The sequence below is a fragment of the Lepus europaeus genome, chromosome 9 (genome assembly GCF_033115175.1).
Source record: "Lepus europaeus isolate LE1 chromosome 9, mLepTim1.pri, whole genome shotgun sequence".
NCBI lineage: Eukaryota > Metazoa > Chordata > Mammalia > Lagomorpha > Leporidae > Lepus > Lepus europaeus.
The window spans coordinates 97,734,090-98,301,440 of record NC_084835.1 but is presented as its reverse complement, the minus strand read 5'-3'; the positions used below and the strand labels follow the sequence as shown (position 1 = coordinate 98,301,440).

At 51.1% G+C, this 567,351-nt stretch overlaps 6 protein-coding genes, 1 long non-coding RNA gene and 3 other non-coding genes across 28 annotated transcripts; 6 read left to right on the top strand and 4 right to left on the bottom strand.

Moving 5' to 3' along the window:
- Positions 1-79,461: 79,461 nt before the first annotated feature.
- On the bottom strand, positions 79,462-97,540 carry SKA1 (spindle and kinetochore associated complex subunit 1). Its single transcript, XM_062201678.1, has 7 exons — positions 97,430-97,540; positions 96,827-96,922; positions 91,987-92,111; positions 90,198-90,295; positions 86,195-86,332; positions 82,510-82,679; positions 79,462-81,723 (listed from the first exon to the last, which is right to left on the bottom strand). Exons 2-7 carry the CDS (start codon positions 96,909-96,911, stop codon positions 81,575-81,577), a joined length of 765 nt encoding a protein of 254 aa, XP_062057662.1. The 5' UTR covers positions 96,912-96,922; positions 97,430-97,540; the 3' UTR covers positions 79,462-81,574.
- A 48,123-nt stretch (positions 97,541-145,663) lies between these two features.
- Positions 145,664-153,932, top strand: CXXC1 (CXXC finger protein 1). Its single transcript, XM_062201677.1, has 15 exons — positions 145,664-145,937; positions 149,688-149,806; positions 149,909-150,009; positions 150,280-150,515; positions 150,607-150,783; positions 151,178-151,204; positions 151,282-151,527; positions 151,681-151,788; positions 151,953-152,137; positions 152,347-152,554; positions 152,642-152,752; positions 152,888-152,937; positions 153,045-153,141; positions 153,313-153,465; positions 153,543-153,932. The coding sequence occupies exons 1-15, from the start codon at positions 145,935-145,937 to the stop codon at positions 153,687-153,689; spliced, it is 1,968 nt and encodes a 655-aa protein (XP_062057661.1). The 5' UTR covers positions 145,664-145,934; the 3' UTR covers positions 153,690-153,932.
- A 656-nt stretch (positions 153,933-154,588) lies between these two features.
- On the top strand, positions 154,589-167,752 carry MBD1 (methyl-CpG binding domain protein 1). 19 transcript variants are annotated; one of them, XM_062201668.1, is made up of 17 exons: positions 154,589-154,768; positions 155,954-156,088; positions 159,870-159,984; positions 160,081-160,247; positions 160,335-160,417; positions 160,636-160,676; positions 161,039-161,185; positions 161,279-161,407; positions 161,588-161,662; positions 161,781-161,897; positions 161,980-162,048; positions 162,587-162,751; positions 163,046-163,345; positions 163,484-163,576; positions 163,950-164,084; positions 164,171-164,232; positions 166,975-167,752. In XM_062201668.1, exons 2-17 carry the CDS (start codon positions 155,979-155,981, stop codon positions 167,108-167,110), a joined length of 1,944 nt encoding a protein of 647 aa, XP_062057652.1. In that variant the 5' UTR covers positions 154,589-154,768; positions 155,954-155,978; the 3' UTR covers positions 167,111-167,752. The 19 variants fall into 19 exon arrangements, with proteins under 19 accessions (XP_062057652.1, XP_062057650.1, XP_062057656.1 ...); XM_062201666.1 differs by having other exon boundaries at positions 166,968-167,752; XM_062201672.1 differs by having other exon boundaries at positions 165,350-167,061.
- Positions 164,239-191,751, top strand: CFAP53 (cilia and flagella associated protein 53). The gene is made up of 9 exons (XM_062201676.1): positions 164,239-165,421; positions 168,580-169,605; positions 174,298-174,527; positions 175,261-175,434; positions 180,855-181,158; positions 181,980-182,198; positions 187,432-187,648; positions 188,910-189,012; positions 191,523-191,751. Exons 2-9 carry the CDS (start codon positions 169,537-169,539, stop codon positions 191,749-191,751), a joined length of 1,545 nt encoding a protein of 514 aa, XP_062057660.1. The 5' UTR covers positions 164,239-165,421; positions 168,580-169,536.
- Positions 191,752-211,139: 19,388 nt separating this feature from the next.
- MYO5B (myosin VB) lies at positions 211,140-517,917 on the top strand. The gene is made up of 39 exons (XM_062201653.1): positions 211,140-211,249; positions 336,425-336,535; positions 344,555-344,726; positions 347,777-347,921; positions 377,378-377,534; positions 384,381-384,524; positions 385,969-386,050; positions 391,562-391,669; positions 396,775-396,884; positions 400,656-400,921; positions 413,685-413,766; positions 414,295-414,435; positions 419,677-419,799; positions 420,477-420,560; positions 430,705-430,860; positions 431,656-431,753; positions 435,271-435,357; positions 448,375-448,486; positions 451,390-451,601; positions 453,422-453,578; positions 455,256-455,495; positions 462,569-462,802; positions 472,820-472,904; positions 473,537-473,682; positions 474,803-474,922; positions 476,988-477,128; positions 481,690-481,755; positions 485,489-485,728; positions 486,393-486,493; positions 494,743-494,941; positions 498,540-498,633; positions 499,839-499,982; positions 503,427-503,578; positions 505,121-505,210; positions 507,038-507,188; positions 508,545-508,830; positions 509,311-509,485; positions 511,123-511,203; positions 517,198-517,917. The coding sequence occupies exons 1-39, from the start codon at positions 211,223-211,225 to the stop codon at positions 517,348-517,350; spliced, it is 5,472 nt and encodes a 1,823-aa protein (XP_062057637.1). The 5' UTR covers positions 211,140-211,222; the 3' UTR covers positions 517,351-517,917.
- LOC133767354 (U6 spliceosomal RNA) lies at positions 425,509-425,611 on the top strand. Its single transcript, XR_009866842.1, has one exon. It is a non-coding gene; the product is annotated as a U6 spliceosomal RNA (small nuclear RNA).
- On the bottom strand, positions 509,889-529,616 carry LOC133767267 (uncharacterized). Its single transcript, XR_009866825.1, has 3 exons — positions 529,522-529,616; positions 523,724-523,868; positions 509,889-510,459 (listed from the first exon to the last, which is right to left on the bottom strand). It is a non-coding gene; the product is annotated as an uncharacterized LOC133767267 (long non-coding RNA).
- Positions 528,948-529,030, bottom strand: LOC133767372 (small Cajal body-specific RNA 18). The gene has a single exon (XR_009866856.1). It is a non-coding gene; the product is annotated as a small Cajal body-specific RNA 18 (non-coding RNA).
- Positions 529,098-529,212, bottom strand: LOC133767381 (small Cajal body-specific RNA 17). Its single transcript, XR_009866864.1, has one exon. It is a non-coding gene; the product is annotated as a small Cajal body-specific RNA 17 (non-coding RNA).
- Positions 529,617-529,683: 67 nt separating the features above from the next.
- ACAA2 (acetyl-CoA acyltransferase 2) lies at positions 529,684-562,839 on the top strand. Its single transcript, XM_062201654.1, has 10 exons — positions 529,684-529,777; positions 535,789-535,955; positions 547,669-547,797; positions 549,386-549,502; positions 551,693-551,840; positions 554,360-554,535; positions 555,085-555,214; positions 558,737-558,807; positions 561,067-561,221; positions 562,417-562,839. The coding sequence occupies exons 1-10, from the start codon at positions 529,762-529,764 to the stop codon at positions 562,499-562,501; spliced, it is 1,194 nt and encodes a 397-aa protein (XP_062057638.1). The 5' UTR covers positions 529,684-529,761; the 3' UTR covers positions 562,502-562,839.
- The last annotated feature ends 4,512 nt before the right edge of the window (positions 562,840-567,351 follow it).

The window sequence follows — 567,351 nt, the reverse complement described above, 5'->3', positions numbered from 1 at the left end:
TAGTGGTTTCTCCAAAGTCTGTTCTCATCAACACCTTCTGGGAGATGCTGGCTGCCTGCTCTGGTAACACACAAAGCCGTGCCTCTCTGGTTGTCCAGCGCGGATGATTTGTGCTTCTGTGTTCTTTGCTGGCTGCGTCCCCTCTGCAGGGCCAGCATTTTTCTGCATATTGTGGCAAAGAGATGAGTGTTTTAAATCTCTCTGGGGAAGAATAATTTTCTGGGTTGGATAGAGATCCAAAATTTGATCCGCCATTACTCAATTCCTTGACACTTCTGTGAAACACAATTAAACATGCCCAGGAGTAGAAGTGCAATCATTCTGCTTAATTACTGCTTGCCCAATATTATCACAATTGTATTGGATTCCTCACTAAGAGGCATTATGGACTCTATTATTTAGTTGAGAAATCCAAGAATAAAAATATATTATTGGTGTAAATCACATGTGAGGCAGAGCAGGGTCCAAATGCACGCCCCTTCCTCTACTAGGACTTGTTTGCTCTAAGGCTAGGTTAAAGGCAAATCCCTTTCTACTCCTCCACTGCTAAACTTTCCTTTTGTTGTTTTTCAAAAAGAATTATTTGATTAGCTGATTAACCAATTTGAAAGACAAAGAAACGGGGACTGAGGAAGAGAGAGAGAGAGACCTTCCATATGCTGGATCACACCCAAAATGAATGCAGAATCCAGGTCTGGGCTAGGCTGAAGCCAGGAAGCAGGAGCTCCAGCTGGGTCTCCCACGTGGGTGGCAGGAACTCAGGTACTTAGGCCATCCTTTGCTGCCCTCCCAGGTGCGTTAGCAGGAAGCTGGGATTCGAACCCGGGATGCTGACATCCCAGCAGCAGCCGACCCTGCTGCCCCTCAACAGTGGCCCCATTTACGGTTTTCCAGGGCAGTCTCACCTCCACAATTTCCACCTGGGCCTTATAAACCTCAGTGGGCCTTTTCCCACTTCTGAGGTCTTCCTAGAGCTGGCTTATCCATCAGAAGATCCAGGGTAGCCTAGCAGTGCACAGGAGTGGAACTGAGCTGTACAGGTCCAAGTCCGGGCTCTGCTACTTAGCAGCAGTACTGAGCAGTGTGACACTGGGCAAGCTAACCGCCCTCTCTGTGCTTTAGCTGCTACATTGGTAAAGCTGACAGTAAAACTACCTACCTATCCGGAAAACAGTAACTTCCTACCTTGCAGGATTAGGAAGTACAAACAGGTAAAGTGGTAGCTTTGGGATGGTAGCTTTGGGATCCGCATGGAAAGTGACCACCGCTGCTGAGAGGAGATGGCCAAATAGGGTCAGCAACATTGCAGGCAGAACTGTAAATTTCCTGTTAGAGATGCCACCTGCCTTTACCTGGCCGGCTCTCCTCCCAGGCCAGCTGGGTAATGGAAGTCAACAAGGTGTCTTCGTAAGGAGGTTCACACCTCCCTTAGGATGTACCCTATGTTCTATTTGTCTCTCAATCGGAGATCTTATTCGTGGCTTAGACAGCACCTTTCTTAGCTCCTCTAATAATGACTCTGTCCTTTGTTCTAGACCCTGTCTAGCCCACTTGGGTCTCATTCCTTTGTAATCACAGCCTCCACTCTAACATCAATGTCTCTGCTCCCAACCTGGGTGTACTGATGGTCCTTTCCCTCACTTAATGTTGTATGATTATTCAGAATTTCTCTTCAGACACACCCCTCTTCCTGCAAAAGTTGAGTGGCCTTTCTCCCGGTCTTGGCTGAGATCAGATTTAAACCATGTCCATCAAACAATCCTCACAAGGGTCCAGAGACCCCCCTCATTTCCTCTCCTCTATGAAATCCTTTCATTACCTGGTTAATGCCACTCTTAGGATCATTGGTTGCTATTCTCACCCTGACTTGTATACTGCAGTGTCTGTTTAAGTGTTTATAGCAGGTGATAATGGAATGAACCAAGGCCTTCAGCAACCAGATGCTTCTGCATCCAGACATGCCTGTCCCTGCAGAGCACCAAGATACCCCCAGCGGGCCCCTGTAGATGACGTCCCCAGTCAGCAGGAAGTAGCCAGAGAGACTCATCATCGCCCCTTTTCCTATCATCAAAAGGTCAGGATAGTAGCTTTGGGATCCGCAAGGAGGGAAGGCCTATACTTCCGGGAATGGAGAGGCCTACTTCCGGGGAAGAAAGTCCTTGTCAAGGTCCCTGCAGGTGCCTAAAGGTCAAACAATGAGGATCAGACCCGCCTCAACCTTTAACCCCCATGACCTGAATCTATAAAAGGAGCCCTCCCAATCTCTGACGCGTGACTTCCCCGGCCCCGGCTCTGTTGCTCTGTTGTGACCAGTGAACCTCGCCCGGGAGTGGAATCCCAATAAAAGCCTGTGAATTAATTGATTCGTCTGCCTGGGAAGATTTGTTACGCGCCGGACACCTTGCATAAAGCACTTGGAAGAGTGTGCCTATGGCACAATGCACATACTCACACTTGGGTATCTTCAAAAAGCTCGTGGAAAACAAAATTAAAAAATAAGTTGATTTCTGTGGGAAAAAATTGCAAAATCCATGCACAAAGGGTCTTCAAAACATTCCTGAAAAATATGTATTATGGAAAGACTATGCATAGATTTCAAGTTTTTCTCACACCAAAGAAAACTTAGCTTTTAATTCCATTGTCTGTGGATGATGGCAAGTATCCATTTTATGCATGCCTTCACAGATGTTTGCTATTATTTTTATTCCCACCTTGCCTTCAGGTCCCCTGTGGCCTCTCTTCCATTCTAAGCTATTCCATTTCCTTCTTGCCTCTTTCATTCACCTGCTGTCTGTCCACAGTGCCTTCTCCTAGTTCCTCATGCAAGGACCTGATTCTGATCCTCTTCATTAATTGCAAACCCAGGGACTGACTCTCTTACCTTGCCTAGTATATCTTTTTTTTTTCTTTTTTTTTTTTGACAGCCAGAATTAGACAGTGAGAGAGGGAGAGAGAAAGGTCTTCCTTCCTTTGGTTCACCCCCCAAATGGTTGCTACAGCCAGCGCGCTGCGCCGATCCGAAGCCAGGAGCCAGGTGCTTCCTCCTGGTCTCCCATGCGGGTGCAGGGCCCAAGCACTTGGGCCATCCTCCACTGCCCTCCCGGGCCACAGCAGAGAACCGGACTGGAAGAGGAGCAACAGGGACTGGAACTGGCACCCATATGGGATGCTGGCGCTGCAGGCGGAGGATTAACCAAGTGAGCCATGGCGCCGGCCCAGCCTATTATATCTTCTGTATCAAAATACTCATTTCCACATGCCTGTGGGCTGGTATGGACCACACCAGGGCTGGGAGACAGGAGACCTTGATTCAGGTCTAAGTCCTGTCTCTTAGAGCAGCTGGATCCTGGGAAAATATTTAACTTCCTGAGCCTCTTTCCTCATTTAAAAAAAAAAAAAAAAGATGTAATTATTCGAACTTACAGGGTAGCTGTGAGGCTCAAACAAGAAAATGTATGCAAAGATGTTGTATAAAGTCCAAAGTGTAAATGATTACTTTCCCATTAAGAGCTGAGACAACTCCATGAAAAGTTCACAGTCAAGCCTCACCTCTCAAGTTTGTGGCCTTGTGCCACCCCTCTCAACAAGACTGTCGTGAATGTATCACTCCCTGTCTCTCTAATAACAGAAGCAAGTGCCTAACAAGTGCATTCATTCTTGGGAGTTAGGGAGTCCATCAAGCATCTTTGCTGCAAGCAACAGAAACCAATTTTGGTGAATGTGAGCAGAAGGCATTCGCTGGCGCTCACAGAAGTCCCAAGAGGGTAGAGGAATGAGGGGCAGCAGGACTCAGACCATGGTCTGAAAACAAGCAATCCTTTTTCTGCTGGTGGTGAGAAGCCAGCCCGTGCATCCAGGAAACCACCAGGGCAGGGCCCTCAGTCCCAGGAGAAGGCAGCTCCTGGCTAGGCCTAGGTCCTGAGCCCAGCCCTTTCTGTACCAGGATAGGGACAACAAGGATCTGGCCCCTGAGTCGGTGGTTACAGACCCCAGACAGAAGATGCAGGGGTTAGATCTCAGAGCTATTGAGGGAGCTACTCAGAAGGTCTAAACCTGAGTGCCCTCCAGAGAGAGTGAGCCATGATTCTCCAGGTCATTTGTATTCTAAAGATTGAAGCTGAGTTTATTTATTTAATTTTATTTGAAAGGCAGGGTTACAGAGAGGCAGAGGCAGAGAGAGAGAGAGAGAGAGAGCAAGAGAGAGAGAGAAGTCTTCCATCCACTGGTTCACTCCCCAAATGGCTACAATGGCCAGAGCTGCGCTGATCTGAAGCCAGGAGCCAGGAGCTTTCTCCAGTTCTTCCACATGGGTGCAGGGGCCCAAGGACTTGGGCCATCTTCCACTGCTTCCCCAGGCCACAGCAGATAGCTGGATCGGAAGTGGAGTTGCCAGGACTCAAACCAGCGCCCATATGGAATGCTGGTACTGCAGGTGACGGCTTTACCCACTACACCAGAGCACCGGCCCCACAGCTGAGTTCAAACAATAAATGAAGGAGAGCTGGGTAATGGAAATCTTCATAGACCCCTCAGATCATGGCTTGTCCCCGACTGGCCTCTGGCCCCGCTGGTCAAGCCATCTTGACTTCACTTGGGTCTTTCCAATTCTTTGTTAGCTGGATCTCTGGGGTCTGGATCCGAAGCACAGGCAGCTTTGTGTTTTAAATGCTTCCCATCCAACCTCTCAGCTCCAAGGCAGTTCATTCTTGCAGATCGAGCTGGCCAGTAGCTAGTAGTTGCCTCTAGAACAGAACACAAACCCTCCCCAAGAATGTACCCGTGTCTGCTCTGAGATGTGGCAGCAAGGGAATCTAGGGGCCAAGCCCGCCTCCCACTTGCCTGCTCTGAGCCTGCAGGGCAGTGCCGTTTCTCAGCATGTATTACAATTCCTTATGCTTGGCCTCCACCAGGCTCCCACCTTCCCTGCAGGGAACCTGAGACAGACAGAGAGAGAGAGAGAGAGAGAGAGAGAGAGGCAATCAGAGCCCCGTATTGAATTGCCAGCCACCTTGGTATCCTTGAAGGAGTTGATGCTAATTTCCACGCCTGGGAGTGCCCAGCTGAAATCTGCAGTCTGACTGCTCTCTGCATGGAGGTGAGGTGCCATTCTCATTTCCTGGGATTCAGAGAACTACGTTCCCTTGTGTTCAGCTCCTGACGTCATGGGGCTGGGCCTCTGCCTTCAGGGCCTTGCAAATGGGCCCCCAAGGGCCCCTGAGTGGTGAGCTGCCTCAGCCCTGTCAGTTTGGAGATGAAGTTTGAGCCTTCGTAGCCCTTTCCTGTTGAGCTACGCCGTTAGGTGGGAGAGCAAAAGGTCATTGCAAGCTTGGCGAGGGGACATCATGGGACACAAGTTCTTGGCCGTGGACCTGAGACCTGCAGAGAGCCCCGATGAAGGCAGATGAGGACAAGAAGGCTGGATCTGAAACTTCAGTTTGGTGGTTTCCTTTGGGAGCCAAGGGAGGTGTAACAAGCCGGTCATTGTTCAGGGAGAAATGGAGGCGGAGGCAGTGGCTGGGAGCAGGGGGAACGGGGAGTGGGAAATGGAACTGGGGCCTCCAGAAATAGGCGCTGAGTTCCCACAACACGACCGAACAAAGACCTCCAAACTGTGCACGTTGGCCTTAATAATCTCAACAAAATGTCTCATTCAGCTGCAATTAGCTACATCATTGAACAGCTAAGCTGGGGGAGAAACATGAAAGGTATGAAGTGGCCACAGAACATACCGGCTGCAGTGCCTTGTCAGATTGCTCACGTGGTTCCTCTTCCCTGACACTGATTGTTGTTCCTCCCCCTCTCTCCCCACCTAGCTAAGTGTGCCTCAGTCATTGAATTCAATGCTGTCACCCAATCTCATGGGTCCAGCTCGGCACAATTATCTGAGACCTTTTTGGAACACAGAGAACATGAATATTTTTATAACTGAGACATAACATTACTGAACACAGGATTTTTCTCTTATTGTTATCATTATTTAATTTGAAAGGCAGAGTGACAGATTGGGGCGGGAGGAGGGAGAGAGAGAGATAGCTTCCATCCGCTGGTTCACTCCCCAAATGGCTACAACAGCCAAGACTATGCCAGGACGGGGGTGGGAGGTGCCCACATACTTGAGCCATCGTCTGCTGTTTTTCCAGGAGCATTTGCAGGGAGCTGGATTCGAAGAGGAGTCGCTGGAGTAGCTCCAGTATGGAATGCTAGCATTGCAGGTGGCAGCTTAACCCACTGCCTACAAGGCCAACCCAGGGGTTTGTTCCCTCTTGTTTAATCAGGGACCTCCTGCAGAACAGGAGTGATTGCATCCCCTAAGCCAGTGGTTCTCCAATGCGGTGTCTGGACCGGCAGCATCAGCCTGCCTCAGGAGCTTGTTAGAAACGCAAGCTGTAGGTCCCTACCCCAGACCTCCTGCATCGGAAACTCTGAGGGGTATGAAAGGATCTGCATCTTAATAAGACCTCCCGCTGATTCCAAGCAGGCTGGAACCAGAGATTAGCTATTCTCCCAAGAAGCCTCCACTGATGTATGTTGTTTTGGCAACAAAGAGAGCCCTTCCAGTAATACTGTACCCTGAGAGAGGTGTCGCAGGAAAATTGACTGCATGTGAGAAGAGCCTAGAAGTTCATGGTTAAAAGATTTACAAGGAGATATGTGAATGCCAGGAGGGAAGGCACCTGCAATACTGTGTGATAGAAGGGCCCCGGGAGTCTGAGCTGTCGTCCCAACTTTGTCACCAGAAAACTCTTAGGCAAATCACAGCTTCTCTCTGCCTAGGCAGTTGGCTCACCTGTAGAAGTGAGGAAATCAGCGTGGATGATCCTTTTTTGACTATAGGGTTGACCAATTTAACAAAAATATACACAGTTTTACACTGTGTAAGCCATTTGATACAATGACTATACAAGAGGATATAGTCAGATTATATGCAAACACTATACCATTTTTAAAAAGATTTATCTATGTATTTGTTAAGGGAAATTACAGAGAGAGGAGAGACAGAGACAGAGAGATCTTCCATCTGCTGGTTCACTCCCCAGATGATCACAATGGCCAGGGCTAGGCCAGGCTGAAGCCAGGAGCCTGGAACTCCAAGCTGGTCTCCCGTGTGGGCAGCAGGGGCCCAAGTACTTGGGCATCTTTTGCTGCTCTGCAGGCACATTAGCAGGGAACTGGATCAGAAATAGAACACTGGGGACCCAAACCAGTTTTTATATGGGATGCCAGTGTTGCAACTGATGGCTTAACTTGCTGTGCCACAATATGGGCCCCTATGCCACCTTGTGCAGGGTCCTGAGTGACTACAGATATTGGCATCCACAGGGGGTACTGGAACCAGTCCCCTGTGGATACTGAGAGGTGACACATGAAAGATGCTAATACTAAAAAATTATTTACTGCTAATCTGACATTCACATTCTACTTGGGCGGGGTAGGCTGGGTAGCATGTAGCACAGCAGTTACGATGTGGCTTGCTCATCCCATGTGAGCACTGGCTTCGGTTCCCAGTGCTTCTCTTCAGATCTTGCTTCCTGCTAGTGCGCCTGGGAAAACAATGAAAGATGTCCCATGTGCTTGGGCCCCTGTCACCTACATGGGAGACCTGGATGGAGTTCCAGGCTCCTGGCTTTAGCCTGGCCCAGACCTGGCCAGAGTGGGCATCTGAGGAGTAAACCAGCAGATAGAAGCTCTCGCTCGCTCTCTCTCTCTCTCTCTCTCTCTAATATGTCTTTCAAATAAATAAAAAAAAAATTTTCTCAAAAATTTTTACTGGATTTCTTGTATTTGTCTTTGTTAAACAAAGCATCCCTATTAGGATGCCAATTCCAATCAGAGATTTCGTCAATAGGAAGGACCTCACCCAGTCCTTCCTAGAGTGCGCAGGGCTGAAGTCTAAGGCAGGGCCAGCAGAAGGAGCCCCAGGTTGGCTTGCAAAGGTTAATAAACAGAATTCCTACTCTAACCAGTCTTGGGTAAGTCATTTCCCCTTGCTGGGATTCAGGGTGATTATTTGCACAGTGAGGGGTTGTGAACTAAACTATCCCCAAAGTTCTGCCCCACTCCCAGTGGATTATTTTTGGCTTCTTCGCTACTCTTTGGATCTATGAAAGGTATTGCACTGTCCTTTCCCCCATTGCTTTACTTGTAGGAAAAACTGGGTTAACCATGTGAAGTTCAGGAAGATAAAAACTGCAGAATATGAGGTGAACTCATTGAAAATAGCCTTGGCATCAGAAAACGGCTGTGTCAGAGTGATGGACCCTAACGCGGATGTAGTGCCTGCTCTTAAAAGCCTGATAATCTAATTATCATCATTTATTCAGCACTCAGCATCCAAATTATTTTAGATGTCATGAATAACACTGTCTTGATGATTTTGATTGCCAGAGCTTTTCACACATATCTGATTATTTCCTTAGAATTCCTGAAAGGGGGGTGGTAGAGACCAAGGGAGGGTCTCTGGGAGAATCCTTGACCTTGTCTTCCCACACCTTCCCACTCACACTCCCCTTACTGCCAGGAACTCAACGGAGCGCTGCACCTGTCAGGATCAGGGTCCCTGAGGACCGGGGACAGTGCCAACTCTTGCCTCCTTTCTTCCCCGGAGCAGCGACCCCACTGCAGCCAGGGCGAGGGCTCCTTGCTCATCACTTTCTTTTTTTTTTTTTTGACAGGCAGAGTGGACAGTGAGAGAGAGAGATAGAGAGAAAGGTCTTCCTTTTTGCTGTTGGTTCACCCTCCAATGGCCACCGCGGTAGGCGCGCTGCGGCCGGCGCACTGCGCTGATCCGATGGCAGGAGCCAGGTGCTTCTCCTGGTCTCCCATGGGGTGCAGGGCCCAAGCACTTGGGCCATCCTCCACTGCACTCCCTGGCCACAGCAGAGAGCTGGCCTGGAAGAGGGGCAACCGGGACAGGATCGGTGCCCCGACCGGGACTAGAACCTGGTGTGCCGGCGCCGCAAGGCAGAGGATTAGCCTAGTGAGCCGTGGCGCCGATGCTCATCACTTTCTATGGCTCCGGCTGTCACTTCCCTGGGGTTTGGGACTGGCAGTCTCAGATGCAGTAGCTCACGGCCTGCATTGGTCCAAGGCCATGTAGGCCCAATTATTTTCAGAAAAAGCATCCCATGTGAGCCAGTGCAGGTACTGGAGTTCTAATTTTGGGCTTGGAGCCAAAGCCCTCCTCACAGGGACAAGGTACTTCCCGTGCCTTGCCGCCTCTCTGCATTTTCCCCCAGTGGGTCCCCCGTGGACAGCAAGAGGCTCTGGGCTAAGGTACCCTTTGTCTACATCTAGGCAGCATAGCTAAATGCACAATCACACGCCTCCAGCAAAAGGATTTTTAAGGCTATTCATATTTGTTGCCAGTTCTATAATGAATAGTTATTATTTTATAAAAAAAAGTTATTCTTTACAAGAGTCTTATAATTACTCTCAACAGCTCATTTCTCCAACTATACATTTTAGAGTAACCTACATGCAACCTGTTGCTCTCTGACTGACTGGCTTTGTGTAACAGATCTGGTGTCTGATTTGTAATTGGACTGGTGGTATTTAGATGATCAAGATCAGGAAATGTATACAGTACAGTCTTGTTAGGACTGGAAAGAAGAAGAGAAAGGATTAAACCTAGGATAGAATGAGTCTAGGAAAAAAATAATAAAGGAGGCAGGAAAAGCGAGGCTCTCGCTTCCTGGGGATGAGCATGGCCAACATCATCAGGAACTGTCAGGTGCTTAGGAATGAGAGCCTGGGAAACAGTGGTCAAGCCAACAGCCGTGACAATGGCCGCCGCCAACAGCCGTGACAATGGCCGCCCACTTGGAACCACTGTGTGTCTCTGGAGCTGAGCGCGCCTGAGCTCACTGTGAAATTACTTTACATTCTACTGTGGCACAGTGGCGACTTTCTCCACCCTATCATAAAAGGCTCTGCCCCAGTTACTTAAGCTTGATAAACATTTGCAGAGTTGAGCCCTGGAGGTTCTTCAGCTTCGTCTGATGGAGCAAGGAAGAGAATTCAACAAGCGTGTTGACAGCACAGAAAGGCAAGCAGGGGCTGTGCACAGTAGGCTAGCTGGAAGATGTTATTGAGTAAGGTGTTGCCCTCCTCAACTGAAGCGCCACCATCCTGAGGCTATTGACTAAGACTGGCCCTCTCTAAAGGTTAAATTCTTGATTGAAAAAGGAAATACTTTTTTTTTTTTTTTTTGCAACATTAACAGCCCCAGGGTAGTAACTGATGAAGTAGGTTTGGCTGAAGTTCTGTGTGCAGAGTTTATTTGTAGGAGAGAAATTGGAAGTTAGTTGGGTTGTTGGACAACTTGAATGCTTGAAGGGAAATGAACTACTAGGAAGGTTTAAAGAGGTTCCCAGCTTTGTTGAGACCGTTGCCAGCTCTCCCATTGAGAAATAAAGAGCATTCAGGGTTCAGTCATTCTTTCCTTGGGTAGACTGCAAAATCAAACAGCCCTTAACAAAGGAAATACAGGCCATTATCATCACTGTCTAAAAACACCAGCCTAATTATTAACCCGTATTTGCCTATTGCTGTATTCTGAATAAGATTGTTGATAGATGTTTAATCTTTCAATCTTCTCCATAGTCTTAGGAGGTGAGCAGAGCAGGTTTGTTGACCTATTTGGCAGATAAGAAAACTGAGGGCTCAAGGTCACTCCGAGAGTCAAGTGGCAGAACCGAGACAGGAATTTGGGTCTTCAGTCCCCTGGGCTGGGATGAGCGAAGGCCAGGGCGCACTGAACTCCCTTGATATCAGTGGTCATGGTTTGGCAGCACTGAATAAGGACACTTGAGGGTTTTTTGTTTTTAATTATTTATTTGAGAGGCAGAGATTCAGAGAGAGAGAGAGAGAGAGAGAGAGCACACTCCCATCTGCTCCCAATATCCAAGACAGCAAGAGCTGGGCTGGCTGACGCTGGGATATAGAAACTCAATCCAGGCCTCCCATGTGGCTGGCAGAAACCCAGTGACTTGAGCCATTCCTGCTGCCTTCCAGGGTCCACATTTAGTAGGAAGCTGGAATCAGGAGCCTGGGGTGGGTCTTGAATGTAGGAATTCTGACGTGGGACTTGGGCATCTTAATCGCTAGGCCGAATGCCTGCCTCCAAACATTTGTTTTAAACCCAATATTTGCACAAGAAATAAATCACAGAAGTCCAGCTAAAATGCCGATGAAGCCTGAACCAGCTTCGTGTGAGGGGAGACCGACCTGATTCTAACTGTTCAGGCTCAAAGGAAACAGACTGAGAGGGACATTGGAGGGAACGGGGCTGTAACTTCAGCACTGGGCATCGGACATTACTCCTCCGAAGGTTGGGTGATGGTTTCAGAACAAACCTAAGAGCAGAATCTGTGATTCATGATCGGCTGAGGCAGCCCTGCCTCTTAGGAGCTGGGGCAGGTTTACGCAGTCGCCCACTCCACAGCCTGTACAGTAAGCTCTTCCCCAAATGCCCGCAAATCCCCAGACGCTTCTGCTCTCTGGTTACCTGGGGCTCTTATTTCTTTCCTTTAATGAGTTATTTGAGTCGATGAACTTTACACTCTTCCATACTGGGTCCACCCACCCTGATAAAGAACTTAACCTGTGTCTTGGATTTCCTTGGCCCCTCTTTTACCAGGAGAGCAACAAGTAATAGACACAGTTGGACTAGAAAGCCCTTTGTTTGTTTAGCAATGTGTGGGGGAAAACAAAAGTATTTATACTGCCTGAACTCAATTCTAAATTGCATGTTGGACCTCCCTCTTTGTCAAGGTCATTTTGGCCACTGCTACTGGATGTTGCCCTGGCCAGCCTCCCTCTATGTATGGTGCCCTAGTCTTGGTTTCACTAGCTGGTTCCCTCTTTCACCTTCGGTCTCTTTACCTTACTCCTCCCTCTGCCCCCCACACCAGACTACCCCCAGGATGTCCAAGTCCTTCTTATTTATTAAGACTTTTATTTCACCTGTCTTTAATTCTTCTTCCTTAACCCAGTCCCAACCCCACATCCAAAGCCATCTTGGCTCAGCTGACAAATAGGCCGTGTTACCGCACCAGCCCCAGACTGGCAAACCCTGATTCCTTTGGCTGTCACAGCATCCACACTCCCTGAAGGCAGCTGTGAGTCGGAGAACCATTTCCTTACCATGGGGCAGGGAGTTGGTTCCAGGATCTCTCCTAGATACCAAAATCCACAGGATGCTCAGATTACACCAGTGTGCCGTATGCTTTAAACCTTCTCTAGATTACTTATGACACCTAGCACGATGCAAATGCTATGTAAATAGTTGCTACTCTGTATTGCTTAGGGACGAATGATGAGAAAAAATTCTGGACATGTTTAGTACAGATGCAATTTTCCCCAAAGTATTTCTACTCCAAAGTTGGTTGAATCTGTGGATACGTGACCCTCAGTTATGGAGAGCTACTGTAGTATATTCTCAACATATCAAGGACTTTCAGAAAGGCTTAGACTCAGAAATCTGGGAGTTATCGATTACCTTAAGTGCCCCTATGGTGGTCAGTCTCATCCATGATTCAAGACACGGCCTGTGGAGGGTGTCTCCTGATGCCACATCTGGAGCGTGTGGACCGTGGGCTTGTCTCGCGTGGTTTCCTCATTCTCACCTTGTGTAGAGGCTGCACAGGAGCAGGAAGGGGTAGAGATGGTAGGGGTGGAGAGTACAGGGAGTTCTCTATTCTCTTAAGGCAAATTGTTCTCCAGATGTGCTGAATGCTCCTAACTTATTAGGGACTGATTAGAAGCTAGTTGGGTTAACTGTACAGTGAGAAAGTATGTGTGAAATGAGTGCAAAACAGTGAAAAAAATACATGCCATATCTATTTATCACACAAGATACTGAGCTTTTTATCTCATAATGGTAATTGGAAAATTCCAGTTATGTTTCTTTCTTTGTAGCTGAGTTGTGCAAGTGTAAGAATATTAATAAGAAAAATGAAAGAATTATTTAAGCAGAAAATGCCAGGAATGAACTGTCAACTAGAAATATAAAACCCGGGGCTGGTGTTGTGGTGTAGCTGACTAAACCTCTACCTGCAGTGCCAGCATCCCTTATGGGCACCAATTTGAGTTCTGGCTGCTCCACTTCTGATCCAGCTCCCCGCGAATGCACCTGGGAAAGCAACAGAGGATGGTCCAAGTAGTTGGGCCCCTATACCTACGTGGGAGACCTGAATGAAGTCCCTGGCTCCTCACCTGGCCCAGTCCCGGCCATTGCTGCCATCTAGGGAGTGAACCAGTGGATGGAAGATCTCCGTTTCTTCCTCTCTCGGTAACTATGCCTCTCGAATAAATAGATAAATATTTAAAAAAAGAAAAAGTAAAAAAGGAAAGAAAAATGTAATCTGCAAGCTGGAGAGTTTTTTTAGTTTTTTAATTCCCAGCCCAAGGACTTATTTATATGCAGTATTTGAGACACTAAATAAATATATTAAATTGAGAATCAGAGCCCTGACTTAACGCCGTCTGTTTCTCCCAGTTCAGGCTACACTAACAGAATTTTATCGGTATTGGCAACTTCAATGTCTTCTATTAACTCTGCCAGGAGAAACTGGTAGAATCTTTTTTTATGCCCATGATTATTCTGAGGAAGACCAAGCACGTCTGAGTACTTCCTGGGAACAGCAGTAGGCAGGTCACGTACGCTATTTTTAGCTTCCCGTTGTTACCCTCTCATGCATTCTCCACATCCATTTTTAATGGATTATTTGAAAGTAAATATCAGACATCATAATTCATTGATAAGAGATGAAAATCTCTAAGAGATGAAGACATTGTAAAAACTTAAGTCACAAAATTATTCATAACCAACAAAATTTGTAAAACTTCTTCAACATCATCTAAGAGTTCGTGTTCAAGTAGTTCTGATTGTCACTAAAGTGTCTTTCACAGTTGGGGTGTTCAGCTCAGCCTCCAAATGAGGTCCACACATTGCAGTTTGCTGTTATATCTTATGTCTCTTTTAATCCTTAGCAGTTTCCTGTCTGTGTATGAACTAATTTTTTAAATAAAAGGAGTACTTTTTTTTTTTTGCACAACTTAGAATTTTCCACTTTCAGGCCTGGACTGATTTTGTGCTTTGGCTGAACACATCCCACTATCTCCTGTATTTCTTTCGACGAGCTGGCACTTAACTTGGATTTAGGCTCAGTGTGGAGGAGAGGCATGACTGCTTCCCAAAGTGCTGTATTTCCTATCACCGTATCAGGGCGCACTTAATGACTGCACATCTCACTTAGTGAGGCTAAGGTGGAACAGCAGGCTCAAGTGAACCCTGCCCTCAGCCGTTCTGCGCCTTCCTACCTGCCTTTCAACCGAACGGCTCTCGTAACCACTGATGAGCAATGCCTATATCCTCTATTTTGTTCAGCTCTTAAAGTGTGATGTTTCTAATGCGCCCTTGTTCCTGCAACGATGACCTATGATTCTTCTGTAAAGGAGACTTTTCCTCTTAAACTCTTTTATTTTTTTTAAAGATTTATTTAAAATTCGAAAGTCAGAGTTACACAGAGAGAGGAGAGGCAGAGAGAGAGAGAGAGGTCTTCCATCCACTGGTTCACTCCCAGTTGGCCATAATGGCTGCAGCTGTGCTGATCCGAAGCCAAGATCCAGGAGCTTCTTCTGGGTCTCCCATGCGGGTGCAGGGGCCCAAGGACTTGGGCCATATTCTACTGCTATTCCAGGCCATAGCAGAGAGCTGGATCGGAAGTGGAGCAGCCAGGATTCGAACAGGCACCCATATGGGATGTTGGCACTGTGCGTGACGGCTTTACCCGCTATGCTACAGTGCCGGCCCTCTCCTAAACTCTGAAGTCTCTCTGATAATCATGATAAATCCTAAAAGGCAGATGACCTGCTTGATTCTTTCTCTTGCATTTACCAATTTTCAGTGTAATGAGTTGGTATCCTGGTGTATTCATTAGCTTCTTATTACTTTAAAATACCCGATAGGAGCATTTTAGAAAGATTTATTTCAGCTTATAGCTGGAAGGTTCACAGTGCAAGATAGGGGGCTCCATTGGTTCAGGCACCTGATAAAGCCAGAGGATGGCAGAGAATCATAATATGTGAGCCAGAAAGCAGAGAGAAAATAACTGGGCCAAACTTGAGTTGGTAATCAAGCCTCTCACAGGAGCTCCCTACCGAGAGAAAGCCCCACTCACCTAAAGCCTGCCCACAATACCCACCTACCAGACACCATAATGACATGAAGTCTCTACTCTTAATCCAACACCTTTAACATAGACTTGGGAGTTAAACTCTGCATGAGTTTAGGAGCCAAATCCTGCTCAAACCATAACACTTAGCAACCTGCAATGAGGTTTTGATTTTTCCTATCATTATAAATTCATGGAATTTTATAGTTTTATATCTTTGAATCCATTGCATTTATTTTTCTTTTTGATCTCCGAATGCCCAAAGCCCTTTGAAATTGGCTCCTGTGTCATTTTGAAATGACTCCAGAAGTCTTATGGAATAGATATGGTGCCCAAATTCTGAATGTTAACCAGATTTTTAAAAACCTGGAGAAACCAGGTTTTTAACAGGCGTATAAAATTTTACATATTTAAATTTTGTAAATTTTAGAATCAGAGTGGAAACATGTTTTAAGGATTGTCTAGGCTCCCATCCTGAAAGTTCTTTCTCTGTAACTCTTTTTTTTTTTTTTTTTTTTTTGACAGGCAGAGTTAGACAGTGAGAGAGAGAGAGAGAGAGAGAGAGAAAGGTCTTCCTTCCATTGGTTCACCCCCAAATGGCTGCTACGGCCAAAGCCAGGAGCCAGGTGCTTCCAAGGACCTGGGCCATCCTCCACTGCACTCCCGGGCCACAGCAGAGAGCTGGACTGGAAGAGGGACAACCGGGACAGAACTGGCACCCCAACCAGGACTAGAACCTGGGGTGCCGGTGCCGCAGGCAGAGGATTAGCCGAGTGAGCTGCGGTGCCAGCCTCTCTGTCACTCCTGACGTAAGGTCTTGGAGCTGTGGGAAGAGTGGGAGCTGCCCTGCTCCTGAGGCTGGTCCTGCCATCGAGGGGGCAGCCAGCTGTCAGGAAGTCCTTTACCCGCTATTCAGTCTGCCCCGAGTGTCACCTGGGGGGGGGGATGGTTTCCCCTCTTGTGGATGCTGTAGTCCAATAATAGAAATGAACAGAACACAAACTTTTGGGGAAATGACACAGTAGAACTAAACTAAGCTTCTGATGAACTGAAATTTCCTTTTAAAAATGCGTATACATGGTGAAACAGCTCAAACAGTAAAGTAGAAGTGTAAGGTTCCCACCCCCATTGCCAACCCCACTCTCTTAGCTGTTCCCCTTGTCAGAAGTTCAATTTTATCTCTAGAAATTTTCTGCGGACACAAGCATATATGAAATTGAACAAATGAGATCATGCTGTATCTTTTTTGGGTGTTTTTCTCTTTTTCCTTAATAAAATCTCTGGAACATCCTTTCATTTTGGGACATATAGGTCATCTGCATTATTCTCAATGGCCAGAGACATTCTACCTATGAATATGCTAATTTCTTACTGAGTAACTTGCACATCTTTGTGCAGCTGTGTAAATATATCCTTAGGTTAAATTCCTGGTATTTTAATTACTCAGTTAAAAATTCATAATCTTTAGCTTTTTATAGATACTGCCAAATTATCCATCCAGAAGATGTTTAAAAATTGTCTTTATGCAATGCTTACTTCACGCCCACACTCATTGTGCATCTGTAGATGAAAATTGACATCTTGTTTTATTTGCATTTTTAAGTAAAGCTGACATTTTGTACCCCTTTGTTTGTAGATTTGATATTGGTATTCTTCCACTACTTCTCCATAGATGTGTTTTGATTATTGGTTTTAAACCTATGAGAATGTTAAGGAAATAAGCTGATTGCCTTACATAGGCACTGAAATTATTTCTTCATCTTATTTTAGCATCATGGTATTTTTCTTCACAAGGTGAATTTTTTTTTGACTTTTTTTTTTTAACTTTTATTTAATGAATATAAATTTCCAGTGTACAGCTTATGGATTACAATGGCTTCCCTCTCCCATAACTTCCCTCCCACCCGCAACCCTCCCCTCTCCCGCTCCCTCTCCCCTTCCATTTGCATCAAGATTCATTTTCAATTCTCTTTATATACAGAAGATCAATTTAGTATAAAGATTTCAACAGTTTGCACCCACATAGAAACACAAAGGGAAACATACTGTTTCAGTACTAGTTATAGCATTAAATCACAATGTACAGCACATTAAGGACAGAGATCCCACATGAGGAGCAAGTGCACAGTGGCTCCTGTTGTTGACCCAACAAATTGACACTCTAGTTTATGGCGCCAGTAACCACCCTAGGCTGTCGTCATGAGTTGCCAAGGCTATGGAAGCCTTCCAAGTTTGCCGACTCTGATCATATTTAGACAAGGTCATAAAAGACAGAGTGAGGATAGTAACCAATGATCCTAAGAGTGGCATTTACCAGGTTTGAACAATTATACAGCATTAAGTGGGGAAGAGGACCATCAGTACACACAGGTTGGGAGTAGAGCCATTGGTGGTAGAGTAGAGGTTATGATTACAAAGGAATGAGGCCCAAGTGCATTAGACAGGGCCTAGAACAAAGGACAGAGTCATTATTAGAGGAGCTAAGAAAGGTGCTGTCTAAGCTACAATTAAGTTTTCTGATTGAGAGGCAAATAGAACCTGATAGAAGGGGCTTGATAATAATCTGGTGGGCTTTAGGCCTTGTAAATTCAGAGGCCCAGACCTATCTATCTCTTCACATGGGGTATATCCTAAGGGAGGTGTGAACCTCCTAGGGGAAGGCACTCTGTTGACTTTCATTACTTGGCTGGGCTGGGAGGAGAGCTGGCCAGGTAAAGGCAGGTGGCATCTCTAACAAGAAATTTACAGTTCTGCCTGCAATGTTGCTGACCCTACTTGACCATCCCCTCAGCTGCAGTGGTCACTTTGGAAGTTGGGCTGAGTGAAGGGCTTTTCAGCTTAGAGCCAATAAGATCTGTGGCTCTGACCTGGGCATCCTTCGACTCCAGGGCAGGTCCATTTCCAGTGATCCAACTCTTGGCAGAGCTGCCAGGGCTCTTCACAAGCTGACTTCTGCTGAAGCCCAGGCTTACCACATTGAAAGCCACTGCAGTGGACTGGCCTGTTGGGTCTCCTTGAGGGCAGATCACTGTACAGATCAGCCATTAATAGGCCTGCCACCCATTGCTTCTGATGCCGAGCTTTCTTTTCCTCCTGGTTTGTGTTAAAGCAGACCAGAGGATGCAAGTCAAGGGAGTGCCCGTGTCCCATCTCTAATCTTCGGTGGCCTGAACTACAAGTCTATAGTCACAGGCATGTTCTGTAGTAGTTTTTCTAAGGTAGACAATGCCCATGAGGAAAATTATATTCTCACTTAAAAACTTTCTTTCCCTTTGGTCTGAAAGGGAGGTTTTTTCTACTTACTGTATACTTCGCTGATGGCGAAGTGAATCTAGCTATGAGATTATTATTTGAGTTCTTATTTTGGCTATGTTATTGCAGAAAAATGTTAGCCATCTCTTTTATAAGGTCTAAAGATTAAATTGTGCATCCTACAGATTCCTTCATAATAGAATTAGTTTCCTACCACAAGGTGAATTTTGAGGTTTTATGTCATATAAAAGGAGCAATTACTTTTCTCATGATTATGCAGAAACAATCATCCATATTTTCTTCTGTCCATTTGACAGTTTCATTATTTACACCTAAATCCTAGATCCATCTGAAAATGATTTTACTGTTCAGGATGAAGTACAGATCTAATTTTAAATAATGATTTGTTAAATAATTCATCTATAGTGATATGAAATGACACCTTTTGTACTGTTTTGAAGAAATAAAGGTATTCCCAGACTCAGAAAGGTTGGCAGCTCAGACCCTCCCTGAACGAACATCCGAGGAAGGTTATCCATCAAGCAGGAAAATGAATTCAGAAGAAAAAAGAAACTGAAGACGTAATGGTGTACAAGCAAGAGAATAAACCTACAATAAGCGTTGCCTATAAAAGTATTGTTGAAAAAGCAATTAGTCTAAAATTCTGGATGACAAAAACATGCATGCATGTGTGTATGTGTGTGTGTGTGCATGTCTAAAGTTTCAAAGTTATAGGGGAGCAGAGGAAAGTGAAAGAATACTGGTATCTTTTCATGTCCTTGGGACATATATAAATATAGTGATTTGTTTTAGAGGTTTTTTTGTTTTTTGTTTTTTTGTTTTGTTTTGTTTTTTTGACAGGCAGAGTGGATAGTGAGAGAGAGAGAGACAGAGAGCAAGGTCTTCCTTTGCTGTTGGTTCACCCTCCAATGGCTGCCGCGGCCGGTGGGCTGTGGCCAGCGCACTGCGCTGATCCGATGGCAGGAGCCAGGTGCTTCTCCTGGTCTCCCATAGGGTGCAGGGCCCAAGCACTTGGGCTATCCTCCCTGGAAGAGGGGCAAACGGGACAGAATCCGGCGCCCCGACCGGGACTAGAACCCATTGTGCCGGCGCCGCTAGGCGGAGGATTAGCCTGTTGAGCCACGGCGCCGGCCCGTTTTAGAGTTTTTGAGGTTGCAAACTTAAGTTTGCCTGTGACAACTTTAAAGATACTTATAACTACTACATTAGCTAGAATTCAAGTCTGACAATACCAACAGTCGGCAATGCTATAAAAGAACTAGGAAGTTCACTTTTGCTGGGGGACATATACACATACATGCATCTATCTACCTGTACCAAACATGTAGATAGACATACACAGGACACTGTCAAAAACATTTTGGGATTACCTACTCAGGTTGAAGGTTCTCAGATACTGTGTCTGAACGTTTTTACTCCTGGGTATATGTACTTTTGTATACTCAACAGAAACTGGAGTATGTGTGTACCAAGACACATCTACAAGGAGGTTCACGTAGCAGTCTTCTCAATACTCAAGACCTAGGGGCAGCCAAAATCATCAATAAACATTGAAATGCTCAATAGCAATACAGATGAGCTCTTCTACCATGCCTACAGCCTAAAGGAATCGTAAAAACAAAGTTGAAAAGGAGAGGCCAAACATAAAAGAAGATTTTTTAAAATATTCTGTTTATATTTAGTTAAAAAATAGGCAAAGTTAAACTGAGAGAGGCTGTGCTTGGGAAGGAATAAAACAAATGGGAAATCGGGTGCCTTGTTATTTGGCAAATGCCTGGCACCGTCATCTAGATCCACCGGTAGAACACTGCTGGGACCCTGGAAGCCCCCACAAGCTCCTTCCTAAACCAAGAGCCTACAGAAAAAATGCTAAGCATAGCAGTGATTTCCTAAAATATGAATGAGTTGAATTTATTTACCAATAAAGGAGACTTGACATCTTTAGAACACTGAGTTTTCCTGTGTGAGAACAAATTCTATTTTCCCTTTAATCATGTCCTCCTTTATGATTTTGGGTGACTTTTAAAGTTTTCTTCCTTCTCCCGTGACAGTCTTATGGGTTCTTGGACTTAATTTCTAATATATTGTATTTTTTTAAAATGTAGAAGGAGAGTAATTGGCCTTTATTCCTGTTAAATTTTAAGCTTTCAACACCTTTTATTTATTTTATTTTATTTGCTATAAAGAGAGAGAGAGAGAGAGAGAGAGAGAGAGAGAGAGAGAGAGAGATACAGGGCTCGCATCTGCTGATTCATTCTCCCAAATTCCCACAACAGCCCTGGACTGGACCTCAAAGTCAGGGGCCAGGAATTCAATCCACGTCTCCCATGTCATTGGAAGGAACCCAATTGCTGGCGCCATCACCTGTTGCATCCCTAGATACACATCACCAGGGAACTGGAATCAGGAATGGAACTGGGGCTCTGTTAAGGGATGCTGGCACCCCAACTGGCCATTTAACCTCTAGGCCAAACACCTGCTCCTAACCTTTTGGTTTTTATCTGAAATTCCAATCTGTTCTTGCATCATTCACATCTCAGTTTTCACACACGTCACTGATTAAAAAAATAATAATGGCTAGGACACAGCTAAAAGCAGACTCTAGTATGCTAAAAAGAATTCCTTCTATACAGACAGGTGGTCTATTAGTCAAAAGTACTTAAGGGGGCAGGTGTTTGGTCCAGCAGCTTAAGTCACTCTTGGGATACCTGCATCCCCTATCAGAGTGCCTGATTTGAGTTTTGGCTCCTCTGCTTCTGATCCAGCTTCCTGCTGATGTGCATCCTGGGAGGCAGCAGGTGATGGCTCAAGTACTTGAGTCCCTGCAACCCACGTGGGACTCCTGGATGGAGTTCAGGCTCCTGGCTTTGACCTGGCCCAGCCTTGGCTATTGTGGGCATTTGTGGAATGAAGTAGAGCAATAGAAAACCTCTCTCAGACTCTATGCCCTTCAAATAAAATGAAAATAAAGAAGTAAAAATGTTAAAGTATTTAAGAATACTCATAGTGGTATGAATATCTGTAATTTTATCTAACTACTGTTATGTATGATCATCTTTCTCCATCCTCTCTTCAAGAATATCATATAAACAATTTAAGGTGTTCTTCCAAAATCCAAATAAAGTATAACTACCATATTCCTTTCATTTTGTAATCAAATAAATCTGAGGGAAGAAAAATCTAGAATTACATTTATTTATTCTTAATGAAATAATGTTGACTTCTTATAGCCATTGGTTTTTTTAAAAAAAGATTTATTTATTTGAAAGTCAGAGTTATAGAGAGAGAGGAGAGAGAGAGAGAGAGAGAGAGAGAGAGAGAGAGAGAGAGAGATCGTCTATCTGCTGATTCAGTCTCCAGATGGCTGCAATGTCTTGGGCTGGGTCAGACCGAAGCCAGGAGCCAGAAGCTTCCTCTCAGTCTCCCATGTGGATAGAAGGGCCCAAGCACTTGGGCTGTTTTCTGCTGCCTTTCCCAGGCCATTAGCAGGGAGCTAAATGAGAAATTGGAGCAGCTGAGACAGGAACCAGTGCCCTCATGGAATGCTGGAATTTTCTTTTTTTTTCTTTTTTTTTTTAACTCTATTTATTAAACTTTTATTTAATGAATATAAATTTCCAAAGTATAGCTTATGGGTTACAATGGCTTCTCCCCTCCCACAACCTCCCTCCCGCCCGCAACCCTCCCCCCTCCCGCTCCCTTTCCCCTTCCATTCATGTAAAGATTCATTTTCAATTCTCTTTGTATACAGAAGATCAATTTAGTATATATTAGGTAAAGATTTCAACATTTTGCCCATATAGCAATATCAAGTGAAAAAACTACCATTGGATTAATAATTATAGCATTAAATAGCAATGTACAGCACATTAAAGACAGAGATCCTACATAATTTTTTTTTTCAAAATAATTAATTTTCTATGCCATTTCCATTTTAACACCAGGTTGTTTTTTTTTTTTTCATTTCCAATTCTCTTTATATACAGAAGATCACTTCAGTATATAATTAGCAAAGACCTCATCAGTCTGCGCCCACACAGAAACGCAAAGTATAAAAATACTGTTTCAGTACCAGTCATAGCATCACTTGGCTTTAGACGACACATTAGGGACAGATCCCGCATGGGGTGTAAGTACACAGTGACTCCTGTTGCTGATTTAACAATTTGACACTCCTGTTCATGGCGTCAGTAATCTCCCTAGGCTCTAGTCATGAGTTGCCAGGGCTATGGAAGCCTTTAGAGTTCGCTGACTTTGGTCTTATTCCGATAGGGTCATAGTCAAAGTGGAAGTTCTCTCCTCCCTTCGGAGAAGGGTACCTCCTTCTTTGATGGCCCCGTTCTTTCCACTGGGATCTCACTCACAGAGATCCTTCATTTAGGTCTTTTTTTTTTTTTTTCCATGATATCTTGGCTTTCCATGCCTGTTATACTCTCATGGGCTCTTCAGCCAGATCTGAATGCCTTGAGGGCTGATTCTGAGGCCGGAGTGTTGTTTAGGACATCTGCCATCCTATGAGTCTGCTGTGTATCCCACTTCCCATGTTGGATCTTTCTCTCCCTTTTTGATTCTATCAGTTAGTATTAGCAGATACTTGTCTTGTTTGTGTGATCTCTTTGACTCTTAGACCTATCAGAGCTATCAATTGTGAGCTGAAATTGATCACTTGGACTAGTGCGATGGCATTGGTACATGCCATCTTGATGGAATTGTGTTGGAATCCCCTGCACATTTCTAACTCCACCATTTGCGGCCAGTCCGATTGAGCATGTTCCAAATTGTTCATCTCCTCCCTCTCTTTTTCCACTCTTAGATTTAACAGGGATCACTTTTCAGTTAAAATTTAAACACCTGAGAATAATTGTGTGTTAATTACTGAGTTCAACCAATAGTACTAGAACAACAACAACAACAACAAATACTAAAAAGGATAAAGTATTACATTGTACATCTAAAGTCAGGACAGGAGCTGATCAGTTCATTGTTGCTTATAGTGTCCATTTCACCTAACAGGTTTCCTCTTTGGCGCTCAGTTGTCATCGATCAGGGAAAACAAATGATATTTTTCTCTTTGGGACTGGCTTAATTCACTCAGCATGATGTTTTCCAGATTGCTCCATCTTGTTGCAAATGACTGGGTTTCATTGTTTCTTACTGCTGTATAGTATTCTATGGAGTACATGTTCCATAATTTCTTTATCCAGTCTACTGTTGATGGGCATTTGGGTTGGTTCCAGGTCTTAGCTATTGTGAATTGAGCTGCAATAAACATTAATGTGCAGATGGCTTTTTTATTTGTCAAATTAAATTCCTTTGGGTAAATTCCAAGGAGTGGGATGGCTGGGTTGTATGGTAGGGTTATGTTCAGGTTTCTGAGGAATCTCCAGACAGACTTCCATAGTGGCTTAACCAGTTTGCATTCCCACCAACAGTGGGTTAGTGTCCCTTTTTCCCCACATCCTCTCCAGCATCTGTTGTTGGTAGATTTCTGAATGTGAGCTATTCTCACCGGGGTGAGATGGAACCTCATTGTGGTTTTGATTTGCATTTCTCTGATTGCTAGTGATCTTGAACATTTTTTCATGTGTCTGTTGGCCATTTGGATTTCCTCTTTCGAAAAATGTCTATTGAGGTCCTTGGCCCATCTCTTAAGTGGGTTGTTTGTTTTCTTGTTGTGGATTTTCTTGATTTCTTTGTAGATTCTGGTTATCAATCCTTTATCTGTAGTATAGTTTGCGAATATTTTTTCCCATTCTGTCAGTTGCCTCTTCACTTTCCTGACTGTTTCTTTTGAAGTACAGAAACTTCTCAATTTGATGCAATCCCAAATGTTAATTTTGGTTTTGACTGCCTGTGCTGTTGGAGTATTTTCCAGGAAGTCTTTGCCTGTGCCTATATCTTGCAGGGTTTCTCCAATGCTCTCTAATAATTTGATGGTTTTGGGTCGTAGATTTAAGTCTTTAATCCATGTTGAGTGAATTTTTGTGTAAGGTGATAGGTATGGGTCTTGCTTCAAGCTTCTGCACATGGAAATCCAATTTTCCCAGCACCATTTATTGAATAGACTGTCCTTATTCCAGGGATTAGATTTGGATCTTTGGTCAAATATAAGTTGGCTGTAGATGTTTGGATTGATTTCTGGTGTTTCTATTCTGTTCCATTGGTCTATCCATCTGTTTCTGTACCAGTACCATGCTGTTTTGATAACAACTGCCCTGTAGTATGTCCTAAAATCAGGTATTGTGATGCCTCCGGCTTTGTTTTTGTTGTACAGGATTGCTTTGGCTATTCGAGGTCTTCTGTGTCTCCATATGAATTTCAGCATCATTTTTTCTAGATCTGAGAAGAAGGTCTTCGGGATCTTGATGGGTATTGCATTGAATGTATAAATTGGAATGCTGGAATTTTCAAGTGACTGCTTTACCTGGCCCCAGCCATTGTTTTCTAAGTACCCATCAACTACCCATTACATAATCCCTTCTGAAATTTACTGGGGATGAACATGAAGCGTGTTTGCCTTTATAATCTGGAATTTACTCTGCGTGCACTGGGTTCCGATCATTAATTTCCCTCCTCCTCCTCCTCCCTGTCTGAGGACAGCATATCATGACTTTGGCTGGTCTCTTATGATCTCACAGTCTCAACTGCCTGGGATGTGATTCAACCCAGCAGCCAGGAGCACCAACGACTGTGGATTCCACTCTTTTTCCATCTCTTCCATAAAAATGGTCACAAGGGGAAGCTCCTCATTCGTTCACCGGATGTCATCTAACTCAAGCCCCAGAATCCTATTCTCCTACGGACCTAAAGTAGAAACTTCAAACGCCTTCCTGTTTTTGTGGCATTTCTTATTCCTCCCAATTTTGTCAGCCCACCTCCGCCACTGGTGTCCATAAGCATTTAGAAAGTCCCAGTTGCAACTCCAGTCTATTTTGACAAGACCGATCAAAGCCCTGTGTGTGTGTCTGTGTGTGTGTGTAAATACTGACAGTCTCTGAGAACAGTTAATGTGCATGTTAGATGGACTTGGCCTCAGAATAAGTTTTAAATTTTAAACTTGGGTTTGCTGACCTAGACACAGAAAAGTAAGTCCTCGCTTGGGTAGACAGTTCCGACTTTGCACTCTCCTCTGAGGATGCGTTTTGTGTTGGTCACTGGGGGGGAAGGAGGTGGACCCAGCATTGTATAATTAACCTCCCACAAGAACAGCTTGTTCTTTAAATTCTGAAGCCAAGAATCTTTGAATAGACTCAGTCTAGAGAGACTGGGTTGTGCTTTTTTTTTTTTTTTTTTTTTTTTTTTTTTTTTTTTTTGTAAATTCAAGTGGAGCAGTTCTTATTCAGTCAGAACCAAAATCCTGTCTAACTTTATTTGCATCACAGTTGCTGGCACAAATCGCCTGGTGATGAAAAGAAAGGAGCCTGTGTCAAGGTCTGGGAATAAAAACAACAGACTTAAGAGACAAGGGGAAAGAGGAGAGGAGGGAAAAAGAAAGGGAAAAGGGGGGGATGGAAAAGGGGGAGGGGAGGGGGGGTCTGTTTTGGAGAACATGCGCATTGGGAGGTGCCTTCAACTACATGTAACTCAACTGAACCCTTATTTTAATGGTGTAGACATTGTGTCACAGTGAACCTCCCTCCAAATAGTTAAAGGCGACACTTGTAGTCCTGGTCCCCCAGCCCCTATTCAGTTTTCTTTCCTTCTACCGTCTCCTCCGTGCAGGCTCATTTATTGATTTTTTTAAAATACATGTTAATTTTGTAATTGGATTGATGCATTGTAAGAAAAGAAACCAGTGCCTCCTGGAAAAGTTCAAGAGGAAGAGCTGGATACATTGGAAAGTCTAGGGGGAAACTCAGGGCATTGTCAGCCCTGCAGATGGCACAGTTATTTGTCCAGACGTAGCTATTTGCCTACCTGAACGCTGAACGTTGGGTTTCTTCTGGTGCCTGGCACAGCAACCCCTCCAGGGCAGGTTCCTAAGCTCCCTTTTGTTGTTCTAGAAACTGTCAGTGCCAAGATCCACCTCGGCCTTCCTCCAGGGGTGCTGGGATTTCTAGAAGGGACAGGCCCTCCCTCCTTCTGCTCTGATCTCATGGAGCCTGAAGACACGTGTGGGTCAGCATCACCCATGCACAGTCACTTCACACGCACGCTGCTCAGGGATGGCGGCCTCTTCACCCACATCCACCTCCTGTACTGATCGAGATGTGTGGCGGGGGAGGGGCGGTGGGGGCGGCGCCTGGTTTGAGTGTCTCCCAAGGGTTCACGTGTTGAACACATTAAGAGGGAGGAGATTTAATCCGACTGTGGCATCTATGGGGTGGGGCCTGTGGGAGGTGAGTAAGATTAGGTAAGGCGATCAAGGATGGAACTCCCAAGATTGGATCCTGGTGACTTTCTAGAAAGAAGAAAGAACAGAGTAAACACACCTTCCCTGCCCTGTGCTTCCTTGGGATCAGCAAGAAGTTGATCACCAGATACAGGGCCCAGTGTTGCCCTTAACCTGGGACCTCCAGAACACTGAGCCAAACTCTTTTCTTATAAAGTTACTTAGCTTCAGGTATTTCAGTACAGTATCGGAAAAATTTGGAGATTTCAAATTTTTAAAAATCAATTCACAACAAATTAGGAGATGTCCTCGTGCCTGGAAGAAAAAGGTATCTTTCCCAGATTTGGTGTGATGGGATGTCCCAAGTGGCTGTGACACTTGGACGCTGGGGCAGTGACAGCCGGACAACCTGTCCCTGTTTCTGTTCTTGGAGGGAGTAGCCAGTCTGTGGGCAGAGGTTGTAAGTCTAAGTTCAAGGGAGAGGGACCAGAGAAAAGGACCTGAGGGTGCTGTTTTGATGAGGGAAGGCAAGAGCCTGGAGGCACCAGAATTGTGGCTGAAAGGCCTGGGAGCCAGACTCAGCCTGGGTAGGTCATGGCCAAAGACGAAATGGAGCACCTGACAGCAGTGCCAGCCTCTGAGGGGCTCGGTGGCCTCAGGAGTCCCAGGAGACAGCAGCCCAAGCAGCTGCAGCGGCCAGACACTGCCCTCAAGTGGCTTGTGGGCTGGGGACCCCAATGGTCTGGACACACCAGAGGTATGGGGGACCCTGAGTCAGCCCATGTGATGGGGAGACCTGGGAAGAGGCTCTCCTCACATTCCTCCTGCTAACACTAGCGATCCGTTTCTCCCCAGAATCCCTGGGGTCCAGCCAAGCAGTTCTCCGCAGCACGCCTGCTCCCCCACAGTTGCACACATGTAGACTGTGCAGCTGAGGGAGCCGTTCACTTGTGGCGTCTTAGACGTGCATCACTATTGCAATTGTTCAGTGACAAATGGCTTTTTTCCAATCTCCGTACATGCTAGTGGAGGGACCTTGCAACTTGTGTGTCTGGTAAGGGACTTGCGTCCAGGGTGTACAGAACACTTACAACTCAGCAATAAAAAGGCAACTCAATTTGGAAAATGGGTAAAAATTTGAATGGACATATCTCCAAAGAAGATATACAAACAACCAATAAGCATATACGGTGATGCTCAGTATCACTAATCATTAGGAACTGCACAGAAAAACCACAAGACAGCACTTCACACCCACTAACGTGCCTATAATAATAAAAAAAAACAGAAATAGCTGGTGTTTGTGAAGACAGAGATCAAAACCCTCATACACGGCCAGAAGGAATGTAAAATCCTGCAACCACTTTGGAAAACAGTCTGGAATTTTCTCACAAGATTAAGCTTTTTTTTTTTTTAAGATTTATTTATTTATTTGAAAGGCAGAGTTACAGAGATGCAGAGGCAGAGAGAGAGGGAGAGAGAGGTCGTCCATGCACTGGCCCATTGCCCAGATGGTTGCAACAGCCGGAGCTACCGTCGATCCGAAGCTAGGAGCCAGGAGCTTCCTCTGGGTCTCCCAGGCAGGTGCGTAGCCCCAAGGACTTGGACCAGCTGCCACTGCTTTCCCAAGGCCACAGCAGAGAGCTGGATTGGAAGTGGAGCAGCTGGGATTCAAACGGGTGCCCACATGGCATGCCAGCACTGCAGGCGGTGGCTTTGCCCACTATGCCATAGCGCTGGCTCTAGATTAAACTTAAAGTTACCATACAACTCAAAAATTCAACTCCTAGGAATAGAAACAAGAGAAATGAAAACATATGTTGACACAAAATCTTATACATGAATATTTGTAGCAGCATTATTCTTAAAAATCAAAAGGCAGAAATAACCTAGATGTCCACAAAGTGATGAGTAGATAAGCTAAATGTATTACCATGCAATGGAATGTTATTCAGCCATAAAAAAGGAGCCAAGGACTGGTCCATGCTGCAGAGTGGATGAACCTTGACACCATTATGCCAAGTGAAGGAAGCCTGTCACGAAAGACCATGTATTTTATGATTTTGTTTACAAGTAATATCTAGAATAGGCAAACACAGAGAGACAGAGAGAGATGGGTGGTGGCTTCATGGCTTGAATAGGAAGTTGACAGCAAAAATGTATAGAAGTGATGAAAATGATGCATTTAGAAATATTTACTTTTACTTATTTGAGAGACAGAGAGTTCCCACACACTCCTCAGGTATCTGCTTTGCAGGGGCTAATGCCAGAATCTCATCCTAGCCTCCTACATTGGCAGAAGGAACCCAGTTACTGAGCCATCGGCCTCCAGGACCTTCTCTGGCAGGAAGCTAGAATCAGGAGCTGGGACTGACTCCCAGACACTCTGATGCGGGATGTGGGAATCTTCCCTCCCCTGGGAGTGATGGCCATGTCCTATTGTTGACCTTCATATATCATTGAATATAATATTGAATAAAACCATTAAACTGTACTCCTTAAATAGATGGCTTATATGTCAATAAAAGTGTTTGGGGAAACAAAACAAACAAAAAAAAAGGGCGGGGGGGGTAGAATGGAAGTCAGCAGGTCCGCTCCACACTCAAGGGGATGAGCTTGTAGAAGTCAGGAGGGCCAGTGCTGCGGCTCACTAGGCTAATCCTCCACCTGCGGCGCCAGTACTCTGGGTTCTAGTCCCAGATGGGGTGTCAGTTCTGTCCCAGTTGCTCCTTTTCCAGTCCAGCTCTCTGCTGTAGCCCAGAAGGGCAGTGGAGGATGACCCAAGTGCTTGGGCCCTGCGCCCGCATGGGAGACCAGGCGGAAGCACCTGGCTCCTGGCTTCGGATCTGCGCAGTGCGCAAGGCATTCGCATGTTGGTTTGTAGTGTCTCTATTCCCTAATGAAATGTGGCCCACCCATACCCCTGACCCTGGCCAGACAAAGGCCTTCATCAGAATTAGAAACTTTTCTTCCAATGGAGGGGTTATCTACAAAAGGGTGAAGAGTTGGGTGGGAAACCGTGAGGGCCCAGGTGTGAGGAGAGTTGGAGCATCCGTAATCATTTCTTTTTAATCTCTCCGTATAATAAGAGAGGCCTCACCACCTCTATATAACATATAGGGATAAAATAATTTACCAATGGTTACAAAACTACTAACTGGAAGTACCAGCATGCAAATACAGGCCTTCCTGATTTCATGGAATATTTTAGTTCTTCTGCGTCAGTACTAAGCAACCTTATTTTTTTTGTCTTGGCATGAGAGTTAATTTAGGAATGATTAGCATGTTTACTACTTTTTTTTTTTTTTTTTTTTTTTTACCAAGCAAACTAAAAATGGCTTTATTGAATCTCCAAGAGAGGAAAATGAATGTGGGTTCATGCCATGTGTGTTACCTCCTTTACTGAAGAGAAGAGTGCCAATAAGAAAACTGGCTCCACTTTCAGTTATTAAAACATTAATATCTAACTTTTAGACCTGCATTTGCAGTGTACTTTTGAGCTCACAAAATGTGTCCATGTGTATGATCTTGTTTATTCTCAGTTCGTACTGTATGAGATGTTATCATTACCAGTCCACTTTGAGGGGGAATAACTGGAATCTGAGAGGTGAAGTGATTTGCCCCAGGTCACCCAAGTTTAATTACAGAACAGAGCTACAGTTGGTTCACTGGGTGCAATGCTACTTTTATGGAAGGCGTTAGCATGCCTTTGGCTGCTAGGAAAAAATCTAGGGTAACATTGATTTAAGCAACAGATGCATATGATTATCTTGCATTCTAAAAAAACTTGGAGGTAGGTATCTGCTATTGTGGTCACTGGGATGGCCGTCAGGTAGATGGCTGGCCAAGTCCGCCCAGCTGTGCTGTCCCTGGGGAGATGAGTGGCATGCGGTCCCCCCACAACCCCAGGCGGACCTTTCTCCCCGTGGGTGTCACCCTTCCTCAACAACACTTGGGCAGGACAAGACACGACAAACAGCACAACCCCACCAACCACTGCTGATTTCCCAAAGAGCTGGCACGGGGGTTCTCTGACCACTCTGAACTGACTTGGGTCTCAGCGGTCATCCCTCTGCTAATATGTGGCTGCCCCCCACCGGGGGGAGGGGCTCTACATTCTGCTCTGAGCTACCAAGTGAATCTTCTCAGAACATTAACATAGGAGGGTAAAAGTCACTCCGTATCCTGTTTGAAACCCTTCAATGGCCACTCTTTGTTTTAGGATAAAGATCAAAGCCTTGACGTGGGCAGGGCCCTGCGTGGCTGAGCACGGATGCCTCGCCAGCTCCATTTTGTACCTGCTCAGGAAGGACTTCCCACAAGGGTAAGCCAAATTCTTCAGTTACATGCTGAAGACCCTGAGCAATTGTTCCTCACCTCACTTCCTGTGCTGTGCAATGTTACTGCTGTTTTTCTCATTGTTTGAAGGTCTGCTTCCTCCACCACAGAGTAAGCACCATAAGGGCAGCAACTCACTGTTTTGGCTTCTACGTGTGGTCAAGATGGCTAATGATCACTCAACATCTATTCTCCACTCTTTCATTCGAAAAAGAATCCTAGGTGTGTGTGTGTGTATATATATATATATATATATATATATGATTTAATTATTTATTTGAAAGTCAGAGTTACAGAGAGAGGTGTTTTTACAGGCAGAGTGGATAGTGAGAGAGAGAGAGAGACAGAGAGAAAGGTCTTCCTTTTTGCCGTTGGTTCACCCTCCAATGGCCCCTGCGGCCGGCGCATCTCGCTGATCCGAAGCCAGGAGCCAGGTGCTTCTCCTGGTCTCCCATGGGGTGCAGGGCCCAAGCACTTGGACCATCCTCCACTGCCTTCCCGGGCCATAGCAGAGAGCTGGCCTGGAAGAGGGGCAACCGGGATAGAATCCGGCGCCCCAACCGGGACTAGAACCCGGTGTGCCGGCGCCACAAGGCGGAGGATTAGCCTGTTAAGCCACGGCGCCGGCCAAGAGAGAGGTCTTCCATCCATTGGTTCATTTCCCCAAATGGCCACAACAACCAAGGCTGAGCCAGGCTGAAGCCAAGAGCCAGAAGTTTCCTCCAGGTCTCCCATGTGGGTGCAGGGGCCTAAGCACTTGGGCCATCTTCTGCTGCTTTCCCCAGCCCATTAGCAGGGAGCTGGATTGAAAGTGGAGCTGCCAGGACACGAACCGGCACCCATATGGGACGCCAGTGTCACAGGCAGTGGCTTTACCCGCTATGCCACAGCGCCGGCCCCAAGATGGGCTTCTTTTAGAGACTGACTCAGCATCCCTGGCCATAGTGTTCTCGTGTCCCCGAGCCTGCCCGAGGCCTTGCCCACACACCACAGATGGCAATGCTGTAGCACAGGCCCCGGGGGTGTTAGGTGAGTTAAACCCCTCTGCTGGAGCTCCTGCAGCTGCCCAAGACCCAGAAGGAAAAATAAAATACAATCAAATAAAAAGGGCCAGGCTCCTAAATTAAACTGAAGAGCTGGCTCCTTGCAGCCCTTAAAACCTCCCTTGGGATCTCATTAACCAGCAGCTCCGGAGCGGGAGCCTCCTCTGGCCCCTGGCGGGCCGGGCTGGGGAAAACAACGGGGCTTTTTAAAAAAACCCTGAAAAAGACGCTGCAAAGAGATTCATGGTGGGTCCCAGACCCCTGTGGTGTAGGCACGTCCACAGAGAACAAGTGTGTGTGGAAGCCAAACTGGGGAGCCGCAGCAGGAGGGAGAACAGAGCTGCTCCTGGCCCCCTTGGCTGAGACGCTTGGATCCCTGGTAGGTTTTTGCCGACTTTGGTTTGTCCTTATTGCTTAAAACCTGATTTTAATAAACCCACAGGACATCCGCTTTGCCTCATGAAATTCAAATAGGTTTGCGGGGAAATCCATGACTGGCTGGACACAGGGAGGGTTTGTAACCTCCTCGGCCCGGCTCTTCTGCCGCCCTGACGTTAGGCAGGAAGTGGGGCAGGCAGAAGCTCCAACTTCCGTGCCCAGCTCTGGTCGCTGCCCTGAGAGAGGCAGCCCTGGGGCTTGTTAGCATTTGCATTGCATTGCAGGGAAAAAAATATGCTTCTATGCAAACCTGTGTATTACTTAGACTCTAAAGGGCACCCCTGGGGATGTCTGAGTTTGATTCTATGGGAATTATTCCACTTCTTGATAAATCGTAGGTAACTGATAACAACCGAAGACAATTCTTAAACGAGCAAAGTCTGCCCTGTCTCACGGAGGACTTCCTTCCCCACGGTGGGCAAAGCTAGCTCGCTTCCGTTAATACACTCATTTCAATATTCCTCCCCTCCTAGCCATTGGTGCTTTTTAAATTGCTCTTTTGGACTGATTATGACATCTGCTTTCCTTATTGATTCGTGAACCAATCAAATCCTGACTACACATTCACTTAATATCTGCGTGCAGGTCATGATGTTACCTGCTTAGAAACGTTCTCCGAAGACGTGAGCATGCTAACCGGATGGGCACAGGTGCACATTACGTGGGGCAATGGGCACGCAGTGCTTCTTGAACCGGGGGTAAGCGTGTCTCTGGGGCCTGGATTCTGTTCCACAGTCATTTCTCCATATTTTATGGCTCAAAGAGGGTGTTCGGGTCACTTCTTTCTGTGCCCTGAGGAGGCAACCACAGAAAGTTACAGGTGAGAATACTGAGTCTTGGGAAGTTTCCATGGTTGACGGAAGAGGCTGGATAGAAACCACCCTGGTGGCCCACATGAGGGAAAACTCAGGCCTGGCCAGGGTGTGGACTGGGTGGGAGGGCAGAGTGGCTGGGGAGGCAGAGCTGTGAGGAGGGCGGAAGGACGGGATGTGGAAGAGAGGGAAAAGGAGGCACCAGACTCCGCTTTCAGACATTGGGTTAAAGAGTGCAACCCACACCTGCAACCCAGCTTTGTGGACGCCCAATGGGCCATTGATAATGGCGATAATAAAAGCTCAGGCAGCTCGTGACCACCTTCCCTGGGGGAAATCACTACCTCCTTTTGCAAATGAGGAAAGTGAGATCGTGTACATTAGCTAACTTGACCGTAAGTGCTCAGTTACGGAATCAGGGGGCTGAAGTGTCAAGTTCAAGATCTTCTGATTTCACTTCTCACATTCTTTCTCTTAGGGCTTCATCCTCTCTCGGTTGCCCACTTGTCATTTCTGTAATCCCATCACACAGGTGCTCCGTTCTATCTTGGCCACAGGGCATCTACACACAGGGTAGTTCAAAAACTTCATAGGAAAATGGAGTTACAAAATAAGTTGATTTTGGTGCAGCAATTTTTGGAATCCATGTGCAAAGGCGGATCTTCAGAAAGTTCACGGAAATGTGTATTATTATGAAAACCATGCATGGATTTCAAAATGTTTTGGTATTAATGTATATGTATGTTTTAATTCCATTTTTTGTGAACTTCTTGAAGTACTGCCATGTAAGAATCTAGAATTTTCCAAGAAAAGGACAGAATTTGCATTCTCAATTTCAAGAGTGAATTCTTAGTATATTCATCTCCTATTGCTGCAGAAATGGGTTACCATAAAGTTAGCACCGTCAAATGGCATACTTTTATTATCCCACAGTTTCTGTAGGTCAGAAGTCCAGTGGGTTCAACCGAAACACCCAGCACAAGGACCATCTCATAGTAAATGTACAATATGAGAATGGGCAAACATTATAATGAAGGTGTAGGTTGCCTTCTATTACCATCTTAGTAGCATAATTGCTACTGTCCCCAAGATAGCCCTTGGGGACATCCGGTGAACTCTTTGAGCTTTTCGGAAAGCAATATAGACCCAAGAAATATTGGGTCTATATTAGGCTGGGCATCCCCAGACATAGGTCTAATTCTTCCTCTGTCGTGGGTCAGCCACATGGCCTTGGCCAAGGCAATTCTTCCCTGCAAATCTCACTTTACTGCTCCTTCAGTAAAATAATGGGCTAAGAAGAGGAGGCTGTTAATTCTCTGGCTCAGGCTGAGATGCAAAGAGCCTGCACTCTGTACCAATCAGAGACATCTCTTTCCTTAATGTGATACTTACTAGTTGCATGGCTTCTAGCTTTCAAAGGCACTTCCACACTTATTCCCTCAAGGGAAACCCCAATAAAGTTCAGAAAGGTGTGAGCAGTCCCCTGTGGTAGATGAAGAAATGAAGAGAGTAAGCGGGTTGTCAAAAGAGAACTAGGAGGGGTCAGTGTTGCGGCACATCAGGTTCAAGTCCCAGCTACCCCACTTCCAATCCAGCCATCTGATAATGCACCTGGGGAAGCAGCAGATGATGGTCCAAGCACTTGGGTCCTTGCCACCCACATGGGAGGACCTGGATGGAGTTCCTGGCTCCTGGCTTTAGCCTGGCCCAAACCTGGCTGTTGTGACCATTTGGAGAATGAACCAGCTGATGGGAGATATCTCTCTGATTCTGTTTCTCTCTCCCCACCCCTGTCTCTGTCTCTTCCCCTCTCGGTTGCTCTTTAAAATAAATAAATCTTTAAGAAAAAAAAAAAAAACTGGGAAACTTCTACCAAAATGGCTAAAAGAAAAAGAACTGATAAATATTGACAAAAATACAGAGCAACTGGAACTCTTATACATTGCTTTGGGAATGGAAACTGAGACATCAGCTAGGAAAAATTTTTGTATGCTAAATGAACATTATAAACTCTATGACCCAATAACTCAATTTATCATGTGTTATTCAGCATAAGTGAGTACATACACCTATATGTTAAAAAACTGTCCATAGTATTTACAATAACCCCAAACTAGAACCAACCCAATTACTGATCAAAAGAAATGTGGGTCAATAAGTTTTGATGTATTTATTCAAGGAAATGCTACAAAGCAACAGTACTGAATGAGCCAGTGTGTCCAGCAGTGTGGGAAAACCTCACAGACCTGACACTGAGCGAGAACTGCCGGAGTCCACACTGCACATTTCCCCTTGTGTGAAGCTAAAAGCAGGCAAAGCCAGTCCGGAGGGGTGGAGCTTGGGTTAGCGGCTCCTTCTGAGGGCTGAAGATTGATAGGAAGAGGGCGTAAAGGAAAAGTCTGAGCTACTGGCAATTCTACAGAAAATAGCCTATGTCTTGATCTGAGGGGTTGATTTTATATAGAAATATATCTTCACAAGGTTGTGTTTAAGAGTTGTACTGCATATTACATATAAATGGAAGCTTTGTGGGGCAGGTATTGTGGTGTAGTGGGTTTAGCCACTGGTTTAGCCCATATTGGCGTGCCTGGCTTGAGTCCCAGCTACTCTGTTTCTGATCCAGCTTCTTGCTAAGGCATCTTGGGTCTAAGGTTTGATTTTATCTTGATTACAAGCTAATAATGGTCATTTTGCTGTTTCATGGATGTTGGAAGAAGATACAAGACTGCTGGATCAGAGACAATGATTGTTTTACTGCTATGGCACCACAGCAGCATGAGTATCAGCATGTTTGCTTCAGTTCCAAGGGGGACAATGCTGTAGGCTGAGTTGGATGTCACGCACAAGTGGGTTGGCAACACTTTCCGCTGGAACCAAAGCAAACATGCTGATACTCATGCCGCCTGTTGTGCCGTGAGGACGGGAACCCATCGTTTTATAGTAAGCAGTAAACAAGCCTGCCCTTTGTCCAAGAGAGAGACATTGCCTCATCCCTCGCTATAAACATAACCTGACAAATGGCTTTGCATTCTCAGCACACCCAGCAGGACAAAGAGGAGACCCAGGAAGGACACTCCCACAATGGCAGACGGATGGCTGAAGGCAGCAGGGCATGGCACCGCTGGTATGGTACAATTCTAGTTTTGTAAATTTGCATATGCATACTTATCTGTGAACATACATCTAGGCAAATGGCTGAAAGCATGTTTATAAAGAAGGTAACGGTGAATTTCTCTGGGTAGTAGAAGATCAGAAGCTAATTCTCTAGGCAGCTTTTCATATTACTTGAATTCATGGCAATGACAATGTGTTATTTTTATAACCATAAAGCTCTTATTCTAAAAACAGAAAGGACTCATACCTCAAAGTGAATTCCAACATTAATTTACACTCAGAACAGGGGTTGACAGGCTCCTGAAGCAAACCCGAGAAAAGAGATTGGACATCCATCAACGAGTGGGAATGGAAAGTAACCAGGGTGTTGGGGGCTGACATATAGTTGGTGGTTGTTATACCAAGACAGGGAAACAGCCAAGGCTGGGGTCAAGTTCATTTAGACATATGGGAGCCTGAATTCATGGTGCAAAACCAGCAAGAACTAGGTCCAGGCAGACCATGTCCTGGTGTCACCTTTATCAGGTCCCATCCCTTTGAAATGACAAGTGAAAATAAAGCAGAAAAGGAAAAAAAAACCAGTTTGTCTCATTAGATGAGAATCTTCTTATATCACTGCACTAAAGAAGTCACTTTTCAAATACAATGCCACCCTGTGACAATATCTTATTAGGAAATGCAGCAAAACATGACCCCTGAGATGTAATGGCAAAAGCATGACTCCAGCCAAATTTAGGGGTTTCACTGTGATATCTGATGCTTTTAAAGTTTTACCACATCGGGGCAGGCTGCTGTGGCATTGTAGGTTAAGCCTCCACCTGCAGCACCCACATCCCGTATGAGCACCAGTTCGTATCCTGGCTACTCCTATTCCAAGTCAGCTCTCTGCTCTGGCCTGGGAAAGCAGTAGAAGATGGCTCAAGTGCTTGGGCCCCTGCACCTGCGTGGGAGACCTAGAAGAAGCTCGTGGCTCCTGGCTTCAGATCAGCCCAGCTCTGGGTATTGAGGCCATTCAGAGAGTGAACCAGCAGATAGAAGACCTCTCTCTTGGCGGGCGCCGTGGCTTAACAGGCTAATCCTCCGCCTGCGGCACCGGCACACCGGGCTCTAGTCCTGGTTGGGGCGCTGGATTCTATCCCGGTTGCCCCTCCTCCAGGCCAGCTCTCTGCTATGGCCCGGGAGTGCAGTGGAGGATGGCCCAAGTGCTTGGGCCCTGCACCCGCATGGTAGACCAGGAGAGGCACCTGGCTCCTGGCTTCGGATCAGCACAGTGCGCCGGCCGCGGCGGCCATTGGAGGGTGAACCAACGGCAAAAAGGAAGACCTTTCTCTCTGTCTCTCTCTCTCACTATCCACTCTGCCTGTCAAAAAAAAAAAAAAAAAAAAACTCTCTCTCTCTCTCCGTGTCTTTAAAAAATAAAGAAATAATTTGCCATGTTTACTAATAAAACAAAAATCTGAATTACAATTTTTCTTCAGAAAATGACCATCTCTTTTCTTTTAATGTTTTCTTCTTGCTTATGTAATTTATTTGAAAAGCAGAGAAACAAACAGAGACAGGAAAACAGAGACTTTCCATCCCTTGGTTAACTCTCCAAATGCAGACAACAGCTGGGGCTGGGGCTGGGGCTGGCTGAAACCAGGACTCAATCCAGTCCTCCCACATGGATGGCAGCGACCCACGCCCTTGACCATCTCTGCTGCCTCCCAGGGTGCATTAGCAAGAAGGTGGAATCAGAAGTGAAGCTAGGACTTGAACGCCCATATGAAATGCAGGCATCTCAAACAGCATTGTAACCACTATGCCAAGCACCCACCCTTGAATTATAATTATTTGGATTGCTAATGAGTAATTTCACCAGCTTTCAAAATGAAAGGTTAAATTAGTGGCATGTTTTGGGGGTCACGACTTTTAGGGAATCCAAGCTGGTTTTCCTGGTTGCTTCTGAGTGTGGCAATTGAGGGTTGCCAGATGGCTCAGTCGCAGCTGTGTCCCAGAAAAGTGACTGCTAATAAGGCCGAGCTAGGGTGCAGGTGGAACAGGCTGTGCGATCAAGGGAGCTGGAGTTTGCCCTCCCTGCCATGTTCCCTAGTTACCAGATTTGGAAAGAAGTAAATGCAGCTGAAGTGGCCAGCAGGGTTGTTTGTGGAGAGCTGGGAGGTGATTCGCAGACAGGGGGCCGGAGGCTGGGAGACAAGGATGCAGGCTCTGGAGCCAGCAGGTGCAGGGGGGCGAGGCAGGTCCTGAGTAGAGAAGCAGAAGCAGTGCTCACTGACACTTATGGGCCAGCCCTGGCCTTGGCCAGTCCCTGGGTCCCCACAATGCTCACAGCCTGGCGGGGCCGGCTCCAGATCTGAACTGGTGCAGGAGCTCAGAGGGCATGGAACTAGGTCATGTCTTGAAGCCCCTTAGCGCTTCCCTCTGTCTGGGGGTTGCTTTGTCACCAAGGCTCCCTCTGTGGACAACAGTCCCCAGGAATATTCACGGAGCTGGCTGGCACTGCTCTCTGAACCAGAACACACCTGCCATACCCAATTCCCCAGGCACTGACCTGGAGCAATGGGCTGCACGGCCTTTTCTGTTCTGTCGCTCCCTTAGGGGGAGGCCGGACAGTTCCTTTGCGTGGATAAACTGGAAAACGAGAAATGTCAGGCGAAACCCAGGAAGTCCCATCAGCCCTTGTGCAGACTTAGCCCTGTGTTTTCATCTCAAGAGCAGCGTGGTACATTCTCACGTTTCCCCATCCTGGGCAGTCTTTGTCATCTCAGACACACACAGGCCCAGGAACACCCAGCGCCTGCCTCCGTGTGAACACGCGACACCTGCTTTGTTGAATGACTGAACGAAACACCCATGATTTCCTGGTTAGAATTTGCCCTTTCCCTTTAACATGGCCAAAGGCTCATAAATCCTTACACTGCCTTTCTTCTACCACTGAAAAGCGGCAATTTCTTTTCTTTTCTTTTTTTTTTTTTTTAAAGGAAAAAGTTCATGTCCGATCCCTTTCTGTGTGTCAGGTAACTAAAGGCACGCACCAGGGAGAGACGGTTCTGTCTGGCGATGCACCGGGTGGCCTCTGTTCCTTAGGCACCAGCGTTTGTCAGCAGGAAAGGAGAGAGGGAAGCTACTCTGGCTCAGGACAGGAAGGGACCAGGGGATATTATGCTGCATTCAAGGGAAGTCCGTGCCTCTTTTCTCGGGTGGCTCAGCATCGCTGTGTGCTCCCTGGCAGGCGAGCAGAGGGAAGCGGGCAAGGGCATTTTTCTGGGTCTTATGTTATTTAACTTCTTCCATGTTTACGGCTTGTCACTCCAGCTCGATGGTACGGACCCCAGGAGCAGGATTCCCATCAGACCCGTGCACACAGGGGGTCCCACAGATAACACAGGGCAAAGCAAAGCCGGTGCCCCCAAGCACATGCCGGGTCTTGCCTGCTCTGCTCAGGTTAGAGCGATGGTTTGACTGATGGGGCAAGAGACGCGCAGGCCAGGACAGCTGGAGATGTCCCCCATGGACCTCTGAGTTGTTGGCATGCAGAGGGTCCTCCAGGAAAAAGTGAGCCTCTGCCTTGCTTGGGCGTCCCTCCAGGCTTGACCTTTGGAAGCAGTGCAACTTAATACATAAATGCTTCTTTCCTGATTTTTCCAGTGAAAGTGGCTTATTTCATGGGTAGAGGACCCATTTCATGGGTAGAGGTTCTTTCCTGCCTCCTAAAAAGTACACATTTTCCCACTTACTGGGGAGAAATGATGTGAACTGGGATTGTCAATGAACGAAGCACAGGCACTCTGAGAACAGCAGGAGGCAGCCGTGTCCCCTGGCACCAGGCCAGGGTTGCGCAGTGTGGCTCAGGGTGAGCCGGGGTGGGGGTGGGGGCGCATTTGCCATCAGGTGAGGTAAGGAGTGGCCCCAAAGTCAAGGTATAATCCCAGAGGACTCTGAATGCGGAGCCCCAGGCTGGGGGTTGACAAATAACAGCCCTCTGGTCAAATCCAGCTCCCCCACTTGTCTTTATCCACAAAGATTGACTGGCATCCAGCCACATCATTTGGGTTACATGTTATTCATGCTACAATGGCAGAATTCGGTAGTTGCTGTAGACATTGTACTACAGAAGTATTTATTAACTGGCCTTGTTTAGAAAAGCCGGCATACCCTGTTTGAGACTCGTTCGCTGTCTCTAATTGACCTTGGAAGCCCAGTCCCCACAGGTAGCTTTTTTTTTTTTTTTTTTTTAACATTGATTGATTTGAGGGCCAGTGCTGTGGCATAGCGGGTAAAGCCACCACCTTCAGCGCCTGCATCCCGTAGGGGCGCAGGTTCAAGTCCCAGCTGCTCCACCTCTGAACTGGCTCTCTGCTATGGCCTGGGAAAGCAGTGGAAGATGGCCCAAGTCCTTGGGCCCCTGCACCTGCGTGGGAGACCCAGAAGAAGCTCCTGGCTCCTGGCTTCGGATCGGTGCAGCTCCGGCCATTGCAGCCAGTTAGGGAGTGAACCAGAGGATGGAAGACCTCTCTTTCTCTCTCCCTCTCCTCTCTCTGTGTAACTCTGACTTTCAAACAAATCTTTAAAAAGAGAGAGATTGATTTGTTTGAAAGGCAGAGCAACAGAGAAAGAAGCAATGACAGAGGGAAAGAGAGGGAGAGGGAGAGAGCAAGAGCGGAGCAAGAGTGAGAGCGAGAGCGAGAGTGAACAAGTGAGAGAGGGGGAGATCTTCCATCCACTGGTTCACTTCCCAAAACCCCAGGCTGGGCCAGGCCAAAGCTAGGAGCCAGGAACTCCACCCAGGCCTTTTGCCTGGGTATCAGGGATCCAAGCACTTGGGCCATCCTCTGTTGTCTCCCCAGGCGCACTAGTAGGAAGCAGAATCAGAAGCAGAGCAGCCAGGACTGGAACTGTCATTCCGATACGGGATGCTGACATAGTAAGCGGCAGCTTAGCCCGCTCTGCCACAACGCTGCCTGCCCACATCCCCACCCACCAAGTAGTTTTCTTATCAGGAAGGCCTGGGTGCTTTACAGAATAATTGATCACCAAACGGGTTTGAAGCAGTGTGTATGCAGGAGTTCCATTTCACAGCAGTGAGTCCGGAGGCTTCTTTCTACAGAACCCCTGTCTTCTTTCAGCCTCACAGAGCAGAGTGGGCACCTGCCTGCCGTGTCCAAGGCTCCTCGTTCATTACTGAGGCTGTTGCAGAGCGGAGGCGGGGACAGCCCAGGGCAGCTCCAGCCAGGACCAAGGTGGCCTTCTCTGCCGCCCCGCAATCCTCCTCTTCGATTTCTTGGGATTTGAAGAAATTGACCAACGTGATGACGTGGCTGAAAGACAGCACGTGTGCGAATCTTCTGGCTTTTGTGGGAAGAAGACCCTTCTCCATAGGGCCTAGACAAGTGGAACCAGTTTCTCCACTTAGTTCCTGTATGTTAGAGCTGGAAAGGGCCTTGGGACATGGCCAGGTTCAATCGTCTCATTGTGTGAATCAGGAAAGGAGCTCAGGGAAGTGGATTGATTGGTTCAGGGCCACCCAGTTGGTGGAGTCCAGATCTCCCACTTTCTGGGCCCCTGCTGTTTCCACTCATTAACATAACCAATGGCCACTGGTGAGGCGTCTGCTGTGGACCAGGTACTGCTGTGGCCATTGCCTGTACATGCACAAGATAGGCATGGACCCTTGGTTGATAGCCAGACCTTAGAAGTACGGTACACATATAACTCTATACATTATATATAAAATGATAAATAATATATATAATACATAAACTTTGAGAGGCAGAGAGAGAACAAAAGAGAGAGTTCCCATCGGCCATTCACTCCTCAGATGCCTGCAACAGCCAGGACTGGGCCAGGCAGGCTGAAGCCAGCAGCTGGAATGGAACCCAGGTCTCGCACATGGATGGCGGGGACCCAGCTACTTGATTCATTTCCAGTGCCTCCCGGGTGGGTGTTGGCGGGAAACTGGAGTCAGGTGAGAAGCTGGGACTCAGACCCAGGCAGTCTGATGGGGGATGCAGGCATACCAAACGCTTGCTCCCATTATGTTATTAACAGCTGTGACGGCAAACGAACAAGGTACAATAACAGAAGAGGGAAATCTGACATTTCAGCCGCATTTTATTGATTCCAGGCACGTATTTTTAAGCATTTTTTAGTATTTCTGCTATCATAATGCCACTTGGCTGGGGCTTGAGCAAGAAGGAGTGGCATTTTTGTTTTCTGAGTGGGATATAAAATTACAGTACATCTTCTCCCTGATAGTATCTTTGTTTTAATGAGATAGAGTGGGCATGGCAGTCGGGAACTGGCAATGAAGGAAGACCTTTGTTCATTTCAGTGCCTACACGTGCGAGCCAGGGCCAGGTCCTGCAGAGGGTTGAAAGCTGCGGTCAGGAGTTTGAGTTTGAACAGAAGAGTTTCACAGACAGTTGCATTGCTCCCACATCACCTTTTCCGAAAAGGGGAAAGTAAAAGTGATGTACTTATGGAGCAAGGCGAGAATCGGGGACTCAATTAGGGAGCAATTTCAGCAGAGCAGGGAACGACCATGGCTCTGGTTGGGAGCGGGGCGGGGAATCGATGGATTTGAAGAAGGGGCTGGTTTGAAGACGCTTAGATGTGACCATAAGCTCGGTGTGTGCAGACGACTGCAACGCAGGGTGAGGCAAGAAGGCGAGAACCTAAGCCTTGGGGTGTGTTGGCCGCAGTGGGTGTGGCTTGAGGACATTCCGTGCTTGCACTATGGAGCCTCGGTGCTGGGGGAAGGAGAGGGTCCCCCAGGATGAAAAGGGGGTCCTGCTGCTTTGTGCCCCTGAGCTTGTGTCCCAGTTACCTGTGACTCTTCCTCCACTCACCTTTCCCGCTACTCAGAGCAGCCCAATTAACCATGGCATACAAACATTATGGAGCCATGGGATTGTCTATAGCATGATGCACCTCGGGCCTTTGCATCTGTCTCTTTCATCCCCAGATGGCCTTGCCTAGGCTGGTCAGCGGCAAACCCTTAGGGTTCGTGTGGTCCACTGACAGTCAGGCTCCCTCCCCTGACGCGGTCCCACTGAAGCACTCAGCCGTCGCCAGGAGGTGGTGAGGGGATGATGGAAGTCTGTCCATGTGGGCAGCTGGGCTGTCTCCTCATTGCCTCATCCTCTCATTTGTCTCCACTTTTGTAGCCCACGTGCACCCGCTGCTATGAAGTCACCACCAAGAAAAAAAACCTCGCGGGGCACGCACCAGCCTCCTCCTCCCAGGGAAAGGGCTCCTCTGCCTGCTGCCTCCCAGGGATGCCGGCGCTCTGTGGGTGTAGATGAGCTGAAGTTCAGATGATGACGAGGGAACCACGTGAATGTTCCTGGGGACGGGTGCACCTGTTGCCTGCCCACTGCTGCCTGCCTCCCACGGCCTCAGCGTCACGGAAGCTCTGTGTGCCCAGCCAGGCCAGCAGGGCACCGCCTCCTCCTGCCTGCTCATCCCACAGCACCTGGCTTTGCCTCCCCATCATCTGGTGTTTGTGGGCCCACTGCCAGTGGCTGGGTGATAAACCGGGGGTGGAGCCCTGTTTGCTGTCTCCAGAAATATTTTCTCCTGTGTGTTTTGGATGCCTTTGTTATTTGTCAGTTACCATTTAGCTTACGATGCCTAGAGTGTTAGGCTCATTTCACGGCCCCAAGTCGCATCTTTCCACCAAGATAGCAGGCTCCTCCAGCACCAAGCTGATGTCATCTAGGCCAATTCTCTGTGGCCAGGGCTGAGCCCAAGAGGCCACAAGGCAAGCAGACCTGCACTCCATGTTGGCTGGCCAGACATGATTGGGTCTCCAAAGATTTCAAAATTCCCAGAAGTACGAACTGCCTCCATAATTCATTTCTCAGAAATGTTCTGGCTCAGATGGGCTTGACTTCAAGACACTCAAGTTGAAGAGAGAAAGGAGGGGTAGCCAGGAGTAGGTGGGTCCAAGGCCAGATGAGGCCTGCGGCGTGCCAACAATCCAGACTACTGGAAGGCGGTAAAGTGGATGCCAGCCTGAGTAGTACTGACATCTTAGTACTACTTAGTACTAAGTACGAGTAGTACTGACATCTTAGGGGCAGGGGTCCCCAGCCATGAATGGCAAATGGCTCTCACCTCGACGGCCAACCCACATTCCTACGACTGACTGGGGTCCGGTGCAGAAGAAGGTACTGAGGCCGCACCCAGGACCAGTGGGGAAAATTGCTGGGCTCACTGACCCTGTTTTCAGGGGCCTCGGAGGAGACGGAGTATACACTGGCCATTCTCCTCTGGGAGTCTGGAGCTGAGTGGGTGGCAGAATCGATGGTGCCAGAGTTACTTTTGTGAGGAACGGAACCACGCCCAGAAGCAAAGGTGAAGAAGAGAGTGTTGGCCTTCGCGCTACAGTGGGCTGGCCTAACCCAGGCAGCTGCTCACTCAGTGGACGGCCTAAGACGGGCCAACTTCGGGGTGCCTGGAGCAGGCACAGACAGTCCTGGAGATGAGGGAAAGGCAACGTGACTGGAGGAAAGCCTGAACTGAGTTCACTTCACTCGCTCATGCAAAGCTCTTGGCAACCGGACTAACTCCAGACCCCACTCATTAGTGGAGCCGAGCATCCTGATACAATGCCATCCCTGTTCCAGAGTTGTACGTGACACTTGGCCTCCACGACTCCCGGGCGGCAGGAATTAACCAGCACTGAGGTCCTGTTGGCATCATCTTTAACCTATATAAATACAACAGCATTCCAGCTCCGGATTTATTGCACTCCAATTCATCATTGCCAATGCAGAATGTGCGGTCTAGAGCACACGTCTCATCCTGACAGCCCCTTGTTAAGATTCTTCAATGAAGCTAGCTCCACCTGCAGAATATTAACTCTAAGCTCCCCAGCACGGCACAGTGGGTCCTACGTGACATTGACTCTGTTGTGTCTCTAACTATTCTTCATAATTCCACCTGACCCTGTGGGGGTCAGGATTTTAATGTGCAAATTTAGAGGGGCCACAAACATTCAATCCTTAACACCCCGCACCACCTTTCTTAGCCCTAGACAACCACTAACCTCAATATTTTGTATTTTATGGCTTAGTCTCACTTCAAGGGAAAAGTAACTAAACAGCTGTATACAGCTATCTATTTCTGCCTATACCAGGCCACCTAGTTGGAGTACTTTGGTGTCAGGGGTTATGGGGCCACAGATTAGTAAGAGCTATGATCTGAATGTCTGCAGCCTTCCCAAATTCATGTTGAAATCTTAAGCTCCAGTTGAGTGTATTCGCAGCTTGGATCTTTGGGGAGAAGGTTAGGTGAGGAAGGTCGAACTCTCCAGGATGGGATTAGTGCTGGCCTAAGAGAGACACCCTGCCCCTTCCGGCATGTGAGGACACAGCAAGAGGGCTTCATTTATGAGCCAGAAATCGGGTCCTCACCACACAGTGAATCTGCCAGCACCCAGCACCTTCATCTTGGACTTCTGTCTGTAAAACTGCAAGAAATAAGTTTCTGTTGTTTATAAGCTACTCACTATGATATCTCATTGTAGCAGCCTCAAAGCCCCAGACAGAGACTTTTGTAACCACCCATTAGATTTAGATTCCAGAATCTCTGTCTCTTTTGTACCCCGAATGGAAGCTGGCGTCGCAACCGACAGTGGACTTGGTTGTCCTGCACTTTGTACTCCGCTAAATACGGAGGCAGGAAGCTTCCTAGTCATGCATGTTTGGACAGTAGAATGTTTCTTTAGGGTAAATTCCTAGATGTCAGTTGCTGAGTCAATGTCTATGAACATTTTCAATTATAATAGATAACACCACAGTCCCCATGCCCCCAAACAGTCTATCCAATTGATACTTCCTACAGTTTGAGAAAGTCTTCCCCCATATTTCCAGTCCATTTATTTATTTAAGATTTATTTGAGAAGCGGAGTTATAGAGAGAGGGAGAAACAGAGAGAGATCTTCTATCTGATGGTTCACTCCCCAGATGGCTGCAACGGCCAGAGCTGGGCCAATCCAAAGCCAGAAGCCAGGAGCTTCTTCTGGTCTCCCACGCAGGTTCAGGGGCCCAAGCATTTGGGCCATCTTCCACTGTTTTCCCAGGCCATTAGCAGGGAGCTGGATCAGAAGTGGAGCAGCCAGGACTTGAACCAGCTCCTGTATGGGATGCCGGCCCCTGCAGGTGGAGACTTAGCCCACTAAACATCTGTAACTAGCCACAGCGCCATTCCCTGCCCCCTTTTTAAATAACATAATGGTTTTTTTTTACAGCAAGATAAACAAAATAGCCACGTCTTATTTTGATTTGAATTTTTAAATTTATTAGTAGCATCAAGTATCTTTTCGTTTTGTGTTTTGTTCATTTATATTTCTTCAGTACTTTTTTATTTTTGTCCTTTTCCCGATTTTCTACTGCACATTCATTTTTATCTTGCTTACGAGTGAAAGCTCTGTCTATATAAGGCAAATCGACCTTTGTCTTTGACTTGAGATGCTTAAAAGTAGAAATCATGCTTTGCTTTAGGAACCTTTCCTTTCAAATGGCAGCAGGATGTTTCCACATGGATGAGAAGCTACTAACACATACCCCAAAGGGAAAACTGTATTTCTGTTCATCTTAAAGCTCAAACTTACATTGCCTACTAAGATTCACACATGCTGATGAGCAAAGTCAAGTGTTCTGCTAGAGTTTAGGAATCACTTCATGTTAAACGGGAGTGCAGTGGAGGATGGCCCAAGTGCTTGGGCCCTGCACCCCATGGGAGACCAGGATAAGCACCTGGCTCCTGGCTTTGGATCAGCGCGGTGCGCCGGCCGCAGGGCACCTACCACGGCGGCCATTGGAGGGTGAACCAACGGCAAAAGGAAGACCTTTCTCTCTGTCTCTCTCTCACTGTCCACTCTGCCTGTCAAAAAAAAAAAGTGAATTATTGAAACAAAAAAGAGGCCCAACCATCTCACAGAATTCAGCTCGAAGCCTTGCTGTGACTTCACCTGTATTCATCACCCCAAACTCACCGTGAGCTTTTCTGATGAGGATGATACTGCTGGAGTCTTGTTTCCCAGTCTTAGATTTGTACTTCTGGTAGACCTGGCAAGAGGCCCACAGCCCTGGGCCTGCGTTTTCGATAGGGCCACAGATCACAACCCCACAACCACTGTGTGCCTCAGTCACTCAGCTTACAGTCATTTGGAAAGCATAGCTTTAGGGGAAGACGTTGGGGCACAGCAGGTTAATTCACCACTTGGGACAGCCACATCCCATATCACAGCGCCAATTCAAGTCTTGGGTGGCAGGGACCCAAGAATTTGCCATCACCTGCTGCCTTCCGGCATGCACATGAACAGGAAGTTGGAACACGGACTCAAATCCGGGCACTCCAGCATGGCACGTGGTGTCCCACGCAGTGGCTTAGCAAGTAGGCCAAACACCTGCCCTCCACTCTCTCTTTGTTGAGGGGGAAACCGAGGCCCAGTGGGGCCACATGAACTACCCCGCTTCACAGAAGGGCAGGCCAGCCTGATGTCTTGGCTCCAGCTTGGTGTGTCCCTTCAGGGTGAAGAAAAGCACCCAGGAGCCTGGTTGGGAAGCTCCTGTGGGGCTTGACACGACATGGAACGCTGAGGTCTCCTTGAATGATGAAGACACTTAAGTCAACTACAGGTCAATGTCAAGAACGTTATGTCGGTGTTTATGATAGATTTCTTTAGGATAAATTTCTGAGAATTCAGTTGCTGAGTCCATGTTACTGAATGCTCTCAGTTATAACAGATAACACCACACTATCCCCATGCCTAGAGAAGATTGCGGTACAAAAATACCATGTTATTTCCTATGATGGAGGATTTTCACAACCCACAAATGTTGAAAGCCTAACAAAGCTCAGGAAGTCTGATGAGCATATCAAAACTTCCCTGAATCTCAAAAAAAAAAAAAAAATCCTCTTTTAAGACTGGAAATAGAAAAACGTCAAGAGATGGGAGGAGCTGACACCAATTTATCCGAGGTTTCTTAAAATGGCCAAAGTGAGGGGAGTGCTGGGTGGAGGCGGGCCGAGCTGGATGGCGTCAGTCACTTACTGTGTGGGATGTGGGCAAGTCACAGCACTCCCTAGACTTCAGTCTCTTTTCTTGTAAGGTGATAGTTCCAAACTAAACAATTTCTAAAGCCTCCTACAACTATACAAGTTCCATGTGAGGCTACTGCAGTCACCTGCGAATTCTCACCAGCTTCTCCCAACCCATGTGTGCCTCGTAGACTCGGACCCCTCCAGAGGGTGCAGTGTGTCTTTTCTCCATTTTAATTTTTTTTTGGATAGGCAGAGTGGATAGTGAGAGAGAGAGAGAGACAGAGAGGAAGGTCTTCCTTTTTGCTGTTGGTTCACCCTCCAATGGCCGCTGCGGCCGGCGCATCGTGCTGATCCGAAGCCAGGAGCCCGGTGCTTCTCCTGGTCTCCCATGCGGGTGCAGGGCCCAAGCACTTGGGCCATCCTCCACTGCCTTCCGGGGCCATAGCAGAGAGCTGGCCTGGAAGAGGGGCAACCGGGATAGAATCTGGTGCCCCGACCGGGACTAGAACCCGGTGTGCTGGCGCCGCAAGGCGGAGGATTAGCCTGTTAAGCCACGGCACCGGCCTCTCCATTTTAATTACAATCCTGGCCTGCCTGGAAAGTGTTTCTGACAAGTCGGGGGTCCAGAAGCCCAGGCTGTCCTCCACATTCTCTGTCAAATCCTATTCTATTTGCCATCATGGAGACAAGGGTTTTTCAACTTCTTGTTGTTTTTGAGTTATCTTTTTATGGTCACACACCTCTGGGTGCACATAAAGTGTGGCCCACTCTCTTTTCTAGATTATTTAGGTAAAACAATCAAGCCACAGAGTAATTCTTCAAGCTCTCCACCAGATGCCACCAGCCAGGCCACCAGCCAGCTGCCCTCAGTCCGGCCTTCCAGGCCAACACCTTCAGTTTGGAATCGGTCGAGTTTCAGTGTTCTAATCCATGTGGTTTTCTGGCTGCTCTCCTGTTTTCATTGGATGCTATAGTTCCTATCTTGAATCTGCATCCTAGCAAATCTCAGTAGTGGTGGGGATGTCGAAGATGACATTTACTGAGTTTATGGCACTACAGGTACTGTGCCAAGTACCACTGTGGGCTGTAAGAAATACCTTTGACCTTTGTCCCCAGTAGCTGGCAAAGAGCTCTTAAACCCCTGGGATTTCCTGCACCATAGGAGTGCCTTTTATTGTTCATAATAAGCCCCTTTCAGTCACACCTGAGATCATGCCTAGGTGGTGACTCTGGGTGGAGTTCCCGGACAGCCTCCGATGAGAGGGGTCCCAGAAACGCCAAGTGAGGGAAGGGCAGGAACTCTGAGCTGAACTTAGGAAGGGGTAATAGGTGGGGCTGCAGATTGAGCTCCAACAGAACTCTTGAATGAGGACATTTTTAGGGCTTCCAGGTTGGTGAGTGCTTCTGGGAGCCAGGAGGACAGCATGGCAAACCCTGTGCCCCAGCCCCGCATCTTGCTCTGTGACTCTCTCTCCCACTCGGCTGTATCCTTTATAATAAACCAGTAAACATAAATATTTTCCTGAGCCCTGGGAACCTTCCCAGCAAATGTTCGAACCTGAAGGGGGCTTCACGGGAATCCCAGATACGCAGCTGGTTGGTTGGAAGTTAGGTGATCCTGGATTTGCAGGTGCTGTCTGCAGTGGAGACAATGTTGAGAGGCTGACCTCTTAAATTTGTGAGGTCTGACACTAACTTCAGGTAGTGTCCAGATGGAATGGAATGGAATGAATCGAATGCTCGATGTCTAATTGGTGTCTAGAGAACTGGAAGACCAGTCGTTGGTGTTTGAAAATAGCACAACGACACATCTGTCATTCCATATTGAACGTTCACAACAACCTTACGAGGGAAGAGGCTCCTTGTCCAGACGCCGACGCCCTAAGCAATTCAGTAACTTCCTGGAGGTCCCACAGGGAGGGGTCTGGGCAGGACTTCAGCTCCACCTGTGTGACCCCACACCTATTCGAAACCTTACAAAACGGAGGGATGGGCACTTGGTTCAGCAGTTAAGTTGCTGCTTGGGATGCCCGTAACCCATATTGGCGTGTTTAGTTCAAGTCCTCTGACCCAGCTGCCTGTTTATGTGCACCCTGGGAGGCAGAAGCGATGGCTCCAGCACTTGAGTCCCTGCTGCCTGTGTGGGAGACGCAGATGGAGCTCCTGACTCTTGGCTTCAAGCCTGGCCCAACCCTGGCCACGGTGGGCATCTGGGGAGTAAACCAGCAGATGGAAGATATCTGTCTGTCTCTGTCCCTCTTTTAAGTAAAGTGAAAATAAATAAATCTTTCTATAAATAGAGAGTGGAGGGTTCCCCATGCCTCTGAGTGTCTCAGCATGTTGGCAGCAGGAGGAAAGAGACTTGGTTGTTCAGTGAATAGATCCATGCTATAAAAAGCTGCCATGTGCTTAACTCAGTGTTTAACACCGCAAGTTCCATCATGAAGGGGCTCGCGATCTCCTAGCACCAGAAGCAACTGAGTGAGCATAAATTATTACAGAGGAACAGAATACAGGAAGCACAAAGCCCAGGCAATGCAGAGCCCACCAGGCATTTCAAGCTGCTGCAATCATCAGACATAACCTTTCTTCTCTGATTCATCTGAAAAACCGACACCACCTCACATCCCTGGGTCATTTCGTTAATTGTTTCTGCCTGTCTTTTCACAAAAATGCATGTGAAAAATCAAATGCCCATAGTCTGCTGGCTGTGAATGAACCTCATGATTTGTGTGTGTTATCCATTTGGGAAGAGTCCAGAAAGTTCTACCTCTACAGAGGGCCAAGAGGCTCTGCCGTTAGGGGACAGGGTCTATTGTGAGTCCAGCACCTTGTCCGGAGTGTGGCCCAGAAGTTACAGCATCTCCTCCTGGGGAAAAAGCAAAAGCCCTCCACTGTAGCCCTGCCCCCAAGATCACCCTGCAGGCAGAACTCCACAGAGAGGCACTGTGGTTAAGGCAAAGCTTAGAGGCTCTTCCCACAGCAGTCCTGATCCAGAATGCTGTCCTGTTGTCCTGGGAGTGCTCAGACTTGGCGGATCCAGGCCTAACTTTAATTTCATGAAATATGGTCACTGGAGCCTTCATGGACACCCTGAAGTGGGAGTTAGGAATTTAGGGTCCTGGACACAGGCCTGGCACTAACCTGGGTGGACAAAAGACTCGAGATCCTGGAGTCTGGTTTTCTCGTATGGAAAATGTCACAATGGTCTAAGTCAGTGCCTTCCAGAGGTGGTGTCCCTGACCTTTTTAACTGGGACCCTCTTCCTATGAGAACTGCTCATGCTTTAGAACATCTGCAAACCCGGTTGAAGGAGTTGTAATAGAATCCCTAAAACTGGGTCCACCTGCCCAACACACAGCAAGGTGGCAGAACAAAGTAGCTTGTGCTGCAGGGCACAGAGCAAGACGTCGGCCAGCGCTCAGTTCCCAAACTCCTTGAGGAGTAAAGGGTGGTCAGACTCCTAGATTAAAGCTGGGGTTGACCAGGGCTGATCAGCCCATGCGAACACAGTGCTCCTGTTCTTCCTTGGATTGGCCAGTGAGAGAAGCCAGCATGTCTTTCTGAAGATACTGGGAGGGCAAAGTGGACTCTGGTCCACCTGGGGTCTACTGGTAGACTGGTGGCTTTCACTCTGCATGATCAGCACTTCAAGTTCCTGCGAAAGATCTAAAAACAGAAGTCCAGTGGTGGGACATTAGCCACAGAGGTAATCCCTGAATTTTGTCTCGCAGTCTAGAGTCCCGCTAGGCCAGCCTCATCCTTGCAGCACTTCTGTGATTTACTGAGTTAATCTTTAGTAAGGAGTTGATTTGTAATCACCACAGGGAAGACAGAGGAACTGCAAGTGAAGGGAGGGAGGCTACAGCCTTATAAAGTCTGCATCACAGGCATTAAGGATGGGGGCTCCGTCACTCACATAGCAGGATGTCGATGCCCCTGGACACCTGGGCTCTGGTTGCTGGCTACAAAGCCTCCCACCCCAGTCATTATGAAAACCAAAACCATCCCCAAATATTTCCAAATGTCTGGAGACTGGGGAGGGGGAAGGAGGCCATCAGTCCCAGTAAGAGTCACTGAACAGGGGCCAGCATTGTGGCATAGTGGGTAAAGCTCCTGCCTGTGACACCAGTATCCAATATGGGCACCGCTTCCTATCCAGCTCCCTGCTGGTGCACCTAGGAAATCAGTGGAAGACGGCCCAGGTGTTTGGGCCCCTGCACACATATAGGAGGCCCAGAGGAAGCTCCTGGCTCCTGGCATCAGCCTGGCCCAGCCAAAGCCATTGCAACCATTTGGGGAGTGAACTAGTGGATGGAAGCTCTCTCTCTCTCTGTGTGTGTGTGTGTGTACCTCTCTGTAACTTTGTCAAATAAATAAATAAATCTTTAAAAGAAAAAAAAGGCATTGAACAAAGTGACCTCTACCTAACAAACATTGGGATAACAAATCAACCCCAAATAATACATGAGATGTGTTGTACCAATAATAGCGTGCAAGGGCTTTTCACCAAAGACCTGGTTGCCTCTCCCGCGTGCTCTGGGCATTCTGCGCTTCGCTGTGGGTGTTTTGTTCCATCTGAGTGCCTACCGTTGTGTGGGGCTGTCATTTGAAGTCACTTAGGTCCCAGTAAAAGGTTCCAGCTTTTGTTCCTACAGACAGAACGTTCATTCATGTGCTAATGGTTTTGCTGGGACTTCACCTTCCCTAACAGGTCTGCTGGTTCCAGCTGGCACCTCTCCTTCCCCGTCAGGTGCAGCTCAGATACGCGGACTTCCTGGTTTAGCACTACGGAGCAAGCAAAACGCAGACAGGGCCTCACTGTCTCCTGTGGCTGAGGGCGTCTGCTGCGCTGACATGGTGGCTACGGGCCTGGACTTGCCAACCAGCTGCCTCCTTGCAGGAGCTCTCCCTGCGACCAGCAGCCGACAGAACTAGGACCGCAAATGGCACCACTTCACTGTTAACTGGAGTGATTAGCCTGCTGCGTTTAAGGGACTTGAATGCCTGTGTGTGTTTATGATGCATGAATAAGTTATGACTTTCTGCCCAAGAATCTCCTTGGAGGGCAGCTGCTCTGTGTTGCTGGCCAGGCCCTCCACTTTGGGCTGCAGCTCACGGAGCTGTGGCTGCTTCTGGGCTGAGGCTCTGCTTCGTCAACACCTGGGATGGGGACCTAATTGTTTTGTCTTTTGAAATTTCTTCATCTAGGCCAGGGTTCAGAAAGCACTTTGTAAAATGAAAGGCTTGCCACAGGCAGCGCCCCCCGTGCAGGGCCCAGCACGGGGCACCTGACCCAGTACGTGGGATGGTGGACGGGCTTCGCTGAATCTGCAGTAGGTCTGTGTGTGCAGGCCTGCGGCCCCAGGAGCCTTCTGCGTGGCAGTGATGGATAAGATGAGCCCGCTCAGCGGTGAGCACAAGGAGCGGGCCTCACATGCTCCCAGGCTGAGAAGCCCAGGCCCAGGCCAAGTACAGATGAGCTGAGGCCAGAGCCTGCCTTCCTCCAGGAGGGAAGAGAGTGGCGCTTGCTACTGACTGCTCCTGACCATTCCTGCTGAGCTGAAATGTTGACACAGTACTGCGTCCTGCAGAGAATCCATCTCAGGATGCACCTTCCCTGATGTTGTCCACTCTGCGGAAAAGGAGAGGGCTTGTCATGTCTCGCTACCCTCAGCTACTGCCGTGTCGTCAAATCCTGGTCTTTACTCCTTCAGGTTTCTGGTCGACCCTTTCTTTTCCCAACTCTGGCAAACACCAGTCCAGACCCTCATTGGTTCACAACTCCGTTACTGCTGTATACATTGGAATATAAAGAAGATACAGACAAGTAGCCAGTGTGCCTTGTCTCATAGATCAAACATCTCACAAGTTCCCCAGCGGAGAGCATTTAGTTCCCTGATGACTGCTCTAGAACAAGTCAACAGTTCTGGTTGTCCAGCGTTATCTGACCATTCACTGGGATAAAACAGAAGGGGGGCCCTAATCCACACGCCCTTCCCCACCCCCACTCCTGACCACACTCTGAGAGTCATCTGTGATAGGCACACTCCAGGCTGGAGAGTAGAGCTGGGAAGAGACAGCAGGTGAAGTTGGAGAGGGAAGAGACTCATCTCCCAGAGTCCTCTGTTGCCACCGCATTCATTCAGCCTCCGTTGAGGACAATGCAAATAAATACCCTAGGGTACTTGGCCAGTACCCTTTATTTGTGAACCATTCTTGTTTACTTAGTGTTTAGAAACCAACTCACATTATGCCCATCCAAAGCATGCGATTGTGAAACATGGACAAAGAGCTATAAAAATGCAACTGTGACTTGACTGGGTGTTGAAATGTCATTTGTTGCAGCAAGTACAGATCCTCTCCCACACTGGGGTTAAGTCCTGAAAATCTGCTGCAGTTTGAAAATACCTTGAGTTAACAATGTAGGGGCAGGTGTTTGGCTTAGCAGTTAAGATGCTGTTTGGGTTGCCCATGTCCCATACAGAGTGCCTGGGTTCGAGTCCTAGCTCTGGCTCTCAATTTCTGCTTCCTGCTAATGTACACCCTGGGAGGCAGCAGGTACGGCTCAAATAATCGGGTCTCTGCCACAGATGGGCTCCCAGCTTTGGGCCTGACCCAGCGGCAGGCATTCCACTGGGAGCATTTGGGAAGTGGACTAGCAGATGGGAACCCTTTGGCTGACTGTTTCTTTCTTCCTCTCCCTGTTGCTCTAAAATAAATATATAAATAAAAATTTCTTTTGAAAGTATTTTTAACAGAAAATGTATTTAATATGCCTAACCTACTGAACATTATACTTTTATCTGAAAGAATACTTAGATAAGCCTATGGTTGAGCAAAACCATCTAACACAAAGCCCATTTTATACTAAAGTGTTGAATATCTCATGTAATTTAGTGAATACTGTACTGAAAGTGAAGAAGAAAAATGGTTGCACGAATATTCTTTCTCACCATCGTAAAGTTAGGCAATCCTAAATTGAGCCATGGTGCATTGATAGCCATCTATGTTCTAATCAGAATTAGAATTCTCAGTTACTATTTCATTGGTGACTTTTGTAACTATTGAAGGACCCTTATGGGGAGAGGGACAAGAAACTAGGCCTGGGCAAATATCAGGGGCTTCTTAAGAGGTTAGATGTTCCCCAGAGTCCAGCGGGCAGGACGTTCTCTGGGAAGGAAAAGTCAATCCCCTTCAGAGAACCTCTAGGCACGCCCAGAGCAGAGCTGCCCCTCCCCTTCGGAGAGTCTCTAGGCGCGCACTTATGATGTCACTGCGACCAGCCAATCCTGTAACACCTCAGCACTCTCCCTCAGCACTCTCCCTCAGCATTCTCCGGTATGCTAATTGTCCCTCCGAACCAGCCAATCCCGTGCCACCTCTGCATTTTATACCAGCACTCTCCACCAGCATTCTTCGCCAGCATTCTCCCATATGCTAATGGTCCCTCTGAACTGACCAATCCTACGCATGCGCATTAGGAATATGCTAATTCGTTGCCTATATAACCTGTGTGAAACTGCCGCTCAGGGCTCTTCACTGCCTGAGGTGGGGGTCCGTTTGCGCAAACGTTCAATAAAAACCTCATGCTTTTTGCATCAACTGGTCTGGAGTCTGGATCTTTGGGCGTCCTCCCGAGCAAGTGGGCATCTCTGTAACTGAGAGGTCCAACACTATGACTTGGGGGTTTCATTCAGCATTTCTTTTCTTGATCTTTTTCTCCAGAGCAGGGGCTGACAAACTATGTGTGTTTTTATGAATGAAGTTGTATTGGAGCATGGCCACACCCACTGATGTACATGTTGTCTGCGACCCTCACTACAGCAGCAGGGTTGAGTAACTGAGACACAGAACACACAGCCAAAAAGGGTTGAAATATTTACTATCTAGACCTTGCCATCCTCTGCCCTAGAACTATAAAGAGACCATTCACAAAAACTCAAATGCCCCTTCTAAATACAGGACGATTGTTCTAGAACATGGGCTTTGTCTTCAGACCAATTTGAGTTCCAATCCCAGCTATCTTACCTACTGGCTGTGGGATCTGATATGAATGTGCAGAGCTGTCTTCTTCTACCATAATTAACAGTTACCTCAACTCACATCAACCAACGAGGTTATAAAAGGCGTCACCTCACCTAACAGGGAGCACCACACTGAAACAGGATTGCAGGTAGCTGGTTCAGACTCCAGGGCCCCAGGTTCCAAGCGTATCTCTCTTTCTCCCTCTGTCTCTCTCAGGAATATCTACAGGCTCAAGCTGACAGTGAGAGAGCTCCAACAGCTTCAGGCAACACATCTAGATCGGAGGAATGTCCAGAAGAATAGAGAAACCATCTTTCCCTTTGTTCTCTCTTGGGCTCGCACACAAACTTCCCAAAGCCCGCTCACTGGTCTTTTTTTTTTTTTTTTTTGATTGATTTATTATTTATTTGAGTTACGCAGAGAGAGAGAGAGAGAGAGAGGTCTTTCATCCGCTGGTTCACTCCCTAGTTGGCCACAAAGGCCGGAGCTGAGCTGAGCTGAAGCCAGGAGCCAGGAGCTTCTTCTGGGTCTCCCATGCAGGTACAGGAGCCCAAAGACTTGGGCCATCCTCTATTGATTTCCCAGGCCATAGCAGAGAGCTGGATCGGAAGTGGAGCAGCCAGGACTTGAACTGGTGCCCATATGGGATGCTGGCACTGCAGGCGGCAGCTTTACCTGCTATGCCACAGTGCCAGCCCCCCACTCATTGGTCTTCTGGCATTGATGGATATTGGGGTGCATGGCCAGTCTTGAGCCACAGGAATGGGGATGGAAATAACCTTATGCTAAGAAGACCTCATGTTGAACTGAAGGTAAGATCAAGTTCCTTGGAGTCATAGATTTGTATAAGAAAAAGTTAAATAACTGAACAAAATTGGGGTTCTGTAGGAAAAGGAGGAAAGATGCCGAGAAAGTAACCAATAGGGCTTATAACTTCATTCCAACCCCTGAGACTCATTTGTACAACTACTTTGTCCTGCCCTTGACACTCCCACCAAATGACTTCATTCACATCAACACTTTCAAATGCCACTGTAAGAACCACTGGGGCTTGAATTTTTATTTTCAGCCCAGACCTTTCCTCTGAGATCCGGATCTGTCCATTAAACTGCTACCTTGAAATCACCTTTGGAATGTCCCAAAGGCACGTGAAGTCTGCCGTGTTTAAAAGCAGACAGAGGGGCCAGCATTGTGGTGTAGTGGGTAAAGTTGCTGCCTGCAAAGCCGGCACCCCACATGGACAGGACACCAGTTCATGTCGCTACTGTTCCACTTCTGATCCAGCTCCCAGATAATGGCTTGAGAAAAGAAGCAGAAGATGGCCCAAGTCTTTGGGCCTTTGCACCCACATGGGAGACCAGGATGAAGCTCCTGGCTCCTGGCTTCCAATTGGCCCAGCCCTGACTATAGCAGCAATTTGGGGAATGAACCAGCGCATAGATCTCTCTCTCCCTCTCCCTGTTTCTCCCTCTTTCTCTGTAACTCTTTCAAATAAAGAAATAATCTTAAAAAGCAAAGGCAGGTAGAAGATCCCCAAGGCCTCCCGGCACACACAGCCCACATCTTTGCCCCAGCCTAAAACATGTAGAGGGTCCCTTCCCTCAGTGTGTGGCACCTGCGTTTATCCAGGACGTGAGACAGAAAGCTAAAGGCATTTTGGGCACTTTCTTTCCCCCCATATCCAACCATCATCAAGCCTCCTGAAGTCACCTCCTCTCTGTCACCACACTGCTCATCTGACCACGGTCCCTCTTGGGAATAAATAAAACAGCCTGAAGGGTGTACTCAGGGCCTCTCTCCTCTTTACCCATCAGTTCTCAGGAGGACTCTCTTGTTATAATGCAAAAACTGGTCATCTGGTCATGGGCCAACCTTTCTCCATTTACGATGACTGACAGCCTTCCCACTGATGTTTCACCTCCAATACTCTGGCCCCTGCTTACCTTTTCAGCCTCATTTTACCCACACTCACCCTGGATGTGCGTACCCAGCCCCAGGAACGGTGACGCAGCTGGTGTCTGAACACCCTGCCTTTGTTTGCAGAATTTCCCAGCTTACGAATTGCTGTGGGCAGCAGAGACTTCCTCCCCGTATGTACTTGCTACCATGGCATCCCTTGCAGCTAGGGCACAGGCACGTGAGCCCTGCTCCAGCCGACAGCCTCCCCCATGCCAGGGTGTGGAGCTGCTAACACAAAGCAATCCAGCACAGGGCAGTCTGTTAGGATGAGGACAAACGTCGTGTTTGTTGTCACAGTCAGCACCAGAGGTAACAGCCACGGCTAAGTCGTGGTAACGTCAGCAGAGCCAGTGGAAGAGGCTCGAGGCCCCCTAAAGGACACGGCTGAGGCAGGGGTCTTGCCAAGGAGCTGCTTCCTGCGCCACGGCCTTGCTGTTCCTCACAGTCTCCAGGCTTAGGGCTTGGATGTGATTAGAAGACAACCCAGGAGGATATGCAAGACATGGCTCATTTTTATTTTCAAAAACTTGCAGAATATGGGTCTAGACCAAGGAAGCAGAAACAGTTTTACATCAGGCTGAGTTTGCTGGCACCTGTGAGTCCAAGAAACGCTGACTTCGATCTGCTGGTTGAGCAGCTGGAAGTTATTTTAGTTGTGTTTTCAATTAGCTGACTGATACCTGGGCTCAGGGGTGGCCTAAGCATAAGGATGTTGAGAGGCCAGAAATTTGCTGGCATTAGAGCTGCTTAAAACTTTAATGTGCATAGGAGTAGCATGGAAATCTTGTTAAAATTCTGATTCAGTAAGGTCTGGGGTACAGTACAGGTTCTGAATTTCCAACAAGCTCCCGAGTGGTACCAAAAGTCCCGGTCCTCGCACTCTCAGCAGCGAAGGTACAGGAAAGAATCCAATGCCATGGGGACATTGGATGCCGAAGTGGATTTATCTCGGGCATCCCACTCACCCATCCTCTGTGTATTCCAGAAGAACCCTGAAGGTGCTCCCTTAGCTACCCCGAGGGTGACACTGGCGAGAGCATCGCCATCAGCTCCAACAGTAACGGTAAGGGCTGTTCTCTATCAAGTGAGGATGCTGGTGGTAGAGTGAAATAGTAGTGGGGTTCCTGGCTTCAGTGACACTGCTACGGTCCCAGGGGAATAAAGCATAGGATCAGCATTCAACTTCTGGAAGTACTGTGGGGCAGGTTACTGAACAGGTTGGGGGCCACAGTAAGAGAGTGATTGACGCACAGGAAATCTTTGGCAATGGCCCTTGATCATGAACTCTTGGAAATGAAATAAACAACCAGCCTACTTAGTTCCTTTTTGGTCAATAAAACAAACCAACAAAATCTAAATCTGATGAACAGAAGCCGGACTCACTGTGATAGCTGTAGGGCCTGTCTCAGGTCAGGTTCTTTGGAAGTGAGAATTTCTATGCAAAGGATTCACTAAGGAATCGCTCCCAGGATTAACTGGTAAGGAAAGAGGAAACATGACAGGAAAGGCAAGAAAGCCACCAAAGGTACAATTCCAGGTCCAGTCCCATCTCAGCCCAATCCTACAGGGCATGTCAGAGTTTAAATTATGCCTCAGAGTCCATGCCAGCTAGAGGCAAGAAAACAGGGTTTTTCACACTCTTGCCCCAGTTATCACTAGGAGCCTCAGCACATAGCCAAAGTGGCTCCAAGAGTTGAAGGGCAAGGCTTTGAAAGAACTGCCAAGCATGGGACATTAGAAGCAACAGAATCCAGAAACCAGGAGAGGGTGCACAGACATGGCAAAAGAGACCCGAGGGGACGTGGCGGACACAGTACTCTGTCCACTCAAGACATAATGAATGCAGCCAGAGTGCCTTGAGTGGGGAGGCAGAGCAAGGGGAGGAGCCTGGCTCACCCCAGCGTGTGCTGTAAACATTCCTTTTCGTCTAACCCAAGGGAACCATGGCCACCTGCAGGGCACATGGACGCTGGGGGATGGTAATTATCTAGACTTCTTGGAGACTATAAGACACAGGTTCCATGTTAACTCTAATTTCCAGGGTCCCAGGGTGCCTCACGGGGTTATCAATCAGACGAGGGACTTGTGACAGTCAGATGATGGATGAAGTTCAGCCTACATCTCTCTCGAGGTGGCTCTAGCGAGACGCCCACACGATTCCAGATTAGCTCCCTGTTCCTGAATCCGGAGCTGTCTGAGATGTAGTCTACAACTGGCAGAAATCCTGCCCAGGGTTCCTGAGCTGCGGAAGAAGAGCTGTCACGACAGGAAGAAACAAGAAACCCTGGGGAACCCAAGCATGAAACCAGAGTCAGTACTGCGTTCCTGGAAGAAGCGAAGAGACCTACTGGAAGGTGGACCGGTGGAAACTCCCGCTGCATCGCTCTTGAATCACACTTGGTTATTAAAAAGGCAGCAGAGTCTCAGAGAAACGACACTAGCTTCATCAAGTGACACAGCAACTGGGCTGCTGTTCCAACTGCTGTCTCCATCAGACAGAGTAGGACAGCCTCTGGAGCTAGCATGCAGCTATTGATCTGGTGAGTGCTTTGTAAAACTCTATTCTTTAAAAAAAAAAAAAAAAGGAAGAAAGTTGTTTCTCCAATCAAGGGCTGCACATGGGGTATCTTTGCAGCTCTTAAGAGAGTGTCCACATTCTGGAATTTTGAACTGTTTTTTTACAGCTGTGTTGCTTGGACCCATTTATATTCTCCAGCTTTAAAAGGGGTCCATGAGGTTGGCATTGTGGCAAAGTGGGTTAAGCCACCACTGGTAGTGCCAGCATCTCATATGGGCACCAGTTCAAATCCCGGCTACTCCACTTCCAGTCCAGTTCCCAAAGCAGCGGAAGAAGACCCAAGTGCTTGGGTCCCTGCACCCACTTGGGAGACCTGGAAGAAGCTCCTGACTCCTGGCTTCAGCCTGGCCTACCCTTGGCTGTTATGGCCATTTGGGGAGTGAGCCAGAGGATGGAAGATCTCTCCCTCCCTCTGTTCTACAACTCTGACTTTCAAAATAAATAAGTAAATCTTAAAAACAACAACAACTAATGCAGTATGACAGCTACTTACAGCATCATCATCATTATTTTTTTTTTTTTTGACAGGCAGAGTGGACAGAGAGAGAGAGAGACAGAGAGAAAGGTCTTCCTTTTGCCATTGGTTCACCCTCCAATGGCCGCCGCGGTAGCGCGCTGCGGCCGGCGCACCGCGCTGTTCCGATGGCAGGAGCCAGGTGCTTCTCCTGGTCTCCCATGGGGTGCAGGGCCCAAGGACTTGGGCCATCCTCCACTGCACTCCCTGGCCACAGCAGAGAGCTGGCCTGGAAGAGGGGCAACCGGGACAGGATCCGGCGCCCCGACCGGGACTAGAACCCAGTGTGCCGGCGCCGCAAGGTGGAGGATTAGCCTGTTGAGCCACGGCGCCGGCCTCACAGCATCATCATCATTATTAGTATAAATGATCTAGAGATGATTTAAAGTGTACAGGAGGGTATGCATGGATTATATACAAACACAACACCATCTGATATAAGGGACTTGAGCATCTGTGGATTTGGAGATCTGAGGCAAGAGTTGTCCCAGAACCAGACCCCTATGGATACGGAGGGATAACCATACATTATGAGTTATCTGTTCCTACAAAACAAAGTATCTGAGAACATAGCATCTTGAAACAACAGACATGACATCGGCTGCATCCCGTAGTTTTTGAAGGTCAGAAATCTGGGAGTGGCTTAGCTGGGTAGTCGCGGCTCAGGGTCTCTCACAAAACTGTTAGCAGTGTGTCCATTGGGGCTGTGATCATCCGGGGGCTTGACTGGGGCTGGAGGATCCACTTCCAAGATGATTCACTCACGCAGCTCCTGGCAGAAGGCCTCTCAGTTCCCCCTTGGCTCTAGGTAGGAGACTAGTTCTTTGCCACATGTGCCTGTCCACAGCCTGCTTGAGTGTCTTCTTAGGTCCATGCAGCAGGGAGCTGGATTGGAAGTGCAGCAGCCAGGAAACGAACCAACGCCCAAAGGGATGCCGGCATCACAGGTGGCAGCGGTACCTGCTAAGTCATAGGGCTGGCCCCTCTGCATTGTTTAGGAAACAATGACAAGAACAGGGAATCTGTATACATTCAGTACAGACACTTTTTCCTGAATATTTTCCCTCTGCAGTTGAATGAATGGGAGGATATGAAAGGCCAACTGTGTGGTCTGTGAGAACAGTTCTTGAGTCAACATCAATGTCACAAGGAGGCTCCCATCCCTGCTGGCCTCCATCTTCCCAGGGACGACCCCCTCCAGCTGATGGGCAGTTTCCTAGAGGACCTGTGTTTTCAGAGCGCTCTGCACGCTTCGTAGGCACCAGGGGTGTAACACAATGAGCCTTACGGTCAATACGGAAGAAAATTCTTCCTGATAGGCAGCATTCGAAGCCGTGCTTTCCACTATCCATTTGCTTTCCAAGCCTGCTTTGTGGCAAGCGTACAAGACATATGTCCAGGTTCTGTCCATCAGTCGCACCTGGGTGGATAGTGACTGAACAACCAATGACAAGAAGCAGGAATCCATTGTTGCAAAGGTCATGGCAACAGGAGTAGCTGTGTCCCATGTCCAGCAGATGCAGCAATGCCCAGTGTCCAGCATCAATGGTATGCTTGATACCAGTGTCAGTGGAACCTTCATGGCACAAGCTCCATGGAATTATTTTGGAAAGTACTCCAGGGTATCCTGTAAGCCACCCGATCTTTTTCCCTTTCTGCAAAAATTGGCAGAAGTTTTATCTGGTAGTTTCAACTAAGAACGGAGTCACACACTGAGCATCCTTTACTCCCTCCTATCAGCCCAGCTTCTTTCTGCCACAGGCGTCTGCACATGTCCTGTCTTTCATCCGCCTGGATCACACTTTCTTCTCACTTCATTTAGTTGTTTCCTACTCATTGCTAGGAGCTCAGCTCAGTTATACTCTTTAAGGAAGACTTTCCCGATCTACCACTAAATACTCCCGAGGTAACATTTGCCTCCCCTTCCCATGACTCAGGACCTTCTGTGACCACTTGGTTAGTATGAATATCCCCTCTGGCATGTAAGCTCCCAGAAGGCAAGAGCCATATATTATATGTCCAGGGACAAGCCTCGTGCCTGGAGCATAATAAGTGCGCAGTAAGCATTTGTTGAATGAATATGCAAAACAAAGGAACTGAAGTCATTTCTCCCACTATTCAAGAAATTAATGTGTGGAATAAAGTAGGCATGCATGTAAAACAGACATCAGAATTGCCCGCATAGCAAAGCAAACCAGTAAATGTGAACTCCATTCCTCCCCTCTCTCCTTCCCCTTTTCTCCAAACTCGTTTCCAACCCCTTCTTGGCCTTCAGTGAAAGCCACTCAAGGCCATTTCATCCGAACTGCTAAAGGCTATTGGAGGAATCCTCAGAACACAGCTGATGCTACCTACTGAAGTCATTCCATTGTGAACATTTTAGTTACTTTGAATCTTCTGGAATCAAAGCTAAATGAATTGGGAAAGGACTAGAAAATGTTCTCCCTGCAGAGAGAATTCAAAGCTCTCTCAAAAGTTCTGGCTGCTTAAAGCCAGGGTTGTTTAGATCCTCCTTGTAAGTTGCACACCTGTAGAGCCCTCAGTAAAGACCGCTGTTTGCGCTCGCCGCATTTTTACAGTGTCGGCTTCTGGCAGACTAGTTCTCTCCCCTTCACGGATAAATTTATTTGGTGTCACTCCTTGTATTTAGCTTGAAGCACCAATTGGAAGCCGCTTTCAGGTAGCTGATGTAAGGCTATCTAAGTATATACGGTTACGTGAGGATTCATAGCAGCAGGCGATCCCTGCAGAGCTCAAGAGCGCGCAGGGTGTGAACTTGGATGTTGGCACGGTCTCATCTGCCCACTCACGACTTCTCAGAGATGTTGCCATGGCATTTCTTCAACAATGAGCAAGACTCCCTGCCTGAGCGCTATTGTTCTTCTAGAGATACTCCTGCACCTGCAAGGTCTGTTGAAATGTCAGGCGCCCAAGGCAGCCCTTTAACTACTTCATAGCACAAAGCCACCAGTTAAGAGCAGGCGTACATCAGACGCCAGAGGGAGGCACTCTCCATTCAGAGGATTTCAAGTGATATTCATTCACTGAATCTTTTGCTAATTCAAACATGGTGAAAGCCTTTTTTTTTTTTTTCATCTGCTAATTCCTAGTTGGTCACCTTGAAGACTAAGAGGTAGGAAGTCTAAGTTAGCATTGCAAGAAGGCAGCTCTATTTAAGTTGCATTTATGGAACTCACTCTAATTAGACTGCAAGATTGCTTCGCCAGGAAGCCTGCTGGCTTGCCCCGGTGATCGGCTCCAAAGCCTTTTCTCTCTCCCCAACTCAATTTACAGCAGCGGCTCATTTTTCTGTTACCAAACCCAGACACATAACATTCTGTAAATTATTCTTCCTACCAGTGTAGGAGGAAAATATAATAAAAGGAAGTCATGTACGCAATAAAGAACATTCTAGCAGCTCTGAGATAAGACTCCCCTGGACTAATCCTATTGCAGCGACTTTATCCCAGGACATCAGTGAGCCACACCACGACCCTGCTGGATACCCTCTCGCGCCCAGTGGAGTCATTGGCAATAGACCGAGGGCCTGCCTTGATGACAGTGCCATAAAGCTGTGGCACCCGCCTGCCCCGAGAGGTTGTACTGCTGTTATGAGGTCTGTGGGCCTTTTCTTTTATATCCACTTCACCTGCAATATTTATTTCCTGCCCTAGGCCAAACCAGGACCTTCTGAACTGAGACCCAAAAGAACAATTTCATCAACCTTGCTTCCGGGAGCACAGATACACTCTTCTCTTTTATGGGAGGTGTGGGTGGGAGATGGGAGGGAGAATTTACTTTTCTGCATGGATCTCAGTAGTGTGTGTGTGTGTGTGTATGTATATGTATGAAAATAAGCTTATCTGTGAATTTCATTTTCCATGAACTTTTTGAGCACCCCGATAGTTTCCTTCCAACAGGGGCCTGCCCCAGCTTTGAACTGATCAACTTGAGTTCTAATCAGTTACACACTAACCATTTGACTACTCTCGCCAAATTCCTTTCTTTCTCTTTTGTACAAAGAGAGCAGAACACGAAAATCTCTAAATAATTGAAATCAGAATGGAATCCTGTCACACCAAACCTAGACTGTCAAGTGAAACAGGCATTTGTCACGATGATTTCAGAATAAAAGTTGATTTTCAGAGATGCCCGAATGGCCACTGCCAGTCAGAGTCAACGAGTATTTAGTGGTGCCCTGCTTTGTGCCAGGCATTTCATAGGTAGTTTTGATTCAGCTTGTTTTTCATTTCCTGGTAGCCCCAGGAAAAGGACTCAGGGGATCCAAATGTTGCCCATGGCTCCTATTACTATTAACCTACGCAGGCCTGGCTGGCCTCTCTAGGCAGTCATCCCAGGGCGTGACTCAGCTCAGTACGCACTTTGTGGACAGGAGTGTCTGAGTTCAAGTGCCTTTCCTCTGGCCTTTGCTTTTGGGAGGGCTCCAGTACACAACAGCCTAAGTGCCCTGGGGCCAGCTGGCCATAGGCGGCATCCAGTGGGACCCTAAAACTATCTAACAATTGGTAAGGGACAGGCACTTCTCAGGCCGCATGATTGCAGACATCCTGCATTCCAACCTCTCATAGCAAAATGCCCCAGGGCCTTTGCACTCACCCTGCCTGGAATGGTTCTTCTCCCCTCTTCATTAAACTTCACTTAACTAGTGCCTTCTGACTCAGAAGAGGTGAATTCAAGCAACCTATGGCATGGGCTACCCTACAAACACCAGTTCTCTAAGATCCTGTTGTCCTTGGTCCTATACTCTGGTACTCACTAGCATTTACCCTTGTGTATACAGACACATCACGTACACCTTCCACTGTCTGTTATGTCCCATCATCTCCTTAAGGCTGACTGTCTTTGTCAACAGCATTTTGAGTTAGAACACTGAGATCCCACTATGTGTAACATTAACCACTTTCCACTCCAGAAAAATATGGAATCTCTGAGTTGCGGCCATAAGGTAAACAGATTTTTGGCCAAAACCTAGCAGAAATTATAAACAAAAATAGAGCAAGAGATCCATCACCTTGTCAGGGGTCTGGGCTGCAAACACCAGTGAGCATCGGCCTCTGACTGCAGAAGGGTTGGAGAATAGGCAAGGACTGGGAGACTGGAAAATTCACCAACGGCCACCATCACGCCACGGGGAGAGGGGTCAGGATACTGCCGGAGACCTGGGTCCCACATAGGCATCTGCCACCACAGCATGGTCACTCGGCCACCCCCAGAATGAGTCCTCAGCCCTCACCCGCTTCTTTGTGCCACCCATTCCAGATTTAGAGACCTGGAGGGAGCATCCAGTTGGCCCAACCTGGGCATGGACTTGGCTCCCAGTGAACATGGGCTCCATTTCCAGCTCCTGCCATGCAAGGTGGGGAGAAAGCAGGAAATGCGTCCCTCAGAATAAGAAAGGCAGTTAAAAATGATGAAGAAAGCATTTGCCAAAAAAAGCCCAACCTGAATCTGATTCAGTCTCTAGATCTAACAGGAAATGAAGAAAACTGAAGGATGTGTCAAACATCACTGTAGGAATGCAGTCAACAAAATCCAGACTGCAGGAAACTTTATTAAACTGCCTTCGGGGCGGCGCTGTGACGCAGTGGGTTAAAGCCTCAGCCTGCAGCACTACATGCCATACGGGTGCCGGTTCGAGTCCCAGCTACTCGACTTTCGATCCAGCTCCCTGCTGGTGCACCTAGGAAGGCAGCAGAGGATGGCCCAAGTCCTTGGGTCCCTGCATCCATGTGGGAGACCCAGAAGAAGCTCCTGGCTCCTGGCTTTGGATCAGCTCAGCTCTGGCTGTTGCAGTCATTTGGGGTATGAACCAGCAGATGGAAGACCTCTCTCTGTCTCTACCTTTCTCTGTAACTATCTTTCAAACAAATAAAAATTTTTTAAAAATTAAAAAAAAAACATGTCTTCAATAAGCAACATGCAAAATAGGAAAAGTTAGATGGAGGGGTAACCTACAGATTAAAACTGTCTTAAAAACATGTCAACCAATTATAATGTAGGGACCTTATTTAAATACTGAGTAGAACAAATGTTTAAAAAAAAAAAACCTGAGTCAGGGAAATTTGAATACTGGTTGGCTATTTCATAATACCATGAAATTATTGTTTTTGGGTGTGATAACTGTATTGTGTTTAAGTGGCAAAAAGGAGGTCTTTAAAACTAACACGTGTGTGTTTAGGGATTCCCAAAGCCACCTTCAGTTTCAGTGACTTGCTAGAGGAATTCAACAACACAGCTGAGCTGATATACCCACGATCATGGTTTACTGTAATGACTAAACTCAGCAAAGGGAAAAGGTGCACACAGCAGAGTCTATGAGAGACTGGACATAAGCTACCAGGGTCCTCATCCAGCGGAGAGCGGGGGACAGAACTTACTTCTCCGAGCAACCATCCATGCCTGATAGCACACCTGGGAAACTGCCCCACGTCCCAGTGTCCCTGTCTTTAACTGGGAGGTGATCACACAGGTGTGGCTGACCTCCCTGCACACTGGCCTGCAGGTGCCTGCTCCTCCAGAGGTCAGGCTGATACTGTGGGGTCCAAGCCCCCACCATAAATTACATTGTTAGCATCCAGCACCACCCAAGGCCAAAGGTGTGAAAAAACACTCCTGCTGGGCAGGATATTCCAAGGACATCCAGGTCATCTCCTAGGAGACAGACAAGGCCCCAATCTCTCTTTGGCAGGTGCAGGGGTTGGACCACCCAGGCCTGCTGAGTTAACCCTTTATTGCACAATGCGCTAGTATAAATCAGAACAGCAGTTACCCCCCAGGGTAGAGGGTGACTAAATGGGACATCAAGAAGCCACTGGAGTGCAGATGCCGAAATGTATCCTGATCTCTACGTGTGCACTTCCTGGACACTAACTGAGTTGTTCACTTCTGATCCGCACATTTCCTGTATGTACATAGTACTACAATGGAAAGTTGTTGAATAGAAGCCTTGTCATTCAGAGAAGTATTTCTCAACCTCAGCACTATTGGTATTTGGGGTTTGATAACTCTGCTGGCTGTAGGGGGAGGGGCTGCCCTGTATTGCAGGATGTTTAGCAGAACACCTGGCCTCTACCCACTAGGGCTCGGCAGCAACCTCCCCCACCCCCCCCCAAAGATGTCTCTAGACATTGCCCTATGTCCCCTGGGATGGGGTGGGGCAAGTTGTCCCTACCTGAAAGCCATTGCTTCAGACACACATATTGGAAAACCTACACTGGAAATGATGCAATAGAGATTGGCCTCAAAATAATTCTGCACCAGGGAACGGCAGAGATGTCAAGAAGACAAGGCTGGCTGTGAGTTCAAGGTTGAACTTCGATGATGGGTACATAGGAATTCATTTTGCAATTCTCTATACTTTTCATGTGACTGAAATTTTCCATAATAAAAAGTCTTCAACAACAGGAACATGCTTATGGCATAATGTTAAGTGGGGGAAAAATCAGTAGAACAATGTATACTATGTACAGAGAGTAAAAGGATTAGAAGTCAATAGCATCGTGTGGTTTCCTCTGGATGGTGGTATTATGACAGAATTATGGACAAGCTGTTTTCTCTCTTTTTTCATCTATTGCTATGCTTCTCAACTTTCAGTACTCTAAAATTTTTAATTTTTTTTTTTGCAATTTGAGAAAAAAAACAAGTAATTCAATTTTAGCATGACAATTATTGTATAGAACTCAGAGAAAAAAATTGCTAACTCTGGCCAGGAAACTCAGAAAAGCTCAAATTAACTTTTTTTAAAAAATTTACTTATTCGACAGGTAGAGTTACAGACAGTGAGAAAGAAAGAGAGAAAGGTCTTCCTTCCGTTGGTTCACTCCCCAAGTGGCTGCAACAGCCGGAGCTATGCTGATCTGAAGCCAGGAGCCAGGTGCTTCCTCTGGGTCTCCCATGCAGGTGCAGGGCCCAAACACTCGGGCCATCCTCCACTGCCCTCCCGGGCCACAGCAGAGAGCTGGACTGGAAGAGGAGCAACTGGGACTAGAACCCAGCGCCCATATGGGATGTGGGTGCTGCAGGCGGAGGATTAACCAAGTGAGCCACAGCGCCGGCCCCCAAATTGACTTCTGACATTTGGGTTGGGCTGAGTAGGATGAATAAAAGTGTGGGCAGATGAGGCTGGCTTGGGCACACCCAGGTAAGGGAACCATATCCACAAGCAGAAGTAGAAGGACAAGAGATCGTATCACCTTCAGCAGACTCAGGTGTGTCAGAGCTGGAAGAGGGGTGGCTTCTGGGAGCATGAATGGTCCGAGAACATGTTGTAAGGTATGGCTGGAGGGCTCAGCGAGTGTCAGATGGGGCGGGTATTTTATTCTTGACTCTTCTCATTCTGTCAACTGCTTTGCCACATACTCTCAAAAGCTCTGCATCCTAGTGAGAATGAAATAGAGTGCCCTCCAAGGCCTGGCAGTCTCTGGCCCTGGCTACCTCTCCCATCATTCACAGGTTCTCTCCCGTCACACTGGCAGGTACTCATCTGCTGGAGGCCCAAGAGGTTGCTGCTCCCAGTGGTCGCCATGTTCTCCCCCCACGCCATCCCGGGGACTCACATGACCGTCCCTGTCTTCCCTCCAGTCACATGACAGCCCATCAGCAAGGTCTCCTCCATGACTCCTCACTGCCTGGCAATTTCTCTAGCAGCAATCACCATGTAGCACTGGCACATGCGCATCTGTTATCCTTTCTTCCCCTGCCCCTGACACACACACACACACACACTCACACTCCACACTAGAATGGGGGCAGGCTTTGCTTCATTCACTGACTTATCTTTTCACCTACAATTACCTTTGGCATGTGTTAATAACTCTTTCTATATATGTGTATTTTTTAATTATTTAGTTTATGAAAGGCAGAGAGAGAGAAACAGAGATTTCCCATTCACTGCTTTCCTTCCCAAATGCCCACAGCCAGGGGTGGGCCAAGACAAAGCCAGGAGCCGGAACTCAATCCAGGTTCCCAGGTAGGTGGCCAGGATCCAGCCCACTTGACTCATCACCACTGCTTCCCAGGGTGCATGTTAGCAGGAAGTTAGCATCAGGGGCGAAGCCAGGCTTTGCACCCAGGCACTCTGATACGGGACGTGGGTGTCACCAGTGGTATTTTAATTGCTATGCCAAATGTTCACCCCTCAATATACATTTCTTAGTGGATGAATCATACGAAGCACGTGGTGGGCAGTAAATGCAGGAGTTAAGAGCATGGCTTTTGGAGTTGTTAAGAGCTGTGTCCACATCCCAGCAATGGCTTTTACAGGCCTCAGGGAAGGTAGGCAGCGTCTCTCTGCCTCATGTGCCAGAGGGGACAGTATGTCACAGGACGGTTTTGTGGGCCAGAGTGGGACACTAGATGGGAAGCCCAGAACAGTTCTCATTGGACAGTCAGCAGCAATAAACTGAAGGGCACAAGTAAGTGGCTGGATTTGAGCTCACAAATGTACATGAGCCACGTGGAGTGAGAAAAAAAATCTAGTGAATTGCCCGTGTTTAAACACTGGGCACTTTTATATAAATATCTGGATCTGGGCCATCTCTCCAACAAGGGGCCTGCCTGCCTGTGGCCAGGGCAGCCACGAGCTCGCACTCAATGGAGGCCTCCCCCTGACCAGGCAGGTGCTGGGCCATTCCCATGTTGTTCCAGCCCAGGCCCCTGTGACACTGCCAATCTTATCACTGCGGCCGTGTGTGCTTGTGCCCCAGTCATACATGGTAGAACTTAGTTCATGTTTTTATGGTTGGCACTTAAAGTGTTGCTGTTCCCTTTTAGGGCTGCTCATTTTTAATTTTCATGGCCACTAGAGGGCAATACCAATCCAATTTTTTAAATCTATTTTCTTAAAAAAGATAGCAACCTTAATATTTTTAAAAACATGTAACACGTGTTTTTAAATATGTGACTCATGAATATAAATGAATGCTATAGATTTATGTGCACACCACTGAGCAGTTATATTTGAATTAAAAGCACAAAGAAATGCCACCCTTCCCTACCCATTGAACCTGCCAGAGCCACGGACTCTGGCACTCACTCACAGGCCACAAGCACAAAGGTTAAGAGCAGAGACCACGGGGGTGCACGGGTTCAAAGTCTGGCCACGCCACTCACTAGACACGGTAGGTGTGGCTGGCTACCTTCAGGGTGTTTACCACACCTGCACCTGCACAAGGGGACTGGCTAGAGGACTGAATGGATTCACGTACGCAGGGCCAGCCCCATGCGTGTGTGACCCTGCAGTCTCATAAATTCTCCTCCTTTTCCCCAGAGTGCCTCCTGCGGGCGGTTTAATGCCCTCTGGCTGCCATCTTGAACTCCTCCATAACTGAAATTTTAAGTCTATGGGGCTGGTGCTATGGCATAGTAGGTTAAGCCTCTGCCTGTGGCACCAGCATCCCATATGGGCACAGGTTTGAGTCCCAGCCACTCCATTTCCAACCCAGCTCCCTGCTAACGACCTGGGAAAGCAGCAGAAGATGGCCTAAGTGCTTGGGACCTGCAGGCACATGGAGACCTGGAAGAAGGTCCTGGCTCCTGACTTCAGATCAGCTCCAGCTGTTGCAGCCATTTGGGGAGTGAACCAGCAGATGGAAGACCTCCCTCTCTGTGTCTGTAACTCTGTCTTTTAAATAAATAAATAAAATAAATCTTAAAAAAAAGAAAGAAACTTTAATAAGTCTGGGTTTGCTAAGTGAGGGCTGAAGGGACAAGGGAACATGGGCCTGGGACTCGGAGCCTCAGCTCACGTACAGTCCCGCCTCCCACTGCATCCCCAGGAGGGATCCCCTGCCACTGGCTCGGGGACCCTGGCTCCCTCAGACAGTGGATACAGAGAGGTAAGTGCCGGGGAAACATCCTTGGGAACACAGACCACTGATGGTCAGCCTAGCTTTCAGGGACTTGGGGGTGCGGGAAGCTCCCAAGCCGAATTCCGATCATGTCAGTGAAGTTCCACATGAGACAGAGAGAGAGAGAGAGAGAGGGAGGGAGAGAGAGAGAGAAAGCCCCAGGAACGGATGCCAGAGGACAAGCAAGGGCTGCTACTACGCCCAAACAGTGCTATTCACTCCAGAAGGAAAACAATGGGCCCCCAGGGAAGGAAGGGTTGGCGCTCCCCTTGAGGTTAACTATGTTTGCAGGACATGGCTTTGGAAAGGATGCTTCCAGACGATCCAGAGCCTGTGCTACAGGCAACACTCTCTGAGCTGACTGCTAATGACCGCAAGGTAGCAGAAGCCACGAGTTCTAGCACTAGAGATTACGAAATTCAAACGCACATAGACATCAATGAGATAACAATATTTTTTCTCATTAAAATTTTATAGGATCCATAAACTTTTGTGAACCAGCTGAGAATTCTCTGGTGCCCATAAACACATGTTATCAGTGATAGTACAAGGAAAACAACAAGCAGTTTATCACTAAATAAAGTATGGGAAATATAAACAGTGAGATGAAAAGCTACATGATGGCTTACAGGATCCCAGAAGGTAACAGAAAAAGATCTCAAATACTCCCCAGCATTACACTGCCCCAAAGGATCTTGGGGCAATCACTGTGGTGTAGCAGGTTGGACACCTGCATCCCATATCAGAGTGCTGGTTCCAGGCCCAGCTGCTCTGCTTCCAATCCAGCTTCCTGCTAACGTGCCTGAGAAGCAGGAGATGGTGGCTCAGGTACCTGAGTCGTTGCCACCCATGTGGGAGACTCAGACGGAAGTCCCAGCTCCTGCCTTCAGCTTGGCCCTGCCCCAGCTGTTTATTTGGGGAGTGAACCAGCAGATAGAAAAAATCTTTCTCTTCCTCTCACTCTATCTTTCAAATAACCAAATAAAATATTTTAAAAGAGACTCTTGACAAGTTACTTGAATTTTAAGATATGCATCAAAAATATTAAAATCCCCAAGGGCAGTATAGGTTTCCAAGCAGCTTAAGCATTCTAACCCAATATGCCACGTCTACTCAGACACAGTGAATTTAGACTGACTGCTTAGGGTGCTCCCAACTCCCAGGCACAAACAGTATTATCCGTGTGTGTCCCAATTATCGTGGACAGTGAGCCCTTTATGTAGTTAAAATGCTTTACATAGCCTGAACTTGGAAGAAATTCACCTCCCTCTGAATTTATAGTGTCAGTTGCTGGAAATACAGGGGCAAACTTCCTTTTTTTTTTTTTTTTTTTTTAAGATTTCTATTTATTTATTTATTTGAAAGACAGTTACAGAGAGAGGTAGAAACAGAGTGCCTCCTTTGGAGGCAGCAGCTGATGTCTGTGCTCAGCCTTTCTCCCTCCCAGCTGTTGCTCTCCAGTGAGCTCCTTGGAGAGCCTGCGCCCAACTTGTGTAGCAAAGATCTGGGTGGAGTGTGTCCGTAGATGCTGGGGCTGCCCCCTCTGGAGCTCCTGCTTTTCTAGAAGTTTTCCCCGGGGCCTGCGCTGTGGCGCAGCGGGTTAACGCCCTGGCCTGAAGTGCCAGCATCCCATATGAGCGCCGGTTCTAGTCCCGGCTGTTCCTCTTCAGATCCAGCTCTCTGCTGTGGCCTGGGAAAGCAGTAGAAGATGCCTCAAGTCCTTGGCCCCCTGCACCCGCGAGGGAGAACTGGAAGAAACTCCTGGCTCCTGATCGGCACAGCTCCGGCCGTTGCAGCCATCTGGGGAGTGAACCAGCGGATCAAAGACACACACACATACACTCTCTCTCTCTCTGCCTCTCCGTAATGCTGCCTTTCAAATAAATAAATATTTAAAAAGAAAATGTTAAATTCCTCAGGAGAAAGGGAAATGATGTCAGAAATTCGGATCTACATAAATAAAGGAAGAGTGTTTAGAGAAGGAATATGTTAGGTAAAATAAAAATTTTTAAATCAATCTAATAGAAAACTGTTAGCTTAAAACAATAATAACCATAATGTATTGGGTAATTATAGCTTACAAATAAACTAAATGAATGGCAGAAACCATATAAGGAATAATAAAGAAGAATCGGAAATATTCTTATTTAAGGTACCAGTAATACTTCAGAACTGGTATAGTGTTATTTATCTTTTTTTTTTTTTTTTTTTTTTGACAGGCAGAGTGGATAGTGAGAGAGAGAGACAGAGAGAAAGGCCTTCCTTTTGCCGTTGGTTCACCCTCCAATGGCCGCCGCGGTAGGCGCGCTGCGACCTGCGCATCGCGCTGATCCGATGGCAGGAGCCAGGTGCTTCTCCTGGTCTCCCATGGGGTGCAGGGCCCAAGCACTTGGGCCATCCTCCACTGCACTCCCTGGCTACGCAGAGAGCTGGCCTGGAAGAGGGGCAACCGGGACAGGATCGGTGCCCCGACCGGGACTAGAACCCGGTGTGCCGGCGCCGCAAGGCGGAGGATTAGCCTAGTGAGCCGCGGCGCCGGCCGTATAGTGTTATTTAAAAGTAGATATAGGGTCGGCGCTGTGGCGCAGTGGGTTAAAGCCCCAGCCAGCAGTGCCAGCATCCCATGTGGGTGCTGGTTGGAGTCCCGGCTGCTCCTCTTGCAACCCAACTCTCTGCTACAGCCTGGGAAAGCAGTAGAAGATGGCCCAAGTCATTGGGCCCCGGCACCCAAATGGAAGACACAGAAGAAGCTCCTAGATCCTGGCTTCGGATCAGTACAGCTCTGGCCGTTGTGATCATTTGGGGAGTGAACCAGAGGATGGCTCTACCTCTCTCTGAAACTCTTTCAAATAAATAAAAAATAAAAATAAATAAAAATGGATATAAATTATCTGTAAATATAGGTTGCTGACTATAGGACAACCACCAGAAAATTTTTTTTTCCTTTTTTTTTTTTTTTTTGACAGGCAGAGTGGACAGTGAGAGAGAGACAGAGAGAAAGGTCTTCCTTTTGCCGTTGGTTCACCCTCCAATGGCCGCCGCGGTAGCGCGCTGCGGCCAGCACACCGCGCTGATCCGATGGCAGGAGCCAGGTGCTTCTCCTGGTCTCCCATGGGGTGCAGAGCCCAAGCACTTGGGCCATCCTCCACTGCACTCCCTGGCCACAGCAGAGAGCTGGCCTGGAAGAGGGGCAACCGGGACAGGATAAATTTTATAATAAGTTTATTTTATATGGTAGGAGTGGAGACAAAATGGTATCATACAAAAGGCTCTGTTAAAATCAGACTAGTAAAAAAAAAAGAAGGAATATTTTTAAAAATTGAAAATGAAGAACACAACAAATAGAAAATATTAACAAATATGGTAGCTATGAATCAAAATATATCAGTAATCACTTTAAATGTGAATTTTCTAAATTTATCGATTAAAAAACATACTGTCAGAATGGATTAAACAAATAAGAGTCAACTATATATTGTCTACAAGAAATCCATTTTAAATACAAAGACACATGTAGATTAAAAGCAAAATAACAGAGAAAGATAAATAGGTACAGATTTAGATATAGGTCTTTGCTAACATCAATCAGAAGAAACCTGGAGTAGCTATATACATGTTAAAAGAAGTCAATCTCAGAACAAGGAAAATTATCAGGGATAAAGAGAGGCATTGATGAAGTGGTAGCAGTCTTAATGTGTATGTGCCTAACAACAGAGCATCAAAATAACATGAGGCAAAAACCCACAGAACCTCAGGAGAAAGACAAATCCACTGTTATCCTTGGAGCCTCCAACATCCTTCTATCAGTATCTGACAGTTGCAGCAGGCAAAAACCAGTAAGGGTATAGCTGAATTGAAGAACAACATCAACAACTGAGTGTAATGGACAGTTGTAGAAGGCTTCATTCACCAGCTCAGAACACACAATCTTCTCAAGTGTGTCTGGGATACTCATCAGCGACAGCTGACATCTCCGATCACAAATCATACCCTAGAAAGGATAGCACAGAAATCATACGAAGCATGCTCTCAAACTAACATGGAAATAAACTAAAAATTAGCTAGCCAGTATCTCAACATATTTGGAGACTAAACAACACACTTCTGAATAACACATAGGTAAAAATAGTCTTGAGAAATTTTTGAAAAAAGGAAAAAGACAACATCAAAATGTGTGGGATGCAGTGAAAGCAGGGCTCACAGAGAAATTTTAAATGGCACAGTCACCCTGTGACACTATTTGGCAATTAAATTAAATTAAATTTGGCAATTAAAACAAAACCACGGTGCTATAAGACACAGCAATAGTGCCCCTGAGAACCGCACTTCTGCATAAGTGAAAATTTATGTTCACACAAAAACCTGTTCTTGAATATTTATTGATAGCACCTAATTCATGAGAGCCACAAACTAGAAACAACACACATAAACCTGAATAGGCAGATTCAACAAACTGGGACCCATCCCATTCCACAGGATACTACTCAACAATAAAAAGGAACAAACTGTTGACATATGCAAAAACCTAGGTGAATCCCCAGAAAACTATGATGAGCGAAGAGTCCTATCACATCATTCCACATTTACAACACGCTTGAAATAACGAAGTTATTGAAATGGAGCGCAAATGAGGGATTGCCAGGAATTTGGGAAGGGATGGCGCTGGCAGGGGAGTGGGTGTGGCTATACAAGGGCGACAGGCAGGACCCTTGTTCTGTATCTTGGCCGAGTCAGCGTCAATATCCTGCTTGTGGTAGGTATTGTACTATAGCTTTGCACGATGTCACCACTGAGGCAGAGAGTAAAGAGTACAAGGGATCTCACTCTGTTGTTTTTCACAATTGCATATGAATCTTTAAAATAGTCATAAAGTCAAAAGTTCATGAAAAAAATAATAGGATTGTGGGCTACATGAGTAAATGCATTGGACTATATTTATTGATCTGCATCTACCAGATCTGTACATTTCATGATATATAAATTTTATCTCAACCCAAAAACATTTCACTTCCTAGCTTCCTAATTCTTTTCAATTGTAAAGGAATGCTCAGGGGGCCAGCACTATGGTATGGGAAAAGCTACCGCCTGCAGTGCTGGCATCCCATATGGGCACCAGTTCTAGTCCTGGCTGTTCCACTTCTGATCCAGCTCTCTGCTATGGCCTGGGAAAGCAGTAGAAGATGGCCCAAGTCCTTGGGCCCCTGCCCCATGTGAGAGACACGGAAGAAGCTCCTGGCTTTGGATTGGCACAGCTCTGGCCATTGCGGCCATCTGGGGAGTGAACCACCAGATGGAAGACTCTCTCTCTCTCTCTCTCTGCCTTTCCTCTCTCTCTGTGTAACTCTTTCAAATAAATAAATAAATCTTAAAAAAAAAAAAAAAAAAAGAACTATCTTCTGAGGCATGCCCCCAGGACCTAAAGACTTCTCAGAGGCCCAACTACTAGACAGCATAGCTAAATCAACTCTCCATCCTGAACCCATCCAATCTTAACTAAGATGTCAGAGTTTAAACATCTATACGAGTAGTTTGAGGAGCCAGGTCCTGTTCAACCCATAACATCTATGTATCCATGTTACTTGGATAAATAACCAACTTTAAAAAAAAAAAAATCTATGAAGGAACAAACTGAAGATTTTATCACATAAAAATTACTGTCTCAGGGGCCGGCACTGTGGTATAGAGGTAAAGCCAGGCCTGCAATGCCGGCATTCCTTATGGGAGCAGGTTTGTATCCTGGCTGCTCCACTTCCAATCCAGCTCCCTGCTAATGGCCTGGGAAAGCGCAGAAGATGGCCCCTGGCTCCCATGTGAGAGAAATGAATGAGGTCTCTGGATCCTGGCTCTGGCCTGCCCAGTGCTACTCATGGTGGCCATTTGGAGAGGGAATCAGCAGATGGAAGATCTCCCTCTCCCCGTAATTCTAACTTTCAAAATAATATTAAAAGTACTATCTCAAGAACCAACCTAAGCAGTAGCTAGAGGGAGGTTCTGGGTGCCCACTGTCAGCCCTGCTGCTGCCCTGGCCTCGTGGAACTGGAAGGGTACAAGCCAGACTCAAGCTCCGCAGGGCCCAGCTGAGGTCAGCTCACCAGGATGTTCCCAAGAGCCCGATGCCTAAAGTCCCAGAGTGGGCCAAAGGCACAGGGACACATGGACGGGACAGGAGGGTGCAATAGGGCCCCTGATGCTACCACAGGAAAGGTAGGGAAGGGCAAGCAATGGATCTGAGGGCAGAGGGACCCAGGATACAAAATCTGCTCAAAGTTAATTTTAAAAATATTATTTAAAAAAAAACAGAAAAAGTATGTCATTTTGTTTGAAAATGAACTTGAACTTAAATTTTTTTAATATTTTATTTTATTTATTTTATGGGTAGAATTACAGACGGTGAGAGGGAGAGACAGAGAGGAAGATCTTCCATCCACTGGTTCACTCCCCAATTGGCAGCAATGGCCGGAGTTGGGCCGATCTGAAGCCAGGAGCCAGGAGCTTTTTCCGGGTCTCCCACATGGGTGCAGGGACCCAAGGACTTGGGCCATCTTCCACTGCTTTCCCAGGCCATAGCAGAGAGCTGGATCGGAATTGGACCAGCCAGGACTTGAACTGGCACCCATATGGGATGCCGGCATTGCAGGCAGAGGATTAACCTCCTGCCCCACAGTGCTGGCCCTGAACTTAAATTCTTGATCAAAAATTAATGCCATTAGTCTTTGAGGAATATGATTTTAACAATTACAAACCTAAATGAAAGTAATAAATGGATTTCATGCTCATAGTTAGAGACCCTTCACCTCACTATTAATTTTTTTAGAAAGTTTTTATTTAATAAACATAAATTTCATAGGTACAGCTTTTGGGTTATTAGCAGTTCTTCCCCCCACACCTGCCCTCTCACCCCCACACCTGTCCCACCTCTTACTCCCTCCCCCATCCCATTCTTCATTAAGATTCATTTTTAATTATCTTTATATACAGTAGATCATACTCTATACTAAGTAGAGATTTCAACAGTTTACACCCACACAGACTTGCAAAATATAAAGTACTGTTTGAAGACTAGTTTTAATGTTAATTCTCATAGTACAACACATTAAGGACAGAGGTCTTACATGGGGAGCAAGTGCACAGTGACTCCTGTTGTTGATTTAACAACTGACACTCTTATTTATGGTGTCAGTAACCACCTGAGGCTCTTGTCATGAGCTTCCAGGGCTATGGAAGCCTTCACCTCACTATTAATTTAACAAAAACAAAACCAACTTACTGACACCGTGTTTAATAAAGAAATATTTTAAACAGAAAAACCAAGCAAATCAGAGAAAAATCAAGCAAAACTCAAAACACAGAATAATGCCATTATTTTTACTTAGATCAAGGCATGAAATATTAAACATATATATATGTTTATTAAGGGAAGGAAGGCTAAGAGCAGATCCGAGTGTCTACCAGGCAGCGTGTGACCAGGTGGTAACCAGGCCACAGGGCCTGCTGAGACGCGCTCTGCTGTGGCCCCAGCAGATGGCACCGCCACAGACACACCACAGTCTCCCCGGGTGTGGCAGAGAAACACACCAAGATCTTGCAATCCAATAACCCATTTCCCGTGACCACTATCAACCCGCTCACACGTGCTATTTCATCATGTTTCCTCTCACTGGGGAAAACTCTGTTTTCTCCTATGCAGCCTTCACATGCAGACATCAACTGCATGATGTTTTTCCCCTTATCAGACTTTCATCCAATATCTGGACACCAACTGGATGTCATACGACTCAATCCCATTCCAACTGCCTGCACCTGAGGGCTGTCTCACCAGACTGACCCCCACTTCAGACACCAGTCACAACTAGTGGGTCCCCAGGTTACCCTCCCTTCTCTCCAACTGGGCTACAAATCAGGGGTTCCCATTGGCACCTCAGGTTTGACAACAGGATGACTCACAGAACCCAGGGAACCACTTTGCTTACATTTACCACTGTATTACAAAGGATGTGCTAAAGCACTCAGACGTACGAACAGTCAGATGAAGAGGTTCTCAGGGCAAGGTCTTAGAAGGGTCTGGGGGCAGGAACTCTGTCCTTGTGGATTTGGGGTGCACCCTGCGGGCATCCAGATGTTCACCAGCCCAGAAGCTCCAAACCCCACAGTGAATGGGTTTTGATGCCTTCATCACACAGGCATGATGGATTATTAACTCAGTCTCCAGCCCCCCACCCTCACTAGGCGGTGGGACAGGCCAGGGAAGCTAAAGTTGGAAGCTTCCATCACAGCTGGGTCTTTATGCCCATCCTCAAGCTCTCTAGGAGCCAGCGAGCACAGCCTCATGAGAACAAACGCGTCTCTACACCAGGAAATCCAAAGGGATTCAGGAGGTCTGTGTCAGGAACTGGGGTCAAAGGCCAACACTCGGACCATTCCAAGGGTTTCAGGGGCTCTGCACAGGAGACTGAGGAGCAAAGATCAAACTCGTGTTCCTTATTCTATCACAATTTTACATCCGCTCAATGCTCTTTCATTACTATCTGATTACAGTTGGTTTACAGACTGGTTTATATGAAATGCATTTCAGGTAAGCTGCTCCCTCAGGACATTCTAGAAGCACAAATCATCAGGCGGATAAGCTGCCTCTGAATCCGACTTCTAGGAAGTTGCCCACAGATGGCGATGCTGTTGATGGAATTTAGACACCGATGACCTTTTATTCCAAAGGGCCTGGGTATCCTTGACTTTATCTTCTTAACCTTTTTCCTCCAATGTCACCACTGCACCCATCTCATTAGGGTCTCATTACTGTTCACTAAACAACAACTGGACATGAGCACCACTTAGTTCAATTATGTACCTAGTACAGAGGCTTAGACAGGTGGTTAAATATTTTCTGAAAGAAATGGAACTCTGAAATACATATGCTTTATCCAAAAATAAGTTGTATTTTCATAGAAAAAAGAGAATGGAAATAAAGTAGCTAACAAAATTATATATATGGCAATTACAGAATAGCCTCCATACTCTACCGCTGTTCAGTTCAAAAGCTCACGAGGGCCTCAGGTTATAACGTAGCGGGTGAGTCCGCCCCCTCGGACCTCCGACAGCCTCCGGCAGTGTCGTAAAATGTTCATTATCACATGAAACCTCTTGTCAACTTTCAAAGCTGTGAACTCCTTTATATCAGCTTCCACTATAAAATAATGACCTGAGAATAAAAGTAGGAATGCAAACTTTCATAAAGTCAACTTTCAAAAGAATTTTCATGCATGTAAATACGAGTATGTAAGGCATCAATCATTCTGACATCATCCAATAAAATCTAGAACTAAGATGACTGCTAAAACAATAATTATTCTATCAACCAAAGTTGCATGCGATTTACTACAGCGCTATAGCCCCGTTTATTAGATCACCAGCCACCTGCTGAACAATTCACTCCAAGAGGCAATACAAGCAGTGTTCACGGAATAACAGCCATAGCAGCTCTATCTCTTAACAAGATAACCTCGGACAAAGAGGCCAAGCTCTTTGCCAAGTCTGCCAAAGGAGGGTAATCGCAAGACCTTCCCTAATAAGGACACCGTGAGGACTAAAGCGCTCAGCGTTCTATCTGGAACACAATGAGAGCCACACAAGCACGATCAACGTTATCATTATTGTTCTGACTCTCAAAACACTGAGTTTAGTTCCACAACACATTCTAAAGCAGTGTACATAACCCTCAGCACCAGATATGTTTGGTGCCGTCCTGTGCATTTCAAGGGTGTTCTAGCAGCATCTGTGGCCTCAACCCATCTGATGCCAAGAGCATCCTCTACCTCAACTGTAACCACCAAGAATGTCTCCAGATATGGCAAACTGTTCCCAGGTAGGGCAACTGCACTTGGTTGAGAATTCACTCCCTAGATTTAGAAGTTTCTAGAATTAACTTTGTTTCTCATAACACACTCAACACAATTCATATGTACACAGATATATGCTATCATTTTACCTTTGGTATCTTTTGTCTCTTCATTAATAAATCTGTGATACAGATTTCTGGTCACAGAATTCATAGATGCTTTTGGTTGATGGAGGATCTTGTATTTACTAATTACTGCCTTGTTGATTTCTTTAATAACATCATTAATTTGACAATAGGTTAAGCGGGATTTCATGTACCTGTAAAAAAGTATATGCCATTTTTTAAAAAAATCATCACATAAATTACCTTCTTTGAAAAATGAAGAATGGTTTACCATAGTCCTTTTATAATAGATAAAGTCCCCCCCTTAAAAAAAAAAAAAAGATGTATTTATTCATTTGAAAGTCAAAGTTACAGAGAGAGTATAAAGGAGAGATAGAGAGAGAAAGAGAGATCTTCCATCAACTAGTTCACTCCCCAAATGGTCACAACTGACAGGGCTAGGCTGGTCTGAAGCCAAGAGCCAGGAGCTTCTTCCCAGTCTCCCATATGAGTGCAGGGACCCGAGCATTTGGATCATCCTCCACGGCTTTCTCAGATACATTAGGAGGGAGCTGGATCATAAGTGGAGCAGCTGGGACTCAAACCAGCATCCCATATGAGATTGCTGGCAGTGGCTTAACCGGCTATGCCACAGCGCTGGCCCAAAGTCCCCTTTATAAGAACAATTTTATATCAGCTTCCCAATAAGCCAGATATAACTCAATAGCTGAAAAATTAAATATCACTGCCTATCTTTCCCAGTTATATCTAGATGTATAATCTCTATTCTCCTCCTACAGTAAATACTACAATTTAAAACAAGCTCTCAAATTCTGAGTCAAATGGACTAACTACAAAGTATAAACTTATTTTAAAATGTTTGCAAGCCAAGAAAATTTTTAAATATCAAGAAAATGTATAACACATAGAACTCTGGTTTTCTGCAAAAACTATAATCTGTTCAGAGAGGGAAAAAAGCAGGAGGAAAAGAAGCCGAAAGTTGACAAAGACGACAACAGGGAAGATGATGACAAGGACAAAGAACTGATGGGGCGGGAGGTGCAAAGAAAGTGAAGAAAAGGCGGGCAGGGAGAATCCAGAGCCACGCCCATTCCTGCCGGTCCCACCCATTCCTTTCCAGCTTGGTCTCTTCTGCTCTTAGAGGCCCCTGTACAGCCTGAGTCTTCCCTGCCCACAGAACCCTCCCAGAGCCTCTGAATTCTGATCAGGCCAGACACACCAAAACCAAATCATTATGTTAAACCCTGTCCTTCATTTCTATTCAAAGTGGCAGTTTTCTTTTCCTTTTTTAAAAGACTTTATTTATTTATTTGACAGGTAGAGTTATAGACAGTGAGAGGGAGAGACAGAGAGAAAGGTCTTCCATCTGCTGGTTCACTCCCCAAATGGCTGCAATGACCGGAGCTGCACCAATCCAAAGCCAGGAGCCAGGTGCTTCTTCCCGGTCTCCCACGCAAGTGCAGGGGCCCAAGTATGTGGGCCATCTTCTACTGCTTTCCCAGGCCGTAGCAGAGAGCTGGATGGGAAGTGGAGCAGCCGGGACTAGAACCGGCGGCCATATGGGATGCCAGCGCCGCAAGCGGAGGATTAACCTAGTGCGCCACAGCACCGGCCCCCAAAGTGGCAGTTTTCTACACACAACTTCTGCCACATAAAACAGGAATTTATTTGAACGAGAATTTCCTATTTGCAGACACTCATTTTCATGTTTCATCTCTTCTCTAAGGTCACTTTTGGTGCCCTGTTTTGTTTTTTTGAACCACAGTTTCCAAGCCCGTGGCACTGCAGCTCTCTGCAATACACCCAGGAATTCCTTCAAATCCCTCAGCCAGCACCTTCATTTCCTTACTACCATCCCCCACCTCTGCTGCTGCTTTCCAGTGAAATTTCACCAAAGTATTAATTCTTAAAAGACAAGGTTTGGGGCACTCAGCCCTGTGCCTCTCTGCTGAGCTGCCCGCCTGGTCTGGTCAGGTGTAATCTCTCCACTCAACTGTAACCTCTCTCCTTCCTCCTCCCCGGTCTCTCAGGCTCTGTCTGGAGAGGTGCCCATCCGTCCTTACAGATGTCCCTTCCCTAATAAACCTTGCTATTTTACCTCCCACTAAAAAAAAAAAAAAAAAAAAGACAAGGTTTGGAGCACATTCTTCTCTACCCTAATCACTTAGCTTTGTTTCTCATACATTAAACAACCCCTTTGTTGAACAATGAATGAGCCACCAGGACTAGTCTGGTTTCCTTCTTCATCTCTTCACCGATGACCTTTCTATAAACTTCCACTCCACCATTCTTCCCAGCCTTTCACTCTTCCCTGTAGTTCGCTGATAAACAACAAACCAAACTGAGTGCAATGAAAACATCAAAAAACATTCATGAAAATAAAGCTGGCAATAGCGGAAAAGATTGAGTTGGCAAAACAAAAAGGCGGCCATTGGAGGGTGAACCAACGGCAAAAGGAAGACCTTTCTCTCTGTCTCTCTCTCTCTCTCTCTCACTGTCCACTCTGCCTGTCAAAAATTTAAAAAAAAAAAAAAAAAAGTAGCCTAAAGAGAAATGTCAACCTCATTACTAGGCTCAGGATTGTGAAATAGCCAGAGTGGCTAATTAGCAACAATTTTCAAAACAGTAGGTAGTGCAAGCAAGGGTGTTATGAGGTGGCCAGACCCATACACTACTGACAGGAATAAAAACTGGTATAAGGGTGGGCATTTGGCCCAGCAGGTAAGATGCCTGCATCTCACCTTGGAGTACCTAGGTTTGCTGCCCAGCTCCAGCTACTGACTCCGGTTTCTAGCTAGTGTAGAACCTGGGAGGCAGTAGGCATGGCTCAAGAAGTTGGGCTCCTGCCACTCATGTTCCCAGCTCCCAGCTTCGCCACTGGCCGGAGCCCCCGTGGGCTTCTGGGAAGTGAACCAGTGTACACGAGCACAAGTCTGTGCTCTCTCTCTCTTGCCTCTCAAATAAATAAAGAAAAAAATTTAAAAATAAATAAAATAAAATCTGGACAGATACCCTATCTTATCTGAGCAGAATTCTCAATTAGCTTTATTTTCTGACATTAAACACTTCCTAACATGCATTATTTCTATAATAAAAATGAATAATAAGTATAACATAAAACCCAGTAGTTAAGCAAAGCTCTGAAACTACAAAAAGTTAAAACCATGGATTTCTGTAATTGTTCCCCATTACTGTCATCTGTAATAAGCACAGGAGAGCTCCCTTTGGGGGAGGTACCTTGTCTCACTCATTTCTGTATTCTCCTCAGGGACACAGGGCCCCAACACAGCACAGACTCAAACAAGTATGTGGTAGAAGGGACAAATGGAAACCCAACACATACAACACCTTCCCTCTTGATTTCCAAATCAGTGGAACCTACTCAATTTCCTTAAAACTGCAGCAAAACTGTGGCTGCCTCCAAGATGGAACTGGATGAATTTGTATCACAGGACAGTCCTAGAGAGGATCTGCATAAGACACATATCCATCTCTGGATCTCTGTGAAAAGAGGTTTTACCACAAGACAACAAGCACAACTTCAAGTATCTCCCAGAACAACTGCCTGCCTGTTCATAGTACAACATAAAACTATTTAGAAAAGATCAATATTTGAACATAGCATAATATGAATATAATCAAGCTCTGATTCAAACAATCATGCTGATTATTAAAGAGTTGAACATTAAAAGGTATCTGAAATACTTACGCAGGAACACCATTAAACTCATCGGTAGTGACAAATGGCATTTCCTTAATACTTCTTTGTTCTTTGGGGGGCTTCTTTGTGGGTGCAGGTTCCTCAACTTTGACTGGCTCTTCAGGTTCCACATCGGACCCATTAACCCTAGAACAGAGATGTGCAGTGTCCAAGCCGCTCTCAGAACAAAGCAACACACTGGGACATTTTCCCAACTAGAAATAATCAATATTAAATACACAATTCACCCTATTATAATTTTATAGCCAACATTTTTTCTATCCTTGTGCCTCCACTGTTAAGACTTAAATAGTGAAGAGAGGGTTGAAAAATTAAGTCCTCAAATCTTCAATAAGAAAAAGGTACTTAAAAAAGTGTTTGGGGAGCTGGCTAAGCCTCCGCCTATGGCGCCGGCATCCCACATGGGTGCCGGTTCGTTTCCTGAGTGCTCCTCTTCCAGCTCTCTGCTGTGGCCTGGGAGAGCAGAGGAAGATGGCCCAAGTCCTTGGGCCCCTGCACCCATGTGTGAGACCCGGAAGCTCCTGGCTCTGGACTGGCCCAGCTCCAGCCTTTGCGGCCATTTGGGGAACTGAACCAGCAGATGGAAAACCTTTCTCTCATCTCTCCCTCTCTCTGTAGCTCTGCCTCTCAAATAAATAAAGAAAATCTTAAAAAAAAAAAAAAGGTTTTGGAAGGGGCCAGTATTGTGGCACAGTGGGTTAAGATGCTGCTTGGGACACCAGTACGCCATATCAGAGGGCTGGTTTGAGTCCCAGCTACTCTGCCTCTGATTCAACTTTCTGCTACTGCATATCCTGGGAGGCAGCAGCAGATGGTTCAAGTATGTGGGTTCCTGCCAACCGTGTGGGAGACCTGGATGGAGTTCCTGGCTCTTAGCTTTGGCCTAGCTCAGCCTGGCTATCCCAGACATTTTGGGGAGTCAACCAGAGGATGGATGACTTCTTTCTGTTTCTCTTTCTCTCTACCATTCTGCCTTTCAAATGAATAAATAAATAAATCTTTTTTTTTTTTTTGACAGGCAGAGTGGACAGTGAGAGAGAGACAGAGAGAAAGGTCTTCCTTTCGCCGTTGGTTCACCCTCCAATGGCCGCCGCGGTAGCGCGCTGCGGCCGGCGCACCGCGCTGTTCCGATGGCAGGAGCCAGGTGCTTATCCTGGTCTCCCATGGGGTGCAGAGCCCAAGCACTTGGGCCATCCTCCACTGCACTCCCTGGCCACAGCAGAGAGCTGGCCTGGAAGAGGGGCAACCGGGACAGGATCGGTGCCCCGACCGGGACTAGAACCCGGTGTGCCGGCGCCGCAAGGCGGAGGATTAGCCTAGTGAGCCGCGGCGCCGGCCAATAAATCTTTTTTAAAAAGTCTATGTAGGGGCTGGTGCCATGGCTCTCACTTGACTAATCCTCCACCTGCGGCACTGGCATCCCATATGGGCGCTGGGTTCTAGTCCTGGTTGCTCCTCTTCCAGTCCAGCTCTCTGCTGTGGCCCAGGAGTGCAGTGGAGGATGGCCCAAGTGCTTGGGCGCCTGCACCCCATGGGAGACCAGGAGGAAGCACCTGGCTCCTGGCTTCAGATTGGTGTAGCTCTAGCCATAGCGGCCATTTGGGGGGTGAAACAATGGAAGGAAGACGTTTCTGTCTCTCTCACTAACTCTACTTGTCAAATTAAAAAATAAAAAAATAAAAAGTCTGTGTAAAATGGAATTCAAAACTAAGTTTATTTTGGTGCAAAAAATTTTGAAATTCAAATATTGGTTTTTCATAATATACATTTCCATGAAATTTGAAGACACTTTGTATACCTACATTTACATACGCAAAACATAATATAGTATATAACATATCCTAGACATCTTCATCAGCTGCCCCAAAGTCAATGTGAGTAAACTTGAACTTAACCTCTTAAACAGCTTCTCTTCCTGACTTCCCTGGTCCTGAACCTAGAAACCTCAGTCAACTGTGACTTCCGTTTACCCTAATTTGTCTTGTTGGTTGCTTGTGTCCATCGCTACCTTTTATAGACTCAGTTCAGTTGCTCGCAATGAGCACGGGTTACTCTTGGACCCAGTCCACCCAACTGTTAGCAGAAGCCTACTAACATAGCTCCAGCTCACGAGCAGGTGAGTCCAGAAACAGGCTGTGATTTCTAGGTTGTTTAGCTGTCAGAGAGGGAACAGACCTTTGTTGCAATAGTGGCTTGATTGCTCCAAGAAAGAAGACGTCGGATACAGAAAACAGTAGGTCTAACATGGAAGCCAGCAAAAGGGATCCCAGAAACACAGGAAGTGAGATCCCAAGATGACAGCTGAGCCCCAGACCCTTACAGCAACCAGGCCTGAGAGACAGAGGGTGACTCAGGAGATGGCCATCAAGATAAAAATGTCCCATGCTTTGGGATCATCATCCTTATGAATCCTCACATCAGACTCCAATGTGCAACTGGCTGATTGTTACCTGTACTTCCTTGTCTTGACCATGTGCTAAGTAAATGCCTCACAGTCATTTCAGCCTGCAAAACAGTTCTGCTTCGACCAAGCCATGAGAGCTGAAGCCAGGCCACAGTGAGCTCTCTGGCCATATTCCTGCTGGATATACAATGTCCATCCCACATTATAATCCTGGCACAAATTCTGTGATGTCCTGTGTTTCCAAGTATTCACTTGTGACCATTACCTAACTTTCTCTTCTTATAAGGAAATTCCAAGGAACCCTGATCATGCCAAGGCACTCTACGACTTTGCTGGCAAAGGACTAGAGAGATGGGAGTGGGGAAATACTAGGAAGACAAAACAAAGGGCCTCCGAAATTATAAAGACAAACAGTGATGGAGGACCCTATTCAGAGCCAGGCAATGAAAACAGAAAGGAGAATGGAGACTGATTTTTAAAAACTCCAGGGAAGCAGAATGGACAAGTGATGGCTAAGAGAGTGAAATGTGAAGTCCCTGCCTAGATGACAGAAGAACAGGGCCTGGTAACAAGACGGCCAGAGCGCTCAGTCTTGGGCGTGCAAAGAGTGGAGAGAAAACAGCTCAGCTCAGTCTTGGGCATGCAAAGTTTGGAGAGAAAACAACTCACTCAACAGAGTCTTCGCATGCCGTGAAAGCACCAGTGCAAGACGTCACATCAAAGCTAGAGTGGGACATCTGGGGGCTTTAGCAGTTGCTGAGAAAGCGTGAGGAAACCAGTCAGGAGATGCCTATGATATAAGGGAGGGCAGAGGGAAAGGGGGCGGCTAAGTCAAAGCCATGGGACAACAGCTCAGAAAGCAGAGGCAGTGCAGGAAGCAGAGCTGCAAAAACAAAAAGGTGGTAAGCAACACGAAATCTGAGAAGCAGGATCAGGGCAGAAGAGGGATTTCCTCAGCCATTTTGACCTTCCAGCCATCAGTGTCCCAGTGTGATGGCAACAACAGCCAAAAGGCAGGTGTCGGGTGACCGAGAGGAGGCAGAGCACAAACACTCACCATCGGTGAGCAGCGCGCCAGGGACAGGTGGAGGTGGCAGGGGGGAAAAAGTGGGTCTTGTTCCTTCAGCTGCTTTTAAGAGAAGTTCATTAGGCTTAACCTTCACTAACGCAGTGGTTCTCAAGGATCAAGGGAGCTGCCCCCAGAAGAGGCTAGGCAAGGTGTGCAAACGCTGTCACCATCACGCTGGGGAGACGGGGATGCTACAGGTACCTACCCGATGGGCAGAGACCAGGGACGCTACCACATGTCCTCTTTTCCAGCAAAGAACGACCCAGCCTCAAATGCCAACGCAGCCAAGGTTGACGATGGAAAGACAGAGCCCGGAGGGACTTGTCCTTGGGACACAGGGGCAACAGTGTCCTCAGGACAAGCAAAGTGGTGAAAATAGGAAAATCGTGTTTCTAATGTTCAGGGACGAAAAACTGGGTAGTCACTGACAAAACTGCCAAGCACCTGAAAGAACGAAAAGCTATTTGCTTCTATGGCTTCATAATCCAGACAGCAAGAATAATTGTAAGTACACTTACAAGCTCTGGGTTACGGTTACTTGAGGCAAATGGGAAGGGATGTTTTCTTTGAGATGTTCCACGTCTTTATAATCTTCTTCAAGAGATGCACAGAGTTCCTTAAATGAAAATGAAAAGAAAATAAAAATAAAAACAAAACTCACTAATGAGCATCTGTTCCCACCGCCTCCCTTGCGTGTGAAGACATTACAAAGGGCAGGAGAGACAGCACCATCATCATAGCAATTGTTTGAGCTGACAACACAGAATGAAGTAAGCGTTGAATGCAGCGACATGGGGGGGAAAAAAAGTCTGTGGTTCCTGGAGCTGCTTTTGGATGGTGATATTTTTCTTCCTTTTTTTTTTTCTTTTTCTTTTTAAGATTTATTTATCTTGAAAGTCAGAGTTACAGACAGAGAGAGCTCTTCCATTTGCTGGTCTACTCCCTAAATGGCCAAAATGGCCGGGGCTGGGCCAGGCCGAGGTGTCAGAAGCCTGGAACTCCATGTGGGTCTCCCAGGTGGATACAGGGGCCCAAGGACTTGGGCCATCTCCCACTGCTTTCCCGGGGTGCATTAGCAGGGAGCTGGCTGGGAAGTGGAGCAGCCAGGACTCAAACCAGGGCCCATACGGGGTGCTGGGGCTGCAGATGACAGCTTAATCCACTGCGCCACAACACTGGCCCCCAAATGGTGATGTTTTTCTCTCTTGGATTTTTCAGGGAACAAACTCTGAATCACATTACAGTTACAAGGCAGGGAGGGTTGAGATTTAAGACTTTCTCAAATACTTTAACCTTAGGAGGCAACTAAAAAATATATGAGAGATTCATGCTTTTCATTCTGGTATATTGCTTTTGTTGACTTGGCAAATGTTCCCAGCGGTACCTGCGAGACAGCGCCACAGTGACAATGCATGCCCAGGGGCAAGCACGAGGTACTGCTTACAGTGACTTCCACTGTAATTCTCTTTTAGTGTAATTGTTTTTTTGTGTGTGTGTCTCTGTGTATGTTGCATTTAACTTCCACTAGAACTTGAGACTACAGACTCATGCACATTTTAATAAGGAAAATATTCCCTGCCTGTGGATTCCTGTCATCTGGCTCCCAATAATGATGTGACCATTACTTCCAAACAGCCATCAGCTGTGAGCTGACTAACCCCTGGGCACACATCAAGCACTGGGCACCCTGGGATAGGTCAGGATTGAAGCTCAATGTTGGTTTCCATTTTGGAGTAAATGACATCTCTCTTGCAGAGCTGAATGATGTTCATAGACATGAATTTCATTTTCACCAATAGTAGGAAAGGCACAAGAATGCCCATTCCCATAGCTGCAAAATCTTTACAGACCTTAAGGATCATAAGGCAAAATGGGACCATGGAGACAGACTTGTTCAATCCCAGTAAACATTTGACGGCTGTAACAACAGTGTGAGGTAATCACGGTACAGATTGGGAAATTTTCCCATCAGGAAGGCCACAGCACTTTTATTAGCTGAAGGCTTCTTTCCAACAAAAATGTTGAGCTTTTCCTTAGCTGAAAGAGCCTTACATTAATGTTATAAAAACTTACCAAGCATCATTTAGAAAACCCTTGTTCTTAGCAAAGTTCAGTTCATTTGCCATCAGCAGGAAGAAATAGCTGTGGAGCTCTGGACTCCTTCATGCCAGGAAAATAACAGAAATGACTCTCTATGCCATCAATAATTTACAGAGCTAAGAACATGATAAGCTTAAAGAATCCTGGTGATTAGGGAATTTCTACTTATTGCCTTTTTACTTTGTATCTTCATTAGAAAAACATTACCTTAAGGGAACTGTTGGTTTGTTCTTGATACTGAATTTCCAATTCCAATTTATTGAGTAGTTCATTTACTGCAAAGATCTCGTCTCCTATTTTATTTAATACATTCTTCAAGGCAGGTTCTTGGCCTGTTACAAACAAACATAAAATGGAAAACAAAGCGCACAGAAAAGCAACAGCTGTCAAGCACCCATGTGAACTCTTGGAACCGAGGGTTGGAATAACACCTTGGGCAGCAAAAGGACTGCTTCAGCCCCTAGGACTGTCGCCTTGGATGATCCTAACACCTCATTTCTAAGCAGTACGGAAGAGAAGGGAGAGGCAAGGACAAAGTGTCCCCTGAGTCTTTTGTTTCTGGCAAACTCCTCCACTATAATAAAACCCTTAGAGAACAAACACCCTTTGATGTGCATAGCTGAGCTTTCAGGAAAACAGGGTAAACCTCCTGGAGTTCTGGTTTGAAAAGGGGACCACAGGCCACGTGGTGTGTGAGCAATAGCCCTTACCTAACGGTGTGGTCCCTCTCAGCACGTAAATATAATTGATTTTAGGATAAGATCCAAGGCAGTGGGGCTTCAAAACACAGGTATTGGGAGTGAGACCTCCATATGAGGCCAGGACAACTCGTCATAGGATGTACCTTCAATGACATACAGACTGGAAAATCGTAGTCCCTGGCCAGGGAGATGGGCTTCTATTTTAGACTGGTTCTCAGGGTGTGTGTGAAGGATGTGGTGGTGAAATTGAGGAAGTTCTCTTTGGGACTCACTCTGGCTTAGCATTTGTAATTATACATCTACAAGCAAAGAAAGTAATATCAAAAGCCATAGGCTGGTGATAACGTTGGCATCCCGGCAGAAACACACACGCTCAGAAAGTAGCTCGATTTCATAGTCACAACCCCACCTCCACCTCCCAGCATTTTTCTCTAGTTTCAGAGACTTAAGAAGGATGTGCAGGGACTGGCGTTGTGGTGAAGCGGGTTAAGCTGCTTCCTGTGATGCTGGCATCCCATCTGGGCACTGGTTCAAGTCCTGGCTACTCCACTTCTAACCTGGCTCCCTCTAACGTGGCTGGGAAAGCAGGGGAGAATGACCCAAGTCCTTCGGCCCCTGCACCCACATGGGATGAAGCTCCTGGCTTCAGCCTGGCCCACCCCTGGCTGTTGTGTTCATGTGGGGAGAGAACCAGAAGATGGAAGATCTCTTTCTCTGTCCCTCCCTCTCTCTGTAACACTGCCTTTCAAATAAACAAATAAGTCTTTAAAAAAAAAAAAAAAAAAGGATGTGAAATCCAGAGTCCCTTTTCTAGAAATAAAAAAAATGTCAGGGGCAGATTAAAAGTACAAAATAAAAACATCCTGATAATTAAATGTTTCCATCTGTACTTCCAGCAATTGAACAATGAGATACACACCAGGAAAACCACACTCTGGCCGTATCTGTCAATTATGGAGGCAGTAAAGTAAACTGACCTGAAGCTCCTGGCCTGAAGTCAGGCAGCAGTACCTACTGCATGTGGTTCCTGCAATGAAAAGTGGGAATGGGCCGGCGCCGTGGCTTAACAGGCTAATCCTCCGCCTTGCGGCGCCGGCACACGGGGTTCTAGTCCCGGTTTGGGGGCTGGATTCTATCCTGGTTGCCCCTCTTCCAGGCCAGCTCTCTGCTATGGCCCGGGAAGGCAGTGGAGGATGGCCCAAGTGCTTGGGCCCTGCACCCGCATGGGAGACCAGGAGAAGCACCTGGCTCCTGGCTTCGGATCAGCGTGATGTGCCGGCCGCAGCGGCCATTGGAGGGTGAACCAACGGCAAAAAGGAAGACCTTTCTCTCTGTCTCTCTCTCTCACTATCCACCCTGCCTGTCAAAAAAAAAAAAAAGAAAAGTGGGAATGCAGGAGACGAGCTCAGCACCGTACCTGGAACCAGCAAGGCCCCCACGAACGCTAACCTCACTCACTATCATCATACATATACTGTACAGTCTAACAGAGCCAGCTCAGCTCCTAACAGTTGAGACAATAGGTAGTGTACTGATATCTCTAGTAAGGATAATTTCAGAGGGTTAGATAATTGTTGGATAAGGTATCTCTCCCCTATACACTGATATCTCAAAGAACTTTTAGTTAGGGTGGGCAATGTGGCATAGATGGTTAAGCCTCTGCCTGCAGTGCCAGCATATCATATGGGTGCTGGTTTGAGTCCCGGCTGCTCCACTTCCAATCCAGCTCCCTGTATTAATGCGTCTGGGTAAGCAGTGGAAGATGGCCCAATTACTTGGGTTCCTGCACTCTTACATGGGAGACCTGGAAGAAGCTCCTGGCTCCTGGCTTCGGCCTGGCCCAGCCCTGGCCCTGGCGGCCATCTGGGGGGTGAACCAGAGGATGGGATCGATCTCTCTGTTGCTCCCCTTCTTTCTCTGTATTTCTGCCTTTCAAATAAATAAATAAATAAGAACTTTTAGTCACCTAAATATTAGGGCCTCCTTTACTGCTCTGTAGTAATATGATAATCAATGCACTAAATTCACTAAATTGATAGTAGTGATCTAGTAAGTTACAGCTGGCAAATCAGCTACTGGGCTTTATTAAATAAGCCATGGATCCAGCAAACTGTTCTCCCCACATACAAACTGATGGCTGTCCCACGTGTAGTAATTTGTTTTTTAATATTTATTTAGTTATTTGAAAGGCAGAGTTAGAGACAGGCAGAGGCAGATAGAGAGGTCCTCCATCTGCCGGTTCTCTCCCCAGATGGCCGCAATGGCTGGAGCCAGGCCAATCCAAAGCCAGGAGCCAGGAGCTTCTTCCAGGTCTCCCATGTGGGTGCAGGGACCCAAGGACATAGGCCATCTTCTACTGCTTTCCCAGGCCATAGCCGAGACCCGGATCGGAAATAGAGCTGCTGGGATTCAAACCAGTGCCCTTATAGGATGCCGGCACTGCAAGTGGCGGCTTTACCCGCTGCGCCACAGTGCCAGCCCCATGTGTAGTAATCTAATAGGTCCAGTTGTTCCACCAGGCCTCATGCCTTAATGGACACATTGGAAGTCAAGGTTTGTTGGTTCTACATCTCCAAATTATATCTGTTTATGCAACAGTAGTCATGACCTCAGAAATAGAATCAAAACAAGACCAATTATTAAAAATCTAAAAGTCCTGTACATACTGTTTTCAAGAAAAGTAGCACAAAATTAGGAAGAGTACTACTAATCAGGGAATCAAGACACAGAAATTGTCATCCCAAAGGAGTACTCACGAGAAGATTTGCTTCCTCGTGTGTGAAATGACAGTTCTACAGGGTGCGTGAACCATAAACGTAAATTGTATGGGCACTCTTTATTACAAGTTCTCAGTAAAGGACTGAAAATATCAAAGTCCTAAAAGGGCATATCCAACATTATAATTTCATATATGAACACAATTTTTAAACTGTCAATCTGATAGAGTCTGGATGTGGTTGGTCCCCCGGAGCTTCCTGTGCTGGAAGTGTGGGCCCAGTGTAGCAGTGGTGGGAGGTGCTGGAACCTGTCAGAGAAGGGCCTGGTACAGACGGGTCACTGGGGACACTGCCCTCAGAAGGGATGATTGCAGTTCTCCGGGGTCCCTGTGAGTTCCCTTGAGAGCAAGCCTGGTGCCTGGAGCTCTCTGGCCACTCTGTCTCACACACATCGCCATCTGATAGCATCCCCCATATTGTGATACAGCCAGAAGACCCTTCCAAGAGCTGAGCATGCGTCGGCACCTTGCTCTTGAATGTCTAGGAATGAGAGCTAGAAAACCCTCTTTTCATTAGAAAGTGCCCAGCCTCAGGTATTCTGTTATGACAACAGACAGCAGACAAATGCACAATTCATGATACCAACTACAGTGAAAGTTCAACACAATCTTCCCATCCGATGGAACTCTGCCTGCCAATAAATCTCTAACTCTCCTAGCTAGGGCTGGAGAGCACGTCCTGTTTTTAACCAATATTTAAAGTTGACAAAGATTATTTGTTTCTTTGAACGTTCCCTGTATCATCCTTTTTCTGCATGTCAAAAATAATTTCAAAGAGGCCGGCGCCGCGTCTCAATAGGCTAATGCTCCGCCTGCGGCGCAAGCACACTGGTTTCTAGTCCCGGTAGGCGCTGGATTCTGTCCCGGTTGCCACTCTTCCAGGCCAGCTCTCTGCTATGGCCCGGGAAGGCAGTGGAGGATGGCCCAAGTCCTTGGGCCCTGCACCCCATGGGAGACCAGGAGAAGCACCTGGCTCCTGGCTTCGGATCAGCGCGGTGCGCTGGCCGCGGCAGCCATTGGAGGGTGAACCAACGGTAAAGGAAGACCTTTCTCTCTGTCTCTCTCTCTCACTGTCCACTCTGCCTGTTTAAAAAAAAAAAAAAAAAAAAAAATTCGAAGATGGTTAAACCTCCAGGCTTATGGATGTCTTAAACATTTTTATTTCATTTTCAAGTACTTGTTTCCCAGCAAAATACAGCGATAAATTTCCTTCAAAGCAGGCTGTCCTTGTAAGATGGGAAATGGACTACATCTACCCCTGTGAATCCTGGCTACTGCTGGGACTCACCCTGACCTCTTACTGTCGTCCTTTAGAGATGGAACCATGGATACCACATACCCTTCAAGCCTCCCTTGGCTTACCTGTCTCGGAATAAGTCCTCAAGTCATCGTCCAACATACCTTACGTTTTTAGTATCCTCTGCAATATTCAAAATAGCGATGTTGATGTGTTTTAAGAATCACTACTCAAAATCGAAGATCACCTTCCACTCACAGGCATAAGATATTCAAGGTGGACCAATAACCAAAGCACGGTTCATACAAAAACAGGGCAATCTGTGCTACTTACCAAGGTTTCTCAGCGACAGGGTTTTTCTAATATTGCCAATCTTTTCATTAACATGAGAGCATAGCTGTTCCAGCTCTGAGGCCATCCTGTAGGCCTCTGAAGAAAAAAATAGAAACACACTTGCTTAAAAAAAAAAAAAAAAAGCAGCCCCATTTGTGTTGACTTTCAAAAGCCAAGAATGGTAAACAGCACGTGAATCAGATCTCCTGGTCAAAACTCGGTTTCTAACCAGAGACCTTGTCCTAAAGTCTGCGGTCAGTACCGATCACAAACCCAGGGCCGGGGGATCATTCTGGGGCATTTCCTTACGGATTTAGGGCAGCGGCACTATTGACACAATTTACATTAAAAACAACATACACATGCATTTTAAAGAAACACTGTAATTTCAAAACAGGTGTGTGGGGGGTGTCCCGCGCAGGACTTTTCCTATGCCGCGGGAGGGTTTGAGGTCAGGAAAGGAAGAAGTCCGCTCCCATCCGCCGCCAGGGAGCCTGAGAAGCGGCCGCCCGACGCTCCCGCTCCAGGTAAACCGAGCCCTGCAGGTGCGGCCCCGCGCCGCCCAGCCCACCAAGCGCAGGACCCCTAAGGCCCGACTCCCACCTCGCGCCGATCCGGAAGCACAGGGCCCGGTGCGTCGCCAGCTGTAGACAACCCGGTCTCCTTCGGAAGCCCGGAAGCCAGGAAGCCAGGGCGCGACTCCGGGAGTGAAATTCAAAACGCCCGCCGGGCCGCGCGCTGCGCAGGCGCAAATCTGGTCCCTGACGCCCGGGCTCAGCGGCTGCCCGCTCCTCCCGGCACTGGGCGGGGCCGGGAGGCGGGCCCGGGGCGGGGCCGGGGCGGGGGAGGCGGGGCCGGGGCGGAGCCTGGACGAGGGGAGGCGGGCGGCTTCCGGGAAGACAAGGCCAGGGCGGGTGTCGCTAGTGCGGCAGGCTGCCCGGGGTGGGGCGGCCGTGGCTTGGTCCAGACTGCCACACAGCGCTCCTGAGGTGAAACAGTAAGCCATCACAGTGGTTTTTCAGACGTGTCTAGGCCGTGCCCGGAGACACCCTGGAGGTGGCACCCGAGTTTAAGTATTTTTTTTATAAAACACTCCGGTTAATGCCAAAAAAGCAGCCAATTTTGTGAGCGATGCTAACATCAGACAAAATAGACTTTAAATCAAGAAATGTTACACAAGACAAAGTAATTATATATTAAATATAGCAAGATACAATTAAAAGTATTTATGAACCTAATAACAGACCATCATAATCTAAACACAGGCACACAGAATTTAAGAGTGGGGCAGGCATTTGGCACGGTGGTTACCACTGGCATCCCATATCAGAGTGCCTGGCTCAAGATCTGGCTCTGCTCCCAATTCTAGCTTCTTGCTAATGCACACCCTGGGAGGCAGGCAGCAGGTGATGACGCAAGTACTTTGGTCCCTGCCACCCACTTGGGACACCTGGATGGAGTTTCTTGCTCCCTGCCCTGGCCATTGTGGGTGCTCAGAGAGTGAACCAGTAGACTGGAGCTCTGTCTGTCTCCCCCTTGTTTTCACTCTGTGGCTCATTATCTCTGTTTCTATCTACATTTGAAATGTTAAAAAATTGAAGGAAGATGGAGAAGTTAATCGTGGACAGGACAGCCAGACAGAAGTGTGGGTCACAGTAACAAAATACCCCAAGCCAGGTAGTTGTAAAGGAGACGGGTTTATGTAGCTCACAGTTCTGGGGGTTCATCATCCCCGCTCTGGTGAGGGCCCCATGGCAGATGACCTCACAGTGGGGGAATGCGTAGGAGAACACATGGAAGGAGAGATGAGACCCTAAAGCAGGAAGCCAGGAGCAGGGCAGGGCTATAACAGCTCTCTGTCCCTCTCATGAGAACTAAGTTTCCACAGTAACTACCCTCATCTCTTCCAAGAGCAGTGCCTCTAGTGATCTAACCCCCTTCCACTACTCTCCACCTCTTAAAGGTTCCACTTACCAGCGCCATGTGGAGTTCCAACCAGCCTTCCAATTCATGAGCCTTGAAGAAAAAAACCAAAGCCAAACCATAGCAATAAGTGAGGAAGTACAGGACTTGTGTAACATAATAAGCTCACTATGTTATAGGAAAGGAGACAGAGACCAGAGAAAGGGCCAGAGGAGGTATGTCACCGTATGTCACCATCCGCTTTCCCAGGGCTGCTTCTAAAACTCCCATGGCCAGCAAGCCCAGGTCGCTATTGTAGCAAAGCCTTCCAGAACCAGCACTGGCAGAAAAATACAAGGCTTGAAACATCAACATTCTAGAAAAATTAGCACAGTAACAGAAACAACCTGCAGCACCAAGGACAAACATTGTCAGACTATTTACCACGAGAAAGACAGAATAGAAAAGCATAAAGGCACTGGATGGAGCCGGCGTTGTGGCATAGCAAGTTAAGCCTCCGCCTGTGACGCAGGCCTCCCAGATGGGCATCAGTTCAAGACCTGGCTGCTCCACTTCTGAACCAGCTCCCTGCTACTGTTCCTGGAAAAGCAGCAGAAAATGGCCCAAGTCCTTGGGCCCCTGCACCCATATGGGAGACCCAAAAGAAGCTCCTGGCTTCGGCCTGACCCAGCCCCGGCTTTGTGGCCATTTTCGGGGGAACCAGAGAATGAAAGATTCTCTCTCTCTCTCTCTCCTCTCTCTGTAACTCTGCCTTTCAAATAAATAAAGAATAAATCTTAAAAAGAAAGTGAATTCTGTTTGTCTAAAACAAAGACAGTTGTTGCAGGAAGAGAGTAAGAGATGGGAAAAGACACAAGAATGAACAATTGGATCACACTGCTTAGCTCATATTTCTTTCTAGGACTGGTTTGTCAGGGTTCCCTTAATTACAATAACAGAAAGTCAGTCCAAGCTGACTTATGCAAGACAAAAAGACTTGCTTACAGAACCGTGACATGTGTGGATCTTCAGTTACAGTCAACAACAGACACTGAAACCTAGTATTAGCAAGCCGATCTCCACCTGTCAGTTCTGCATTCCTTTGCATTGGCTCCATTCCTGGACAGGTTTTCCCATGGTAGTCTCTGCTCCCTCAGACTTACACCTTTATAGGTTAGCAGTTCTCGCTTAAAAAAAAAAAAAAAAAAGATATTTATTTGTTTGAAAGGCAGAGTTACAGAGGGAGAGAGAACTTACATCTGCTGGTTCACTCCCCAAATGGCTACAACAGCCAGGGGTGGGTCAGGCCAAAGCCAGGGCCCAGGAGTTTCATCTAGGTCTCCTACATGGGTGGCAGGGGCACCCGGGCTCCTTAGCAGGGAGCTGGATCAGAAGTAGAGCAGTTGGGGCCGGCGCCGCGGCTCAGTAGACTAATCCTCCGCCTTGCGGCGCCGGCACACCGGGTGCTAGTCCCGGTCGGGGCACTGATCCTGTCCCGGTTGCACCTCTTCCAGGCCAGCTCTCTGCTGTGGCCAGGGAGTGCAGTGGAGGATGGCCCAAGTTCTTGGGCCCTGCACCCCATGGGAGACCAGGATAAGCACCTGGCTCCTGCCATCGGAACAGCGCGGTGCGCCGGCCGCAGCGCGCCTACCGCGGCGGCCATTGGAGGGTGAACCAACGGCAAAAAGGAAGACCTTTCTCTCTATCTCCCTCTACTGTCCACTCTGCCTGTCCAAAAAAAAAAAAAAGAAGTAGAGCAGTTGGGACTCAAACCTGTGCCCATATGGGATGCGAGCATTTCAGGTGGTGGCTTAACCAGCTATGCCACAATGCTGGTACTAGCAGTTCTCAATTTCTTAACAGACCCAGCAAAAGCCCCATGATTGCCTTCATTCGCCTGAGTTGAGTCATCTGTCCACAATAAAACCAATCCATTTATGTAGATAGGTAAAATGGTCTGATCAGCCTGACACCTTGGAGCTGGGAGCCAAGTCAGCCTTACCCCAAAAACAAGTGAGAACAGAACAGAAGTGGTTTCCTCAAAGGAAAATCTAGGTGCTTAGGGGTAGTAGGGCTGGGGAGCAGGTGAGGGTAGACCCGTGTTGGAGTCAGGTAAAAACAAAGCAAGAACAAAACCTGTGTACTTCATGGTTATGATCCTAGATACCTGAAAGAAAACAACAGAGAGCAAGACTGTAAGTCATGGCTGAGCTGCTCCTTGCAGAACTATGGACAAGATTGAAAGCAGTGTGAACTCCAGGGAAAAGTAGTAACGACAGTAATGTTGATTAACAGCAAGTGCTCGCTCTGATCCAAGCATTTTACGTCTGTTATCCTGTTTGATCTTCGTAATACATTTATGAATACCTACAATTATCACATGTACTTTACAGATCAGGAAAGCGGCTTAGAATGAGTAACCTGCCCAGGTCAATCAACGGCAAAGTGGGTTCGTGCCTTCAGGGCCGTGATGATCTGTTGCTTCTCAGGGGCAGGGGGTCATTCTCTTCCATGTTTTGTGATTCTGAACCTAAAGATTTCCATCACTGTTTAATCCCATCATATTGTTTATATGATTGCATGATATATCATGAATATATCATCCCATTCTCTGCTGGCCTTTAAATTGTTTATTGCCAGTCTGATGGGGATTAACTTACCTGTGACTTGATGCTTTCCTTATTGCTTTGAGAATTCTCTTTGCCTTGTATTTTTTTTTTTTTTTAAGATTTACTTATTTATTTGAAAGAGTTACAGAGAGAGAGGGAGAGAATATTCCATCCACTGGTTCACTCCCCAGATGACCGCAACGTTCAGTGCTAGGCCAAGCTGAAGCCAGGAGCTTCTTCCAGGTCTCCCATGTGGGTGGCAGAGGCCCAAACACTTGGGCCATCTTCCACTGCTTTTCCCAGGTCACTAGCAAGGAGTTGGATTGGAAGTGGAACAGCTGGGACACGAACCAGCATCCATACGGGATTCCTGCAGTGGCTTTACCTGCTATACCACAATGCCAGCCCCTGCCTTATACTTTTAACAGTTTGACCTTAATATATTGCAGAGAGAATCTTTTTTGGTCAAATCTATTAAGAGGTCCTTGGCTTTCTTAACCTTCCTGTCCATTCTTTCCCAAGATTTTGTAAACATTTAGCAATTTTCAAATAGGTTTTTCTATGTCTTTTTTTCTTATTTTCTTATCTTCTCTTTCTGAAATGCCATAATGCAAATTTTGCTTACTTGATTGTGACCCATAAGTCTCATTGGGCTTTATCATTAAAATTTTTTTTTCTATTCTGATTGAATTATTTCAACAGCCCTGTCTTTGAGCTCACAAATGTTTTCTTCTGCTTGATCTTCTCTGCTGTTGAGCCTCTCAACTGTATTTTTTATTTTGCTGATGATTCTTGAGCTCCAAGATTTCTGTTTGGTTCTTGTTTATGATCTCTTATTGAACTTCTCGTTCAGGTCATGAATTATTTTCCTAATTTCATGGAACTATCTGTATTCTCTTCATCTCATTGAATTTCTTTAAAAATCATTAATTTGAATTCTTTTCTGGGCAATTCATCAGTTTCCTTTTCCTTGGGATTTGTTGCTAGAGAGTTACTATGTTCCTTTGGAGGCAGCATATTAACACAGTTTTTTCATCATACTTCTTGTGACCCTACATCGGTATTTGCGAATTTAGCAGATCAGTTGTCTGTTCCAATTTTATAGGGTAGCTTTTGTAGTAAAAGACATTTTCCTAGCAAGGTATCCTAGGGTGTCAGTTGGGTAGGCTACATTGACTTAGCTTCCAGGTGACTTAAATGTTAGTGTTCATGTATCTTCTTCAGCTGTAGTTATCATCAGTGATGCCAAGAGGCTTCAGAGGTTGTCAGATTGCCCTATCAACCTGGATGTAGCTCTGTTAGGTTGGACAGGTTCTCCAGTGGCTCTGAGCATGGTGTGTCCAACTGTGAGTTTCTGCAGGTTATGTAGGGACAGGGCCACCCTGAGGCTGGTGCAGCAGAGGTGGTGTGCGTGTCAATTTCCAAGGGTCAGGCAGAGGTGGGATAATGCCATTTGGTCAAGGTGAGTGTGGCACATCAGGCATGATGGCAGAATAGGGTGGGTCTCAGTGTCCAGGGGTCACTTGGGGACTGGGCCACAAAGGGGTCTAGACAGGGCACACCGTCAGTGTCTGTGGGCCACATGAGTGGCTCTGAGGGCCTCTGGAGGCTGACTTGTTTAAGATGGGCTGCTCGCCTGCCTCCTGGTGTAATGGGTGGATGGGGAGGATTGCTCATATACTTCCTGGCATCTCACTGGGCTGAACTTCTCAGAACAGGCTGCCTGTCAACTTCTTGAGGGCTACAGGAGAATGGGAAGGGCCACAGCTGCTTCCTGGGAGCCTGGACAGGCCAAGTCATTCAGGGCAGACTACTTGGCAGCTTGCTGGGATTGTGGGTGAGTAGATGAGGCTGCCCATTGGATTCCCAGAGCCTTTGAGGGGTCAGCCACTCGGAGAAAGCTGCCTGGTTGCTTTTGGGGGCACTAGGAAGGTGAGCAGGATCACACTCAGCTGGTTCACAGAGTTGGGCTGGCCATGGTGCTATGGGCAGTTGCCCAGTACTTCCCAGAATCCTGGTGGGTACAGGTCTCAAGATGGTTCTATGCAGCAGGAGCCTGGGTAAGGGAGGAAGAACTATGAGCTGGCCCCTTTTTCCAGGGCAACACAAGCTGTGTGTACAGCCAGCAACTCGTCCAACTGAGCTTAGAGCTATGAGGGGTTCAGATTTCTCCAGCATCAAAGGGGGAGGGGGCTTCAAAATTTTCATGCTAAAACAAAATTAAAAGATAATGTGAATTTTCCATGAAGCTCTTGAAGCTCACTCTACTTTAGGTGTCTTCAGTATGCATGAGGACTTCCAGGGACCTTCTGTAATACTTTCCCTGTGCGAAGTCTCTCTTGGTTCAGGGTCATTGTCAAGAGACAAGACAATAGGTGCTTCGTGCTTAGTTCTGTTACTTAGAAGACTGCCGTGTAACTGTGCTCTGCAGAGACTCTGCCACAGCCACACCACACTACGGAGCTCTGCCTCAGTCACACCCGTGGAATCATTGCTTTTTCTTTTTGGACCTTTTTTATGGAGCCAGGTGTGCCAGGCGTCTCTAGTCAGCCATCTTGCTGACATCACTCAGTACTCCACTAACTTGACAGAAAAGATTCCATTTGTACAATTTGTACTTCCTCTTTGTCTTTTTCTTGCAGCCAAGGGTCAGGTAAGAATTAACTCAGAGCCTGATTGTACAATAAAGATTAAGGACTCTTTAAGCAATAAGACTCAGCATTCCTGAGCATCTTGGGAAATATCTATTGTAATAGTTTTCAGCGATGACTAGTGACACACTGATCCAGTAAGTTTTGGAACAGCCTCATACTTCTCTGGTGTTGGTGGCTCTTATTTCAGGACAGGGAAGTCCTAGGTGGTTGATCAGGCACATTCTGAGATGCCTCATTGATCCGACCTGTCCTAAGGCAGATTATGTTCTTACATTTCCTACTAAGCTACACTCCTTTGGCCTGTTATAAAAAAATCTTTTTCCAGCTGACTAAGTCCAATGCATGTACTTGTACCACAGTTCTCACTGGGGTAATTTCTCAGTTCTCATTAACTTTCATAGCAGCTGCTCTGGTCCCTTTGAACATTTGTCCCCTGAACTGAGGGGTTTGGCCCCTAAAGTCTTATGCTAATGGTACTAAGAGGGTGGGAACCTGATCCCACTATGGTGTTTGGAGGTGGGGACCTTTGGGAATGATTGGATTGGGTTGGGTTGGATTGGATTGGATTGGATTGGGTGGTTAGGGCAGAGTCCCCATGATTAAATCCTTATGGCTCTATAAGAAATCACATAGGGGCCGGCTGTGGCACAGTAGGTTAATCCTCCACCTGCAGTGCCAGCATCCCATATGGGAGCCTGTTCTGAGTCCCAGCTGCTCCTCTTCCTATCCAACTCTCTGCTATGGCCTGAGAAAACAGTGGAAGATGGCCCAAGCACTTGCACCCCTGCACCCACGTGGGAGACCCTGAAGAAGCTCCTGGCTCCTGGCTTCAGATTGGCACAGCTCCAGCCATTGTGGCCAACTGGGGAGTGAACCAGCAGATGGAAGACCTTTCTCTTTGTCTCTCCCTCTCACTGTCTGTAACTCTACTTCTCAAATAAATAAATAAAATCTTTAAAAAAATAGGCCAGTGGTCAGCGTTGCGGCTCAATAGGCTAATCCTCCGCCTTGCGGCGCCAGCACACTGGGTTCTAGTCCCGGTTGGGGCGCCGGATTCTGTCCCGGTTGCCCCTCTTCCAGGCCAGCTCTCTGCCTTGGCCCGGGAAGGCAGTGGAGGATGGCCCAAGTCCTTGGGCCCTGCACCCCATGGGAGACCAGGAGAAGCACCTGGCTCCTGGCTTCGGATCAGCGCGGTGCGCCGGCCACAGCAGCCATTGGAGGGTGAACCAACGGCAAAGGAAGACCTTTCTCTCTGTCTCTCTCTCTCTCTCCCTGTACACTCTGCCTATCAAAAAAAAAAAAAAAAAAAAAAAAAGGCCAGCGTCGCGGCTCACTAGGCTAATCCTCCACCTGTGGCACTGGCACCCCAGGTTCTTGTCCCAGTTGGGGTGCTGGATTCTGTCTCGGTTGCTCCTCTTCTGGTCCTGCTCTCTGCTGTGGCCCGGGAGTGCAGTGGAGGATGGCCCAAGTGCTTGCGCCCTGCACCCACATGGGAGACCAGGAGGAAGTACCTGGCTCCTGGCTTCGGATCGCTGCAGCGCGCCGGCCATAGTGGCCATTTGGGGGGTGAACCAAAGGAAGGAAGACCTTTCTCTCTGTCTCTCTCTCTCATTGTCTAACTCTGCCTGGCACAAAAAAAAATCTTAAAAAAAATAGAAAGAAACCACATAGACAGACAGATACACCTGTTCCCCATCTCTTGCCATGTAATTTCCTGTGCGCCTCAGGACTCTGCCAGCAAGGATACCATCACCAGAGGCTGAACCAATAGGGGCCACCTGACTCAAAATCCCATGGAACTCGGAAACCAGAGCCAAGATAAGCCTTTTTCCTTTAGAAGTCAGGCCACTTCGGCATTTTGTTACAGTAATGAAAAGTAGACTAACACAGCAGCTGAAGTGAAATTATTCCAAAAAATCAAACTCCTCACATTTACAGACTCATGCGCTAAAATGATTTACAGTTCTGGTGGTGTTGGTTTGTTTTTCTAATTAGAGAGGAAAGGAAAAGGCTTGCATTTCCCCCTAGTACTTGTACTTTATTGAGTTTTTATCCCGTTATGAGAAGACTCTTTTACTCTCTCTGTCTCTCTCTGATGGTTATATTCCACCCACTAGTGAGGCAGGGAGATGGGAGGAAACATCAGGAGGCTTCCCTCAGTCATTAACTGGCTCTGTGAGCTTGCAAAGTGGATGCCTTCAGAGATCACCTCCAGCTCAAGGCACAAGGTTCTTCTCCTTATGAAAAGCATTTCCTTTTTTGTGTAGCCCACTTTAAAATACAGAGATGATAAAGTAGAGGGTAACAGACTTCCAAGTGAAAAAGGCGACTTAAGACTGCCTCAAAGATTTTCCTTCCCCTGCTTGTTGCCAAAATGCACCAAAAATAAGACATTTTTAAAAATATTCTCCAAATAATAATGATAATAAAATTGCCAGCAATGGAGAAATGATAAAGCAACAAACTTCAAAAACTGATATCCAGGAAGGGAATGAGATTCTGAAGCACAGAGGCTAACTAGAGCATAACCTGGCTCTTAACCGTACAGAGCTCTGAAGTCAGTGGAGGGCCACGTGTCTGAGAACCAAAGGAAATCCAAAGATTAACAACCGAGGGGAAGCCTCTCCTTGTCTCTTTTTCTCAGACCCAGGCTCTCTCTAAATGAGCCTGATTCCCCACAGAGAAAAGGACCCGGATGTTGAGAGTATTGCCCCCGAGGGATGGGCTATTCCTCCAAACTGAACAGAACATCCATTCAGGCCATTTACCAAGGAAAGAGAATGAGAGGGGAAAAAGGGATAAAGAGAGGCAGGAAAGGAACAAACCCTGCAAAGGTTGATATAGAAACCGGCCAGGAAGAATACAGAATTAAAGGAATAGCAAGAACACTGCATGTGTACATATATATTAAAAATAAGACCTCATAGAAAAGAGTATAAAGAGGAGCAACAGAGAGATAAAAGGATATCATCAGACCAAAAAACATAAAGTGAGGTTTCAAACAACCACAGAAATAGTACATTAAAGTACAAATACCAAGCAATATAAAAGATGACATTGAAAACTAAGTTAAAGAAAATCGTAGGATAATCACAGTGGAGGCAGTAGAAAGAGATTTTAAACCAAATACAGAAGTCCACAGAATTAGGATAGAGAAACGATCCCACATGAGGGTAAGTGTTTCCTAATGCAAAGAAAATGTGCATCAGAAGAATCTGGATAATGTAATAAAAGTGATGACATAACAAAAGTTGAACCTCCAGACAGAGGCACACACTGCAGTCCAAGAAAATTTATCAAGAGAAACTCCACAACTAGAAACATCCAAGTTAAGTTATTCAACTGCAGGGATTAATAAAAAGAAATCCTTCAAGTTCCCTGCAAAATGAGCTACAAACAGGGAGAAAAATCAGGCTGGCCTCAGACAACTACATAATAACATTTCCCCAGTCTTCAAGCATACATAAAAATGCAAAGAATAGGACAACAAATACTTATATACTCTTCACTTAAAATTTTCAAGTGTTAACATGTTGCAAATAACTGTACTTATAGTAGTGGTTGTAAAACATATCCACAAATTCTTAGCTACCCTTCAATAAACAAGTCAAATGCAATACCTCCTCCCCTTTAAAAAAATATGCTAGCCTTAGTGACTAATTCCAATGCATAGAATATGTCAGAAACAACCCAGTGCCAATTCCAAGGCTAATTCGTAAAAACAGATAAAGCTTTGACCTGGCTCTCTTTCTGTTAGCATACTCAACACAGAGTCTAAGGCTAATGCTATAGGCTGAACGTTTATGTCCCCTCACTGCATGTTGGAAAACCACACAGTGTTTTTCCTCTAGTCTCACACCACACTAACCAGTACAGGAGACTGCTATAATCTCAGAATGTGAGGCACTTTCTTCCTACAGAAAACACAGTCAGGTCTGCAGTAGATACAAGCTAAAGGTGGGGGAGGAGTAGAGCTTCCGTGACCCACCTTGAGGACAAGAAAGTCATGTCTACAGCCTGCCTCAAAAGGCAGTTATAAGCCAGGAACCATGGGCAAAAGTAAACCAAAACCAACAACAATTATATTTATATTATAATATCATCCACCTTATAGCTACAATGTGGCTCCAAATCCTATGTTGAAATGAGCCACAGAATGATAGAATTAGGACATCAGGCCTTTGGGAGGTAATTGGGTCATGAGGGCAGAGCCCCCACCAACAGGATTAGTGCCCAGAGCTCCCTTACCCTTTCTGACGTGCCAGGCTATGCTGCGACAGCCATCTAGGAACCAAGAAACAGGCCCTCCACTAGACACCAAAGCTACCAGTGCCCAGATCTTAGATTTCCCAGCCTCCAGAGCTGTAAGAAGTAAGCATCTGCTGTTTGCAAGCCGCCCAGTCTGTGGTATTCTGTTGGACAAGCCTGAACAGACTCAAACAGCCTGAAGGACCCTTACAGGGGGAGGGACAAGAAACTAGGCCTGGGCAAATATCAGGGGCTTCTTAAGAGGTTAGATGTTCCCCAGAGTCCAGCGGGCAGGACGTTCTCTGGGAAGGAAAAGTCCCCTTCAGAGAATCTCTAGGCATGCCCAGAGCAGAGCTGCCCCTCCCCTCCGGGAAACCTCTGGGCGCGCCCAGAGCAGAGCTGCCCCTCCCCTTTGGAGAGTCTCTAGGCGCGCACTTATGATGTCACTGCGACCGGCCAATCCTGTAACACCTCAGCACTCTCCCTCAGCACTCTCCCTCAGCATTCTCCGGTATGCTAATTGTCCCTCCGAACCAGCCAATCCCGTGCCACCTCTGCATTCTCCACCAGCACTCTCCACCAGCATTCTTCGCCAGCATTCTCCCATATGCTAATGGTCCCTCTGAGCTGACCAATCCTACGCATGCGCATTAGGAATATGCTAATTCGTTGCCTATATAACCTGTGTGAAACTGCCGCTCAGGGCTCCTCACCGCCTGAGGTGGGGGTCCGTTTGCGCAAACGCTCAATGAAAACCTCATGCTTTTTGCATCAACCGGTCTGGAGTCTGGATCTTTGGGCGTCCTCCCGAGCAAGTGGGCATCTCTGCAACTGAGAGGTCCAACAAGCCAAGTTTCTGGGGAGTGCATCCAATAGTCAGAGGACTCCCTTTTATCCAGTGCCTGCCCATAAGGTGGAGGTCCTACTCGAGGTCTGGCAGGACAAGGCTACTGGGGCCCCCAAACCCAGAAGACAAGAGCTACCTGCTCTGTCCAGCACCCAGAGCAGCTGTTCAGAGATTTTGCCCTGGTGGAGAGGCAGAGAACAGAGAACAGAACTGATTTGAAACAGTGTAGAGAAGTTCAAGCCTAAGAGTGACCTAGAAAACATTGGAGATTTTGGTGAAGAGCAAATAAGGGAATGTTGGTGGCTCCTTTTAATGAAGCAGAACAGCTTAAACTGTGGGGCCAGCTGGTACACCAGAGAGACCGAGGGAAAGAGACAGCTAAGTAAGGGCCTCTTGGGGTCTAAACAAAATTCAAAGACTGCCCTCTAAACTACCCTTGCATGGGGCCAGCGCTGTGGCATAGCAGGTAAAGCTGCAGCCTGCAGTGCCGGCATCCCATATGCGCGCCAGTTCAAGTCCTGGCTGCTCCACTTCCAATCCAGCTCTCTGCTATGGGCTGGGAAAGCCGTGGAAGATGGCCCAAGTCCTTGGGCCCTTGAACCCATGTGGGAGACCCGGAAGAAGCCTCTGGCTCCTGGCTTCAGATCAGCACAGCTCCAGCCATTGTGGCCATCTGGGGAGTGAATCTGCAAATGAAAGACCTCTCTCTCTCTCTCTCTCTCTCTCTCTCTCTCTGCCTCTGCCTCTCTGTGTCGGAAATCAGTGGGTCCCCAACAAGACCGAGATCTGTATAGCAAGCAAGAATCCACGACGTTTATGCGCTTTTCAGCTTTTCTTTATTGCTTCTCTCCTTCCTCTCTCTCTCGTTCTCCCCAGGCGTCCCTCTTATATAGTCCACAGCCCGATTACCAAAAATGGGCATGAAAAACAGGATGTGGTTCCTCAAACTATTGTTTCAGTTTGAGTCCTGCATGAAAAACAGGATGTACTTCAATCCGTTGTTTCGGTTTAAGTGAGCCAGGCTACGTGACCTCCAGCCGCAGGGAATGGTTGTCACGAGCGGCCGGCCTGTGGTTCCCCACATCTCTGTAACTCTGCCTTTCCAATTAAATAAATAAATACTTTTTTTGATTTATTTATTTAATTGGAAAGGCAGAGTTATACAGAGAGAAAAGGAGAGGCAGAGAGAGAGAGAGAAAGAGAGAGAGGTCTTCCATCTGCTGGTTCACTCCCCATTTGGCTGCAATGGACGGACCTGTGCTGATCTGTTGCCAGGGGCCAGGAGCTTCTTCTGGGTCTCCCACGCGAGTGCAGGGGCCCAAGGACCTGGGCCATTTTCCACTGCTTTCCCAGGCCATAGCAGAGAGCTGGATGGGAAGTGGAGCAGCCAGGACTTGAACTGGTGCCCATATGGGATGCCGGCACTGTAGGCAGTGGCTTTACCTGCTATGCCACAGTGCCAGCCCAATAAATAAATCTTAAAAAAAAAAAAAAAAGAAGTACCCTTGCCGGAAAGTTCGGTGTGACCTTGTAAGAAGCTCTTCTGACCCCACTCCCAATGAAACTGGTGAAAACTAAAAAAAAACCTTTAAAGCCCCTGAAATGAAAAAATAAATAAGAAATTCTTATGAAAAAGAAGTAATAAAACTCCTGAAATGACCCTGAGGGCAAATAGCTAGTGAAGCAACATTACTTATGCTTCCGTTCCATTTTTACAAAGATGTTTCTTCTTCTAGCCATTTCTTTTCTTTCTTTAAAGATTTATTTATTTATTTGAAAGGCAGAAGTACAGGTGGGGAGAGAGAGAGAGAGAGAGACCGAGCGAGCGAGCGAGCGAGTGAGCTTTCATCTGCTGGTTCACTCCCCAAACAGCTACAACAGCCAGAACCAAACCAAAGCCAGGAGCCAGGAGCCAGTAGCTTCAAGCAGATCTCCCATATGGGTGCAGAGGCTCAAACAATTGGGTCATCCTCCATTTCTTTCTCAGGTGCATTAGCAGGGAGTTGGGTCAGAAATGGAGCAGCCAGGAGTTAAACTAGCACCCCTATGGGATGCCAGCATTGCAGGTAGCATCTTAACCTGCTACACCACAATGTCAGTCCCCCTAGCTATTTCTTTAATCATATGCCCACTCTCTCTCTAAGTTACATGAAATGATGTTCAGTTAATAATAACTGAAATTGTTTCTGGGCATTGTATGGTATTTTTATGTTCATTTTTGCATTTTTGATGTAATCCTTAATTTTTTTCTGTGTAAGTACTTATCATTTTGATGATAAAACAAACCAACATGTGTTTGACTAAAAAAGGAGAGTTAATTAAAAACACATATGCCAACTATGTTAATTGTGGTCACATACATTGCTACTGCTAATAATAGCAGAATTTTTTGCCTGTATTTTCAATATATATAAATAACACACACACTACCTTAGTCAGCTCAGGCTGCGTTAACAAAATAGCACAGACTGGAGGGTTTGAGCAACATATATTTGTTTCTTTTTTTTTTAAGGATTTATTATTTATTTATTTGAAAGAGTTATACAGAGAGAGGAAAGGCAGAGAGAGAGAGAGAGAGAGAGAGAGAGAGAGAGAGAGGTCTTCCATCCACTGGTTCACTCCTCAATTGGCTGCAATGGCCGGAGCTGCACCATTCCAAAGCCAGGAGCCAGGAGCTTCCTTTGGGTCTCCCACACAGGTATAGGGGCCCAAAGACTTAGGCCATCTTCTACTGCTTTCCCAGCCCATAGCAGAGAGCTACATCGGAAGTGGAGCAGGCAGAACTCAAACTGGCACCCACATGGGATGTCGGCACTGCAGATGGCGGCTTTACCCACTACGCCATAGTGCCAGCCCCACATTTGTTTCTTAACAGTTGTGGCAGCTGGGGAGTCCAAGATCAAGGTGGAAGTCGATTTGGTTCTGGTAAGGGCCAACTTCCTGACTTGAAGATAGCTGCTCTCTCAGTGTGTCCTTACATGATGGGGAGAGAGGATGAGAAGTTGGGAGAGGGAGTGGGAAGGAATTCCTTTTCTTAGAAGGCCATCAGTTCTATAAGGGTCCTACTCTTAGGACCTTAATGAACTTTAATTACCTTCTAAATGCTGCATCTTCCAATTCAGTCACTTTGGAGGTTAGGGCTTCAACATACGAATTTTGGGGCCACATAGTTCAGGCCACAGCATATATATGTACATATATATGTTTCATAGTAAAAAATCATATTTATATATACATATATATGTTTTCTTACTACGTCTCTAAGAATCTGCACTTTAATGTGATAGAATGTGTGCAGAGAACAAAAGGTGAAAGGCCCAGCTATCTGCTGGGGAAGAGGGGAAGAGGCAGTGGCACACACAACTAAAGGTGCTTAACAGTGCATCACCACTAATAACAAAGTCTGTCCTCTTTTTTCTTTTCTTTTCTTTTCTTTTTTTTTTTTTTTTTTTTTTGACAGGCAGAGTTAGACAGTGAGAGAGAGAGACAGAAAGGTCTTCCTTCCGTTGGTTCACCCCCCAGATGGCTGCTACAGCTGGCGCACTGCGCCGATGCGAAGCCAGGAGCCAGGTGCTTCTCCTGGTCTCCCATGGGGTGCAGGGCCCAAGCACTTGGACCATCCTCCACTGCAGTCCCGGGCCACAGCAGAGAGCTGGACTGGAAGAGGGGCAACCGGGACAGAATCCGGCGCCCCAACCGGGACTAGAACTCAGGGTGCCGGCACCGCAGGCAGAGGATTAGCCTAGTGAGGCGCGGCGCCGGCCAAGTCTGTCCTCTTTCTAGTTCACACATGCTAGAGACTCACTGCTGCATATAAAATGTCCAACTCGATAGTATCAATGTGTGAACAACGCTTTGGGCTTGACACTCAGGAGACTCAAGAGTGGGCTGGAAATTGGAGCACTAGATTCTATTTAAAGAAAAGGAGGAAGAGATGTACTAACATAGCACAATGTAGTACAAAATTTCCCTGGTTTTTAAATTTTTTTTTTTTTTAACAATTAGAGATGTGTTATTAGCATCTTTTGCCACACACTTAATTTACAGAAAGGAAAAGAGCAAACACACTTTATTCTTCAAGGTCCTGGCAAGAAACAGATGGAAAACTCAAATTGGATCATTGGAGTAGAATTTATAAAAAGTGCTACTTAAAATGTGTGGGCAGAGTTTACAGAAAGTAACACATGGTCATTCAGTTTCCTGGGTCTTGCAACCTCGGGGAGCAGGTATTACCTCTAAGCACAAAGACTAAATGTTAGATAAAGAGGAAAGGGACAGCCCTATAGAACAGATCATCTGACAGGAAGTGTGATCTTTGCAATAGGTTGAGAGCACACACATTGGGAGAGAAACACCTGCCTCATTCTCCTCCCACTTGTATTGACGTTTTGCTGTTCACCCCGACCCCCATTGGCTGAACCCAACCTACAGCAGTCCATAAAGGTCAGATCAGCTCCCCTCGTGTTCCTGCCCACAAAGGCTGTCCTATGGCTGGACGAAAACCATGGAGAGTGGATCACAAACACCTAGATTATGCCATTCACACATGGACATATTCTGCGAACATGATAAAATGCTTCCCAGACTGGCACCAATACCTTATATATAAATATTTGAAATCAAGTACTCTCTCTCTCTCTCTCTCTATATATATATATATACATATATACACACATATATGTATTTGAAAGCAAATTCTATGAAAAGTTACATAACTATATCTTATTTGATAGAAATGTTTCCCAAAGCATTTTGAATACTTTTAAGGATGTTACTATATTGGTGTGCACAGAGTGAAGAGTTCTCCAATTTTTGATATAAGAAAAAAAAAAAAAAGAGTAAGTCTTGCCAAATTTCCCAGCATCAGTTCCGAGCTCCACTAATGAGCCACAGGGAACCCAGAAAGGACCATGTCTGCGCCACTGACATCAATATTTCATTTTGCTGGATATGTTCTAATCTCCTGGAACAAAGGGACTTTTCTCATTTACCTTCTAAACGTCATTCTCCTTAAGGAAAATTTAGCAACAAAATGGAAAAAACTGTTAGAATTTGACTGTATTGTATTATACGATGTACAAGTCCATACAATGAGGTTATGTCCATGTTTGGAAAACTTCTGTCTGTGTGAATGTAATTAAGAATACCGAAGCAGGGCCGGCACTGTGGTGTAGTGGATTAACACCCTGGCCTGAAGCGCCAGCATCCCATATGGCCGCTGGTTCGAGTCACGACTGCTTCACTTCCGATCCAGCTCTCTGCTATGGTCTGGGAAAGCAGTAGAAGATGGCCCAAGTCCTTGGGCCCCTGCACCCCCATGGGAGACCCAGAAGAAGCTCCTGGCTCCTGGCTTCGGATTGGTACAGCTCTGGCCTTTGCGGCCAATTGGGGAGTGAACCAGTGGATGGAAGACCTCTCTCTCTCTTCCTCTCTTTCTCTCTGTGTAACTCTGCCTTTCAAATAAATAAATATATCTTTTTAAAAAATACTTAAGCACACATTCTGTGTAACATATATTTATAAATCATGTTTAAGTAGAGTGTGTATATTTAGATGACTATATTTAATTAATGATTCATAAGTATGCTTATAAAATAATTTGCAAATTATAAATCTTAGCATCAAAGATTTATCATATATCATTAGAGCCCCCAAATAACTGTCCTAGATAACCTGGAGACAGTCGCACTGCAGTAAGAATCCCCAACACGACATAGCCATACTGTCATAGCAGGGGGGACACACCCAGATTGTGGGGTTACACAACCGGATGCTACTGGTGTTTCAGAGAAGCTGGGGCTGCCGGGAGGAGTCTGGGCTGCAGATGAGCCCCTCCAGAGCCTGACTGTTGATACAGGGGACAGCACCGTGCTGCTGGTCACCTGTGCCCCTGCCACGGGGATGGGAGAAGCAGGAAAGTGCAGCCATTCCCGACCACCATTTAGGGTCAGGTGCACATTCTGCAGTGGGGTGGAGTGGCTCTCCCTCACTAGACCTGGGGCCAGGTCCAGACCTCCCCACCATTCACTGCACTCCCCTGGGCTGCCCCCCTCAACCCTGACCCACTGCCAGACATAGCAGCTTTGGAATTGGCGACCATTTTGTCATTGTTTATAAAACTGGGGTAGCACTGTGATTCAGCTGAAAAGCACAATGGTCAGGAGTGAGCTCAGTGGTTAACGCAGGTCTCCAGACTCCCTTTCTGAAATGCTAAAATGAAACCTGTGTCTACATTTGATCTGGCCCCGGCCTCCTTCATCGGCTTTATCTCCCAGAACCCCTTCCTGGAAGTTTATCTCTGTACAGCAGCTGCTTGTAGGGTTGCTCGTTACCTTGTGGGACCCCTCCTCCCATTAAGATACGTGCCCAAGTCCTGCTCCCCCAGAGCGTGTAGTTTGACGTTGTGTTGTTTGACATCTCTAAGTCTTGCACATGATGATCTTCTGTATCTGCTCCTTTTTATTTTCTGTCTCAACAATTTCATTAAATTTTCCCAAATTCAGCAAACCAGGGACCTGTGCTGTGGCATAGCGGGTAAAGCTGCTGTCTGCAATGCCAGCATCCCATATGGGCGTCAGTTTGAATCCTGGCTGCTCTACTTCCGATTGAGCTCTCTGCTGTGGCCTGGGAAAGCAGTGGAAAATTGCCCAAGTGCTTGGGCCTCTGCACCTGCGTGGGAGACCTGGAAGAAGCTCCTGGCTCCTGGCTTCTGATTGGCCCAGCTCTGGCTTTTGCAGCCATTTAGGGAGTGAACCAGCAGATGGAAGATCTCTCTCTCTCTGTGTGTCTCCTGCTCTCTCTCACTTGCATGCTTGCTCTCTTTCTATAACTGTACCTTTCAAATAAATAAATAAATCTTTTAAAAAAATTTCAGCTAACTAATACCCTCCTATCAAAAGCATTAATAATCCTTCCCTCTTGGGTTAGGTCTCCTTGAAATTTTTCTTGTTATTTAATTCTTCTAGGGATGGGGTACAGGATCAGAAATTTTTAAAATTTCTTAGATGACTCTAACGTTCATCAGGGTTGAAAGCCATGGAGCGGGGCCAGCACTGTGGTGCAGCAGGTTAAAGCCCCAGCCTGTGGTGCCAGCATCCCACGTTCAAGTCCTGGCTGCTCTGCTTCCCATCCGGCTTCCTGCTGATGTGCCTGGGAGGGCATTGGAAGATGGCCCAAGTGTTTGGGTCCCTGCACCCGTGTGGGGGACTTGGAGGGGGCTCCTGGCTCCTGGCTCCTGGCTTCAGATTGGAGCTCAGCTCTGGCCATTGTGGCCATCTGGGGAGTCGACCAGCGGATGGAAGACACCTCTCTCTCTCTCTCTCTCTCTCTCTCTCTCTCTCTCTCTCTGTAATTCTGACTTTCAGATAAATAAAATGAAAATCTTAAAATAAAAAAAAGATCTGTATCCCCAGTGGCTAAGACCGGTGCCAGACACATAGTAGAAAAAAAAATTGAGGGAGAAGAAAAGAGAGAGGGGAGGAGACAAAGGGGTGGGGATTTCCAGGTACTTGAGGCTGACCGGTCTCGTAATGAAATTTAACATCAGGGGGTCCTACCCTTAGCCCTCTGAATGTGACTGTATTTGGAGATAAGATCTTTATAGGGATGTTAAGGTAAAAACGAGGTCATTTTGTGGGTCCCCATGCACTAGGTGATTGTCTTTATAAACAGAGCAAATTTGGACAAAGAGTCATTCTTGGAGGAAAGACAACGTGAAGAGACACAGAGAGAGGCTGGTTGTTCCAAGCCAAGGTCAGAGGCCTGGAACATTACCTCCCTCAGCCCTCCCAAGATTTGGTTTCGGACTTCTCACCTCCAGAACTGCAGGGCAACACGTGTCTGTCATCCGAGCCCCTCGGTTTGTGGTACTTAGCTATGGCAGCCAGGGGAAACCAACCCAGGGCCAGCCGTCAGAAGACGCTGCCCAATCCCCTGGAGGCACTTGTGTTAGCGATGAGCTACAGCTGAGCTTGGGCTCCTCCTGAGGACGGATGGCACTTATCTGCACATGGAGTGAAAAGACCAGGGTTGTGTTCGATACATTGCATTTAAGAGATGGGTGACTACATTAACTTAATCTGGAGTTTGAGAGTTAGGCTTAGAGTGCAGAAGCCAAGTTCCTGGATGACGTCACAAGAGTGATACCACAAAACAGAATACCTTAGCTGTGTCTGGGATCAGTAAAGCTTTGACCAAATCAAACTTACCTAGAACGCTGTTTATCATCTTCCTCAAACTTGGCACAACAGATTTTTCCTGACGTGTTGTTGACTGGAGGAGGGCTCCCTTTGCCACATGGCCACAAGATGGCAGCGCAGCGCCATTCCTCCACCCAGCACCAGGGAAACAAACCACAGAGCCAGGAAGTGGTGGCCAAAGACAGGCAATCCATGTGCTCTAAAAGTTGAACTTAAACTTCACTCTTCTCCTTTTTGATCTGATTGTACAGGGACCACACACTTTTTAAGCAAAAATGTGAACAACGTCGAAAAGGATAAGAATAAAACAAAAACTGTTACTATTCTAGCTGTCTGAAACAGAGGATCCTGGCCTTGCAATGTGTGAGCCACTCCCAGCATTCTCTGTCAAAGCCACCTGCAGAAGAGCACCTCCTCTCTCACCTCCTCGTGACCCACTTGCTGTGCTCTCTCCATCTGTTACCCCTTCCCTGCCACTGCCTGCGCTTCTCGACACTCATCACTATTTCAGGTCAGTTGTCCCTGTGTCTGTTGCTAACGTGTGAGCTCCACATTGGCAAAGAACTTGTCCAACTGACCCCAGGGAGCCCAGCAGGTGTCTGCAGCAGAACCAGCCCTCCATGTTGCTGCACACGTAGGTGTGTTTTCTTTTCCCTGTGCCGTGCACGTGGAAGACGTTGGACTGGGTGTTGTGGCACCGTGGGTCAATGCTGGCATCCCAGAGCTGAGAGCCGGTTAGAGCCCTGGCAACTCCACTTCAGATCCAGTTCCCTGCTAATGCGCTCGGGAGGGCGGTGTGGGCGGAGTTCTGGTGTCAGTGTTGCAGGAGGAGTGTGCGGCTCCAGTACTCGGGGCCGAGTGTGGCAGATTCTTCCTTTCAGGGGGTTCTCCAGGAGCAGCAGGGCTCCCGTGTTAAGCTCATTGTGTTGCTGGTCTTCCTGCTGCAGCTCTGCGTGTCTCTCCTCCCTGCTGCGTCACAGCTTCCCCGATGCCAGCTTCCTGGAGGAGAGCTGCTGTCTTCCGGGTCACGGCTTCTCTTCTCTGCTGGGTTCTTTGTCTCATGACCATGAAGAACGAGGCATGCGGATAAGGAAGAAGTGAGTCAAACACAGGACGTTTATTGGAAGAAGCAGAGAAAGTTCTCTGGCCGTCAAGAGGGCCTGCCCTGTGGAGGGCTGCCTGCCACACGGGCCAAACCACTCAAGACTGCCTGGCTGGGCTTGTACGTGTTTCTAAAGCAGGAAGGTCTCCTGGATGGGTTGAAGTGTATGCTAATGAGGAATTCTACGTGAACCAATCAGGAAGTGACCATTGGAGCAGGCTGCTCTACACAGAAGTTCACGGAGTGCTCAATCAGGCGTGTGCAGACTCAGCATTCAAGACGCCATTTCCTATGCTTCTCCCTTCCCTCTCTCCCTCAGTGCTCCTGCAGGGCTAATCATGTTTGTCTCTCCCTTTCCTCGCCAGGGACTCCTGAAGTCCCTATAGGCAGCAGCAGATGGTTCAAGGACTGAAGCAAGTGGAAGAACTCTGTCCCTCTCTCTCTCTCTGTGACACTCTGCCTTTCAAATAAACAACTAAATAAATCTTTTTAAAAAGATTTATTTATTTATTTGAAAGTCAGAATTACACAGAAAGAGGAGAGGCAAAGAGAGGGAGAGCTTCTTCTGGGTCTCCCATGCGGGCCCAGGGGCCCAAGCACCTTGGCCATCTTCTACTGCTTTCCCAGGCCATAGCAGAGAGCTGGATCTGAAGAGGAGCAGCCAGGTCTTGAACCGGCGCACATATGGGATGCTGGCGCTTCAGGCCAGGGCATTAACCCGCTGCGCCACAGCGCCGGCCCCACAAGTAAATAAATTTTTTGTTGTTGTTGTTGTTGTTTTTTTTTTTTTGACAGGCAGAGTGGACAGCGAGAGAGAGAGACAGAGAGAAAGGTCTTCCTTTGCCGTTGGTTCACCCTCCAATGGCCGCCTCAGTAGGCGCGCTGCGGCCGGCGCACCGCGCTGATCCGATGGCAGGAGCCAGGTGCTTCTCCTGGTCTCCCATGGGGTGCAGGGCCCAAGGACTTGGGCCATCCTCCACTGCAGTCCCTGGCCACAGCAGAGAGCTGGCCTGGAAGAGGGGCAACCGGGATAGAATCCGGCTCCCCGACCGGGACTAGAACCCGGTGTGCCGGTGCTGCAAGGCGGAGGATTAGCCTAGTGAGCCGCGGCGCTGGCTAAGTAAATAAATTTTTAAAAAATAAAATTCTTTTCCTCTCCCTGTAAGGGTCAATTTGACTTTTAATTAACATATTTCTGGCCGGCGCCGTGGCTTAACAGGCTAATCCTCCTCCTTGCAGCGCTGGCACACCGGGTTCTAGTCCTGGTTGGGACGCCAGATTCTATCCCGGTTGCCCCTCTTCTAGGCCAGCTCTCTGCTATGGCCCGGGATTGCAGTGGAGGATGGCCCAAGTCCTTGGGCCCTGCACCCGCATGGGAGACCAGGAGAAGCACCTGGCTCCTGGCTTCGGATCAGCACGATGCGCTGGCCGCAGCGGCCATTAGAGGGTGAACCAACGGCAAAAAGGAAGACCTTTCTCTCTCTCTCTCTCACTATCCACTCTGCCTGTCCAAAAAAAAAAAAAAAAAAAAAAAAAAAAAAAAAAAATTCTGTTATAAATAGCATTATATGTCTGGTCTAAAAACTTTAGATAAATGCTAATTATTTCACGGCCTCCAGATTCAAATTGTTAACATAGCGCTGGATGTTGGGTCTAGCAGTTAAGACTGGTTAAGATGCCTACATCCCATATGATAGTGCCAGGGTTTGACACCCAGCGCTGACTCCTGACTTGAGATTCCTGCCAGTGCAGACTCTGGGAGGCAGCAAGTGATGGCTCAGGTAGTTGGGTTCCTGTCATTCATGTGGGAAACCTGGATTGAGTTCCTAACTCCCAACTTTGTCCATGGTCCAGTCCAGGCTGTTGCAATCATTTGGGAAATATGTCAACAGATAGGGGTTTCTTTCTCCTCTCTTTCTCTCCCTCTCTCTGTCTCTGTCTCTTAAAATATAAAAATTTTTTTGACAGGCAGAGTTAGACAGTAAGAGAGACAGAGAGAAAGGTCTTTCTTCCGTTGGTTCACCCCCTAAATGGCCGCTACGACCAGTGCATTGTGCCGATCCGAAGCCAGGAGCCAGGTGCTTCTTCCTGGTCTCCCACGCGGGTACAGGGCCCAAGCACTTGGGCCATCCTCCACTGCCCTCTCGGGCCATAGCAGAGAGCTGGCCTGGAAGAGGGGCAACCCGGACAGAATCCGGCACTCCAACCAGGACTAGAACCCGGGGTACTGGCGCCACAGGCAGAGGATTAGCCTAGTGAGCCATGGCGCCAGCCTAAAATATAAATTTTTAAAAATTAAAAAATAAATTAATGGTAGTATTTTTAAAAATTAGCAGGATTATGAGAATAAGTTTGCTTAAGCCTCTTGAGTTACTACAATATCTTCTTTATTTAAAGATATGATTCACTCAGTTCTTGCCAACATAATAAACATCTTCAGTTTTTTTACTCACTAAAAACAGTTAAGGAACACAAATCGGAGTTTTACCCAAACCTAACCATAATCCCACCTCTAAACAAACCCTAATCCAAATCCACAATCCCTCTTTTCAAAATGTATAACAGCTATTTTTGGAAGGTTGATAAAATTATTGGTGCAAGGATAAGTCCACCATTTACACACTTTTGTTATGGTGCAGCACAGATGAAAATCTAAGTAAAGTGGATATTGCCAAGTTCTGTCTTTCTTTCTTTCTTTTTTTTTTTTTTTTTTTTTTTTTTTGACAGGCAGAGCAGACATTGAGAGAGAGACAGAGAGAAAGGTCTTCCTTTTGCCGTTTGTTCACCCTCCAATGGCTGCCGCAGCCGGCGCACCGCGCTGATCCGAAGCCAGGAGCCAGGTGCTTCTCCTGGTCTCCCATGGGGTGCAGGGCCCAAGGACTTGGGCCATCCTCCACTGCACTCCTGGGCCACAGCAGAGAGCTGGCCTGGAAGAGGGGCAACCGGGACAGAATCTGGCACCCCGACTGGGACTAGAACCTGGGGTGCCGGCGCCGCAAGCAGAGGATTAGCCTATTGAGCAGCGGCGCTGGCCAAGTTCTGTCATTTTTTTTTTTTTTAAGATTTTATTTTATTTGAGAGGTAGAGTTGCAGACAATGAGAGGGAGAGACAGAGAGAAAGGTCTTCCTTTCGTTGGTTCACTTCCCAAATGGCTGCAACTAGAGTTGCACCCATCCAAAGCCAGGAGCCAGGCACTTCTTCCAAGTCTCCCACGTGGATGCAGGGGCCCAAGAACTTGGGCCATCTTCCACTGCTCTCCCAGGCCATAGCAGAGAGCTGGATTGGAAGTGGAGCAGCCAGGACTAAAACCAGTGCCTTTATGGGATGCCGGCACTGCAGGCGGAGGATTAACCTACTGTGCCACGGAGCTGGCCCCCTGTCAATTTTAATATAAGAAAACTTTAACATCTGAGGAGACATCACAGAGAAATCAGGCGTTGGTTAATGAAACATTATAAGTATCATGTGGCGATCAGACATAAGACTTTTTTTTTTTTTTACTAAGTTTTAAATTCTTATTTAAAAATTGAAGTTGAATACTATTGACTTTTTGTTCCATTGTTGTTGAAGAAGATGTTTTAATGATTTCAATCTTTTTAAAAATTTATCAGGTTTTTTTTTTGTGTGTGTGTGTGGGGGGGGTCAACACATCTTGGGGAATGTCTCATGTGTACTTGAGAAGAGTGTGTGTTCTGTCGCTGGGTGGAGTTTCTGTTTACACTAGGTCTACTTGGGCTACAGTATTACAGTTCTCTAGTTCCTGTTGATATAACGCTTGGTTGTTCTATTCATTATGGAAAGTGGAGTACTGAAGCTATCTGCTATTTTTTCCTTCAATTCTTTCTTTTTGTTTTGTTTTGTTTGTATATTTTGGGGCATCCAGAAAAACTATTCTTCAATGTGAAAGAAAAATAAAGCCTTTCTCACACAAGAAAAAATTTAGGACATTTGTCACCAGTGAATCTGATATGCAGGGAGTGTACAAAGTCTTCAGAGAGAAGGGGAGTTAGAGACCCGGATGAAGTTCTTGGCTTTTGGCTGTTGTAGGCATTTGGGGAGTGAACTAGCAGAAACTCACTCTCATTCTCTCTCTCCATTTCTAAAAAAACAAACAACAATAACAAAAACAAACCCTAGTCTTTCTCAAAATAAGAAGAGGATTAAATCAGTGCAGAAAATATATTTGAAGAAAAAATGGTTAGAACTTCCCAAATTTAGTGAAAGACATAAGTTTACATATTCAACAAACTGGATGAGCCCTAAATGGGTCCAAAGAAAACTCAATAAAAATCACGTCCAAGTGCACCATAATTAAACTACCAAACCCAAAGGTTTAGAAAAAAAACACTGAAAGCATACAGAGCAAAAATGTACCATGTGGGGAACAGTGAGTTACATGCAGATTTTTTTTATTAGAAACCAGAGAGTGAGGAAAAGACAGTTTCTAGGCTCAAAATCAAGTAGAACTGAAACACTGGTTTCTGATTAAAGAAGAAATGAATACAAGTGAAAACTAGCTGCCTCACTGTAGACTTTGTTGATGAAGTTACCACCAGCAGAAGAAAGCGCAGCCTAGAAGGAAGCGGAGTTGGGCAGGTGAAATGTAGCAGCACTATGTAGACTCCGTGAGGCCGGGAACCAGCCACAGGGAGCTCGGAAGCTGGGACAGCCTGGCTGAATTGTCTGGAACTGGGGCAATCAGGAAAGGCTTCAGCCCCCAAGTCACTGATGAGTCATTGAATGTGAACTGTCCAGGAAGGGGGTGAGGCATCTCTCGTTAGCCCAGGCAATTCAGCAGATGACAGACACTCTGCTCTCTGCTAGCAACACTGCCTGCAGCAGGTGGAACAGCTCCTTCCGCCCTGAGGTAGCATCAGGGTGCACCGCAGCATTCATGTGCCTGGGTATCCCATTGCTGAGTTACTTATGCTCCAGTCATCTGACTGTCTGGCTTGTCCAGCCCGCTATCTGGTTGTGGTAAGACCCCACACTTCCCTGAGAGAAGTGCCTCTGTGGCTCCCTTCAGTGTCACAGAAAAGTGTGACATACAAGGCACTGCTGTCCTGGCCCCTGTCTGCCTCACCAGCCTCAGTGCTCAGTTGGTTTCACACGAAGAGCTGTTTGCCGAGGTCACTTCTGTATGTCCTGCACTTCCCAACCCCACCCTGTTGCACATGCGTGCTTTTCACCATTCCACATCTATTTTTCGTGATGTTGTTCTGCCTGGAATAGCCTTCAATCCACACAGCCCTTTCATCCTCTTTGAGTAATTCCTAATCATCTTTCAAAATTTAGCCCAATAATTCCCTCTGCAGGCAAGCTCCCATGATCCTCTCAGACTGGCCCAGATGTTTCTGAAGTACGCATTCTTCTACCACTGATGGTACATTTCATAATCGCTGAAATTGCTTTATTTCATCTCTCCAACTACATGGTGAGTGTCTCATGGGAAAGGTTGGTAGCATTCACCACAATGCCATTTGTTCAAAAATATCCCTTTTATGACTAAACCCGAGAACGAGCAAGAAACAGAGACTGAGACCACGCAAACTGGGCAACTCAGCACTGGAAGAGGTCGCAAATCCTGGCATCTTCATTTCCCATGGCCACAGAACCCACTTCCAGCCTCTAACGAAGGGCAGAGAAGTTGACAGTTGTCTGACCTCCTAGAGGGAGGTGAAGGACTCCACTCCCAAAGTACTGACCACGGTCAACACGGGAGTTGGGAGATGGTGCGAGATCCCGAGATTTCTGCGTCTTTCGCAGCCACAGACCCCACCCAGCCAATGAATTACAGTCGGTTCCCTCCTGAAGGAGGCCGGCGTGCTCTGGCCTAAGGAGAGCTGACAGATGAGTAACCAGGAAAGCCTGGTCCCCGCGCCCCCTACCTCCAGGAAACGTGCTTTTCTAGGTAAAAGGCAAGAGCCTGGAATAGGGATTTTAGACCTCACTTTGCCTACAACAAAACCACAGCAACGCCATCTTGAGTTCTCTCCATTTCTCTCTCTCTCTCTCTCTCTCTCTCTCTCTCTCTCTCTCTCTCTCACACACACACACGCACACGCACACACACACACCCCCTCTCTCCTCTCCACTGCCCACCTGCCAGCCCAGCTGGAGCCGCTCACTGATTACAAAGGTGGAGCGCGCTCACAAGTCTTTGGGACGATCAGGACAGCTGAGATGTTAGTGTCTAAAACATCCATAAAGGAATGTTAGAAAGCCAGCTCCTCCATCTGCTCCCTCCTGAATCCGTCCGATGTGTCAAATCTTCCCACCACCCTGGGCAGAAAACACCTCGTTTGGAACTTCTATCCAGAACACAACCTCCAGCCCAGCAGGGGTCTCATGTCTAAGCTGCTTGATAAAGTAGCTAAGTAGCTTCCTTTTCTCCAGTCCTCCTCCTTAGGATTCCTTCTCAGGTCGGGGGGGGGTGGGGGGGGGTGGGGAGTTTGGGTTGCATGCTTTGCCAACCGTCAGCTTTCCCTTGGCACTTCTTGTGTTGCTTATTGTGATAAATAGCATATCAACATGTTCCCAAAAGAAGTTCTTACACCCAAAAAGCAAAGGTCTGTCCCAAAGATTCTTCCTAAGGCAGCTGCTTGTGCAGTACTGAGATTAAAACTAGTTACCTTATCAAGGAAGAGTTGCAGTTTTAGAATACTATAGTGATAGTATTCTTCCTTCTCCCATTTTTATTAAAGGAAAAGATTTATTTGAATTAATCAGGGACCTTTATATGTACCATGTTTCTTTGTGGTGTTACAATTTTTTTTTTTTTTAAATCTTGTCTGTTGGGGCCAGTGTTGTGATGCAGTGGGATAAGCTGTTGCCTGCAATGCCAGCATCCCATATGGGCCTTGGTTCATGTCCCAGCTGCTCCTCTTCTGATCTAGCTTCTCCCTAATGCACCTGGGAAAGCAGCAGAAGATGGTTCAAATACTTTAGCTCCTGCCACCCACATGGAGACCCAGATGAAGTTCCTGGCTCCTGGCTTTGGAACTGGCTCAGCACTGACCATTGTAGCCATTTGGAGAGTGAACCAGGGGATGGAGAATCTCTCCCTCTCTTTATCCCTCTCTCTATAACTGTTTTTCAAATAAATCAATAAATATTTTAAAAGATTTTTATATGATAAGCAAAGATACATGCATTGTAAACACACAGAATTAAAACTAACATGTTTAAGAGCAGTTCAAACTTCTATAGCCACTGGTTTTATTTTTTTTAAATCCAAACAAAAAACATTACCCATAACAAAGTAAAACACTAAAAAACTATTCCAAACTACTTCAAACTAATTACACAAAAGTGATTTTTTTTGCTCTTTGTTTTCAAGGCAAGTCCCTGCCTACTTGGGAATACCAGAAGTTGGAACAATTGCCCTTTGTAAACACTGCAAAACAAAGACCTAACATGGAGGCCTGTCATGAATATTTCAAAGTTACAAACATTTTATCTTTTATGTTCCTAAACCATCCAAAGAAAGGGTGGGTCAGGGAACACTGCAGAGGGACAAAGCCTGATGGAGCAAGGACAAAAACCTTAGATCTGTGAAGGCCAAAACCGACTTTCCCTCTGCGTGCTGGCAAGCAGGCCCCACCTCCCTGCGTTCGCCTTAGCTGGCTCAGTGCTGCCCAGTCTTGACCGATGGCCACACCACTATCTTGAGAGTTCAGCCCTTAGCCCAGGCTCTCCCCACTCCACCCTTAATCAAACCCCTGAAACCACACCCGCTAGCTCAAGCTCTCCCAGCTATCTCAGCAACCCAGCTTTAGCCCAGACCCCGCCAGCCCTCCGGGCCACCTGACACTATACAAGCACCTCGCCGGCGGGAAGGTGCGCTCGCTGCTGTGTGGCCAACTGGGGAGTGAACCAACGGATGGAAGTTTCTCTCTCTCTCTCTCTCTCTCTCTCTCTCTCCCCTCTACCTCTCTGTAACTCTGACTTTCAAATAACTAAATACACCTTTTTTTTTTTTTTTTTTGACAGGCAGAGTGGACAGTGAGAGAGAGAGAAAGGTCTTCCTTCTCCGTTGGTTCACCCCTCAATGGCTGCCGCGGCCAGCGCGCTATGGTTGGCGCACCGCGCTGATCCGAAGCCAGGAGCCAGGTACCTCTCCTGGTCTCCCATGGGGTGCAGGGCCCAAGCACTTGGGCCATCCTCCACTGCACTCCCGGGCCACAGCAGAGAGCTGGCCTGGAAGAGGAACAACCGGGACAGAACCCGCGTATGGGGAATGAATCAGACAACAGAAGACCTTCTTCTCTCTCTTCCTGTCTGTTAACTCTACCATTTGAATAAATAAATACGATCTTTAAAACAAATTAAAAAGACCACCTGTAGGAAAGCTCCAGACACACAAGAATCCAATCTATCGTCATTAGAATTTCTGGAAGAACACGCCAGCCATCGCACGCTGACCAAAGGCCACGAGCACTGGGGACCAGACAGAGAACTGGGCCTGAGCTCTCTCAGCGTATAAGGCTCCTTACCCTTAAACCCCATGTCTGCACCTTGTAATAAATGCCTCCTTTCTTTACCACTTGTGTGGATGATGGGCTACTAGGGGTGGGGGAGAGAGGGCAGGTGGTGAGCAGAATCACTGTGGGGGAGGCACCGATCGCCAAGGAAATGGCTCAGGTTGCCTACCCCAGGGACTGGTGACTGAGATGCGCAGCTCTGCTAAGGGTACGTCTGACATCAGGGCAGCTCCCTGGGAAACTTGCTAGGATACAGCAGCTCGACTCCATCATGAGGAGGGACTGGCAGGATGCTGCCTAAAACTAAGTAGCTGTGAAATGTTATTTGCCCAGCATCTGAGAGAGACACAGCCCCGTGTGGATTCCAACGTTTCCTAGATCAGGGTGAAGCTCGCCCAGCATGGAGCCCAGACTCACTGCGTCCTCTGGTCATGTTGGCCGGGAGGCCCCTTGGCCTCCCACCTCCAGCCGGCTTTCTCCAGGCCGATCTCTCTCCGGAACTCACAAGCAAGCGTTATCTACGTGTCTGAGCATTTTAGATGGTCCCGGGCTCACGAATCTGCTTTTGCCCGTCAGAAAGTGAAAGGAAAGGGAAGATGCACTTTGTCCCCGACGACTCCAGTTTCTGGCTTCAGCCTCTGCCCTCTGGCTGGCCCTCAGCCGGGTTGTGTCCCGCTGCCACCCAGGGCCGCTCCTCCTCCTGCCTGGGCCAGGACGGAGCCTGGCGCCACGCGGACACGGGGGCCCGAGTCCTGGAAGGGGAGCGACCCCCTGGCGCTCACGCCCCTTTCCCGGCCCCGGCTCCGCTGAGTGCCACCCGAACTGGGCCGCGTCCGCGGGGACCTCCGGGGACAGGGTGAGCTCCGGGGCTAGGGGTCTCCTGGCGCTGCGCCCTAACAGGATTCGGGGCCGACCCTCCCACGCGGGCCCCTTGGCGAGACGCCCCGCCTTTTATGTCCCCATGGTCTTCTGTCGGGGCCACTCCTGCCAATGCCCTTACGGGCACCGCGCGGGGAACCTCCGTGGCCACCGCCCTCTCCGAGAAGGTTGGCCCTACCGCCCACCCTCACTTAAAGTCGCCACAATGAATAGAAAACAGCAAGAATCTCCCCGACGTGCGAAGAAAGCCCCAAGGGTGCGCTCTCCTGAGCCGAGGTCTAAACAGATCTTTTTATCGATTACAAGGTAGCCCACGGCTCTACAGCTTGAGGTTGCATTAAGATCCGCGACTTTTCAAAGAGGAAAAGGTTCGTTTGCTCTCCCAGGAAAACACCCGGCGAGGCGACAGAAGTTGGGGCGAGGATCGCGCGGACCCAGCGGCGCCAGGAGGAAGTAGCGGGCCTGGGCGTCCTCGGTTGCCACGGCGACCGCGCCGCCTTCCGGCCGCGCGCAGGCGCAGTCTCGGCCGACCGACGGGACACCCGGGTAGCCCATGGCAACCGGAACGCCGCGTCGCCGAGCGGGCCTCGCGGGTCGCAGCTGCTGCTGCCCATGCCACAGCCCGGAAATGGCTTTGTGGAGTAGCAAGAGGAGGCTGAGGGCTTCACACTTCTTTGGCAAACCTGGAAGAAAGGCTGACATCACATGATCCCAGATCCGAAGACTTAAGATAGCAATACTCCCCAGATTGATCAACAGATTGACCACAACCCCTATCAAAATCCCAGCTGACTAACGCAAAAATCAGACAAGCTGAACCTAAAATTCATATGGAAATTTAAGAGGCACGTGCGTTGTGGCGCAGCGGGTAAAGCCACCGCCAGCGACCCTGGCATTCCATGTGGGCAAAGGTTTGTGTACCCAACCAGCAGCTCCACTTCCAATCCAGCTCCCTGCTGATGGCCTGGGAAAGCAGCAGCAGATGGCCCAAGTGTTTGGACCCCTGCACGCACATGGGAGACCTGGAGGAAGCTCCTGGCTGTTGGCTTCAGCCTGGTCCAGCCCTGGCCATTGCAGCCATCTGGGGAACGAACCCGTGGATGGAAGATATTCTCATTCTCTCTCTCTCTCTCTCTCTCTCTCTCTCGCCCCTCTGTAACTCTTTCGAAATAAATCTAAAAAAAAAAAAATAATAAGTTTAAGAGACCCAGAACAGACAAAATGATACTGAAAAAGAACAAAGTTGGAGGATTCACACTTCACAGTTTCAAAACTCTACAAGGCTACAGTAATTAAGACATTTAGCCATGTGATACTCATATTAGGATAGACACATAAATCAATAGAATTGAGAGCCCAAATATGAACCTTCATATATTTGACTTTCCACGAAGGTGCCAAGACTACTCATGGGGAAACATTAGTCAACAAGTGTTGCCGGGCCAACTGGATACCTACGCCTGTTAAGAATGAAGCTTAACCTCCGCCTCACCATGTGAAAAATTCAAAGTGGATCATTTAACTCAGAATGGACCAAAAACCTAAACGTGACATTTTAAGCTATAAAACTCAGAAGAAAACACAGGTGTGGAACTTTGTGACCTTGGGTGTAAAACTTTGTGACCTTGAGTTAGGCAATGGCTTCTTAGATATGACACCAAAAGTGCAAATGACAAAAAACAATGTTGGATGTCATCAAGATTAAAAATTCCTGTGCTTGGAAGAACACCATCAACAAAGTGAAAAGACAGCCCAAAGAATTGGAGAAAATATTTACAAATCATACATCTGATAATGGATGGGTATCTACAATATATGTAGAGGGGCTGGTGCTGTGGTGCAATAGGTTAATCCTCTGCCTGCAGTGCCGGCATCCCATATGGGTGCTAGTTCAAGTCCCGGCTGCTCCACTTCCAATCCAGCTCTCTGCTATGGACTATACCCGCATGGGAGACCTGGAAGAAGCCTCTGGCTCCTGGCTTCAGATTGGCTCAGCTCCAGCCATTGCAGCCATTTGAGGAGTGAACCAGTGGATGGAAGACCTTTCTGTCTGTCTCTCTTTCTCACTGTCTGTAACTCTATCTCTCAAATAAATAAATAAAATAAAAACAAAATGGGCATTCTCACAGGGGAAGGAAAAAATATATGTAGAACTATTACAAGTAAAAAATAAGAGCAAATAATTTAAAAGTAGACAAAGAATTTGGTTAGATACTTTCCACAGAAAACACATGCCAATAAGCTGAAGAAAAGATGCTGAACATCACTAGCCATCAGGGCGAAGCAAAGGAAAACTATGCTGAGCTACTACTCACCAGCATGACTCGAATCCACAAGACAGGTAACAGATAGCAACAGGGATGTGGGATGTGTGGACCAGCCGCACCAGTTGAACAGAACCTGAAGGGGAATATGGGAAGGAAAAGAGGGACAAGGACGCAGAGAATGGAGCCAAGACAATGAACTGATCAAGACTCATTTATTCCAGTGTCTCAGCGATATTTATACATAACCAGCTGCAGCTCAAGGAAGCACAGGAGATAACAACATATGCAAGCCACTTATCAGGCTTTCTGTAACACAGTCAGTTTTTTTTTTTTTTTTTGACAGGCAGAGTGGACAGTGAGAGAGAGAGAGACAGAGAGAAAGGTCTTCCTTTGCCGTTGGTTCACCCTCTAATGGCCGCCGCGGTAGCGCGCTGCGGCCGGCGCACCGCGATGTTCCGATGGCAGGAGCCAGGTGCTTCTCCTGGTCTCCCATGGGGTGCAGAGCCCAAACACTTGGGCCATCCTCCACTGCACTCCCTGGCCACAGCAGAGAGCTGGCCTGGAAGAGGGGCAACCGGGACAGGATCGGTGCCCCGACCGGGACTAGAACCCGGTGTGCCGGCGCCGCAAGGCGGAGGATTAGCCTGTTGAGCCACGGCGCCGGCCAACACAGTCAGTTTTAACAGAGTGTTCTTGATCAACATCCTCCTTCAACATGGGAATACGTGACTTTCTTATCCCAGGAATTCCACAAGCCAAGATCAACCTTGACTTGTCTATAGGCTGCCTACATCTCCCCCTTTTTTATTTTATTAAGAATGGCCTCTGTCTTAGGTTGCCCTCAGTCATCTCCGTCCTTACCCGTCATTGGTAACTCTGGCAACCTGGCCTAGAGCCCTGTCTTAGGTGGGTACGGGATGCTGAGTGTCTTACCCGTCTTTGAGGACCATTCCAGCTTGACATTAGGCAAGAGTCAAGGATGGGTGAAATATATGGCCAAATATCAATTATTTTGATTACAAAGGAGGTTAGGTACGAAGTTTTAAATGATGGATCTCAGTCGATACAGACTGTAGCGAAGTTAACATAAGTTGTAAAACACACGGAAAACATCCCATACAAAGTAGGAAAAGCAGTAGTGGTCCAGCCAACATTAATAACCAATGAATCCACTGAAACCCTCCAAGTGATAGGGGTTTAGTAATAAACATATGCTGCATTTCACTCTTAAGTTTATCAATAACAGATTCTATATATGGCACATTGTTAGTAATGTTAAAACAACATCCTCCAGGCACAGATTCACAGTTTATGTGATCTTTCAACAGTAAATGATCGATAGCTGCACGATTTAAAAGCACCCCTGAGCAGACTTGATGCAATTCTTCGGCTACATTGGACAGTGTCTTGGTTACTAACCATGCAAGCTTTCGCAATCCACGGTTATTTCCATAAGCCAATCCAGGAACTCCTACCACTGAGATAACCATGGTAAAGCCAGTGTCTTCTCTGATTAGGATGACATTGTCATCACAGTTCTCAGGTAATGAACGTCGCCGTTGTGTCTTTGGAAATACAAATGTCAGCTACAGGGCCACACGGCCCAACGAGCAGTTGCGGAAATCATCAGGGGCTAACGATGTAAAGGCATATTGGCTGCATAAAAAAACCCATCCCTTAGGAGCCTGCATCCCATTCAACGAAAGAAATTCCCTGTAGCTAGTTCGGTTGAGTTGCCATGGTACGGTAAAATAATAAACAAATAACATGATCTGTTTCAAGGGAAGTTATATGAGGCCTGTTATATCAGTAAACTCTTCCCTAGAAGAGGGTATTCCTATAAGATTATTGGTAAGAAGATGAGAAGGAGATTCAGCTGTATGAACACAAAAAGAAGAAGTATCAGTTGTTGCGGCCAAGTGCAGCCAAAATTGCTAGATTCAGTAGAAAAAGAAGCATTAACAAACAAAGTTACATTGACGGTTCCATTAAGGACATCAGGGGACTTCTTTTTCCAAAACTGACAAGAATATACCCCTGCACCTGGTAACATGGCCAATTTTTTTGCAGAAATGACAGAGACATCAGCTCCCAGATCTAGTAACCCTGTGAACAATTTTCCATTTAGTTTCAGTTGAAACTCTGGCCTGTCTTTGGTTATAGGTTGAACCCAATAAGCATCAGAAGATCCAAAGCCTCCTTTCCCACGGGATTTTGTAAACGTGGCCCCACACAGAGTAAGAGAGAGAAGGACCAGCTGAGCCATACGCTGTCCTGGAGAAAGTGTGACAATAGTGCCATTAGCTTATGCCATAATTTTAATTTCTCCCATGAAACCTTCATCTATGACCCCAGGAAAAACTTGCAATCCAGCCATGGTGGTACTACTTCTTCCTAGCAAAAGCCCAAAAAATCCCTTGGGTAGCGGTCCACTGATCCCTGTAGGGAGGGCCTGAGGTCCCATTTCGGGTGTTAGGACTGTGTAGGTGGGGGTACTGAGGTCCAGTCCTGCGTTCCCCTAGTGGCTCGCTGCGGCAGCCATGGCTATCCTTGAGTATAAGAAGGTCCAATATCAGCACATAGCTCAATATACCCATCCAAATTTGTCTTTTTTCTATAAGGACGAATAGCCTGCTTACACGGGACATTGGCATTTTCATAAGCCAATTGTTTTACAAAAACCATTCCTGCTTGTGGATCCCCAAAGATCTTCCCCGCTACCTGCAACAAGCGATTAACAAAGTCAGCATATGGCTCGTCAGGCCCCTGTATGGTTGTTGAAAGTGACTCTCCCATTTTCGCTCCTTTTGAAGGGAGAGTGGTCCAAGCCCGACGCACAGCCACAGGAGTCTGCTGAAAGACAGCAACAGGCTGCACTATTTGAGCTAGGATGTCTTCATACGCCCCTTCCCCTGCCAACACATCAAAAGTCCAGCTGGCATTAGCTCCCTGGGCATTAAGTCCAGCAGTTCTGCGGCATTGATCAAAAAATTCTGACTTCCATACCAGGTAATTTCCCCCAGAAAGACATGCTCGAGACATGCTCTCTTCCAATCAGCTGGTGCAAATATCATGGCGTCTAAACTTTGTAACAATGTCATTGTATATGGGCTATAGGTAGGGCCGAAGGAATCAAAAGCAAATTTCAATTCTTTCAACATTTTAAACGATACGGGAGTATGTTTCCTCACGTTCTGCCCATTTTGTTGATACTCCTCCACAGGGAAAGCTCCCAAAAATGCTTCAGCCCCATCTTCTCCTGCCTCTACAGCATTTCAAATAACTTGTTCAACCCCAACAGGAGGGCAATGGGAATAAAAATGGTCTGGGGGGAAGGGTGCCTGTTGATCGCGAAGACTTTGGAGTTGTCTAACTAAATCTTGTTTAGCCTTTTCCAATAAAACCTGTTTCTCCAACCACTCAACCTCCTCTTTCAACTGACTGATATATGGGGGTGGAGCAGAAGCTTCGGGGAGGACTTGGAGGGTCCCTTCCCCGTGGTTCACATTTCTCTCCTGGGTTTGCTAATTTCTGTGGCACGGTGTCACAAGAGAGCCGTTCTCCTGGCTTCGATGTCTGACTGTGTGCCTCTTCCATTGTTTCCTGAAGATTCTGTGCAGCCGATCGAACACTACCCTTTCCTTTTTTTGTGCTAACAGTGCTTCTTTTATCGGAGACCATTAAGAAAATGTAATAACAGGAAATCATCGGGACCGAAAGCTTGCAAATGGGCGTTTAACTCTTTTCCTAATAAATGCCAATATTCCTCATCTACAGCTCCCTCCTCAGCAAACCAAGGACTAATCCCTTCCAGAGCGCTGACAAATCGCTCTATGGTTTGCCTCTTTAACCCTGTTCCCTGCGTCTGAAGTAAACCTTTAACGGCCTTAATTACCTCCCTTTCTCCTTGTGCTCGTCCCATTTTGCGCCGTTGCTAACCGAGGATTGTAGGCAGCCGGTACTTACCTACTGCTCCGAATTACCAGTCTGCAGCTTCCTTCCTTTCTCGGCGTTCCTCACGTAGTTCTCCCGTATTCAGGTCCCTGTTCGGATGCCAACTGTGCGGACCAGCCGCACCCGTCGAACAGAACCTGAAGGGGAATATGGGAAGGAAAAGAGGGACAAGGACGCAGAGAATGGAGCCAAGACAATGAACTGATCAAGACTCGTTTATTCCAGTGTCTCAGCGATATTTATACATAACCAGCTGCAGCTCAAGGAAGCACAGGAGATAACAACAAACGCAAGCCACTTATCAGGCTTTCTGTAACACAGTCAATTTTAACAGTGTTCTTGATCAACATCCTCCTTCAACGTGGGAGTACGTGACTTTCTTACCCCAGGAATTCCACAAGCCAAGATCAACCTTGACTTGTCTATAGGCTGCCTACAGTGGGAGATACTGCAACCAAGCAGAATGTAAAAAGGTGCAGGCACTTTGGAAAATAGTCTGGCCCTTTCTGGAAGGGGCTACACACAGGTTGACCATATGACTCAGCAACTGCATCCCTAGCTGTACACTTTTTTTTTTTTTGACAGGCAGAGTGGACAGTGAGAGAGAGACAGAGAGAAAGGTCTTCCTTTGCCGTTGGTTCACCCTCCAATGGCCGCCGCGGCCGGCGCACTTTGGCCGGCACACCACGCTGATCTGAAGCCAGGAGCCAGGAGCCAGGTGCTTCTCCTGGTCTCCCATGGCGTGCAGGGCCCAAGCACTTGGGCCATCCTCCACTGCACTCCTGGGCCATAGCAGAGAGCTAGCCTGGAAGAGGGGCAACCGGGACAGGATCGGTGCCCCGACCGGGACTAGAACCCGGTGTGCCGGCGCCGCAAGGCGGAGGATTAGCCTGTTGAGCCGCGGCGCCGGCCCCTAGCTGTACACTTAAAGAGAAATGAAAATATGTGTGCACACAATAACACACATGTCCACAGCTACGGAATCCCTGGTGGTCATTGTTTGAAACAACCTCCCTATCCAGCAACTGATGAACGGATAAAGGAAATGCTGTATGTCCGAACAATGGAATAGTGTTCAGCCATTAAAAGGACTGAAGACCTGATACATTGCCACAGCATGGATGATCTTAAAAACATTATGCTAAGTGGAAACAGTTGGCCTTTTAAAACTCATATATGTGAAATATCAGAATAGGCAAATCTATAGAAACAGATTCTTTTTTGACAGGCAGAGTTAAACAGAGAGAGAGAGAGAGAGAGAGAGAGAGAAACAGAGAGAAAGTCTTCCTTTTTCCGTTGGTTCACCCCCTAAATGGCCGCTAAGGCCGGTGTGCCGTGCCGATCCGAAGCCAGGAGCCAGGTGCTTCCTGCCTGTCTCCCATGCGGGTGAAGGGGCCCAAGCACTTGGGCCATCCTCCACTGCCTTCCCGGGCCACAGCAGAGAACTGGACTGGAAGAGGAGCAATCAGGACAGAATCCGGCACCCCAACAGGGACTAGAACCTGGGGTGCCGGCGCCGCAGGCGAAGGATTAGCCAAGTGAGCCGCAGTGCCGGCCCTGAAGATTGGTTTTGCCTAGGGCAGGGGCAGGGGGTTATGCATGGTATCTAAGTGGTACAGAGTTTCTTTTTTGGGGTAGTAGAAAAGTTTTAAAAATGTTGGCCGTGGTGGATGCACAATTCTGTGAATATACTATGGACACTGAAATTCAAACATTTAATGGGTGAATTCTGTAGTATTTGAATTACAAGTTGTTTTTTTTTTTAAAAAATAATCAGTGGCTTCCACTAGGGCTTGGAAAGATTTCAAAGAAATCCACGAGGATAGGCTAATAGAAGAAACGGGGTTTGAAAGGAGGAAAAAAATTTTTAAAAAAGGAAAGGAGCATGATAGGTTTGGAAGACGAGGAAAGCTAAGGAGGGCTTGTTTCCTATCTCCCCTGCCCCATATAACCCACAGTCAGACTTAAAATATATTAATCCCGTACCTGGATAATTATCTCTGGGACCTTGAGTGGTTTTCTTCTCCCACACTCGCAGGTCGGCTCTCCACTTGCTACATGCAGTGTAAGGCCTGCATGGAAAAGGAGCCAGGCCAGCCCCCAGCTGATCCAGGGCCTGCATGGGTGGTTAACCAGCCGGGTGATCTTGCTCTCCTGATGATCTGAGTGATTTTGAGACTTTCCTGAGGCCGCTTGATTTGCTTGTGACTGAATTGTAAGAGGGGCTGTGCAGAGCTGGTCCTGAGGCCTAGAAATGGAAAAGATGCGTGCGTGTGTGTGTGTGGGGGGGGGGGTGGGTGGGGGTACCTCTAAGGACTGGGATGGCGAAGGAAGACTGGGATACTGCGCCCTGCAGAATGTGGACCGGTGCGGCGAGCCTTGACCAGCAAGGCACAGAATTAAAGGCACGAAGATCCTTCTTTGATCACGGTTTATTGAGACGCCACTCGGTTGTCAATACAGATGTAGGCGGAGAGGCACTAAACACATTTTTTCCACTGCTTATATACCCATCCCCTGTCCCAGTACATAGTTAAACATTATCTTAAGTCTAAACATAGCGAAAGAGCAGTACAATAAACCCATAAAAGCAGGGAGCTTCAGAATAAACAAGCCTTACGCAGAAACTGGCCTTGTTAAACATCAGTGCCTTCGCAGAGACACTTATCTAAGACTGCTGGGAGATCGCATAAACAACCTTTACTCCAGCACGTAGGCATGCAAGCCTTACAAGCCTCCCACAGTTCCCCCTTTTTTGTTTATTACAGCAAATGAGGTCTTATCCCCGATTAGGCCTTCACCTCATGATGTGCTGGCCGATCAAGGGGCGCCTGTGCTCAGGGATACTCCCATTCCGGTGCAATGAGCAAAAGCTCTCGGAGTGCTAAGGCAATATCCCAGATGAAAAGAATTCCTATCAGGTGCAATGGCACTATGGCCCCTGAGTGCAAGGACATTCTTTTAAGCTTCTTTAAACATGCTGAGCCAAACCGCGGGGGAACTGCCTGCCTCAATTGCGGCCATTGCTTGCAGGAGAGCAATTTTTTCGCGCTTGCGGCTCCGTACTAATCGGAAAAGAACAAAAAGAGTACACAATAGCCCTAATAGTAATACAGCTCCGAACAATCCAACCCCCACCCATTCTTTGAACCATTGTAACCCCTGTAATATATAATCAGAAAACCCTTTCAGAGTGACAACAGATGCTCTAGTTTCATTCAGCTGCAAAATCATGATAGTAAGATTTTGCTGAAGTTCCCCAAATTTCATAGACCAGTTCCCTGATAGATAAGACCCAAGTTTTCTTGACTCATTTAGAGAGGCTGGATATGGCGTAACACACATATGGTGCAGTCTCTGAACGCAACCTAGGCTGGTGACCTCAAAAAGATCTTCCATAGCTGCTTGCAGCAAGTCCATGCGTTTATTTAATAGTAGCACCCCCGAAGCCAGATGATCATTTATGCGTTCCTGGACAAATAGAGCGTCTGATGTTCTTTTTACGACGTCATTAATAGTCTGCACAGTTTGGACAGTGGAAGCCATGGCCACTCCCGCCGTAACAGCCGCTCGTGTTCTCTTGTCGTTCCTCTTCTTTCTTATCTGTCACTCTCCTTGTCAGTCTTTCTGGAATCCAGATCGGGTCTGGTCGTTCCTGCGGAAAAACACAGATTGCTCCCCTGGATCTCTGTATCACAGGATCCGGGCCATACCATTTGTTATCTAGTACATCTTTCCACATGACCTTTTGGCTAGTTTGTACAGGATTTTTTGTATGCCTCATAGCCGCTGATTCATTCTCTGTATTAAAATGTAAGAAATTGAGAGTGTATAATGCAATAGCGAGGCGTTCTCTGGGGGTTGCATGGAGTGCAATTCCCCCTCTTTGTTTTTGTAATGTTTCTTTTAGGGAGCGATTAGCGCGCTCCACAATGCCTTGGCCTTGAGGATTATACGGTAGGCCAGTTTTATGAGCTACTTGCATTTGTGACATAAAGGTAGCGAAGCCTTTTGAAGTATAAGCGGGCCCATTGTCAGTTTTTATGAGGGCAGGCTTTTCCCAAGCTGCCCAAGCCTCAAGACAATGAAGTTTCACCTGTGCTACACGTTCCCCAGACAAGGAAGTGGCATGAATGACACCAGAATATGTGTCCACTGAGACATGTACGTATTTTTGTCTACCGAATTTTGGGATGTGTGTAACATTCATTTGCCATAAGGATAAAGGTTTTAGTCCCCTAGGATTAACACCAGAATGTGGCGGATGGAGGAATATTGCACAATTTGGACAGGCCTTTACAATTTGCCGAGCTTGTTCTCTGGAGATATGAAAGCGCAAGCGCAGCGTATTAGCTGGAACATGATAAGAGGCATGAAAGTTTTTTGCTAGGTCAACAGAAGTCAGAGATACAAAGACACTATTACGGGTTGCAATATCTACCTTGGCATTAGTTTTACTCATAGGTCCAGGGAGGCCAGAATGAGCTCTTATATGGCCAATGAAAAAGGGCATACGTCTAACCAGGATAGCTTGCTGGATTTGTCGAAATATTGGGGCTACCGTGCTATGTGACTGTATATGAGCTACAACTTTTAGTGAACGGACAGCATTAACCACATATTGGGAATCTGAGATAATATTAATGGGTTTATCTGAAAATGTGTGAAATACTGTTAATACCACTAAGCACTCTACCACTTGAGGGGCGTTAGGGCGAAAATGAAGAATCACAGGCTCCGAATCAGTTGTAGCATACGCTCCATGACCAGTCTTGGAACCATCAGTATAAATAGTTGTCGCAGTGGGAATGGGTTTGCTCTTTGTAAGTTTAGGAAAGTAAACTAAATTTCGCTGCACAAAAGTTAATAATTTGTTCGCTGGCAAGTGATTATCAATTACACCTGAGAAGGCAGTTAGAACAATAGGCCAAACATTAGTGGTACCGGCAAGAGTCTCAATTTGCATCTGAGTATAAGGCACAATCAGCTCATTAGGATGTTTACCAAAATGCATTGTGTAAAACTTGAGACCCAGAAGAGCATAATGAGCTACTAATTCAGGATAATACCGCAATGTTCTTACACCCGCTGAATTACCATGTATCCACCACAAAGGAGCATTTTGCCACACCACTCCAGTAGGTGTAGTGGGCGTAGCAAGAATGCATAGTAGTAATTTTTTAGACGGATCAAACCTACATAGTTGGGCTTTACTAATGGCCTTTTCTACGAGTTGCAAAGCTTTAACGCCCTCAGGAGTAAGTTGACGAGGAGAGGCAATATCTGGATTGCCCTCCAGAATAGAGAACAAAGGTTGCAGGTCGTTTTGGGTCAGCGGTAAATATCCACGTAGCCAATTTATGTCCCCTAGCAGCTTTTGAAAATCATTTAGTGTGCATAGGTTTTGAGTGCTAATGCAGAGCTTCTGTGGCCGAATGGAAGTTGTAGTAATTTTTGCTCCTAAAAATTGCACCACATCAGATTGTTGTATTTTTTTGGGGGCAATAGAAAGACCATATGCGTTAAGGCAGGAGGAGAGCAATGTAAAGGCCTTATCTACTAATTGCTGTGAATGAGCTGTGATAAGAATGTCGTCCATATAATGAATGATACGGACTTGTGAAAACTGTTTTCACTGGTGCGATAGCCTGATTAACATATAACTGGCAAAGAGTAGGGCTATTAGCCATGCCTTGAGGCAACACTTTCCATTGATACCTTGCGTCAGGCATTTCATGATTTTCTGAAGGGAGAGTAAAAGCGAATCGCTCTCGATCTAAAGAATGTAAAGGTATGGAAAAGAAACAATCCTTAATGTCTACCACTAGCATAGGCCAGCCCTTTGGAAGGGAAGACAGAAGAGGCAGTCCTCTCTGTACTGGTCCCATTAATTGCATCTGTCTATTGACTGTTCGCAGATCATGTAAAAGCCTCCATTTGCCTGATTTTTTCTTTATGACAAAAATTGGAGTATTTCAGGGCAATACTGAGGGCTCTATATGTTCTAACATTAGCTGCTCTTGCACAAGTTCTCTAGCGGCGGCGAGTTTTTTACGACTGAGGGGCCACTGGGGCACCCACACTGTCTTATTCGTATTCCAGGGAATACGTAATAGCTTTTTCTCAGTGGCCCCTAGGAAAAACCCACGCCTTTGCGGTCTGTTTTTTGAACTAACTCCACCGGTTCTGATATACCCTGAAGATTTTTTCCTAACCCTTTATTGGGCATATATCCTTGTCTTGTCATGATATTTTTGCTAGTCTGCGAATACTCATTAGTCAATATGAGTTTCATCTGGGTTTGTATATCCCTACCCCATAAATTTATAGGTAAATCTACCACAAAGGGACGAAAGGTGCCTTGTTGTTTATCGACTGTTCAGTGGAGTTCCTTAGAACTTATTTCTGGAGCCTGTCGATATCCCAATCCTACCAAGTCTTGAGAGGCATGCTGCAAAGGCCATCCCTTTGGCCAAAATTGTTTACTCATAACGCTACGATCTGCTCCTGTATCCACTAAGCCTGAAAAATGTTTACCCTCCACCTCTATCTGTAACATTGGTCGGTCATCTAATTTCATGCTTAGACATGTGAGATCGATTCCTGTAGATCCAAAACCAGATGCGCCGCGGTCATGTGACCGGGCGGGGTATTTTTCATGACCTGATTGCAGTATCAGAAGTTGTGCTACGCGATCACCAGGGGAAATGGAAATTACTCCAAAAGGGGAGTAGCACATTACTTTAATAACACCCTCATAGTCAGGATCAATTACTCCTGGTAAAACAATTAACCCTCGTAGCGTTGATGATGACCGTCCAATGATTAATCCTGCGGTATCCTTTTCTAATGGGCCCTGCATGTCTGTATCTATTATCTGTACTCCCATGCTCTGTGTTAATACCAAGCCGGAGGTGGCACGGAGGTCCAGCCCTGCGGAGCCCGCGGTTGCTCTGCGGACTTCGGGGGTGGCTGCATGGAAGGTTCCTGTAGTGCCCCATATGCTTTCGGGCCCTGGGGACGGGGGCCCCGATATCCGTTTTTTGACTCCTTTTCTATCGTCTCGAGGGGTTGTCCGTTAATGTCTTTTACTGACCTACATTTATTAGCCCAATGCTTCCCCTTTTTGCATCTGGGACAAGTGCCAGGTATTTGTCGCACAGGATTGTTATGCTCCTTTTGTTCTTTACAATTTTTCTTAAAATGACCAATTTTCCCACACTTAAAACATGTACCATTATTGTTATTATGTTTTGTTGCAGTTAAAATAGCAGCAGCAAGCCCAGCATTAGTTAATGGTCCCCCAATTTCCCTACATGCCTTCAACCAGGCTTTTAGCCCTTTTCCTTTCCATGGAGTTATGGCTCGTTTGCAATCTTTAGTAGCTTGCTCATATATAAGCTGCTGAATTAAGGGCATTGAACTCTCCACGTCCCCAAAAATTTTTCCCGCTGCTTCCATCATTCTACCCACAAACTTTGAAAAAGGCTCATTGGACCCTTGAATAATTTTTGTTAAATTCCCTGAGACCTCACCTCTTTTGGGTAAAGTCTTCCAAGCCCTGAGATATATGTCATTAATCTGTCTGTATACTTCAAGGGGGTAGCGAGTTTGATTAGCCGCCCATTGTCCTTGTCCTAAAAGCATATCTGCTGTCCAATGCGGCTGACCATCCCACACATTTTGTCTAGCCTGTGTATGTGCAGCATCGGTAACAATGGATCTGTAATCGAGATATTGTCCCGTGCTGAGGCTGCCTCGTGCAATCTCAAACCAATCTGAAGGTGTCATAGCATTAGTGGTTAATCGTCCTAACAAGGTTAAAGTATAGGCGGCATTGGGACCAAATTGGCGAGCGGCCTCCACTAGATCTTTTAACTGTTTATATGGTATAGGCTCATGAAATCGGCGTTGAGTCTGTTGTTCCTCAAATACCGGGAAGGCTGATGCCAATTGGGCCCACGTTTCCCTTTTAATAAAATGGCTGCCTTTACTGTGCATAACATAAGGGGGAGGGCGCACGCTAGCAGCCTGAACTTTATTATCTGCGCCCTGTTCCTCAGTCTCAGTGAAATCATCATCCAAATTTTCTTCATACTGCTCCTCTTCTGCCAATCTAAGATCCTCAAACTCACTTAAGGCGGGGTACAAAGGTGCTGAAGGTTTTTCTTTTTCTGAGCTCAAAAATTTCTTCATTTCCTTGCGAGATCTCTCATCTTTTACCTTGCCTTTTCTTTTGGTATGTTCCCTCTCCTCAGTAATACTTTGTTCCGACCAACTATCCTGCTGGTCAGCTAGTGCTCTTCTCCCTTGTTTGATAATTTCCACATTTTTACCAGTTTGTAAGCAGGAATGTACCAATTTCCAAAACGGAAAGGTTCCTGCCCTAAGCGACCCCTTTTTTTAGCCTGCTCCAAATCCTTTCCTAATTTTTCCCAACATTTTAAATTAATATCTCCAGTGTAAACAAACCAAGGGGCTTTCCTGTCTATATCTTCTAAAATCGTCTTTATTGTTTTTGTGGAAACTTTTAATCCCCTTTTTTTTTAACAATGCTTGTATGGGATCCACGAAATTTTCACTTTCATGACTATTGGTAGTACCCATATCTATGATTCTAAAAGGCACTGTTTCCTTTTACTCTGGGCCGCACACAACTTTAGAACTATAACAGCGAGTATCAAAACAATAATAAGAGAGAAGGCAAAAATGATAATAACCAGGAGAAATTCTTCTAACATACCCTTCCTCGACGTCGACCCGTCTCCCATGTGAAGTTCTGGATCTTACCTCTCCAGTCGTGCAATGTTACGCGTCTGGTTCGAGTTCCCGGGTTTCGGCACCAGCTGCGGCGAGCCTTGACCGGCAAGGCACAGAATTAAAGGCACGAAGATCCTTCTTCGATCACGGTTTATTGAGACGCCACTCGGTTGTCAATACAGATGTAGGCGGAGAGGCACTAAACACATTTCTTCCACTGCTTATATACCCATCCCCTGTCCCAGTACATAGTTAAACATTATCTTAAGTCTAAACATAGCGAAAGAGCAGTACAATAAACCCATAAAAGCAGGGAGCTTCAGAATAAACAAGCCTTACGCAGAAACTGGCCTTGTTAAACATCAGTGCCTTCGCAGAGACACTTATCTAAGACTGCTGGGAGATCGCATAAACAACCTTTACTCCAGCACGTAGGCATGCAAGCCTTACAAGCCTCCCACAGACCGGTGCTTCCACTGCACCCCAGATCAAGGCAATGTAGACTCATGGCCCGAGCACTTCTATTCTGTTGTCCCTTCAAAGCAACCCCAACAGGTCATTCAAAATCTCCTTTTGCACATAGATGGTTAAGAATAAGCCACTCTGTGTTCGCAGCACGGCAGGAAATAGTCGTGTTTCAATTAGCCTTGTGTGGTTTACCTTTCAAGAAATGCTGGAGTCTTAACCTTACGGTTGTTCATAATCTCACTGGGGAAACACTTGCTCATTTCTGAAACCACCGCAGATGAACAGAATTACAGGAGTGTCCTAGTGTCTCTTAAGGCTGCAGCTGGATAAGAACACAGGGATAATCAGGGGGAAAAAAAGTGCTATCATGGACCCAAATCAGTACCAGAGGGTTTTATAATGTTTTACTTTGTGTGTGGCAACCTTAGTCTTTTCTAGGACCAAGAGCCACATGATCTGGAGGTAGAAATCCACAAACCCAAACGCCCACAAGAGCTGGGGCTGAGCCTGGGGCTGGATTTTACCATGTTGATAGACAAAGGTAGCCTGTGGCCAGCTGGCGTGTTCCTGGACTTTCTCAAGGATTATTAACATTTATGAGACATTCCAGGTGTCAGATCAGAGACATTGGGTCATCAGATAAGAGCTGAAAATTTTCTCAACAACTTTGCTTACCATATTAGGCGTTGGGATGACAGCTCTGGTCACTCGGAAGGCATGGTGGTGGTTATAACCAAATTGGCTGCAGCCATGTCAGCTGGAGATGAGAATGATCTATGTGGAAGACTTGCTGATCTAAACCTGCAGAAGTAAAAAGGACTTTATTTGAAGTCTTAGAAAATGCAATCCAGGAGACAGATTCAGATAACTCCAAAGCGTGTTCTGAAGATGGCAGGAAAGATGGGACCTTATACGAGCAGTATTGATACAAAGCAGTAGAAATTATTTTGTGGGAAACTTTTGTTGGAATTGACAACAATGGCTGTGTGTTAGGGGTCATCTGACCAGTGGAAAATACAGAAGAAAATGCATATGGTAAGTAAAAATGTCCATATAACAAGATCCCCCAACTTCTTGGTGTGCATCTTGAGTCTCAAGACAAAATGTAATTGTTTGCTCCAAATGCCTGCAGCCAAACCGTAAGGACAAGCAAAATTCATGTTCCCTGGAAGCAGCTGGAAGGGTGTGTAAGTCCCGCTCTACTGGCTCCCAACTCCACCTGGAAAACGTTCAATGTTGTTTTCATTATGATTTTTCCTTTTATTTTCACAGACTGTTCATCATAACTTTATCTAGAACATTTGGAAATGTTTAACAAAACGAATACTTACACTGCGCTATGCTGTTAGACTAGATTGCTTTGCAGCTTACAGAACTAAAACAGAATTTGTTCTTTTCTGCTGCCGGCCGTGGCCATCTCCGGTCGCAAGCACACTCCCGGGAAGGCTCTGTCCCCGTGGGCTTTGCCCTAGGGCCGCAGCGACGCCGTGGGGCTGAAGCCACAGTCGAGGGCCTGAAGGAGCAGATTTACAACCTGTCCAAGAAGGGCCTGACCCCCTCACAGATCCGAGGGACTCCCGCGGCGTCGCGTAAGTGCGTTTGGTGACAGGCAATACAATCTGGAGGATTCTGAAGTCCAGCGTTCTTCCTGAGGGTCTCTATCGTCTAATTAAGAAATTAATTGCTGTTTGAAAGCACCTTGCGAGGAAGAGAAAGGAAAAGGATGCTAAATTCTGCCCGATTCTGATAGCCGAATTCACCGACATTTGGGTCATCATTTTGGGTTTGATACTACAAAGCCGAGCGTGTCTCGCCCCTCAATTGGAAATATGTCATCTACAGCCTCTGCCCTAGTGGCGTTAAATTTGTCCATGTACTCAAGCAACGAAATCATTGTTCAACTAAAAATAAATAAACAAAACAACGTTAAGTTGTAATCAGCTTAAACTTTCTTGTAAAAATAATGAAATAAATAAAAGTGGAACTGTGCCCAGGTCTAGCTTCTCTGAGAAAAGGCAAGGAGGAGGCGTACATGTTCCCAGTTCCCAAGAGTGGTGGCAGGTGAATTCGGACACAAACCTCCTATCCAAAGTTTTCTTTGCAAGGCACACAGCTTAGCTGCACCGCCGCGGTGGTGCGTGCGGAAGGAGAAAGTGATTGAATGGGGAAATGAATCATAGTTTCCCCCGGCCGCCTTTCAGGAGCCTCAGCTGTGCCTGTGAACCTCTCGGCTGGACAGGCAATGTACGGGGGTGTGCGGTGTACGGAACCAACCGCCAACATGGCGGCGCCCTTGGAGCGGCGGCGATCAGCTCGTCGCCATTTGTTGCCTGGGAACGTACGGACGCGGCCGCCTTACGGAATTAGATTCAGCTCCGAAGCGCGCACTAGCGGCCACCGTACGAACTCGACCGACAAGGTGGCGGCGCCCTTGGCAAAGCCGCAATATGGGCGCTGCCATGTTTCCTACCCGCGAATGGACACTGGCACCTTACGTACTCGATAGTCAAGATGGCGGCACCTGAGGGATTCTCGGGGCTCTAAGGGGCGCACTACTTGCCCACCCGCGAAGCCGATTCACGGGGCATGCGCAGCGGGAGTACGCTGCCCGGGAGGCGCGGCCAGAAGCGGAAGTAGTTGTGGGAGCCTTTCAACGGCCTCGGGCGCCGCGGAGTAGTCTGTGTGGGTTCGGGGTCGCTGGCGGGGGTCGCGAGGGCTTGCGCCGGCAGCGGAGACATGGTGAGTCCGGGGTCTGGGGAGGGGTTCGGCCTGGAGGTCGCTGGGGTCGGTCGCGGCGGGGCCGGTCGGCCGGGCGTAGGGGTCTGTGGTGAGCCGGGGCGAGTCTGTGGGCAGCACGGCGGGGGTCTGCGGAGCGCTTCCACGGGGGTCGCCGGGCGGAACCCTGCGGGGCTCGCGGCAGCGCCCGGGGTTCTGTGAGGAGCTGTTCCGGGGGCCCGGGCTGGAAGTTCAGTGGGACTCAGAGCGGTTCCGAGGAAACTGCGCTTGGGGTGCGCGGAGCAGAGGGGACAGGGGTGAGGGGTTCCTCGGGAGCGCTGACGAAGTGTCAGGGATTCCTGGAGACCCGGCCGGCTCGCGTCTGCGGGCGGGCGCTGACGGCGCCCTGCGGGGAGCCGAGGGGGCCGGAGCCCGCGGGGTGTGAACCGGGCAGTGGGGCGCCCGTGCGGTGAGGGACACGGGGGTGTGAACCGGGCAGTGAGGGGCCCGTGTGGTGACGGGCAGAGGGCGTGAACCGGGCAGTGAGGGGCCCGTGTGGTGACGGACACGGGGGTGTGAACCGGGCAGTGGGGCGCCCGTGCGGTGAGGGACACGGGGGTGTGAACCGGGCAGTGGGGCGCCCGTGCGGTGAGGGACACGGGGGTGTGAACCGGGCAGTGAGGGGCCCGTGTGGTGAGGGACACGGGGGCGTGAACCGGGCAGTGAGGGGCCCGTGTGGTGACGGGCAGAGGGCGTGAACCGGGCAGTGAGGGGCCCGTGTGGTGACGGGCAGAGGGCGTGAACCGGGCAGTGAGGGGCCCGTGCGGTGAGGGACACGGGGGTGTGAACCGGGCAGTGAGGGGCCCGTGTGGTGAGGGACACGGGGGTGTGAACCGGGCAGTGAGGGGCCCGTGTGGTGACGGACACGGGGGTGTGAACCGGGCAGTGAGGGGCCCGTGCGGTGAGTGACGGGCAGAGGGCGTGAACCGGGCAGTGGGGCGCCCGAGTGGTGAGGGACACGGGGGTGTGAATCATGCAGTGAGGGGCCCGTGTGGTGAGGGACACGGGGGTGTGAACTGGGCAGTGGGGCGCCCGAGTGGTGAGGGACACGGGGGTGTGAATCGTGCAGTGAGGGGCCCGTGTGGTGAGGGACACGGGGGTGTGAACCGGGCAGTGAGGGGCCCGTGTGGTGAGGGACACGGGGGTGTGAACCGGGCAGTGAGGGGCCCGTGTGGTGACGGGCCTGGGGGTGTGAACCGGGCAGTGGGGCGCCCGAGTGGTGAGTGACGGGCAGAGGGCGTGAACCGAGCAGTGGGGCGCCCGAGTGGTGAGGGACACGGGGGTGTGAATCGTGCAGTGAGGGGCCTGTGTGGTGACGGGCCTGGGGGTGTGAACCGGGCAGTGGGGCGCCCGAGTGGTGAGGGACACGGGGGTGTGAATCGTGCAGTGAGGGGCCCGTGTGGTGAGGGACACGGGGGTGTGAACCGGGCAGTGAGGGGCCCGTGCGGTGAGGGACACGGGGGTGTGAACCGGGCAGTGAGGGGCCCGTGTGGTGATGGGCCTGGGGGTGTGAACCGGGCAGTGAGGGGCCCGTGTGGTGAGGGACACGGGGGTGTGAATCGGGCAGTGGGGCGCCCGTGCGGTGAGGGACACGGGGGTGTGAACCGGGCAGTGGGGTGCTTGTGCAGTGAGTGACGGACATGGGGTATGAACCGGGCAGTGGGGCCCGTGCGGTGAGTAACGGGCACGAGGGTGTGAACCGGGCAGTGGGGTGCCCGTGCGGTGAATGATGGGCCTGGGGGTGTGAACCGGGCAGTGAGGACCCCATGTGGTGAGTGACGGGCATGAGGGTGTGAACCGGGCAGTGAGGACCCCGTGTGGTGAGTGATGGGCATGAGGGTGTGAACCAGGCAGTGAGGAGCCCGTGTAGTGACGGACACGGGGGTGTGAACCGGGCAGTGAGGGGCCTGTGCTGTGAGTGACAGGCCCGAGGATGTGAACCAGGCAGTGAGGGGTCCATGGTGGTGAGTAGGCAGGGGGTTGCCCATGGCAGTGAGTGAGGGGCACGGGGGTGTGAATGGGGCAGTGAGGTGCCCGTGGCGGTGATTTGGCACAGGGGTGTGAATGGGGCATTGAGGTGCCCATGGCAGTGAGTGGGCAGGGGGGTGTGAACGGGGCAGTGGGGTGCCCGTGCAGTGAGTGAGGGGCATGGGGGTGTGAACCGGGCAGTGAGGGGCCCGTGTGGTGAGGGACACGGGGGTGTGAATCGGGCAGTGGGGCGCCCGTGCGGTGAGGGACACGGGGGTGTGAACCGGGCAGTGGGGTGCTTGTGCAGTGAGTGACGGACATGGGGTATGAACCGGGCAGTGGGGCCCGTGCGGTGAGTAACGGGCACGAGGGTGTGAACCGGGCAGTGGGGTGCCCGTGCGGTGAATGATGGGCCTGGGGGTGTGAACCGGGCAGTGAGGACCCCATGTGGTGAGTGACGGGCATGAGGGTGTGAACCGGGCAGTGAGGACCCCGTGTGGTGAGTGATGGGCATGAGGGTGTGAACCAGGCAGTGAGGAGCCCGTGTAGTGACGGACACGGGGGTGTGAACCGGGCAGTGAGGGGCCTGTGCTGTGAGTGACAGGCCCGAGGATGTGAACCAGGCAGTGAGGGGTCCATGGTGGTGAGTGGGCAGGGGGTTGCCCATGGCAGTGAGTGAGGGGCACGGGGGTGTGAATGGGGCAGTGAGGTGCCCGTGGCGGTGATTTGGCACAGGGGTGTGAATGGGGCATTGAGGTGCCCATGGCAGTGAGTGGGCAGGGGGGTGTGAACGGGGCAGTGGGGTGCCCGTGCAGTGAGTGAGGGGCATGGGGGTGTGAACCGGGCAGTGGGGTGCCCGTGCAGTGAGTGATGGGCACGGGGGTGTGAACCGGGCAGTGAGGTACCCATGATGATGAGTGATGGGCATAGGGGTGTGAACCAGGCAGTGGGGTGCCCATGGCGGTGAGTGACGGACACGAGGGTATGAACCAGGCAGTGAGGAGCCCGTGGTGGTGAGCCAGCATGGGAGTGTCAACAGGGCAGTGGGATGCTCCTGGTGGTGAGCAATGGGGCATCAGACATGAGCAGTTCTGGGATGGTGGTTGGAGCAGTGAGGGGGTCTCCCATGAATAGTTATGGAAGTGGGGAGATGGGGCATCTGCATGAGCCTATGGGACTGTAGGTGGGGCAGTGGGGCCATGAGCCATTATGGAGTGTGGGTGGAGCAGCGGTGTCCCTGGGGTGTCTGCCGTGAGTAGTTTTGGGAGCGTGGATAGGGTAATGGGGTGTTCTTGAGTGAGCAACAGGCATTTACCATGAGCTGTTGGAGGAGTGTGGGTGGGCCAGTAGAGCGTCTGTCCATGGCATGGGGATAGGGTGTCTGCCATGAGCTGGTATGAGAGTGGGTTGTAAGTGAGGTGTCCGTGGGGATGAGTGATAGGGTATTTGCCATGAACTATTATGTGGGTGCAGATGGGGCAGTGGGGTATCCATGATGACCAAGGGAGCTTTTGTCATCAGCTGTTACGGGTATCTGGGTTGAGTGAGGGGGCATTCACCATGACCTGTTACAGAAGTACGGGTGGGATAACCGGAGGTCTGTTAAGTGATGCTGAGAGATCTGGAGCAGAGTGGTTGAGAGTAACATGGTTTGGGGTGAATGTAACGTGGTATGAAGCAGAGTAATGTGGTATTGGGGTGACAGTGGGGGCCTTGGTGGGACGTCATAATGGGGGTATCCCACAGGAGGGAGATGGTTCAGACCCAGAGCCTCCAGATGCCGGGGAGGACAGCAAGTCGGAGAATGGGGAGAACGCACCCATCTACTGCATCTGCCGCAAGCCGGACATCAACTGCTTCATGATGTGAGCGTGGAGAGGGAGGCGGGCCGGCGGCCACCTGGCAGGGCTGGGGCAGGTTGATGAGGCATGCACCTCACCTCTCTACCACCCACCCATCCTCTACAGCGGGTGTGACAACTGCAATGAGTGGTTCCATGGGGACTGCATTCGGATCACTGAGAAGATGGCCAAGGCCATCCGGGAGTGGTACTGTCGGGACTGCCGAGGTGAGTGGAGTGGGACGGAGAGGGAGCGCAGCTGGTGCTTCAAGGGTGAGGGGTGCCATAATGGCAGGACAGGTCTTGTGATTGTTGGTCTGTGGTGAGCTGGAATGGGGGCTCTACTGAACTGGTAAGAGAGGATCCTAGTGGAAGGGGCAGTTTTGCTGTGGAGCAGATGGGTGGGACAGTAAGGGAGAGAAGACTGAAAACAGAGGTTCTGGGACCACGCAGGTCCCCCAGTGCCAACCCACTCTGGCCCCCTGCTTTGGCCCACAGAGAAAGACCCGAAGTTGGAGATTCGCTATCGGCATAAGAAGTCTCGGGAGCGGGACGGCAGTGAGCGGGACGGCAGTGAGCCCCGGGATGAGGGTGGCGGGCGCAAGAGGCCTATCCCGGATCCGGACCTGCAGCGCCGGGCAGGGTCAGGAACAGGGGTTGGGGCCATGCTTGCTCGGGGCTCTGCTTCGCCCCACAAATCCTCTCCACAGCCCTTGATGGTCATACCCAGCCAGGTGAGTAGTTGTAGTGGTTGGGATGGGCAAAGTGTTGCCATCTTGGGCCCTGCCTAGGTTCCTGATTTTTGTTCTGGGTGCCTTACCCTAGCATCACCAGCAGCAGCAGCAGATCAAACGGTCAGCCCGCATGTGTGGTGAGTGTGAGGCCTGCCGGCGCACTGAGGACTGTGGCCACTGTGACTTCTGCCGGGACATGAAGAAGTTTGGGGGCCCCAACAAGATCCGGCAGAAGTGTCGGCTACGCCAGTGCCAGCTGCGGGCCCGGGTGAGCATGGGCAGAGCTGGGCAGGGTCAGGTGGGGGATGGGGCTAATGGGTCCAGAAAGGGGTGCTGAGGCTAGGCACTGTGTGGGAGGGGAGTGGGTGAAGGACCGCTGATTTACCCAGATAGGTGAGAGGCAGGCCTGGCATGTCCAGATGACTGGGGCATGGCTAGGTATACTAGCTGGCAGAACTCCCAGTCCTGGGGGGACGGGACAGGGCCACGTGTTCCAGACTCAGGCTCATCAGGGAAGATCAGGCAGGGATGAGCATGACCTGGTGAGGGGTAAGGGGGCAGGTGTGTCTGGGGAGGCAAGTCAAGACTAGGTGGGTGGGGCTAGGGTAGGGCCACCCTCCATCCACCTGGGGCTGACCTGGGCCTTCCTCCTGCCGGCACAGGAATCGTACAAGTACTTCCCTTCCTCGGTGAGTCCAGCCCCCCAGGGCAGGGCGGGGCATGCGGGCAGGGCGGTCAGGGCCAGTCCTGAGATTCTGCCCCGCAGCTCTCGCCGGTGACGCCCTCAGAGTCCCTGCCAAGGCCCCGCCGGCCACTGCCTACCCAGCAGCAGCCACAGCCATCACAGAAGCTGGGGCGGATCCGGGAAGATGAGGGGGCAGTGGCATCATCAGCAGTCAAGGAGCCACCCGAGGCTACAGCCACGCCAGAGCCACTGTCCGATGAGGACCTGCCACTGGATCCTGACCTCTACCAGGACTTCTGTGCAGGGGCCTTTGATGACCACGGCCTGGTGAGCAGGCAGGGCGTTCCGAGGTGGGAGGGTAGAAGTTACGGAAGCAGAGTGTCCGTGCTGAGAGAAGGCAGAGATGGAAGGCTGACGCGGGCAGTGAGCAGGTGGGTTGTCATGAGCAGGCCGGCTGGTCACCTCGTGCCCTGCTTGCAGCCTTGGATGAGTGACACGGAAGAGTCCCCATTTCTGGACCCTGCGTTGCGGAAGAGAGCCGTGAAAGTGAAGCACGTGAAGCGCCGGGAGAAGAAGTCTGAGAAGAAGGTGACGGAGAGGTTAAAGTGGTGTGGGAACGCGGAGGTGGGGTGGGGAAGAGAGGCAGCGGTCAAGGGCTGACTGGGGCAAGAGCCAGAGAGGGTGGAACGGATGGAGACCAGGGCCTGGGGCTGCCTGTGACTCCGTCCTGACCTCACCTGTCTCGCCCACAGAAGGAAGAGAGATACAAGCGGCACCGGCAGAAGCAGAAGCACAAGGACAAATGGAAACACCCAGAGAGGGCTGACGCCAAGGACCCTGCATCACTGCCACAGTGCCTGGGGCCTGGCTGTGTGCGCGCTGCCCAGCCCGGCTCCAAGTATTGCTCAGATGACTGCGGCATGAAGCTGGCAGCCAAGTAAGTCTTCCCGGGAGGTTCAGCAGAGGCAGGGGTACAGGCTAGGGCGTGACCTGAGTCCTCTGTCTGCCAGGCACCCACCCACCCACCATTCAGCGAGCCCAGCGCCCACCTACCCGCCTGCCCCATTTAGTCGGCCATCCAGTGGTCGTCCTTGTCTCGTGGCCGGCAGCGTCCCTGCCTGCAGCGCACTCACTGCCTCTCTGCAGCCGCATCTACGAGATCCTCCCGCAGCGCATCCAGCAGTGGCAGCAGAGCCCCTGCATCGCCGAGGAGCACGGCAAGAAGCTGCTGGAGCGCATCCGCCGGGAGCAGCAGAGCGCGCGCACCCGCCTCCAGGAGATGGAGCGCCGCTTCCACGAGCTCGAGGCCATCATTCTGCGCGCCAAGCAGCAGGCTGTGCGTGAGGATGAAGAGGTGAGCACACGAGCCCAGGAGCGCGGGGCCCGGCGCCTGGCCCCACCTGGCCCCACCTGACCTCACAGTTCCTCCCACCCCATGCAGAGCAATGAGAATGACAGCGACGACACAGATCTGCAGATCTTCTGCGTTTCCTGCGGGCATCCCATCAACCCACGAGTTGCCTTGCGCCACATGGAGCGCTGCTATGCCAAGGTCGGGGTGTCAGCCTGAGGGGGCGGATGGTGTGGGAGCCCAGTGAGCCTCGAGGCACGGCCGTGTTGTCTGGGTGGCGTCTTGGGCGGGCGTGCAGCGCACATCCAGTTCCCTCCTTTGTGCTCATCCCTCCAGTATGAAAGCCAGACGTCCTTCGGGTCCATGTACCCCACACGCATTGAAGGGTGAGTGGAGGGTGCTGTGTGGAGCTGGGCAGGCCACGGGCGCGGTAAAGGATAAGGGGGCCTCGGTCCTCCTTTCTGGCCGTTACCCTGTCGATTCCAACCCCCAGGGCCACACGCCTCTTCTGTGACGTATACAACCCTCAGAGCAAAACATACTGTAAGCGGCTCCAGGTGCTGTGTCCTGAGCACTCGCGGGACCCCAAAGTGAGCATCTCCTCAGCCCCCACCTGCCTCCCCTCCCCTGTTCTGTCCTTCCTCCCTCAGCTCCTGTCCTTTTCCAGTTTCCTACCTGGCCACTCCATTCCTCCCCCAGGAGTACACCCCGCTCCTGGGCTCCCTCACCACCTCTGCATCCCCTCCCTGGTGTCCCTGCAGGTGCCAGCCGACGAGGTGTGCGGGTGTCCTCTAGTGCGGGATGTCTTTGAGCTCACAGGTGACTTCTGCCGCCTGCCCAAGCGCCAGTGCAATCGTCATTACTGCTGGGAGAAGCTGCGGCGAGCCGAGGTGGACTTGGAGCGCGTGCGCGTGGTAGGTTGCGTGCTAGCTGTGGCCGCGGGCCTGTAGGCTCCTGTGACTTCTCACGGCTCCCTGTGCTCCTTCGGCAGTGGTACAAGTTGGACGAGCTGTTTGAGCAGGAGCGCAACGTGCGCACAGCCATGACAAACCGCGCAGGGCTGCTGGCCTTGATGCTGCACCAGACAATCCAGCACGACCCGCTCACCACCGACCTGCGCTCCAGCGCTGACCGCTGAGCGCACCGGCCCAGGCCCGCCCGGGCGGCCTGCTCCTCCGTTTGTTCGTTCCTCCTTCGTCAGTTTCTTCAGTTGCCCCCGAGTTTCTCCCTGTGCCCAGCCAGCACCTGAGTGCCCATCTGCCCCTACCAGGGGGTCTCAGACTGTCTGTGTCCGTCTGTCTGTCTCCGCTCTTGTGCTGGGTGGGACTGTGAAGTCTGCTCACCCTTGCCTCCCGCGGTTTTGTTAATAAAATTTTGAAGCAAGAAGCTTGATGTGTGCACACTGTGCAGGCTCCGCACGCAGTCCCCGGGGCCGGGGCGCCCAGTGGCGGCACAGTGTGGCTATGTCCGGACCAGCGGTGCGTGCAGCGGCGGACACGCGGCCCCTCTGCACCCGCCGACCCGCTCCTGGAAAGTGATCAGGAGCCCCCCGCCGCCTCTCCGCGGTCAGCGGTCAGCGCAGGGCTCGCCTGGGGCGGGGCCGCCACGCCCCCCACACCCCGGCTACCTGCCCCGCGGCACCGCCCACTCCCCAGGAGTTGGGAGGTCTGTGCGCCCTGGGGGAGCCCCAGCTTCCCCCTCTTGCCGGTGACTCCCAGTGGACAGCGGAGGAAATGGAGATCCCAGGCCAACTTCGCCGTCCACGCCCCCTCAGGCTCGGACTGGCCCCGGCGAGCGCAGGCGCAAACTAGATGGCCACGGGCAGGACGAGCCGCCCGGGGGAGCGAGGCGCGCAGGCGCTCGGGTGCGCGACGGGGAGGCGAGTGGCCGTGGGACGTCAGCACGCAGGCGCCGCCCGCTCCGTGCCAGGGGCGCGCGCTGCTGTGGACGTCAGCACGCAGGCGCGGGAGCCTCGCTCGGAGGGCAGTGGCCATCCGGGCAGTAGCGCGCAGGTGTCCTGTCGGAGGCGTGGCCCGAGAGGCAGGCAGCGGATTTCCGGTTCCGGGAACAACGAACGGCCGCGGAGGCGACAGCTACAGCTCCGGAGGAGGCGGCTGCAGAGGAGGAAGAGTAGGACTAGGCGGGAGCGCAGGCTGGTTCCGCGCCATGGGCCCGCGGGCCTAGAGCGGCGGAAGCTCCCGGCCCGGTGCCAAGCTGGTGAGACAGCCGTGGGGGTGGCGGTGGAGAGCGCTCGGGCGGAGAATGGGGAGGCATTGACGCTCAGAACGCTGACGGGGAGCAAAGGGCCCTGGGCCCGCCGAGGGGCGGAATGGCGGCGTCGAATATGGGAAGGGAGGGACGGGGCATTTCGGCAGAGGTCAGGAAGGACTGGGGCTCGGAGCACTGACAGGGGAAGTGTCAGAATCCCGGGACGGGGACCGAGAGGCGTGGGGGCGGCAGAACGCCAAGGGGAGATGGCGGGGCCGCGGGTTAAGGAGAGAGAAATGGGGGTGCAGAACGCAGGGCGGGAGGGAGGCTGGGACGGGGGCTTGGGAGGGCGAGGAGAAAGAGCGGGTCAGAGCACCGGCAGGTGGGGTGGCAGGGTGGGGCGCTGCGGCGGGGAGGCGTTCGGGATGCTAGGGCAGAAGTCGGGGTCTCGGTCTGCCGAGGGGCTTGCAGGATGGGAGGGTGGAGGGGCAGGCGTGGGCAGCAGGGAGGAACTGTGGTCCAGAACGCCGAGAAAGAGGGCAAGGAAGGTGCCGGGGAGCTCTTGGGCTGATGAATGGGAAGAATGAGGAGGCGGGTGGAGGATCTGGAGGAGCGGGGGGCTCTCCCGGTGGGGGGGGGGGGCAGGGGAAGTCGAGGTCAACATAGTGGGGTCGCCGGGTAGGAGGGCGTCAGAGAAGGCTGGGACGGCTAACCCACTGGAGGAGAGACTTCGGGAACTCCTGGGTGAAGAAGACGGGGTGATGAGATCCGGGCTAGGGGACTGAGAACCGGAGAAGCTGGGTGTCGGAGGATGGGAGGAATGCGTTCTCGGGCTGCGGGTGGACAGTGCGTCCTAGGTGACAAAGGGGGATAGGGCCCTTAGGCGAGAGACAGGGTGTCCTGTGCCGAGGACCGTTGCCACAGGGGGAAGACTGAGGTTCTTGGGTTGGCAGGGAGAGAAATGACGGACGGACTCTGTCTACAGAGGATGGGGAGGGAAAGCACGCTGAGAACGGGGAGCGTCGGCGGCAGGCTGGCGACAGAGGGGGAGGCGAGAGGCGCTCTGAGCCGGGGCAGGGGAGAGGAAGGTGGGAATGGAGGCGTGCTTCCAAAGACGATCTCCCTGTGCATCCCAGTGCTTGGTGCGGCCCAGGCCTCAGTCTCTCTCGTGTCCTCCTTTCTCCAACTTCGCAGGCTGCTGCTGCTCTCCGAGGCCTCCATGGCTGAGGACTGGCGGGATTGCCCAGCCCTGGGCCCTGGCTGGAAGCGCCGTGAAGTCTTTCGCAAGTCAGGGGCCACCTGCGGGCGCTCAGACATCTATTACCAGAGGTACTGGCAGAGTGCTGTGCACAGAGTCAGGCGTGGGGCTGAGCCTGCTTCGGGGTAGGGTGTGGTTAGGCACTGGCAGATTCCACATTTGCAAATTCACCTGCTTAATAAAATTTATTTGTAACTGAAGTCAATACTCAAGGTGCTTTCGTGGCTATCTGTGACCATACAGAGCAGTGAAAAATTGGTCGCTTGATGCATGTGTTCCTAGCTGAGGTTGAACAAGGCCTTTGTGTTTTACCTGTTGGACTGTAGACAAGCGTCCTTGCCCAGTCGACTTCCTGCCACATTTTTTGCATTTCTGGGCTGGTGATTTAAAATGGCCCCCAAGTGTGCCGAAGTCTAAGAAGTGTGTTCTGAGTGTAAGAAGACTGTGATGTGCCTTAGAGAGATAACAGTGGGTTAAATAAGCTGCTTGCCGGCAGGAGTTGCAGCGCCTTTGGCTGTGGAGTTCAATGTTAGGAGTCCAAAATGTGGTACACCCAGAGAAAGAAGAGGAAACTTGCTAATGTGTGAGTGAAGCTGCTTCAGAGAGTACAGCAACAGAAAAATCTGTAGCACTTGATGAGGTTATGGAAAAGACGGGAAGGCAGCTAAATTCGCGGATCCACAAAACGATGACTGATAAAGCCTAGTGGCCAGTATTCTGAGGAGAGCCAAAGTCATGTTACCCTGTTTTAGGAAAATATTAAACCCATCTCTGCTAGCACTGGCTGGCTTGCACATTTCAAAAGCTGATACGACGTGAAAAATGTTAAGCTTGCATGCGATGCAAGTTCTGCAGATCAGAAGTCTGAGAAAGAATTTTTAAAATACTTGCAAAGTGTTATATAGGAAGAGAGTGACACGAAAGAGTGGATTTCAGTGCCAGTGCGGCTGGCTGACTTTATGAGAACGTTTGCAAACCTGTATAACAAATGTTCTTCAAAGCCCTTGTAAATGAATCATTCAGAGACTGTGCAGCTAATCATTTGTAACAGATAGCTGTTCAGTATGGTATATTTAAATACAGCACGTGAAATAAGGTTCTGTTTTGACTAATTGATGAAAATGCGACCATGCAACCTTGTGTTTCCCTAGAAGCAGTGGTTTCATATGTACTTTCTAGAACATAGCTACCGGAGTAATGAGAATTGACCGTCAGTGCGTAAATATAGGTGGTAAACAACAGTTAGGCGTTTTAGGATGTGTCAGTGACACAGTGATTGAATTTCCTGTGCTCATCTGGATTTCTTGTTGTATCTAAGCTGTTATGTTCTTAGAGAAGTATAATAGAAGAAATACAATCGCTCTTCATCTATATTTAGGCACTGCTTATCTACATATTTCTATGCTTGTATAAAGCGTTCAGTACTGTTAAGTGCAGTTGTGAGGAACTGTAAGGATCTGAGATTTTACCTTAATGAGGACAAGAACACGAGTGAACTTGTTACAGTTCTGTGGATGCTCGTAGGAGGCAAGCGACTCCTGGGACAGAGATGAAAGTTTATTACAGTAATAGCAGGATACGGAATATCATCACTTTTGTGTCACTTTCCTGAACCCCAGTTCCCACGGGGACCTATGAGGAGGGCTAAATAGCACCTACACATGGAGTGGGTGGCATGATAGGAAAGAGCCCTGAGCTTAGGGAATGAAAACCTTTCTAATGTTAGGTCACTAAGTTGCTTTTCCTGTGCGCTGGAAAGGACCCCTATCTCTTATCTCCCAAGGTTGTTTGCTTTATAAACATTCTTGAAATGATAGCTGATTACAAAGGCCCATTAAGCAGGGTGCACAGAAATGCGGACACTTGCGGGGCATTGTCTTCCAACGTTCAGTACTGACACATGATTTTGTTTGTAGTTGTACTTATTTACATTTTTTAAAACATTTTTGTCATAAATTTTCTTTGGTAGGTTATGTGTTTGGTACTTGATGCTTACGTATTTACATGTTATTTAACGTAATTATGTTTTTACTTATAAGTATTTTCAGTGTCACTAGCATCGTGTGGTATAAATATGAGGGTACTTCAAAAAACTTGTGGAAAATGGAATTAAAAGGTCAAATTTATTTTGGTGCAAACATTTGAAATCTGCGTAGTTGTCTTGTGATATACATTTTCCATGTACTTTTTGAAGACTCCTGTGTGCATGAATTTCAAAATTTGCTGCATCAAAATAAACCTATCTCCTGATTTTCTTTATCTGTAAGCTTTCTGAAGTCTCTTCAGAGGTTCATGTCCTGTTTATGTTCATACAGTCATGCATTGCTTAACAACTTGGACACTTTGTGTGCAACCATAGAGTATACTTAAACAAATGTATGTGATGTGGCCAACTACAACTACACACTTAGGCTATGTTATAGCCACGTGTTGGTTAACCGGGATATTTTTGAAAAACACATTAACAGGTGATTTAATCATTGTGCAAGCGTTGTGGCATGTAATCACATAAACTCAGACAGCCGTCACATTCCTTGGTGGGCAGTCTTAGGGGACCCCCAGCATATATTCAGTCTGTTGTGGCTCGAAACATCTTTATGTAGTGCTTGACTGTGTATGTGGTATAGCCTAATTGTGTCTAGGGCCATGATGGACAAAACAGCACAAAATTGAAATCAAGAGAAAATGAAGCAGCCAGCAGTAGGGGCTGGCGTTACGGTGTAGCAGGTAAAGTTGCTGCCTGCAATGCCAGCGGCCCACATGTGCACCAGTTCAATTCCTGGATGCTCCACTTCCAGTCCAGTTCCCTGCCAGTGTGCCTGGGAAAGCAGTGGAAGATGACCCCAGTGTTTGGGCCCCTGGACCCGTGTAGGAGACCCAAAAGAAGCTCCTGGCCCCGGCTTTGGTCTGGCCCAGCCCTGTCCATTTAGGGTGTAAACCAGTGCATGGAAGATCTCTCTCTCTTTCTCTCTATAAACTCTGACTTTCAAGTAAATAAATAAATCTTTAAAAAAAATAGAGATGCAGTAAACATGAGATACCTGAGGCTGCCGCTGGCAGAACATGGCATACTGTTTCATAGTAGAAGTTTTATTTGTAATAAGTAGAAGCAGTACATTTAAAACAATTTGACAAAAAATGGTAAATATTTAAAGTAGTAACAGTTGTTTGTTATTGTTATCAAGTATTACATACTGTACATAATTGTTCTTATTTTTTAAGATTTATTTATTTATTTGAAAGGCAGAGTTACAGAGAGAGAGGTCTTCCATCCACGGGTTCACTCCCCAATTGGCCGCAATGGCTGGAGCTGGGCCGATCCGAAGCCAGGAGCCAGGAGCTTCCTCCAGGTCTTCTCACATGGTTACAGGGGCCCAAGGACTTGGGCCATCTTCCACTGCTTTCTCAGGCCATAGCAGAGAGCTGGATCGGAAGTGGAGCAGCCAGAACTTGAATTGGCGCCCATGTGGGATGCCTGCCATGCAGGCGGCTTTATCCGCTATGCCACAGCGCCGGCCCCTGTTCTTGTACTTTTAATGACAGTGCAGTAGATTTGTTTACACCAGAATCTACCACAAACATGACTAGTGCCTTATGCTGTGATGTCATGCAGTACGCTGTGACGTCACTGTGACGTCATTATCTTCATGGGGCCACCACTGTGTGCACAGTCTGTTGCCTGTTGTCCTGTGTCTCATGACTGTATTACTTATTAATGTTTATTACATACATGCTGATATTTATAGTCATAGTGTATGATCTTGCCACTGAGGGTTGGTTGGGGTAGGGCCTGAACGGGTCTCATGAGAGATATGGGTGGAATTACATTGGCTCCTCCTGGCCTCTCTCTAGCCCTACAGGAGATAGGATCCGAAGCAAAGTTGAGCTGACCAGATACCTGGGCCCTGCGTGCGACCTCACCCTCTTTGACTTCAAACAAGGTGTCTTGTGCTATCCAGCCCCCAAGGTACTGTATGAGAGGGGGTGCCTGGGCCGAGGTATCTGTGCCGTCTAACACCTATGCACTTACACACGTTCCTCCTGCCCTTACACTCATCTCCAGGCCACTTCTTTGCCCACACCCAGCAAGAAGCGAAAGAAGGCGTCAAAACCAGCCAAGGCTCGGAAACGTGAAGTTAGGCCACAGAAGGGTGAGGTCAGGAAAGAGGTCCCCAGGGAGGAGCCCAGAGCGGCCACTGATGCACCCCCTGCTGCATTCCCTGCCCCTGGGTGAGTGTTGGCCCGAGGTGAGCCAAACGGATGAGGGTTGTGACTGGGGGTACTCTCAGGGCCCCACACCCATTTTTCCCATCACAGGTGCTGTGAGAATTGTGGAATTCGTTTCTCAGGGGATGGCTCCCGAAGGCAGCGGCTCAAGACGTTATGCAAGGACTGCCGAGGTGAGTGGCTTCTAGGGGATGGGGTGGTGGGCGCTAGAGCCGGCCCGGGGTCAGGCTGGGCTGGAGGTTTGCTGGTCGATGTTAAGACCAAGGCTGCTGGCATGGCTATGGGTTGAGCGTTGGACGTATCAGGCCTGGGTGGAGGTTGAATGGGGGGAGAAGGTGGCAGGTGAGGTGAGGGGTCCATGGCTGCATTTCCACACCTCTCCTTTTCTCAGCACAGAGAATCGCCTTCAACCGGGAGCAGAGGATGTTTAAGGTAAGTGCAGCTGCTTCCTCCTCACAACTCTGCAGTGGGGGCAGGCTGTGCTGGGGCTGCCTGCAGTTCTGACAGACTGGCGATGGGCCCCCAGGGTGCCATAGGGAGCTAGCCGTGGTCAGCAGACGCAGGAACGGCTGTTACCGGGGTGTCTGTAGACGGGGCTGAAGTTGATGGGAGACCGGTGGACGTGGTCATTGGCCTCTGTTGGCGGCTCAGTACTGATCACGTACGGTGACGAGGCTAACGGACTAGCAGACGTGGTGATGGAAGCCGATGTTGGGTCAGCAGACACAGGATGGGCAGTGCTCCTGGAGCCACCCTGCCTGGGCCTGTGACCTTGCCCCACCCGTTCCTGGCAGCGTGTGGGCTGCGGGGAGTGTGCAGCCTGCCAGGTAACTGAAGACTGCGGGGCCTGCTCCACCTGCCTCCTGCAGCTGCCCCAGGACGTGGCCTCGGGGCTGTACTGCAAGTGTGAGCGGAGACGCTGCCTCCGGATTGTGAAGAGGGTGAGTCGGGCAGGTGGGGTGGGCCCAAGGCTCACCCCAGCCCCTGCCCCTCATGGCCCTGACCCCATGCGGCACGCCTCTGGACCCCCACAGAGCCAAGGGTGTGGAGTGTGCCGGGGCTGTCAAACCCAAGAAGACTGTGGCTGCTGCCGGGTCTGCCTTCGTCCTCCCCGTCCTGGTCTCAGGCGCCAGTGGCGGTGTATCCAGCGGCGCTGCCTACGGGTGAGTCGGGCTAGAGGGGCCCGCGCTGGGCGGGGGGCCGGGGCTGGGTCAGAACTCTGCTGTTACAGTTGCCACTGCTGCTCTGCTTTTTCTCAGCCTAGCCTTGCCCACCTCATGTCTTCTTTTCTATTCCACCCCACGCTCACGTCCTGGTCCCACCTACTTGCCTCTGTCTGCCAGCACCTTGCTCACCGCCTCCGTCGTCACCATCAGCGATGTCAGCGACGCCCTCCCCTGACTGTCGCCCCCCCTCCTGTGAGTTCTGCGCTCCGATCTCTGCCTGCCTATCCTGTGCATGCTTTCTGCACCCCCAGGCAGCCTGGTGTCTGCCTGGTGTCATCAAGGCCCAACCAGCTTTTTGACTTTCTCCTAGGGTAAACGTGGCCGCCGCAGGGGAGGCCGTGACTCTAAGGCAGCTCCCCGGAAGCACTCCCGGACCCAGCCACTGCCTCCCCTTCTCCCGTCGCAGCCTCCAGAACCCACAGAGCTGGTGAGGCCCCAGTGGGCGGGGGAAGGCACAACCCTAACCTTATCCGGTACCTGCCCTGACCCAACCCCGTTTGCCTCTGCAGCACCCCAGAGTCCTGGTCCCCTCGCCACCTGCCGAGCTCATCTATTACTGTGTAGAGGAGGACGAGCTAGTGAGTGGCCCCACCCTACCTGGATAAGTCTAGACTCCTCAGGACTCTTTCTTGGTCTGATGGGGGCAGCAAAGCACAGGCACAGTACTAGGGTTGGGTGAGCAGGTCATGGGGCGAGGGTGAGTGTGGACCAGCAGGTGCAGTGACAATGCCTGATGTTCGGAGAGGCAGCACTGTGGTGACTACTGTGGGACCAGCAGACGACAGGTCTGTAGAGGAGTGGCTGGTCCATTGGCTGGGGGTTTTATGTAGGAGGGACAGGCAGGATCAGCGTGGTGATGGGAGATAGTAGAATCACAAACTCCTGCTTGAGGTGGGGATCAAAACTCCAGGTAGCAGGTGAGGGCCTCTGACACTGAAGGAGCAGCTACAGTCCCGGTGGTCTCAAAGGTCAGCTGACACGTTGGGAGTGGAGAGTCAACAGAGTCTGGTGTGCTGCTCGCCCCCCCAGGCACACCAGGAGCAGCAGTGCACTAGGTACTGCTGAGGATGGCCTCTCCTGGGCCTGGAGACAGGACCACCTGTTTCTCCCCATTAGCCCTGCGCCAACCGCCGGCAGAACCGAAAGTGTGGGGCCTGTGAAGCCTGCCTGCGACGGGTGGACTGTGGCCTCTGTGACTTCTGCTGTGACAAGCCCAAATTTGGAGGCAGCAACCAGAAGCGCCAGAAGTGTCGTTGGCGCCAGTGCCTGCAGTTTGCTATGGTGGGTGGGGCAGGAGGGATCAGAGCACAGACTGGGTTGGGCCTGGGCGTGGTGGGCATGCTGGGGGGGTGGGTTGCTCAGTGGCTTTGACTCGAGATCGGCAGACACTGTGCTGGGGTGAGTGAGCCTAGGTGGCGCTGGCATTGCTAAGAGGAGACCAGCAGGCTCATTGGTGCAGGACTCACATACACACATCCTGCGCTGGGACCAACAGGAGATACGCGCACTGAGCAGTGCAATGGGGTGTGGTCACTCGTGCCGCCAATTGCCATAGTGTGCCATCTTTCATTACAGAAGCGGCTGCTGCCCAGCACTGGGTCAGGGTCTGAGGATGGGGCAGGATCACCCCCACTTCACCCCCGACGGAAGAGACCTGGCACTGCTCGACGGCCTCGCCTGGGCCCCATCCAGAAGCACCCTTTGCCGACGCACACAGTTCGTTCAGACCATGTCCAGGCCCCAATGAAGCAGGAAGCAGGTGGTGGCTTCGTGCTGCCCCCACCTGGCACCGACCTTGTGTTTTTACGGGAGGGCGCGAGCAGTCCTGTGCAGGTGCCGGGCCCTGCTACAGCTTCCACAGAAGCTGTGTTGCAGGTGAGGGCCCCACCTTATCCTGCCCTTCCCAGCTCCACCCTCTCTCGTGCCAGGGAGCTGAGACCGAGTCTGCTGCCATCCTCCCTCCTGCAGGAGGCCCAGTGCTCTGGCCTGAGTTGGGCTGTGGCCTTACCCCAGGTGAAGCAAGAGAAGGTGGATGCCCAGGAAGAGTGGACACCGGGCACAGCTGTTGTGACTTCTCCCATAATGCAGCCTGGCTGCCCTAGCAAGGTGGGGCAGTGATGGGGGCCCTGCGTGCCATGGCGGGGTGGTCTGTAAGCAGAGTGATGGAGAGCCATGATGGTTCTTTGAGCTGAGAGACAGGTGTGCGTGCTGTTCGCAGCCTTGCCGCAGGATTACCCTGCCTGCCTCGCAGACACCACCCCTCCACAGGCAACTTAACTGTCTGCTTTGCTGCCCTACTAACAGGAAAGTGGAGAGCAGTGACAGATGGGATGGGAAAGGTTTGTAGGCAGAGAGGTGACATTTCTGTGCTGAGCTGTTGGAAAGTGGGATTTTTCAGCACAGTGACAGGTTGGCTGATGGAGACTTCTCTTGGGCTGACCCTGCCCTTCTAACTGCTGCCCATTCCCACTTCTCCCAGGCAGTAGACGCAGGCCTGCCACCTGTGAAGCAAGAGCCACCTGACCCTGAGGAGGACAAGGAGGAGGAAAACAAGGATGACTGTGCCTCTAAGTCGGCCCCAGAGGAGGAGGCAGGAGGGGCTGGCACGCCCGTGGTCAGTGCTAGGGGATGCCCTGCCCTGACCTGATTCTGCCCTAGGCCCTGTAGCCATGTTGACCCATGATGTTAATTCTTCCCTAGATCACGGAGATTTTCAGCCTGGGTGGAACCCGCTTCCGAGACACAGCTGTCTGGTTACCAAGGTGTGCCCCAAACAGTGAGGGGTGGGGATGGGGCGGGCCCTGAGTTTTGAAAGACCAGCCAGCAGTTTTGGTGTGGTGCAGTGGGAGGTAGAGGCCCCATGTCCACCATGCTGATCACACACAGTGAAGGGGGGGGGTTGTTTGTAGGCCCCTAGAGATTTTCCCTGAGACCCAGCCCAAAGTGTCCAAGTCAGGACTCTCCTTTGGGGGTATGGGGAGAGGATTTGATGTCCCTGTGATGAAATTTGGAAGAACAAGAAAGAGAAGGAGGGTCTAGTTTCCATCTCCCAGGAAAATCTTGCAAGGGTCATATTTGACACATGAATTCTTATTCAGAGTATCATCAGGTGGGGTCTTTAAGGCCTTTAGTCTCTAAGAGATGGCTGGCTGCCTGTCACCAAATGATAGAGTGTGGGTCACAGAAATGGTGCTGGGCTGGCCCTGTGAACTGAATCTGCGCACAACTGTGTAATCGCTAGTTTGTCCTCACCTCTTGGAGCAGCCTCTGTGGAGGGGCTTAGGCTGGGGCCTGCAGCCTCTCCTGAGCATGTTGAGGTTATTAACTGTTGTAGCTGCTATGCAGATCTGTCCCAGTAGGCCTGTTAATAGGGTGAGGGGTAAGTGCCTGTGAGGACCTGGATGGTGGGAAGAGGATAGGGGAATGCTGTGTCCTACAGAAATATCTCCAGACCCCCCGCCCCCCAGACCCAGGCCTAAGCACTTGCATTCCTTTGTTCCTGCAAACCAGTTCCAGTAAGGCAGAAATCCCTTAGCCGTACCTGGGCGATTACAGAGGCACCGATTGAGCTCCTGCTTCTGCACAGCAGTGCAAGAGAGCAGTGAAGAAAATGAGCCCTGTAAGGGTTACCCCTCAGAAGACACAGGACCCTACCTTCAAGGAGCGTAGAATCTAACTGGAAAGTGTCCCTGCGTGAACAGTCATTACATGTTAGCAGTCACGGGGCTGTGCTGTCTGTGATGGTGTTTTTGAGAAGAATAAGAGAAGGGATGATTTCGGGGGAATGGATGGAGGGTGCAGAATAGTAGAAATGGTTTGTGATGCTCCGCCTTCCACAGAGCCAACCTCTTTCAACATACAGACCTCCCTCTTCCCTAGGTCCAAGGGCCTTAAAAAACCTGGAGCTAGAAAGCAGTAGACTGGAGGCTTCTGCAGACTGTAGGATTCAAGGTGATACTTACAGACCGGCTTTTTGAGCAACAACCCTGACCTAGGGGCTGGATGGTAGACTGGCTGCCAGGGCTTGTGTGTCACTCAACCTTAGGAGGAAAAACCTACCACTTACCCAGAGAAGCAGGCCTAGTCTGGCCTCTTCCAGCTGACAGAGGAAGTAAGCGGTGGGTTAAAGGTGGTGCACCTGCTCCTCCCCAAAGCCTGAGAGTGATCAGGAACCGAGGAGCTGAGGTGGGGAAGGGGGTTTAAAATTAAAGCCACCACGGGACAATCTAAACACGCCGCCTTCCTAAATAATTTAACATGGTTCCTGGGTGAGACCTGGCAGTGTCTCTAAACATGTCCTCAGGGAGACAGCAATTGAAAATGGAACGTGAGTGAACGGGGCAAGGCCAGGAGCAGCTGTCTGGTGAATTCCGCCCGTGGACCCAGTTTACTCATTCCTCAAACAGTCTTTAAGAAGACATTGGTTTGTCCGTCTTTGTAGATGGAATACTGAAACTCAACGGAATGAATGTGTCCAGTGTCAAACAGCTGATGCTGGTAGAGCCTAGAATGAAAACCGGGCTGGGAAGGCCTCTGTTAAGCTACTGAACCGTAAACTGCCGTTCTGTGTGCAATAATGTCAATTCGTACAGGAGCAGGAGTCTTAGAGACATAGAAAACACACACTCCAGTACTACAAGTGCGGTCCTAGGTCCTTCCCACTCCTGCCTCCGGCGTGGCTTAGGGAGTTCCGTGACTCCATGCAGCCAGGGTCACCGTGGTGTCAGAGCCTCACAGGATTCCTCAAACCCTCAGGGGTCACCCTTGCTACCCGCTGCTCCCCACTTCGCTGTTACTGTGACTCTTCCTCCCTCCTCGGCCAGAGCAGCTTTTGCAGCTAAAGCTACCAGCCTGGCCCATCTATCCTGACAACATCCATTTTCTGCCCCAGCCTGAGTGTCTACCAAGAGACTGAATTCCTGTTTCACACATTGCCCAAGGGTTCGTCTTGGCTCAGCCCTACCTCCCTCTCCAAGTCTTCATTCATAAAATGCCAAAAAAATTGGTAGAGCTGTCTTTTGTTACTTGGCCAGCTTTACAAGATGAGGACCAAGTGAGCACCTCCCTAAATTTTGTATCCCATCTCTAGCCTTACCCTTGTCCCAGCCGTGTCACTTAATTCGGATGTAAATGAACAGTTTCCCAATTCTAATGCAGAAGATACAGCCCTCTGCCCCACCCTGGTTAGATCAGTCCTAGTCCAGACTGGGTAATCTGATACTGCTGTTTCCTCTTGAGAATCCAACCACCCGACCCTAGTATTCTGACCAGTTTGGTCATGTTCAAGGCAAGATGTATTTGATGTGGCATTCTGGCTCCTGAGTTCAGAGTGCTCGCCATGGATATTAGGGTTCAATGAGAAGAGCGGAAGCACTCAGGTAAAGATGAGGTGTTACTTCGTTTGCAGAGGGTTTATCACAGGGCTTTGGCCTCACCTAAGAACTGGTGTAGCAGTCTCCATGAGGCTGTGTCATGCGTCTAATGCTGGGGCTTGAAGTCTGCAGGGCAGGCAGTCGGGAAGGGAAGATGGATGTAAAGTGTGGGAGACCGAGGACACACTGGCGCCCACGAGCACGAGCTGGGACCCTCGAAGATGGCCCGGACCCCTTAGCAGTCTCTCGCCACCTTCAGCTTCGATGATGTGGGTGCCCTGCAGAAGAAGCCGGTGCCCTTTTTCACAGAGTTAAATATGCACCCGGCCCAGGAACTCTAGAGAAGCTGGAGGAAGAGCCCAGGCAAGGTGGAGCAGCTGCGGGCCTGGCTGCAGGCCTGGCCGCTGCCCCACGTCCACGAGGTGAGCCAGCAGATACATGCCAGCCTGCGTGAACTGCGACAGCGCGGGGTGCCCCTGCACCCACTCCACGTGTAAAGAGTGTGCTGCTGCTCCACTTCTGTCCTCCAGGTCTGAGTCTCTGTGGCCCATCCTAACCGGAAGCATACAGGGAAGGGAGTTCTGGGAAACATAGCCTAGCCAAGGTGACACAGAGCCACTCTGCCGTGAATCACCTCCCAAGGGCCTCCCTACTCACCTGAGGATACCTTGATAGAACTACAGCAATGCAAAGCTGAAGCCCATGGATTCCATGGTGACGCCAGCAAGTACAGAAATTCTGTCAAGCCCACCCAGAACACACTTGCTGGCCTCGGCTGTCTTTGCGTCATTCATTCAAGTATTCACAACCTCGCCCATGGGAGGCACTGTACTTAATACTGGGATACAGAAATGAAAAAAAAAAAAAGGTCCATGCAATTTTATTAAATGCTTCAGTGTGTATTATAAATGGTGACTGGATTTCCAAGTTTATCATGGATTTTAATGCTGGAAGTAGTTCAGGAAATGGGAAGACAGCACTTGTATGAACCTTGTTGGGGCACAACAGGAATTGGACGTAGTTTCTATCGTTAAGCTATCTTATTCTAAAATTATTTTTAAATGATTTTTATTGTCACATTTACTGATTTTTATTCTTAGTGTTTCTTTTGGGAGCGTCTTGGTGGTGGTAATTGTTGACGGCTCTGGGGAGCGGGGATAGTAGGTGGCGGTTATGTCGAGGACCTTGGGCGATCACTACCGCAGGCTCTGGGGGCGGGTGGCTGAAGGCTGGGGCTCTCCCTGACCGGCCCGGCCCGGCCTCTGTCTCCGGATGTGCCCTCCAGGGGGCGCCGGGGCGGGATCGCCCGCGCTTCCTGGCCGCGGCGGTCCCAGCGGGGCCCGGGAGACAGCGGCCCGTTACCCCTGGCCCTGCCGCTGCGGGGCGTGGCCTCCGCCGGCACCGAGACCGGCCCTGGTGCTGGGCCCCGAGGGAGGCCATCTGCAGAGGGACGCAAAACGGGCACGGCCAAGCCAGAGCTGCAGGACGGGGCCGGGACCGACGCTGCGACGTCCGAGACTGCTGGGTGTCGCCAGGCGTCGGCAGGCCTCATCTCCGAGAACGCGTTCCGACGGGACCCTCCGGGCTGCACACCGCGAGCTTCGGCGGGCCCCAGCCCGGGCCCGGGGCTCCCCGCGGGGGCGGGGTGGGGGCGTCCCGCCCGGGTCAGGAGCCCCGGCCGCGGGGCGCGGCCCAGGGAGTGGCGAGCACCTCTAATGTCTGTCTGTCTTGTTTCAGGCTACGCAAACTCTTAGCAGTAAACGAAAATGAGTATTTTACCGAACTGCAAGTCAAAGAAGAAGCGTTATAGGAGAGGACAGAAGGCGCCGGGAGCAGCATTGAGAGATGGCTGGAAGAGAAGAAAGGTTATTTTGTGGCGGAAGAGCTGAGCAACACAAAACGGAATCCACATGTAGAAACGCACGGCCCTCAAACCCCGAAGCGGGTGGGTGGCGAAGACGAAGGGGTGCGAGGGCAGGGCCCTGCGCGCCCCATTGTAGCGTGGGAGCCCCGGAGTCGTTCCGAGTCGGCTCCTAGGCATCGGCTACCTTGCCCTTGACTGGCAGTGGACTGGGGTCTCGGCCTGTGCGAGGGCCCGTGTTAGGTTCCCTCATTTGTAGCGCCTGCGGTCCTGATTCTCAGGAACCCACCACCCCGGACTGGAGACGGTGCCCGCCGCGCCCCTCGGGCTGCAGCGCCGCGGCCCCCGCCCCGGGTGCCGGGCGTTGTCCACACGCGGCGGGCGGCCGGGCGTTCAACGAGGCACTTAGGCTCCCCGAGCCACAGTCGCGCTGGGTGTCAGGTGAAGACGGCTCCTGCTGTGCTGCCAACCCTCCAAGACACTTGCTGAGTCTCGAAGGCTGTATGTGTGAAAGCATCTTGCCATTGGTAAAAACGACGCGATACGAGGCTGGCCTGTGGTGATTCTTGCCGCCCGAGGGACGCTGTCGAGGCCTTCCCGTCAGCGCCCGCGCCTGTGCGGTGCTTCCGGACGGGCTCGGGGCTGAAACGGCGAAGGCCGGGGGCGCGGCCGGCGCGGGCCGGCGCAGACGCCGCCTCCGGGCCGCCCGAGCAGGTCGCGAGCGCGGCGACCGTGGCCCCCATGGCGACGGGGCCGACTTCCGCCCGGCGCCCCGCGACGCGCACCATGGCAACCGGGTCGCCGCGCTGCCCGCACCCTGAGGGGACGCGGCCATGTACAGCCAGCGGTTTGGCACGGTGCAGCGGGAGGTCAGGGGCCCCACTCCCAGAGTGGTGGTCGTGGTAAGCGCGGGCGGGGTGGGGTGGGGTCTGGTGCGCGGCCCGTGTCCGCCCCCACGCCGGCCACGTTTGGTCTGCATTTGGAAAATCAGTATTTGGATCTCCGCGGTTTCCTGTCGCCTTGTAATGGGGAGTGGGTGTGGCAGAAGGGGCCCAGGGCTGGGGCCTGAGCTGGCCCGGGGTCAGCTGGCTGATGATCTTGGGCTGGGTTGTGCCCCTGGGAAACTAGGACGTGGAGGGGTTGTGGGGGGTTTGGAGCCGCTCCCGGGTCAACTCCACCGGCGACTGTGAGACCAGGAGGAGAGCTGCTGGCCGCAGGCTGTGGTGGCTGCTGCCGAGACCCCAGCCACTGCGGGTCCACGCACGCGATTCCCTTATTCCTGCAGGCAGTTACAGAGTTAGTGCTCAACCCTGGGTGTGTGCACAGCACTGTGGGAGACGCAGGGGTGGATGTAGTGACCTGGGAGGGCTGCCCTTCCTTCCCAGCTCTGAGTGCAGAAATAGCTTGCTTATGCAAGAAGCCGTTCGCGGCTCACACACGTGGTTAGCCGGGGTGAGCTGGGCGGACACTCTCTGGAAGAAAGATGGGGCAATCAGTTCCATGCTCCACAGTGCACTGAGAATTTTAGTCAAGGTACGACGTGCTCCCTCTTTAAGCCCAGGGTGAGCAGGATCTGGAGTTGAAAGCAGTGGACAAGTTTTCTTTAGGTTGTAGGATTCAAGGTGATGATTGCAGACTTAATGCGGGACAGAAGTGATCTATCCTGGGTTCTGTATCCAAGCACAGGGCTCAGTGGCTGGGTTTGTTGGGTGCTGCTACTTGTGTTGGGGACCAGTAAGGAATAGGAGGCAAACAGAACAACAAAGCAGAGAAACTAGGCCTATTGACTCCTTGGTGCCCATAGCCAGATTAGAAGGAAGAGGCCAGGGTTGGTGCACCTGCTACTTCTCAGGTGTCTGTGTGATAAGAAATGTAGATGCTTTAGGTGGCAGGGCTGTTAGGGGAAGAATCAAATTCAATTGGGCCCTAAACAATCCCCAGGAAAAAGCAATAAACTAAATGTAACGTTTGAGGTAAGGGAGAAGCCAGAGGAGCTGCTGTTTGATGAGGCCCAGTACAAGGACATTTAGCTTGCTCCTCGGACAGCTTGAAAGCTGCGACTCCGAGATTTGTAACTTGTTCACACATTTAGTGAGGGGAGAGAATGAAACCTAGGGCGTGAGGCGTTGTTCTTTGAGATGTTCAACTGTAAGCTGGAATCCTAGAAAATAGAATTTGGGCTATTATAGCAGTGGTCTTGAAAACACATGTTAGTACATCCTGTGTCCTGCCTTTAACCTAGGTTAGATGTGCGATGTTCAATATGATAGCCAACAGCTATTGAACACTTGAAATGCGCATAGTCACCTGTTAATATATTACTTTGGGTATATTGGTTAAATAAAAGATACTGTTAAAATTCATTTTCCCTGTTTTTTTAATTTTTTTAATGCAACTACGAAGCATTTTAAATTGTGTATGCATTTTGCACTGTATTTCTATTGCACAGTGCAGGTTTTAAGCAATGCCAGACCACCAGGATTGGCATCACCTTGTTGGAGAACTACAGGTTGTACCCTATCCATCCTGAGACCAGGGCCTCCCAAGACCAGAGTCCTGCCTGGAGTGCCCCAAGCCTTCCAGAGCTTCTTGGCCATGCTGTTTGTCACCACCCCTCGTCACTCTTCCTCTCCAGCCGCAATGCTCAGCCTGGTTCCTGTCCTGACGACTGGAGGCAATTGTTTCTCCATGACCCTGATGCTTGCTTCCTGTCCCAGCCCATGGGTCCCCTGGGAGCCTGAGTTCCTGTTGTGTATTCTGCCAAAGGTGCAGCCCTGAGCCTGCTGTGTTGTCACAGACGGTGCTTTCATAAATGCCATAAATGTCAGACAACAGTACTCTTTAACAGTCTCTAGGCTCCAAATAATTCTAATAATGGATTACCCACCGTAACTATCAACACTGTCATCTTATTCCCCTCTACCTTCACACCTGCCTTATCTCATTCAGCTACATCTAGGTACCTACACGTTACCCCAACCCCTGAGTTTTGTTCAGCAAGCCATGTTCAGATGTTGGTTGTCTTTCCCCGGATGCTGTCCAACAAACACCTAAACCTTGAATGCTTGTAATCCTGACAGTGGTGGTTTTGGTGTAGGTTATCAGATTGGGATCTCTGTCTCCTGAGTGAATTTGTTAAGTGTTGCACCGCTACCCAAGGAGGACTTGGCAAAATGGTTGCTGGAACCACAAAGCTCTGCACTTGGATTTCATGGTGGCTCAAGGGGTGCAGAAATTGCACCAAGCCCACCCAGAAACTAACTTCCTGTATGCCTTCCTCCCTCTCCTCTCCTCTCCTCTCCTCTCCTCTCTCTCTCTCTCTCTCTCAATATATATATATATATATACACGTATATACATATATGTGTGTATATATATATATATATATATATATATAAAACTTTTAATTGAAAGTATTTTGAGGCCGGCACCGCGGCTCAATAGGCTAGTTCTCCGCCTGCGGCACTGGCACCCCGGGTTCTAGTCCCGGTTGGGGCGCCGGATTCTGTCCTGGTTGCTCCTCTTCCAGGCCAGCTCTCTGCTGTGGCCCGGGAGTGCAGTGGAGGATGGCCCAAGTGCTTGGGCCCTGCACCCGCAAGGGAGACCAGGAGAAGCACCTGGCTCCTGGCTTCGGATCAGCGTGGTGCGCCGGCCGCAGGGCGCCAGCCGCAGCAGCCATTGAGAGGTGAACCAACAGGAAATGGAAGACCTTTCTCTCTGTCTCTCTCTCTCACTATCCACTCTGCCTGTCAAAAAAAAAAAATTTTTTTTTAAAAAAGAAAGTATTTTGATAACTACGGAGTCTACCCTTGAGAAACAATGTGAGATAGTGGGTGGCAAGGTTAAGGTCGGGGTTGACGCTGCGGCATAGCGAGTAAAGCTGCTGCCTACAGTGCCAGCATCCTGTATGGGCACCAGTTCAAGACCCAGCTGCTAGGCCGGCGCCGTGGCTCAACAGGCTAATCCTCCGCCTTGCGGCGCCGGCACACCAGGTTCTAGTCCCGGTCGGGGAACCGATCCTGTCCCGGTTGCCCCTCTTCCAGGCCAGCTCTCTGCTGTGGCCAGGGAGTGCAGTGGAGGATGGCCCAAGTGCTTGGGCCCTGCACCCCATGGGAGACCAGGAGAAGCACCTGGCTCCTGCCATCGGAACAGCGCGGTGCGCCGGCCGCAGCGCGCTACCGCGGCGGCCACTGGAGGGTGAACCAACGGCAAAAGGAAGACCTTTCTCTCTGTCTCTCTCTCTCACTGTCCACTCTGCCTGTCAAAAAAAAAAAAAAAAAAAAAAAAAAAAGACCCAGCTGCTCCACTTCCAATCCAGCTCTCTGCTAATGTGCCTGGGAAAGCAGTGGAAGATGGCCCAAGTGCTTGGGTCCCTGCACCCATGTGGGAGACCTGGAAGAATCTCCAGGCTCCTGGCTTCAGATCGACCTGGCTCCGACTGTGGCGGCTATTTGGGGAGTGAACCAGCAGATGGATGATACCCCCCCCCCACCTCTCTGTAACTCGGCCTTTCAAATAAGTAAATCTTAAAAAAAAGAAAAAAAGATAAGGCCAGCAATTCAAAGGCCTCTAATTCTTGTTCTATCCAGATCTGCCCTAGGTGCCACACCATTCAGCATCTCTGGGTTTGACTAGGTAATCAATCTCTAGTCATGTTCAGATTTTTACCTTTGTAATTCCATCTACTTTTACTCTAACAGCACTTTGGAAACACAGATGGTCCCCGATTTAACTGGTCTGACTTGGGATTTCTTGACCTGACAGTGGTGTAAAAGTAATGCACATTCCGTAGAAGCCGTGCTTTCAGTTTTGAATTTTGGTCTTCTTCCAGACAGCGATACGTGGTCCAGTCTTCTGGTGCTGTGGGGTTGTGGCAGGGAGCTGCCCTGCAGTGTGCTGGTTTCTAAGCCATGATGTTTGGTTCCTTAGGTGCAGTCATGCATTTTTTTTTTTTTTAAGATTCATTGATTTATTTGAAAGGCAGAGTTACAGAGAGGCAGAGGCAGAGAGAGAGAGAGAGGTCTTCCATCTGCTGGTTCACCCCCCAAGTGGCTGCAATGGCCAGGGCTGTGCCCATCCGAAGCCAGGAGCCAGGAGCTTCCTCCAGGTCTCCCAAGTGGGTGCAGGGGCCCAAGCACTTGGGCCATCTTCTACTGCTTTCCCAGGCCATAGCAGAGAGTTGGATCAGAAGTGGAGCAGCCAGGACTGGAACCGGCACCCATATGGGATGCTGGCACTGCAGGTGGCGGCTTTACCTGCTACACCACAGGGCCGGCCCCCGTCATACATTTTTGATTTATCAAATTTCCAATTTACGATGGATTTATTGGGAATGTAACTGCAACCTGAGTTGAAAAGCATCTCCATCTGAGACTGATTTGATGATATCTTAGGTATACATTCAGAGAATCAAACAAAGTTAGTCCTTAGGTGCCTAAACTGATTTCAATTGCAACAGGAGGTGTTGTTAGTTTTTTATACCCAGTTTTTATGGATTTTTTTTTTTTGTATGGGCATTGGTGGAGGTATAATTGGTTGGAAATATGCTGTTGATGTTTGGCTTATCCTGAGTGACAGTTTGCTTTGGTTGCCAGAGAGCCAAGCCTCCGAAAGGCCGAGTGGCAGAGCAGCGTCTGGAAAGAATACAGCGGAGCCATCAGGAGCATCATGCTGTTCTGGCTTCCATCAGGTCAAAAGATCGGGATCGCTTGAAAGTTGAATGGGAGCAGCACCATGACCGCAGGTTTTGGGATAGCCTGGTGCAGGCGAGAGTCAAGGATGCCATGCAGGGGTTCATCCTCAACACTGAAGAGAGGCGAAATAAGTAAGGCCCCCAACCTAATGCTGCAGGCGGCAAAGCCTTCTTACAACCGCAATCTGGGACTGGCCGGTCCAACGTCAAGTTCAGGGGCAGGGGTTAAGACACCCACACCCATATCAGAGGGCCTGAATTTGAGTCCCCACTCTGCTTTCAATCCAGCTTCCCGCCAAGGCACACCCTGAGTGGCAGCAAGTGATGGCCCAAGTACCTGGGTCCCTGCCATCTGTGTAGGGCACCCAGATGGAGTTCTGGGCTCCCAGTTTCTGTCTGGCCCAACCTTGGCTGTTGCAGGCTTTTGGAAAAACCTTTCTTTCTCTCTCTGTCATTTTGCCTTTCAAGTATTTTTGTTGTTGTTGTTAAATCAAGTATAGTAAGGATTGTGGCTGAAATAATCGTATTCAAATCGATGCCTATTGCTTGTTAATAATTTTACTTGTGATAACCTATGTTTTGAAGGAAAGCTTTGTTATATTTCATTACTTTTAATTAAAATGTTGATTTTGCTTGTTTTGTTAAAGATGTGCCTTACTGCTATGTGATCAAACACAATATAGCACAGATCAGTCTCTGTATTGCTGTAAGTGGCAACTGGCCTCATTTGAAAGGAGACTGCAATGATCTTTTCATTCTCATAAAGTTTTTGATTGGATAAGTAATTCTGCAATTGAACATAATAAATAAAAATCAATAAAATGGTGCATGTGCCATGATGGTTTTAAGTTTTTTTTTGTTCCAGGCTACGCGAACTTTTAGCAGCGGAAGAAAATGAATATTTTGCTGAAATGCAAATGAAAGAAGAAACCATTGAGGAGAAAAAAGATAGAATGAGAGAGAAGACCAGGTTGTTAAAAGAGAAGAAAGAAAAAGAGAGACAGGATTTTGTGGCTGAAAAACTAGACCAGCAATTCAGGTAATGAAGTCAGAAATACACACAGAATCTGAAGTTGGCATATTGGCAAAGATGTAGGAATGCTGGTTTACAGCACACCATGGTCTTTGCAGGGTTCACCTCAAAGTCGCACCTTCAAGTCTTGGTAGTTGTATTCTGGATGAGTGACTAATACAGGCTGAGTCTGGCTGAGAACTGTGCCTCCCGGTTGACATGGAAGTCCCGAGACAGGTGGTCTCCACCTGTGCAGGCTGTGTGCTGGGTTCACTGATCTGTATTGTCAGCTTCCTTTCCTTGTGTCCTGATCCTCGGGGTCTGATCGCCTGCACTTCTGATCCACTTCCCAAGCAGACCCACGGATCCTCGCTGTACTCATGCTCATCTTGTGGGTGCCCCGTACCCCTTTTCATCTGGCTGTTCCATCTAGGATACCCGGAGTCTGTGCTGCTTTTAGCTGGGACGGTGTACTTACGGAGGGAAGTGTGGAAGGAAGTCCGCAAGGGTGATCCCAAGGCTCTATTGTTTTGCACCATCAAGACCTTGGCAGAGGTTTCTTGGTTTTTTTTTGTTGTTGTTGTTGTTGTTTGTTTAAAGACTTATCTACTTATTTGAAAGGTAGAGTTACAGAGAGAGAGAGAGAGGGAGAGAGAGAGAGATCTTTCACTTGCTGGTTCGCTCCCCAATTGGCTGCAACAGTTGGAGCTGCGCCAATCCAAAGCCAGGAGCCAGGAGCTTCTTCTGGGTCTCCCGGGCAAGTGCAGAGTCCCAAAGACTTGGGCCATCTTCTACTAGTTTTGGCCATTGCAGCCATTTGGAGAGTGAACCAGAGGATGGAAGACCTTTCTCTCTGTCTGTAAGTGTACCTCTCAAATAAATAAATAAATAAATAAATAAATAAATTTTTTTCTCTTTTTTCTCAGATTGGTTTCGTCTTGCCCCCTTGTTGCACTCGCATCTGCTCAGTGCAGTGATGATCACACGATACAGCCCACAGAAAGTCCCAAATTATCTGCCTCATCTTTTAATTTTAGAGTAACTGGTTATGATGTTTATCTTCAGAGGGATTTTTATTTTATTTTATTTTTTATTTGAAGGCAGAGTGGCAGAGAGTAAGAGACAGAAACAGAGAGAGAGAGAGAGATCTCCCATCCACTTGTCTGCTCCCCAGATGGGCCAGGTCACAGCCAGGAATTCTATCGTAATCTCCCATGTGGATGGCAGGAATCCAAATATTTCCATCATCCCTTGCTTCCCAAGCACAGCGGGAAGCTGGATCAGAGGCGTGGAGTAGCTGGGACTCGAGCTAGGCTCCCTGCTGTGGGTGCAGACACTGCAGCCCCTGGCTTAACCCGCAGCACCACCACGCCCACCTTTCCAGAGGGAGGCCTACAGTTCATTTCTTGGAAGTGTTTAGAACACAGCTGCTAGCCTCATGCATTTATTCAACAAGTATCTTTAGAGCCCCTAATTTGTGCTGGGCTCTGTGATAGAATAGTGGGTTGAATGCCTTAACAAAAAATGATGTCACTTCAGTCATGAGGTCACCATGTGTGGCAGGCAGAGTGTGTCTGATGGATGCTGGTCCAAGAGTAAAGGTAAACCCTGAGTTAAAATCTGCAGGGACCCAGGGGTACAAGAGTTCTCTTTGCACAGCGCTCACAGTCAGAGTGAGTCAGAAACCAGAGAGCAACCGGCGTGAGAAAGCAGCAAACCCAGGTGCGTGGAAATGTGTCAGGCAGGCCATGTAGGAAATGTGTGAACATGGGCAGGAAGTGTGACAGTGCTGTGCTTTTGTTTGCTCATCTGTAACCTGAGCATAATAATAATTATTATAAATGTGAACTTGTGGGCTGGCATTGTGGCATAGTGGGTAAAGCCACTGCCTGTGACGCCGGCATCCGATATGGGCACTGGTTTCAGTCCTGGCTGCTCCACTTCCTATCCAGCTCCCTGCTGATGTACCTTTTGAAAGCAGCAGAGGATGGGTCCAAGTACTTGGGTCCCTGCCACCCACGTGGGAGACCCATATGAAACTCCTGGCTCCTGGCTTTGGACCGGCCCAGCTCCAGCCATTGTGGCCATTCAGGGAGTGAACCAATAGATGGAAGATCTTTCTCTCCCTCTCTCTCTCTCTCTCTCTCTCTCTCTCTCTCTCTCTAACTCTGCCTTTCAAATAAATACATCTTTTTTTTTTTTTTAAGTGAACTTGTGGTAATGCATTGCCGCTCTGATTTTTGGGCGGATGGCAGGAGCTGATACGTGGTGAAGTGTGTGGAATAATCGCGCCTGCTAGGTGATGAGCACGAGGTGACTGTGGCTAATAACATCCCGACCACTGGCCCTGGGGCTCGGGAAGGCACGTGGGCTCCCTGCTTCACCTCTAAGATGGGGACGATGCTTACTGCCCATCTAAAGTGTAAGACCTTGTGAGGACCCAGTAAGATAAAGCACTCCCAGTTCCCACGTTTCCTGTTCTCGATGAGTGTCATCACTAAAACACCGGAGACATCCGTCTGTAGATAGAAGAAGCATCCTTAAACCGGGGCTTCCGGAGTTGGGTGACCAGGTGGATCATTAGGTGTCGGGAGAAGGTAGTTGATGCTCACGTTTTATCTCATCTCTCTTTATTTTTTTCATATTTAATGATTTACAGAGTGAATTTACATAGGTGAATTAATATAATTTATAAATAATTGCACTTGTTGGTGATTAGAGTTTTTTTATTGGAAGGAATGCATAAAGTTTGAAGAGTTACTGATTCTAAGATGAACTTGGTCTGGGCACCTTCACAGGCTGTTAATTCAGCCTTTTTGTGGCAATAGGTGTCATCAACTGTCTGTCTCTTTGATTTGATTTGATTTTTTAAAGATTTATTAACTTATTTGAAAGTCAGAGTTACACAGAGAAGAGAGGTAGAGAGAGAGAGAGGTCGTCCATCCCCGGATTCACTGCCCAGTTGGCCACAAGGCCAGAGCTGCGCCGATCTGAAGCCAGGAGCCAGGAGCTCCTTCTGGGTCTCCTGTGAATACAGGGGCCCAAGGGCTTGGGCCATCTTCTACTGCTTTCCCAGGCCATAGCAGAGAGCCAGATAAGAAGTGGAGCAGCCAGGACTTGAACCAGCGCCCATATGGGATGCCAGCACTGCAGGCAGTGGCTTTACCTGCTATGCCACAGCGCTGTGCCCCCTTTGATTTTATATTAAGGAAGGGAATTACCTGAAGAAAAGCATCAGAGATAAGCAGAAAGAATGTTCTTTGAAACATTACTGATACTCAATGTCAGAAGTATGTGTTCATAAGCCCTAGCGTTTATTACAGTTTATTAAATGATGATAAAGTTTTGAAGATGGCAATTGCTCTTAACACTTTGTGAGGAAATATTCCAAAGTAGGTGAATCACACAAAGACTGAGACCCCAATTCTAAGACTGCACATGTGTGCACACAAAGGGAGCACGCTAACATGCTAATAGTGGCTATTTCTTGTTAGTGGGACTAGGGTTTGTTTTGTTTTTTGTTTTGTTTAGAGATTTATTTATTTGTTTGAATGGCAGAGTCATAGGGAGAGGTCTTCCATCTACTGGGTCACTCCCCAAATGGTCACAATGGTGAGGACTCGGCCAACCAGAAGCCAGGACCAAGAGCTTCGTTTGGGTGTAATTGGACCAGGTGCAGTAGCAGGGAGCTGGATTGGAAGTGGAGCAGCCAGCAGTCTGACTGGCACCTATATATAGAATACCAGCATCACAGGTGGCATCGTAACCTGCTATGCCACAATACCAGCCCCAGGGTTATGTCTTAGTGTCTCCACACTCTTTTGATCTTCCAGTGTATTCTGTAATGAACATATATTCATTTTGAAATTAGGGGAAATTATTTTTTAAAAGACAAAATACCCCAAGTCATCTTGCTGTGCTTGGGCTTTAGGTTTTCAGTAATGGAGTAACCTTGCTGGAGTATGGCTCACAGGATCGGGAAGGTCTGGAATGGATTATGCTGGCCAGTTCTGCCAGAATCCACTGCTGAATTTGGGACAGATGGATTCAGTATTCAATATTAAAGTGCTCTTTGGTTTGGGTTTTGGTGTTTTTGGTACCCTAACAATTTTGGCTCCTATTATCTTGCTGAGGCCTCCACAGAGTCTGGATAACTGCTGGTTATCACTTGTTGCTAAATGAGCATGGTTCTGTATCCACTGAGCCACCATCACTTCTGGGCACTGCATGGGGGAGTATGGGGCGTCATGAAGAAATACGCTCCTGAGTCCCTTAGGACTTACCTTAGGGTGATCCCAGTGTAGTCAGGGAAGCGAGACTTAGCTTCATCAGATGGCCGTCAGCCCCAACAGTCCATAACCGGTGTCAGTGTGAGTGTCGACCTCATCCGTTCTTTGAGTCTTAGCAATTCAGGTATCCTCACAAGTGCTTTATTGAGCCCATTCCCAGACTTCAGCTTCCCCATGTTAGCATTTGAGTTAAAAACCAGGCGATCTCTCTCTGTGGCTCTCCCTGTAACTCTGCCTTTCAAATAAACAAATATTTGAAAAATAAAAAGTAAAACCAGGAGGACCCGATGTGTATAAACATTGCCTTCAACCAAATGTTCCCAAACTTGCTGTCTAGCCACAGCCTCCTGGGGCGCACTAAACAGAGCACAGCTGGCTGGGTGCCCCCTAAATACCTGACCGACTTCCCTGGCCTTGGGAAGGAAAGAGGGGAAAGAAGGGCTGGAGTTTGGGAAATACCCCTGAGTAATTGTAGGGTGCACAGTGTCGGGACTCAGAATCCTTGAAAAATTGAGTTCGCTGCAGAACTTCCAAAAAATGTGAATTGCTGAGGCCGAAAGGCTGGGGTGTGAACCCCTGGCGAAGGGGCCTGTTGTTGAATGGCAGCATCAGCTGGCCGTGGGAGGGCGGAGGGAGAGGCGGGCAGCAGCTGCAGGGCTGTTTCCGCAGCCGGGCAGGAGTCCCTGAGGCTCACGGGTGCCCCGCTGGGAATGCAGGAGCGGCGGCGAGGCTGCGCCACGGTGCACGAAGCCCACGTGCAGGTCCTTCCTTGGACGCGCACGCAGAGCCTTAATCCACTCAGGAGAACTGCCGCCCCGTGGCTCTTGTCTTTCCCCTGCGGTGATGACGTTGGTCATGATTTCTTTACCGCGCCCCTTGGTCGCTCCCAGCATTCACATCCAGTTAGCTGATCCTCACCCGGACGCTGACAGGAAACCTGCGCAGACGGGCGGCTGCTCCATCCGGGCCTCACAGGAAAGGGCGGGAGGCGGCTCCCCGGCCTGGGTTTTGGCGGTGACATCCGGGCGCCTGCGCCCTGCCTGCTCCTTCGCGCGCTTCCTCTGCCGGGATGGCCGACGCCCGGGGCTTCGGCTTTTCTCCCCGCTCCGTGTGGCCGGGCCGATGCGTGCCTCATGGAAGGCGGCTCTTCCCTTGTAGGCAGTGCTGTGACGAGCTCCGAGCCGAACTGGTCTGCGACCACCAGAAGCAGGTGTGCGAGGAGCGGAGGGCGCAGCTGGCCTTTAACGAGGAGCTGAAGCGGCAGCGGCTGGTGGAGGAGCAGATGTTCTCGAAGCTCTGGGAGCAAGACCGCTTAGCCAAGGAGCAGCGAGAAGCCCAGGAGGCCCGGAGGCAGAGAGCGCTGGCGGACAACTTGCGCCTGGGGCTCCACGCCCAGGTCACGGGCATCCGGGCGCAGAGGCAGGCGGCGCAGCTGCTGAAGGAGGAGGAGGCGCGCCTCGTGGTGGGGCTTCCCCCGGGCCGGGCCGGGCCGGGCCGGGCCGGGTGGTGGGCTCCGAGGGTGCCGGGCGCCTTGCAGGCCTCCGGCCGCGCCCTTCACTCTGGGCTGCTTGCTACTGCGGCCAGACCCAGACGTGCAGATGTGCCCAGAGTGACGTCTACAAGGCTGATAACCAGAGTGTGAGAGTGGTGCTGGGTGGGGGGAGGGGTTAAGTGCGACTTCTCTTCGTTCTTTCCTGTGGTTTTTGTACTCCTCAACTGTTTGTGACTTGATCATCACACACACACACACACACACACAGAGTAACTGTCCTACGGCTTTATTGCTGATCCAGCAACAACAAGAGGCAGGTTGTATTTCTTTTAGCCAAAACCTGGGAGAGTGTGAGTGCGTGTGCATGTTCAAGAAGCATTCTCGGCCGGCACTGTGGCTCACTAGGCTAATCCTCTGCCTGTGGCGCCGGCACCCCAGGTTCTAGTCCCATTTGGGGCGCCGGTTCTGTCCCGGTTGCCCCTCTTCCAGGACAGCTCTGCTGTGGCCTGGGAAGGCAGTGGAGGATGGCCCAAGTCCTTGGGCCTTGCACCCACATGGGAGACCAGGCGGAAGCACCTGGCTCCTGGCTTCGGATCGGCGCAGTGCACCAGCTGTAGTGGCCATTTTGGGGGGTGAACCAACAGAAAGAAGACCTTTCTGTCTCTCTCTCTCTCTCACTAACTCTGCCTGTCCAAAAAAAAAGCATTCTCGTCTCTTAACCAAAACGCATAAATTCATTTATTGTGTCCCAACTCTGCTGAGTCTTTATCTTCATTATTGTTCTGCCTTAGGACCAGGAGAGAGCACAGGTTAAACTCGAGAATGAACAGGACAAGCTGAAGAAACAGAAGAAGAAACAGGAGACAAAGGCCATTTTGCAAAAAGCGCTGGAAGAGAGGATAGAGTACATTCAGCAGGAATACAGAGAGGAGCAGGACTTGGACAGGAAGCTGGTACAGAGAGCCCTTCAAGACTTACAGGAAGAGGAAGACAAGAAGAAGCAGAACAAAGTAAGCCATTGATTTGGTGCCCGCCTGCTGTGCTGGGTGCGGCCCTCTTGTTGCATCCCGGGCCTTGTGGAAGATGGCCACAGTGTGACACGCAGAATCCACAGACAGCACGAACGCAACGTGGGCGGGTGCGTTGTGTTGCAGCACGGAGCTGCGCCTTTTTCAGGCTCAAGTCCATGCCCTAGGCTGCTGCTCTTCCGACCCAGCTCTCCGCACATGGCCTAGGAAAAGCAGCGGAAGATGGCACACATACTTGGGCCCCTCCCACCCACGTAGGAAACCTGGATGAAGCCCCTGGCTTCAGCCTGGCCCAGCCCTGGCCATTGTGGCCATCTGGGGAGTGAACCAGCAGATGGAAGACTTCTCTCTCTCTCTGTCTCTCCCCCTCGCTCTATAAATTTGAATTTCAAATAAATACTAAAAAATAAAAAGGAAAAGAAAAAACAAAAGAAACAAATCCACATGTTTCAGAGTCAGATTTTCCAAGTCAAAATTGTGTGTTTCACCCAGCTCGCCCAGATGGCTCTGATGCCAGTGAGCATGAGAACTGGAATCAGCATGATGCCCCAGAGAAAGTGGCATTGGAGTTGGGCCTTAAAGGCTATGTAAAATTTTGTTGGGCCAGAAGAGTAGATAAAGGTATTCGGTATTTATTTGGTTACTTGTACCTTTGGAATTCACACTGAACTTTTAAGAGGGTTGTGTATTTCCTACAGGTGTTTTGTGTTTTCATTGAACTCTTTATTTTGAGATAGTTTTAGATTCACATGAAGATTTTTTAGTAATGTAAAGAGAACAGACTTCATGTAGTTCATCGCTACGTTCTAATATGACGACACTTCTTCCCCTTCCTCCCCCCTCCCTCTGCCTCCTTCCTTAAGAAGCGCTACAGAGAGACCCCTGGGTCCTTTCTCCGTGTCCCCCAGTGGTGAGAGCTCGCAGAGCTGCAGAACAAGGCCCCAGTCAGGATACTGGCATTGATACTGTCGAGACAAGAGCCATTCCATCACCACAAGGATCTCCTCTCCTGTTCCCCCTTCATAGCCAGGGACTCCCCTCTTGCCCCACCCCCTCCTTAACCTCTGGCAGCCAATACTCTGTTTTCTGTTTTTTATGATTTTGTTATTTCAAGGATGGTATCTAAGTGGAGATACCTTGGGAGATGTTTTTCATTCAGTAAAGCTTTCTGGAGATGTATTCAAATTTTTGTATCTACCAATAGATTAATACTTGTCTATTTCCGAGTAAAATTCATGGTATAGAGCTTCTCCATCCGACTTCCACCTGCCAGCGTGAGCAATCCTGTTTCTCCGTATCCTCACCAGCATCTGGTGTTGCCACTGCTTTGAATCCAGCCGTTCTGACAGACGTGTGATGATACCCACTGTGGTTTAAATGCATATTTTCCTGGTGGTCAGCGATGCTGAACAGCTTTTCATGTGTTTGCTGAAATACCTCTTTGCTGTAAAGTGAAATATCTCTTTACCTCTGTTGCCCATTTTCTAATTAACTTGCCTATTGGATTTATTTATTTATTTATTTATTTATTTGCTGTTTTTTGTTCTCAGTTGAATCATTTTATTTTTGAACACCTTCATTGGTATACAGTTCACATAATACACAGCCTGGCCCCTGAAAGTGCACGATGGGACGGTTTCTGGTATAGTCACAGATAAGTGCAACATCACACTTCTTACCCACCCCGCCCCCGTCCTCAACAGCCACTCATCCACTTTCCGTCCCTGGAGATTTCCCTGCTCCGGACTTTGGTTTGGATGCAATCACAGACCGTGTGGCCTTTTGGCTGACTTCTTCCACCCAGCATCATTTTCAGGGTTAACCCATGTCAGAGTGTGCATCACTACTTCGTTGCTTTCTATGAGTGCCTATTTTGATATTCCGTTGAGTGGATACACGGCAGTTTGTTTATCTCTATGTCAGCTGGTCCACAGTTGGGTTGTTTCTGCTTTTTAGCTACGATGGATAATGCTACTATGAATATTCATGCATGAATTTTTATGTGAATGTCTCTTCATTTCTCTTGAGCCTATATCTAGTAGTAGAATGACTGGGTCATAAGGCAGTTCGTCGTTTGGGCTTTTAAGAAACTGCTAAGCTGTTTTCCACAATGGCTGTAGCATTTTACACCCCTGCCAGTGCGGTGTGACAGTTTCACTCTCTTCACATACTCATCAACACTTGTTGTTTGTCTTCAGTTTCAGCGATCCTAGTGTTCTGAAGAGCCATCTCATTATGGTTTTAATTTGCATTTGCCAAATGACTCATGATTTTGAGCCTCTTATCTGGTGCTTTTGGGCCGTTGGCATAACTTCTTTGCAAAATCTATTAGAAGACTTCTTGGAGAGGTCTAGTTAGTCTTTAGCCCAATTTTTAAAGTCACTTGTCTTTTTATGACTACGTTGTGAGGGTCTTTCATATGTTCTAGATATATGTCCCTTATCTGGTAAATTATTTGCAAGCATTTTCTTTCATTGTGTGAGTTGTCTTTTTACTTTCTTTCTTTCTTTTTTTTTTCTTCTTGACAGGCAGAGTTTAGACAGTGAGAGAGAGAGACAGAGAGAAAGGTCTTCCTTCCATTGGTTCACCCCCCAAATGGCTACCACGGCCGGCGCACTGTGCTGATTCGAAGCCAGGAGCCAGGTGCTTCTCCTGGTCTCCCATGCGGGTGCAGGGCCCAAGCACTTGGGCCATCCTACACTGCCTTCCCGGGCCACAGCAGAGAGCTGGACTGGAAGAGGAGCAGCCGGGACAGAACTGGTGCCCCTCTTTTTACTTTCTTGGATGGTATCCTTTGAATCACAAACGTTTTAACTTTTGATGAAGTCCAATTTGTCTTTGTAAAAACTTATTTATTTATTCATTTATTTATGAAGCAGAGGGACAGAGGAAGAGCAACAGAGAGAGATCCCATTGCTCCCCAAATGCCTGTGCCAGCTGTGGTTGGTCCAAACCCCAAACCAGGAGCCAGGAACTCAATCCACGTGTCCTGTGTGTGTGGCAGAAACCCAGCCACTTGAGTGACTACCACTGCTTTAGTGCCTGCATTAGCAGGAGGCTGCACCAGCAGGCAGAGGCGGGCATCGGATCCAGGAACTGCTGCGCAGGACGTGGGTGTCTTCCTTGGCATCTAAACTACAAACACCCACCCCCTGTCCTTTCTTTCATTGTTTGTGTTTCTGATGATCTGAAGCACTGCCTACTCCAAGGTCATAAAAGTGTACTTTTGTTTTCTTCTTAGAGTTTCATAGTTTTCACTTTTACAGTTTGACCTGTGATCCATTTTAAGTTTTGTATATGGTATAAGAATCCAGCTTCATTATTCTCTGTGTGACACCCAGCTGTCCTAGCAATTTGTTGACAACACTATTCTTCCCCTATTAAAATGTCTTGGCATCTTTGTTGAAAATCAGTTACAGTAAAGTGAACGTTTGCTTCTAGATTCTTAGTTCTGTTCTGTCAATCTATAGCTCTAGATTTATGCCAGTATCTCATACCTATGTGTCTTGGTTATTGTAACTTTGTAGTAAGTTTGAAATCATGAAGCATGAATCCTCCAACTTTGTCCAGTGTCTGATTGTTCTGGTCTTCTGTCTCCCTTGCATTTCCATGTGGATTTAGGATCGGCTTGTCAATTTTTGCTAAGAAACCAATTGAAATTTTCATAGAAATCATGTTGAACCCATAGGTCAATTTGGGTTGTATGGCCATTTTAATGATAGTGTCTTTCCAATTAGTTGTCTTTTATTTCTTTCAATAATGTTTCTTAGTGTTCAGGGTATATGTTTTACATTTCTTCTGTTAAACTTATTCCTAAATATGAAATTGCAAATAGCATACTTAATTAAATTTTCAGATTGCTCATTATTACAGAATAGAAATGGAGTGGATTTTTGTATATTGATCTTGCATCCTGCAACATGGATAAACTCGTTTATGGGTTTCTAAATAGTTTTTAGTGGATTACTTACATCTTTCTGGTGCTGAAGTTGCCGCATTGTAGGTTAGTGGGGGTCCCTCTAAGTTGCCGGTTACTCCCTTTTGATACCACCTAGCTGTTTTTGATCATTTTGGAACAATAAGATATCCCAGGGTCCATCTTGTTCAGTTTCTGCCCCAGTCTTGGAATCTGTCATTTTCTGAAGAATTCTTGTTTCCTGTTACTGTAAAATGGTATTTAACGACAGCCGCAACCTGAGTGTTAGGAGAGCTCTTTGCTGTTGGATCATTACTGCTATTTGGCAATAACCAACTAAAAATGCCTGCTTTGTGAAACAGCAGCTCCCGAGCTTAGCTGCACATTGCAGTCACCTGGGGGACTTAAAAAGCTGTCCATTAAACAGGACTTCTAGGGGAAAGACTCAGCCCTCAATACTTTTTAAAAAATTGCGTAGGTGATTCCAAAGCCTAGCTAAGCTTGAGAACTGCTGTGATAAAGAACCAGGCAACTGGCAGTCAGAAAGACGATGTTGTAACTGTAGTAGCGACTGAGTTTGGTAAGGTTCGTATTTCATTTATCTGAACTTCTCTAAATGAAAGTAAAGATATACCATAGAAAATTATGGGACAGCTACTCTGAGAAGCACTTTGGGAAAGAGTTTGAATTAACTTAGTCAAAGATATGTCTTCCGAGATTTCAAACGGAGGCCAAGAATAGTGCATAAAGCTCCATGTGTGAGATCTGGCTTCAGTGACGGTCAGCTGATGGCGGCTCTTGCTTCGGGTGGACCCCCACCCGCCACCAGCTGGGGTATGTATGTATGTACGTATGTATTTATTTATTTGAAAGTCAGAGCTACACATAGAAGGAGAGGCAGAGAGAGAGGTCTTCCATCCGCTGGTTCACTCCCCAATGTCCGGAGCTGCACCAATCCAAAGCCAGGAGCCAGGAGCTTCTTCCGGGTCTCCCACACGGGTGCGGGGGTCCAAGGACTTGGGCCATCTTCTACTGCTTTCCCAGGCCACAGCAGAGAGCTGGATCAGAAGTGGAGCAGCCGGATCTCTAACCGGTGCCCATATGGGATGCTGACACTGCCGGTGGTAGCTTTACCCGCTGCGCCACAGCACCAGCCCCTAGGGTATTCCTAAGTAAGCCCCAGCCTTAGTATTGGATGAATGCTGCAGTGTGGAGCTCTAATAGGTTGGGGCTGTGGTTTAAGAAGCTCATCCTTAATGTTGTTGCCACACATCGTGAATCAATGTTTATGTTCCGTAGAAAGACACAGCCAGAGAACAGAAGCTGTATCTTCAGTACATCGCCCAGTGCCGTGAAGAAGAAGTAGCTCAGGAGAAAGAGCTGGACAGAATAATAGAGGAAGAGAAGGAAAAAAAGTTGGCCAAGAAGGACAAGGAGCTGAGACTCGAAAAGGAGGCGAGGAAGCAGCTCATGGCGGAGGTCATGTGTACACGGGAACTCCAAGTTCTAGAAAAGTGTAAGCGCGGGATTTGCAGTTCTATTACAGCTTGTCCTAACTCAGCTTAAGTCATGATCAACATGCCTGTTAAGTGTGTGGAATACCACAGGGGATGCCAAAAGGATCCAGGTGAGAGCCTCGCTGTGGCGGATCTTACCTAATTGTTTATATAAAACACAGACATGTGAGGAGTCCTGGTCCTGGCAGAGCCTGAGCAGTCGTGGCAGAGGCATTGTCAGGGTTCATGAAAGGCGCAGCATGCTATTGGATTCTCTGGGACAGTGGGGAGTGGGGCGCACATCGCCCCTCCTTCCTGGTACCTGGCCCTCTTTTCTGCCAGGGGCGTCTCCATCCCTCCTCACCTTTGCCCGGGTGGTTCGCTCTGCCTGGGCCGCTTGTGGTCCTAGAAACTCCTCAAGGGCAGCTCAGAGGCCTCGCTCCTGGTCATGGCCTCTGTGTCCCCTGCCTCAGGTTACATCCTGTTTCCAGGTTTTCCCTGTGGCCAGCTCAGCATCTCACCCGGCTGGAGACTGCTCTCACAGTCTGGGCAGTCTTCCCCGTCTTCACACAGGTGTTCAGTCCAGGCCAGTTCCTAGGTGTTTCTTTCATAGAGGAAGCTTAAGCTATGCTTGCAACAGTTTTAAGATCTCTGAAAGTGAATCTGTGCTGAGGGTGGCCTTGGCTCCTGGAAATCCCTGGCCTGGGTTGCACCGTACTATTAGGCGACACGTAGTGTCAGCACGACGTGGACCTTATCACTGCCATTGGCTCATATCGGGTTGTGCCACATAAGTTTCTGAAATAGATTTGGGAATCAAAGATATGTACAGTTCAGATGTGTGCTGGCCAGTTAGAGTTATTCTTTTGTGAACTGTTTTCTTTGTCTTTTTCCCCTTGAGATTCTTATTTACAGCTTTATGTACTTTTAAAAAGATTTATTTTATAATAAATTCTCTTATTAATATGAATAGCAAAAGAACTGTTAGTCCTCAAGAACAGTGAGAAGTGCTTTCCCGTGGGGAATCTGGTGTGAAAAGGGCTGTGCGTAGACTTCCAGTGGAAAATGAGCGGAGCCTGCGAATCCAGCCCATGTGCGTGTCGGCCTCGCCTTGCTCCACAGAGATCACTGCTTCCTCTTTGTCCATCCACGCCTGGGACCCAGGAATTCTCAGCTCTCCCTCTCCAAAGACAGCAAGGCTGTGTGCCCAGAACGTTGTGAGCAGTTGTTCTGGAAAAGTCACTTGGTAACTAACGTTTGTTGTTCTGTGGGCTTCTTCAGTGCAGCGGAAAGCGAAGGAGCAGGAAGAGCTGGCTGTGGAGCGGGAGCGGATAAACGCAGGGCTTAGAGAGCTGAACTGTGACGAGAAGGAGAGGTTTTCAAGGTGGGATTCCTTTCTTGACTATCATTTGCTACCTGAAAAACATTTTTAACAGAGCGAGAGGACAGTGCCAACACACATGCGTGACCGTGAACGTTAGTTTAAATGCATTTGTCCTTGTAGAAGCTCAAAGCTGTTTACAAAATTTTGTGTATAAATAGGCACCAGCTGTGTGTCCGTTGCTGTCGTATACCTTGTGATTGTACACATGAGCTCTCTGACTTGATGAAATCATTTTTAAAAACCAGGCACCAATCCTAAATCCTAAAAAAACAACAACAACAACAACAACAACAACAACAAAAAAACCCAAGCTTTTCCCTCCACAGAGGTGGCCTAATTAGTTAGATTAGCAGAACTGGCTGATCTAGGCACATGTGCCCTGGAGGATTTTTCCAGCCTCACTGGCCTGGAAGACTGAAATGTTCTGGATGCTTTGGGGAGTTTCCCCGCCCCTGTCTGGTGAGGCTCTTGCTGGGGACAGCCTGTGTCCTGGTCACCACTGTCAGGCAGAGGCCTCCTGCAGGGGGCTTCCCCCTGGGATGGCCATGGTCCCCAGCTCGGGGTGTGAGGAAGAAGACATGGCTGCCCTGACAGCTGGCTACCCTCCCTCACTCCCAGGGCCCTTCCCCTGGCACACTCCCACTCGGTGCAAACAGACAAAGATCTTTTCTCTCTAGAGAGAATGTGATGTGTGAGTCGAGACCATTGCCAGTCTGGAGGCACTACTAACAGTGCTGGCCTGCCCCACTGACTTGCTGCTGCAGCCCGTGCCCCTGGAGGTCGTGGTGGCTTGCTTTTGAAAATGTGAGGGAGACCCAGTAAATACCACCCCTCTCCCCTGGCCAACTTCGGACTTAACTGAGAGACAAGAAAAACTGTTGGGCAGAAGGGTTTAGTTCCATAATGAAACACCCAGAAGCAATGAATGGCTGTCTCTTAGGGCTCTGTGGGTTGACCGGGTTTAACTGGGCACTTCCCGCTCCATGACTGAGGTAATGTTCACCCGAAGACTCGCCTGGGATCGATGTGCTCAACTGGGATCTTCATGAAGCTCATGGGAAATTAATATCATTTAAAAACTCATGGCCTTTTTAAAATTATGTGTTCCACAAACTTTTTGAAGTGCTCTCATCCCTACATGTGTCGCGACACAGGTATTTCATTTGGTGGTGTCAACTGGCACGCTTGTATGTGGCCTCTCCACACTGCCACTGGGCTCTCCCAGGACTGACCCCAGGGGCAGGGAAAGGAAGTTGCCTGGCCTGGTAGAGGTTACACGCAAGGCTGTCCTAGCTTCACTTCTGCCATATTTATAAAAGTGGTCACAGCTTCTGGCAGATTCAAGTGGATGGAGGGAGAAGCGCCACCTTGTGGCAGGGGAATGGAGGGCCATGGTGCAGGGGAGTTAGGGGAGGGAGGTGGCACTGTGGTGAGCCTACAGGGACATCCAGACCATCACCGCTACTTCTCAGAAAAGGGCTGTTTTCTGACACCAAAAAAAAACAATCACCGGATTCCCCAAACAACAATTACGTGTCCAGCTGTTCACTTGTGACTCGCTATCCAGAGTTAACACAGACCCCGCAGATCAAGGGCTTGGTGCCACAAGACTTGCCACACTCAAATGCCAGTCATGAGTCCCACACCATCTTCTGACCAGCTGCCATTGGACAGTGGACCAGTGGCTGTATGGTTTCTCTCTCCCCCCCCCTTTCAAATAATAAGAAATAAGAAATACATCTAAATTTATTTTTTAAATTAAAAATAGAACTCCCACTTCTGGGTATATTTCCGAAAGTATTATAAGCAAAGTCTCAACAAGGTGTTTGCACATACATGCTCACAGCAGCATGATGCACAATGTTCAAGAGGTAGACATAGCCCAGACGCCCTCCGATGAATGAATGGATAAATGAAATGTCATTCAGAAAAAAAGGAAGCAATTCCTGTCGTATGCTCCAATGTATATGAATCTTGAGGATGTTTTTCTGGGCAAATAAGTCGCAGAAAGAGAAATACTCTGTGATTCCACCTTTGTGACGCACCTCAAGTAATCCAGTTCATAGAAACACGAAGTGGAATGGTGGTTACAGGGGCGGGGCAAGGAAGGAAAAGGAAGTTGTTGTTTAGTGGATATAGAATTTCAGATGTGTGGGATGCAAAGGTTCTGGAAATCTCTCACGACAATGTGAAAATACTCAACTACCTGACTATACCCTTACACGTGTTGTCTAAGATGTTCAATTTCATGTTATGTGGTTTTTTTTCTCACAATAAAAAATCTACATTGTAAATCCAAAACAAAAGTGTCTTAGATATTAGAAATGTGGCTCATGTATTCACGGTTGTTGTCTGAGAAACCTGTTCTTGAGTTTTTCACCTGTTTCTTCTACACTCAGCCTACTTTACTGCACATTTTGGCTTCACAAGTGATATTTAAGTATAATGCTCTAGATAAAGCCAAATGCTTCCTCTAAGAATTTTATACTTTGGCCTCCCTGATACTTTAGACGCTACGGGAAAGCCCAGGAGTACAGGAAGCAACTTGAGATGCAAATAGCCTACCAGCAGCAGGCCCGAGAAGCAGAGAAGGAAGAGAGACGCCGAGAGTTCGAAGTGGGGCTCGCAGAAAACAAGGCCTGCATGGACAAGATCCAGGAGGTCCTGTCCACGCATCGAGCGATGCCCCGGAAAACGCACCCCATGAGGAAGGCGTGCGCCAGTAAGCTCCCGCCATAGCTTCATAACCGTCAATGTGTATTTTGTGTCATTTAAAATACTTGTCACTACAGTATGCTTGTATGTTCCTTTTAACTCATGGATAAACTGATCTTTTTTTTTTTTTTCCTTTGAGTTTGTGTAATTTGTGATACATGACTTCTTTCTTCAAACAAACCTGCTGCTTTTCTGGATTTTGTTGATCAAACTGCATGACTATGAAAGAATTTGGGGCCGCCGCTGTGGCATAGAGGGTTAAAGCTGCCAACTGCAGTGCTGGCATCCCATATGGGCACTGGTTCGAGTCCCAGCTGCTCCCCTTCAGGTCCAATTCCCTGCTAATGTGCCTAGGAAAGCAGCAGAGGATGGCCCAAGTGGGAGACCCAAAAAGCAGTGAAGGGAACCGCCCACGTGGGAGACTCGGTTGAAGCTCCTGGCTCCTGACTTTGGCTTGGCCCAGCCCTGGCTATTGCAGCCATCTGGGGAGTAAACCAGTGCTCATCTGGGTGGTGGCTATCCAGTGTGTTTACTTTGAGAAAATTATTTTACTTATTTGAAAGGCAGATACGTAGATAGATGATAGATATATCTAGATGATAGGTGATATCTATAGATAATAGATAATGATAGAAAATAGATGTTAGATAGATACCTAGATAGATTCCCCCATCTGCTGGTTCACTTCCCAAATACCTGTAACAGTCAAGGCTGATACAAGTGGAAGCCAGCAACAAGGAATTCAGTCTGGGTCTCCCAGGTGGGTAGCAGGGATCCAATTACTTGAGCCATCACCTACTGCCTCCAGGGTGTACATCAGCAAGAAACTGGAATGGAAAGTGGAGCTGGCACTTGCACTGAGGCACCCCGATAGGGAATGTGGGGGTCCCAGGCAGTGGTTTAGCCACCCAATGCCTGCCCCCACTCATAGGTATGGGCCCAACAGAAATGCATGCACTTGTGTAGTAAGTTACAAGATTATTCATAGAAGCGCTATTTGTAATTGCCCTACACTGGATACGACCCTAGTAGAACGGAGAAAACCGCACACAGTGAGCAGGACTGAATTTTCTACATTCAGCAGACGTAGTGAGCAAGCAGATTCAGAACAGAAGGGCTTGTGCTGTGAGGTTCCACTTAGGAAATCTTGAAAGCAGACAGAGCTGATTTTGGGAGCTGCCATTCGGGCAAGTGGAGATCCTTACGGAAAAGGTGATGGGGGTGCTCACGGGAGGGCTTCTGGGTACTCATCTGGGTGGTGACTATCCAGTGTGTTTACTTTGAGAAAATTCTTTTGGTTCTGCACTTCAGGTTTGTGCACTGTTAAGGAAAATCAACCTTCCTGAACTAACGAGCCATGGGTCATGGCTGAGCCTGGAGCCTTACAGACTGAACCCAGTGCTCGGAGGCCACTGGGCTGTCCCCTGTCACTTGCCCACCAGGTGAAGGCCAGACCCCCGTTATCAGCTTGCCCTCTAGTGGCCAAACCTCATTTTGCCAGCTCCGTGTTGGATGCTGGGAATGGAATGCAAGCAGCCGGAGGGGCTCAGCCGAGCAGAAGAGCAGAACGTACGTGATGGGGCCGTCGCTTCTGGAGTCAGTGCGCTGTCCTTCGTTTGGACATCGCACAGTTGGATGCCTGCCCTCTGGGGTCAGGAAAATAAAATGGAGGCCCAAGTTTCATGTCCGTGGTGGGCCTCATTTGTTGTGCTTTCATAAACCAGGCTGGGAGAGCCTACGCTTGGTCTACTTCAGAGAGCAAAGTATTTCTATGGACTTGATCTCTGTGCACAGAAATTGTCAGTGTGCATACTGCTGGTGACTCCAGCTGGCTATCAAGGGGAACCTGGCCACACTTTGCTGGTGGTGAATTCCAATTACTTTGTACACTTATTGTCCACCTGACAAATGGGGAGAAAAACTATAAAGAAGCAATGAGTTTATTGAGGGGTGAGTGACAGGGGATTTGCAGGTCCAGAAGACAAGTGCAGTGGGGAACCATTGGCACACCCGGGGAGGCAAAACAAGGCACAGGTTTTTAAAGGAGGAGGCTTACGTAAATTGTTGTGCATAATCATTGGCTACAAGGATTAATAACAAGGTGGTCTAAGGTGAGTGAGCAGTTGCTGGGTGGATGGATGCCCTTGGGTAGATATCCGAGCAGGGTAGCTCTTCTGCAAGGTTGCAATTCGATGGAATCCTGTGTGGTAGTTCCTGTTGTCAGGCGAATTTTGAGTAAGGACCCCCTCCCCTTCCTGACCTCCCAGCTCCACGTGGTTTGGTTTCGTCATAAGTGACTCCTGTTTTGATACTGCCAACGTTCATATAATCACCCTGACTTTTCCCTGTTTCAGATCAAAAATCGATAATGGCAGCTAACTTTTTTTTTTAAGATTTATTTATTTATTTGAAAGTCAGAGTTACACAGAGAGAGAAGGAGAGGCAGAGAGAGAAAGAGAGGTCATCCATCTTCTGGTTCACTCCCCAGCTGGCCACATTGGCTGGAGCTGAGCCAGAAGCCAGGAGTCTCCTCAGGGTCTTCCCACACGGGTGCAGGGCCCCAAGGACTTGGGTCATCTTCCAGTGCTTTCCCAGGCCATAGCAGAGAGCTGGATCAGAAGTAGAGCAACTGGGACTCAAACCGGCACCCATATGGGGTGCCGGCACTGGAGGTGGCGGCTTTACCCGCTATGCCACAGAGCAGGCCCCCAAATTAATTATTTTTAAAATTAAGAGAGAGATGTACACATGGGGGTTGGGGGATGAAAGAGACAGAGAGACAGAGAGAGAGAGAGAGAGAGAGAGAGATTGAGATTGAGAAGGAACTCTCCCATCCGCTGGTTCACTCCCCAAATGCCAAAACAGCTGGGCTTGGGTCAGGTTGAAGCCAGGAGCCAGGAACTCAATCCATGCCTTCCATGTCAGTGGCAGGGACCCAACCACTTGGGCCATCACCTGTTGACTCCCAGAGTGCACATTAACGAAGCTGGAATCAGGAGCAGGGCATGAGATGTAGGTATCTCAATTAGCATCTTACTCATTACACACATGCCCGTCCCACTCCCATCTCCCACGTGGGAGACCTGGAAGAAGCTCCTGGCTCCTGGCTTCAGATAGCCCCAGCTCCAGCCATAGTGGCCATTTGGGGAGTGAACCAGCAGATGGAAGACCTCTCTCTGTGTCTCTTCTTTCTCACTGTCTATAACTCTACCTCTTAAGTATATAAATAAAATCCTAAAAAAAAGGATTGTGAACCTGTGCTGCACGGGAGTTAAAGCCACTCCCGAGCTGTGAATTCGAGGAAGCCCATGAGAAACACTGGCTATCCAGAATGTAAATCAACTGCAACTGCTATTTGAACGTAACAGGGAATAGACATCCCTAGACTGGGGAGGTGTGTGATTGGAAATAAATAAGGCGTGTTTATTGATATGCATGTCACAGATGCCAGAGTCGGTCTTGAAAGGCTTCCTCCATCAGCCTACAAAATATGCTGAGTACAATGTTCTAAGATGTAATGAAAAAGTACAGTGTTACCTTGGAAATAGCAGCAGTTTAAAGCTTAATTGGCTTTTTATAAATTGCATTTAATGGCTGGAGAAATCAATGACAAATGCATAAATGATAAGAACACTAACAATTATTCATTGTATCAGCATTATGACCACAAATAATATGACTGCAATTAATCTGCCCAATTTACAAAGTGTGTTATATTTCAGGGCATCTCAAAAGTGTTCAGAAACTAGTGCTCTCGTGGCTATATTAAGCCCTTTGCAGATTAAGAATGGCAGAATTTTGGCTGGTCAGTTACTTATAGTCTTGTTGCAGATCCAGACCTAGAGACAAGAAATAACTGAGGACAACATACAAAGCAACATATAGGCAAGTGCCGTCTTGAGTGTATGGAGTAGACTTACTGTCATACTAAGAAGGCTCCAGAATTCCCGCGTGTAGCCTGTGTTTAAGGAAAGCCTCTGGTGGGAAGACAGGATTGGAACGAGGTGTGTTGGACCTGCATTTGAATAGCAGCGCATGGTGTTGCTTAGGTTTTATGTTTATTTGGCGACTCGGAGGAGGGTGGTACAGTCCAAGTCACACTCTGGAGACACGTCACTGCTGCTCAGGTGTTTTGGAAAAGGGAGAAGTGTGTTACGGCTCGGGCCATTGGGGAAGGCTTCCAGCTGGACTTTTTTTTTTTTTAATATTTATTTATTTATTTGAAAGTCAGAGTTACATAGAGAAGGAGAGGCAGAGAGAGAGAGGTAGAGAGAGAGAGAGAGGTCTTCCATCTGCTGGTTCACTCCCCAATTGGCCGCAACAGCCAGAGCTGCCCAGATCTGAAGCCAGGAGCCAGGAGCTTCCTCCAGGTCTTCCTACATGAGTGCTGGATTGGAAGTAGAGCAGCCAGGTCTTGACCGGTGCCCATATGGGATGCCAGCACTGCAGGCAGCAGCTTTACCCTCTATGCCACAGTGCCAGCCCCAAACTGGACTTTTAAGTTGTGTGGACCTCACATGGCACTTGGAGTTGAGTCTGTTGGGGGCAGGCCACAGTGAGAAGTGAACTTGACTCAGTTGGAATGTTTTCCTTGGGAGGAGGTCTCAGTATGTTGGGACAGACCAAAAAAGACCCATTTTTACAGTGAGAAAAAGCAAAATCCTCAATCTCTCTCTCTCTTTATAACTCTGCCTTTCAAAAAATATTTTAAAATGTGAAAACAAAAAATTAAAACCCCATTTTGTTGGGAATCCTCATGTGAAAATGTAGGTAAGTGCTCAAAACGAACACCATGCACACAGTAGGCTTTGAGTAAATGCTGATGGCCCTGGTCCGAATGGAAGAAGAGGAGTTAGAGGAGGAGCTGGGGCTGTGGGTTTTATTCTTCAACTCTGTTCATAGCCACAGTCACAGTGAGGTGGGGTGGGAGCAGTAGCACTGTTTCCTGATGGAATGTTCTGTCTGGGGTTGGCTGGCCCTGTGTGTGTATGCGTGTGTGCGTGTGTGCGTGTGTGAGAGAGAGGGAGAGGGAAAGGGAGAGGGAGAGGGAGGGGGAGGGGGAGAAGGAGAGGGAGAGAGACAGGTGCATGCAAGCATGTGCCTCTCCCTGTATTGGAAGCCGAGGCCCCTGCTCTGCCCCTGCAGGAAGCTGTCTTTCAGATCCTCTCTCTCAGGGGCCAGCTGTGGCCGTGCTGGCTGTGTTTCTAAAGGCCCAAGTGCACAATCCTGCTGAAGCCCAGTGAAGCAGCCTGGGGTCTGGCACCCGCCAGGGGGAGAGAGGCCGGTGGCAGCTCCGAGTGATGTGCAGACGATCAGGGCGTGGGGAAGAGAGGCTGCAGAGGACACGGGGCAGTTGCACAGAGTGAAGAATCGTTTCACGGTGAATGCTGCCCATCAGGTCCTTAGTCCGGGGCCACAGGCTGGAGAAACTGATGTGCAGCCAAAGGCAAGAGCGGAAACGGCTCAGATCGGCTGTGGTTTCCCAAAGAGGCCTGCAAATGCGTCCGTCTCTGTGCCGTCAGGGAGCGGGAGCCTCTTGTTGATGCTTGGCCAGGAACTGCCCTTGCTTGCAGCAGGGGTCATCCACACACCAGGTCACAATGGGGAAGCAAGTGTCAGGTTGGCCTCTGTCGGTTCCTGTGTCTGCCTTCAGCCTGCCATACCCACTTCTTATAATATTCGGCTCTTTTCCAGCCAGGAAGAACCCTAAACTCTTGGCTTCCCACTGTGCAGGGTCCCTGCTGTCCCACCCCCAACACAGAGCTCTTGTAGTTTTTCTCCCACAAGAACACGTAGCAGGGGCTGGCACAGTGACGTAGTAGGTTAAGCCTCCACCTGTGCCGATGGCATCCCATATGGGCACCAGTTTGAGTCCCAGCTGTCCCACTTCCAATCCACCTCCCTGCTAATGCACCTGGGAAAGCTAATGTACCAGAAGAAGGCCCAAGTCCTTGGGCCCCTGCACCTGCCTGGGAGACCCAAAGAAGCTCCTGGCTCCTGGCTTCGGATCAGCCCAGCTCCGGCTGTTGCAGCCATTTGGGGAGTGAACCAGCAAATGGAAACCTCTCTGTAACTCTGCCTCTCAAATAAATAAATAAATAAAAAGAAGACACATAGCTGCCCACCCACAGCCAGTTCTCCTTCTCCTCTGTCTGACCCCTCCCAGCCTGTCCCAGTCCCATGTGCACAATTCCTCACCGGAAAAAACGTTCTGGCAAACTCACTCCTGGTGTGGCTGTGACCGAGCTTTGTGTCAAGACCTCTGTGGACAGATCTCGCTGGGGCTTAGTGCAGCAGGAGACTCCCGCAGGTGAACCGTTCAGGAGGTTTGCAACCTTTGGTTGTTTCATATCATGCAGCTGTGAGCAAAGTCACACATGCATGTGTGAGGACGTCAGGAAAGTGAATTCAAATGTGCAGTTTCTAGGTCAAAGGGAATGTGCTTGTTGCTCTCTGGTGGTTTTTGCCAAGCATGCAGCCACGTCCCAGTCCACTGAACCATTAGCCTCGGAAGAGAAAGGGCTGCCCGATGGCTCCAGGCCTCTGTTGCAGCACAAACTTGACCCTGCCATGCTTTTTCCACCTGCTTGTATGCGGTGTCAAGTTACACTTTCTTTTCCTTTTTATATTTCTTTTAAACTTTTTATTATTTGAAAGGCAGAGAGACAGAGAGAGAGATGGACAGATGGACAGGAGATCCTCTAATCACTGATTCACTCCCCAGATGCCCACAATAGCCGAGGTTGGGCTTGGCCAAAGCAGGAGCCTGGAACTCGATCCATGCCCCCTACTTGAGTGACAGGGCCCCAGCTCCTTGAATCATCAGTCATCACCTGCTGCTTCCCCAGGTGGACATTAGCAGGCAGCTGTGACTGGGAGCAGAGCCAGGAGTCAAACCCAGGCACTCCCATATGAGATGCAGGCATCCCAAGTAGCATCTTAATGGCTGTGCCAAATGCTCACTCTCTCACTCTTCAAGTTACTAAAAATATATATATATATTTATTTACTTAAAAGTCAGAGTCACAGAGAGACAGGGAAAGACAGAGAAAGGAATTTTCCATCTGCTGGATCACTCCCCAGATGGCCACAATGGTCAGGGCTGGGCCAGGCCAAAGACAGGAGTCAGGAACTTCAACCAGGTCTCCCATGAGGGTAGCAGAGTTCCAAGAACTTGGGCTATTTTTTCACTGCTTTTTCCAGGCCATTAGCAGGAAGGTGGATCAGAAGTGGAGCATCTGGGACCCAAATTGGAGTCTATATGGGATGCTGGCACCGCAGGCAGTGGCTTTACCTGCTATGTCACAGCATCAGCCCCTCCAATTATATGTTTAATATCAGAATCGCTTTCTTTTTTAAAAAATAAAAGTTTATCTATTTGAAAGGCGTAGTGAAAGAGACAGATAGGGATCTTCCATCTACTGGTTCATTCTCTACATGGCTGCAGCAGCCAGGGCTGGGCCAAGCCAAAGCCAGGAGTCAGGAGCTCCCTCTGGGCCTCTCATGTGGGTGGCAGGAACTCAAGCACTTGAGGCTTCATCTGCTGCTTCCCAGAAACATTGGCAGGGAGCTGGATTGGAAGCAGAGTAGCCAGGACTTGAACCAGCACTCTGATATGGGTTGCAGGCATCCCACATAGCGGCTTAACCTGCTGTGCCAGAACACCTGCCCCATGTATTTCTCAGCACAGCTGGAGAGATTTCTCAACACACATGAAGGGATTAAAAGACATGAAACATTGCTAGACCCAGCCAGCAGTGATGACAACCCAGCCATATAGGGGCAGCGTGTGTCTCCCAGGTCTGACACAGATCTCAGGCTATGGTGGAAAACTTGGCTGTGCCATCCACAGTCCCAATCCTGAATGTTCTGGCAAACAAGTTACCCCACTTCTTTCCTCCTAGCACAAGCAAGTGAGTACTTTGGTGGCAACAAAGGTGAGTTTTATGTTGCCAGAGTAATTTGGCGGTGCTGCAAGACCCTGAATAGAACCCTGATCCCAGTGCCAAGTGGACTGCCCGCCTCCCCTCAGCCCCAGGGGAGAGCAGGAAGGTCCCATCCCCACAGATGAGCAAATCACAGAACCAGCAATCCAGAGGCAACAGAGAGGCAAGTCAGTTATCAGAGGGAATCTACTGCAAAAATGGGACAAAGTCATGAACCCTGGCCTTACCGATGGGATCAGAGACTGACGGAAAACTGCGATGACTCAGGCTGGTCCCAGGGAATTGGCTAAAGATGAGGATGCTCGTGGGCCAGAGAAGAGGATGAGATGAGTGGACGACAGAGGCGTGGCTGTAAGGACTGCAGCAGGTCCCCGTGCCTGGAATCCCAGCGGAGTCCCAGGGAAGCCGGGCATCAGCCCCGGGCTGGACAGCTTACTGCCTTTGGTCTTCAAGCTGGCTGTGGCTCTGGGGCTGGGCTTGCGTGTGGTGGTCCCTGAGGGGTGAGCAGTGGGGAGTCAGGAGCCCAACAACGACTTCTCCAGCGGAATGACCTCTAAGATCAGAGTGAGCAGGAGTGACAAAGCGCTTGGACCCAAAGCCAGCTTCAGCGTGAGTTTTGCAACCTTATTTACAGAGTAACACACGTTGTAGTAGAACTGGGGTATGAGCTTCTAGCTGGCGCATGCACACGAAATCCTAAATCGTGGGCCTCCTCACACTCCGAGGCTGCCCAGGCTAGGGATGCCAGAGCCACTGCAGGCACCAGCAGCCGGCCGCTTCTAGAGGGCCCTAGGTGGAAGGGAATGCCTCTCACTGCCGGGACCAATTTTGCTTCTGCTCACCAGCGGGGGGCTCCCTAGGGAGGGGTCTGCCCATCACTCTTTTGGCTCCTGTGTTTGCCAAATGCCTGCCTCTACCACTATTTGTGGGATAAGTGGGTAAAGAAAGGAAGAAAGGCTTTGGGTCATACAAACCATAGCAGCTCCATGTCTTTCACTAGGAAGGGAAGATGTCCACTTGGCCAGCACATCCTTGGATGGCCCCTGGTGCGGGTTGAATTGTGTCTCCCCAGAAAGATATGTAGGTACCTTAGCCCCCAGTGCCTCATAAGCTGACCTTACTTGGAAATGGGGGTCATCACAGATCTGCACGGTTGGGATGAGGTCATCCTGAGTGAGGCAGGCCCTTAATCCACTTGAGGGGTGAGCACCACAGGACACCAGGCCAGGCAGGGAGACCACCAGAAGCCAGACAAGGCCAGCGAGGGAAGTTTGGGGCTAACAGGTGCTCAGAGGCCAGGGGACAAGAGTAGAGGGTCACAGCAGGGAAGAACAGTGAGTCCGATCCAGGCTTTGTTAATGCACTTTCCCTTTAGGGATGTTCATATTTTAATAATGGAGACCTAGAAATACAAAGCGGTACCAAAAAGAATGAATCATTGCCCATGACAGGCCGGAGCCACGGCCCCAGTGTCTCTGCGCAAGCTCCAAGGCTGCGGCAGACGACTGCTTTCTGCAAGGCTGGAGCGTTTAAAAGCCGCTCATCTGAATTATGCAGAGTTTGGATGCGCGAGGTCTTTTCTGCAGTTGACTGCACTCTGTGAATCGCTCTTGCGAAATCGGTAAAATTGCAAAGACGGAGAGGCTTCTTTCTGCTTTATTGTTCTCTCTGGCTTGTCTCCCGGGTGCTTTCAGCCTTGGGAACCCCCGCCCCCAAGCCCAGCCCCCAAAGGGCAGCTGGGCAGTCAGCTGCACGAGGGAAAGCTCACCTGTGCGGCTGCCCTCAGTGGTTGTGACTGCACAGGCAGAGGCTCTCGGCAGCTGACACTGAGGGGCATCACCCACACCGAGGGGCATCACCCACATTGAGGGGGCATCACCCACGCTGAGGGGCATCACCCACACTGAGGGGCATCACCCACACTGAGGGGCAACACCCACACCGAGGGGCATCACCCACACCGAGGGGCATCACCCACATTGAGGGGGCATCACCCACGCCGAGGGGCATCACCCACGCCGAGGGGCATCACCCACGTGAATGCCACTTTTCTACAGTCCGGGAGCTCAGCAGTGGACAAGACAAAGTCGCTGCTTTCATGGAGCTAATCTTGTAGTTGGGTGGGAGGGAAAGACAGGAAATCAGATTTTTCTTAAAGACTTCTTTTGTTTAAAGACTTTATTTGAAAGGCGAGAGAGAGGTCTTCCAGCTGCTGGTTCGCTACCCAAATGGCAGCAACGGCTGGGGCTGGGCCAGGCTGAAGCCAGGAGCTTCTTCTAGGTCTCCCACATGGGTGCAGAGGCCCAGGGACTTGGGCCGCCTTCCGCTGCTTTCCCAGGTGTGTTAGCAAGAAGTGGCATAGGAACCCATATAGGATGCTGGCACTACAGGTGACAGCTTAGCCCACTACATCACAGCACCAGCCCCAATTTAGGTTTTGGTAGATAAGTAGTGTCCCAAGAAGCTTGATGTTACCGGTCAAGGGGGAGAGAGCAGAGTGAGTTTTGTGGGTTCTTTCTTGCCAGAGTGAGTTTTGTGGATTCTTTTCTTAGTATAGAAATAAAAAGCCAGGAAGACAATTTGCAAAGAGGCAGAAACTTTTATTAGACAGAAAAGAAATTTATTGGACTGGCAAGCGACAGAAAAAGTGTCTGGTCCAAGAGGAGAGCAGGCTGAGTGCCCGAGCGGGATGCGGGCTTTGAGGAAGGGTCCCGGGTTTTTTGTTTTGTTTTTTTTTGACAGGCAGAGTGGACAGTGAGAGAGAGAGAGACAGAGAGAAAGGTCTTCCTTTTTGCCGTTGGTTCACCCTCTAATGGCTGCTGCGGCTGGTGCATCGTGCTGATCCAAAGCCAGGAGCCAGGTGCTTCTCCTGGTCTCCCATGGGGTGCAGGGCCCAAGGACTTGGGCCATCCTCCACTGCCTTCCCGGGCCATAGCAGAGAGCTGGCCTGGAGGAGGGGCAACCGGGATAGAATCCGGCGCCCCAACCGGGACTAGAACCCGGAGTGCCGGTGCCGCAAGGCGGAGGATTAGCCTGTTAAGCCACGGCGCCGGCCAGGGTCCTGGGTTTTTAAGGCATTACTCTCTGTTCATCTGTTCATTCTATCCGGGGTGCCCATTGGACAGGGGTTTTCACATACGTATATTGATTGGCTTGGGGGGTCATGGAGATAGCTGGGGTCTCCTAGAGACTGTCCATCTCTTTAGGGGCTCAGCCCACTCCTCCACCAGCTCTGGGTGAAAGGTTGCGGCCACCCTGGAGGAGTGATCCAAGGCAGTGAGGTCACACACGCAGCACATGAAGCTGTTAGTGGGGGAGATGCCAGCTGGCCTGGAGTCAGGCTTTCCAGCCACAGCTGACAGCTCGCGTGTGAAGGACATTCTACCTCTGTCCGAGGGGCCACAGACCCCAGCCCCACTGGACGGCCTCATATGATTTTATAAAAAAGCAGTTCCAGGTCACATGCGGCCGCATATAGAGACACGTGTTAAACAAGCCTTCAATAGCAAGCAAGAGAGACCCATTCATCTCACCCTTTCAGAGGCAGGACTTCATGCTTCTAATCACCATTATGCAACCAAAACCCCTCTCCAGCCACCGGCTGAACACAGCGCGATCCAGCCCTGGGCGCCCTCCCTGGCGGTGCAGGCTGCAGGGCTGTCTGGATTCTGGTCTGGGAAGGGTAGGGAGTGTCCCTAGCCAATCCCGAAATCCTGAATACTTCTGCTTCCACCAGAGAGCAACTTCTAACACCCTCCTGTTATTCCACAAGTCGCCACTTTCACCAGTGAGAATTCATTTTGGCATTCTTATTAGCCAAGACTTGGTGATTGATGTGGCTTTTCCCGGTGTGCCGGCTGATCTCCCTGGAACGCACATTCTCGAGAACATGTTGTCTGGACAGCCCGGAAAGCTCAAAGTAACTGAGGGCACTGAGGCATCTCAAAGTATGTTACAGACATTCTAAGTCCCAGGTTTGGGACAGGCAGGGAGGTGGGAAGGCTTTGCGGAGAAGGTGGGGGCATGGAATGGGGCCCACAGCAGAGGCTCTTGACCTTGGAGCTGCCTTATGGTCCCCTGGGACGTGTTTACAGCGCACACTGCAGACAATTAAGTGCAGCCGCTGGAAGGAGTCCCGAGGATGAAGCTTTTTGCAGTAAATTCCCAGGTGATTCCGATGTGTAGCCAACGCTGAGATTCCCTGCCCTAAAGGATGGGTAGGACTCGGAATCAGACATCATGTTTCAGACAGGCTCTGTTAATGTACAGGTTATGCAACCAGCACAAGCTGGAGACCCAGCCCCGGGGAGCCTGTGGATCTGAGCCCCCTTCCTCTGTCTCAGGTAGGAGACGGCTCACCTGGAGCCAGGTGGCCAGGATCCTGGGTCATTGCTTCTGTTTTGACAGGTGTGGTGGGTTGAAGGGTTAGCTTGCTGAGCAAGGTGGATGTGGGGGGCATTGCCTACTTCTTCCCAGCAGTGGCCACCACCAACCTGCTGTGTGCCCGCAGGCAGACCCCGCCTCCCTCTCCAAGCCCAAGTTTTCTGATCTGTAAAGTGGAAGCACTGACACAGCCTTCCTGTTATGGCTTTTCAAAGATAAAGTTGAGTTATGGAAAATTAGCGAATGAGAGAAAAAGCAAACATAAAACTTGCGGTGGGGAAAAATGCCCACGAGAGGGCGCAATGGTGCTGGTGTTGAGATTCCGGGATTTCTGCAATTCCCAGGAAGGCAAGTGCTCATGGGAGAGCAGGCACTGGTGAGGGCAGTGTTTCCTGGAGGACCAGAGGCTCTGTCCTTGGGGCAGGGGTGGGGGATGGGAGAGGGTTGACCGTGGGCATAAACAGGCAGTGCTATCTGTGCTTCTTCTAATTCCATGCCTCCTCATCTTTCTCCTCCCTTCTCTCCACGTGATAGATACATCCCTGCCCACAGGGAGTGTCTGTTACAATTATTGACACTGTAGCCCTTCTCTTTTGTGAACAGCCTCTGTGGACAGAGTTGGGAGGTTCTGGGAGGCATCAGATGCACACTTTTCCCAAGAAGTCAATCTCACATCCCAGCAGAGTCGGGACGCCCAGCAGGGACCAAAGCCTCTCTCACCAATCCTCCGTCCCCAAACCAAACAGCCCCATTGTCCTCGGCCATCCTCCCAGGGTATGGCCTCCACCCTCAGCACCTGTCCCCACCAGTGGAATGGTGGTGCTGTCCAGGTCTGTGTCATGGTCGCCCCATCCACACAGAAACAGAAGTCGCTACTTAGGGCATCTCGGGCTGAGTGCTGACTTAGAAAAGGTGACAGCTGTGTCTGCACTGCCCGGGACAGAGACTCAGATATGGCTGCAGAGCACCCTGGCCCCAGGGCTGCGAACACCACTTTCATCCTGCCCTGACGAAGTCCTAATCTGTGAGCCGTGGAAGCGGCTGTCCTCCAGCCCACAGGCATCGCATCAGGCTTCCTGCTTCCCATTCTGTCCAAAGGAGTTTTGAAAGACAATGTAGGGACCAGTGCTGTGGCACAGCGGGTTAAAGCCCTGGCTGGAAGCGCCCACAACCCATATGGGTGCCAGTTCTAGTCCCGGCTGCTCCTCTTCCGATTCAGCTCTCTGCTGTGGCCTGGGAAAGCAGTGGAGGATGGCCCAAGTCCTTGGACCCCTGCACACATGTGGGAGACCTGGAAGGAGCTCCTGGCTCCTGGCTTTGGATTGGCGCAGCTCCGGCTGTTGTGGCCATCTGGGGAGTGAACCAGCTGATAGAAGACCTCTCTCTCTCTCTGCCTTGCCTTCTCTCTCTGTGTAACTCTGACTTTCAAGTGAATAAATAAATCTTTTTTAAAAAGTCAATATATTTTTAAAATTTCCAGTGGTAAAAAAATATTAAAATGATTCTAAACTGAATTATCACAAATAGTATTATCCTTCAACTTCAAAAATCTATTCTGATTTTTTATAGATCTACACACTGAGAAACCTAGCTTACCTAAATAAACAGACAGGGAACTTTGTTAGGACAGAGGCCTTCCATTCTTTGAATTCCTTCTGAGTTGCCCACAATCACAGAGTGATCCATCAAGAGATTATTTTTAATAACCTGGCAGCTGACCACTGGATCAGGACCTCCTTGGATTGTGCCGAAAGCGTAGAATTGCAAACCAGCTGACCGTGGAGGAATGCGTGGCCCCTTCTTCAGAGACACTCACATTCTCAATGGCAAATCACTAACCGCGCAGGCAGAGCACCCGTCTTCCGCCCACAGCACGGCTTCTGCAAAGTGGGGGAAGGGCATGTGGGAATGGAGGCCTGACCATGGGTCTCCCCTAACTGCAGGCTGTGTCTTGGCAAAGCTGTGTTCAGGAAGGAATGCATGTGGATCTTTAGGATCCGGCAATCGACTCCCTTAAGGCAGAGCATGGAAGAACAACTCTGAAAAGACTGGCTGTGCACCCGCAGGAGCACTGGGGAAAGCAACCTGACCAGATAGGGGGTGGGGCGGAGAAAGGTTGCTGGGTGACACCGATCATCCCAGGACGCGTTTGTCTTAGATGGCCTTTGTCCTCTAGTGCTGCACAACAAACAGCCCTCTGAAACAGCCCACACTGATCACCTCACGATCTCTTTAACTTAGACACAGCTTGGCTGGGTCTTCTGCGTTAGGGCATAGCAGGTGCGCCAACCAAAGTGTCAGCTGGGGCTATGGTCTCATCTGAGGGCTCAGCTAGGGACAATTCTGCTTGCAAGCCGGCTCAGGTAAGGAATGCAGTCTCCTAAGGTCTGCACTGAGGCCACCCTCACTTTCCTTGCAAGAGGAGCCTCTCTACACGGACAGAGCAAGCTCATCAGAGAGTCCCTGCAAGGCAAAAGTTAATAAACTTGTTTTGGAAATGACATCCCAGTACATTTGCTGTATTTTACAGCTCTAGGCGAATCACTAGAGCCGGTCGGTGCACAGAGGGGAGAGATGGCACGGAGCAGGGCACTAGGAGATAAGGATCCCTGGGAGCCTGCCACGGCAACTTAATGACCACTTGTTGGGAAAACAATTTCAACACGTTGCCCATTTTCCAGTTACAGGGTACACTTTCAATTACACTTCTATTTCTCTGTTATAATCCATAAGTCTCAACCTAGTACTTCAAATCTGTAAGGAGAGAGATAATAAATTGCAGGTGAGGATGATATCATGGGCCCCTGAAGATGAGAGGCCCTCCACGTTCAAGGACAGCACTGGCTGGCTGCCTCACGGGCTACTGGGGTCTGCGTTCCCTGTGGTCCGAAACTCAGGGGAGATGAACACGCACTCGTCAGGCAATGGGCGAGCTGACCTCCACCCAGTTGATCCTGGGTCAGGGAGTCCATGCCCAGTTTCGGGTCAAGTCCATTTGCTCCCTGCTCTTTGCCCAGTTGTTCCCTTTCCACTTTGGGGAGTCGCTGTGTGAATACGCTGTACTTCTTCTCATTCAGATCCAGAATTCACTTTATTCAGCCCCATGCCCCGGCGAAGGCACGGGGCAGACCTCAGAATTCCTGACATAATCCAAGAGCAGTGATCTGGAAGAGGCAGACTTCGAAGTATGAGAGCCACCCTGCGAGAGAGAGGTGGTGGCTGCAGCGCTGGGGGCTCTGCCACCCACACGCCAGACCTGGATGGAGTTCTGGGCTCCTGGCTTAGGCATGACCTGCCCCCTATGGGTGTGGGCATTTGGGGAGTGAACCTGCTGATAGGAGGTCTTGGTCTCTCTCTGCCTTTCAGATAAATAAAAACAAATACAAAAGAAGCATTTGAAGTGCATCAGAGGTTGGACTTTTAATTGTAGGATGCAGTGAGGTGGGAGGGGGAGGTGGGGGGGGCAGGAATGAGCAGCTATGGTCTTGGGGAGGAGGACAGCCCAGCGCTCGGCCACAGAGGACGTGAACCTGTGTCCTCAGCACTGCCCCTGCTGCCTGCCCTTCAGCCTGGACATTGACAGTAGGTCCCAGTTGTGCTTAGTGTAGCTTTTTATGGATTTGTGCATAGTTTAAACAGGAAAGGGAGAAGACATGAATCTCCTTGGGGGACTGAATATAAGAAAATAATTTTAACTGTCACTGAGTATTAATTTATAAGTCACTTTCACATAAGCACCAGACAGTAAAGACAGCTTCTTATTCATTGAATTCCTTCTCTAGTCTTAAAAAATGTATTTATTTGAAAGGCCCAGCTGGATGCTAGGAGCTCAGGAACTCAATCCAGGTCTCTCTCATAAGTGGCGGGTACCCAAGTACTTGAGCATCACCTGCTGCCTCCCAGGGCGCACATTAGCAGGTGCATGTTAGCAGGTGGTGTGGTATGGGCTGTGTGCAAACCACTATGCCAAATGCCCACCCTGCCCCTTTGCTTATGCTATTTCCACCCGCTGCTTCTCTCTCTCTTCTACCCCACCAATTAATGACCTGGCTCAAAATTTGCCTCAACTCAGCTGCTATTTATTGAGATCTATTCTGTGCAAAGCATAGTTCTAGGACATGCAGAGAATTCAAATGCAGGCTGGGTATGCTCCCTGCCTTCGGGATCCTAGTGGTGAGGGGGAGAGAGGTGGGTTCACACACCTGTGACACAGATGTGGCAAAGGAGTGCTTTCAGAGGCACAGGCCAGTCCTCCGGCAGCTCCAGTTCTTCCTCACTTGTGTATGATAGAAACCCCCACCTGTCTAGACAGAGGCCCCAGCCTTCTCAACACATGTCTCCTCTTCACTCGGAGAGACTACGGAGCACAAAGAAATGTTTCTCAAAGTGTGGGTCCTTTGCCACCTGGGGTACTTACTAAACATGCAGACCATGACCACCTCTCTGGGTCAGAGTGAGCATGCCCTGGTGTTCCCGCAATCCTGATACACATAGAAGTTCAAGAGCCATGGACACGAGAAGCAAGTGCTTACCTTATGGAAGGAGACTTTAACTGAAGACACGTCCTCTGCCCTGGAGCACTCCTCTCCTCCCTGCCCTCTCTTTGCTCATCTGTGAAATGGGCTTCATAGTTCACATTTCCTTTATCAGGTTGCTCAGAAGTTTCAACAAGATCATGGAAGTAAGTCACGTGGCACGTTTCCTGGCATGGAGTAGGTTTTAAAATGTCTTTGCTATTATTCAAAAGAGGGCGAGACGCCATGTGATTGTGGGATTAGACATTCACAAAGTTCTGGCCAAGGGTAGAGTTACTCCCAGGGAGGTGATTCAGTTCGGTCAATGTGAATCCAGCTTTCGATTCGTGCCAGGTGTGATGGAAACCAGGTGGAGGTGGAGACGAAAGATGGAAGCAAAGTCCTTTCAGGTCGGGCAGAGCCCCCTGAGGGATTGCTGGCATCGCCTCTCTGGCAGGTGGAAAGGCGGGTCTGGAGTCAGGCTGGAATTAAATCTGAGAGCTCACAGCACACCGACAGGGGGCGTGGATGCAAAGAAAGCGGAGTTCTGGGAAACAGGGCATAGTTTTATTCAAGTACCAGGAAAAAGAGGCAGGGCTGCGGGAGAACATACAGAGGCTGGGACAGAAGGGAGAAGGTAGTGATGGATGCCAGGGGCGGAGGCGGCGGACCACGGCGGACAGAGCCCGAGGCCACCCCACGCTTCCCAGGAGGAAAGCAATTTCCACAGCGTGGGCTGGGGCGGAGTCCAGGCAGGAGGGAGTGAAGCAGCTGCTCGGCCCTTGGCTGCCAGCAGAAGCCCCTGGGAGCGGAGCGTGCTCCGGCCCCTTTACCCAGGGCAGCGCTTCTGCCAAAGAGATGGATGGCAATGTGCAGAAATGCCGAGGGCCAGTGCACCACGGAGGGGCTGGGGCGGAGAGCAAAGCAGGAAAGGAGAGGAAAAAAAAAAAAAAATCAAGATGCAGTAGAGAGAACGGTGTGCCGGCAGAGTGATGGGGCCATGGAGGCGGCCTGGCAGAGGGAGGAGCCGAGAGGGAGGCAGGGAGGCTTCCGTGTTCAGAAAGGGGCCAACAGCCTGGAAAGATGGCTGGGACATTGCGGGCCGGCCCCACGGCCGCCCCCTCCCCCGGAGGTGCTGATTCAGCAGGTTTGGGCGGAAGCCCCATGATCTGCAATTCCAGCATGTTCCCAGGTGATGCGGATGGCTGGTGTGGGGGGATTACTGGAACCCAGGGAGGCAAACTATGCTAAAAGGGTTTTGAGGGAGAGAAAAATGTCTGAGCCATATGCTTTCTGCTCTTGCCAGATCCATTGAAAGTTGCCCAAACTTTGGTCGCTGCACAGGTCAGCCCTGGAAGAGGCATGCTTTAGACTTAAAGGCAGAGACACCCCTCTCCATCCTTCATCTTTCGCAGAGAAACCAGAGTTCCTGGGGATGGGGCTCCTTTTTTTTTTTTTTTTTTTTTTTTTTTTAAGCCTTGAAGGTGTCCATGTGATTCTTACTATAGGAGCACCCATGGCAGGTACTGCGCAGGTGAATTAAGAAGGGGCTCTCGCGTTCCACGTGGGAAGGTCTCTCTCAGATGAGATGCATTTAAGAACCGCCTGGGGTGGGGGTGGGGGGAGGCGCCGGCACACCTGCCCCAGTTGGCGGAAAGCTCTCCTGGGTGAGGACCACTCTCAGAACCATGCCTGAGTGGAGGGTCGGAGGCTGCTCTCCCTCCACCGACGCCTGCCAAGTATCTTTCTTCTTTATTTTGGGGGGGGGGGGCGCTGAAATGTCTACTTCTTGCTAGAAGTTGGAGAGCAACGGAAGTTGCTATAGGCTACCAAGTGCCACGCGCCTAGGGCACACGCGTAACTGAGGCAGGGGGCGGCAGAAGACCTCCCAGAAAAGAAGCCAGTCCTCGGGGCCCACGGGCCAGGCGCACCGCGGCCGTCGGGGGCTCAGTTCGATCTTGGGTACCTTAGTAGCGAGCTGCGGCGTAACTGGGTTATTAACGAGGACGTCGCATCTTGAGCGTATCCGCGTAAAACCGAGAGAAGAGCGTACAGGCTCCTTCCCCTCCCCCGCTTCTCGGCGCCACCACCTGCTCGCCCTGCCCAGGGGCGGCGGAGCGAGGCGCGGCAGGTGCCTGCCCCGGTGCGCACCTGCGCCCGCGAGCGCCCGCGTCCAGCAGGGGGCGGGCCACGCCGGTTGCCGGAGCACCGCGCCGCGCCCGCCCCGCCTCCGGCCCCGCGGACCCCGTGGCGGCGGGGGCTGCCGGGCCCGGCCGGCTCAAAGGCGGCGACGACCGCGGCGCACGGGCCGCCCGCTCTGACGCGCGCGGCGCTCCGGCCCGCCCGTGCCTCCTCCCCATACCTGAGCGGGGAGCGGCGCCGCGGCCTCCTGCCCCGCCCGCTCGCAACTCCTGCGGCGCCGCCGCCACCTCGGGAGTAAAGGTCGCGCCGGCCGCAAGCGAGCCGGCCGCGGCGCCTCCAGGAAGCCGGCTGGGCAGGTCGGGGGAAGGGGAAAGGGAGAAACTCCCGGCGAGCCCGGGAAGATGGCGCCAGGCGGGCCGGCCGCGGACTGAGCGCCGCCGGGGCAGCCCGGAGCAGCGACCCGCCGCCCCCCGAGCGCGGCGCCCGGGCTCCGGCCCGGCGCGCGGGGTCATGTCGGTCAGCGAGCTGTACAGCCAGGTGAGTGCGGCGGCGGCGGAGGGGGGCGCGGGGCCACCGGCTCCCGGGGGCGGCGGGACCCCCGCACGGTCTCCGCCTCGCTCGGTCCTCGGCGCCCTTAACTTCGGGTGCCCGAGAAAGTTTGGCGGCTCCGCGGGAGCGCGTTGCGGGCGGCCCCGCGGCACCTGCTCTGCGGCGCCGCGGCTCTGCCCCTCGCCCGGGCCGACGCCCCCTCGTCGCCACACGCCCGCCCACCCACCCAGCCAGCCAGCCAGCAGCGTTCTCGTCGCCTGGCTTTGCCTCCCCGCGGAGTTCTCCGAACCCCAGCTAGGGGTCCCCTCCCCCGGCCTGAGGACCCCGGCCCCTGAGGACGCGCCTCTGGGCTTCCCTTCCTCCCGCGTTCCAGCCTGGGCGAGCGCCGCGGTGGGGCACCGGGCTCGTTCCAGGACTTGGGGCCGCAGAAGTAAGGGGACCCAACCTGGAACGCCGAGGGGCGCCGGGGAGCTCCGGGAAGCGCGCTTTGGATTCGCCGGGGGTGGGCGTTCTCGGCCGCCGCTCTGGGTGGGCGCCGAGCGGGCTTCAATTACTGCTGGGCGAGGGTCCCGGCAGCGCCGAGCTGGGGGTGGGTGCGGATTTCCGGGATGCTCTGAAGGTCGGGACGGATGTGTGGGGCCTGGGGCTTAAAACCGGGAGCAGGTGCGGCCGGGGCGGAGACGCCGGGGTTCCGCAGCAGTGGCGCCGCTTAAACTTGGGGACCGACCGCCGCTTCCCCGAGCGCCCGCGCTGCAGCCGCCCGGGCCCGCGAGGGTTTCAGCCCGGCGCTGGGGCCTTGAACCGCCTGCCCTGTGCCCGCTTTAAAAAAAAAAAGTTTTGGGGCTCCCGACGCCCGGCTCGCGGCTGGGACACGTCTGACAGCGCCCTGCGCGCACACCTGGCCCGGCAGGTCGGGGCGGGCGGGAGGAGCCACTTCCGCGTCCTCACCTGGCTTCGGCTCGCCCAGCGAGCCTCCCCTGCTCGCCGGGGGAAGTTTGCGATCCCTCGCTGCTCGCCGAGGGGCACAGGGCCCGGGCAGCTGCTTCCCGGCTTGGGGCGCGGGGCCTGTGTTGGACCTGTAGGGGTCTTGCCGGGGCTATCGGTCCTTCCCCCCGGAGCCGGAGATCAGGAAATGGGGGTGGGGGTGGGGAATGTGGAGCGCTCAGAGCTGGGATGGGGTTGTTAGTCCTAAGGACAGTGAGTGACTCAACGGGAGGCTCAGGCAGTCCGGAGTCCCCTATTGGACGGTATCTAATTGCGATGCACGAAGCAAATGGACAATTGAATAACCCCTAATTTTTTGGAACCCTAACTTTGAAAAACACAAGTTCATACTGAATGGCTGTTAGACAATGCTTTCTTGAAAGCAATTTTTAATTTAGAAACTGGTGTGTTGCATGTTGTTAGGATTGGTGAGCCGGGTCTGAATTCAAGAGGTTTCAGTAACATTTTCCTTGATGTCCAGATACCAACAAAACTGGTGTCGCTAGAATAAAGGTTTTGGAAGCACACACAAGATCTTGAACTTCACTGGTGTGAGGGTTGGTCATATTCAAAACACAAGGGGACTTCAAAGCTTGTGGAAAATAGAATGAAAAAGATGTTTATTTGGGAGACATTTTTGAAATTCAAAAATGTGTGCAGGGGGCTCTTCGGCAAGTTCAGAAGTGCCTATGGCTAACCACATCTGAAGGACCCTCTTTCTGGAGATCCTCGCCAGGGCTGGCGGGCTGCACCGCACTGCAAGGTTTCTGTGCTTTGTAGGTTTTTGAATCTGAAACTGGGTTTTCTGCGGCCAGGCCGCAGGCGCCTGGTTTGTGGTCCGGGTAGTTAAGCTCTCCGGCAGAGTTAAACACTCGGCGACCCTTGACATGAGATGCAGTCCTGTTGTTTCCTAATTGTTCTAATCCCACTCTTGGGGCAGGGCTCCCCATGTGCGCGTGTGAATAAATCATGCGGTGCAATCGCGCCTGCTCTGTTTGGAGGAGGAGATTTGTTTATTTCAATGTATTAGCAAAATAGCCAATGTTCCCTTTTATTTTTAACCAGCTGGTGGGCTTTCCTAATGTGATGAACACTGGATCCAGGCACGCACATGAACGTCTTGTGCGTGACTGCAGTTATTATCCGTCACGCCAACAGTGTCTGTTTCCAAGGAAAGCTTTGCAGTCCTTTGTCCGTACCTGTTGCTTTAGTAACACAGTTGGAAGATACTGTTGGACTAGGAAATATATTCGAGTGTGCTAGCCTGGGAGTATTAAATACTTGCAGGTGAGATCTCAGGGTATTAGGGAATGGCGAGGTAGCCAAGAGAAGGCCTGCTCTGTGCCTCCCTGGCTTTGTTCTTGCTCCTCCTTGTCTGTGCTCTGCCAGGCTCCCCTGCTGTGTGGGGTTTTCTAGGCAAAGGGCTGGGGAGGTGAGTAGTGTGAACAGAGATCCAGCACCTGGCCTTTGAGAGCGAGGTTTTCCTAGATGGAGAAAGATCGGAGTCCTTGCCGGGCCCTTTCAGGGGGATGTCGAGGGGGGCCGGCCTCACACACTCTCCCTGGAAGGTGCAGCTGACCGGGGCCCCGCGTGGCACGTGTTAATGCTCGGCTTCCGACCGCCCAGAGAAGGCAGCGTGGGTTCAGCCTGATGTGTTCCGGTCCCAGCAGAGGTGCAGGCTCGGTGAATGTGATCTGGTCATGATGATTGCAGGAAGTAGTCCAGTTCCGAGTATAAAATACAGAGCCTCTCTCCCTGCAGGCTGAATAATATAGCTCCTCTCTATGGAAGGGTTATTCTGGATGAAAAATTTAAAGACTGCTATTTCAAATAATGAGAATTTCAGTATGTCACTTTGATTCCAGCCGGCAGAATGACTGGGAAATCGAGAGACAGAAACCAGGGCCTTCAAACAGTCCTTTCTCCTGCTTTGCATTGAACTGAGGGGTGGCCTCTGGACAGGGGGTTTTAGAGTGCTACGGGGATGTTACTTTTGCTGATGGACACACCCTGTGTATGGTGGCTTTGAGTCCAGGAGCCTTGATGCTCAGGCTGCTGAGTTGGGACCAGTCCTTTAAAAAACGGAGCCCCTGTGTGAGGCAGGTGCCTCTCACTTGGCCTTTCCCTAAGCATCAGGCGGTGCAGGCTTCTCCCAGGTTGGAGTCTGTAGAGCAGCGAGGGCCCCACTGCCTCTGCACCCACCCCTGCCATTGTAGGGACTGAGGCTTGGCTCGTTGGCTCCTGGGGTGGCCGTCTCTCCCAGAAGCAGTGAGGGCTGCATGGCCAATGACGACAGGTGCGGTTGGTGCAGCTCCCGCCTCTCCTTTCCCCCTGAGTGCTGCCTGCGTGCTTGCTGGCTCCCAGTAGCCAGCACCTGTCCCTGTCAACACTTCTGCATGCTCAGGGAGCCTGGGAATTGACATCCCCCGCACAGGGCGGTCCTGACCCAGTGAGAGTGCAACAGCTTGAGCTTCCTGCCCTCCACCTGGGGAGTGGCATAGCTCCACAGTGTGACCCACACTACTAACAGAGTTGCCTTGCAGGGTTGAGTCAAGTTACTTGGCTTGGGACTTTGCTTACGACCACACCCTGGCTTGGTTGGCTTCCTTCCCTTCCCTGTCCTACGTCGCCACCCCCTTACCAGGCACTTCTGGGAATACTGCCTGAGAAGTCTCTGGAGCAGGAGCCCTCATCTTGGAATCCGATTCTGGGAACCCAGATTAACCCCTGGCTCACTGTGGCTTAGCGGAGTGGGTATCGAGAAACTCGCGGGCTTTGGCCCCTGCAGGAGAGGTGGAGAGCAGTGTAGAGGTTTTGCCTCTGCTTTGCACATAGCCTCTTGCTCCCCTCCACCCCAGCTCCCACTCCCCTCCCCCCTTTCCTCCTTTCCCAGGTGGCCTGCAAACACAACATTCTCATTGCTTCTTTGGTAATAATAGAATTGCAAACCTGTCACCTGTGCTTGTGGAGCAGGCCCTTGCCCGCTCTCACTTGGTCACTTTTGTATGGCCAAGACCAAGATCCTAGACTGCAGCATCCATAGTGAAACTTTTTTTTTTTTTTTTTTTAGCCTTCAGGGTGGTTTGTGACAAAAATCTAAACACCAATACCGGATCGCCTGTGTCATGTGAATATTGTGGAAGTGTTACTGTAGTCGGCTGCTGACATGGTGGGGGCGGCTTCCTTTATGGGCCATGGACGTGGCTGGGTTTGAGGAATGAGTAGGATTTGAAAGTGCGGAGTCCGGAACGGAGAGTTAAGTCAGATAGGGATGAGTTGAGGCATGTTTGAGGGTCGTAAGGATACCATTGTTTCTTTTAAATTATTTGTTTTAATGGAAAGGCAACCAGGCAGCCAGACCTTTCATCCACTGGTTCACTCCCCCACCAAATGCCTGCAATGGCCAGGCCAAAGCCACAGGCCTAGAACTCAATACAGGTCTCCCATGTGGGTGGCAGGGACCCAAGTACTTGAGCCATCACCTGCTGCACCAGGTGCACGTTAGCAGGAAGCTGGAGTTAGAAGTGGAGTAGCTGGGATTTGAACCATGCACTCCAGTATGGATGTGGGTGTCCCAAGCAGTGACCTACCTGTTGTGCCACATACCCAGCCCAGTGCTATTTTCTAATGTTATTTTGGCATGATTTTAGGCTTACAGAAGCATTGTGAAAATAACAGTTCTTGTGAGTGTTCCTAGATTTCTTTCCTAATATATAACCATATAATCATAACTACAGTGCAATTGTTGGGACCAGGAAATTAGCATTCGTGATACTGGTTTTTGTTTTGTTTTGTTTTGTTAGGATTTTATTTGTTTACTTGAAAGGGAGAGTTAGAGAGGCGGAGAGGTCTCCCATCCATTGGTTCACTCCCCAGATGGCCACAATGGCCGGAGCTGCGCCGATCTGAAGCCAGGAGCCAGGAGCTTCTTCCAAGTCGCTCGTGTGCATGAAGGAACCCAAGGACTTGGGCCATCTTCTGCTTTCCTAGACCATAGCAGAGAGCTGGCTTGGAAGTGAGGCAGCTGGGGACTTGAACCGGCGCCCATATGGGATGCTGGCACAGCAGGCGGCGGCTTTACCCGCTACACCACAGCGCTGACCCCTCATGATAGTGTTAATCAGTTTACAGATGTTACTGGGATTTCACCAGTGTTTCCACTAATTTCTTTATCCTGGGCCAGGCCCCATCTAGGAACCCGCGTGGCCTTAAGCTTGGTCTCCTCCACCTGGTGACAGTGCAGTTAATTTTCTTGCCTGTCATGACCTTGACATGTGGTGAGTGCTGGCCGGTTATTTTGCAGAATGACTCTCCGTTAGGGTTCGTTTGGTATTTTCTATCCCTTAGATGGAGATCGTGAGTTTTTGGCGAGAACACCCAGAAATGCTGTTCTGTCCCGGTGTCATCTCAGGGGATTGTTGATGTGTCTCCTCACTGGTGGGACGAGTTTACTCATTGGTTAAGGTGGTGTCCGCGTTTCCTTTTATTGAAGAATAGGATTGAGACGCTAAGATCTGGGTGTGAGGTGCGTTTGCTACCACTGCTTGTAGTTACTTAGTGATTACTGGGAGTAGAACTTGGTGCTCGATTATGCAAGGGGTAAGGGAAGGAGATTCATCAGCTATGGCCTTGAAGTTTCCAGCTTGGGTGTAGACCGAAAAGTCAGTTGGAACAAGGAGAAACCTTGGTGTGCTGAGTTTGGAGAGTGGTTTGTATAAGTGGAAATACTAGCACTTATGCTTGGAGATACACTAGTAAGAATGAGCTTAGAGCAGAAATGTCAGGATCTATGTTTCCTGCAGGGCTCAGATGCCTGGGATTTGCATGTTTTAAACAAGGAAATGCAGTGGTCTCACAGCACGATGTAAGATTATGACCATGGCGTAGGCAGGCCCACGTGGTTTGTGGTTGATTTTTTTTTTTTTTTTTTGACAGTGGACAGTGAGAGACAGAGAAAGGTCTTCCTTTGCCGTTCGTTCACCCTCCAATGGCTGGCGCACCACGCTGATCCGAAGGCAGGAGCCAGGTGCTTATCCTGGTATCCCATGCGGTGCAGGGCCCAAGCACTTGGGCCATCCTCCACTGCACTCCCGGGCCATAGCAGAGAGCTGGCCTGGAAGAGGGGCAACCGGGACAGAATCTGGCGCCCTGACCGGGACTAGAACCTGGTGTGCCGGCGCCACAAGGCGGAGGATTAGCCTACTGAGCCACGGTGCTGGCCGTGGTTGATTTTTTTTTTTTTTATTGTGAACTGCCTGAATAGCATGGGTAAGAGTCTGACCGTTGACACCTTGGAGAAGATGCTAAGTCTGTTTTTTGGAGCTGGGGCTGTCCGTGTCCTGGGGCCTTTGCTTGTCACCTCCCCAGCTGTCCCAGGTAGGGGATTCGAGGAGCTAGGATACAAGGGGTGGCTGGAAAGACGACTGGCAGAGCAGTGGACAACTGAGGCTCGGGAGAGAAGGTTCCTGCTACCCCTACCCCCCTGGAGAGGAGGAGGGAGAGCACTGGGAAAGAGGCTTTGAGTTTAAGCTGTGCTTTCTGGTCTCCTATTGTCGCTTTAAAGGTAAATTAAAAGCCATTTCTCAGTTTTCCCTTTTCTCCCTCTGAATACAAATTATTATTGAAGCAATTCATGCAGTGCAGGAGCACAAAGCCTGGTGATCCACCCTTGGAGACGGCTGCTGTTAACTGCACGTGTGTGTGCACGCGGGTGTGCTTGTGTGCACACTCTGGCCCTGTGTGGCCTAGTGGGGGACCCACGTGTGGCTGTTGTAGTTGAAATTGCACTGGTCCAAGTTGGGGTGAGCAGTAAGTGTAAGATGCACGCCAGATTTCCAAGACTTTAAAAGAAAAAACGAAAACCATCTCATTTATACTGTTGTTGAAATATTTTATATATAGGGTTAAAATAGTCAACTTGAGTACTTCTTGGGGTGATTTATAGGAAATCTAATGTTCACGTATGACTCACATTTGTGGTTTGCATTGATTTCTATTAGACTTACATACAATATTTACTTAAATGGGATCATGTCATAAATGCTCTAAATGTCAATCTATTTTCTCTAGCATATAAAAATTTTACCATTTTAAGTGGCTGCACAATACATATTATGTAGATGTACCATAATTTTTAAAAAAGTTATTTAAAAGGCAGAGTTAGAGGGAGAGACAGATCTTCCACCTGCTAGTTCATTTCCCAAATGGCTATAGCAGTCAGGGCTGTGCCAGGCTCAAGCCAGGAGCCTGGAGCTGCTTCTTGGTCCCCAACGTGGGTTCAGGGGCCCAACTACTTGGGTCACCTTCTGCTTTCCTAGGTGTATTAGCAGGGAGCTGGATCATAAATGGAGCATCCTGGACTCTAAGCAGCACCCAAGTGTGTGGTGCCAGCATAGCAGATGGCGTCTTAATCTGCTATGCCGCAACACCAGCCCTCATAATTTTTTTCTAACCATCCCATTTTGAGGAAGGCTTAGGTTGGTTCCAGGTATTTGGTACTGTGAAAAATGTAGCAGAATGTTGAAAGCAATTTTGAGAGGCAGAGAAAGAAAGGGCTCCCATCTGTTGGCTTTATTTCTCTAACGCCTGCAACGGCAAGGCCACAGCTGAAGCTGGAGCCAGACAATTCAGGTCTCGCGATACTGCAGGATGCTGGAATTGGAGCAGGAGCCAGGTGGAGAGCCTAAGTGTTCCCACGTGGGATGCTGGCTTCCTAACTGCCGGACCAGTGTCTGCAGAATAGAGCCCGTCTGTTTCTTTACCCGTCTGTTTCTTTTCTCAAACCTTACTCATACTCGAAGTTTTGTGTTTGTTTCAAAGTTGGCTTTCCTAGGAGGGTTGAGCATCTTTTCATATGCTGGTGTTCGTGTGTAGTTCTCCTTGTATTCCCTGGTTACGTTATCCAGCATTAGATATAATTCTTATTAAGTGATTATATTGTTAGATATAAGCATGGAAGTTAGACTATTCAGGATAATACATATATATATATATATTTTTTTTTTGACAGGCAGAGTGGATAGTGAGAGAGAGAAAGGTCTTCCTTTTTGCCATTGGTTCACCCTCCACTGGCCGCTGCGGCTGGTGCATCTCGCTGATTCGAAGCCAGGAGCCAGGTGCTTCTCCTGGTCTCCCATGCGGGTACAGGGCCCAAGCACTTGGGCCATCCTCCACTGCCTTCCCGGGCCATAGCAGAGAGCTGGCCTGAAAGAGGGGCAGCTGGGATAGAATCTGGCGCCCCGACCGGGACTAGAACCCAGTGTGCCGGCGCCGCAAGGCGGAGGATTAGCCTGTTAAGCCACGGCGCCGGCCTAGGATAATACATAATTTTTAACAAGTTTGAGAGTTCCCATCTACTGGTTCACTCCCCAGGTGACTGCAGCGGCTGGGGCTGGGCTTCAGCCAGAAGCTGGAAGCTCAATTCGGGTTTCCCACATTGGTGGCAGGGGCCCAACTGCTTGGAGGTCCTGTGCTCCCAGCCGCAGGGAGACCCCGGGCCCCGTGAGGAGAGAAGGGGCAGGGGTCCATTCCTGCAGTGCAGCGATTTGGGAATCCACTTTCAATCCTTTTGCCCTCACCACATTGAGCCCTGTGGTCATCCTGGTGATACTTCAAACTTCCAGATGCAGGCAACACCTGCCAGCCCCCTGCTTCTGGCTGCTCTCAGGCCGGGTGGTCCCCAAAGGGCCCACAGAGGCCAACTGTAATGGCAAAGATGTAGGTGAAACCCATGGGGGTGTAAAATGACAGATTCTGAGACACCATTTCTGCCCATCCCCCTTTAAACCCCACCGCGAAGAGAATCTTACTTCTAGCACGTTTGATGTCTAATGGGTGCCTGTTCTGTTTCTGGGCTGTGACCAGTGAGCTGGGGGTGAGAGCCCTGGCAGCCCTTCCAGCGCCCAGGGTCAAAGGGCTTCCTGCTGATGGACGCGCCCTGCTCACTGCGATGGCCCCGATGGGTTTTTGGTAGAAAGTGATTGTGCCCTCCTCCTTGTGGTTGCCTCGGACCAGGCCCCTCTCCCTCGCATCGGAGGAGAGAGCCTTCTAGAAGGAGACCCAGGGCCCTGGTCATTCCCTGCCCATAACGGTAGTGCTTACTGGGAGATGTGTTGAGCTGCATTGGAGGAACTTGAAGTTTGACCCAAGAAGGAAGTCCTGAAGCTGTGTGGACCCAGCACAGGTGAGCACTGCTAATTCCTTCCTTATTTGCCGAGAAGGCTCAAGCTCGTAAACCTGAGCCCCGAGTAACTCCTAAGGTTCCTCCTCAAACGTGCTTGCCTGCTGGTCACCCTGCGGCTCCTGTGCCCTGCTGGAGCTGGGGACATGTGAGAGGCCTAATCCCCAGATCCTCCCAGAGAGCTTTTGCTGTTGTGGAGTTGAAACACGCTGTGATGTGAAATCCAAGAGGAGCCTGAATGTCAGATGCTTCTGTGTGGAGGCCAGAGACGGACGGCGTGGGTGAGAGGTCACCTTTGTGGTCCGGGGAGGGTTGCGGGCAGGTTCCTGGGCACTAGAGCCATCTCCACTTCTGCGTAGCCATGACGACACTACCGAGGAGGAAGTGATGGGTGAACCATTTGAACTGTGTCTGGACTGTTGCCACTCCCCCTTTGCCCACCCAGACCACACCCCTTGCTGTCCATGCAGTTGGCATCGTTGAGGGTGCTTTGGAGAGATACTTAAACACACTGCTAGGAATGTCTGAAGTGAGTGGAATGCACAGGATTGTTGCAGGATCTGCACACGAGGAAAGTACGAGGAAAAGCCAGGGGCCGAGGGAAAAGGAAACACTCTGGAATAACTTGTAGGGTGCCGGGGTGAGGGGCAGGGGAGGAGTGGGGAGGGCAGGCCTTAGTAACCTGCTAACAGGTTTTCATCATGTTGCCGGGCAGCATCCGTTTCATACCAGAGAGACGGTCCTGCTGAAAGTGGGCGCGTTACACGTGGCCAGGTGGCGGCTTTGAGGTCAGAGGGAGCTTTGGATTCTTGGTGTGACTGCCTTTTCTTTGTGTAGTTGGTAGTTGAATGCATGAGAAGGTATCTGCAAAAATTGTTCTTGTTGAAGACATGGGTTTGACTTGTTAAATTTATTTGAAAGAGATAACAGTAGTAGTCAGAACTCGTACAGACCCCCAAAACTCCACCTGGGTCCATCTCATGGGTTGGCAAGGATCCAATTCCTTAGGCTGTCTTCTGCCTTCCCAGGCACATTAGCAGGGACCTGCATCAGAAGTGGAGCAGCTTGGACTTGAACCAGCGTGGGATGCTGTTTTTGCAGGCGGAGGCTTAACCCACTGAGACACAACGCTGTCTCCACAGGTTGACTGTTAATGCTCACACACTTAAAGTTACCAGGGTAGGGGTTTGTGTGCCATGGGTATTCAACAAGGGTCACTGAGGGTTTTATTTATTTGAAAGGCGGTGTGACAGAGATATCTCCCATCCACTAGTTCACTCCCCAGGTGGCTGCAGTAGCTGAGGGTGGGCCAGGCTGAAGCAACCAGGAGTGAGGAATTCTATGCAGGTCTCCCAAATGGCTGCAGGGACCCAAGTACTTTGACCTTCATCTGCTGCTCCCCAGGCACTTCAGCAGGGAGCTGGGTTGGAAGCTGAGCAACTGGGAACTCAACTGGCCCTCGGGTCTGGGATGTGGGCATCCTAAGCTGTGGCTTAACAAGCTGCCTCCCAGCACCTGCCCTCACACCTGCCCTCGCCCTTGTTACCAGGCAGCAGCTCCTGGGTGGGGGGGTGGGGGGGAGAGTGTTAGCTACAGGAGCTACCCTAACTTCCCTTCCTCCTGTGGCTTCTGGCAGGGCTGTTGGCCAAGAGTCCCACTGCAAAGCGCAGGTGCTTCCTCGGGCACGTGGAGCACGGAGCCCCTGTCTGGAGATAGCGAGTGTTGTTTTTCCTTTAGTCCTGTGCCTGTAGGCTTAGCATGAAGAATGAATGTGGAATACTGGAGTAACACTGGTGGATATGGAAGCTAGCAGGGCAGCCTTGACTCTGCACTTCCTTGTTTCAAACACGATTTTGGTCATCTGTATCTTTTGCCCTCACCTTCCTAGGATGCCGGTTTATGTTAAAAGTACAGCTGTATTTGGTTCCCACCCCGCCCAGCCCCAAATGCCTGAGGTTTTGTTAATCTCATCAGCTCTCATGGCAGCTTGCATGCTGAACAGGGAGCATGGGGAGCTCCGTCCTGAGATCTGCCAGAGCCGCTGGCTGGAAGCCGCGGCTGAGTCCCGGCAGGAAACCCAGGCCCCGTGCCTTCAGCCTTCCCTCCCACAGGACACATAGGAGTCTGCATAATTGTCACTGGAAGAGTCCGGCCCTCTTTGATGTCCATCACTTGGGGGGCGAATGCGCAGACCCCTCTGGTGGGCAGGGTGGGTGTTGCAGCCTGCGTGTGAGTCTGGGAGGGAGAGACCGCTTGCGCAGGAGCCTCTGACCTTGAGTTCTCCCAGTCCAGGGGCTCACTTGTCTTATAGACAAGCAGTAGAGAGGTATTGGAACACTGAAAGAGATAAATTGCTTTTTCATCTCATCAGATTTAATCGCATTCTAAATTGGCCCAAACTCCCTAATGAGGGCTAATGTTTATTTGTAAATTAAGAAAAATGAACGTCTCCTCAGCCAGAACTTTTTTTTTTTTTTTTTTTTTTTTGCTATCCAACTCTTTGCTTTTTTTAGTGGTCATTTTACTGTGTAGATGGGTGTGTGACTGTGAAATGGGCTCCATGCAAATGACAGTGGTGACGAATGTACCGCCAGCATGCATGCCACACCTGACCTGCTGGAGTGAGCCGTTGCCTCCTCCGGCAGTGGTGTGAGGGATGCTGTGGCTCATCTATGTGGCTTCAGATCAGACAGCGCATCCGCTGGGTTCCTCTGGTGGCCGTGTCTTATGCCTGGGCAGAAGGGCCCTCTGTCTTGGAAATGGTCACCACTTTGAGAGCTCAATCGGCCTGGTGAGGCCGGGATTCCCTGACCTAAGCTGCTGTTGGGGGTCAACTCGAGACTGCCAGGGCTGGCGCCAGCGTTCTGTGGCCGCCTCTTAGCTGCTGCCCTTAGGAGTTACATAGACTGTGATATTGTGTGTTGATTGGCTTGGGGCTCGTGGAGATAGCGGGGGTCCCTTGGAGACAGCTCGATTCTCCTTAGGGACTCGGCCCCCTCCTCTGCTAGCTCTGGGTAGCAGCTTGCTTGAAGATGTGCTGCAGGTGTGACCTTGTGGTTTTAAATCACAAGAAGCTACCGTGGGGCAGCTTCCAGCCGCAGCTGGGAGCCTGCTTGTGAAGGACCTTCTGCCTAGGTCTGGGAGCCCCACTGGGTGGCCTCAGATGTTGGTGATCCTTATGCAACAACTGCTTAAAGTTGTTACAGTGCTACTAAATGTGAATGCCACTAAAACTATTTAAAACCGTTACAATGTTATCTGTGTGTTAGGTGTATTTTAACCACAATTTAGGAAAACACAACTGTTGGGTGGGGTGGGGCCATAGGAGCTAGGAGAGTGGGGGCAGATGTAGAGGTTGGGAATACAGCTTCTAAAAGGGGGAGGCCAGGGTTTGGGGTACTGGCTCCCCAGTTTACCCACTGTGTAAGCTCAGGCTTAACCTCTGGGCTTCAGTGACCTATAAAACAGGAGTAAGAACCCAGTGGGACCCTCAGAGGCTTGTTGGTGATGCCTGTTGCTGTTGGAGTCTCTGGGAGGTTGTCTTCTGGGGGAATCCACAGGGCAGCGTGGGCCAAGGGCCTGCCTAGCTGAGAATGGGTCTCCTGAGCCCCGGCTGGGCTGGGTCCTCTGGCTCAGCAGAGCACCAGTGCAGAGGCTGTGCCCTTTTTCCAGGTGTGGAGAGAGGGCAGAAGGAGCCTTCGTGTCCAGCTATGAGGACTGCTTGCTGTCTCGGATCTCTAACCCTAGACCCACTGCTCTGTAGCTCATGGCCACAGGCCTTTCTCAGCCCATCGTATGTGGAGTAGCACCCTGTGGTGACACCACTAATGGGTGCCCATGCCCGTCTCTGGTACTTGGTGTCCTTGGCTTTTATGGGTTCCAGGGCACTCTGAGGATGAAGGTTCCCTTCTCTGGGTGCTTCAGACATTCGGGGAGATAGAGCTCTGTCATGAACCATGCTATGCTGGTCTGAGCAGCCAGGCCCGGGAGGCCAGCCTGGTGACCAGCAGGGGACCAGAATGGTGCTCAAGGCCTCCCTGGCTGGGGACCAGGTTACCTTGCCAGCAGCAGGGGTGCGGACCCTCCATGCCAGTGCCATCACTTACTCTTGGCCTCATCTCCTTTCCCTGTTCCAGCTTAGGTTGACCCCACTGTCGTCCCTGTCACAAGTGACCAAAGCCCTAACGACTTAGTAGAGAATGGCCGCTTGCATGGCTGCTGCTGGACAGGTCCCTGTACCTGGTCCCAGAGGCTTTGGCCTACTCGGTATGAGGAGCTCCTGGATAGCCCAGTCCCTGGGAACCCTGTGTTGGTATCAAAGGAGATGTGGATGTTATAGGCACTGGGGTCTACGGCACTGAAGTTTTCCCAGGGGACCAGTGAAAGCATCGACATTGCGTCTTGGCCCATGGTGGAGGAAGTGGGGGGGAGGTTTGTCCAGGCCTGGTTTCATCTCGTGTGAGATCATCGGCATCTGTCGCTGCCTCCTGCTGAGGTTCTATTCTGGTTTACTTCACCAGCTCTGCCTGCCTTGATTCTGCTGCCGGTTTCCACCTCTAGAAGAGCTCTCACCTGGAATCGCCCCCCAGACTCATGCTGGAACATGGGCCCCAACATTTGCCATGACACCTGGGGTTTTCTTTTCCCCTCCTTGGATTTTGTCCATCTCTCTCTCTTTTTTTAAAAGATTTATTTTATTTATTTGAAAGAGTTAGGTAGAGACAGAGAGGTCTTCCATCCACTGGTTCATTCCCCAGATGGCCACAATGTCCGGAGCTGCGCTGATCCAAAGCCAGGAACCAGGAGGCTCTTCCAGGTCTCCCACATGTGTGCAGGGGCCCAAGGACTTGGGCCATCTTCTTCTGCTTTCCCAGGCCACAGCAGAGAGCTGGATGGGAAGAGGAGCAGCCAGAATTAGAACCTGTGCCCATATGGGTGCCAAGGCTTTAACCCGCTGTGCCACAGCGCCAGCCCCAGTCCATCTCCTCTTCTGAAAGTGTTCCCAGCCCCCTCCCTTTTCTCCAGTTGCTTCCTCCCTGCCTCACATTCCTTAACCTTCTGTAATCCATCCCTAATGAGGGCTCCAGGGATCTCCCTCTGTTAATATCCCTGAAATCTGCCTGGCGGAGCGAAACCAGACCTCACTCGGCCGTGTGGAGCGCCCCTACTTAATGGCGCAGATGCTAAGAGCTCCCGTCCGCGTTGCGCTCAGGTTGCAGCGTGAGCCGTCTCGGAAATCGGAAACGGCCTAAATGCTGGCCAGAGAGTAACCGATGCGCCTGGGAGCGTACACAACCCCAGAAGCTCCGGAACGATTGTCTGTATCTGAGACGATGGAGCTCCGTGCCAGCCAAGTTATTACTGTGGCTGTCATGGATTGCCACTTTGTCTCAGTAAACTCGTGGCCTGACACTAGAACTCGTGCTGTTCGTGCTCCACCAGGGCATCAGGGGTCATAGGTCACCCTTCCCTGCTGAGCTGTTTCTGTGTCTCGTCTACGTGTTTCTGGTAGGTTGCTGTGGGACGTGTCCACCCTAAGTCTTTTCCCGTAGTCGTTCGCCGTGGTAAATGGTGGTTGACAGCTGAGCTGTTTGGTCATGGCATTGAGCCCAGGAAGTTTGATTTTTTTTTTTCCCCCAGTTGCAAGCTTTGCAACTCGACAGAGTGCACACTGGTGGGATGCGGCATCGATTCTGCTTCGTGCCGACTGAGGCTGAGGCCCTGTCTCTGGGTCCTCATGTGTACAGTGACCTCCCTCTCCCTGCTGAGGCTGCAGCATGGCCCACTCGTGGCCATAGCAGCGTGGGCAGTGTTGTGTAACATGCGGGTATTGGAGAGTCTTCTTGATGCCAGGAAGAGCAGTGGGCGTAAGAGCAGATGAAGAACTATGCCTTGTTACCAGTGTTACAGTGTAACAGGTGCTGTCTAGGGTGTGGCACACAGAACAGGCGTTTCAGTAGTGCCCTTGATTGGGAGATGGTGAGGGTGGGATGTGGTACCCCCCTAGTGGGAAGGTGTGAAGCTCTTTGGCTGTCTCTGCAACTCTTACGATGGTGGTCGGCGGGCTCACTTACTACTGTTGTCCTCTGTGGTCTGTGCACCTGCTTTGCCTGTCAGTCCCTCAGCCTGCCTTCTCACCTCTCTGGGTGTTTAGAGGGGGCTGGGCTATTCCTGCAAGAGCTCACCAGAACAGGGCTCTGCCATCTGGCCCTGCAGAGGCAGCCTGGCTGTTGGGGTGCTCTGGGCTGAAGCTTTGTTTGCGGAGCCTTAGTGACTAAGAACTCTAAGTACTGGCATCAAAGAATGATTCCTGTACGTTTTCCTGCCCTTTGAGGAGGAAGGCTGAGAGCCCAGTGTGTAAGAGTCCAACCATCATAAAGGTTTACGAGCTGTTGTGAGTTTCTTTACCTTTCTGTCACCAAGAGTTCCTTCAGAGCATAAGAGCGCAGTGTTCGGCGGGGGGATGAGGCCACCTGTGCCTCGTCTCACTGTGTTGACCTTGGAGCTGATCCTTGAGGACAGAGGTAACTTAGCATCCACTTTCCGTTTGCTTTTTGGTCAGGAGACCTTGTATTTCCATAAAATTAGAATTACTCGGATTTATAGAGGTATGTTGTAGTTGTGGTGTTTTTGGACAGGTGTCACAGGAAGTTCTTCAAAGCTCAGTATTCAGTCCCCTTTGTGATACAGCACTTCTCACCCTTAGCAGGTGTTACCAGTGTACCAGGGCCATACGATCCACAGTTGTGACTTGACATGGCCTCAGATGTGACCAGAAATACAAAGCATCTTCAGAAAAGTTGATGGAAAATACATAAAAACCACGCCCGGACTTCAGGATGTTTTGGTAGCAAAAGTTATTTTTAAATTCTATTTCCACAAGGTTTTTTCTTTAAGTTAACATAGACTTTGAAGGCCTTGTGACAGAGGGAGAGACAGATCTTCCATCTGCTGGTTCACTCCTCAAATGGATGCAATGTGTAGGACTGGGCCAGGCTGGGACCAGGAGCCGGGAACTCCATCCAGGTCTCCTAAGTGGGTGGCGGGGTTCAAAGTACTCGGGCCAACTTCTGCAGCTTCCCAAGTGCGTTAGCAGGTAGCTGGATTGGAAACAGAGCAACCAGCACTTGAATGGGCACTCCAGTATAGGATACTGGCATGGCAGGTGACAGCTTAACCCTCTGTACCACGACTGGCCCCTCCACGAGCTTTTTGAAATGTCCCCGTGTACAGACAAAAATTCCATGCTGATAATTTCACTGGGATGGTAAACGATGCTCATGAGTGCACACTTGTCTTATAGGCAGAAACGGAGCAGTGGCTTCAGTTGTTGCCGACTTTAGAAAAGGAGAGTGCTATTGATTGTTGTGTTGTGCATTAAGATTGCTACCACATTAATGTCTTTATAGCCTCTTATTATCGAGGCAAAGGGTTGCGAAACAGACTTTGGAAGTTTTACAAAGTTCTTTGGGGGGACTCTGCCTAGTGGTGGCCTTTGAGCTATGAACAAGTATTGACCTGGATCAGGGACCAGGCGTAGAAGGCAGGATGAGCTTTGAGGGACCCCCAAGAAAAGAGGTGTCCCCTGCTAAGGACTCAGTAAAGTGCACTGTCCTACAGCTTGGGTAAATTTGGCTCATGGATTTGTTAGTTTCAGAAATGCAGCTTTATGTGTACTAGGTGAAGGTAGTTAAAAATCCCCCCAAAAACTAAGCAGAAGTGAGTGCAGCTGTGGGAGTGATCAGCCTGCGTAGTGAGGATGCTTCCCAGGGCCGAGGGGAGGGGCAGAAGAGAGTTGGTTTCCTTGGGGTGTGCAGAGCCTCCTGCAGGGGGAGCCTTGTGCTGGGGTGATGGGGGACCTAAGGGTCATGGGTAGTCTGGTGCTGCATGGATTCTGCTGTCATTGACTTCAGAGTGGAGCCCGTCCTTTGTCACACGTGACCCCACTGCATTACATTCTGATGGCAGGACGTGAGTGAGTAGGGTTCATGCTGGGGGTAGGTGCCTGGAAACCATAGCAGCTGATGAACCCTTGGGGACCCAGGATTACAGTGTCGGGAAGAGGTACTGTAACCCCAAAATACTGAGGTGCCGTCACGGGGAATTCCACCGTGTCCCCTCTGACTTCTTCCCAAATGGCAGGGTGATCAGCAGTGCATGTATGCTGCAGGGGGCACAGCTCCGGCCTGGTGCAGGAGTGCGTGTGTGGTCAGCTGGACCCTCCAGGGGAGGAACGTGCTGCCTCGCACAAGTGGCCAAGCAGGCTGGGCACTTCCCCAGCAAGGCTGCCTTTCAGGGAGCAGGTGGATCCCTGTGGCCTTCAGAGCTCTTACTTGCCTTGCAAGGTGGCTGGGACGGACTGCTTATTTGGAAAGAATATAAAATTAAAGAATAGGAATACCTTCAAGTAAACACCAAAAGGAGTAAGGGAGGAGCAAATTGATTTTTGAGATTCTACTTATCCATTAAAATAAACCTAAAAGCCTTGCGGCGCCGGCACACCGGGTTCTAGTCCCGGTCGGGGCACCGATCCTGTCCCGGTTGCCCCTCTTCCAGGCCAGCTCTCTGCTGTGGCCAGGGAGTGCAGTGGAGGATGGCCCAAGTCCTTGGGCCCTGCACCCCATGGGAGACCAGGATAAGCACCTGGCTCCTGCCATCGGATCAGCGCGGTGCGCCGGCCACAGCGCGCTACCGTGGCAGCCATTGGAGGGTGAACCAACGGCAAAAAGGAAGACCTTTCTCTCTGTCTCTCTCTCTCTCTCTCACTGTCCACTCTGCCTGTCAAAAAAAAATAAATAAATAAATAAACCTAAAAAGTGAATTTAAAGGCAAAGAGATAGAGCAAGCACCTAGCCACTGGTTTATTCCTTAAATGGCCTCAGCAGCCGAGGCTGGGAGCCAAGATGGCAATACAGGTTTCCCATATGTGTGGCAGGAACCTAGTCACTTGTGCCGTCACTGCCGCCTGCCGTGGTCGGTATTGGCAGGAGACTGAAACTGCAATATGGGATGTGGCTGTCTTAACTGAAGGCTGAACACTCGTTCCTGGTTAATGATTTTTTGTTTCTCTTAGAGAAATGTTTCCAACTCACTTGAAGAATGGAAATTATAAATTTTTTACTGTTTTAGTATAAAATGATGGAAAATGTGGTTTAGTTCTGTTAGGATTTAGCACTGTGGTGTAGAAAGGCAACATAAAAGGACCACCTGTTCTACTCTTGGGATGAAGGTGCATGTGGGTTGTGAGTCTGGGTGCAGACAGGAAAGGGGAGAGAGTGGATGGAGATTAGAGAGGAAGGTGGAGGAGGAGAGGAAGTGGAAGGGGGCAGTGTGGTGTGGGCACTGCACCTGCTGGGGCCGGCACTCCGGGCCCCTTGCCCGGAATGGGGTTCAGGTCAGTCCTGGAAGAAAGGCTGATGCCAGGGAAGGGGGTTGGGTCCCGTGAGAAGCCGGCCAAGCCCTGGTTTCCCTTTGCAGATGTCGGGTCCCCATCCTGCTCAGAAAGCTGAAGGTTTGGCTCTAGATTGGGCATCTCAGTGGCACATCCGAGACGTGCCAATGTGCTGGCGTGGCTGGCTGCCGTCAGACTCTTCTGGCCGTCACTCTGCGTGTCCCTTGACTGGAGCCCCGGTGTGGGGCGCGTCCTTCTAGGAACAGGTGTTCGAGGGCAGATACCCTCTGAAGCAGCAGCATCGGGCGAATCCCTAGCAGGAGAAGACAGTAAGAAAGCATTTTCTCCTTGCTGTGTGTGCATTTGTCTTGGAGGACGTTGCTGCCCCGGTTCCCACTGGGGAAGGAGGGCAGCCCTGCAGGAGGAACTCGCAATGGGTGGCTCCTGCTTTTCCCCTCCCGAAAACGCTGGCGTGGTGTTGTTAGCGGCGGTATCTTTTATTTGAGTTGTCATTTTTCTTGTTCACAAGGCCACCTCCTACCCTCACACTGAGGCAGGGAGGGAAAGGGAGGCGAGACATTCTCGAACTCGCTCTGCAGGGTGGGACCCGGGCGCTGGGCCTCAGATCCGACATCCTGGCGCTGGTGCTGTGCCTTGTGAGGAGCTGTGGGCTGCTGGTGGTGGCGTCCCCCGTCTCCTGTACACCCAGTGGCTTGTTTGGCTACAGCAGTTGGGGTCCCTGTCTCTCGTTAGGTGGCTGTGTGTGTGTTTCCAGTCTGTTCCCTCCATAACCACGTGACCTAACTCCTGTCAGTCCCACCTGGAGAACCCTGGCTACACAGGTGCACAGATGGGCTTGCTGATGTGCCAGTCGGCGTCTGTCTGCAGGCCTGAGTGCTGGGCACTCCCATGTAAGGGCAGGAGGGAGGTGGGTGTCCCAGCTCCACGCAGAGCCTGTTGGGCCCTCAGTGGATTGAGTGGGTGAGAGGGGAGGATCCTCATTCCTCATTCCTCAGTCCATGGATTCGAATGCTAATTTCTTCCGGAACACCTGGGAGACAGGTTTTCCCAGCTGTCTGGGCCTCCCTTAGCCTGGTCCAGTTGATGCCCGATGTTAACCATTGCACTGTGACCCATTATGGAAGGTGAAACGATTGAGTCTGAAGTGTGCCCCTTTGCAAAGATAGCTCACAACAGGATGCGCTCAGAGCGAGCTTGCTTGTTGCAGGGAGCGCCGGGATCCAGGCGGGGAAGCCCCCGGTCCAGACTTCATCCTTGGAAGGCGGCTGTGCTCACCACTATACTACCAACGCCAGACTTCACCCTTAAATCCTCCCTCAGCGCCCACTGTGTCGGCAAGTCCTGTTGACCCTGCACCCAAACATTCCTGCGACCCTCTCTTCTCGCCCCTCGCCTCGCCAGCCCACCCAGCCCATGTGGTCTCTGGCCTGGACAGTGGCAGCTGTCTCCTGCTTGGCTTCCACCTCTGTGTGCTTCTAGTTTGTTCTCGGCGTAGTGGCCCGATGAGTCTTGTCAGTTGGCTTCTGTCACTCCTCTGCTTGACGTGATGTAGCTGTTTTTCTTTTGCTTTGGGAATAGAACTGAAACTCCTTGCTTGGGCTTACAAGGGTCCACATAATCTGCCCTTGGAATCCCTCCTTGCTTCTGTCCACACCAGCTGGCTCCATGCTCAGGGAACACTGGCCAGTCGGGCTTCCCCAAGACACTTCCTCAGGGAGGCCTCTGCCCCCGACTTGTCCGTGCCCTGCTTCGTGCTTCTCCTGGCTCTTGCCCCTTAGCTGGCTCCTGCCTGGATTCCGAGCTCTCACAGCAGCACTCATCATTCATTGCTGAGCCTTCAGTGCCTAGAACAAGTGTAGCTCATCAGAGGTGCTTGATAAACCTTTTTAAAATAAGAGGGGCTGGCACTGTGGCATAGCGGGTAAGGCTGCCTCCTGCAGAGCTGCCATGCCATATGGGCACCAGTTTGAGTCCCGGCTGCTCCACTTTTGATCCAGCTCTCTGCTATGGCCTGGGAAAGCAGTAGAAGATGGCTCAAGTCCTTGGGCCCCTGCACCCACGTGGGAGACCTGGAAGAAGCTCCTGGCTTTGGATTGACCGAGCTCTAGCCATTTTTGCAGCCATCTGGGGAGTGAACCGGTGGATGGAAGACCCTTCTCTCTGCCTCTGCCTCTCTGTAACTCTCACTTTCAAATAAATCTTTAAAAATAAAATAAAATGAGTGACATTGCCAGAGATAGACCTTGGAGAGTCATACTGCAATGTCCACTAAATCATGTTATGGATGTTTTGGTATTAGTGTGATAACCTTATCCTTGAGTATGAGAGTCTTGCTTGGTACCAAACCTGGCCGACCTCTTCGCAGACAGAACTTGCTATGATAGGACCTCAGTGTATCGGGAGTATATGAACGGGAGTCTCTGTTCTCTGCGCCTGGGTGTTGGTCTCCTGGTCATCGCCCTATAACAGGTGGAACATTCTGGCAACTCTGCACTCGCCCACTTGCTCCCTGCTGTGGGGGTTGTCTCAACCCAGCTCTGGTGAGCACCGGCCTCCAGGGATGGTTGGGATGAAGGCCGCCAGGTCCGTGTGGCTTCTTAAGGGACTCGGCTCTGTGTTCTGCTTAATGGGTGCAGGGAGGAAGGGCCGTTGCTGTGGGTTTTCCCAAATACAGATTTGGATTTGGCTGTTGAGTGAGGCTTCCTTCTGGCTCTCTCCTGCCGTCTGCCCTCCAGGGTTTTGAGTGTGAGATACTTGCATGTGGGATGGTGATTGACGCTCGTGAGGTGACAACTGTCCATGGTGGGTGGTTGTTCACCTTCATTTGACTTTAAAATTTTATTTTTAAAGGAAAGGAGTGGGGGGATCGATTGATTTCTATATGCTGGTTCATTCCCCAGATGGCTGCAGTGGCTGTGCTGGGCTAGGCTGAAGCCAGGAGCCTGGAAGCTCCGTCCAGATCTCCCACGTGGGTGCAGGGACCCAAGTACTTGGCCATCTTTTGCTTTTCCAGGTACATTAGCAGGGAGCTGGATGGGAAGTGGAGCAGCCGGGACTTGAACTGGTGCTTATATGGTTTGTTGGTATCACAGGTTGGGGGCCTACCCAGCTGCACCCCCAGAGTAGCCCCCTCTTTTGACTGCTTGACAAAACCTATTCTCTCTGCAGCCTTGGGCTAAAACAGCTGATGCTGGAAGCTTCTAGAACTCTGGACTTCTTGCTGCACGAGGTGCACATGCTCTGAGTGAGTAAGCAGTTGAGGCTCAGCCTGTCCGTGGCCAGGGCGCAGTAACTGATGTGCCCTCGGCTGAGGCCCGCCCTGTGTGACCCGCCTTCCTGCTGGGCAGACCTGGGCTCCCTGTGTCTGTTGTGCCTGCGTGGGTTTTCCAAGTTTATTTTCTCTGCAAGACCAACGTCAACCCCCCAGCTTTTCCATCAACCTTCCGACCTGCTCAGCTCGAAATCGCGCTCTGTACCGAGGCGGTTACTGTAAATGACTTCCTGCCGTTGCTTCTCTCCTCCCCTCCTGCCTCTGCCCCTGCTGCTGGCTGGCTCTGTTGTTTATCTCTCGGATGATTGCTCTCACATACTTGTCTTATCGTCCCAACTTACCCATGGGGGCAGACACCAGGCCGAGTGCCCGGTGCTGTGTGATGTGACAGGTGCTTGGGGCTCTGAAGAGCAGGGTTGCGTGGGCAGGTGGCTGAGCGTTGTGGGTTCCGGGATTTCTGGAGTTCTGAGGGCCTGGCAGCCCCCCACTGAGTGGCAGCTGGCTGCACAGGAGTGTCGGGGAGGAAGCTGCAGGCTCACCCCAGGGAGCAGTGCCCTAGAGCTCCGTGATCCTGCTAGGAGGGTGCAGGAATGCCGTGTCTCCTGCGGTCGGCCGAGGTCGAGTTGGACCTGGGTGTTTCTGCCCTCTACTTGTATCTGGCCTCTTGTCCTGGCCATTTGTAATCTTCTGATCTTCAGGAAGCAAAGAAAGCAATGTAAAAACGGGCAGTGCTGTTGGTGGTGCACTGGGTGCCTTTAGGGAACAGGACACTGTTCTCCACTGCTCTTGCTCCATTCACGCCATCTCCTTGCAGTGGGACTTTGGGCACGTGGCTTCATTGTTCTCCGCTTTCTTCTTCTGTGTTAAATGGAGACAATTGGATTTACCTCAGCAGTGTTCAGGGTGAGAGTGAAACTTAAAGTAATGGTAGGAAGGAAACTTCCAAGGGGCATGCTACTGGCCCAACACGAGGTATCATTAAAGATGTGTTGTGATTAGAAGAATGAAATACAGAGCGATGCCTGCAAGACAGTTGGGCTCTGAGTCGAGAGCTGCTCCCAGAAGTCCTCAGTTTGTTCGTATTTGCAGGTCATGCTCTAAGAGCTACTTGAGGGTCAGCATTAGACTCTCCTGGAGGCCGTGTTCTCGGCGCTACCGTCAAAAGTGCACCTGACTCACCGTGCACCTGAGCAGGTGTGCAGATCCCAGTGGACCTGCTGCCGCTGTTTCTGACCACACCTGTTGATTGCCTGCTTGTCTCTGCAGCAAGTTATAGCTTTCCTGTTGGCTTTTTTTTTTTTTTTTGAATTTTTCTGTTGGCAGTAGTGGAAAGTGGGAATGGAGGAGGAGTCTCCTACCCGTGAAATATTAGTTACGACTGCTTGGCTGTGAGCAGCACAAGACCTTTCTACGGTGATGGGAGCCATCCAGGGGTTTGTTGTCTTCACCACGACTCTAGGCTGTGAGGGGCGGGCTGGCATTGCTGGTCTGCAGTCCCCATCTCCTTGTTCTGTCTGTACCGTCTCCATATCTATTTTCCGGGCACAAAGAAGCTGGAGGGGGAGGAGCAAAAGCTGCCTGCTTCTTGGGAAATGCTTTTATTTTGAAACCATCTAAAACTTCAAGAACTTTTTTTTTTTTTTTTTGACAGGCAGAGTGGACAGTGAGAGAGAGACAGAGAGAAAGGTCTTCCTTTTGCCGTTGGTTCACCCTCCAATGGCTGCCGCGGTAGGCGCGCTGCGGCCGGCGCACCGCACTGTTCCCATGGCAGGAGCCAGGTGCTTATCCTGGTCTCCCATGCGGGTGCAGGGCCCAAGCACTTGGGCCATCCTCCACTGCACTCCCTGGCCACAGCAGAGAGCTGGCCTGGAAGAGGGGCAACCGGGACAGGATCGGTGCCCCGACCGGGACTAGAACCCCGTGTGCCAGCGCCGCAAGGTGGAGGATTAGCCTAGTGAGCCGCGGCGCCGGCCAAGAACGTTTTTTGCAAGAATAATTCAAAGTGCTCCCGTGTGCCTGGAACTGAGTTTCAGGTTTTGCGATGTCCTTTGCAGGGTCTTGTGCATCCTGCCTGTCTATCTCAAGCTGGGGCACTTCCTCCGCCTTTCCTTGGCTGTTGGGGCTGGGCCAGTCTGAAGATTCCGGCCCCCTCACTGTTAGAAAGGCCGGCGTTTGGCCTCTGTACGTCTGGCCAGGGGCTGTGATGGTGGTTGCAGCCCATTGGGTGGTGTTGTCTCATCCTCCTTGGTGGTGGGCACTCTGATCACTCGTTTCAGAAGTACGGTTTCTCCACCTGTCCTGTGACCTGGTCCGGGAGGTGGGTGATCACTGTCGGCCTCCTCGCCTTCCCCCACATTCTCTAGCCTTTCCTCTCATCCGACTTCCTAGGGACGGCCTACTCAGACGTGCTGGGTGCTCGGGATTGGAGTAACACTCGTGTGCATTTCAGATGGAAAACACATTTCTGATTGGAAGGGATGCGGGGTGAGGGGCTTCTGGATGCTGATAATGGGATTATGACCAGGATGCTCCCAGTGCAGGTGTGGGAATTTCTGAAGAGTCATTGAGCTATTCACTTCAGATTTATGTGCTTCCTGCCCCACACACAAATACACACAATATATATATAATACATATCCCCCACATGCATACATAAATGAATGCATACATACAGATCCATATACCCACATATATGCACACACATATACAAATACATAATACAAACCATACATGTGAACACAAATACATATATACACATACATACCCATACTCATGTACGTACCTACACACATGCACAAGGTATATGTGTGCATGTACACATACATACCCATAACATGCACACATATATTTATTCATATATACACAAGAGCATACACATATACACATGTATATAAATCTTAAATGTGCTGCAAATGTTAAGTGAGTGTTCTATACATTTAAGACAAGCAGGTGGCTGACTAAGAACTGGATTGGGGCTGTGGGGCCTTTGAGGTGCCCCTGGGCTGGAGGCGTGGCCGGGTCCAGTTGGACCCCTGCTTCTCCTGCAGCTGCCTCTGGCCTGTCGGAGGGGTGCTCCCTGTTCTCATGGCCTGACTGAGGAGCCCCAGGTGATCGGGCTGCAGTGGGCGGGAGAGTCGGGGCAGCCGCTCCCGCCCCGTGAGAAACAAGGGAGTTCGGGCATCCTCCAGGAGGAAGCAGCCTGCTTTCTAAGGTGCAGGAGCCGGCGCTGCCCTTCCTTTCCCGAGTCCCTGGAGCTGCAGGCCCCTGCAGGCAGCTGCTTTCAGCGAATCGCCTCGTCACCCGCTTTTCCATTTCACTCCCGGAGCTCTTGAGCAGGTTTGACCTGTAAGGGTGAAGGCCCCGGTGGGCTTTGGCAATGAGGGGAGCCGAGCCTGTGCCCAGGTTTTCCTGATGCTGTTGGGGGAGTGGTGAAGCTGGGAGCATGGGTCTTAGCTGGACCCACGCCTTAGTGGTTAGCACTTTAATTAGCAATCTATCAATGTAGCACTGAATAATTTAGAATGAACAAAAAGCTGCCCGGGGCCCCATGTGGTACTTCATATAAGCACGATATAAATACCCCAGAACACTGGCCTGTGTGAAATTTCACGGCTTTCTCTCACTGTCTGTTGTGTTTGGGAGTTGTTGGTTTAACCTATGCTGTAGGCCCCGGGGGCAGTGGTGGCCTTTATGCTGAATACACGTTTCCTCCCCCGACCACTGCCAAGTGCTTCTGCCTCACCCAAGGGGCCAGATGGCAGATGGGCTGGGCTTGATTTATTTTGGGGACGCCAGTGTTTGGCGTTATCTGGAGTGCTCTGAACAATTGAAGAAGGGAGCCCTAGGCGGGGGTCCTCCGTCCCCTCGGCTGGGGGAGCTGCGGGAGCAGGTGGCAAGAGTGCGTCTTGAGGGAACTGAGAATTAAGCCAGAGCTGACAGGTCCAATAGGACGTGGGTTAGAGGACAGCCAGGAGAGAATGTTTCCGTGACTGTTCCTGGAATAAGCCAATTTCAGTTCTTCACAAAAGTGATCTGCCTACTGTGACTTGGTTTTCACCTGCAGTGGGGCGTAGAGGTTGGGACAGTAGGTCCATCACCCCCAGGGCATGCATGGTGTGGGATTGTGGGTGGGAGAACTGCATGGGAGCAGATGCATGGTCCCTTGTTGCATCACTTAACACAAGCTTCAGGAGTTAGTCATGGAAAGTCTCATGCCTGGAAATAAAACCGTTTGCAGAGTCTGCCAGTGCTCGGTGAGGCCCGGGAGCTCGGCGTGTCGTCCAAGTGTTCAAGTGTACATTTGCACGAGGAGGCAGAAGTGGAGGGCGCCTTGTGCTGCATGATGGGGATTTTCCCAAGGAAACACAGGGGACTCTCTATCTCTGTTTAAATATTGTGCTGGAGCCTTTTCCCAGCTGGGGTGCACTTGCCGGCCTGGCAGCTGCTCAGAATGTGCTCAGGGAGGTGGTCCAACTTTGCATCGGTTTTTAATATCCTTTCTGGGGAGCCCTGCCTTTAAATCTCTTCTGGCATCTTATAGTTGGCTTAAAAGATTGAAACCGGTGATTCAGCATGTGCATTCGATATGTGCAGTTCTTTCCAAAGGCATTACAAACTGATGCCCGAGATTGGGATCTCTAAAATGTTGGGTACTTGCTTACTCCAAAGATGGGAACACGGTAGGTCATAGCTGGGAAAAGCAGCTGTAATTCTCCTTTCCCTCAAGAAGTCATGTCCCTGTCGGGCATTTTTCATGCAGAGCCCTTGACGCGACCTAATTTCCTGATGAGGAATCTTATGAGATCAAAACTCCTGATGGTTGCTTTCTTTTGGTGGGGGAGGGGAGTGCAGAGTGGGAATAAGGAAGGAAATCTTATTTATTTGAGGTGGTTTTCTTTTTTTCTTTTTTTTTTTTTTTTGCTTTGAGAGGATTAGAGACAAAGATCTTGCATCTATTGGTTTATACTCCCTAAACGACCACAAAAGCCAGGACTTGGTCAGGCCAAAGCCATGAACTCCATCCAGGTCTCCCACATGGCTGGCAGGAGGCCAGCTTCTTGAGCCGGCACCTGCTGCCCCCCAGGGTCTGCAGTAGCAGGATGCTGGGATTGGGACAGGAGCCGGGACTGAAACCCAGGCACTCCGACATGGGGTGCAGGTATCTCTCCTAAGCAGCATGTTAACCTGGAAAAAAGTATCAAACCAGAAAAGATCCTATAAGGTCACTATAGTAGCCTAGAATTGAGATATACTGGGTTAGGGTGTGTGTATGTGTGTGTGTTTGTGCACACTGGCATTTAAACAGTTAAAAATTTGCCTGTGCCTCTTAGGCTTAGGCAGTGGCTTGTTCGGAAAGCATTTTGGGTGGCTCTTACCAGTGTTCCGGAGCTACAGTGCTGTGGCTTCAGATGGGATTTGAGAACAAGGTCAGGAGAGCAGGAATTACCCATCCATCCCATTACTCCCCCAGCTCCCGCAGCTTTCCGAGGGGCATCCGCAGGAGAAGCGGGAGGCTGGTCGGTCCTGAGGCCGGTGGGCATCCCCGGGAAGCTGCGAGTGGTGCGCTCATCGTGCTGGGGTTGGCCTGGTCCAGGTGACCCCTCTGATGACTGATAGGAGCACAGAGGAGTCAGAGTTGAGCCATCACTTTGGTGGGGGAGAGCGCTTGGTGGCCAGTTCAGCAGCCACGCCTGGGGGTGGAGGAGAGGCCTCTGGCGGCCTCGCAGCTGGAGCCATGTGACCCTCAGGGTGGCCTGAGGGAACGTGGCCGTCGGAGAGGACAGCCTGGTGGGGGCCCGCGTTCTCTAGCTCGGTTATTTGAATCGGTGGTGGATGTCTCTCCCGAGTTAGTCACCAGTTAGCTGACCAGATCTAGGCATGTGCAGGCCAGCCTCCGGCTCCCGGTGGGACCTCCTGCAGGGGGAGGCCATGCTCGGCACAGCAGACGCTCCACAACTCTGCCAGACCCCTGAGAGCTGCACAGCCCTCCTGGAAGAGGCCCCCCCGTGGAGCAGTCTGCGGCTGGTGATCATGTCCCGGCACTGACTTGACTCCCAGTCTTTTTTTTTTTTTTTTTGACAGGCAGAGTGGACAGTGAGAGAGAGAGAGAAAGGTCTTCCTTTTCCATTGGTTTACCCCCTAATGGCCGCTGCAGCTGGCGCACCACGTTGATCGGCAGCCAGGAGCCAGGTGCTTTTTTTTTTTTCTGGTCTCCCGTGCAGGTGCAGGGCCCAAGCACTTGGGCCATCCTCCATTGCACTCCCGGGCCACAGCAGAGAGCTGGACTGGAAGAGGAGCAACCGGGACAGAATCTGGTGCCCTGACCGGGACTAGAACCCAGGGTGCCAGTGCCGCAGGCGGAGGGTTAGCCTAGTGAGCCGCGGTCCCAGTCTTAACGTTCCCTAACCACCAGCTGGAGGGAACAGCTTTTACTTGGACTCGAGTGATAGAAGCTACTATAAAAAAATTGACACAATCTGAAAGCCTTGTCGTTTTTGTTAAATAGATGTAATTCCTGGGGAAGTACTGTCACTGGTGTGTGTGATCCACAGACGTGGATCCACACGTGGCAGAGGCATATTTCCCTGAAACGCGAGACCCGTGATGCGGGTGGGGGCAGCTGCTGGCAGTTTGCTGGGTTTGGGTGGGCAGCCGCCGCCCTGCCGTGGCGGTGGGAGGTGTTAGTGTCACCAGCCAGGCTGCAGTGGACGGGAACGCCCCCCTGACATGAGGTTCACGGTGAAGCCTGGAATAGAGGGCAGCCTGAGACCTGGGGACGCCTACGTGAAGAACAACACAGAAGGCGCCCCAGGTCGGGTGTGGCGAGTCACCTACGCTGGCAGGTGGCCGTGGGCTTGAGTCTCACAGAAGCCACGCCTCACTCAACTGTGCGGCTTCGTGCAGGAAAGAGACCCTTTCCTCGACACTCTTTGCCTGGAATGCAGGACCTCCAGTAATTGAACTATTTGTGATGACATTGGTGTGCATGTTTTTTTAATGTTTATTTTTAAAAATAGGACTCTGTTCCTGACTACATGGCTACAACACGGAGTTCACAGAACCTAGAGGTCATTTCAGCTGTTGCTTGGGGTCTCGGAGGAGATGTGGGTTGGCATCAGATGGTGCTGCCTCTTCTCTGGGGACTGCTGGAGGCAGCGGGGGACCCGGAGCTGGGTGGGCGGCTCTGCGAGCGGCGGCTCCTCCCAAAGCGCCCGTTCTCTGCTGAACGAAGCCTTCTCTGCCCAGCTTGCTGTTAGCCGGCAGTTCTGACCACCGCGATGCTGCTTCTGTTAGGGAAGGTGCTCCTGGTGCCGTCAGAGCTGTGGGGCGGAAAGTTTCCCACGGTGTCTGCCCTGGGAGAGCTGGGCTCTGTTTCCCTTCTTAGCCTCACCGGTGGGAGAGGCCTTGCACGTGGAGTCTGTGGGGCTGGGGGAAACCTGGACCATGAATGGGGCCCCTGTCTGCCCAGCCCCTTGGGGAGTGGAGAGTGCCCAGAGGAAAGACACCAGCCAGTGGGAGCAGGTGCCTGCTGCGAGGCCTCTGGCTGGCTGGGTCAGTTTATGTGCAGGACTGCTCCCCTCATGGAGAGGAACTAGGTGGTGTGTGTGTGGGTGGGGTGGGGGAGGAATGAACATTGGCAGGCTTGGTTGGGCTTCTCATTGACTAGACGTCTACTTATGACATCTAGAGTCGCTTTGCACCTTGGACAGCTGACAGCCTGGTAGACCTTCATCTCCGAAGATCTGCCCATTGCGCTCTGCTCTGTGAAGTCAGATTTTTATTAGCTACAGTTGCATGAGCACCAAAGGAAAAATCATTGAAACGTGAGCCCTCGCTGCCTCCCCAGTCTGTAGGAGGAGGTCTGTGCTCTGCTGCGGGTGTTGCTCTTGGTACCTTGGCAAGTGGGAGGGAGACACTGCCTGGGTGGGGGCTCCAGTGGGTGGGGTGTGGCTCAGCTGTGGGGTGCTGAGCAGAGGAAAGTGGTTTTGGGGGTGGGTGGGTAGAGCTGTGTTGACTTCTGGGTTGTGGGTGATGCTGCAGCCAGAAAGCTTGGCACAGCCTCACTGAGGCATGTGGACACTCTGTGTCCAGCCAAGGACCAGGTCTGGCATCCTCCAGCACCAGCACTGTGAAGACAATGTGCTTTAGGGGTTAGTGGGATGTGGTCGGGGAGTCCCAGGCTGGCTTTTAGACTATGCCGAAGGTTTCCTGGTGACCTCACTTCCTGGGGTTATTCCCCCCTCATCGTCTACATGAGGCTGTGGCTGAACAGCGTTGGTCATTTTGAAGAAATGCCCCTTTGAGGCAGAGCATTGCTGATGGAAGGGCCGACCTCGAAGGTGGCTCGCCGTGCTGCCAGGTTGAACAGCGTGTTAGGTGGTCTTTTCCTTCCCTTGCAGGCTCGGTAACGGGGCACTGGGCGGCCTGTTGGGGTGGCGGCCGTGTGCAGGGGTGCGGGCAGGGGTGGCTGAATGTTAAGGTTCTTTTCCTCACTGTGACCACTGGAGAACATTATGATGCAGAAATACCTTTCAGGACCTCATTGGAAGGAGGAGGTTGGGTTAAGCTCAGCGGTTGTAAAGATGGCCCTTTCCCACGAGATTGAGGCACAGGGCCCTCGGCTCTGCCCCCATGCAGGCGCAGAGGTGGCCATTTCCAGAAAAAACAAACAACTGATGCCAAACCAGTTCTGCAAAAGAGCTGGCGGCCCTGGCCTGGGCTGCGCTCCCAGGCCTCCCCGACTTCCTTGATGGGGCATCTTTGACTTGGGCTGTGCTGCCGCGGGAAGCTCTCCTCTGACCACCGCTGTGCCTGCCTTTGTTTTGGGGCGCGGGGGGGGGGGAGGTGGGGTCTGCCCCGAGAGCTGTCTGCTGCCGTGCTCGGCCTCCAGGCTGCCCCTCGTGGGGATTCTGTCTAGAATGTGATTGCCACTGAGGATGCTTCCCGAGGGTCAGGGCTGCCTGTGCCCTCTGACTTCAGGTGGGTGGAGGCTGGAGGGGGTAAGAGCAGTGTCCCTGGGAAACACCAGTCACAATTAACGTCCTTTTCCTGTGATCCCTTCAGTTCAGGATACATGGTCTGGTTCCACCATCAAGTCCGTGTTTTTCTTTTTGGGGCTGTGTGGTGCCTGCCTTGTTTAATGTGAGTTCGTCTGTTTGTTCTCGGCCAAATGTAACCCCCACAAGGGGGTGACCCTGACCTCGAGCGCTTTGTGCCCGCTCCGCAGTGGGGTGTGCTGCCCCCTAAGAGGGACAAGGACTGAAGATCATCCTGAGCGGCAGAGGCCAGGGCTGTGCTAGAATGGGGAGCTCTAACTTGTGAGATGTGGCTACCGCGTTTCAGAACACGTTCCAGAAGAGAGCAGGTGCGGAATGGGTTGGTACTGGCGGTGGGGAGATGGGTGTTGGGTACAGGTGCCGTCTCCGCAGGATTCCAAGCTCCACAGGGAATTGAGAGTGAAGTGGATGGGATGGGGAAGCTAATGTTTACTGAGGAATTCCTCTGTGCCAGGCCCTGTGATTCTTTAGTCTTGCTGAAGGTGCAGTTATGGTTAGTGGGTAAAAGTTTCTTCTGGGGGAAGAGATTCTAATTCAATCTAGGGACACAAGTTTCAGACGACCTGGAATGGTCCCCTGAGCTGTCCCCATGAGCTCCCACTGCTGCATGTATTCCTACAGTGGCTGGCTGACCTTTCATAGGGAGTGCACCTGCTCTATGGCTTGTTCCCAGGGACATGCTGGGCTAAAGGACTCTTCTAAGGCAGAATGTATCTCTTGTAGAACGTTGGTGGGTAGTCTCTGGAATTATTCACTGGTCCCTAGGATTCACGAGTCGGAGCACCTCTGTTTTCCGTCGTCCTCTCATAGAACGGGATTATACCCAAAGATCTCCCTGGAGGGCGCCTTTCGGTGCTGAGATCCTGTGAGTGGCTCTCTGAACAGGTAACTCTCAGAGAGCCTGATGCACAGCCTTGGCCTCTGCAGATGGCGGCTAAGTAATGAGAAGTCACTCACGTGAAATAGAATTGTCAGGGGAGTAGTTGCCGTGGGTTAATTGTAAGGGTTTTAGGTGCACCCTTGCGGGCTGTTGACCATGCTTCCACACTCGAACACGCGGCATTCTGACCTGGTGCTTCATCCTCAACTAAGTACAGACTGAGCATCCCTAATCCAAAACCTCAAAGTGCTCCGAAATCCAAAGCTGCTCGAGTGTCAGTTTTGTAGTTTGGAGCATTTTGTATTTCAGATTTTAGGATTGGGAATTCCCAACTGGTGAAGCCATGCAAATACTCCAAACTCTGAAAAGTAAAAAAATCCCAAATCTGAAATACTTCTGGTCCCACGCATTACGGATAAACAAGACTCCATCTGTGTTGACCTTGGCCCGGGTGCAAGTTAGCGCTTGGCCTCACTAACGTGACAGGAGCCATTCTTGTTTGTGTCCGTGCCATCTGTGGCTGCAGGAATACTGTTTGTTCTGGGACTCCAGAATCCAGCCTAGCCACATGCACCTGTGCAGGTGTGCCCCGGGTGGGGGAGGCCGGAGCAGTGTGAAACTGAGCCTTGAGTAGGGCGGCGGTGGCACAGACAGCACCAGGGAGAACGTGCGATGTCAGATCAGTCATGTGAGTGGATAGGACGTGCAGGAGGCTGGGCCAGTGTGGCTGGAGTTGTCCGGCGAGGCTTGGGGGACCTTGAGAGATGGACAGTGGGAGAAGGGAGGCCATTTCAGGAGGTGTGGGGGCAACATACCTGGAGGATGACAGAGGGGCTTTCTTGGAGTGGGAGATCCCCATTGGAACAGTTGGGAGATAAGTCTGCATAGGGAAGGAGATGTTGGGATTTGAAGTGATGTGGGCAGAGGACGTGGCCTCTGTGTGGTGGCCACGAGGGCGGCTGGGAGCTGGCAGCTTGGAGTGTCACTTCACCTCTTTGGGGTGGCTTGAGCATCCTGGGTGGTGCATTTGGTCGCGAGGGTCTGAGAGGTTGGTGAACACGGGAAAGCTCTTTGACGATGCCTGGGGTCGGTGTGGATGAGTGAGAGGTTTGCTGCAGGAACTGAAATGGTGAAGTGTGAGTGAGAAAGAGGAAAGCATCTGCTTTGGTGGCCCCCCGGGGTGGGTTGGAGGGGTGGGGAGCTCGTTGCCCCAGACCCTTCACATCTGTGGAGTGAGAGATGTGCCTGGGTTCGGCTAACCTGACAGACGGACCGCACCTTCGCAAGCGGGGCTATTTGTTTTCAGAAGTGATTGCTGGCTGTGCGAAAACCTGCCTGGCTTCTTCAGGAGTCTGCTGGGTAAGGAGTTCCCAGCTTTGTCTCATGCTGTTGGTCTTTCCCGCATGAGAGGAGCTGTAGAATGTACAGGGCCCTGTGCAGCCAGGTCGTGTTTGCAAACGTCTGTTAATAATCATCACAGATGTCGTGGCGCGGGGTCATGCACATATAGGTTTGTTGAATCTGCAGAACTTTACAGCCGTCTGCGCACCTTCTCGCTCTTACCTGGTCATCCCACCTGCGCTAGGAGGTTAAGCGGGTCCTGCCCCTGAGACCCCCGACTCCATGGGGAGACAGTAGCCAGGCAGGCTCTAGATTGGAAGCCGGGGAACTGGCATTCCAAGATTAGTACTCAGTAATGAGCTTTAATTTAGGAAAAATCACGTTCACCACCTTGGGCCTGGGAATTCTTTCACTCAGAAGTGAAGTTTCTGGACTAAGTAATCTTGAGGGGTCTTCCCAGGTACTGTCAATGTCACAGGAATCTTCGGTTATTCTGCACTAAGGGCATTGTGTGATGAAACTAAGTATATGAGGGGGCAGCGCTGTGGCAGGGTGGGTAAAGCTGTCCCTGCAGTGCTGGCATCCCATGTGGGTGCCAGTTCGAGTCCTGGCTGCTCCACTTCCCATCCAGCTCTCTGCTATGGCCTGGGAAAGCAGTAGAGGATGGCTCAGGTGCTTGGGCCCCTGCGCCCACGTGGGAGACCCGGAGGAAGCTCCTGGCTTCAGATCGGCGCAGCTCTAGCTGTTACGGCCAACTGGGGAGTGAACCAGCGGATGGAAGACCTCTCTCTCTCTCTGCCTCTCCTTCTCTGTGTAACTCTGACCTTCAAATAAATAAATAAATCTTAAAACTAAATATATGAATGGTGCAGATAGTAAGGAAAGGTGTAATTGTGGATTCTAATGAATGGGAATGGCTCTGCCAAGAAGGTAGAAAAGTAGATTTTTAAAAAATATTGAAATATAAGGATAAAGGTCGGAAGTGGAAGTTTACATGTCCAGTTGGCAGTTTTGTATATGATAGGGCAGAGTGGATTGGGGGCTCTAGTGTAAATTGGGAGACTGGTCCAGGGTGACTCCGAGCTTTGGTTCTACCAGGATGGAAATGCTGTTCGAGGTCTGCTGAAGCTCTCCTGGAGTGCACAGAGTCCCTTTTGCACCTCTATGCTGAAGGAAGTATAGTGCTAAAGAAACAGCTGTTCTGAATATGGGTGGTGGCATCTTCAAATAGCGGATTCTACTTGTTCTGTCCTTGTCATTGCTCTGTAGATGACAATGACATAGGTGATGTTGAGCACGCAGATGTCCCGATGTCCCTTATAAATGGATTTTGGTTTCTAAAGTTTTTTTATTTTGAAAGTTAGAGGGAGAAACAGATCTTCCATTTGCTGGTTCACTCTCCATATGGCTGTAACCACCAGTGCTGGGCCAGGCCAAAGCCAGGAGTTTCTTATAGATTTACCACATGGGTGGGTGACATGGCTCCAAGCACTTGGGCCAACTTTTTTTTTTTTTTTAAAGATTTATTTATTTGAAAGGCAGACTTATACAGAGGCAGAATTGGAGAAAGGTTTCCCATTTGCTGGTTCACTCTCTAAATGACTACAACAGCTGGAGCTGAGCCAATCCAAAGCCAAGAGCCAGGAGCTTCTTCTGGGTCTCCCATGTGGGTGCAGGGGCCCAAGCACTTGGGCCATTTTCTGCTTTCCCAGGCCATAGCAGAGAGCTGGATTGTAAGTGGAGCAGCCAGCCTTTCTTGAATCAGTGTCCATATAGGATGCTGGCACTGCAGGAGGTGGCTTTACCCACTGTGTCACAGTACTGGCCCTACTTGACCATCTTCTGCTTTTTCCAGGCCATTAGTAGGGAGCTGAGCACCTGGGACATGAACCAGCACCCACATGGGATGCTGGTATTGCAGGCGACAGCTTAATCTGCTATGCCACGACATAGTCCGTGTGTTTTCTTTTAATCTATATTTCCTCTGGAATCCTGGTGGTCTGGTTCTGGTTGGTTAGTTGATTGAGATTTTATTATAATTGGAACAACTTGGGAGATCTGCACAGGCTGTGGTCCCCGAGGAGGCTCCTTGCTGGTATGTCACTAAGCACAGTAGGTGTTTGGTTTTGCTTCAGGATTCCAGAACAGAAGCTGGGAGGTGTTCCAGGTCACCCTTTGAACCTATTAGTGTAAAAGAACTTGAACTTACACTGAAGCTTACTCACATTGTGATCCTTTATGCAGCATATTTGGATCTTAGTTTCCATGGTTGGTTACTGAGATTCCTTTTACTGCTCAAATTCCTGGTTCTCATGAATCAGAATTGCTTTTCTGATTGGGAAAGAGACAATGGCCAAGTCTTATGTGAACGCCCCTAGCTTTTCCTCTTCCTGTATGCATTTGCTCTGGGAGAGGAAATAGAATGAAACCATGCCTTGTGCTCCCTGGGAGTGCTGAGCCAAGCGATTTAATGATTCTGATTAATTTGGGAGCAGTCAGGTCTCGTTCATTAGCAAGTAGGTAAACTGCTGGGAGGTGGTTAGACGCAGTGCTGGTTACACAAACCTCAGGAAGGTTTTCAATGCAAAGGAAACACTGAGGGTGAGATGGAGAACTCTTCACTCAAGCTGTGTACCTGGCTGAATATAATCACTTGCAGTTCTTCTAAACCTTGTCCTAACACCGGTGGTACTTTACATGACAGTAGTAGGAATACCACTTGGGGGTTGGGGCTTGCTATGCAGCAGGTTGAGTCCACCTGTGATGTGGGTGTGGCACATCAAGAGTGCAAGTTTGAGTCCCGGCTTCTCTGCTTCTGACCCAGCTTCCTGCTAATGCACCCTGGGAACGGTGGATGGTGGCCCAAGTACCTGGGCTGTGCCACTCACATGGGAGACCTGGAAAGAGTACCAGGCTCCTGGCTTCAGCATGGCTCAGTCCTGGCTGTTGCAGATGTTTAGGGAGTGAACCTGTGTTTAGAAAATCTTTCTGGGGCCAGTGCTGTGGCGCATCGGGTTAATGCCCTGGCCTGAAGCGTCAGCATCCCATATGGGCCCAGTTCTAGTCCCGGCTGCTCCTCTTCCAATCCAGCTCTCTGCTATGGCCTGGGATAGCAGTAGAAGATGGCCCAAGTCCTTGGGCTCCTGCACCCATTTGGCCGGAGGAATCTCCTGGCTTCAGATCAGTGCAGCTCCAGCCGTTGCAGCCATCTGGGGAGTGAACCAGCAGATGGAAGACCTCTCTCTCTCTCTCGCTCTCTCTCTCTCTCCACCTCTCTCTGTAATGCTTTCAAATAAATAATATCTTTAAATTTTTTTTCTTTCTCTGCCTTTAAACAGAACACTGGTTAAAGTTTTATGAGGGCCCTTCAAAAAGTGCATGAAAAGATAGAAATAAGGGGCTGGTGATTTTGCGTAGCGGCTAAAGCCATTGCCTGCAGTGTCAGCATCCTATATGGGCACTGATTCAAGACCCAGCTGCTCCACTTCCAATCCAGCTCTCTGCTATGGCCTGGGATAGCAGTAGAAGATGGCCCAAGTCCTTGGGCCTCTGCACCCACGTGGGAGACCCAGAAGAGGCTCCTGGCTTCAGATCAGCCCAGCACCAGCAGCCATTGCGGCCATTTGGGGAGTGAATGAGCAGATGGAGGACCTCTTTCTCTCTGCCTCTGCCTCTCTAGCTCTTCCTTTCAAATAAATCTTAAATAAAAAAAAGTTTACTTTGGTACCAAAAATATGGAAATTCCTGCATTGTTTTTTGGTAACATTCATTTCAGTATTTGTGTTAAAAGCCTTGCAGTGGTTTGTATAACCATGAACTTTTTGAAGACCACTTCTAAAAACTGAAAAGCTATATTTAAAAAAAAATCATTTGAAAGGCAGAGTTAGGTCTTCGATTTCCCGGTTCACTTCCCAAGTAGCCACAACAGCCAGGGCTGGGCCAGGCCAAAGCCGGGAGCCCAGAACTCCATCCAGGTCTTCCACATGGGGTGCAGGGGCCCAAGCACTTGGGCCATCTGCTTTTCCAGAAGTGTGTTAGCAGAGAGCTGGTGCGGGAGTGGAGCATGTGGGGCTCAAACTGGCGCTCTGCCATGGGACGCATAACCCACTGCACCACGACGCCGGCCCCCAAGAGCTGTATCTTTGTAGAGGTATGATTCGGGAAACTTCTCTCAGTTCACTGTACCTGCGTTGAATGAGGCGTAGTGGCCTGTGCCACGTGACTGCCTCTTGCCGGGAGAGAGTGCAGCTGCCAGTCTGAAGTCCCCGTGCCAGGAGCATGACGTCACCCCCTACAAAGTCGGAAAACAAGTTCTTCTTCTGAAACTCTTGTTTTTCAGATGAGTCCATGAGTTAAAACCGCTAGAAGGGCTGTGGGGCAGAGCACCTGGAAGGCAAGTAGCCGCCTGGGTCCTGACCTTGTGGACTGCAGAGAACAGCCCGGGTGGGGCGGGGCTTCAGTGGGGCCGCCTTGGGCAGGTGCCCAGGTGCCGAGCTGCCTGGTTCCGCAGGGCTCAGAGCAGGGAGCCTGAACACCCTGACCATGGGTTCCAGGCCTCTTGTTCAGAGCTCTCCCTGCTGGGGAAGTCTTCCTTATGATTAATTCCTGGCCCTGCCAGCTCACTGGTTATCTTCTAAGAATTGTACCTATGAAGCACATGAAATCTGTTCTACTTATTTTTTTTTTTTTTGATAGGCAGAGTGGACCGTGAGAGAGAGAGAAAGGTCTTCCTTTGCCGTTGGTTCACCCTCCAATGGCCGCTGCGGCCGGCGCACCACACTGATCCGAAGGCAGGAGCTAGGTGCTTCTCCTGGTCTCCCATGCGGGTGCAGGGCCCAAGCACTTGGGCCATCCTCCACTGCCTTCCCGGGCCACAGCAGAGAGCTGGCCTGGAAGAGGGGCAACCGGGACAGAATCTAGCGCCCCGACTGGGACTAGAACCCAGGGTGCCGGTGCCGCTAGGCGGAGGATTAGCCTGTTGAGCCACGGCACTGGCCTGTTCTACTTATCTTAATAAGAATTATAGAAGTGTTTTAAAATCCACAAGCCAGTGGATTATTAACTCGCATTTTTTTTCTTGTCATTCATGTTGTGTTAAATGCCCTCCTGGTGACTCCAGGTAGCAGGTAACAGAGGGTGCTCTCCCCCCGGTGTCTGTGAAACAGAGGCAAGGTGTTGAGGGCTCTCTGAGCTCCCCCTTGACTTCACCACTTAAAGGCTGCTCCGCAAGGTGCAGTCTGCCAATCACAAAAGGCATGATGGAGAATGGTTAGAATTCCAAAAATCAGCTGGTGCCGTGGCTCAATAGGCTAATCCTCCGCCTGCGGCGCTGGCACCCCAGGTTCTAGTCCCGGTCAGGGTGCTGGATTCTGTCCTGGTTGCTCCTCTTCCAGACCAGCTCTCTGCTGTGGCCCAGGAGTGCAGTGGAGGATGGCCCAGGTGCTTGGGCCCTGCACCCCATGGGAGACCTGGAAAAAAAAAAAGCACCTGGCTCCTGGCTTTGGATCAACGCGGTGCAGCGGCCATTAGGGAGTGAACCAACGGCAGAGGAAGACCTTTCTCTCTGTCTCTCTCTCTCACTGTCCACTCTGCCTGTCAAAAAAAATTTTTCAAAAATCAGAAGAACCAACTGAGTGTACCAAGAGGAGACACTGGACCTCAGTGCTGTGAGGCCATGCATTTACTTTGTAAGCTGTAAAACAAACAAAAAAAAAAAAAAAACAAAAAAAACCCCAAAAAAACCTGTTATAGTAATCTTGCAAACATTTAAACAGAAATGTCTAGAATAAGAAGAGAAAGGCTGGGGCCAATGTTGGTGGCATAGCAGGTTTAGCTGCTGCCTGTCTTGCTGGCCTACCATGTTCATGTACCGTCTGCTCCATTTTTGATCCAGCTTCCTGTTGGTGACCTGGAAAAGCAGAAAAGGATGGCTCAAGCACTTGGGCCCCTTCTTACCCACATGCGAGACCCAGAGGAAGCTCCTGGTTTCAGCCTGGCTCAGGCCTGGCTTTTGTGGCCATTTGGGGAGTAAATCGGTCAATAGAAGGGGTGTGTGTGTGTGTGTGTGTGTGTGTGTCTAACTCTGCCCTTCAAATAAATCTTAAGGAATAGTCTCCATGCACCTGCTCATTCTCCCTGCCTTCTCCAGTCGCTCTTCCCTTTGCAGGGGTAGCCACTGCTCTCCTGGCACAGCCATGCACATACAGATGTGCACACGTGCTCTGGAGTGGAGGGTGTGAGGTTCTGCACACAGGGAAGGTGCTGTGAGATCCTGCTGGCCTGGTGGGACAGCCCTTGCCTCATTTGATGTCTTTCTCTCCTGCTGACTGTGTGACTCTGGATGAGAAATGATAGATGGTGATGGGAGAGTGATCAGAGGCTCCAGGCTTGGGGAGTCAGGACACTGTGCTCTGAGACTTGACTCGGTCCCCATTCATTGGCTAGCCTGGTTTTATTTTCAGAAGGGAAATAAAGTGTTGTTTCCCTGTTTCATGCTGCTTGAACTTGGAAATCGCGGTCTAGTCTGTGTCTTATAATCAAAGTCCTGTGTCACTGCTGGGACATCTGTCTTTGTGGGATCCTTCCTAGCTTGAAAGTCCCTGTTTTGGAGCCAGCATGGTGGCATAGACACTTATGCTGCTGGCTGCGATGCTGGCTTCCCAAATGAGCACTGGTTTGAGTCCCAACCGTTAGACTTCCTGTTCAATTCCTTCTGATGAGCCTGAGAAGGCAGCTGAAGATGGCCAGAGTGCTTGGGCCCCTCCATGTGCGTGGGAGACCCTGTGATGCCAGCATCCCATGTGGGTGCTGACTCGTGTCCTTGTTAATGGCCTGGGAAAAGCAGCAGAAGATGGCCCAGGTACTTGGGCCCCTGCCACCCCCACGGGAGACCTGGATGAAGCTTCTGGCTTTGGCATTGCCCAGTGCTGGCCATTGTGGACATATGGGAAGTGAACTAGTAGATGGAACATTGGTCTCCCTCTCTCCCAGTAACCCTGACTTTAATTTTTTTTTTTCCAAAGACAACTTTATCTCTAAATTGAACGTGACCACAACTGTTACTGCAATTAGAATATAAATGCCACATTATTTTAGGAAGCTGGACTGCAACTGTGGTGACTAATTGTGCTACAGGACTTATTTTCTTTTTAAGACTTATTTATTTGAAAGAGTTACACAGAGGAGGAGAGGCAGAGAGAGGTCTTCTATCTACTGGCATACTCCCCAGTTGGCCTCAGTGGCCATAGCTGTGCCGATCCAAAGCCAAGAGCTTCTTCCGGGTCTCCTACATGGGTGCAGGGGCCCAAGGACTTGGGCCATCTTCTGCTGCTTTCCCAGGACATAGCAGAGAGCTGGGTTGAAAGAGGAGCAGCTGGGACACGAACTGGCGCCCATATGGGATGCCGGCACTGCAGGCAGCAGCTTTACCTGTTGCGCCACAGCGCCGGTCCCAGGACTTAGGTATTCTTGTGAAAGACCTCACTGGGAACTGAATTTACCGGATTTATACAGCCATGACGGTGAGACGGCCACCTTGCATAAACCTACAGCTATGCCACCAGCAGTGAGCAGTTTGGTTCCTGCATGTTTCATAAGGAAAATTCTAGTTGCAACCTGCCTAAGGATAGCATCTAGAATTCACCAATGTATGAGTAAGGGATATGAGGTACTTCATGGTGTTTAATTGCTTTTTAGTTTTGTGGAGTAAAAACCTTTTCTTCTAATGAACACCAATAGACAATAGTTTTTTGTTCAGTTTTTGTAGGTTTTAAGAAGTTCTTAAGAACTTCGCTATTGGAACTTAGAAAGTGGTTATTTTATTTTTGGCTTTCCTGAGTTAAAATCAAAATATAGAGTAGTCTCAAAGTACCTTAGATTGGGGTGGACGTTTGTCCTACAGGTGAAGATGGTGCTGCTTGGGCCACGACATCCCTTGTTGGGGTCCCTGGGGTTGAGTCCTGGCCCCTCTCGGATTCAGCATTCCATCCTGGGAAATTGTAGATGATGGCTCAAGTAGTTGGGTCCCAGCCACTCGTGGGAGACCTGGATTGAATTCTGGGCTTTAGCTTGGCCTAACCCAGACAGTGCAGGCATTTGGGGAGTAAACCAGCGGATGGGAGCTGTCTGTCTCGCCTGTCTAATGTAAAAACTGAAGTCCCTCAGGGAGTTCTCTTGGGTCACTTGGGCCTGTCAATGGTCTTGTGAACTCACCTCCTGCCCTGGTGCTGTGATTCTTACGTGGGGAAGCTTGGGATGAGGGAGACTGCTGGCTTGTCAGCCTTTGTGATTGGGATAGTAGAGTGAGCTTTCTAAGCTCCCTTCTGTCCCCAGGGCTCAGAGGTTTTCATAATTGTGACACAAAAATTGCCAAGAATTGTGCTCAAAGCAGCGGTGCCTCGTTGACTAGAGAATATTTGCCACCTTTCATCTGTCTTGGCATATACGAGGAGTGCTTTTGTTTCTTAGCCCAAACTCATTGTGGATTCTGAGATGTGTGTGTGTACATGCGTGTGCACTTGCTCTGTGGGTCGAGCCCCTAACTACCTAAGGAAGCCTGTGCAGTTTTATGCAGCAGCTTATGTTGTGTGATGAGGCTGCATCAGTTGCCCACCGTGCAGGGCTCAACTGGGACTGGTAGGCTGTGGGTTTCGTGGAAGCCAGTAAAAAAAGTGCTGTGTCATCTGTGGCCTTCAGCTGAGGACTGCGAGCTGAGGGGAGCCTCCTCTTGATGATGACTCAGCACTCACGTTAGCATCATCCTTCATCCTTTCCTTTCTCACATCACCCCCTCCCCCGCCCCTGCCTAGCTGTTGTAGATCAGGGTTGAGGGGTGCACTGACTGGGTGCATGTTCCCCCTGGTGTGTAAGCGCTCAGGGATCATTTTTGGAAGATTTGGGGTGGGGGGACCCTGTCCCCAGATAAACTGGGTAGATCACCACAGTTCCAAGTGACCAGAGAAATGATCTCTTTCATATCCTTTGAAAATCAGAGTGTACATCCCCAGGGGACCAAAACAGTTCTCTGATGTGGTGCAGTCTGGCTTTGCTCAGTCTTTGAGAACAGCAGTGTTAGAAGCGATGCTAAGGGTGGATGTTTGACATTGTGGTTCAGCCGCTGTGCGGGATGCCCGCATCACATACTGAGCGCGTGCGTTCAATCCCAGCTCCACCCCAACTCCAGATTCCTGCTAGTGCACACCTGGGAGGCAGTGGTGATGGCTCGAGTTGTTCCCTGCCACCTGTGTGGGGAGACCCCAGTGGAGTTCCAGGCTGCTGACGTCAGCCTGGACCAGTCTAAGCTGTTGCTGGCATTTAGGAGAATGAAACGGTGAATGAGAGATCTGGTTGACTGTCTCTCAGATATTTCTTAAAGTGAAACTAACATGTATCACGCTTTTTCTTGAGTGGTCTAATTTGCCTAACGACGTGTTGAAGTTCATCCCAACAGTATAGTGAGAAAGCGCACTTGGAACTGTGCAGTTAGAAAGCGGAGCCCGTGTTGAACTCTAGGTCTGCTTCGTATCAAAGGCTGTCGGTGTCCAGGAGGGTGTGATAGAGGGGACTTCAGATGGCACTTGCATCGTGGTCTTTGGAACTCGGACCCGGATGGCTCAATGGCTGCCTTGCAGCTCCAGTGTTCAAGAGAGCCTTCCAGGCTGCAGGCGGGGACCAGGGACTTGGCAGTGACCAGATAGAAATGGAGATTGTATGGTGACAAGATGGCCGCCACCCCAGGAACCCGTGCATTGATGACCCTGGGTGGCTGGAGAGGGGAGTTGTGCAGGGGGTTGTTGGAGGGTAGCAGAATAAAGATGCCTTTGCTTGGGTGGGGGGCTTGTGGGATCATGAAGTGACAAATGGCCCTCCCCCATCCTCTCTCTGCAGAAGCAGCTGTAGAGAACGTTTTGTCCTGTATCCAGCTGTTGTCTGTGCCCAAAGAACCCTAAATATATAAGCTTCTAATTTAGACCCGGATGGATTTGATTTTTCTCACATCACCTTCAAGACTGTCTTATTCGTAGAGGAAAACATTTAAAGGGACCTCACAAGAACGCGGGTTGATTTTTTTTTTTTTTTTTAAAGGCCTGAGTGAATTCAGGTGTTATAGCCCTTGATGAAGATGCTTCCCCAGACAGCAAGGGGTGACCTACCCAGTAGTGGCCATGCCTCTTCACAGAGGACGCTTAGACACAGGTGCACACAGACAACGCAGGGTCCCAGGCACAGCCCTGGTTCTGCTCCCCAGCCCCTTCTGCCCTGCTGCGTGGGGTGCAGGAGCCTCCATGGAGGCTGCAGTGGCAGCGCTGGCCCACACGCCGGGCTGCAGCGGGCAGTGAGGTCATCTGAGGGCAGGTTTTGGGTTGGCTGGCTTCCAGCCACACGTGTCCCCTGTGGGCGGGAGACGTCCGGGGCAGGGTTGGGGGAGTATCAACCTGCTCCTCGCCGACAGTGTGAACTCAGGCAGGTGACGTCTTGCCTGCTTCTCTGAGAGGCTGGGAACATCCTCTTCAAGGCGGCATCCGGTGCAGATATTTGGTGATCCTGGCCCACACACCTGTTGGGTTGGGCTGACTGCAGGTAGAATGTGAGAGAATGTTGAGAAGCACCACTGCTTCGAGCCTGGTCCTCAGCAGAGCTTCTACACTGAGCTGCTAACTTCAGTTCTATTTTTTAGGGATGTAGGATGGTAAATCGTATATTGGTAAGGGCTTCTCCTTTAATTTACAAACCAATAACTTAAAAAATCCCCAGAAGATGTCTTAACATGTACCAGTTTTTGGTAAATATTTTTATGATTTTATCTATTTGAAAGGCAAAGTTAGAGAGGAAGAGAGATCTTCCATCCACTGGTTCATTCCCCAAATGGCTGCAATGGCAAGGGCTGGGGCAGGCTGAAGCCAGGAGCTCCTTCTAGGTCTCTGACGTGGGTGCAGGGCCCAAGCACTTGGGCCATCCTCCACTGTTTTCCCAGGTGTATTAGCAGGGAGCTGGATCCACAGTGGAGTAGCCAGGACTCCAACCAGTGCCGGCTTAACCCACTACTCCACAGTGTTGGCCCCTTAGTAAACGGTTTTTCCTGTTGACATCGCAGGCATCAGTGAAGATCAGTGTGTAACAAGTTTGTTGATTTAATTGGGATGACTTTTGAGTTTTTAAAGCATGAGTTAGTGGAAACCATCCTCCCCCCACCTGTTTGCTTTGGTGTCCTTACCAGAACATTCTTCCACGTTGTTTGCAGAAGTCTCTTGGCATAACAAGTGATAGGTAAAATTCCAGCCTTTTTTTTTTTTTTTTTTTTTTGACAGGCAGAGTGGACAGTGAGAGAGAGACAGAGAGAAAGGTCTGCCTTTTGCCATTGGTTCACCCTCCAATGGCCGCCGCGGTAGGCGCGCTGCGGCCGGCACACCGCGCTGATCCGATGGCAGGAGCCAGGTGCTTCTCCTGGTCTCCTGTGGGGTGCAGGGCCCAAGCACTTGGGCCATCCTCCACTGCACTCCCTGGCCACAGCAGAGAGCTGGCCTGGAAGAGGGACAACCGGGACAGGATCGGTGCCCCGACCGGGACTAGAACTCAGTGTGCCGTCGCCGCAAGGCGGAGGATTAGCCTGTTGAGCCACGGCGCCGGCCTCTGGTTTTTGTGTCTGCGTGGGGAGTAGTGGCCTCAAGTTCCCCCCATGCTGAGAAAGACACCAGGACTCCAGGCAGACACTGTCTCTTGTGGGGAGAAGCTTTCTGGAAAGTTACCTGTGTTAGATGAAGTAGGTGATCTGTTAGAAGTACATAATAGCAGGGCCGGCGCTGTGGCATAGTAGGTTAAGCATCTGCCTGTGGCCTCGGCATCCCATGTGGGCCCTGGTTCGAGTCCTGGCTGCTCCACTTCTGATCCAGCTCCCTGCCCCTGGCCTGGAAAAGCAGTGGAAGATGGCCCAAGTGCTTGGGCCTCTGCATCCACCAGGGAGACCTGGATGAAGCTCTTGGCTTCAGATCAGCCCAGCTCTGGCTGTCGTGGCCATTTGGGGAGTGAACCAGCAGATGGAAGATCTCTCTCTCCCTCTCTATGCCTTTCCAAGTAAATAAATTGCACACATACACATATCTATAACGTGTGTGTATATAATATGTGTATATATATGTATAAATCTTTGTAGGTTAGAATTCTACAATGAGCTGATTTTAAAATAAATAGGAGTCCCAGTGTGTCTTGGATAGTCTGATTTGAAAACTTGTTGGCACGAGGCCTGCAGCCAGAACTGTGCCCCTGGGACTAGACCTCACCTGCATGTGACGTGAGGAGCTGGGTGCAGCTGGGAGATGCTGCGCTAGGCATGGCAACAGGCCGCTAGAGCGTGCAACCCATCCACCTTGTCCTGGAGGCCCTGGGTGGTGTCTGACTTGACACTCACTCTGTTGGTTCGCCAGCGTTTTCCGTCACCCCCAGTAGTGCTTGGTGTCACTGAAGAGTAAGCTCTCATCTTTTGAGGTCTCCCGAGGGTCATTTCCAGGTTGATTTGCTACTGTCTGCCTGTTTGAAATCTATGAGAGCATCTTCCAGGAGCTTCCGTCGGGTTTTCCACTGAAGTCTTGCTCTAGATGGACAGGGGGAGTGAAAAGCCAGTGTGGAGGGAACTCCATGCCAGAGCTGAAGCCCAGGATCTCCCTGGGCCGAGGGCGAGCTTGGACCACAGGAAGCAGCAGACACTCCAGGTTGGCGGGTCGCGGAGAGTTTGTTCAGGGGGAGCTTCTGGGTGAAGTGGCTGGGGCGGTGGAGGCTGAGTTGATCTTGGCGCTTGCGGTGCACACCCATCTGGCCTTCCATGCCCGGAAAGGGAAAAAGGTCAGTGCTGGCGCGGTGGCTTCTGGTGGCGCCCTTGATCTGCGTGTGGCGATCCAACCCGGTCGACCTTCCTAATGGGCCGTGGGCACATTCCGGGCGGCAGTAGTTACCTTGGTCCTTTGGTCACTGCCGCACCCTCGGCTCACTTTGCGGTCACCTCCCCAGAGCTCACCTTCACAACGTCCGAGTCCTCATCTGGTTCCACGCCTGGAGCCCAAGCCCCTGAAGGCTTTCAGAGCTGCTGACGGTGTTTGGTCTGATTGGAGGATCAAAGGCCTGCAGGAATTGTTTCTTGGGTGCCTGCTCTGTGCTCAGCGCTGAGCAAGGCCCCTGTGGGGGCAGTGGCAACGGCAGACCACACCATGTCCTTTGCCAGAGGCATTAAGGAAGGCACGTGGGAAGCAGGACAGGACTGCACGCAGGTTGTGTGGCGCACTGAGTTCTGATCTGCCATCATGTGCTTTCCGTGGGCCCGCCGGAACAAGCTCTCCTACCTGTGTTAATAGTGGGCCCCGGCACTGTTCCCTTAACGGAGGCCTGGCTTCCCCTCTTCATACCCAGAGAGCTTTCTGGGTGTGAGACGGATGTTCACATTTTTCCATCTTTCCTATTCCAAGCCCCTGTGTGTCCAGATAAATATGGATGTAATTTGTCATCTGGAATCCTTAGGCCCATATGGATTGGCTGCTCTGACCTCGTCCCCGCTTCCCATGGTTGTGGTCCACTGGAGACTGCTTGATGACTCCCAGTGCCAGGCCACGGGTGCTGAGCCCACAAACACTGACACTGGCAGAACATGGCTCTTGGTAACAGGGCTGCCGGCCGAGTCCCTGCCTACTGCCACTTCTGCCTTCCTTAGGGCCTCTCCAGGCTGCACCAACGTCTGGTCCCTTCTGTTTCTCATTTCACAGGCCCTGTACCACTTTCTCCCTCCTAAGAGTACTCACTGGTTTGCCAATGACCTTGTTATATAGTGCTCAGGGCCAGATGCTGTTACCTTGATGGATTGAAACAAGCAAGATAAAACTCAGAGATGTTAAATGCTTCATTTAGATGAAGAAATTCAATAATGCTGGCACCACATTTCCTTGACGGGAAAGAAATCTTGGTGAAGAATTGATGGAGTTTTAGTTGAGCTCAGATTGAACCAAGTTGATGATTTATCAGGAACTTCCATGACTCACTCCTGCCTCCCATTACTGAAGGCAGTTTCCTGTCGTGTATCTATGGGCCCTCCTCTTTGCTGCAACCTCTTACAACTAGAGTGGTGGTGCAGTGTCACGTGGTACACTCCAGCGCTCTTGGATTTGCAGGTTAAGGCAGACCCGAGTGTGCCTTGTTGCTGTTTAGGACACCGAGGCTACCCTCTAAGTTCCTGGTTCAGCTCTGGCCAGGGGAGGGATAGTGTGGGGCTAATCTCTTGTGGTGGTTTCTTTGGATCTCTGCACCCACACACCACCAGACAAGTCAGACATGTTTACCTGGGACATCTAATTTTTGTAATAGTTTTTTTAATAATTTTAAAATTTACCAGGTGAACAAACTTCATATATACAGATTTAGGAGCGTAGTGATATTTCCCACCCTGCCCTCCCTCCTTTCTTTCCTATTTTTAATTTTTACAATGACATTCCTTCAGTTTATTATCACAAGCTTAACCCTCCACTAAGAATCCAACAAATAGTAGGAAGTTGGAAAAAAAAGCAACCACTGTTGCTCAACAGTAGAGGCAAGGGCTATAAACAAATCTCAATGTCAATTTTGCTCATGTACATTACTCTTTTTTACTCTTAGCACAGATCAGGGAAAAGCCTAGTATTTTGGGGACTGGCTTCTTCTTCTTCTTTTTTTTTTTTTTTTGGACAGGCAGAGTGGACAGTGAGAGAGAAAGGTCTTCCTTTACCGTTGGTTCGCCCTCCAATGGCCGCTGCGGCCAGTGCGCTGCGGCCGGTACACCACGCTGATCTGAAGCCAGGAGCCAGGTGCTTCTCCTGGTCTCCCATGCAGGTGCAGGGCCCAAGCACTTGGGCCATCCTCCTCTGCAGTCCCGGGCCACAGCAGAGAGCTGGACTGGAAGAGGAGCAACCTGGACAGAATCTGGTGCCCCGACTGGGACTAGAACCCGGTGTGCCAGTGCCGCTAGGTGGAGAATTAACCTATTAAGCCACGGCGCCGGCCAAGGGACTGGCTTATTTCACTAGGTATAATGGTTCCTCGTTGCATAGATTTTGTTGCAAAAGACAAGATTTCATTCTTTTTTTATGGCTGAGTATTCTTTAGTGTGTGTATACATACACACCACATTTTATCTCATCAGTTGATGGACATCTGGGTTGATTCCATATCTTAGCTATTGTGATTTGAGCTGCAATAAACATAAGGGTATAGATAACTCTTTTTATATGCTGATTTCATTTGGTAAATTTCTAGGAGTGAGATGGTTGGATCAGATGGTAGATCTATTTTCAGATTTCTGTGGGATCTCCCTTCTGTCTTCCATGATGGTTGTATTAGTTGACGTTCCCACCAGCAGTGGATTAGGGTACCTTTTTTCTCACATCCTCTCCAGCATTTATTGTTTGTTGATTTTTGTATGAAAGCCATTCTAACTGGAGTGGGTTGAAACCTCATTGTGGTTTTCATTTGCATTTCCCTGATGGCTAGTGATCCTGAGCATTTTTTCATGTGTCTATTGGCCATTTAGATTTCATCCTTTGAAAAATGCCTGTTCAAGTCCTTTGCCCATTGTTTTGTTGAATTTAAGTCTATAGATGCTGGCTATTAATCCCTTATCAGTTGCATAGTTTGCAGATATGTTCTTCCATTCTGTCAGTCCCTCTTCACTTTGAGTGTTCCCTTTGCAGTGCAGAAGCTTCTTAGATTGATGTAATCCCATTGTCTATTTTCACTGTTTTTGCATTTATTTCTGCGGTCTTTACCAAGAAGTCTTTGCCTATGCCAGTATCTTGCGGAGTTTCCCCAATGTGGAACATTTAATTCTGTGACAATTCCATGTTACTCTTTCACTTCAGGAAGCATTGCTTATACCTTGCCTTTAAAAGAAATAGCACTTCCCCTAAATTCTCAATCAAAGCCCCCTCAGCTCCTGTCAAGAATATGTTTGAGATGATTGCTATGTTGGTTGGGCAATGGATGCAAGAGTTATTTAGCTGCTCACCAATGTGCAGTCTTGTTCCTGACCACATGGTAGGGTTGTACTGCCACACCCAGCTGAACTTGGTCACCACCTTGGGATTTGATTTGGTCAAGGAAAGGTGGGTTAGAAGCAATCTGAGACTTTTCAGACAGCATGTGTTGTGCCCAGCTGTTTCCCCCTGACCATGGTAACCAGCTCCGTTCCAGGTAGAGACTGCCCCCATCAACCTGGATTTCCGAGTGGGGCTGGGGCAGGGCAGAACTTCAGCCAACCCACTAGGAATGTGGAACAGAAGCAAGAAGCACATGTACTGTGAAGTTTTGCAGTGGTTGGTGACCACAGCAGAGCCTAGCCTGCCCCGAAGGCTGCATCTGACTGGCAGGCCTCTGGGTTAGCTTCCAGAAAGGCAGCTGGAGAATTACATGGTTGGATTGAGTCCCATTGGTCCTGGAGGAAGCAGTGGCAGAGTTCTCCAGGAGGAACAATCCTCCCTCTAAAGAAATGGTGTGTGGGCTTGCTCGTCTCTTAAGTGAACCTTGCAAAACAGTGTTGCTGCCTGGATCAACCCACTCCAAAGAGAGGTGTGGTAGGAAATTGAGAGCAGGCAGGGATTTCAACCCCAAGAAGCTGGTGGACATTGTTTCTTACCTCTGTGTTAACAAGTATCTGACTTTGGTACAGTCATTTGCCCCCTGTATTAAAGAATTTCACCTTGCCCACAAGATCTGACCTTTGTCATGGGTTAACACTATAGGTTGGGGACTGGCAACACCAAGAAGATAAATAATAGGATTGAAGGGGGAAGCTGGCCACACCATGGCTATGGGCGTGGCCATACCAAAAAGATGACCTTGTGTGGTTTAGGGTGGGATTTTGGGTTGTGCCCGGAGGGGCTGGAGACAGATCAGCTGCAGGGGCAGCAAACCACACCTGTGTGACAGAGACCAGTAAAAGCTCTGAGCACTGACCCTCCACTGAGCTGCCCTGCCTGGCAATGCTGCTTTCTACGCCTGGAGTCGCACATGTAGACTTCGCCTTGTCTGGCTCTCCCTTTGGTCTTCGTCTGTACCTTTCCCCTGAGATACACTGTACCAGGAGCATAGCAGCTTTCCTTGAATTCTATGTCTTCCTGGTGTCGACCCTGAGACCCCTGAACTTGCTGCTGGTGTCGGGGGTAAGGGCCGGTGTGTGGACAGCGCGCCTTCATGCCAGGAAGTCGGTCCTGACTGCACCTCTGTGTTGTTTCAGGAATCTGGGGCCCCTCTGGCCCTTATCCGGCTTCTCTGCAGGTGGAAAGAATCGGTTTCCATTTCCGGAGAGGCGTCTGCTTCACGACAGTCAGTACCAGAAAGCTTGGCGGATTCTCTTCCTACAGTGGGTTTGCAAAGGACACACCTAGAAGAACTCTGTTCTCGTGGGTGCAGAACCCCGAGCCCCCTGTGGGAAATGGTTTCTCTTCATATCCTACTGCCCAGCCCGCACTGTGGCTCCTGTGCCAGAGATGAACTGCTGTGCACTGAGGTGTCACTTGGTTTTCCTGCCTGCTCTCCCTCAGCCCTGTGTTTGCTAAGCGTTGCTCCCTTTTAGTTTCCGAAGAGATACCATGTGTTGCCTTCCTTGAGCGTTTTGCAGATAGCAAGGAAACTAGTCACTCGTTTTCCCAAAATGGTAGCTAATAAATATAGCCCAGAGCAAGCAGCTTAAGATCATTTTAGGTGTTATATCTAGAAACAAGAAATTAGTCTCTTCCAATTATAGTGATCTTTATAGAATGACCTAATCGTCTCACATAGCAAATAATATAAATGTAAAATTATCTACCCAATAATATAGGTTGGATATCACATTCTAAACAGTTCAGCTGATTCTTTTAAAATTTTTAAAAATTACTTTATTTGAAAGGCAGAGGAAGAAAGATGGCGAGAGATCTTTCCTTTGCTGGTTCACTCCCTAAATGCCTGTAACAGCCAAGGCTAGGCCAGGCCAAAGCTGGGAGCCTAGGACTCCATTCAGGTCCCTCATGTGGATGGCAAGGACCCAAGGATTTGAGCCATCACCTGCTGCCTCCAGGCTGCCCATGAGCAGGAAACTGGAGTGAGGACCATCTGGGTCCTCACTTAGATGCAGGCCCTGGTTGCTGATGGCACCTTGAGAGCCCCTTGCCCAGCAGTGTGATACAGGGGTGGGCTGGCACTTCCCACGGGAGGCAGAGCTCTCAAGCACTGCCCCTCTCAGGAGCTGCCTTTGCACCTGCATATGACTTGCTTGTACCTAAATAATAAAGTCAAGCAACTCAAAAGTGAAAGGAGTTGAAAGTCTTGGTTGTTGGAACAAAGGCACAGTTGGAAAACACCCAGTTTCTTCGTGTGTCATGTTAGGGAACTATCTGCTAGGGCCCAGACCAGGGGATTTTCTTCTGGCTCCAAATGAGTATCCATATTCTAGTGTGAGTGAGTCACCTTCAAAGTTGGGAGGGGTCCCAATACTGCAGGTGCCCCCCCCCCCCCGCCCTCAGCACTGTCTCCCTAAGAAAGATTACATGATGGGAACTTGAGGACTTTGAGAACAGACTCTTCAAGAACCATGTACTTGAATGTTTCCAGGGCTCTGGCTTCCTCCAGCAGGTGGGCTGCTTTGATGTTGTTTATAAACGAGTAATTCAAGATGGGTAGCAGGGATTTATTGGCATGGGTTAACTTGGGCCGTTAATTGGTTAGGGATGATGTCCTGGGAAAATGGACCTCCTCCTGCTAAGAGGTGGATGTTGCTAAGGGTGAGGCCATTGCTTGAGAGTAGTGGCCCCAAGCCTCTTGCCCAGAATGCCCCGGACCTCATTTGCTGTTCTCCCTCCCAAACTTTGCAGTGCTTATCTCTGAGGAAGGACTGGGCTCCAGAACTTACAATGTTAAAACAGACGCACGGGCACTTCTCCTTTGCACCACCCAAGCGTTCTGGGGATAACTAAGGGTTTAACTAATGAGGCACCAACGTGTTGCTTAAGTTGCAGTTTATCTTCTTGACTCAAGCAGGAGTCACTGACGACCACCAGTGCTCTGGTGTAGTTCAGCCTGATTCCCTCAGGGTTTATGAGGTGGGCTGGGCCTCTCTATCCTGCTTCTAAGTGGAACTGGAGTGCTTCAAGGATCTACTCTTAGGCCTGCCTGCCTTCTCCTTACAGCATCTTCTGTTCCTGCTAGAAGCAGCAAGCTGCCTGCTGCTCCCCACCAGCCCGGCTGGTACCCTGCACAACGGTCCTCTTCCTTATCTAACTCTGCTTGGCAATATTTCCTATCCCGTCTGAGAAAATTTGCAGAAAAAGGGAGTGCTGAACGCTGAAACCTCTTAGTTGTGGGCATTAGAGTGACAGTCACTTGGCTTTGATATGGAAAACATTCCTTCTACCACTGCGTGTTGCTACATGGAGGAGTATATGCTTCTATTTAAACTTGTTTCCAGAGGCACTTTGTTAATAGACAACAGACAGCTGCTGTAGACACTGACGGCGATCGACCCAGCTTTCTCAGCTCCCCCTGAGAAAACGGAGGCCCAGCCAGGTGGCCCAGGACCTTGTCTCTGCACCTGCACTGGTGGTGCACGTTTTTGATTGATGCCATTCCTGCTGTGTGCTGAGGGCTGCTCTGAAGGTGGGTTCCATGTCTTAGGATCCTTGGAATCTCCTGGGGCCTGGCGTACAGCAAGCTGTGAAATGGTGTTTGTTGACCACATAGTGGAGTGCAGGGTTTTCCTTCTGGTAGGTGGGTGTATGAGTCAATTTTCTCTTACAAAATACCTGAGGTTTATTGAGATTTATTGAGCCCACAGTGCTGCACGTCCAATCACGGTGCCGGCATCGGCTCAGCTCTGGAGAGGACCAACAGCAAATGACAGGGTGGGAACGCACGAGGCGGGAAGTGGAACCCAAGGGCCAGGCTTGGTCTTCAGGAGAAACTCACCTTCCGGGAACTAACTGGGGTCCCACAAGAACTACTGAATCCCTCCTTGGGGCAACGCCCCCTGCCAGGCCTCGTGACCTCCCACTGGGTGCTACCTCTTGTGGGTTCCACTCCGCTCTTGTACCTCGCCATCCTGGGACCACACTTCCCAAACTCCCTGGGGAGGATAAGCCACATCCAGAACTGTGAGAGCCCCCCAGAAGGCGCTGGAGTGCATCAGTGGTGTGTAGGGACGCAGGATCCTTGGGTCACGTGTTAAATGAGCTGGTCGGGTGGTCACTCCTGGTTGCAAGTGGCTTCAGACTTGTTTTGCCCTGAATTGGCTCATTCCAAAATACTGGTCCTGCAAGAGTCTGGAGGGTACAAAGATAGCCTCCATCCCCCAGAGTTCTGTCTGCTGGGGCAGAGGCACTTCTATCCCTTGCTGTAGCACGTGTGTGTCTGTAGCAGGGCCTGCCCGTGTTTTGGCACTTGTAGGTGGAACAGATATGGTTGTTGAGTTGGGGGAAGCTTCATGGGGCTGATGGGAACTTGCTGACCACTTGTGTGCCAGGTGTTGTATGAAGGGCCCACCACCTCCATCTCCTGCCTACTGTGCTTGCAGTCAGAACTGCCCCCCCACACGTGCACACCCACACCCTGGCCTCTGAGAAATCGTTTTGAGCTGAGCCTTGCAGCTTGGATTAGGATTGAATTGGTTGAGAAGAATGGGCAAGGGCTTCCAACTATGGGTGATGCTATACTGGTGTGTCAGTGTGTCCCCTGATGTTGAATTGCATCATGGCCTGATCATCAAAGGCATGATTATCTTAATTTGTATTGAAGTCCCTCCCTAAAGAAAGCCAGCCAGTTGATGTCCTCTCAGTAGATAGTAACAGGTGGATTAGAATTTCTTTATCCCCTGTCCTCTCCTCCCCGCCCTGACTTTATTTCTTTGATAGAGTTACAGGCAGAGGGAGAGACAAGTCTTTCATCTGTTGGTTCACTCCCCAGATGGCCATAACAGCTGGAGTTGAGATGATCTGAAGCCAGGAACTTCTGCTAGGTCTCCCACGTGGGTGCAGGGGCCCAAGGGCTTGGGCCATCTTCCACTGCTTTCCCAGGCCATAGCAGAGAGCTGGATCAGAAGAGGAGCAGCTGGGACTTGAATGGGAACCCAGATGAGATGCCAGCGATGCAGGCAGGGGCTTGGCCTACTATGCCACAGTGCTGACCCCAGATTAGGCTTTTTTAACCCTTAATGCAGCTGTTCCAGTTGCGGTACTTAATTAAATGGCAAGGACACAGCAGAGCTTCTCCCTGGCTGTGCTGTGTGACCTTGGCAATGTCCTCAGAGTTTCCTTTTCTAAGAAACTCTTGAATTCACCACGTAAAGTCATGGAGCACCAGAGCTCTGAGAGATGTGTTCTGTGATTGCATCCAAGCGGTGGGACCTGGGGCAAATTACTTATCTCTTGATTCCTGTCCTATCAAATGGGATGGCAATGAACATTATCTCAAAGTCTTTCTACAGATGAGAGAAGGTGACAGGAAAAGCACTTGGTAGATTCTGACCTTCTGCAAAGCAGAGGACTCGCACATACACCTGTTGGAGCCTACTGTGCACTCTGGGCAGCTGGCCCTGGGCGGCTTTTCCTCCCAGGGACAGGGACAGGGTATCTCGGCCACCTCATAGCCATTTCTCACTGATAGGCACATGGGAATCTCTCTATTTTTTTTTAACAAGTCTGCTTGTGTTTAAAGAATAAATAGAAAACTATCAAATTAGCAATTCAAATACATACTCTCTACTATCTGGAAATGACTCATCCAGATTGAATTTTTAAGCCTGCTAGCCCAGGGAGGTGGTTTTAAAGCGTCCTTGGCATGCTTGTCCCTTTTCCTGGTGGGTTTCAGTCCTGAGACAGGTGTTCGTGTAAGTGTGGAAGCAGGCGGTGGCATGGCCTTCTTGATCTGGCAAAGGCGAATGCCTCTTGGTCTTGTTGGGCTGTCCCTTCTCCTTGGCCATTGCACAGTTGATGTTTCTTGCTGTGGCCTCAGCTCTGTAGTTTATTTCTGGGATTTCGCATCAACTAGCGAGCCTTGAAATCTCAAAGCAGGTGTCCGTGAAGTGGAGCGGGAGGAGAATGACATTGGGAGGAAATGTGATTTTTCTTTTCCCCAGGAAGTGGAGGGCATGAGAAGTGGGAGGTGGTCTTGGGAATTCAAGGCAGGATAGGAACACAGACGGGCAGAATTTTGCTGGCCACTGGGTCGTGAAGAAGAAAGACCCTTATTTTGCATGCAGACTGAAGAGCAGAGGGTATTGCTTGTGTTACAGTTCAGAGCAGATCAAATTGGCTCTTCTCACAGGTCCTAGGAACAGAAGCCCAGTGCTGGTGGTGGTTGAGTGTCGGGCAGAGGGCGATGTGAGGAAGCAGCTGCAGCGTTGACGATGGGCGGCAGCGAGGGAGGTGGGCGGGTGACTGAGGACTCGTCAGTCCTCTGAGCTGGCAGGTGACTCGGAAGGCAGAATTGAGGCAGAATTGAGAAAGACCTAGGAGGCCCCTCCTGAGCAGCCCCCAGGGCAGGTGCGTGGGCTCCATCTCCACGTTGTCTGCCCGGGCAGCCATGGCTGCACTGAGGAGGAGCCTGGCCTGCCTAAGCAGAGGGCGCCCGTATGCAGGAGGCCACTGAGAACCTGGCCTGCCCGCCATTGAGGCTGCTGTCTTCATCCCAGAATTAGTATTTTTACTAGATTTGACCCTTCGTCTACTGGTTGAAATAATAACAGTGATTTATTAGATGGTGTAATCACATCATTCAAAATTCTGAAGAGTTTGATGGGCTGTGATGCTTCCCTTTTCTCTGTCCTTGGGCAGGCGCTCCTCTCTCTAGAAGCTGCCAGTCACTGGTTCCTTGTGGGTCGTCCCAGAACTGTTCATCTGTTTATATGCGGTTGCTTGGGTCTTTTTTTTTTTTTTTTTTGACAGGCAGAGTGGACAGTGAGAGAGAGAGACAGAGAAAGGTCTTCCTTTTTGCCGTTGGTTCACCCTCCAATGGCCGCTGCAGCCGGCGTGCTGCGACCAGCGCACCTCACTGATTCGAAGGCAGGAGCCAGGTGCTTATCCTGGTCTCCCATGGGGTGCAGGGCCCAAGGACTTGGGCCATCCTCCACTGCCTTCCCGGGCCACAGCAGAGAGCTGGCCTGGAAGAGGGGCAACCGGGACAGAATCTGGCGCCCCGACCAGGACTAGAACCCGGTGTGCCGGCGCCGCAAGGTGGAGGATTAGCCTATTGAGCCACGGCGCCGGCCTGCTTGGGTCCTAAAACAGTTCTCCCTTTATTTTCAGTGTCCTGTCTTGTCTTACACATCTGGCAATGTGCTTCACCACACTGTTCTCTACTTCTTATTCATGTATCTTTTTAAAAACAGATTTGGGGGACCAGCATTGTGGCATAGCAGGTAAAGCTGCCACCTGCAGTGTTAGCGTCCCATGCAGTGCTGGTTCCTGCTCCAGCTGTTGTGTTTTTGGTCCAACTCCTTGCTGATGGCCTGGGAAAAGCTGCAGAAGATGGCCCAACATGGGCCCCTACACCCAGGTGGGAGACCTGGAAGAAGCTCTTGGCTTTGGTCTGGCCCAGCCCAGGCTGTTGCAGCCATCTAGAGAGTGAACCAGCAGATAGAAGATTCTCTCTCTGTCTCTTGTAGTTCTGACTTTCAAGTAAGTATATCTTAAATGAACAGATTGATTTATTTGAAAAGCAGAGTTACAGAGAGGGCAGGGTAGAGAGAGAGAATGTTCCATTCACTGGTTCATTCCCTAGATGGCCACAATGGTCCAAGCTGGGAGCAGGCAACCCTAGGCTCAAGGAGAGACATGATAGAGAAGGGGGAAGCTGGCAGGGGTGAACAACTTACAGGGCATGGTGAAATGAGTGCTGGCCGGACTGCTATGGGCCAGGCTTGCCTGGGCTAGGGAAAATGTCTTTAATCATGAGCTTTAAATGACATTGAGTTACTGGGATGGGAAGTGTAGGTAGTTGTCATGGAGATGAACTCATCTTCAATATTTACATCTACTGGAACAGGGGGTTTCTATTACCTGTATGTGACATTACTGAAAACTTAAATCCAGAGAAGTTTATTAATCTGGGTTAGGTCACACAGCAAAGCAGCAACTGAACCAGGAATTGCACCCCTAACACAGAACTGCTGTGGTCAGCTCCCCCAAGCAAGTTCTGATGTTTTCTGTTTTCAGATTTGTGGAGGGTCCTTTGGGGACTGTTTGAAAGCAGCCAGCCAGCTGGTTGGTTGGGGGATCATGTTTATATTCTTTGGTAAAATGGGGAAGAGGCTTTGGCACCCTTGAGAAGGGTCAAGAGAACAGGAGCTATGGTAAGTTTGGCCAGTGCCCTCTGTGGAAGCAGGAGCCCCTTTCAATAAGGACTTCTGTGAATTTTTATTTGTTGGAAAATAATGCTGATGGCAAAACTGCAGGTACTGAAACCAGGACTGTTCTCTCTAGAGAAAGGTCAGGCTCCAATGTGATTGTGGACCATGGCGGGGTTCGCATTCAGCCTAGTAAGTAATTAGAGTGATTCATAGTTCACGCAGAGCGTGTGTTTGGAAAGTCCAGCATTGCTACAAATAATAGAGGGGAGGTGGTTTTCCCCTGCTGTTTTGAAACTTGTGAAATGTCACATTATCGCCTCTTGTCATGGTGACAAATGGGCTTTTGCACTGATCTCAGGATCGAGCTAAATGCTTCCAGACTGCCTCTTGCCCCATGATTTTGGAGCTGCGAATGCTTTTAAAGCACCATTCAGCCTACCTTGCTATCAAAGAGTACCAATTATGAGGATAATTTAGCTCCAGGGAGTGCAGAGTGCCGGGCCCTCGGTGCCTGGGGCCCGTGTCAGGAGGCTGCTTGGTGTGCGTTGAAAGGAGGTGACAGGTGGGGAGGGGGCTCAGCATCTGTGCCTTTTCCACTGACTCTGGCTTCGGTGAGGCCACTTCTCGGGGGCGTTCGGCTGCCTGTCTCAGTCCTGTTGGCGTGTTCAGAGGTGCACAGTGCAAGGGGAGAAATCTCTTCCTGGTGGCTAAGCCTTGGAGATGTGAAGGCAGCTGACTCGGGGTGGGAGCCTGCAGCCAGAGTTCTAATAAATGGTTTTAGGCTTAGAGCTCCCTTTCAGGACTAAGTTTCTATTCAGTCCATTCCTTGATCCTATGCCATTAATGACTAATATGAGCCGGTGTAGCGCGTTCGTATTTTTAAAGTGCCATGGCGTGTGTCCCGTAATTTGATTTTCATGACAAGCCCTGTGTGGCTCTTGTGCAACAGGTGTAGGAACTGAAGGGTGCGGGAAGAGGTTTGTCTCACCTTCCATAGCTGGGACATCACAGGCCTGTGCTCCGAGTTCACGATGCCACGTGACTGGCTGGCTTGGCGTAAGGGACTCTTGGAGTTCCAGGGCAGCAGAGTGCAGTGGACGCAAGGGGCCTCGAGCAGAGGGGCTCAGCCAGGGCTGTGAGGCCGTAAAGAAGGACCTTTGGTCCTCATCCGGGGGAGCCCATGCAAGATTCCTGAAATGTTTGCTATTGGCAAAGCATGTGACGATCACATTCTAAAACCAGTCTTCTGTGAATTTGAGCAGATGCAAAGTGGCAGGGTTGGTGGCTTCCTGGGGAGGTGACTTCGCTGGTTCATCGGCACCGTTCCTCTCACTGGCTCACAGGGCAGCGCCACTGGTGTTCCAGGAACTCGGGTCTGGGTGGGGTGCGGTGTGGTGGTGGTGGACGCCCCTCCCAGGTGGCTGATGACACGGTGAGTCCTAGGAGGCTGCTTTTCATTGCCTGACTGACTGCCCCATCAGTGCCCACCAGGTTGGGCAGGGGGGCCTTGCTGGTGCTCCATCATCCTGTCTCCTGAGGGAGCCTTTGCCCATACCTGGGGAGCCTTCGAGCAGGACTACAGTGAGCTGCGTGTGGGCAGTACTTAGGTTGGCTTTGGAGTAAAGACGCTGTCCTCACTCTGCGCTGAGAGCCCTAAGGAAGTGTTTGGGCTTCAGCATCTCTGTTGGCTCCCCTCCGGCAAGTTCAGTCGGGAAGCTGGGAGTTTCGCCTCCTCGTTGCAAGACTGGATCCTAAAAGTGCAGGTGCCCCTGCTGGCAAGCCACTAGCTAGCAGGGCTTTTTCTCTGAATAAGTTCTTGAAAGAGGGCACAGGAGGATTTTTCTTTATTTAAAGATGTGGCTGATGCATTTTTAATTGTCTTCACGGTATTAGCCAGCAACTCTGCGTCGGATCACTGGGTAGCTGACAGCTGATTCCGGCCCAGCCGCCTGGCAGTGTGCCTGGTGTTCAGCCTGGCTGTGGTCACCTCCACGTGTCTGCGTGAGGAGCTGACTTGGTGCCCAGTGCACTGGATGTGCTGAGCGCTTGGGAGGCCTGGAGCTCTGCTGTGCTGCTCCTGGCAGCCGCTGGGAGAGGTTTGAGGGAAGAGGAGTTGAGTGAGCATTGGAGTGGGGGAAGAAACGGGTTTGACTTTTTTTTGCTTAACTTCACATTCATTTTAGAAACACCAGAAGAAGAAACAAAGCCTCTCCTTGACCTTTGTTTTGGGCAGAGGCTCCTGTGCTGTTGTCCACACGCCTTGCTTTTAGGTGTAGAAGGTGGAGAGAATCTGACCTTCGGCCCCGTCTCTGGGCTGCTGGCTTGGGAGCCAGATTCTTGCCTGGGTTGAAATGCCAGCTCTGCCGCTGAGGCACTCGGGACCCTGGGCAAGTTCTTTCTCTGCTTCATGCCTCCACTTCCTCATCTGGAAGATGGAGATGACCGGGCTGGGCAGTAGGAGCTCATGTGTCTGTGACAAGCCCTGGGAAACAGGGCCTGGCACCCGTGGAGGTCTCTAAGTGGTGGTTACAGTTTGGGTGTCAGCCTGCTCAGCGCTCACTGGTTTGCATTCCCTAAAGCAAAACATAAGACAAGAGCTCCCATTACTTGGATTTTCTGCTTTATCTGCATTGATTTCCTGCTGGCTTTTGTGTTCGGGCGTGGAGCACTGATGGTGTGTTGGTGGTGCTGGCTGTGTTTGACAGAATTTATAAAGGATAGGCTCTTGTCCACTGGAGCTCCCCAGAGGAGAAAGGGGTACCCCGGGTTTGAGGAGGGTGTGGTTGGGGGCCGCGCTGACAAATGCCAGTTCCAGGAATTGTTGTGCCCATTCAGCAGCCCCACCTCCACCCCCGTGTGGCAGGGCCTGGGCCTTCTTGCTTGGCAAAGTGCTCCCTGCTGCCTCTTTGCACCTGAGCTGCTACAGCAGTTGCATGTTAGTGTGTGACATAAGACATTCCATAGTGACTTCCTGCTGGGATTTCCCGAGCTGCTGTTCTGTGGCTTTCATTAGGTCCCGGGACTGGTCCTCTGCAGGACTGGACAACAAAAATCCACTTTCCCCTGGGCAGCAGGCTGAGGGATGGCACGCCACCAGGGCAGTTTCTGCTGCGGCTTCCGGCTCGCCAGGCCGGAAACGCTTCTCTCAAACGCTTTCATATTTTATCCTCTCAACTCTTGTGTGAGACAACGGACAAGGGGGTCCATTGCTTAGAGGGAGAAACTGAGGCATAGTGGAAGGAGTGACAGACTTGGGGAAGGTTAAGGGTCTCAGGCACCAGCAGGTGGTCTTTGGCTTGGGCCGTTTGGCAGGCACCAGGGCGTGGCACTGCTCCCTGTGCAGTTAAGTCGGAGGGCGTCTGAGGATCTCCTGCACTCAGACATGTAAAGCGGTACCATCACAGTGCTGCTGCTACACAGCTTACGCCGCCGCCTCCCTACACAGGTATGGCGGCCACCCTGCTGGCATCCAGGGCTCCAGCCTTTTCTACTCATTTGCAGTAGAGTGGCTTCTTCTGAAACTGCTTTGTGTGACTCACAGGATTGCACATCTGTCGGGGTGGGCGGGGGAGGGGTCACGTTCAGAATCTGTCAACTATCCTTGGGTCACCTGGTCTACATTACTGTTCTTATCCTTGTTGGTATCCTTGTTGGTCCTTGCTCCCCCACAAAGACACTCCATCATGGCCCCCCACTCCCTCATTTGCTCCCACCTTCTTGTCTCTCTCCATTTGGTTTCTTGGACTTCTAGGAGCCCTCTTCCCCTCCTCTCTTACAAACTGATGGTAGCATAGTGGTTGGGGTTCTGCAGAGAAGGATGTGCTGGTAGGAGATGTCCAGGTGCTCAACTGTGCAGGTTACCTCCCCGTAGACATCAGCTGAAGATGCACTGAAGACACCTAGTCTACCAAGCATGGGCGCTCGGTACAGCTCATCTTAGGTAAGCTCAGCACACTATAGTTTAGCAAAATTGCCAAACATAACACCGATGTTATAAAGTGTTGAATATTGCGTGTAGTTGGCGGAATACTGAGAATGAAAAACAGAATGGTTTTATGGGTACAGTCTGGTACCACTGAAATCATGGACTGTGTGTGTGTGTAGGTGTACACACACATGCCAATAGCGTGGAGTTGGCTCACATGGTCACGGAGGCTGCTGTGTCCCAGGCTTTGAAGTCGGCAAGCTGGACGCTGGGTGCTGCGTGCCAGTCCTGGTCTGAAGGCCTGAAAACCGGGAAGCTGGTGATTGAAGTTTCAGAAGCAAGCAGGGATGAGGCCTGGAAAGAGCTAATGTTTCAGCTTGGGTCTGAAGGCAGGAATGAGCGGGTGGTTCCAACTCAAACTGGCGCAGACAGAGTTCCTCTTACTCAGTCTTTTTTGATCTACTCAGGTCTTCAACTGCCAGGATAGGGCATACTCCCCACCCCTTCAGGGAGGGCAACCTGCTTTACTCACTCAATTACCAACTTAGATGTTAATCTCATCTAGAAACACCCTCTTACACACACGCAGAATCATGAATCATGCTCCCACACACGTCTGGGCACCCATGGCCAAGTCTAGTTGAAGATACCATTGGCCATCACAGGAAGCCCTCTATTTTTTTTTAAATGATTAATTTACTTATTTTTTTAAACTCTTATTTAATGAATATAAATTTCCAAAGTACAGCTTATGGATTACAATGGCTCCCCCCCCCCCCCCATAACTTCCTTCCCAACCGCAACCCTCCCCTCTCCCACTCCCTCTCTCCTTCCATTCACATCAAGATTCATTTTCAATTATCTTTATATATAGAAGATCAATTTAGCATATGATTAACTTACTTATTTGAGAGGCAGAGTTACAGAGAGGGAAAAACAGAATGGTCTTTCACCTGCTGGTTTACTCCCCAAATGGCCACAACTGTCAGAGCTGGGCCAATCCAGAGCCAAGAGCTTTTTCCAGGTCTCACATGTGGATGCAAGGGCCCAAGCACTTGGACCATCTTCCACTGCTTTCCTGGGCCATAGCAGAGAGCTGGATCAGAAGAGGAACTGCTGGGACTCGAACCCATATGGGATGCTGGCACTGCAGGCAGAGGCTTAGCCCACTACACTAGACCACCAGCCCCCAGCTTCATTTATTTTATTTTTTAAAATTTGTATGTATCTCAAATACAACATTAGTGATTCTTCCCACTTTAACCACCTTCCCACTCACTTTTCCCCTTACTCTCCCCCCTCTTCCTCTTCCCTCTATTTAGTCTGAGAAAGAAAAAAGAATGGAATAAAAAAACCCAAAAGTTGTTCCTCAGCAGTCTATACAAGGGCTGTTCTATGTTATTGCTTCTCAAAGGTGACTCCGCTTTTTCCTCTTTCTCTTTCCTTCCTTCCTCCCACTTCTTTCATTTTGGAAACTTAATTATCTTTAAAGAAGAACCCAAGGATGACACATCTGTTGCTCTTAGAGGTAACTATAATTTATGAGACATAATAATATCCTCCATTTAATACACTAAAAGGAAGTGACTCTTGAACAAGTTTTACTATTAAGTCTCATGATACAGCTCTTTGGGGACAGAGGTCCTGCATGGGAAATTAGTGCATAGTGACTCTTGTTAGTTAACATAGCACTCTTATGTATGACATCAGTGATCACTTGAGGCTCTTGACATGAGCTGCCTTGGCTATGAAGCTTTTTGGATCCACTGTCTTGACAAGGTCATTAGCTAAGTGGAAGTTTTCTCCTCCCTTCAGAGAAAAGTGCATCCTTTGGCCACTTCTTTCCACTGGGGTTTCACCCACAGAGGTCCTTTATGTAGGACATTTTTTTTTTTTTTTTGCCAGAGTGTCTTGACTTTCCATGCCTGAAATGCTCTCCTGGGCTTTTTGGCCAGACCAGAATGCCTTAAGGGCTGATTCTGAGGTAAGAGTGCTACTTAAAGTGATTGTCATTCTATGAGTCTGCTGTGTGAACCAAGGAAGCACTCTTTCAAGCCCTACCTAAATTCCAATTACTCCACAAGCTTTTCCTGTATTGCCTTAGCTCACACATGACTCAGCCTGGCTGGGTTCTTTTGTTTGCTCCACTGTTGCTCAGTGTCCCTAAGGACTCCACCTTCTGTTCTCTAGTTACTTGTACTGAGTACCTCTTGCTGCTTTCATCAGACTTAAAGGGCAGGTACCATGTGTTTTCCCACTGTGTCTTCTCTGTGGTATAGGGTGCTAGGTCTATAGTAGGTGGTGAATTAAATCTTGTAGTCTTAGCACAGTTTCCCAACAGAGGAAGTAAAGGCTGTTGAACTTGTTGGCTGGGATTATAATCTATCTGAAAGACAGAAAGAGATATCTTCCCAGCTGGGGCTGGGCCAAGCCCAACCCAAGAGCTAAGAATTCAATCCAGGTCTCCCATGTAGGTGGCAGGGGCCCCAGTACTTGAGCATCTGCTGTTTCCCAGGGTATGAGCTAGCAGGAGGCTAGAATCAGAAGTGGAGCCAAGACTCAATCCCAGCACCTCCTCCCCCCACATATGGGATATGGGTGTCCCAAGTGGTATCATAGCTGCTTTGCCAAATACCCAGCCTAGGATTTTATTATGGTAACCTATCCACAAAAATTACCATATTTAAGCTGTTTAAAATTTTTATTGGTGGTAAGCTATGTAAACCAAAAGCTGTGTTCTTAACCATACTTTAACCATTTGTGAATGTATGGTTCAGTGGCGTTGAGCACATTCGTATTGTGCAGTCACCTCCCCATTCATACCCAGAACTTCCCATCATGCCTCATTGAAACTGCACCTCTCCCTCCCCCCCAGTCTGGGGCAAGCACTGCTCTACTCTGTTCTGGGTGCCTGCTGTGAGTCCTGCACTGGTTGTCCTTTGGCAGCTGGCTTATTTCCTTGAGCACAATACCCTCAAGGTTCAAGCATGTGGAAATGTGCATTAGTTTCCTTCCTTTTTAGATTTTTAAAAAAATATTTATTTTACTTATTTGAAAGAGTTACCGAGAAAAGTAGAGACAGAGGTCTTCTATCCGCTGGTTCACTCCCTAGTTGATCTCTGGCCAGAGCTGCACCCATTCGAAGTCAGGGGCTTCTTCCAGGTCTCCCATACGGGTGCAGGGGCCCAAGCACTTGGGCCATCCTCTACTGCTATCCCAGGCCATAGCAGAGAGCTGGATTGGAAGAGGAGCAGCCGGGACTAGAACTGGCGCCCGTATGGGATTCCAGCACTTCAGGATGGTAACCTGCTGTGCCACGGCGACGGCCCCTCCTTTTTAGATTTGAATGCTATTCCACTGTATGGGGACACAGCCCTGATTTCCCCACACCACCCCCTGGGTCGGGGGCTGTCTCTCTCTTTTGGCTACCATGGGTAATGCTGCTGTGGACATTGGCGTACACTTGTCTGAGTCCCTGCTTTCAGTTCTTGGGGGTGTGTACCTAGAAGTGGAACTGCTGAGTCTCCATGGGGTTCTGAAGGTTACATAGCCTTGTACTGGCAAGGCTTAGGATGGTCCCTGATGCCCAGCAGGTACTGCCTATAAATATTCACTTAAAAGTCAGCAATTTGAGATATGTTGTCCGGACACATCCCTTGGATGCAGGCCCTTTCCTTGCAGTTTCCCCTTTGGGAAGGTGTCCAGCACGGTTGTGTGTCCCCTGCAGTGCCCGCCAAGTGGCTGGGGGTCCTGGTGGCTATGCCACTCCTGCAGTGGGGATTTGGCCATGGTGGGCCCCTCCAGTTGTGGGCTGTGGTGCGGGTGGGCTTGGTTGCTCACAGCCTCTGTAGCCTTGCCTCTGTTGTCTCCCAGGCTGGGAAAATCAAAGTGGGGGTTGACAGAGTTTTTGAACTTGATGCATAATTGTGCATATTTATAAGGTACAGTATATTGTGTTTTTTTTTTTTCTTTAAGGATTTGTTTACTTGAAAGGCAGAGTTACAGAGAAGGAGAGACAGAGAGCTCTTCCATCCCCAAATGACCACCATAGCTAGGGCTGGACCAGACCTAAGCAAGGAGCCTGGACCTCCATCCAGGTCTTCTGCTTGGGTAGCAGGGGCACAAAGCACTTGGACCATCATCTGCTGCCTTCCCGGGTGTGTTAGCAGAGAGCTGGATTGGAAGTGGTGCAGCTGGGACTCGAACTGGTGTTCATATGGGATGATGGTGTCACAGATGGCAGCTTTACCCACTGTGCCACAAGGCCCCGGCCCTGTGATGTTTCAATACAAGTATGTTGTGTAATTCCCAGATTGGGGTATTAGCATATCCACCACCTGGTGTAGTTAATCATTCCTTTGTGGTGAGAAAATCCCGTCTTAGCTATTTGAACTGTAGACACCCTGCTGTACAAGAGCACAGACTCCATGGCTTTGTGTCCATTGACCTAAGTTTCCCCCTTGTGCCCCCTCCCAGCCTCCTTAGCTACTGCTCACTCTGCACTGCTGAGAGAACCACTTTTTAGATTCTACATCTGAGTGAGATCAAGGCGGTGTGTGTGTGTTCTGTGCCTGGCTTATTGCACCTGCCGTGCTGTCCTGCATTTCCATCCATGTTTGCCGCCTTTCTCATTGAAGGTGGGGAGTCTCCCACTGTATATGCAGGCCAGGGTTTCCTCATCCACTGATGGGGGCACCTCGTTGATTCCCTGTCTTGGCTGCTGTGAGTAGGGCTGCAATCAACATTTGAGAGTTTATTAAGAGGGGACAGTTTACCATTCCTGAAAGACTTCTAATGAAAGCTTACCTAGTTTGCTTTTTTTTTTTTTTTCATTTTTGACAGGCAGAGTGGACAGTGAGAGAGAGAAAGGTCTTCCTTTGCGGTTGGTTCACTCTCCAATGGCTGCCGTGGCTGGCGCTCTGCAGCCGGTGCACCGCGCTGATCCGAAGCCAGGAGCCAGGTGCTTCTCCTGGTCTCCCATGGGGTGCAGGGCCCAAGGACCTGGGCCATCCTCCACTGCACTCCCTGGCCACAGCAGAGAGCTGGCCTGGAAGAGTGGCAACTGGGACAGAATCCGGCTCCCCGACCGGGACTAGAACCTGGTGTGCCGGTGCCGCTAAGCGGAGGATTAGCCTGTTGAGCCACGGCGTCGGCCCCTAGTTTGCTTCTGAAATGACCCAGCAGCAGGAGAGATGCACAGGGACCAGCAGTTGCGTGGGCCCAGCACTGAGAAAGATGCCGTGGTCGATCTGAGCTTCGCTCTCTGGCACATGGAGGTTTGCAGAAATCCGCATGGCACGTGCACCTTTCCTTCCACTTGGAAAGCGTTTTCTGTTGATGGGTTACTTAACTCTTTGAAAGGACATTTTCTGTCTTTAACATGAACTTGAGACCGAGCTTGAGCTAGAAATACATTCACACTTTCCCCAAGACTTCGCTTTTCCTGCTGTTTTATTCAGAGTGATGGCCGGCATAAAGGAAATGCCACAGCCCTGAGTCTGGCGGGGGTACAGTGGGGCCTGTGGGGCAGGATGACCCAGCCTGCCCTCTGGGGAGGTGTCTGTCCCACCAGCCAAGCCACAGTCAGAGGACAATGTGTTTTAGCACCGAGTGCTATTAAGTGCTTCAACAAGGACCTCAGTTTGACAAGGCAGTCTCTAAAGCTTGGAGAATAAATCGTTCAGTGGTTAGTGCTTCTATCAGGAACCAGTCCAAGTGAGGCAGCATTGCCGGAGGTGTATTTGCACAAAGACACACGATTTAGTGCTGATGATCGGCTGTGTTGTGGCTTTGCTGCAAGTTCAGACGGACGCAGTAGAATCTACAAAGTAGATCAAAAGCACAAATGACATGCTCTGGTGCAAATGGTCTTAGACATTTATATAGACCGAGTTCATAGGTCTTAGAGACAGCCAGGCAAGGGACAGCATTTTGAGTGGGAGAGCGTGAAATATTCTGTGGATGGCATTTGTTTCTGTGTTGTACACGGGTATATCAAAGTGTGCAGGGCTGCAGACTTTTTTTTTTTTTTTTGGTAGCTTTTTTTAAACTATTTTAAAGATTTGAAAGCAAGAGCAGTGCTGGGGGAAGAGGGAGAGAAGAGACACTGCTCCATCATACACTGGTTCATTCCCTAGATGGCTACAGCGGCTGGGGCTGGGCCAGGCTGAAGCCAGGAGCTTCATCTGGGTCTCCCACGTGGGTGCAGGGGCCCAAGCACTGGGACCATCCTGTGCTGCTTTCCCAGAGATGGATTGGAAGCAGGGCCGCTGGAACTTGAACCAGTGTGGGATGCTGGTGTCATGAGTGGCTTCTCTGCCACAGCAGCTGCCTCCCCTGGTGGCTTCCTGAAGTAGAAGCTTTAATTACGTGGGATGATGAGGCTAAGGTGGCAGCAGGGCGAGCCCTGATTGCTGAAGAACGTCTTCCATTGGGTGGTCATTCTCAGTGTTTGCCGGCCTGAATTGATTGCAAGTTCATGAAAAAGATCGGATTGAGGGGCCGGTGCTGTGGCATAGCCGGTGACACCAGCATCCCATAAGGGTGTTGATTTGAGTTCCAGCTGCTCCACTTCCAATCAGCTCCCTGCTGATGTGCCCGGGAAAGCAGTGGAGGATGGCCCAAGTCCTGCATGCACGTGGGAGACTGGGAAGAAGCTCTTGGCTTTGGGTTGGCCTACCTCCAGTTGTGGCCGTTTGGGGAGTGCATCAGTGGGTAGAAGATCTCTCTCCCTCCCTCCCTCTAACTCTGCCTTTCAAATAAGTAAACAGATCTTTAAAAAAAAATCAGGTTAGATCCCATTTTGAATGGATGGGAACCTGATATTTAAAAAAGATTCTACTGGCGAATCTTGTTATGTTGCGATTTGATGTATCTCTTAGGTGAGTCTGATTTTCACATACTGAGCTTGTTTGGAGGGAGATGTGCCAGCACTGGAATTTTACCTGAAAAGGCTGGGACTTGGTTATCTTACTCTGATGAGACATCAGGTCATGTGTTCTAATAACATTTATTAAGCACCTGTGGTTGAGGTGAGCCTTGAACTTGTAATCTAGGAGCAGGGACTAACATAGGAACTGCAGGGTAGAGATCATTGAGGTACACGATAGGGGTGCACACCGGGGGTCCTGGTCTGGCCTGGGAGCACCAGTGGGGGAATTCAGAGAGGGTCTCATGAAGACACTTTTGGAAGGAAAGGAAGAGAAAGAATTTGCAGGACAGATGGCCTTACCAAGAAGAACCTAATGAACTTGGCCTAGAAAAATTGGGAAAGCAGAAAGAACAGGGAAGCGTTTCAGAAGGGCCCAGAGGAGTGGCCGGCAGTGAGTTGCTGGCCTCACTTGCTTGTGGGCTGGAGGGCAGGAGAGCCGCTTGGTTCTCCAGCTGGAGAATCGGAGAAGCCGCTGGGACACTGAAGCTGGGTTGTCTTTCACCACCTACCAGCCGACCTGTCGGTTTCTCTCTGGCAGGTGGGCCGACCTCCAGGGGTATCGAGCAGAGGTAGCCTCTTACCTGGGACACCAAGTGGAATGGTCTCCTCTTGACCTACAGCTAATAGACACGGAGGTGATGTGACAGCCTCCTTGGGAAAGAGCCGGCCAGACCCAAGTGTGCTGGCAGCCCCTGCTCGGGGCCCGTCTTTCCGTGCCACCCTGGTGCAGGGGTGAAAGCTGGTGGCGTGAGGCTCCCAGAAGCTGACAGCTCCACTTGGTGGTTTGTTTCCTGAGGATGTGACCCATTAGGACTTCACTCGGGGGCTCTCTCCGGGTGCCAGCCACTCAGACCAGTGCTGGCATTAGGCATCGCCCTGCTGAGGCCCTGCATCATTTTTTTCAGGGAAGGGGCCACAAAGTGGCCTCTGAAACTTGTGGCTCTGTGAGGCCAGGCTACAGCAGACCTGGCCTCCAAACCTGGGGCACGCCTCTGCCACTTGCAGGCTGGGTCACAGGCTCCCTCCAGGAGGAGGTGGCTGACCAATGTCGCATCTGCAGAGAAGGGACTGGAATGCAGAGTGCTGCTCAGGGAGCCTGTTCTGCCTGTGTCAGAACAGCCAAGTGGTGGCTTAGCCGTCTCAGAAGTTGTATGAATACCTTCCTGTTGGCATGCACAGTGGTGTTTCTTGTTTCATACCCTGGTTCATGCCCCACGTGCTCATAGACAGATCTCTTCCAGGATTCTGTTCTTGGCAAGCCCAGCGTTCAACTTCAGAGCAGTGAGAGGCTGCCCCTTGCTCTTTTCCCCTGGTTGTGGGCCACTGTAGGGGGCAGGGGCCAGGTAAGTGGCCCATTTAAACTATTTGCACCTGTTAGAAGGCTTCCAAAGCAAGCTAAAACATTTTCCTTTATTGGTGAGATTCCCTCTAGTTAACCCTGTTTTCTTTTTAAAACTTTTGGTGAAATCTGGGAGGAGACTTAAGAAGTAGCAGGAGTGGAACTCAGCAGTAGGCCTGTTGATGGTCCGCGTGGCTTGGTCCATCTTTCCCTCCGATACATCCTCCCTTAGGAGGGCGCAAGGAGACCTGTGAATACTTCTTCCAGATGGAGACCAGGTGAGCAAGTGTGTGCCGCCCTCTGACCCCGGGTTTCAGACAGGCGCTAAGTGCGTGACTTTCCCACCCTTGGCTTGGGGAGGTGCTCTGCTCTCTAGTGGAGTTTCCCCATGGCCCCGGGGTGGGAACTGAACGGGCCATTGAGCAGCAAACTTGCACAGCCCCCGAGATTATCCTGTCTGCAGTGGCAGCAGTCTCTGAAGCCACAGACAAAACGTTGAGGGAGGTGGAATGCAGCTGTTGGTGTAAGGAGCTTGCAGAGAAAACTGAATGTGTTGAGGATTCAAAGAAACACGAAGCTGCAAGATAGGAAGCCTGGAGGGCAATTGTGCTCAGCTCCCAGCCTCAAATGGGCGTGAATACCAGCAGGGGCCACTGCTTGCTGGGTGCAGAGACCTCGGCTGCTGGGGGATGGTGCCGGCGAGCCCCTTGGCCACGGGTCAGCATCTCCAGGAACTGCTGAGATAGCCAGATTCCTGGGCCCCACTTCAGAGCTGCAGAACCTTAGTAAGTTCTGGGAGGAGACCAGCAATCTGTTGCAACAGACCCAGTGACTCTAATGCATGCTGAGAGAGACGCATAATCCTAAGTCTAGACTTCCAAGCTGTTGGGGGTTGTTGGTGTTTCACAGGTGAGGAGATGAGGTTAAGTGGCTCCCCAGGAAGGCTGGGGTTGACTCGGGCCTTTCTGCAGGTTAATAGAGGAGCCGTAGCCTAGCCTGGTGCTGTTTCTGGTGCAGGCCCTGTCCAGCAACAGCGGTGGCGCCGGGGAGCTTGTTGGAAGTGCAGATCCAGGGGTCCCCCTCCAGCCCTGTGGATCAGATTCTCTGCGGGCATGGCCCAGCCCCCCGGGGTTTGGCAGGCCCTCGGGGAGCCTCCAGCCTGGGCTCCTGGTTCTTAGGACCCTGCTCGTCACTTCGAAAGCACTCATTTTAAGTTAATAAAGACCGTGCCAATCTCTTACATTTTTAAAAACATATTTGAAGTTGTTTACAGAGAGAGGGAAAGATCTTCCATTCGCTGGTTTAATCCCCAGATGGCTGCAACAGCCAGGGCTAGGGGCGGCTGGAGCCAGGAGCTTCACTGGGGGTCTCCCACACGGGTCTGAGGGACCCAAGCACTTGGGCCATCTTCTGCCTTTCCTGAGCCTTTAGCAGGAAGTGGAACAACCAGGACAGGAACTGGTGCTCATATGGAGAGGTTGTAAGCAGCGGCTTTACCCGCCATGCCACAATGCCGGCCCCTGCTCAGACTTTCCTTGGAGGGTTCAGGTTGGAAACATGTGGCCCTGTTTGATGTTTGCTTGTCTGCAGCAGCGGCCGTAGGCTCAGGTGGTCCCCTCATGGTCAGGATGTGGCGCCTCGGGGCTGAACCTGCGAAGTCCCGGGCATTCTGGGATGGTTGCTCATGCTAGTGTCTCAGCGCCTGGAGAAGAGAAAGTTGTGTCCTACTGAGTTGCAATCATGTCACAAACGTTTTCTTGATTGTGCTGAGTGGAGGGGACTGCGGCGGTCCTATTAAGGCTGTTTCCATTAGCCTGTAGTAAAGCATGCCTGTCACCCACTTCCATCCATTATCTTTTGAGTTCCAGCTGAAACCTGGAGGGCAGGAGCAGTTTTGGGAGGAGAGGGAGGCGGCGTGGTGCTAATTTTTGCTCCTTTGTAAAATAAGTGCTTACTGTATAATGCTGTGCAGTGCGGCTCGCGAGCCCCTGGGCTGCCAGGCAGGGAGGGGCACGTGGTCACGTTACGTAAGCCAGGGAGACCTGGTCTGCGAGCAGGGAGGGGTCTGAAAGAGAAGGGATGTTTTTAGTAACACAGCCACTGCCACTTAGGAGCCGAAGCAGGGGAGCTGTGCGGCTTTTGCCGAGCGTGGCTTTTCTTTCTCTACTGCTCTGCTGGGCATCGCCAGTGGCTGTCGACGGAAGAATGGCTGCTGCTTTAATGCCCTCACTTCTCAGAGCGGCAGCGCGTGGGTACTGCTAATTCTCCCACTTGATAGATTGCAGGTTTGGGTTCTAGAGAGGAAGAAAGCCATCGTCCCAGGGAGAAAGGGCGCGGCGGCATGGTGTGCAGGCTTATGTAAGCCATGCCCGGAGCGTGTTGTGGCCAATGTCTTGTGGAGCTGTATCTTGAGCTTTGGTGATCCTGGAGTCCTGTTTCCTACCTGTCCATGCTGCTGCTCCAGGTCTCGGGACACCAAGTCTGCATGGGTGTGGGATGTTGTGTCTTCCTGGGGGGACTTTGAGGAAGCAAGCCCAAAGCGCTTGGCAGTCAAGAGCACTGTTTATTTAATTTTTCAGAATTATTCAAAAGGCAGAGGTACAGAGAGGAGAGAGGGATATCTTCCATCCTCTGGTTGGTTCACTTCCCAAATGCCTGCAACAGCCAGGGCTGGGCCAGGCTGAATCCAGGAGCTTCATCCGGGTCTCCCACGTGGGTGCAGGGGCCCAAGTGCCATCTTCTGCTTTCCCAGGTGCATTTAGCAGGGAGCTGGGTGGGAAGTGGAGCAGCCCGGTCTTGAACCAGTGCTCATATGGGATGCTGGCATCCCAGGTGGCAGCTTTACCAGCTGCAACACAGCACCAGCCCTGACACTGTTTATTTTTTTAATGGATGTTGGAGATTTCCTCTCTAAAGGAAATTTGTAGACTCACCACTGTTCTTTTATTTTAAATATTTATTTATTTGAAAAACAGTTACAGAGAGTGGTAGAGAGATAGAGGTCTTCCATCCATTGGTTCACTCCTCAGATGGCTGCAACGGCCGGAGCTGTGCTGATCAGGAGCCAGGAGCTTCTTCCGGGTCTCCCATGTGGGAGCAGGGGCCCAAGGACCCTGGCCATCCTCTATTGCTTTCCTAGGCCATAGCAGAGAGCAGGATTGGAAGAGGAGCAGCCGGGACCAGAACCGGTGCCTATTTGGGATGCTGGTGCTTCAGGCCAGGGCTTTAACCTGCTGCACCACAGCGCCGGCCCCACCACTGTTTTTTTAATAGAACCCTGATCACAGTCAAACTCATGTAAGAAGTTGCCTTTTTTTTTTAAGATTATTTATTTGAAAGAGTAGTTAGAAAGAGACAGATCTTCTGTCCACTGGTTCACTCCCCAAATGGTCATAGTGGCTGGGGCTGGGTCAGGCCAAAGCAAGGAGCTTCATCCAGGTCTCCCATGTGGGTGGCAGGGACCCAAACACTTGGGCCATCTTCTGCTGCCTTCCCAGCCACATCAGCGGGAGCTGGATCACCTGGGATTGGAACCTGTGCCCATACAGGATGCTGGTGTTGCAGGTAGCAGCTTAAAACCCAGTATGCAACAAATCTAGCTCCAACTTGGTTCTTCCACACCCCCCCCCCCCAATTGGGACCAAAAGACCTAATCATCTTGTGACCAAAAAGTACATTTTTGAAATGAGCGATTACATATGCAGATGTTGGGAGATGGCTTATTATCACAGATGACAGCACTAAGTCTATGTCGCCCTTGTGTCGGGGGCTGGTGAGCACTCGGTAGTCCTCAGTGCTGTGCCAGTGTGGTGGTGCTCTCAGAAGGGCGGGTGCGTGTGCTCACGTGGAGATGCGTTCGCGAGGAAGTGGCAGTGCACACGCGGGCTCTGTTCTGTTGACACTGGCCCCGTTGCTGTACCTCTGTGGTTCTCAGCCTTGAGCGTGTATCTGAATTGTTCAGCAGACTCCAGAGTCCCACCGGCCTCTCACTCACGGGGCAGGGTGGGGCGTGAGAATATGCACTGGCAGTAAGCTCGCAGGTTCTAAGTAAGCGGATGCTGCTGATGCCGGGCCCGCGCCTGGACAGCTCCTGTTCTCTCTGGGCATCCTGTCCACCTTTAGCTCCCGCGGCGATGCTGAGAACCTGATGCTTGGGAGGACACTGTGAACGCAACAGGTTGTTTTGGGAGTTAAATCTGAAGCGCTCCCTGCACAGCCAGTGACAGTGACATGGAGCCTTTGTCCTGTGTGGGCGAAACAGGTTCCTGGTGCGTGTCTCTGCTTTGCTCTTCCCCTGGATCCATCTGCTGATGACAAGGCTCTGTCGCCTGGACATCCATGGGGCTGGCTGTTGACTAGGAATACATGATAAAGGCCCCATGGCAGAGAGAGGAGGCTGGTAGTGGGCACACAGGCGCTGTGTCGCCCAGGGAGTGACACTGTTGCTGAGAGCTTCGGTCTCAGCATCCCAGCCGTGCGGCCATGATTCATCTTGGGGTTCTGTCCTAGGCTTTTGATCTTGCTTAATTAGTCTGGCGGTTCACTTGGCACTGTCTTCCAGGAAAACAGCGTCGGCTTTCCACTTTGTTGGGAAAACCATCTCATCTTTGTTTGCAGTCTCCAGTCCTGGAGAGAGACGAGGGAGGTGGACGGGGGGCTGGGTGGGGAGGGAAGGGCCGGGGGCGTTGCGTTATTTATTGTCTCTTGCATCTGTGACTTGCAGATGAAAAATCTGTTTCTTCAGACGTGGAAAGCAAGCAGTTTTTAATGACTACTTTTAAAGGAAAAGGAAACACTTCCAGACTTGACACACTAGTACAGCACCCCACACACATACACAGAATCCTCACCAGGAAAAGCATGGCTACCTGTAAAACCCACCACCGTGTCGTGAGCACCCACGGGCTGCGTGGTGAGCCTGGAGCCCTGCTCGGGAAGCCGTGCGAGCCATGCCAAGGGTGGCAGTGAGCTGCGCAGTAGACAGCCAGCTCTGTGAGGACAGGGCCAGCATGGGCCTCACCAGCTTTCGGGAGCCTGGCTCAGGGGAATGGAGGAAGCCTTCTCGGTAGCGGCAACCTCCCCGTGGAAGGCTGAGTCTGGCCTTCATAGGCGATGCCGCAGACGCTTTCTGAAGCAAGAGTGTGGCAAGGAGACAGCGAGGGCACCTTGCAGGTGCGCGAGGAGCGCATCCTGACACCGCAGAAGGGGCCTTTGCTCCCCTTGAGGGTCTGGGCTCCGGCACTGATGGGACAGGTGTGTGATGGAGCAGTGGGCAAAGGCACAGGTGTAGACGCTGGACACGGGCGTGTGGAGGGGTGCAGCCTGTGGCCTTGGGAGGGGCTGTGACAGCAACTGCAGCTTTGTTGCCTTTGTGCACAGATGAGGAAACGGGCACGGGCTGCAAGCTGACACAGACCGGCTGTGACCGTGGAGTCTGGATTAGAGCCCGGGTCCTCTGCTTTCTGCTTTTCTTTACGTCTGGACTTTGATAAATGCTCTTCAGAGAAACCTGGATGTGAAAAGGGACAGGTGGGAGCTGGAGGACCCTTCTTATTGTGCTGTGGTCTGGAGAAGGGTGCCGTGGTTAAGTTGCCTCCTGTCATGGCCTTCCCCCGGGAGGCAGCTACCCCAGCCACGTGGCCCTGCTTGCTGGTCTCCCTGGCGCCCCGCCCCGCCATTGCTGTTGCTGTTTTACTCCTGCATGTAGCGGTGCTGGCCCCTCAGGTGGACGGATGAGCGCTGGCGCCTGCACTGGTCCTTGAGCTCTTTGCCCGGTTCCCTCCAGGGCTGTGAGGGGTGGGGCTGACGAGGAGTCAGCTGCCACCTGAATGTGCTTGCCCAGCTCAGACGAATGCCCGGACTGAGGACAGCTTATGTAACTTTATTATATAAACCTCGTTCTCCCTGAGGCCCGAAGCCAGCAGCCAGCTGCCTTTAGAGGCCCAGCTGCCCCTGGGCTCATGGCGGATGGCTGGGCACTTGATCCCATGGTGAGCCCTCCTGGGTGATGCCTTAGTAACCTGGAGGAGTTAGGGTGCCCCTGGGAGGTGCCTGGGAGGTAAGGTGGGCAGTTCGACATTCAAGCGCATGATTTTGCTGGTGATTGGTTTTCTACCGTATTTTGCAAAAACATCTGTCTGGTGGGATTGGAAATCCAACAAACGGTTCCTCCCCAAGGACAGTTTGAGAAGGTGCGAGTGGTCTGCAGCACTGGTCTGTATTGAGTGGTGACAGTCCGTGAGCCCGGATGAAGCACACGCTCTGCGTTAGGCTTTATGGTGATGGCGCTGACCATTACTTAGTCCCCCGGTGTGCTGGAGTTCCTGCTACAAATGAGGCATGGGGCCTCAGCAGGAGTTTGATGGACAGGAAACCACGTCCGCTGTGTGTGCGTGAGAGCCCTGCTCTTGGCCGCAGCCCACGTGTAGCAGCCCCACACTGTTGGTGCCTTTCTCTGCCTCCTTGGCTCTGCTAGCTCTGCTCTGCAGTCAGAGGAGCCTCCCTGGGTCTCAGTGATGGCGCTGCTCCTCCCCAGCAGCGGGCATTGTCCCCCGGGGAATGCCTTCTGCTGCTCCTGGGGTTCTGGGGAAATGGTCCCGCGTGGAGATGGGCAAGTTCATGAAAGACAGAGGCTGGCACGTTTTCCTCCCCTCCTCTGTTGCCCTGACTGCTTCCTCGGCCCTGCCGATGTGAAGGCTGCAGGCCGACTGGCGAGGAACAGGTGCCGCGGGCCTGGTGGAACCGTGGTGGCTGAAGCCTACAGTGGGCACGACGGCTCCCTTTCTTCAAGTAGCTATGACTTGGCTTCTTGTGCAGTCTCCAGATCATATAGAACATACGTTATTATAGCACATGATGTTTAAAACAAAATCCAATTCTGTCACCACCATCGTTTGTTTTTTTTTTTAACTTTGGCCTGTGCCTCAGTTTGCTCGTCTGCAGAAATGAGGCCACCTGCCCATTGCTGCTGCTTATTGTGTCCTAGGGCTGGCACCAGGCCACATGCAGCAATAACCAGGGGAGCTGGGTGCTTTAACGAGAGGAGGCTAACGACCGTGCAGCCGAGCCCAGGTGGCAGCCAGACTGCGAATGCTCTAAATGGGGCTGTGAAATGGAAGTTTAATCTTTTGAAATCTGATCCCATTTGTTCCATCTAAGGGCTTGACTTGGGAAATCGATAAAACAAGTTAATTGTATGTTCTCGTTTCCAATTGGTGTAGCAGCTCTGTAGGCTTTGGACAAAAGCTAAATTTCTATGCACTTTAAGCTAAAATAGCATTTGAGATGCCTGGGAGATAAAATCGGCTGCCGTGGTTCTCCCAGGGAGTGGAAGACTCAGAAGCAGAGAGGAGGGGTGGGAGGGGCTTTTTCAGGGCTCTCTGGACGCTGGAATCTGCTGAGACACGGGTCCCCTGCCCTCTCTTTGGTTGTTAGGTCCATGTTACCTCTCCTTGGGTTGTCGATGCTTTGGGGGACTTTCTTTAATATACAGAAATGAATTGCTGTTTCCTACCGGCCTGATGATTACAAGGTCATTTGATGTTCAGACATCAAGAAAAGGAAATGTCAGCTCCCTGACGGAAATAATTAAACCTTACTGGGCAGCGTTGCGTGGGTCAACAGCGAGTTGGCTCTGGTGTTCAGTTTCTCCCCTCCTTTCACATGAATGTGAAATGTCCTGGTGAGCCTGGCCGGTAGGTGGGCAGTGTGAAGGGAAGCAGCAGCGAGTCTGCGGAGGGAGGAAAGGCTCCTGGTTTTAAGTCCGAAAACCTCTTGAAATTGTTTTGAATGGTGAGCCGCCCAAAGACAGGGCTTTGGGTCTGTTTTGTTCACTGTTTCATGCCCAGTGTTTGGAGTAGTGCTAATTATTTTTAAAGATTTCCTAGATCAATCTTCCATCTCCTAGCTCATTTTCTAAATGGCTGCAATGGCTAGGGCTGAGCCAGGCCAAAGTCAGGAGCCTGGAATGCCATCCAGGTCTCCCAGGTGGGTGGAAGTTGGGCCATTATCCACTGCCTTCCCAGGCACATTAGCAGGGAGCTGGACTGGAAGCCGAGCAATGGAGACTTGAACCATAGCCCTCTGATACGGGGTGCTGGCGCTGCACGTGGTGGCCCTTTGAGCTATGCTTTTGAGATCATGGGTGGGAATCACAGAAAATGGCTCCTTACAGGCAGCAATGCAGATGGTGGGAGAAGGGACGGGGTGGTATGAGACAATGTTGAAACAGTTTAGGTAACGATCGCCAATTCCTGCTCTGAGCACGCGTTGTGTTTCGGTGTAACCTTCATTAAATGAAATGATCTTAAAGGTGAATTATGGGTCATAGGCTTGGGTGTCTGTGATGTGATGATTGTGCTATGTTAATGTCTTATTGAAATAGCTCAGTTTTTTTAAGATTTTATTTGAAAGGTAGAGTTACAGAGAGATGGAGAGGGAGTATTCCCATCCACTGGTTCACTCCCCAAATGGCCACAGTGGCTGGGGCTGGGCCAGGCCGAAGCCAGGAGCTACTTCTAGGTCTCCCATGTGGGTGCAGGGGCCCAGGCACTTGGGCCATCTTCTGCTGATTTCCCAGGGGTACTAGCAGAGGGCGGGATTGGAAGTAGAGCAGCCGGGACTTGATCAGGTTTCCATATGGGATGCCAGCACTGCAGGCGGCAGCTTAATTTGTTAAGCCATGGCGCTGTCTCATGCTTAGTTTTCTTTTTTTTAAGATTTATTTATTTGAAAGGCAGAGTTACAGAGAGGCAGAGAGAGAGAGAGAGAGAGGTCTTCCATCTGCTGGTTCATTTCCCAGATGGCTGCAAAGGCTGGAGCTGCACTGATTGGAAACCAGGAGCTTCTTCTGGGTCTTCCACATGGGTGCAGGGGCCCAAAGACTTGGGCCATCTTTAACTGCTTTCCCAGGGCATAGCAGAGAGCTGGATTGGACGTGGAGCAGCCGGAACTTGAACCGGCACCCCTATGGGATGCCGGCACTGCAGGAGGCAGCTTTTACCTGCTACACCACAGTGCCAGCCTTGCTTAGTTTTAATACAACACTGTAGTAAAAGTAGAAAGCTGCTGTACTGAATGTTTTGGAAATGGGTTACTCTTCATATCCGTTTTGACGAGAGGGTTGTTGATTGCTGTGAGTCAATGCTATTGCCAGTGATCAAGCAGTTCATGAGGTCCTACTGTGCGCCAGTTTAGAAACCGTCAGTCTAGAAGGAGTTCATTGTGTGTGTGGGGGGGTGTGGACAAGGGCTGGAGTTGGCTTGGGGCAGACAGGAAAGGGGTCCTCAGAGTGGGTAACTAAGGTCCATACACAGTGCTCAGAGGAAGACCCTGCTGGTGGTGCTCAGCCGGTGGAGACGCTGGGGCCCCCATGTGCATCTGCCCTTGGAGCCTGGTTTGTGGATGGCGGTGACTTGATGGGGGCCTGGCCTTGGTCTTGGAAGGGCGTCCCTGCACTGATGCTGTGCTGTGTCATGGGTTAGTGCTGTCATCATGTGTACAAAGAACTCAATGCTGCTCGTCACGGCTGTGTTTCTTGGGGAGGCTCAGGAGCATCCGTGATACAGTTGCTTCCGTTGTTCTAAGCGTGGACTCCTATACCCGTTCTATCCAGGGTCCCTTGGGAAAGGGCCATCTCTTTCCTATGCATTCTCCTGCTCGCGGGGCTGCCTTTCTCGTTTGCAGTCCCTTCCCTGGAAGGACCTGCTTGGGCTGCTCTGACGTAGGACCCTTGATTCCCTCTTTAGGTCATTTCCAGGCCCCTTGCCTTGTTTTACCTTTTCTTCATAGCCGGTGTCTTTGAGTCTGATTCCACCCATCTCCCTGCAGGAACGCGAGCTCCCCGAGGACGGCCACCTCATCCACTCCTCTGTACCCCAGCGCCTAGAGCCTGCCTGGCACGTAGTAGGTGCTCCATAAATGCATTGCACAGAGGCCTCCAGGTGACCCTCAGTTGTGCTCACAGGAAGCAGGGTACATGCTGAGAAGAGGCAGAGTCCCTCTGTAGGTTTAAGAAGTGACTGAGGGATTGATGCTGTGGTGCAGCAGGTTAAAGCCCTGGCCTGCAGTGCTGGCATCCCACATGGGAGCTGGTTCAAGTCCCGGCTGCTCCACTTCCAATCCAGCTCCCTGCTAATGCACCTGGGAAAGTGACAAAGATGGCCCAAGTCCTTGGGGGCCCCTGTACCCATGTGGAAGACCTAGAAGAAGTACTGGCTGTTGCAGCTCTTTGGGGGAGTGAACCAGTGAATGGACCATCTCACTCTCTTTGTAACTCTGCCTTTCAAATAAATAAATCAAATCTTGGGGGATGGAAAAGTCAGCTTCAAGATCCCAGTTCTAATGTTCATTTAGTAAATGTTTTTACATCAGTGTGGTCCCTTTTCTGGCATCAACTGCAGAGGATTTAAGGGCCTCAGCCGTGAGTGATAATTGTAAACCATGTGTGCAGCAGTAATAGTGATGGCACTGCAGACCGAGTTGTGACTGACCGTCTCAGGAAGACGGGGCTTGGGCAGATGCCTGCTTCCCTTGAGTTCTGCTTCATCCCAGTCACCCCGGAGTGCATGTATGTGAGTGAGAGATGAAGTGCGTCGAGATAAGTTGCTGTACACCCTGCAAAGGGGCCAAGATCTGGAAGGGGTCTTCTGACTTATTTAAATATTTTCAACTTTTTGAGGGGCACATACATACAGGGAGCAGAGACATCTCCCCTTTGCTGGTTTACCCCCTACGTGCCCACAGTGGCTGGAGCTAGGCCAGAGCCAGGCACTGAACCCAGGGCGCTTTCCCCCAGGTGGCAGAGACCCAGTTACTTGAGGCATCACCTGCTGCCTGCTAGGATCTCATTAGGAAGCTGGGGTCAGGAGCCAGGGCATCTGTCGCCCCCAGGAACCCCAGTGTGGGATACAGCATCTTAACTGCTAGGCTAAACACGCCTGCTCGGTGTCTGCTCACTGAAATCATAGTGTTGATGTCCAGTGCGTATCTGTTTAAACCTGTGACCACTCGGACAAGACAGCTTACTGCTTTGCCTCCTTTGCAAAGTACAGGCTGCTGTTGAATGAACAGAATCTTCTGTAGGAGAATCAGGACTTAATATCTGGTTAACTTTGCCAGCAAGAAATGCTGGTTCTAAATGTTGGTGATGGAATCTTTCAGGACTGACCTCACAAACCTTTGAGCTGGTGGTGGCGAAGCTGAGCTGTCGACGTTTTAACACAGAAGGCAAAGCCTGGGTTCCCATCCTGGTAATGTTGGACTAAGCTTGGTAGCAATCCCTTTCTTCTCTTTACCATTTCCTTAATGTGATTTCCAGCAAAGAATGAAAACCTTAACAGAAACTTGCAGAGGGAGTTCTGTGACATAATCCTGAAAATAAATCTCCCAGAAATCAAATTATCACGATTTCCGAGTAGCTTTCCTATCTGTTGCTATCTGTTTATGGCACACTGTGATTGCAGGACCTGCTGATGTGTTTGCGATTAGAGAATGCCTCACTACACCGTCGTGTAGGTGTTTATTTTTAACTTCTGTTTTTTATTTTTGCTTTTTAAAATAAACCCGTATTGTGTATCAACAAGTTCCTCTAGTTGGCAGCCCTGCTAAACTCCTCACTCTCACTGATTCCTGCTGGAGACGTCTTTGGAAATTGTTTGTGGCGTAGAGGTTTGGTTCCTTCCGTTCTCAGTGGGCTCTCTAAAGATGCTGCGTCGGTGGAGTGTGATTAGCTGGTTTGCATGACACACGCTTAGGGATAAATAAAAGATGACATTTGACCAACACACAGAATGGGCTCGGAGTGTTGCTAAGATCTGGGGTCAAAAGGGTGAGGGTGAAATGAGACCACCCTGTGTGAAGTTCACATTTGGGCAAAGACTTGAAGCAGGGAAGGAAGTGAGCAGCCCAGGAACCTGGGAGGAGAACCTTCTCGAAGGGGAGTAGCAGGTGCCTGGGCTTGGGCCGCAGTGGGTCTGGTGACGTTGAGGAACACGGAGGAAGTCTGTGGCTGGAGGGGAGTGGGAAGAGGGGAGGACGTGAGCTTAAAGGGGCAGTGGAGCGAGACTGGCCGCTGCTCCAGGCTTGGCTTCCACTCTGGGAGATGAGTGGAGGATTCTGAGCATGGCACTGACCTGAGCCACGCACGGTGGTTCTGGGAATTCACACAGTGTGCAGGGCCCTGGGATTGGTTGTGATGCTGCTGTTGGAAGGATGGGGAGGCCTGGTCCACCCAAGTGCTGCTGCTTTTGGGAAAACTGAGCAGTCGTGGGTAAGGTTGGCCAGTGGTGATCTGGAGAGCATGAGTGACCAAGCTCGACTTTCTGGCAGGCGCTTCTCAAAACTCGTGGCTGCCCCTCTCCCTACTCGGGCGCCTAGTGCTTGTGGTTTGCCCCTCAGGTCCTGTCGCATTCTGCTGATGTGGAAAGGTGTGTGGTCCGTCTGGTAGACCCCAGGCGTGGCTGTGACACTGGGCCGCTCTCACGTGCCCCTCGCAGGGGTCGGCTGTAGAAGCTTCCCTCTAGTGTGGCCAGAATCGGGTTGTGGAGTTGGTGGGAGAGGGCCTGGGGTTTCTGTGGCCTTTACTCTCAGTGGCGCTGATCAAGTGACCTGGTGCATACAGCTAGTGCTGGGGTTGTCACCCCAGTGACTTCCTTCTTGGACCCGTGGCTGGAGAGGACCGGAGCTTTAGCACGTGCAGTCACTTAGAGCCAGGTGCTGTATGGTGTGTGAGGACAGGAAAGGTGTGCTCACTCTGGTAGCCCAGCCGTAGACCAGAAGCAGCACCTGCAGCCCCGTGTTAGGCATGAGTAATTCACAGCTGATTGGGGGAAGGTAATCAGAATCTTTATCTACACTCCTGGTATCCTCACTGGTAGAGGTACTGTGTATTTCTACTGATTGAGATCTTTCAGCTAATTGCAAGGCTGTGTTTTTAGGACTTGAGATACCTCCGCTGGTGAAGCGCTGTGGCTTGTTGAGGTTTGCGTTTGTAGGAGGGCCATCTGCATAATTCCCTGTTCAGGGCTTTTGTGCAGCGTCCAGGCAGTCCAGACTGCTGGAGAAGCTGTTTCTGCTCGGTGCTCAGAAGCATGCGTTACACTTGCGTTGATCCTGTGGACTCGGTCAACTCCATTTTGGTGTAAAACGTGGGAGAAATACCCATGACTATTTAAAATATGTATCTTGTGCATTCATATAGTGGACTAGCACACAGCAGCTACAATGAATTAACTCAGGCTAAACACGTTGCTGAGTAACGGCTCTCCACGCTTGATCTTAGCCGGAAGGCTGAGAAGCGATTGAGTAACAAATGTCAGTGTGGAATGACAGAAGCCGTGGAGGCACGCGCTGTGGCACAGCAGATGAAGCTACCACTTGGGACCTCTGCATCCCGTATCGGAGTGCTGGTTCGGTTTGAGTCTGGCGCCTGTGCTGCTCTTTCCTTTCCTTTTCCCTTCACTTCTTTCTTAGGTTTTATTTAAAGGAGTTAGAGGCAGAGAGAGAGAACCATCTGCTGGTTTACTCCTCAAATGGCCACAATGGCTGGAGCTGGGCTGATCCAGAGCCAGGAGCTTCCAGGTCTCCCACACAGGTGCAGGGGCCCAAGGACTTGGGCCATCTTCTGCTTTCCCAGGGCACTGCAGAGAGCTGGACCAGAAGTGGAGCAGCCGGGACTCGAACCGGCACCCATATGGGATGGTAGCACTGCAGGCGGCGGCACAGTATTGGTCTCGCACCTGTGCTGCTTATGTAGCTTCCTGCTAGTGTGCCTGGGAAGGCAGTGGATAATGGTTCAAGTACTTGGGTCTCTGTGCCCTACATGGGAGACCTGGTTGGAATTCCATCCTCCTGGCTTTTGTGTGGCGTAATTCTGCTTGTGAACATTTGAGGAGTGAACCAGTGGACGGGAGATTTCTCACTATAGTTCTTGTTCTCACTCTGCCTTTCAAATAGATGGGAAAAAAAAGTTCAGCATTGGGGCAGATTGAGTTCCTGTAATTATCCAGTTGTCTGGGGCAAGGTGTTCTCCCTCAGTGAAAGCTACACAGTGAGGCTTGCTCTGAGAGCATTTCTGCAGGCTGTGCTGTGTAAGGTAGGGGAGACAGGACGATGGAGAGAGCAGACCAGGCCTCCCCTGCATGTAGGGGAGGAGCTTGTTTGGTCTGCTGGCCGACCTGGAGCTCCTGTCAGGACCTGGCTGCTGTCTGGAGTGTAGACTCACTGCCTCACGCCGTGGAGTCAGGGCAGTGTCTGCAACACACAGGCTTGGGCAATCAGAAGCACTTCCTAGGGGAAGTGAGACCTGGAGGTGAGAGTAGTCAGAGGGGAGGCCATGCAGGCAGAGGCAGGGCTAGTGTGGGGCTGAGAGGTGAGAGGGAGAGGGGCACCTTGGGGGGCCTGTCTGGTGTGTCCCCAAGGGAGAAACGGTCAAGCTGAGGCTCTTGGCAGAGCCAGACAGTAAGGTCCTGCCTTGACATCCTAGGCCTTTGTCCCTCGTTAAAGAGCTGTGGGGGAGGAAGGGCAACGGGGCGATTCAAACTTGTGAACTGTGACTTTGGCTACCCCGCGGAGAATATGTCGCCGTGGGGGCCGAGCTAAAGGTCAAGGTGCACCGTGTTACTGCGGTGAGGAAGGAGGCGTGGGTCAGAGGAGGTGGAGGCAGTGCCCGGCTTCTTGCTCGGACAGCTGCAAGGATGGTGCCACTGGGGCCTGCGGGGTGGGTGCGGTGAGTTCAGTCTTCCATGGAGAGGATGACCAGAGTGGGCCATGTGGGGAGGGGGAGGCTACTGTGTGTGAGCCTTTGTCAGTAGGGAGCTCCATTGTTGGCACAGCCACCAAGGGCGCTGACCAGGGACTGGTGTGGCACTGTGGAGGGGACTTGTGTGACTTTGTTTTAAGTTGATGGTCCTCACCAGACCCTGTGCTTTGGTCATTCTAAAGCGGGGGTTTCCTTAGCCTTTTTGGGGTTCCATGGACATGTTCCTTAGAAGAGTGCACACTGAACACAGGGTAACTAAAACATTTCTTGTTTTAACCTGATGACTGTTGATTTGTTCTCCATCTTTTTTTAAAGAATATCATAGGGGTTGGGGCTGTGGCACAGTGAGTTAAGCCTCCACCTGCAGTGTTGGCATCCCATATGGGCACTGGTTCAAACCCCAGCTGTTCCATTTATGATCCAGCTCCCTGCTAATGCACTTTGGAAAGCAGCAGAAGATGGCCCAAGTGCTTTGGCCCCTGTACCTGCATGGGAGACCCAGAAGAAGCTCCTAGCTTTGGGATGACCCAACCCTGGTCATGAAGCCATTTTGGAAGTGAACCTGTAGGTAGAAGATCTCTCACTCCCCTCCTCTCTCTGTAGCTCTGCCTTTCAAAGAAGGAAAACTTTTTTATAAGAGTATCATAAATGAGAGTAAGAATTTGGTGTAGTGGTAAAATGCCACTTGGGATGCCTACATCCTGTATCAGAGGCCTGGTTTGTGTTCGTTCTGCTTCCAATTCCAACTTCCTGCTGATGTGTGTTTAGGGAGGCAGCAGATGACGGCTCAGTACTTGGACCCTGTGGGAGATTGAGTTCCTAGCTCCTAGCTTTGGTCTGGCCTAACTCCAGCTGTTGTAGGCATTTGGGAACTGAATCAACAAATGAGAATTCTGTCTCTGTCTCTCTACCTTTCAAATTAGTAAAGGTAATTTAAAAAGAATTTGGTGTGTATGGAATCATACAGGGTGAATCTCTGGCTCCGTCATAGTTGTTTGTTTTCCCTATGTTTGGATTTTGTGAAGGTCCAGGACTCCCAGGCTCCCGAGACACTGCTCATGGCCACCCTGTTGGGGCTGGTGGAATGTAACCATTTGAGACTCTAGATTGTAGTGACATCGGCTTCACCGTCCCTCTGTGTGCCACTAAACTGGCTGCCCACCCAGCTCTGACTGTAGCAGCTCACTCTTGCTGCATGCGGTGTGCCTCGTCTGGCTTACCCCACCTGCTTGTGACTGGTCCCTGTTTGATTCTTACTTCTATTTTGTGTCCTGGTTATTCTGGAAACAGGTTTTTTTGGGATGTATTTTAAAGTTACTGAGGGGGCAGAAGGATAGAAAGTGTGACTGGGGTTGATCTTCCATCTGCTGGTTCACTCACCAAATTGCCACTATGACCAGGCCAAAACCAGGAGTCAGGAACTCTGTCCGGATCTCCCAAGTGAGTAGCAGGGACTCAAGTACTTGGGTCATCTGCTTTCCCAGGCACAGTAGCAGGGAGCTCGCTCACTTAGAAGTGGAGCGACTGAGACATGAACCAGCACCCATAGGGGATGCTGGCATTGGCAGGTGGCTGCTTAACCCTCTGTGCCACGATGCCCGCCTCAGAAATAGTTTTTCTAAGCCCTAGACGGTCCAATCGTTACTTCTTGCTACCAGATGCCCCTAAGTACCCTTTCTTCTTGAGTAGTCCTGAGGCTTGAGTCCCGGTGGTCCCCAGAGAGCTCCATTCCACGTCTTCCAGCCGGTGCACAGGCACCTTCTGTGTTCTGTGGTTGCCCTGTTTATGATGCATACATTCCAGCAAGGCTGCGTTGCCTCGTGCCCATCTGCTTCCAGTCTGAAGGTTAATTAGGGGAGATGCCACTTGTGGAGCCCCCATCTGTGCATCCGCTGGATAGAAGAGTTGACCCCACTCCCATCCCCCTGGTAACATGGTGGCTTCATTGCCACCTCCCCACCAGCACTGTCAGGAAATCATAGCTCCAGCTGCGTATTAAGTGTAGGATTCATACCGTTTGTCTCAGCTGCCTTTGTGTCCCTGGAAGAATCCTCTGTCCTGAAAGGTGTGATGCCTTCCTCCTCTGTTGAGAACACAAGCCTGGTGAGCAGGAAAACCTACAGTCTCTCCTCGCTGTAGAGTGGTGGCCTGTTACTGTGCACCTGTGCCCCAGTGCCATCCTCTGAGGTATCGGGAGGGTTCTTCAACCTCTATATAGACCTTTCAAACTACTTTTGTTTGGAATCCTTGGATTTTTTTTCCCCCCTGGCTCCAGCCTGGTTCCCTGAGGCTAAATACTGGCAATGTGCAAAAGCAGATCAAGCAGAGTTGAATTGAGAAGATGCCAGGAGGGATTACTTGTGTCTCCACCTTCCCAGAGCCCCAGACTCAGTCAAAGTGGTTCCATCCAGTTAGAGTTTGGCACTTAGCAGCTCAAGGGTGCTGTGAATGTATCTCTCAAATCCGTGCTCACTGGATAGGATTCCTGGAACAGATGCACGTGAGGCTGGGTGAAAATGCCAACGAGGCAGAGCTCTACAATTACGGAAATGTGTTCAGTGTCAAAGAGGGAATTGTCGCTCTCCAACTCGGAGGCTTCCAAAGGTTTGTATTGACTTAGCTGTAGCTTCAGAGACCTTGGTCTGAAATCGATCATTTTTATAGGGAGTGCATTTGTTTGGTATTAATGAGAGAGCTATTGTTGGAAACCTAAGAGTGTTTTTCCTGGTGCCTGTGCCATTTGAGCATTCCTCTTTATCCCAAAGAAAGATAAGAACCTTCATAAAGATGAAAAATTTCATTGTATAATCTTTGCTAAACGTCTGTCTTCTGAGCTAAGTATTAATCTTTGGAAATAAGCTTCTCTTCACTGAATGAATTGACTGTAAATAGATCAGATATTTTTCATGGCAGAGACTTAAACTAAGTCTAAGCATTTTGTTTTAAATTGTACTTTGGACTAAGGTGCTTGTGCTACTGTTGCCCAACATGTAGCCATGTTCCGGGATGGTGCTGTGCGGCTGCTGTACCCACTGGGAACACCTTGCTCTTGGTGGCAAACTATTCTTTGTGAAGATTGATGAGTAGAATGTTAGGAAGAGTTTCTAGGTGGTTGACTGGAATCTATAAAGATTTGCAATTTAATCAACCCACCCTAAGAATCTGAACAAGCATGCGACTGAGACATGGCTACTGACGTTGAGGAGTGTATCTTGCTTTCCTCAGACTCCACAGTTTGGATTGATAGAGTGCACGTGAAAAACCTGGAAACGGGGACTGAAGTTGGAGTTTAAACATGACAAGGCAGCAGCCGGTACCCTCCTTGAGGACTTTGTGGTTGAGGTCATGTCTTTGCCAAAATGCCACCATAGCTGAGCCCACAGAGTGGGTTACCTGGCTGGCTAACTACACGAGGCTGCAAGCCCACAACTCTGAGTACAGGAAGAACGGGAGGTGGGGTGGAGCAGGAGAGGGAGAGCCTGTTCCAAAGCATCAGAATCCACCGCTGATAATCTGTTATCTTTGTGCTTAGCTGCTCCTCTCCTGCAGTACAGGAACGAGTTACAGATGAAGAAAGGAAAAAGACTCCTTCTTCATTGCTCCTGGTAAATGGCAAAATAAAAATCTCTCAATAGCCTGAGGCTGAAACTGGGGAGGGAAGGAGAGGATTTAAGAGAGCTGGGGCTGGGACAAGACCATCTAATGCTTGTGCCTTGTGGTTGTGGGATGAGCTCAGACTTGAATATGCATGGACGATTGTTTGGATACGGGAGATGCTCATCACCTGGGCCTGGGTTGCAGCGTGCATTTTCAGCTAGCTTGCTGTTGATGCTGCTGCTCCTGGACCTTGGACCACTCACGGCAGCCGGGTGGTCTCCCACTGAGGGCCGGGCTGGACCAGGTTGGAGCAGCAGCCTTCATCCTGTGTCACTCCCTTTACTAACTGTAAAACTGCTGTGATGGGCATTAGTATTTGTACCCTGTGCATTTTAGCATCTCACGGGGGTCCATGTGCTGTGGGATTGTCGAGGAGGTTCCTTGCCTGGTTCTTCTGCTGTGTATTCCTACTGTGACTTCTCTCAACCACCTGCCTTTTTTTTTTGTCCCCCTGGCCCTAACACTTGGGGAGGGGGTTTAGTTTTGCTTTGTTTTGTTTTTGTTTTTTGTTTTTTTTAAGATTGATTTATTTGAAAGAGTTACACAGAGAGGACAGGCAGTGAGAGGGAGAGAGAGGTCTTCCATCTGCTGGTTCACTCCCCAATTGGCTGCAATGGCTGGAGCTGAGCCGACCCAAACCCAGGAGTCAGGAGCTCCTTCCAGGTCTCCCACGTGGGTACAGGGGTCCAAGGACCTGGGCCATCTTCCACTTTCCCAGGCCATAGCAGAGAGCTGGGTTGAAAGTGGAGCAGCCGGGTCTGGGCCAGCGCCACGGCTCACTAGGCTAATCCTCCACCTGCGGCGCCAGCACACCAGGTTCTAGTCCCAGTCGGGGCGCCGGATTCTGTTCTGGTTGCCCCTTTTCCAGTCCAGCTCTCTGCTATGGCCCGGGAATGCAGTGGAGGATGGCCCAAGTCCTTGGGCCCTGCACCTGCATGGGAGACCAGGATAAGCACCTGGCTCCTGGCTTCAGATCAGTACGGTGCACCAGCTGCAGTGCGGTGGCCATTGGAGGGTGAACCAATGGCAAAGGAAGACCTGTCTCTCTGTCTCTCACTGTCCACTCTGCCTGTCAAAAAAGAAAAAAAAGTGGAGCAGCCGAGTCTTAAACCGGCTCCCATGTGGGATGCTGGTGCTTCAGACTAGCATTAACCTGCTGTGCTGCAGCGCTGGCCCCTGGGTTTAGTTTGTTTTAATAGGAGGCAGTCAAGATTGCCCAGAACTTAAAGTAAAGATTAGAGTCTGACTTCTGCCTTGCTAAGTACCCCTCTCCCCTGTGCTGCCTTTTCATCTTTTAGCTTTGTTGAAGTACAGTGGACAACTACTGCATTTACTTAGGGGTACAAGTTGATGGTTTGTGGAGCACCACCGCTTTGGCAGTAATTGGCTCCGGCTTCCCCTGAGCCACATCTGTATCCCGAAGTCTCACTGTGCTCTGATCATCCACTGTGAAGCAAAGGGCAGAGAAAGGGCCTAACACTGGGAACCCATCAGCTCTGGCTGGCTTTGCTGACCCCTAGATCTGGAGGGGAGGGAGTGAAGAGGAGGGAGGATCAGTGTGTGGCCTCAGGGACCATGCCCGAGTTACAGCCGACATCCTGGAACCTGCCGAGTCAGCATTGTGTGCTTTGGGGACGGTAGGAGCTAGGTGGCATGCATGGCAGGCAGAGTAAGCCCCCCTCCCTCCATGCCACACGGGCCACCTCCACATGACGTTAAGCATATTCTGTGCACATTAGCTCAGGTCCTCTTGTTGATGGCCTGGCAGGAGCAGACGCTTCATGGGCATGCAAGGAAGCTGGGATTCCCATACCTGGAGAGGTCCTCTCGCTCTTCTTTGAGCAGCACCCGCCAGCATCACGCCTCCCTGTCTTCAGTGTCACAGCTCAGGAGGAAGCAGGATCCCGATACAGGAGAAGCAGATGTCTCGTAAAACACTTGGCTTTAACCTTGAAACTGTAAATTAGTCATTTAAGAATTTAGTGAGCATCCAGACAGATGTGTGCATGTAGAAAAGAAATTACGCTCCACTGGTCTGTCGTTGAACCGCTCATGCACGTCACGGCATGCTGTTCCCCCAGCTTTGACCGCCAGGGCTTTCTGCACGTGGGAGGTACCTGCCGTCCTGTAGAAGTTAAATCCCTCAAGGTTGCTGTAGGACCCTGAGGGTCCGGGTGGACTGCAGAGCCTTGGCTCTGTCCGGTGTCCTGAGCTGGCCCAGTGAGCCCGTGGCAGGCCCTGTCGAGTACTTGTCTGTATTGCATTAGACCCTTTGGTGGAGAATAGGGTTTGTGTGCAGCTAGGATGCCTGCTAGCTTCAGGGGAGCCACGTGGCTGTGTAGGGAAGGCAACTGTGAGATACTACTTACTTCTCAGTGAATCTGCAAATGCACATAAGAATAACTGCTGGAGTGCATGGAACCCCATCACCACCACTTAAAAGCAGCTCCATGGGCCAGCACTGTGGCGTGGTGGGTAAAGCCACCAACTGCAATGCTGGCTTTCCATATAGGTGCCAGTTCGAGTCCCAGCTGCCCAACTTCCATTCCAGCTCTCTGCTAAGGCCTGGGAAAGCAGTGGAAGATGGCCCAAGTCCTTGGACCCCTGTACCCACCTGGGAGACCCAGAGGAAGCTCCTGGCTTCAGATCAGCACGGCTCCAGCCATTGCGGCCAGTTGAGGATTAAACCAGCAGATGGAAGACCTCTCTGCCTCTCCTTCTCTCTCTGCATAACTCCAAGTTTGAAATAAATGAGTAGATCTTAAACAGCCCCAAATTCAACTAAAAATGTACTCAGACCTTGCCACGTGTTTCTAGGAGGTCAAGATCACCCTTGGTTGAGAACCTCTCACTTTAGAGTAAGGTTCTTGCGTTGTGTATGAACGGTTAGAGATGGGAATCCAACCAGTGACTGCATTTTACGTCTGTGGCAAGGCTGGGGGCTCTGCATCTGAGCCAGGCCTTCGGGAGTGGAAGGAGCCACGGGCACCTTGTCAGACTCCTGTTCGTCCCGGCCCCTCAGCCACTACTGTGCGTGTCCCTTTCCCAGAGTAACTGTCCTGAAGCAGTCTGTGTGTGTCACTTCCCTGCTCTGGAACTCTGGTGCTTCCTGTGCCTAGAAGCTTCGTGATCTGCCACATTCTCCACGTCCAAACCCATCTCCAGCTACTGCTTGGCGTGCATTTTGGTTTTTAAAAAATATGTATGTGTGTGCATATGCCTGTGTCCGTATATATATTCATGTAAGTAGTATATATGTGCTTGTAAGTATATGCTTATGTATACATGTAAGTGTGATTAAAACTTTTAATTCTGAACAGTAGCTTGTATGAAAGATAAGAGCATAGGTATACCTCAGGTTAGAGTTGCACGTTTTCAGATTGTGTTGAGGAATTCTGGGTGAGTCTGTGGTTGGAGAAGGTGTAGTAAGTGTACATGAAGCGGGCAACCTGTGCCTGAAGCGGCTGAGGATCGCCCTGCTCTTGTCCTTGCTTCCTGGGAAGGCCCCTGGGACCCGTTCTTCAGGCCCTTTCAGGGGACATACAGGTCTATAATTTTGGCGGCAGGTTTGGGGCGGGCAGGTGCCTACAGGTACAAGTGCCTCAGTGCCTCAGGGAGTTCTCTTCAGGAGCTGGTGTGCGTGGATCAGAGAGAATCATCTTCTGAAATGCTCTCCTCTGGGAGGGGTTTCTTTCTCTGGGCCACTGAGTTGACTTTTGTTAGTACCTGGGTTACTCGACTCCTAGAATATAGGCTTGTGAGTTGTCACACGGTCCTGAGGAGGAGCTTACAACTCTAAGTTATAGTAGCTTTGTCTATTACGTCACTTCATTTTTCCTTAAAGGCTCTTTCCTTCCATTGTAAACCCCACCACCTCTGGAAGCCTGTTCCAGTTAGTCCAGGCCCCGTGTTACTGTGCTCCTCATTTGTAACGTGCAGCTGAACAGTTACCTGTTCTCAAGGCCAGGTTGTACGGTGCGGGCTACTTAGAGTAAGGACAGTATTTTTCTTGTGTTTTCTTAAGTCACAGCAATTAGTCTAGAATTTGGATAATTGAGTTCTGATTTTTTTATGGCATTCAAGACATCCAGTGTGGATATGATAATTGGAATCCATAGGCAACTGGGTTTTGAGCCTACCAGTCCAAAGCAACACTGGCCGGTTGACACCTTGTCCTTAAGTGATGTAAGCAATGTGCCCAGGAATGGCGCATCTCCAGTGGTAGCTGTTGTCAGAGTATGCCCCTAAGTCAACACCTGCGCTGGCCTCCTGGATGGAGAACGTTAGAGATGAGCAAGTTGTGTTGTGGAGGCAGTGTCTAAGTGCGTACTTGATTTTCAGAGAATGATGAACTCTGATTCTGACTGGTGACCTCTCACCTAGACCTTGTATGTGGTCACACACACACACACACACACACACGTCTCTTTGGCCTAGTTTCCCCTGGGGTGTGGGATGAGCATCAGTTTCCTGGATGGTGACTTTGCAAGCCCCAGGTTGTACTGTCTCCTGTTGCATTCTCTGCTCCAACTGTGATCCCCTGTTCTGGCTCCCTTGGTGCCACCAAGTCTTGCTTATAAGCCATAGAGGGTTTGCCTAGAGACTTTGTGAGGCTTGAGACTTGTATAGGTTTACTCTTCTCCACGCACAGCAACTTGGGTCATTTCACAGCTCCTATTCAGAACCTACTGTTTAATCCTTTGCTGTGTACATGTCTGTCGGGCTCATTGCCTGGGAAATCAACCCCACACTCTGCTACTCCACGGTGATGATTCTTAACAGATGGGGAACTCGCTTTATTGTTGAGTGAAGTCACTTTAGGACTGTTCTAACAACTCTTGATTGCCCAAGATGTTTGGGAACCCCTCTTACGATGGAGTTCATAGACGTTTTACAAGTTATACCTGGACCAGGCATGTTTTATTAGTACAATTAGATAAGTCTTTATTGGGAACTTTTGATGGGCTAAATTGTATACAAGGATAGTGAAGCAAAAGAATGGCAGGGCTCAGTGTCGTCTGTCCTCTGCAAGGACACAGAGCCGTGAGGATGAGCCCGAAAGCTCTGGCTGTCGCGAGACCACAAAGGGCTGTAGGCACTCAGAGGTGAGGGCGATGAAGTGTGGGGAACCGGGCGTAGGGACGTCGGGGACGGTGCTAAGCAGTGGAGGAGGAGGATGTATTGATGAGAACGCCCTATCTGTATCTAGGAACTCTGGGGGCTGGCTCAGGGAGTGGAGGCATTCCATTGGACCTATGTGGTGCCCTGTGGAAATAGCTTCTCTTTGCTTAGCTGGAGCCACACCCATCACAGACCCTGGCCTTGGGGGCAGGTCCAGGTGAGGCAGGAGGGTCTGTGCTGGCCCAGCTGGGGCCTCCCAGAGCGTCTGGGAGCAGACATTGTGCAGAGGTGTTGTGGTCTATTGTGGCCAAGCCACGGAACCATCAAGAGTGCTGTGTTGAGCCCTTGGGACTGGTGGGAAATTAGAGACTTGGGGAAGTACTTGGGGACAGACAGAAACAGAAAGGCAAGATTAGGGGGCAGTTGATTGTTTTTATTTTTAAGAATATACATTATAGAGGCTGGTGCTGTGGTGTAGAGGGTAAAGCCACTGCCTGCAGTGCTGGCATCCCCATGTGGGCACCAGTTCAAGTCCTGGCTTCTCCACTTCTGATCCAGCTCTCTACTATGGCCTGGGAAAGCAATAGAAGATGGCCCAAGTGCTTGGGCCTCTGCACCTTTGTAGGGGACCTGGAACAAGCTCCTGGCTTCAGATTGGCACAGCTCCAGCCGTTGTGGCCATCTTGGGAGTGGACCAGCAGATGGAAGACCTCTCTCTCACTCTCACTCACTCTCTCTGCCTCTTCTCTCTCTGTGTAACTCTGACTTTCAAATAATCTTTTTTTTAAAGTATACATTGTGAGCCAAGCCAGTGGCCAAAGACTTGTGCATATTTTGAGTGGCCTGACTTACACCAGGCCATCTGGGCATGTGTTTAAAATCAGCCTAAAGAAAGGATGGAAATGGTGACCAGCAGAAACTTGGAGCCCTGGCGGCCTTGGGTACAGGCTAGGAATTTCAGCCTTAGCCACAGATCCTTCTTGAACTGGGAATGTCATGTCTAGATCCAAGTTTTGGGAAGGTGTAGCTGCTGGCTGTTGAAGATGGATGGAGGGGAGAGAGGCCGAAGGCAGGGAGACTGGCATTCACGGCCTAACGGGAAAAGGCAAAGAATAAACACGTGAACCGAGATGCTTCAAATGGCTGGTGTGAAAGGATTTGAGAGTGGCTTGGATGCTGCCGGGTGACCACGTGTCCTGGTTTGCCCTGGAGATGCCTGGTTCATTCCTGCAGTCCCAGCATAGGTGAGTCATGTGGCACTTCTTCTCTGTAGGTCAAAACCATCAAATATGCTTTCATTTTTTATAAATGTTTATTTGGAAGGTGGGGTGTTAGATCTTACATCACTCCTCAAATGCTTGCAGTAGCCAGAGGCTGGGCCACACTGAAGCCAGGAACTAGGAGCTCTCTGTGGGTCTCCCAAATAGTTGGCAGGAACTTGAGTACTTGGTCCATCACCACTGCTTTCCCAGACACATCAGCAGGAAGCTGGATCAGAAGTGGAGCAGCTGGACCTTGAACTTTGAGCTCTGACACTGGGATATGGGTGTCCCCAGTATGGCTTAACCTGCTGTTTTTCTTAACACGTCCTCCCTTCTTTGAAGTGCACCTGCTCAGTGAGACGCTGAGTTTTGCTGTGAACCTTCCCCGACTGGCCCTCTGCTGTGCGTACCCACAGATGGATGGAGTTGCTCATGCAGGACAGGGATCGCACTGGATGAGACATTTTGTAACTTGTGTTTTCAGTTCCTCTACCGCGTTTGTCATCCCAAGTCAGTACGTGTTAGCTGGCTACGTGCCGGCGACTACTGGATTGGCCTGGAAGTGACTGCGTGACGATCAGGCACCACTGCTGAAAGATGTCGCGGCCTGTTTTCCTTTTCTGCAGTTACAAACCGTCCTGCGTTTAGCATCCGTGCGTGTTTACTGCTTCATTCCCAAGCTGGCGCGTTGGCAGGAGCAGTTGCTGGACTGGGCCTAGGTTCCTCTCCAGGTGCCATCCATTTGCTGTTCTGATAACAACATGATTGTGCCCACACCCTTCTTGGTGTCACCAATATTTCAGGTTTTTTTTCTTTTTTCTGACAGGCAGTTAGCGAGAGAAAGGTCTTCCTTCCGTTGGTTCACCCCCAAAATGGCTGTTATGGCCGACGCGCTGCGCTGATCTGAAGCCAGGAGCCAGGCGCTTCCTCCTGGTCTCCCATGCGGGTGCAGGGCCCAAGCACTTGGGCCATCCTCCACTGCCTTCCTGGGCCACACAGAGAGCTGGCCTGGAAGAGGAGCAACTGGGACAGAACTGGCGCCCCAACCTGGACTAGAACCCAGGGTGCTGGTGCCGCAGGCGAAGGATTAGCCTAGTGAGCCACGGTGCCGGCAATCTTTCAGTTTTTTAAAGACACAACTCATAGGATTAAAAATGATAGCACATCATTTAATGGTCATTTCTTGAGTTATACATGAAGTATCTTTTCATCGTTATTGGCTCCTTGTATTTCTTGGGTGAATTTCCTATTTACAGCTTACATTTTCTCACGGAATCATATCATCCTCAATGCTATTATAAAACTTTTCTCTGTTAGGATTTCTTCTAGTGTTAAAACTTGTTTATGGAAAGCCTTTTTGAATGCTGTCAACTTTGTCCATTTTTTTCTTTTGTGGAGTTTGAATGACAGAATTACAAGGAGGGATGGAGAAAAATCTTCCATCCCCTGGTTTATCCAGGTTGCCCACGTAGGTGCAGGTGTCCAAGGACTTCAGCCATCTCCTGTTTTCCCAGGCGCGCTAGCAGGGAGCTGGACTGAAAGTGGAGCAGCCGAGACGCCTACTGTCATCCATGGGATGGAGGCATCGTAGGCAGCGGCTGAACCCATTACGGCGTCCCAGCGCCTGAGCTCAGCACTTCTGACATCTGTTCACTGCTTCACTAGGGCAGCTAACAGTATCTCCGTAATGTGCTCAGTTTCTGCTTTATACAGTATCAAACCCGCGCCGGTGCCACTGACATTCACTCACATTTGCAGCTTTTTAGGAAATTACCACCTTGTTGGAAAGCCTGAAAGTTGGGGTCCAGTCGAGAGGCCAGCCAGCTTCTTCCAGGAACCCCAATGCCTTTACAGCCTTGTACAGCACTTGGAGAAGATCGGCTGCTTTTTCATTAAAAACCGATTACAGCCAAGGGCTGCAAACACATCCTGTTCTAGTGAAATGTGCAAGACTCCAGTCTTCCTCCAGGGTATGCCCGTGACCTGGGCTCATTCCTCCACCCTGCTGAGCCGCCTCTGTCCACTTCCCTGTGCAAGGTCCAGCTCTACCTTTAACGCTGCTCCCATCACTGCTGCTGGGCTTTGTGAGTCTTCAGGATTTCGGCTTTGGGCAGTGACTGTTGCTATGTTTCTCATGCCTGCTGCCTGTCATTTTCTTCCTGTAATCTTTTCTTTCCATCTCGGAGCCTTTTATTTGCAATCCCTTCAAGGCAGGCGCTTATTCATTTGGATTCTTCTCTTTGTTTCTGCAGGCCCTTAGATGTGTCTGCCTCATTTCCTGGACTCTGTCTCTGCAGCTGAAATTAGAAACCTGCAGAAGCATAACAGATGCTAGAATCTCGGGAAGCAGCAGCCCTGAAATAGCTGAGGTCTGCAGGCAGAGGGCTTGGCTGTAGATCCAGCGGCAGCTCACCGTGGGGCGGCCCTGGCTGGGTGATCACACTGGTCCCCTGTTTCTCCTAGAGTTCTGAGGTTGGCTTCATTGCATTGTCATGCTCTTGGCCAAGAGTGTGCCTTCTCTGGTCCTATTTTTGTCCTTCTTGCCCTTTAGAGTGTTGTTAGTATGAAAAGCTCCAGGAAATTTTCAGTTCAGACCCGTATGCAAGCGGGAGTTTCAGTCTGAAGCTGCAGGCAGTCTCTGAACAGAAGTAGGCGTGCCGAGCTGTGGGTGGCAGGGTCTGATGGTCAGGTGGCTCTGGAGGCCGTGGGTCACTTGAAAACCAAATGGCTGCCTGGATACGCCGAGTTCTTCCTGCAGGGTGACGAAAGTAGCCCCTGGGGATGGAAAGAATGCAGGAGAGTTGCCAGATGGGGGTTTAAGGTTGGCAGGCACCAGGGGCTTTTTGCTTTAGGTGCGTCCGTAAGTTCTCTGGTATACCGACCTGGTGGGATGGCTGTGAGGGTTAAGGGATGAGATCTGTGTGTGTTAGTACTAAGTGATTAATCACAGCTGTGTGGGATGGGCTGCCAGATGCTTAATACTTTGTACCCTCCAGTGTGTTTAAGTGACAGTGGAGGGCTTTGTTCCAGTTCCTTTGAGGTGGCAGGTGGCCGCAGGGTACCTTTTATGCACAGTGGTGCTGATGCCCTGCCAATTTTCGGGCTGGGCTGCTCCGAAGTGGGGGGAGTCCTTTTATGCTGGTGGCACAGGGCTGCCCAGGTAGATCCCTGTAGGTGAGTGATTTGAAATGCACTTCCTCACAAAAGCGTGTTCACCGTGTGGGCTGTCTGGGAGACCTAGCACTTCTAGGGTTGTTTCCATGGAAAAGGTGGCTTCTGGGTTCCAGATGTAGAACTTGGAGCACAACTTGTTTGCCTATTGATCAAGGAAGCCCTGGGCACTCCAGGAGGACGTGGGGCTGTGTTGCAGGGGAAGTGGTCATGGAATGAGGCTATTTTTGGGATGGGTCCCAGTGGGAGTAGCTCCCCCGCGCTGCATCCCCTCCCACGGCAGGTCAGTCGTAGGAGGACTTCAGCATGTAACAAGGTAGACAACTCCAATTTAGTTTGATCTTTAAAAATGGCTTTTTCAGAACGTTGATTTCAAGAAGTCTCCAAGAACATTGAAAAGGTGGGTGGGCAGCAGTGGCGAGAACCTTAGCAGACAAGGCAGCCCTGTGGGTGGAGCCGTTCCCAGTGCTCGCCCACGGTGGCGTGTGTGTGTGTGTGTGTGTGTGTGTCGGTTGTTGGCTCCAGGGTGGATGCGCGAGAGTCGTGATGAGTTAGTGCTTCTCACTATCATGTCCTGGAGTCTCTGACAATGAGCAATGGGCTCCTTCTCTGGGGTAGACATGGGTCTATCTGACGTGGGTGTCCTTTGTTAATGTCCCTCAGAGGGGAGAGTTGAGTTTGCTTTTTTTTCCACCTTGAAGACAGATTCCTATAGATTGAGAAAAAAATTTCTAAAAGCGCTATAAAAGGAAACTGACTTGCCTTCCTGAAGGTTATTTGGCTAAGATGGTATTTCGGGAGCCTCTTCTGCTCAAATGGTACTCCTGAGGCCGGAAGCCGTGGAAGTTGGTTCACCAGGATCCACCAGGCTGTAGCCTGTGCCTTCTGTGGGGCCAGGTGTTTTGGGAGAACCAGAGATGGATGCAGCGCCAGCCTTCCTCAAAAGACGTGTATGATCCAGACGGGCAGATAAGAGACACGCAAAGCAGCGACTGGAAAAGACATTGTGAAACGAACGCTGGGCTATCAATCATCTCTGGGAGCTGGAAAAATCAATTATACATGTATGAATGCATCCATTTTAAATGGCAGTGTGTTCAAATGCATAGTCCAGGCGGTCAGTGGACATGGGTGATTTCTGAAAGAACAGGTTTGAACTGGACCTCCAAGGAGGGTGAAACTACAGATGTGCAAGTGTCTGTCACATGCAGATCTTTAAAAAAAATTCCCATGGCTGTAACAGTTCTATTCTTGAAGAGCTGACCTAGAGTTAACCAGAGGGGCACATGGTTTTTGTCCTAAAGATTTTACAGCTGCCTGGCAGAGTTTGCTTCTGGTTTCGCCGGTGTTGCCCCCTGTAACTGAATCCGTGTCTGGGGGCGGCCATAACTGGAGCCCCCATCACTTGCTCTTCGGGGATGTGGCAGCCGTTCCCACGGTCTTTGCTCCAGGAAGCTTCCTGCTGGGTCTCACCTTTGGGTCAGAAACTTTAAGTTACCCTGCACCCACAGCGTGGAGCCTCCTCTGCCCCGCAGGGCGTGTGGGGTCCTCTGTGGTCACCTGTAACCCCGACTTTCCCTTCTGCCTGCCTTTGCACATCAGTCTCACAGCCAGCCTGGAGCAGGCTTCCCCCTCCCCGCAGCCTCTGGTCTGTCTGCTGGGCCTGCCCCTTCTGCCTCTGTGTGTGCGGATCCTGCGTGTCCCTACAAGAGTTGCCCACAGGTCACTGCTTCCATGAAGCCTTTCTTGATTTCCAGCTCAAAGAATCTGCCACTTCTGAGCTGCTGGGGCCGTGCTGCCCCACTGCTCTTTGGCCTGCCTTCCTTCCTTTCTCCTCCTGTGTTGTGTGTGTGTGTGTGTGTTGCACACAGGTGCCCTTACTTCCTGTAGAGGTGCCTCAGGGTCATACTGGTTCACAGCCAATGATTGCCCTTGGGCTCATAACCCAGGCCTACCCAGGTCTACCCAGTGATCACCTGGGCCTTTTTCGCTACTTTTCCATGTGTAGTTCATGGTCTTTGCTGATGTCTGCCAAGGTGACAGATACATGCAGGTAAGTGGGATGTGTTTCCCATGACATTCTGCTGTGTAACAAGTATCTAAGACGTCAGTTTATCCACAGTGGAGTCCCAGAGCAGATGGAGGAGTAAACAGGCAATCATTAAAGACACTTGGAAGATGGCAGACTCCAGCATGGTTGCATCTTAAGAATGGTGCTGTCGGAATGTTGTGAGATAGCTGCAGTAGTGGGAGGTGGCCCAGGCTGCTGTGGTATGATGGTGTTGAGTACACACGAGGTCGATGGCCTGGTGGTTAGATTGCTCCCCACGGTCAGACCCAAGAGTCCAGGTGTGCTATGGTGGTGGGTTATTTTTGTTATTTGTTATGCTGCCAGTCAGTCTGATTTGGGGACATTGGTAGAGTCCACTTTTTTTTTTTTTTAAATTGCTGCATACAAGCCAACCCAACATTTAATGGCATAAAAATAGTCTGTGTTTGCATCTGGTTTTCCTGTAAGTTGACTGTTCACATGTGCTCCCTTGGCCAGCTGATCTGCTCTCCTGGATTGACTCCACCTATAAGCATAAGATCTCTATAGACTTTTTCCTTTTTTAAAATATTGATTTATTTAAATTTATTGAAGGTTGACAAAGAATCTTCCTTATGCTGGTTCACTCCCCAAATGGCTGGAACTGTGCTAATCCAAAGCCAGGAGCCAGGAGCTTCTTCCATATTTCCCATGTTGGTGCAGGGGCCCTAGCACATGGGCCATCTTCTGCTTTCCCAGGCCATGGCAGGGAGCTGGATTGGAAGTGGAACAGCCGGGACCTGAACAGGCGCCTGTATGGAATGCCTGTGCCACAGGCAGATGCTTAACCTACAATGCCACAGTGCTGGCCTCTTAATTTTTAATTTATTTGAAAGGTAGACAGATCTTGCATCCTCTGCTTCACTCCCCAAATGCCTGCAATATCTGGTGCTGTGCCAGACTTAATCCAGGAGTTGGAACAAGTTGGAGACACCCAGGTCTCCCACACAGGTGGCGGGGACCCAACTACTGGAGTCTTCACTTGCTGCCTCCCAGGGTGCACAGCAGCAGGAAGGTGGAATTGGAGCAGAGCTGGGACTCGAACCCAGACACCCTGGTAAAGGGTATTGGTTGTTCCAAGCAGCGTCTTTTTTTTTTTTTTTTAAGATTTTTTTTTTTTTTTTAATTTGAGAGGTAGAGTTACAGAGGAAGAGACAGTGCTTCCATCTGTTGGTTCACTCCTCAGATGGCCACAGTAGTCAGAGCCGATCCAAAGCCAGGAGCATCTTCTGGGTCTCCCACGTGGGTGCAGAGGCCCAAGCACTTCAGCTATCTTCTACTGCTTTCCCAGGCCATAGCAGAGAGGTGGATCAGAAGAGGAGCAGCCAGGACACAGTACCCATATGGTGATGCTGGCACTGTAGGCAGAAGCTTAGCCCATTATGCCACAGTGCTGGCCCATCCAAGCAGGATCTTAACCACCACACCAAACACCTGTCTCAGCCAGTATTGAGGGCCTAATTCTTATGCAAGTGTCTTGGTGTTTCTTTAAGGATAAATATTTGAGCATCTGTTAATACCTTTGGGCTTGTCACACAATTGATAGGTGTCCACAACATGGCGCTGTGTGTGCTCTGAGGATTGGGGAGAGAGGCCAAGATCTGAGAAGCAGTGGCTCATCCAGGGATCATGTCTTCATTGTGCACGTGACTCTCCTGGCACCTGCCACGTGGGTGCTTATGTATTCATTTGATTTAATGCATCCCAGAGTGTTTTATTAGCGTGGCATTGTTAATTAGAACGGGAATGAGACCTTCTCCGTATATGCCCAGGATAAGGTGTGATGTGTTTGAAAAGTTATATAACAGAACCTGGAAAGAACCCTTCCAGGAGAAACTGCAAAGGGTTTCCTGGGGGAGGCTGTGCAGGCTCCTGTGCTGGGATCCTGAAGCTCAGATGGAGACCCCTGGGCTGCCGGCCTTAGCTTGTGAAGGGCAGGTGGCCATAGCCCCTTTGCCTGCACCATTCCTCACAAGACTGCCTTCTGCCTCCCCTCTCCTACAGTGATGCCGTTGACGTCACTGTCAGCTCAGAGGCTGTGGCATTGTCGGGGCATCTGGTAGGTGACAAGGGCGTGCCACCCATGGGCGCTGAAGTGCTCCTGCAGGTGTTTCTGGGGGAGTGGCTGGAGAGGGGCACTGTGTCCTCTTTCCCGTCCCCTCCTGTGTCTGCTCTGTTAACTATTGCAGTGGTCACAGGGACAGCAGCTGCAGTGAGAGTACAGCCTCCCGGGCGTGCAGTTAAAGCAGGGCTGGTGTCCGCTCTGAGTGGTTGCCCTCCCCTCTGGGCAGGGGCTCTGCCCTAAGACATGCTCACATGTTACATGATCTTGAACGTGTTTATGATGGGTTACGTCACCATGTAACTTAGTGTCAGCCGGCTTAATTATCCCAGTGATGTCATTTTGAGAAGGCAGTGACAGGTGAATGGTATCCCTGGAAGGAGTAACTGGATAAAATTTTTTTTTGTTTAAAAGTGGGGCTGGTTATTAGCTGGCCATTACTGCAGGTGTTGCAGTTTGAGGTTGGACAAAGTTCTAGAGAATATATGCTGTGTGACCACTTGGCCAGTTATGTTTATGGCTTCCTAAGTAATTTTTCCAATGTGTGCACACACAGGATTTATTTAACAGTGAGGAAATAAACATACATTCACGTTCGATTGTGGGCTGCCCCTCCCCTCATGGAGAAGTTCCCATCATAAGTGGGCCAGGGGGTCACCCGTGAAAATGAGAGAGGTACCTCTAGACGTTGCGTATGGTGAAGAGAGCTCTAAGTTATTCTAAGCTTTCAGTATGTTAGGAAAAAAGACCGCTCGTAGTGAATTGTCTGAGCAGAATGAGCAGGGGAGGCCAGGAGAGCTGTTGATGCTGTTCATTGTATTCGAGTGGTGCTGGGGGATTCTGTGGTTCTGAGTTGGCCAGTGGGTGACAATGGACTGAAAGCCTTGGCTTGTGGTTGGGGGACCTGGGTTCCTGACTCTGAATCTCTGGGGAAGGGAGAGGGGCTGGAGGCTAAGCACCAGTGGCTGATGACATGATCAGCCTATGCCTATGTCCAAGCGAAAAGCTTTGCGGAGTGTCTGTTGCTGACCATCCCACCATGCTAGGAGGGTGGTGCACCAAGGGAGGACACCAAGGCTCTGGGTGCCTTCCCTGTACCTTGCCCTATGCATCTTTTCTCGCTGGCTGTTCCCAAGTTGTTTACATTACAATAAACCAGTATTAGTAATGTGTTTCCTATGATCTGTGGCCTGTTCTACTGAACTATGAATATCTGAGGGAGGGGGTTATGGGACCCCTGTTTTTGGCTGGTCAGAGGCACAGGGGGGCATCTGGGACTTGGAGCTGGTGTCTCAAGAGGGTCAGCCTGGTGGGCCTGGGCCCCAGCCTGTGGGATCTGTGCTGACTCCAGGATGCGTCAGAGGGCCAGCGAGTTGGAGGTCCCCCAGTTGGTGTCTGAAGAACTGGCTGTTGGGTGAAGGAGAGTCCCCACGCATGTGGTGGTGTAAGTGCACTGCCTGACCTGGGTTGTTGCCGAGCCACACTGAGATGACAGCTTCTGGCTTTTAGCCAAGGCAAAGTGAACCTCAGTAACTTAACGGTCTCGGCTCTGAAGCAGGTGGAGATTGGGAAAGGGTATCTGTGAATGAGGTGTGAGTTGAGGTTAGGCCAGACATGCCCCTGGGTAGCAAGGCCTGGGGACCCAGAGTGCGGTGACCGCAGTAGCACACTGATGTGTCGGTGCACAGTCCTTACCTTAGGCAGAGGAAGCAGAGGGTCTCCTGGTCTGAGCCGGAGTGTTTAAGATTTACTTATTTGAAAGAGCTAGAGGCCTTCCATTCACTGGTTCAATCCCCAGTTGGCCGCAATGCCTAGAGCTGCACTGATCTGAAGCCAGGAGCTTCTTCTGGGTCTCCCACATGGGTGCAGGGGCCCAAGGACTTGGGCCATCTTCTGCTGCTTTCCTAGGCCATAGCAGAGAGCTGGATTGGAAGTGGAGCAGCTGGGACTCGAACCGGCGCCCATATGGAATGCCATCACAGCAGTCGGCTTTACCCACTACGCCACAGCACTGGCCCCTGGGCCGGAGTTTTAAGCAATGATTTTACATATAGGTATTGCCTACTAATATGGAAAAAGTGTTAGTTTTCTCTGGTCAGGTGTTTGGAGTTTTAAGGTGTTTCTCCATTGGAGACGGTCTTTTTGCAGGTGGCGGTGTGTTCCCGAGTACTGGAACACAGAGCTTGTTACACATCGTGAGATCGAGGCCTGGGTCCTGGGTCCTGGCGTCTGCTGACCACAGAAATAGGGCTCCAGGTGTGGTTTATGGGTGACTCTGATGGCTGCCGTTTCCCCTACTCCTGTCTTATTTGCCCTCTTTTTAAATCCTCCTCCAGCCCTTGGTGTCTTTGTGGTCCTGGTCCCCGTCACACTTGAGGTTTCCTTGTGATAGAAGAACATTTCCTCGGAGCTGCCGGTCTCACGTGTGCTCCTGCAGTGGTGCTGAGCTAACTTGCTCTGTGGATGGTAGTCACCAGTACACCATGTTCTTGTGACAGCTGTGTTTGTGTTTGTACAAAAGAGAACCACATGAATTTCAGGTAGAAGTTCAAGTCCTATGACCAAGAACCTGGGCAGTGTGGAAGAACTGAGGCAGAAAAGGCCCCTTTCCTGGTTGCCCCTCTATACGGTGGAGAATGTCTGGGGTCTGGGTTTTGTGTTTTCACAAAGCTTTAGGGAGCAGAGGGGCAGGACACCGAAGGCTGCCTGTGTGAATCAGGGTGTTAACGTTACTCGCACTGAAAACAGTACCCCAGAAATAAGGCTCTCGGCGCCTAGCTTGTCTTCCTGTCCGAGGACACTTGATTCACCAGCTATGACCCAAAACACACGCCCACTGCCCAGCCAGTCCGAGTGTGGCACCTCCTTCTTTGGCAGAGAGCTTTCGTGTTGTATCACAGTGTGGGGATTGTCCACCTGCACAATGAGGACTTTCTGGGCGTTTCCCCCCTTTCCCACCACCTTCGCAGTAGCTGCTGGGTGAATCACCTGTGTGCAGAGTGTGTGAATCTGCCCAAAAAATCCCGAGCCTTCTGTTGGCTTTTGTTGGTTGCTAGTTAGTTACTTACAGCCAAGTCTTGGTTTTCCTGAGGGCGGGGGAGCCTGCCGCTGGGGCGAGGGGGCTGGGGTGGGGGCGGGGTCTCGAGGGCTCTAGGAGTGGGTCATCTGCACCCAGTGCTGTCTGCCACGTTAGACTGGGAGATGATTCATCCTTTGGCTACCAGGGGTAGGAGCCCTGCAGGGGTTGACCTGAATCTCGCCTTCGTGGACCTGTTGAAGTGTGGAAGAGGAGGGGGCGGGCTGGAACCCTCACATGGCAAAGGAGTGTGGGAGCATTTGTGGAAGGCATACTTCAGTCTCAGGTGACTCACGATTCTCTCCCAAGTTGCGTCTGCTATTGGCTGCACAGAGATGTTTTTCTTAGCTTCTGCTCCCTGGTCACTTTTTAGCTTAATGATCAAATACAATATTGTAAAGAAACACTCAAGATGAAATGTGGATGCTTGGACAAAGTGGGATGGGCAGGCAAGGGGCACAAATGATCAGAGACTACCCCCAGCTCATGCCCATGTACCTCCCTAGAGCAGGGACACCTCTTCCCTTCCCCCACCCCCTGCCCCTAGCACGTTGCACAGAAGCCTCTGTGTGTGTGTGTGTGTCTTTGAAAGATTATTTGAAAGGCAGAATTACAGAGAGGCAGGGAGAGAGAGAGAGGTCTTCATCCACTGGTTCGCTCCCCAGATGGCCACAATGGCTGGAGCTGCACTGATCCAAAGCCAGGAGCTGCTTCTGGGTCTCCCACCTGGATGCAGGGGCCCCAGGACTTTGGTCTTCGACCGCTATCCCAGACCATAGCAGAGCTGGATGGGAAGTGGAGCAGCCAGGACTCAAACCGGTGCCCGCATGGGATGCCAGTGCTGCAGGCAGTGGTTTTACCCATAGTGTTGGCTCTCCTTTTTTTTTTAAGTTCTCTTAGCAAGGGAACTTTCCCAGTCCCTTGTACATGGCAGATGTCCCGTTAATGTTGTCTAGGTCTCGCTATGAGGATTTTGATGAGGTAGCTTCTTCCAGGGAGTTCTCCTTCCTGTTGTCGTTGTTCTACTCTGAGACTTAATGCCAGGGGGACTTGGGTTGACTGTTGGTGAACTGAGCGTCATCTGCAGATCTGGCCTCTTGTCAGACTGGGGGTGGCCGTGGGTCACATCACCATGCGTTTCCCCTATATGTTCTCTGAAAATGTGCGCTTTGGGAATAGTGTGTGTGTGTGTGTGTGTGTGTGTGTGAGAGAGAGAGAGAGATACACTGAAAGAACAGGGGGAGAGAAGCTGTTGGAGTGCGGGGCTCTGCGGGCAGGTTTGCTGCCGAGGAGGCTGGAACATCTGTTGGCTGCTCAGTGGCCGAGGGCACCACCTCCCCACTGCCCACTGGTCTCCTCCCTGAATCCAGATGCAGAGCCTTTAGCAAAGGGTGGTTAACCCGGTGGTCAGCTTGCTTGACCTGATCCGCACAGCCAGACCACTGTAGGGTCCAGCTACTCCCCAGGGCCTGCTGAGGTCCTGCCTCTGCAGTTCCTTCTCATTTGTGCCTTTAATAATCAGATATATTTGTAATGGACATGGTAACTGTACGTGTTTGTGGGGTATAGTATGACATTTCAATACCTGTACACCATGTATAATCAGAATCTGGGCAGTTGCCATACAGTGGGGCTTCAGAAGGTTAATGAGACACGCCATCTTCTGATTTTCTTCATGTCGTTTTGAAGTTCCTGTGCTTTAAAGAGTGGCACCGATGGGTGATGGTTTCTTGTAGTGTTTACAGTTGGAGTGATAGTTTAGGAGATGGACAAAGGTGATGGTGACACAGTAATGTGAATATACTTAATGCCACTAAATTGTGCATTTAAAAATTGGTAAAATTGTAAATTTTGTTACATTTTACCATAATAAAACTGGAAATTGAGAATACAGAAGGGACTAGTGACAGGCACAGCCCCTCCCCACGCCTTTCTGAGGAGGGGATTCTGGGTTGTGCCTGCAGGTGTTATCCTTGTGCCCCGTGGTCAGGAGACCCAGGGCAGACTTGGGGGTAGGATCCAGGCAGGCATCCCCCTGGAGACTCCCAGCTGGGCTGCCACCCAGGGGGTGAACAGCAGATGCTTTGCTCTGAACACAGGCACTGTACACAGTACCTGATCAGGAGCCAAAAGTTGGGGCCCATATTGTGGTGCGGGGGTTAAGCTGCTGCCTGTGATGCCGGCATCCATATGAGCACTGGTTCAAGTCCCAGCTGCTCCACTTCTGATCCAGCTCCTTGCTAATGTGCCTGGGAAAGCAGCAGCAGACGGCCCAGATACCCGGCCCCCTGCCATGCATGTGAGATCTGGATGGAGTTCCAGGCTCCTGGTTTCATCTGGCCCAACTCAGGCCATTATGGCCATTTGGGGACTGAACCAGTGGATGGAAAATACTGCTCTCCCGCTCCTTCTCCCTCTCTCTCTCTCCCTGTAACTCTGGCTTTCAAATAAATAAATTTTGGGAGGGGGTCGGGAAAGCCAGGAGTTACCAGGATCCTGGAAGTTACCCTTGGTGCCCTTCCAGTTGCTGAGATTCAGTGGTATCCCGACTTCTAACACTGTTGACCTTGCTTGCTTTTAAAGTTGATGTAAATGGGATCAGATAACATAATATCCTTTTAAACATTTTTTTTTCATGCTTGAGTTTATTTTCATTTTGTTTGAAGGACAGAGATCTTCAGTCCACTTGTTTACTGTCCAAATACCCACAACAGCTGGGGCTGGGCCAGGCTGAAGCCAGGAGCCAGGAGCCAGGAGCTCAGTCCACATCTTCCATGGGGTGGCAGGGACCCAACTACTTGAGCCATCACTTGCCGCCTCCCAGGGTGGATACTAGCAGGAAGCTGGAATTGAAAGTGGAGCTGGGGCTCAAACCCAGGCTCTCCAGTATGGAATGCAGATGGCCCAAGAGTAGTCCTAACTGCGGCACTGAGTGCTGGCACCTGGTGCGTGCTCTAATGTCTGTGGTTTGCTCGAGATTTGTCCTTGTTGCATGGAGTGGTAGATGCTTTCTCATTGCTCTTGAGTGTCCTGCAGTGTGAATCTGCTGGAATGTGTTCATTCCTTTGTTTATATGCATTAAGTTATTTCCGGTTCTTGGCAACAAAAACTGGAAAATGGGTGCACCAAAGTAAACTTACCTTTTGAGTCCACTTTTTGAAGTATCCTTGCACCTGCAGGTTGAGGGGCAGGTGGTGGGCCTTCAGTTAATCTGCTGATATCCCATATTGGAGTGCCTGGATTAAGTTGTGGCTCGGCTCTGGATCCTAGTGTCCTGTGCCTGTAGACCCCAGGAGGCAGCAGGTAACAGCTCAAGTGGCAGTGTCCCTGCCAGTGATGTGGGAGAACCTGGCTTTAGTTCCTGTTTCCTGGTTTCATCATGGCCTGGTCTGGGCTGTTTATGGACATTTGGAAAATGAACCAGCAGATTGGAGCTCTCTGTAGCTCCAACAATCTTTTAAATTTCCCAACATCCTTTCCAGTGCTTTTGGGTGTGTGGTTGTTTTTAGTTGTTAGTGTGAGTGCAAAAGCAGGTGGTGTGTAAGAGTATCTCACTGTAGTCTTAGTTTGGATTTTCCTGATTGTCATATTTGAGTGCTTTTGCAAAATCATGTTCACTGAAAGGCAAAATATGTCCACTAGAATTCTAGTGGGTGAAGAATATGTATGCATCCCATCATCCCTTGCCCTTAGAGAACTTCAAAAGTTTGCCTTAAAGCCCACCAAAACATTTCACAGCTTGGTGTCAGCGCCCCGTCAGACTGAATGGCATGACAATGTGAGCTCAGCATGCTGGGAGAGAACCTAGAGGGCGGTCAACTCCCAAGATGCTCGGGGGTCTGAGACTCGCTCATGAGGAGCTATCATGTTGATTCTTATAGGATCTCCTCTGAAAGGATTTAGTTGAACAGAAATCAGACATTTGACTGTGGAAACCCTGCTATTAGCCTTTTTTGACTCTGAGAAGGAAAATTGATTTAGGGTAAAAGGAGTATTGCCTCTTTGTCTGGAATTCCATCATTGACCTTCCCTCTATTTTACAATCTTGATTCCTAAACTGCTTTTTCCCTCAAAGATTAAATAGGAAGAGACCAGGCCATGGTGCCTTACACGCTGAGGTATACTCTCTACCTGTCCTCTCCAACTGAGAGGGTGTGGTTGTCATGCGATTTCTGGCTCAGGGAGTGTGTGGCCTGGAGGCCAGCAGGTGTGCTGTTACAGCAGGTAGGGACCAGCCAAGTAGCTGTTAAGAGGAAAGTTAGAGTTAGTAGTGTTGCACCTTAGAGGTGACAGGGTGCCCTGTCCCTGGGTCATAGAGCAAGTGAGGGCAGGGGGATCCTGACTGCTGCTCAGTGCTGCTCCTGGGGTGCGTCTTTCCCAGAGTGCTCTCTGGAACACGAATGTCTCTCCAGAAGTTGCATTTCACTAAAATCAAGCTCCTTAGGCAGGTAAAATTAAGAAATTCTAATTGGATGGATTTTTTTGATAAAATTTTTTAGTCTTTATTTGAAAAGCAGAGAGAAAGGTCTTCTATCTGTGGGTTCACTCCCCAAATGGCCACAATGGCTGGAGTTGGGCTGATCTGAAGTCAGGGGTTTCCTCCAGGTCTCTCACTTGGGTGCAGGGGCCCAAGCACTTGGGCCATCTTCTACTGCCTTCCCAGGGCATAAGCAGAGAGCTGGATTGGAAGAGGAGCAGCTGGGACATGAATCGGCGTCCATGTAGGCTTAGCCTACTATGCCACAGTGCCTCCAGGTGAGCAGTCTGTATGTGTAAGAGATGACCAGGCTGGTGCCGTGGCTCACTAGGCTAATCCTCTGCCTGTGGCGCCGGTGCTCTGGATACTAGTCCTGGTTGGGATGCCAGTTCTGTCCCGGTTGCTCCTCTTCCAGTCTAGCGTTCTGCTGTGGCCCGGGAGGGCAGCGGAGGATGGCCCAAGTGCTTGGGCCCTGCACCTGCATGGGAGACCAGGAGGAAGCACCTGGCTCCTGGTTTCGGATCTGTGCAGCACGCCGGCCATAGTGGCCATTTGGGAGGGGTGAACCAACGGAAGGAAGACCTTTCTCTCTGTCTCTCTCTAACTCTGCCTGTCAAAAAAAAAAAAAAAAAAAACAAAACAAAAAAAAAAAACCAGGCCATGCAGCATTCCTGAAACGGCCTGACTGCCAGATCCTTTGGCTTAATTTTCTCAGGCTCACCATCTGCTAGCAACTCACGGGAGGTCTGAGGTAAGAGACTGGATCCAGGGCCACTCTGAGTTTACAGACTCATTTCTCTTAGGGCTATCCTTGCCTATATTCTTGCTGAACTGTGGTCTTTTTTCTTAAAAAAAAAAAAAAAAATCTTGTAGTCCAGCAGGCATTGAAGTGGCAAGAATCTCTGGTCTCCATAACCCTGTTTATGTGCAAAGTCCCCCCACCCCCCGCCCACCCAAAGAAACCTTTTATTTAAGGAATACAAACTTCATGCTTTTCATGAGTACAACTTTAGGAACACAGTGATTCTTCCCACCGTAACTGTCCTCCCACCCACAGTCCCACCCCTCCTCCTCCTCCCTCTCCCATTCCCAGTCCCATTCTCTACTAAGATCTGTTTTCAATTAACTAAATACACAGAAGACCAACTCTATGCTAAGTGAAGAGTTCAGCAATTTGCATGGAAAAAAACCTGTTGAACAGTTGAACAAGAGCTGTTCAAAGTCATCGTGTACAGTTGTGATGCGTTACACAGCCGAGCACAGACTTTGGATTTCTAAACTAGGAAGGACAAAGCAAAGGGACAACAAGAATCCCAGCCGTTGACGTAGGGTGGTGGTTGTTTTTATTTTGCCAAGAGAAATTAATCCTAAACAAACCAACTGACATTCACTTATCCACATTTTTTTTTAAGATTTTATTTATTTGAGAGGTAGAGTAACACAGAGAGGGAGAGACAGAGAAAGGGCTTCCATCTACTGGTTCACTCCCCAGATGGCTGCAACAGCTAGAGCTGGGCCGATCCGAAGCCAGGAGCTTCTTCTGGGATTCCCACTTTTCAGGTGCAGGGGCCCAAGTCCTTGGGCTCCTGCTTTCCCAGGGCATAGCAGAGAGCTCACTCTCCAACGCTGGTGCGGAGGCTCTGGGCTGCTGGAGTCCTCAGTTGTGCACATCCTCACCCCCCATGTAGGTCCACTGTGTCCCTCCAATTTGTGTACAGTTTCCTCTGCTGTTTTCTCCCTAACTCTTCTCAGAGATTACCTTTGTTTTCTTAAAAGGGACCACTTTTTAACACGGCCGTCCTGCTCATGCAGTCTTGACCTTTGTGTGGGAAGATGGAGGTGACCACTGGCCACTGTGCTTTGGCTTGGCATTGGTACCTTCTTTATTCCTCCTCTTCACTTCCTTCCGTCGTATTTTTGCCTTCATCCTGCCGAGGCGAGACAGACCTCTGCAGTGCCTGCTGCCCCCTTGCCAAAGGTGCTTGGACTAGGAGGGCACAGGGCCTGGTAGACTGTTCCCCTCCCTGAAGTGTGCAAGCTCATGACACAGCTGACTTCCGGTTCATTTCCCACGATCAGGGGACTTGGCTTCCCCAGGACTGCGCCCTCCATCCCCCCCCCCCCCCCCGTGTTTCCTTAGCAGTAAATGAGTTCTGCCGCTGGCTACAGATTGCTCTTTGCCACTTCTTTGGCAATTAAAAAGAGAAAAAGCATTTTTTTCTTTTGACAGGCAGAGTGGACAGTGAGAGAGGGAGAGGTCTTCCTTTTTCCATTGGCTCACCCCCCAATGGCCTCTGCACCGCGCTGATCCGAAGCCAGGAGCTTCTCCTGGTTTCCCATGTGGGTACAGGGCCCAATGACTTGGACCATCCTCCACTGCCTTCCCAGGCCACAGCAGAGAGCTGGACTGGAAGAGGAGCAACCGGACAGAATCTGGTGCCCTGACTGGGACTAGAACCCGGGGTGCTGGTGCCGCAGGCAGAGGATTAGCCTAGTGAGCCGTAGCGCCAGCTGAGAAAAAGCATCTTGCCAAGCCTTCCTTCTTGCTGCCTTCGCAGCTGTGGCTTCATTTGAGACTATTGCTCAAATAATGAGATCGCCCAGGAGAGGTCACCGGCGGGCTCTCGGGGTTCTCCTTGGGGCACTTTTGGATTTCGACTGCAGGTTGCACGGAGGCTTGCTGAGTCGCAGCCCAGCCCCGCTGGTGGGCCCACGGCGTGCCGTGCGCTTGCCTCTGATGTGTGCTCCCTGGTAGAGCTGTGCTCCGCCGCTGATACTTAGCTTGAAACAAGGCAGTGCTGGGAGCCAGAAGTCATCGGCCCAAGGTTCTGCCCCTACGAAGAAGAAAGTTGGTCTCCCCCAGACCTGATTTGAGTGCCTCAGCTAGTTTCTAGGGCACTTGGGTTTCCTGTCCTGTGTTTCTGTGACAAAGCCTGGAGCCCTTGGTCTCTCTTGGGGACCACGGCGTAGTGCGGGTGGAGGAGGGTGGATTTTCGTATTCACAGCCCGCCTTGCTCGCCTTCTATGGGCTGCAGACTCCACTCAGCACTGATGTCTCACTGGAAGAGTCGTGAGGAGCAGAGTCAGACTCCTGTAGGGCAACCTTTGCCACCCCTGTCACCATCCAGTAGCTGTTGAAGACCGATTCCTGAGTGCCTTGGCACACACTGAGATCTCTTCCTGTGTTCCCCATCCTGTCTCTCAGAAGTCTCTCCAGACCTGTGGAATTCCCAGAGGCCTCTCCTCCTGAATCTAGCACTGAACAAGGATGATGGCAATGTCCACACCTCCTCCAGAGGAGAAGCATCTGTAAAACACCTCATCCGTGCTGGCTCATACGAGTTCCCCTACACATATGTGTCTGTCATGCACTTGGCACGGTTCTTGGCACTGGAAATTTACTACATTATTGGCAAGAGACAGGCACACGGTGAACCTGATTGTTTGAGATAAGGACTCTGAAGAAAGTGCAGAGGGAGTCCCCAGATTTAGATTAATTCGTTAGCAAAGGAGCCTTCTGGGGGTGATAGGAGCTGAGGTTTCCATGACAAAGAAGAGCAGGTGCGAATCTCTGGACAGAGCTTGTGGAGGAGAGTTGGAGATGGACAGGCTCCAAGGGAGAAGAGGAGCCAGCACGGTTACAGCAGCGTGGTCTCGATGGACAGAGATGAGGTTGTCGGAGGGGACGTGCAGGGTTGGAAGGCTCCAGAAGTTCAGCCTTCATTGATCGGGGAGGTGACGTGATCTGATGGGCTCTTTCCAAAAGGCACCCTTGCTGATGTTCGGAGCATGCCGGGTGGGAGTTGAGAGTAGACACGGAGAAGCCAGGTAAGAGGGTGAGACGGGCAGGCCGAGTGAATGGAGAAGGGTCAGATCCAGGACGCCCTTTGGAGAAGAGTACAGGGGCTTGCTGGGTATGGATACGAGGAGGACGTAATAGGAGGCAGAACCACTTCTAGGCTTTTGCTTGAGCAACCAAGTGGGCTGAGTTATCCCCTCCACCAAAGTTTATTTGAAAGGAGAGAGCTTCATCTGCTAGCTCACCCCCAGCTGGCCACCGTGGGTAGCGCTGGGCTGAAGTCAGGAGCTTCCTCTGGTTCTCCCACATGGGTACAGGGGTCCGAGCAATCAGCAGGGAGCTGGATCTGAAGAGGAGCAGCTGGGACTTGAACAGATGCCCATATTGGATGCCAGCGTGGTTTTTTTTTTTTATTTTTTAACCTTCCATATACCTGTCCGTGTTAGATACCAAAATAAAGATAGCAAGTTGGGTATGTGGAAAGGCTGGGAGCAAGTGACATGCATGAGTTAGCAGCTGTGCAGTTGGGCAAGCTTGTATCAGGATTCTATTATGTTACAGGCAAGCGCTGGAAGTGTGTGGAGGAGGGGAGCCCTTGGGGAAGGAGGAAGGCCGGGTAGCGTGGTCAGGCAAGCCAAGTTGTCCTGGAAACGTGGCTTGTCCCAGTGCTCCTGTGGGGAGAAGGATTTGTCCTCTTGCCTTCACAGTGGCTTGGTTTCATTTGCTTAGCATCTAGAGGTCCCTGGCTTTTCTTATCTTGCCTGTTCCATCTGGGGGCAGAGTTTTGTTGAGTAATTAAATTGTAATAAATTATTCACTGGTCTGCCTTGCCTTGTGTTTTAACGTTTTCATTCTGCCATCTGGGTACCCTGTACGTGGTGCCGGGCTCCAGTAGGAGGTGCCAAGAATAGCAATGATAACGATTTGCATTTGTTTCTTGCTTGATCATCAGAAACATGCTTTCTTCCGTGCTCAGCTCATCGCCCAGCTACTCAGAAGCCGCCTCTGGCTTCTGCGGGAGGGATCGGGCGAGAGTCCCTGGGTGGGGATTAAGCCCTCGGCTGTGATGTTGCTCTGAACTGCCTTTTTGAACTTTGCTCCCACCATACCTCCCCAGGAGCCCCTGGCTTCAGCCCAGCTGATGGCCTTGCTCTCCTTGCACGCCTGCCTGGAACACACGCCCCGTGTTCTACTCTGTTCCTGCAGGTCTCTGGGGAGGCTTCCTGGGGCTCCTTCCGAACACTGGGGCTCCTGTTGTGCAGCTGTGAGGGCGAGTGCCACTAGCTGGACTTGATTCTGCACGGGGGTGATTCCGCATTCTACCCCTTCCTTTAAATTGATGATTAATGTCTCCTCTTCTTATGCTTTGTGTGCTTAATGATGCAGTTGGCTCCCCTAAGAGCAAAAACACGTCTCCGAGTGTGCCACTGTGCCCAGCAGTACTGCCTGTGCCCAGATGAGACACTTAAGGTCTGATGGGAATTTGTCATTGGATGTCCTTGTGAGGTAGACACGCAGGAAACTTGGGAAGGAAGGGAGGCCCATAGCTAACCTCAGGCTACGAGCAGCGGGCCACAGGGCCGGGGCCGGCTGTAGTACCACCAGCTCCTGTTTTCCAGCCTTTCCCCCAGACCGCACTCCTTGAACACAAAACCATTGATTGACCTGGTCTTCCTCCTCCGTGAGTGATGCTGCTTTTCTACCAGCTGAAGGTGCTCCTCGGACATTAGACGAGAGCCCTGAAGCTTGTTAGTGCCCTCAGCTGGGCTCTGGCTTCTTAGTGGAGTCATTGTCACAGTCTGGGACAGATGTTAACTACTAGGCAACCATTTAAAAAATCTGTCTTCATATTTTTTGTGTAAAGATTTACTTATTTATTTGAAAGAGTTACGGAGAGGGGAGTTCAGATTTCCATCTGCTGGTTCACTGTCCAAATGACTACAATGGCCAGGGCTGGGTCAGGCTGAAGCCAGGAGCGTCATGCAGGTCTACCCCATGGGTTCAGAGGCCCAAGGACTTGGGCCATTCTCCACTGTTAGCAGGGAGCCGGATCAAAAGTGGAGCAGCCAGGACGGAACCGGCACCCACGTGGGGTGCTGCTGCTTTACCCTCTGTGCCCCAGCGGTTCCTAGTTTTGTAAGTTGCAAATGTATCCTAACCCCATTGTGCCTGAGCAGTCACAGGGCCCACTCTGCAGAGCGTCAGCTCCTGCAGGGCTGAGAGCCATGTTTTCTGGAGCCTGTGCAAAGCTTTGAGAAGAGTCCTGTGGAAGGAACAGAACCTGGTGGTGGCAAGGAGACCTCAGTGGCTTCTGGTTCCTGTGTGTTTCTATTCAGTCCAAGCCTGGTGGAAGTTGCTTGTCCCCAAAGATGGACAATGAGTGGCCTGTGTGATAAAGCACATTCTAGAAGTCAGCTGTTGATGTGCTCCTCATTAATAGAAACAGGGCAGGAGTCTTAGGGGAGCATCCAGGACGGTCCATCAGGGTACCAGGCCGATGCTAAGGAGCCTGATCTGGCCTTCTTTCTGTTAGGTTTAGAGAAGCTTTTGTTATCACATTCACGTTCGTTTGGCACATCTGTTGCCTAAATGCTTTTAGTCTGCAGGGCCCAGAAATTCCCACAGAACTGGGAGGTCCAGACAGATATAAGAAGTAAAAGGTGCCGTGGTTGTGCTCACTGCAGAGAGAAGAGCAGCATCGCCAGGCGGCACGCTGTGGTGGGGGACCAAGCTCTGCTTCCTCGTGCCCAGAGCTGGTGACAGTCCTGTGCTGCTGGGTCGTGTAGGTGGTACTCCAGCGTTTCTGGCAAGGGGGAGGCTATGAGCAGCAAGACTCTGCCGTGCTGGAGCACGCTGTGTGTCTATTCCCCTGCCTGACCAGCGTGCACGGCAGCAGGCTTCTGTATGCCAGGGCCGTAAAGATCAATAACCATAACCTTGTGGAGAAGCAGCTACGCAGGTCAGTGTCGTCCAGCGTAAGGCTGACCTGGTGGGGGGCTGGGCAGCAGGAGCGAAAAGGCTTGATGAAGGAAGCAATATTTCAACTGACTTCAAAGCGTGCGTGGCAGCTGTGGGAGGTGGAAAAAAGCCTGAGCGAAGGCAGACAGAACTTGAGAGGTGTTCGATGATGGCCCAGTGCGGCTAGGATGCAGGAACGATGGTGGTGGCAGGAAGGGTCACTTGGGCCACACTGTGGACACTCCTGAGTGAACTTCTCCTGCAAGCACCAGGGGCTTTTGAAAGCAGGGCAGTGACATCGTGAAGGATGAGGTGGGTTTTGTTTTAAAGATGAACGTCATGGGGTGGTTTTCTGACCTTGGCCTGGTGATGCTCGGGGCTGGACAGGTCGTGGCTGTTCATCCCAAGAGGTTTAGCATCGGCCCTGAGCCCTGCCCACCAGGGTGCAGATGCCAGGAGCACCTGCACACCCAGGTTGTGACAACCAAAAATGTCTCAAGACGTTGCCACGTGTCACCAGGGGGCAGTTTTGCAAGTGGTTTAGAAAGCCAGTGGGAGTGGGGATAGGTTGGAGGCAGGAAGACTAGGCAAGCGTGGGCGGGGTGTTCTCAGGCAATGTAGAAGCCTTCGACGAAGGTATCAGAACAGAATGGAGGGAGATGCTAAATTTGAGGGACAGGTCAGCGTAATCTGACGTGCCCTTGGTGCCCGAGAGAGCAGAGTTGAATCTACGGGTCCCAGTGACCAATCGGAATCCCTCAGATAAACTTTAAAGTGTTGGGGAGGAGGGGGCTTGGAGAAGTAGAAGGCGGGGGGGCGGGGGGGAGGCAGGGTCTGTCTCTGGGTGGAGTCTGCCTTAGGCACCTGAGCTCGGGTCCTTTGACTTTCCTGGCACTCTGTCCTCCATCTGTAATATGTGTCCGTGGAACCCTGTGCCTCCCACTGCCAGAATTCGAAGACTTCATGTTGGCGAAAGCCCTTGAAAAACAGCAGCATGTTCCCTGAGGAATAGGGCCCTTCCAGACGTGAGGGCAGAGGGTCGAGCCTGTGCAGGACGTGGGCGTGAGAGGGGCTGAGAGGGGCGCTGTGCGGGGACAGTGGCCAGTGTGTCTTCTCTGAGCTGACAGGTGACAAGGCTGCCCAGTACTGAGCTCTGGTAGATGTCGGGTGGGATGTCGGGGCCTGGTGGTGGTGGTTGGGGAATCTGCTGGTGGTCTGGTGCCGATGTCTTAGCTGTGAGTGGTGGGATGCTCTCACCCCGTGGTGCTGTTCTTCATCCTTGTGTCCGCCCTGAAAACAGACTGCAGAGTGAACTGATAACCAAAAGGTGCTGTGTTCACAGCAGGTGGTGGCCACAGCAGAAGAGCAGTGGCCGATGGGTGGTTTATTTGAGGCAACTGATGGTTCCCTTTTAGGGAGCTTCAGCCACTTCCCGCTGGTTCCTAGAGCACGATTTGGCGCTAGAGAGCAGCAGCCTCGGAGCTGAGCATTGATTCCCTGGGGCCTTGTTCCTCGCACCTGCTGAATAACAAGAGAGCCCTTCTCCCTGACAATAAAACCCTGAACTCTGGACTCCCGCATCTCTGATCAGAGAGAGGCCTTCACGTGGAGCCTCGAACCTTGACCTTGCCATGGATGCACTGGAGGACATTGGAAGATCTTAGGAGCAGCCCTCTTACTGGGAGTCAGGAAGGTGGTTGAATGATAAATGCACAAGGAGTGTCAAGTTCATTTTCGTTCAGCCTCCTGACTGGAAAGCCAAGGCCAGAGGACGTGGAGGATTTGTCCAGGCTGTGGTTTGGATGCTCAGGCAGGTCCATGTGCCTTGGTAACCTGTCTACCAGACCCCACTGTTGTCTGCGTAGGCAGTTGGTTCCCTCTTGCTCAACACTGCCTGCCCTGTGTTCCTGGAAGGAATAAACCTGACAGCTTGTGTCCGAGCCGGTTGCTTTTCTTTCCTCCTGTGGTCTTTTGTGCATTGAAGTTCATTTAAGGAACGGTTGCATGGACCACTTAGCTCTGCTGGTTAGTGCTGGTTTGTTCTTTGCGATGCCTCGCTCCATATGTGATGCTGTTATCTATAGCAAGCCATTTGTTTTCGGCAATCCTTTCACATTCACTGTGGTCGTTATGGTAAATCTCCTTACCCCCACCCCACTCACAGAACCCTTCGGGGTGAAGTGTAGGAAGTGTGCATTTCACAGTAACCTTGCCTTTGCTCTTTTTCTGAGCTCTTGGAATGCAGGTCAGGCCAGCTACTCTCTAAGCTGCAGACCCACTTTTCCGCTGGACACAAAGGAACAGTGAGTGTCTGAATCTGTTTCTGAGATGCCTGCATTTGGTGTGGAGGAGTTGGAGGGATCCATGAGCATTCTAGAGACTCTGGTTACCCTGTGGCTCTGGAGGGAACTCCCGAGAGCTCGGTCACCAGATAGGCAAGTGTGCGTTCTGCGTGACGTCTGCTCGGTAGTCATTGCGCTTGGACTCCGCATGGCAGTCAGAGGCACCGTAAGGTCTTGGAGCCTTGGTGGCTTAAACAGCAGGCACTCGTTGAACTCCATCGCTCAGGACACAGGTGTAAGGCAGGTGCGTGCTGAGGTAGGAGGTCTTTAGAAGATGCAGCAAGAGTAAACCCGTGCACTCGTGGGGCCGGATGCAAGGTGCAGTCACCCCAGGTTCCTCAGAGAAATCCTTCTGTGCACCTCCCACTTGGATTAATGAAGTTCTGTCTGCAGGACAGCGCTGAGCCTGAAAAAACTCCGGTCAGGGCTGGCTTTGGTTGAAGAGGGCAAATCCTGCAACAGGACTAGGAAAATACATGGAAGCCACCCAACTCTGACTTGGTACATACTTCTAGGGTATGAATTTCTAAGAAGTGTTTTGGTGATTACAAGCTGTTAAGACTATTTCTTAAATGAATCTTGATGAAGAATGGGATGGGAGAGGGAGTAGGAGATGGGATGGTTTGCAGCTGAGAGGGTGGTTATGGGGGGGAAGAACCACTATAATCCAAAAGTTGTACTTTCGAAATTTATATTTATTAAATAAAAGTTTTCTATAAAAAAGACTTTCTTTGGGGAAAGCAATACACTAATCTTTGATTGTAGGGTGTAAACCCACAGGACCAAGAGGAAAATGACTCTCCCAAGATGGCTTTATATATGGATTTTAAAAGTTTGAGTATCTCAAAAAGCTTTGGGAATGAAGGTGGTATCCTCTGAGAGGCAGTCTAATGTGACTTGAAGATTTTTAATAGGACAGCAGGTCGCTTAATTGTGGCACTGAACTGCTGCCTGTGGGGAGAGTTCACGAGCCCAGGAGCCGTCCCCGTGTTGCCGTGAGTAGGATTTCTACAAAGTTTAGCTTCTTGCTTGGGTCCAGGCGCACACACAGCTGCGTGACTCGGGCTGGCTTTGGGTAAATCCTGCTGAGCTGCTTCGGCAAGCAGGTTACATGGGCTCAGCATGGCAGCCGCACCAAGCCAATCTGCTGATGACACGTGCTCCCTTGTCCCCGGGGGGGCTTCCGTGGTCTTTCCACTGAGCCCAGTGCAGATTTCAGGTTCTTTGAAAGCAAGACATGAAGGAGGAAACAGACTACTCTGTTATGGTTGACCAAACTGAACCCAGGAAGTCCCCGAGTGAGCACGTTTGTTTAGAGCTGTTTCTAGGCCTCTGGTATCAGCCGCAGCTCCCGCCACCAACACAGACGGAGATGGTGAGAAGAGGCTGGAGGAGAAGATGTGGCGATGCTCCTTGTATACCGCGTGCTTGCGTCGCCCCAGGACACACTGCTTCCTCCTCACCACACCTGCAGGGCAGTAAACGGGTACCTGGAGGCGTGGAACTGCGTTAGCTTCACTGACAGGTAGAATGCGGATTGAGATGTGATTGTGACTGACACAATCAGATGCCACAAATAGACTTTTTTTTTTTTTTCCTTTTTCCAGTGATGGATGGGTTGAGATGTTGAGATGCTGTGAACTCCACTGTGGTTCCCTGTCCTTTGAGAAAGAATGTGAGGCGAGCTTGGGAGGGGTCTGGATTGGGTCTCGGGAGCCTGCTTGTTCGGCTCAGAAATCGCCCATGACTTTTCCATCACTTTGTGGGCTCTGGGCGTCCGCTGTATTTACGTATAATTCCCTCTGCCTTAGCATTACAGGGAGCATTTGAGGAAAAGGGGGAGGTGTTACTGGTGTAGGGAGCCCTTCGTAGGAATGATTAAACAGGGGAACTAAGAAGCTTACTTGCTGCCGGCATGGTGGGGGGTTGGGGAGGTATTAACTCGGGAAATAAATTGGAAGCGACGAGCTGCGGTGTTCCCGTGACACTGCGTGCACACGACTCTCTTGGGATTACTCTGGGTGGGGCCTGTGCTTTCCTGGAGGGAATTCTCTACCTGTTACTCCCAGTGCCCGAGTCCTGCCACCGCAGTAACTACCAAGCGCTTAGTGTGTGCAGGGTACCGTCCTGCGTGTTCTGCCTGCATTCTTTAATCCCAGCCACAGCCCTGATATGGAAGGTGTTTCCCCCACAGTACAGAGGAGGAAGCTAAGCCTTGGAAGTGTAGAAGCTGCCCTGATGATGGAGTCGGGACAAGCACCCTGGACCTGCAACTCTGACTCGCACAGGGGTAGAATGGGACCCACTTCCTACCACAGGCGTGGTGGGGTGAAGTATTTTCCTGCTTCCTACAACATGGCAGTCTGGCCAGGTGCCAGCCCGCTTGGGAAACTGCCGCTGTGCCGGTGCTGAAATGACGCTCTCCATGTCCTTGGGCTGTGGCTTTTCTCTTTCCCCTCCATGCAACTATTTTAATAGAAGCTTCAGATGGACACACTGACACCAAACAGAAGATGGTACTTAGGATAGTCTTAAGGAATGTTTGGAGTGTGTTTGCCCAACCTCACTGAAGGACTGTGAGTGTCCCCCTTTTTCAAGAGCTAGGAGTTTATAAAGAGGTTTTTACGGGGTGTGAGTTCCTTGGGCCTGGAGTTTCAGTGTCTGAGCACTGGGGTCTCAGCCCTCCCTCCTGTCACTTTGCCCGTAGACTTGGAGCCCCAGCCAAGGGTGGGGATTGGCTTTGCCGTCCTTGTACAGGTGGCATCCGAGGGCTCGGTCTCCCTTCCTTCCTTTTAACGGTTTGTTTCCCTCGAAACCCACAGTTGCCTCGTGCCGGTGGCTTTCGTTGCTACTTGCCCTAACCTCAGACTGGTCTTGTGTGGAGAAGTTGGGTGGCATCTGTGCTTTCGGAGGGACAGGAGCTGGCCTTCCCCAGTGAGTTCTAGGTCAGGTTCTGAGCAGGTGCTTGGTGAAAACATTTTCTGCTGTGCTAAAGACTCCCGAGCCACTCCCAGGCAGAGCCACGATTCCAGTGACACAGCAGAGACTTGAATGCTTACTAACTTGCAGACGTTGTGTTGGTGGTAGGGATACCTATGGTGGTGGACAGTGGTATTCCTGCTCTTGGACCCTTAGCCACAGGAGGAACAGGGCAGCCCCCAAGTTGGGGAGGGTTCTCCCTTCTCCATTCCCACAGGACCCCGCCCAGACTGCTTTCCTTCAGACAAGGCTTTGTTGCACCTGCAGCCTGCGTGGCCGCGTGGTGATTTGTGTGAACAAACGTGCTGTGCTCTTCTCGCGCCTGCATTTCCACCTTAGCTGGAACTTTTGGGGAGAGTGCCTCTAGCTGCTGGGGTGGCCACAGGCTGATGGTGGGGAGACGCCTGTGGGCGCCTGAGCAAGGGTCTGTGATAGCCCTCAAATCTCGGTTACCTATCGGACCACCTGGCCTGGTTGTCAGACATGCTCGCCCTTCCTGGTCGTCTGGGGTGCTTCACAAAACCCCATCTTGCCCACGTAGGATGTGAGTGGTCCAGGGTGTCGCGTGGCGGGGCACTTGTAAGCGCTCCCTGTGGGATCTTGACATGCAGCTGCAGGTGGGGCTGGCGCTGGCCCGGTAGAGGCGAAGGAAGTGAACAGGAGGCTGCAGGAGTTCGGTTCTGGGTGCGTCTGTGACGTCGGCAGCCGTCTCCTCCAGGTGGTGCATGGGCGACGGGCTGGCAGAGCCTTCCCAAACCACCAGCTTTCCCTCGATAATGAGGTCAGGCTTACTCTTCGATTTACTTTGATATGATGGAATTAAGCACCGTTAAAGCAGGATCCTGACAAATTGTGTAGCACTTGCATAGTTTTAGGGGTTATAAGAAGTCTAGAGACTTCAGCATACAAGAGGATGTATGTAACTTACGTGCAGGTGCTGTGCCGTTTAATGCTCATGTCAGGGACTTGAGCCTGCGTGGATGCCAGCCTCAGAAGGGAGTCCTGGAACAATGCCTGCTGATCGCTGGATCCGGGCGGGGCCTGAGACCCTGCGCTCTGCTCCTCGGTGGTGCGGTGCTGAGCTCCTGCCTTGGAGGAACAAAGAACCACGGTGTCATTGGTAGCCTTCTGTGTCCCTGATGCTGTGATGGGGCCACAGGTGTGCAAAGATACGGAAGCCAGTTTTCTGCCTTCCACGTGGATTCAATCTGTTTATGGAAGAGATTTACCTACCTAGAGATCAAGGCACTCTCCCAGAGTAAGAATTGGAGACAGAGCTGGAAAGTGAGCTCTGCAGTGCTGGCTATGGTCGGGTCCACCACATGGGGCAGCACGTGGCAGGTGCATGCTGGGCTGGGCTCCTTGGGTCCCAGTCCTGCCACCTCCTCTTGGCTCCTGCCCAGACTTCCCTAGTTGTCTCAATTACTTGTCACTCTGTTACTTGAGCCGTTCTGGCAGCGTTTACGCTGAGCGGAGGTTTTGCGTGGGGCAGACTCTCTTGGGTACGCTGACTTGGGAGATCCCAGAAGCATAACTGAGTGACCAGAGAGAACCGGGGGAGGCTGGATCTTAGGGACAGAGTCTTATGGGTTGCTGCAGCTGGCTGGGGGGTGGCCCTGGGTGAGGGTGAGCGAGAGTCCCTGCGGGGAGGACGAGTTCAGCCGGAGCTCAGGAAGTTTTCCCTAGAGGTGGTTATACTGGAAAGCTCGCAGATCTGAAGTCCTGTAGCACTGAACTGTAGAGATAGGCTAATATTCCTATGAGAGGCAGAGCCAGGGTTAGGATTCTGTGAGCTTTCTTTGTAATACCAGCCATCAGTGACTCTGGCTTCCTACCTTGAGCTGGGATGCTGAAGGTGTTTGCCTGCTCATCGGTCCATGTCTGGTTCTGCCCCATACGTCTTTCATGGCTCAGTCATGAGAGGGAGTGTGGCACAGGGGTCTGGGACCCCCTGCAGGCAAACATTGTTGAAAAGCACAAGAGGCAGGACCTAAATCAAGCCCACTGCGTGGGCGCCTGGTCGGCTGGTGCTTGGGAGTATGCTGACCGAGCCCCTGTCCTGCCTGACCTGTTCCTGGTTTGCCAAGGATGTTGTTTGGCCACAAAACCACACCAGGCCTGTGTCCAGGTCTAAGATTGCTGAACGAAGTCCTCGAATGCGTGCACGCAGCTTCGTGTGGACTGGTGACTTCCCCTTAACAGAAGCAGAGAAGCAGAGGGGTGATTGGAGTTGAACTGAGTTAGCAGAGGTAAATGTGATGGGATCCCCAAATCTGGGCTCAGAACAAGACATTGTTCCATGGACTAATAACCCCTGAAATTATCCAGAGAAGCAGTTTCAGTACCTCATTCTGTCAATGCAAGATGAAAAGTTGTGTGTTTTTTTTTTTTCCTTTACATTTGTACCAGAGTTAGAGGCTTCTGTGTCATCAGGTAATGTGATGCTGTTGCTTGTGAATCCAAGCTGTTGCTGGAGGGAGAAACGAATGTGTGTGGCTTTTAGCTTTGCTGGGAATTTTGTAGCAAAGAAGTTAGGCATACAGGTGTTAGAAACTTTTAGCAGAACTCGAAGTGTTTTTTTTTTTTGTTAATGCTATAGATCTAAAATAGATCTTAAAGCTGATCTGACACTTCTGTGATGATCCCATTTTATAACTCTCGAGTTGTAGTTTGACCAACAGATCCATCAGTAAATCCATGAGCAAATAAACCTTGATGAAAACACAAACCAAACCCAGGGTACTTCAGATTGGACAGATAAGTTTATTTTGGTGCAAAAATGTTTTTGAAGCCTGCGCAAACATGGGGTTCTCAAAATGTTTGTGGACTGGTTTCAATTTTTTTTTTTGCACCAAAATATCTTGTAAGTCCTTTTTCCGTGAACTTTCTGAAGCCCCGTGCATGTACACACATGCACACAGCTATGTGGAAATGACCGAGAACTGAATTCTGCATGACAGCCCGCAGATCCAGATGCTGCCATGCGGAGAGTACCCCATACGTCAGCCTCACCTTGGGTCCTCATGGCACTGGTCTGCAACGGAACATGGGAGTGGGGGTTCCAGAGCTCCTCCTGTGATTCTGACATTGGGTTGGGGCTGGGAATGCCTGAGTTAGGTCGAGCACCTACTGGGCAAGTCGCTGGAGGTGTCTCCCTTGTCACCACTGGCTGGGGACAGGGGTTTTCCCCTGCCAGGACTTGGCCAGCTTAATGACTCTTTGAGTCAGGATAGCAATGGGGGAGGTGGGATGAGATTTTCGGGGTAAGTTTCTGGCTTCAAGAATGCACAAACTGACTGTTCTGGGATACTTAAATATGCTATTGATTTGTTGACCACTTCCTTAAGATATCTGTAAGAAAATGACTTTGTCCCTGAAGGTAGAATATTGGAGCAGACATTGGCAAGCTACAGAGATAGGCTGTGCTGTCTTGCTGGGTTTTGTGTGTGGCGTTGCTTGTAGCCACACCAGATACTCTATTGTGTGCTGTTGTGCACCACCCTGGGAGACCACAGAGCAGCTGGTGGTGGGGATAGCCAGATGCAGCCATGCCAGTCATCCTGAATATTCTGCTAAGACCTGGAAGGTGCTGTCTGCCACCAGCCCCGTGAGTTACTTATCTGTTATCCTGGTACTGGGTCACCTTGGGTCTTGAGAAGATGACAAGATGTGTGCACGTGGCTTTAAACGTTGGGATAGGCCCTGCATAGGTGGCGACGCGTTTCGCCCCTGGCAGCTTTGTTTTGTGTCTGAGTCTCTGGTTTTCATCTTTCAGTACACGAGGGTGTGGATCCCTGACCCTGAGGAAGTGTGGCGCTCAGCTGAGTTAACCAAGGACTACAAAGAGGGAGACAGGTGCCTCCAGCTCAGACTGGAAGATGAAACCGTAAGTGCTGGGCTGGGCTGGGCTGGGCTGGTGGGTGGGTGGGTGGGTGAGTGGTGGGGTGGGACGCTCAGGTGTGTGTCAAACGGGACTCATTGGTACATGGTACGCTTGAGGTTTTCCTGGCCACTGGGGCTTCTGAGCCATGGGTTCTCCCGTTGATGATGATGATGTTATCTGAACACACTAATGCAGGAAGCTGCTCTGTGGGTATTGGTAAAGAGTAAGTACCCATTGGGGTTGGCCACGGAGAGGTCCTGGGTGGCTGAGACCAGGATCTTCTCTGTGGAGCAGAAGGAACAGGGGTCCTTCTCTGGGTTTGAGGCATCAGTGGGTACTGGGGGAGTGGGAACTCCTACGAGAGATCACCCCAAGCATGGAGTCTGGAGGCTGGGACGTGGGTTCTGAGCCAGCCCACCTGGGTTGGGATCCTGCCCAGTCCTTAGGAGCTGGGTGACCTTGGACAAGCTGGTCACTTCTGACATGAATGGGAATGGTTTTTGTTTCAAGTTATTTTGAGAATAAAGTAGGTGAGTCTGTGACGTGTACTCAGTCGTGCCTGGCACGTGAGTGTCGCAGGTGCCTGAACTTCCTTTGTCGTCACCGACCTTCAGGCTGGTGTTGGCAGTAACCGTGCCATCCTTTTCCTCCTCAAGGGTCCAATTTGGTTCCCCTTTCCATGAGCCTGTGATGTGCGTCTCACATGTGTTTGGAGCCTGGGTGTGTGCCCTGGGCTGGGCTTGCGGGTAATGATGGACATGTGTGGCCCTGCTGACTTGGGGAGCTCAGTGTGGAGAGGGCAGTGCACGTGACATAGAAGTGAGACAGAGAGGGTCATGACAGGTTGCAGTGAGCACAGAGCAAGAGCTCAAGGTGCTGGAGGGAGCATCAGGAACTCTCCAGGGAGAGGTGTTCAGTGAGGCCGAGCTTCTTGGGGAGAGAGAGCTGTGGGAAGGAACCAGCCACTGAAGACTGGGGGTGCAGTGGCCCTAGAGTAGGGTGTCTCAGTCAGGAGCTGTGTGTGTGTGCCAAAGCCCTGAGATCGTCCTGTGTCCCGTTTGGGTACGTTCCAGGGATGGGGAGGAGGCCCGTGGTGCACCTGGGAGCTGTTGGAGGAAGGAATGGTCAGGTGGCCCTGGGCAGGGGATGCCCAGAGGGGTTCCTGCAGGGCTCACAGAGAAATGGGCTTTGAACAAAGTGGTGGGAAAACCTCGAGAACTGGCTCAGGGGTGGATCTGGATGGGCTGCAGAGTGGGCATGGCTGGGCGTGCTGACGCGCCTCTTGCTAAACTCCAGTGGCAGTGAAAGTCCATGCCATAGCCTTCAGCCTTCGATCGTCGACTGTTAACACTTCGTCATCAGTTGAAGCATCGTGGCCTAATCTTCCCACCTGGATGGTCGGTGAATAACTTGCTGATTCCGCATCCCCCTGCTGTGGACCTTGAGCATAGCACTTGGTGAACCGGAGCAGGACAGCGAGTTCGCTAGAAAGCATCCACTCGCCTTCCTCTTCCTGGCCGGCCACCGTGCAGCGAGAAGGGCAGCTCCTGACAGATGGCGTCTGTTTACCGTGCTGGGTAACTCCCCACCCCGAGCGGAGACAGTGAAATCAGCCCGCCCACTTGCACGCTGCCTCTTTCACTCCAGATTTCGTCTCAGTTGATTCTTTCAAGTGGGCAGGTGTTGGGGAAAGTTGTAGGGAGGTAGTGAGGGATGCTCTGTTGTGGTGCTGAGACAGATGCTTGCCTGCCTGGCTGGAAGGGAAACTGGCCCTGGGTGACTCACCCTGGCAGCTGCCCAGGGCTCCTCTCCTCTCTCCCCTGCTCCGGCCAGTGTGGACTCTGAAGGGAAGCCCGGGGCCGGACATCCGCCGCAGCTCTCGAGAAATAATGGGCTCTGAGCGGCTGCCTCTGTCCTGGCTGCTCCTGGGCTGTGATTGTCCACGGCTGGCTCTGAGCTGTCGTTAGGAGGGAGTGGAGCTGTGGCCTGGGGCAGGAGCCATGTGGCTGCACCCTGCGTGCCTGAGCAGCCTCCTGTGAGGCTGAAGCCAGCTTTGCTATTCCAGGCCGTTTGGGAAACCCACCCCAGCAGCCTCCTGCCCCCGATAGGTCTCGCTGCAGCAGCGAAGGGTCAGAGTCAGGGTCCTTCCCTAGAATACACGATGCTCCTAACCCAGCTGTAGCAGAGCTGACCTGCCCAAGGTATTTCAGCTTCTCACTGTTCCTCCAAGATATTTTCTTTCTCTGCTTTTGCTCATTTATTATTATGTAGGGAGAATTTGTGTAAATATAAAATCTATCATATTAACAATTAGGAAAAAATTTAAATTTTGTGAGACAGAAACACAGACCTCCCATCTGCTGGTTCACTCCTTAAATGCCAGGAGCTGGGAACTCATCTGGGTCTCCTGTGTGGGCGGCAGGGACCCAACCACTTGAGCCGTTTCCTGCTGCCTCCCTGGGTGCACACCAGCAGGAAGCTGGAATCAGGAGCAGAGCTGGGACTCGAACCCACGTCTTGAATGGAAGCATCCTGATACAGCATGCGGGCATCACAAGTGGTGGCTTCATGGCTGTGCCCACCCCTGCCCAGTGTTCATGGTTGCTGATGTATGGCTCAGTGGCATTCAGTTTTGTGCAACCATGACCACCGTCCAGCTCCAGGACCCTCTTTGTCCTGCAAAACTGACCCTGTCCCCACTGAGTGCCCCATCTCCCCTCCCTGGCCTGCAGCCATCCTTTGACTTCCTCACTCGGGCTGCTCGGGGCCTCATGCTCGTGCCTTCATACAGTATCCATCTCTTTGAGTTATTATAAGCAAAATTCAACGGACACAAGATTTTTTTTTTAAAGATGTATTTGAGGCCGGCGCCATGGCTCACTAGGCTAATCCTCCACCTGCGGTGCCAGCACCCCAGGTTCTAGTCCCGGTTGGGGCACTGGATTCTGTCCTGGTTGCTCCTCTTCCAGTCCACCTCTCTGCTGTGGACTGGGAGGGCAGTGGAGGATGGCCCAAGTCCTTGGGCCCTGCACCCACATTGGAGACCAGGATAAGCACCTGACTCCTGGCTTCAGATCGGCGCAGCATTCCGACCGCAACGGGCCGGCCGTAGCGGCCATTGGGGGATGAACCAATGGAAAAGGAAGACCTTTCTCTCTCTCTCTCTCTCTCTCTCTCTCTCTCTCTCACTGTCTAACTCTGCCTGTCAAAAAAAAAAATGTATTTGAAAGGCCGAATGACAGGGGGTGTCTTTCATCCATTGGTTTACTCCCCAAATTTCCGTGATGGTTGGGGCTGGGCCAGGCTGACGCTGGGAACCTGGAACATCATCTGGGTCTCCAGTGTGGGTGGCAGGGGCCCAAGATGGTGAAGTCCTTGGGGGAAAGGACAGTGTCTGTCTTCCACTGCATTCTCCCCAGTCCCGGGGAGTGTACCAGCTCTTAGCATAACACTCTGTGGGTTTTTTTTTTTTTTTTTAATATTTGAGAGGCAGAATTACAGGCAGAGAGGGAGAAATAGAGAAAAGTCTTCCATCTACTGGTTCACTCCCCAAATGGCCTCAGTGGCTGGAGCTGAGCTGATCTGAAGCCAGGAGCTTTTTCCAGGTCTCCCACATGAGTGCAGGGGTATAAGTACTTGGGCCATCTTCCACTGCTTTCCCAGGCCATAGCAGAGAGCTGGATCAGGTGGAGAAGCTGGGATGCTGGCACTGCAGGTGGAGGCTTAACCTTCTATGCCACAGTGCCCGGCCCCAGCGCTCTGCTTTTAAACTGGATTGGGCATTTGAGTGATGCAAACCATGGTGACAGGTGTAGCTCCTGCATGGTTTGCTGGAATGGAGCACCGTGCAGGTCCGGCCTTCTATCTCCTGGTCCCCCCTCCCTTTCAGTCCGCTGAACTCATGCCCTCTAGTGGCAGGGGAAACTTTTCCGTTTCCCCTGGCTGTGCTTTTGATTAAAGATTTATTTAAAAGGCAGAGTGACAGAGATCGTCCATCTGCTGGTTCACTCCCCTAATGGCTACTACAGCCAAGACTGGGCCAGGCTGAAGCCAGGAGTCAGAACACCATCCTTGTCTCCCACTTGAGTGCAGGGACCCAGGCACTTGGGCCATCCTTCACTACTTTGCCAGGCGCATTAGCAGGGAGCTGGTTTGGAAGTGGAGCTGGGACTCAAAGTGGTTCAATGCCCTGCACCCCCGGCTGTACTTTGAAATGCCGTTTTCCCATCGAGTTTGTGTCCAGTTTGTAGGCACCTCCCAGATGGGGAGTACTCCCTGTGTGCAGAGACCTGACTTGGAGGGAGGAAGACAGAATGTGGGAGCCTTACTAAAGCAACGTGTGCCATCTCCGTCCCCATAGCCAAGGCCACCCTAAGGTTTGTGGGGCCAGGGCAAGGGCACCAGGCTCCATCTTAACAAATCGTTTAAAATCAGTCTTATCTAAGTTATTGACATAAATCTGTCCTTGGAAAGCTTTGGAAATGTAAAAGAATATGTACAAAATACAGACTTCTGCTCGGTCTCCGTCCAGTTGCTGGCGCTGCCCTGCCTTGGGCGTGTCGGGCTACGTTACCCCCTGCGTAAACACAGGAGTCAGGGGCCTTGTCCAGTGTTGCAGCGTGGGCCGCACCGGGTGATGGTTGCAGAGACTCAGTGAGCAGTCGCCGTCTGTGCCGGGCACTGGGCAGCCCTGGAATCGCATTCCTGTGCCAGAAGAGCCATCTGTTCTCAAGGCTCTGGAGCCCTCCTCTCCTCTAGGTGTCCACATAGCAAGGCGACTGCAGCTCCAGGTGCTGAGCGGGCAGCTCTGTGTCTTTGCTGCTGCTCTGGGCGCTCTTGTTCCTTATCAGTTTCACTGTCGCCAGCACCACTAGCTCACTGGCAGACTGCATTCCCACAAGGTGGCACGTGTTGGAGCGGGGAGGGGCTTTGGGAGGAGATGCATCTGAGAAAGGAAGATGGCGGCATTTCTGTCTTGGGCGCCGGAGACACTGGGCTCGGGTCCCAGCTTTCTGGTCTGTACAGAGAGGGGTACGTCGCTTGCTGAGCTAGGGGAGAGCTGCAGGGTTGTGGTAGCGAATGAGGAAGCCTTCAGAGGGGCCCAGCGACACCACCAAACTCAGTGGATGAAGGAGACTGGCAGTGCCACAACCCAGTGGAATGAAAACCAATTCACAGCCCACCTTTTGGGAATTCTGTCTGCAGAGTTTAACATAAATAAGAGCTTTTCACAGAAGGAAAAGGGCCTACATTCACCTGAGAAAAGAAACCAGCACCAGGAGGAAAATCCCACAGAGAGAACTCATGTCTGATGGGGACGTCTCTCCAGGCAGGCTTGAATGCGTGGTTTTAAATGTGGAATTCTTGGGGCCGGCGCTGTGGTGTAGTGGGTAAAGCCACCATCTACAGCGCCAGCATCCCATATGGGCACCGATTCAAGTCCCGGCTGCTCCACTTCCAATCCAGCTCTCTGCTATGGCCTGGGAAAGCAGTGGAAGATGGCCCAAGTCCTTGGGCCCCTGCACCCACGTGGGAGATGCGGAAGAAGCTCCTGGCTTTGGATCAGTGCAGCTCCCGCTGTTGCAGCCAATTGGGGAGTGAACCAGCGGATGGAAGAACACTCTCTCTCTCTCTAACTCTTTCAAATAAATATTTAAAAATAAATTTAAAAGGACACTTGGTTACTTAAGAAAATAAATAAATGTAGGACTCTTCGGCTCCTCCCTCTAACACTTTAATCCTCAGCAGGATGCTGTGGGCAGGTGCTGTGCTGTCCGTAGGGGTCTCCGTTGTGCTTGGCCTCACTATTTAAAGCTTCAGGAGTCCGTATCCTTGCTCACTCGCAGGACTGAGGCCAAGGAAGAAGCAGCTGTTGATGTAAAATTCCTAGCACCTGTTACCTGATGCCCTCCAGAGGGGTGGAGCCGCCTGCACCCACAGTGGTGCACCTGGTTCCCACGCTGCTCCTAGGGAGGTCTTGTCCCTCTCCAGGGCTTTCGCTGGCTCTTGGTTGCTCTTTATGTTTGGTTACTGGTCAAGTGGAATAGTTTGTGTGTTGTCCACTTGTAGTTCTTAGTTGGTGATTTGTGTTCCGTTAGGGTGTTAGTTCTTTGAGTTCTGAAGCCTGTGGATATTGTGGTCATGAGCTCATGGAATGTGGAATCCCTACCCCTCTCCCATTTGACTTTGCCACCCGTGTGTGTTGTGACTTTTCAAGCTCTTCATTGTAGTCACATTGATGAATGTTTGCCTTCGTAGCTCTGGCCTTTATACCAAACGTCAAAAGTTCTTCTTCCAACACTCACACAAATATTGTCCCCATTTTTCTTACTGTTTTTCTTTTTGATATTCTTTGTTATTTGTTCAATCTAAATTTATTTTGGTATGAGGGAGTGAGAATACTGGCTTGTTTTTATTTTTTCCTCCAAATTGTTTGCTACTTTACTTGCCAATATTCTAATAATTTCTACTAACCATTTATTTGCATTTTAACATTATCATGCACAAATTTTCCATATATGCTTGCATTTATTTCTGAATTTGCTATTACAGTTCATTACTCTGTCTGGTTTAGCACCCTTACTGTAGTTCTTTGATTCCTGGCTTTAGAATATGTCGTGGTTTTTTTTTTTTTTTTTAAGATTTATTTATTTATTGACTTGAAAGTCAGTTACACAGAGAGGAGGAGAGGCAGAGAGAGGTCTTCCATCCACTGGTTCACTCCCCAATTGGCCGCAACAGCTGGAGCTGTGCCATTCTGAAGCCAGGAGCTTCTTCCAGGTCTCCCATGCAGGTGCGGGGGCCCAAGGACTTGGGCCATCTTCTGTTTTCCCAAGCCCTAGCAGAGAGCTGGATTGGAAGTGGAGCAGCTGGGACTTGAACCAGCGCCCATATGGGATGCAGGCGGTGGCTTTACCTGCTACACCACAGTGCCGACCCCTAGAATATGTCTTAAGATTTGGTGGCTTTAGTCCCTCTAAATGTGAGGATGGGGCGGGACAGTGGTACTGTTACTCCAGTGAACTGTGTCACTGTTCAGAGAATTTCCTCAAGGGTAAGTATAGGACAGTGATGCTTAGAGTGTGATCCAGACTCCACCTGTACCTTAATTCCTTGAGGGTGTTTGTAAAATTTCACTCTTGGGTCTCACTGAAGAGCTTCGGACGTAAATTGGGTTCATGAAATTTTTCACGCGCTCCTTCGATGATTCTTTAGAACACTAAGAAATTCCACACCCAGACAACACCTAGTGAGCAGCCAAGTGCCTTCTATTGAAATGTTTGAAGAATAACCCCTACCACCTTCCAAATGAGACACACGCCTGCGTGCATACGTACACATGTTGTCAGTTATAAATGTAGCGTCACTCTGTTGGGTACTTATGTGGTCCACACGCTGTGCCAAGGATATGAAGACGACCTCTCCCATCTGAGATGTGACTTTAAAATGTGTGAGCCTGGTGACACTGTCTTCCCAAGTCTCATACTTCAGGTCTAGGCAGAATTACTGCCCGAGCGAAGCTTGCAGTCAGGTTGTAGGGAAACACGCGTGCCAATGGTGCCACGTGAGGCCTCTGACAGAGGCAGCTCATCAGTTGCAAGGTAATCCAGACGAAAGCGTGTGTGTTGGTTGATGGGTGAGACAGAGTGAGGAGGCACTGATGTTAAATGTGGCCCCTCCAGGGAGGTCTGCTGCAGTGGGGAGAGAACAGAGCCCTGTGGCAGCTCATGACCCAGTGCTGTGTCATTGGGAAGTAATAGAACATTCTCGTAGGTCTGGTGCTTCTTCCTGGATTTCTTATTGGTCTTACGTGAATATATTGGGATTATGTTGTCGGTGACCCCTCCACCTGGGCTGGTCTCATGTGAACACGGGTATTTTGTGCAGCTGGCCTCACTTTAAAATGTTACGCTCATCTCTTGGTGTCGGGATCTTGGTCCCGGCCAAGAAGGCTGGACGTTGAATATGGGCCGCGTGCCTCATCGCTGTTCCTTTCTGTGTCTGCTGCTTGGATTTCTTTAGGATCGAGAATACCCAATCGACGTCCAAAGCAACCAGCTGCCCTTCTTACGGAATCCAGACATCTTGGTTGGGGAAAATGACCTCACTGCCCTTAGCTATCTCCACGAACCTGCGGTTTTGCACAATCTGAAGGTCCGCTTCCTGGAGTCCAACCATATCTACACCTACTGTGGTAAGTGGGGCATCTGTTGGCTGCAGATGTTGGACAGTTCTTCCCATCTTTAGGCTTATTAAATGGTTGAGCCCTAATTCCACAGTTGTGCATAAGAGCCTCTCAGCTGAGACTCCTGAAAGGTTTGCAATCAGAGTGGATTAATTAGGCTGCCCTGGTGTCTGGGGGATGATTGGTGTTAATCACGGCTCAGCCAGGAGGAAGTGCACCATGCTCTATGGCTTCACTGTGTCCTCCGAGTGGCAGGAGAGCAGCCAGGGCCTCACGGTGCCCGCTCTCGCCTCCGAATGCACACCTTCACATCTCCACCCGGCTGCTTTGCTCTCCTACTTGCAATGGTTGTCTTCCTCTCCGACCAGCTCACTGGTTTGTGTACCAGGATGCTGTTGGATGACTATTTGCTCAACTAATAAGCTAAATCCATAACAACTGCTTAGGACAAGAAGTCCTGAAGTTATCACACCCAATTTTCTTGAACTTGCTTTTTGCCACATTGCAAGTTTTGATTTCTTTCTAAATTTTTGTTTAAAAATTTTTGAATATTAAGTGACATGGCAGAAATAGAAATAGAAGCTGTTGTGTGAGAGGCAGACTGAGGACTTGGTTGGGGAGTTGGGCCATGGGGAAGGGGGGTGTCCCGGAAGGAGTTGCCCGGGTCTTGCTCACCGTGGTGAGGGGGCCCTGCCTTGGGTACCAGGCATGCTGGCCCTCTCGGGTTGCACCTGGGGCTGGAGGTGGGAGGTCAGTGGCTTGGCAAGGCTGCCTGGTGCAGTGCAGGCCTCTCCCTGGAGAGGGCCGGGTGTTGTGGGAAGATGTGTGAGCTCACAATCTGAGCTGGACTGACACAGCCCCTAATAACCAATTCTGGAGGATTCCCCCATAGCAGCCCCTAATAACCTGCGCCACGCTGGAGGGCTCCCCCAGGGCCTAGCCCTGCTGGGGCCTCTGTCAGTGTCCTGGGCCTCATGTTTGTCCCAGGCTATCCTTCCAGGCAGGCTGTCATGGAAGGAGGACTTAGGTGACCCCTTGGTCCTCTGGCCCTTCACTCCAGACCTGATGTTTGTGTCCGCACCTGCTGTCCCCCATGTCTCTCTCCACACCCCTGAAGGGAGCACAGCCCGGGATGCTTCCCGTCTGGACGGGGATCTTTGCTGTTGTTGCTCCCCATCTGCCAGTGACTGAAAAGGTGCTCTTTGTCCCCTCTAACACCCAGAAGGCAGCCTGGGAGGAATGGAAAGGAGTGTTCCTGTCTGGCCGCAAAGATCAGACTGACATTTTTTCTGTGTGCATTCTCTAATACCACCTGCCTCACCCCCCACAAAAGATGCTCTGAACTGGGGAGGATTGTCTGATTGCTCAGTCACTTTGCACTATCAAGTGCATCATTGTGGAGCATCCTTTTAGAAACATAAGATGGAAGGGGAAGGAAACCCCAGTAAGCTATGATATGAATTGTGGATTCAAAAATAGCAAACACGCAGTGGCTACTGAGCAAGGCATTGAGTCTAGGTTTTTCCCCCTCAATCATTTTCTCCTCAGGACATTGCAGGTAAATGCAGTTTACACACACACACACACACACACGTACATACATGTGCACATACATGCATACTTCCTTGAGGAAGAACAAGCTGCCCACAGTATCGGGGCATGACTGAGGCCAGAGCCAACCAGGAGCTGGGGACTCAAATCTGCTCTCAAGAGGGTGGCAGGAGCCATCACCTGAGCCAGGATGGCTGCCTGCCAAGATCTGCGTTGCTAAGGGCTGGAGTTGAGAGCAGGTAATTGCCCTGGGCGCCCTGATGTGGGACACGGGCGTCTTAAGTGCCAAGCTAGATGCCCGCTCTCTCTGTTCCCATTTTTTAGTTGGGAACTGAAGCACTGGGAGATGAATTGCCAGAGTTACACGGTAATTGGTTGAGCTAAGGTTAGATCTTAAGATATGTAAGACATACTGTCGATCCAAGTTGTATTTAAGATAGCCCATACGCAGGTGAAAAAACTCACTCCCTTTCCCAGACTTTAATTCCAGCATGGGATTTTAAATATCACTAATACCTTTTAGTGGAGTTAAATGTCTAAAGATTTGCCTGTATCTATTTTAAGAATTCAGTTTGGGGGCTGGTGCTGTGGCCTACCAGGTTAAGTCACCGCTTGCAATGCCAACATCCCATGTGGATGTCAGTTCAAGTCCTGGCTGTTTTTTTTTTTTTTAAGATTTATTATTTCAAAGGCAGGGTTACAGAGAGGCAGAGGCAGAGAGAAGTCTTCCATCTGCTGGTTCACTCACCAGATGGCCCCAGTGCCCGGAGCTGTGCTAATCTGAATCCTGGAGCTTCCTCTGGGTCTCCCACGAGGGTGCAGGGTCCCAAGGACTTGGGCCATCTTCTACTGCTTTCCCAGGCCATAGCAGAGAGCTGATAGGAAATGGAGCAGCCGGGACCCAAACTGGCACGCATATGGGATGCTGGCACTGCAGGTGGCAGCTTTACCTGCTCCACCACAGCACTGGCCCTGCTCCACTTCTAATCCAATTCTCTGATAATAAACCTGAAAAGCAGGGGGAAGATGGCCCAACTGCTTGGGCCCCTGCCACCCATGTGGGAGACCTGGATGGAATTCCAGGCTTCTGGTTTTGGCCTGGCTCAGCCCCAGCCATTGCAGCCATTTGGGAGAATGAACCGGAGGATGGAAAGATTTTTTTCCATCTCTTCCTTAAATATGCCTTTCAATTAAAATACATCATTAAAAATTTATATTAAAAAGGAATTTGTTAAGTTTTGGTGACCGTGTACGTGTGTGTGTGTGTGTGTGCACGCGCACTTGTTCCAGGCTGTGGGTATCTGCAGGCCTGGCCTGTGTCTTAATCATTGTTGGCCTCAGCAGGGACTGGCGCGGAAGCACTCGGGTGAGCCCTATGTCGCCGGCTGACTGGTTGAGCCCCGGCTGCGTTCCCCTCTCATCTGTGGTTGGACGATGAGACTGGGCACCTGAAGCAGACGCCAGGTGGCCGTTGGCTGCTGGGCTCTGACTGCCTTGTCTGTTCACAGGTATTGTGCTTGTTGCCATTAATCCTTACGAGCAGTTGCCAATCTATGGACAAGATGTCATCTACGCCTACAGTGGCCAAAACATGGGCGACATGGACCCCCACATCTTCGCCGTGGCGGAGGAAGCCTACAAACAGATGGCCAGGTGAGAAGGGCTTCGGCCCGGCTGTCTCCTCGTGGTCAGCGGCAGGGAGCGGGGTTTCTGTTGTCCGTTGTGGCCGAGGCGCACGGTGGAGTGCCGAGTTGGAATTGAAGAAGCTTCTTGGAAGCAGAACTAGCCCAGGTTCTGTCTTGGCTCCTTCCTCGACATCCTCATCTTACTCTTGTGAACTTAGACATGAACTTGAACTTGAAGAGTGGGCTTAGGCTTTGCTCATTTGTTGAGCGATGGAGTGATCCCTTGCCTTCCTCTCCTCCACTTCCTTTTGGCCCTCTTTCCTCCCTTCCTGGACTGTGGAATCCTCTTTCCTCCCTTCCTGGACTGTGGAATGCCATCTGTTTGCCCATCCCGGTTGACAGGCGCTCCCTGAAGGCTCCTTGTCAGCTGCTCAGGGGCAGGCATTTGGGAGCAGAAGTAGAAAGTCCAGGTTAGCAGCTGTGCGTGCTGATTTGGGGTTTTTCCTCTGGAAGTTGAGTTCTGTTCAGGCACTTCAGAGCTAGAAAAAAGGAGATGCACTTAAGCCTGGGTACAATTCTCTCTCAAGAGAAAATGAGGCCGGCGCCACGGTTCACTAGGCTAATCCTCTGCCTGCGGTGCCAGCACCCCAGGTTCTAGTCCCGGGTGGGGCACCGGTTCTGTCCCTGTTGCTCCTCTTCCAGTCCAGCTCTCTGCTGTGGCCCGGGAAGGCAGTGGAGGATGGCCCAAGTGGTTGGGCCCTGCACCTGCATGGGAGACCAGGAGGAAGCTCCTGGCTTCGGATTGGCGCAGCGCCGGCCATAGCGCCATTTGGGGTGAACCAACGGAAGGAAGACCTTTCTCTCTGTCTCTCTCACTGTCTAACCCTGCCTATTTAAAAAAAAAAAAAAAAAAAAAAAAAAGCTCTGTGACTGGGGATGATCTTAGCCTGTTAACACCTAAAGCTATGGAAATGCCTATCCCATTTAACAGTTAAGGGGTGATACCTTCCAGCCAGATCTTTCTTGCCACCTCTGCAGACAATGTTTATTTGAAAGGCAGAGCAACAGAAAAAAGGACTCTTCTATCTGCTGGTTCACTCTCCAAATGGCCACAGTGGTTGGGGCTGGGCTGGGCCGAAGCCAGGAGTCCAGCACGCCTTTCGGATCTCCCACATGTGTAGCAGGGGCCCGAGTACCTGGACCAGCTCCTGCTGTTTTCCTAGGAGTACTAGCAGGAAGCTGGATCCAAAGTGGAGCAGCCAGGACTGGAAACAGGAGATACAGGGTGCATATGGCACAGTGGTGACCTAACTTGCTGTGCACAGTGCTGGCCCCCTGGAGAGCATCTTACAGAGCTAGCAACGTATCAAAGCCCCCTTTTTTGCAGAGCAGGGCTGTTGGGGCCAGTTGAAGAGAAGAGAGTGGTGTTGTGAGAGGAGAATCCTGTTTAAGTATAATTTTCAGCCCCACACGTTTTCATGAGGGAAGGCTGTTTGGTAGCTTTCCTTACTGACCTACAGTGTTCTAGCACAGAATGTAGAGATCAGTATGTGTGAGCCCTGCTTTATTAAAGAAATACAGTGATCATATTCAAAAAGGCAGTGATGGAAGAACTGAGAAATCTAATAGAATGATTCGTGACTGTTTGATTTCTTCAAAACGTGGAGGTGGAGTGATTGCGACCTTTGGCCTCTCATGCGTAAGGAAGACCAGATCCTGTATTGATCGGTCGGAGCTTGGACATGTTACTGATGCCCACCTCCTAACTGTGGTTCAGGGTCATCGTGTGGAGGTAGGAATGTGAGTGTGAGACGCAGCACACGGCCCTGCTTGGCTGTCACTGCGTGGCACAGTGGGAGGAGAGCTGGGGACTGGTTGGGCTCTGAGCTTATGTAGAGCCACTTAGGCTGAGTCTGTCTGTTTCATGTGAGGATGGTGGCTGCCCCCCCCCCACTTCCAAAGTGTGGGGGAGATTTCTTCATTGTCTAGAACGGAAGGTGAGTAACTGGGTTCTAACGACTTTCTTCCATGTCAACAGTTATCACGGGTATTGTTGTGGATGTAACTGGGTAGCTTTTCATCCATTCTCGGCTCCTTGTCCTTAGAAGCATCACAAGTTCCTGTTCTTTATCAAAGGCACCTTGAGGCCCCGTAGGGTTGAGAGTCTTCCAGCCCCCACCCTTATCCCCCCCATAGAGCCATGTGACTCGGTGTCTCTGTTCCTCCCTCCGCTGCCTGGAGCTGGGCCCATGGTTACTCTATACTTGGGCCCTTTTGCTGGTTTGGATCCTTCTTCACGCCTGCTGGAGGTGAGCTGGAGGTGAGATCATCCTGCCGAGGGTAATAACCTTGACAAAGAAGGGATTTGGACGTTAACGCTGGACCAGAAACACCTTAGGGGTTTTCATTAGGGTTTTAAGGGTTATACTCTACCTCCTGAGTCTGAGTGTAGCTAAATAATTCTTGCTCAAGTTCTCGCTCGATTTTTGCTCATGAAAGCGTGTTCGAAGTCTAAGACCAGCATATGTGGCCACAGGAGAGAGCTATTTTTGAATTAGTTCTGTTGTCAGCAGCTCGGGGTTTCTGTTATCGATCTAAGGGGTGCACTGGAAGCCCCAGCGAAGTCTGAGTGGAGGAGGAGAAGACGCTTTGGTAAGAAGCGGGGAAGGTGTTTGCTGTGTTTCCAGCGTGGGCTGCCCCTGTGCATTGTGGGTACTGGAGCACATTCACTCAGTGCTGAGCACGCTGCTCCTCCTGGCTCGTCATTGCTGAAGGAACGATGCGCTTCAGGTAGGTGTAGCTCGGTGCAGTGTGCTGTGAATCTGAGCCCCCTAGCAGCTGCATGGAACAAAGGGTGGACAAGATTAAAATGAGTGACATCCAGGGTTGGCACTGTGGCATAGTTTGTAAAGCCACTGCCTGCAGTGCCGGCATCCCATATGGGCACTGGTTTGAGTCCCAGCTGCTCCACTTCCTGTCCAGCTCTCTGCTATGGCCTAGGAAAGCAGTAGAAGATGGCCCAAGTCCTTGGGCCCCTGCACCCACATGGGAGACCTGGAAGAAGCTCCTGGCTTTGGATCAGTGCAGCTCCGGCCGTTGTGGCCATCTGGGGAGTGAACCAGTGGATGAAGACCTCTCTCTCTCTGCCTCTCCTTCTCTCTCTCTCTAACTCTGACTTTCAAGTAAAATAAATAAATCTTTAAAAAAAAAAAAAAGTGACATCCAGTACTTGAAGACTGACTCAGTGATTGTTCGTCTCCAGGCTTTTCTTGATAAGCACACAAGGAATCCACCTTGTTTTAAAAAGGTTAATTTGAGAGGCAGAGAGGGAGAAAGCTTCCACCGCACCAGCTCACTCCTCAAGTGCTCGCAGTGGCCCCTGGCCAGGGGCTGTGCCAGGAGAAGGGGTCTCAGATAACTGGGTCCCTGCAATACGAAGAAGTTGGAGTCGAGCATCAAACCCGAGCACCCTGACGTGAGATGTGGGCAGCTGAACCCCTTGGCCGACCACCCATGCCGGGACAGTACTCGTGACGCCGTCACTGGTGGGAACGACACTGTGAACATGATGGCCTCAGCACAGATCTCTGCAGCTCCTGGGAGCTCCAGCCGTGCGGCGCTAGCAAAGGAAGACACACCAGTGATGGAGGGGGGCTCGCGCACTGTCCCTGTCTCTGTCGTATTCGCCAAGTCTGGACTTGAGAGTAAATGCAGATTCCTAGTGAAGGAAGAGAAGGGTGGACGAGTGGGAGACGGCCATGGATCTGCCCCTGCATGAGGAGCTGCCCAGCTCTGCTCTGTGCTTTCCTCTCTCCGAGTCCACGTTGTGGCCTCCCTCAACTCCAGCCTCAGCGACTACTTCAGATCCTATCCATGAATGTCTGTGAAGTAGCAGTTACTTGATAACGAAGGGCCGCTAAGAAGTATAAGACCTCACCCCACTTCCTGAGGAGCTCACTGTTTGGAGAGACACACCCATCTGTGGACCAGAAAGCCCACAACCACAGGAAGTGCGGGTAGGAGCTCTGCCCATGTCATTTGAGTAGAGTTGGGAGACTGTGCGTCACAGGCCTGCGAAGGAAACTGCAGGACTTTGGGTATTGATGACTTTGGGATGCGCAGGGTGAGAAGAGGGCATCATGGTACACTGGTGGGTGTGGCCATCACAGACGTGGGAACCCCACGGCCTGGTCCCTGAACCCAGTGAGCTGCTGGGGCGGCTGTAAGTCAAACAGAAATGATGAACCGGTGTTGGAGAGGATGTGCAGAGGTCTGAGTCCTCGTTCGCTGCCGGTGAAATGTGAATTGGCGCAGCTGCTTTGGAAAATTGTCAGCAGTTCTTCCCAAGGTTGAACTCGGGTCCCTATGACCCAGCAGCTCCATTCTTAGAAGCTCACACGCCCAAGAGACGTAAAAATGTACTTGTACGTCTACACAAAAATACACAGATGGTAACAGCAGCATGGTTCATGGTAGCCAAAAAGTGAAATTGAACGTGGGAGATACCCATCCAAGAGGGGAGGGTGTTTGACCATGAAAAGGAGCTGAAAACTGATACACGCTGTCACATCAGTGCACCTTGAAACAGTGGACTGGAAGAAGCCAGATACAAAAGGCCACATACTGTATGATTCTGTTTATCTGAAATGACCAGAGTAGGCAAATCTGTGAAGGCAAAGTGGATGAGGTTGCTTGTGGCTGGAGGCTTGAGGGAGGTGGAGAGTGAGCTTTGCTGGGGATGAAAGTGCTCCACAGTGGGTTGTGATGGTGATGGATGTACAACTGTACTAAAATTGAATTACAAATGTCACAGGGGTGGCTGGTGTGTTCTGTATCTTAATTGTATCTCAGAGCTGTTGTGAACAACAGGGCGTGGTCAGGAGATGATGTCCGGGCCAGTTGAACCTGCCTGACAAGTGGATCTGTAGGGAAGTGGTGGACTGGCTATGCAGGGACCTAGAGGGATGCTGGACTGTGAAGGCCTTTGGAGGGAAGTGTGTTCTACCAGCACAGGGCACCAAGGTGATCAAAGGAATTTGAAAATCCTGGATTGACCAGGTTAAATCTCTGTCTTAAGGCAGAGCTTCCTTAAAGGCAGCCTTGATGGTGACATGCATTCTGAGTCTCCAAGATCAGGATGCATTGTGCTGGGTTTACAGATCCTATACTTAGAACTGTTGGATCTCAAGGGACTCACATTCTGAGCAACACTGTTCAGGAGATACTGGCCCAGAGCATTGGAGAAAAGAGCTTCTTGGAGAAGGTGATGATGCGATATAAGGGCTGCTCAAAGAAACATTTTTCTCTGATGGATCCTATTTCATAATCCTTTCCTTCACATTTCTGTAAGCTTCCCTAGAATAAGAATAACCTCACGAGAAGCTTAGTTTGTTGGGAAAATAGCTTGTCAGTTATGAACAACCTGTGTAGAATAAATGATGGGATTATCAAGGGTGACACTGTGTGGTCCAGTGTTGTTTCTTGTATCACCCATGCTGCCTGCAGTGCATACGATTGGTGCTTAAGGAAGAATAGAAAGTTGACACACGAATGCATTTTGTTTTTATGATTGCCACATGAGGTTAGTTATCTCCATGATACAGGTAAGGAACAGAGCCTTAAAGATATTAAGCAGTGTCCCGAGGCCATGAGGATTTAAGTGGGTAAAGATGGAATCCAGGCCACTCTGTTGCCTGAAGTCTCCTGCAAGTAGCCGATCTGCTGTACCCCTCCCTGAGTCATGTCTGTTGATGGTCCCAGACGGTCCAGTTAGAGCAGAGCACACTCGGGTCCCCAGGGCAGCATTGAGGACCTGCAGAGATGGGCCTTTCCCTTCGTGGTTCAGAGCCATCTGAAATGGCACACAGATGAGAGTCTGGGGCATTTGCCAGCCTCTTGGGTGGGAGCAGGCTGTCTCATTGAGCTGGCTGGGGTCTGATTGCTTTTTTGAGCTGTTTGTGTTTTATTTGTGCCGTTTTCTGGAAGAGATTGGAGATACTGCAAAGCTAATTCATTGGCTCAGGTAGCCAAGGTAATTGAGCACCCGTTTTCCATCTGTGTCTTCCGTGTTGCCAAGGTGTGACTAAGTGAAAGATGGGGTTGCCATTGCCTGGAGCCCTGGGGGAGGGGGAGCTGCCGAGCCTGGCCGGAGCTGGAACCCTCCTGGAGATGGGGTTTGGAGACCCTGGGAGGGAGAGCTGTGCGCGGTGGGGACGGGGGCTCTTCAGGAGTCCTGATTGTGCTCTTGGGAGAGGGAGTCCTGCTGAATTGGGTCCATGCAGGTGTGGAGAGCATGAGCAGCCTTCCGGGAGGTGGGGGGGACAACAGGAAATGAGCATCCTCATGGAAAACGTTCCCCTAAAACCTGGTTGAACAGGAGGAGGAAGTTTGTAGACCGCTGCTCTGACCAGCTGACAGCCACGGGCACCAAAGATGACCGTCGTCCTGGCTTCCACAGACACTCCTTGTCAGTGTGGACCCTCTCTTGTCCTGGTCACCCCCGGACACCACTGGGACTGGGCAGTTGCTGTCAGTGGTCAAGGGTGCAATCTGACGAGGTTAATTTCTTTGCCGGGGACAGTGCTTCTCGCAGGCTCTCATGCTGTAGACTCGTGGTTGGTTTGCAAGCCGTGGAGTTTCTTGGCCACTTCTCTGTGACACACGTGCTCAGGAGCTGGGTGTGTTACGGCTGTAATGAGACTGGATGGACTGGCAGTGACCCGCAGCTGCATGTTCAGTTGCACACCAGCTTGACCTGCTTTGACCTGTATTTGTCCTTGTGAAACCGTCGCCTCAGTCGAGATAACAAATGTTTCCTTAACTCCCAAATGTTTCCTTGTGTTCCTTTGAGGTCCGCTCCAACACCAGGTGACCCTGATCTGCTTAAATGGTTTTTAAGATTTGTTGCCCCGTTCTGCACACGTACCATTGACTTTCCTATGTAATGAGCAGGGTTCTCCAGTTACCCATGTTGCATTTCACCTCTGTTCTTGCGGTCCATTGTTCCACAGGCATCCCCTGCTGACATCTGATGAATGAGGCCCCTAGACTGATGCATGTGCAAGTTTAGCAAGTCTGTTGTGTCCGTTCTTATCCATCTGTTAAGAAGCGTTCCTGTTGGTGGGGCCCCCCACTGCGCAGTAGTAACCCCCAGTAGTAATCCTGTAATCTTCTAGAAGTAACCGTGTAGTCGGGTGCTTCCATGTCCTTTTAAGTCTTCCTAAAGCCCGTGCACGCTGAGTTGGCCAGACGTGACTTGTTTTGGGCACGCTCTCGGATATGTGTGTGCCGGGGGTGGGGGCAGCTGGTGCAGACCCCAGCAGGCACCCCAGCTTCTCCTGGCCAAGTTCCTTCAGCGAGGCGCCCTGTTTCCTCAACACGAGGCCACTGGCTGTCCTCTGTCTCCCGTAACCAGAGTGTTCCAGTGTGCGGAGAGGCAGGCTCCTGTGGTTACTGCGCACTGCTCCTGTACAGAGCCTCTTTCTGATGTCAAAGTCGAACCTGACAGCCCACGTGGGTTTCTTTTGGAATTAACAGTGGTGGTGACACGTGGGTAAGATTTAGTTTTTCAAGGTGTCTGAAATAATTTTCAGCGGGAAAAAGCTAATAAGATGTGACGCCTAGCAGGACGAAATGGCATTTCTATTTACATCATAGTGATGCCTTTCACGCCACATTAACCATACTTTTTCTTTTTTTCCAACTGCCTGTTTTCAAGTTAATATCCCAGAAGTCAGATGCGGTACAAACCTAGGGTGCCTGTGCACCTGAGTGGAGTAGCAAAGGGAGGTGCAAGGAAGTGAGGCAGCCAGCCAGGCGTTCAGCATCCGGGGACGGGCCCAGGAGTGCCTGGGTTCTCAAAACAGTAGCTGTGGAACCTTGAGTGAGTTTGAGAAGGTCACCTCGCTGTGGCCCTATGCCTGCCTCTGTAAATGGCGATAAGGGTCACATCTGACTCCTCGGATGCTTCGCGTTAAGAAGGTTGATGAGTGGAAAGTGCTTAGTATGGCTTCTGGTATAGAGTAAGTATTCAATGAATGTCAGACACAGCGTGGTACTGATAGTAAGTAGTACGTAGTATCTATCAGTATCACTTCGTACTGCCCAAAAGAAGGGAGCCGAGTGGGATTCCCTTGACAGATGATCCTCAGAACAGCTCTTCCAGGGTCAAGTGAGGAGCATAAAGACAGCCAGTTCTACGTGCTCGGCAGAGTTCTTTGGGACATTTTGGTAGGTTTGTGGTTTCCAGCCACTGCTAACTTCTAATTTCAGCCTGTCTAGAGGAAATGCAGAATCGATGGCACTGTGTCTAGACTCGCCCACTGTTGTATGGAGAAAACCAGCGGCTTCTCAGTTGTGCACTTAGAGTGACATTGCACAGTTCGTGACCCAGCAGCCCCGGTGTGGTGGTAGCAGGTGGATACCATCCCTCAGCTTAAGGAAGGAGCAAATACATGGCACTGCAGAACCCACATGATTGCTTTGTAGCCAGTTGCTTGAAAGTCGGAGAGCCAGACACCACTGAGTGTGTGCTGGAGGCCAGACAGCAGCTTTACGCAGGTGGCCGGGGTGATGGCCCCTTCCGGTGCCTGCAGGTGTCAGTCAGAGCAGTGGTCTCCAGACTGCTGTGGTGTGCCACTTTTTGGAAGAGGACTGATAGTGTGTAGAGGGAATATTAAAAATGTATTTTCCTACATCTTTTTAAAATTTAGAATCTTCGTTTGCTATGTGTGCCGCATGTTGATACAATAGCGTAGAAAATGAGTTGTAATTACATACTGGGGGAAACACGTTCAGAGTTCTCACTGCTGATCAGGGCACGTGTCCAAAGATTAGAGCCGGATGGTTCCATGGCCAGGCAGTGTCTGAAGCCACGTCTGCAGTTGCCTTTGTGCGTGAGTTCGTGCTCCACCTTGGAAAAACTGCCCTCGGATGACCCGCGCTCACTGTGTGCCTGGCACTGTGGGAAGGTGGCTGAGCCGGAGCTGTCCCTCTCTGCCGTGGGAGATGGAGCTGAGGGTGGCCACTGTCCTGTGTGACTGGCAGTGTCCTAGGCTGCGTTAGAGAGCTCTGCCGCAGTTCCTGGGTTATAGTAAGACCTGGACAACAACGCACAGTCAGTGTTTGACTTACGACAGGTGTGGTCCTTTGGTGTGGAGATAGCACAGTGTGGAGCTAGGCCTGGCTTGCCCCTGGTGCTGTACGCAGCTGAATGGCTGGGGGACCCCTGCTCCCATGCCTCGTTCAGAGTCTTGGGGATGGAACCAAATCTTGCAGTCTTAAGCTCCTTGAGTGATTCCAAAAGGAGCAAGTCTTTACATCAGAGTTTGGGACCTCGGGGACAGATGAGTGCCCTGGCCTCAGAACTGGTGTTCATAAAAAGGAGTATTTCACAGGTTTTAGGGAATGACTTATTAGCGAAGGCAGATTCCCCCGCTATCTACTGGTTCAGTCCCCAGATGCTCACAATGGCTTGGTCTGGGCCAGGCCAAATCTGGGAGTCAGACTCAATGCAGGAACCCAGTTCCTTGAGCCATCACTGCCACCTCCCATATTCTGTGTAAGCCGGAAGCTGGATCCAGGTATCAGACCAGGCACTCCATTATCTGGTGTCTTAACCAGTGTCTTCATTGCTCGGCCGAACAACTGCCCCCAATTCACTGGTTTTCTTCTTTTAAAAATGAATTTGAAAGGCCGAGAGAGATCTCCCCATCTGCTGGTCCGTTTCCCAAATGCCACAACAATTGGAGCTGGGTCAGCCCAGAGCTGGGAGCTGGGAACTCGGTCCAGGTGTCTCAGGTGGCAGGGCCTCAACTGCTAGAGCCTTTACCTGCTGCCTCCCAGGGCGCACACTGGCGGGGAGCTGGAACCTGGAACCCAGGCAGTTGGATATGGGATGCAGGTGTCCCAAGTGAAGTCTTAACCACTATGCCGAAAATGCCCCCTCCTAAGATTCACAAATTTTAATGGCCTTTCCAATGGTGGCTTTTAACATCTTGATGTGTATTAAGGATCTGAGCGTGGGCTTTGGTTAAAAAGTTGCAGAATTTGAAAGCTGGTTAGGAGGTAGAGATGTGTTGCCTCTTCTGCAGTGGTTCTCAACCCTGGCTACGTGAGACTCCTGGGAAGGTTTTAAACAGCTTCTGCCCAGGCCTCACCTCACTGATGACTCAGTGGGCTCAGGTGTTCCAGGAATTCCAAGTAAGGCACAGTTGCAAGCTTTGCTGAAGTACCTGTGCAGCCCAGGTAACCTGCCTGGTCTTTGTGAACAGCAGAGACTTGGGAAGAGAGAGGACTCCCCTGGATGGGGACCATTGCAAAAAGGCCTGCAGGCAATGCAGCAGGGCCATGAGAGAGCCCCCCTGTTGACGTCCCCTGGAACCACAGCCAACAAGCCTACAAGCCAGTGCTTTCCAAGCCTGCCTGGCTCCTGCCCCACCGTAGGTCAGTGCTGTTGGGATCTGGAGGAGGGTACCTACGGCCAACAGATGACGGAAATAAATTTGTTTCTCTGTGTTCTCAGAACTGGGAAATACAAGGCTTCATGATCGATGACTTGCTTTTTTTTAAAAAAAAAAAATGTCCTTTTGGTTTAAAAAGAGAATTACCTTCTTTAGAAGAGCAAGTACCAAGCATACTTAGAATTATGGGATGTCTTGAGAAAATGCCTTGTACTTAGTAACAGAGCGAGGAGGGTTGGTGGGGAGTCCCAGCACCCAGCAGGCTTCTCTGGTTAGTAAAGAATGCTGCACCCCGACCTTGTGTTCCCGAGAGGTCATAGGTCATTGAGGGCATGGTGATGTAGGTGTGTGAGCTCTTCCGAGTCTGCCTGGCTGCGTTTCCTTTACATGTGCGGCCTTGACCTCCAGTTGGGAGTTGGGTCAGTGGTGCTTGCTCTGGGTTTGTCTCCCTGTGCGGTGGCCCTGGGCTCCTAGAGCTCCATTTCCTTTGTCCTGGCACAGGCTGACCTGTCAGAATTCCCCGGTGGGTCAGCTGTCGGGTAGATTGCCTGGCACTTGGAAGGTGCTACACGAGAGTGAGTTATTTTCCTAAGCTGTTCCTCAACTGACCACGGCAATCCAATTTAAACGTTTTCACACTGACACTCTGAAGACTTCAGAGCCTTTTAGGATCTACAGTGAGTTCTGTAGTACGCAGTGAATGAGCAGTCTGGGAAGTTAGTCTCCTGGTTTGTTTTTGTTTTAATGGATTAGAGAACTGGAATTGTTCCTGAGTTCTTTCTCATCTTCTGATTTAAGTTAGATTGTAATTGGCTCAGAGTGAGAGATACTCAGTGTCCTTCGAGAAAATTCACAAGCTACTATTCCGTGCATGCTAAATATAAGTAAGACATTTAGCATGAGAAAAATGACAACATCCAGCCACTAAAACCCTCCCCCTTCCCAGATGTCCCCGTAACATCCTTTACCTTTCATGGCAGCGTGACTGATAAACCCCCAGAAGGAGAAAGGACCAGCTGTCTGTCGGCTGCAGATGGATGTGATGTCGCCATCCCATGGTGTCCTGCATTGTTTAGCTGTGGAAAGGACTGAAGCACCAGTCCCTCCTGCGAAACGGATGAACCTTGAAGAGATGATGCTCAGGGAAATGAGCTAGCACGAAGACCACTAACTGTAACGTTCCGTTCAGTGGACAAATCTGTCGGTACAGAAAGTGGATGGAGGGGTAGGTTAGGGTAGAGCGTGCAGGTTGCCATGCAATAGGGTAGAACTGATAATGGGCGTGGAGTTTGTCTTTGGGTGTTGAAAATATTTAATAACTGTGATGGCTGCATAGCTTTGAGCGTACCAAAACCTTTGGAATTGTATGCTTCAAGTAGGTGAATTATATAGTGTGTGAACTGCATCTCAACGCTGTTACCCTGAATAAGGTAGAGACTTGGAGAATGGTGTTTTAGAGGTTGGACAGGAAAGACTTTGCTTAGATGGTTCCCTGTGAGCTTGCACCTGAAAAAGTGATGGTGAGACAGGAGGGTGAAGGCAGGGGCAGGTGTGAGTAACACTGCTTTGTAAGGAATCCTGTCCTAGAAGATTGGTTTCTACAGTTAGGCACCCACTACTTGGAGACGTCTACTTTCCAGATTAGAAGCCAGCCTTTTTAGTGGGGCCTGGGCTACCATTCTAACCTGGTAAAATGGAGAGGTGCTGCAAGGCAGGTGAAAGAAGAAATATGTGAGCCACTGAGTGGCAGGGTGTATCTCCAGTTCAAGGTTGCACAACACTCATCTTGCTTTCATGAGATCTGAAAGCCTGGCCCACAGCTTGGCCCTCTGGTCATCTTTGGCCTCTTCCATGTCCCTCTCCTACCAGTCAGGAATCCATAAGAAGGCTAGACAAGAGGCAATACCTTGGACTTAGGTATGCTAAGATACCTTTTCTTTCTTTTATTTGAAAATCAGTGTTATAATAGGGAGAGTAGAGACAGATCTTCTATCTGCTAGTTCACTCCCCAAAAGGCCATAGTGGCCAGGGCTAGGCCAGGCTGAAACCAGAAGCTTCATGTGGGTCTCCCATATGGGTGCAGGGGCCCAATGACTTGGGCCGTCTTCTGCTTTCTCAGGTGCATTAGCAGGGAGCTGGATCAGCAGTGGAGAGTAGCCAGGACCCAAAGTGTCCATATGGGATGCCAGCATCACCTGCTACGCCACAGTGCCGACTCTAGGGCACCCTTTCTTGAGAGTGAGCCCCTGGGGGAGCACTTTTCCTCAGTCACAAGCTCTGTGTCATACCCAGGGTGTGCGAACAGGAAGGAGCTGTTGAACAAATGGAGCAGCCGAGCCCCTCTCCACCATTGGCTCCGAAAGGTCTGTAGGCACTGAGGTAGGATGAACTCTGTCCCACAGGGCCAGAGGCCACGCTGTGGATAGCAGAGACTGTGTCCTGCCTTGCTGCACGTCCAGCCAGGGTGGCAGCGCTTAGACGCTGCACCTCCTCCCTACACTCTTGACCTCAGGTGCCTGCCACGTTCCTTGTGATGTCATTGAACGTGCCCTTGCTCAGGGGACAGAGACGTGGAGAGGAAGCAAAACCTGTCTCCCACAGCCTTGCGTGCTGTGAGCATGACGAGTGCTGTCCCTCTCCTGGGAGGAGACTGGCTGGGGGAGAGGGGCAGGTACAGGCTGTTGCGCTGGGTGAGCGTGAGAGGGGGTACAGGAGCAGAGCAGATCTCTGGCTTTGCTGAGAGAGAGCGTGGGTGGGTCTCAGACGTCAGGCCAGGCTTAAGTTCCTGCGGGTGATCCCTAGGTTACAGGTTATATCGAGTCGAAGTCTGCAAGTTGAAATTCTGTCCCCACTATGTGACAGTGTGTTTCATGCCTCACCGTAACCTGTGACGAGGGGCGGGGGGGGGGGGGGGGGACATCCTTAGTGCTATGCAAGGACTCTGGAAATTTTATGGGAGATGCATATGGTGTTAAAAAAAAAAAACTGCATGAATTTCAAATTTTTTTCTCAAATAAATTTTTCAGTCTCATATTTTTCCATAAGCTTTTGGATATACCCTCATCCAGATGGGGAAACTGAGGCTTGGGGAAGGGAAACCTCTGGCCCAGGTGGAAATGCTGGGCAGGATCGTGGATACCATTTTGGGAGGCCCACACTCACAGCCCTCTTCCTGTCACCGGCCGCCATGGTATCAGCCTGCTTCTACTACTGTTTTCATAAAACATTGGAAGGAAGAAGCTGGGGGAATCGGTTGTAACTGACATGGAAGTAGAACTCCTTCTCGGCTCCTTGTCCGTGATGACCCAACAGCCGTGCCCAAGGGTCCCCTGGGTCTGCATAGCCCATGGAGAGAGGTCCCTGCCACACCCTGCCGGGCTTGCAGTGGAGGGGGGAGGAGAAACGCTGAGTGCAGCCGGGCAGCCTGTGCTTTGGGGGAATCCCTTGCTCTGTCCTGGTTCCTGCCCCATGAATGTGGTGAGGGGGTGTTACCTGGCCTGCCCCGCCTTGTCAGATGGGGAAGCTGATGTGTAGTAGGGTTGAAGCTCATGCAGTAGGGCAGAACTGATGCTGGTCACTGAATTTTGGGTTTTCCGTGTTACCTAAGGCTACTGTTTCCTTGCTACCTCTTGACCCCTTCTATCTGTGCTATATGAAAAGCCCCTGGGAGAGAGGGCAGGGCAGTGAGTAATGGACAGATCTCTGTGAGAACCGAGTCTTGGTTACTGTCTGGCACAGCACACGCAGTCACAGGATCCTGCGATGCTCTTAAAGCCATCTATTTCTGGCCGGAGGCTGCTATTGCCTAAGCTCTGGGCTTGACTTAAGTGCAGTGTTCTCATGCTGAAAATGGTATCGTTTGCCTTCCTAAGATCTCAGCGGTGGGTGCAGGTGGGATGGATGGCATGGCCGATTTCCGGGGCTGGGGGCACTGTGAGGAGTGGAGGTGACACATTTAGGCCTTGCAGGGCAGGATTTCTGAATGACACACATGGGGCTGGGAGAAGAGGGTGGTATTCTTCCACCTCGGGGGTGGCGGAGGTGTTTCTGGGAGGCAGCAAGTTTCTGTGCCAGCCTCGTGGATGTTTGGTTGGCTTTCCACCGTTAGGTTTTCTCCAGCCCAATTAAGCGAGTCTTTTTGAGGACTCGGATGTGAGTCCTTAGGGACCTTATGGGTCTAACGCGATGTGTGTCCCAGGATCCACAGACATGGGGTGTTGAAGCAGAGAGACCAAGTGCTGGGCTCCGGGCTCGGCAGTTAGGCGAGTTGTCTCCTACCCCACGGTTGGCTGTGTCTTGGCCTGGGCCCTTCAGTCTGAAGCAGATGTCTGAAGCGGCATCCCATGGTTGGATCCATGGAGTGTTCCACGGACCCTTGCACAGCGGAAGGAGCCAGTGCTGGCCATCGGACATCCAGCTGGGGTGCTGCAGCTCACAGCGCTGTTCTCAACAAAGCTTCAGCTTTTCCGCCTCTATGGGAAGAGAAGGTAGCAGCTACCTGAGAGGCATCCAGGTGCCCAGAGGCGGTGTCCTGAAGGGGGAAGCACCTACTTCCAGGATTGGTTTCCCAAGCTGGCCTTTGCAGTTTGGAGGTGGGGAAGAGGTGGAATTTGCATGTGAAACCGGGGCAGGAGCTGGAGAGAGGAATTTCACCAGAAGGGAAGTCCATGAAGACATACGGAAGAGGAAAGCGTGACTGAGGGGGGGGACAGTGTGAGTGGTCCCATGTGATCTGTGCCACTAAGTTTTTGTGCTGCTTGGAGCGACGGTGTCCTTGTGACCTGCTGCCGCTGGTGCCGGTTCTGCCTGGGTGGGGGAGGAGCTTGCAGCTCCTGCTGATTGCTTCCCTCTCAGTGGGTCTTGTCCTGCCCCGCCCAGCCTCAGCTCGGGTTGCTCAAGTCCTGGCAGCTTCATACAGAAGTCCTTTGCTTCCCAGTCCCCCCCTGTCTTACAGAGCTGTTCACCTCGCTGTGGACAGTACGTGTGTGTGACGTTGTATCATGAGGTCCACTGGGTACAGGTCTGTGGTGAGGCTCAGCAGTACAGGGCGCAGACCCATCCCGGTGCAGCTCTCTGTGCCAGCTGTTCACTCCATCCGGATTCTTGATGGAAATGGTCGCTGATGTGTTCCCCTCGGGAGGTCTTGGCCATTTTGCCATACAGAATCATTCTTCATGTTGCATGATGTCAAAGAGAACTGGAGCAGCCGGTGCCGCAGCTCACTTGGCTAATCCTCCACCTGTGGCGCTGGTACCCTGGGTTCTAGTCCCGGTCAGGGCGTCGGATTCTGTCCTGGTTGCTCCTCTTCCAGTGCAGCTCTCTGCTTGGCCCGGGAAGGCAGTGGAGGATAGCCCAAGTGGTTGGGCCCTGCACCTGCATAGGAGACCAGGAGAAGCACCAGATGTGGTGGCCATTTGGGGAGTGAGCCAATGGAAGGAAGACCTTTCTGTCTCTCTCACTGTCTAACTCTGCCTGTCAAAAAAACAAAAAAAAAAAATGGAGCAAGGGCTGGTGCTTGTGCCCCAATTATGAGTTCTCTGACAGTGCTAGAAACACGCCTGGTCTACCTAGAGTCCTCCATGGATGGAGTAAGGAGTATCTGCTACAAGAACGGGATGCTGCATTAGCCACGGTAGCCACTTCCTCCTGCCAGCCTTGCAATTGTATGGCTGGTCTCTCCAGCTTTTTCTTCCTTCAAGAAAGGCATAAACTTCTCTATTCGACATCAAATCTCATATCCAGGATCTCTTTGCACCTTAGTTTTCCTTCTCTTAATCTGGGGAAACATCTGACCCTGTAAACTTATAAGAATTAGAAAATTCATATGGAAGCATAGAGAAACGAAATTGCACAGGACTGGCCTTGGCCTGAGCATTCCTTTTTGCCTTAGCACATTTTGTCTGGAAAGCTCCACAGCTCTACTTAACTGATGCTCAGTCCAACTCACTCTGCAGGGTTCCCCTCCTTTTATTTGCTTCTAGAATGCTGGTTTAGTGGCTAGAGTATTGGGTCATAAATGACATTTCTAAAACATTAGCTTCCTTGCATCAAGTTTGTGGTTCCATGCCTGGAAGGGATATTGTAATTTTTTTAAAAGTCTTATTTGAAAGGCAGAGTTAGAGAGTGGGAGAGACAGAAATCTTCCATATACTGGTTCACTCTGCAAACAGCTATACAACCGGGGCTGGGCCAGGCCAAAACCAGGAAGGAGCTTCTTCCAGGTCTCCCATGTTTGTGTAGGGACCCAAGCACCTGGGTGGTCCCTGGCTTCCTTCCCAGGAGCATCAGCAGGGAGCTAGATCAAAGTGGATCAGCAGGCACTCGAGTTGCCGCCCATATGGGATGCTGGCGCTGCAAGTGGCAGCTTAGCCTGCTATGGTACAACGCCAGCCCCTGGAGTATTGTAATTTTTAAGCCATACAGGCAAAGCATTATGGATATTGAGCATGTGTTTTTGTAATTGAATAAAGCCTACTGCAGATTAGTGTAGCATGTTTAACAAGACTCATAATCATTGTACTACATAATAACAGCTATAAATATTAAATAGTTGACATGAACGGCTATAGTTAGTCATACCTTTCAGTAGCCAATCTGTTTTGAGTTCTCCTTTTTTTTACCTGCAGTGTCAATTCCTTCAGCATGAAATACTCATGGACTCCCTACGAGTCCCAAGACCCTGGTGCTTTGTCCACTGTCTGCCTTCATGGCCTGTGTCCCTTAGCTGTTGTCCTGTCTCCTGAGTGGGTCTTTCAGTTCTTGACACGACCCAGCACTGAGCACTTGTTTCCCTCCCACTGCCCTGGTCCTCCCATGTGTCAAGTATTTGAAGGGTTGAAGGAACAGTTTCCGGACCAGGAGGCCAGAGCTGCATGCTTTTTGAGAGAGGTGGAAGGCTTCGCTTGCTGAGCTTGTCTCTAAATTGGGCTGTGTGGTAGCCTTGCAGCTGCTGGGTGAGGACAGGGGTAGGTCTGTGAACCCTGTTTCTTTTTGTGAGTCAGCCCGTTAACCCCTCTCCTCTGAGAGGCTACATAGAATCCCTGAAGTAGGGGATAACGTGAGACTTTGTTCTTCCCAATGGTGGGTGTCAGGCAATGGGATGCCCTTCTTGGTGTGTGTCCCTGTGCTCTGACCTCCAATGCAGACCAGTCTACACCGTTCGTTCAGCTGTGTGGGTGTCAGTGCAAATCCAGTTAGTAAACTCTGCTTTGACTTATCATAACCCACTAGCTAGGGCTTATAATTAAAAGGTTCCTGTTGTTTGCAGCAGAGGAAAGCAAGTAATACCTGCACAGAGTTAAGACTCTGCTTAATCTCAAGCTAATCTTTAAGTGCCGTGCCACATTGTATACAGGCTAAGGTTGACCACAAATTAGTTACAAAGTGTTTGAATTGTTGCAGAGTGCCAGAGTGTATTTGTATAGTGACCCACTTAAACTCTTGAGTCTCCAACACTGCTTTATTTTTTTTCTGAGATTGATTGATTGATTTGAAAGGCAGAGTTAGGGAGAGATCTTCCATATGCTGATTTCCTACTCAAATGGCCACATCAGCCAGAACTGGGCTAATCCAAAACTAGTAGCTTCTTCCAGGTCTCCCATGTGGGGTGCAGGGGCCCAAGCACTTGAGCCATCCTCTGCTGTTTTCCCAGGTGCACTAGCAGAGAATTGGATCGGAAGTGGAGCAGCTGGGACTTGAACTGGTGGCCCCTCCAACAGTGCTTCTTAACCCTAGAAGAGCCAATGCTCTCGTAGAACCTTAGGATCACCTGTGGAATTTTTTAAAAGTTAGGATCCCACCCCAAGAGCTTGTGATCCAGTTGGTCCAAGGTAGGACCTAGCAGGGGTGTGGCTTCTTTTTTAAAGATTTTATTTATTTGCTAGGCAGAGTGACAGAGAGGTCTTCCATCCACTGGTTCATTCCCCATATGGTTGCAATGGCCAGAGCTGGGCCAGTCCTAAGCTAGGAGCCAGGAGCTTCTTTAGGTCTCCCACTTGAGTGGGAGGGGCCTAAACACATGGGCTGTCCTCTACCGAATTCCCAGGTGCATTAGCAGGGAGCTAGATCAGTAGTGGAGCAGCCAGGATGCAAACCAGCACCCATTTGGGATGCCAGCACTGCAGGAGGTGGCTTAATCTACCACAGTGCCAGCCCGAGGGGTGGGTTCATCATACAGCACAGTTGTTTCTGATGTACAGCACGGCTGAGAACTGCCCAGCAGTGAACAGGGGATGATTCTTTGCAGTCTGAGTGTTGCCAGAGATGTCCTTTGCCTCCTGGAATCCAAGTGCCCGGAACCTCACCCTCTTCCGTGACCTGCTTTCCCACCCTTTGCATGGCCTGACTCCTTGGGAGCAGGGGCATGAAGGGTTGCAGTGCTGAAGATACTGGCCCATCTCCCAGGCCACAGGGAGCTGTGCAAGGGTGTGTGCAGGGCCTGGACTCACTCTAGTGAGTGTGTTACAGATACCTCCCCAGGAGCAGTAAGGGGCCGTGTGTTGGGTAGGGGATAAAATTGGTGCAGGGAGACCAGTCATGCTGTGGTAGCATCCAGGAGAGGTACTAAGGGAATTGTTAGCAAAACCTCAGCAGTCCCATCTACCAGGCCTAATGGAGGGAGAAGGAGAAGGGGAAGTGGAGGGCGGATCCCAGGTTGCCTCCGTTGTGGCTGCTGGCTTGCTGAGGCCTCCCCTCTGGGAGGCAGGATAGGGAGTGGACTGGTGGGAGCTGAAGAGCTCTGTTTGGGACCTGTTGGCTTCAGGGCACCTGTGCAGCCTCCACACGTGATGTGCAGTGGGCAGGTTTGCATATGTGTTTGGCTCTTGAGAAGGCTCTGGGTTTGGGAGATAGCTGGGTGGGATGCTTGTGGGTGGCAGATAGAATCATCTTAAAGGCAACCCGGGGGGTAGGATACAAGAGAGAAGTGAAGATTGACATTCAAGGGAGCCCTGAATTCTTAAAAATGTTTTATTTGAAAGACACACACAGTTCTTCTATGCACTGGTGCACCCCCCAAATGTCTGCAACACCCAGTCTGGAGTAAGGAGCCTGGAGCTCAGTCAGGGTGTCCCACATGGGTGACAGGAATCCAAGTGCTTGAGCACCTGCTGCCTCCCAGGGTGTGCATTAGCAGGAAATTGGAAGTGGAATTGGGACTCAAACCCAGGTGTTCTATTATGGGCTGTGGACATCTTAGGAGGTGTTCTAACCACCATGCCAAACACCTGTCCCCAAGGCCCTGAATTTAACCAAGATGAATGCATTATCTGTATTGGTGCATTATCTGTATTGTCTGCAATTATGTGTCATTTCCCTGTATCTTACTGGTAGCCTACCAGAGACGGTGTGAGGTAGAGGAAGGATGGATTTCAGGCCGAGTTCCTCACCAGCTGGACCTCCAGGCAGGGGAAAGTCATTTTACTGGAGTGGGTTTCTTCCCTGCAAAGTAGTTTTCAGGACCGCGTGAGACAGTAAGTTTGAAAAATAATGCTAATTTGATGCTGCAGGCTACAGATACTGCATGTGTGTATATCATGGTTTACTACCAGCTAGCGACAACGTTAACTGCGACACATCCATAAAGTATAAAACCACCGAAAACCTGCCTCTGAGGCCCACTCTTGTCTGAGCCCAGTTTGAGCTCCAGAGTGTGTTGTGGACGTTAGCAGGTAACCGTAGTTGTGGAATGCATCGCGGAGCTCAGCAGTACCCGGGTCTGGAACCACGGCTAGAGGAGGAGCAGGAGGTCATCTTCCAGCCCTTGTATGCAGAAGAGAAAATGCACATTCCCATTTGCACTGAGCAGCCCCCTGACCAGGGCTGGGTCTCACTCGACCCCTGCTTGGCTTCCAGTGAAGGGGTGGGTGCACGGAGCTCCCTGGGGGCTCTTCCTGTGGGACTGTCGGGTCTGAGATGCAGACAGTCTCTCCGGAGCAGCAGGGACAGATTGACTCTGCTGCTGCCTGTACCATGTTATCGCTGGGACGTTTCTATATAGAACGTAGTGCTCTGAGGGCTGCCATGAAACTGCAGTGGGGAAGTAGAATTTGGATATTCAGTACCCTAGGAGCTTACCTCCTAAACCAGCTGAAGGCTCGTTTTCATCTGACAAGGTAGACACTTAGGACTCGTGCTGCTATTGCCAGTTCAGTAATTCCCAGTGCCTGGTCTGACAGCCTTTTTTATTTAAAAAAAAAAAAAAGTTCTATTTATTTGAAAGCCATAGTTCCAGAGAGAAAAAAGAGACACACAGAAAAGAGATATCTTATGTCTGCTAGTTTGCTCCCCGAATGGCTGCAATGGCTAGAGCTGGGCTGGTCCAAAGCCAGGAACCGAGAGCTTTGTTCAGATCTCCTTGGTGGGTGCAGGGGTCCAAGCACTTGGGCCATTCTCCGCTGCTTTCCAGGGTGCATTAGCAGGGAGCTGGATCAGAAGTGAAGCAGCCAGGACTTAAACTGGCACCCATATGGGATGCCGGTGCTGCAGGCAGCGGCCCTCTGACAGCCTCCCTGAGTGGCTCATCTTGAGTACTGGGCCGTGCCTGAGAGCATGGCCTGCCCAGGGAGAGAGAGTGGTAGTGTAGGATCTTAGCACTTGATGGCCAAGGTCCCCAGGGAGTCCTGCTGCCACCTCCATGCCTGGACCCCTAGGACCTGCATGGACTCTGGGCCAGAAGGAGCCTCACATGAGTGCCCCCCCACCCCAAGTGCCCTGGATGTATTACATGCCCTTCAGCTGGCTTGCACCTGATTCTTCCCTAATCTAACTTCCCTCACTGTGTATAGGTTTTGGTTTCTGTTTCATATTCATAGTTTTGTGTGTTTGTATTTCTAAGTATTGTTTGTTTCCTGGTTTGAATTTATAAAAAAAAAAAAGTCATACCATACATTAGAATAATCATTTTTAAGTCTGCATTGTTGCAAAGATTCATTGCAGCTTTGTTGTCTTAGTCTGTCTCCTAGTCATTAACACTGTCCAAGGTACTGACATAAATATCTTTGCTGAACAGAAATTCTTAATTAAAAATTCTTTGTATCCTATTCTGCAGCGTAGTCATCTTTCTCTTTGCTCATCCGTAGTAGATGCTCTGTGCTTCAGTGATGGTGTTGACAATGTAATTAGGGTGTAGACAGACAGAGCCAGGCAGGAGGCAGAGGATTGATGACCTCCTTAGTGAACAGAATAGTCCCCGGCACGCCCAGGTTTTCCAATGATTTGTCACTGGAGGTGGCACCAATAGAGGGGTTTAATGATGTGTTGGGAGACAGGGCATCCCTCCTGCCCTGCTTGGCTTCTCCTCTCCCTGTGCTGTGTTTTGGGGCCTGAGCAGCCAGGATCCCTCCTCTTCACCCTCTCGGGGGAGTTCCCAGTTCTGGGAAGCAGAACTGAACCTGTCTGAGGCTTGGTGTCCTCCTCCGAGGTCTATCTCCTTCCCATGGGTGAGCTGTGGGGGAGCTGAACCCAGGGCAGGAACCTGTGCAGGCAGGGGATTGTAGAACCCTGGGAGACTCCAGACCTGGGCTCGGCCTGGCCCTGCACTCGATGGTCTTGTGAGGACCCCCTCTTAATACAGCCCAGGCATGTGGTAGGACAGCCTTGCCAGGGCTCTCGCCTGGCCATGGCCCAGTGCTGGCCTGCACGTGCAAATCACGGGACTTATATTCTGGCAGGGAATGCCGGGACAGGGGGATCATGAAGTAGGAGGGTAAGCCACTGGCAAAGTGTGTGGTCTACACTGGGGGAAGGCCTTCAAAGAACCAGTGCAGCCGAGAACCCAGACTCCTGTTTGGTCTCACCCTGAAGCTGGGTTTCTATGTCCAGAAAGGGCTGCAGTGGTACACAGAGGTCACTGTGTCACCCCATGGAAAAGCACGTGAAGGGAAGGGTGCCTGTGTCCGATTCAGGTTCTGTGTCAGGAACTGAGGCGTTCTGGACACATCACGTGGCCTTTCCAAACTTCATGTTCTTTAGAACGAGAAGTCTGCACCCGTGGTCTCGGGAGTGCTGAGCGAGGCGGCGTGGCTGAGAGGTTGTAAGCCAGTTGATGATGCAAATAGGTGGTCATTAATTACCCTGGAAGGCAGTCACACGTGAGCTGGCGTAGGCAGCATGTGATTGAGTACCAGGCGTTAGGAGCTGTGCAATGAAAGATGGGGGAAGTCGTGTGGGGCTGGAATAGCTCCTGGCTGCCTTGTAGAGACAATAAAGGAAGCCCCGAGTGGCTTGTGTGTACTCAGTACAGAGAAGCAGATGTTGAACACAGTGGAGTGTGGGTCTTATTCAGAGGCACATGGGTGCCAGTGGAAGGCCAAGAGCTAGAGAGAGAGCGGTCAAATACTCACACTCAGAAGGTCGCACCAAGAGGATGTGTTAGAGGAGAGTAAGAGTAAAAGCCAGGGTTGGGCGTTTGGCTTGGGATGCTCATGCCATGTGTTAGAGTGCCCAGGTTCAAGTCCCAGCTCGATTTCCTATTCCAGGTTCCTGCTAACGCACACCCTGGGAGATAGCAGGTGATGGCTCAAGCACTTGGGTTTCTGCTGCCCATATACATTGAGTTCTAGGCTTCTGGCTTTGGCTTGGCCTAGCCCTGGCTGTTTGGGCATTTGGGGAGTGAACCAAAAAATGGAAGATCTCTCTGACTTTATAAATAAATATTCTTTTTTAAAAAGTAGAGGTCAGCGTTGCAGTTGTGGTACATGTCAAAGATGGTAGTGGCTTGGACTACAAGCTGTAGAGAAGGAGCCAGGCTCTATTCAGAGGCAAACTCTACAGGAGGTGCTCCTGTGGGAGAAAGGAGAAAGGGAGGAGCCCACAATGGTCAATGAGTTGAGGCTGCTACCGCTTGCATGGAGAAGGCACTGGGGGCATGAGTGATGGATGGGCTTTGGTGCCAGGAGCCCCAGGGATGCCAGGTTACAGTGCACGCCTGGCCTCTGTCTAGAGACCAGTGTGTGCACTGGTTGTGGCTGGTCTCAGTGTGGACGCTGCCCCAGGTGTCACCCAGGCTGCTGGCAGATCCCCCGCCTACCCGTCCCAGCCAGGCTGGTTGCTGGGACCTCAGCCCTCTGGCACTTTCCCCGAGTCTCTCTCTCTCAGCTCTGAGATTTGAGCAGTGCTTCCCTGTGGCTTCTGTTTACACGTTGCTGATTGGGAGACCCTAGGTGACAAATTACACTCTGCAAAAACCAAACGAGACAACAAACACTTGAGCAGGATTTCTCAAGAGAAATCAGCTGGCTGATCAGCAGGGCTCTTCCTTTGGGCAGAAGGACCCCAGGTGCCTTGATAGCCACCTGTACCACTCACCTTAGCAGGTGGCTCACCCAGAAATGGAGTCATGAGCGCAAAGCACTGCAGTGGTGTGGTGGGAAGCTTTTGCAGGGTGATTTAGTATCAATTAGATCTCACCCCTGGGGTGTGAAAAGAGGGGGTCTGGTGTGAATGGGGGAGTGGTTGAGGGTGTGTGTGTGTGTGTGTGTGTGTTGGTTGTCAGGTGTCTTGCCTAGAAGCTGCAGAAGAGCTGAGCTGTTTACCTGGGATTCCTGTGCCCTTGTCTTTGAGGGATAGGCCTTGAAGTGTTTCCTGCTTTGGGTAGTGCACGAGTTCCTGAGCACAGCCTGGACCTGGGCACGAAGTTTCTTAGGCATGGTTTACCTTCTGTAAAGCAAATTTCTGTGGCCTTGAGAGACAAGGATGCATTGCAAGGCAGGCTGCAGTTGCCACCTGAGTCTCCTCCACAGTTGGGCTGAGTGGATGGAGCCACACATGGGTCATGTTTCCAAAGGATGCCGGGTAGGGCTCCGTTCATACAGATCTGCCCCAACTTCTGAAATTTGGAATGAAGACCTATTCTCCGCCCAGACTTCCTGTTAGGATTTTAGTTGAGGAATCATCAGCTGTCGGCAACAGATGAGGTCCCTGGGGAAGGTCAAGTCACAACCCTTGACTTTTGAGAAGAGAGAAGGGCCAGGAAAAGAAGGAACCTGAAGTCGGAGAACAAGTAGTGTCCACCTAACTGACGTTCGCCTAAGGTCAGACGGTGGAAGATGGAGGAGTAATTGCTGCTGGGAGGCTCCGGCTGGGAGACGGGCTGGACGGCCCTGGCCCGGGATGTGGGGAGGACTTGGTAAAGGGTGTGGTGGGGGAGCTGACCTTGCAGAGGGAGTGCCATCAACAGCAGAGAAGTGGGCAAGGGTGATGTGCAGGCCAGTGTGGCTGAGTGTAAAACCATCATAAGAAGAGTACATTTCATCTCGTAGACTTAAACAAATACAAATACACTTCAGAAAGTTCATAGAAAATGGATTTCAGGGGCTGGTGCTGTGACATGTGGGTGCTGGTTCAAGTCTCAGCTGTTCCACTTTGATCCAGCTCCCTGCTAATGGCCTTGGAAAAGCACCTGAAGGTGGCCCAAGTGTTTGGGCCTTTGTCACCCACGTGGGAGACCTGGAAGAAACTCTTGGCTTCAGCCTGGCCCAGCCCTTGTGACCTTCTGGAGAACCAACAGATGGTATATCTCTGTGTGTCTCCTTCAACTCTGACCTTTAAATAAACAGGGGCGTTTATTTCAATAAATAAATTTATTTAAGTTCAGGGGCCGGCGCTGTGGTGTAGTGGGTAAAGTGCCACCTGCAGTGCCGGCATCCCATATGGGTGCCAGTTCAAGTCCTGGCTGCTGCACTTCCTATCCAGCTCTCTACTATGGCCTGGGAAGGCAGTAGAAGATGGCCCAAGTCCTTGGGTCCCTGCACCCACATGGGAGACCTGGAAGAAGCTTCTGGCTTCAGATTAGCACAGCTCTGGCCGTTGTGACCATCTGGGGAGTGAACCAGTGGATGGAAGACCTCTCTCTCTCTCCCTCTACCTCTCCTTCTCTGTTTAATGTAACTCTGACTTTCAAAAGAAATAAATCTTTTAAAAAGAAATGGAGTTCAAAGATAAGTTTATTAGTGCAAGGACATTTTGAAGTCTGTGCATTCAGGGGACTTGTAAAACTTCGTGGAAGGGCCTGCGTTGTGGCTCACTAGGCTAATCCTCCACCTGCAGCGCTGGCACACCGGGTTCTAGTCCTGGTCGGGGTGCCGGATTCTGTCCCGGTCGCTCCTCTTCCTGTCCAGCTCTTTGCTGTGGCCCGGGAGGGCAGTGGAGGATGGCCCAAGTGCTTGGGCCCTGCACCCCATGGGAGACCAGGAGAAGCACCTGGCTCCTAGCTTCGGATCAGTGTGGTGTGCCGGCCGCAGTGGCCATTGGGGGGTGAATCAATGGAAAAAGTAAGACCTTTCTCTCTGTCTCTCACTGTCCACTCTGCCTGTCAAAAAAACAAACAAACAAACAAAAAAAACACCAAACTTCGTGGAAGGCAGGCATTGTGGTGCAGTAGGTTAAGCTGCTCTTTGAGATGCCTGCATTCCCATATTGCAGAGCGGCTAAGATTGAGTCCCACGTCCACTTCCCATCCATCTTCCTGCTAATGCAAATGGGAGGCAGGCAGCAGGTGATGGCTCAGGTTACCCTTGTGAGAGAGCTAAATGGATTTCCAGGCTCCTGGCCTCTGGCCCAGCCCTGAGGAGTGAACCAGCACATGGAAGAATTCTTGCCTTAGATTTTGCTCTTACTCTCTGCCATTCATATAAATAAAATTAAATAAATTCTAAAATTCATGGAAAATGTATATCATGAAAAGGCTGTGCATGGATTTCAAAGTTTTTACACAAACTAAACTCCTCTTTGAGTTCCATTTTCCATGGAAGTTTTGAAATGCCCTCAAGAAATGGAAAGTATTCTGTATTCAGTGTGGTGAAGTTGCTTATAAAGAATGTGTGGATGGCAGAACCAGGGCTGAGGGCAGATCCTTAGACTAACAGTCCATGTCCACTTCACAGCATCATCATTTTTTATACTTATTAATGGTTTTGGTGTGTGGAGGGTGTATTATAAAGGTTCAGATGTTCAACTAAGGAGTTTAGACATGATAAACAGTGGTAGTTATTTAACTGGAAAAAACAGGATGAGAGCTGTGCTTTATAGATTTAATCTGGCAGGAGTGTCAGGGTGAAGTTAGAGGCATAGGCCTAAAGCAAGGTGACCCTTAGGGTGTGGACCTCAGGAATCAAGGTCCTAAGGTGCTGAGGGTCAGGTAAATTGCCTGCCTGTTCAAAGATAGGTAATGAGTGGTACAGATGAGGTTGAAGTACAAGTCAGCTTTTAATGCCCGTGTTCTGGATTGCAGTTCTCTGGTGAGCTGGAAGCAACCAGGTGGTGAATGGAGAACAAGAGGAGAGTGGTGGTGTGCGTTGTGCCTTCTGGGCTCATCCACGGTCGAGTGTGTACACCTGACCTGCCACTTGCCCTGTGCTAGGCCAGGGAGCAGAGGCAAAAGAAGTGCAGTAGAGCTAATAAAAGTGATCAGGGTTTCCAACTATTCCACATGAGCCTAAATTCAGGAGGTCGTTGAAGTGTATTTGTTGGTCTAAGAGGTGAATTTATCTGACAGTCGCCTGTCTCTGTCTCAGATCTCACATCCACCAAACTGGACAGGAGGTAACACTGATGGTCACTTCCCACATTTGCTCCCCCAAAGAGCCTCAAATGAACAGATCTTTTAAACAGAATATTTGACTCCTGATAGTGTCTTGGTCATGCGTGTGTAGTCTCCTTAGAGCACCAGCATTTTCTTGCACAGCCTGCCTGGATTTTTTTTTTTTATTGTTTGTTTTGGTGCCTTGCTTTCTTCTCTCTTTGATTCCATCACACTTGCCACATGAACTGGCCATCTGGTTGACTCCCTGGCCACTCGCCCTCAGAAACAGTCTACTTGCTCTTCAGACCTCCCACACGAGCAGTTTTCTTGCATGAGCAATCATTTTCCTGTGATGTGCAGAGTAGCTCCCATCTCCATGTACTGGATGTGAGAGTGGCAGGTGACGCTGGTTTGCGCTTTGCCTTCACCAAATGTCACAACTGGGGTCTCTGCAATCAGTATCCTGGGTATGCTGCGTTGGCCCCTCCTCCACAGGCCTGATCCTGGTTTCCCAGCACCTGTGCTGATTCCCAGGAATCCCTGTCAAGTGGTTGGGACGGTGGGAACCCCCGCATTCTAGGCAATGCTCAGACACATCCTCACTTGTCTCCTTATTTTAGGTTAAGGGCACAGACCTGGGGCACAGCTCTAGGCCTTCCGTGTGGCTGCTTGCAGTCCGGTGCTGCTGGTGCAGGTGCACGGGGAGCTTCAAAGGGGATATCGGACTGGGTCTGTTTTAGAGAGGAAAGCCCAGCTTATGTTCCTGGCCACCTGGGGTGGTTGTGCTTGAGCCGTTCTCCAAGGATTTGGCAGTGAAGGTATTCAAGGGAGAGGCGGCCCCTGTCTGCTGGCTGCAGTACAGAATGAGAATGGGAGCTGTTGGCACCCACAGGTGTCTCGTAAAGCCAGCTTTCAACGTGAGGATTTCACAGGCGCTGGGAGGGGAGTTGCAGAAGCTGTGGCGGTAGCAATGGTAGCCCAGAGCCAGGAAGCATCTTGGACAACCACATCTCCCTCCACCCCCTCCACCCTCAGTACCAGGTGCGGTTCTACCTACGTTTCCAGTAATTGACTGAGTAGACATTGTGAAAGATGGTTTTTTCAGCAGCATCCTCTCACCAGTGTCTGCTGGCCACCTGTGTCCCCGCAGGTCCCCTCCCCATTGCTGACGATCGATCTGGGTGAGCTGTGCCCACAGCTCGCTGGGACCATGAAGAGTGGCTCCTGGGTAAGGCTGCTTCCCAGCTGCCACGTGACTGCTGGTGCTCTCCCCTGCAGCCCCGCTCTTCTGGCTGCCTCCTTCCTCTCCGGGGAGCTTCTGTCCTGTCATCCCACTGGTTTTCTAGCATCTTGGTGGGCGGCCCAGATCAGAAGAGAGGCCAACGTCCATTCGCCTGCCCTGATAAGCTTAGGGCTGACTGCACTGGTTATTGTCAGAGTGGGGCAGGCTGCGCATGGTGGCTTCCCCGTCCTGTAGTCCACTCTGCGGGGGGAAATCATGGCAGCTGGCGTAAGGAGTGCCAGGCTGCTGCCAGGAGACCAGAGTGCTAAACCCGCGTCCCTCTGGAAGAGGAGGGCTCAGTCACTTGTCCCGCGGCGTGCGTTGAGTGTGAGCTGTGTGCCAGGTGCTTAGAGGCTGTGTGCCAGGTGCTTGAGAACCCAGTGCCTGCCTTTCTGGCCGTGCGTTTGTGAACTGGAAAGAGGCAGTTGAGCACAACCCTTAAAGGCAATTGATTTCCCAAAACTGGTGCAAATGTTCGTCTTCCCTCTGTTACTGCCATGAACCTCTACGTTCCTGAGGGCCGACGGACTGCCTTTCCCTTGTCTGCCTGCTGCTCCGTTGTAAAGGGAGCAAATGGAGATGATTTCAGGAGTGCAGAGAGTCTTCTGTCTGCTTTCCGTTTGGTCTGACCCAGCTCCCTCTTATTGCAAGAGGTAGCTGCTTAATCCAACTTCTGGGAGGGTGGAGGCAGGGTCAGCCTGGTGGCCAGCAGCGTGCCCCGTGTGATGGAGCTGTGTGAGCAGAAGTGTCCAACTCTGTGTGCTGGCATGCTGAGCTCAGGTGCAGGGGGAGGAGAAGAGATCCTGGTTCGTGAAGAACCTGTGATGTGTGCAGTGGCCCACGCTGGGCATGTTAGAGATCTACAGGTGAGACTGGGAACTGAGTGTGTCTTTAAGTGAAAAACTGGAAAGGTGTGTGTCAGGAGGTGGTCTAGGGGCTCTGCCCCCAGACAGAAGTGGGGAGTGACCTGGCTGTGTCCCCTTTGGGTGCTGAAGAGGAGCCCCACTGCTGGGGAGGTGCTCTGGGAAGTGCTTTCCTCCTTGCTGCTTTCACGTCCCGAGCAGGCGTGCTGGAGGGCGGGTTGCTAGGCGGTCGCTCCTCGTGTGCCCCTGAACGTGAGAACAGTGTCCTGACCCAGCTCAGGCCCTTGAAACAGCATCTCTGGAAGGCACCAGGGCCCTGCCACAGCCAGCAGCTGACTGGAGCTTTTTCCCTTTTCCCAGAGATGAGAAGAACCAGTCCATCATCGTCAGCGGAGAGTCTGGAGCCGGGAAGACCGTGTCGGCCAAGTACGCCATGCGCTACTTCGCCACAGTCAGCGGCTCAGCCAGTGACACCAACATTGAAGAGAAGGTCCTGGCGTCCAGTCCCATCATGGAGGTAAAGACTTGTGGGCGTCTCCAGCCTGGCTGGGGGCCTGGCGTAGTGGGTCCCGAGGATGCCTGGCTGCGGCTCCTGGAGGCGGCATTTACACCTCGCCTTGAGTTCCCCTGTCCATTGTCGAGGAGGAGAATCCCAGAGGTGCCCCCGAAACTGCAAAGGGGACACTGTCCTGACCCCATGGTGACCCTCAAGTCCTGGTGCTGGTGCAGCGTCCTCCGGCTCTGGCTCTGTGCTGCGTGTCCCAGTGACTGTCGTCCCTCCCCGCCTCCCCTGCTGACATCCTGGGTCAGGAAGTCAGGGCCCCGCCCACTCTGCTCGGTCAGGGTGACCCTCCTGGGAGGTGGGGAAGCTAAGTAGATTCTCCCCCCACCCAACCCCGGGAAAAAAGTGTGAATATATTTTGTCCTGGGGAAGGAGGGGAGAGGGAGGTAGAAGCGAGATGCGTGTCGTGGAGCTGCAGGAAGCAGCGCCCTCTGATGGACAGGCTGGCCGGAGCGGCTTCTGTCTGGGCCTTCTCCCCTCGCACGCATCAGCCAGGGCTTCTGTGTGAATGTCCTGGACTGGGCGGGAGTGAGGGCAGTGCCAGAGGTGGCTTCTGACAATGAGATGTTGCTGTAACTTAATCACATTCGGAATCGGACCGGCCATTTCCTGTTTTATCTCACCTCTGTGAAGACTGACGTCTGCTGGGGGGGCCGAGGGGCTTCACGGTCTCTGGGCCGGGTTTGCTGCCCCGTCCTTGGCAGCTGGGGCTCTTTGTCACTGGGCAACAGTCGAGTAAGAACAGGCCCTCTCTGCCAGCCCCTTTATTCTGGGAAGAAGGGATTCAGTTGAGGCCGCGAGCTGCCGACGAAGCTCCAGTTTGGCTGCGTTGGCTAAGACGCAAGCTCTCATGTGTTTGGTGTCTTGTGAGTGTTGGAGCTGGAGGGAGTGAGAACCTGCCAGGGTCTTCCCTGCTCCCAGCCGCCCCCCACCCCAACCCTTATCTTTTTCTTTACCAAGCTCAGGAGTGACCTTTGAGTCTGAATTCATGGGTGTCTGTTGATTATCCAGGCAAAACTTCCTGCTGTCAGAATTCTGTTACTTGGAGACGCGTCGTTCTGTGCTGAGTGATGGGACTCCAACCCCTTGCAAAGAACTCAACAAGAGCAAGTTCCAGTGTTGGTTCTTGGACGGGTAGGGACACGGTCAGTACAGTGGAAGGCATTTTTACTAAGCAGATAAAACTCGAAGGCACACTTGTGCTCCTTCACAATGCTTCTCACGCGAGAAGCACTGAGGGTCTTGCAAAGCCCAGACTCCCGGGCCCTGCCTGCAGAGTTTGAGTCTGCGAGCCTGGGAAGGGGCCCGACAAACTTTATTTCTCCCAGGTTCCTGGGTGAGCACGTGCTGCCAGTTGGGGTGCCACACTTTGAGAACTGTTGCCCTACTTGAAGGGTACCAAGGGCTTCCTCGCTGGAAGGTGCAAGAGAATGAAGGGGTGGGAGGCTCTGTGGCCCCCCCAGCAGGTGCATAGCCATTCAGACTCCTGGATTTTCACTGTGTGTGGCAGCATGAGCCTTGTCCCCACATCACTGAGCGTTTTACGCTCCTACGTGCTTTACTGTAGTTTGCTTCCCTGCTGCCCAGCAGTTAGTTGGTAGCCCGTTTTCTCTCTGTGTGTTTTAAAGTCCTGAGGTCAGGGCCTGGCCGTGGCCCCATTCATAGGATGTTCACGGACCCTGGCCTTGGCGTCCCTGAGGCTGCTCATCAAGCCTGTATTTGGGGAGTTCCCCCAGGAGCCCACTCTGAGCACCGTCTTACCTGGAATAGGCACAAAGCAAGGCTACTTCTTCACTCTGAATTTGCAAGTTCCATTAACCTCCTAGGCAGTAAGATTTCAGAGAGATGGGAGACTCCTAGATTTAGAGACAGAGGAAGTGGTTATCCTGGGCAAAGCCGAAGCGGCCTCTTTGGTGGGCGGGAGCAATTGTCAAACACTGGGATTTAGTGAGGGCAGATCACCAGCTGACCTAACATGAGGCATAGGAGCAGTGTTTTAATTTTTATCGTATAATATGCATAACATAAAATTTCCCATCTTACCGTTTCAAGTGCACAATTCAGTAGCATTGCCCGTGTTCAAGCTGCCATCTTCTACTTTCAAAACTTTGTAGCCATTAAATCATTGCTCTTAGTTCACCCTTCCCTGCTTTGCCTACTCAAGGTTCCTCCATCAGGTGGACTTGTCCAGCGTTGGCCCTTTTGGGACCGGCTCCTTTCACTTAGTGTCTGGATGCTCGTTCAGTCTTGCTGGCTGCGTGATACTTTGTTGCATGAATGTGCAGCACATTTAGTTGGGGTGTTTCTGCCTTTGGGCCATGGGACTAAGCCTCCACTGCCAGATTGCTTTCTCCGTGGGGGTGGTTTGAAGTTAGCTGGTGTTTGCCACACCCCACTGGGTATCTGGGGAGCTGATGGTTTGTGGGGAGGGTGGGGAGAAGCAGGATGTGTTGGCATGAGAGAAATACAAGAGTAACGTGCACACTCCAAAATACACCCTGTGGGGTGCAGCTGCTGACTCCCAAAGGAGAGGGGACGCCTGCCTGAGCCAACCTAACCCTGCGTGACCTCACGTGGTGTGAATAAACGCAGCAGTGGCCTGGACGCCGCACTGATTTTCAGCCTCATGTAGATCAGTATGTCGGAATCTACATGGCCAAGTCTGAAGAGCCCATCTGTCCAGTGTACTATTTTGCCACCCCAGAGACTCTCCTTGGAGCTGCTGTGAAATGTGTTCTAGAGAAAGCCTGGACATGAACATGGAAGGGAAGACAGAGCTGGAAGAAGAAAAAAAAGCTCGGCTGGGATTAGAAGCAGAGCGGCCAGGCAGGGAGAAAGGCTTTTGCACTGCCCAAGTCTGAACACAGGGCTTTTCTGAAGTCCTGAGTCTCCGTCGGCAGCGTGGCTCCTCGAGGGCGGAGCCAGTGCAGGCACATTGCCATCAGCGGCCGTCTGATTGCGGATGCCTCTGGCCTGTCTCGGGGGAGGGCGGCCCCTCCTGAGGAAGCAGGTGGCTAGGCCCCTGTCATCTAGTTGCTTCTACTGCCTAGCAGCTGTAGATGCCTGCCCGGGAAGACAGAGTGGAGGACATTCGAGGAGGCGGGGCTCCCAGTGGGCTGTGCTGAGTGGCAGCTGTTCGAATTCACAGCGACTTGAGGCCAGATTGGCATTGGCTGGGGCGGATCAGGACGATTTATTGTAGCGCCAGCATGCTCTGACCCCATTCTATTTAAGAGCTTGTCGGCCTCCCGGGACTGAGTTGTTCACAAGTCTGCGCTGATTAAACAAACGTTAGTGATCAGGAGGCTGTTGGAGCAGGGACAGAGCCTGGCCCAGGCTGGAGGGCCCCCAGGGCTTCTGGGCATGACTGCTGTCCAGGGTTGGTCCTCGGAGCTGCAGCCAGCGACCCCTCCTCCTGGGAGAAAGAGAGGGGATTCGGGGGCTCAGTGAGCACAAAAGGAGAAATCCAGACCAGATACATTCTTCATGGGTCTTTTCTGGAAAAGCTCAATGAGGGAGCCCACGACAATGAACACATTCATACACAAGTCTGCCCCCCAGCGTACCTGCCTCATCCCCTGTGTCGGCACACTCCAGCTGCTCCAGGTGTGTCTCCGACGTAGCCTGTCCCTGTGTACACACACCATTCCGAAATGGAATTCCCACTCCTTCCCCAGCAGACCTCTGCTCATTTAAGGTTCATGTCCAATTTCACTTCACAGAGCCTTTCCTTGCTCCCTGCTCTGTGTTTCCATCCTGCTGGGACCTCCCTCTTGACTACACAGCCCAGCAGACTGAAGACAGTGTGTGTGCGTGTGTGTGTGTGTGTGTGTCTGGAGTCCAAGTCCATCAATCATGTTGCAGCTTGCTTTTCATTCAACAGTTTTTTAAAGTGGCCAAGCCTGTATTGCATTTTCTTTCTTTTGAAGATTTATTTATTTTGAGAGGCAGAGCAATAGAGCAACAGAGAGAGACAGATTAAAATATCTTCGATCTGCTGGGTCACTCCCCAAAATGGCTATGATGCCCAGGGCTGGTTCAGGCCAAAGCCAGGAGCCTGGAACTTCGTTTAAGTCTCCCACATGGGCAGCAAGGGCACAAGTACTTAGATCATCATCTGCTGCTTTCCCAAGGGCATTCGCAGGGAGCTGAGTCGCAAGAGGAGGAGCCAGGACTTAAGCCAGAGCTCTGATACAGAATGCTAGTAGCAGCTTAACCTGCTGGACCACAACACCAGCCCTGTGACATTTTTTGTTTATGAAATATGCTCTCATTTCTTCTCACAGCATTATAGTAAGCCATTATAGAAATCTACTGCATTTTATTTATACCCTCCTTACCACTGGACACTTAGGTTGTATTTTATTTTTGGAAATAGCTGGTATTGAACATTCTCGTGCTTGCCCACTTTTGTACTTGGGTGAGGTTTTTCTAGGTGCTATCTAGAAATAGAATTGCTGAGTGGTCAGATGCATGCGTGTGCAATTTTACTAGATATGCCCAGTTACTCAGAATTGTTCCAGCTCTAGGATCCGTCATATGGCTTTGCGGATCTGCCTCGGGAGGTCTGCTGGCAATGAACTTTAGAACCTGGGCAAGGTGTTCCTAAGCTATGAGAAGCAATGACCTCAGATAAGCTAGCGAGTCTTGATGTCATTTTACAATTAAGGAATTTGGATTTTTGAGAGATGAGATTAAAATTTGGAAATAGAAACTTCATTGTTGAAACCAGGCTGTGTAGAGTTTTCCCGTCTAGCCATTGCTGATGACCCCCTTGCGATGTCGTTTGACGTGCTTCTTTGTCCCCTGCGTTTTCTGCGAAAGCAGTGGCGTTTATGTGTTGGACCTGCAGGGACGTCAGCCTGGGTGCCCTCAGGGAGTGGATAGGTGGATGCGAGCCAGTGCTGGGCTAAGCCGCGTCCCTAGCTGGGCTGGGCTTTGGTTTCTGCAGATGACTCAAGGCCTGACTTGGACTCAGGAGGAAGTGTGGGTTCTCCTGCTGCCGACCCGACGGGACGTGTTTGTGCGCGTTCGTCGTGGGTCAGCTTTTGGCTTTGTGCTCAGCTCTCCTGGCTTTGTAGCAGATGGCGTCTCAGCGTTACGAAGAGTGGGGGGTTAGGAGACACTGAGTTCTGTGATGGGATTGGGCTGAGCCGGAGTGGAGGATAGGTTGGGATTCTTTGCTTCACGTGTCCAAGACTACTCAGAAGTGCAAGTGGGTATTTTTCAGGTATTTTAACCACCCAACAGTGTGAACATATGAGGATTAGAATTTTTTTTTTTTAAGTTTGTTTATTCGAAAGGCATGCCCTTCCATCCACTGATTCCCTCCCCCAGATGACCACCATAGCCAGGGTGGGTCTAGACTAAAGCCAGGAACTCCATCCTGATCTTTCAGGTGGGTAGCAGGGTCTTCCATGTGGGTAGCAGGAACTCAAGGACTTGGGGCATCATCCATTGCTTCCCAGGTACGTTAGCAGAAAGCTGGGTGGGAAGTGGAGCAGCCAGGACTCAAACTGGTTCTCCAGTATGTGGGCCTCCTAAGCTGTGGTCTAACCTATTGCATCACAACACCTGCCCAAGGCTTAACATAATAATTTTTTCATTACTGGGGCCAGCATTGTTGCACAGCAGATTAAGCTACCATCTGCAGTGCCCACATCCCATATGGGTGCCAATTTGAGTCCTGGCTGCTCCACTTATGATCCAGCTCCCTGCTTATGAATCTGGGAAAGCAGTGGAAGGTGGCCGAAGTCCTCAGACCCCTGTATGCACGAGGGAGATCATTACCAATCCATAATCAATGTGATTTTTAATAGAAAGTAAATATTATTACCATGAAATTGTTTAGCCACTCATTTTTTTTTTAAATTCTAGATGATTTTTTTACTTATTTTTAAAGTCAGAGGGAGAGATAGATCTTCCGTCCACTGGTCCATTCCCCAGTGGGAATAACATAGCTCTAACAGTCAGCACAGGTCCAGGATGAAGCCAGGAGCTTCCTCCAGTCTCCCACACAGGTGGCAGGGACTCGGGTACTTGGGCCATATCTGCTGCTTTTCCCAGACCATGAGCAGAGAGCTGGTTTGGAAGTGGAGCAGCCGGGACAGGAACCGGTGCCCATACAGGATGCCAGCATCACAGGTGGCAGCTTTCCTGGCCACGCCACAATGCCTGCCCCTAAGATCCTGGATTCTGAGCTGTGCCCGTGCTGCGGCAGGAGAAACGATACCGAGGAGGAAGATGGCTTCTTGATTCGTCCTAACGATGAGGTGTGGAAGGGGGCAGGCGTTGACTTCCGGCTTTTTCTAGGAAGTACCACTTAGTGTTGGGGAACAACGTCAGACCTCGTGTTCCCGGAGATCTGAACAACACGGATTAAGCACAGGAGGGTTTGTTTTTCTCAGAAAAAGTTCAGAACTAGCAGGCTCTGGCGTTGGTTTGGAAGTTCAAGGATATCCGAGCGAGGTCTCTGTGATCCTGAGACTTTTCCCTTGTGATTCCAGGGTGACTGCTACGCTGTAGCCCTCACATGATGCCTGCGCCTCCCCCCCAACCCCAAGCCAAGAGAGAGCCCACCAACCAACTCGCTCTCCTCGGCCATCCTTAGGAGTATGGGAGCTGTGGGAAATGACTTCATTTTGTTCCTGCTGCTTAGCTTGGCCCATTGTTGTCTCTACAGCAGAGGGCTCTGTAAGGACGGGGAGCAGGGAGACAGGTGCAGCCACGGAGACACAGTCACGCGATGTAGAAAACCCTCCGTTTATGGGCACCTGTTGTGTTGCTGTTTGTTCCATCCAGGCCATTGGCAATGCTAAAACCACTCGCAATGACAACAGCAGCCGCTTTGGGAAGTACATTCAGATTGGCTTCGACAAACGGTACCACATCATTGGGGCCAACATGAGGACCTACCTGTTGGAGAAGTCCAGAGTGGTCTTCCAGGTGAGTGTGGGATGCAAGCCCCTCTGGATGCGTCCCGTGGGTCCCTCCCTTGGTGCCCCCGCCCCCTCGCTAGCCCAAAGCGTGGCTTGTCTTTTGGTGCTGGCGTTGGATGCCCTTGTCCCATTTTCTCTGTTTCTCATCAACAAACGTTCATTGCAGGGGTGTAGACTTTAGGTCTCAAAAGTCTCCTATGCAGTGTTCAGGTCCAGTCTCAGGCTGGCTCCGTGCCAGATACCAGGGATTCCGTAAAGAGCAAGGCTGTCCTTTTTCTCCTGGAGTTTAAAGTCTTAGGGTCTGAGACGGTCACAGAGTCTGGGTTCTTACTTTCATGAGAGCCTTCTTATTTGGTAGCTTAAGAAAATAATTACACCTGCTACCCGCTCAGTTTCCTTTTCAAATAAATGGGTTCCCACTTCCTGCCTGGCTGGATTCTCCCTGGGTCGTGGCTTCCCTCTCATGTCCTGCTGCCCGAGTACCGCCTGCTGCCGTGTGACCCTTCTCATCCACTCTGCCTTTGCTGGTGGTCATGGCACTCACCCCCAGAGCAGTCCTGACGCTGGACTGAGGTGGCGCTGGGAGTCCTGGGTTGGGTCCGTAGCCTGCTCTCTTCTCGGGTTCAGTGGCCTCTCCGTCCCCAGCTTTCAGAGGGAGCAGCACCGTGGCTTCGGCTGTGCAATTCTGGGCGACCTCTCCAAGCCGGTGCTCAACCAACATCCCAAGGGTTTTTCAGCCAGCCCCTGTCCCCTTTGTCCCTTGGGCTTTCTCTGTGCCTCACGCCCGCTTGCCCTTCCTTTTCCTATTGTAATGGGAGCAGCTGCTGTGCTGGGGGCAAGGTGTGTGTGCTGCACACGGCTCCTCTTCCTTTGCTGTCTGCAAAGACCTCTGGAGCCACCCCCCAACATGCACATACACACATGCACACACACACGCACACACATGCACACGCGCACACACACACCCAAAGCCACTCTGCCAGTGCAAGGCCAGCCTGGGCACTGTGCCCACCATGAGCCTGATGGGATGGGCAGGTGTTGCCTTCACTCCAAGTCTTCCAGAAAGAAAGGGGCTGGAATCCGAGTAGAATGACTGCTACCACAGGGAGACTGCCATCTACACGTGAGCCAGGCATCACGGAAGTTGAATCAGTGTTTGTTGATTGGCTGGCCCACCAATGATGTTGCATACGGACCATCACAACAATGGTGTTCCATCCAGAAGGAAAAAGAAAATGTAAGCGTTCACATAGGTTGGGAAGTAAAGGTCGCCAGGTTGGACGAACGCCAGGGACAGTGAATGAAAGATCAGGAGGGAATCGAAGGTGGCAGAGCTGTGGAGGAAAGCATCAGGTGTGGCCTCCAGCGCCCAGAGCACCTGCAGCTAGAAGGGGTGCCGGGTGATCTTGGGGCTCATCGCCCTGAAGCCGCTCTGCTCTCTCCCGCTCCAGGCAGACGACGAGAGGAATTACCACATCTTTTACCAGCTCTGTGCTGCTGCCAGTCTTCCAGAATTCAAAGAACTCGCGCTAAGTAAGTCAGCAGCTGCCTGCGGGTCCCCTGGGCGTGGGCTGCCGCCGCCGTAGTGAGCAACTGGGGGCTCTGCACAAAGCCCTCTGCTGTGGGTCCGTGCTCCGCTCCGACCTGGCGCTGTCCCCAGACCTCTGTGAACGTCACTGCCCCCAGGTAAATCGGAAGTAACTGCACCCAGGCTGCCTGCCACAGGAAGCGTGGGGAGGAGGAGAGGCACGGCGGGGTGGAACGTGTTCTCCCTTTCCACCAGAGGCATCTTGGGGAGTCCGCCGTTTCCATGAAGATCCAGAGATTTGGGGAATGCGTGTGAAACTGTGGCCAGCTTGTTTTAAGTCATAGTTAAGGATTTGAGAGGGAAGGAAGGAGGCAGGTGAGGATACAGCTGGGATGCAGGGAGGATGCTCTGGGGCTGTCTGTGAGGCGTGGGTGTTGCTGCGGAAGGTAAGCGGGGGCTCGGGTGGCTGAAACTGAGCACTGCCAGGCTGACGGATCTCGCCTGAACAGGTGTGGAGGCTTCCAGTGCACCTGCAGAAGTCGACTCTGGAGGCAGTGGGATGAGTCACCTTGTTGTCCCCAGCTGATGGTGGGCACCACCCTTTATTGCTGTGAGGTTGTTGATGTGGAGCTAGGGGAGAGGCAACAGTTTCAGTTTTTTGGTTTTTTTGTTTGTTTGTTTTTGACAGGCAGAGTGGACAGTGAGAGAGAGACAGAGAGAAAGGTCTTCCTTTGCCGTTGGTTCACCCTCCAATGGCCGCTGCAGCCGGCACACCACGCTGATCCGAAGGCAGGAGCCAGGTGCTTCTCCTGGTCTCCCATGCAGGTGCAGGGCCCAAGGATTTGGGCCATCCTCCACTGCCCTCCCAGGCCACAGCAGAGAGCTGGCCTGGAAGAGGGGCAACTGGGACAGAATCCGGCACCCCGACTGGGGCTGGAACCCAGTGTGCCAGTGCCGCAGGCAGAGGATTAGCCTATTGAGCCGCGGTGCGGCCAACAGCTTTAGTCCTTGATTCTGCACCCCAGAGTCTCTCCTGGGACCTGGAGCCCCTGCCCCGCCCCCTTCCCATGTGGGGCTTCCTTAGGAGCACTGGCTGATCTCTGCTGTGGAGTCTCCGTGCGCTTGTGTGTGATAAGAACCAGCCTGGGGCCAAGTCACATCCTCATGTCTGCCAAGCATCCTGTCCCTGGCTTGTTGCCTGTGTTCTGGTGGGTATGTGTGTAGAGGGCCAGTACCAGCAGATGGCATGAAGTGCTGGGTGTCTAGACTGAGGTTGATTGGTCTCCGCACCTGCGGGAGAAACGGGCTTCTGGGGCGTGGCTGTCCCTGATCTGAAATTGTCAAGTGCCAGATCTCCTGTAGCTCAGACGCATCCAGTGGTTTCGACCTAGGTCCACCCCTCAGCTTGGCTTCCCCGCTTTTGAGCATCTATAGAACTTGATGGCAGTACCGTGCGACTGCGCGTTCATCCCTTCATTTGCCACATCCGACTCGGGCTGTGCTAGGCACTGGAGGCGTAGCACTGAACCCCGCGGATGTGGGTCCTGCCCTTGCTTGCCTTATCAGTTGCCATCTCAGCGATGGGAGCCGTGCTGAGGGGAGCACAGCGGAGGAGGGCCAGAGGTCCCCTGGGAGTGGTACTTACATTGGGACCCCGAGGAGGAAGCTCTGGGTGACACCTGTTCTCACAGCTGTGCACTGCTTGCAAGTCCAGTTCTCCCAGGGCTGCCGGGCTGTCCTTGCGGATGAAGACTGTCAGCTGCTGAGCAGTCCTGTGTAGCACCATCCTCCAGGGCACCTTGTGGCTCGGATAGTAGCTCTGTCCTAAGTGGCCAGGTTGGTGGTCACATTACGGGTCACTTCCATCTTCCTCTTTGCTTCCCAGAGTGGGACATGGGCCCAACTGGCGCTTCAGGGCTAACCTGTAGATTAAAAGAAAATTTTTTTTTTCAGTGTTTATTTATTTGAAGGCAGAGTTACACAGAGGGATAGATATAGTCCATCTTCTGATTTACACCCTAAATGGCCACAATGACCTGGGGTAGGCTATGCTGAAGCCGGGAGCCAGAAGCTTCACTGGGTCTCCCAGACGGGTGGCAGGGGCCCAAGTACCTGGGCCATCTGTTGCTACTTTCCCAGGCACATTAGCAGGGCGCTGGATAGGAAGTGGAGGAGCCGGCACTCCAAGCAGCACTCCTATGGGATGCCAGCCTTTCAGGCAATGGCTTCGTCTACTCTAACACAGCACAGGCCCTGAGATTTAAATGTTTTTACAATTTTTTTTGCAAGATCCCTCTGGCTATCCTCACATCACTCTGTCCCAGACGTGACCGTAAAGTAATGGGGAGGAAAACCTCCTAAATTCCTCCTCACTTCCATGAGTTCTGTCGAGGTAGAAAAGGACTTTGCTTTACTCCCTGTCTGCCCGGTGCGTACTCCTGGGGGCCCTGGCTGCAGTGCCTGAGAACCGCCCAACCTGGGCAGTTTCTTGGACTCTCTCTCCTGCTTGTGAAGAGCCCTTGGGCCGTTCTTGTGCTCTGAAGAGGGAGAGGCTGCAGCCTCGCGGGCAGGTTGGCTGGGAGCCCCGAGGCTCGCTCGGCGTGCAGCTTTGCGAATAACCCTGGTCTACAGTGGCTGGCCATGTCCCGTAAGTGAAGGCGAGCCGGTGGCAAGAAGCCAATGTTCAGACCTACCTTGCTTCCTTCTCTTCCCCCTAGACATGCTGTTCTGACGCACAGGAGTCTGGGCAGGACCCCGGCCCGTCTGCGTTCTGTGCCCCCGAGAACAGACTGGTCCCCCGTGTTCTTCATGTCCTCACTGTTGGTGGTGTTTGCCTTTTAAATGACCTCACATGGGAAAAAATGTTCACTGACTGACTGCTAGAGTGACTGGGTGGTGGGAGATACTGCTCGGGACCCATTTCTCCTGAAACACAACTTTCCAGTGATTGTGGGGTACATTCCCTTCTCGCTCCCACAGCTGTGTGGGTGGTCTCCTCTGGCCTTGCAGAGGTAGCGTGTGGCCTGCACGATCCCGTGACCTTGGGCTTCATGGTCCGGTGCGCTCATCCTCTGGTTCATGCCCAGCTGTGGTCTGATGGTGCCTGATCTGGTGTCTGCCCGTTCAGCCAGTTGATAGGAAACTTTGCAGGGTGTTTCTTCACGGGAATTCTTAGTAGAAGGAGAGAGACCCAACCTGGGGGCAGGGGGGATTGCTGTGGGCTGTGATGAGCAGCGGAGGGTTTGAATGGACAGCCAAGACCCAGGCAGGCTGGGGACACTGAGTGCTGTTTGGATGTCTCTGACTAGGAGTCTGGGGAGTGATCTGAACGGAGGTGGGTGTAGACCTTACACAGCTGGGAAGGAGGCAGTCACTTTGGCTGGATGCAGGTCGTTCAGCAGCCAATGCTGCTACTGACCCAGCGACGAGCCCCAGTGGGACCTGGGGGCGGGGAGGCTGCTGGGCGTGTCTCGGTCTGCTGGGCGTGTCTCGGTCTGCTGGGCGTGTCTCGGTCTGCTGGGGGTGTGTCGGTATGCGTGTCCGGCAGCAGGACCCTGGCTGTGCACAATCAGGGGTCTTGGGAAGATGGAGGAGCCCCCCCTGCAGTGTGGAAGTCCAATGTTCCGTGTGTCTGGTGACTTCCTGATGTGGTCTCCGACCTTGATGAGTTCAGTGGTGTGGATGGCAAAGTCGGGGCACAGGGTGTGTATGTGTGTGTGTGTGTGTGTCATAGATTGGCTGTCATCTCCACCACAGTATAGTCTAGTAATGGCTCCCAGGCAGTCATGGGAAATCCTGAACACCCTGCACCTGTTTGTCTGGAAAAACAATGGGGATGCATAGCATCGTCTTCCTCGGGTGGATGCTGTCCACACCGTCAGATGAGGTGCTGTGCAAAGGAGCACAAAGGCAAGAGAGGGCGGGAGCCATCGCTTAGCCTTTGGGCCGTCACCTTGCTCTGTGCCAGAGCTTACAGAGCAGTTCGGTAGGTGGGAGCCGCTCTGCTGTCCTCTGCAAAGGTCTGATGGGGTTTTCTTTGTGAGAATTTGCGAGTAAGCACAGGGCCGGCGTCTCTGTTCCCCCAGTTCACGGGCCTGGGCCGCCAGTCCTCAGAGCATTCGGGAAGCCCCTTCAGAACATGTAGTGCTGCTGCTATCGCTCGTTCCCCTGGGCAGCATTGGGTGGTCAGACTTGGCTTTAGGGCTGAGTTCACTCTGCCACTTCCTGGCAGGCCTGGTCCTGTGTGCCTCACGGGCTGCAGGAGCTGGCCAAGTCCACTGTGGTCAGAGCCTGGCCGGAAGAGCTGGGGAGACACAAGGGAGGAGGAGCAGGCAGGGGCCATGGAGGCACAGGGCAGGTGGAGGGATGAAGGATGGTAAGGAGACCATGCAGCTGGACACAGAGATGGGGGAGGAGGGAGCAAGCAGCATCCGGAGCAGTGAAGAGGCTGTGCTGAGGTCTTGGCCTCTGTCTGAAGGGCGTGCGGTGGAGAGAGGTGTGATCTGTGTGGCCAGCATTTTGGAGGTAGATCTTGAAGGGCAGGAGCTGAAGGTGAGACCCAGGACAGTGGCAGTCGGTGTGGAGAGGGACCAGGTGTTGGAGCGAGTGCTGGGAGCCGCAGTGAGGCCGCATGCTGGCACAGCAGCCTGATGTGCGTGTGAGTGCACGCGACCAGCCTGGGGAGGAGCTCCACTGGGGCTCCAGGGGGAGGGACGCCACCGTGTCCAGTTTTGGCAAATGCCAGCATTGCACACTTAAATGCAAGTGACAGTGGGGTGGCAGCATGTTTTCCCAAAGACTCAAGCGATGTTTAAGCATCACTTTGATGATGTGCACCTGTTGCCTTAAATGCTGACTTCTGAGCCTGTGCCCCCAGTGGTATGGGTGCTGTCTGGGGCTTGTCCCGTCTTTCCCCTGCTGTGTGAGGTTGGCTGTGAACCCTAGGACACAGCTGGGCCCCTCTTTGCCAAGTGCTTTTGTGGAGGCCTGAGCAAAGAGGACCTGAGTGAGGGTGGGGGCCTCGGACTGCACTTGTTTGTGTGCCTGCAGAGTTCAAGTGTGCGCTTTAGAAAACAGGTGAACATAGACCCCCCCCCCCCCTTGGGCCTGTCACTGCCCCTCGCATGCTGCGTGAGCTGGGTAGCATGCCTGAGGTCATGAGAGCACAATGCTGGGGGGTGTGGCCTTGGCCGTGGGCCTCGCGGCCACTCAAGGGCAAGCCCATGGGGAATCCTTTGAAGTTGCTCTGTCCGTGACTTCTCTGGGTGCACAGGTGTTTTTCCCGCACCAGTGTTGTGTGAATATGGTGGTGTGTCGTCCCGAGGTAGCATACTTCTCTCTCCCGGTATTCCACTTTTCTCTCCCATTTGTGATTCTGGGTACAGAACATGTTCAGGGATTTCACTGGAGTTGGGCCTGGGCCCGTGTGCTGGAGCAGAACCCCCTGTGGCTCGTGGCCTGCAGGTGATGCAGGGCTGAGGCCAGTGCCTCACGCCTCGCTGCCTTGCCTCCCACAGCGTGTGCAGAGGACTTTTTCTACACCTCCCAGGGCGGAGACACGCGCATCGAGGGCGTGGACGATGCTGAGGACTTCGAGAAGACGCGGCAAGCTTTCACGCTCCTGGGTAAGCAGCTTCTGGGTGGGAGGTGGGCGGAGGGCAGGAAACAAGGTGATGTGCCATGTGGCTAACAGGGAGCCCCTCATCCTGCCACACGGCTAACGGGGAGCCCTCTCGTCCTTGGTGAACATGGTTTTACTCGGAACCGTCTCGGCCCTCAGGCTTCAGAGCTCAGCATCTGGAGCTTTGTTGGTCTTTCTCAAAAATAAGCATTTGAGAGGTGGGTGTTGGGGCGCCACAGGTGAAGCCAGCTCTTGGGACTCCCACCTCCCATGGGGGAGCGCTCACACCACCACCTCCCATCCTGCTTCCCGCTAGTGCATTCCAGGGGGCCAGCAGTGATGGCCCCAGTACTTAGGCCCCTGCCACTCTCACGGAGACCTGGATCGAGCTGATTCCTGGCTTTAGCCTGGCCCAGCCCCCACTGGTGCAGGCATTTGGGGGAGTGAACCAGTGGATGGAACATCTCCTTCTCTCCCTTCCCTGCCCCCATCACTATCTCTCAAGTAGAAGAGAATAAATTAAAAGAAAACCTCAGGACTCAAGAGTCTCTGTCCCAGGTACCCACAGGTATTATTTTTCCCTTGCTCAGGTCTTCAAAAACCACTGGAGGAGAAGCAAGTACGGCCCTGTCCTTTCGTGCTGGGGGCTGGGCGTGGAGGCCGTGTGCCCCAGCAGAGAACTCTGTGGCCCTAACCCCAGGGGCCGCAGTCACAGAGCAGAGTGGGGAGCAGACCAGCCCTCGCGGCTCTGCCCTGTGAACTCTGCTCATTCTGTTGGCTCCAGCTCCTTCGAGAGCTTGGTGGAGGAGTCCTTGGGTCGGGAACTCTGCCCTCAGGGGGCAGCACGGCTGCAGGAGACTGCTGGTTTTGGGATAGAAGAGCCTCCTCTCACAGTGGCCAGGTGGAGGGCAGTCAGCCTTTCAGAATTGGAGAATGGAACTGGGTTCCTGGGGCCTGCAGCCAGGAAAGGAAAGCATGGGAAGTCGGCCTGGGACCCGAGACCTGGCTGGGGATGGCTCCTGTGTTTTCCCAGCCCCTGAGCCCTGGGGTTCACCCAGAGTGGCACGGTACGGTCTCTGGTGTGGGAGCCAGAGAAGTTTTAGCCAGTGTCCAGGTAAAGCAAGACCAGACAGGACACACCCTCCCCTCTGTATAGGGAGGAAACGAGTCATCCATGCATGGTCACTTCTCCTGTAACAGGTGTGTGGCCAGGGTTTGTCATCTGTACCCACGAACTGAGACAGAGGCCGCTGATTATTCCAACAGGGGAGCACGGATATAAACAGTGAACAAACAGAGCCACAATAGGTGACCGACGATTAAAAGGGATGAAAGGGGACTTACAGGGTGCAGGGGACAGCTGCTATGTCTAGGGTGAGGAGTAACAGCCAGCCAAGGAACTGTTGAGAGCTGCCTGCAGCCAGCTGCCCCTCAGGGTGTGGACCCGCCCTGGTTGACAGGAGCCGCCCAGGCGAGCTCAGAAGCTGCCACTGCTGGGGAGTCCTGGCTGAGGCCAAGGAGGGCCACCAAGGAGGTCGCTGGTGATAACGGGGCAGATGCCTTCTTGCTGCCCTTGTCTGGGCAATCACTGTGGTGCCCTCCGAGGAGCAGGCTTGACATTGCACCAGCAGACCAAGGGGAAATGATGACAGGCCCAGCTCTGACCTCTCAAGGCAGGGCGAGGAGGGGGAGGGAAGTCAAAGGTGAGAGAGGGGAGGGGGCAGAGAGGAGACTTTGCAGGGTTTCTTCGGGAATTCTTAGGCGTCAAAGGTGGCTCCTGGCACCACTGCCCGTCTGATTTGCCAGAGCTGGGGGCAGGGTACATTCTGCCTAGCTTGTCAGAGAGGAGAGGGCCTCTGGCAGCGGCCCCTGTCAAGCAGGCGTGCACAGAGGGCGGGAGCTAGTTTAAGACAGGGTCAGGCCCTCTCAGGAAGGTCGTAGACTGTCTTCCCTTCTCTTCCATAAGTATGTATGGTTTTGGTTTTGGTTTTTTGCACTCCAGGGGTTGGCACGCGTTTTCTTAAGGGACAGATAGTTTTTTGCACTCCAGGGGTTGGCACGCGTTTTCTTAAGGGACAGATAGTGAATGTTTGAGGCCCTGTGGCTCATGGGGTTTCCATTGCACCTGCACTTAAGCTCCTCTGTGCATCACCAGGGCAGCCTTGGAGAAGGTGTGAGCAGGTGGCTGTGACTTCCAATAACACCCGTTACAGAAACAGGCTGTGGGCTCTGGGCCATAGGTTGACACCCTCTTTTATTTTCTGTTTTATTAGTTGATTTTTTTTCTTCTAAAGACTTATTTATTTGAAAGGCAGAGTGATAGAATAAATGAGCACACACATGCATTCATCCACTGGTTCATTCCCCAAGTGGCCACAGTGGCTGGGGCTGGGCCAGGCACCCAGAGCTCCATCTGGGTCTCCCACATGGGTGATGGCAAAGGGTCCAAATACTAGGGCCATCTTCCACTGCCATCCCAGGCCCATTAGGGAGCTAGATCATAAGAAATGCAGCCAAGACTCAAACTGGAGCTCCAGTACGGGATGCCAGTGTCGCTTAACCCTGCTGTGCTACAGTGCTAGCCCCAACTGTTTGAATTTTTGTTCTGTTTCTGTCTTCCTATGGTGATGTGCAGCTTATCAGAACCCTGTAGTAAGAAAAGACTTTGGGCCGGCGCCATGGCTCACTTGGCTAATCCTCTGCCTGCGGCACCGGTACCCCGGGTTCTAGTCCCGGTTGGGGCGCCAGGTTCTAGTCCTGGTTGCTCCTCTTCCAGTCCAGATCTCTGCTGTGGCCCAGGAAAGGCAGTGGAGGATGGCCCAAGTGCTTGGGCCCCTGCACCTGCATGGGAGACCTGGAGGAAGCACCTGCTCCTGGCTTTGGATCGGCGTAGCTCTGGCCATGGTGGCCATTTTTGGGGTGAACCAACAGAGGGAAGACCTTTCTCTTTGTCTCTCTCTCACTGTCTAAATCTGTCAAAAAAAGGGGGGGGGACTTTGTCGTCAGTGTGGCACAGGGGTTCAAACATGTCACTCACACTGTTGCTATGACAGGGGGCTTAGGACTTGGAAAATGGACAGAGCCTTGTCTCCCGAGAACAAGTGGGGACGGAGAAAAGCTGACTGCAGGGTTTCCCACTTGCCTGTGAAATGGTCCCAGCACCCACTGCTGACTCCTAAGGGGACTCGCCCGAGAGCAGTGCACTCGAGCTCAGACTCAAAGCCCAGTGCCTGCCTCCATCCGCAGTTGCAGAAGCATCTGGCTTCCCACCTTGCCCTGGACGGCAGCCCCTGGCTCGAGCGTGTCTTCCTGGTGCCATACTTACCCGGTTAACTGAACCAGGAGCCTCTGGCTTTTAGATTATGCAACTGAAATAAGGCAGATCGGGGACGCCTCTGTTTCTGCGGATGTCTGCAGGTCCTTGCTCTTTGTGTCGCAGTCTTCTATCCAGCTGTTCCTTTGTTCGTACTTCAGAGCCTCCTGCTCTGGCCCAGGCTCTGTCCTGGGCTCTGGGCTATGTGATCACAAAGCTCCCATAGTCAACAGGAACTACGTCCCTGTCCCTGAAAGGCTTACGTGGGAGCGGCCATCCCCCCTTAAAGCCTGCGGTTAATCTTGTTTAATTCATGCTTGGGTTGTCTACTCTGGATTATCTGGAGAATGGTTCTGTTTCTTTAGAGAGGCAAGGACAAAAAACTCTGATCCTCTGGTTGACTTCCCAAATGCCCACAGTAGCTGGGACTTGAGCTGGGAGCTGCATCCGGGTCTCCCACGTGAGTGGCAGGAACCCAGTCACACGAGTCCTCACTGCTGCTCCCGCCCTAGCAGGAAGCTGGAATCGGAAGCAGAGCAGGTGTCAAACCCAGACACTCTGATGGGGGAATGGGTGTCCTAAGTAGTGTCTTAAGCACCAGGGCAGATGCCTGCCCCTGGGCAATGTTTAGTCCTAGCCTGACCCTTCTCTGCCGCCCATGTACACTGGTGGTTGACTTTCCTTTTAGCCTAAGTCAAGTGGTGCCTTGAAGATCAGGCCCTGCAGGCTAGGGTGGGGTGGAGGAACAACCGTGTTTCTTAAACCAGGTGTGGATTTACTAATGTGCATTATTTTAGCCTTCTTGTTGGAAGTCTGGAATATTTTGTAATTTTTTTAAAAAGATTTATTTATTTATTTGAAAGAGTTACACAGAGAGAAGGAGAGGCAGAGAGAGAGACAGAGAGAGGTCTTCCATCCGATGGTTCACTCCCCAGTTGGCCACAACAGCCGGAGCTGTGCCGATCTGAAGCCAGGAGCTTCTTCCGGGTCTCCCACGTAGTCTCCCAGGCCGTAGCAGAAAGCTGGATCTGAAGAGGAGCAGCTGGGACTAGAACCGGTGCCCATATGGGATGCCAGCGCTTCAGGCCAGGGCTTTAACCTGCTGCGCCCCAACACCGGCCCCTATTTTGTAATTTAAAAAGACATGCTTTCAAGCTGAACTTCAATTATTAAAGCCTCTTCGTTCCTGAGTAAGGGACAGACCTGACGGCAGGGTGTCTGGTGCGGCAGCGGCTCTGGGACGGGTGTGTATGAAGGTGCAGGCAGAGTGGGGAACAGCAGCCCCCATCCGGGGCCCTGAGCCAGCTGGCCTTGCAGCCCCTGGAACCGGGTTCCAAGAGAGCCTTGTCCTCTTGCACACTGGCGCTGGGGATATGCATCACAGATGTTTGCAGGATACTGTTTTGGGTGGAAAAGAACTGCAGATAATTAGCCGTGCTCCTTAAACTCATCAAATCATCCATAAAGCATTTGGTTGGCATGAAGTCCAGAACGAGTCTGATCCCAGCTGCTCCTCGAAGTCAGGATGGTGGCACGACCCATGTGGTTCTGTCAGGACCATCAGAGCTGGGGTGTTTCCTCTGTGGCCCACGGAGCCCCTTTGCCCTCTGAGCCGTCACTGTGGGTGGCAATGACTTGGTGAGGAGCCTGGATTATTGTGGGAGTCACTGGCCCAGAAAGGAAAACCAGACCTTGTTTGGAAGAAGTCCTTAAAAAGGTTAAAACGTACTTTTTTTTTTTTTTTAATCCTATCATGATACTGAGAGTCATTCACGTATTTTCTTTTTCTCTTCCAGGAGTGAGAGAGTCCCATCAGATAAGCATTTTTAAGATAATTGCTTCTATCCTGCACCTCGGAAGTGTGGAGATTCAGGCTGAGCGGGATGGCGATTCCTGTAGTATATCAGTGAGTTGCACACCGGCCCTGGGGATAAAATGCGTGCACTGCGCTCTCTCGCTACAGCTTAACGTGACTGAAATGCGTGTCTGCACTTAGAGGACGCTTGTAGGTTATGTATTCTTAATGGTAGTGGTAGTGGTTTCTGTTCCCTTACTGATAATTTTGTGAAAGAACCGGTGCCTTTCAAATCAGCTGCCATCCAGTGTCTGTCCCCACAGCCAGGGAACGTGGTCGCTGTTCAATAGATTGTTCTTGCAAGGGTGATTTCTAGGCACCCGGAAGTACAGGAAATCCTGTTGCATGTGATCCACGCATCGAGTCCCCTCTGAGGTCCACACCAATGGTCCCCATGGTGAGGAGATGATGGCGTTCCGGGCACCAGACTTGGTGGCTGCCTCAAGGGTGCTTACCGTCCCCCTGGGCAGTGACTCTCGTCAAGGTTCTGACGGTGGGAGGTAGGCTCTCCAGGGAGCCATGCGTGCTCAAGGCGAAAGCTGCTGTCTGTGGCCCCAGGTGGTGGAGGAAGGATGTTGAGGGGCAGATGGGGTAAGGCCCCGTGAGTGACACCCACACAGCGGCGACTGTGTCCTGTCTGGAATTCAGTGGTGTTGGGTTGGCCTTGAGTAGATGCGTCTGCAGCTGTTTGCTACACACTGTTTTGTTTGTGTTTACAGGTGGGTACTGGGAGGTACAAAGCATGTGATTCTTGCTCCTGGGGGTGTAAAATTTAAAGAACCAGATGCTGGGAAAAGACGAGAGAACCTTCTAGAATATGAGTGTGGGCGTGTGTCCGTGCCGTCCGCAAGCTGATGCTCTCTTCAATGAAGTGGACATTTGTTAATCTCCTTCTGTTTGTCTTGGGCTAGGATTTCTCTAATCCCAGCTGTTGCTGCCTTCAGGGAGAGGAAGACCAGAACTGTAGCTGGGATCAGCCAGAGCTCATCACTGCCCTGCTTCCTCACCCAGTATTTTTTCCCTCAAAGGGGGTGGTTCTGGGTTTAGGAAGGCCCCTGGGTGTGTTAGCCCTGCTGCTGTCATCGGTGAGCATGGTGGCTCACCCACATGGGCCCAGCAGGCAAGGGTCGCAGTGTGGGAGCTCTCAGTGTTGCGTGTCCTAGAACAGTTCCTAACATCTGATGACCACCAGGCTGTGTGTGCACCTGTAGGGTGTGCAGTGCAGTGGGACTGGCAGCCGTGGTGCTGAGACTTAGGTACACAGAGCGGCACCTGTGGCCTGGAGCCTCCAGTGCAGGCCAGCCAAGCCCCTAATCTGAGTCCTTAGGACTGGTGGCCGGGCAGGAGGCAGTGGCTCTTTGGAAAGCCAAGGCTTGGGGTTCAGTGAAGCGTCTTGGATCGGAGCGCTCAGGCCTGAAGGAAAGGTTTGCACTGATTTGTTCGAAGCCTGTGTCCCCCAACTAAAGCCCGGGACCAGGCCTATTAGGGCCACTGTTCTACCCTGACGTGTGCGGGTGCCTGCTGAGCATGCCTGGGGAAGGGTGGACGGAGCATTGCGTGGTGAGAAGGGGTGGGGGAGGGGGCCAGAGAGGCAGAGTCTGGGACCCAGGTGGCCCGGCAGCCCTTGCTCTGACAGCTGACGGGCAGTCATGGACAGCTTGTAAATGCAGGTTTCTGCTTGGGCCGGCCTTAGATTGTTCTGCAGTCAGAAGTTGGGGAGCCAGTGAACAGTGAGGTCTGAGCCCAGGCTGCCGGGGTTCACAGCCTTCCTGAGGTTACTTCCCACTGTGTGCAGTGCGGGGGTGAGAGTCACTGGAACCCGTGTGGGGGAGACCTCAGCTCGGAGCTCCCGGTGGTCGAGCTCCTGACCCTTGCGGCCTTGTTGTCAGGGCCGGAGTGGACCTTGAGAGCCTCCTTGCCTGGACGGGGGTGAAGACGCAGAGGCCTTTCTTGCCATCAGAATGTGAGTTGATGGGAAGGGCAGGACAGGGCCCAGCAAGTGTTCCTTCCCCATGCTGCTGTCGGCCTTGCTTCTCCGAGGCAATGGGTGCACTCGCAGCCTGGCTGTCATCAGACGTTAGGAACTGCTGGCGCACCCAACACCACCAGCTCCCACATTCCCGACCCTTACCTGCTGGACCCAGGTGGGTGAGCCATCTGGGGAGTGAGCCAGTGACTAAAGACCCCTCTCTTGTGCGCTCGCTTGTTCTCTCTTTAAAAGAAGAAAAAGTGTCATTGCGTGTCGTGACTGCTCTGTCCAGTGGGTCTTGGTTGATCCCTCCTATTTGAAAGGCTGCCTATCCACAAGCACCGCGCCTTCTGCCTGGCAGTTTTTATTTTTAATTAAAGCCTAAGAACGCAGTCTGTGGCTGCCAGACTTACCTTGGAGATGCAGCAGTACCCGATGAGTTGGACCCTAGAAGCAATTTATTTCTTGAATTCGGCAACATGGGCCCATAGAGCTAATCTGCTACCTGTGGTGCTGGCTATCTTTAATGGATTTAGCGTCATTAAATCATGCTTCAGTGTCATTGTACCATGTTTCAGCAGTTTCGGTTAGCACCGGCAGTCAGCTGTGTGCATGAGGTGAGGGAGGAGCAAGCCAGGCACCCCTGCAGCCGGTGGACTCCCCCCCCATCTCTCTGCTCACGGTGGGGGACAGCAGGGAGAGCAGGGCGCCCTGGGCGCAGGCCCTTGAAGGGTGAGTGAGTGCATGTGCAGTGTGATGCATAGCAATTAAGGATTTCTTGGAAAGAGGTCAGATGGACAAGTTGGACGCTTGCCACCTCTGAACTTGCTGCCTGACAAACTGCGCCCAGGCGCTTAACCCTGCCATCCGTGGCTTGGGGTGGGGGGTTGGGGAGGAAGGTGGGTACGGAGAGAAAGGCCACTGGCTGGGGGAGGTGGCTGTGGCAACCCCCATACCCAGCAGGTCCAAAGCAGGCTGGCTCTCCTGTCCTGTGGAGAAGGAGCTCGTGGCTCATCTGAATAACGAGGGGGCATGCACTAGGATGGTAATTCTAAAGGTGTTTTCCTGGGAGCCTCATCGGGGCAGTTGCTCAGGAACTTCGGAGTTCTTAGGTCGGACTTGGAGTGTCTGCTCCATGCAGACAGGGCGTGCTCGGCTGTGCTCAGCCTGCTGCCACCCGCTCCCCTTGGGCTTGGTGACTGCCGTCCCACCACCGTGCTTTGGAAAAACACCAGTGTGCAGGATTTTGAGGCGTCCTCTCTGCTCTGACGGTCTGTTGTTTTGTAATCGTGTGTTTGAGTAGATGGATTTTGGGTATCTGTAGGAGAACGGCCAGAGGACTCGGCGTTAGGGAAATGTCAGAGTTCTCTGTCCCACCCAGAAGAGGGTCACGGGCTGGCCAGTCCCCGTTACCTCAGAGAAGGGGCCACGTGCTCTGTGCGGGCCCCCTCCAGCTTTAGGCTTCTGGGGTTCATGTCTGAGCATCCAGCCAGTTAGACAGGGAGACTTGTGAGTGGAGAATCCAGGCATGAGCAAGAGAACCACTCTGTGGGCAGCTGCCATGTGGGGACTTCTGCAGGTGCACCTGCTGTTCCCTGTGAGGCTTGCTGCCCGCCGGCTCCCACCCCAGAGTACATTATCCCTTCCTAAGCTACTCGAGGACGCGCTCATTAGCAGGTGGAATGATCAGTTCAAGCAACACTGTTTAGGCTTTCATTGTTCTCTCTGCTTAGTGGCGTGTGTATGAGAGAGAGGCTCCCTGGGAGCTTCGGGTTTGACTTGGAGGGAAGAGAGCGTGGCTGGGCTTCTCCTCCACACCCCTCCTGAACCAGCCTCTTGCCCGCCCTCCCCAGCCCCAGGATGAGCACCTGGGTAACTTCTGCCGCCTGCTCGGAGTGGAGCACAGTCAGATGGAGCACTGGCTGTGCCACCGCAAGCTGGTCACCACCTCGGAGACCTACGTGAAGACCATGTCCCTGCAGCAGGTGGTGAACGCCCGCAATGCCCTGGCCAAGCACATCTACGCGCAGCTGTTCGGTTGGATCGTGGAGCACATCAACAAGGCCCTGCACACCTCCCTCAAGCAGCACTCCTTCATCGGCGTCCTGGACATCTACGGGTAGGCTGCTCCGTCACTGCTGTCCTCCTGCTGGCGTCCCTGAGCCAGCGAGGGCCTTAGAGAGCTTCTGGTCGTTCTTACGCACGGGAGTTAAAGTTGGGAGGGGCGGTGTGGGTTGTCACAACGACTGGGGTCACTGTTGGCGTGAGGCCAGGGGTGCTAGGTGTCCTACGATTTAGTGGACAGTCCCAGGGAAGCATGAACCTTGTCAGAACACCAGTAGCTCTCTTGGTGAGAGTCCTTTACGACTGGAAAATGGATGCCCAAGAAGGAAATGGCTTGCCCAGCGAGGTCCTCGGAGTTATGGTGAGAACAAGTTCTGGTTCTGTATTTCAAGTTAGCGTTTGACCTCATTGGTGTATGACTGCCGACGGAGTCAAGGTGATTAGTACCCTGGTGCTATGTGGTGCTGTACAGATGCTTGTGTGTGCTTTGAAATGACTGTTGCTTATAATGGTGTGTTTCCAGCAGGGAGAGGTAGCCTGGCATGGTGGTGGTGGTGGGGGGTGCACCTCACTAGGCACCGGGAGACTGGGCTTTTGTCGGTGCTGTCATCACCTGGCTGGTTGACTAAGATCACAGCCCTTCTGTGGTCTTTGGTGTCTATAGCTCTGAGTGAGGTTTTGTGGTACAGTCGGAGGCTCTTCCCAGATCCTTCTAGAATTGTTTGAAGTCACATGAACTGGGTTACAGACGCCCATGCGCTTTCTGACCAGTATTCTGCCCTTGGCAGCAGATGAGATCCTCCTGGATCTTTAGCCGTAGAAGCCTTGGCCTCTGTCTTGGACTAGAACCTCAGGCCCACAGAAGCACAGAATCATAGGAACACTGGGGTTCCAGCGAGACAGACTGCTCAGTGGGCCGAGACTGGGCCGCAGGGAAGGAGAGCCACCTGCCACCTCTCTGCACGATGTCTCTGCTACTTTGCCTCTCCCTGGGTCTCAGAGTTGAGTCACCTCTCCTGTGAGAGAGCAGGCAGGAGGCGGCTTGATTTCTGGCGTCCCGGAAGCCCCAGGAGCTAGCTGCAGGGTTAAGCGTGTGAGTTAGTAATGCAAGAGGAACCAGAAGGAAATGTAGGGCTGGCTTTTCCAGGGCTTTGGATGCTTCACTCTGGGCAAGTTTCAAGTCTGAAAAGGGCACCTTTGTTTACAGTCATGGAAAGGAGGTGGGGTTTGGACTGGATCATGTACAGAGTGGTGGTGGGGGGTGCATTGGGCGAAGTCGTTAGGGACACCTCTTGGGAAGGTCCCATCCTGTATTGCAGTGGCTGGTTCGAGTCCCAGTTCGTCTGCTTCCAGTGCAGCTCCCTGTTAATGCTCACCCTGGGAAGCTGCGGGTGATGACTCAAACACTTGGGAGACCTGGGTGGAGTCTGGGCTCTGGCTGGGGGCATTTAGGGAGTGAGCCAGTGGATGGAAGGTAGAGCCATCTCTTTCTCTCTCTTTCTTTCAAATAAAGTGATAGCAAAATTTTTTTTAAAAAAATTAAAAATAAAGGTAGAGAGTAGAGTATGGGACGTGGGGAGGCCCCTTTAGAATAGGAGCCACAGTCAAGATGGGAGGAAAAAGCAGAGTGTGAGAGTCACCCTGTACAGGGAGGCGGGAGGATGCGTCCCCTCGGGAGCTCTCCAGGGTTTCCACAGAGTGACCCCAGGCAGGCCAGTTCTCCTGGATGGCCAAGCACCTGCTGTCCTTGGCCCTTCTGGTCACTCTTGGGAATGCGCAGAACAGCCTGGGTTCTCTGGAAACTCACTGCTTCCGTGTGAAAAGTCCTGTGCCATCCTCTCTGCCTCGAGTATTTTCATGGACTTTCCCAAAATACCGACCCCAAGAGCTGCCTTGTGAAGGGGAGCCCAGAGAAACCTGGGTGGCCATGGCTGACCCCATGCCCTGAGGCGGCCTGCACAGGAATCGGGCTGTGCTGAAGTTTCGGTTTAGGAGGATCAACAGGCACTCGTTTTTTTATTTTTTATTTTTTCTTATTTTTTTTATTTTTTATTTTTGACAGGCAGAGTGGACAGTGAGAGACAGAGAGGTCTTCCTTTTGCCGTTGGTTCACCCTCCAATGGCCGCCGCGGTAGGCGCGCTGCGGCCAGCACACCGCGCTGCTCCGATGGCAGGAGCCAGGTGCTTCTCCTGGTCTCCCATGGGGTGCAGGGCCCAAGCACTTGGGCCATCCTCCACTGCACTCCCTGGCCACAGCAGAGAGCTGGCCTGGAAGAGGGGCAACCAGGACAGGATCGGTGCCCCGACCGGGACTAGAACCCGGTGTGCCGGCGCCGCAAGGTGGAGGATTAGCCTAGTGAGCCGCGGCGCCGGCCAGGCACTCGTTTTTGTGAACAACACGTAAGCTCTCGGCCGTTCGGTGCTAACCGATGTGTCAGACACCCTGCCTTGGGTCCAAAGTACGCGTGCGTGTTTTCTGCATGGTGCCTTGCAGATATGCAGACTGCGCCCTCCCCGGATCGCAGTGGAAGTCTGCTCATCGGTGGGAGGTCTCGGGGGTCGGCTGGGATTTGGGGCTGATACTTACCATTTAATTTCCGAGGTTGGATGTATTCTCCCTAAGGTCCTGTGACTGCCTGAAGGAGAGACGTAGCTTGTAAGAGGGTTCGTCTGTTGTTCTCGGGAGCATTCCTGGGAAGCTTCCCCCTCGTGCAGGCTTGCTTGCTTTCATTCCTCTTGCTCTTCCCCAGGAGCTAATGTACGGTTTTCAGGCCACGTGAAGAAGTGGGCGTATTTAGAGAGACTCCTCCTCCTCCTCGCCCTCCCCGCAGAGAGGCGATGCCAGGACTCCGTGCAGGGCAGAGTTAGAGATAACAAATTAGGCAGTGGGGTCAGAGCTGAGGAGCGAGCTGTCTACCTGGGCTGTGGGCTGCCCAGGAAAGCACTTGCAAACATTCTCTGAATGCACACCTGTACACACAGCCGAGAAGGCACTGAGAGTCTCCCCGAGTGGGCGGTGAGCTGGGCCGCTGAGCGATGGCTGCGGATAAGGCCCTCCCCGGCCAGAGGGCGCATCGCAAACTCCCGGGAGAGGACAGCAGGTGGCTTGAGTCTGGAGGTACCTTTTCTGGTCTGTCGGATCAGTGACATCGTTTCTTAATCTTGGGAAAACGATGAGAAGTAGCTGGTGGAAACTTGGGATGGCGTGAGTGAGCCGTGTGCTGTCAAGGGAACCCCCCACCCCGAGTCTGCTGGTCGGTGGCTCGCTGTGGCCATCCCTCAGTTACCTGGAGGTGGGCGTCACACTGGACGCCCCACTGCTCGCCCTCTCGGATGGCTCCCTGGCTGTTGGCAGTTACTCCAGGCCTCAGGCCACACTCGCAGCTCTGCCAGGTGGGTATTTCATCCTCCCAGGCAGTAGAACACAGAAGCATCATTGTGTACTTTTTTTTTTGAAAAACCCCCTCTCCCCCCAGTTCCAATCTCCAGGGGAAGGAGACTTTCTACCCAACGTGTCACTCGTTCTATCTCAGCCTGCACACGGGGGTGCCGTGGTACCTGGGGAGGCTGCCCTTGGGGTGAGCAGGTGACTTTCTTGGCCCTCCTGGCTTGCCTCTGTGAGCAGCAGAGTGGCCAGTCTGGAGAGAACAGGGAAGGTACAGACATACGCTTGTATACAGGCAGCCCCGTTCAGCCGGAGGGACTAGGTAGTCAGGTAGGGACTGCACGCACACAGCTGGCCAGTGGGAGAGGACTTGCTCCCCCCACCTCCCCCTGCCACGATGGGCGCCAGTTCCTGTAGCCGGGCTTCCTGCACCCAGAGGCACCACAGCACCCACCCAGGGCACTGCTGGCTGAGAGGTGGCACCGACAAGAGTTCCACACTGTAGATGAGGCACTCCAAGTTTGTGAATGTCTCCAGTGTTGCTGTAGAAGTGGCACCCAGAGTAAACAAACACCCACCACTGTGTTTACAGGAGGACTTCCAAACGTTTATGGAAAAACCCAATTAAAAGAGATTTGGGGGAATGCAAGACCAGTCTGCCGTCCCCGCGTCGTGTTTTCCACCACCTTTTGGAAGGCCCTCGTGCGAGCCAGCATCCGGTGCTGCTCTGCCTGTCGGCTGTTCAGGCTGCTGGGTAGCTTGTGGAATACAAGAGGCTGGGAACTCCTGAAGGCACTGGCGTGGCCACAGCTGCCTCCACCAGCACGAGGCGCAGCCCAGTGTTCTGCAAGAACAGCTTCCCTACATCGTGCTCCCCAGTCCTAGCTCCCCAAAAATGCAAAGCTTGCAATACCCAGAGCAGTTTAGCTGAGCCAAGCTCTTCCATTAACCAAGGATCTGTGAAGCTGCCTGCCGGCTGTTTCTTAGCAGTCAGGACATGGAAATGAGTTAGTGGGGGGCCTGGCAGCTTTGGGTTGGGGTTTCCTTGTCATGTTGCATTAACCAGGCTTGAATGCTTGCAATTTTAATTCTTTATTCTTCTCCCTTCCTTGAGGCAACAGGAAATAAGTGGCTTCCATTTGAGAGAAATAAACACATATTTGTCTTTGATTTCAGCCTTTGCGGTGCCAAGGTAGCAGGGCACTTTGGTTATGGCCAGCCTGCTCTTGCTGAGAGCAGTGGCCTTGGGAGACATGTGCAGCTAAGCAGGGTGTGGGAGATCGATGCTTGGATAATGGGGAGGAGGGCTGGGGAGGAGGGCGGGAAGTTTTGGCCCTGGGAAGCAGGAAATGGATGTGCTGGGATTTTGTCTTTCTCAATCTTCTGTGTTAATTTGCGTCCCTACACTTAATTAGCCAGCTCTGCTTAGTGCTCTTCAATGATGGGTGCTTTGAAAACATGTCAGTATTTTGTTAAAGGAAATTTCTACCCTTTACCACTGTTGAGTGCACCATTGGGTATGCTGTTGTGTGGTGTTAGATGTACCATTGGGTATGCTGTTGTGTGCTGTTAGATGTACCATTGGGTGTATTGTTTGGTGTGCTGTTGAGTGTATGGTTGGGTGTGCCATTGGGTGTTGTTGGGTGTGCCTTGGGTGTTGTTGAGTGCTGTTGGGTACTATTGCTTGTGCTGTTGGATTCCCTTGGGTGTGCCGTTGGGTGTACTGTTGGGTGTGCCATTGGGTGTACTGTTGGGTGCTGTTGGGTATAGTCACATTGTGGACGTACTCTTCACAGCTACTTCATCCCACTGAACATCCACACCCCTCAGACAGCCCCCTGGTACCGTGCCCAGCCACCTGGCAGCCATCCTTCCACTTCCTCTTGCTGTGGGTTTGACTGCATTAGATGTTTCTTCTACATGGAGCCATGTGGTATTTGTGTTCTCGGGAATGACTGCTTTCACTTAGCATAAGATCCTCCAGGTTTATGTAGCATGTGGTGGGAGTTACTTTTTGAGGGTTGACTGATAATCCATTGTCTGCACGCCTCACCTTTTGTTTATCCATTCATCCACTGATGGACTTCGGAGTTGCTCCCACCTGGAGGCTGTTGTGAATGGTGCTGCCATGAACATGGGTGTGCAAATGTCTCTTGGAGGCCCCACTCTTCACTCTTTCAGAAATATGCCTGCAAGTGACATTACTGAGTTGCCCAGTAGTTCTACTTGTAATTTTTTTTTTAAGATTTTTATTTATTTATTTGACAGGTAGAGTTACAGAAGGTGAGAGAGAGAGTCAGAGAAAAGTCTTTCCTCTGTTGGTTCACTCCCAAATGGCCACAATGGCTACAGCTGCACTGATCCGGAGCCAGGAGCTTCTTCCAGGTCTTCCATGCGGGTGCAGGGGCCCAAGGACTTGGGCCACCATCTACTGCTTTTCTAGGCCCGTTAACAGAGAGCTAGATTGGAAGTGGAGCAGCTGGGACTTGAACTGGCAGTCATATGGGATGCCGGAACTGCAGGCAGCTGCTTTACCTGCTATGCCACAATGCAGGCCCCTCTACTTGTAGTTTCTTGGAGTTTTGGTATTGTTTGCTGTAGTGGAAAACCTAGAGGCTATGCTGTTTCCATAGAGGCTGTGCTGTTTCCCATTCCCACCAGTGTGCACAGGGATTCGGGTTCCTCCGCATCCTCACCACACTGTCTTCTGTTGTGCTCGAGCCGTCCTAATGCTGGTGACTCTCGGTCGTATTCCCTAGGGACTAGTGATGGCGTCATCTTTGCACGTGTCTCATGGGAGTTGATATTTCTTCTCTGGAGAAATGTCTAAGTTCTGTGCCTGTTTTTAAATCAGGTTATTTGTTTTTGCCATTGAGTCGGAAGGTTTTTTTTCTCATATGATGGATATTAACCCTTTAACAGAATTAAGATTTGCAAATGTTTTCTCCCTTTCTGCCAATTGACTTTAATGGTTTATTATAAGTGAACTTAAATCCACTGTTCTCCTTCATCATTTTCATGGAAGAAATTATTTTTTTAAGTTGGGTGTTTTTATTTACTTAGAGTGACAGAGCGTGTGAGAGAAAAAAGATCTCTTCCATCAGCTGGTTTACTTCCCAAATAGCCTCAACAGCGAGGTCAGCTCCAGGACCAAGCCAGAGCCAGGCACTCCATTCTGGTTTCCTACATAGGTGATGGGGGCCCACATACTTGAGCCATCCTGTGCTGCCTTTCCAGGCACGTTAGCAGGAAAATGGCTCAGAAGTGGAGTAGCCAGGACTCCAACCAGCACCCTGCATGGAATGCTGGTATTGCAAACAGTAGCTTCATCCACTGTGCCACAGTGCCAGGACCTGTTCATTCATTTTGTTTGAAATGATATGTGCATTTCACATAGCAATTAAGACATCCATCATCCCACATCCCACCCTCTAGTACCTGGGTTCGGTTCCTGGCTCTGGCTCCTGCCTCCAGCTTCCTGTTAACGCAGACCCTAGGGGGCAGAGGTGATGGCTAAAGTAATTGGGTTCCTGCCATTCACAGAGGAGACCTGGATTGAGCTCCTGGTTTGGTCCAGTCCCAGGCATTTGGGGGAGTACACAGTGGATTGGAGCTCTCTTTGTCATCTATCTCTGTCTCTAAAGCAAACAAACAAAAATACTTTCAAGAGCAGGTACCTGGCACAGTTGTGGCTTGAGATGTCCATGTCCCATAGTATCGGAGTGCCTGGTTTGAGTTCCAGCTACTCAGCTTCTGATCTAGCTTCCTGCTAATGTGTCCTGGGAGGCAGCAGGTGACGGCTCGAGGGACCTGGGTCCCTGCCACACCCCTGTGTGAGTTCTGGACCCCTGATTTCAGCCAGGCCCAGTCCCTGCTGTTGCAGGCATTTGGGGAGTGAACCAGTAGGTAGTTGGAAGATCGATCTCTTTGTTCTCTCTGTGTCTTTCAAATAAAAAGAAAATAAATGTTAAAAATTTAAAACTGGGCAATTTTATTGCCCCAGTATAGTTATTCAGAGAATCACCCGGCTCCTCTGACCCGTGTGGAAAGATTGCAGCGAATGGAGGGCGACTGTGCTTCTCCTGTAGCCCAGGCCTGGGCAGCCCAGAAGGTCCTCGGTCATGTGGTCTCTGGGCTGGGCATGTGTGACTGGCCTCTGTGTTCTCAGACTTGTAGCATCACCTGAAGCTGCTGGGCTTGCCTTGGGATCCCAGCCTCCCTCCCGGTTCAACTCAGGCCTCCAAGGTGGTTCTGATTCCTCTGTGTGCTGCTTTTTTTTTTTTTTTTTTCCTTTTTAAGATTCATTTGAGATGCAGAGTAACAGAGGTGGGGAGGGGGAGAGGTCTTGCATCTGCTGGTTCACTGCCTAAATGGCTGCAATGGCCAGGGCTGAGCCAGGCCGAAGCCAGGGGCCTGGAGCTTCGTGGGGGTAAGGGTGGGGGGTTGGGGGGATAGGATGGGACTTCTAGGCACCGGGCAAAGCGCTTGAGCAGAATTTAAGTTCTGCCACTGGCAGGTGCGGCCAGCGTCCGGTCCCATGGCTGTTGAGAAAGGAGATCAGAGGGTCGTCCTCTCCCACAGGCCCCGAGATGCCTCTCTGAGAGTTCACGGGCTTTTCAGGGTGCAAGGAGACCTTGAAAAAATGTTTGTCACTTCCCTGAGCTCTATCACAAACACTGCATTTCCAAAGGCTTACTAGGAATTTCCCCATCTCCTTTTTTAATAATAAGCCTCCCTAGCAGCTCTCCTTTCTGTCTAACCTGTGTCGCGTGTCCTTGTGTCCTTTGATTCTACCAAAGGTGGACTGCCAGAGAATATCTTCGGGAACTGGAAAGACCAGTCCTTGCTCAGAGATTCCAGGGCCTTTGACACCCCCACCCCCACCCCCACCCCAGGACAGTGCTGTTTCCCAACCTTGGAAGCCTCTCCCTGCCTCTCTGGTCCTAGAGCTGGGGTTAATAATTAACTCGGAGTCAGTGGTTGGCTCCTGTTTATTGCAGTTTCACTTTCTGACGTGCACTGCTTTTTTCCGGAGGCATCTGTGGGCCTGACAGTGCCGGGGAGTGAGAAGGAAACCCGAGGTTCCGGGTGCAGATGCTGGGTCTCAGCTCTGCGTCTTCCCGGTCTCTGACCTTCCTCCCACCCAGGGGTTCCAGTCCAGATGGCCCACGCATTGACTTCACATGAGAAATCTGATTCCCCCTGGTCTATAAATTTTTTGGTGACATTTTTATGTGATGAACCATAAATCGATCCTTTGTGTTGATTCTCTGAAGTCCTCGCTGTTGATGGGAAGAATCACTACAAAGATAATTCCCTTGCAAAGCAGAAGCTGCCCTGTCTCCCCAGCTGGCTTTCCGAGGTTGGGCGTCTTAGACCCGAGACCCTCATTCGTCCCTGGCCCCGTGGCACTACCGTAATTACGCTCGATGGCACAGAAATTGTTCGCAGATGATATCTTAGAAATAGGGAAATTATGAGCTAATTTCAGGCTATCTCAAATTAATGAGAATGTTCTTTGTGGAGTGCTACCAGTATAAACCTTTAAAGTATGACAAGTAGGATGTATTTAAATCTTCACCCGCTGCTATTATCTGGCCACTTGCTGGGGTAGCTCTTTCATCTTCCTTCTGGGTTTTGTTAATTAAATTTCCTCTGGGCTTGGCTGTGTCAGCAACCTTTCTTGGGGTGGGAAGAGGGAGGGGTGAGGGTCTGAGCTCGCTCGCTCAGGCTGTGGCACCACCATCCGGGCTGCGAGGGCCCATCCCCCAGGGACTACGTGGTGGCACACGCCATGCCTGTCCTCGCCGGGCTGGCTCCCTTCACCCCAGTGTGGACTTCGCATCTTTGATCCTGTGTTATTAGCCTAGAGTGATTTCTGCCGTGCGGGCATGGCCCAAGGCTGTGCTTTCATGAGTTGGGTCCTTTGATCTCAAGGTGATCTCCCCACTTCTCCATGCCTTACACCTTGGTGAAGAGGTGGGTGTGGGGCAGAGCCCCACGCTCTGCAGGTGCTGACCTGGCCCTGTTGCATGTCTGATGCATCTGTTTTTGGGTGGTCCCCTGCGTAGGGAGCTGTCTCTGCAGCACCCCCAGCCGGGGCAACTGATGTCACGCAGATAAAATCCACACGTCTGTGTTGAGGATGGGGAAGAAGAGTCGTGAAGGTGGTGAAGGCTGGACGAAGCCTGTGCTGCTCAGCCCCAGGCTCTGTGTGCTCAAATGCCCCCTCCTCCAGGAAGTCACCCTCCTTGTCCACAGCCCCCCAAGTCATTTTTTTTTAAGATATATTTTGAGAGGCAGAGCTACAGATAGAGGCAGAGACAGAGAGGTCTTCCACCTGCTGGTTTACTCCCCAAATGGCTGCAATGGCTGGAGCTGGGCCTATCCTAAGGTGGGAACCAGGAACCTCCTTGGGGTCTCCCACGTGGTGCAGGGGTCCAAGGACTTGGGCCTTCTTCTGCTTTCCCAGGCCATAGCAGAGAGCTGGATCAGAAGAGGAGCAGCCAGGACGTGAACCGGCGCCCATATGGGACACCAGCACCACAGGCAGAGGCTTAACCTGCTGCACCACAGCGCCAGCCTCCACTTAATCTTTCTTATGGAACTGTTGTCTCTGGGTTAAGAGTGTGGTCCTAGAAATCAGGCCTTCTGGGTTCACTGTCATCTTTCCTGCCCATTGCATCTCTGACCTCTGACCTCGGGCGGGTTACTTCATCCCTGGACTTCCATTTGTTCAGCTGTGGGGTGGGGTTAGTCACCAGCAGTCCCTCTCGGTGGGTGTGGCCGTTCAGTGAGAACTCAGAGCACCTGGACCTCAGTGCTCCGTAGGCATTCGTTAGGAGAACTGCTGGCTCGTCCCTCCTGTGGTGTGGGCGAGACAAGGGCACTGATCACCAGTGTCTGCCCCTCGTCGGCCCTTAGTGCTTTGTGTACAAGGTGGGCCCCGCTGTACTGGTGTTTATGATGGTGACGGAGAGCGACACCCCCATCCAGGCAGCTGTATGTTTCCTGCCTGCATTTCCCAGTGGTCATTTGCAGTTCCCTTGCCCTCGTCTCCCTCAGTGTCTTCAGAACCTGTCCACTCGGCCACCCCCAGCCTAAGCCGGGTCCTGGGGTGGGCGGGAGGGGGGCTTCCTACTCTGTGTCGTGGCCTTTCTTGGTTACCTGCCTGTGCTCTCTCACACTTTCCCCCAAATCACAGTTTTTCTCATGCCTGTCTCTTAGTTGAAAATTGCCATTTCTTACTTTAAACCCTTCAGAATCTCCTCATTGCTCCCTGGTGCACCCCAAACGCCATGGCGTGGTTTAGAAGACACACTCCTGGGGCTAGTGCCATGGCTCACTTGGTTAATCCTCTGCCTGCAGCGCTGGCATCCCATATGGGTGCCAGTTCTAGACCCAGTTGCTCCTCTTCCAGTCCAGCGCTCTGCTGTGGCCCGGGAGTGCAGTGGAGGATGGCCCAAGTCCTTGGGCCCTGCACCCGCATGGGAGACCAGGAGGAAGCACCTGGCTCCTGGCTTCGGATCAGTGCAGCGTGCCGGCCGTAGCGGCCATTTGGGGAGTGGACCAACGGAAGGAAGACCTTTCTCTCTGTCTCTCTTTCACTAACTCTGTCAAATAAAGAGTTTTTTTTTTTTTTTTTTTTTTTTTTTTTTTTTTTTAGTAAGACGCGCTCCTGGCAGTGTCCCTGGCACCTGCACTCCTGTCCGTGGCTGCCTCCCCACCCCGTCCCCTGCAGCGGTCGGGAGCAGCGAGTGCCAGTGTTGACATTCTAAAGCATGAGTGTTCAAATGAGTCCGTTTTAAACGTTAAAACCTAACAATGTACCAAGGCTCCCCGGCAGTTCACAAGGTACAGATCACTCGTTCAGGCAGAAAGCTGTTGACCTCTGTTAATGATCAAGGGAATTAAAATTCAAACCCAGACATTTGTATGTCCCAAGTAACCAAAGGTCTTTAAAAGCTAATAGACGCTGCTGGCCAGAGAGCCGTGTCATATGCTCACTAACGCTCCCAGCGAGGGCTGGTGTGGGGGGCTGGGGGTTTTCCCGGTCATGGAAGTGTTTTCCTGTAAAATACCCTGGCTGCATCTCTGCACCACGCGCCGGAAGACATTGTCAGGAAGGCGCTGGAAGGGGCGCCGAAAGGTGGTGCTTTTCTCGGGGTGGAAACTCCAGCTCAATGATGATCGCCACAGAACCGTTGTCACCAGTCTCGGGGAAGCAAGGCCCTTTCACAGGTGGGGAGGCAGGGGCGTGGCACCCACGTAAGTCCCACCTTCCTGGGAGTCCGTTTGTGATGCTCTTTGGCTTGGTGATTCTCCTCCTACGGAAACATCCCAAGGACAGAGTCATGAATTCAAAGATGTGTTTCTGATATTTGTCACAGTACCGATAGTAACTTTAAAACCTGGAAGAACCAGGTCCTTGAATGAGGCATAGCCCAAATGATGCCGGTCTAGGGGGCATCTGCCCACCCCTGGAGCACCTCTGTGTGACCTGGGAGAAGGCGTCCCAGGCTGTTGAAGGAGTAGCTGAGTTCCTGGAACTCGGGGCCGCTGGTCGCCTCCCCTGGGTACCTTTGCAGTTCATGCATCTGCGACCACAGCCCTGACCCGGGCAGTGGTTGGTGAGGCCGATGTTTTTGTTTTGTTTTGTTTTGTTTTTTCTTTTTGACAGGCAGAGTGGATAGAGAGACAGAGAAAAAGGTCTTCCTTTTTGCCGTTGGTTCAGCTTCCAATGGCCGCTGCGGCTGGCGCATCGCGCTGATCGGAAGCCAGGAGCCAGGTGCTTCTCCTGGTCTCCCATGCAGGTGCAGGGCCCATGGACTTGGGCCATCCTCCACTGCACTCCCAGGCCATAGCAGAGAGCTGGCCTGGAAGAGGGGCAACCGGGATAGAATCCGGTGCCCCAACCGGGACTAGAACCCGGTGTGCCGGCGCCGCAAGGTGGAGGATTAGCCTGTTAAGCCATGGCGCCGGCTAGAGGCTGATGTTAAGATCAATGGGGATGGGACCCGTTTGCCGTGGACAGTTGAAGATAGCAGGTAAGATTCTGCAAATAATTCTCCTTTCCAAAACATAAAGTCCTGGAGAGGAAAGCGACCGAGAAGGTGATGGACACATCCGAGACTCATTGCTGACTTTGTCTTTCCTGTGTGTGCTCCTCCTGAGCCTCCTCGCTGTCGGCACTCATCCTAGCTACAGAAAGACACGCGATGGAAGGTTCCTAACCAGATGGGCCGTCTGCGGTGCTGCCGCCTGCCGCCTGCCGCCGTGGACTCTGAGCACGGAGGCAGGGAAGGGGATTTGGCGGCCGTGATCGGGCTAGAGCCAGCCGGAGTAGAGGGTGAGGGTGGCCTTGGTGAAGTCCAGTGGCTCCTACGGTAAAAGCAGATGCCTCTTACCTCCAGCTTCTCTTTCTGTCCTGCAGGTTTGAGACCTTTGAGGTGAACAGCTTTGAGCAGTTTTGTATCAACTATGCAAATGAGAAGCTTCAGCAGCAGTTCAACTCGGTAGGCTGGGTTTGCAGCCCCCAGGGGGACTCGGATGGGGGAGACCTTGCTCTCTTCCAAGAGGGACGGCTCAGGTCACTTCTCTTTCCCCTGAGGTTAGCTAACCTATCCTTGGTTTTCTGGTGGTGCCGCCAAGGCACTCTGTACTGTTCATGAGATCTAAGATCCGAGCAGCTACGTGGGGAAGGGTAGGCGACCCCTCCCCCTTGGTTTTGACCCCGGCTCCTCTGAGCCTGGGCTGCTAAGGCATTGAAGCAGCGGCAGGTTGCTTGCCGTTTGCAGCAGCTGTGATTGGCTGGGGCACAGCAGCGCCGGCAGTTACTGGAATGTCCTGGGGAGGGATCGTGGAGGAGTGGGAATGCAACTAACTGAGCCTTGGTCCTCTGCCGTCACGGCTGTGACCGCACCTGAACCTCTTCTGGCACCTGAGCTCCTACCCATCAGGACCCAGGACTCACAGCTCAGGAGAGGCGAGCATTACGCTGTGCCTGCCATCCCCTCACCTCTGTCTTTTCCTGCTCGTCCCAGCACGTGTTCAAACTGGAGCAGGAAGAGTACATGAAGGAGCAGATCCCTTGGACCTTGATCGATTTTTACGATAACCAACCCTGCATTGACCTCATAGAAGCTAAGCTGGGCATCCTGGACCTGCTGGATGAAGAGTGTAAGGTAAAATGGGTGCTGTCGTCATGGTGATGTCCGTCCCCCAGTGTGTCACCTCTAGGCTTGGGATGTGGGCCCAAGGGAGCTTGGAAGAGGTCAGAGCTGGGGTCTCACCCGTGATCGGCCTTTGGTGTGCTAGAAGAAGTATTGGTGTCCATTTGGTGCCCCGGCAGGCATTGCTCTGTTGGCAAACAGCACCCCTTTAGATCAAAACTAGTTAGTATAGGTGTGATGGTGGCATGGGGTTGGTGTCCCAGATGCCCTGGGTGCCACGAGAAGGAGCCCAGCATCGAGGCACGTGTCCCCAGACAGTGAAGACTCCAGGGCCCGGGATCTGGTGGCTTGTGAGTGCTGGAGCTGCCTGGCACAGTGCAGGGGACATCTGTGGGTTTCTCCTTCCTGGCTTTCCATGGCCTCGGCCTGGTGTGGCAGGGAGAGAGTGCTGAATCGCTGGCACCATTGGGAACGTGTAATGGAGGGGTCTCGGTTTTAATCAGTTCCCTGACTCCTACTTTCCTGCTCTGTGAGTTGATGGGGGTTGGATCTGGTGGTCGATGGATAAGGTGGCAAGTATATATCAGTGTATATACCAGTTCCTCCCTGACGGTTGGTGTTGAAAGGGAAGAATTCCATTGAGTTGCTTTTGCTTTCTGCTATCCCACACCTTGCCTGCAAAGGGCCGAGTGTGTCTTGATGGTTTGGGAGCAGGATTCTGGTAGTTTTATCGCTTTGGAAGCTGGAAAGCTTAGTAACAACAGAAGACGGCACACTGAACACCGCAGTGAAAGCCCGGAGCCGGGCTGGGCTGAGGACAGGTGGTGACAGGAGAGGGGCGGCAGGGAGCCCGCTGGGCAAACCGTGCTCACCAGTTAGGAAGGTCACCTTCCCAACCCCCGGCCTGGGCCTCTCCTGTTCTCCATCTTCCTTCTGCACACACACTGCCTGGGGAATCCCCCATGGGACCTGTTTGACTCCAAAGCAGCTAGGGGAAGATAAAACTGTATTTCAAACTCCTGCCAAACACTAAACACGTGTCACGATCCGGTGAGTGCATCTCGTCTCAAGGGGAAGACCCTCTGGAGGGTCTCCCTGCTGGCCAGAGAGGGAGAAGAATGATGGGGTTGATGGGAGGAGCCTGGCTGGGCAGGACTGTGGGCAGGGCCGGAGCCACAGCCTAGGCGCAGCATCACAGAGATGGCCCTCGGGCCTGGAGAGCAGCAGGGGCCCGGTGAGCCACCTGCTGGCAGCTGCTGGATTCTGGCCCCTCCCCAGCTTCCTGAGAAGGCTGTGCTGAACATGGGCTTCCTGCCAGGAGAATTGGGGACAGGGGAGTACTGTGGATGCCACACACCCCGCTCCCTGGGGGCAGAGGTCCCATGTGTGGCAGGGGAGACTGGATGAACCTCAGATTAGGGCATAAGAGAAAAGTCGGCCATGTTGAAGCTTCTTGTACTAGATTTAATTGCTCAGGGAATGCAGGATAGTTCAGTGTAATCTGATACACTGTCTAGTAACAGGGATTTTTGGAAAAAAAAATTTATTTACTTGAAAGGTAGATTGTCAGAGATCTCCCATCTGCTGGTTCTCGCCCCAAATAGCTGCTACGATTGCGGCTGGGTTAAGCTGAAGCCAGGAGCCAGGAACTCCATCCGAGTCTCCCACGCGGGTGCAGAGGCCCAAGCGTTTGTGCCATCATCCACTGCTTTCCCAGGCACGTTAGCGAGGAGCTGGGTCGGAAGTGGAGCAGCTGGTCCAGCAACTGGCTGCTCTGTATTTTTGGGTGTTTCTCCTTTTTTCTGGCTATTAGAAATAGTGTTCCGTGGAATTCTTTTGTGCCTAGTTCTGCATGTATGCGTGATTATGCTGGTAAAGGAATTCTAAAGTGAGAACCTGAGTCACCATTTCCGTTTATGTAGTAAAGTTTGACTACTGCCAGTGTGGACTGCGGCCCAACCCACAGTGCCACTGCACCAGCCCCACACTGGGATTTCTAGCCAGCAGGTGTTCTACGTTGGTCAAAGCCAATTGAGCCGTACACTTAATGTAGAGAAATTATACTACAAAAAATCGGACTTTTCAAATGTCTGGGCCCTTTTTGAAAGTTTAAAAGTTTGGGCCCTTTGAAGCGTCCCCTGGCTCTGGGCCGAAGCAGGGAGGAAGAGTTTGTGAGGAAGGAGGTACAGGGGAGCCACCGCAGGTCCCATACCTCCTCCCCACGTGATGGCGAAGGACAGTGAGCTCTCGCTTCGAGGGGCTGGGTTCTGTGGCCCCCATGTGGCAGGACATGGAGCCCAGTGAGGGACCTGCTCGTGGTGTGAGACCTGCCGGTGGGAAATCGCTTTCTGGAAGTGTGTGGAGGTGGGCAGGGCCCATGAGCCGGGATTTGCCTCAGGACTCGGGAGATGCAGTGGCCGGGGATTTAAAGGGGCTGCACACAGGGTGGTCATCCCCAGAGCCCCGTGATGGAGGGAGGTGAAGTGGCTCACAGACATGGAGTTCCACTGGGAACTATATAAGGGAACTATATAAGGGAAGCTATAAGGGAACTCCATGTCTGTGAGATAATGAACCCACCCGCCCTTCGGTTGTCCTCACTCCCCTTTCGGGGGTCAGGCAAGCGCTGGGGTCCCAGGGAGGCTGAGGAGGTGGAAGCACTGGGCAGGGGAGTGTGCCCTATGAGGTGCCCCGGGGGATGCTGGTGCGGTGGGGTGGGCAGAGGGGCTGTCCTGGGCCAGATGCTGCACCTGGGGAACTTGAAATGGCCCGATGAATCTGGAGCCCCTGTAGGGGCAGATGAGGTCAAAAGGTATTGCATCGGAATGCGAGGCCGAGCCGCCCTGGGTGGGCGCTGGACTCCCCTGTGAAGCAAGGCTGGGGAGCCTGCCTCCTGCCAAGGCTGTTGGGTGTTTATAACGGCATTTGTGAGCCGTACAAAATCAGCAGCATAGATGTCAGCCTGCTGTAGGTTTCTTGAATTTCAGGTGCCACCTATGGTTGCCTTGGTGGGGCTATACCCAGTGACTAGGCTGGACCTTCCCCACCCTCGCTCTGAGGGCTGGGTGGGGGAGGCAGTGTGGAGCCCCGGGGAGAGGGGATCGGGTGTGAGATGGTGGAGAAGCCTGGAGTAGAGAGGAGATGCAGGCAGGAGGTGATGAGAGAGGTGAGGGAGGAAGACCTCAACCAGCCCACAAGCAAAGCTGATCCCTGGGGAGTGGTGAGGGCAGAGGTCCAACTTTGGTAGCTTGAGGGAGAGATGAGGAGGCAAGGCAGTGGAAGTGGCCGGTGTGACCTCCTTGCTGGAGGAGGCTTGGCTGTGGAGGGTTGTGGGCCAGGAGGGGTGCAGGTGGGTGGGACGGCTATGGATGGCAGGTGCACCTCTGTATGTGTGAGCAGATGGCAGATTCTCTGCTCTCCATTGTCAGTTTCCCTGTGGGGGAAGGGAGGCACCTGCTGGGCCAGGACCGGCTGTGCTGAGAACAGGGAGAGGAGGAGTGGGCACAGGGCAGGCTGCTGAAGTCGGAAGCCCTAAGGTGAGGTTTGGCAGCTGTCAGCGTCTCCTCCAAGCTTAGATCCGGGAACAGCCTCTTAACCCATCCAGCAGATTTCCCGGAGTGAAACCTGGCTTGCCTCGCTGGCAGAGACCCCATGTTACAGGAAACTCAGAGCGGGGGAGATGAGTGGATGTGTGAGGAGGGGGGGGGTTTCTGTGCTGGGTGTGGGTAGAGAAGCAGAGGCCTGGGAGCAGCACTGTGGGGCCACCGGGTGGGCAGGAGGGAGCCGCTCACCCTGGGCACCATCAGGGCAGCAGGGTCCTGTGATGGAGAAGTGGATGGCAGGTGCCCCTCCAGCCAGCTTCGGGTCCACAGGTGTTGGTAGGTTTCAGGAGGTAGCTAGGAGCAGCAGAGACACAGGGTGGAAGGAGGTGGTGAGAGTGAGCCACCAGGGAGGTGGTCATTGGTGGCAGTGGCCCAGGAGGACAGGCCGAGGGGCAGAGGTGGGAGAGCTGGCTTTGGGAGCCTCCCCAGTCCTCTCTTGTTGACTGTGTGGTTGTCCCAGGCCAGGCCAGGCGCCGACTGCAATGGAGGAGAGCAAGGAGAGGCAGCTAGCTGTTAGGGAACCTGGACACACACCACCTGGACTGTTGGTCGCCACTGCTTCATCAGCTCACGGCCGTCTGAATTGTGAAACGCGTCAGATTTGGGGGGGCCATCTCTCAGAAGTCCAGGGTTTCTATTTTCAAGGCGAGATCATTTCCTTATAGCAATCTCAGCATCTGCCCAGGTGGGGCGTCTCCTCCTGGTGCTCCCAGTCCCTGGAGGCCCTGCCAGGCTGACGGCTCCTTCCCCTAGACCTAGCGACTCTACACCCAGGGTGCTTACAGATAAATATAAAACTATATATAGAGAAGATGCTGAATTAAATACATCTTGTCTGCCCAACACAAGGAACAGCCTCCTGGCCTCCCCGGTGGTCTGAATGGCGGGGGTTGTGGCTCGTGTGTTACATTTTCTGTGAAGCAGGTCGCTCTCTTACTTTTTGAAGCCATCCGTGAAGATATTGAAAGGGGTTAACACACTGCAACTTCCCAGTTTGAATTTAAACGTGGGGCTAGGCTGAGGCTGGTGCTGGGGAGGGGGGTGTGGCTCTTGGCTACTTAGCACCCAGTGCGTGGCCAGAACCCAATCCTACAGTCTTTGAGGGAAGAACCCAATAAGACACAGTCGGCCCCGAACCAGTGAGTGACGTGGGAAAGTGTGAGCCCCCCAGAAAGACAGTGCAAGGCCAGGGCGGGTTAGGAAGGGGCCAGACCTGGTCTTTCGATGAGCTCGGGGGTGGGGGGACATGCTGCAGCAGGTGTCCACCGGGCAGAAGCATGTCCAGGATGCTGAAGTCGCAGTCTGGCTGCCTGGAGGAAGCGTCTTCAGGGGGTCCTGGGCATGGCTGCTGCCTTGATCTCAGCCTCCCTCGTCCTGGTCTTCTCCGAACTTTCGCGGCTGCTGCCGGTGGGTTCTGTAGACTCGGCACAGGTCCCCGCAGGCGCAGCCCACGTGTGGTGGGTCGAGGCCTGCTGTGCCGGACCCTGATCGTCCATGCAAAGTCGTGCTTTACACCGTCCAGGTAAGGCTGCGGTTTGAGAGCCGAGTCCGCCCGCAGAGCCAGCTCGCTGACGCGCTCCGCCCCTCTGCTGCGACGCTCTGCCTCCTTTTCTTCTCCACAACGTGCCCTGCCCCGTTCTGTGGCCCGCAGGTCCCCAAAGGCACCGATCAGAACTGGGCGCAGAAGCTCTACGACCGGCACTCGGGCAGCCAGCACTTCCAGAAGCCACGCATGTCCAACACGGCCTTCATCGTCGTGCACTTTGCAGATAAGGTAGCTCGGGCTCCACCGGCACAGCACCACGGCGTGCAGACTCGGGCTTCGGGCCTGAGGCCCCACATAGGTTCCCTCATGGCCTGCCTGGTGTGCCAGACGCCTCGCCTCGCAGAGGCTGCTGGCATTGCCCCATCACCTGCTCACCCGGTGCTTCCGAGCACCTCTCTCCTGGGAACACGGCAGGGAGTAGAACAGCCCGAGCCTGCCCTGGTGGAGCCGGGAATGTGCGGCTGTCTGGGCTTCCCCCGCGGAGCAGGCATCGGTCTCTGTAGGTGGCCTCTTTCCCGGTTGCCCATGTGGATTTTCCTAAATGGGTTTCTGGTGGTGCACTAGGCTGTGTTTCTCAGCTGGGATGTGTATGTGCTACCTAGGGTCTTATTAGTGCACAGATCCCCATCCAGTGGGTCTGGGCGTGGCCAAGAAGCATCCTTGAGAGAGCCTAAGGGAACGCCCTCTCCAGATGATGGTCCTCGGCTCCCTCCCTCTCTGTGAGTCCTGACCACGCACTAGGTTTGCGCACTGTAAATGGAAACACCTGTGGGTTTCCTGTGCACACACAGCTGTGGCAGCAAACCCTCCATGCTGAGTGCAGCAGCTCGGGTCCCCAGGAAACAGCGGGAGGAAGATGGTGAGGCTGGCACGGCCATGAGTCTCAGGTTTTCTCACGTCCCCAGGTGGAGTACCTTTCAGATGGTTTCCTGGAGAAAAACCGGGACACAGTGTATGAAGAGCAGATCAGCATCCTGAGGGCCAGCAAGGTAAAGGGGGGGCAGAGCTGGGGGGGCAGAGCCGAGCCGGTGGGGGGGGGGCAGAGTCGGGGGGGCAGGGCAGAGCCGGGGGGGGCAGAGTCAGGGGGGTGCATAGCTGGGGCCTCTGTAGCGGGAGCAGTGCTGGGGGCGGCCGGTGTTGGCCTCACCCTGGAGATGGGAGGCAGAGATGCTGGGCGGGGTACAGGTGAAGGAGGCTGTTGGTTCTTGAAGTCTGGAAACATTTGAAGCTGTCCCGAGGTGGGGAGGGAGGCAGGGTGTGTAGGGGTTGGGGACAAACACCTGCTAAGAGTGGGACTTACAAGGGCAAGCGAGGTGACAGAGGCCACAGTGAGTGCGGCAGTGGTCCCTTAAGTCACCGGTCCTCTGACCCCTGCCTGCCGGTGTGAAATTATTTGAGCTCCTTCATACCCTAGTACCTGTGCACTTCTATTGAGCCATCGACAGAATCCCTCCACAAGCAGACAGTTACAAATCAATGGAACAGAGCTAGGAGCCGAAGGGCTCTTGGACTTGGAACTCTGTTGTTCCAGAATTTGTTTTCTGCTCGTAGCAGAAAGGTAGCGCGTGTCATGTTCATTCTGTGCTAGCAGTTCATCCAACCCCCTGATTATTAAGCACCTACCTTGGGGGACACTGCGCCGAGCCCGCTTGTGTTCGCGCAGAAGCAAACCAAACAGTCTGCTCTCCAGCCGCTTGTATGCCACTGGGCGACGCATGTGCAGATAAAGACACAGGTAACTGTGCAAGGAGAGGCAGGGCAGGGGGCCGAGCCGCCAGACGTGTTCCAAGGGCCCACGTGGGTGCAACACTGCCCTGGCTCAGCCCCTCAGAGGAAACCTAGGAGAGGACTTGGAGCACCCGGGGGCCCGACAACACAGAAGCCGAAGATGAATGTCTCTTTGTGATGAGCCTCGGACGAACGCTGCAGGGGGCGAGAGGACAGGACGAAGCAGGTCCACCTGGCAGAGGGGGTCACGTGCCCCTGGGGCTGGGAATGCAGAGCGGATTGGAGTCGGGGAGACCCCCACTCATGGTCGTGTCTCCGTTTCTGGAACGTCAGGAGATCCGTGGGCCCTGAGCAAGATCTGCTGGGGTGAATGGGCACACCAGGTTGGGGGTTGAGGCGCGATGAACCACTCGGGTCCCCGTCTGCCCAGGCGTCTGCTCCGTGCTGGTTAAGGTGGTTTTTCCATAACTGGGATGGGGCAGGGAGCAAGGAGCCGGATGCCGCAGGGCCAGAGCAGAAGCAGAGGCTTGGGTACCGGTTGCACAACCTCATTATGCTTCTCAGTGGCATAGAGCCTGCGGCCTCCCGTCTGTCCCACAGTGGTCCAGGGCAGCCGGGTCTTGTGGTCTAAGTGTGTCCTGTCGGTGGGAGCACACGGGAGAGGGAGGAGAAGAGGCAGGTGCTTCCACTGTAGTTTGTCTCCCAGCCCTGCCAGGGACCTGAAGGGGGCGTGGCCGAGAAGCTCTCGCACCGCGCCCAGCAGAGCATCTCTGCCGGCTGGACTTCTGTCCCCTGCATCACGGGTCGGTTTGTGTGCGTCGTTAACCCCTTGGGACCGACGGTGCAGTTACAAGTGGAATGCGGAGGTTAGGAAGGAGGTGCTGTGGAGAAGAGTGGGAGACGTTGGGGATCCCACCATCACCGCCACGCCCAGTCCTCGACTGGGAGGACTCGGCAGACACTGGGCTCAGGGCTGCGTCCTTGCAGCAAAAGGACACCAGAGTGGGCAGAGGCAGGAGGCGTGTCGGGTGAAGTTGGGGAGACCCGGCACAAGCTTCTGCAAGAACTCACATGAAATGTGCTAGACTGTCCTGGAGGTGAGCTGTGACAGTCCCTGTGGCAGGCCTGTCACCCACCCTAGGTGCCCGGGGTTGTTAGTCAATTAAGTGTAGGTGTACTTTGCCAGGCATATGGCAAAATCCTGGCCTCCTAGAAAGAAAGCAGCTAGTCACCACAAACCCTGCCCTGTCCATGAGAAGTACAGGCACGGTGTCGCGCTGTGACCAGGCTCCCGTGCACCAGCCGGGGCTCACCCTGCGGTGCCAGCTGCCCACTGGCCTTGCTGAAGGTCGCCGTCTGGGGCCCGCTTTGTTAGCAAGAGCTAACGTAGGTATCATGCACACAGGTATGTTAGATTCCAGGTACTGAGTTTTTATGAGCCTGTATTTCACTTCTAATAAAAATTCAAGTTGTATAGAGATAGACGTGATGTGTCTCGCCCCTGCCCCATCTCACCATGAATTCCTATTCTGCACGTATAAGTGTATTGCCTCAGCTTTTTAAGGTGGACGTGAGCACATCATGTGTCCATGGTTGTCTCTGATGCTGGCCTCACTGTTCCGTCGTGGCCAGCACTCCACAGCGCCACACAGCTTTCCCTGATGTGGCCTCTGCAGCAGTGTGGCAGTGAGTGTGCCTTGTCCCTGCCCTTGCTCACTGGCACGGTCATGTCCATTAGATAAGTCTTAGACGTAGAACTGATGGTTCAGTTGGTGATGCCCGCCAAGAGGTCTATAGACGTTAAATTGTAGGGCAGTGTGGATCTGTGACCTGCTCAGTAGAGACAGCCAACTCCCTTCATCTCTCCCTTACCCACACACCACAATTTTAGATTTCCCCCTTGCCTGCTAATTTTTTTTAAGCAGCCAGGGACTTTGCCTTCTACCCCGAGCTGGTGCCTCATCCCAGCGACACCCCTATGAGATGCATGAGGGCCAGCAGCTCTCAGACCAAACTCCCAGGGCTTCCTCCCTGGCAGGAGGAAGGTGAGGAGCCCTGCACCGTGAGTCCCTTTCAGCCCATCTTGGATGTTCCCCAAGACTGACACCGGGTCACTGGGGGCCCACAGATGGGCGGTACACAGGTGTAGCTGCCAACTCCGGGCAGGGCCCTCGGCTGCTTTGGATCATGGGGCAGATGGGCCTGTGCGACGTCACTGTCATTTGAGCGTTTTTAAAGCTAGTGATTTATTGAGCCTCTGTCATCTTTAAATTTTTAGTTTCTCACAGCAGTCCTACGTTCTGTCTATAACTCTCTGTTAAAGATAAGAAAAACAGGGGCCCTGTGCTGTGGCATTGTGGGCTAAGCCTCCACCTGTGGCGTGGCCATCCTGTAACGGCGCCAGTTCGAGTCTTGGCTGCTCCTCTTTCTATCTAGCTCTCTGATAATGGCCTGGGAAAGCAGCGGAGGATGGACCGAGTGTTTGGGCCCCCGTACTCACATGGGAGACTCGGAAGAAGCTCATGGCTTCGGATTGGCTCAGCTCCGGCCATTGCGGCCATTTGGGGAATGAACCTGCGGATGGAAGACCTTTCTCTCTCTCTCCTCTCTCTGTAACTCTACATCTCAAAGGTCTGGGAAGATACAAGCCGCGTGTCATTAAATTAACAATGGAATGCCCAATTTTTATTGGTTTCCATCTAATCTCAAATCCTGTGTCTAAATCCCTAATTGTACTTAAAGTGATCTATTTTGCAAGAAACTGTTAGCATTTTGTCTCTGTGTGGACATCCCTGATAAAAGATTCACAAGTTGTCACAAAGAGTTAAGCAGCACAGAATAGAAGACCCCCTAGACCCTAGCAGCCGGAGGGATGTTTGAAGAATTTCCACCATGAGCAGTGAAATAAAACGGGTGTTAATGAGGCTGTAATTAGGAAAGCCAGTTACACTGCCTAAGAGCATCCAATGCAGCTAATTGCTTTCTCAGCTATCGGGGAGCTATAAATAGAGACTTAAGTAAAGAAATGCCTCTTTAAGACGCAACTTCAAGTTATTAACAGACTTGTTTAAGTAGCAAAGGATGGAGCCTTTTCCCTTCCTGCTTGTGTTTACCGTGAAAAGGGGTATTTTATCAACCTAGAGAAAGAAACCTCCAAAGGGAGAATGCTTTTCCTCTGGTTTGCAGGGGTGGGGAACCTTCGGCCTGGGGGCCGTGTAAGGACTGTGAAATTATTTGGACACGCTGGAACTTGAAATTCAATAAGTCTATAGCAGGCTAAGCTGATAATTTGTATGGCCTGCGAATGATGTTATAAATATTCAAATGGCCCTGGACAGAAAAATGGTTCCTCACCCCCGCATTGGGTGCTGTGCAGCTGGGGTGCCCCGGAGGCTGCACCCTGTGCAGGTGTGGGCCACAGGCCAGATGGGCCTTTGCCCCCTCTCCCCTCCCTCCAGCAGAAAGGGTCTGGAGACTGCCTCGACCCAACACTGTGAGCCACGAGCCCTGACCGCCCTGTGGGCCGGGGTCACGACAGGAAGCCCAGTGCCCTGTCTCCTTCCTGCTGCTCAGGGCCTCACTGCTAGTCGTCAGAGAATAACCTTGTACGCCGCTCCTCTGTTTTCCACACTGATGAGTTCCTTAATGGTCTTCCTTTGCCGTTGGTTCACCTTCCAATGGCCGCCGCGGTAGGCGCGCTGCGGCCGGCGCACCGCGCTGATCCGATGGCAGGAGCCAGGTGCTTCTCCTGGTCTCCCATGGGGTGCAGGGCCCAAGCACTTGGGCCATCCTCCACTGCACTCCCTGGCCACAGCAGAGAGCTGGCCTGGAAGAGGGGCAACCGGGACAGAATCCGGTGCCCCGACCAGGACTAGAACCCGGCGTGCCGGTGCCACAAGGCGTAGGATTAGCCTAGTGAGCCGCGGCGCCGGCCTCTAATGTATTTTTATACAGAAGCTTTATAGAGGTAATCAGCGTTCTATAAAACTTAAATGTGTGTGGAATACTGCTCTAACATGTGTTTGCTGATAGTTGAAAAGCTTCCAGTGTGTAGAATAAACAGGGCACTGTCTATAGAGAACTTTTTAGTTGATAAAATGAAATCATGCTCCCCTTTCCAGTGCATGCAAATGCATGTTTTTTCAGCAAAAAGAAATGCTAAGTCTTTTCTTCCAAAACCCATTTAAAACCTTCTTGAACAAAATGTTTCTGTACTCGCTTCAGCACAGACTAACGTTGGAACCATACAGAGAAGCCTAGCACGGCTCCTGCACAAGACGACATGCCAGTTAATGAAGCAGTCTATACTTAAAAAAAAAAAAAAAAAAAAATTCTTAACCTAAAAGTTGGGGACATTCTTCCCAAAAGGTAGCATTAACCATGAAAAGAATGGATGGGAGGTGAAGATGCATTTTTTATTCTGCTTACAGCAATAGTTTTTTGAAGATAAAATGCTAAGCAATAGATGCCAACCCTACTGTTCTAACACTGGGTCCTACCTTTGTTTCACCTGTTGTCGTCTTTTTTGTTCTTAGACCCACAAGTGACTGGGTGTGATTTCCAAGGGAACGGCTTTGTGTGCAGCGGTAATTGACATTTTTCTTGAACTGTCAGATGTTCTTTAGAGAGTGTTTTCCTACTTAATCCCTTTTTGAATAGAGTTGCCTCAGGCTTTTTAAAATCTGCCTGCAGCTTGCACAGCAGAGAATGCCAAAGGCAGAGACACAGAATTCGGGAGGGGCTTGTTTGCCCGGAGTGGCCACCTGGAGTGTTTCCAGGTGAGAAGGGAGCAGAGGGGGTACAGGCCCAGCTGGACATCCTTTGCTAGGCTGCCCTGAGATGCGTGGACTTGGCTGGGCTTCTGGGTCGGGCAGCTCAGGAGCGCCCGACTCCCTGGCTCTGCAGACGTAACTGTACTGGGTCAGTGTGAGCGAAACACAGTGCCCGCCCCCTTGCTCAGACGTGGACCTTTGGTGGGAATCCTTTGTTAAGGAAGAGTGTGCAAGTGATATTTCATTGTGGTTTGGGTTTGGTTATGGTTACGAAATCCACCCCCTTCCATGGGGCATGGAGGTCTCTGTGTAGCCCAAACCCCTTGCAGGTAGATGGGAGGAGTCGATACTTCTCACCAGGGCTTTTGCTCTTGGCCACAGCCCATGGCCCAGCCAGGACCTCTGAGCGTTTCGTTCCCATCGCCAGACTAGACTGCGTTCCCTGAGTCTGTAAAACAAGCTGAGTGGGACGTGGAGCCCCCACCTCCTTCCTGGGGTGACTGTTCCAACAGACTCGAGCGTCTCCCTGGAGTCCCACACCCTGCCACTTGCCAACAGCCTCTGAAGCAGGGACCCGCAGCTCAACCAGAGCTGTGAAAGCAAAATACAAGTTCTCCAGGCTGGCCGGTTATGCAGGCCACGTAGGCGCCTAGGTGACGACACGGTGCCGGCCGAGGTCAAACTCTGCCTTAGACAGCTTTCAAAAACCAGAAAGCATAGCTACCTTCTCTGATTGAAGCAAGAGAAAGAAAAATTTTAAAATACGCATATCGGCAGTTGTCATTTCAAAGATTTTGATGTTTGTGACCTTAGGATTTAAATTTTTTTTTTGCAGAAAAAGCTGCTAATTTTCCTGTAAATTAAACCCCCTCAATCGGAAGTAAATTCTGTTCGTGCCCCAAACATTGTAGAAATTGGGTTCAGGAAGCCTATGGACTCGGATAATTTGATCAGCTGGCATCTTGTTTTGGCCTAGCAGGCCGAGTTGCAAGGGTGTTGTAGAATGTGAACCTGCTGCCGGCCTCCCATTGTCTCCCTGGGGGACTTCTCAGGCCACGTTGCCCTTTGTCACCTGTGCCGTGGCTCTGACACTGCCCTGGCTCCAGCCCCGCCTCCAGGCCCTTCTCTCCCTGCCACTCCTTAGGGTCTCAGCTGATTGGCACTATGGCAGCTTCATTTCCTAGATGGTGAGGGCCGACAGGTCTCTACACAGGGGGCTGCTGGGTAAGGTTTGTGCTCAGAGGGAGCTGGCTGTGGGCAGAGATGTTTGGCTGGAGGGGTGTGCGCAGGTGGCCCTCGAGTTTACAAGACTGTAGTGATCCAGGAGGGAGCTTGAGGATCTGATGCCGAGCCACAGGCTGAACTTGGTACTTGGCTGCCTTAGGAAGCAGGGTGGGAGCCCCAGGGTCCCTAAGGTGATTTAGAAGACATAGAGTGAAGGTGCAGTGGACACCCAGAGGGAGGAAGATGCTGAGCAGGTATTTAGAACCATGGCGATGGAGCCAGGGCCATGCGGATCCAGGGACTGAGTGCTGGAAGAGAGACGGCCAGGCAAGGGGGGAAGTACAGGAGGATGGGCTGGGAAGGTGGGTGAACGGGGAGGGCTGAGGCCAGTGAATGGGGAAGTTAAAGTGGCAGGAGATCTGGAGGCTGGGTCAAGGGACGACTTAGAGGAAGCAGCTGGCTCAGTGCCCCCCTTTCCACGGTCGAGCAAGTTGAAATTGAGTGCAGTTAGATTTGTCGTGGATCACGCTAAGTTGCAGAGCTGTGTCTGGAAGTCGGGGACGCCGCCCTAGCCCAGTGCCTGCCCTTGAGCTCTGCACTGCTTCGGAGAAAGCTCCCGGATCGTGGGCTCGTGTGCACTCCTGTAGGAACCCAGCGTAACCCACTGTGCATGATGGACGTCGGCCTCTTCCCCACGCAGCCAGGCACCTCGTCCAGCAGATGCCGGGCGCTGCTGCTGTCTGCGCTGTGGTCTTGCCGGGGCTCTGCAGCGGGGCTGAGTGTAGACCCTGGCTTTGCCCCTTCCTGCTCCTGTGGCCTCTGCTCAGCGCCGGGGGAAACAGAGCCTGGAGCAGATTCTGAGAGCCCCTTCTCCCAGAGACCCTAATTCCTCCCAGCCACTTGACGCTGAGGGTCGATCTCCGTCTTTCCACGTCTGACATTTCCATGCTGCTGTTTCCTTCCTGGATGAGGAGTGGAACATTCTCAAGCATCTGTGCTTTTACGGTTTAGGTAGATTTTTTACGTATGTGACCACATGCTTGCTGTCACTGGGCATGTGCCCACGTGTGTGGACTTAGCCTTAGTCTTCCGCACAGTGGGGAGGCTATAGGCTGGGCAAGCCTAGGGCTCGGCGCCAGCCCAGACCTCAGGTGGTTTCTCCTGTGGGAGACATGTGCAGGAGAGGACGGAGTGCTCTGGGAAAGTGTCACAGGCACTGGGGCGAGGGGAGGCCTGGGGAGAGGGGTCTCAGAATAAGCACAGAGGAGGGGCTGGTGCTATGGTGCAGTACGTTAAGCCTCCACTTGCGGTGCCGGCATGCCACGTGGCTGTCCATTCATGTCCCCACTGCTCCTCTTCCAATCAGCTCTCTGCTGATGGCCTGGGAAAGCAGTAGAAGATGGCCCAAGTGCTTTGGGCCCTGCACCCATGTGGGAAACCTGGAAGAAGCTCCTGGCTTCAGATCTGCCCAGCTCTGGCTGTTGTGGCCGTTTTGGGAGTGAACCAGCAGATGGAAAACCTCTGTCTCTCCCTCTCTCTCTCTAACTCTACCTGTTAAAGAAATAAATAATAAATTTTAAAAATAAGCAGAGAGGAGAAAAGAGGGGGTGCTGCAGGTCTGAGTACCACAGTGAGCACATGTGTAGAGGCAGTTGTAACAGGGACAGTCAGGGGACTGCTTTTGATTGTCTAATAGGTGAGTGTGGGCCCGGATCACAGAGCCATTGGCTGCTAGACTGGGGTGTTCAGATACAGTGTGAGGAGAGGGGAACCATGTGCGTACGTGGGGCTTGATGGAAGAGCTTGCGGCTGGACTAGGAGGAGCAGAGCCTGGGATTGGAAGTGGCTCAGGGTTTGCAGGTGGGGGCTGTGTGCTCCCCATGCCCACCAGCAGGCGTGTGGCCGAGGCTGTATCATACTCTGTTTGGCCCCTGCAATGCCGTCACTGGGCCGAGTGCCCTGATGGCTGGGACTGTCACCAGCACCTTGTCCAAGGCCTGATTTTCATGTCATTACACGTGAAGACATGCACAGAGAGCTCACAGAACAGCGTGGTCCTCATGGGACAGGGGTGGTCCTCACAGTACAGGCGTTTTTTGTTTTTTTTTTTTCTGACAGGCAGAGTTAGAGAAGGGTCTTCCTTCCATTGGTTCACTCCACAATGGCCACAACGACCGGCACTGCACCTATCCGAAGGCAGGAGCCAGGTGCTTCTCCTGTTCTCCCATGGGATGCAGGGCCCAAGCACTTGGGCCATCCTCCACTGCACTCCAGGGCCACAGCAGAGAGCTGGACTGGAAGAGGAATGGTCGGGACAGAATCTGGCGCCCCGACCATGACTAGAACCCGGGGTGCTGGCGCCGCAGGCGGAAGATTAGCCAAGTGAGCCACAGCACCAGCCAGTACAGGCGTGGTTTTATCCCCACTTGATGGCTCAGCGAAGTTAAGTAATTCGCAGGATCCAGTGCTAAATGTGGAGAAAATCGCATTTAAGCACAGTTCTGGAGGAATATAGCCGCATCCCGACACACCTCAAGGAAAGGAAGTTGGGCCCATCTTTGTAGGTGAGGGGTGAGTGATCTCTGGGAAAGCTACTTCTGCCTTTAAAAATTGAGCCATAAAATGCACACTTTTGAAGTGTGGAATTTGGTGGGCTTTAATATTTTCATGAAGTTGTAGAACCGTCACCATTGTCAACTTGTAAATTTTTTATTAAAAAAAAAAAAAAACACAGGAAACCAAGAACCATGCCCGTGAGCAGTGGTTCCCCTGCGCCTTCCCTAACCCCTGTGGATTGCTGAACGACCTCCTGTTGCTGGGACACATCCCACAACCACAGTTGGTGGTCTGTGTGTCTGGCTTTCTTCCCGGTCCCCTCCCCCGCGTTGCAGTGTGTGTGTGAAGACCTCTCTACGCTGTGTGGATGGAACACGGTGGACTTGACCCGTCAGTTGTCGGTCATGTGGGCTGTTCCTATGTTATGATTCTTAAGAGTAATGCCGTGTGGGGCAGGCGTTGTGATGCCGCAGGGTAAGCTGCCGCTTGGGATGCCCGCATTCAGTATCCCAGCACCAGTTCAAGTCCCAGCTGCCCCACTTCCAGTGCAGCTGCCGGCAAATGCTCCTGCAAAACAGCAAATGATGGTCCAGGGACTTGGGTCCAGGGTGGCAGGAACCCAGGCCCAGCCCAGGCTGTCACAGTCATCGGGGGAGTGCACTAGCAGGTGGAAAATCTCCCCTTCTCCCCTTCCCCTCCTGCCCTCTCCCTCAGAGTGCTGCTGTGATGGTGCTGTGTGCTGTGTGGACACCTGACAAGGTCCCGTGTGTGTCAGAAAGCTATCCTGGAGGGGTTTGAACCCCATAACGTGCACGGACCTCACACTTACCATCCTCGCTGTGGTTGTTTGCAGTTCCCGCTCGTGGCTGACCTGTTCCATGACGACAAGGACCCTGCCCCTGCCACCGCTGCAGCTGGCAAGGGATCGTCTTCAAAGATCAACATTCGCTCCGCCAGACCCCCCTTGAAAGCTTCCAACAAGGAGCACAAGAAAACTGTGGGCCACCAGGTCAGCCCCAGGCCCGTGGCGAGGCTGGCCTCTCCAGAGGTGGAGCCTGACCACCCCGCCCACACTGCCCGTGCTCTGTGTCCCAAAACTCTCGCTAGAGAAGAGGGCGTCCTGGCAGCACCAGTGGGAACAGTTCATTCCACCAAGGGCCACGTCCAATGACCACGGATACCTTGTACAGGGGGGCGGGAGGCGCTGGAATCCGCGGCGTGGACAGGAGGGTGAAGGCGTGTGCAGCTTCAGGAGGCTGCGAGCCAGCACCTCCTCCCCTGGGGTCTCTGTGGCTGTTACATCCTGTGGGGCTTTGAAGGGCAGAGGGCACCTCCTGGGCTCCTGGCAACCGCCAACCCTCCATTCATGTACTGTTGCCTGCCCTGGGGGTTCCGTGTAAATGCTCATTTCTAGCACATTCTGGCCCTGGAAGCCAGGCTCAGGGTCTTGGGCATAGGAACACAAACCTCCCGTTTGCAGCCAGCAATGTCTCAGCCCTGTTAGTCCTCCTCACCTTCTGTCTCCTCTGGTCCTCGAGCAACAGCCAGAGGTGGGCCCACTCGGGGTCTGCCTGTGCAGTTTGAGTGACACTAACATGGGAGGGGCTTGATTTTGAGGGCAGAGGGAAGAGCAGCAGAGTTGGAACCTGATCCCAGGTCTCCGTTCCTTCCCTGTCCTTCCGTGTGAACAGCTGTTGCCATGACAGTAACAGCCCCCACCCCAGCAGCAGGCTGTGAGGTATGTTACTTGTCACATGTCCAACAAAATGTGTAAAATAACCGAGTGCTGGCATTTGCTCCCCAGTTCCGCACCTCCCTGCACCTGCTCATGGAGACCCTGAACGCCACGACGCCTCACTACGTGCGCTGCATCAAGCCCAACGACGAGAAGCTCCCCTTCCAGTGAGTGCCCACCGGTGTCCACTGTCCCACCCGGCCTCTCGATGCCGCCGCGGAGGTCCAGGCAGAACTGGGGGGGGGGGGGGCCAGCCTTGCGGGGCCTGGGGCCTTGAGCTCGGTGCCGGCCTGCACCTAGACTCTCTGCACGGGTTGTGTGCCGAGGAGAGGTGGGCTTGCAGCCACCTGCTGCACCGGGGACTCGGGGTGAGAAGGGGTAGTTCCCCAGTCCCCTGGAGCCAGCAGCGGCATGCAGGGATGGGTGCCCTCGGATGCCAGATGGTGCAGTCTCCCCGTGAGTGTGAAGTATAGATGTGGACGGGTCACTAGATGATCAGGACGGGCTTCCTTCACACGGGCCCGTCTCTCGCCTCACCCTGCCACTGTCCCCGAGCCTCCCGAGCTACCCAGCCCATCCCCTAGACCCCACTACTGCCACCTCTGATCCAACTTCTGCTTCCACCCCACCTTGAAACCCTTCCAAGGCTCACGTGGCCGACCTCAGCCAGGTCCATGCAGCAGCGACTCTCACCCCTGTGCAGCTTTGGTCTGTTTTCCGTTTCTCTGTAAGCCTTCTGCGGTACCCTTGTGTGTTATTAAAAGTTAACGTTATTGACCTTATTCTAGAAGGAAATCGCTCTGTCCTTCCTGCCATCCCCTCTAATCTGACTCCCTTGGCCTTGGCACCACTGACGTTTTGGGTTGGGTGGTTCGTTGCCCTGGGCCATCCTGGGCATTGGAGGATATGCAGCAGTTTCACTGGCCTCCGCCCCCAGGTGCCAGTCGTGTCCCTGCTGCCGTGACAACTAAAAGTGTTTCGTGCATCGCCGGGTGCTCCCTGCGGGACAAAATGGCCTCCAGTTGAGAGCCTCCATCCTATGCTGAGGGCCTTGATAGCATCTCTCCTATACCCCCCACCCCCGCCCGCCACCTCTGTTGAGAAACAGCTCGCTGAGCGCGAGCAGGCGCAGTGACAAACACATCCTGTGCAGCTCACCCTGCCGCAGGAGAGGCTGCGAGAAACGGCTGCTGGGGCCAGGAGGGGAGGAGCTGAGAGACCCCCCAGAGGCAGCCCAGGGCAAAGGTCATCTCCTGGGATCGCTTGGTAGAAGGCCTGGCCAGGTCTCCTGAAGACCAGCCCGCTGCAGATGCCACTGAGCCTGGGGAAGGAGTTGGGGTCCTGCAGCCTGTGCAGAAATCGGGGGGTGCCGTGAGACTCCCGAGTGCAGCCTGCTTCCAGCAAGCCCAGGCTGTCCTGTACCTGGTGTGGCCATCACAGTGGGACCCCAGGCATCTCTGGTGGCTTTTAACTCCAGAGTGGAGGTGTTCCTTGTCCTTACCAGCGTCCTCTACAGTTTGATAGCAGAGAGCCTGGTTTTCCACTTCTACTCACCTTCAACCGTGACCGCAGGCAGGCAGAGCAAGGGAGTGTTCTATTCCGGCGGGGGAGGGAAGATTAAAATGCTGGAGGCTGCTGCCTTCACACCTTCCGGGGGGCATGTGAACAGGGAGAGACGAAGGCAGAGTCTTCTGTCCTTGCTGTCGGAGGTTTTTCCTGTAGTCATTTCTTTTCTGCATCCCATGATCCTTTACGACAAACGGCAGGATTGTACTTGGACAATCTCAGCTTGGAAAGTCTCAGCTGCATTTAGGCAGTGAGGAAAATGAGTTGCGGAGAGACTGTGTCTCGCCCAGAGTGATGCCAGCTCTGAGTGGCAGAGCCAGGCTCCCCACTCCGGCCTTGCTCAGTCTGCTAGGAGGGCAGCCTTGCCATCTCAGCAGGGAACAGCAGGTGCAAGTTGAAGGGGGCTCTGCTGGGCTCCGCAAGATGCCTGGGTGACCGTTAAGGCAGAGCTCAGATGTTGGTTGCCAGGTGTGTTCTGGAGAACCAGCCCCAGTGAGGTGTGTGGGCTCTAAGAGGAGAGCAGTGCTCCTAACTGCTGGCTCAGAGACCTGGCACTCTGCTACATGGATGGGGCTGCCTGAGCAGGCCACTACCCAGCTGTCACATAGGCCACAGTCCACAGATGGGCACTCAGTGGTCACATGGCATGACACGGGGCGGTGGGGGCGAGGGGTGCTAGAGAAGAGGATTAGACCTTTGTGGGAAGGAGGGTGTTCTCTCTTCTCCACGGAAGCCGTGGGAGGCCCTGAAGGAAGTGGTGACCCCAGCTGGCCCAACATGAAACCGTGGGCCACAGATGTTCCCTAGCAGGCTGCTGTTCCTCCTGCCCCACTGGCCTGGGGGCCTGAGTGTGGCTCTGCGGGAAGGGGCCAGGCTGGCCTGGAGAGCACATGCAAGCTGTGGTCAGGCACGGGATCACTGGCAGGCAGCCCCCAGGTCAGACCATCCTGCAGAGTTCCAGTGGGCCCGGCCGCTGGGGACAGTGACACACAGCCTGCCCAGGGGCTGCTCCCTGGGCTGCCGTGGATCCTGGGACCGATGCAGCCTCTATGTTCCTTTATCCAGCAGGGTAGGCAGGCTGCCAACCGCCTGGCCAAGGCATGTGGAGAAGCCACGGGGTGGGCAGGGAGGCAGGCAGCAATGGCCTGGCTGAGGTTTGCACAGGAGCCGTTGTCCTCTCTTAGCAAGTAGTGGTTGATGCCGGGTCAGCTTTAATTCTCTCTCCACAAAGATCCCCGGTCACCCCAGCCAGCCTGGTGTCTTTCCCATGGGTGCTTTGAGTGCTGTCAGTGCACTTACCACAAGCCCCCTGTGCAGCAGTGTGGGTCCTTGCAGAGAATAGAGGCGGTACTGCAGTGTGGCTCAGTCGGTGTGAGTGAGTGAGTGCGGTTTCCAGTGCCAGGCCTAGCACCGCGTAGGGCGCGTGGCTGGTTGGAGATGGTACACATCTCTAAAGTCATGGAGGTCAAGGTCTTCCCACGGTCGGATTCTCGATGGAGCGTCTGCCACCATCACAGCTTATGGTGGCCGTGCCCTGTGTCCTCTTGCTTTCACGGGCCCTGGTCTTTCATCTTCGCGCTCATCCTAGAAGATGAGCCCTGTTGTTGTCCCCATTTTAGAGAGGAGGATACTGAGGCCCCAGGATGGTCAGTTACCTGCCTGGAATCCACACACAGTCGTTCCCGAACCACATCATGATTCAAAGCCACTCCTGGGGCCTTTTGAGTTGAATGGCGCTTGACATTGCACTCAGACACATGGCTATGTGGATGGATGTAAAAAGAGAGGTTCTAGGGAGAGGGCAGCAAGGGGTCTTGGGCAGGGAAGTTCTACGGAGAAGGCAGGAAGGCGGGTGGGCAGGATTCGGCTAGGCCGAGAGGGGGAGGAGTGTCTCACCTGGGAGTGAGAATATGCTCAGAACTGAAGGTGCTGGCGTGGGCTCACCTGGCTGCCACCCAGCATCCTGTAGCCCATGTTTCACCCCTGACCTCGAGCACAAATGGGCGTGACCTCCTGTAACAGGGCCAGCAGGTGCCCTGTGTGCTGCAGGCAGGGGTGTGCTCTCTCTGTGCTCATTGGCCAGGTTGGCCACTCATTGCTTATCTTCCCGTTTGGCAGCTTTGACCCCAAGAGAGCGGTGCAGCAGCTTCGAGCCTGCGGGGTGCTGGAGACAATTCGCATCAGTGCGGCCGGCTACCCGTCCAGGTAAGGTACCCGCCGGCCACACCTGTGGGGGCTGCCCCCAGGGCTGCCAGACACAGACCCTGCAGAAGGCTCCCAGATGCCAAGGCCCCATGCTGGATGCTGACAGAAATAAGAACTTCAGTTTGGCCTGAGAAGCACGAGAGCTAACAGTAGCAGCTTTTCACGTCTCGTGTTGGCATTGGTCTGGGTGAGTTGTATAGGGCGTTCCTCCTTCACTCTCCTCCACCTGTCCACTTCACTTGCTTTTGTTGCTATTATTCTGGGGACAGATAAAATACGCATCCAAGAGTATAGTATCCTCTTAACCATTCTGAAGTGTGTGGTTGGATGTTAAGTACATTCGCATTGTGCATAGTCATCCAGAATTCTTTTGCAAAACTGGAACTCTGTTCCTGTTAAACACCAGGGTGAGTATTTGGCATAGTGGCTAAGCATGCCGTTTGGGATGCCCACATCCTGTATCCGAGTGCCTAGGTTTGAGTCCCAACTCTGCTTCCAATTCCGGCTTCCTACCAACGTGTACCCTAGGAGCCAAGAAATGATGGCTCGAGTACTTTGGCCCTTGCCAGCAGCCCATGTGGAAGATCCAAATTAAGTTCTAGGCTCCAGGCTTCAGCCCGGCCCTGCCATGGCTGTTGTGGACATCTGAGGAGTGAATCAGCAGATGGAAGATCGATCTCTCTGTCTCTGCCTTTGAAATAAAATAAAACCAGCATCAATTCTCCACTCCCCACTCCCCACTCCCCACTCCCCAGCAAAGCACCTTTCTACTGCCTGTCTGATTTTGATGCCTCTTAGTAGCTCACATAAATGGAATTGGGTGGTCTTTACCCTCTCTGTGGCTGGTTTCACTGACCATGTTTCTTCCATGTGGAGGCACGGGTCAGAATCTTCTGATTTTTAAGGCTGAATCGCTTTCCCTTTTATGTGCAAGAATACTTCATAAAGTTACGGAAATGCAGCAAAAGGTGAAATCCATGCATCTGAGCGGTCTTCAAAACCTTCATGGAAAATGTGACTTTTGAACAAGCTATGCGTACATTTCCAAATCTTTTTGCAACAGATATTTTAATTCCATTTTCCACTAATTGTAAAATTGTTCATTTATTGATTGGTTTGAAAGGCAGAGACAGAGATCTCCCCTCTACTGGTTCACTACCCAATGTCCACAATACCTAGGACTGGACTATGCTGAAGCCAGGAGCCAGGAACTCAATTCAGTTTTCCCACGTGAGTGGCAGAGACTCAACTACTTGATCCATCGGCTGGGGGGAGCACATTAGTAGGAAGCTGGAGTCGGGGTCAGAGCTGGGGTGTGAACCCAGGCACTCCGACATGGGATGCGAGTACCCCGAGTGGCATCTTGACCACTCCATCACGCTTTGCCTGCCTGCAGATGTTTTGGGAGAACCTTTTATATACCCCATTTGCTCACTCATTCATCCATCGATGGGCCCCTTCTGCACTTAGCATGAAATCTAATTATCATTTGAGTTAAATAATAGCTATGGCAGTCTGATTTGCTTTGTAGGTGGGCATCCCTGAGTCTGGGGACTCCAGGTCAGGAATGTGGGTCCCCTCTCGACACTTGGCTGAAGTAGCCCTGGAGGCTGGGCAGCAAGCCTGCAAGCTCTCACAATCACAGTCTGTACCGGAGTCCTGTGGGCCGGACTGTGCTGTAGATAAGGGCAAAGCTGAGTGGTGTAGCAGCCCAGGGCCTGCAGTGCTGCCCACAAAAGGTCTTCTGTTCTAAGAAGTCTGTGTTGGGAGGTAGAGGGAGCCAGGATGGGGAGTGGCAAGTACAGGCCTCCTGTCCTCCCTGCCTTCTCTCTACCTGGCCCTGTGGCTTGCACTGGAGGGAGCATATCGTACATGTGCAATGGATAATTACCCATAAACAGCTTGACCATAAGCGGTACCCAGTGGTTAGTCTTAGGGAGGAAGTTGTTGATTAAATTAGGAATTTGCATCTGACCTGGGAGGTACAGCTGCCACTTATCTACCACACCCGAGCGACTGAAGCATTGTTCAAGATGCTCTGTGTAGCCAGGTCCCGGGCTGGTGTCCGTCTCCTTTCCAGCCACTTCTCTTCCTGCTTAGGAAATGAGGCAAGGTGAGCCAGCAGCTCTGCCATTCATCCTGGGATGAAGGCCTAGATGGACGTCTCGCCCGGAGGCGTCCAGCGTCAGCCTTTTAATGGGGGCATGGGGCCGAGGCCATGGGGTGCGGTAGCTCAGTTCTGAGGTTCAGCCACTGGTGTCTCACCCACCCAGGGCCTCTCAGGGCCTGCAACCAGCTCAGGGGGTGCAGATCTGACGTCTGCACTCAGTGCTAGGCCTGGAAGGAGGATTTTAGTGGGCAGCTGAGCCACTGGTCTTCCAGCTGTCCTCCCTGGGCACCTGGTTCCAGTCTTGTTCCTGCTCCGGCTTCTGCACCTGCTGGACTCCCAAGGTGATCTCGCCTGCTGTGAAATGGTTTCTTTAGCTCCCTTTCTGTAGTCCACTATTTCCTAGAGTCCTGTGTTGCAGCCTGTTAATGGGTCAGGACATCAACACAGTGTGTTGTCAAATAGTTCTTTAATGAAATCACTTGGGTTGGGAAATAAAGGGCAATTTGTGGTGGACAGATCCAGGCACGACTGTGTTGTCAGATCTGGTTATGGCCCAAGACACGGATTTTGCAAAGGGGAGCCAGGGAAGGAAGTGGCGGCTAGCATTGCCGGCCAGCTGGCGGGTCGGCTGGGTCACCTGTTTTCCGCCCCGGGCTCTGTTGCCGTTGTGAGCATCGGGCTGCTCGCATGAAGGTGCTGCCTGCAAACAGGTTCAGCAAGGTGGGCTCCTGAGAAGACGCCTCTCTGCACCCGTGGGCTGGCCCAGCCCTGAGAGCAGGGTGGAGCTCACCATTCCCCATCCTCTCTCGCCTTTCACGGCCTGGGCTGCAGGAGCTGGCGGTTGAAGCGCCGAGCTTTGGAGTCGGGCCTGGGGTCAAGTGTTGGCTCCCACACTTCTTGGCTGAGTGAACCCAGGCAAGTAGATAAATCTCTCTCAGCCTGAGTTTCCTTGTTGTTAAGTAGAATGATCAGTTATTTTCCAGTTGTTGTGAGGGATGAGATAATGAATCTAAGGTCCATCAGCACAGTGCTGGCCACTTGGATATTTAATGAAATGACTATTCATCCAGATAGGGGCTGGGAGCTGCCTCCCTATTACCGTAACTGGGTGGAGCATGTCTATGCCGGGAATTTCTACCTGTTTCTCTGAAATCCTAGTGTGTGAGGTCACCTCAGAAGGGCGTTCTAAAATTCCTAACACTCCAAGCGTCTGGATAGGTCAGTTCTAGTCCCGGTCAGGGCACCGATCCTGTCCCGGTTGCCCCTCTTCCAGGCCAGCTCTCTGCTGTGGCCAGGGAGTGCAGTGGAGGATGGCCCAAGTGCTTGGGCCCTGCACCCCATGGGAGGCCAGGATAAGCACCTGGCTCCTGCCATCAGATCAGCGCTGCAGCGCGCCTACCGCGGCGGCCATTGGAGGGTGAACCAACGGCAAAAAAAAAAAGGAAGACCTTTCTCTCTGTCTCTCTCTCACTGTCCACTCTGCCTGTCAAAAAAGAAAAAAAAAGAAAAAAAAAAGTCTTCCAGAACCAGCTGGGACTATGATGCCCCGTGTTAAACTGTTCAGGGTCATTGTGCAGAAAACTTGGGGGCTGCAGGTCCTCACAGCTGTGCCTGTGCTGCACAGTGCAGGGGCCTGGGGGGGGGAGCAGAGAACCTCGAGGTGCTCCTCTCTGGATAATTGACAACTGGTGCTGGTGGTGGGCTGGTCAGCGGGGATGCATGGACATCAGTACCACATCAGGGCACTAGGGAAGGAACAAGGGAGGCCCGCGGCAATGAGGTGTACAGAGGCAGGTGGGACTTGGAGACCATCTGAGTATGTTGGGAGCCACCTACTTTACCGAGAACATCTAACAGAATGTTGTTTTAATAGAAGGTGGGGCCGGGGTTGTGGTTGAGCAAGGTAAGCCACTGTCTACAATGCAGGCATCCCATATGAGCACAGGTTCAAGCTCCGACTGCTCTGCTTCTGATTCAGCTCTCCACTAACGCACCTAGGAGAGCAGTGGAAGATGACGCAAGTACTTGGGCCCCTGCCACTCGCATGGGAGACCTGGATGAAGTTCATGGCTCTTGGCTTTAGCCTGGCCCAGCTGTTACCATGCTGGTTATTTGGGAAGTGAACCAGTGGATGAAAGATATTTCTTTCCCCCCGTCCCCAACAGTCCTTCTCTCCCTGTAAATGTACCTTTGGAATAAGTAAATCTCAAACCAGAAGTGGTTTGCAGGGGGCGTTCCTCCAAGGGCATCTGCGCGGGCATCAAGGAGAGGCGAGAAGCCTGTGGAATCTGACCTGGTTCTCTATAGACCTCGCTGCAGGCTTGGAGGTCAGTGCACATCTCTGCCACCTCTGATTTGGTGGTAGAGCTTCCTCATAGCCCACTCAGTGAAATCAGTGACCACAGGCGCTGTGCACACGCCCACTGGTTGGTCTACTGTCATATGAAATGATCTGGAAAGAGAAAAGGGAGAGAGGGTCTCATATGACCTCATTGTGCAGTGTGAACAGCATCTTGCCTTCATAGTGTCCCTCTGTCCCATTCACCTTTCTCCTCTGTGTCCTCCTGTCCCAAGCATTTAGCCCTGTGCTGGCTGCTGTGCGAGAATGACACCTGTCAGTCATGGCCCCACCCACCAGGAACTCACAGTCTAGGAGAAGGGATATAAGTGTAAGGCTTCTAGAGGCAAGGTTGTGCACGTACGGGAGGAGCAGAGACTTGAGCTGAGCGAAGGCAGAGGAGGATGCCCACTGGGGAGCAGCGTGATGCCCAGGACCAGAAGTGAGGACCATGGAGGAGACAGCTTCTTGGCAGCCACGTCCCCGGTTGGAGCAGCTGGGATCCTGGTGTGCTGCTCTCCTCATGCAGGCTGCCTTTTCCTTGGCACCTGAGAGGACGCACGCCTGCCAAGACTTTACAGCCACATGGAAAATGGCTTCACGGGTGGCTCAGAGCTCCTCCCCTGGCCACCGGCAGGGCGGTCTGCAGAGTCAGACGCCCACAACATGCTGACCTCCTGCAGGGTGGCTGAGGGGGGGTCCCTCCCGGGGGTCCCTCCCTGCTCTCCTGTTGTTGCAGGCTTCTGCTCAGCACGTGATTATGATGCATCTATACCTTTTGTTGTTGTGATTGCCAGGACTGTGGAAAGGAAGGAAAACTGTATTTCTGGCATCACAGGAAGTGTTTGCCAATGCTGGGGCTTAAATGTGTGGGCTTAGACCTAGAACAGGGCCCTGCGTCCTCCTTCCATTTGTCACTGTAGCAGATTTAAAAAAAAAAAGATACATTTTATTATTTTGAAAGGTAGAGTTAGCTTCAATTTGTTGATTCATTCCCCATATGGCTGCAGTGGCCAGAATTGGGCCAGGCCAAAGGCAGAACCTGCTCCCAGGTCTCCCACATGGGTAGCAGGGCCCCGAGTACTTGAGCCATGTCCTGCCGCTTTCCCAGGCACATGATCAGGGAGCTGGAGCAGAAGTGGAGCAGCCAGGACTTGAACCGGCACACATATGGGATGCTGACATCACAGGGCATGGCTTAACCTGTTACGCCACAACACTGGTCACTGTGTCTTGCTAGATGGTCCAAGCGAGTATTCCTTCCCCAGACTGCCACTTGAAACGTTAACTTTTGGAAATAGGTACCATGATTTTGTGCCCTATTTTTAGTACTGACGTGGAGTAGAATCAGCCAGTTATGATTACATCATAATCATGTTCTCTCACCACTACCAAGCTAAGCACCTGTAGGAGGTGGTGTTTATTTGGAGGATGGTGGTGAGGGGGTGGGGCTATGGGACAAAGCCGCCACACCAGCCATCTTCTGATTGGGCCTCATTGTTGAGTCTTCCGCACCTGCTGACCACGGTAACCATTTGGAGTGACCTCACTAAACAAAACCTTGCTTCTGCCTAATTTGGGAGATGTGGGGGTAGTCTGCTGTACCTGGGGAAAAGGGGCTGAGGTTTAGGGCTGCTGTGTGCCCAGCAAGGTGACAGCTGTTGAAGCACTCCACAAGCATGGGGTGTGGCAGCTCGGCGTGGCAGGTAAGCGGTCATCTTGCTGCCCTGATGTAGGGACACACAAGTGGGACCTCCGTGGGATGGGGGTTGCCTGCAGAAAGAGTGTGCCTCCTTGGCTGTGGAAATCCATCCCAGCAGAGTGAGTCCCCTTGTCACTCATTTTGCATGGCTTCACGTGGTGGTTTCTGAAGGCAAGTTGAATGGGCGTCTTTGATGCGAGGAATTGTGGCTTCCAGCAGCATCCTCATCTCTCCCGTGGACGTGGCCAAAGGCAGGATGTGGCAGAGGGCCATCTGGGATTGCAGAGAGCTGTGCTGCACCATCCGCAAGGCGCTGCCCCAGGAGCCCACGCAGGGGGCTCTGGCGGTCCCTGCATCTAGCCTGCTGATGCCCTGGAAGGGGAATTCTCACATCTCCACCAAGGTTAAAACATGCCCAGAGCCCCCGGCCCACCAAATGGAACAAATGAACAATTGCAGGCCAGCAGCGGTGCCGGCTGCTCCCTTGCTCCACCCTCAGACTTCAGTACACCTGTCTACTTTTGTTCTCCCTAAGAATTATGGCTCCCTGGGAGCCTGATTTTCAATGAAAATGTGGTGTTCCATTGAAATGCTGTGTGCGGTGGCTAAGAGATATGTTCCCTGTGATGCACATAAAGCATGGTGATGGATGAGCTGTCCCGGCAGGGAAGCTCGGCCACTGCTCCAGCTGCCCCCAGGGCTGGGGCATCTGCAGTCACCTGGCTCCCTCTCCAGGGGTTCCCAGCAGCCTCAAGTCCCTGAGGAATGGGGAAGAATTTACTACTTAGCCCAGCACATGGTGGGGGAGCTTGTGAGTGTTCAGTGTTAATATCAAAGACAAAGTCTCTGCCTAGATTTCGTTCTCCACTCTATTCATGAGAGCTGAGTAGTGCCTGCCCTCCCAGCATCCATGACTCCACCCCCACGTGGAATAAATGGCATGAGACTGTGGAGCTAAGACCGAGGCCCTAGGAAACCCCGCTTCACGTACTTAACTGTGCTCGATGCCCGTGCTCTGAAACTCCCCACAGAGCGAGAGTCACGCACAGCCGTGCATTGTCAGGATTCTTGACCTCACGGTCTCGCAGCCTTGACTTCTGGTGCCCTCACCTCTTAGCTGAGAAACCATTGCCTGCTCCAAGATGACCAAGTTACGACTCTTTGTCTTCTGAGAATTTCACAGTTGCAGGCCTTTCATCCATTTTGAGATAATTTGTGTGTGATGGGAAGGGCAGGGGTCTAGCCTCGTTCTTTTTTACGTGGTTCCCCAGCTGTCCCAGCACCAGTTGTCAAAAAAACCACGTGGACGGTTGGCGTGAGCAGAGTAGGTGGTGTCACCTGTTTCATGGTTGAGGACACCACGCCCAGAGAGGATCCGTGATCCCATCCATCCTCCCCGACACAGAGGGGTGGAGCTGCCCTTCCAGGCTCCCAGCAGGTTGAGGGTACCTACCCCTGTGGGTCTCGAAGCTGCTGGTCTCTTCTCCGACTGGGGCCTCTTGTGTCCCTTTCCAAGGTTTGTCCATCATGACACAGTGCAGGGAACTTTGCTAGCCAACAGCATTTATTTCTCTGCCGCTGTTGCTCCCAATGGAAGGAGGAGGAGGAGCGTGTGTTGCTTGGTGGCTGTAGTGAAAGTTACCCAGAGAAGCGACCACTGGCCCTGGTGGCCGGGTCTCATGGTGTGAGACTTCTGCCCACAGCTGGTCTTGGTTCCCATGCGGGAGACTGCAGGGAGGGGCAAGGCTCCTGAGCTAGAAGCGTATCCCCTGCGTTCCGTGCTGGGATGCCAGGAGTCTGTAGCCCGAGAGGAATGGCGGCACAGTGGGCTGTCTGGAAGCACAGGCTGACCCACCGAGTCCTGCCTCGGACAGCTCTGAGTCTCCGCTTTCCTGGGGGCTGTCTTTGGTGACCCTCCTTTGCGGTCTCACGTCTCGGAGGTTAAGTGACTTAGCGCCGGGCACCTTGGTCTTGCCGGAGGAAGTCTCTGGGTTTGTGTGATCCAGTCCCCCCACCGCCCCGCACGAAGTGCTACCAGTTCGGCAGAAACACCTGGTCTGTTCACGCTGGTCCCATGGGGACCTCTGTGGATTATGCTCTTCTGCAGAATATTCCAGGGTTGGGCTGCAGCTGAGAATTGAGGCAGCCAAAATGCACACGTGCACACACACACCCACCCCACCCCACCCCACCCCACCCCACCCCAGCGACTGTTTCCTTCCCCTTCCCAGCAGCTCTATCACCGCTCGCTGTCTGGGGACCTGGGGAGCACATTACAGGGTGGGCCCTGCTGAGTGCTTGCCTCAGCTCATCCCATACCGGCCTCGCTGCTGCCGCTGCTGATTGCCCCGTTCTTACCAGGGAGCTCTCTCAGATCTGGGCTTTTCCCATACTCAGCTGTGACCACTTGACCAGGTCAGGGCACCTGCTCCCTAGCAGCCCCGAGGCACGTTCCTCTAGCAGAGGAAGCATGACATCAAAGTTCAGGGCGCTCAGCTAACCCCCCCACCCCAGCATGGGAGTCAGAATCCAGGGAGAGCGGCTTGGGATTGGGATTGGGATTGGGATTGCTAAGACTCCACAGAGCACAGGAGCTGGGTCTGGGCTCAGACTTTGGGTGGGTGGAGAGGAAGGAAGGGACAAGCAGCCAGGAATGGGGTTAGGAGACACCTCCGGGACAGTGAGCAGCAGGTCAGAACTGAGGGTGGGACAGGGGTCTCCAGGGCCACCTGGTGAGGCCTGGCCCAGCAGGGAAGGGGCCGTGCTGTAGAGGCAGGTGGTAGTCTCCATTTGTTCTCAAGATTGCCTGTTTTAAAGCATCTTGCAAGTGTTTTAAATGTGCCTTTTAAATGTCTCCGTGAATGGAACAGGGGGTGGGAGAGACGGTCCAAAGGGGCCAGATGTCCTGTGTTGTGTGGTGCTGTTGCTGCCCCCAAGGCCAGTAGCGCCCTTGTGGAGCAACACTGGTCAAAAGCAACAGTTGACCCTGGGGGTTTCAGCCACTGGCATGATCAGGAAAATACAGTTCTTAAAACCGGGTCGAAGATACTGTACTGGTTGATAAGCACTGGGTGGTTTAAAGCTGTTGGAAGAGAAGCCCTGGCCAGAGGTGGCCCAGCTCCAGCAGGGAAGCTGACCCACGTCCGAGTGTCTGTAATGTGAGGCTCATTGGGAATTGCTCAGGTGCCACCAGAGACTCCATTGTGGAAAGGCCTGGACAGCCCTGTGGTCCCCACGAGGGGACGTCCCATGTCAACAGGGTCCAGGCCACTTGCATCTCAAGATCCCTGTCACATCCGAAAGTCGTCGTCTTGGCACTCCACTGCGTCTCTGTGGAGGCCGTGCTGTGAGAGGGAACAGGGAGGCAGCTTTGCCTCAGAGGCCCTGGGAAAGTGAAAGGCCTCGGCTAGGGGCTCTTAGCACAACACTTCCATAGCTAACCCTGTGTCTCTAGGGGAGCACCTGCCCCAGCCTTCCCGCTGCCCAGTGGGGAGTCTGTCTTCACCCAGGAGCCCTGCAGCCCTTCCTACCTGTGCCCTCTCCTTGGTGCAGGGGTGCGTGGGGGAGTCGGGCAGATCCCTGGAAGCTTTGCAGCTTGCCAGCAGCTCCATGCCATGACCTTGGCTGCGAGCCCTGGAGGACCGTGTGTGTGCTGGGCGATGCTGCTCCCACTGCACAGATGGGAGGGGTGAGGCATCCCTGCTGGACACCACTGGCTGGCGTCGGATCCAGGCTTCTGTATCGGGCACGCTATGCCCCGAGCCCTTCCCATGCTGGCCTGCGAGGTCTTCGCAGTCTTGTCCCCATTCTTGGGCTCTCCTTGACTTATGGATCTGTCAGCAGGAAGGTTTTCAAATTAGAAGCGTTTAAGGTTTTCAGCCCAGCTAAAGGCTGCTTTAATTATTTCCACAGTGAAATCACAAACTCGGGGAGAATTAAGATGAGTGAGTACGCGAATAACCCCAAATGCCAAACGTGGGAAGTGCACAGTGGCTGCATGGGAGGGTGGCGCCTGCCAGGTCGGGCTTTGGAGACCACGTCACAAGACCAGATGTTGACAGCTGGGCAGCTCCTTCTCTAGGCGTTGCTCCACGTGCGTCTTCCTCCACTCCATCTCGCACTACTTGGGAGTGTGGGTAGAACGCAAGTGGGTCTGTGTTGAAGGCTTGGGGACTGGGAAGACCCTGGGGAAATTCGGCGGCATGGGCACATGCCTAGAACACCCTGCACATCTGACTGTAGGTCGCCGTCTCTGGCTCTCTCCCAGGCCTCTGGGATTCAGTCCGTCAAGGATCCATCTGGGCATGGAGTTTCCCTGCCACTGATTGTGTGTGATTAAAATCGTTAAAGCAGCGTTTAGCCCGGCAAGTGACCTGAGCTGCTCCCATTTGTAAAGCTGCCTGCTAGGGCTGACCAGTGATTCTGCAGGTCTGGGTCACACTCACTCTACAGCTGGAGGGGCAGAAAAGGCATCAGCTAGGTGAGCTGCAGGCACCCCCACCCCGCCTCCCCAAGGGGGTCCCCACTGCCCAGGAGCTGTGGAGCAGGGCACGTGCACTTGTTCCCCTGGGCTGACAGCTTTGCGGCAGACAGACCACTAAGGTGGAGGCATAGAGGAGATAAGTAGTTACCAGGGTCAGCAGGGAGGGCAGAGATGTGAGTGCCTACGCCTATGGGGTTTCCTTTGGGGGTGCTGAGAATGTTCTGGAATTTCCTGCTGGAGGATGGTCACACAACTTGGCAAACAGAGGAAGAACGATTGAGATGCCTGCTTGGAAAGTGAACTACGGCATGTGAGTTATGCTGTTCTTTTTAAGTTAAAACCTTGGTGGAGGGAAAGGCTTGGTAACCTCCAACCAGCCACTTTACACAGAGATAAGGAAGAAGGGAGAGCGTCGCTCTGCTGTTTGGCTTTAAGCCTCACCGTTTCTCAGAGGCCCCGTGTCTGCCACCAAACCCAGAGAGAGGCTGGTGAGGAAGCAGGGACGGGAAGAGGGCCAGGAGCTCAGGCTCGCTCTGCTCGCCCGAGGAGCCAGGGAGGGGATGGTCCCCGGGACCCTCAGGCCTAGGGTGTAGGTTGCGGGGTTCCAGGTCGGGCCCTCACCTCTGGAGAACCTGCTGCCCACACACAGGGTGTCCCTTCTGTCACCAGGGCTGCCTCACGCTCCACGGCCCTCGCTGCTTCTGGGAGAAGATTCCTAAAGGACTCTTAGAAAGCACAGAGCTCCCAGAGGAGGGCTCCGGTCCATTCCTCCGCACTGAGGCCATGGAGCCCTTCGTGAGGCCACGATGTGGGGGAGTAGCAGGTGCACGGTCTCGACCTAGCACCTAAGCCATATCCCAGAGAGCGCTGCCGAGTGTGGACTGCCTCGTGGCCTTGGGCAGCAGGAGCCAGAGCAGACTGTGCCCCTCGGCCCTGGGGGGCCAGGCTGACATGTCCTTCACAGGGGTTTAGGTTGGAAGTTCAGTCTTGTTGGGGTATGGATTGTGCTGCCTCACAGTCTGAGACACTATGGGGAGTGTGTGAACATCTCAAAATTGAGCTGGGAATCAGAGCGTCAAGGGATTGAGGAAGGGGCAGACCTGCCTGGAAAGTGGGGAATTTGCCCATTTGCTTAAGTGGAGACCTCCTCAGAGGCCAGGACCCCTCTGTAAACCAAGCTGCGTTCCCTGGGGGAGAGGGCCATGTGTCCCCATGTGCTGGTGTTGTCCCTCCAGTGGGCCTGGTTACTCTCATGGTCAGAGAAGATCATAAACCTTTGGGGAAAAAAATGGTTCCTTCTAAATTGTACCCAGATCTGAACAGTGTTATCTGGGGGCTAGGATATGACCATGTGTTATTTGCTAATGTGTTCTTTTTGGCATTAAAAAACAGTTTACAATGAGCAGTATTCATTCTGAAAGAAGAAAACGGACCAGCATTGAGGCACAGTGGGTTAAGCTGCTGCCTGCAATGCTGGTATCCCAGATCAGAGTGCTGGTTCAAGTCCCAGCTGCTCCACTTCCAATTCAGTTCCCTGCTAATGTGCCTGGGAAGGGAGCAGAAGATGCCCAAGTATTTGGGCCCCTGTCACCCACGTGAGAGACCCAGATAAAGTTCCTGGCTTCCAGCCATTACAGCCATTTGGGGAGTGAACAAGGTGATGGAATATCTTTCTGTCTCCCCCTTTCTCTGTGTCACTCTGCCTCTCAAATAAAGGAATAAGTCTTAAAAACACTGAAGGGGCCAGCGTTGTGATGTAGTGTTTAAAGCCGCCGCTTGCAGTACCGGCATCCCATATGGCTGCTGGTTTGAATCCCAGCTGCTCCACTTCCTATCCAACACTCTGCTATGGCCTGGGAAAGCAGTAGAAGATGGCCCAAGTCCTTGGGCCCCTGCACCTGCATAGGAGACCTGGGGGAAGCTCCTGGCTTCAGATCTCTGGCTGTTGCAGCCATTTGGGGAGTGAAACAGTAGATGGTAGACCTCTATCTCCATCTCCTTCTCTCTGTGTGTAACTCTTTCAAATTAAACACACACACACACACACACACACACACACACTGAAAAGCAAAGCTGCTCTCCAGGGAAGGCCCTGGCTGCTTCAGCAGCAGTAGAGAGAACTCCGCGTGCTTGGGTGGAGACCCTGACCCCTTCTCTGGGTGGTGCCTCGGGAGCCGCTTCTCCCTGGGCCCTCTGGTGGCACCTGCAGGCATGCACAGCACCCTGGGAGTTGGGGAGGCCTGTGGGGAGAACAGGATGCCCCTGGGGCTGTTTGTTCCATTCTGAGAAGGACTCCTGCCTGATACAAGCCTGCGGAGGCTCCCAGGAGACCCCCCCTCCTCCCCAGCAGGGTGTCACCTGACGTCCCTTTGCTTTCCCTGCAGGTGGGCCTACCACGACTTCTTCAACCGGTACCGGGTGCTGGTCGCGAAGAGGGAGCTGGCCAACACGGACAAGAAGGCCGTCTGCAAGACTGTCCTGCAGGACCTCCTTAAGGTGCGAGGACGTGGGCTGTGTGCTGTGGGTGGCGGCGGCGGCGGTGGTGATGGTGGTAGTGTTCTGCCCGTTGAACCTCTGAGCTGTTCCCCGTTTCCCCACATCCCTTACTAAACCCACCAGAGCACTCTGCTGCACCTGCAGGAGATGGAATTCTTCGTGCAGCTCGCTGGGGTGGCTGCACGCCGCTGGCCCAGGAGCCCTGCTCAGGCTCCCTAGGGGCTCCATAGCTCAGCCTACCTGACCCCCGGAGCCTGAGCATAGCCCAGAAATCAGCAGAGGGGCAAATGGCTGCACTGCTGGGGTCTTGCCTGTTTGCACACCCAGCCCGAGGCTCAGCTCATTTCCACAGTTTAAATAACACAGCAGGTTTTATGCTGGAATCTCACCTGGCAGAGCTGTAAAAGCAGATCTGTTGGGGGCCTTTGGGGAGAGGCAGGTCCTCAAGTGCTTCCATAGCTTCGGGAACTCAGCGACTGTAGCAGATGGCTGTCACTGTCTCAAGGGACTAGGTCATAGCAAAAGTCCTCCTTTGGGGAAGGTGATGTAAGAGTTACTTAAAGGATTTCAAATTTCAACTGTGACTTTGCCAGGAAAGTCTACCCGGATGTAGCTGCCTGGTGAGCGATCAGGGTTTGGGGTGGTGGTTTGTCTTCTGCCCGTCTCGGCTGCTCACGTCTGTGGCTGTAGATGGTGCAAGATGGTGCCCTCGATGCATATGTAGTTTTAAAGCTCCCTTTAAACAACGGGGGGCTCCTTGCCTCACTCCCCCTACCCCCTCTGTTTTTTCTCACAGTGGGGCGATGGTCTGGATAATCGAGGCTTGTGGTTGGTTAGTTGCACTCTGGATGGTTGAGATTTTTGCTGTGGTTCACCTGTCAGGGTCCACATTTTAGCATAGCATTTCTCATGGGTGAGAAAAGAAATTGCTCACGTGCAGCTGCTCTCGGTTAAGAGGAAGCACCAGGAGAGCTTGTCCTCGCTGCTCCCAGGAGCTGGCTGCCTGGTGTGCGGCCCAGGCCTGTGCATAGCCCGCTGTACCCCATGGCTGCATTCTGGGGCTCATCCTGTGCCGCATTTCTCTGAGGTTAATAGCAGAACCTCTACTTCCAAGCAGCAGATACAGTAGAGGGACACAGGTCAGACTGCTGGGGTCACCTTCCTCCTGTGTTACCCACTGCCTCAGCTGGCAGGGCCAAGTGCCGGGTGCCCGGGGCTGCCCCTGGGATGCGCCCGTATGTGGGGCCTACTGGGCACGGCTGCCCTTCCTCCCACTGATGAGCAGGCTAAGGCTTCGCAGTGGACTGACTCAGGAACCCGAGTCCGAAGTATGATGCTCACCGTTGCAGTCTGACTGTGCACAGTTAGTCTCTGAAAACGTGTGGTCCCTGCCAGCGAGCCAGCTAAGTGGCCGTTGGTGTAGAGAGCTTTCAGCCGCCATGGATGGGCTGTCCCAGTGTTCCGTCCCAGCAGGAAGAGTGGGCTGCATCGCTGTAGCAGGTGCAGCTCAGGCTGTGTTTGCAGGTGCAGAGAAAACCTCCTGTAATACTTTGGGGTGGGGAGGTTGATTGCAGCCTGTTACTGCGTGGGCCGCTATATGGTCATTTGAGGATAGTTTTTTTTTCTAAATTAATAGCTGTACATGTTTATGGGCTACTGTGTGGCCTTTTGGTACATGTGTGCCAAGTGTGGTGATCAGATTGGGGTGATGTCCACGCCCCTTTGCGTGTGGAACATGGAGGCCCCTTCCATTCACTGATCGATGCACACCTGGTCCTTGTGAACTCCAGTCACGGCGCTGAGCTGGGCAACTGGAGGAACTCGGTCACTCCACAGCCTCTAGTGATTACTTTCCTGGTTCAGATTGTGGTTTGTGGCTTTTTTTTAGCTTCCACACATGAGGAAGAACATGCCGACTTTCTCTCTCTGTCTGGCTTACTTCCCTGAATACAATGTCTTCCAGTTCCACCCAATTTGCTGCAAATGACAGAGCTTCGTTTTCTCTTTTATGACTGAGTAGAATCCATTGTGTGTGTGTATACACGTATGTACACATGTATGTACACATACATGCTGCATTTTCTCCATCTGTTCATCTGATGATGGACACCATGGTGGATTCTATTTGTCGACTGTTAACAAACACGGACCAGGTCTCTGACACAGTGACTCTGTGTGTTTCGCACGTATACCCCGTAGTGGGATTGCTGGGTCACATGTCAGTTCTGTTTCTAGGTTTTTAAAGAATCTCCATGCTGTTTTGCATAGCATAAGGAGTCTTTTTTAAAAAATGTAGACCAGATCGGGTCGTTCCCTTGCTCCCAGCTTTGCTGTCACTCCCGTCCCGACTTTGCACTGCTGCCTTCAAGGCCCCTGGCGACCGGCGGCTCCACCACCCGCCTTCCATTACCCATAGGCGGCTGTCCTGGCTCTCCAGCCCTGGGTCACGCCCAGCTCGTTGCCACCGCAGGGCATTGGCACCTGCTATTCTGAGGCTCCTCCCCTTGTGTTTCCACGCTTGCCTCCTTCGGTTCACTCAGGTCTGTGCTCAGATGTCACCTTGATGGTGGCACTTGCCTTCGTCTCACCTCCCCTGCCTTCGTCTCGCCTCCCCTGCCTCCTGGTCCCCACCCCACCCGAGAGTGTAGTGTCGTGCACTCGTCTGTCTGCCCTCGCCATGGTGTTGGTTCCTTGAGAGCAGGTGTCTTGTTCCCTACCACATCCTGGACAGCTAAGCCCGGAGCCTGCCACCCAGGACGGGGTTTGGTGTCTATTAACTGAATACTCGGGGCTCACCTGTGTCTGCAGGGGAGAGGCCTGCGGAATCGGGCAAGGGCTTCTGTCCCGGGGTGGTGTGGGGCACGTGGCCTCGCTCCTCACCGACTACTCCATGCCTTGTGAAGGATCCCGACAAGTTCCAGTTCGGCCGCACCAAGATCTTCTTTCGGGCAGGCCAGGTGGCCTACCTGGAGAAGCTGCGAGCTGACAAGTTCCGGGCAGCCACCATCATGATCCAGAAAACCGTCCGCGGCTGGCTGCAGAAGGTGAAATACCGCAGGCTGAAGGGGGCAACCTTGACCCTGCAGAGGTACTGCCGAGGATACCTGGCCCGCAGGTGAGCCCGGGTGGGAAGTGGCTGGGGTGGGGAGATGGGCATGGCCGCTCTCACCCCCGTGGTTAGAGTGGCCGCCTCCAGGCCCTGTGGTGTCTTGTCCCTGCCCGTCCTGTGGCTGCCCTCCTCGCCTTAGGGAGCAGGTCTATTTCCCAGGACTCCAGTGCCCCATCTGTCCCCATCCCACCTGCACCAAGCTAGGACCAGCTGATTTTGCCACAAAGCAGCCATCTGGCCTTTGCCTGAACCCCAAAGCTCATGGGGATGCAAGGGGAGGAAAGCTCTCCTAGGAAAAGGTTCAGATGCAGCCTTCATGTCGCAGCTCATGGGCGCTCAGCCTAACGGCTTGTGCACGCATTTCAGAAGCCCCTGGAGCTGGGAACCAAGGTCCCCCTTAGGGGCTCTTGCACCATTCCAGCACAGGGAGGATGACCTGTCAAAGCAGAAGCAGCAACCTGCAGCCGGGGCACTGGGCAGGCTCACCTGCCAGCGCGGTGCCACCCAGGGGAGCTCTCTCCACCACTGCGTCCAAGCTGATGACGTGCTAGGGCGGCTGCAGCCGTGCCCGCCGACGTAGGTGTAGGGGACACAGCCCCTGGTGAGATGCCCCCCCGGGCCTTTCCAGCAGTTATGTGAGTTGGGCTGAGCCCTGATTCATGGTCAGTGCTGTCCCTAGGGAGGAGCATTTCCTTAGAGTCGTGACCATAACCACCATGAAGTCTCCCATTGGTAAGCCGAAGTTCACGAGTGGCAGCTTGGTCATCTGTGCGAGAAATAAAAAGCAAGAACAAGAGAGCCCCCAGGCTCCAAGCCCAGAGCAGGTGCCCTGTGTCCTAACGTTAGAGCGCTGCCCTCCTCAAGCCCTCGTGTGCTGGCCATGAGCTGTCTATCCAAGCAAGAGCAGAGATGCCAGCAGCCACCTGCGAGCTGTCGCGAGATGAGCTCCACAGCAGCAGGGAGGAGGGGAGCGTTGGCGGTGATGTCCACGCCGAGTGACTCCCGGCAGTCTTTGCCGACTCGTCAGATCGCAGTCACGGGCCCTTGTGCCTGGGGCTCTGCCTTGGGCTCCCAGGCTGGCAGTGAGCTGTGAGTCAGAGCTGGCCCGTGTTCTCCCTGCGGGGAGTTTGCCATCTGCAGATCAGTAGGGCCCGTGTATGAAGCAGGTGCATTCAACAGGCAGGGTGTGCGTGGGGCGGGTCATTGCCTCTGGGCCTCGCAAAGTGGCATCTGAGGTCCTTTCTGGCGTTTCACGTTGAGTCTAGTTGAGCACTTGCAGCAGTGAACTTGAAGCCAAACCAGAGCCTTCAGAAGGGTGCAACGTGTCAGACAGGCTCTCGTGGGAGGTGAGGTAGGGACTGCAGAAACAAAAAGGGGGAGGCAATGTGTGCATCCAGGGCATCCTCGCGGAAAGGGGTGGGTGGGCGGGCGAGGAGCCAGGGAGGCAGCGGTGTGGGCCCGGGAAGGTTGTAGTCGTTCCGCAAACATTGCCAGCACCTGCTGGGCCAGGCCCGAGCCAGATGCAGGGTGCCTGGGCTGGCGGAGCTCAGAGGGACGGTGACATAGAGTGCCGAGGGTGAAGTCATGGATGAGTTGGTTGCATGAGGATCACGGAGGAAGAGGGCAGGGTCACCCTGAATTGAAGCTCATGGAAAGGAAGTGAGCCCGAGTGTCACGTGCCCAAGCCGCTGCTGGGATTGATGAGGGTGGCGAGAGTCGGTTTGGCCTGGGGATGTCCAGGCAGTGCCCCAGAGGGAGGGGCGTGCGCTGTGGATGACTCTGGGTCTTGCGGGCCAACCTGACCTGGCTGCCTCCCGCTCCCCCAGGCTGGCCGAGCACCTGCGGAGGACCAGGGCGGCCGTGGTGCTGCAGAAACAGTACCGCATGCGGAGGGCACGCCTGGCCTACCAGCGGGCGCGCAGGGCTGCCATTGTCATCCAGGCCTTCGCTCGGGCCATGTTCGTGCGCAGAATCTACTGCCAGGTGAGCTGCCCCCAGGAGGGACGTGCAGGCCGCTGGTTCATGCTTTAGGCTGCAGCAGGTCACGGCCACCGGTGTGGGTGTTTGTTGGGAACTCCCAGCTCGCCTCAGGCACTTCACGGCTCTGCTCTCAACGGGTTCTTTCCAAAGCCCCAAAGGGAGGAAGAGTGGATGTCCTGTACCCCCTGGAGACCTGAGCGGCTCACAGAAGCTGACTCTGCCTGGGGGCCCGTGTCAGGCAGCTGCAGGGCCCAGTCTCGGGCGCGTTCAGGGAGGGACGCTGGCCGTCAGCAGGCCTGGCCCCTTCCTTTGCCGGGTGAGGACCCCGGCCCCTGGCAAGGAGAGGTAGGGAGGGCGCCCCACTTCTGCCTGCCTGGTGTTGCTCTTGGTGTTGTCCCGGCGAGGCTGAGAGCCCTCCGTCAGGACACGCCGGCACGGCCAGGTTACACCAACACCACTGAGCGCAGCACCGAGTGGAAAAGTGAATCGGGAGAGAATGTCTCAAAGTCTTGTTTCTCTGAGTGAACCTCCTCTTCTACAGTCAGAGATGTGATTTTCTAAATAGCAGGACTCAATCGCCAAGTTGGTGTGCGCGTGGAGACATCCAGCCAGTGGGAGAAGGTTCTGTGAACTCTTGAGAGACAGGGGCAGGTTTGGAGGCAGCCAGCAGGGGGCAGCAGACGCAAGGCGGCAGCACTAGGTGGGACTCTGAGCTCCGGCAGCTGCAGCCCTGGGTGTGCTCCCATCTGCGCATGCTTGCTTGTTTACTCCTCTGCTCCACCAGCATTTATTAAGCAGGGAAGTGGGGGGGAGAACGTCCATGATGCTTTCTCTTAGTGTAGTAAATTAGCTAGGAAAAACGAAGCCCAGGGAATTGGAAGCTCAATTCGTCATTGTAAACCAGAAACTCACTGTGGCCTCTCACGGGAACAAACCACTTCATCTTCCAGCCCACCAACCCCGGGATGGCACCCACAGCTGTTAAATGGGAGAACAACTGGGTGGTCCATAGGCCCCTCAGCACTGAGAGTTTTGGATGGTGGCTCCTTAACCAGTAAAACAGAGCCGGGAAATTTGAGTCGAGTCCCTGCGGGCTTGTGGGTTGCAGAGCCGAGTTAAAACCTGTGCCTTGGCCGGCGCTGCAGCTCACTAGGCTAATCCTCTGCCTGCGGCACCGGCACACTGGGTTCTAGTCCTGGTCGGGGAGCTGGATTCTGTCCCGGTTGCCCCTCTTCCAGGCCAGCTCTCTGCTGTGGCCAGGGAGGGCAGTGGAGGATGGCCCAAGTGCTTGGGCCCTGCACCCCATGGGAGACCAGGAGAAGCACCTGGCTCCTGGCTTCGGATCAGCGCGGTGCGCCGGCTGCAGCATGCCAGCCGCGGCGGCCATTGGAGGGTGAACCAACAGAAAAGGAAGACCTTTCTCTCTGTCTCTCTCTCTCACTGTCCACTCTGCCTGTCAAAAAAAAAGAAAAGAAAAGAAAAGAAAAGGAAAGAAAAGAAAAACCTGTGCCTTGAGCAAGCAGCCCCCAAAGCCTCAAGTCTCCGGGGCAGGTGCACTGTGTACCTCCTAAGATCAAGGCTGCCCTTGGCTCCCCAGGCCTTCCAGCAGTCATGGAGGCTCCCCTTGCCCCATCCATCCCATGGTGCTAACTCATAGGGGGGGTGCCTGTCCCCTGCCAGGTCCTCATGGAGCACAAGGCCACCGTCATCCAGAAGCACATGCGAGGCTGGAGGGCGCGCAGGCGTTTCCTGCAGCTGCGGGCCGCAGCCATCGTCATGCAGTGTGCCTTCCGGAGGCTCAAGGCCAAGCGGGAGCTGAAGGCCCTCAGGATCGAGGCTCGCTCGGCGGAGCACCTGAAGCGGCTCAACGTGGGCATGGAGAACAAGGTGGTCCAGCTGCAGCGGAAGATCGACGACCAGGTGAGCAGCAGGAGCTCCGCCCCAGGGCGCAGTGCCCGGGTGTGGCTGAGGGGGACCCACGGCTTCCTCGGGGCACTGCACCTGCCAGAGACTGATGGTGAGGACAGTTGCTGACCACGTAGGCAGAAAAGTGGCCCCTAGTGATGCAGTCCCCAATCCCTGGGGTGGAATGGGGGTGTAACCTCCCGTGGCACCGGGGACTCTGATTAAGTGTCACAAGAGGGGAGGACAGCCCTGGTGGGCCTGATGTCACCACGGGGCTCCTCCTGACGAGGCTGGAGGGGCAGGGGCTGGCAGTTTTGTGGGCGTGCAGGTACCTGTGGAAGCTGGGAAAGGGTCCCAGAGCCTCGAGAATGAACAAGTCCTGCTGACCCTGCCTGGCGTCTGACCCGGATGTGCAAGACAGTAGGCTGAGGCCGTCAGTTACGGCAGCGACAGGGAGCTGGCGCAGTGCCCAAACCTTGCCCTGCGGTGCTGACGGAGGGCATGGAGTTAGCGCTCTGCCCGTGGTAGGTTGTCTGCTCCCCATAACTGAGTCACACGCAGGTGGCAGTGGCAGGACCCTGGCTGTCTGGCTCCGGAGCCCGTGCCTGTCACCACTCTGCCCTGCTGCCGCTCTGTCCCACTGGGTGCCAGAAGTGGCATTCACCGCTGAATCAGTGCCATTCAGGTTCAGCTCTGCTGCTTGAAACTTGAGTAGGTGACTTAACCACTCTGAGCCTCAGCTTTCCTATCTCTACAATGGGGCTATAAGAGTGAATGCTCTAACACATTGGAAGGCCCTGGGATGCAGTAGAAAAACGTTCCCAGTACTATTGAGTCGGGGCATTTGTCCTCTGAGTTTCCACTCAGGGAGGGGACAGATTACTACATGGAATTCACATAAGCACAGGCCTGTAGGTTCACACAAGTGGGTGCCCATGTCCGTGTGCCCCCCTGGGGGGGCCGGTGGCCATCCCTCTTCCCCTGCAGAAGTGTTGCTCGGTGCCTGGCGGTTCAGTGCACACAGTGGCTTCGGCATGCATTGGGTGCTGTCTTTCAAGGGCAGACCCGTGTGCCAGTGAGGCCAGCAGCTTCTGGTCCCCTCTTGTTTCTGAGCACCGCCCGGCACCAAGCCCCACAATCCGTGCTTTTCTGCTGCCTCGCTTGGTCCTCACGATGCCGCCAGGTGATCTCATAGCTGAGGAGACTCTGGGTCAAGCACAGTAAGCTCCTTTCCAGGGTCAAGGTTAGAAAGTGCTAGAACCTGGGTCTGACCCCACAGCCATGGTGGCGATGGGAGGGGTGCTCGTTTTAACCCAGCCATGGCCGATGCGTTCTTTCCTGTGACTTGGGTTCCCAGGGTCTAAAGTAGATTCGTGGCTCATGTCAGGTGTTACGGTGACCCCAGGACCCTACATGGTTCTGCAGTGCCCCAGCAGGTTCCCGATGGCTCCTGAGATGGGAGGGGAGTGGCGAGAAAGAGAGGGAGTTGGAGTTGGGGCCACCAGGCGTGGCCTTGGAGGCCAGTGTTTTGATGGCCTGTTCTGCACCGGGGTGTGGTTTTTAAGCTATTTGTGACCCCACCTGGGCAGAGCAGTAAATGAGCCACCTTGTACCTGGATGGGCTGCCCTGAACAAGATCCCAGGAGCAGTGCACGGACGGCAGCAGGAGGTGCCTGCTTCCCCCTCCTGATGCACAGCAGGCTTTCTGCACGGTGACTGTCACCCTGGCTGTCTCCTCTCCGGGCGAGTCCTGCAGGATGCCTTGTCCTGCAGGATGCCTTGTTTGCCTGGGCTGCTTCACAGGGATGCAAGACAGAAAGCCCCAGCCCAGGGGAGAGAACACTCGGTCCCTGTGCCCTGTCAGCCCTAGGTCGGGGAGGGAGGCCCACCTGCTCTGAGGGACAGAGTGCAGAGGAGGAGGGTGGGTCCAGCACTGGCTGTTCTACGCAAACCCAAAACACCCAGGTGTGGTTAGTACTGTGTGGTTGCTGGTGGATGGCCAGAAAGGGCACTGCATGGTCAGATGTCATCAGGTAACCTTCCAGACAAGTGGCCTCTGACCCCAGCCCCTGCCAGGAGCCCTAGGAGCCGCCGGCCATGCTGACCCTGGGTTTCCAGCCGTTGGGCTCTGCGTTGACATTGATGGTTCCCAAAGTTGCCTGGAGAGGATAAAAATAAATCAAGTATTTTACAATCCACGTGCCTGAGCATCAAAGAGAAGCAGATTCAAAAGGTCTATTTTTAAAAAGAGCTTTTTGGCCCTAAGCTTCCTGCTTGGAGCATCTGTGCAGAGTGGCAGGTGGCAGCCACCCCGTGCAGGGCGCCCTGCGTGCAGAGGGGGTCAGGACACACGATGGGGCCTTGCTTCCTCCTGCCCCCACGTCTCTGCTGCCTGTATGCCAGGCCTCACCCTCCTATATTTTGACTCATTTAATCCTCACCATAACCCTGTGAGAATAACAGTAATATTGTTCCTGTTTTAAAAACCAGGAACTGAGGCACAGAGAGGTGTTAAGTAGCCTGCCTGAGGTCGTATGGCTATGTTGTAACACAGCTAGGATGGAAACTTGATGTCAAGGGGTATGTTCTGCACCCTCTGGCAAAACTGTGGGATCTCTGCCCACTGCGAGACCCTTGGGATTGAGAGCCCCTCAATGCAGGGGTCATGATCGTGGAGAAGGCATCGTCATGGGGACCGGCCAGCCTCTTACAGTGAGGGTGTGGCCTGGTGTCGGAGGATGTGCTTGATTGGCTGTTTGTTGATTGGGTCCTTTAGCAGGTGGGGCAAGGAGTTCGGAAGTAAATGAGTTTCTTTTCCTATAACTCCTGGAGATAGTGCAGGTAGCTGCCCTGTTGATGCAAAAGGTTCTGAAGCCAGAAGGAGATGGGCATTTGTCAGGAGCTCCATAGGCCAGAATGTCCCACGGAGTTCCAGCTGCACAGAGGTCTGGATGCTAGCTCAGCTGTAGTAGCCAGAGCTGGCAGCCTGGACATAATGAGGTCTTGAGTTCCTCCAAGGGGACCTCCAGCCCAGACATTCAGCCATGCCATAATCTGGCTAAAGTGGGATTCCTGTCCCCTAGCTGCACTGCAGAATCACCTGAGCGAGGGGAGGGTTATATTTTTTTATTTTTGAGTGACAGTGAGAGAGAGAGAGAGAGAGAGAGAGGTCTTCCTTCCATTGGTTCACCCCCTAAATGGCCACTACGGCCGGCGTGCTGCTCCGATCCGAAGCCAGGAGCCAGGTGCTTCCTCCTGGTCTCCCATGTGGGTGCAGGGGCCCAAGCACTTGGGCCATCCTCCACTGCCTTCCGGGGCCACAGCAGAGAGCTGGACTGGAAGAGGAGCAACTGGGACTAGAACCCGGCGCCCATGTGGGATGCCAGGGCTGCAGGCAGAGGATTAACCAAGTGAGCTACGGTGCTGGCCCCTCGAGGGGGAGGTATTGAAAGTATCCCCACTTGCAAACTGTTGAAATCTTTACTTAGTATCTACTAAATTGATCTTCTGTATATAAAGATAATTGAAAATAAATCTTGATGAAGAATGGGATGGGAGAGGGAGTGGGAGATAGGATGGTTGTGGGTTGGAGGGTGGTTTTGGGGGGGAAATCCACTACAATCCAAAAGTTGTACTTTGGAAATTTATATTTATTGAATAAAAGTTTAAAAAAAAAAAAAAGTATCCCCACTGTCAAGAAGTCAGCAAGAGATGCACTGAAAGATAAAGCCAGGGTAAGGTTAGCAGATTCATATCCCAAGGTCTTGGGCACATAGCTGTGGAGAAAAGACACAAATTTGACACTGAAGTCCCAAGAGATAAGAAACAGGGTCAGTGCAGAGCTCTTGAAAAGCAAAATCAATCAGAGGGTTGGAGCTGTCCATGGTGCTGACGCGTTATCTCTGCGGGGCTCTGTGACCCACGATAATCCACATGCCTTCATGGTGTCCTTTTTAGCAGTAAACACGGTGCTGGTTCCTGGGCCACCTCGTCCAGTTGCCCTGGGCTGACATCCTTCAGCCACAATGTTGTAGCACATAAACTCGGCTCTCTGCCAGTCTGCTTTGTTCAAACACATGTATAGAGTAACCCAGCCAGTTGAATTCATTTCCTTTTATAATAAGAATCAAGTTTCTTATACCCATAAATATATATATAAGGTTACATTTATATATGTATATCTTATCTTAAAAATAGGATGCTAATCTGTGTATTTGGGTCAGTAGCTTCTTAATCGATTTGATTCACTGGGCACTTAGTAAATTAATATTTTATGATTCACAAGAGCATTCATATGTTTGAAAGATAGTGTAACTCACAGATGTGTGGCCTTCCTGTGCCTCAGCGTTCTCAGCTGTGAAATGGGGGCATAGATTGTATTCAGTAGTATTTACAAGTGAGGAGTGAATGTGTAACAGACGCTCACAGTGAGCACCTGGCCATGGCTGTGGTGTTGGGGGCGTGTGCTGCTGCTGTTCACCATGCAGATGGTCTTGTAACGGTTTGCTTGTCCTCTCTCCACCCCCTTGGCCTATAGAGCATCAGTTGGGATCCACCCTGGTTGTGCAGGCTGTACACTGGACAGGGGTGTCTGGCAGCAGAGACAAGTGAGGGCTAGCCCCTGCTTTGTTTGATTATGAGTCTGCCCTACACCAGTGCTGTCTTGAGGGAGGGACATTCTTAGTTCCCAACTGTGAACCCCTGGGGCGTTCTATCCACTCACAGGGGCAGCTCTAGGGAGTCCAGCACCTTGGGAGAGGGGCTTTTTCTGGTTACCCAATGGAGCTGTAGGGACCAGCAGAGCCCCTGGAGTCACTGGTTGGAGGAGCAGGTGTATGACACGTGTTTTGGAAAGGGGGGCATTTCCAACCTGAAAAAGATCTTGCCTGAGCCTTTGAAAACAATGACAGAGTAGAGCCCGGGTTCCTGCTCTGTGTCCTCATTGCCAGCGGAGGGCAGAGCTGTGCTCTTCTGCAGCAGGAGTAGGGCGAGGTCTGAGGAGCGCAAGGGGAGCAGGGCCCGTCTAGAAATCACCTAGTGTCAGGAGGCGTCCTCCTGTTGCAGGACAAGGCTGGCGGTGTCTCTGCATGACACGGGCTTGGCAGCTTTGTGAACTTGGCCATCATGGTCAGGGTGTGGGGGCCTGGGGGAGGAGTGCCCCCTGCCAGTCACGCCCTGTGCCAGGCTGGGCTCCACGGTCATGATGTCCACAGGTGTGGGGATGCACCTTCTGGATCTTCCCTTCTGAAGTCACCCAAGACACAGATGTCCATCTCGGGGCCCTGCCATTATGTTTGGGTGCGATGACAGCAAGGGGCTGCCCGAGTTCGAGGTTCCTCACCCATAAACTCCCGAGCGTCTCTCCAAGGGACTCCTGCAGCATTCTGATGATGATAGCTGGCATTTACTGAGCACTGACTGCATGCCTGGCACCTGGCCAAGCACTTTATCTCCTGAGATCTTCATGATAACTCCAGGAGGTGGAGTTACTCCTACCCCTGCTTTACCTGTGAGTACTTGGGGGCCCCCAGAAGGGTAGGTGAGTGGATCAGACATTCACAGCAGGTCCAGGATGCAGCTGGGCTCTGGGCAGGGATCTGTCCATCTGTGTCCCTCTTGTCTCATCTCCCTGAGCCTGTCTAGAGTAGTACCAGTATCAGCAAAGCTGGGTTCCCGAGACACAGTGCACTTAGCCTCAGGCTCTTGAGGGGTCATCTTTGTCCAGAGCAGGTGTCCCTGCCACCCTGGGTGCCTCTACCATACCCAGCCAGCTCCACCTGGAGACCCTTCAGCCCAGCGCTTCTCCCCACTGCTGGTAGTTTGCCCCAAGCTGTGCTGCCTGGAGGTGACACCTGGGTTGTACCCCACTTCTGACCCTGAGCATAGAGGAGGTCTGAGGGTGGCTGGTCCAGCCATGTGGAGGCTCTCATCCTCCAGTGGAGACTGAGCCCAGAGTGGGTGCTACAGACAAGTATTGGGGTTTTTAGGTCAATGCTGTGTAACTGGAGCCGCCTTTGTGGTTCGTGAGAGCCAGGCTGGCAGTCGGACCAGGCGTGAAGATGAATCCGGTTGCCCTGAGGGGCTCCCAGGGAGTCGGGGGGACCTGGCTCTGCCCCGCAGGTCACGGCGGTGAGGTCCCACGGTGTGTGTGGCGCGGTATGGGACCCCACAGCTTTCCTGTGGCTGCTCCCTGCTGCTCTGTGTGTGGTTGAGTTTCGTGTGTTAATCACTGACTCCTGATGCCCCTGGTGTATGGGCGTCTTCCCCAATGGCACTGCTTCTCTTGGGGCTCCCGCAGTGTGCAGCTGGGGAGCGTAATCAATGCCTGTTTGTCGCTTGATTATTTGGAGACCCTTTCCTTCCTCATCCCCGCTCACCGTTTTGAGCTGATGCTCTCATCTCTTGCACAGATTCTGCCCATAATTCGCACTTGCACTTGACCCCAGCCCTCTGGAGCTCTGAGCACAGGGCGGGCCTCCCATCCTCATGGCTGCAGGGTGCCTGGTGGACTAGGGCCTGGATGCCTTGTGTGCAGGGCTGCAGCATGGGCGGGTTCTGCCAGGCATCAGTTTCCAGGGTCAGAGTCTGAGCGGGCCAGCTGTGGCCAACAGGTGGGAGAGGAGGCCTCCTTGGAAGAGGGGCTGCTGAAGGGGTCCTTTGTCTCAGAACCAGCGATTAGGTTGCAGCTCTTTGTGCCAGCAAGTCCAAGGGCAGGAGGGGCTCCATGTGAAAGAGCCAGGAAACCTAAAGAGCCAAGGAGGCAGCTACATCATTTCTGCAGCTCGAAAAGCAGCAGAGGCTCTGTGCACCCACCACCGGGAGCTACCTGCTGCCCGCGCTCCAAGAACTCCAAGCTCCTTGAACCACTTCAATGTCAGCATTGCTGGCTCGCTCCCCTCCGCTTCTCCCAGGCCTTCAATAGAGCTTTGTTAGGACGATGTCAGGGAAGCACTCGAGCGTGTAATGATTGTAGGGTTTAATTCCACCTTGGAAGTTCCTTTTTTTGATTGCCTTCATGTTTTCTCCTGGCCCATTAACCCTCTCTTTCCCTTCTCCCCTCTCCCCTCATTTGCCGATGTTCTCCCCAGAACAAAGAGTTCAAGACCCTGTCGGAGCAGTTGTCGGCGGTCACCTCCACACACGCCATGGAGGTGGAGAAGCTGAAGAGGGAGCTGGCGCGCTACCAGCAGAGCCAGGACGGGGACACCAGCCTGCAGCTGCAGGAGGAGGTGCAGAGCCTGCGCACGGAGCTGCAGAGAGCGCACTCGGAGCGCAGGGTCCTGGAGGATGCCCACAGCAGGGAGAAGGACCAGCTGAGGAAGGTAGGCCAGGGCTGGTGGGGGAAGGGGGCGGCTCCTCTGTCTGCGACCCAGAGCCTTGCCCTGGGGCCCATGCCCACGGCTGACCGTTATGTGAGTGTGGACCCACGGAGACCGCGCTTTGGGGGAGCCCACACTCCAGTGTCCATTCACCCAGCATGTGTGACGGAGCTGCTGCTGTTAGCTGGACACCATTGCCTCCCATGAGAGCCTCTGCCCTGGAGCCGCCTCCTCTCTGGCCCGGCTCTGTAGCCAGAGTGCTGATGAGCAAGAGACGCGGCTCAGAGGCAGGGGCTGTTCTTGACCTTGCCCTCGGGCTCAGGGGAGGCCTCTCGACATCCCATCCCTGCCCCATGAATCACGGCGCCCTGGGAGCTCTGCCCTGAGTCAGCGCCCATGGCTCCAGCCGGACCAGTGGCCTCCACAGCCTTCCTCTCCACCCCAGGAGATGCACTTGCCCTGCTCTCCCAATGACCCAGGCACCGAGGCTCCCTTCTCCTCCCACAAGACAGCTGCTCCTACCAGGACGGTCCCCTGGTGCCAGAGAGCCCTCTGTGGCCTGGGACGCTGCTGCACGCTCCCATCTATACAGCAAGCCCCAGGCCACAGGGAAAAGAGCTTCTGTCCTTTGTAGGGCATCACAGTGGTTTGGGAATCGGGAGGGCAAGAAGCAGTGTTCATAACGTCACAGTAACAACCAGAAAACTAGGATGTTGGCATGGAAAGGGCCCTGGGTTGACGCTGGAACATCCAGAGGTTCGCATCCTCACTTGGCTGCTCCCCGGCACATGCGGGAAACCTCCCTGGCCTTAGTTCCCTCTTAAGGGTTGAGAACGCTGGTGCAGAACACCTATCAGGCTCTGTGTGGATGTGCAGGGATGACTTCGTGAGATCGTGTTTGATGGCTTCTGGAAAGAGTAGGCCTCAGCCCTGCTCCGTTGCTCTCTCTCCACCCCTGCTTCCCTGTCCTGGCCTTGGCCCCACAGGCCGAGAACCATGAAAATTTCCATGAGAAAGCCTGCAAAGCCAGTTCATTTTCCCACCCCAAGGCAGATCTTGGGCACCCTTAGCCACTGCCTTCACCCAGGTCCCTGGATTTCCAGGGTGGGGCAGGAGTGGGATTCCCATGGGGACTGGGTGAGGCGGAGAGTCAGATGCGGGGCTTCCCAGAGCCGCCAGCCTAGCAGGGAAAAGGTCAGCCCTCCCAAGGGGTTGCTTGGAGGCACCAAGAGGCCTGCAGCAGACTCCGTTCTTGGGGATAAAGCGTGCGGTGCTACGAGACTCCTGCAACCTGCACACCATGGGCTTCCGCACCTAGGACCTACTGGCCCTCAGGAGCTCCTGGGTGGTAACGTTTCCAGGTGATTCAAAAAGAAAGTGGAATCCAGAGGCAGAAAGAGGAGGTCACAGTTTGACCTGGAAACTCTGAGATTGGTGATGCTGGGAGAGAACAAGAAGAGAAAGCTCCCCACCCACCCACCTGCACATCCCACTTAGATCAGACGGCCTTGAAGCCTGTCTACCTGGTAGAGGCCCAGGACCTCCCCAGCAGGTAGCCCTCAACCCATCCCCTTCCCACTCTCAGTGTTGAGACTTGGGTGCTCAGAGCACTTAGACATGCAGGTCCCCATCCTAGAGAGCATAATAGTTTAAAAACAAAGTATTTATTTGAAAGGCAGAGTTAACACAGAGAAAGAAAAGACCAATCTTCCATCCACTGGTCTGCTTCCCAAATGGTCACGATGGCTGAGACTGGGCCAGGCTGAAGCCAGGAGCCTGGAGCTTCCTCCAGGTCTCCCATATGGATGCAGTGGCCCAGGCCATCCTCTGCTGCTTTCCCAGGCACATTAGCAGGGAGCTGGATTGGAAGTGTAGCTGCCGGGACATGAACCAGTGCCCATATGGGATGCTGGCACTGCAAGTGATCACCTAACCCAAGGTGGCAGCACCATGCCACATTGCTGGTCCTGGACACAATGGTTTCTAGTATCAAAATCTTGGCAGAGTGAAAAGACAGAGGCTTCCTCCTTGTTTCTGTAGAAAATCGCTACTGTTTCCCAGGAGTGTGTTCGCCTGGGTCTTTGGTAAAAGCAGAGCTTAGAACTGGCAGGAAAAGGAAGCTGGATGCTGTGAGAAAGGAACAGCAGTGAGTTGTGTCCTCCAGCCCGTGTCTGCCCTCTGCAGGCAAAGTGGGCAGCCGCGGCCTCCTCTGGGGCCTTCAGAACCACCTTCTGGTGGTGGGGACCAGGGAGGGGCGTACTCCGTGCTACGCAGGGGTTGATGTTCATCCAGGGCACTGGGTGTGATCCGATCGAATGCTGAAGAACCGCACAGCTGGTTTCCTGCTGGCACTCCCGGGCTGGACAAGGCCAGCCGAGTGTACACCGGGGTGGGGCGGCTGCTGGGAGACTTCCTTCACAGGTTTGATGTTTCCGTTATGTGGACAGCCAGTGCTCTATCGGAACCGGCATCCTGGTACCCTCCAGATGGCGCTCGTGTCAGCCGTGTGGCACCCTGCCTTGGCCCATGGGAGACCAGGTCCCGCAGGAGTTTATCTCTGTGTGGCTGCGTCCCAGCTGGCTCTATCCAGAGCCCAGGGCATTGGGTGGCATCCTCTCCTGCCGAATGGACGCCTTGCTTGGGCCTCTATGTCAGGCAGGCCCCGCCCTAGCCCCTCCCCTTTGAGCCTGGGCAGTGTGCACGCTTCGTTCTTTTTAAAGTCCTCAGCACTCCCCACGTGGGTGGCTTTTGTGCCCCCGTGTTGGTGTGTGTGTCTCTGCTGTTTGCTGCCCTTGACAACAGTGGTGGCTCTCTGGTTGCCCTTGGCACAGAGCAGCGACTCGTTATCCAGAGTCTGCCCTGTAGGTGGCTGAGGGTTGGTAGGAGTGGGCAGGGAGCAAGGCCTAGCGGGGTGCAGGGCTACACTGAGGAATAGCCGTCCACAGCCAGGTACCTGGCTCTGCATGAGGGTCCTGGGCACCTGTGAGGGATGCCCAGCAGACCCCAGCCCTGAGGGGAGGGGGGAGGGAGGGGTAGGGCTGTCATTGCCTGGTGTTGTCAATATTGAGCCATCAGCCTCGAGTTGGTTAGCTTGTGTGGTTCCAATACGAAGGCTTCAGATTTTTCCAAATACAAGTAGAGAGATCTGGCTGATGGGTAAGGCACTCTCATGACAGAACGCTCTGGGCCTTCTCCCCCGAGGTGCAAAGCAGGACTTTTGTGGCTAGCTAAGGCTTGGAGTTGTGCTCCTGGCGTGAGGAGGCTGACAGCTGGGAGAAGGGGGACCCTGACTTGTCCCCTCTCACTGTAGAAGTCATACAGATTCACGGCCCTGCACGCACTCGCTCCACAGGTGTTTGTTGAGTGCCTGTGTGTTGCACACTTCTAAAAGTAAACAATTAAGAAGGAGTCCATGATGCACATGTGCAGGGGTAAGGGGAGAGGAGTCGTACAGCTTGTCCACCGTGTGCCATAAAGGAAGCAGAGCCAAGGGGCTGGAGAGTGTCCCGGGGGCTGCGGGCTGCAGGTCCACATGTGGCGTCCAGAGGCCTCTCTGAGGAGACACCGGAGCGAGGGGAGCAGCAGCAGGTGCGCAGGTGCTGAGTGCGTGGCAATTGCCTGGGCAGCTTTGCCGACAGGAGGGGCCTGCAGGTGGCGCCATGGAGGAGGAGGATGTGGGAGGTGCTGAGGTCTGAGCGGCTGGGGGTCCGGTCAGGGTCTGTGACCCTCAAGGGAGATGATCAGCTCTTAGGGGTGAGAGGTAAAACACCATCTGAACTATCTTGAAGACATTTTAATGCATCTCGGAGTTGCCTTAATGTCCAAATGACGTTGATTTTCAACTTTACCTTTCACATCTCACCTCCCAGTTTAAAAAATGAGTAATATTCTTACCTGGGAGAAAATGTACTTTGAGAATGGCAAATAAAACCCCTTAGGATTTTGCCAAATCAAGCTATAGTTCCTGCCAAGGCCGTGGTTACAGATCTCTGCCGAAAGGCAAGGGCACCCCCGGGGAGCAGGTGCAAGTCGGTGCCTGGACAGACAGGGCTGCGGGCCCTTCGCTGAGTAGACAAGAAAGGGAGGTGGTTGTTTTCTCCTTTGGTTTTTGGCTGTGTTCTTATTTTCTCATTACCTTGTGGGCACGGGAAGATGGGTGAGCTTTTCCAAGGAGGAGAGGAAGGCCCCACGGATCCCGGTTCTCTGTCTCTGGGTCCATCTTGCCGGCTCCTGCTAAGTTCATCTGCCTAGACTACTCCTCCTGCCTTTGCTTCGTGCTCGTTATCTCCACAAACCCTTGGCTGCACGAGGATTCCCTTCCTCGTGGAAAGGACCCAGACTGCTCAGAGCAGAGCCCAGCTGCACCCTCCCGTCCGTGTGACCCTCGGTGAATTCTCTAACCCGTCCGTGCCTTGGTTGTCTTAAAAGCATGTACAGATGGTGTTTGCCCCAACAACAGTGCGTGGATTCGCTGAGAGTTGGGTGCGTCTTCACTCAGCTACGCGGTCACTGCTCTCCAGTCCGAGTTCTCCCAGACGTGGCGAGAGCACTTCACAAAGTTCACGGCAGATGGGCAGACGCACGGGATCCTTAACTTCAGCTTTCCCGTGGGCTTTTCGAAGCACCTGCGTTCCTTTGACTAAGACCTGACTCCCGCGATGCCTGTGGGCTCTGCCCCCTGGTGGTTCCAGTGGGACAGCCATTCCCCGCCCTAGAGCAACCTGGGGGTACCCACCCTCGGCTTCCCTTCTCTCACTGGCACAGGTGCCGTGTCTCAGGCCGGCTCCGAGTTTGTGTCTGTGTGTGGTGGCTCGGTTTCTTTGTCTTCTCTTGTGCCTTGGCTCATCCCCCCTTGGCTAAGTAACTACCCACTTCTGTAGGGTTCTCTTGCTTATGTTTACCTCATGCTCAGAGTACGCGAGGCACCTGTCCTAGGACCTGGTGGAATTAGAGTGCGGTCCCTACTGAGGGCCACACCCGTGCCTTACCATTGCATGGCAGGTGCCCAGGGTCAGGGACATGACAGGTGGCCCTCTCCTGGTTGGCGTTGTCCGACTGGCTTACCTCATGGTTCTGGGGACCTCGTGGTTGGCTCTCCGTAGACTATCCCATGTGAACCACAAGACGAGACCAAGCCTGTGGCTATGTTTGTGTCCCCAGAGCCGGACCAGTAAAGGCAGTTCTCCAGCAGGTGCCTGGGCATCGTCATTGAACTTGACAGGGACTGTGCTAGCCCAAGTTACAGTGTGCCCTGCTGTGGGCTTCTCATGAGCTTGCACAAGAAACATCTCGTTCCTTCCCTCCCCTCCCCCTCCCCAAGAGGTGCTACTGAATGGAGTTTAATGAGTCCTGCAGCCTAGTGAAGGTGTCAGTCACCCTGCTCGGGAGAGCACAGCCGCCTCTGTGCTGTCAAAGCATCCTCAGTGCCCGCCACATCCCTGGCAGCTCGCAGGAGGGCGCCGTGTGGCTGCCCAGCTTTGGCACCTGCTGTCTCTACCAACAAGCTGCCAGTGCTGGCGGGAAGGGCGAGAGTGGCCAGTACGCAGGCACGTGTGGCTGGGGGAAACACTGTCTGCTGTCCCTGGGGCGTGGAGCCTGACTGTGCACTTGGTCTTGTCCTGCCATTCGCTAGAGAGAAGAAACACAGTTGCCTCTCCAAAGCCATTCAGGTGAGCGAGAAAAACGGCTCACCGGGTGCTACCCAGATGGGCAGCCCAGAGCCCCTACACTGAGCTCTGGGAGGCCTGCATCTGGGAACCAAAGCCTTGGGAGGGAAGAAATGAGGGACAGAACCGACAGCCGGCCGGTGTCAGCTGCTCTCCCACACTGTAGCCCAGGCTCGGGTTTCAGATCGTGGCTTGTTGCTACGAATGGAGATTTAGGCTTCTGCCCCATGGCAGTGGGGTGGACTCTGGTTAGGGCCTGGGCGCTGTGTGTGTTGCTCAGAGGAAGGCAGGGTGGATACTGAACCGGCTCATGAGCCTTGCAGGTGTTCGGAGGGCAGTGAAGGGGAGGCAAAGTCTCTTCCCATTTCCTTCACAGCCTGCTATGATGACACCTCCCCCCCCCAGCAACCGCCACCAGCTGTTGGCAAATTCCGAGGCCGCAGCCGTGGTCCTGGTGGGCAGGTCTGCAGTCCTGCGCTCCCTTCTAGCTCTGTTGCACCTCCAGGGCTTGGCTTCCTCGTGGTCCACACGGCACAGTTTACCCTGTGGGTTATCAGTTAGATGAGACTCATGCATTCCAGAAAATCGAGAGAGAGAGATCCTGATTACTTGTCAAGCTAATTTAAAAGTGTTCCTGTAGTCACTGGGTGGCAAACTGCAATAATTGCAAATCAGGTGTGTGAGGAGTGTTTTCCCCTTGCATTTTAATGCTTCTGAATTGTTTGATTAAACAAGCTCATCAAGTACTTCAATGTGTGCGTGTGTTTAAGCTGACTATAAGCACATTAATAAAGATGCTTTAAAGAGAGCCTTCCTTTTCAGCTGACGCAAGTGTAGGCTCCTTAACCACAGGCCCTGGTCCATGCCACAGGCTGGGTTCTGAGCATGTGACAGCCTGGCAGTGGGTCTCCTGGTCCACACTGGGGCCTCAAGTCCAGGCTGAGTAGGCGGCCAGGAAGCAATGCAGATGGATGGAGCCTCAAACAGACCTTGTAGAGGCAGGACACTGCACGGCTCTGCCCACTTGCAAGATAGGAGGTCTTCCTGGAAGAGTGAGTCAAGCTGATTCAACAGAAGTAGCTAACCTCTAGGAGTGAAGTTTTCTTGGTGGGGAGGGACAGGCAGGCATTTAGTGTAGCAGCCAAGAAGCCACTTGGGGCACCTTGCTTGTCCTATTGGGAGTGACTACATTTGAGTCTCAGCTCTGCTCCAAATTCTGGCTTCCTGCTGTCGTGCACCCTGAGAAGAAGCAGACCATGACTCAAGGACTCAAGTCCCTGATACTCACGTAGGAGACCTGGATGGCGTTCCTAGCACTGGCCTGACCCAGACCCAACCATTGTGGGCATTTGCAGAGAGAGCTGCTGCGTGAGAGCTTGATCCTGTTTCTCTGCCTTTCAAATAAATCAAAAAGCATGAAGAGCGGGCTTCTTTCTAAAGCCTAACAGAAGGAACAGGGGAAACCTGGGAGCTGGGGGCAGGCAGAGGCCAGATGAGCTGGACCTGTTGCAGTGTGCTTAGGAGTGCAAGGAGGAGAGTCCCAGTCTATCCCAAGGATGGGGGAGCAGCCGCATAGTCTACCCGCCCTGCTGTGAGTCCCCTGGCCCCAGCCAGCTGCAGTTCCAGCAGCTCGGAGCTCGTCACATTGTCAGGCCTCTGTCCCTGTGGGCCAGTGCTTTGCTCTGCCTAGAATGCCCCTCCCCCTGCAGCCCAGACATCCAACCCCCTCTTCCCTGGGAGTTCCCTGGACCTTGATGCTGGCTGTCGTCACCCCCTCTTCCCTCTGATCCGGTGTTGTGGTTCTCCTTGGAGGACCTATGACGATGCCTAGAGGCGTCCTGGTTGTCTGGAAAAGGGGGACGAGGAGGGTCCACTGGCCTCGAGTGGGTGGAAGTCAAGGAGGTTGCTGAGCACAGAGCCGCCCTTCCCCGACAAAGAGGTCTCCAGCCCGGAATGTTGGCAGTGCCCGCACTGTGGAAGCCACCTGTGTCCTCACAGCCCCTCAGAGGCCCATAAAGTGGCCCATAAAGTGATTCATTTGTAAATTATTGTGGTTTTGTGCATTAAAATGCTTGTTTCTGGGGGAGTGCTCTGAATGTCTTCTATTTTCCTTGCCTGATTGCACTGGCCAGAACTTCCAGTACAAATTTGAGTAGGTGTGGCAAGAGGAAGACGTTTTTGTCATTTTCCTGATCTTGGAGGGGAAAAAGCTTTGTGTCTTGCCGTGAAGTGGGCTATCAGCTGGGGGAGGGGGCGTTGAACATGGCCTTTCCTAGGCTGAGGAAGTGCCCTCCTATTCCTGGTGTGTTGACGATGTTTGAATCCATCTTCCTAAGAGATCCTGGCCTGTACTTTTGTTTTTTTTTTTTTTTTTTTTTTTTTTTTTTTTTTTTTTTTGACAGGCAGAGTGGACAGTGAGAGAGAGAGACAGAGACAGAGAGAAAGGTCTTCCTTTGCCGTTGGTTCACCCTCTAATGGCCGCCGCGGTAGCGCGCTGCGGCCGGCGCACCGCGCTGTTCCGATGGCAGGAGCCAGGTGCTTATCCTGGTCTCCCATGGGGTGCAGGGCCCAAGCACTTGGGCCATCCTCCACTGCACTCCCTGGCCACAGCAGAGAGCTGGCCTGGAAGAGGGGCAACCGGGACAGGATCGGTGCCCCGACCGGGACTAGAACCCGGTGTGCCGGTGCCGCAAGGCGGAGGATTAGCCTGTTGAGCCACGGCGCCGGCCTGTACTTTTGTTTTCTTGTGATTTGTGGGCGTCGGTATTGGAGTAATACTTGCTCCAGAAAATGAGTTGTAAGTGCTTCCTCTTGCTTTTATGTGAAAAATAGATAATTCTCTTTTTTTTTAAAGATTTATTGATTTATTTTGAAAGGCAGAGTTAGAGGCATAGTGGTCTTCCATCTGCTGGTTCACTCCCCAGATGGCCACAATAGCTGGAGCTGGGCTGATCAGGAGCCAGGAGCTTCCTCCGAGTCGCCCACATGGGTACAGGGCCCCAAAGACTTGGGGCATCATCTTCTGCCTTCCCAGTCCGTAGCAGAGAGCTGGATCAGAAGTGGAGCAGCTGGGACTCGAACTGGCTCCCAAATGGGATGCCAGCACTGCAGGCGGCGGCTTTACCTGCTACACCATAGCGCCAGCCCTGAAAAATAGATGTTCTTTAAATTCCCGGTAGGTGGCAGAGCAGTTTCAAAGCCTGTTTCCTTTCAGTGCCTGGCCGCGGTGACGCTGTGGACCTGTGCAGGTGCGCGGATCGCACGCTGTGTGCAGCACCTGCTGCTTGGGCCTTCACAGGCGGCCGCTGCTTCAGCGCAGAAGACGGCCCTGTGAGGCGGCCGTCAGGCTGCAGGGGCCCCACTCTGTGTGACTGCCAAGCGCCTCTGCTTCACCCTGAACCAGGACTTCTCTCTCGGGAGCTGTGATGGCTCAGCCATCCGGGAAGTGAGGGCTCAGGTCTGGGGGCCTGGGTTGAGGGGCGCTGGCCCATGTTCCGCCTCCTCTCCCAACTGTGTCCTCGTCTATGTCACAAAGGCAAGACTTTCATGGAGAAAGTGACGTGATGGCATCTCCAGGGGTTCCAGACTGAAAGGTGGATCTGTTGCAATTTAGCCCCCATGTGGTACAAGAGAGCTGACCGTTCTCATCTTTTACCAATAGTTGCAAATTCTCTTAGAATATTCCGGAACTGGTACATTTTTGAAAGCCATACCAATTTTGCTCCAGTAATAAATAGCAAAAGAAAATTAATAAAAAAACTTCTTAAAACTTGCCTTACACATTTTTAAACTCTTTTTCTTTGACCAGACCAGGGTTTTTCTTTAGGTAGCATTTCCCATTCTGCGAATTGTGTTCTGAGGATGCTCCGTGTGTGCATCGGGAGTAAATCATTGGAAGCCAAGCACTGGCAGTGAGTGGCGTGTCAGCATAAGCCCCACTCCATTGCCCAGGGTTTGGACTGTGCAGACCCCTGAGGAAAGGCGTGGGCAAGACGGGGGATGGTCATTCATTGCGAGTTTCAGGTTTGGCGTTTAGAGCTCAGAATTTAGCAAGGCAAGCAGACACAGCACTAGTACCTGGTACCGCGGTCAGCTCCCCAGCCAGGCTGGAGCATGGCATGGACTCCCGGTGTGGTCTTGGGAGCACTGGGTGGGGGTGCACCTGTCTTGTTTTAATAGGACTTTGCTTTCCGTGTATCCTTTTCCTTCAAAACCAAAGCAGCTTTGGCCGACTGAATTTTCTTGGGAAAAGGGTCCTTATTCCTGACCGGTTGACGCTGAAACCCCACCCAAGAGCCCTTGCTTTCCCCTGCGTCTCGGGGGAGACATTTCTCCCCGTCGCACTCTCTTCCAGCGCGTCACAGACCTGGAGCAGGAGAACGCCCTCCTGAAAGATGAGAAGGAGCAGCTCAACAACCAGATCCTGGGCCAGTCCAGAGGTCGGTGCTTGGGTTTCTCGTTGGGGGTCTCACCGGCTCTTCCTTGCTGATTTCCCCTAGCAAGTGTGCACTTGGGGAAGCTGCTGGGTGGGGAGCAGGCCTCACGGAGGAGAGACGAAAGGCAGAGGTGATCTGAGGCCATGCTGTGGCCATCCATCTGGCGGTGGCACACTTGGGCTTCCTGGGTGGTGTAAAGCGAGGTTGTGAGTCGAGGGCGGGGCCTGCTCTCCAAGCACAGCTCCATCGTGTGCTTCCTGTGGCCTGAGCAGGTGCTGGCTCTCTCCACCTGCAAGGAACAGGTCTCAGGGGGCTCGTGTGAGGCGTGAGCTGCGTATGTAGGCCAGGTGCTTAGGACGGAGCCCAACTCATAGCACTCAGGAGCTGTGGTCGCTGCTGTTTTTGCGTCTGCCTTTAGCAAGCATAGTCCCCATCATGGTTTCTTCTCCCGGGTGGGTCATCTGTGGATGCGTGCTCAGGAGAGGGTCTGTCGGCCCTCAGCATCGCCCAGGTGCTGCTGGCTCAGGGAGCTGGTGCATGGCCTCGCCCCAGTCCCTGTGACCTCCCCTGCTCCCGCCCCGCCCCCTCCCTCCTGCCACAAGGGAGGCGCCTGACTGCCGTGTGGCCCCGTGCAGACGAGGCTACCCAAAGCTCCATGAAGGAGAACCTGATGAAGAAGGAGCTGGAGGAGGAGCGGGCCCGGTACCAGAACCTCGTGAAGGAGTTCTCCCGGTTGGAGCAGAGATACGACAACCTGCGGGACGAGATGGCCGTCGTAAAGGCAAGGAGCCGTCCTGCCACCCCACGCGGTCCTGTGGCCCTGCCTCGCACCCTGCCTTCCCCCGCACTGGGCGTCCAGCCGAGGTGGGCTCTGCCCCGGCCGCCATCCTTGCTGGCGGGGCTGCATGTCTCCTCCTTGGGACAGCTCCTTTCTCAACACCGGGCTGAGATAAAGACACCAGTTGTGAGCTGATGGCAGATTCTGTGTGTGTGTGATAAAGACTCCAGTTGTGAGCTGACAGCAGATTGTGTGTGTGTGTGTGTGTGTGTGTGAGATAAAGACTCCAGTTGTGAGCTGACAGCAGATTGTGTGTGTGTGTGTGTGTGTGTGTGTGAGAGAGAGAGGGAGGGAGGGAGGGAGGGAGGGTTCCATCCAGGGCTGAGACAGTGGTGTGGAGGGGGAATTCTATCCTCAGCTTCCCTGTGTGTGGCCGAGAGGCCCACGAGGGCCTGGCCACGTCTCCCGCTCTCTGAGGGGCACAGGGATGGGCAGAGACATTCCCTGGGGCCCCACGTGAATGTTCGCTCCAGAGGTGCACGTGCCTGCATTGCCTAGAAACCAGGGAGAGAAACGGAATGGGAACATACGTAGAAACCTAACATTGTCCCACCAAGCTCTGTTTCCAGTCTGAACGCCAAATCTGACTTCCAAGGCGTTTGCATGTGCCCGGCGTCCACGGGGACTCCCTGCACTGCTGTTCCCTAGGCGGAAGCTGGCGGCTGTGTGCAGCCCCAGGGAGGGCCTTGGGGGACGCGTCTGCAGTGGGATGCCCAACAAGAAGGAGGCCAGCGACGAGACTACTTGCTACATTTTTGAGGGAAAGACTGGGGATGAAAGGTGGTTCCCCCTGGGCTTTTTAGAAAATTAGCCAAAGTTACAGGTCTCATTAAGAGACAAGAACTCGGTCCCTACTGCGGAGCCCTCTTCTCCCCTAATTAGCTAGGAGATGGCCCAGTTGTGTAGGTGAGATGATTTCTGGGGATAGCTCTATTTAGCCATCATCCCAAGAAACGGTGATCCTCACTCCTGTTGACAAATGTGGCAGAAGGCCAAGTGTTTATGGAGAAGTCAGCGTTTGTTAACCTTGGTCATGAGCTGTCATGTGTTTCTGTTTGAACAGCAAACCCCAGGCCACAGACGGAATCCATCAAACCAGAGTAGCTTAGAATCTGACTCCAATTACCCGTCCATCTCCACGTCTGAGATCGGAGACACGGAGGATGCCCTCCAACAGGTGGAGGTGAGTAGTGCAGGCACTTGGCTGCCGTCCTGCGGGGGAGGTGTGGGGCAGTGGCACTGGGCCGGGCTGCCTGGCTGCAATGCGCTGTCCCATGGATGGGAGCCAGGGTGCCCAGAGGCTCATTCTTGAGAGCAGAATCCCTGGGACTGCAGCAGGTTTCTAGACAGTGCTCTGGAGCTAGCATCTCCCATAGAAGGCCATTCACTGCTGTTCACCTTACCTGCTGTCCAGAAGAGAGACGCGACCCTTGGCTCCTCTTTCAAAACAGAGAAACCCACACAGAGGGGAAATGGGAGAGACAAATCCAGTCAGTCCAATAGGTGCAGCTGGTCGCCCCATCCAGAGTCACAGGGAGTGTGGCAATACCAACTATGCACGAAGACCCCTACCCCCACGACTCGGAAGCTGCAGAATCCCGGAGGCCACTGCCCAAGGTTGGAGTGCAGGTGTGCGGAGGGCCTGTATCTGTCAGTAGTAGCCTGTTAGAGACGTTGAATAATGGGACCCCACAGTGGACGTTATGGCCTGTGTGTAACTTTGTCAAAGGGCCATATGTGCCCTTGTAGAGTTGGAGAAAAAATGAAAAAAGAAACCATAGGCACATAAACTTAGATAAAGCATCTGGAGGTAGACATGAGGAGACAGTTATTTTAAACAAGTGTTTTTTTAAAAAAAAAAAAAAGTATTGCTTTGAGAGACAGAGTGCCTGTCTCTTCTGTTTGCTGGTTCATTCCCCAAATGCCTGCAGTGGCTGAGGCTGGGCTGGGCAGAGGCTGCAACCAGAAACTCTGATTCCCATGGGGGCATGGGAGTAGGAGTCCAATGGCTTGAGCCATCACCTGCTGCAGGCAGGTGTGGAACCCAGGTACTCCCAGACGGTATGCCGGTGGCTCGACCGCTAAGCCAAACGCTCGCCCTACAGGTGGGTTTCGAGCATGTCTTTGTGCCATGCAATACAAACAGTAGTGACGAAGCCCGATGAGGTCCTTGCCCTCATGGAGCACCCCGATGGAGTGTCAGACAAGGAGTGATTAACAAAGGAAATGTGCGACAGGAGTTGCGAGTGCAGCTGTGTGCTCTGAAGGAAAAGGATGCTGAGTGACGGCTGGAGGGTAGAGGGATGGAAAAGGAGACGCCAGGAGCAGGGGCCTGCTCACTGTCATGCAGTTGTGCGTGGCTTGCTGCTTGCTGCACGCACTCCACGTGTGAGGCCCTTGGAGTTGCTATCGCAGCCTCTACACGATCCATTCTGTGTGAACTCCAGCCGTGCCACCTGCTGGTGGGATGTGTGCCTGCCTGCGCTGCAGGTATGAGCACTGCCACTGTGAGTTTTTCAAGGGAGTGGACTGGTCTAGTGCTGGCTAAGCGTAAAGCACTCACTACGTGCTGGCAGAGCCAAGTTGTGTTGTCATATATGTGCATGCGTGGGCTTAAAATCCATAGGCGTGTGCTCATATAGAGTGCCTGTTCACAGGCACACGTTTGTACTCTCACCCCCATGCTGTGCAGAACCTGGGGGACCACACCCAGGCATGAATCTGCAGGGCAAGATAAGATCCCCTAGGAAACTGATGGGCTGTTGGATAGATGGGCACCATGGCCAGACAGGTGTTGGTTCCGTTTCAGGGTGCAGTCAAGTGGTGGGTGGCAGCTCGTGTCCGGGGCTGTGAGTCAGAGTGACCCCACTGATTCTTCGTCAGGAAGCTTTATGCCTTGAGCTTTATGATTTTGCTGGTGTGACACCATATTCCAAAAGTGAGCGATCTTAGCTTCCAAAAAACATAGCTGTGTCTGTGTCCATTTGTTCTTACAATATGTGTTGGGTCACATGAAGTGGCTCACGCAGGAGGAATATAAATGGCTGAGACTCAGATGTTATCAGGCATGAGATGAGCCTGGAACACCAGTTTTAATATGAGAAATGCCGCTTGGCTGGCACTGGCTTTGTATTTGAGGTGCGGACTGATGCTCAGGGAGGCAGAGGAGGTGGTGTCAGGAGCCCAGCATTCCCTCTGGCTTGCCTGCTGTGAAAACCTTTTTCCCCCGCTCCTGGCTTTCTCTGCAGGAAGTCGGCCTGGAGAAGGCAGCCATGGACATGACGGTCTTCCTGAAGCTGCAGAAGAGAGTGCGGGAGCTCGAGCAGGAGAGGAAGAAGCTGCAGGGGCAGTTGGAGAAGAAAGAGCAGCAGGACAGCAGGAAAAACCAGGTGTGCAAGGGGCTGCAGTGCCCTCGTGGGGCTGGGGTGGGAGCATGGCCCCACTCGCACCTGCCGGGGCCCCTGTGGTAGGTGCGACTTTGTGGGATCATGCTGGTTCTGGCCACAGTGCCCTCATGGACTGGGGTGGGAAATGGCCCCGCTCACACCTCCCAGGGCTCCTATGGCAGGTGCGACTTTGTGGGATCGTGCTGGTTCTGGTTGCAGAGGGTGCCCTGTGTTCTCTGTGAGGGCCCCACACCACCAAGCTGGGCAGGCGTAAGCTTCAGTGGTGTTGCCAGGCCCAGGGATTTTCCCAGGGGATCTGGACAGGGGCGCGCGTGTCTGTGGCATCGTCACCTGCTTGCAGAGAGGGGAACTCATGCCAGGAGAATCGGGGTGTGTAAGAAGAGTAAGTACAGCAGAAGTCAGAGCGTAGCAGAGCAAACTGCCGCCCTTTCATAGGTGGAGTCTGGCATGGACTTAGCTGATAGCCATTGGGCCGGGCACAGACCAAGTGTGCAGTGAGTCACCCTTCTCTCCCATGCTGCACCCTGCCTCTGCCCAGATCGCCATCAGCCTCTTGGGTCTTGCAAAGGATACTGTGTGAAACCTTAGTGGCCTCAGAGGTGCTCAGTCCGTACCAGGGGCCTACTAGATGGCTAAACTGTGCTCAGAACCGTGTAGTACCTGGCTGGTAATAGGTGTGCAAAAATATTTATTGAATACAAGGAGGCAGAGCTGTAAGAATCCTGGCCACTGAGGAATTTTGAATCTCATTTGGGAGGACCAGACATGGCACTGATGTAAAGAAATAGCGTTGGTGGTGCTTAGATGTGTGCAAAGTTGAGTGCAGACCCGGGCTGTGGGAAGAGAGAGCCCGTGACGAGATAAGAACCAGTTTTCATTTCTTCGGAGAATGAGCGCCGTCTCTTGCGCGCTACGAGGCCAGTCCTGAAATGGGTCATCTCATTAGCTGACCTCGTAATGGATGTGGCAAAGGCCAGTTGGTCTGTTCGCAGGTCTGGATTGCGGGGGTTGACACCGTGCCCACGGCTTGGTTTGCAGCAGCTGTCTTACCTTTCCAACCGAACGTGTGGCCTCTGATCTGCATTGCTGTCCAAATGCGTGGTTTTCTTCCCTGAGCAGTAAGCAGGGAGGGAAATCTTGCAGATGGATTTAAATCTCTCAAGAGGATTGCCTTCAGAGTAGGGGAGTGAAAGGGTCAGGTTTATAAATGACTCATTCAATTATAAGGGAAGCTGCCCCGACAGGCGAGCACAAATCAAATACAGATGCTCCTTAGCTTACAATGGGGCTGTGTCCTCATAAACCCGTCCTAGGCTGAAAATATGGCAGGTCGAAAATGCACCGAGTACGGCTGACCTGCCCAAGCTCCCAGCTCAGCACAGTGTGCTAGAGGGGGTGGATTGCTTCCCCTGGCGATGGTGGGGAGCTGCTCCCTGCTGCCGCCCAGCACCTTAGTACAGCGCTGTGGGTCACTGGCCCAGGGGCAGGTCAGAATGCATGGTACAGCCCCAACTTTATACGTGCTCCCCACCATCAGAGTTGGAAAGTTTTAAGCTGAACCAGCCCAAGTCGGGAACTGTAAATAAAATCCACCGAGACAACGCCAAGTGTTCCCAACCCACCCAGCCACACCTTAAGAGTTGTTCTTCTGCTTCCCCATCCCAGAAATGCCAGATAACTTTAGAATCTTGGCTTGAAAACTTCTTGATGCCGAGTCAAAAAGAGTATCTCTTTCCTTGGAAAATAAGCATTGAGCAAGAGCTGGAGCAGTAGGGCCGCAGCACTCATGTGGACTGAGTTTCTAAGCACAATGACTTTGTCTTTGACAGCTGAGTTTGAAGGGCAGGGGGAGGAGCCTGGAATCCTCTGCAGCACCCTGAGCTTCCCAAGGTCAAGTTCTTGGATCTGCCCTTGGTCCCAAGAGGAATCCTGAGCTACCTGGGTCTTCTTCCTGGACAGAGAGAGATGGCTCTGGGGCTCAGCCGTCCAGAGAGCCCTCACTCTGAGGAATGACGGGGAAGGCTGTGTACCCTCTGTGGGGTGGTAACAGCCGTCATGAGGGTCGTCTCTGTGACAGCCAGCCAGCTGTCAGTGTGTCTGACCGCCGATCCATCCAGCTGTTTCCCCTGGCCCAGCAAAGCCACGTTGGCCCCCAGGGTGATTCCAATGGACTACCCCCTTAGAAATGTGACTGCCAGACCATCTTGCCCCTGGAGTTTGAGTGGGCGGTCCCTGTGGTCATGTGGCAGATCCATACTACATAGAAATACCAGGGCAGGCCTCTGGCTGGAGCAGCATTGCCCTGTACCCACTGGTGACGGTGGAAGGCAGAGCAGAGTGGTAGCTTGGGGAGGTCTTTCCCCAGCTTACAGGCCTGCAAACAGCACGGCCAGGGCAGGTGTCCTCGGTCGGAATGGGCTGCAGGAGGTGCTGAGCTCTCAGCCCTGTCTCCAAACCCCAGGCTCACCTGCCCCCCACGGCTGCTGGCAGCCTCACCTGAACCTAAGGTCGCTAGCACTGTGGGTGACCCCAGTCAGTTCTCTGCCCTGCCTGTTCAGGAACAATTACCCGAACGGTGACCGATCCACGAGTTTGCTTCTGCTGCTCATTGGGCACTCTGCGTCCAGGAGCAGCCCCAGAGTGACCCATTGGCTCCGCCGGCTCCTAAGGGGAGTGACTCGAGCCGCTCCAGCTGTGGAGTGCACGTGGCTGCGTTGCCTCAGCCTCTGGCTCGGGCCAGCTGTCCCAGCACCTGTCGCGGTGTCACAGAGGAAGGGCAGCTTCTGGACGAGGCGTTCAGAGTTGCGACACAGAATGTGCAGGTGCACGCCCCACCCCCAGGTGTACCTCAGCACAGCTCACGCACCTCACAGGGTGTGGGCGTCCTGTGGCTGCCAAAAGCCCCACTGCTGCCGATTGGATGGATTCAAACAGTGGGAAGGCACTGTGCGTTCTGGAGGCCCCAGGTCAGAACCCAGGTGTTGCCAAGCCTTGTGCTCTCGAGGGCTCCAGGGGAGCGTCTGTTCCCTGTCTTTCTCCTCGCTGCTGATGTTGCTAGTGGTCCTTGGGGTCTGTGCCATTGCTGCTGCCTTACTCCAGTCTGCCTCATCTTTACCCGGCTATCTCCCCTGTGTGTGTGTGTGTGTGTCTTTGAAAGAAAGCTTTCATTTATTTGAGAGGTAGAGTTACAGATAGAGGGCGAGACAGAAAGAAAGGTCTTATTTTAAAAAAAAAAAAAAGATTTTATTTATTTATTTATTTGAAAGTTACAGTGAGAAGGAGAGACAGAGGGAAAGGTCTTTTGTCTGTTGGTTCACCCCCAAAATGGCCACAACGGCTGGAGCTGCACCAATCCAAAGCCAGGAGCCAGGAGCTTCCTCTGGGTCGTTCACATAGGTGCAGGGGCCCAAGGATTTGGGCCATCTTCCACTGCTTTCCCAGGCCATAGCAGAGAGCTGGATTGGAAGTGGAACAGCTGGGACTAGAACTGGTGCCCATATGGGATGCCAGCATTGCAGGCGGAGGATTAACCTAGTACTCCACTATGCAGGCCCAGAAAGGTCTTCTATCCACTGGTCCATTCCCCAGATGGCTTCAGTGGCTGGAACTGAGCTGATCCAAAGCCAGGAGCTTCTTCCGGTTCTTCCATGTGGGTGCAGGGGCCTAAACACTTGGGCCATCTTCTGCTGCTTTCCCAGGCCATCAGCAGAGAGCTGGATTGGAAGAGGAGCAGCCAGGACACAAACCAGCACCCATATGGGATGTGGGTGCTGCAGACAGAGGCTTAGCCCTCTAAGTCACAGGGCCACCCATTCCATCTGTGTTGTCTGGCCTTATGAGGGGACCAGGCATATTGGATAGTTACTCACCATAATGACGTCATCTTTAAGTTGATTGCATCCACAAACACCCTGTTTCCAAATAAGGTCATATTCATGGCACCCAGGATTGGGGCTTTGACACATTATCTTTGGGAAGGGAGGCACAGTTCAACCCCTGACGTGTCTCTCAATATCCCCCTGCTGGGCCAGTGCTGTGGCATAGCAGGTGGGGCCACCACCTGCAGTGCCAGCATCCCATATAGGCGCCGGTTCAAGACCCAGCTGCTCCACTTCCGATCCAGCTCTCTACTATGGCCTGGGAAGGCAGTAGAAGATGGCCCAAGTCTTTGGGCCCCTGCACCCATGTGGGAGACCTGGAAGAAACTCCTGGCTCCTAGCTTCGGATTAGTGCAGCTCCGGCCATTGGGGCCAATTGGGGAGTGAACCAGCGGATGACAGAAGACCTCTCTCTGCCTCTCCTTCTCTCTGTGTGTAACTCTGACTTTCAAATAAATAAATAAAAATCTTCAAAAAAAAAATATTTCCCTGTGTTAGTGCCTGGGAGGAGGTGGGGGCAGTGTGAGTAGAGCCGGGCGGAAGTGGGGGTGTTTTGGGGCTGAGTACTGAGCGGCCTGTCGACGGGGGAAGGACTTGCACGTGGGGAGAGTGGGCAGCACTCACCTGTGGTCCGTGCCGCCCTTTCTGTCTCCCCACCTGTGCAGGCGGAACAACCCAAGAACGACCTGGGTCTGGACCAGGATGCGGATCTGGCCTACAATAGTCTGAAGGTGAGACTCCTGGGGACAGGCTCCCCGTGCTCGCCCCCGCTGGAGGACGGAGGACAAAACTGGCATCGGGGGACCCGGTCCTGAGCTCCAGCGGGCCGGTCAGAAGGGCTGCCGGCAGGCAGGTTCCCCTCTCCAGCCTCCGTTGCTCCAGCTCCGCAGTGAAGGGAGATCAGTGTTTCTGTAGAGGACAGCGGTACGTGCCTATCTCCCCAGCGACAGCGACAGATGTGGCCCCTGGGGCGACATCAGCTCTCAGGAAACCACACAGAATCTGCACGGGCAGGTGTAAGGCAGATGGATCTGCCTGGCCCCAGCAGGAGACGGGCAAGGGGGCACCATGCGGAGCCTCAGCTCCAACGACAAACAGGCCCCGGGGCAGGGAGGATGACTTTGGAACGGCCCCACCCTTGTTCCCAAAAGACTTGGTGATATGGGAATTTATCCATCTGCGAGGCACATATAGGGCAACACACAACTCTGGAAACAGTGCCATAGCCCAGGGAAACAGCCCTCATCACTCTCCTGGCTGTTCTCCTGCAAATGTTTGTGTAGTAAAATGCACACAACGTTAATCACTTAAAAATTTATTTGAAAGAGCAGTGTCTTCGTCAGCTGTTCACTTCCCAAGTGGACTCAACAGCCAGGTCTGAGCCACGCCGAAGCCAGCAGCTTCTTCTGGGTCTCCCATGTGGGTGGTGGGGCCCAAGCACTTGGGCCATTTTCTGCATTTCCCTTTAGCAGGGAGCTCGATCAGAAGTGGAGCTGCTGGGACATGAACCAGCACCCATAGGGGATGCTGTTGTTGAAGATGGCGGCTTTACCCACTGCACCACAGCACTGACCCCAGACTAATCATTTTAAGTGTGCATTTCTGTGGTATTAAAAAACACTCCTGGCATTACACAGATACCCATCCACCTCTGTAACTTACAGGATTATAGGATTGGCCAGGGTGCTTGCCACTGAGCTAGGCCCGGCCTCAGACCTTCAGGGGACTTGGATACCACCTGCTCATACTTTACAGTGAAACTGGGCTCTGAGGCGAACCCCAGTGAGCTTGTGCTCAGTGAGCCTCGTCTGTGCCTGTGCCTCCGATGGATGGAGCATGTGAAGGAGCGGGGGGCTCCCTGCCCCCCACAGGCATAGATCCTCCCAGCTCTAGGGCGGGTGAGGAGTCCACACAGCCGGCTGCTCGGCTCTTCTCCAACCTGATCCCTCCACTTCCAGCTGGACTCGGAAAACTTCACAAGGGCATGGGTGCGAGGAGGTGACCGTGGGGACCTGTTACCAAGCATGACTTATTTCAGCCCTACCCCTGCTGTATAAACATTCCCCCGACTCTTCTGTAACCCATGTGGGTGCCCCAGCTCCCTGCAGAGGCGCCATGTTTGGGTGTCTCACACAAGCTTGAGTGTGCCTTCTGTTGGGGGTCAGGGAAGGGCCCCTGGGGCCAGTGCTGCCTGGCAGTGTTCTCCCAGGAGGCCTGAGGCAGCTGGCAGGGTTGCCCGGTGGGGTGTCCCCATCAGCCTAGGCTGGGAGGTGAGGTGCTGGGGGCAGTGAGTGATGGAGGTGGTTGGAACCCAGGGGCAGGCGCAGGGGCAGGAAGGGGAGAAGCTGCTTGCCTCCCTCCCATGTCCAGTACGGTCTCAGGCCAGGCCAAGGAGCCAACAGGAGCCATGACCGCCACCAGCCCAGGAGACCACTTTGCGCAAAACAGGCTTGCTAAGGGCCACAACAGCCTTGGGCTTCCCTTCCCAACCTGCTGCTGGCTGCAGCCAAGGGAGGGACGGGGCAGCGTGGTTCGTGCTGCCCTTACGTGCTTTTCACCTTGACTGACGTCCAGACGTAGGCTTGTTGGACACTGGGTGTGAACCAGAGAAGCCGTCTCTGAGGAGGTCCTCCTGGTGATTCTTGGGTGTTTCCTTATTATACCATTTTTTACGGAAACTTTTCACTTTATTTACAGGTTTATGGAAGTAGTACCCTTAGAAAAATTTAAAAGTTCAAGAATTTTTTTTAAAATAATTTTTTGAAATGTGTGAAGGGTTTTTTAAAAAACCATTTAAAGACAATCTGATATTTGAGTGTTTCTCCCCAATGCTTTTTCTGTGCATGTTATTTATATAACACATATCTACATATGTTCTACCTAACAATCCTTGTCAACATCATGTTTTTGTGACATGGTTATGACAGCTTTCTTAACCGGCCTCTAATTGCTGAAAACACTCGTTTGTGTTACTCCCATCAATGCTGCTGTGGTGAAACTTGGAGGGACAGACCCTGGATCACCCCTCAGTATCCCATTACAGTTCTGTGGGGTCTGAAGGAGGTCACTGTGTGGCTCACTGTTTCTTGTGGCCCTGAGCTGGTCCTGCAGCTCCCGCTTGCTCTGTGAAGCGAGTCCGTCTCACTGGTTCACATTTGCAGGCTGTCAGGACCTTAGGCCAGTGTAGACAGAGTTCAGAATGGCACAGCCTTCAGCAGGAACCCTCAGCCCCTGAGACTGTGTCTCTGTCATCATGGGCGCCTTTGTGTTCTCCAGGGATGTGTCCAAGTTACAGACCACACCCCCATAAGTAAGTACAGTTATCACCTTAATCCAGAAACCTGAAAGACCCTTGGGAAGGTTAAAAAACATACATATTTTGTTAAAGATTTTATTTATTTATTTGAGAGGGAGAGAGGGAGAGACAGATCTTCCATGTGCTGGTTCATCCCCCAAAATGGCCACCACGACCAGAGTTGGGCCGATCCAGAGCCAGGAGCTTCATCCAGGGTCTCCCATGCTGGTGCAGGGGCCCAAGCACTTGGACCATCTTCCGCGGCTTTCCCAGGCAATCAGCAGGGAGCTGGATCGGAAGAGGAGCAGCTAGGACAAGAACCTGGGCCCATATGGGATGCTTGTGTCACAGGCGGAATCTTTACCTACTACGCCACAGTGCTGGCCCCCACATATATCTTTTTAAAAAGATAGTTACCTCTCCTGCCTACCTTGAGGTGCAGCTATCTGTCCCATGTCGGTCTATTCTGGCCGCTTGATGAGAAGTCCTGGGTGGGGGGTGCACAGCAGCCCAGCTGTTGCTCGTTGGCACTCTGCACGCTCTCCCTGAGTGACATCGGCCTAACCCCACTCACGGAGCCTCGGCAACCTCACCAACAGCATCCTTGATGTGTCCCTATCCCATCTCTGTCCAGGGTCCTAGACTCGTAACTGTAGCATGGGGCCACACTGAACTCCAGAGCAGGGTTTCCTGTCCGAGAAGGCCACCAGGCGCCAGGGTGAGGGATGGGATGCCTGCTCCAGGTGCAGGACTGCTCCAATGTGACACTGGCTCTGCTGAGGGTGGTGCTCGGCTACCCTAGGAAGTCACCTGGGCAGGAGTGGATCCGGAACTCCTGAGCCAGCATTCCTGCAAACAAGGGTCTCACGGCCCCGCATGCATGGGAGTGCTAGCGCTAGGGAATCCTTCAGGGGGCGCAGCTGGGCGGCAGCGCCAGAGATGCTTCACCCGTGACCTGGGGTCCTGGGTTCAAGTCCAGGCCCCAGCTCTGCCTGCCAGTGCCAGTCGGAACTTCTGCCATGTATCATCGCTCAACGGGAAGAAGGTTGCTCATAGCTTCCCCAGCAGCTAGGGCAGGGTGGGTGAGGAAGGGGCGGTGGCAGTGGCCCACCTGGGGGTAGCACCCTGGATGCAGGGAGTGACAGGCATGGCCCTGCGCTGTCTTCCAGAGGCAGGAGCTGGAGTCGGAGAACAAGAGGCTGAAGAACGACCTGAACGAGCTGAGGAAAGCCGTGGCCGACCACGCCACGCAGGACAACGCCACGCACAGCTCTCCAGACGGCTACAGCCTCCTGCTGAACCAGCTCAGGCTGGCCAACGAGGAGCTGGAGGTGCGCAAGGAGGAGGTGCTCATCCTCCGGACGCAGATCGTGAGCACCGACCAGCGCCGGCTCGCTGGCAAGAACGCGGTGAGGAGGCACGGCGGTGGTGGCACTGGGGGCCGGCTTCGTGTTTCGCTCACATGTGTCTGCCCATGAGAGGCTTCACCCTAACAACACAGACTCTCTTGTCCCAGAGTCTCCTGTAAAGGCACAGCAAGGGACTGGCTGCTTCCTCAGTGTGGCTGTTCCTGGGGGATGGTGCCAGAAGTTTCTAGAATCTTCTGAGGTTAATTTGAAGGTGCCCAAGAGGAACCAGGCACAGAATTAGATAGGGGTGGCCTTGTTTACTTCAGGGGCTCCTTACTGTTTCCTTTGTTTGTGAAGTAGAGTGGGAGAGGCATTCAGCTCTCTCAGCCCTCCTGGGACAGATCATGGAGTGAGAGGGAGGGGACAGACTGGGCTGCCAAGGGCATGGAGGAGATCAGGTTTCCATCCTGTCCCATGCACCTGGGATGTGTCCTCCTCCCAGGGGAACTGTCCCCGCTGTCTTGGACCCTGCCTCCCCCCACCATGCACAGACTCCACTCTGCTCAGCCTCTCCCAGGCCTCTAGGAAGGGGCCTTCTCACGTCCCTCCCTACCTGGGCTCTTCCAGGCCTTTGTCTCTTCCAAAGCCTCTGTGTCTGAAGCGTGGTGTGGCTGTTGTTTGCACAACCAGAGTTGCTTACTATTCTCCATCTGGGGCCTTCCAGGAGCCCAACATTAACGCCAGGACAAGCTGGCCTAACAGCGAGAAGCACGTGGACCAGGAAGACGCCATCGAGGCCTATCACGGGGTCTGCCAGACAAACAGGTAAGGCCCGCCTCTCCCTGGATGCTGCCTGGAGGAGGTGGTGGGTGAGGGGCCCTGCCCAGCCTACTCTGCTAAGGCCTGATCGGAGGCACTCGCCACGCACCCAGCCTTGGGGTTGTATGTTAGGAGCGGACGCCTGCCAGTAGTTTTGGGAAGGCTGGGTGGTACCTGGAGCATCTGGAAGCCACACCCCCTGAGAGGGACTAGGAAAGGGAGCACCCAGGGGGAGGGGTGTTGGGCGGAGGCAGAGGCTCAGAAAGACTGGCCAGGAATGGTGTTTCGCAGAGAGAGGAAGCTGGCCCGGGGAAGCCCGAGAAACTGTAGGGACCTGCTCCAGACACCTGCTGTGGAGCCACCTGTGCCACACCGGGGTGGCCACCATACTGTGGGGCCACCCCTGTCCCTCGGAACAGATGGAGCCAGGCCAGGCACCGCCGAGGCCAAATGGGAGCTTCTCACCTCTAAGACAGTGCTGAATGGTTTCCTCTCAACCATCTACTTCCGGTGCCTCTTCAGGGGTAGCTGAGGGTCAAGGGTTGAGGGAAGGAGGGGGAGAGGCTGCAGGGCAGAGTGGAGACTTGCAGAGTGGAGCATGGGCTCAACCTGCCTGCCCACTGACTGGGAGCCCCCTTCCTGACCGCTCCATGCCTCGGCCGCCTCATCTGTGTTTTAGGGCAGTCATAGCAGGGCACCTCCCGTGGCGACTGGGACGATTAGGTTAGCCCTGGCTGAAGCCCTCCGGACAGAGGCAGCACGCGGCAGGCAGCACGCAGGCAGTGCGTGTCAGGGTTGTCATGGCCGTGGCGCTCTTGGCCGCCTCCTGCCCCCGCTGGGCACCTGTAACCACAGAGCAGGCCTCTTCGCTGGCCCCTTTCTCCCTGCCTTAGCTGAGCGTTGAGCAGTCAGCAAGCATGGGTTCAGAATCACTGAAAACAGAACATAACAGTAGGGGGCGCTGTGAGTGCGTGCTCAGCTTTTAGCAAGCGTGCCCCAGACTCTCCTTCGGTTCCCAGCACTTCTGATCCACCTTCTGCAGTGAGAACACTGAGGCCCCAGCGGGTAGGGCTCAGACACGCCGCTGGGCCTGTTTCTGAGTCCAGGGAGAGCCAGGGAGGCCTGGCCCAGGTGGCTGCTGCCCAGGTGTGGGTAGTCAGAAGATGGAGATGTTGTGGCAGGCCCCAGCAGGAAGCCGAGTGTATTTCAAGAAAGAGGTCATTCTTCCCCCTTCAAGGAGGGGGAGAAAGAAGGACGGTGACTCCCAGCTGAAATTGCAGTCAAGATTCACTGCGTTTAAATTAGCTGGGGTTGGAGAGAAGCGAGCTGAGTAACAGGAAATGGCACAGGTGATAATCCAGTGAGAAGCAGCAACCCCCCACCCCACCCCCACCCGCTGCTGTGGGCGGTGCTCATCTCTGATCTGCAGAACTGGCTCCCTTTTCAATTCACACCTCCCCCCCCCCCAAGTAAAGGAGCTGGTCCCCAGCCTCGGTTTTCCCAGGGGCTGCTTAATCATTGGATTTGTCTTGCTTTATGGCAGTAATGATGAGAGCAATAAAATAAATATAGATTTTATTATTATATCTTAAAATAATTCCAGTCCCTGCAAACCCAGCGTACAATGGGAAACTAATGGCCTGTGGTCCTGAGTTAAGAACAGGCGAGAGCAGTGGACCAGGGTAGGGAGGCCTGCCCCACCAGGTGCCACGGAAGTGAGCATGGGGGCTGGGGTCTTCCCACGGGCAGCTGCCTCAGCCTTGTGGAAATGTTAGGAGTGTAGCAGCTGTCCCAGCCTTGGGATTTTGCAGGATGCGGGCTGCCCGAGCCACAGGGACTTTGAAGACAGAGGGGGAGGGGCCCTGCCTTTCCTCAGGCTCCCAGAGTGATATGTTTATTTGGGTGCCAAACACCTGAAATCTGGGGCTGCTGCCCTCAACGCCAGCACCCCATGTGGGCACTGGTTCGAGTCCTGACTGCTCTGGTACAGCTCCTTGCTGATGACCTGGGAAGGCAGCAGAAGGTAGCCCAAGCGCTTGGGCCCCTGCACCCATGTGGGAGACCCAGATGGAGTTCCAGGCTCCTGGCTTCTGCCTGACCATTGGAGCCATTTGAGGGGTGAACCAGTGTATGGAACTTCGATCTCTCACCCCCTCTCTCTGTGTCCCCCTCCTTCCCTCCCTCCCTCGCATCTAAAATAGATAAACACAAGTGTGGTTCTTAATATGCATCTTTGAGCAGACTCCGTGTGAGGTTTGTGGGAGGAGCTTGGAGCCCTTTAGAATTTTGCTGAACTCTCCCCCTTCCTAGAAGGATGTAGTTTCTGGGGTGGTCCCCATGACCCCCAGCCACAGCCCGTCCCTCTAAACACCCACAGTGGCTGTCAGTGATCACACAGCCACGTGGGCCGGCCGGGAGCCTCGCGGGCTTCCATGGGTCCTGGCGTTGGGAGTGATGCCTCCACCATCCCAGGGACCACCTGACTGCTGCCTGGAAAGCCCAGGGGCAGGCCAAGGAAGTGACACCCAGGGAGCACACAGGACTGGACAGGAGACTCCTCGGGGCGGCCAGGCCCGGCACAGGCAGAGCCCCAGCCGCTTTCAAGATCCCCCTAGAGGGAAGGCGGTCTGGGAGCCACCTTTGCAGTTAGCAGTTAGTTGAGATCCAGGGCAGCCTTTGTATTTTTACTTTGCCTGGAGTGGAGGAGCCAGGGCTTCCTAGAGACAGAGGGGAGCCCCCTGGGAATTCTGGCAGCTTCTAGCAGCTGTGCCTGTGGCTTCCGTGCCTTATGGGGGGGGACGTGGCTTGTGTACTGGGGGCTCTCCATGGATGCATGCTGATTTCTTTGTTGGTATCAAGCCCTTCAGTTTTTAAGAAACTGAACTCCTGGGAGCTATTTGGATTTCTCCTCCTCTCACCAGCAGGTGGCACCCCTGGAGCCCTGGATGGGCGGGGCAGGGAGATTCTCCTGGGGTTTGGTTCCCCTTCATCTGGGCACACTGGTTTCTCATTTACTCATTAGCCCAGGCTGCCCGGTACTCTCATTTTTGCCTTTGTCCATGATGCCCGGTGTGTTACAGAATTCAGAACTCGGGGCGTTCCCTGCCGAGGCTAGTGGTGACTTGGCCTCGTTGTGTATCTCAGTGTCACCTGTGTGCTACCCAGCAGCCCCTGGGGTCTGGAGACTGAGAGAGCGGGGGGCTCACAAGGCCCTAGCCCAGGTACCAGTGGCTGTCCCCTGTGACAAGGGGGGTGGCTGGAGTACAGGGACCCTGAGTTCAGCTCTGGTGGTCCTCGCTGTGGGTCCCCCAAGGACTCCTGCAGCTGCGTTCCTCGTGTGGCCACCTGAGAAGGGACAGTGCTGAGCTCCCAGCCCCCTTTAACACAGCCCCAGGTCACTTTGCGGTTTGCCGGGACACAGGGAACACGGGCCAGCAGAGCGCAGCCATGGCGGGGACGGCAGAGTCCACCACAAAGGCTGGATATGCAGAGACCCAGCCTGGGTGTGGGGAACCCAGGGGACAGAAGCTCATTGGCAGTAGTCTCGCCGTGGCCTGGCTGGAAGACCAAGCCATGTGGGGAGCACCCAGCGACCAGAGCCCATGCAGCACCCCCAGGAGTGTGTTCTCTACCACTCCCCGCCCCCAGACCCCAGGATGGCGGGCATTATGCCCAGGGAGCAGCAAGTGGGGTCTGCGAGCCTCCCTTGGGAGGCTGAGCTGGGGTGGAGAGATAAGATGGTCAGTTGTTTCACTCCCTGGACCTCACACGCAACCGGGCAGGGGCTGGCCTAGGCCACAAACACTCCTGGGGACAGTGGCTGGCCCCCTGGGAGTTGGGAAGGCTTGGAGGGATGCTAACAGTTTTATCGGGCTGCTGCCTACTGGGGAACCTGGGATCCAGCCAGCAGGAGGCGCTCCTGCCCGCTGCTGTCACTAGGAGCCATGGGTGGGACAGAACCCTGCCTGCCTGCCTGCCACCACCCAGTCCCACTGGCCTTAAGGCTCTCCACGTGCCCAGGACTGCATGAGGCAGGGGTACGTGGACAGAAGCGCTCACGGTCAACACATGCTTGCCCTCCAGGGGCTCCTTGTTGGCATCAGCAGCCACTGGGCCATGTGGGGATGGCAACAGTTTGCAGGTAGAAGGTGGCACATCCTGCCTTCCCAAGGTCAAAGGGAGAAGTTCTTCTGTGTCACCAAGTTTGTAGTAGCTGTTGCTTTATACAGGGTTCTGTAACAAGAGCTGGAGTTAAGGGTAGTTGATATTTCTGTGTCCTTAAGGAGAGACGCATCCAGCCCAGTGGCGGCGAGATGCTGCACCTGCTACTCTGCAGGGTGCAGCGAGTGCCTGCTCCTAGCCTGAAGCTCCTCCCGGGAGGGGTCCACTCCCCCCCTGTTGGGTTCTGAATCCCAGTGATGGAGGGAAGCAGGGCAGAGGAGTGAGGCCAAGGCAGAGCTCCCCTCAACCCGTGCTGCCGCACCACTGCTGTTCGTGGAGCTGTAGCCCCGGCTGTCCTTGGCAACACATGTGCCTGCCTGTGATTGCCCCACAAGAGACCACAGGCGCCCAGGTCCAGGGCAGGGGCGGAGACCTGGGAGGAGAGATGCTCTTGGCAGGTGCACAGCAGCAGAGGGGACAGGAGGGTCCCGAAGCCTTTCCTGGTTCTGAGTTCCAGGCCTCGGCTAGGATCGCCTCGCCTCACTGGGCTTTCTGCAGCCTCTTTCCTCTGCACTTGGACACCCTGTTCTTCTGCCTTTATTTCTAGCAAGACTGAGGATTGGGGATATTTGAATGAAGATGGAGAACTCGGCCTGGCCTACCAAGGCCTAAAGCAAGTCGCCAGGTCAAATGCATTCCTTCCTTCCTGTGTCTGCTTTGTCTGTGTGCTGTTCATGTCTACGGCCAGTTGTGTCTCGGCTACACTGAGTGCAGGGGCACGGGGCACAGCTCACAAGAGGTGCTGGCTGGTGGGCCCTGGCGTCACCCGCCTGTCACTTTGTGTCCAGATGAGGTCAAGGGAGACTGCTTGTTTGGGTCAAGGTGATACTTGAGAAACCAGGCAATCCAGGCTCTCATTCCATAGGTGAGGAAGCAGACAAGAGGGGAGTTTTGTGACAACAGGCAGGCAGCTAGTTGGAACCAGGCTGAGAAGCTGCCTCCCTCTGGGGGTTCTTGGCTCTCTGCAGCTCCCATGCCCACCCATCAACCCTCCTGACTCTGAGGATGAGCCAGAAGTATCAGCCCATGCTGCTGGTTGTGCGCCAGCCTCAAGGCTCCTGGGAACCTCCCCGGCAGCACGTGGGCTGGGGCTGGTCTCAGGGGCTCCCGGGAGCTGACAGCAACCAAATGCAGTGCTTGCCCTGTGGCGTCTCACACTCACGTGGCATCCTCGTGGGGAGGGGAGCCCCGCAGGGCTTAAGGAATTTGCTGCTGAGGTGGAAGAGAACTGGCATCTGGTACCAGGATCTGCACCTGGTGACTCGGTGGCCTTTGGTGCCATGTGAGCAGGTCAGCTAGGGGAGGTAGGTGCACAGGAAGAGCAGCACAGTGGCCTGACCGATGCTGATTGTCAGCCAGTGGCTTTCAGGGGGTGTGGTCTAGCTTTGCTCATTTGACCCTCCTAACAAGGGAGGGTGCCAAGGTCACGAGGCTCACTCCTCTTGTGGGGGCAGAGCTGGAACAGGAGCCTGCAGCCCTCAGGCTTCCATCTCTGCCTCTCCTGTGACCCCCTCCCTGCGGCCCCCTGATGATGTCACTGAGGTCCCTGTAAAGCAACATAAGTGCGTCGTCTTGGCAAAGTCAAGGACAGCTGATTCACACGGTAGTGAGTCCCCTGGCTCTGCAGGGTCTCTGTTCAAACACGCCCCCCACCAACTACCCGTGAGCAAGGCACGAGCTAGGTCTTGGTTTCCTCCTCTGTAGATGGTGGATGGGAACGAAGCCTTCCTTACAGGGTGGTTTTAAAAATGAGGTTAAGGACCGGCACCGCAGCTCACTTGGCTAATCCTCCACCTGCGGCACCGGTGCCCTGGGTTCTAGTCCCGGTTGCTCCTCTTCCAGTCCAGCTCTCTGCTGTGGCCTGGGAAGGCAGTGCAGGATGGCCCAAGTGCTTGGGCCCTGCACCCGCATGGGAGACCAGGAGAAAGTACCTGGCTCCTGGCTTTGGATCAGCGCAGTGCGCCAGCTGTAGCGGCCATTTGGGGGGTGAACCAATGGAAAGGAAGACCTTTCTCTCTGTCTCGCTCTCTCTCACTGTCTAACTCTGCTTGTCAAAAAAAAAAAAAAAAAAAATAGGTTAAGGTTGCAGTGGGTAAAGCCGCCAGCTGCAGTGCCGGAATCCTATATGGTTGCTGGTTTGGATCCCAGCTGCCCCACTTCTGATCCAGCTCTCTGCTTACGGCCTGGGAAAGCAGCGGAAGATGGCCCAAGTGCTTGGGCCTCTGCACCCACATGGGAGACTCCTGGCTTTGGCCTGGCCCTGCTCTGACTGTTGCAGCCACTTGGGGAGTGAACCTGTGGGTGAAAGATCTGTCTGTCTCTCTCTAACCCTGCCTTTCAATAAAATAAAAATAAAATTTTAAAAATGTTAATAAAGGTAAAGTACTTTGCACCTGCCAGGCATGTAGTAAGCATAGAATAAATATTAGTTGCTACTTCTATTACTGTCATGATTATTCGCTAAGACCAGCTTCCTGCTCCACCCAGAGTTTTATTGGAGAAGGGACCTAGGTGTGAGACTCCTGGTGCCTCCCCTATCAGATTGGGTGCTGGGTAAGCAGAGGAAAAACACAGACCCACGCAGCCAGGTGCCCGGCTGTAGAACCAGTCCTGCCACTTGCTGAGCCTCTCACCTCTCACCTGGTGAACTGGCCTGCCCGGTGCCTGGGTGGGAACCTTGCACCTTGCCCACATCGCTGGGCTGAGTCACCCGCAGTCCCCCTGAGACTGAGACAGCTCCAAGTGAACGTGTGGCATTAATAGGAGACGCGTCCTGCAGGCAGCAGGCCTTGAGCCCACGCGTTCCTGGTGTTTCTCGCCGAGTTCATAGCTTATTGGTGACTGCTTAATTTAGCACAGTGTAGCCAACAGGGAATGACATCTAAGCTCTCTGTAGCATCTGCAATGCGGATTTCATTGCCTAATTATTGCCCCACAATCCTATGTAAAATGTGACGGTTCCCATCAACAGTGGGGGCTCCCTGCCCTCCCTCCCTCCTTGATGGGCTCCCTCCCAAACCAGCAGAACTGCAAAACCACAGTGCCTGCGCACCTGTTGGCCTCCGAGGCAGCCCAGGGCTCACCAGCAGTCCCTGGGCACTGCCTGCTGCCCAGCTGTGCCCAGCTCATGGCATGACCTTTATCTGCATCTCAGGAAGAGATGAGTGAATGTTTGCCCACGTAGGCCTCGTCATCCAGTGCCCCTACCTCTCCTTCTGTGGAGCATGGAGCAGGGCATTGGGAGGCAGCCTTCTCATAGATGTGTTAGGGTTGAACCTCCTGGGGAAGAGATGGCCCTGGGGCCTTGGCTAAGTCCTCACCTTCCGCCATGAGGGAACAGGTGCCTTCCAGAATTGCCCCGTAACGGGCTGCCCGCTGGCCCTGGGCCTTCGGGAACTCTGCCCTTGGAGACTCGTGGCCAGCCCATTCTAGAACCTCTCCAGGGGTCTCTGCTGTTTGTCACGACACCAGGCGATCTTAGGCCTCCCCACTTATCTCCAAGCAGTCTTCATTTGTGTTTGGGGCTAGGGGAGGGGTATGAGAGTGGGAACAGTTGTGGTGAAAACAAAACAAGGCTGATACTTTGCCTTTCTAAAGCCCACACAGAATCTAAGATAGGAAAACATGAAAGAATTAGCTCAGTTGATCAGTTTTGTGTTAACCAAGTTTCTTGCGAACATTGGAGCAGGTGTGGATTTTTTTTTAAGAGATACTGTAATAAATTTATTTTTGCTGATGATGTCTTGATAGAAATCATCTCTATCCCAGACCAACAGACCATGCGTGCAGAATAACAGACGGGGCCGAGAGAAAAGGCTCAGAGCAGAGGTGCTCTGGCCTTGCTGTCCCCTCCCGCCCGCCCTGCTGGCCTGACGACCCCCTCAGCATCTGCTCCCTGCTGCGTCCACCCCCTGTCGAGGACCTGCATCCGCTCCTGCTGTGTGCTCCACAGCCCCTGTCCTGTTGCTGCCCATGGCCCCCCTCTCGGGGACACCGCCCGAGCCGCGCGGTCACCTGTCCTCTGCCCGGTGCAGGTTGCTGGAGGCGCAGCTGCAGGCCCAGAGCCTGGAGCACGAGGAGGCGGTGGAGCGGCTGCAGGCCCAGGTGGAAGCCCTGAAGGAGGAGCTGGACAGGCAGCAGCAGACCTTCTCCCAGACGCTGCTGCTCTCCCCAGAGGCCCAGGTGGAATTTGGCGTCCAACAGGAGATGTCCCGGCTGACCAACGAGAACCTGGTGAGCAGCCGTGCTGGCGGATTCCCGGCTCTGGAGAGTCCTGGATGGAAAACAGGGTCAGGGTGGCCTGCGTCTAAACGGGCGGACAAGGTGTGCGTCCTTAGCCCTGCAATAAGAGATTCTAGAACTCTCCAGTCTGCTGCTGGTAGAGAACTAAAATTCCCGTCTTCACGGAGCCGAGTCACTTAAAACTAATGGCTTGAGATAGCAGCCACCATGTGGGTTAGGAATTCATGCCCAACGGGCACAGCTCGTCTTTGCTGTATGTGGCATTGGCTGGGGCTGGAATAGCCGAGAGAGCCTCACTCCTGTGTCTTGGTTCTCGTGGGCTCTGTCTCCACATGGTCTCCTGTGGTCCACGGCCTCAGCCCAGGCTGTTTGACGTGCAGCAGGCAGCCGAGAGAACGCAAGCCAGAGGCTCGAGGCCGTCCAAGGCCCAGTTCCAGAACCAGCAGTGCTGTTTACTGTTAAGATCCATCATGGCCAGCACTGTAGCTCAACAGGCTAATCCTCTGCCTAGCGGCACCGGCATACCAGGTTCTAGTTCCGGTTGGGGCGCCGGATTCTATCCCGGTTGCCCCTCTTCCAGGCCAGCTCTCTGCTGTGGCCCGGGAGTGCAGTGGAGGATGGCCCAAGTGCTTGGGCCCTGCACCCCATGGGAGACCAGGATAAGCACCTGGCTCCTGGCTTCGGATCAGCGCGGTGCGCTGGCTGCAGCGGCCATTGGGGAGTGAACCAACAGCAAAGGAAGACCTTTCTCTCTGTCTCTCTCTCTCACTGTCCACTCTGCTTGTCAAAAAAAAAAAAAAAAAAAAAAAACCATCACACAGCTAAGCTGGATGCAGTGGGGAATGATGGGAGGAGGAACGCGAGGCTCTGTTGTGGCCGGCTGCGCAGGCAGCCACCAGGGGACCCCTAGCAGGTGCTGGAGAGATGGGAGCCTCCATCCACAGAGGGCTCACAGGACAGCAGGGAAAGTGAGGCACATGGAAGGAGCAGCGATCATTGTTCTAGAATCGTGATTCTACAAGAATTCAGGGGAGGCTCTTGGGAGGAAGTGAGGCGAAAAGGGAGTGTAGCCGTGGAGACTGGCAGAGAGGAGGAAGAGGGAGCAGTCCCTGGATGAGGACACCCGCACAGGAGCATGGGCAGGAGAGAGCCTTCTGAAGTGGGTGTGCCCACAGCAGGGAGCGGCGGCAGGTGCCCCCAGACCTCACCAGCGATGCGGCCAGTCCAGAAGCCCATTCAACAGTGCCATTTCGCCTTATAAACAGGGGATCCATGGTCGGGTGCTTGGCTCCCTGAATCCCAAGAGAGCTGGGGACCTGGACCAACCACTGCCCCCTGAATAGGACTTGTGTGCGCACGGCTTTCCTTCTCCCTGTGCGTGTGTCACTGTCACTCACGTATCCACACGGGTGGCTTTATGGAAGAAGCACGTGTTGTTGAGCCAGTTCTGCCAGGTCAGAGAGGCAGCCTGGGGAATGCACTTGCTGACCCTCGCTACTTGTTGACCAAGTAGCATGGCAGGCGACCACCTTGCAGAGAGGCCTGGGTGCTGTAGAGGTACAATGCTAGGTCATGGGGCTAGCCCAGGAGGAGAGTGGGCGGTCCCACCTTGAGAAACCACCCAGGGGAGAGCAGGACAGCACCGCAAGCCCCTCGGCCAGAGCAGCAGCCTGGACTGGAGGTGAGGGAGGGTGAGCCTGAGGAGGAGGGCCCAGCCTGCAGCCTGGCTGCAGGGCACTGCCCGTGTGCAGCGCCTTCCACCTTACCCAGGCCAAGGCCGGGACCTGCAAACAGAGTGGTCAGGAACTCGTGTTCTCCTGCTCAGCAAGCGTTCCTGGCTCCCGGGTGCCGCTGGGCACACAGGTGATCACCGCTGTGTGCCAGGAGGCTCTCAGGCCATGAGCAGGAAGCCAGGGAAACAGCCCCAGGCCGGAGGCACCGGGGAGTCACACGCTCAGAGGGAGGGTGCAGCGTGCACCGCGATGGCAGCGACTTGGGAGGGTCCGGGTGTCGGTCTTGAGCCGAGCTCGCTCTCCTGTGGCTGTGCCCTCTGACTTTGGGCCCCCGTGGTCTCCTTGTCCTCGATCTGCAGATTTTAAACTTCCAGATTTCTGGGTGGTTCGTGTGTCGCCACAAGTGTGGGGGCAAAGCTTTACACAGTTCCCCTTAGCCTGTCAAGGGACGTAGTCTTCTGGAATTTGGGAGGGGGTTGGCCTGAAGAGCTGGCAGACACAGGAAGTCCTCCCCCGTGGAGAGCCACCAGAGTCCCCTGTACTGAGTGGTTCGGGCATGGTGTCACACTGGCCAGCTGAGCTACCAGGGCTCCTGAACACAGTACAGTGGCCAGCACCTGGCTACCGGGCTCATGTGTCCGGGCTGGAGCAGCCGGGCTTCAGTTGGCTGTAGGTAGCCAGCGTCTGCCCCCTCTGGGTCTAGTGGAAGTTCTCAGGACAGGGCGGGAAAGACACAGGTGTGGTTTTGCCTTCTGGGTGTGGTGGGCGGCGCCCAGGGCAACTTGGGGACTGGCTGGCGGTCACAGTGCCCTGGCCTGGGTTCCTCCAAGTCATTTGCCCGCAAGCATCGGTTCATCCCTTGTCACAGCTGAGGATTCAGTGCAGTTGGCTAGGGAAAGGGTTCTGTGGCAGAGAGGGGGAGGGGTGGCCCTGCAGTTGCCGCGGGACACGCGTGCACTGTGGCACTGCTCTGGAGAGCAGAGTCGGCAGCAGGGGACCTGGCCGGGGCGCAGAGCCCACTCGGAGCCCCACCGTGGGTTCACTCTGTGCCACAGCTCCAGGCAGCCAGGCTGGCACTTCCGGTGCCTCTCAGCTGGAGGGTTTTGACTTGTTTGTTGAGATAAGTAAACCCTAACAGCTCTCCTTAGACTCGAGGTCTGCAGTAGCCATAGTGCCTGCTCACGGCTGCAGCCCAGCCCTAAGACGACTGTCACTCAAGGTGTTTTCTAGGCTCTGAGATAGACGGCCACCCCCTGTGACCTCCCTGTAACTCTGTGGCACCCTGGCTCTCAGGATGACAGCAGGGGCTGCTGTCCCCTCTTCCTGCCACCCCCCCCCCCCATGGAAGGCGCCTGGGACAAGGTGGCATTCATGACAACAAAACCCTCTTCCCCAAGGCTTCCTGTTCTGGTCCCAGTGGACTGGTTGGCGCCCAGTGGCAACAGTTGCTAGGGACTGAGCAGTGACAGGATGGCCAAGGCCACGGTCCTGCTTTTCTGCTGGGCCCCAGGTGATCTTGCTGGCCCTTCCCGTGAGGGCTCCCTGCCCCTGCGTTCCCACCCATTCCATCCAGGGATGCCAGGCTGTCTCCTGGGGGGTTGGCATGGCAACCCCAGGAGGCTTGGCTTGGGGGAGCCCTGGGGTGCCAGAGAGCCAGGACCTGGGGGAGTTTGCCCTCCTGCTGTGGTGATGACCGCTTCTGACTCATCCTCTGCTTCCTGGGCGCCACGGCAGGGGCAGCACCGTCCCGGCCAGGTCTCTGAGCCAGTGTTTGCGGGACGGCAGCTGCAGGCCACACCCCGCCACCCGGGGCCAGGCTCAGCTCTTTTCCCACTCTGCTTCCTTCTGCTTTTCAGGACTTTAAAGAACTGGTAGAAAAACTGGAGAAGAATGAGAGGAAGCTCAAAAAGCAACTGAAGATTTACATGAAGAAAGTCCAGGACCTAGAAGGTAGCGTGTGTGCGCGCGTGGCGGGCGTGGGGGTGGGGGGGGACGCGAAGGTGTGCCCGGCCACGCCTGCGGGACTCGCTTCCCACTGGGTTGATTTCCTGGTGGCTGGGCCTGGGTTGGCCACACGGTAGAGCTCAGACCCCATGAGCCTCCATGTCCCCAGTCAGCCGAACGTGGAAGGTAGATGCTGGAAGTTGGGGTGGGGGGGAATTGGGTGCTTCCTGTGAGCCTGGTTGTGTGGGCTTGGAGAATGTGGGGGCCAAGAAAGCAACCTGGTGCTCCCTGCCCCCAAAGGGCTTGAGGTTGGGAGGTCATGGAGACCCAGGCACCGGGAGAGCCCTTTGGTGGCCGCCTCTGCTCCTCCAGGCACTGGTGCCTGGTGGGTCCCACCCACCCATCCCCCCCCCCGTCCTCCCCCCGTCCTCTGTGGGGTCCTCCCAGCTCTAACACAAAATCTCCTGTCCAGCAGCCATCAGCACCTATGGTGCACATGCCCAATGTGACACCTGGCCCAGTCGTGTGGTAAAGTGTGCCTGTGTGTGAACGCTTAGAGGTGTCTCCTTAGCTAGATGGTCCAGGGATGAGGTTGGGTACTCCCCCATATCTGCTCCTATGAGGGTGAATCTGGGTGCCCACCCTCCTCCCCCCGCTTCTCGGGCTGAGGGAAGGCCTGGGTGGGGATGGATCCCACCCGCACCACGGCGACTCCCCCTGGAGAATGGCCTTCCCTGCAGACAGGGACTGCACCTAACGCGTTCCCCTGCCCGACCTAGGCGTGGGTGCCAGGCACAGTGCCTTCCTGCACTGATACAGCCCTGCTCCACCCCTACAGGCCATAGGTGGTGCCTTGGCCTTGAACCCCTGGGACTGCATGGCGTGCTGCCCTGGTGGCTCCCCTCTGGCCTGGCCACAGCCTCACACGTCCTCCCAGAAACCACTGCCTGGTGACATTGCTCTGCCACCTGGCTGCCGCATGTCTCCTGCCTTTCCAAGTGTTTCCCTGCCCCCCATGCGGCATGGCCCCAATGCCAGAGGCTGGGGCTCCTCTGCAGCCACTCGGGGCGTGGCTCAGGGGACATCTCAGAGTGTGGTGCTCAGGGAGAACGCAGCGTCCATTCCCAGACCTGGGTCCAGTCGTCTCCCGGCGAGAGACGTCCTGTTCCCGCCCCAGGCCCTCACGTGTCCTGTCTGATCCCCCCGCTCAGCTGCCCAGGCGTTGGCCCAGAGTGACAGGAGGCATCATGAGCTCACCAGGCAGGTGACGGTGCAGCGGAAGGAGAAGGACTTCCAGGGCATGCTGGAGTACCACAAGGAGGACGAGGCCGCCCTCATTCGGAACCTGGTGACAGGTCAGGACCCTGGGCGCCCCCACCCCTTCACCCCCTCCTGCTTCTTTCCCGAGCACAGTCCACCCTATGCTCTGTCCCCTGACCCCCACCCCTGCCATGGTCCCTGCCCACTCTCCTTCCCCCTCCCATCCACCGCCCCCAGCTGGTGCTCTTGGGGATCACCCAGTGCTAGCCCAGTAGAAGCTAACCCGTTGGCTGCACAGCAATACGGACCTGAGACAGGGAGGCCCTGTTCTGGCTGCGGTAGATGCGTTGAGAGGGGAGCTGCTGGCGGCTCCGCCCCGCCCCGCCCCAGCTGCAGCCACGGCCCCCTTGCATTGCTTCCGCAGCGATGGGCAGGCTCCTGGGCATCCTGCTGCCGGCTGCTGCCCAGCCCACTGCCCTCAGCACCTCGCTGAACCCTTCTCAGGAACGTGCTGTTTAAGCTACACTGGGGAAACGGAGACGCCACTCCAGCTCGAGGGCTGGGCAGCCTCTGACGGAGCTCTGTGGTCTGTACGTGCCATGCGTACCTCCCGTGCACATGGGCTCTCGGGCGTCTGCCGGCCTGCACACAGCTGGCTCTGGCCTTCCGGACGGAGTGGCCGTCGTGGTGCTGCTCACCAGCGCCCCCAGAGGGGACAGCACAGAGCTGGGAGAAGTGTGGGGAGTGGCGAGAAACACGGTGTCAGGCCGCACTCAGACCTGCCCAGCGAGACATCAGGGGGTGCTCATTCCGTTAGCACGGGAGGACCCTGAGTTCATACACGCACGGGGCCTGGGATCAAACAGCCCACGGCGGGGCCAGCAATGCGCTCTCTCCTGGCCTCCATCCTCCAGGCAGGTGGCTGGGTCGGGCCTGGCCTGCCTGGTCCCCAACGTGCTCCCAAGGTTCCCAGGCAGCTGGGAGAGGGGCCTGGTTTCCTCTGCTGAGTCAGAGAGGAGCCTCCTGCCCCTGGGGGTGCTCTCCTCTGCTGTGGGCAGGGCTGTGCCTCATGCTGCCCACTGCTCCGTGTGTGCCAGGTACGGGCGCTCCCTTCCGGGGCTGAGGGAGCTGTTTGCCTCACCAGCCCTGTCTGTTTTGCCAATGCCTGCACTCTCCCCTCTGCTCTCACCCCCCACCCAGCTCCAACATGGCCACCACCTGCTCTGTGCCCGGCCCGACCCGGCAGCACCTCTCAGAGCCAGGAGGTGGGGTCTTAGAGGAAAGAGCCATGCAGGAATGAAGAGTGTGGGCTCTGAACTCCCTTTTCAGTGCTTCCTTAGTGTTCCCATCTGTAAAATGGGCACAATTATTCCAACTGTGTTTGCCCGGTCACCTGGAATACGTCAAAGGTAAAAGGGCTATGGTAAAACTGCAAACCCCTGCTGAGATGTGAGGAATACAAAGTGGTAGCTTCTACAGGCACGTTTGAGGCTCAGATAAGGTCACCACTGTCGTGGAGAAGTTTCTCTCAGGTTGTTGAGGGCTGGGGTGCAGACAGGATGGTATCTGACTGCCTAGAACTAGTTTTGCTTTGGGTCCAGGTGGCTTTTTTTTTTTTTTTTTTTTTGTCGTCTACCTACTACTATTTTGCTGTGTATAAAGGTTACTTTCCCCTCCACTTGGCCAGTTAGATGTGACTGACCCAAGTTCACTTTCAGTGCCCTCAAGCAGGCTGTGTCTTATTCAAGTGCGCTTAGGAACAGACCTTGGTTCTCTGGTGAATGGAACACTGGGTTCTCAGCGTCAGGGTTCACCAAGACCCCTTGTTCCGGGCACGTGGCTCCTCCTTGCAGTGAGCGTCAATCCAAAGCGTGCATTGGAGGGGACGGTGTCACCCAAGGTCCAAGTGCAGGCGCTGGCAGCACAGCCCCACCCGAACTCAAGGTGGCCCTGGCAGCGTCGTGGCTCAGGTGGCCTCAGGCCAGGTCACATCCTACTAAGCTGTCTAGAAAAGCAGCCAGTCATCCTCCCTGAAGACCCCAACCCAACAGACGGCGTGCTCCCCCTCCCCCCAGCCACTCCTAGGTACCTAATGGTGGCGTGTGGGGCGGAGGACAGTGGACAGTCGAGTCACTCTCTCTTCCCCCGAGCCGCTCAGGTGGAGTCGGGCAGCCCGAGCAAACCTTGTGCAATCACAGGACGTACCAAGGCAGGACAAGCTGTTTACAGTCTGCACACAGGTCAGGCTTAAAGCAACAAATCAGGTTTTTTTTTTTTTTTCCTGAATAAATTGCCACTGGCATTCTAATTAGGGCCAAGGGTCAATCCACAGCCACCTCTTGAGCCCATCCACATGTTAGCCAGGTACCCAGAGTGCAATGGTCTGTGTAGTTAGCATTACTTGGAAGAATGCGCTTGAGGGGACATATAATCCAAGTCCCAAGCGCAGGCACTGGCAGCACAACCTGCCCCCAACCCAAGAGCCCTGGCAGAGGCTCAAGGATGCTGCCCCCCTGCAGGCAGAGGGGAGGGCCCTCCTCTGCCATTGCAAGCCTGAGGAGGGGGCGGGGGGCATGGGAAGTGAGAGGAAGTGCTCCTGACACCCAGTTTAGGTGTTCGTGGGTGAGTGTAATGAGAGGGCCAAGCACTGGAGATACAGTGTGGGCTGCAGTGAGACCCATGGGTACCGTCTTCACTTGTCATCTTGTCTTTGCGCCAGGCCTCCCCCAGCCTCTGGGCTCCTGTCCCCACTGGTTGCCCTAGGCCTGGCTCGTGAGTTCCCCAGCATGCTCGGGAAGAGAAAGCAGTGTGACAGCTTCTCCCTGGCCCTCCCGAGGCTTTAGCAGAGGGGACAGGGGACCGAGCTTGTGTGTGCGGGTCCTGCCAGAGCAGCCCTGGCCCAGGAGCAGGGGTGTGGGCTGCAGGGGAAGGCAGCTGGGGGAGGGCGGGGGGTGGTTGTGACCTGCTCCAGCCATCTGCCTGGGAGGATTCAGGGCCAGCGTTGCCAGGTAATCTGTCCCTAAAGTGACAGCCAAAGGTGGCCCCAGCCTTCCCCGTGCTTGGCCGACTGGCTTTCTCTTTGGGAACATGGAATTTGCCCAGTTCTCCTGGGGCCGGCCCCTACATTCTGCTGCAGGGAGCGGTGGTCCCCAGGAGTCGAGGGTTCTCGCCAGGTTGGGGAGCCCTGTCCTGTCTGCACCCTGCCTCTGGCCTCCTGGGGGCTGGGGCCCCTGTGTCTGTGTGTAGCTCTGGGCTCTTCCTCCATGGAGTAAGAAGGAGGTGTCGGGCCTGTTTCAGTGGTGCAGGGCGAGCCCTGAGCCACGTGGTTTCGTCTTGGTTTTCTGCTACAGCGTCTGAAAGCGCTGGCCATTGGGGCCAGGAGGCGTTTGGGTAGCTGGCAGCTTCTCCCCAGCTTCCCTCCCAACCCTCTCGTTCCTAGACGAGCTGCCGGGAGTAGTTCTGGGAGGAGGGCTCTGAGCCCCGGGAGTCACCCCCTCCCCCATCTAACCCTGGCTGTTTGCTGCTGTCGTTGCTGGCAGACCTGAAGCCACAGACGCTGCTGGGCACCGTGCCCTGCCTGCCCGCCTACATCCTCTACATGTGCATCCGGCACGCGGACTACACCAACGACGACCTCAAGGTGCATTCCCTGCTGACCTCCACCATCAACGGCATCAAGAAAGTCCTCAAGGTCAGTGCCCCTGCAGGAAGCTGGGCTCAGCGTGGCCAGGTCCCCACTGCTGCTTCTCTGTGTCTGGGTTTCGGGGTGGCGAGTGAGGCACCTGGGAAGCCAGGATGCTCGGACTCAGATGAGGCAGGAAGCCAGAAATCCGGAGCAGCCCTCCAGGGCTGCCCAGTGCCTGCCATGCCTGGGCCTGCCCACTGCCGCACAAGCTGGGAAGACGTCCTGCTACAGCCAAGGGCTGGGGGGCCTGGTCCTGGTGAAGCCCCAGCTGGAACCCAGGGCCCCTTCACCTCTCCCCTGGGCAGTGCTGCTGGCGTTGCTCAGGTGCCGCAGTGAGGCAGCTGGGCCAGGACGGGGCTGCCCACAGGCTGTCGAAGCAGCTCGGAAATGCACAAGGCTCTTCACGGCCGGAGTGGCGGCCCCTGTGGGAGCAGAGTAGCTTGCAGGGAGGTGAGTCCTGTCCACAAGGGGCCAGGGCCAAGTAGGGGAGGGGGAGAGGATGTTCTGCCTCCTAGCAGCCCAGGGCTCCACTGTTACTGCTGTTTTCTCTGTTTCTTTCTTTTTTTTTTTTTTTTAATTTATTTGAAAGGTAGTGTTAGAGATTTTCCATCCACTGGTTCACTCCCCAAATGGCCTCAATGGCCAGGCCAAAGCCGGAAGCTTCACCCAGGTCTCCCAAGTGGGTGCAGGGGCCCAGGTATGTGGCCATCTTCTGCTTTCCCACAGACATTAGCAGGGAGCTGGGTTCCGCAGGCTGTTGTATCCGCTCGCAGCTCTCGGCATTCTGGAGCCTCTCAGACCTGTGTCTCGGCCTTGACCTCTTTCAGGAACAGCAGCCGGAGTCTCGGTCAGTCTGGGCCTGGCTTGGACTGACTGCTGATGTCACCTCCCCAGGGAAGCCTTCCCTGATCCTGAGCCCAGTTAGCAGGCCCCAGCCCCACTGGTCCCTTTGTACTCAACTCCCATTGCATCACCACAGCTGATCCCGTGCTCTGCCCTTGAATCGGTGCTAATGCGTCTCTGACCGACCGAGCAGCTGAAGTCGGGGTTTCAGTCAAGAAATCGATCTTGGGGTTATTGATGGCTTCCCCCCCTCCTTAGTTATGGTTTGTAGCCATTCTCTACAGTGGAAGCCACTGGACAGCTGACCTCTGGATACATGGGACCCCAAATTATTTCATTGGCACATGCCCTCGCGTCCCCTGAGTTGGAAAACGGGTAGTTCCCAAACAGGGCAGAGCGCCCCGGTGGTTAGAGCAGGGCCCAGGCTGCTGGGGCTGAGCCTCATCGCCGTCACTTCACTGTGCGTGCTTCAGCCATGGGAAGCGGCCTGTCGCAGGTGTGTTTCTGTGTGTGCACTCCCGGCTGGCGACCAGGAAAGGGGTCCCGGGTGCCACCCCTGCAATCTCTTGGCAGTGGGTCTCCTCTCGGGGACCAGCAGGGCTGCCGTGGAGTGCTGGATGGGGTGCAGGATGTCGGAAGAGGCCTGAGTAGGCATGTCCGCAGACAGGACCACTCAGAGCTGGACGTTTCCTCTTCTTTCCCCAGAAGCACAATGACGACTTTGAGATGACGACCTTCTGGTTATCCAACACCTGCCGCCTGCTCCACTGTTTGAAGCAGTACAGCGGGGACGAGGTGAGTGAGCGGCTGAGCTCCGGGGAGGCATGCTGGCTCCGTCCCGATGCGTTCCAAGGCGCTGTGCGTCCTCAGGAAGGGGCACCTGCTGGGGCCTCAGACAGTGGGCAGCACTAACCACGCCTGGAGACTGGAAGTGGGAATGAGGCAGGACGCAGGAGACCTGCTCGAGGGCCCCTGGCGAGCACGCCTGGTAAGAGAGGAGAGTGAGCTTGCTGAGCCCGTCCATCCTCAGAGGGCCCGGGTGACTTTGTCCTGCTGAAGCCGCCTCAGGACAGCCATTTCCGTAAATGCCTATTTCAAGATGGACAAAGATGGGCACAGGGGAAGAGCACCCAGCGGCCAGGACAGTTGTACAGACTGACCTGGAAGTCCGGCTTCTTGCTCCCAACCACACTTGATGGCTGGGCCTGCGCGCCTCTTGTCATGCTCCATGCCATTTGACCTCAGGCCCCAGGAGAGCTCCTCTGTGCTGTGTTCAGCCTGTGACCTGGTTACCCGTGCCACACTTTGAACTGTCCCAGCTGCCTCCACACCGGCCCACTCCCACATCCCTGGGCGTCTCCTCGGCCTTTCCGTTCTTCCCTTCCTTGCCCAAACCTTGCCGCCCACCCTTCCCAAGGCAGCGTCAGCCAAAGTCGTGCAATGGTTTTGAAAGCTTTTTTGCATCTCTTGTGCCAGAACAGATTCTCCTCCCTGGGGTGATACAGGGCTATACCACCCCCGCCGGTCCTACCTCTGGGACACGGCTGCCACTCCGTCTCTTTGCTGGGAGGTGGAAATTCTGTGGGCTTACTTGCTTTTACAATGGAAGGGGAGGGCTGCAGGTCAAGAACTGTCCTTGGTTTCAAACCAGAGGCCTCTGTAATGTGACATCGTACACAAGCTTTGTAAGTACAGAACTGCACGTACCACGTGGCACTGAGGTTCACCGCTCCACCTGCTGTGAGAGAGGTTCTGAATGGGGCGGAGGGTAAATGCGTAAGGCTAGAGCAGACCAAGAGCTCCTTCCCTTAGGCTGTCCTCACGTGAGCTCGGGTTCTCAGGGACGAGACTTGAACCCACAGCATGACTGGCTCAGTGTAGTTTGCCGACGAGGAGCGAAGGAACCAGTCTGAGCACTCACACTTCTGCCCTCTTCCATCCGTGTGTGTTTTCAGGGAGACTTCTGGGATGTGACAGAGCTTTGCTAGGGCCGCCCTTTTGAGAACACGGGTCATACGTGACCCGTGGTTCCCCTTAGCCTGAATACAAAGGACATTGGTCATATGAATCCTTTCGGGACCAGCCATTCTTTTAGCTTACATGTTATGTCACCTTGTGAATGTAGATGGCTAAGAGGACAGAGCACTGTGGCTATGGAATCATTTCAGTCCATCTGTTAGTTCCAAGATTTAATGATGGGATCCGTCCAAAATTTCTCATTACACAGACGTAACCTGGTCCCTGGTAACACTCCTTCAGGCGCTGTGTCTAACCTTTTAGGGTAACCTGGTACGTTGGGGAGAGCACTTCGGTGAGCAGTTTAAAAACATGGGCCCCTCTTTCTCTGGGCCTGGTGTCGGTCTGAGTTTTGCCCCCTTAGGGAAATCACTTCAGGGATCTGAGCTCCGTAATGCAGACCTTTTCCATTACACGCTTCTGACTCCTCGGTCGTGGTGTATTTTTACACTGCCTTCAAGTTCAGGGCCATCAGTGAGGTCTTGGAGAACTCTCAGGGCTTTCTAGAACATCATACAGGTAGCTCCACATAGAGAGGGCTGGGTGGGGCCCCTCAAGGAGCACCGAGCCCACGGATCTCGGCAGCGCCCGCCTCTTCCTCCGCAGGGCTTCATGACCCAGAATACGGCCAAGCAAAACGAGCATTGTCTTAAGAACTTCGACCTCACCGAATACCGCCAGGTGCTGAGCGACCTTTCCATCCAGATCTACCAGCAGCTCATCAAGATCGCCGAGGGCTTGCTGCAGCCCATGATAGGTGAGCTGGTGGCAGCACGGGGTCTGGAACGAGGGGAAGCTGGGCTGAGCTCGCCCTGCCTTCAGGGAACCGGACACACGTGTGCCCTTGACGAAGAGTGTGTGGGAAAATGGATTTACTGATCTGCATTTACTAACGAGTGTTTTCCCTGAACGCTCTGGAGACCCCTCGTTTTAGCCACAGCCCCCAGAAAGCGAGGACCTTCCTCTGTGATGCTGGGGTTCTGAGTGTACAGACAAGTATCACTGCCTCTTCCTTTACCTCTTTTACTGTGAGATGCTCTATTCCCCCCGCCCCAAACAAGCTAATTTTAATAGGTAATTGACGTAACTCACAGGGTATAAATGCATATACGGTGGGGGGAAAAGACTCCTCTGGCCGGGTACGGACTCTGTTCATGAAGAAAGGCAGTCAGTGCGCTGCTGTGTGTGCGCGCGCTGAGCGCCCACTGCCCCCTCGCCTCTAATGCAGTGGGGTGCACTCGTGCACTGAGCACGCAGGCCCCAGAGCTGGGCACTGAGAGTAGCTGTGTTACGTGATACAAGGCGACAGCTCTGGGAAGGCTGAGGGGGAACTCGAGCCTGAGCCTGTGTGGGATGCCCCCACCCCTGGGTTCTCACAACACATGTAGCTCCCGGGTGAATGCCAAATGGACCAATCCAGACATGCATCTCCGGGATGAGGTCCGTTCCAAATGCTCCTCCCTGTCTGGCCATCTGTTTGTCCCGGACAGAGGGAGAATGGGCATGGAAATCTGGAAAAACCTCAGATCTCAGAACAATGTGGTGGTCAGGAGCGCAAGTGCTGGAGCCACACCTGGGTTCGGATCCTGGCCCTGCCACTTCTAGCAGCATGACTTTGAGGCAGGTTATTCAGCCTCTTTATGCCTCAATTTCCACACCAGTAAAACGGAGCAGCATCCTCTATAGAGTTGCTGGAAGATGGAAAGAGGTATTGCACGGAAAGCACCTGGTGCCTAGCTTGGTGCTGCTCCGTGAGGGTGACAGCTGGCCATGCAGCCAGTGGCTGGGTCAGAGCTGTACCCAAGCGGCTCCGTTCGGGAACTCTGGGCCCTCAGCACACAGTACAGAGTCAACCTGACACCTGCCCGTTAACCTTGCCCCATCGCCAATCTAAGGGGCAATCTGGTCCAGAGTTGTCGCATTCCATCTAGAGGCTGATGCATTAGAAAATTCTTTGCCAAGTGTCCTAAGTTCCCGAGCATGTCAACACCGTACACCTTTGTAGACCTCCGGACAGTGTCCCTGCCCAGCCCCGGGTACCGCGGGATCTCAGCAGTCCAAAGCCAGGTCTGCGCTGAGCGCACACATTTCCGTATCTGTGCTCCTCTCGCAGTTTCTGCCATGCTAGAAAACGAGAGCATCCAGGGGCTGTCTGGGGTGAAGCCCACTGGCTACCGGAAGCGCTCCTCCAGCATGGCGGACGGGGACAACGCCTACTGCCTGGAGGCCGTCATCCGCCAGATGAATTCCTTCCACACGGTCATGTGTGACCAGGGCCTGGACCCCGAGATCATCCAGCAGGTGTTCAAGCAGCTCTTCTACATGATCAGCGCGGTGACCCTCAACAACCTGCTCCTTCGCAAGGACGCTTGCTCTTGGAGCACCGGCATGCAGCTCAGGTGAGGGCCGGACGACCCGCGCCAACGCTGGCCGGGCCGGACTCCAGTCGCGCGGCTCGTCAGCAGATGCTGGGGTGGGGGCTCAGTAAACACGTTCCTAGCTCGGACATCTCCACACTCAAATCTGAAGGCTGAACACCACGGAGAGGTCAGAGAGAGAGATCAGTGATTATGGCAGGCTCACGGGGAGGCCGAAATTTGTGAATGTTCCCTATGAATTGTTTTGATATATTGAGTGCATTTTTTCCCCATTCACTGGTAGATTTTGGGTATTTTACTTGATTTTAAGCACCCATTGATTCATATTTTCATTCTAAACACATAGCTCCTGAGCATGGGGCAAGCTTCTAACCATGTGAGATAATGAATGAAGGTGACGAGAATGGTGACATGAGTGCAGGCAGCCTGCGAAGCCAGCACGTGTCCTCGTCCCTGAATTAGGACCAGCTTAACCCCACTCGCTTTTTACCCGTGACTAAGGTACAACATAAGTCAGCTTGAAGAGTGGCTACGGGGAAGAAACCTTCACCAGAGCGGAGCAGTCCAGACCATGGAGCCCCTCATCCAAGCAGCCCAGCTCCTGCAGTTGAAGAAGAAAACCCAAGAGGATGCGGAGGCCATCTGCTCCTTGTGCACCGCCCTCAGCACCCAGCAGGTGGGCCAGCCTGGCCAGTCCGCGGGCACCTGGGGTGCACTCCGCTTCCCCTCCAGCGCTGCGCTGCTCGGGTTCTTTCTCTGCTGTTGCTCTCCCGGCCTCTGTCACCCCTCATGATACCATACCCAGGGTGTCCTGGGCGAACCGGAGACCACTCTGGTCTGTGCCGTGAGACGCCTCTGACCTCCCCTGCTCACTTAGGAAGATAAGGCAGCAAGCCCACAAAATCTCAAGCTGTGCTAAATGCTTATTGTAACAATGCATTCTGCATTATTACCTGGAAATTTAATTTTTTTTCCATTATTGGCAGCATCAAGCATCTGCTTTCTTTACAACTATGATTATAAACAAAAGCTTTTTTATAATTAGGTTGTTTTTTTTTTTTTTAGATTTATTTGAAAGGCAGAGTTACAGAGAGGCAGAGGCAGTGAGTGTTCTTCCATCTGCTTGTTCACTCCTCAAATGGCCGCAATGGCTGGAGCCGCGCTGATCCAAAGCCAGGAGCCTAGAGCTTCTTCCGGGTCTCCCACATGGGTGCAGGGACCCCAAAGACTTGGGCCATCTTTCACTGCTCTCCCAGGCCATAGCGGGGAGCTGGAAAGTGGAGCAGCTGGGACTAGAACCGGCGCCCACATGGGATGCCGGCGCTGCAGGTGGCAGCTTTACCCGCTATGCCACAGTGACAGCCCCATAACTAAGCTTTCAATATGGTCATATTTTTACTTAAGACTCTATTTACATTATTTTAAATGAAACCAGTAAAAACCTAGAGGCATCTAACTCTTACTGTACTTTTCCCCCAAAATTGCATTTATACTGTGACGCAGTTGCAGTCTATAAAAAGACAAATGCTGCCCACACACAGGCAGACCTTGCCTCCACCATAAGTGCGTGTGTTTGGAAATGGATCTGAGACCAGCAAAAGGAAACCAGACTCTGCAAATCCAGTGGTGCATCTTCTTCCCAATCAGCACCTACACGACAAAAATCCAAACTCAGTATAGCAAAGTAGACATCCTTCTCTTACCTCCTCCAGCAGCTACTAAAAATGAAATAGCAACCTTTTAAGAAAAACTTCCTTCAGTAAATGTACTGAAAGCCTTCCTCCTTTATAATATACACATATATAAATGTCTATTTTACTTTCATAAGTTGACTTCTAGGCAGGCTACTTCCAGACAACTGGCAGGCAGACAAAAGGTGGTCTTCCATTCAAGTAGGGAGGGAGTATCACTGGGAGGGGTGAGGCAGGGGGCAGAAGAGTAGCTAGGCGTTGTCAGACAACACCTCTCATTGAAGGCAGGAGCCCCACCAGTCTTTTGGGGAAACCTAGTAGGTAAGAGGCAGAGGGTCCCAGGCCACAGTTCTCTAAACTCCTCATTGTCTACGCCACCAAGTGTGGGGTGTGGGGTTTGCAGGGGACAGGGATGCCGTAAGAGGATGCTGGCCCACTGGGCAAAGGCGTGGACTCCTTCCTCGTGTTAAGGATCAGTCCAGCTCCACCTGCAGGCAGTGTGGGTCCTGTCTGAAGAGGACAGAGCTCTTGTCCGGATGTCATGTATCCTAGATGGCACATTAAGTTCCAACGTTGTGTTGTGTTCATTTAGCACCGTGCTAAACTGTTTTTATTCCAACAGATTGTCAAAATTTTAAACCTTTATACTCCCCTGAATGAATTTGAAGAACGGGTAACAGTGGCCTTTATACGAACAATCCAGGTGAGTTTAAAAATATTAATCAATGTTATAAAGTCTTAGTCTAAAACTATACAGCAAGTTGAATATTCTAATCCTTTTAATACTGGTCTCATGGGATGCTAGAGGGCCCCGGTGTTCCTAGGCACTCTACTTGGGTAAATAAACCTGTCACTCACGACACACACAGCACTGAGCCTGCAAACGCTGTGGCCCCTGCATTTTATACAGTCTTAGTTAAATATTTCACAAAGTAAGCATATTATCAGCTCATACAAATGGAACTAAGGAATGTTCTTTTAAGAAAACAGTTTGAGCTCTTAAATCTTATCTCTTAAGACTTGGAATATTTGCCCTAAGAAACAAGAAACTATATTGGGCAAATGATTAAGACTGTGGGAGTTTCTTAACTTAAAAAATAGCTCTCTCCAGCTGAGCCCAGGGTGATTCTGGCAGAGCGCCTGGTCTGTGTGTGTGGTGGGAATGCTGGCCACTGACCACTACTCAGAAAAACCAGCGCATGTGCGTGGGAACTCCCTGGGGAGAGGTAGTAGCCCTTCCTGAAACCTCTTAGCAACCTCTGTAGCCAGGGACGTAATGCCAGCATGGAACAGGATTACCAATATGTGTGCTGAGAAAAATGAGCCAAGAAGGAAGAGCGAGCACTAAGGGAATGAATGTAGGGAAGGTTTGGCAAAGATCCTCAGAGCCCAGAGAAACCCCGGGGCCTCAGTGGAGAAGCCGCGCCCTTCCAGGCGCTGGGCTTTGATTCGGAGCTCCTTCCACGTGTTCGAGGGCAGAGTCTGCAGTCCGAGATGGGCTGTGGCAAAGAAATGAACTTCTGCCTTGTGTCTAAGTAGGACATAGAGGCAAGGGTCAAGGCAGGGCTGGCTGCCAAGTCAGGCTGAAGGTGGTTTCCTTCAGGGCGCCAAGGACATGCCAGGGTTCTTAAAGGCACAGACACCAGAGAGAAGAAGGTAGAGACCCACAGGAACAAAGCCAGGGGGTGCAGGTAGCACTGTCTGAAAGGATCCAGCTGGGAGAGAGAGATATATAGACAGGTAGGTAGGTAGTCAGCTTCCAGGTTGGGGGGGGAGTGGAGCAAGTTGGATGATGGACAAGAAGCCAGCAGGAGACCTGACCCTGTACCCGCTACTGACTTTTACAGAGAGTTAATAATTTATACAAACTCAAGTCCATATTTAGAGAGTCTTGCTTGGTTTTGAGTTTCTGAGATGCACACTGGAGGGAGAACTCCAACTGTTTCCATGTGGGCTGCAGCACTGTTTGCAAAGAGAGACATCAGGCCAAAGGTAAGGAATGCCTGCCAAGTGGCACTGCAGGTTTCATGAGCCCAGGACATGTATAAAGGTAACGCAGGCTGAGTGTTGGGTGTTCTCAGGACACGTGTACCAGGGCACTTCAGAAGGCTAGCAGTCAGTGGAATTCCAAGATAAGTTTGTTTCAATTCAAAAAGGTCACAGACAAAACATTTATGTAGACTACGGACTGCAGAACACATTTACCTCAAAGTAAACTTTTAATTCCATTTTCCACGAACTTTTTGAAGTTCCTGGGTACGATCAGATTCTTGGTCTGTTGCTGTGGATTCGTTCTGGGAGGAGCGTGGTGGGGGCAAGAGGCGCGGAGTTACCACACAGACCCCGGGAGGCAGGTGAAAGCAGGCTTGAGGCGAGCAGCCAGCAGACTCGTTTATTTCAGTTGGTACAACAGCTTATATAGCCAAGACCAGCCAATCCGGTCAAGGGGTGGTCTATGCCCTAACCAATCACAGCCTGTTGCCAGGCAGTTTCCATTGCCAGCGGCCATCTTGGCATGGCCTTCTCATTCCACCTTGGTCTTCCTCAGTAGTTGATATCAGTATCTGGCAGTTCTTTCCCAGAAAACGACTGTTGTGATTGCCTCTTGGCCAGTGACAGCTGTATGTTCTGCTGCTCCCTGTGCAGTGCTCAGTAAGTCTGAGCAACCCACTCTCCTACACCTGAACTCAAATAAGCGCAAGCAGCTTGTGAAACAAAGCCCCTGCGTGGGTGCTATGGGCAGTATAGACTGACCTTTAAAAATGGAAATCTGAGTGTATCAAAACATATCAAAACATATCAAAACAATTTCTATATGTCAATTTAAAAAATAAAACTTTAAAATGCAAATTTTAGTTGTTATAGTCCCCAAACAAGGTAGCTATTTCACAGAAATCCTCTTCTGAATTTTACTGAATTAAACGTATACCACCTTTTGGTGCTGAATTGTAATTATATGGGTAAATCTTTAACTTTCCCATTTTTATACCCTTCCCTAAATCCTTCAGTTTCCTCACCTCCTTCCTAAATCCTCAAGGAAGTCAGACCATAACAAAATGTTGCCATTATGTGATGCAAATAAGGGTGCCTTGCCCCAGTGAGAGAAAAACCAGTTTTCATACCCCAGACTAGTATGGGATAGCCTGTGTTTGCACAAAATTGGGAGAGTCTGATTTTCCTCTTGGCATGACTCCACGGTTCAGTGGCCTTTGTAACAGCACAGCTCCAGCCAGGAATTCCTGGTGCACGGAGTAATGGCTAGTGGTGGGCAGGCTGCACGAGAGAGCTCAACATAGAGTGAATAATGCAAACACAGCCCCTGCCATGTCCCGGTGACCGAAGCCAGTGCCTTACACATAGGAGCCTGACAACCTTTCGAGCAGCCCATTTTTGGGGGGAAGGTATTTTGCCATTTTAATCATGTTTAAGTGTACACAGTGACATTAAGTCCACTCGCATTGTTATGTAACCATCACCACTATTTCCAGAAATTTTTTCATCATCCTAAACAGAAACTGTACCCAGTTAGCAGTGACTTCCTATTTACCCTTCTCCCATCCCCTTCTTCTCTTCTCTCTGTCTCTGGGAATTTATCCAATCTATATATTTCATATAAGTAGAATCCTGCAATATTTGTCCTCCTGGGTCTGGTTTATGTCACTTGGAATGGTCTCCTATAACATAACATGCATCAGAACTTCATCTCTTTTTACTACTGAACAATAGTTCCTTTTACACATATAAAACACTGTTTATCCATTCATCTGTCCATGGACACTGCACTGTCCCCATCTTTTGGCTACTGGAATACTGCCGTTAACATTGGTGAATATTTTGAATAGAAGTGGTAGGAACAGGCATCCTTATCTTGTTCCTGATCTCAAGGGAAAAGCTCTCACTCTTTCACCATTGAGTATGATGTGAGATGTAGGTTTCTCCTATTTCAGCAGGAAAATATGTTTGATTTTGTCAAATGCTTTTTCTGCACCAATTGAGACACCGTGGGGTGTTTATCTTCATTCTATTAATGTAGTATGTTACATTGATTTTTGTATGCTGAACCACCCTTGTATTCTAGGAATACTTCTCACTTGGTCATGGTGTAAAACCACTTAAGTCTGCTGCTGAATTTAGTTTTCTGGTACTGTGTTTCACATTTTTACTTCTATATCCAGATGCAGTATTAGCCTATAGCTTAGTTTTCTTGTACTGTCTTACCTGCTTTGGTATGAAAGTATTACTGACCTCATATAATGCATTTGAGAAGAATTAATGTTAACTCTTTTTAAAATGTTTGGTAGAATTCTCCAGGGAAGCCATGTCCTGGGCTTTTCTTTGCTGGGAGGTTTTGACTACTAATACAATCTCCATAAGTGTGTTGGTCTATTCAGATTTTCTGTTTCTTCTTAAATCAGTTTTGACAGTTGTGTCCATTTCAACTAGGTTATCCCATTTGTAAGTGTAAAAGTATTCATAGTATTATCTTTTGATCCTTTTTATTTTTGTAAATTTTGGTAATATGCTCTTTTCATTTCTGACTCTGGTAATTTCTACATTTCTGAATGTAGACTTCTACTTTTTCTTAGACTAGCTAAAGATTTGTCAATTTTGTTTAACTGAGTTCAATTTAATTTTTAATTCTATTCTCTCTCAATTATGCCCACTCTGATTTTACTCCCTCACTTTCTAGCTGTGGGTTTAGTTTGCTGTTCTTTTCCACTTGCTTGAAGCAAACAGTTGACTTGATTTCAGACCTTTGTTTCAAAAACGCAGACACAAGTTTATACCTTAGCACTACTTTCACAATATCCCGTAAGTCCTAGTATAGTATATTTTCATTTTCACCTAATTTCCCTGGTGATTTCTTTGACTCATTGACTATTTTAAGACCCTGTAAATTTCTATGTCTTTGTGGATTTTCCATGTATTTTTAGTTTCATTCCATTATAATCAGAAAAAAATGTTTTTAAATTGATTGGGGCTTGCTTTGTGTAACCTATGGTCAGTCCTAGAGAATGTTCCATGCACCTTGAGGAAGTATATTCTGCTGTTCTATGTATCTGTTCGGTTTGTTAGGTCTAATTGATTTATTGTGTTGATTATGGCCTCCATCTCTTATTGGTCTATCTGATTGTTCTATTGAAGGGTCCAGCTTTAATAAAATATTTCTCCCTCCAGTTTTGTCAACATCTACTTCACATTTGGGGATTCTCTTGCTAGGTGCATTATGACTATTGGCGCTGCTTTTATCAAATATAGTGTCCTGTTCTGTCTCTAGAAATGACTTAATTTCTCATCTGATTTTGAAGGATTGTTTTGCCAAATATGGAATGCACAGCTGGTGGGGTTTTTCTGTCTACTTTGTCATCCCGCTGCATCTAGCGCCTATGGTCTCCGACAGAAAATCAGCTGTTAATTTTATTGCAGGACACTTTGTATGTGACAAGTCACTTCTCTCTTGCTAATTTCAAGATGTCCTATCTTCGGGTTCTGGCAATTTGACTATAATGTGCCTCACTCTGAATATTTGAGTTTATCCTGCTTGAAGCCTGCTGACCTTCTTGAATGTGTACATACATGTCTCATCAGATTTAGGAAGTTTGGGGGCATTACTTCTTCAGATACTTTCTGCCCATTTCTTGCTCTCTCTTCCTTCTGGAACTCCAATCATGTGTATACTGATGGTGTCCCATAGGTCCCACAGGCCCTGTTCTTTGTTATGCATTCTTTTTTTCTTCTCAGACTATATTGTTTCAGACTCCTTTCTTCTTCCTGATCAAGCCTGCCGTTGGATTCTGTTAGTATATTTTTCTCAATTGTCCATTTCCTAAAATGTCTGGCTTCAAATGGGGAGAAGATAGACAAGCTCTGTTGCTTTTAACATTCCAAATTAATGCCACCAAGGAAAGCCACTTCATCCCAAGAGATGCTTAAACCAAGGCAGGTACCTGTGTTGGGACCCACCAGGCCACCAAAATGTACAATTCCAAATTTTGGAGGACAAGGTCCCATTGCCTGCCCTGGCACTAGCAGTTGTGCAAGTGCTAACCCCATGGCTACATTTGGGCTGAAGAATGGCAGGTAGGAGCTGACTGAAACACAACTGCTCTCCTAGCAGTGCATCCTGGAGCCTCTGCCTCACTAGATACTCTGCTTGGTGGTTCTATAAATGTCCATTCAGTTCCAGCTGGTAACAATCACCCTTTCCAACTAAATGGTTGCCTTAATGAATGGACCAACCCCTAGAGCCCTGTCCTCTGTTACTTTGTGATATTGCTCTTCCCCACTCTGAGATGAGGAAACTGAGGCAGAGAATGGTCAAGGAATTTGCCCCAAGTGGTGCCAGGATGTCAGGTCAAGCTGTCTGCCTCCAGAGCCCTTGCCATCAACCACTTTACTTCAGTGCCTCTACCAGGATTAGCACCTGATACGTATTTTTATATTCTCCCTTAGATGGAACTTTGTCTTAAGGAATGCTAGAATTGAGAATGATTAGTCATCTGCCTTCCCAAAAAGCCTAAACCATCCTCACACTAAACACCTCTGGGATAGGGAGACCCCATTCTCCTGAAGTCTTTACGTAATTATCTTGGGAATCTTCCCATGGCATAGGCTGATCCACTCTCATGAATTCACCTAAGCTGGCTGTTCGTAGGTACAGTACTAAGCATTCACATGGTCTGATTGTTCCCCACAGGCACAACTACAAGAGCGGAACGACCCTCAGCAACTGCTGTTAGACTTCAAACACATGTTCCCGGTTCTGTTTCCATTTAACCCATCCTCCCTGACCATGGACTCAATACATATCCCAGCCTGTCTCAACCTGGAGTTCCTCAATGAAGTCTGAAGGCTTCCAACGTTAACTTGAGTCCCAGCAAAAGCAAGGAAGCGCATACACACAGGAAAGTGAATTCAGGGATCTGTGTGAGGTGGTGAAAGTGGATTCTATCAGAGCCCGACTACACGTGGAGAGTGCTGCACTACACGGAACAAGCCACACCCATGTCATTATTTTTTGTACCTACTGCTCAGAATAAAAACACTTGAAATATGGAAATTTTTTTAAGGTGGATTTCAGTCTAAACACATACACATAATCTAAGGCCACCCAAAAGTCCCCATGGCCATATAAAAGGTGCCAGTTCTGTAAAATGGAAGCTGCCTAGTTTTGCTCTTTGCATATAACTGGAGAATGTCGAAATTAAAATTATATTAAAGATATAGCAAGTCACATAAATTGCCTTCAAAGGACTTTTACTAAATAAAGGTACTATTAACTATGATAACAACATATCCTGACCTTTACCCAGGCAGACGACCCCTAAGTGTGGATGAGTTTGTAGTGAGAGGTTTCAAATACAAAACTGTGGGCCCAGGCTTCCCAATAAGTATTCCCAGAGTACTTTTAATGGCTGCTGATATAGAGAATGGTATAGCTGATCTCCAGACCAAACATTTGGAGTATTAGTTTCTGAAGCATAACTAAAAGATTCAGTCGGTCGTGTGTTCAAACCCTTTTGTGTAGCCTGGGGTTTAAGGAACAGCTGTGCTAAAAACACTGCTGTCCTGGGGCTGGCATTGTGTCCTAGTGGGTTATGCCACCACCTGCAACACTAGAATCCTGTATCAGAGCGCTAGTTCAAGTCCTGGCTGCTCTACTCCTGATCCAGCTCCCTGCTGATGTGCCTGGGAGAGCAGTGGAAGCTGGCCCAAGTGCTTCGGGCCCTTTGTCACCCATGTGGGAGACCCAGATGGAGTTCCAGACTCCTGGCATTTGCCTGGCCCAGCCCTGGCTATTGTAGCCATTTGGAGAGTAAATCAGAGGATGGAGGTCATGTTTCTCTGTCACTGTACCTTTAAAATAAACCTTAAAAAAAACTGTCCCAAAGTTCAAATGTGAGTGTATGATGGGAAAAGTATGTTTCCAATGCTAGTCCATACATTTACCAACAAAATTCTCACAAAAATCAATATAAACTAAATATTAGGAAACAGTAACAACAATTGTTTTATTTGCAGATATAAAAATTAAGTATGAAATCCTTTAATTTCTTAATGCCATCAAACCTCCAATAGGAACTTCATATAAGGCACCACTAACTCCACACAACCAAAACAGGGAAAAGCAAACTTCAGTCTGAGAATCAGATTGTTTGGGAAACCATTAAAAAATAATTAGCTCATTGATTACCCAAAGGTTTGTTTTGTTTTTTTAAAGGGAATTAAATAGTTGAAGCCAACTTTCCCTTTTCAGGTTATTTTCACCATTTTTCATACTTGCCACATAAAAGTTACTGTAAATGTTATGAAATAAGGATTTAAGAATATTCAGTAATAGTGTAACAGGTTTAGATGTTTCTGCTCTTAGGGTTTTTTAGGGTTTTCTGGACTCTTCAAAAGCAAGCATTCAATTAGAAAAGATTGTACATTCTTTCCCCTCATTTTTGACCATCTTGCTAACAGTAGGCGGTTCCATGACTGCTTGCACATCCTACAGGAATGGCCTCCCATCCTATTGAGAAGATTTCCACACTGCAGGCCCCCCCACACAGACTGTGCACTCAGCTCGGCGTCTTCGTGGGCTACTCTTCTCACCTGCTGGGCCAGCACAGGAGTTGCGCTGGGGTTAAGACTGCCGACAGTTATGTCCAGACACACTGCCGTGGGTGTTACCCCCTCTAGGCCCACCGGAAACACCCTGGCTTCTCTTGGGCATCTACACAGAGCTATGCTGGCCCTTGTTGCCCAGTCACACAACCACGAGGTCCATGCCACCTTTCAACCCACATGCTTTGTTGGGAAGGCCAGCCTAACGCAAACGGGCCTGTGGCTGCCTCTTCTCTCTAGCTTATGAAGTTTAATTTGCTTTTTGGTGCACATTAGTTTGAAACTCAGCCTCTCATGGAATGAAACACTGTCCTTAACCTTCAAGATAACCAAAAATGCCTTGAGGATAAAGGAGTTTAGACCAGCAGTCATTCCACAAATACACTGGCCAACTGTCCTTACGTACTGTCTTAACAGCTTCATTCTTGCCATCTCTTTGGGTCGCTCCTCTGCTGTCATTGGTGAATCACTGGGTGCCAGAGGCTCACTGAGTAAAAGCTGGGTAAATAGAATAAACGGGAAGGTGTCCTCATGATTCGTCTTCTACTTAGCCTAAGAAATAGCAGATCCCAAAAAGCATTTCACCGGAGCTGTGCTTAATTTACAGATGACTGGCAAATTCTTGCACAGTACTTTGATACTGAATGTCCAGCTTCATACTTGGAGGCTGGAAGAAACATCTTTAGGGAAACCATCTAGCATTTCTCTCTGCATTTTTCAAATCAGTTCGACTCACTCCCCAAGTTCATGGAATCAGTAATAACTTGAAATAATTCAACATAAACTTCTGAACTCTGCACTGTCTTTTCAAGATTTAAAATTTAGTTAACACTTTCTCACGATGTGCCTTTAGCAGTTATTCAAATAACTGACGTACCAATTGTTTTTCTGAAATAAGTGTTGGTATGGGAAGACTTTTAATATTTGCCATGACAACATGGTGGAGTATTGATTTGTCTTTTGAAACATTAGAAGCATTTTAAAGGTTACTTAAATATTTGCAGAATGATTTGTGTGTTAAGTATTTCTTGGAACCTATTTACCCATGGTAAGATGTGCACATGAAATAGTTGTGGCCGAAGCAGACAACCCTATCACGATACTACATGCATTCTCCTTGTGCCATCATATCTACAGTTAGAGTGACGGTAGCGGTAGGCTCACCTAGCAAGCAGACTGGACTCAAAGGCACACCGTCTCCCCCTTCCCATAGAGCATGTCAGTAGGAGTTGCTTCCCTTGGCTTCCTAGTACTAAATTTTAAGGCTTTTGTAAAAGCTAGGAGCTTCAAAAATTTAGAAAACACAATTAACAGTGCTATCTACCATCAATTCATCAAATATTTACTTAGGGCATCAATGCATTAGGAGTACAGTAAAAAGTAAGTTAGACTCCACTTCTTTGCATAGATGAATTAAATTGTTTTCATACACTTGACCTGATTCTAAGGCAACCAGGGTATCCTAAATTGCAGTGTTTGTCTGGCGTCCACACAACTCGCAGCAGGGGCAGAACCCTGGAGCCTTTCCTCAGAGTATCTGGGGTTGGTTTCTCGGTTTGCTGCATGAGCCAAATACCCATAATTCACTCTTTGTACACACTGGTGCCATAATTAGAGAATTAAAGGGTCTAGGAAGTTAGAGGTTAATGCCAAATGACAAAACATGACTTTTTAATTACAAAGGTCATTAGATATTGAAGACTATTCCTAAAATTTTATAATTCTAATAATGGGGTTCAATCTGATGAAATTCACCTACTTTCTAAAAGAAAGTGATGCTGTGTCAAAACCATCTAGATTTGAATAAAACAGTTTGCCACTAACTGATGTTTAGATGAAGGACTGCCTCTCCAAAGATCACATTGTATTCAGGGGAATATCTAATATTATAAAACAAATATCGATATTTTTCCATTTTGAACAAACCTGTAAACTACACTTATTTATAGAAAAATGCTTGTAATAGTCACTGTAATATTTGGCTGTGGATAAAACGTGTGAAAATAAATACTTTTGAATAAAGTGGTATGCAAATCTAAAGGAAATTTAAAGCTGCAGCTACACATTGGCTGAAAAGTTGAATGCCCCTGAGAAACTTCACCCTGGGGCCTATATTCAACCATGTTTATGACAGTTTAAACCAGAGGGTGGGGGAAGACTTGCCCTGGAAGATAGTACAGGTTGTTAAACACTTCACAGCTGTAGAACTCAAGACAGTTTGGGCATAGGAAAAGACTGATGGATTAATGACGAGCAGAGGGCCTAGAGATGGACCCAATCACATAGCATAGACAAGGCATTAAAAGTGGGAAATGTGTGGAGGAATTTATGAAATAAGTGAAAAACACCAAGAAATGCAGAAATGTACATATAGATTCCACACTACAAAAATGTCAATTATCCCCAAGTTGTTCAACACTTTTTTTTTAATACTGACAAATGCACTGCAAAATTGATATGGAAAAGCAACGACTCATGGATAAGAAGACCCTCCTTGGGACAGTGGAAGACTTCCCCTGGCCGGTATCAGGACTTCTAAAACTAGTAATTAAAGTAGGTGGAACTTGCATAGAGACCAATGGAATAGAATAGGCCAAAAGCTGATTATATGGACACCAGGGTATACTGTTTCTTAGCTAGGAGCACACATCAGAATCACCGTGGCTTAACAGGCCAATCCTCCGCCTTGCAGCGCCGGCACACCGGGTTCTAGTCCCGGTCGGGGCACCGATCCTGTCCCGGTTGCCCCTCTTCCAGGCCAGCTCTCTGCTGTGGCCAGGGAGTGCAGTGGAGGATGGCCCAAGTCCTTGGGACCTGCACCCCATGGGAGACCAGGAGAAGCACCTGGCTCCTGCCATCGGAACAGCGCGGTGCGCCGGCCACAGCGCACCTACCGCGGCGGCCATTGGAGGGTGAACCAATGGCAAAAAGGAAGACCTTTCTCTCTGTCTCTCACTCTCACTCTCCACTCTGCCTGTCAAAAAAATTAAAAAAAAAAAAATACACATAACCAGCCCCTCTCCCCCCCAGTTATGGAACAAGACACCCCCAGGAGTGTACTCATTAGGAACAATTGTTGAAATATGACACAGGGAAGGAAACAGTCTATCGTGGAGGGACACAGCATCTTAAACCCAACTTCCAACTTAAGGGTAGATTCACAACCTTTCTGGGTGGCTGACCAAGGAAGCCTCACTTCAGACAGTTCACCCCCAGCTCAGGTCTAGGCCTATCTTCAAAACCTCAACAGGAAAACTAGATCTGAAAAGAGCTAAACTGTATACCAGATACACTCACCCTATAACAGCTGAGAAAGAAAAAGCCCAGCCTCAGGAAACTGGTCTGGTTCTTAGGAGCTCGCCCTGGATAGCGGCAGAACTGGCCTGGTGCTCCCGCTGTTCTCCTTCAGCACGTAAACAACCTTACAAAGCACTGGGCATCAGACAGGTCTCTCTCTGATGGAGACTGAGAGGCCCATAATTCTGCCTAGAGACACAAAACAAGGTCACACAATAAGAAACATCCCTTCTTCTACCTGATACTTGTAGAAGGCACTGTGGTTTCTCTCCCAGTTGTAGCTTTATCCTCTGATCTGCCCTCTTTCTAGATAGGATTATATTGACAGCCTTGTCCCTGCTTGCTCACTGTACCCAGTGCAGAGTAAAGCTCTTCTGCTTTGCATCGTCTTTAATCACCTAACCAGTGCCCCAATCCTAACATTAAGCCTCCTACCAAGATGTCCCACAGTTCCCTAAGACGCACCCATGGTATACGATTTTCCTTGTTGCATGAGCAGGAAACCCAACCTGTTCAACTGTCTGTCTCTCTGTTTCTGAGTCAGTGAAATGTTCTCTCCCTCCACCAACATTAGTATTTTCCTGAGTAAAGTCAGACCCAAGGGGGTACAGAGATTTGCCTAAGGTTATGTTATTACGTGAAATTCTAACTGGGTTTGCTAAGGATATAGACACCGCAAACAACTTTCAAACAAGGAGAAAAGCACAAATATTTGCCTTTCACCTAAGTTTGAGACAATGTCTTAAGCTACTGGGAACCCACCAAGACTTAGGGTAAACTTAAAATGAAGGAGTTTGGTTATGATTTGTAGGTTACTGTCTGCATGCATTAAATTTGATTCTTGTGTGACAAATTTAACTTTCTAAAGTAGGTATTTGTTGTAAGGACAAAAATTCAAGATATTATGTTATGGCTATATTAACCTGTGAGCACGTAGGTAACTTTCTAAACCATTCAAGATTGGCAAATGTGCTTGTGTCACTCATTCAGATTCACATACCCAATTTGAAAAATTGTCCGGCCCCACCCACTTCACCAACTTTTCCCAGTTTTCATGACTGAAACTTCCAAAGCCACTGCTGCTTCACCTACCATCACTTTTGACTGTTGTAGGAAGACAGGGAAACTATGCTTAAGCACTGGAAAATTACCCAGGAAACGTGGGAGATACAAAGGCTGGATACTGCTGAAATCTTGATAAAATCTCAACACTAGAATTTCAGATGTACAGTGGATTCTCTGATCTCCAGTCTTAAGCTAACACAACTCTCTTCTTTTTCCTGAAAAAATGCTAGAGCACTAACTTCACATCTTACCAGAAGTCCCATATCCAGGCCAAGAAAGGAATCTTGATGTACATATTCAGTGTTCAAAATGTTTGCAGAGTAATTTGTTTCCAGTAATTTTGTAGCTTACTTGAAAGACATTCTTCCTCCCAACTTTCATTTTGAATGTTAAAACCTACGGCAAAGTTGCAAAAGGAGAACAATGAATGACCATCTAGATTCTTAAACTGTTCATATTTTGCCACATTTCCTCTCTTCCCTTCTCTCTGCCAGTGCCTCTATATACATTTTTGTGAGTCACTTGAGTTCATTGCAGATGCCATAGTTCCTCATCGCTAAATATCTTAGTATGTATCTCCTAAGAACAAAGAACAGTCTCCTATATAGCTATAATATAATTATAATCAGGAAAATTAATAATCCATACTATCCCATATAATTCATTTCCCAAATGTCCCAATACTGTCCTTCAGATTTTTTTAATCCATATTTCAATGAAGGATCTCACATTAAAGTGTCACATCTCTAGTTTCCTTTAATCTGATTCAATTTCAGTCTTTTTGTTTTTCAGAACATTGATGTTTTTGAAGAATTCACATTGGCTGTTTGGCAGAATGTCCCTCAATTTAGATTGTTTCCTTATGATTAGATTCAGGTCAGATATTTTGGGAAGAAATTCTACGTAAGAAATTGCGTCCTCCATACAGCTAGGGGATGAAGATGTTTGTCCCATTATTGGTGACCCTGATCATTTGATTATGGTAATACCACAAGACTCCTCCATTGCAATGATTCCTTTTCCTCTTTGTAATATTTTGAGACTATGTAAATACTGTTACATATATTTATGAAGGAACTTCTAGAAGTGTGTAGGAAATAGTATTAAAAGATTATTCTGGTGCAAAAAAAATTTGAAATCCAGGCATAGTTTTCATAAAACACATTTCTGAAATTTTCTGAAGACCCCTCATACATGCTTTTTTTAAAAAAATTTTTTAAAGATTTTATTTATTTATTTATTTGAAAGAGTTACACATAGAATGGCAGATGTCCTAAATAGCACTCTGGCCTCAGAATCAGCCCTTAAGGCATTCGGATCTGGCTGAAGAGACCATGGGAGTATTTTAAGCATGGAAAGCCAAGACACTCTGGCCAAAAAAAAAAAAAAAAAAAAAAAAAACCTAAATGAAAGATTTCTGTGAGATCCCAGTGAAAGAACGGGCCATCAAAGAAGGAGGTACCTTTCTCTAAAGGGAGGAGAGAACTTCCACTTTGACTATGACCTTGTCTAAATAAGACTGGAGTTGGCGAACTCAAAAGGTTTCCATAGCCTTGGCAACTCATGACAAGAGCCTAGGGTGATTACTGACGCCATAAACAACAGTGTCAATTGTTAAGTCAACAACAGGAGTCACTGTGCACTTACTCCCCATGCAGGATCTCTGTCCTTAATGTGTTGTCCAATGTGAATTAATGCTATAACTAGTACTCAAACAGTACTTTACACTTTGTGTGTCTGTGTGGGTGCAAACCGCTGAAATCTTTACTTAATATATACTAAATTGATCTTCTGTATATAAAGATAATTGAAAATGAATCTTGATGTGAATGGAATGGGAGAGGGAGCGGGAGATGGGAGGGTTGAGGGTGGGAGGGAAGTTATGGGGTGAAAAAGCCACTGTAATCCAAAAGCTATACTTTGGATATTTATATTTATTAAATAAAAGTTTAAAAAAAAAGAGTTACAGACAGTGAGAAGGAGAAAGAGAGAGAGAGAAAGGTCTTCCGTCTGCTGGTTCACTCCCCAGATGGCCGCAACGGCCGGAGCTGCACAAATCTGAAGCCAGGAGCCAGGAGCTTCCTCGATCTCCCACATGGGTGCAGGGGTCCAAGGTCCTGGGCCATCTTCCACTGCTTTCCCAGGCCACAGTAGAGAGCTGGATTGGAAGAGGAGCAGCCTGGACTAGAACCGGCGCATATGGGATGCCGGGCACCGAGGCGGAGGACCAACCTGTGCCACAGCACCAGCCCCCATCATACATGCTTTTAATACACTGAAACCTGTCAACATTCCACTTTGTGGTTTTAGATCCGCTCAGAAACATAATTAGGTAAGTTTGGAGGGACTTGCTGCCGGTGCTCTACAGGCAATGAGTGGGGGACATGATTCTCCTCTTAATTATGTGGAGGGCAAACAGGACAGGGCCTACAAAAGGGTATGCGTTTGTGAAGCTCATCCAATTTTTTTTTTTTTTTTAATTTGAGAGACAGAGTTAGACAGTGAGAGAGAGACAGAGAGAAAGGTCTTCCTTCTGTTGGGTCACCCCCCAGATGGCTGCTACGGCTGGCGCTGTGCCTATACGAAGCCAGGAGCCAGGTGCTTCCTCCTGGTCTCCCATGCGGGTGGAGGGCTAAAGCACTTGGGCCATCCTCCACTGCCCTGGCGGGCCACAGCAGAGAGCTGGACTGGAAGAGGAGCAACTGACACTAGAATCCAGCGCCCATATGAGATGCCAGCGCCGCAGGCAGAAGATTAACCAAGTGAGCCATGGTGCCAGCCCTATTTTTTTTTTTAAGATTTATATATTTATTTGAAGGCAGAGTTACAGAGAGGCAGAGGTAGAGAGAGAGAAAAAAGTCTTCTATTTGCTGGTTCACTCTGCAAATGGTCACAATGGCCAGAGCTGCACTGATCCAAAGCCAGGAGCCAGGAGCTTCTTCCAGGTCTCCCACGCAGGTGCAGGGGCCCAAGGACATGGTCCATCTTCTACTGCTTTCCCATGCCATAACAGAGAGATCAGAAGTGGAGCAGCCAGGACTTGAACAGGTGCCCATATGGGAATGCTAGCACAGCAGGTGGCAGCTTTACTCACTATACCACAGTGCAGGCCTCACATCCAATTTAAGATCTGTACTTTTCAAAAACAGATGGGTACACCAATGGAACAGAATAGAAACACCAGAAATTAATCCAAATATCTATAACCAACTTACATTTAATCAAGGAGCTAAAATCAATTCCTGGAGCAAGGACAGTCTATTCAACAAATGGTGCTGGGAAAACTGGATTTCCATGTGCATAAGTATGAAGCAAGACCCCTACCTTGCACCTTACACAAAAATCCACTCAACATGGATTAAAGATCTAAATCTACGACCTGACACCATCAAATTACTAGAGAACATCAGAGAAACCCTGCAAGATATTGGCACAGGCAAAGACTTCTTGGAGAAGACCCCAGAGGCACAGGCAGCCAAAGCCAAAATTAACAACTGGGATCACCTCAAATTGAGAAGTTTCTATACTGCAAAGAAACAGGAAAGTGAAGAGGCAACCGACAGAATGGGAGAAAATATTTGCATATTATGCAAATGATAAAGGATTAATAACCAGAATCTACAAAGAGATCAAGAAACTCACCACCACAACAAAAAAAAAAAGCCACTTAAGAGAAGGGCCAAAAACCTAAACAGATATTTTTCAAAAGAGGAAATCCAAATGGCCAACAGACACACAAGAAATATTCAGGATCACTAGCTGTCAGGGAAATGCAAATCAAAACCACGATGGGGTTTCACCTCACCCCGGTTAGAAAGGGTCACATACAGAAATCAACCAACAATAGATGCTGGAGAGGATGAGGGGAAAAAGGCATTCCCACTGTTGGTGGGAATATAAACTGCTAAAGCCACTATGGAAGACACTTTGGATACCTCAGAAATCTGAATATAGCCCTTTCACATGACCCAGCCATCCCACTCCTCGGAATTTACCCAGGGAAAATTAATTTGGCAAACAAAAGAGCTATCTGCACCTCAGTGTTTATTGCAGCTCAATTCACAATAGGTAAAACATGGAATCAACCTAAATGCCCATCAACAGAAGATTGGATAAAGAAATTACGGGATATGTACTCTGTGGAATACTACCCAGCAGTAAAAAAAAAAAAAAAAAAAAAAGAAATCCGGTCATTTACAACAAAATGGAAGAATCTGGAAAACATTATGCTGAGTGAAATAAGCCAGTCCCAAAGGGACAAATATCGTATGTTCTCCCTGATCTGTGACAACTAAGCACCTAAAAGGAAACCTGTAGAAGTGAAATTGACACTATGAGAAGCAATGACTTGATCAGTCATTGTCCTGACTGTGAGGAACAGCTTACTATTTTATTCTTTTTAGTATTTTCTTTTTCTACTTAATACCATTGGTTGAACTCTTTTTTTTTTTTAATTGGTTGAACTCTTTACTTAACACAGAATTATTCTTAGGCGTTTAAATCCAATTGAAAATCAATCCCTGTTAAAAATAAGAGCGGGAAATATGAGAGGGAGAGATGTACAGTTCAGTACACGTTCCCTCGGACTTACCCCTAAGGGTAAAGCTAAAAATGTGCCATGGGACTCCAAATCTCATTAAGTTGGCAGGTACCAATACCATCTTACTAGTTAAGGTGATCAGTTTAAGTTCATAACTGATCACAAAGATAGGATTAAGTGTCAAAGGGATCACATAAATAAGACCAAGTGTCTGCTAATAATAATTGATAGAATTAAAAAGGAGAGAACGATCCTACATGGGAAGCAGGACACAAAGCAGACTCACAGAATGACAAATGCCCTAAACAGCACTCTGGCCTCAGAATCAGCCCTTAAGGCTTTCGGATCTGGCTAAAAAGCCCATGAGAGCATTTCAGGCATGGAAAGCCAGACACTGTGGCCAAAAAATGACCTACATGAAAGATCTCTATGAGTGACACGTATGAATGTTCACTGTACAAACTTTCCACTTTCCTGTTTGAAAGTTTCCATAATAAAAAGCTGAATTAGAAAAACCGCACTGAGGCACGGCCGGTGGATCCACGGCCTGGGACGCCAGCATCCCATCCAGGCAGCGGTTGGAGTCCCCGCTGCTCCACATCAGATCCAGCTCCCTGCTGACGCGGCTGGGACACAGCAGAGGATTCCCAGGAGCTTGGACCCCTGTACCCACGAGGGAGAACTGGATGGAGCGCCAGGCTCCTGGCTTTGGCCTGGCCCAGCGCCGGCCGCTGCGGGCATTTGGGGAGTGAGCCAGCACGTGGAGGATCTGTCTCTCTCTGTTACTCCACCTTTCAAAGGCCTAAGTGAGGGCCACCAAAGCAGCGCGTACAAAGCAGAACGCAGGGCAGGCGCTCGCTGAGGGCTGAGACACCAGCGCAACCCACCGCCGGCCGCACACGCGGAAGCCAAGGCCAAGGCAGCGTCCACTCGCCCGGCCTCAGTCTGTTCTCAGAACACACTCCATCACCTGGAGCCCAGGACTCAGATTGCGCAGTGGTCTGGTCATCATCGGCCAGGGCTCACGGCCACAGCGGCACAGGCCTCCCCACCGCCCTCCCGCCCACGACCCCCTAACTGCCCCGCGCCCGGGCCCCGAGCCCCACTTCGCCGGCCTCGTTTTCATAATCCTCTCAGGCCCTGGGGCCTGATCATATAAGGAAAATACTGCGGGCTCATGCGGGAGCTGCCCTGGGCGCGCCCTACCCTACAACCCTCGCCGCACCCCACCCGCCCACCGGCCTGCCCCGCGCCCACGCCCGCCACCCGGAACTGGTCCTTGCTTCCGGCTCGCGGACTTGGACTCTGCGCAGGCGCCGCCCCAGCCAATCCCGCCGCGCCGTCGCCGAGTCCCGCCCACTTTCGCTTCCGGGCCCACCCCGAGCCCTCGCCCACCCCCCCCCCCCCCCAACGCTGCCGGGCGTTTGGCGTCTGGCGCCTTGTAGTGTTGTTTTGTTTTTTTTTTTTTTTGCAGTTGTCTCAGGCAGGGATGAAGGGAACCTCCGTTACCTGCTGAGGCGGCGGATGAAGATGTCCCATCAAATCTTTTCGATGTAAAACGTTAGTCTGCGATGTGAGGGAGAATGCGCGCGCACGGGAGGGGCGGTGCCGCGTGGGAGTGGCAACCCCGCGGGCAGTCGGCTCCAGGGAAGGGGCGTGGCCTCGCGGGGCTCCGCCCCCGCACTTAAGGCCCGGGCGAGGGTGGGCGCGCGCTCGTGATCCTGCGCCACCGGGGACCCAGCCGCGGCCATGGCCCTTCTGCGAGGTGAGCGCTGCTCGCCCGCCGCGGCGCCCCTCGGGGGCTGCCCGGGTTCCGCTCGCAGGGGCGGCGGGGAGTCGAGGGCGGAGGTTCCTGCAGTCGCTCCGGCTCCGGAGTGCTCGGGACGAGGAGGAAAGGCTGGCGAGGCGCCCGCGGCGCGGCTCCTGGTGCATCTGACCTTGGGGGTCGCGCCCTTGGCTGGGGTCGTCGTGACCTGCTGGTTGCAGGGGACGCGCGCGGGCAGGGCTGCTGGGCCCTGAGAGACCTGGTCCCCGCGGTGCCTGGTGCGCTGTCGAAGACCTGCCAACCCCTGCCCCGCTTCGGGTCCCTGTGACTTGTGGCCGCAGGCGGGTTAGTGGCTCCGTTTGCCCGGCCAGCGGTCACAGATTGGGTTCCGATGTAGGGGTTCGCGCGTCAGTTGAAGACCGCTCGGGGACTAGAGCACGGGTCCCCGGCGGAATCTCGGAATTTGGCGTTTTGTGGGTGCAGAGCCCCAGAGTTCGGTGGGGTTTTACTCTGAATGCCGAATCCTTCGAAGGCCACACTAGGGGAATGACAGGCTGTGGTCCCACTCCGACCTGCTGTCCTCGTGGCTGGGGGACTGTGTGTAACAGGGAGGAGACCGTTCTAGGCTCTCCTGCAGGGCCCGGGCGACCCCCGAGGGTCAGTTGGACACGCGTGTGGGGCAGAGGAGGGGGAGGGGTGAGCTGAGCTCGGCCTGCGGGTGGATTCGACAGAACAGGGTGAGTGAGGGACTGGGCATGGCGGGTAAATGAGGAGACAGCGCTAAGAATGACTGGAGGTTCTGGCGTGAACTGTGTTCATAGCAAAACAGAGTGAAGAAAGCCCGGGGGAGGAATGGATTTGGCAAAGATGGTGCTTGACAAACCAGCTTTAGGCAAAGAAGTCCTTGAGGCCTGTGACTCAGCCAAGTAGAGAAGTCAGGTCCGCACCCCTCAGGGGGAGCTGGGGGTCAGCCAGAGTGGCAGGGGAGCGACTCGAGTCAACGTCGGTGTCCTGGAACGCAAATCAGTGTATCCAGTTTCCTGCACCTGGATTCCTCCTGCTGGTGCCCTTCCAACTCCACTTACCACATTCACTTCCTAAAGCAGCAGGCTGATTGTTTGCTTAGATGAGGCATTCGGAAAACCGAGTTCATTTAAAGGCTTCATGGTAGTGAACTTTTAAAAAAAATAATATTTTTTAGTTGATGGAAACTTTTTTGTGATACAGACCCCTTTAAAATTTGATTAAAAACTATGACCCAATAAGGAAAAATAGTACAGCACCCGTATGAAGGACGTGTGATATGGTTCGTTGCGTGTCAGAACTATTGCTCCTCTTTTCCTGTTTTTCCTGGTTTATAGATAAGGACGCTAATGTCCAGTGAAGTGAATGGCTTGTGTATGGTAACAGGAAATTAGTAGCTGTGACTAGAACCTGAGCCCTGAGCTTCAACGGTGATGGTCACAGCCTGGTGAGACCACTTCCAGGAGGTGTCCTGCTGATTACAGACCGTGGTAAGAAGAGCAGTCACAGGTGGCGCTGTGGTGCCATGGGCTAAGCCTCTGCCTGCAGCGCCTGCACCCCATTTGGGCGCTGGTTTGAGCCCCTGCTGCTCCTCTTCCTACCCAGCTCTCTGCTTATGGCCTGGGAAAACAATGGAAAATGGCCCAAGTGGTTGGGCCCATGCACCTGCATGAGAGACCTGGAAGAAGCTCCTGGCTCGCTCGCTCTCTCTCTCTCTCTCTCTCTCTGTAACTCTGCCTCTCAAATAGATAAAATCTTAAAAAAAAAAAAAAATCAACCACTGTGATTACTGTAGGGGAAAAGACACATTTGAATGGGAGCATAATTACCTTTGCCAGCCATTATTGACCTAAGCAGATGTCAGTGCACAAGAACTGGTCAGTCCTGCAGACTTTGATGAGCAGCCGCCCCAGCGCTTGGCGGGAGGTTTCCACCTGACAGGTGCTAGTCCTGCTGCCCGGCAGCTTTGTTAGCAGTGTCCGTGTGTCCCTCCGAGGCTGGAGGCAGGGCTGCTAAGTGCCTTTCCTCCTGGAAGAGAAGCTGAGTCAGCGGCACTTTCCCTTGCTCTGTTTCAGGGCTCTCTGCAGTTGCTCTAACAAAATGAGCAAATATTTACCCAACAAGGGGCCGACAAGGTGGGCAGAGTCCCTTTTCCCTGTGCTCCGCTCAGCATACCTTGCCAGAGCTTCTCTTCGATCTTCGGACTTACCATGCTCCGGATTAATGTGTCTTAAAGTGTTTGGAAATCTTTAGCCTCTGAATTCTCAGAGCCTTTTTTTTTTCTTTTTAATCTTAAAATTTCATTTATTTATTTATTTAATTTTTTGTTTGAAAGTTGGAGTTAGAGGGACAGACACAGAGAGAGGTCTTCCATCCACTGGTTCACTCCCCCAAACGGCCACAACGGCCAGGGCTGGGCCACTCTGAAGCCAGGAGCTTCTTCTAGGTCTCCCACATGGATGCAGGGGCCCAATCACTTGGGCCATCTTTCACTGCTTTCCCAGGTGCATTAGCAGGGAGCTGGATCAGAAATGGAGCTGCCAGGACTTGAACCAGTGCCTAAATGGGATGCTGGTGCTGCGAATGGCGGCTTAACCTGCTACACCACAACACTGGCTCCTCAGAGCCTTTTTTTTTTTTTTTTTTTTTTTGTATTTTTAAGATTTATTTATTTATTTGAAAGAGTTACACAGAGAGGAGAGGCACAGAGAGAGAGAGAGAGAGAGACCCTCCATCTGCTGGTTCACTCCCCACTTGGCCGCAGCAGCCAGAGCTACATTGATCTGAAGCCAGGAGCTTCTTCCAGGTTTCCCTTGCGGGTGCAGAGGCCCAAGGACTTGGGCCATTTTCTTCTGCTTTCCCAGGCCATAGCAGAGAGCTGGATCGGAAGTGGAGCAGCCAGGTCTCAAATCGGTGCCCATATGGGATGCCAGTGCTTCAAGCCAGGGCATTAACCCGCTGCACCACAGCGCCGGCCCCAGGTCAAAGACTCTTGATGACATTGATTCTAAAAGTGACAATATCACTTTTATAGCTTTCCTTTTAGGTGCGCTGTTAATTCTCCCAAATCAGGGAGAACACATGGTATTTGTCTCCTTGGGACTGGGTTATTTCACTGAGTCTGAGGTTTTCCAGCTTGCTCCATTTTGTTGCAAAGGACCGGATTTCATCCTTTTTTACTGCTGTGTAGTATTCCATAGTGCACATAGCCCACAGTTTCTTTATCCAGTCTTTGGTTGATGGGCATTTAGGTTGCTTCCATGTATTAGCTATTGTGAATTGAGCTGCAATAAACATGGAGGTGCAGATAGTTCTTTTGTTTACTGATTTCATTGTAGGCAGTTAACTTGGTTGAACATTCTTACAAGTCCCTTAATTTCTTAGCAAGATGTAAAAATGTGAGCTCAGCTTGTTTGGAGAATAAAGTTAGTGTATGCAAAGTACCTAGCATGAAGTCTATCACGTAGTAAGTGCGCTAGGTCAGCACTAGTGTTTACCTTGCAGAGTTGTTTGGCAGCTTAGATACTGTGTGGAAAGCAGTGAATGTCTGGTAATCAGCAGGTGCCTAATAAATGTCAGTGTGATGAAACTACTGTAACTGATGCTGCTTACTCATGTGCAGGGCTTACACTATACTTCAGATTTGAATAATCATGAGTTTTTGAGTTTTTTAAACTGTTTCTTTGTTTGAGAGAAAGACAGAGAGCACTCCCATCAGCTGGCTCGCCCTCCAAGTGCCCACAATGGCTGGGACTGGGCTGGGTTCAAGTCGGGAGCCAGGATCTCAATCCAGATCTCCCAATTACTTGTGTTATCACCGCTGCCTCCAAGAGTCCACATTAGCAGGAAGCCGGAGCCAGGGTGGAGCCAGGGGTCAAACCTAGGTGCTCTGGTGTGGGACGTGGACACCTTAGCCACTAGGCTCAATGCCCGCCCCTCGTGACTTGTTTGGCAGTTGACAGTAGTTAATTTAAAAGGGACAGTTTTTGTTTATTTGTATAGGATACTGATTTCACTAATAAAGAGGCTCCAAATTTTTAGTCTCGGTTTCTTATTTTTTTTTTTAAAGATATGTTTGTTTATTTCAAAGTCAGAATTAGAGGAGGAGAGAGAGAGAGAGATTTTCCATGTGCTGGTTCACTCCCCAAAATGGCCACAATGGCCAAGGCCAGGACAGACCAAAGCCAGGACCCAAGAGTTTCCTGTGGGTCTCCCACGTGGGTGCAAGAGCCCAAGCATTTGGGCCATCTTCCACTGCTTTCCCAGGCACATTAGCAGGGAGCTAGGTTGGAAGTGGAGCAGCCAGGACTCGAACTGGTGCCCATATGGGATTCCAGTGCTGCAGAGGGCAGCTTAACCCACGGCGCCACAGGCCAACCCCCCCCTCCCCAGTTTGTTTTAATAAATGTATAGATAACTCCCCATGTATTTTCTTTGCGCTTACATAAATGCAAAGTATTTTTGTTATATTCTGAGTGACACATTTTAATAGGATGTTGGCAAACTAGAGTGTCTTTAGAGGAAAATAATATGAGGTAACGTCGAATGAAGAACTATTTAGGGGCCTGTGTTGTGATGCAGTGGATTAAGCTGCTGCTTGTGATGCTGGCATCCCACGTCAGAGTATCACTTTGCGTCCTGGCTACTCTGCTTCCAGTGCAGCTTCCTGTGAATATGCTTGGGAAGGCAGCAGGGCTGGTCCGACCTGGCTTTGCAACCATCTGGGGAGTGAACCAGCAGGTGGAAGCTATCTGTTGCTCTGGCCCCCCAACACTTTCTGTGCCTTTCAAGTAAATAAAATGAATAAACACTTTTTGATGAAAGAACTATTGAAAGAATGTTAATTATTTACCTGAGCAGAGCCATTAGTTCTGGGGAATTTTACAGGTTATGCGGCTGCAGATACTAGATGGGCTACACATGTAGAAGATTACCTGTTTTGCCTATTATTCTAAGGATAAAAGTAGCAAAAGATAGTAATTGGTGTTATTTGAAATTTGTAGTTTGAGTAATCCTGTGACTCCAGGAGCAATGGCATATATGATGAAAAATCAGAGTAGCATGTGTTCTAGAAACTACGTCTCCAGCTTTTTTTTTTTTTTTTTTTTTTTGAAGATTTATTTATTTACTTGAAAGGCAGAGAGGCAGAGGCAGAGAGAGAGAGGTTTTCCATTTGCTGGTTCACTCCCCAAATGGCCGCAGTGGCTGGAGCTGAGCCGATCCCAAGCCAGGAGCCTGAAGCTTCTAGGTCTCCCACGCGGGTGCAGGGGCCTACTTGGGCCATCTTCTACTGCTTTCCCAGGCCATAGCAGAGAGCTGGATTAGAACTGGAGCAGCCAGGACTTGAACTGGCACCCATATGGGATGCCGGCACTATAGGTGGCAGCTTTACCTGCTATGCCACAGTGCCGGCCCCATCCGTCTGTCTTGAGATGAATTTAGGCAGAAATAGGATTGGTAGAGACTTGGTAAGACAGGTCAGCTCAGTATGAGGAAAAATTATTTTTTATTGTCCATTGCTTTACTATATTTTGTTATTGGAAGTTTTTAGCAGAATAGAAACTCTTGTCAGGAATTTTCTAGAAGGAATTCTAACAGGGAGTGTTTGACCTCAGACAGCTTTAATGGACCTTCCAGTTTGGAGATTCTCTGATTCTAGAACTAAGCAATAACAGCACATAGAAGAAGCAGTTCCATTGTCAGCAAACATCCTAGCTTTGTGAAGTCTGGGGGACAAGGTTGTTCTCTGATCAGAATAGATTTCCATGGTAGCATATGGCACAGTTCCTGGTGCCTGGGTGTAGGCACTGATCGAACTGATAACTCTTATGACTCTGCTTCTGTGGATGTGACCTGTTTTATCTGTGATTTTATGACAGATTTTCAGTGACCTGGTTGAAAATTGTATTTTACAGTGAGATTATTTAACCTTGTTAGGAACACTGACCGGTCTGTGGTTGCTTACAAGCTTCTCTTCATTGCCATAGGTGTGTTTATTGTTGCTGCTAAGCGGACCCCCTTTGGAGCCTATGGAGGTCTTCTGAAAGACTTCAGCGCCACTGACTTGTCTGAGTTTGCTGCCAAGGCTGCCTTGTCTGCTGGCAAAGTCTCACCTGAAATTGTTGACAGTGTCGTCGTAGGCAATGTCATGCAGGTGAGTGTGGCAGAGGGCAGTGTGCACTCCTGTTGCTTTCCTTGTCCATTGTCTAAAAAGGATTGAAATGAAAAGTTACAGGTATTTGACATCTGTAATTTGAATAATCCTCTAGCTCCAGAGCATGACATGATTCAAGGCAGCATAGATTCTGGAAACTGTGTCTCGATGATTCTGTCGCGGGGTGCAGTCCAGTGCTTCTCACATAACAGATTGGCTTTCTTGACTTAAATTTAAGTTCACTGATTTTCTCTATGTGTGCCCTGAGAGGGTAGCAGACCCAGGCGATTCAACGTGTCCCATCATTTCTTACATATTGTATGATCTTGGTCGGTGTCTGTTGTGGGAAATAAGATTCCATACCCTCTATCTTGCTTATGTGTGGTAAACAAAATTGATCATCCATAATTAGGAAATTAAAACTTGTGTATTCCTTCAACATATATAAACATTGAGTGCATAGTGTCGAGGGTAGCAACCGATGAATGCCAGCATTGCAGGCAGTGAAAAGAACTTACCAGAGAAGTTGGTGAGCAGAGCTAGATTTACTGAACACGCTGCAGGGAAGCTGTGGGCAGGTAGGCTGACCACCACTGCAACCCAGACTGTAATCCGAGGGTATACCTGTAGTGCCAGTCCCTTTTTAATTAGAGTGACTGTTGCCATGTGCTTGCAATGGAGCATCAGGCTGGCTGTCCCTTACAGTACGGGCTAAGATCCAAGAGGCATACTTGTAAGTACAGTATTTCTTGTTAGGGTGAGTTTTCTGTGGTCCAAGAGGTTATCCCAGGGCCGGTGCTGTGGCGTAGTGGGTGAGGCCACCTCCTGCAGTGCCATCCCATGTGAGCACCAGTTCAAGACCCAGCTGTTCCACTTCCTATCCAGCTCACTGCTGTGGCCTGGGAAAGCAGTACAAGATGACCCAAGTGCCGGGGCCCCTTCACCCATGTGGGAAACCTGGAGGAAGCTCCTGGCTCCTGGCTTTGGATTAGCGCAACTCCAGCCATTGCAGCCATTTAGAGAATGAATCAGTGGATGGAAGACTTCTCTCTCTCTCTCTCTGCCTCTGCCTCTCTGGAACTCTTCCTTTCAAATAAATAAATAAATCTTAAAAAAAAAATAGAGGTTATCCCAGGTAGTTGAGCTGCATCTCTGAGCAGAGCTGGGGAGCCTATATCCCCCTTTATCTTAAGGGACTGCACCAAATGTTCTGGACCACCCACCACCACCACCAACAGATCAGCCTTGATGCATGGTTGACATTCAGGTGAATTCTCATAATTGCTTCGTGCTGTGCAGGGGGATCACATTGACCCTGCCTAAGATCAGTCTGCCAGGAGTTTGAGGTGTCCCGGGATCCTGGCTGCAGAGATCCAACAGGTGATGGAACCCCAGGAAAAGGGGGTGATTTGTCCTAGAAATGTCTGCCCACATTATCCAGAGGACTTGCAGGTGGCCTCATCTGGAGGAGTTTGAGATTGAAAGAGTTGTTGCATTCTGGAGGAGATTAACTGAATTAGTTTGTTCAAAAGAGGAGGCCCAAGAGTTAGAACAAAGAGGAGGCCGGTGCCGCGACTCAATAGGCTAATCCTACGCCTTGCGGCACCGGCACACTGGGTTCTAGTCCCGGTCGGGGCACCGGCTTCTGTCCTGGTTGCCCCTCTTCCAGGCCAGCTCTCTGCTGTGGCCCGGGAGTGCAGTGGAGGATGGCCCAAGTGCTTGGGCCCTGCACCCCATGGGAGACCTGGAGAAGCACCTGGCTCCTGCCTTCGGATCAGCACGGTGTGCCGGCCGCAGCATGCCAGCCGCGCCAACGGCAAAAAGGAAGACCTTTCTCTCTGTCTCTCTCTCTCTCACTGTCCACTCTGCCTGTCAAAAAAAAAAAAAAAAAAAAAAAAAAAAGAACAAAGAGGAAAGATGAGGAATCACTAGAGGCATGAAAGAAAGGATAGTTTACATTTTAAAATCTGAATTTTTCGTTCTTAGGTGTAACATTTCTTGGCCAGCAAGCACAGGCACAGATGTACATGTAGAATGATCAGGGATGTCCCAAGTGCCTGTCACTCTCAGACATGTCAGCTAGCCTTTGGTGACAGTGTTCTAGCAGTATGTGTGAAACTAACAAGTATTGTCTGTTGTTGAAATGAGGTCCCTCTCCAGGGGGTATAATTTTAACAGTCTTTTACAACAGTCACTATCAGGAAGTCACACGTAAGAACCTTTCCATCATAACTTCTAGTTTTAGCGAATTTTGTTTGGGATTGGCACCAGTGACACCAGTGACCCGTCTTGGTTTCCATTCCCTCCTTGTGCTCAGGTTCCTTTTTCTGGTCACACTGCTGGTTGGTCATCCTGTGGCTGTGTTCTTGGATTTGACCTGGTTGTCAACCTGGTCTAGTATTTGGAGGGCCCGTTTGATGATCTGGAGTCAGTGTTTAGAAAAACCCTTCAGCCACATTCAAGCAACAAAGAGGTTTTAGAAGGAGTGGTCCTTAGGCTAACTTTATCTAGAGTCCATTATTAATTTTATCTGATCTGTAGATGCCAGTCCTCATCTCACAGTGCTAGGCCAGCCAGCATTATCTTGCTGGGAATTGTACTTCTGTAGTACAAAGCTCCAGGAGCAGAAAATACGCAAAACCAGCAAGAACATCAAGGTTAGCAAGCCTGAAAACAACACTACACTCTAAAAGCAGTTGTATTTTAGTTTGTTAATTCACTATTTGCCTTAAGTACAATGTTAAATGTTGCTTTACCATAAATTAATCTCAGATTTGAAAAATTCTGAAAGAAAGCCAGCCCGTGGCAGACTTAGATTTTTTTTTTAATGTGTAGTAATATTTTGAAGTTTCAGGGCCTATGAATGCTGTGGGGATCCTGGTGAGATGAGTCCGAGTTCTTGTCTTGGTGTCGATGACAATTTACCAAGACCGGACACAAGGGAAGTTTTATTTAAGAAGAGAAGGTTCGACAGTACGATCGGAGGGCCTGGTAGAAAGACGAAGCCGCTGAGGTCTGGCAGGCCAGGGGTATTTGTACGTCCTAACGCGTTTCCTCCAAGGAACAAATGCAGTGGGTGTGCGTTACTGGGAGGGCAGGGCCAGCCTTGAGGAGCCTTTTTGGTCTTGTTTCTGCTGAAACCTCAGCCGTGTTGTCTGTTGGCAAATGTTTGTGGCGATGAGCTTCCATCGTGTTCTGTTCAGTGTGTTTGTGCTGGCCAGAGCTGCAGGATGGAGCCAGCCTGGCCTGCCTCTAGTCCCGGGCTCCCTCACTAAGAAGTGACAACTCTGTGTTCACGGCACTGATTGGAACCTTTGAAGCCAGGCATTCTGTGCATGATCTTTAGATGTGCCAGTGTTTCCATCTGTTGCGTCCTGGTCACTGGCAGCTGCTTCCCCTGCTCCACAGACTTGGTCAGTGTAGAAATAAAGAGAAAAGTCCAAAAAGAATGCAAGAGCGAGAGCAAGCGACAGAAGCTGCTCCGTGCGGGAAGGAGCCCAGAGCTAGGCATCCCTTGCTCCCGCAGGGGCTGGTCTCTTTTACTTTACCTTTTTGCCCTCCTACCTTATTTGTGACACACTGGCCTCTCACCTGGTGCATGCAGTAGGGGTCAAATCTGGGTTGGTTTCCCGCCCTCTGTCCACAAGCACGAAAGTGGACGTGGTTGATAATTGGATCTCCACCTCTGTTCGTGAGCATGGGGAGGGGTTGGTAATTGGATCCCCCACCCCCATCCCTCTCGCTGCACGTGGGAAGGGCTGATGCTTGGTTACTATTTTCCATACCCTTATTTTAGCTGCCTCTTCCTCCCTTGGGTGTATTCTAAATTGTGTATTTTTTTTTTTAAGATTTTTTTTTATTTATTAGAGAGGCAGAGAGAAAAACAAAGAGGTCTTCCATTGCTGGTTCACTCCCCAAATGTCTGCAACAGCCTGAGCAGGGCCTATCAGGAGCCAGGAGCTTCTTCCTGGTCTCCTACCCAAGGACTTGGGCCATCTTCCACTGCTTTCCACAGCAGAGAGCTGGATCGGAGAGAGAGCAGCTGGGACTCGCACCAGCGCCCATATAGGATGCCGACACTGCAGAGGGAAGCTTTACCCACTACACCACAGCACCGGCCCCTAAATTGTGTTTTCTTATATTTTGTTTTTCCCTAAAGGGGTGGAACTTTCCCAGAATTTGCCCAAAGTCTACTCTTTTTCTCTAACCCAATCCAGCTCTCTGCTTTGGCCTGGGAAAGCAGTAGAAGATGGTCAAAGTGCTTGGACCCCTACACCCAGGTGGGAGACCCAGAAGAAGCTCCTGGCTTCAGATTGGCACAACTCTGGCCATTGCAGCCATCTGGGGAGTGAACCAGCGGATGGAAGACCTCTCTCTCTCTCTCTCTCTGCCTCTGCCTCTCTGTGACTCTGCCTTTTGAATAATAAATGAATAAATCTTTAAAAAAAAAAAAAAAGCAGTTTATTAACACCAGCTGGAATCACTTCCTGAGACCTGAGAATCCAACCCACGTTTCTTTCTTTCTTTTTTTTTTTTTTAAAGATTTATTTATTTATTTGAAAGGAAGAGTTACAGAGAGATCGATCTTCCATCCACTGGTTCACTCCCCAGATGGCTGCAAGGGCCAGAGCTGCACCCATCTGAAGCCAAGAACCAGGGGCCTCTTCTGGGTTTCCCACGAAGATGCAGGGGCCCAAGAACTTGGGCCATCTTCTACTGCTTTCCTAGACTATAGCAGAGAACTGGATCAGAAGTGGAGCAGTCCGGGCTCGAACTGGTGCCCATATGGGATGTTGGCACTGCAGGCAGCTGCTTTCCCTACTACGCCACAATACTGGGCCCCAACCCAAGTTTCTTAAAATATTTTATAGGGTCATCAGCATCATACCTTAACCATTACAGCACTGGTGGATGTAAGTTGCAGCCTACGGGACTTAAGACCACACTTCCAATAGTCGCTGGGTCTGGTATGTTTATAAAAGAGATACCTGGGGCAGATTATAGGACAGATTGATGACTGGAGTTACTGAAGGCAGAGCTTAGGACACCTTCGCTCCCTAGACAAGATAACCGCGCACAGCTGCTTCTCCAGATAACTGGGAGCAGGGGGAGGGGGGGGGGTACGTTCCGATTTCCTGACTTTGTCTCTGGGTGTGGCCTCTTTCCTCTACACTACAGGCAGTCTTCCTTGTGTTAAGTTTCCTGACAGTCCAAGGTATCTTTTTTTTTCTTTTCTTCTTCTTCTTTTTTTTTTTTTTTTAAGATTTATTTATTTATTTGAAAGTCAGAGTTACACAGAGAGAGAAGGAGAGGCAGAGAGAAAAGTCTTCCATCCACTGGTTCACTCCCCAATTGGCTGCAACGGCCGGAGCTGCACTGATCTGAAGCCAGGAGCCAGGAGCTTCTTCCAGGTCTCCCACACGGGTGCAGGGCCCAAGGACTTGGGCCATCTTCTACTGCTTTCCCAGGCCACAGCAGAGAGCTGGATCAGAAGTGGAGCAGCCAGGACTTGAACTGGCACCCATATGGGATGCCGGCACTGCAGGTGGCAGCTTTACCCTTCTATGGTACAGCCTCGGCCCCCCAGGTATCTTTCTCATAGGGGTGGTAAGTGCTTAATGGATAAGCATTTGGGGTTAGGCCTTTATAGTTAGAAGAACAGAATAGACTTCAAATAACATTCAACAAAAATCACAAAGTTGGGACCATAATAGGTTAAGCCTCTGCCTGCAGCGCTGGCATCCCATATTGGTGCTGATTTGAATCCTGTCTGCTGCTCTTCTGATCCAGCTCTCTGCCATTAGCCTGAGAAGGCAGTGGAGGACAGCCCAAGTGCTTGGGCCCTGGCACCCACCTGGGAGACCTAGAAGGAACTCCTGGCTCCTGGCTTCAGCTCAGCCCGGCTCCATCCATTGTGACCATTTGGGGAGTGAACCAGTGGGTGGAAGACTGGTTCTGTCTCTCCCTCTCTCTGTCTGTAACTCTGTATCTCAAATAAATAAATAAATCTTTTTTTTTTAAATCACAAAGCTGCTTTTCTAATTGAATTAAATATTATTACATATCTTATGGAATAGATGAGTTTTCCTTTTTTTCTTAGGAAACAATGAAATCCAATCTGGAATTTTTTTTTAAATTTCTTTTCTCTGGCTTAATAACCCTGGCTAGAATCTCCAGTGTTGAGTAAAAGTGACCAGAATTGGGTGTCTTCGTCTTATTTCTGATTTTCAGGGAAGGCATTCAGTCTTTTGCAGTTAGGTGTGATGACAACTGTGGGTTTTTTATAGATGCCCTTTATCAGGTTGAGAAAGTTCTCTTCCATTCCTAGTTTATAAAGTGTTCTGTGTCATGAAAGGGTGTTGAATTTTGTCAAATGCTTTTTCTTTTCTTTTTCTTTTCTTTTTTTGACAAGCAGAGTGGACAGTGAGAGAGAGAGACAGAGAGAAAGGTCTTCCTTTTCCATTGGTTCACCCTCCAATGGCCGCTGCGGCCGGCACACTGTGCTGATCTGAAGCCCAGAGCCAGGTGCTTCTGGTCTCCCATGCGGGTGCAGGGCCCAAGGACTTGGGCCATCCTCCACTGCACTCCCGGGCCACAGCAGAGAGCTGGACAGGAAGAGGAGTGACCGGGACAGAATCCGGCGCCCCGACCGGGACTAGAACCCCATGTGCCAGCGCCACAGGTGGAGGATTAGCCTATTGAGCCGTTGAGCTGGCCTCAAATGCTTTTTCTGTATTGACTGAGGTGATCACATAATTTTTGTTTTATGTTCTATTGATATAACAAGATATATTAATTGATCTTTAAATATTGAACTAAACTTATGTTCCAAGGATAAATCTCACTTAGTCGTAGTGTATAAATAATCCTTTTTATACATTGCTGAGTTCAGCTTAGCAGTATTTGGTTAAGGATTTTTACATGTCTATTTATAACATACTGATTTGATTTGTAGTTTTCTTATAATATCTTTGTCTGGTTTTGATATCAAGATGTATTTGGCTTCATGAAGTGAGTTGAAGAATGATCCCTTCTTTTCTGTTTAGGAAGAGTTTGTGAATGATTGGTATTACATCCTCTTTAATTTTTTTAATTGTCACTGTTGTTTTTAATTTGAAAGAATGAGACAGCTCCCATCTGCTAGTTTACTCCCCAAATGTCTGCAAAGGCAGAAACTAGGCCGGACCCAAGCAAGGAGCTGAGGACTCCATCCAGATCTCCCACGTGGGTGGCAAGAATGCAGCTACTTGAGCCATCACCCGCTGCCTCCCAGGGTGCACATTGGCAGGAGGATGGCGTCAGGAGCAGAGCCAGGACTTCGATGTGGGATGCAGGGATCATAACCAGGGTCTTAACCTCTATACCAAATGCTTTCCCCAGTTCTTTCAATATTAGGTAAAATTTCCTTAATGAAGCCGCTCTAGGCTATTTTTTATGGATTTTAAAAAAATACTAATTTAATCTCTTGTTATAGGACCATTCAGGCTGTCTGCCTCTTTAAGTCAAGGTCCATTCATTTGTTTGTCTAGAAATTTGTCCCTTTCCATTGTTATCTAACTTGCAGGCATACAGCTATTCATAATAGAGCTGATTCTCATTACTCACAGTAGTTATCTTCCATATGTTGACACTGTGAGCATTGACTTGGTGAATACTGTCAAAAGGCAAAATTACAACAGATGTAAAGATCACATTGGCTTTTGTCTGCAGTTCTAGAATTGGCCATCTCTGATTCTGTGAAATACAAGTGTTCCCATGAACCAAGCCATGGAGGTTGGCTTTCTAGGCAGAAAAGGGCTGAAGAAAGCAGAAACAGAAAAAGCAGATGGATCATTTCAAAATTGCATTTTTAAAGGTTTATTTCTTAGGCGTAGTTACAGAGAGAAGGGAGATACAGAGAGATCTTCCATCCACTAACTCACTGCCTAAGTGGCCGCAACAGCCAGGGCTTGGCCAGGCTGAAACCAGGAGCCAGGAGCTTCTTCCAGGTCTCCCATGTGGGTGGCAGGGGTCCAAGCACTTGGACCATCCTCTGCTGCTTTTCCCAGGGTAGTAGCAGAGATCTGGATAACAAGTGGAGCAGCCAGGACACAAACCAGCACCCATATGGGACGCTGGTGTCCCAGGCAACTGGTTTACCCACTGCACCACAGTGCCAGCTCCAAAATTGCATTCAATATAGGGGTGAAACAGAGGAGAGTTTCTATCATGCTGACTAGGGTTGACTTGAATCTCCTGTATTTTAGAAAACTCACCCATTTCAAATTGCAGTTTGATTCCATGGCACTTGGTACAAATGTATCCATTCTACTTTGGTCTGGTCTGCATTGCTCCCAGGGGAAATGCAAAGGTTCCTGGAAGCCTCTGGTTCAGTTCTCACTAAAACATAAGCAAGGCTTTGTTTTGTGTGTAACTGTTTCAAGACACCTTACTTAATAGATACTGTTGATTGAGTACCAGTGAACTCACAGCCAACAGCATAACTCAGGCCAGAATGAAGTTTAGCGCACACCTATTTTTCCCATGAGGCATGTCACTGCCTTCTCGCACTGTAGGAATGCAAGGCAGCACTTCAGCGGTATGCTTGGGGCTGTTTTAGACCGCAGAATCACCAACAGGATGCACACACAACGTGATCAGCGTGACCTAAAATAGACTGCAGACAGGACACTCGTGTGAGCGCTGAAACAAGAAGGCTGCTTGTGTTTCCTAAAACATCTGCTTTACTAATCGGGACATTACAGAGTGTTGTAAGAGAGGTAATTCCAAAACACGTAAACTTTGATACAAGAATATGTGTTGGCCAGAAATCTTTGTTTTAACTTTATTTAAGTTATACAAGTTTCTTCTTACTAGAATTAATTTATAAAATGAGATAATTTTATCTCAATCACCAACTGAAGCATTTTATCAGTGGATTAATTAATGTTTTACTGAGCTCCTCCCACCTACATTCAAAACCTCCAACCTATGTACGTACAAATTTGTTGAGCTTTATTTTAAAAAATTTCTAATCTACACAAAAGTTTAAAGAATAATACAGGGGCCATTGTTGTGGCATAGCGGGTAAAGCTGCTGCCTGATAACTGGCATCCCACATGGGCACTGGTTCGAGTCCTGGCTGCTCCACTTGTGATCCAGCTCCCTGCTAATGGCCTGGGGAAGCAGTGGAAGATGGCCCAAGTGCTTGGGCCTTTTCATCCACATGGGAGACCCGGAAGAATCTCCTGGCTCCTGGCTTCAGCCTGGCTCAGCCCCAGCTATTGCGGCCATCTAGGGAATGAACCACGAGATGGAAGGTTCTCTGTCTCTCCCTCTCTCTCTGTAACTCTGCCTTTCAAATAAATAAATAAAATTTTTTTTAAAAAAAGAATACAATGGAGACTTAAAACCTTTTACCTTTTTGGACCAATTCTGTACATTCTGTAAAATTTGCTTTTAGCTCTCTCTACAGTAAAGAAGCATGTTGTTAGGTTTTTTTGTTTTGTTTTGTTTTGTTTTTTATTTCAAAGGCATTTCATCCCTCTTACTCAAAAAATGTGGTTCTTGGACTAGCAGTATTGGCTCTAACAATGCCAAAATTCAGGCAGCCCTAGAACTGGTGATCCAGCACCTATGTATTAACAAGATGCCCCAGTACACATTTTAAACGTTAGTTTAACATCTTATTCTCTGGACCAGCTATTCGTCTTTTTCTCCACCTAAATCTGTAGTTTTCTGGTTACTTCATGTTAGAAACACCCATGAAGTACCTAAGACTGTCGCGAGCGCCACTAGTCACATAGCTCAGCAAGGCTGCACGGGGGAGAATCACAGAATTTTGATAGTCTTTTCAATATAATTTATTATTCAATAATCAATACCACACAATATGTATATTCAATTCACACCTCTAAAGGTCAGTACCACTCAATATATGTCATTAGTCCACAGGTCATAACACACAGGTAGGAGTAAGGCAATTTCCAGAAATATCCAGCAGTAATAAGTATAAAGCATAAACGCATAACCAGTCCAAACACTCATGGCTAAGGGTCTAATATGAATGCTGCGTTCTCAAGGTTTGTCAGAGTCCAGAGTCTCTGTTACCACTCAGAGATACAGAGCTCAGAACAGTCACTTACAGGCAGACGTCGTGGGATGACCGGCACTCTGGGTAGTAGACTTAAAGTCCCAGACGGACGGCAAGGTGAAGGGTTGGCGGGGTCACTGATGAGAGGTCCGGTCCGGCTCCCATGTCAGCTCTGGCAGCGGCTGGGATGTCCAGGCGAGGTCAGCTCCAGCACGGTGGTGTGCAGAGCATCAGTCAGTGGAGACGCGGGCAGAGTTGCACTGGCACTGAGCCTTGGTCCCCAGGGGATGAGAGCAGGTGTGAGGCTTGCCTCTTTATCCCCCTCTGGGGTGGGTGGATAGTGGAGGTGCCCTGGTGTGTCACCAATCACAAGCTCATCCTTTGGAGTGTCACCAACCAGATGTTGGTGTCTGGGTGTGACCAGTGGTGTTTCAGGGGTCTCCTGGTGTGACCAGTCATGGTGCAGAGGTGAGGGTGAAGTAATGCAGTGGCCAGCTGGTTGCCTTCTTAGGATGTAATGTCCCCCAGTCCTCATCGGGCCTCACCACCTGTGTCTGCTCTGACAGATAGCCTCGGCAGTTCCTGGTACTTAGTGGCCTTAGCTTAAGTAACTCTATTTTGGCTTTGCTTAGCTTAAGTAACTCCATTTTGGTTTTGCTTTTTCTCTTTCTTTTTGGGTTAGCAGTGCTCTGTAACTCTTTTGGGACTCCTGTGGGATTCCCCACAGAGACACACATTGGAAACTTCCTGCTGAGGCCCAAGCCCTGCCTCCAGCCTTTCTGGTCTGGTTGATTTAGTTAGGAGCTTGAGCATGAGTGTGTAGTAACGATGAGGGGGTCTTCCATCCTGGACCAAGGTGAAGGGCCACAGCCTTGGATGCATCTTCTATCTTTGAGATAAACTACAATTTTAACTTTTTTTTGAAGATTTTAAAATTTTTTTGTTTATTATTTGTCTGAGAGAGATAGCCAGTTCTGTCTCATCTGTCAGCCTGTCCCCCACATACCCACAATGGCTGGGGGTTTGGACCTGGTCAGAGCCAGGAGCCAGAAACTCACTCTGTGTCTCCATCACCTGCTGCCTCCCAGGGTGTGCATCAACGGAAAAGGAATCAATGGCAGAGCCAGGACTTGAACCCAGGCCCTCTGTAATGGGATGTGCAGTCTTAATTGGCATCCTAACTGCTCCTCGAGATGCCCACCCTGAGATAGCCTATTCCATTTTAAACAGTTCTGATTGTCTGTTACAATTTTCTTTCTTGTATTGAGAACTTATTGTAAGGACTTTGTAAGTGGCAAACAATACTCGAGATATTTAAAAACCAGAGGAACACAGCTGCACAAAGTGATAAATGTATTTAATACCATTGAACTGTGTACTCAAAAATGGTTAACATGATAAATTGTACGTTATGTATATTTTACCACAAGAAAAGGAAAAAACACAATTGACCAAATGATACATTTGATTCACATCATAAACCTTATATAAAATATGCTGTACCTATATGTACCATATCCTACCCTAGGGCCTTATAATTTATCATTTGTGACAGAATGCCAACATCTCCATGTATTTTGTGCGTGTTTTTTTATTCCTAGATTTAGCAAGGAAATTCTTCATTTCCCTTCTTTGTTCCAGAGTTCTCCCGATGCTATCTACCTGGCCAGGCATGTTGGTTTGCGTGTGGGAATCCCAAAAGAGACCCCAGCTCTCACTGTTAATAGGCTCTGTGGCTCTGGATTCCAGTCCATTGTGAATGGATGTCAGGTATGGGCAACATTTTATTTAATTCTCTGATCACATGCAAATAGTTATTAAAAGAAATATCTCATTTCAATATAGTACTCTAGCTTTTTTATTTTTTGGTACCCATTAGGAAGAGTCAATATTTGATTTTCTTAGAAAAATGTTCATTAGAGAGGGGTGAGAGTATGGGTGGGAGGGCTGATACAGTGGGAAGAATAACTATATTCCTAAACTTTTACTTATGAAATTTGTATTCCTTAAAAATTAAGTTAAAATAAATTAAAATAAAGAAAATAGTTTCTCAAAAAGCTTTTAAGAATGATTGAAATGGGACCTTTAAGGGGAATAAACCTGGATTCTCGTATCTGATGCTGTTTACATGAGGTCCCCAGAAGGTCCAAGTTCATGGAGCTGGGGAGTAGAAGGTGGTTTGCAGGGGCTGGGGAGGGGAGGAGGAGAGGTCCATGCTTAATGGTGGTGAAGCTGCAGTTTTGCTGAAGGAGAGGGGTTCTGCATAGGAATGCTTTGTGAATGGACTCTAGGCCACTGAACTGTGTGCTTAGGTTAAGTTGCATATATATGTATATTTTACCAGATAGATTTTTTTCTAAAAAAAGGTATGATGGTCTTTTTATTGAGTACTTCCTGTGTACCAGGTACTCTGCTAGAGTTACATTTAATATCTCACTTGATCTTCACAACCAGGCTATGAATTAGAAACTGTTACAATCGTTCCCATTTTATTGAGTGAGGGAGCTGGCTAAAGACATTACATTGACTAAGTCACAGAAATGGAATTTGAGCCCGGGTCTGTGAGAGTTACCTGTGAACCAGCTTGAAAACCTGAATGAAGACTGTGAGGCAAGGAGAAGAGTTGAAGAGCTTAGGGGATGATTTACAAAGAAAAATATTATTCCAAAGGAACTGACTTAGTACTGTCGGTAGAAGTACAACTAAGATGGCCTTTTTAAAAGACAGTTGAATGAGTGCCTTTGTTCCCTTGAGCACTGGGGAACAGAATACAGTGAAATCCAATTTTATTTGTAAAAATCTTCATTTTAAAGTAAACTAAGAGAGGCATATGATAATGAGTTCATTATTTTTACATCAGTTTCTCTCTGACAGTGTATCTTAAGTAGCGGCCCTGGTTTTCCCAGCAATCATTTTAAACATTAGATGCTTAGAAGCTTGTTGTTGGCCTGTTTTCTGAGAAATACAGACAGTGGGAAGAGGCGGGAGAAGGAACCTGTGGTCCCCTTCAACTGCATCCACTAATAGGATAAAATTCTCTTCTGCTTTCTCAAAGCATGTTGATATCTCTGCTCCTTTTCCAGGTTTATGTTGAGTTCTGTTGTGTTAGGTTGATCTTAGCCAGCATGTAGGTCAGGTGTGTTAGCCTGTTAGCTTTCTCTCCCCCAGGTCTTGGGAATGGATACTTTAGCATTTGCTTAGCTATCACTTTCAAAGCTTTTCTTTTTGAGATACTGTAAGCTGAAATTCAGTATTTACTGGAAAGACCATTAATTTATAAGTTCTTTGTACTTTCTTATACATACGTTGGGCACAGTAAAAGCATTTGTTGTGTTATTGTTCACTCTTTTTTAAACAGGACATTTGTGTGAAAGATGCTGAGGTTGTCTTGTGTGGAGGAACTGAGAGCATGAGCCAGTCCCCCTACGCTGTCAGAAACATGCGTTTTGGAACCAAGTTGGGCGCAAGCATCAAGGTGGAGACATTATAATTTTTCAAAGTTATTTCTTCTATCATCACTTGAGTAGTTTTTTTATTTGAAAGGCAGAATTACAGAGAGAGGGGGAGATATATAGAGATCGTCCATCCGCTGGTTCACTCCCCAAATGGCTACAGCAGCCAGGGCTGGGCCAGGCCAAGACCAGGAGCTCCTTCCTGTTATGGGCTAAGTTAGACCAAAACTTAATAATTCAGGTTCTTGCAGTTTGCTTAGAAAAGAATTCTAAGCACCAGATCAAACAAGACACGCAAAATGATAAAGCTTAGGATTTATTTAGAAAGTGAGAAGAATACACAGGGATATAGCTTTATTAAGGGAGAGTGGGCCAAGAAAGGTAAACAGGAGCTCCACAGCCTTAGACGGAGAGCGCAGGCGAGAGTATACACCTGAGAGAGCCAGGAGGCGAGAGAGAGAGAGAGATGGATGGGTACAGGTGAAATTACATGGGGACATGTGGGGTGTGGCCTCCAGCTCATGTGCCTAATCTGACTCTGACCAGCCAAGGACCTGAGCCATCTTCCACTGCTTTCCCAGGCACAACGGCAGGGAGCTGGATCAGAGATGGAGCAGCCAAGGGTAGTTTTAGTGACATATCTTTTTAGGGAAGAAAAATTAATTTTGAAACCAATTTTGTTCATGTTGGATTGGAAAGATGTGAACAATTTGAAATTTGTAGACTGCTTCAAACACCTATTTTGGTTGTTAGTTGAGATATTTTAACCCACATACAATTAGACTGTCTGACTACTCCTCCATTAGTGGAGTTAACATGCGGGATATGCCATAGGCACGGCAGAGCTAGAGGAAGGGAAGAGGTAGATTAAAAAGACAGGCCAAGGGGGGATTCATCTGGTTGCTAAATAATTAGTAATCTGAGTAATTAAGTCTTTATCATGACTTACAGAAGTTATATTTCTGGAGTAATCTCCATTGAACAGATTTCTTCATCATCACATAAAGCATTGCATTTGAAGAGATTGTATCATTCCAAATCAGGCAAAAACAATACCTCTGAAAGCTACAACAGGGAAATGATAAAACTGACAAAAAATGATATTACATGGTCCTTGCCATAAGGAAGGGCTAACGACATTCATGTTTTTTCATGTTTTCCAATAATAGTGATCAACTTAGTGTTACCCACCTCCCTCACCTGTCATTTTGAAAGTTGAAAGGAGTGAAACTTGGAGAATATGATTATTTTAGCAATATTTTAAGACATTGAATTTATTGACAAGTCTGTGACCCAAAAGGTGATGAAGGAGCAAATGGGGCATGCTTATCTGAAACTCCTAACTGGCTGGATAATAATTAAACATTTTTTCTGGGGCAGGCATTTAGCCTTCTGGTTTAGATGCTCACATCCCATATTGGAGCTCCTGGGTTCAAGTTGAGACTGCATCCCCGATTTTAGCTTCCTGCAAATGTGCACCCTGGGAGGCAGCAGGTGATAAAGTAGTTGGGTCCCTGCCACCCACATAGGAGACCTGGATTGAGTTCCCAGCTCTCAGCTTTGGCCTTGCACAGCCTTCTGGGGCGTGACCAAGCAGATGAGAACCCTGTCTGTCTGTCATAGGTAGGTAGGTAGGTAGATAGATTTTTTTAAAGGGAGTTTGTGCTTAATCAAGTTCTTTATTGAAAAAAGTTTTCTGTCATTGAGTCTCATAGCAACTGCTAGAACCAGCTGTTCCTGTCCCCAAAGGTATGGGATGGACGAGGAACACAGCTGGACTGTTTCCCTAGAGCTCGTAACTGGTCTTCAGAGGTGGCTGCAGGAAAGCACTGCATGAAGACGCGGTGTCGAGTTTCTTAGCGAATGTCACCTTGAGGTGGTGATGTTCAGTTACAGGATAACTCCCTGTGATCTCACCCTGCGCAATTAGAACTGTTGGCTCTCCATGGGCCTGCATTTAGAAAGAGAGAGAATGACTGTACTGATACCGTGGTAGGAGGGTGTGCCTTTTAGTGTGACACTGGATGTTCTCTAAAATATTGAATTTTTTAAAAAAATCCCAGGACCAAATATGAGTAGGAGCAGCAAATATGTATTAGAAAGTCTGATTTTTCTTTTGTTTATTGGAATTGTTGATTATTTAAAGAAACTACAACGTATTACTTCCAAGAGATACCACTTTTACCAGTCGATGTATTAATGTCTTTTTATAGCTGGAAGATACTTTGTGGGAAGCATTAACAGACTCGCATGTCCAAATCCCCATGGCAATTACGGCAGAGAACCTTGCGGTGAAACACAAGATCGACAGAGAGGAGTGCGACAGATACGCCCTGCAGTCCCAGCAGAGGTGGAAAGCTGGTCAGTGAGACTGGATAAGAGCAATTTCTGCAGAAAAAATACCTTTGGGGAAGATTTGCGTCATTTCCATGCATAGTGATCGTACAGTAAACCGAGTTTAAAAATCATGCCTCTGAAAGTCACATTTTTTTCATTATTCCTTTTGTTTTTAAATTATCAGATATTCTTCCAATTATTGCAAAATTTACTAGGAATTTTCCTCTTAAAATAAGTTAACACTGCTTTAAAAAGGTAGTATTTTTCCCTCTTCCTCTGCGCACTGAAGCTTTGTCCTGGACTGGTGGTGTTGTCAGGAGAACACGCTGAGGGTGTGACCCGCCGTCAGCGCGCTGTTGCTGTCTTCTCCCACCAGCCCTGTCGTCATCACCAGAGGGCTGGTGAGTTTGGAAAAGACGCACTGGGTATCCTTTCACGCCTTTCTTCTCCCATTCCAGACTACGAGTCTTCGCACCAGAGTCAGGGACTTCACTAATTCAAGGCCCCAGATGGAGCCAGTCCACACTGAAAAACAAGACAGCAGCTTTTTTTAATAGTATGGCAAGTGGGAGAAATCTGATAAAATACTGAAATTGAACTGTTAGCAAGCAGAGACACTGTGAAATACTTGAAGTGGTGAGGATGAAGTGCATCGTAGCATTTCAGAGGGAAGTGGACTAAAGCTGGCACCATCCCACTCACCTGTGTTTTCTTTTTTTTTTTTAAACTTTTATTTAATAAATATGAATTTCCAAAGTACAACTTTTGAATTATAGCAGTTTTTCCCTCCATAACCACTCTCCCACCCACAAACCATCCCATCTCCTACTCCCTCTCCCATCCCATTCTTCATTAAGATTCATTTTTAATTATCTTTATATTCAGAAGATCAGCTTAGTATGTACTAAGTAAAGATTTCAACAGATTGCACCCACACAGACACACAAAGTGTAAAGTACTGTTTGAATACTAGTTACAGCATTATTCCCATAGTACAACACATTAAGGACAGAGATCCTATATGGGGAGTAAGTGCACAGTGACTCCTGTTGTTGATTTAACAATTGACACTCTTATTTATGTTCGGGTCAGTAATCACCCGAGACTCTTGTCATGAGCTGCCAAGGCTATGAAAGCCTCTTGAGTTCACAAACTCCAACCTTATTTAGACAAGGCTATAATCAAAGTGGAAGTTCTCTCTTCCCTTCAGAGAAGGGTACCTCCTTCTTTAATGGTCCCGTCTTTGCACTGGGATCTCACTCACAGAGATCTCTCATTTAGGTCATTTTTTGGCCACAGTGTCTGGCTTTCTGTGCCTGAGAAACTCTCATGGGCTTTTTAGCCAGATCTGAATGCCTTAAGGGCTGATTCTGAGGCCAGAGTGCTGTTTAGGACATCTGCCATTCTTTGAGTCTGCTGTGTTTCCTGCTTCCCATGTTGGATCATTCTCTTCTTTTTAATTCTATCAGTTTTATTAGCAGACACTTGTCTTGTTTATGTGATCCCTTTGACACTTAATCCTATCTTTATGATCAATTATGAACTTAAACTGATCACTTTAACTAGTAAGATGGCATTGATACCTGCCAACTTAATGGGATTTGGAGTCCCATGGCAAGTTTCTAGCTCTACCGGTAGGGGTAAGTCCTAGGGAGCATGTGCCGAACTGTGTGTCTCCTCCCTCTCTTATTCCCACTCTTATTTTTAACATCACCTGTGTTTTCATAGTGCCATGTTTATGATAGAGTGTGGTGTAGAAGTCAAGAGTTATCGGTCCTGTTTCTGCTTGTGCCACGTGCAAACTGTCTGACCTCACTCAAGTTATTTATTCACTGAGCACCTATCACATAGATCACAACATTTGCCTTCCCTGTTTATCTAATGGGGTTATTATAAACCAAATAAAGGCAGATAAAAGGGTTATTTTGCCAATTGCATAGTGATATAAAAATTAATATGGTGTTATTCCTGAAGCTATAGATTACTATAATCCATTTTAGTCAGTGGGGGTCAAAGTAGATAAAATGTTTACAATTTTATCTATGCTGTCAGTGACGCCTCATGTAATCTCTTCAGGTTGCCTATGGCTATTGGTTTTCATATTTAAGTTATTTGTTGGCATAAACAACTTCTTAAATACTTACATAATTACTTCTTGTCTCATCCAGAAGTGTTTAAAAACATGAAATCCATTTATTACCATTATATCTGTAGCTAACCAACATAGCTTACAACCTAGCGGTACCTTGTCAAAACAAAATGGTTAAAACAATCAGAATTGTCATCTTAAAAAGTGCAGAAGGCATCTGCATCCATGTGTGCCGGTGTAGTAAATCCCTCAGTAGGAAGACAACTTGTATGGATAGTAAAGGTGGCTCTCAAACTGGACCGTGGGCAAAGGGTAGACCAGAAACTAAGTGGAAGAATAAAGGCTCCTTTTCTGTCGTTCCTCTCTCTCACTCGCTTGCTCTCTCACTAGCTCTCTCTCACTCCTCTCTGTTTTGTTTTGTTTTTTTCTCACAGTAATCTTTCTGCTCTTTCAGCTAATGATGCTGGCTACTTTAATGAGGAGATGGCTCCGATCGAGGTGAAGACAAGGAAGGGAAAGCAGACCATGCAAGTAGATGAGCATGCTCGGCCCGAAACGACCATGGAGCAGTTACGGAAGCTTCCCCCAGTGTTCAAGAAGGAAGGCACCGTGACTGCAGGAAACGCTTCGGTACGTAGGCCTGGCCCTCCTGCCTGTGTTCCCTGTAAAATAATCAGGCCGTGTCTTTGAGGTACTTGCATGCTAATCTTTGGTTGTTTAGCTTAGACTAGTAGTGTTCGTATTCTGTTAATTTGGGTTTTCATAGTCCAACACAAATATTGCAGCTGGGGGCCCTTACACTGTTCTGATTTCTTTGTGCTTTTCAGATTGTTCCAAAGAAATCCACCGGGTTTATTATTTTGGTTTTCATACTTTTTTTCTTTCTTGTGTATAGAGTTCATCAGATTGCTTTTTACAATGACCCACATCTGAGTACAAGCCTTCCCTTGACGTGTTTTCCCATAGTGAGGTGGTGTTCTGTGTCTAAAACAATGCCCTTGACCCGTCAGAGTACCACCAGCACTACTTGTTGAATCCCGAAGTGTGCCTCTGCGTCCTGTTTGCTGCCAAGATCCTAGTGCCACTCCATGGGTAGTAGTGTAGTAGTGTGCCACTAGCTCAAGCTGTGGTTAACTGGACTCTTTTACCCTTTCTTATTCCACTGTTTTTGTTTCCAAGGGAGTATGTGATGGTGCTGGAGCTGTTGTCCTAGCTAGTGAAGACGCTGTTAAAAAACATAACTTCACACCCCTGGCGAGAGTCGTGGGCTACTTTGTGTCCGGATGTGACCCCACTATCATGGGCATCGGTGAGTTGCTGGTGCCACAGTGGCTCTACTGCATTTCTGAAGAGGAGTCTTAGTGGGCGGGCCGAGTCCTAGAAAGGGAGCCAGATGAGGATCACTGGGGAGAAGGGAGGCTGGGCACAGTCACTGAAAGTAAGCATCTGTGAGGGTTGTCCTCCACGCAGTGGGAAAGCAAGACCACGTGAGCTGCAGGAGGCGAGGCTTCTCTGTGGATGAGCAAAGTGTGGCCTCGGGCGCTATCTGGCAAGACTCAAGCCAGTAAGTGACAGCCCAGATGTGAGTCCAGATCTAATCAAGTGCTGTTTTCACTGTGGTTAAACGCGTTGTCTCAGGAAGACCCAGTAAAACCTCCCTGGTTCAGCTGAGGCTTATTTGCAGAATGAGTCATTAGAAATGGTTGTCTTGATTGGCAAAGTACTAGCTGGAGACAATTTGAACTCCCTACACACAAGGACTCATGTACTCATAGTCGTGGCTTGGAAAATAGGAATTCTAGGAGGAGAAAAGAGCTTTTTTGCTGGATGCACGCCTGGGAGCTGCAAACAATGCTGAATTTCCATGGTGCTTGTCCTCATTATATGGGGAAACAGGGTACAATTAAGTCATTCGGTAACAAAAATTAAATTGATACTCAAGGGCTTTGATCTCGCTCCGTAACCTGACATGCCAAGGAAAAGCCTTCCCTGGATGTAGATTTCAGGCTCTTGATAGGACCACAGGATTTGCCATGAGCTTTTGCCTTTTTTGGTTGACTGACTTGGTTTTGATGTGGGTCCTGAGATAGAGGGAGGATAACCTGTTATTGAGCTGCCATCTCAGCCCCTCAGGGAGCCTGCAGGCCCCACCCCAGTAATGCTACTGCCACCCATCTGGGGTGGTGTTAACACCCGACCGTCCCTGCTGTCGTGTGCCTCAGAGGAGAAAGCTGGCATCTTTCACTGTGTCTCACACTCTCGCCAGCAAGAATTGCATGATAGGGCCAGCACTGTGGATGGAGAGTTAAGCTGCCACCTGCAACACAGGCAACACATAGCTAAGCACCAGTTGAAATCTTGGCTACTGTGCTTCTCATCCAGCTTCCTGCTAATGTGCCTAGGAAAGCAGTGCAGGGTGGTCCCAGTGCCTGGGCCCCTGCCGCCCATGTGGGAGACCCAGAAGGAGCTGCTGCTCCTGGCTTTGGCCTGGCCCAGACGAGGCCATGGGGGCTATTTGGGGAGTGGACCAGAAGATTGAGGATCTCTATGTGTGTGTGTGTGTGTGTGTATGTGTTTCTTCCCCTGTCACTCTGCCTTTCCAATAAATAAATAAATTAAGTTTAAAAAAAGAGCTACAAGATATGTAAACATCTGATAAAATAACATTTTTTTTCTGTTACAGTCTTACAAGCTTTTTTTAGCTACCTGCTATTGGCAAAATGCAGTTTTTGTCTTAGAAATCTAAGTAGCTTGGAAAACTAAACATCCCAGTATTGCTATGGATCTATGATTTTGTGTCTGGAGCAGCCATTCCCAGCCCCAAATGATCATGAAAATCCACCACTGCAGAGGATTTCGTTTCAGATACATGGATGCTTTTGATGATCAATGTAATTGAGCTGGTAGACATAAGTAGTTATTTGACAGTTCTTTTTCACCTTCACCTCATTTGCTAGGTTCTGACTAATTAGCACAGCCAGTGAGCAAAGAAAGCACCGTGTTCTTTGCTTCTTCTCCCAGGCCTGGGTGTTTGCCCTGTGGTACGGTGCATACCGCCATGGGAGGGCCTTCTTTGTTTTGGTTTTCCTTTGCTTAAACTGAGCTGCCTATGTGCGAGTGTCCCGCAGCGTCAGGTGCTGCCCTCACCCAGAAGCTCGTCTGTCACTTACAGTGTGGGTGAAGCACGGGCACCTGACGCATAAGCAGGGAGAATAGGTTATTGAGCATCGGTCAGGGGCTGGATCGTCACTGCAGTTTATGAAGAGCAGATGTGGGTTCTGCAGCTGTCTGACCCAGAGCAGTGCTTAGCCCTGCCAAACAGCAGCAGCCCCAGGAAAGAGAGCGAGCTGGGACCCAGCGGAGATGGCACAGGGGAAGTCACGCGCTGGAAAGACAGCGCTCCCTGCCACTCCTGGGCTGGCCCGGTGCGGCTGCTGGGGGGACCTCGAGCCTCTGCTGGAGCTGCTCCAGCGCTTTCTGTTACTGGGCTTCACGGATAGAAGACTGAAAACCCATTCCAAGCAAAACTGATGAGAAGTCCCTCACTGTCGGCGGCAAGAGCCTGGACTGCTGCGTCTCCTTTTCTTAACGAGAATGCTGAGCCTTCCTGAGTCCTGGCAAACAGCAGTAGGGCCTGGAAAGAGTCCTTTAAAACTCAGCCAGCTGCCAGGCACACTGCTGCTCCTGGCTGCCCTTGAGCTCAGGCGAGCATGTCGGGTCATGCTGTGTTGAGGGAGGCAGGCACAGGTGTACAGCGTCATGGCGTCGTCAGCTCTCCACTCTTTGTGTCTTTCACCACTCCAGGACGGTGTGCTCCCGACCGTTGGGTAACTGGCGCTTTAGTCGTGACTACCCCCACCTGAGACATTCAAAGAGAATGTGGACTTCGATTCTGTGTTACATCAGTAGCCACAGGGAACTGGCGCTTTAAGTTGGGAAGCGTTAACGAGGTGTTGCTAAGAGCAGACTCACCTGGGGACAAAATGCGCTCACACTCCATCTGTCTTCCTGCAGCGTTTGTGAAGGCTGAGCTCCGTGTTACCCTGGCACACCTGTGACACTCGGTGCAGAACCCGTGACTGCTTGGAATCAGAACATCACACCTGTGTTTCTTTGTAGACACTTGAGACAGTTTTGTTCTCTAAAAGCAAACAGAAGTAGATCGTCTCTAACCAGGCTTTTTTTTTTAACTTTTGGAGGAAAAAATGCCAATTCACTGAAAAATTATGAGCAGTGTTAAACTGTCATTGGCTATTTCAGAAATCCAGGAGAGAGTGTTTATTTCAGAAGTCCTGTTGGGCCGGTTTGCATTTCTTGAGTTGGGGTCATGTTGTGTTTAAATTCGCTGCCTGCCGTTGGAGTGTCGCTTAGTTTCACATCTTGCTGTACCCTTGGAGAAGCTGCTGGGTTTTTATTTCTTAATCCAGATGGACCTGAAGATTCAGAGCAGAGCCAGTTACTTCTGTGCCACACCTGTGGTTTCTTGTAGGAGAGCACTCTGTCTGCTGTGCCATTTGATGTCCAGTGTGGTCTGTCATTGACTCTAAAATCCCACACATGACTCCTTTGGCTCTTTGACTCTCACAGCCATTTATGGTAGAACTTTCCATGTAAGTCTCTCATCTGCAATTTAACAGCATAAATAGCTTATCACCTTGGTCCCACTTTCTGTTTCCTTATTGTCACATCGTTTACTATGTGTTGTCCAAGTAGCAAGACTGTGGCTGCTAGTAACTCAAATTTCTTTCTTGCTTGTTCAGTGAAGACGGAAAAGCTTTTTGAGTAAGTAAGATGGTGTTTATTTCTACATACGATTCTTATTCTCCTACAGGTCCTGTCCCTGCTATCAACGGGGCACTGAAGAAAACAGGGCTGAGTCTTAAGGACATGGATTTGGTAGAGGTAAGGGTTCTGTTTTTAATGTGAATAAACCAGCTACTTTATAGCATGGATGGCTTTGGATGGGCACTTTCTAGCCCTTTTTGTTTCAACGCTGCTAACCTTCTCACAGGATGCACTTCTAAGTGTTACTTTCATTACATGCCCCGTATTGGCCATTTTCCCCACCCAAACAAAATGTTTTACTTGTGAAAAGCATTCAGCCTAGCGGTAAAGGAGTCGGTTAAGATGCCCGTGTGCTCCGTCAGCGTGCCGGGTGCAGTGCCAGCTCTGGCTGCTGACTCCGGCGTTCTGCTAGTGCACACGCTGGTAGACAGCAGTGTCCCTGCCACCCACATGGCACGACTGGATTGAGTTCCTGGCTCCCAACTTCGGCCCGGCCCAGGCCAGGCCGTTTTGGGCATTTAGGGAATGAATCGGTAGATGGGAGACAGCTCCTTTCCTGTCTCTGTCACTCTTGCTCGCTCTCTCCGTTCACAAATTTAAAAATAAAAATTTAAAAATAATTTAAAATATGCTTTACTTTTATATGTATAGCCCAAAGCCTTATTTTGCTTACTAAAATAAAATTTGGAAACTTCTTAGAACTGTACAGAACTCCACTGCAGTTTAGACACCTGGTTTCGGCCAGCCAAGTCCTGGCCGTTGCAGCCATCTGGGGAGTGAACCAGCAGGTGGAAGATATCTCTCGCTCTCTCTTTCTCTCTCCTCTCTCCCCACCCCCCAACTCTGCCTTTCAAATAAATAAATAAATCTTTGAAAAAAATATTTTTTGTAAAAAGCAGAAAACCATGTTCTATGTCTAGTCCTTTGAAAATTGTTTTATAAAAAAGCATTATCTAGATGGTGCTAAATCTAGACGTTTCATACTATCTGCACCTACTTTGGCTTTTATCTTGTGGCTTGATGTTTGTCATAATTTTTGACACTGAAAACTTAAATTTATTAAAAAAGGTTATGTGAAAGAGAGGGTGTGTGTGCTCCCATCTACAGGTTCACACTCAAAATGCCCACAGCAGAGCTGGGCCAGCCAGAGCCACGATCTGGGAAGCCAGTCCACCAGTCCACGTCTCCCATGTGCGTGGCAGGGACCCAAATACTTAAAGCCAGTACCTCCCACCTCCCACCTCCCAAGATGTGCACTGGCAGGAAGCTGGAATTTGGAGCAGAGCTGAGACTCAAACCCAGGCCCTTCAATATGGGATGTGGGTGCCTCAGCCTACTTCTTAGCTGCTTGGCCCAGGAAACTTAAATTTATGGTTGGAGTGATTTTTTTTTTTTTAAGATTTATTTATTTATTTGAAAAACTGCGGTAGAGAAGAAGAAACAGAGAGGTCTTCCATCCGCTGGTTCCCTCCCCAAATGGCCACAACGATCAGGGCCGGGCCAGGCCGAAGCCAGCAGCTTCTTCTGGGTCTCCTCCATGGGCGCAGGGCTGCAGGACTCGGGCCATCTTCTGCCTTCCCAGGCATGTTAAGCTTGGAGCTGGATCAGAGGCAGAGCAGCCGGGACTCACAACCCACGTGGGATGCTGGAGCTGCAGCGGGCTTAACCCACTGAACCACTGTGCTGCCTCGGATTTTTTTTTTTTTTTGACAGGCAGAGTGGACAGTGAGAGAGAGAGACAGAGAGAAAGGTCTTCCTTTTGCCGTTGGTTCACCCTCCAATGGCCGCCGCGGTAGCGCGCTGCGGCCGGCGCACCGCGCTGTTCCGATGGCAGGAGCCAGGTGCTTCTCCTGGTCTCCCATGGGGTGCAGGGCCCAAGCACTTGGGCCATCCTCCACTGCACTCCCTAGCCACAGCAGAGAGCTGGCCTGGAAGAGGGGCAACCGGGACAGGATCGGTGCCCCGACCGGGACTAGAACCCGGTGTGCCAGCGCCGCAAGGCGGAGGATTAGCCTAGTGAGCCGCGGCGCCGGCCGGATTTTTTTTTTTTTAAATGTTAATGTTAGAACAAAGGTATCTTAATCACGTAACGGAAACAAGAGGTAGAAAAGGAAGTACTTAAAGATGGACTATGTGCTTTCTACATTTTGGAAGTATTTGAAAATTTTAGATAATTAATCCTGTGCTACTTAGCACTGGGAAATAACTAATACACCAAAGGAAATCTCTCTCTTTAAATCTTAAAAAAAAAAAAAAGAAAGAAAGAAAAGATAAGTTCAAAAACTTTCTGATGTAATTTTAAAAGGAAGACACCACAGACTGGCTGTTCTCAGAAATCAGTTTGAGGATTTTTCATCAGTGTTAATTTTTTTTAAGGTGAATGAAGCGTTTGCTCCCCAGTACCTGGCTGTTCAGAAGAGTTTGGATCTTGACCCAAGCAAAACCAATGTGAATGGAGGAGCCATCGCTTTGGGGCACCCTTTGGGCGGATCTGGTACAAGAATCACTGCGCACCTGGTGCATGAATTAAGGTACTCGCTAGAAATCGCTGTGTTTCAGTCTTGCTGTTTTCTGTTGAAATGCGTTAATTTAGATTTCCTAGAACACTCCAGCATTCTTCACTCCTCCTCTCTGGTGCTTACCAGGAGCAAGGTGTAGGCAGTGCTGTTCAGGTGGCCTTGGAAATGAGGCAGCCAGCATGTTAGTGGCTCCCCGTCTGGGACCGGAGCTCCTCCTCATGCTTGCTCTGTACACAGGGTAGCCACTCAGCGTGTGTTCCCGGAGGGACCGGGGTATGAATGCTTCCTCCCTGGTGCTGGGGCACTGCCGTGAGAGATAACAGGCCCTGGCTGTCATGACACCTGCAGCGGAAGCCAGTTACAGGGGTAACAGAAACGTACGGAAGAAAAAATACGTGTTCTGGTGCCATCGTTTACGGCACCGAAGCAGAGTGACTGTTTTCTCCAGAGTTCCAGGAGGGCGGTCTGTGTGTTGGACCATATGGAGTTCTGATAACAGCTCTTCCTCCTAGCACAGTGTATTTTGGACCATTTTGCCCTGTCAGCAGGAAAATTACAAACAAAACCAATATTTCAGGCTGAAAAATCAATCAGACTCCATGTCGGGCTAGAAATGGTCATCTCGTCTCACTCAATGATTCACTGAGTTAAAACGAGTGATTGACATGTACAAAGGAGTTCTCAGATAATTTTCTCAAAGTCATTGTATCAGGACTGAGGAAGGAGAACAGGTGGTTCTTTTAGAAGAATCTAATTTCTGTGAAAGAGACAGAAACTATTTGTAAACTAGCTGCCCTGTGGTACCAGGACGTCATCGGTTAATTTACTCTGACGCTCCCTTAAGACCCTGACAGCATCCAAACCAGAGACTGTGTGTGCAGCTCCCCTCCCTCAGCCTGGCCGAGTGCACCTGAGTTACTTCCACAGCACTCCTGAGCCTGCGCCTGTCTTTCAGTTCCTCTGCCCCTAGACCCACCCCCTCCTTAGGTCGCTCCCTCGTCTGTGTCGCCCTCGTTTCTCCTTATTACAAACAGGCACCTTTCCCGATTCTGTCACCCGTTACGACTGTTAGTCCACACTGACAATTGGAGATGACATAGAGAAGATGAGCTGAGTAAGAGTGAACCCTGCAGATGGGACTAATGAATTAATACAGCGGATTCTACTCTTTAGCAGAGTAAATTTCAGCCGCTGCTTGCTTTCCTAGGCGTCGAGGTGGAAAATACGCCGTTGGCTCAGCGTGCATTGGAGGCGGCCAGGGTATCGCAGTCATCATTCAGAACACAGCCTGAGGAGAACAAGGAGTCCACCGGGCCCCACGCGCACTTGGCCTGGCCACGGCCCAGCAGGTGACCATCCGAGCAGCTGCCACCCCGGCTGTGCCCTGCCTCAGGAGCAGGGATTGAGTTCGCTCAGCCCATAGTGAGGCAGGAGTGCATTGGTCGTGAATAAGAGCCTGTGCCACAAGTAGGCTCTCTCACATTCACACCAACTATGATGTACTTCGGAGCTAAAAGCCAACCATAAGAGGCCTTAAAAGAGATCGTATCCTTGCCAAACAGCCACCACATATGCCTTAGGTAATGTGATTACAAGGAAACTGAATAAATATTGCCTTAATTTCAGCTAATTTTTTTGTGTCATTAATTATAGTTACAGTTTTTTTCAACTGTGGTAAAAGTCACATCACATAAACTTGATCATTTTAACCTTTCCTAAGCCTACAGTTTAGTGGCATCAAGTGCCCTTCTGCAACCATCACCCTCTGTTTCCAGAACTGCGTTCATCTGTGAGATGGTAGCTGCTCATTCCCCCTTCCCCCAGTCCCTGCTGTCTGTCTACGAACTGGACAGTTCCAGGGACTGCCTGTCAGTGGAAGCCTTCAGTTTGTGCTGTCGTGACTGGCTTAGCTCACCTAGCACGATGTCTTTGTGGTTCATCCATGGGTCGTCTAGGTCAGAATTTCCTTCTTTACCAGAGAGCACATGCCATCGTATGTGTTCCCACATCTTCTTAGGCCTTCATCTGCCAGTGAGCACTGGGCTTGCTTCCGCCTTTTGGCTCTTGCAAATAACACTGCTGAGAATGTGGGTGTACAGAAGTCTCTGCAGGTCCCTGCGTTCAGGTCTCTGAGCTGTGCCCGAAGTGGAGTTGCTGGGCCATCTGGTTATCCTGTGTTTATTTTTTTGAGGAAAAAACAGTTATGTCGGGGCAGCATCATTTTGCATTTCCACCAATAGTGCACAAGGGCGCCAATTTTTCCACTTCCTCACCACACTTGCTAGTTTCCTAATACCTAGTTTTCTAGTACCTAACAGGTACAGAAAAGATGCCAGATTGTAGTTCGGATCTCATCTCCCTAATGGTTAGCGTTGTCAAGCATCTTTTCGTGCACTTATTGAGCACTTGGAACTCTTTGGAGAAATGTCTGTCACATCCTTTGCCCATTTTTTAATCAACTTGGTTTTTGGTGTTCTTATTGTTGTCACTGAGCTATCTTCTGTTATTTTTTAAATGTTTTGTGTGCTGAGTATTTTTTCATAATTCATTCTAAGCTAAATGTCCAAAGAACAGAATTACTCGGGCTGGCGCTGTGGCGGAGCGGGTTAACACCCTGGCCTAAAGTGCGGGCATCTCATATGGGCACCTGTTTGAGACCCGGCTGCTCCACTTCTGATCCAGCTCTCTGCTTTGGCCTGGGAAAGCAATAGAAGATGGCCCAAGTCTTTGGGCCCCTGCACCCACATGGGAGACCCAGAGGAAACTCCTGGCTCCTGGCTTCGGATTGGCACAGCTATGGCCATTGCAGCCAATTGGGGAGTGAACCACTGGATGGAAAACCTCTCTCTCTCTCTCTCTCTCTCTCTCTCTGCCTCTCCTCCCTCTGTGTAACTCTGTCTTTCAAATAAATAAATGAATCTTAAAAAAAAAAATTACTGAGATTGATCTTGGTGTTGATAAATGAGGTCATGTTGTTTCCCTAGGCAAGGCAGTGCTGATTATGCACCCTGACTCTTTATATACACCCCAGTGTGAGCACGGGCTCTCCAGGGAGGATTGATGCTCACATTAGGGACCTTATTTTACCTAGAAAATTTGGGCCCTATAAAAGGCTAGGTTATGTCTCAGACAAAGGCATGTGACACCCCTTGTTACCCACTGTTAGGTGCTCCCAGCAGTCAGAAAGGAACATCACCCTTAATGCCTGCCACACTGAGACAGTAGGAGGCCACCCATATAGATCACCGGGCTTATGCTGCAATGTTGGGAAGCCCCCCTGAATGCCCCAGACCAGAATTTTGCCTGGATTTCACCCCCCTGCCTTTAGCCTCCCCAGTGTATTTAATCACTTACTATGCTCACTGCTTTTCCATAGGACACCTCTAACCTGAAAGTCTCCAGCAGGGCACAGGTCTCTCCCCAGGGAACATTGGCAGTATTTGGAGACATGTTTGGTTATCGTGGGTCGGGAGGGGTGATGCTGGCTTCCAGTGGGCAAAGGGCACGGACATTACCAAACATCCCCTGGTGCACAGGACAGCCCTCGCAACAAAAAACTAACTGGGCGAAATGTCAAGGGCACTGCTGTTGGGAAATTCTGTTCTAACATCTAATCTACCCATTGGTTTCTCACGTCACTTCCCGTCTGTGTTTATGTGCATACAGCGGAGGGGAGGGTATACACACATTTTTTTTTTAAGATTTATTTATTTGAAAGACAGTTACAGAGAGGTAGAGAGAGAGAGAGAGGTCTTCCATCCTCTGGTTCCCTCCCCAGATGGCCACAATGACCAGAGCTGTGACCATCCAAAGCCAGGAGCCAGGAGCTTCTTCTGGATCTCCCACGCAGGTGCATGGGCCCAAGGACTTGGGCCGTCTTCTACTGCTTTCCCAGGCCTTAGCAGAGAGCTGGATCAGAAATGGGACAGCCGGCACTCAAACCGGCGCCCATATAGGATGCTGGTATTGCAAGTGGCGGCTTTACCTTCTCTGCCACAGCACTGGCCCCATGCTTTTTTTAAATATAAAAGTATTTAGTCTTCCACATTCTCCTGCTGTGACTATAAACCCGTATTGAGACATGAGAGAGCAGTTGGGAAGGCCAGATGAACGGGACCAGGTAATGGAAATGTGACCATTCTTATTCTGTAGAGGGCAAGCTCCTCATTAGCATGGGGGTCCTAAGGGTCCCTCCTGGAGAAGCTCTTTTTCCCTCTTCCCTGCAGGTCTCAGGGTCCAGAGGTGGGTCTGGCGCCGTTGCTACCAGTGCTACCCACAGACCAGTTCTCCCCCTCCTTTGCAGAATCTTGAACTATTTTTTTGAGTTTCAGTCTCTTTTTTTTTTTTTTTTTTTGACAGAGTGGATAGTGAGAGAGACAGAGAGAAAGGTCTTCCTTTTTGCCGTTGGCTCACCCTCCAATGGCCGCTGCGGCCGGCGCATCATGCTGATCCGAAGGCAGGAGCCAGGTGCTTCTCCTGGTCTCCCATGGTGTGCAGACGCCGCAAGGTGGAGGATTAGCCTGTTAAGCCACGGCGCCGGCCATTGAGTTTCAGTCTCATCAGCTGTACTGCCTGCCACCAGCTTTAACTTCTGTCTCCAGGCTGTATTACCTCTGCCCCTGTCTACCTTTGGTTTGTTTTTTTTGTTTTTTTTTTTTTCTAACATTGGATCATGTCTTGATTTTCAGAAACTTTAGCATCTGGTTGGTCAAGGAGCTCTCAGCTCTGTGCCAAAACACCAAAGACTACTCTGTTTGTATCAGATGATAATTACTTCATTTGGTCACCTCATGGATTTATTTACGGTAGAAATGCCATTGCCTTTGAACCTTAAGGTCAAAACTCCCTCGCCGCTGACTATAGCCCCCAGACGTTGTGGCTTCCTGCGGAAGTAGCCCACGGCGGCAGTTCGTAGCCTCGTGGAGCATCCAGGCATCAACCCCGCTGGCTTCTGGCCTTCAGCCTGCCTGCCTTCCTGTCTTAGAGTCCGTGTTTTATTCTTTTTCTCCCTTGAGAACTCCCAGAACTTGCCCTGTTCTGTTTGACTGTGTTAAGCCTGGATAACCTACTAAGGCAAGTCCCTGCTGCCAGTTGTTAACTTCATGAAAGATCCGTAGGGATTTTCACTTAAATTAAACTGAATTTACAAATTTTGGATTTTTGGGGGGAAAATTGACATCTTTACGATTCTGAGTCTTAATCTGTAGCTGTAGTTCATCTTATAATGTACTCATTTTATTCATTGATGAGTATTTGCAATTTCTTGATAAAAGATTAGGGATATTTTCTTTGACAAGTCCTAATTCATGCATTCCTTTTTAAAATGTTTTATTGTTTATTTTCACCTTATCTGAAAAGCAAAGAGAAAGAGGGAGAGAGAGAGGATTTTGCATCTGCCAGTTCACATCTCAAATGCCCACAACAGCCGGAATTGGGCCAGCCCAAAGCCAGGAGCCTGGCACTCCCTCCAGGTCTCCCTTGTGGGTGCAGGGATCCAAGCCCTGGGAACCTGCTGCTTCCCAGTGAGAACTGCTTTCTCCCCAGTCCCTGACTCCACGTCTTCACCTGAGCGTCCCAGGACTGCTCTCTCCTCTAGCTCTCATGCCTCTACCTGACTGCCACCTTGACCTTTCTTACAGGCTGTGTCGTCTCCAGTGGACCCCACACAGTAACAGTTACTGTGCCCACGAGACCAACTCCTTCAGGTTCTCCTCAATTCCAGTAGCTCCAGTTGGAAACCTGGGCACTTCCCTCAGTTCTGCCCGCTCCCTCAGCTCTCAAATCCATGCCACCAGCACGTCTATCAGCCCTTCTCCCAGGATGGAGTCTCACTCCATCTGTCTCCCCTCCACCTTCACCACCACTCTCCAAGCCAGCAGAATCTGCCTGGAGTACCATGGGTAGCCTTTGAAGGCTCCTGCCTCCGTTCCTGCCCCTCAGTCAGCCTCCAAGAGCTACTAGGGGCCTCTTCTAGAAACACATAGAATCTTCACTATCATTTGCCATAAACCACCTGCCTAATACCCTAACTCCTCACCTGCTGTAGCTTACACGTGGTAGCCCTTAATACCTGGGTGGTCTGGCCCCCACTTCTTTCCAACCTAGACTCAGCTCCTCCGGCTCCCAGTGCCTAGGTCACTCT

Excerpts from the sequence above, each read along its gene's own strand:
- MBD1 (XM_062201655.1), top strand. The coding sequence starts at position 155,979 with ATGGCTGAGGACTGGCGGGATTGCCCAGCCCTGGGCCCTGGCTGGAAG. Across the intron at positions 160,248-160,334 it reads GCTGCATTCCCTGCCCCTGG|GTGCTGTGAGAATTGTGGAA; the intron begins GTGAGTGTTGGC and ends TTCCCATCACAG. Across the intron at positions 161,186-161,278 it reads GCCTCCGGATTGTGAAGAGG|AGCCAAGGGTGTGGAGTGTG; the intron begins GTGAGTCGGGCA and ends GGACCCCCACAG.
- SKA1 (XM_062201678.1), bottom strand. The coding sequence starts at position 96,911 with ATGGCCTCAGAGCTGGAACAGCTATGCTCTCATGTTAATGAAAAGATT. Across the intron at positions 82,680-86,194 it reads GAGTTTAATGGTGTTCCTGC|GTACATGAAATCCCGCTTAA; the intron begins GTAAGTATTTCA and ends ACTTTTTTACAG. Across the intron at positions 81,724-82,509 it reads AGAGACAAAAGATACCAAAG|GTCATTATTTTATAGTGGAA; the intron begins GTAAAATGATAG and ends TTTTATTCTCAG.
- MYO5B (XM_062201653.1), top strand. The coding sequence starts at position 211,223 with ATGTCGGTCAGCGAGCTGTACAGCCAG. Across the intron at positions 347,922-377,377 it reads GCCTACAAACAGATGGCCAG|AGATGAGAAGAACCAGTCCA; the intron begins GTGAGAAGGGCT and ends CCCTTTTCCCAG. Across the intron at positions 386,051-391,561 it reads ATTCAAAGAACTCGCGCTAA|CGTGTGCAGAGGACTTTTTC; the intron begins GTAAGTCAGCAG and ends TGCCTCCCACAG.
- ACAA2 (XM_062201654.1), top strand. Across the intron at positions 551,841-554,359 it reads CCAGCAGAGGTGGAAAGCTG|CTAATGATGCTGGCTACTTT; the intron begins GTCAGTGAGACT and ends CTGCTCTTTCAG. Across the intron at positions 561,222-562,416 it reads CACCTGGTGCATGAATTAAG|GCGTCGAGGTGGAAAATACG; the intron begins GTACTCGCTAGA and ends TTGCTTTCCTAG.
- CXXC1 (XM_062201677.1), top strand. Across the intron at positions 150,516-150,606 it reads TGATGGTCATACCCAGCCAG|CATCACCAGCAGCAGCAGCA; the intron begins GTGAGTAGTTGT and ends GCCTTACCCTAG. Across the intron at positions 153,466-153,542 it reads ACTTGGAGCGCGTGCGCGTG|TGGTACAAGTTGGACGAGCT; the intron begins GTAGGTTGCGTG and ends CTCCTTCGGCAG.
- CFAP53 (XM_062201676.1), top strand. The coding sequence starts at position 169,537 with ATGTACAGCCAGCGGTTTGGCACGGTGCAGCGGGAGGTCAGGGGCCCC. Across the intron at positions 169,606-174,297 it reads CTCCCAGAGTGGTGGTCGTG|AGAGCCAAGCCTCCGAAAGG; the intron begins GTAAGCGCGGGC and ends TTTGGTTGCCAG. Across the intron at positions 182,199-187,431 it reads ACAAGAAGAAGCAGAACAAA|AAAGACACAGCCAGAGAACA; the intron begins GTAAGCCATTGA and ends TATGTTCCGTAG.